This window comes from Sminthopsis crassicaudata, chromosome 5, assembly GCF_048593235.1.
Source record: "Sminthopsis crassicaudata isolate SCR6 chromosome 5, ASM4859323v1, whole genome shotgun sequence".
Lineage (NCBI taxonomy): Eukaryota > Metazoa > Chordata > Mammalia > Dasyuromorphia > Dasyuridae > Sminthopsis > Sminthopsis crassicaudata.
In genome coordinates this window covers 66,189,969-66,766,684 of record NC_133621.1, presented here as the reverse complement: position 1 = coordinate 66,766,684, position 576,716 = coordinate 66,189,969, and the positions used below count along the sequence as shown (strand labels likewise).

Genomic DNA, 576,716 nt, shown 5'->3' with positions numbered 1-576,716 from the left:
TCTATGAGAAAAAGATATAGAGGAAGTGCTTTCCAGGAATGTGGGTCAGTGTATTTTTGGATACACTGGATATTTGGATGCACATTTGAATATTTTTGGATTTGGAATAAGTTTTATACTTTCAACAACATGGTTTGAAATAACAACATGAACATTTGACTAATATCTCATTCCTTAAGCATTCCAGTAATAATAATATGAGTTAGTATTTTCATGTTGCAAAACACTTTACATATACTATCTCATTTGACCAACACAACAATCTTGTGAGGTAAAGCATTATGATTATCCCCATTTTGCAGGTGAAAAAACTGAGACTGAGAGAAATTAAGTGACAAAACCAGGTTCACTTTTAAGTATCAGAGATACTCTTCCTGACTCCAAGATCAACACCATCTCACCACCTAGCTATTACCTTCTAGGCTAGGCAGGGTTTTTTGTTTTTCTTTTATATCATTACTGACTTAAATTGTTTTGTATCTACTGTTGTATTAGAGTGAAAAGAAAGAAGTGTTCTGAGTATGCTGGGTTCTATGAGCATGAAGACTTAAGAGGAAGTCTGCAGGTCTGTGTTAGTTATGTTAATGTTATTTTTTAAAAAATGTTCAAGTTGCTATCATGGAGAGAAATCAGACTCTGCTTCTTGTCCCAATGTTCCCAATTAATGCTTAGTAAGTACTCATTCTGGTAAATTGAGTTGGATTGCCTGAATCAAAAGACTTTAGAAACTATCTAGTTTAATTCCCTTGTTTAACAATTAAGGCAAATGAGATCTTGACAATGACTTTAAATGATTTCTTCAAGACCATCCAGTTGGTTAGTGGAAGATCCTGAATCAGAACAAAAGCATTCTCTTAGCCTCTTTTCCTCCAACAGCTTACCATCTCTAACAACCACCTGTTATATGTGAACCTGTAAAAAGATACCTAATAAACATATAAAGTTCAGCAGTTTACTAAAGGTAAGAAATGACATGATAAAGCAGATTGCACATTGGATTTAGAGTCAGGAAGATCTATATGCAATCCTGCCTCCAATTCTGACTTAACTATGTGACCTTGGGTAGGATGATTAATCTTTTCGCCTCAAGTTTTCTTACTTGTAAAGTGTTTATAGTAACATAAGTTGTACCTACCTTACTGGATTCTTTTGGGGCTCAAATGAGATGATGTATGAGATGAGCTTAAAGTACTACATAAATGTCAGGTATTTTTATTACAAATCCTACTGAAAGCTGTTACTACTCCATTCATTGTAGCATCCCTCTGAATCTCTATGTGTGCTCCTCACAGCTGTCCCCATTGGCACTCCTTTGGATGTACTCATTTTTTCCTCCTATACATTGCTTCCCCAACAATCTGTAAACTCCTTCAGTCCTCATTTTGTCTTTCTTCATAAAGGACATCTTTTTAATGCCTCTGCAGGGCTTTACTCAGAGAGAGTACTGCTGTCAGATGGATAGATGGGATATATCCAGAATGGAAAAGAAGTGATATTTACTTCAAGGTCTGGTAGCCTCATGGATGGGAAGGATGACTCTTTCAAGGGTCATCACAATCTAATTATATTTTCTGTTCCTAGATGATTCTTGTCCTTTTTTTTTCCATAGATGATCCACAGATGATGTTTCTGGCAACCCTCTTTCAAGATTTTCTTACATTTCAGGAGAACACTCAGAATGGTTAATTAGATATTTATAGTGTATATAAATGTGAAAAGAAAATCATCTCACTTCCACAAAGAACAAACAACTTTCTTTGAGGAGCTGAGATTTCATGAACTTAGAACCAGGAAAGTTTACAAACTTTCCAATATAATTTAAATAATAATAAGAAAAATATGTACACTTATGCTCCATCAACAATTGTCTTTTTCCAACTGCATATTTCATAGATTTCCATGCAACATGATTCCTCTCCCAGGACAAATTGATCACATCTCATCTCATCATCATACTTCTAACTCAGTCTTGGATACTATCACCTTTTTACCTTCCTTAACCTCCTTTCCTCTTGGATTAGAGGCCTGGAGACTGGAGCACTCAATTCTACCCAAAGACTTTCTTTATAGAGGGCAGAATCTGATGTTGTATCTCACTCTATTGGGCAGCTTTGCCTGATTTCAACTCAGGAATGAAATTACCCCTCATTTCAATTGGCTTCCTATTGCTTTTAGGATAGCATAAAAACTCATTTAGCTTGTAAAGCCTTAAACAATCTGATCCCAACTTTCTTTCTATGCTGTTGGAGACTATTACTCCCCATGCTGCAATCTATAATCTAACCATAATTGATCCTTTGTCCGTTCCTCAAATTCAATACTCTCTCTCTTTCACCTCTAGGCTTTTGCATGGGCTGGACACATAATTAGAATATACTTCCTTCTTTTCTTCTCCATATAGAGTTCCTCCCCTTCTTTAAGATAAGTCTTGAGTGTGAGCTTTTGCATGAAACTTTTCATGCTCTTCCCAACTGCCAGTCTTCTCCCTTATAAACAATCTGACATTTAATTTCTTCATATATACTTGCATTTATTTACTTTTTATGATTGCTATACATATTTGCTTATGTATTATTTCTTCCATTAGGATAAAAACTCCTTGAAAATAGGAATTGGTTTATTGATTGGTTCTTTGAAATACCCTCACTCCAACCAATTGCCTACCAAATAAAATATAGACCAATTACTTTAGTTTTATTTTTTCTTTTTCTTCAAACTCCCACCATTCCTTCGTGCCTCCTGAAAATGGGAAAAGTTACTGTTATTGCTTGATACAGAATAAAGCAAATTTAGGATGCCATGATTTATGAGTGAAAATATCTAATTTTCTGTTGTAGTTTGTAAAATGTTATCAAGGGGTGTGACATGATGTAGTTGTTGATGTTATTAGATGTGTTTTTGAAATATTGTGACAAAAATTCCACTTCAAGGGCCAATTTTCAGTTAGGGCCAATTGGTTGGCCTCTTCTCAAATGTATTTTTGTGTAGTAACACAGTATTTCTCCCTTCAGCTTCTTAGAACTTATTTTTTTTAATTGACGCCTCACCATTGGAATGTGTATCCTTTGGGCTTCCATGGAGAACTGAGCAGGTGTGAGCAAAGCAAAACAACTTTTGTTAATAGAAGTACACTCTGGGAGTTCATGAACATGTAGTTACTTTTATGGAGATTCTGTAAATTCCCTCATTGTGAATTTGGTACAGAGATTGGGAGACCAGTATCTTTAGGAAAAGCCAAAGATGTGATTATTTCTATGTTCAAAATCAAATATTTGTTTTCCTGTCTATAGAAGAAATGAGTTCAGTTGTTTAATCAGAATTTTTAAACTGCCAAAAGTCAGAATATTTTTAGGTTGACTTTTCCTTGTTACAGGAGGGGAGGATATTATGTGGCAGACCTGTGGAAGCGTAATTCAAGAATTGCTCTAAAGCTTTTCATAGGAGAATTCATGCCATCTATATGAAGGTCCAGAGTTGCTATTCAATAGCTTTATGACTGAATGTAACCTTGGCATGTGAGTTCAAAGCGAGAAAATAGCTGGGAAGGATATAACGAAACAAACCTAAGAGAGAGTCATAACTAGACATTTTAGCACATAGAATAAACAGAACAATACAATGAATCCCCAAATTAATTTTGTGAGTCAAGAAGAAATTAAAAAAAAAATTCCAGTGAATTGTAGACAGAATTAGTTACTATTGCTCATAGCTATAATTGATAACACCTACTGAACTCACAGACAAGGTATCAAATACCTTTAACTAACTTTTGCTAACTAATTGCTAAGCCCAGATGTTTTTATAACACTAAAGGAGTGAGTTTGCTTTTTTTTTTTTTTTTTTTTTTTTTTTTTTGGACTCTCCAAATGTTGATGCTCTGAGGCAAAAATCCTAATAGCTCTGCCATAGTTATGGAATTGCCCTATTTCTTAGATATATATACACATTCTCCAGATCCCCTGCTTAAAAACTCATGTAACAGTACTCAAGAGTTGGGGACACAGTCATATGGAACTTCAAAATCAAAATATGGAACAGCCCAGCTGGAGTAAAGAATCACAAGGAAATGGCTTTCCTTCTCAGTCCAGGAAGGTAGACAGTTGTACTCTTGCAGCCTTAAAGGGAAGAAGTAAACTTGGTTTAAATTTTTGTGTATCATTAGAAAAGGACGTCAGAGTGCTTTATTTTAAAATTTATTTTCTCAGGCTGTATTACACAAGTGTATCTTGGCACACACAACTTTAGCTTCACAAATTCCAAGGCACAGAAAGAGTTTTCACATAGTTGGAACTATTATATTTGGTTATATGCCACTAACACCTTTTTTTTTTGGATTGGGTGGGGAGACAAATGGATTTCCACTAAAAAAATTCATTCTCTTCTCCCTACAACCACAGGGTCAGTACTTGACAGGGTCATTTATCTTCCCCAAATAGAAAAATGGAAAGCTTTCTATTATATTAGGGCCTTTGGGGATTACTTGGAAAAGACCTTAAAAGTCAAAGCTTTTGCCATTCCAAGATGACTTTCAGAAGAATTAGTTAAGGGTTCTGCCCTGGCAACCTTGCCAAATTGTTTAGACTGACTTGGCTGAAGCCCATAGGCAATCGAAAACCTAGTTTTCCCCTGTAGACCAACTGAGTTTCACTTGACAAGAGCTAAGGATATTCATTTATGTCATTAGGAGTTTTTCTAATATAATGGGAAATGTTAAACTCCTAAATCAAAAGATAGATCAGTAAAGGACTAGTCTCCAACAAAAACTAAAAAAGATGATTACATCTGACTTACAGCTCTGAACTTGAGGTCACATTTCAGCAGAGGAAAGGAATGACTAGATAATAATAATTCATATTTGTATGACATTTTAAGGTTTACAAAAGAATTTCTTTCCAATAATCTTAGTATTTTAAGGCTTACAAATCATTTTCATGCATGTAAGTTAGGTAGGTAATACAAATGTCTTCATTAAAGATTATTTCATTTTTAAACTATTTGTACCCACAAGTTACATAATGTTTGGTACATAGTAGATGCTTAATAAATGTTTATTTGATTGATTGATTAATGTGCTCAGAAAGATTAATTGATTTGCCTAAGATCATGCAGTTTGTGATTGACATTTTAACCCTGAGCATAATGCAAACCACACACATACACATGTACATACATGTCCTCTGGCAGGACTAGTGCATCTAAAATGGGTAGAATTCATTAGTTGACTACCAGGGGGTCAATTTTTTCAGTCATAGAAACTCCTGAATATCATCCACTAAAATCATGGAGTAGTCATGATCTATATTGGTAGAAAGGATACCCCAAAGGGTACCAATCTTTTTGAAAGATGCTTAAGAAACATATACCTCTGTATAATATTACATATACAATGTGTGTATGTATACATGCACATATATATATATAATCATATTTCTTTCTAACTAAAATTGACATTACACATATTATATTTCTGTCACTGGTGTTTGTATTTAAATGAACGTATGATTTTATAATTTAGTCACTTGTTTTTATAAAGGCATTTCCTAATTTATGAAACAATTGTATTCCAAAAAAATTTTTTGAATCCATAACTTAGAACTCAGAAGAGTTTTTCTTTGGAAAACATTAAACATGGTTATTAAATTTCCTAGACCAGCACACAAAACCTCATTTACCCCATAATGTAAATTATAATAATACTGAATCTAACAACCTTTGATGTCAATGAATGTTTATTGGCATAGTCATGTGCCATTTATTATTTTTGTTTTTAATAAACTGCTGAGCAAGTGGTGTAACTGGTATTGGAGCCAGGAAGACCTGGTTAAAATCTTGCATCTGACACATATTGACTGTGTAACTTGAAGTAAATCACTTAATCCACATATAGGCAACTCTCTAAGACTATAAGTTTTAAAAAAGGTGCATATATTCTCTAAAGAAGGAGATTCTTCATCCAAAATATAGCAATGAAATGAGAGATTCAGTACTTTTCCCTAGTCATTTGGTTTTTATTATGATTAGTTATTTTTACAGTCTGCCTAATGTTGAATTATCTTTGTAATCCTGGTATAAATTTAACTTAGTGAATTTATATAGATAGATAAATATACATATGCACATACAAATAATGCAATAACCTTTTTTGATAACATTTTATCCATTATTTTACATCAGTATGCTTCTGAGAATTTTTTTCTTTATTTGCTTTATCTCTCCCAGGTTTGGGGATCAGGATCATGTTTGTCTCATAAAAGGAGTTTGATAAGATGGCTTCTTTCCACATTTTTGAAATCATTCCCGTATACAGTGCTTCAAGATTATAAAGCACTATTGCTTTAGCAAAAACTAATAATGTTCATAATAACATTGTGAATTAAGTACCTTGTTCCAAGCTAATTATTAGTAATTACTCCAGTGCTCCCTATAGTGTAGGGATTTAGACTTTGATTGAACACTTGAGTCAATAAGTAAAAAGGCATACAGGCCTTATGCTGGTTTAACCTCCTCCAGGGATATTTTTAAGATCTAAGCCCATAATTCAGGTAACTTTTCTTTTCATTTGATGGTCCCAAGGATTGCTCTGTTTCCCTTACCTTCAGCTATCAATGTTTTGAACCAGAGTTTTTCAGTTCTAATCCACTTTTGAAACAAAAATACCTGTATCCATTGTCTTATACTTTCTCTCTCCTTTGGGCACATCCTTTTATGGGTACACCCTCCAGTGCCTGAAGCCAGCAAACTTTTTAAATGGTATATTTGTTTATCATCTGTTTAAACTATGAACTAGAATAGGGAACCATTCAACAAAATTTAAGTTCCAAAGTTTCAGTTCTTAAAATACAAGTTATTTCTGGCATTCATTGGGGCCAAGGGCATTGAAATCAGATATTTGTCACTCTATGACCATGATTCCCTTTTTCCTTAAAAAGTCCTTCCTATCCCTTAGAATCCCTTTTTATCCTGAAGATAGTGTTTATGTAGTTCTTGTCAAACCCCTTACTACACGGCTTTTTTCATGTACTTTCTAGGGAAAAACAAAGACCTCACTGATGATAATAGCCTTTAGGTATAAAAGAAATAAAGGTAAAGTTCATTTAAAGATAAAATGTGAAAACTTAAGTAAAGTCTTTTCTGTGTCCTTCAATGTGCAAATAAAACAGTGCTGGGTTTTGCGGTCTCATGAGTCTGAGTGCTTATAAAGGCAGCTTTTTTTTTTAAATTTATTTATTTATTTATTTATTTTTGTAATATTATCCCTTGTATTCATTTTTCCAAATTATCCCCTCCCTCCCTCCACTCCCTCCCCCCGATGACAGGTAATCCCATACATTTTACATGTGTTACATTATAACCTAGATACAATATATGTGTGTAAATACCATTTTCTTGTTGCACATTAAGTATTAGCTTCCGAAGGTATAAGTAACCTAGGTAGATAGACAGTAGTGCTAACAATTTACATTCACTTCCCAGTGTTATAAAGGCAGCTTTTGATTATGTTTATGACAAATTTGATTTTTGAGAATTACAATGACTTAAAATACTTGTACATTAGGAAGATTAGTCTGGTATCAGAAATAAAGCATGACTTGGAGAAGCAGGGAGATTGACAATTGAGAGATGAGTTAGAAGGTTATTAAAACAGTCCAAATAAAAGAAAATAAGATTCTGGATTAGAATTGTGGCAATGAGAATGAAAAGGATGAGACATATGCAAGAGATTTTCACAGGTAAAATTGTTGGAGATTCTATTTGGTTCCAAAAGGCAAAATTTCTGCAAGTTGTAAAAAGGCAAATTTAGGCTTGATGTCAGGAAAAACTTTTTAATAATTAAAGTTATTCCAAAGGTGAATTATCTACCTCAAAAATGGTGAAATTTTCCCTTTTTTGAGGTCTTCATACAAAGATTGATGTAGAGTTGTCATTTAATGTCATAGATCTTGCCTTTCAGGTATGGGTTATGTTAGATAGCTACAGAAAGCTCTTGCTACTCTCTAATTATGAGATTCTTTAGTGACTGATTTTACTGGCGTGTGAGGGAAGGAGAACAAATGAAACAAACACAAAACAAAAATGAAAATAAGATTTTGAGCAAGAATGTCTAAGAGAATAGTATCATTAATAAAAACAAAACAAAAAAACCTATATTATGGAAGTAGAACACTATTCAACATGTTTGTTTTAATATTTATCATGGGAATGAGACAACTCTCATTTTCAGAATGGAAAATGATGCATTTCAAATGTTTTGAATTGGTAATAGGGAATGTGCTTTATAGAATGTACTATATCTATTCTTTTTCTTCTATGCATTTCTCCCAGTAAACTTCTCTGACTGATAGTATTTTGAGCTTGGCAAACTCTTAGCAATGATCTAACTCAAATCCTTATGCAGAGAAGACTGACACATAAAGATTAACTTGTATTGTTTAAGATTATAAAAGCAGTTAAGTTATTAAATTCCTTGTTCTCTCACTTTAAGCCTATTTTTTAACTTTTGAGACACATTACCTCAGTGCCTACTCTGATCCCTGAGTATCAAATCATCCTTTTGACCTTATCAAATAAGCTATTCTCCTACTATTGTTCTTATACATATTTGTGTCTTGTTCCAAATTTTAAGGGACTCAAAATTTCTGAGGAAATCAACTGCTCAGAAAGGAAATAGTTAAATCTTTCACTCCAGGTATCACTGATGTAATTGACTGGTTTCTAAGATCAGCAGAAGCTAAGTTTCTGCTGAGTTTTGGGTTTGACCCATGAGCTGAGATTGTTTATAAATTTATGTTATAGGTATCATATATTCTTTGCCTCCTTTTAAATTTATTTGTTTGTTTTTATGGCTGATGAAAGACATTGTTTGAATTTGTTTGCATTTGTTTATTTTTGATACTGTTGATTATGATCACAGTACTTAAGAAGCTAGAGTAATTTCTATAGCTTTGAATAAGAAATGCTTAGAAGCGGCTACCAAATATTGAAGTTGGGGATTTGGAGTTCTACATTCATTAACATTTTACATGTGAGATTATAGTTATACTTGCCATATTATTCAAGTGGTCTAGATGATCAGAATGTGAAATATGAAAAAGCCACTTAATGGTAGCTTTCACTCCCTGCTTAGAATTCATTCCTTGCTATGAAATGAGTACAGAATAAGACATCTCTGAACACAAATACCCTTAATACAGCTTCCCTCATAGTCATCTGGATCTGAAAAGAATATACATTGAGTCCACTTGTCTCTTGAGCTCCGGCAGATGTTCACAAAGACAGTAGGATCTGGGAGCTGGAAAGGACTCCAGAAGTAATTATCCAACCATGTTATATTACTGATAAGGAAATCGAGTTCTGGAAAGATTAAATCATTTGCCCAAATTTAGAACTGGAATTCATACTCAAGTGACAAATCTAGGGCTTTTCCATACCACCAAGTTGTCATGCTGAAAAGCTTAGATTTTTTCTTTTTGTTAATTCTATCTGAATACATGTTTTTATATTTAGAATTAAGAAAAAGATAAAATATTTCATTTAACAAAAAGCTCTAGATTAAATGTTTTTAACTTTTAGGACTCTAAATTGAAATGTTAAATGTTTATCTTATTAGCAGTAACTAGCTCATAATTCATAATTAAATTACGGTACAGTTAAATAAAAGCAAGGAAATTAGGTTTTTTGCCTTTTTATGGTGATACATGTAATTATAACTTTCAATGGCATTTTCACAATTATCAATTCATTTATAATTCTTAACATGTACAACATTAAATTTAATTCAATAACTATTTATTAAACATCTACAATGTGCGAGAGGGAAAGAAAAGGAATAAGCATTTATATAGCACCTACTGGCATAATTAGGAGGCATAGTGGATAGAGTGAATTCAGAAAGATGAGTTCAAATCTGTCCTCAGACACTTAGTAGTGATGTGACCCTGGGCAAGTCACTTCATCCAGTTTGCCTCAGCTTCCTCATCTGTAAAATGAGTTGGAGAAGGAGATGGCAAACCACTCCGGTATCTTTGTTAAGACAATTCCAAATGGGGTCATGAACTGTTGAACATGGCTGACTGAAATGACTGAACAACAATAGCATCTACTATGTGCAGACACTTTGTGAAGTATTTTTACAAATATTCTTTCATTTGACCTCCTCAGCAACCCTACAGGCAGATGCTGTTATAAACTCATTTTTTTAGTTGAGGAATTGAGGCAAACAGATTGAGTGATTTGACTAATATCACCCAGTTAATAAGTGTTTGGGCCATATTTGAACTCCTACATTCTTAATTCTAAGCCCAGTGTTCTACCCACTGTATCATCTAGATATAAGACACTATGGTAAGCATATATAAAGAAGTAAACAGTATAAGCCCTGATTTCACAGAGCTCGTGATATAATTAATTAGACACGTGCAAATAAGTATGACATGAATTAGATTGAGACAAGGGCAAAGGAAGAATAGGGAATAAACATTTATATAGGATCTACTATGTGCCAGACAATGTACTAAGCATTTTATAAATATTATCTCATTTGATTCTTACAACAACCCTGCAAGGTGAGTGCTGTTAATATCCTTATTTTACAGGTAGGAAAACTGAGGCAAACAGGGTTACATAGCTTGTCCAAGGTCACATACAGACAATGTCTGAGGCTACATTTGAACTCAGATCTCCCTGAATCTAGATCCCAATACTCTTATCTCCTGCACCACTGCACTACCTCAAGGGCAAAGGAGAGACAAACAAAGTGATATAACAGATTTTGAGAAAGGGAAAAATCATTTCACCTGGAGGGAAGATAAAAAAAGGTTTCATGGGAGAAATGGAATCTGATATGAACCTTGAAGGAAGAGAAAGGTGTCAGTAGCTAGAAATGGAGTAGGAGGGAATTATTCAGAGGCAGAAGACTCAAAAAAGATGAAAAGAAGCAGGCAGGAGTCTTTTTTGGCTACAACTCAGAATATGAGGAAATTCAAATGAGTTAAGTCCAGAAACTGGCTCAGACTTTTCATTGGTGTGAGGAAGAGGAATCTGAAATATCAGTCTAATGGGTTATTCTATAGGCAATGGTGAACCATCAAGGTTGTTGAGAAGGGAAAAGGCATGAACAGATCTTTACACCAGGAAGATTATTTTGGCAATGTGAAGAAGGAATGGGAGAAGGCAGAGACTAGAAGAAGTGAGAACAATTAGTAGACTGTTATCATTATTGAGACTTGAACTGGTAGTGTGAATAGAAAGAACAAACGAATGAAAAAGTATTTATTAAACACTAGCTCTGTGTCAGACAGTATGCAAAGTGCTGAGAATACAAATACAAAAGTAAGTCAGCTGCTTCTAGGGAGCTCACATTCTAATGGGAAAAATGATATATCTAGGGGAAAAAGGCCAGATAAAAATATTTTGATATTAAAAATCTTAAGGATGAGGTGTGCATCACTGGGGCTGTGCCCAGGCTATTCTACCCCACTTTCCCTACTTTGATAAGTACAACTCCAACTGGTACAATCTCAGGCAGACAAAGGAATGGATTCTAACAGATATTCTGAAGTTAGAATCAACAGAACTTGGCAATTTATTTACTATAATGCTAGAGGAAAAAGACAATGAGTACATTAAGTCTAGGTGACAAGGAATAAAGATATCTAGGGGAGGAGAAGATGATGAGTTTGGTTTGGTTGAAATTTAAGATACCAATGGAACTAGATGTTGAAATTGTGAGATGAAAGTTCTAGATAGATCAGAGCTGAATATATGATTTCACATTGATTTGTCCTAATAGAAGTACAAAATGCTAAATTAATTTGGAGAGAGAAATTATATTTGGTTGGAGGAATCAGGGAAGACTTCATGAAAGAGAGAATATCTGACTATGGCCTTGAGGATGTATAAGATTTTGAATAAAGTAGAGAGAGGATATTTCACTTGGAAGAAGTGGTCTCAACAAACTTATAAAATGGTATGGCTTCTTTTTAATAATCCATTCTGGCTAAGGCATAAAGTACATGAAAAAGAGTAATGATAAATGAGGTTATAAAAGAATGTTGAAGCCATAATATTGAGGTCACTGAATGTCAGATGGAAAAATTTATTCTGTGATAACAGGGAGAGATTAAATGGTACCAAATGGTTCTGCATTTTTTGAATTGGTCTCCCAATGCCTACATCAAATAATTTTCCAAGAATTCAACAAAAATGGTAGTTCTCCATCTATGCTCCTTCTTCACCACACTAAAGATAGTTTCCATTCTTCCTCAACAACCAATGCTAGCCCTGAAACTACTTTTGGAAATCTTTAAATAGCTGGCAGGGGTATTCCATCAAAGCCCCAAGCTCAGAGCTGTTCCCCCTCACCTTGATTGTCTGACAATCCAAGTGGAAATGCCTGTCAGGTAGTTAAAAATCTGACTCTAAAATTCTGGACAAAGGTTGAAGTTTAAAGCTATAGATTTGAGAGTCATATGCCTCGTGGCCACAATGGAAACTATGGGAGTGAATGAAATTAGAAGACAAAGAAAAAGGTGAAGGAACAGAATTTTGGTAAGTGCCTACATTTGAGGAAGGATCAGGAATGGGGACCACTGAGGAAACTGTGAGGGGATGGTCAGGAAAATTGTGAAAGAACTGCCTGAGTGATATATCTTAGAAAGTGAAGACTGATGGAGGGTGTCATACAAGGACTATTGCATAGTTTCTAGCATCAATGGAAGGTTTTTTTAAAATATGGGTATAGGAAATCTGTACATATTTTCAGAGAGAAGGAAAAGAACTGATGCTAAGAAGTTAAATCATTATAATTGGTGGTACTCTCAGCTTTCAAAAGCATTGTTATTATTAGTTTTTTTTTGACATCACAATTGTTTCTCCCTCCTTACTCATCCCTTCTATCCCAAAACATAAACTTCAAAACTTCATAAACTTCCCAAAACAAGAGAAGGGAATTGTAAGGGCCCTTTAAATGGGTGGGCACAGCACAACAAGAGATTTGAGTGGCCCATAAGTAATCTCTGTGGATATAGGACCGCCCTGTGGGTGGGATCCTGGCCATATTGAGATAGCTTCATAATGGGTGACTCTCTCGCTGGTTGGCTGTGTGTGTGACCTCACAGGCCCTTTATAAGCCCACTGCAGACAGCAGTCGCTCTCTTTAACCTGGCGCTCTTTAACCTGGCTCCTTAGCCTGGGTGGCCAAGCCAAGCCAAGCTGATGGATAGCCGAGAGAGGTAAAATATTTAACCCAAAATAACCATATGAGTACCACATTTGGCAGTATGTCTGTGTCACTCTGTGTCTCTGTGTCTCTCTATCTCTCTTATCTTTGTGTGTGTCTTTGTCTCTGTGTGTGTATATATCCACACACACATGTAAACATACATACATATATGTCTATATTTACATACATCTTTATCGCTACATACATATCTGTCTATATCTATCTATCCATATAGCTGTCTCTGCTTCTCTCTCCTAAAGTTCTAAATTCTCTCTCTCTCTTTTTTTTTTCCTCCTGAGGCTGGGGTTAAGTGACTTGCCCAGGGTCACACATCTAGGAAGTGATAAGTGTCTGAGATCACATTTGAACTCGGGTCCTCCTGAATTCAAGGCTGGTGCTCTATCCACTGCGCCACCTAGCTGCCCCTCTACATTCTCTATACCCAGAAAAGAGAGCTATGTTTCATTATTTATCCTATGAGACCAAGATTGATCATTTTACTTATTCTGAGTATGGCTCCCTTTTAGTTTTCTTTTCATTTAAATTGTTATAATCATTGTGTACATTCTTCTTATTTTTCTTCCTTCACTCTGCAACCAACTCATGGAAATAACTCCCTTGAAAAAAATATATGAATTCTTCATACTCCTCAATTTTTTAATGGAACTAGAATCTTCCATTTCATGAACATAACCTAATTTCCTCAATTATCCCTCAAGTGATGGCTACTCTCTTTCTAGTTCTTTACAACAATAAAAAGGGTGAGTAGGATACATTTTGGTATATCTGGGGCACTAGATGAATACTAATATGTATGAGGTACTTTCATCTTGTGGAAAGCTATTGTTTCTTGTACATTTTTAGATCACAACACATTGAAAGATGTCAGGACTGTTTTCCTTAAAGGAAAAATAAAGCTGAAGTAAATGTGAGATAGTCACATATCCTTTGCCTCATATTAGATACTATTTGTTTATTAGAGTAATAAATATGGGACTACTAAAGAAATATGCCACTTTTAATCATGAAAACTATGTGAAACAAATAATGCAAAAAGTGACAAAAATATTGCTTTAAAAATATTAAATTTTAGGAAATCTGGTTATGCTAAAATTCCAGCCTGTGATCGTAAAATTCCATGTGCATATGTAGTATTCTATAAATTTAAAAGAGCACATATTTGAATAAATTATTTTAACTTTGTACTTTTCTCCCATGGATAACTAGAGATATGATATGTCTTAAATTTTTAGTCAGACACTCTTCTTGAGCAAAATCAAAAATCGGTCCTGATGAGTGATTTTATACTCTTGGACACTTTAAAGTTGTCACAGATTGAACCTTTATAATTATGTCTCTAAAGGGCAACCTTCTGTTTAACTTTTAATCATCAGCAATGGCTGCAAAAGGGAAAGCTTTTGTTCAACCACTTCTGAGATATTGTGCTACATGTTCTCTGAAGTGTACTGTGTCAAAATGATGATTGATTTTTTCCAGATGATTAAGGACAAATTAGTAGGAGACATATGCATTGTGGACTCCTTATGTACAAAACCATTCTCAACAAAATGGTGACTATGTCAAAATTGGATTTCCATGGTATTTGGCTTTAGAGTTTCTAAGACTCTGCTCCTGCAGATTCTTGACTTGAATTTCAAGTTAGTCTTAGTGTTGTCTCTTCTGGGCTCTAACTAAAAAATCTGGCAATTGCCTTATAACAATTATCTGGTCCTGAATCATTTCCTTCATTGCAGCTGACTATGAATCATTGTGATGATGTTTGAAGATATGACATTATTTATTTATGCTTGTGTATTCATTGCTTTTTGAAGTGTCCACTATGTACTGAGAACAATATAAGGCAATGGAATATGAAGAGAAAGAGGAGCATCTTTCCCCTAGCATTTAAGAAGTGAACAATGTAAATGAAAGAAATTATACACATGGCATGTTGAAAACTAGAAATGATGCTGAACAGAGTGGTAACACCTGTCTCAAATAAGATCTTTTAAATTAGGAGAAACACATGGCTTTAACGGTTCCAAGATATGTCCACTAAGCTTCCAGGTGTCTTAAAATGGCCTGGGGGCTTTTTTACTTTTTTTTTTTTTTTAAGATTTTAAGTTGAGAACTGGGTTTTCCACCTATGGAGATAGACAATCTACTTATTTTCTTAATCACAAGATATGCTGTTCCCATAATTGGTTATATTTTGAAAATAGATATGCAACTCCCGATCCCTGCAAATGCTTTAAGTATAGTGATTTTTCCATTCTTAAAATTAAAAGAAAATTATGTTTCCTTTATCAAAATTAGACTTAATCTCAAAATCTTGAAATTTTTCTACTGAACTTGTGCTGGATAAAAATAATTCAGACATTCATTACTCTGTTCATTATATCACTGAACTAACTATGTAGTCTTAGAATCTAAGAATCTAACCTTAGAGTATTATCAATGAAATATATTTCTTTAAAAAATGATATCTATTTCTGTTTTTTTAACAACCAAAAATCACTTTTTATTTTCCACAAATGGCAAAAATTGGCTTAAATATTGGAAAGCTACAAACACACAAACATATTTAGTTATTGATAATCTAATTTTAGAAATTAATAATATTAAATCAATCTCCACTCAGTCATTTATTGGTGACTTTACTATACAACTACATTTTCATCCAAGTTTCATAGGGATCTTATTACCCTTCACTGGGAAAGCAGATATCATCAGAATACAAAGAAGGTAAATTCTTCCCCCCCTCCCTCTTGATCTAGCTGAGCTAAATCAGGTTGAATGAGATGGTTTGGAGAGCTGACAACATGACAAGTTTAAAGCTTTTTAAAATCCTGACACATTTGTAGCACTCTTGAATGAGTGAAAAGTTCTGTGTCTTCTCTGTAGTTGCTGAGAAGCTGGAACAGAATATTTGAGAAAGACCACACTAACCTTCTAGATCCCAGGAATATAACTCACTATCATGTTTTTTTGAACTCTAACTCTAGGGTCCAAAAACTGCCCTCCGCCTCAAAAATACGGTATATTGTTGTATGATTACTTAGGCATACAAATCTTCATTTGCTCCACCATCTTGATGGAGTACTAGGATTAGAATGAACTTACTATGTGCAAAGCACTGTGCTACATGCTAGGGATTCAAATGGAAAATAAGAGAGTCCCTGCTCCTAAGGAGCTCACATTTTAATACGGGTTACAACATACATGGAAGGTATTAAGTACAAGGCAGATGGAAAGTCCCAAAGGATCTCAGGAAGCTGTAGAACAGGATATGGTAATCCATTTTTTTAATGTCCTTAGCAATGATAAAATAATAATTTCTTTTCTAATTAAAAAAATTTGTTTATTTTTAACATCCACTTAAGAAAATGAGTTCCAAATTCTCTTTTTTTCCTCCAGAATTTCTATTGCCCATTGAGAAAGCAAGAAATGTAATATCAACATATTTTCTTTTTTATAGTTGAATATTTCTCCCAATTACATGTAAAATAATTTTAAATAATATTATATTTTCCTCAATGAATGTTAAAACACTTTTAGTTAAAAATTTTAATAGTATTTTATTTTTCTAAATATATATGTACATATATATAGTTTTTAATATTTATTTCTATATTTAACATTTATTTTAACATTTATTTCTCCTCCCTTCCCTCTCCTCTCTCCCCAAGACAGCAAGCAATCTGATATAGATTAAATATGTGCATTCCTTTAAAACATATTTCCATATTTGTCATGTAAAAAATTTTATAAAAAAAAGTTTTGAGTTTCAAATTCTATTCTTTTCCCCTTCCTCCTTAACCCCTCTCTAAAATGGTAACCAATATAATATAGGCTCTATCTGTACAATCACATAAGACATTTTCATATTAGTTATTTTGTATAAGATGAATCACAAGAAAAAAAGAAACCAAGAAAAGTAGAAGAAAGAAAGAAAAAGAACACGCTTCAAGCTGTATTCAGACAATATCAGATTTTTTTCTTTGGGAGTACTTTATAATGAGTCTTTTGGGATTGTATTAGTTCACTATATTGCTGAGATAATGAAATCATTCACAGTTCTTTCATTGTACAATATTGCTGTCACTATGTACAATGTTCTCCTGTTCACTTCACTTTGCATCACTTCATGTAAGTCTTTGCAAGTATAACAATAATTTTTAACATTGGGTTTTTTTTTTAAAGTTCCAAATTTTCTCCTTCCTTCCCTGACAATTCCCCCAACACTGAGAAAGCAAACAATTTAATATAATTTATATATGTGTAGTCTTGCAAAACATATTTTCATGTAAAATGTTTTCATTTAATATTTGTAGAATCATTTAGATTTTTTTATTTGCATGAAAAATGTTTTGTAATTGTGTTCATTCAGTTTCTAGGTTTGTTCTAGTAGGTAAACTCCTAAGTATTTTATATTCTTTCCAGTTTTTTAAAAATACAATTTCTCTTTCTATCAATTTCTGATGGACTTTGTTGGTAATATATAGAAATGTTAATGATTTGTGCATGCATGTATGTTTATTTTACATCCTGAAACTTTGCTGAAACTGTTAATTGCTTCAATTAGGTTTTTAATCAATTCTTTAGGATTCTCCAAATATACCATTATATTATATTCGAAGAGAAATAGCTTTATTTCCTTATTTCCTATTCTAATCCTTTTATTTCTTTTTCTTCTCTTATTGCTATAGTTAACATTTCTAATAATATGTTGAATAATAGTGATTTCATTCTGAAATCTCTTTGAGGGGGTGGTCATTTCTATATTGCCCTCTGGTTCTAGGATAACAAGGTACCTTTCCTTTATAATTTGCTCTCTTTGTTCTTGGCTTTCAGATAGACCAGTCATTTTTAGTTATCTCTCCTTACTCTATTTTTCAGGTTAATTGTTTTTCTGATGAGATAGTTCACATTTTCTTCTATTTTTTTGTTCTTTTGACTCTGTTTAATTGTTTCTTGATGTCTCATAAAATCATTATCTTCCAGCTTCCCAAATCTAATTTTTAAGAATTATTTTCTTGAATGAGATTTTGTACCTCTTTTCCATTTGGGTGATTATGCATTTTAAGGAGTTCTTCTCTTTAGTGAATTTTTGTGTTTCTTTTACCATTTGACCTATTCTGTTTTTTTTAAGGTGTACTTTTTTGTGCTAGTTTACCAGAGTTTTGATTCACTTTTCATAATTTTCTCACATCATTCTCATTTCTTTCTCCAATTTTCCCTCTATTTTCTTCTACTTTTATTATTTGATTTTTACATTTATGCTTTAGCTCTTTCAGGAATTCTTGTTGGACTTGTGTCCAACTTACTTTTTTTTTCCTTTGAGGCTTTGCTTATAGCTTTTTTGATATCATTGTCTTCATCTGAATTAGTATCTTTATCTTTTTTGTCACCATAGTGGCTTTTTTTCTGATCGAGTACTTTTGTTATTGTTAGTTCATTTTCCTCAACTATTCCTTGACTTTTAACTTTATTGTAAAGTTGGCCTCTGCTGGGAGTGGGAGGGAAATGCTTTTCCAAACTTCAGATTTTTTGTACTACTATTTTCAGAGCTAGTTCTGGGGAATTGTAGGTTTTCAGTGTTTTCAAGATGGTATGATTTAAGGAAAGGAGTGATCGCTGCTCTCCTCATTTTTGCCCAGGAAGTGCTCCTTGCAGCCAAGAGTACTAGAGCTTCTCTTGGCCTTTGAATTGTGACTAGGTCCCCCGCTCTCTTGTGGCCACAAGTCCACATGCTCCTTTCTGCCTTGGAGCGGAAACCAGGGTCCTTGCTCCCTTGTGAGTAATCTTAAGCACTCTTCTGTTCCCTGGAACTGTGGCCAAGGCTACTGTTCCCCTGTGGTTGCAAGTGTTAATACCCCTCCTCACCCTAGAACTGTGACTCAGAACTGCATATGGGCAATACAACAGGGTACTGTACCCAATAACAGCAAAGGGTCCTTTGTAATAATCTCTTTCTGAATGGTTTTCTAACCCTTCATTACCTCTGGATTGAGTATTCCCAGAGCTATTGCTTCCCCTGTTGCAGGGATCATCAAGGCTCACCACTGCTGCTGCTATTCTGTATCAGGCTAGCTTTCATTCTGGTATCACAGAGCATTTTTTGCCAACCTCCTAAATTGTCTTAGACTGGAAAAATGTCTCACTGTGACCTTTTCTTAGCTCTGCCACTGGAGATGTTATTTTAAAGTTGTTTAGAGGGGAATGTTAGCAGAGTTCAGCTGAGTTACTATGAATACTCTACCATCTTGGTTTTGTCTCTCCTCATATTCATCATATCCAACTCTGATGATGAACCATGCAACAGCGCCAAAGACTTGGATGGCAAGAACTTTTTTTTCTAGGTCTTTGGTAACCATGGATACCAGTCCTGAAGAAGCAGTTGCCTAGGGCATCCTCACAGTTGTTGCTTCCCAGGTCCTTGGCTTATTCTGCAAGTAGGACGGGCAGTCTGGGTAAGGCTCTGGGGCATATCTCCCTATATGTGGCAGTTGGTCAGTAGCTGGTATTGGTAGTGACAGTAGTGATAAGATAGCTAAGACTGAGAGCAGTGATATTATTTTAGAATCTTACTGCCCTCAGTAAACAAGCTATGGTGTCACATGCCAAATGGCCTTTTCCAACAAGATGGAAGACAAACAAATCCCCTGACTAATCACAAAGTACTGGAAAATAGTATTTATCTCAGATTCATTTCTCAAAATGGGGATTCTATGGAAACAATTATAGTTATATTGGGAAAGTGTGTTAAATGAATATAATTGTTTATTAAAGAAAAAGAAAAAATTAACACAAGAATTCCTACTCCTAAATTTTGGTACAACTTGTTATACATGTTAACTTATATTATGATTAAGGAAGACAAGGAGATAAGAATTAACATGTAGTTTGCATCTGCAAAACATATGGCAGGATTTGAAGTGGCTGAGAGTCACGGATCTATTTCAGGAAATAAAAATGGCAACTTTAGAGGACTTATTTCTTGTCCAAAACAATGCTTTTTGAGAAATAAAAACTTTCCTTTCATAGAATTATTGTATGCAGTTGACATTAAAAAGTCACTATTTTAAATTACTACAAAGTAAGTTTTAAAAAGTCTTAAATATTTTAAAAGCTTTTTAAAAAATATCAAATAAGAGGAAAGCAAATGCTTAAAATCTACTCTGGCATGTGTCTTCAGTATAATGTTCACAACTACTAAAGTGTCTGCTGCAAAGATCTAAGATAGCCCCTTTATTTTCCTTGTTAATGCATTGGGCTTTCATAGGAAAAAATATAGATCATTGAAGGACTGTTTCTTCAGCAAATGCAGATGAAACATGATTGAAAAGTTTATCATGATTTAAAAAGAAAGCCAACTCCATAGAATTGTGAAATCTTGGTCACCATATCTAAGTATTTAGATCTTGTGATATCTGAGTATAGATATTAGTGGTAGATTAAGACAAGTGATAGGGAGACAGCAGAAGGGAAATCTTAGTTAATATACCATTTCTATAATATCTTTTCTTCTTTTAAAAAGAGAAATCTTTGCAGGTGATTTTCCCATCTTACTCACTCTGCAAGAAAGGGTGTTTATCATCTCATGGATTTACTGGCAATTGGTGCGTGCTGTGGACTCATTTATCTCTCACAAAATGCCACTAACTCACTCCTGTCCTCTTAAATTTAAAACAGCTGCTACCCACTGGCAGTATCTAAATTTTAACAGAGGCAGAATTCCAGACCTTTTCTCTGCCTGTACAACACTGCTGTTAATAACATCTCTGTCCATCAAGGTGACAAGGAGAGAATGTGTTTCTATGCGTATTTTTTTTTTTTTTTGGTCCATAAGTAAAATGCGAAAGCTTTCATGTTGTTATTGTGAAAATCCCTTGATAAAAACAATTTGATTTGGATGCCATTTGAAGCACTATAATTTAGTTTTACTTGAAGAAGCATAAACTCTAAAGCTGGAATCTACCTATGGAAAATTATTATTATATTATTCCTTTCAATTGCAGCATATCATTGACCAAGAGACAAAGTGAAGGAAAGAAGAGGAATAAAAAAAAGGCAAAACCATATCTAAACAAGAGAAATATATTCCATGACTGTAATTGAAATTAAGATGTTATTCTAATAATATTTCATATTTTAAAATGATTATTTACCCAATAGTACTATTTATAATATTTACTTGAGAAGCAATAAATCAAATTAGTTTGAAATGTAATGGTTTTAAGTAAAACTCTGCTGTTTTTTAAGGATGAAAATAAAAATGTGATTTCCAAAATATATCACTATTTTTAGTGCAATCCTAGGAACATTTTCTGTAATTTTCATTTCACTCCTGTTTCTAAACAAGTTTATATTTTAAAATTAGATTTCCTGATAGGACAGTTGTTCAACTTCTGTTAATAATATAGTCACCTGTTCTGAGAAATATTATAGATAATTTTTAATGCATGAGATATATCACAAATAGACAACAAAGAGATCAGAATGTATTGGATGTTCTAAATAGAGCCAGATCCAAATAATTTCCCTCCATATTAAACTCAATGATGTCCTGCAAGATATAATCTCAGCCTGTCCAAGGCTTCCTTTCAAAAAAGAAGAAAATATAATCTTGAACGTGCAGAAATCATAAAATAAAATAGGTCAACAAATACAAATTTCTCCGTATTTTTATATATGTGTTAACTTAGTATATGATAGTGGTTGAAAAAATGAATTAGACAAATAACTGTTTGATTAAAAAAATATTCTAATTCTTTGGAATAAGATTTAAATGGCCAGTAATCTTTGATTAATATATTTAGAATCACCTCCTTAATAAAGAGGATTAACTGCTATAATTTCCATTTGACATTTTATACTATGAAGAAAAAAGGTTTTTGAAAAATTCCCTTAGGGAAGAAATGGAAAAATGAGTCTTTCACACATTTTTTATTTTCTACAATCCAAACAACCCAGTCTTCCTTTGTATTAGTGCTTTTATTATTATTTTTTCTACCACATACAACAGAGCTTTTAGAAGAATAGAGCCTAAGGTTAAAAATCCATTTTATCTTGAAATCCATGCCCTGGATTTATTGTTGTTGGTATTGTTATTGCTGAGACTTATTTACTCAATGCAGGCGAAAGAAATATATGCAGAACACCAAATGTATTTGAGAGTAGATTATTATGAAATAGATAAAACATATCTTACATTAGATACCAGAAATTCAGGGTATGACATCTCATTGATTGCCACTTTTTCCCCCATTCATGGCCCCTATGATATTTCTTGTTGCAAAAGTCCTTAATGAGACACATTTTTAAAATTTGAAGGAAAAAAAAAAGCTTTACTTTTTTTCCTAAGAATTTTTAAGATTGCATCATTCTAGGATTGAGAGATTATTAAAATTCAAAGAAATTTGGAGAGAAAACTGCCTTTTGAGGAATATATAGCGACAAATGCCTTTTTGAGAAATATTTTATTTAATTAAAAATCTGTATTTGAAATATATTATTAAAATATAATATACTGACAGGTCCCCTACCAACTTAGGCAATCCTGGTTAAGCTCTTTGGGACTTTTCACTTTGATGCAATGTTCTTTAGATCATCTGATTTAGGCTACATTGTAGGTTTCAATAATAACTCTCTCAAACATGGAAACCTAATATGTCACTGGCTAGTTAAATATTACTTATCTGGCACAATGCAATTTATTGGTCACATACACATACCTGAGAAGCTATATAAATTGAATCTGTATCCTACAAAGCTAGAAATACTACCAGTGAGCACTCTACTACTTTGATTACTCACTTTATTTGACCTCTTGTTTTGTGGAACTATTGATAGATAAAATGTTCCCAGGAAAGTCAATTTCTTCTTTGAAAAATTTCCCAATATTCCCTTAGAATAAAATTTTTATATGATCTATTTTACTTGGAATTCTAAACATAGAAATACAGTCTTAAAATGTAACTGTGGAGAAAAATTCAAAGGAAAAGATGTGATACCAGTAGGGTACATTAGGAGAAATTTTTGCAGAGAAAAGAAGGGGGAAAATGATCTTTAGAATGAAATGGGCCTTTTTCTGCCCAGAATTCTTAAGGTGAATAAGAAGGCCAATTTAAAAGTAATTATTTATCTAAGTAGGAAGCAGGCTGAACAAATTTTAGGACTAGGAATATGGTAAAATAAATTTTTAGAAATTTCCTACATGCATTTGAGGAAGAGTTTTAAATTTAGATACTAATTTTTTCACACTGGTATCATGAATAATAAATCCAATTTCATTATGTATATCTCTCCTACTCTAACATCATATAAACCCACCTTATCAATCTCCCAGGGTAGTGGGATTAATATGCATGAAGTTCTTTGAAAAGTTTTATTATGATTTTTAGTATGTAGTTGGCAAATTAAATAATATAACAATTAAGTGATTTTCCCTTGTTTCTATAGTAAATATCATGGGCAAGTTTTGAACCCAAATCTTTTTGATTACTTTGCCTTGTCGCTTTAAAAACAGAGAGGGCTTTGTTTTGTTACCAGAATTATGTTATCATAGTTTTGTTTTATGTAAACTCAATTTGTGGATCTCAGAAATCTTATTTCTCCATGTCTTATAGTAAAATTTATAATTCACATATATAAATAAAATACCAAATAGGATAGAAAGTTTTATTGTAAGTAAAGTACTAGACCAGGAATGAGGAAGCTTTGGATTCAAATCCTGTCTCTAACACTTTCTAGATGACCACAGACCCATCATCTTTGAGTCCCTTTTTCATCAATAAAATAAGAATAATAACAACATAGCACTTAGAATAAAGATGATAAAAAAATTAGATTGTACCAAGTATGCAGAAGGGAAATCCCTATTGAGATAACATAATTGTAAAGACATTGAGGGATCAGTTCAAAAGGTAACTAAAGGAGGGAAGATATTAAAGAATTGGAAAAATCTCATATTATTAATGAAGAAGAAGAAAGAAAAAGGAGAAGGAAGAAGAAGAAAAAGAAGAGGAGGAGGACAAAGAGGAAGTGGTCAGAGAACCAAGATAACATTGATAACTGTTATATGTACACATAGGGATATGTATATGTGTATGTATATGTACATGACACATATCAAAAGCCTTCTCTAATAGATAAAAGATCAAAGGATATAAATCAATAATTTTCAAAAGAAGAGCTAAAGTTATTAGCAACCATATGAAAAAATACTCCATATCACCAATAACATATATATATATATATATATATATATATATATATATATATATATATATATATATATTATATAATAATAATAAAATAACTTGCAACTAGCAAATTGGCAAAGACAGGAAGAATCAGTGGTGTAGGGACTGTGGAAAGATAGGAATTGTTGGTGGAGCTGGAAATCAGCACAACCATTTTGGAAATCACCTGAAAATAAAATGACTAAAATGTCCATTTAACCCAGAGAGCCCATTATCAGGCTTCTATTACAAGGAGGTTTTCCATAAGAAAAAATCCTCAATATATACCAAAATCTTTATAATGACATTATTGTTTTTGTGGTAACAAAGAAAGGGCAACAAAATAAATGCCCACTGATTCCAGAAATGACTAAACAAATTGTGATACATACTACAGTAGAATATTACTATGCTCTAAGACATGACAAATATGATAATAATCATAATCATAATCATAGAAAACACTTACATAATCTCATGAAAACATAAGTAATAAGAGTCAATGAAACAATATACACAATGACTATAACAATGTAAATAGAAAAAAAAAAAGACCCATGAAACCATCAAAAATCTATTGGAAAATTACAAAGAATAATAAGCAAGAGGATATATGAGGAGGAGATATACTCACCCCACTCCTTTGTAGAGGTAGAAGGTCCTGAGACATGATATATTGCATATATTTTCAAACTTTTTCAAGTATAGATCAATTTTGTTGATTTTTTCCCATTTTCTTTTCTTTCTTTCTTTTTTTTCTTTCTTTTTCTTTTTTTAAAGAAATATTATTTGTTTTATGGGATGGTTCTTTCCCTGGAAGAGGGGAAAGGTGGCATACTGGGAAATGTTCTGATGAGGGTGCAAACAAAAGATATCAATAAACATTTATTTTTTAAAAACTGTAACAAAAATGTTTTGGGTCCAGAATAAACAAGAAAAATGTACAAATGTGCACTGATTGTAATATATATAATGTAATTGTCGCTGTACATGGATTGTAATGTATATAATGGATGTACTTAAACCTCAGGAAAAAAGATCCATTTTTAATTAGTTTATTTTAATAAATATTGTTTTATGAATCATGTTGGGAGAGAAAAATCAGAACAAAAAGGAAAAACTACAGGAGAGAAAAAGAAACCCAGAAAAAAGTAGTGAACATAGCATGTGTTAATTTACATCCAATCTCCATAGTTCTTTTTTTGTATACAGAAGGCATTTTTTTCGTACAATGATCTCCTGGTTCTGCTCATTTCACTTATCATCAGTTCATATAATTCTCTACAGGCTTCTCTAAAATCATCTTCCTGTTCGTTTCGAATACAAAAATAATATTCCATATAACTTATCCAGCCATTCTCCAACTGTTGGGCATCCACTCAGTTTCTGGATTCTAACCACTACAAAAAGGGCTGCCACAAAAATTTTTGCACATGTGGGGTCCCTTTTCTTCCTTTAAGATCTCCTTGGAATACAGGCCCAGTAGAAACACTGGATCAAAGGGTGTGCACAGGTTCACAGTCTTTTGGGCATAGTTCCATATTGCTCTCCAGAATGACAACTCCACCAATGTATTAGTGAATCAGGTTTCCCACATCCCCTCCAATATTCATCATTATTTTTTCCTATCATCTTAGCCAATATGAGAGGTGTGCAGTGATATCTCAGAGTTGTCTTAATTTACATTTCTCTGATCACTAGTGACTTAGAACATCTTTTCATATGACTGAAGACCCTTATTTCATATGAAGACCCTTATTTTTAATACAAAAAATTCTACCAGTGATGTTGTATGATCACATAACATGGAACACACTGGTCCCTAAAGAACTGACTGTATCAAAACAGGAAGCAAAAGAGAAGGGTATTGTGGTTGTAAGCAGGATGCAACATATAATAAATGGGGAGTTTCAAAGCCTCATCAGGGAATTGGATTAAAGAATGATATCAGGGAAATGCATGAGTAAAAAAGATGAACTGGTTATGTGATGAGGATGAAGGATAACAAGTGGACAGCATAAGTGCTTCTCTGTTATCTTTATGATTTTGTAGGAAAGCAAGTCTTCAACAGGTAGATGGAAATTCCTCCTATCCCCCCAAAAAACAAACTTATGCAAAGATATTTTATTTTTAACTGCTATTTCTCTTGATAGAATGTAAGTTTTTTGCTAAGAAGGGATTCTTTCATTCTTTTTATTTATATTCTGGCACCTTCCACAGTGACTGGTATTTCATAAATATTTCTTGATTTGTTGTTTGACATGAACAAGAATCTCACAGGATAAACAGGCATGGATGAGTTGCAATTTATATCATTAAAAGAAACATTTAAATTGATTATATCTTGATTTGAATATTTAAGTTGAGGTTGTGATGTTCAAATGAGGCCATAATTGTAAAAGGCTTTACAAACCTAAAATCATTATATGCCAATCATCAATATTATCATAATTACTAATTGTAAATCCTTTTAGTAAGGGTAATAATCAGTCCGGGACTTTACCTGCCTTGCAGATAAACCACAAAATGTTACCTCCTGCAGTGATAGGATCATAGTGTTGCTATAAAAATGGTTCAGTTCTCTAGTGCTCTTGAGGCATGTAGGAGAGGCAATTCCTCTCATAAGGGAAGGACTGAGAAGACTTTCAGGTTGAAAAGGTTGGGACACATTTCAAGTCTGCAGATTTTATTGATAGCTCAATGGTTTAATTTTTGCCTCTCAACTCAAGTACTTCCATAAAGGCTCATCATAGTGTTGATGTGAACTTGATTAAAATGAATTGACATTACTAGAAAATGCAAATCTTTAGCAACTCCTACTAAGCTGATAAAGGCTCCATAACAGACCAAAATGTTTGTCCTTTGAGGGTCAACATAGTTAAGTTGGTAGATACATAATAGGATCAGCTACTATACAATGAATTTTTGGGGGGTAGAACATCAATACACAATGAAGAGATATATGTGGCCTATGCTAGTGTAAAAAGCACCCACTCATGAAATCAAAGCTGTCTAGAAACATGGAAAAATAAATTATCATTCAGCTTACATTTCTAATTAACAAGTTTTTATTATTTAACTAAAAGTTTCTTCCTTGGTTATTAATGCTTAAATTTCTCTTATACACTTGAATTTTACAAGTTTTGCATTTGATATCACCAAGGCCTTCAAGGCATCAGTGTCCTGAATTGACAGCTTCTAGGCCATTTCTCAGGTACCTTCCTGCCTCCATCCATGGTCTGTGGGTACCACAGCCAGGTAGACTGTGAAGCAAGCCACCTGTGACCAATGCATTGGACATATTTTGACCGAGAAGCCTGCTAAGCCATTAGAGGAAATCTTTGTGGTGATGACTGGGATTTTCTTCTGTAGGCAGCTGTAATTGATACAACTTTGGGCCCAAGACCTTGGAGCTATCGACAGAATCTGCAAACATGAACCTTCCAACCTCATTCTGAAAGTCTTCTCATACCTCAAGAGCACTGAAGAACTGAACCACTTTTATGTCAACACAGTGACCTTATCATTGCAGGAAGATTTTGTGTAAAGATCTTTCACTTTTAGGACCCAGTGGTTTGGCCTTGTATGAAAAACCCTGTTCCCTCCTCTATTAGACCTGTTGTAAGACTGGCTCCTGATGGCACTGGTTGAGAATCTTTACTTGTCTTGGAGACTCACATTTTATAAAACATCCTATCTTTCCTTCTGGGTCCTTTCCATCTTGAGGAGCAATCTGCCATCCGAGCCCATTATAAGCAACGGTGGCCTTTGATGATACTATCAGAGCTAGAAGCTGGAACGATTTATTGTGGCTGAGACTTCCTACTCCTCCGGACTTGGGACTACATATTAGATGGAACATTCATGTCACCCTTTTTCAGTACTCTTCACTCCAGATAAAAACCAGGCAAAACAAAACAAAAATAAAAGCAAAAAACCCAGACCACTAGAGAAGCAAAATAGGACAGGGCTACTTTCTAGTGTTATAAAACTCCAAAGGATCTTCCTATTGAAGATTTGGTCTTCCATGGTAAGATGAACTCCACACAAAGAAGACTACGGCTTTGAATAAATGACCACCTATTCCTTTTTTTCCCCCCCCCCAAAATTCAGTAAAACCATTGAAGAGAAATTTAGCAGTTATTTGGTTATCACTTCTAGGAAAAGATATGGACATTTCTGTTTGAAAAACAGCATTGTGTCTCAAAAATTTTAAGTTATCCTTGTGTCCTTAAGATAACTTGAGAATATAACCACATTTCCAACTAAAAATGATGCTGATGAAGTTTCTTTAAATGTTTTTGAGTTTTAAAAATCCTATTCCTCACACACCAAGATCCAATCATTAACATCAATCTCTTTTGCAAGGAAAAAATCCTAAATTGCAACTGGGTTTGTTCTTTAGATTTGGATAGATTCTGAATATGTAAATAGAAAATCGGGGTTGCCATAATCAATTAGGAAGTTTGAAAACACCAATGAAGTCGGAAAAACTATACAGTAAGGAGCTTTGGAACTCCTAATAAAGGGTCTTTCCTGCCCGATCTTTCCCCATTTATTTTTATTTTGTGGGATAAAATAAGCATTTTGATAACATAACAACAAATAATTACATAGGAAACTGCCAATCTATGGACAACTTGCTATTCCTTTTATTTAAAAATTTTAATTCTATTTATTCCCTCCAACTACATATCAAATAATCCTTTTAAATATACAACAAAGCTATCTCATAATTTTTTTTCTCTTTTTTCCTTCCTTGCCCTATTTATTTTTTGATCATTTTATGCCAAATCCTAAAACCTTTGTTTTTATTTTACTTTCAAAAAATACCAGTCTTTTCTAGGGCCAGTGAGAAACGAAAGCAATTTTTACTTTTTCATGTAAGATTACAAAATAATGACGGAATCTCTCACCTGGTGATGTCATGGACTGAGGCCCCAAGGATTTTTTTTCTCTTTAAAAATTCTAGAATTTTCCCTTAATTTCCCCTTTCTGCTAACAAGTCCCGTCTTTCCCAAGCCTTACCCAGGACCTCATTGCTTCCCAGTGATATATCCCTCAGCAGAGCTGAGCAAAAAAAAAAGGGGGGGAAGGGGGGGCGTCCTTACGAATAACGTTTTCAAAAGGTTGAGAAGCAGAGGGACCCTGGTCCTTTGGAGTCGTGCTTCCCCACCGGGAGGTCCTTTGCTAAAATTTAAGGCTGCTCGGAAGGATGGGGTGGGGGAGGGGAAGGCAATCTGTGGCACCCCCTCGAACCGGAGTTTTCCCCTTTTTGTAGTCATTCACTTTGGGGACCTGGTAAAGTCTATGGACTTACGAGTCGTGCTTTTAAATGCATAAAGTAAAAACTACGGAGGAAAGCAAGAGTCCCGTTAGGTTGACATCTAATTATTAAAATATTTTTTAAAAGTTCATGGTCAAGGTTAAGAAGCCCGGCAGTGGAGGAAGGAGGAGGAAGAGGCGGGTGGGGCAGGGTCAGCTCCGGAGCGGGAGGAGGCCGCGTGACCAGGAGGCCAGGCCGGGGCAGAGCGGGCTAGTCTGGGCGGGGCTGGAACTCAGGGAGGGTGGGCGGGGTCGAGCCAGGCGCGACCACGAAGCACGCAGAGACGGGATGGGCGTGGCCTAGAGGGGGCCGGGAGGAGCCGCGTACGTCATGGCACGTGGAGAACTTTTACGAGCACGTGAGCCGAGGAGCAAAAGTCCCTGGCTACGCGCTTGAGCCACCGACCTAAGCTCCGTCTGCGTGGCCCCGAGCGGCTCGCCTTCGTGGCTCTCCGCTGCAGTTCCTCCTTGTGCCAGCAGCTCCACACACATACACACACTCCACCTCAGGGTCAGTCCTAGGGCCCCACCAAGTTCGCTTTCCACACCCCTCTGATTCGGCCTCTTTCCTCCGCCCAACACGGAAAACGGAAAACGCCAGCTGGGGCGTGTGTGTGTGGGGGGGGAAAGCAGGGCGCCACGAACACATTGCGTCTGCGCACCAAAGTTCTCTGATAGGCGGGGCGAGTCTATCAGTTTTACCCTACTCTGGGCGGGGATGGGGGGGGGGGAGAGGAAAAGTGTGTGTGTGCGTGCGTGCGCGCGCATGTGTGGTATGTGCGTCTGTATGCACGCGCGCGACCGCGCAGAGAGGAGGAAGATAAGGGGGCGGTGTCGGGTCGCCCGCTCCGCCCCCCGCGGTCTGACGTCCTAGAACGCGAGGCCTGCGTGACGTCACCCCGCTGGGCTGCGCACGCAGTAGGAAGGCTGTAAGTTTCCCTGTGCCCCGGCAGCTATGTCTGCAGGGGCGCGCGCCGAGGGTGGTTGTCTCGGTGGTTGTCTCAGTTGTCCCGGGGGGCACCGGGGAGGCGGGGCGGGGGAGCGACTCCTGGGGTCGCAGTCGGAGGTGGGACCGGGGTGTCGCGCGGGGTCACCGGGCCGGTGCCCCCGATGACTCCCAACTGCGCGGCGTCCGGGAGCTGCTAACTTTCAAGTTCCCGCTGTTCTCCCATTGAAAGCCGGGTTCCTGCCCTCGGCCCCCGGGGTCACCGGCCCCGGGGAGCGGAGGACTGACGTTCTCTCGTAGGCGCGCAGCCAGAGCGCTGCGGGAGCTGGTGCCTCAGTGTCCGTTCATGTAAAATGGGCCAGCAGTCACTACTCTTTCAGTCCCCTTCGCCTACGGAGGCGCAGGAAGGACGTGTATAGAGAACTGAAAACTGTGGAGGCAGGAAGGGTCAAGTTCAGAGCTGGGAACTCAGAAAGGAGGGACAGATGATGAGGCTTCCGTGCAAGGACCACCTGCCCTCCCCTCTTCCCGCCCTCCCCCAACATCCACCTAACTTAGATGTAGGAGATGGAGCTGAGCTGCTTCCTTTTCCAGTGGAGGAATCTGGCTCCCGGGGATTAGTTAGCGTGAGCCGCGCTCGGTGTTCCCGGCCATCTGCCACACCTGTGGAAGTCCGGGCGCTTTGAGGTTGCCATTGAACCCAGTAGAAGAAGAAGGAAGACGTGATTGGTATCCACAGATGTCCCCGGCTGTGGTGAAGTCAACAAAACGACTCTGACACCGACACAATCTTGCGCGTGGAAAAAGCCTCCACATGTCTCCCGAAATAGAACCGAGCTTGTCCGATACGGAGAAGCGCGGGGGAAGTCAGCTGGCTTCTGGTTAGCAGCGCTCTATTCGAATCCCTGGCTCTCTGGTCACCTTTAACAAAGGTTAAATACGTCACTAATGGGTGACATAGATCTTGTCAAACTGTCCGTGTTAAAGAATTAACGTCCGGTGTCTAATTTGCTTTTACTTTATGCGTCAGTGGCGGAAGCTCCTGAGATAGGACAGGGGCTGCTACAAAGAACTCCCCCCTCACTTCCTCTGCGTGAAAATTTCATTAAAAGGGAGACAAATGAAAAACCAAGCAAGTTGTAGACGGGATAAATACAAACTGAGGGAAGGCACTAGAAGTAGGAGAGATTGGGGAAGGGTTCCTGCAGAAGGGAGGCTTTTAGTTTGGACCAGCGCCATGATGAGGCAAATACTACCATGGTCATACAACGTTATGAAAGGAGGCTCCCTCCGTTCTGGGCATTCCCACAAAGTAAAAAAGTGGAGCTGTAATCATTCCCACAGGTTATGTCTGTTTCAGTGCCGGGGTGAAGCCGAGAAGTAGCTTGCTACTCAGCTGTTTTTTTTTTTTTTTTTTAAACACCTGAACATGGACATGAAGCCATTAGCACACGCTAACACTTATACTTTTCCAAACACAGCTGCAATTTGCCAGCAAAAAGCCCTGTGACTCCTTGTTTTATTTGTATAAACTCGGAATAGATGGGTCAGTATTCCCCTCATTTTACAAAACTAAGTGAGAACCCGAGTGACATTATGTCCCAGGCTGTACGTAATGGAGTCTGGGAATTCTAGTTAATAGTCCAGTCCATTTTTCTGCTCCACATAGGATGCTCCTGTGGAGTGAATTTGTATCTCTTTAAACATTTATCATTCACCTGTTTATTGGCTCTGCATTATGGCCTGGGGATGCCACTTTAAAAAAGGAGCTTATGATCCAATGGAGGAAGACTGAAAAGCAGGGCTGGCTAGGCCAGGTTCTGGAAAAGTAACCGGTGGCTGGAAACTTCCGAGTCCTTTCTGGAGGGCAGCTTCAGGCCGAAACATACATAGTGGGCACTTTGGTGGGTGCTTGTCCTTGTGCTGCCCTCAAGGTGGGAGAGGCCGCGAATCTCGGGGCATGTTTTAGGAGCTTGACCTCCTAGCCCTCTTGGTATTACGTTGATATGTAACAGAACTGCTTCTTTTATTATCTTTTGTCAGTCAGCTTGACTTTTTGGATAAGAGCGTGCTTGTATGTGTTCTGAGGGCATATCCATTTGTACGTTTATTTGTTTTATTAGATTTTGTGTCCCTCTCCATGTTTGTCCTCGGTGTGTGTTCAGGAAAAGTGAGGAACAGGCTGATTTTCTGTCCTTAACTGCCCTCAGTGTCTGTCTCAAGCAGATGTGCAGCTGGGCCTGAGGCGGTACTCTGAAGAGAACTTTCTTCCTGACTGTTTTTTCCCTTGTTGCCTTGGTCGATTTTGAGTATGGGCTTGACATTGCTGGGCTGAAGCCCAGGTAGGGGGTGGGAAGAGAAGATGCAGGCCCTGGACTGAAGTGAGCCTTAGTCCTTCTTTGAACAGCAAGAAAGCCCAAGAGAATAAAAACTAAGGCAGGCCAGATTTTTGTTTTAAGCTGGCTTTCCAAGGGAAAGCTCTTGGCCTTTCCATTCTGCTCTTTAACTTTGCTCTTGAAGTTATTTTGAAGGATTAACTCTCATGGCCTAGAAAGGGGAGAGAGTCATAATAGCATAGGTGAATATTAAAGGGAATTGAATGAAAAAGATTTAATGAGACATCTTCCCCCAGGGCTTTTAACACAGAAAGTTTGGGAAGAATATCTTTTAGTTGAGGCTTTCATGAAAGAGTCTTTATTAATTTTAACTATTTATTATATATGGAGTATTATTTCTTTTTGATATCAACAGTTTGCCAAATTATTATACTTCCAATAATTAAACATTATGTCTCAGAATTTTAGTGTTAAAAGGTACCTCAGCAGCTCTTTGTTGCCAAGACCTATTAATTTTACTTTGTAACATCTCTTGAATATATCCTCTTTTTTCCTCTGTCACTGTCACCATGAGTGTAGGCCCTCATCACTTCATGTTTGGCCTGTTGCAATAGCTGCTGTAGGTCTCTCTCCAATCTTCATTCAGCAGCTAAAGTGATTATTCTAAAACATAAGGACATAGTCATGTCCTTACTCAATAAACTCCTCAATAAGCTTCCTCTTGTTTCTAGAAGCAAATATAAAAAAGCTCTGGTAGCATTCATAGCCCTTCCCAACCTACCTTCTTCCCCCAACCCTCCAATCTTTTCAGTCTTATTATTTTGCTTACTCTTTGGATCCAATGACACTGGCCTCTTGACTGCTCCATGAACAAGACATTCTATCTTTTGGCTACAGGCATTTTCTCTCTCTGTCCCCTGTGGCTGATATATTGTCCTTCCTTTGTTCCAACTCCTGACCTTCTTGGCTTCCTTTAAGTCCTACTAAAATCTCCTTTTTTGCTGGAATCCTCAAGCCCCCCTTAATTCTGATGCTTTTCCTATGTTAATTATTTCCTATATATCCTGTATATAACTTCTTTGTACAGAATTGTTTTTATGTTGCATCCCTCATTAGATTGTAAACTCCTTGAGGGCAGGAAGCAATGAATGTTTTTTGATTGATTGACAGATCCCCCTATTAGATTGAATGAATTCCTTTTGACAGTTTCACTACTTCTTTTCTGTTTTGGATATTAGCTTGTGAAACATATACATTTATGCTTTTGTCTTTTAAATACATTGCAACTAAGTTTGATGCATTGCATCATATTTGAAGTACTTCTTTCAGGTGATCATCTATATGGTTGAACATTGAATAGAAATGTTTTATTAAAAGGGTGCCCAAATAATAAATAGGTATTTCTTTAGGTAGAGTAATATATTATGAATTTATATTTCTTTTGTCTGGACATGTGTTAGGACCTAGGGAGTTAAGCTGAATGCAAAAAAGAAATTTCCTACTTACAAAGGACTTTTATACTTTACAACCTTGGAAATTTAGTAGATAATTATTGTAGTATTTTTGGATTTTTATTTTTATTTTAAAAATAGCTTGGGTAGAGTAGAGATAAGATTTGGCTATTTTTTTTAATTTAATATTTAGGCATCAAATAACAGTATGTAATGTATAAATATTATGTAATAAATAGTGCCTAGAATAAGCTTAATTTTGTGATTTTTTTTTTTTTCCCCCTCCAGTGAGAACAAAAGTAGATAGGATACTTTGGGTTGTTTAATGATGAACACTGGGAATAGTGGCAGACAGTGGGTAAGGGATTTTAGTAAAATAGTGAAACATTAAAATAGCAAATTGTGAAATCAAGACAGAGTATGGAGGCCAGTGAAGTCATAGTGTGAGAGGTAGCCTGAGAGAATTGAAAGGATTAAAGTTTTTAGGTTAATTATTTCAGCAGCATGGCACAGAAAGGTGGCTTCTAGACTAGGAGGACAAATTATTTAATTCTCAATGCTTCAGGTTACTAGTCAAAAGTCCAATGGAAATAAGGGCCACTAAATTGTACATAATCTCTGTAGACTTAGAAAGTTGCATGCTAATATTATCTGTCTCCTTAGTATTTTTATTTATTTTGTTAAAAATATTTCTCTTATTTTGTTATCTGGTTTGGGCAGCACTAAGGAGCATTGCCTCAACATTGAGGGCAATTGTGTGTTTGACTTCTTTGTTCTGGACAACTTTATAAGACTAAATTGCAAAGTAGGTGCTAATTTGCATTGGCAGAGGGAGTTTGCTCACTTGGGATTGGGATTGCCCTACACTGGAAGAATTACAAGACCAGTTCCCATCCGTAACCCTATTGTATTTTATTTTTAAAATATTTTAGCACCCAAGGAAATTCTGTTTTTTAGGAATATTATATTCAACAAAGGGATGGCAGACAGCTTCCCAATAGTTAGTTTCGTTTGAAATACATTAAAATCCTAAAGATTAGAATCCAGTTATATTTCAGTTAGTTGTAGCTTTTGCTTTTAAAAAGAATATGTTTTATTCCATTTGGTGCAATTCAGAAATGATTGAAAAGAATTAAATATTCATATAACTTTACCAAATTAGTAAATCTTAGTGGAGACTAAAACTTTAATGAGCAAAATTAACATAACTTCCACCCCAAATCAGTGCTCAAAAGAAAAAAAAAAATTGGGGGAGAATGAAGGAGTTTTGTGACTTAATTCTACCATGAATATTATAATTTTCTTAAATAATTTTTTCCTATAGTAATATTTATCTTGTTCTGATGATTTTAGACTTTTATTTGGGGTCTTTGAATACTAAGCGAGACAAACTTATAGGATGTTAAAGTGACTTGTAGAGATTGGCCTACTGTATAAAGAATTGGTCATTTGGACACTTTTCTAACAAGGGTTTGTTTCTCTGGTATCTCATATTGTGGTAAATTCCCAGGGCCTTTAGTTTTGATGGGAAATGGTTTATTTAGCTCAGTCCTTATATGGACACTAATTTTATTGTCAGTCAAAGTTCTGTTTGGATGCTGCTGCTTTGGCATAGAATTGACCCTGATTCACAAGGGTATGCTGGCACAAGCTCTGAAAGGATGTTTTGAGCTAGAAAGGCTTCTATGACCTTGAACAAGCTCTCTTAAGCCTTGTTCTCTTCCCTACCTGGCACTCATACCAGCTCATTTCTGAAGCGCCACAGCTCTTGCCATGTTCTCTGCCGATGACTCTTCCTTCTCCTGGGGACTCCTCGGTCCGTTGGGAGGAATGGGTGTACTTCCTGGCTTCTGAAGCAGCTTTCAGATCTCTTTCCTTTGCCCTTACCACTCGGCAACCTCTCCTAATACTTTGTACCTTCTGCTATTGCCTTATTACCAACTACTGGCCATCTCATCAGGACATTCTTCTACCTGGCTGACCATTTTCTTTTTCGCTTCTAGTATGTTCTCATCCTTGATGATGTCAGAATTGAATTGATGATCCCTAACATTCCCTTTGCCCACCCCCTCCCAGCCTTTTAATTTTCTGTGAAGGTATTGAATGTTTTCTTGTGTGCCTACCATGTGTTTAGGCCCTCTGTGAAATGGACAGCAGGGAGACACAGTGCTTGGGCAGGAAAGAAAATATTAGTGCTTTTCTTCTGAGATTAGGGACCATCCACTGCATAAATCTTGAATGAACTCTTCTTTCCTGCAATAGAATGTGTGCTTCTTGAGAGCAGGGGCTTTTTTTGAGTATCGAGCACTTAGCACAGTGCCAGCACATAAGAAGTGCTTTCTGATTGACTGAAGGAAGTTCTTGCCCTGATGTTGGGGTAGCAAGGCTTGGCTGCTTCGCTGCCACCTCTGAATCTTGGGCATGCCATTCCCTTTTCTGAGCATCAGGTTCCTCAGTTGTGAAATGAGGGGCTTGGAGCACATGCTCGCTAAGATCTCTTTCAGCTCTAAAGTTCTATGAATCTTTATTCAGCTAGGGAGTGGACTATATGATCTCCAAAGTCCTTTCCAGTTCCAAGAATATAAAAACTTTTTGGGGGTGTTTATTGGGGTTAAGTGACTTGTCCAAAGTCACACAGCTAGTGTCATGTCTCTACAGTTCTGGCCTGGGACTCTATTCACTGTGCCAATGAGCTGCCCCCCTAAAATATAAAAACTTTTAATGTTTCTGTAGTCATTTTGTAGTCAATTGGCTATCTTTACTGTTAAATATTATCCAAGGCCTAAAAAGTATGATGTATCATACATGTATTTTTACCTTGAGAAATCACCCATGTAAGGGGAGAGTGCCTTTATTCTCTTCCTCTCCATACCCCTCCTGCTTCTTTCTCATCCATTACTAGTCCCTCCCTCTTGCCTGGCTCCTGGCATCTGAGTCTAGACCACTTTCATGCTCTTCTCTTTCCTCAGCATAGTGCTGGTCTTTAAAACATCATGATTTTAGGAACACTGGGAAATGAGTGTAAACTGTTTGCATTTTTGTTTTTCTTCCCAGGTTATTTTTACTTTCTGAATCCAATTTTTCCTGTGCAACAAGAAATTTGGTTCTGCACACATATATTGTATCTAGGATATACTATAACATATTTAACATGTATGGGACTGACTGCCTGCCATCTAGGGGAGGGGGTGGAGGGAAGGAGGGAAAATTCGGAACAGAAGTGAGTGCAAGGGATAATGTTGTAAAAAATTACCCATGCGTATGTACTGTGGAAAAAAAAAAGTTATAATTATAAAATTAATTTAAAAAATCAAAAAAAAAGAAAGAAAGAAAGAAAAAGAAAAAACAAAACATGATTTTTCAGTTTGTCTTTCTCTGTGCTTGCTCCTCCTGTTCTATAATACCTCAGCCATCCATGTGGCTCTGCCTTCTAGATTCTGACTCAGGAAAAAGCGGCTCTGGGACTTACCACTACTTTTCTTTTTGCCTCCTTGCTTTTTGTGAACCCCTCCCTTGACCTCAGCATGACTTCTGACCCTTGAGTTCTTTGTTTTCCTAGTTTTTCATCCTTGTTCTGATTTCTGATTTTCCTTCCCTCCCCTTCACAGTTTTGACCCCAGAGTTTGTCATTTCACTAAATGTATTGCCCTTCACTTGGAATCCCTTTGTCTTTTGTCTGCTCTTGTTATTTTGCTAAAACCGGACCACGAGGTTGCCCACCTTTCTCCTCCATCTTCCTCTCTGTTCTACTTTGGCTTTTAAGTGCTGCTGGGGGAACTGACAGCTGCACTGACCCGTCTGCTACAAATTCATGGCATTTAATTTTAGCTGGACTCTTAACTGCTGCTCAGCAATGGCTGTGTTCCTTTCTTGTTGACTTTTTGTCATGCTCTGCACAGCAGCTGTTTTAAACTTTGTCAAGGTCCAACTACAATCTCTCCCTCCCCCCCATTTTACTTTACTGAGAAGATTGAGAGAATTCATCATTTCTCTTCTTCTGTACAACGATGTATCTTCCCTCCACCTTGCAGTGCTAAAGTTGTGGAACAGGAGCAGACCATCTGTAGTTATTCAGTCCTCAAGTCTACAGTGACAGAAACCCTCAATAAACTCAAGGATGCTCTTAATTGCTAAATCCAAAGTGTTTTCTTAATTCTTATCCTGCCTGACTTTTTTGTTGTTACATTTGATAAAGCTAATGGCTTGTTTGTGTGTTTTGTACTCTGGATTCCCCTCATTAGAGGCTTTCAAGCAAACTCTGGTTGATCATTTGTTGGGTATGTTGTAGAAGGGATTTTTGTTTGGGTCTAGATTGGAGCAGATGGACTCTGAAGGCCCTTCATGACTTTGCTTGTTACTTCTGTGACTCCCTTGGCTTTTTGGTTACCGATCTCTTCAGATTCTCCTTGTTTTAGTGCTCCCTTGCTAATCTGGCTTCTTTCAAATTCTGCCTCCCAAATACAGGTACTTTTCGAGGGTTTATTTTTGACCTTTTCTCTCTTCCCTTGAAATCTAATTGAAACTGTGACTTTATTTATTGCTTCTGGGGGGAAGGCTCCAGAATCTCTCTGTTCATCCCTACTATTTCCATTGAGCTTACATTTCCTATTTCCTGCTAGACAAAATGTATATCATGTATATCATACTAGAACTAAATCATCATGTCTAAAATTGAATTTGTTTCCCCCCAAACTTCCTCTGCTTCTAACTTCTATTTCCACTGACAACTTCTTTCCAGTTTATCAAGGCTTGAAAACTTGGAGATGGCGTTGACTCTACCCACTTATTTGCTTTCCAGTCTGTTGATTATATTTCGTTTGTTTTGCATGTCGCTCCTGTATCTCCGTTAACATTGCTGCAACTCCATTTATGCCTTTATTATCCTTTACTTGGCTAATTGACTCTCCCTTCTTTAATTCTTTTTTTTTTTTTTTAACCTTTCTTCTGAAATAATCACATCACTCCCTAGTTCAGAGATATTTAGTGACTTTCTATTGGCTGTTGTATAAAACATAGGTTCCAAAAACTTCCTAGTATTTAGAGTCTTCCATAATCGTGCCTTTATAGGTTTGTTTCTTTCTGTTCTGCTTCAATATTCAAGAATCTTAACTAAATTGCCCTGCAATCTCCTGTGTCTCCTGCCACCACCTCTCACTACTTTCTGTTGTTGTTCATTTGCTTCAGTCACATCCAGCCCTTGGGGTCCCTCTTGGGGTTTTCTTGGCAGAGATAATAACGCGATCTGCCATTTCCTTGTTCGTCTCATTTTATAGATGGGAAAACCGAGGCAAACAGGGTGAAGTGACTTGCCCAGGATCACACAACTAGGAAGTGTCAGGAAGATGAGTTTTTCTTACTTTCCAACCCAGAACTCTGCACAGGGCCATGTGGGCCCTATTCTGCTACCGCTGTCATATAATCTGGTCTGGAAGGCATTTGCTCTTTCATTTCTGCCTACTGACAGCCTTCATTTCTTTCAGGGACCAACTCAAGTGCTACCTTATCCTTGATGTCTCCCTTAACTTTTCTTTCTTTTTATTTCTCGCCTCCCTCACTAAGCCATCCACAAAAAAAGATTTTAAAATAACATGGACTTTTTTGGGACTATAATCTATTTTGTGTCATTCTAATTTATTAATGTGTCTAAGTCTCTTGGGGACAGAATGTACTGGTTTTTTTTTTTTTGTTTGTTTGTTTTTTGTTTTTTAATTTGCATCCCCATTATCTTTTTCGTGTTACGCATGCAGTAGGTACTTAATAAATTTTAATATTTATTAAATTGAATACAGGCCCAATTGTAGGCAATGTGATCAGATGACTAGTTTAGTTTAGATTACTTGTTACCAGGAGGTTGGTCTCCTGATGATGCATTATTTTGACCATAGCATCTAATGAAGATCATATCAAGTACAAAGGAGGGGGTGTTTAAACATAAAACAATGTTGTTGTTTTTTTCCACATAGACCACTGTATGGAATAATTTGTCACCAATATTTTTACTCTATTCTCTTAGTTCTTAGGCATGAAATTCATGCTCAAACTAAATGGGCATCAGTATGGGATACAAAGCATGATCAAATATATTAATAAAGAATTTACACATCTTTGGAGTATTGAGTAATAAGATCTTATTTGAAGAATCACATTTTTAAAAGATTTTCACATCTGATAATGTATGATAAGTATTATAACAATTGCAGATGAAAAAAAACTAAGATTTAGGTTAAGTGATTTCTTAACCTAAGATTAAGTTAAGAAGTTGTATAGAAAGTTATTGACCTGTTGCCAATTTGATGACCAAGAAAAGGAAAATTCAGAGTATAAGAGACCTGCAAGTCACCTTATAAGTAATCTAGTTCAACCCTCTGAGTCAGCAATGGAAGCAAACAAAAAAACCCAAAGTGATTTGTCCATGGTCACATTGAGAATAAATAGTTTATGTTTTGCCATTCCTCTTTCTCTAGTAGTTTAATCCAATTTTTTTCAGGCCAGTTATTTTAGGTTTCTTAATTTATATTGATGGTTCTGGGGTCTCATTGGTGTGGGTATTTCATTTACTGGGTGCTGATTGTAATGCCTTTTTATCTTGTGTCATTCCTGTGAGGTATCAGTTCTTTTTCCAATTTAAATCTTAGTTTATTCTCCAGTTTTGATTTATTTATTTAATGGGGTATTTTGAAGTTTTTCCAGGGAAATACGAACACAACATGGGTATCCTTCCCCTTTGGCTTTTAATGAGTATATTTTGCAAATTGAAAATCAGAAACTTTTCTCCTGGGTAACCCTAAATTTTACATTGCTTACTTTCCATTACTTTGTATTTAGAAAGACTCCTCTTTTTCGCCTCCTAAATGATTCACCGTAGTTTTCAACATTCACAGTAAATTTACAACTTATGGTCATTTAAGATAGTTCTTTATAGGTGTTTTTAACTCAGTTTTAAAGATTGGGAAATTGAAGAATTAAGATATTTACTCTCTTGAGTGTCAGAGTCAAAACAAATTAGATTTTCTGATTCTTACAGTAGCACTCTGGGTTCCAGGTAGTATTTTAAGAGGGAGTATTTTTTTTTTTTTTTTTTTTTTGGCATTTGGAGAAAATGAATTATTTGAAAATAGAAGTATCGGTAGAAAACTCATTAATTTAGATTTATAATTACTTCATTAATTACTCCCTTGAATAACTTGGAGCACCAACATATTTTTTATCCTTTTCCTTTCCACTTGCTGTTCTTTTGGTGGTTAGGTGTAAAATTCATGCTCAATTAAATAAATCCATTTTGCCATTATTAAGAGTAGGAACTGCCTTACTTTTGTACTTGTATACAGGTTTGTTACTTGTTACCTCTTTTCTTTTCTCTTTCTCTCATCTCCTTAGCTTACAACTATGATTTAATTGCTATACAGTTTCTTGGTGAGAAAATGCCACTGTAGGTCAGTTGCTAATCTGTATTTCTGTCATACAGAGTTTCCTGGAGAACTCTGGTGAAATAATTTGACTAACTTCACATAACCAGTAGTCTGGACTTGACTCTGGAGGTTGTGCTCTACCCACTGTACCATGCTGCTTGGCATATGATAGACATGTAATAAATTCTTATTGATTAATGATTAATTGATTAATGAAGGAATGTTCTGAAATTCTGACCTTCCCAGACTCAGAACCTTGGAGTCCTGCTAATTCTTCCCTAACTTTTTCTTATTTGACTAGGTGATTCCACCTCCATAATATCTCTGTATCTTTTTCTTCCTCTTTTCTCTTATTGCCCTTATTTTATCACTTCGTACCTTGCCTGTGGTAAAAGGCCTTCTGTTTCATTTGCCTGTTTGTGACTTCCCTCTTCTCTCCTCCTACATCCTACAACTTACTGTTTGCACTGCTACTAAACGAGTGGAATCTTTCTAATGTATAGGTTTGACCCTGTTTTCTCTCTACTCAGAAACCCTCAATAATTTATTGTTTGTTGACTGGATACATTAAAAACGTCTCAAAATGGTACTCAAGGATCACCATAATTTGGGCGTATGCTTCCCAAGGAATGCCGGCCTCATTGGAGTATATATTCTGTTTCATAAATTCAACCTCCTCCTTGCCTTTGTTTATGGAATTTCTCATGTTTGAATCAGGTTCTTCCTGCCTTCATTCCCCGCCATCCATTGACATCCTTCCTTTACTTCAATGCTTAGGTGCCACCTTTCCTCCCTGTACCTTACTCCTTAAGCCTCTTACTTCATTCTGTTTGATTTTTCTTATAGGATTTTTCATTTTCTTAATTGTAAGAGTATTGTTGTTCAAGTCACTCTTCTTTTTTTCTAGAACCTAGCATTTTGCAGAGCATTTTGCTTGTTGGTTGATTGATTGCCATTTAACCAACTAGACTATGAACTTTTGGAGGCAACATTTGTATCTCCTTTATCTCTCTGTATTTTCAGCACCAAACTGTGTCTTAACATTTAGTAGCCTTATTAAACTGTTTATTTGATTGGATTGTCTGTTATGGGATGGCATTTTTAGTGACTCCCAAGGGTTAGCTACCTGTGTGATCCCTAGCAAGTCATCTAAATCTGTTTGCCTTAATCTACTGGGGAAAGAAATGGCAAAGTTTCTTTGCCAAGAAAATCCCATGGATGCTACTGGATCACAAAGAGTTGGACATGACTGAATGACAACAACAGTGCTCAAGGGATGGAGCAAAATGATACTTTAGCTCCTGCTATCAAGAGGGAGGGGATTGTGATTAGATTTAAAAGAAGAGAATTTCAAGCTTCCATAAAGCTGAATTATCATTTCCAACTGTCATTATGTACAGTAAGACAGTAATTTAGTTCCAGAAAAATGATAGGGACCATGCAACATCCTAACATCCCCTTAAAAAGGATATCTTCTCTCTTTTAATATGATACTTTAAACAAAGTACCATCTTAAAAAAATGTACTTTTATACCATTTTGCTAAATTGTGTATTTTTGCTTTGTGGGGGAGAAATTCCATTTAATCACTAAAATCCTGATTTGGGAAAAGAGTATTATTATGAGATGTTATTTGAGATTAGAAAGAAATGCTAATATTGTTATGCCAGAGATTTAAATGCTGTTAGCATTTTTCAGTGCTTGTCAGAATAATGGAATTTAAAGCAATTAATTCAACTGTAGTGTAATGTAAAAATATTTTCCTTACCTCCATGAAGAAAAATGCTAGTTTCCAGAGCAACCTTTATATTTATTGTATTTGTGTCAAGCACATTAACATTAGAGATTATGCTAATACAGTGTACTTTTGACTTTGTTTTTCATATGAGGCTTTAAAAATATGACTGTAGTGACTGTCATGTGTTTTTTATCTATAGGTCTGATGGTCTGATGATTATACAGTATAATACTTATCAAGCATTCTTTATATGTGACCCAGGCAGCGTCAAGGATATTTATATGTAGTTAAAAAGGTAATGTGTCATCTATAGAAATACTTTAATGCTTTAAACATTCAGGTGAAGGCAGTGTTACTTTTATGTTCCTATTTTTCTTTTTTTCTGGGAGGATTTAATGTCATGTCATGGATATGCCAGAATTAGTCTATTAGTCTCTTGGTCTGGTGTTAGATTATTGAACTAAAAAATTGGGTTTTGTTTTTGTTGGGCATATTTTTTGAAATTATACATATGGCCAGCCCATATACTATTCTATTTTAGCATAACTTTAAAAAAATGTAATGATTATAACATGAATGGAGTCAGTTCTATAAATAACAATGTAAAACAAGTTTTAATATAAGTAATTCATGAGTGAGACTTAAACAAAATTTTTTTTTTCTGTAGTTAAATTGCCAGCCTCAGAATATTGGAGTTTGTTTTTTTAGAATGAAACAAAGAGATACTTGTTTATGAACTGCTTACTGAAGAAATGTAAAAGAAAGATATTTTCTAGTTATATCTTAGAAATAATTGTTAGATTGTTTTTTGATTTTCTGAATTTGCTTTTGAAATAAATTTAGGGAAGTCTCCATATTTATAATAACCCAGTCTGACCTTAGAGAAGAGCTGGGAATATGTCTCATTTTTCTTTCTTTGAAGAATTGGGGGACTATAACTATGAAACATTGTAAGACATCAGACTTGATTGTTTTGTTGTTTAGTTTCATTGGCCTGCTTTTTAAACCCCATTCTTAGAGGCTTTGAAAGTGGATTCTGGAGGAAGGAATGATAGGTTCAGAAGCAAAAGTGTTACTAAAAGAAAATATATAAAAATTTCAAAACAAATTCAGAGGGCAGTTTTTAGCAGCTTCGTAGGCCATAATAGATAAATTGAGATTTGTATAGTTTTCCACATAAATGAAAATTTAAATTTAATAGCACAATTTATATTTGTATATGAAATCACCTTATGACAATTTTTACAAGAGTAAGAAGTTTGTATATTTGTATCCTTGACCCATGTTTCCATCCTCAATTAGTATCTTTTGTTTAACACATTCTGTCTTTTATGTGGGTGTCACCCAGTGGTGAAGCTATATTTATGTATCCTCTAAAGCACTTTTAGGTGATAAGTAGCCTTTACAGGAAATATTTTTACCTTATTTTGTTATAGGCCCAAATGTCTCTCTGTCATGATGTATATCACAAAACTCAGTCAAGTGTGAATAATGTTTTATTCTCAAAATATGAACATATTTATATTGATGGTTCTAAATAGAGATAGGATTTTCTTTTTTTAATGGAAAAACAGTAATGCTCTGGTGCTAGAGTCATTGGCATATGGATTATATTCTAGATAGGATCATTGAGTGGAGCTGGAAGGTATTTCAGAGATCATCCAGAATATCCTCCTCATTTTATAGCTGAGGACAGATTGAGTAACTTGCCCACTCACCAAAGGCAGTCCCCATGTCCCCATTCCAGATGGAATCCTCCCACCATAGGAGCCACACTGATGTTCTCTGCTGTCTACTTTCTTACTTATCTGTGTTCCCCTGACTGTAGTCTACTTTTAAAGCAAAACTTTATCCTTTGTTGGACACAAAACCCACCTTTTCTTTCAGAATTTAGTGTCTTTATCAAATTATGAAAATCAAAATCCAAGAAATTAAAGATGGCCTCTGTGAAGCTACTTACTCCACAATTATAGATTTATACCTCTTCTTACCCTCCTCTCACCATGTGCAACTCTTATCTGACTTTCCTTAATCATACTGTTGTGATCATAGAGCAAAGTACAAATTCAATTTTGAATGGACAGATACCTAAGTGCATTTTGCTAGGACAAAATGAAATTGTCTTTTTCTGGCTTCAAATAACTTGTGATACATTGTACACATCAAAAAGGAAATATAAACAAGGTCATTTCAGGAAGGAAAGAACACTCACATTTAGGAAAGGCTGCTCAGAGTTTTAAAAGACCCTGTGAATGTTAAAAGTCCCAGAATAACTAGCCAAGCCATAGTATTGGAGGACTGTCACTTCCTTTGGTCATAGGGCTGAGCTTCTGTTAGGGCCAAGTACATTTTACTGACTTTTGGATGATGGACTCCATCCTCCTTTTTCCTGGATATTTGACACTGCCTGCTCTTATTCTAGAGCCCGTCAGGGAGAAGCCCCAGTCAGGGTCCTTCTTGGCTCTCTGACTAGTGGGTTATAAGATGTCCACATAGAGGATGAGGCCATTTGGGAATGCTGACCCCACCAAACTGGGAGTCTACAGAGCTGGAGGGTGCCTGGGGAGCCTGGGCAGGTTGTCAGTGTCATTCCAGAAAATTGAACCACTTCCATTTAAATTCTCTTCGAAAGATTCTGAAGATCACCTGGCAGAGTAAGATACTGAACAGTTGGAGAGAGCACAAGGATATTCCAGGTCTCCCTGAAGAACTTAAGGGAGCGTTACTGGTCAGCTGTAGGTGAACATACATCCTGTTTTGTCTTCCTAGAAAAGAGTCTTGTTTAGGTATTGTCTAAAGCAGATAGCCTCTTAGGTCATTTCCAATTTTGATTCTATAATTCACCTCATTTGGATACCCAAAATACCTAGAAAAAGCCCCCACCTTCGCAATGCCTCTACTTCCTTAGGTACTGTTCAGTTTCTCTACCTCTTGAGCCTAGTTCTTGATCCAAAACTAGGATTAAACTACTTCCTCCAAGGTTCCAGCAATCTCTTAATGACTATACCTTTTTACCTTTTGTCAGTCCTCATTCTGTTTTTGTTGTTGTTTTTAATTTTAAACCTCTATGCAACTTTTGACATCAACAACTCCCACACTACCTTGTGTATTCCTTCCTCCATTGGCTTCAGTAACACTGTTCTCTTCTACTACTTTGGTGTCTTTTGCTAAGTCAACATCTATTTTCTCCTTCCCAACCCTGAAAATCCTTCAGTGCTTTGTGTTTGTAAGAGATGGTCTTCTTACTTTCTCTCCTTTGATTTCATTTACGTCTAGCTCTTAATTTTTTCCCCTTGTTCCAGGTCCCAAATCATTATATCAATTTGGATATTTTCTCAGCATCTTATTTTAAACCTGTCCAAAACACAAAATTTGTCATTTCTCCTAATCTGACCTCTCTTAAATTTTGATACTTCTATTGAAAGTATCACTAGCTTTCCAACTTTATAAGCCTAGACTTATCCTCAACAATTTCCTTTCCTTTATTCTGGTATCCAGTTAGTTTCTAAGTGCTATTGATTCTTTCACCATAATATTTCTGTGTCCCCTTCTTTTTTTTGACAATGATTTCAAATATTTTATATATATATATATATATATACATACACATATACATATATATATATACACACACATAGAACATGGATATGGATATGTATTTTATACATATGTATGTAGACTAGAGCATTTGATGGTACAGTAGATAGAGCACTGGGCCTGGAGTCAGGAAATGGTGTTCATATCTGGCCTAAGAGACTTAATAGCTATGTGACTGCTCAAATTACTTACCCTTTGTTTCTTAATTTCCTCAGCTATAAAATGAGAATAATATAATAGCACCAACCTTGCAGGATTGTTGTGAGGATCAAATGAGATAATAATTGTAAAAGCACTTAGCACCATGCCTAACACATTAGTTGGTGCTATATAAATGCTTATTTTTCCTTCTCAACTCCATCCATAAACTCTTTATCCTATTTTCAGACACTGTGCTCTTTCACATAAATGTTTATTGACTTTAATTGTTGAATTTATAGATTAATATTTCAGTTCAAAACTAGCACTGATATGTAACTTACAGGACCCTGGCTTATATAGAGCTATTCTTGTAAGTATATGGGATCCAAGATCATCTCCAAAGGTTTTGGAAACCAAAGTAAATCATATTCTGGTTTTTCTTGTCTATCTTTTTATATAGGTGCATCAAGTTAAAGTGAATATTGTAGGCATTTGATCACACAGCTATCACTGAAAATTAGTATGACGAGAGACCCATGACTAGAGTATTATTTCAAAAGAAATATAGTTGACTCAAAAGAAATAGGATTGGTAAAAGTAGTGGTGGTGCAATGTGAAGTTTCCTGAAATTTCCTTACTTTGTAGCTGAGAAAACACAGAGACCTAGAGAAGAAACATCACAGGCTTAAATAAGATTACACTTGAAGAGCAGATGATCAAGTGATCCTTGTTTGTAATGTTATTCCATTACCAAGAACCTGGACCTTTAAAGACCTGGATGTGGACTGATTAATTTTGCTTCACCTTCTCTTTAGGTAAATATTAGAGATGTTTTTCCTTATGCAAATATAGATTTGTCAGGTAGGTTACTGATTCCTCCAAGTATCTCTCCTGCCTCCTTTTCTTGAGCCCAGGCTAAGGGAATTAGCATGCATAAAAACAATATAAATGATGTTTAGGTGTGGAGACAGTGTGAAACACTAGAAAAAACACTGACTTGGAGGGATCAGAGCACCACATTCAACTTCTTTCTCAAATGCTTACTGCCTCTGTGGCTTTGGGCAAGACACTTAATCCTTGTAAGGCCTATCTTTCTCAGTTCTAAATTAAGGCGGTTTGGACTCCATGGTTTTTCCAAACTCTAAATCTTATCCCTGGATTTGAACCAATAGCTTGTGTTTAAGTTTGTGGGTTGGTATGGGAACTTGTTTTTTTTGTAATATTGTTTCTATAGAAAAACATTTTAAGTTTCATATATCAACTTAAAAGTGCGCCTTTAAAACAGCTTCTTTGTAAATTAGGGAATAAGCATAGTATTAATGTTTATTCTTATCTATGCTAAGTCATTCTTTTATGGCTGCTTTCAAGATCCTCAATACTGAAGTGTTGATCTTTTTTTTCAGTCTTTTAAAAACACATTAAATCACTATGAAAAATGGAACCCAACTTCAAAATTATTGTAAATAGAAAGTGAGATATTGTGTTAATATCACTGCTTAAATTTAAACGAAATGCAAAAAGTAAATACCAAAAAGGAATTAGAAGCCTAGCTTTAGTTTTGATAAATATGGTCATTAGTAATTGGTTACAATCATAAAGTTGTATAATTTTTAGAATTGAAAGGAACCTTGGAGATATAATCTAACCTACTCATTTTATACTTTAAAAACCTGTCTTTAGATAAGCATGATAAAATTATTCATGTCTACCTTTATAACTATTTTGTACTTTTATTATCTATAATTCCCTAAACCTTAGTAAATCTGACTAGATCAAGTGATATAATATATGTAAAACATTTTGCAAATTTTAAAGCACCAAATAAATGTTAGTTATTATATTCATGATTTAATATATTATTTATTAAGGTAAAAATTGAGAGAGACATTTATAGTAGCTTAAATGTGACATACATCTGACTGTAAAGTAGGAAAAAAAGAAGGGGGATAAAGGATTCTTGAGTCCAACTTTTGCTTTACCTTTTCCCAAATAGGTATGCCGAAGTTTTTAATAGAATTAGAATTTTGAGAATGAATGTAAAGATGGATTTTTAGAAGTAGTGATGTAGAGGACAGTAGAAGTTCTTTTAATGGCAACTAAATTAGGTTAATATCCAATTTTCTGGCACTGTTTAGAAAATGTGGAAATATCACCCACATAGTTGGACTTTTAATAAGAGATTTCTTTGTTTTTCAAAGAAGAGATTTTGGATTTCAGACTTTACTGATAAATCAGTAGATAAATAATGTTAAGTAAATAGATAAATAAAAGTAAATAAATCAGTTGTTCACAAGAAAACCTCAGATTTATATATAATCCTTTTTCCTGCTTTTAAGCCCTTAAATTTTGACAGACAGGTTAGTGTTATAAAATTGCGTTTTCTATGATGATTAATGGTAGTTTCAGTATTCTAGGCATTAATTTGCTTTGTTGAGTAATTGCCCCTCCAAAATAGATACTCATGGTTCTGTTGTTCAAGTTGTAAGGTATGTGAGCGTGATAATCAGCATTTAGCCTTTTTTTGTGTATATTAATTTAGTAGGTTATTTTGTGTTTGAGGTTCTAATTTTAAAGGCTTTATTAATTTTGTTAATTCCCTCTTCCTCTTCTCCCCCCCCCCCATTTTGTTAGTGTATGTTCTCAGAAATAGAATTTTTTTCCCTTTATCTGAGTCCCATAAATTTTGGTATGCTATCATTATTATTTTCTTTCGTGTGATTAAAATATGTTTCTTTGATTTCTCCTTTGTTTCACTCATTATTCATTAATAAATCTCCATTAAGATTTCTCTTTTGTTTTTGCTACCTTATTAATTGCTATTTTTATTGCATTATGATCTGTAAAAGATATGGTTAGTATTTCCACTTTAGCACCCTTTTTTGGAGGTGGAAGGGAAAGGAAAAGTACTATATGGTGCTAAGGTGTATGTATGATTTTTAATGTTTCAGTGCCATCATTCTTTTAGCTCTAAATTTTCTAACAGTGCATTTCAGTATTTTCCTCTTTGTTTAGTTTATTGTTGGTCTTGTTTTGTTCTGAAAGAAAAAGGACTGTGTTTTAAAATTATTTTTCCATTACCTACCTATCTGTGCTTCCACCTTCCATGTGTTTTTATAAAAATTCTAAGTTGATAAATCCCAGAATTCAAAGAGTAGTTCAGGTGCTGCCTCCTATATGAGACCTTTCATGCTCCATTTAGCTATTAACACTGTATTTTTCTTGAAATTACTTTGAATTTACTTATGTACATGTTATGTTTATTACAATATCACAATAGAAATCTGTGATGAATAGAAATTGAAGCAAAAAAGTTCTGAGCATGTTCAATTTATAAGCAAAGCTAGGAGTTGTCAATAAATTGGGTCAGTGGTTCCTCTGTAGTTAAGGAAGAATACAGAGTGTTCTTAGAGTCTAAAAACCAATATTCATGAGATTAATACACATTCATTGTATTGATGCATATTCATTATTTGCTTTCTTCATCACAAAACCATTGGAACTGGCCTGAATCACCTTGGTATTGAAAAGAGCCATGGCCATCACAGTTGATCATCATATAATCTTCTTGCCATGTATAATGATCTTCTGGTTCTACTTACTTCACTTTTGGTTCATTTCAGTATCCCCAGGCCTCTCTGAAATCATCTTGCTAGTCGTTTCTTACAGAACAATAATATTCCATAATGTTCATAAACCATAACTTATTCAGCCATCCCCCAACTGATGGGCATCCACTCAAGTTTCCAGTTCCTTCTACAAAAAAGGGCTGCCACAAACATTTTTGCACATGTGGATCCTTTTCCTTTTTTATGATTTCTTTGGGACACAAGCCCAATACACTGCTGGAATTTGATAGCCCTTTGGGCATAGTTCCAAACTGCTCTCTAGAATGGTTGGATCACATCCCCTCCAACATTCATCATTATCTTTTCCTCTCATCTCGGCCAATCTGAGAGGTGTTGTAGTGATATCTCAGGATTGTCTTAATTTGTATTTCTCTGATCGTATGACTGGAAATGGTTTTAATTTGTTCATTTGAAAATTGTCTGTTCATAACCTTTGACCATTTATCAATTGGAGAATGGCTTTGTGTTCTTATAAATTTGAGTCAGTTCTCTATATATGTTTTAGAAATGAGGCCCTTATCAGAACAGTTGGATGGAAAATTTTTTTTTCTCCCAGTTTACTGTTTCCCTTCTACTCTTATCTGCATTGGTTTTGTTGGTACAAAAAAAAAAAAAATTAACTTAATGTAATCAAAATTATCCATTTTGCATTCCATAATGAGTTCTAGTTCTTTAGCCATAAATCCATTCCTTCTCCACAGATCTGAGACTATCCTTTGTTCTTTTGGTTTGCTTATAATATCACTCTTTTATGTCTTAATCAAGAATTCATTTCGACCTGTTCTTGGTATAGGGTGTTAAGTGTGAGCCAGTGCCTAGTTTCTGCCATACTAATTTCCAATTTTCCCAGAAATTTTTGTCAAATAGTGAGTTCTTATCCTAGAAGCTGGGGTCTTTGGGTGTGTCAAACACTAGATTACTATAATCATTGATTATTGTGTTTTGTGAACCTAACCTATTCCACTGATTATAAAGTGATTCCACTTTATGTCATAGCCAGTACCGAATGGTTTTGATAATCAGTACTTTATAGGATAGTTTTAGGTTTGGTACAGCGAGGCCACCTTCATTGGCAATTTTTTTCCCATTAATTCCTTTGAAATTCTTGACCTTTTTTGTTCTTCCAGATGATGATTATTATTTTTTAGTTATATAAAATAATTTCTTGGGAGTTTGGTTGGTATGGCATTGAATAAGTAGATTAATTTATGTAGAATTGTCACTTGTTATTTTTATTGTTTTTAATTTTATTATTTATTTATTTACATATTTTTTATATTAGTTCTGCCTTGATATTCTTCCACTTGATTAGATCTGACTATTTGTGTGGGAAATGTTTTGTAATTGTGTTCATGACTTTGCCTTGGCAGGTAGAATCCCAAATATTTTATATTATCTAGAGTAACTTTAAATGAAATTTCTCTTTGTGTCTCTTGCTGTTGGACTTTGTTAGTTACATATAGCAATGTTGATGATTTCTGTGGATTTAATTTTGTATCCTTCAACTTTGCTAAAGTTGTGAATTGTTTCTAGTAGTTTTTAAATTTGATTCTCTAGGATTCTCTAAGTATACCCATTATATCATCTACAAAGAGTGATAATCATTACCTACTCTAATTCCTTTAATCTCTTTTTCTTATCGCTAAAGCTAACATTTTTAATACAATATTGAATTATAATGGTGATACTGAACAACTTTGTTTTACCCCTGATCTTTTTGGGAATGGTTTTAGTTTGTCTCCATTATATATGATGCTTGCTGATGGTTTTAAATAGCATCCCCCTTATATTTCCCCTTTCCTCTCCTACTTCCCTACAGGATGAGACAAGTTTCTATATTAAAATAAATAAATTCATATCACTACTTGGGGCTTTATCTAGAGACAATTTGTCTTTGGTGTCCTCAGTGTTTGAGGTCTAAATTAAACTGATATCCTCTCTTTGAGCCAAATCTGATGAGATTAACATTCACACAATGTTCATCCTTCTCCCTTTCCCTCAAATATAATAGGTCTTTTTTGTCTCTTCATGTGATGGAATTTACCTCATTTTATCTCCCCTCTTTTTTCAGTACAATCCCTTTTCTATCTGTAGCCTCTTTTATATCATCACAGTAAAGTAAAATTATACTTATACCCTCTAAGTGTACCCCTAAATATACATGTATAAACTTAAGAGTAAAACATGTCATCTTCCCATATAGGCTTGTAAATATTAAAATATTTACCTTTTAAAAAAAGGTTTTTCTTTTCTTCCTTTTTTACCTTTTTGTGCTTCTCTTGAGTTCTGTATTTGAAGATTGTATTTTTTTGTTCATCTTCTGGTCTTTTCATCAAAAATAAATGAAACCCCCCCCATTTCATTGAATGTGCATCTTCTTCCTTCAGTTTAGCGGGGTAGTTAATTCTTGGTTGCAGTTCAAGTTCCTTTCCCTTTTGGAATATCATATTCCAGGCCTTTCGATCCTTTAAAGTAGAAATTGCTAGGTTCTAGGTAATCCTGATGATGGCTCCTTGATATCTAAATTGTTTCTGGCTGCTTGCAGTATTTTCTCCTTGTTCTGATAATTCTGAAAGTTACAATATTCCTTGGAGTTTTCATTTTGGAGTCATTCTTTTCTTTCAGGAGGTGATCAGTTTCAATGGTTATTTTATCCTCTGGTTCTAGGACATCAGGCTAGTTTTCCTTGATGACTTCTTGAAAGATGTTATTTAGGCTCTCCTCTCTCTCTTTTTTTTTTTCATCATGGTTTTCAGGTAGTCCAATAATCCTTAGATTGTCTCTCCTAGATCTGTTTTCCAGGTCAGTTGTTTTTAGGAGTTATATTGTTTTGTTTTAAATTTCACTACATCTATTTTTAAAGGAATTTTCTTCAGATATTTTTTGTTTCCTTTTCCAAACTCTTCTGCAAAGTTCTCATTTCCTTTCTCCATTTTTCTTCTAACTCCTTTTTAAGACCCCTTTTGCATTCTCCCAAAAAAGCCTTGTGAATTTGGGGCAGCTAGGTAGCACAGTGGATAGAGCACCAACCCTGAATTGAAGGAGGAACTGAGTTAAAATCTGGTCTCAGACACTTCACACTTCCTTGCTGTGTGACCCTGGGCACAATCCCAATTGCCTCAGGGGGAAAAATGTGTTTAGGAAAAAAGGCATACTGTTTGCTGCCTACTGCCTTATTCTCATTTTTGTAGTCTATTTTGCTTATTCCTATATATATATATATATATATATATATATATATATATATATATATATATATTTTTTTTTTTTTTTTTTTTTGCTGAGGCAATTGGGGTTAAGTGACTTGCCCAGGATCACACAGCTAGAAAGTGTCAAATGTCTGAAGCCAGATTTGAACTCAGGTCCTCCTGACTTCAGGGCTGATGCTCTATCTACTACACCAACTAGCTGCCTCCACTCCTTTATCTTTTTAGGTCTTTTAAATTTCTATAAAATAATGGTATTAGACTAGGATGAATCCAAGCTCTCCTCTAGTTCCAAAATTCTATGCTGCTATTATCTTGATGCTGTCATCCCCAAAACTGCATTTAGAACCAGGAGTTGTGCATGTCTGTAATCTTTCCTACTGAGAAAACTAAGGCTGCTAGTATTGTTGGTTGGTAAGCTCTTTCTTTCCCTATTCATACTTAGAATTTCATTCTCTTCACTTTAAAAAAAAGTTTATATTCAAAATTTAACCAACACTAAAACAAAACAAAACAAAAAAACCCAAACATTTCTGTATGCAAGTAAAACAGAAAGGAAGATTGATTATATGTCAAAGCACATAACTATTATCTATAGCTTCTTTTTGAAAAATTATACAATAATACATATAACATGAAGCTTTCAAAGCTGTTCTGCTTGTCTATGTTTTTTTTTTTTTTCTGAACCTCTTGTTCCTTTTTGTGAATTTTAAAATAAGCTTGCATTTCTTTTCTTTTCTTTCTTTCTTTCTTTTGGGGGGGGAGAAGAGATTGCTTGTTTTCCATTCCCTAAAACTCTCCTCCATCAAATACAAAAAGGAAAGCACTGTTCTTCTAACAAGCATAGTCAAACAAAATGAATCCACAAGTTCTCCATATCCCAAAATATTTATCTCATTCTGTGTGTCATGCTTCAGCATTGGTTTTCCAGATTACTAGTTGATTATTGCATCTGTCACAGTTCTTAAGTCATTCCATGTTTGTGTGTGTGTGTGTTTAGTGTTGTTATTATTATTTAAATTGTTCTCTTGGTTCTGCTCACTGTATTAGGTTTTATAAGTTATTTCCTTGACTTATAGACAAGTTGCTTATATTTTGTTGCTGCAAATGTGTGTCATTAACTTGGTCCTTAATCTAGGCCTGTTTTTTTCATACATTCTTTTTTCTTTTCTTTTCTTTTCTTTTCTTTTCTTTTCTTTTCTTTTCTTTTCTTTTCTTTTCTTTTCTTTTCTTTTCTTTTCTTTTCTTTTCTTTTCTTTTCGTTTCGTTTCTTTTCTTTTCTTTTCTTTTCTTTTCTTTTTTCTTTTTTTTAAGTATTTTTGAGCTGGTTTTCTCACTTTAGGATGTAGATTGTTCTCCATTTCCCAATATCACCCTCCGTGCCAAGTGGCACTCAGTAAATAATTTGATTCTCAAGGAAGGACTCCCTCTAGCCAAGGCCAAGGATGAAGTAGTTAATTAACTGGAATAATCGTGATTTGAGGTAGAAGAAATTACAAAATGAAAAAGAATAAGAAGTGTCCGAAAGAGACTTTAATAGAATAATTTGAAGTTGTGTTTGCAGTTACTTTAGTCATGTGCTTCACACCATAGTCAATGTTAGACTTCAGGAGACCAAGATAATCAGTAAATATTTAGTAAACATACAGTGTGCCAAGCACAGTGATTAGTGCTGGGTCTACAAAAAACAAAAGACAGTCCTTGTCCTCAAAGGGCTTGTAATCTTTTGAGGGAGACAACAATTAAAGTGTGTATAAAAGGAAGTCATATATAGGATAAGCAGGATGAATAGGAAATAACCAACAGAAGGCAGGTATTGGGATTAAAGATAAGAGATGGACCACTAAAAAAGGGGGAAAGTAGAAAAAGATCATAAATTGAATTAATTAGATGGTGCATTTCTTCCCATCTGATCCATTGTAGTGATTGTGAAAAGTTAACCATGACAAAGAGTAACAGATCCTGAGCCCAGAGTGTCTTCAGTTTGAAGTATGCCCAAATCCAAGTGAGTAAATATTTATACCATCCAACCCAATTCTGTCTTCACAGATTGGAGAATTTAACTGTTTTAATCACTCTTTTGCTTACAGTTTATCACAACGGTAATATTACACTGACCCATCCACTCTATGCACCTTATATAATCTTATATGACATAAACTCTGTTCAATGAAATCAACAACATGTATCCGCTCTGATCATATCTTGAGTGTTGTATTCAATTAATTATGAGTTCCACATTCTAGCAAGGACAGTGATAAGCTTGAATGTTTTGGGAGAGGAATACCACCAATAATAAGAGACTAGAGAACTTGCTACATAAGGATTAGCTGAAAGAGCTGGTTATGTTTGGGTCTAAGGAAGAGACATAAGGGGAACATCTTTGGATAGTTAAAGGCCTAATAAACAAAAGAGGCAATTAAACTTGTTCTGCTTGAGCCCAGAGGAGCAGAAGTAGGAACAATGGACACAAGCTTCAGGGACACGTATTTCAGGTTGGAGCGAATAATCTTAGCCTTCCAGATTCATTTTTTGAGAAACTGACCTTCAGAAGTAAAGGTTCCAAGGCAGGGATCTGGGGGAACAAGACAGCAAGTAATTCCCTTATTCTCCCAGCCAAGTTGTCACAGGTCACCACATTAGGAAGCTTCTGGGAAACTCCCTCCCGTGTAGCTGCCCTTCCTGGCAAAGGAGCGTGCCTGTCTGGTCCTTGTATCAGAGAGGGCCTGACTATCCCAGAGGCTGCAAGGTTCTCTCCATTCCACACATGGCACAACAGTATTAATGATGTTTTAACTTTGGAGTAAAGGAAGGGACATTTTATTCTCCCTGTCTGCCAAAGAGCACTTAGCAAGGAGTGTGGCACCCATTGAGCTCTGTTTGTAGAAGAAAATGAATTCTTGGGTGCCCAGGAGCTTGGGGCCCATGCTAACGTCCTCTGAACCTGGGGGAGGGGAGCTTTTTTTCTGCCAAGAGTCATCTGGATATTTATAACATCTTTAAAAAATTATCAACTCATAGAACTTAAGTTCTCTACCTTGAAATGTACACAGTTTACATGTCATTGTAATCTGGAAAGGAAAAAGAACTAGAGGATGTGTCCCCTGCCCTTGACCTTACATTTGTCTGGGAAGATAAGACATATACATCAAAAAAGAATAATCTTAAATTGAAATACAAGAATTCAGTAGTTCAAGTTATTAAACGTTTGTCAAGAGCCAAGTGTGCATCCTACACTGTAAGTGAAAAACCTCACGCTTGGCAGGATGAAGTGATATGAGCAAGTTCACCTAGGCAGTCAATTGCAATGCTAGAATTTAACTTTAGGCCCTCTGCCTCCCACCATTCTCTTTCTACACTAACAGACTGGGGGCACAAATTGGAAAGGCAGTCCCTGGCTCAGGCACTTTACAACCTATTGGGAAAGACTACCCCCCCCCCCGGAAGTCCTCCCCCAGAGGCAGGGAGGACACAGAAGATGCCCAACATAAAGGCAATGGAATGCGAGGGAACTACAACCTTAGCTGGAAACTCCAAATTTCCAGCACTCCATAAAGGAAAACTTTGGAAATAGTTTAATACTCCACGAACACATGAACGATTATCTTACAGCTCAGCAATGGCACGACATAAAAAATACCTGAACTCTTAGACAAATGTCATACCCCAGTTACTTTTTAAAAATTACTTAATTTTCTAGAAAGCAGCATGAAGTAACTGAAAGAGTCCCGGTGCTGAAAGCAGAGCTAAACTCCGGTTCTTGTTTCCTGACTCCTGCTAGCCATGGGCCCTCAGAAAACCACCCCCTCCCTGAGCCTTAGTTTCCTTATCTGTGAAGTAGGTGCTTGTGCTTTGCAGAGTGTGAGTGAGCTTCTTCAATCCTAAGACACTTTAAAATGGGGTTATCATGGTCATGAAGCCCTTTTTTCTCAGATTGCATTGATAGCTGTTGCAGCTGCTGGGGATCTCCCAGCTCCCAGCTCAGTCCCTACAGGAAGGCCTTCTGCACCTTTGGGATGCAGCAGACTTTCTCAGGTACATACACAGACACAGTGGGAATAGAGGTGGGAAAGTGGCTTGATTTCCCATAACTGACCGTTTTCAAGATCTGAGTGGGCTCTTGTTCTGCCCCATGGCAGTTTTGTTGTATAATGTGGCATAAAGGGAAGCTGAGGAATAGCGGTCCAGAAGCTTTGTATGCTTCCTGCAGACATCTTTTGCATGGGGGAGGCAGGGATTCCTTCCTTAGGACTAATGACCGCCGTCTTCTCTCTTGCTCCCACAGCTCAGTTTCCTTGAGACATAAGCTGTCTGAAAGGAAGAAGGTCGAAATTAGAGTTGTGAATTAGGAAGAATGGCCAAGGCTGGCTTATAGTAAGTATGACCTACTTTTTATAAAGTTCACATAATTTAGACTTTATTGCATAAAATTCCATTCCAATCACTTTCCTTCTTTTACATTAAATAATCAATGATAGCAACTCATTACTGAGACTTTATATATTACAAACTATCATGTCTGGATGATGCAGGGGAAAAAATTGGTAAGCATATCATTTTTTGTTTCATACTTCTATGGAATTATAACTGGAATGTTGTTGTACCGGCTAGAGGCTCCGTGGTCACTGTTTTGCCATGTTCTAGTGGTCAGGCTTTTGATCATCAGGCCAGATGGGTGGAAGGAAGTATGATACTAGGAAGAATATTGGCCATTGGAAGTTAAAAGATTTGATGCAGGTAATAAGGAAAATGGACAGTTCCAGATAATTTAGCTATTTCTGTAGTCTCCCCCAGACTTGTTAACTTTTAGGCTCCTTAGGACAACTGTAGGAACAACCTAAAGGGACTCTGAATGAAGGGGAGACCTTTTGAAAGATATCCTCCACTGGCACTCTTTATTTTGGTAGTAGAAATTCGGGGAATAGGCTGCACCCGGTGGCCTTTTTGTATTTTGTTGTTGGAGCAGGGTGTGGAGCTGTCTTGTCAGGCAAGCTTAGGAAAAAGATGGTTCTTAATAAAAGACATTCATTTTTTGCATTTAGAGAAAAGTATACTTTCTTTATTATATGACAAAATGAGTATAGTTATTTTTGGCTTCAAAGTCCTTTACCACTTGCTTACTTTTCAGCTATTTGTATTTATACTTTGTTCTTTATTATTTTCTTAAATTCTGAGTTTTTTATTTTTCTTGTTGTACTTTATAGAGCTTGAATTCTCTCAGTTACTTGAAAGTATTTACTGGGAGTTGACATGTCCCATAATACTGGCCCAAACCTTTAAAACACCTTTTTTTCATCTCTTACTCCAATAGCTCCAGAAATGATTCTGGTACTATGTGGTGTTCTAGGTTTTTGCCTTCTTGAGAAATACATTGATACCAGTACTTTTAGCCAATCAAGGAAGCCCTTTCAGAATTAATATTTTTAAATGATTTTTTGTAATTTGGGATTTGTTTATTATGTTGCTAATTATTAATGGATTGATGTTGGCTTGTAGGAAGCGTTCTAATGGAGTACTCAGGGGAATAGTCTTTATTCCTGAGCTGTTTAACTTTTTGCCAATAACTTGATGACAGACTTTTAGATGGCAGAACTAAGAGGGACTGCTAACATACATGGGATAACAGAATCAAACTTTAAAAATCTCAGTAGGATTAAATGATGGAACAAAGCAGATAAAATGAAATTTAATTGGAGAAAAATGTAAAGTTCTACTCTTGGTTTCAAAAACCTAACTTCACAAATGTGGGGTAGAGTAGATTGGCAGGACCAACAAGGACCTGGAGGTTTTACTGGTCTGCAAACTCCATTGAGCCATGTGTTATCATAGAAGGCAGGCAATTTCCTCCTTCTTTTCCTCCCTCCACTCTTGAAGGTGATACCCAAAACAAAGGAAGATGGGCTCTGCTCAACTCTGGCCTTGTCAGGCTTCATTAGGCTCCACTTTTACTAAGGGCTTGGATAAGCCAGAGTATGTGCAGAGTGGGGCAGCCCGAGGAGGACAAGGACCCAGAGGCTGGGCCGCCTAGTACCACTATCGATCATGCCGTAGGGCTGGCGCTTGGGGGCCTTCCAGAGGAAGAGGGTTCTTGTCCCTCTTGTCCTGGGCCCCAGCCAGCTGCAGAAGGAGGGGTATGGGGCGCTGGGTCAGGCTGGGGGGGAGTGGGCTCTATCTGGGATGTGCAGGGGAGAAGGTTCTTAACCAGAGGCTGCAAGGTTAGCTGTTTGAAGAAGTAAAAGGCCTCTTGGTCAGGTTCCAGGAGGACCCTGTTACCTTGGACAGTCCCTTTCAGCTCTTGGCATCTGTTTTTCTGATATAGCAACTTTGAGTGTCCTTCCTTTCCTTGATCTGACCTTTTTCTTTTTGGTTGGTAAGGGCTGTCTCTATTTTGAGATTGAGCTTTGGTAGCTACTTGTTATTTTATTGAGGTTAATCAGTTTTTGAAGTGGCTTAAGGAGTCCTCAATGCTTTCTGAACACTGCTTGCTGTGTTTTTTTTTCCTTAATCACTTTTATCTTTATTTCTTAGTCCCTCTTATCTTTGCCTTTTGTATGTGTATGTATGTAAAATCAATTTCTTATACAATTATCTGTTGATAGATGCTGAGAAATGTTCCCTTTCCCTCAATGACAGATCTCATAGTAGCAACTTGCTTGATAGAAATCCTTCCCAGGGGTCTATAAGGAAGAATACAATCTGTTCTCTACTCCTTTCTCCAAATCGACACTCAGAAGCCTTGTAACTTGATCCAGCTGCAGTCAGTCTACTTGGATTTCCTTTAGCTTCTGAGGATTGATTTTTTTTTTTTCATGCACAGAAAGCAGCTGAACTTTTTTTTTTTTTGAAGAATTTCAGCTTTAACGTGATTTTATATGAAGTAGATAAAATGGGGAGAATATATATTTTAGTTAGATAACAGAATTTATTGTGGAAAGAATGTTTTTCCCTACAGACTGAGTAGGAACAAGATGTTTGACCACCATCTAGGGTGGGGATTTATTTATTTGGTCAGCTTCAGATGAACCATATTCTGTACCTCTGATGAGTATGCCAGCATCTGTTCTTTTTCCCTTGTGTCTGGACAATTCTCTTCAGATTTCATGTGTTTTTGGCTTTTTGGAGTAACTCAATGATACAGGGATACATGGCCATGAGAGAGACCAAAGTCTTTTTTCTTGAAGGATAATTTTGCCACATCATTATGAATTTATAGCCACACACACACACACACACACACACACACACTCATCATTTTTTTCCACTCACTCTTTTCTTGTAATTGATTTGCATAGTCACATAGTTTGGCAGCAATGGGGTTCCATTTTTCATAGGATTTTTTGGCATGAAAGGGTTACTGTTCACATTTCCTGTGTAATTCCCTCTGATCTTGCTGAACTGTAATTACTTTCTTGATGTTAAACATTCCCAGGCTCCTATAACCTTCTAGCCTGCTTGAAGTGGCCAAGTTTGTCCCAGGTGATCATGTGGGCGAACCTCCTGTTTTTAAAGCTAGAAATCTCTCCTTCCTGTATAAGATATTACTAAAAACAGTTTTTTAAAGTTGGGTTTATCAGTCAAACAGTTCTCAAATCCATGGATTTTAGAATTTGCTGAATCCTGGTTGAATGAATTCCTGGTTGAATAAATCCCAGTGATGAAATAAAGATTATCTTTTTAAAAGAGCAGATTTTGACTGTAGGATCTCATTTTTTTTTTCCTTTTGCTCACATAATTGGCAAATCATTTTAAACTTCTTTATGAAATTGTTTATATAAAATTCCAAGTTTTCTAATTCATTTATATTCTCTGCAGAAGATGAATAGCTTATATTGCAGAAGAAAAATTTTCTTTTTTTCTCCTTTTGAGGAAAGTACAGTTTAATTTTATTTCACTAATTAAACATTTTAATAAACATTTATGATACAAAATCAAGATTGAAAGATTTTTTTTCATAGATTTTTGAAGTAAATTCTATGTCATTGAAATGAACAAGAATTTGTCAAGACAAGATGAAAGAATTTTTTGGTTGAATAAATGAAAAAGCATTTAAGTACTTATTATTTGCCAATCACTGCTGTAAGATCTGGAATATAAATATGAAAAACAAAGCTAATTCCTGACCTTAGAGAACAATAATATTCCATAACATTCATATACCATAATTTACCCAACCATTCTCCAATTGATGGGCATCTATTCATTTTCTAGTTTCTAGCCACTACATAAAGGGCTGCCACAACATTTTTGGCACATACAAGTCCCTTTCCCTTCTTTAGTATTTATTGTTCTATAAGAAATGACCAACAGGAGGAATACAGAGAGGCTTGGAGAGACTTACATCAACTGATGCTGAGTGAAACGAGCAGAACTAGGGGATCATTATACACTTCAACAATGATACTGCATGAGGATGTATTCTGATGGAAGTGGATATCTTCAACATAGAGAAGAGCTAATCCAATTCCAATTGATCAATGATGGACAGAATCAGCTACATCCAGAAAAGGAACACTGGGAAATGAGTGTAAACTGTGAGTCTTTTTTTTTTTGTTTTTGTTTTTGTTTTTGTTTTGTTTCTCTTCCCAGATTATTTTTACCTTGTGAATACAATCCTTCCTTTGCAACAACAACAACAAATTTCGGTTCTGCACATATATATTGTACTTAAGATATACTGTAAGATATTTAATATGTATGGGAATGCCCGCCATTCAGGGGAGGGGGTGGAAGGAAGGAGGGGAAAAACTCGGAACAGAAGGGAGTACAAGGGATAATGTTGTAAAAAAAAAAAAATTACCTATGCATATGTGCTGCTAAAGAAAATGTTATATGGACAGAAACAGCTACATCCAGAAAAGGAACACTGGGAAATGAATGTAAACTGTTATTTTTACCTTCTGAATCCAATTTTTTCTGTGCAACAAAAAATTCGGTTCTACACACATATATTGTATCTAAATTATACTGTAATATATTTAACATATATAGGACTGCTTGCCATCTGGGGGAGGGGGTTGGGGGAGGAAGGGAAAAAATCTGAATAGAAGTAAGTGCAAGGGATAATGTTGTAAAAAATTACCCATGCATATGTACTGTCAAAAAATGTTATAATTATAAAATAAAATAAAAAATTAAAAAAAAAAAAAAAAAAGAAAATGTTATAATTATAAATATTAATAAAAATGCTTAATAATAAAAAAAACTATAAAAAAAGAATGAATAAACATTTTGACCATAAAAAAAGTCCTGACCTTAGAAAGTTTATATATGTGTATATATATATATATATTTTTTTTAAATACCCCCCCCAGTTATTATTTATTTATTTTTAGCATTCTTTTCCTTTTAAATTTTGTTTCAAATTCTCGCTTTCTCTCCTATCCTCTCCTGTCTCTTGGGAAGGCAAGCAATGTGAAATCATACAAAACCTTTTCATATTAGCTATATTTAAAAAAAAAAAAGGCAAGGAAAAAAAAAACCCGAGAAAGTTATACTTCAGTTTGAATGAGTTCTTTCTCTGGACATAGATAGTATTTTTTCATCACAAATCCTTTGAAATTGCCTTGGATCATTGTATTGATCAGAGTTGTCAAGTCTTTTACAGTTGATCATCATTATAACATTGCTGTTACTGGCAAAATGATTTCCCAATTTGTCTCATCTCACTTTGCATCATTTCATATAGGTATTGCCATATTTTTCTGAAATTACCCATCTCATCATTTCCCACAACATAGTAGTACTCCATCACCATCATATGCTGCAACTTGTTTGGCCTTTCCACAGATGAAGAGCATCCCCTTGACTTCCAATTCTTTGTTACCACCACAAAAAGAGCTGCTCTAAGTATTTTTATACAAATAGGTCATTTTTCTTCTTCTTTTTTAATCAATTGGGAATACCAACCTAATAACGATATTGCTGGATCAAAAGGAATGCAAAATTTTATAATCCTTTGGGTCTAGTTTTAAAATGTTCTCCAGAATGGATAGACCAGCTTGCCACTCCACCAGCGGTCCATTATTATACCTATCTTTCCCTTATCCCTTCTAGCATTTGTCATTTCTGATAGATGTGAGGTGATGCTGCAAAGTTGTTTTAATTTACATTTCTCTAATGAATAGGGATTCAGAGCATTTTTTTTCTTTTTTCCTTTATCCAATCAACTTTTTAGAAATAGTATTTTATTTTTCCAAATATGTGTAAAAATAGTTTTCATCATTCACTTTAGCAAGATTCTGCTTTTCAAATCTTCTCTGTCCCTCTCCCACCTCCCCACTTCTCAAGATAGCAAACAATCAGATAAAAATTGTATATAAATAATCCCTTTAAACATATTTCTATATTTGAATGTTGTGCAAGAAAAATCAGACTGAAAGGAAAAAAAAAAACAAGAAAAAAAAAATTAAAAAAAGAAAGAAAGATGAGAGCTACTATGCTTTAATCCATACTCAGCCTTTCTAATTCTCTATATGGATGTGGTTGGCATTTTCCATTCCAAATCTATTGGAATTATCTGGGATCACTGCTTGCTGAGAAGACCTAAGTCTGTCATAGTTGATCATCACATAATCTTGCTATTGTTGTGTTCAGTGATCTCTTGATTCTACTCACTTCACTCAGCATTGGTTCATGTAAGTTTTTTCAGGCCTTTCTGAAATCACCTCATTTCTTATAGCACAATAATATTCCATAACATTTAGATACCATAACTTATTCAGTCATTCTCCATCTGATGGGCATCCACTCAGTTTCCAGTTCTTTGCCACTTCAAAGAGAGCTGCTACAAATATTTTTGCAGGTGAATACAAATATTCCAAAGAAGTGAGCAGAATTAGGAGATTATTGAACACAATAATAGCAAAAAAGGACCCATTTGTGACACTGCTGGATGCCCTTTGAGCATAGCTCCAAATTGTAGAACATTTTTTCATAAGACTGGATAGCTTAGATTTTTTCAGAAAACTGCCTGTTTTTAACATTTATTAATTAGAGAATGGCTCTTATTTTATGAATTTGACTCAGGATTATATATTTGAGTATATAAATTTGAGAACTAAGATTTTTTTCTTTTTTTAATAATAGCTTTTTATTTTCAAAATACATGCAAAGATAATTTTCAATATTCACCCTTGCAAAACCTTGTGTTCCAAATTTTTCTCCCTTCCTCTCACACCCCTCCCCTAGATAGTAAGCAATCTAATACATGTTAAACATGTGCATTTCCTCTCTCTATATATTTCCACATGTATCATACTACACAAGTAAAATCAGATCAAAAAGGGGAAAAAATGAGAAAAAAAAAAAAGCAACTAAACAACAACAAAAAAGGTGAAAATACTATGTGGTGATCCCCATTCAGTCCCCATAGTTCTTTTTCAGGATGAAGATGGCTCTCTCCATCACAAGTCTATTGAAATTGGAATAAGACTTTTATCATAGACACTTGATATAATTTATTTTTCTATTTAGCAAAATTTTGTTTCTCTGATTATCTCTTAATGGCATATGATCTTAGACAAAGCAAAAGCAAAAATATGATTTTATGATTGTTACTTTTGCTTTTTTATTTCAGCTGAAGCCTAATAGATTCTGTCTCAGCTTTTTATTTTAACTCTGTGAATGTGTCTCTTGTAAATAACATATTGTTGTATTCTGGTTCCTAGTCATTCTGGTGTATGATTTCAATTTAGGGGTTAACTCTTCCCATTCACATTTACAATTATGATTACTGTGTTTTCCCCTCCATCCTATTTTCTTGTTTTTTTTTTTTTTTTCCTCTCTCTGATTTGCTTCTCTTTAATTGCTTCCCCTCCCACCCTTATTGGGTAGGTTGAATTTCTATATATAATGAGTTCTTTGAACTAATTCTAATGAGAATGAGATTCAAGCATTGCCCACCAAATACTCCCCCACCCAACTTTCATATTTTACTTTTCCAAATACATGTTGTTAGTTTTCAGTCATTCATCTTTGTAAGACCTTGTGTCCCAAACTTTTCTCCCTCCCCTTCTCTCTTTGCCCAGATAGCAAGCAATCTGACATAGGTTAAATATGTGCAATCCCTTAAAACATTTCAATATTTGTCATATTATGCAAGATCAAAAGGGAAAAAGCAAGGGAAACAAAAAGGTATAAATATTATGCTTTGATCCACACTCCTCCATAGTTTGGATGCAATTGGTATTTTCCATTCCAAGTCCATTGGAATTTCCTTGAATCATCTATCTCATTGTTGAGAAGAGCCAAGTCAATCACAGTTGATCATCATATAATCTTATTGCTACTGTGTACTATGTTCTCCTAGTTCTGCTCATTTCACTCAGCATCAGTTTTCATTGCGAATGCTTAAAAACTCTCTATTTCTTTACATGTCCATTTTCCCCCCTAAAGGTTTATACTCAGTTTTGCTGGCTAAATTGTAATCCTAGCTCCTTTGCCTTCCAGAATATCCTATGCCAAGCCTCTGATCCTTTATATAGAAGCTATTAGGTCTTTTGTGATACTAACTGTAGCTTCCCAATATTTGAATTGTTTCTTTCTGGCTATTTGAAGTATTTTCTCTTTGACCTGGGAGCTCTGAAATTTGGCTATAATATTCTTGAGAGTTTTCATTTCTTTCAGGAAATATTTGCTGGATTCTTTCAATTTTTGTCTAAACTTTTGGAGCTATATTTTTTAGCAATTTTCCTTGATAATTTCTTAATATATGATGTGTAAGCTCTTTTTTTAATCATAGCCTTTAGGAAAGTTATTAATTCTTAAATTCTTTCTCCTGGATCTATTTTTCAGGTTAATTATTTTTCCAATGAGATAATTCACATTTTTTCATTTTTTTTTATGCATCCTTTTGACTTTGTTTCATAATTTCTTGATGTCTCAGGGAATCATTGGCTTCCACTTGCCCAATTCAAAATTTTAAGGAAATATTTTCTTCAGTGAGGTTTTTTAACTTTTTATTTAGCCGATTCTTCTGCTTTTTTTCCCCCCTGCTGAGGCAATTATGGTTAAGTGACTTTTCTAGGGTCACACAGCTAGGAAATGTTAAGTGTCTGAAGCCACATTTGAACTCAGGTCCTCCTGACTTCAGGGCTGATGCTCTATCCACTGCACCACTAGCTGCCCTCTAGCTCTGCTTTTTTAAAGGAGTCCCTTTTTTTTTTTTTTTCCAGTGAATTTTTATGCCTGTTTTATCAGTAGCCCAATTCTTTTTTTTTTTTTTTAATTTCAGTATTTTTTTGTGTGTGTGCTTCTTTTAATAAGCTATTAATTCTCTCTCCTTTTTTGCATCCCTCTCATTTCTTTTCCCAATTCCTCCCCACTCTTATCTCTTTATCTAACTTTTCTAGGAATTATTATTGAGCTTATGTCCAATTAGTATTTTTTCTTTGAGGCTTTGGAGCTCTTTTCACATTTTTGTCTTCAGATGTTTTGTTTTATATTTCCCTTTCACTATAGTAGGTTTTTATGGTTAAATTCTTTTTTATGTTTACTCATTTTTTCCCAGCTTATTTCTTTTCTTTTTTAAAGGCGATTGGGGTTAAGTGACTTACCCAGGATCACATAGCTAGGAAATATTAAGTGTCTGAGGTCAGGTCTTTTTAACTCCAGAGTTGGTGTTCTATCTAGTTTCTCCCAGCTATTTCTTGACTTTGAATTTTATGTCAAAGTTAGGCCTGGCTCCCCTGGCGGTGGGGAAGCACTACTCCAAGCTTTGGGTTAATAAAACAGTTTTCAGAGCTAATAGTGCTTCCAAGGTGATCTGGGGAAGGTGTGGTCCCTGCTCTGGGCTCTGGTCTTTGCCTAGGAAGTACCTCTCCTTCACTGCAATTGCAAGTGTTAGCACTCCTCTTGGCCTTGGAACTGTGCCTAAGGCCCCTGCTCCCCGACCTGCGCAGTGACCCAGAACTGCCCATAGACCACAGAGGGCCCCAGTGCAAGCTGTTCCCATTGCCAGCAGAGAGCCCCTGCAGCCCTTTTCTGACTGGCTGCTACCATGTGTGGGGGCTCTGGACGGGACTCTTATCTCAGAGATGAAGACAGATTTGCCAATCTCTTAAGTTTTATTGGGCTGGAGAAATGTCTTAGCCTGATTTTTTTTTTTTTTTTTTTTTTTTTTTTGTCTCTTCCACTGCAAAATTTGATTTTAGGCATTATTTTAAAATTCTTTGGAAGGGAATATTGAAAGTTTAGCTAGTTTGCCTCTGCTTTGCTCTGTTGAGTTTTGTTCCCAATGTGGAAGAGTCCTTAAGGACTCTACCTGAAGTAGAGGAGAGATTTCATCTACAGCAGTCCCACCCACTGATCATCTGCTAAATGATCTCTCCCAAAGATAGCCCATTCTGTTTGACCACAAGTTGCGATTTTTAGATTATTCTTACTTAATGAAATAAAAAATCTACTTCCTTGTATTTTTTACCTGCTGCTACTAGTGCTGGCCCTGGAGGTGGGCAGAAAAAACTTAATTTCCTCTTTTATGTAATAGTTCTTCAAACATTTGAGGATAATGATTATATTCCTTTTAAGCCTTTAAATTTTCAAGTTAATTTTTTTTAAAAAATCTAGGGCTATTTCATTTTTGTCTTTGAATCTCCAGCTCTTAGTATATACTTTGCACATAATAGATGCTTAATAAACATTTGCTGACTTATTTAATTGAAGTATTCATTGTCGTGATTTGGACTTATTCACACACAATCACTCATCATACACTAAGGAGATCCCCAAAGGTAAATAGTGTATTTTTGTTTAGTCCCAAATCTATTACCTAAATATATTTATTAAAAGATAGTTTTAATGATAGCACAATTTTACATATTCTTGAGAGGAAGGAGCAGAATTTCTAATCATTCTATTTTACTTTCATGTAGATGGGTATAATAGTAATTAGTTTGACTGAAAGTAGAAAATATTACCACATTATTTTTAGATCATTGGTTTAAGGGAATGTGCACAGAAAAGTAAATGGACGTCATCTATCTCCCTTACAGCAAGCTATATCAAGGCCTGGGCAGGTCTCCTGAAGGGAGGTAGCCTGATAGAAGGTTCTACCATACACACAAACAGATGTTTAGGTCTGTCAAATGAAAATCAGGAACCTAAACCTCTTCAAAAGGAGCAAAAACTTCTGTATCAAAAGAATATTCAGTATATGACCTATTAGCTTATCCTTTTGAGGCAGTGAGGCTTGAAGTCAAATCAGTTAGTCAGTAAATATTGGTGAATTATTTGCCATATACCAGGTACTGTGCTAGCTGGTAGGATTACCAAGGTAAAAGTGAGAGAGCCTCTGTCTTCAAAGAGACAACATGGGTGGCTGTAGAGAAAATGAGGATTTACTTGTCATTTGTTAACCCCAAACTATCAATCATTTTGTTGAGTGTATGCTAAGTGTAAATTAATACAAAGAGAATGATCTTGGACTTTTTTTTTTAAGGGAGAAAGGGGGATAAGTTATTTACTTGAGAATTTAAATAATAATATTAGTCATATAATTTTACCTATGCATAAGTCCATGAGAAGAGGTAGGGCTAATTTAGCACTTCAGAGGAGAGGGAGGGACTTTGGGGCTTCAGGGTAAGAGTAGTGGGAGAATATTTCATGGACAAAGGCCTTATAATAACTAGAGTTTTGGATAAAGAATAGTGACGAGGATAGGTTAGTGTAATATGTGTATTGTTTGGGGTTCTCTTTTATCTCTTGTTTCTTACAGTGCTGCTGGAATATTCCAGTAAAGGGCTTCCATATTGGTATTTTCTTTCACTGGTGTAATATACTGGTTAGCTTTCTAGAGGTCTTGGGACCAGCCTTTGTTTCAGTTGAGTAACCACCACAAGAATAGCCAGGGATAAAGTCCAAAAGTCTTTATTGTCTCCTTCACGGTCTGTCTCCTTGCCTGGGGCTCCTCTAGCTTTCTGGAGGCCCTTAATATGGGCCTTGATCTCAGTGGGGGAAGCAGGCAGACAGTCCAGCCACCACGAGGCTGATGAAGAGGGGGAATGCCTCTCTGAGTCCTGAAGCTTGAGCTCCAGTCCCTGGTCCTCTGCTTCTCAGAGTCTTTCTCTGAGTATTCTTCTAAGTCTGACTCTGACCTCTTAAATCCATTATAATTACAATTAAATCCATTCATCATACAGAGTATTAGCCAATCATTATATTACTAGGGAACCATTATTTGTTATATGATTAAGTCAATCATACTGAACTAGAGAACTATTAGTCACCATGCTAAACTAGATAATCATTGTCTTATCAATTCCACTGAGGTAACACCTTATAAGAATCTTTGCCTCAAATATATTTCTCCAGGGTTCTGGCCCATTACACACAGGGGCCTTTCCTTTCCTTCAGTAGAATCTTACAAATAGATTCCCCTTCTGATATGGAGTGTCCCTTTATTTACTGCCAGAAGGATTGTTTTGATAAAACTCTGATAAGACTTCTTGTTGAGAGGAATTTGATCAAAGCTAGACAAGACTAGTGATGTGACCTCAACTTGGTCGTGCCAACCCAGTCTAATCTCAGAAGAAGATTATACTTTGCCAGGGTCAGTATTGAGCCTTAGCCAACTACTGGTAAGTGAATTTAGGTTATAGAACCATGCTTTATTCTTTCCCAGGATATACTATAGAAAATCATTATAGAGGAAGTGATTAACTTCATAGCTAATTGGATCATAGATTTTTTTAAAATTTAAATATATAGCATTGTCATTAGCACCTGCAGATCTTTTACTCATGCATTTTTTTTATACATACAAATGAAAAGAGAAGAAGGGATGGCATCTAATGAAAATGACACATCCCTTTAGTTTTTGTTGTTGTAAAAAGCAAATACTGTTCATTACATCATTACCTTTTAGTGCCAGATCATTTGCCTCTAAGTTTTTTGTAGAAGTGGGAAAAGAACTTCCAAAACCCCAACTACAAAGTGGTGATGTTGGAACATTCTCCGTTACCATGGAGAATCAAGTTCAAGCATCTAGTGAAGAAGAGATGTGTGTTTATAAAATCCCATTCAACTCTAGGACGTGGCTTTAAAAATTAGATTGTAAACCTAATAGTAAATGGTTACTTCTATAATTTAACACAAGTAGTTAATAGCATGAGTATATGCTAATGTAATGCTGGAGAAACTGAGTAAGATAGAGATTAGAGAGTATTTAATAGTTTTTTAAATGGAGGGATATACTGGGATCAAACGGATCCATGGTTTGGTCCGAGGGCTGAATGAGACTATCCTCTCCAAGAATCCAGCAAATAATGAGAGTTCTCAAAGACATACATATATGTGGATCAGACTCGGGGTAGACTGAGGCAGGTTTGGATAATCAAAAACCAATAAAATGCATATTTTTTAATGTTTTTCTTATATGCATCAATCTACAGGCAGATATAGTAGACCCATCTGAAGGTTTCAGTGAAGCCTTAAAAATAGTTGCTTTTAGGGAGCTCTTGGCAGTCATTTCTTTTGAAAGACCTTTTCAGTGTAGAATAAGCTTTCTTGAGATTTGCATCTATGATCAGAGATCGATTAGCATCCAACTGTGACTCATTATTCTTGTTAGTGATGGGAGTCTTTTCCACCATGACTCAAAATGGGAACATTTTAATCACTTGGAAAACGAGTAGCTCTTTTTAAGGGTGTTGAGTTTGCCTGAATTTAGAGAACAGTTTGGCTTTCAGCTACTTTGAGCTGGTAAAACAATCATAAACTTAAGTGAAAATTAGTGTTATCAACAATATTTAGCTCAATGCAATAAGACTTCTCCATCCTTTTTGCTCATGTTAATGGATATCCATTCTTCTATAAGTATTCCAAATGTTGATTGTCTGGGAAGGTCAGTTTAGCCAAAAATATTTTTCCTTTCCTATTTGTATCCCAGAAACATAGGCATATTAAAAATAACTTTTCTTTAAATATTTCTTTAAATATTCTCAATTAAATTGGGAGCATTTTCATTTTTCTTACTATTCATTGTCTGTCAAGAAGTTATCATATGCCACAAAGTATATTTTAATCCTTTATCTCTAGGGTGAATCTAAACTTTCTATGTACTTTTCTGTTTTGTTTTAAATTCTGGTAGATTATGTGCATTTGTTTAGAAGTGTAATTTTCAACAAATTGGTATATCACTTTGTTCAATTAAACTTTAAAATTTTTATTGCATAATTTGTGATTTGCATAAGGAACCCCAAATAAGCATTTCTCTAGTATTTTTCCTGGGGCAGTAGCAAATCTGTTCCCTATCTGCATTGCCTTATGGATTAGAAAGTAATGAAAGGTCAGTCCCAGTTTTTAGTAATCTGGTGTAAATCTTGAGTATGGCTTGAGCCAGTTCCCTTGCTCCTTGGAAATGGACATAGCCACATTGTTATTTTAATCCTGTCTGTATATGGGTTAGAACCATTTAACTTGAGAATCTAGAAAGATCAAAATATTTGGAGCTTCTGTAACTAATACATTTCCAAATCAACAAAGCCAGGAAATAGCTGACATTTATATAGAATTTTAAAGTTCATAAAGCTTTTTATGATCTTGTCTCATTTTTTTCATCTATGCTATGTTCTATTTCTCATGGTAACTTAATGTAAAGTGTTAGTCTAAATCTAAGTTTTGTCAAATTGTTTTCCAGCTTTTACAGCTGCTTTAATCAAATAAGAAGTATTTCCTAAGTATCTTGTGTTTTCTGCTTTATTGAACAATAGATTTTTGAGTCAATATTCAATAAACATTTATTAAACACTGTGTGCCAAGCATTGTGCTAAATATTAGGATACAGATAAAAAGACAGTTCCTGCCCTCAGGGAGCTTACACTTCAATGGGAGTAATTCTACACAAAAAGAAGCTGGGAGTTGTGGAAAAAGGAGACGTTATCTTTAAAGAGTACCGGTCAGTCTTGTTCTGGGGAATAGAAACCAGGCAGTGCTGCAGATGAAAAGTAGAGTGAGCTGCAAGTTCAAATTCTGGCCTCTATAAAAGAAGGCTTAATGTAGAGTTCAGTGCTCCACCCACTAGAGGGAAGTAGGAAAGAGTTTGAGTTAGGCAGAAGTTTGATGAATTCTGGAGTGATCAACTTATCTTGGGACAGGTTCTTTGTTCTATGGAGTTGTAAATGGAGAGTAGAAAGTTCTGTTTTTTTCTGTTTTTCTCTGTCTTTTTTCTCCTTTGAAGATTGCTGCTTATTCCCCTTTCATTTGTATCTTTTTTACTTCTTTTGATATTCTAGATCTATTGTTATTTTTCCATTGAATTTGGTTATTTATTTCTGTAAAGTATTCTTTTGATAATTTGATTGATTTTTAAACTCCAAATTAACTTTGTTTGGGGTGTCAACCCAGCTATGAACACTGAATGTTCTCTAGATATTTTAAGTTGTCCTTTTATTTTTTTTTTCTGTAAGAAGCACTTTGAAATTAAAACTATACAGATATTTGTGTGGGTGGATATCCAGTATTTTTTTTTAATTTTGTAGCTATTTGGATTTCCTTTTATATTGTTACTTCTTGAAATTTTAGGGTAGATGTAAGGAAACATTTGTAAATAATTTGATCTACACATAGAATGAGCTGCCTGAGCAATTTTACTGGTCTATTTTCTTTTATACTCTTAGCAAAGTCTTTGCCAGTTGTCAGGCATTTCTATAAAAGGGATTCTTATTCGTATATAAGTTGGACTAAATAACCTTCTGAGGCTTCTTTTAGCCATGAGATTCTGTGGATCTGGACAGAATGCTTTTAAATAAATGACTTTTTTCATTCTAATACCCAGTGAATTAGTCTTTTATGCTATAATAAATTTTAGCTCTTAGAAAAAATAATACTATGAAAAATACAGTCCCTTAAAATAGCAACTGTACAATTGGTTTATTTACTTGAATGTTTGTTGTTACTAACTCATTTTTAGGTAGTTGCTAAATATCACTTAATGGAAGTAGACCTTTGTGTGGGGGGGGGGGGAAGACACCTTTGTGAATATGGATAAGCACTGATTTTTTTATTTGCAAAGTGAGAATATAAATACTATCCAAACCTACCTCACAGAGTGATTATGAAGACCAAATGAGAAAACGTGTGTACTTTGTAAGCTGTAAGGCATGTGTGTGTGTCAATTACTGCTGTTGTTATTTTTATTAAAAGTAGAGAGTTGGACTAGATAATTTTTAAGTATTGTTTAACTATAAATTCCACATTTCTTCAAATATAAAAATATTTCCCAACTCACTTTTTTTAGATATAAAGCAAGTAAGTATGGCAAGATTGATCACTGTTAAAGAATACCAGTCAATTCCAAGAGACTTGTGATGCAGTGTAGCGTGCTCTCCTGGTAGTTACAATTACTAGTCTGTCCTAGACCCCCCCAGAGTATCTTTGATCACTGTCCTTTGCAGTGTGAACTCTACCCAGCTCGCCTCCTCTGAGGCCTTCAAAGGTCTCTGGCCACAATCTCTTGAATCTATAGCTTAATAACCGGTAGCACGCTCAAGAACAGCCACATGTAATCTTAATGTGAAATTTCACATAATGCCCTGACTGATGCCCTGACTTGTTGGTTCCCGAGTGAACACCTGGTCAGAAGACATATGTGTTCACTACCAAAACCCTTACCTCTTTTGGCTACCCATCTCGGCTTGGCCACCCAGGCTAGGAAGCCAGGGTGAAGAGCGCCAGGTTAAAGAGAGCGATTGCTGCCTACAGTGGGCTTATAAAGGGCCTGTGAGGACACACACACAGCCAATCAGCGAGAGAGTCACCCATTACGAAGCTATCTCAATATGGCCAGGATCCCACCCAAGGGCAGTCCTAATATCCACAGAGATTACTTCCGGGCCTCAATCTCCCGATTTGCTGTGGCACCCATTTAAAGGCCCCTTACAATGGAGAGAACCATCTGCATCCAGAGAGAGGACCATGGGGTTTGAATGTGGATCACAACAAGGTATTTTCATCTTTTTATTGTTGTTGTTTGCTTGCTTGTTTTTTCCTTTCTCATTTTTTTTCCTTTTTGATCTGATTTTTTTTTTTTTTTTTTTTTTTTTTTTTTGTATAGCATGATAAATGTGGAAATGTGTTTAGAAGAATTGTACATTTGACCTATATTGGATTACTTGCTCTGTAGGGAAGGGGGGGTGGGGAGGGAGGGAGAAAAATATGGAACACAAGATTTTGCAAGAGTGAATGTTAAAACTATCTTTGCATTAATTTTGAAAGATAAAAATATATTATTATTTTTTAAAGTACCATCCAATCACTTGTGTGAGAGTCATTGCATCACCCACTTGTTCCTTTCATTATTTCTTTCCTCATTCTTTCTATCATTTGAGACTTTGCAAACTAAGTAATTTTTGCTCTTTGAGAATTGTTTCAAAGCTTGAAAGTTTGACCAAGATTATTTCCCTAAGTATTGTGTAGTAATACATATGGTTGCTCTTGTTTGTCCTTCATATTCAAGGAAGACCAATGACATCACAATTTTGGGGTCATGATACCTGAGCAGTCCAAGTTGAGCTCAGAAGGCCCTACTATAGATTAGGCACAAGGACTATGTTTGAATTCTGGGGATGGAAATATCTCTAGATTCTCACATTTCACATTTCCTTGATGCTATCACGGTTCTTCTTTGCTCATGAGTAGAGTGCCAGCATCTCCTATGTCTCACAATCAGTATCTTTAGTACTGCTTCTGCTGACCTTTGTGTGAGTGCTTTTCTTTGTTCAAGTTCTCTATAAAATAGTTTTTACATGCATTTGGGGGACATGACCAGTCCATCAGAATTGTTTTCTCCAACACAGCGTTTGAATGCTTAGCAATTTAACTTGAGAAAAGATTTCAGTGTCCAGTACTTATCTCGCCAGGTAACCCTCAGAATCTTGCTCCCACCATTTGCCTTTCTGGCCTGGGGCTAGGACACCTTCCCAATTTCACAGTTATGTTCCATAGATCTTCAGTTTGGCAGGCAATTGGATACCTCTTCTCTCCCACACTCTTGGAGTCCCCCATGCTCTGGCAATGAGTGCATCCCCTTTGCTTTCTAGAGGGACGTTCTTAGAGATGTGCTCTCCCAGCGAGCACAACATTTAACAGACTGTCTTATCAGGAGGAGATAGGCAAGATGAGAGAGGACCAAAGGGATCTGGCATGCAGTGTGCTGGAAGGATCATAGACTTATCCTCCTCCTCCAAGCTGAGCCCCATATGAAGAAGTCTGGGAGGAGATTCAGGAGAGGTATTCCTTGTGGGAACAGATTATTGCTGACCTGGAGGGAAAGTGAGTAAATAAAGCAGTAACAGTGGAGCAAAAGAGGAGTGGGGAGCTTTCAGAGATGTGGGATAAAACATTGCATTTGCCCATTTGAGCCAGACCACTTGCATACATCAGAATTGGTTTGATGAAAATGATATAGAAAGTGCTAAATGAAAAAAAAAAAAAAAAAGGAAGAAAGAGGGAGGGAGAGAGGGAGAGAAGGAAGAGGGAAAGAGGGAGAGAGAGAGAAAGAGAGAGAAAACTCTACAGGGTTTGCCAAGCAAGACAGTTTGTCCATTTCTAAAAAGAGAGTACTAAACTCTATCAAAATTAAAGTGCAAGGATTCCTCACTTGATTAAAAAAAGGACAGATGATCCTGAAAGATAGTCTGAATTCATCAGACCATCATCAACTAGTGCTGAAATCATTGATTGCATATCTCAGGCTGAAATACTAATATATTACAACTACATATATTGCACATAAATTACTACTACTTTGTCTTTTATATATGAAGATGATATTATTGACTTCCTGTCTCTGAGTTTTTCTAGGAGTGGTGATGGAATCAAACTGATTCTCCAAGTGATCAAATAGGAAAGGGAAGATTTCTTTTTTTAACATCTCTGGTTAGAATGATGCATGTGGAGTTACGAATATCCAAATTGGAAGCCTTCTTTAGACACTTATTAGCTATGTGACCCTACACAAATTAGTTAGCCTCTCTGAGTCTTGTTCTCATCTATAAAATAGAACCATGCTCACAAGGTTGTTGAACACTCAAATCAGAAAATGTATACAAACCTCCTACTACTAAATAGATGTTAATTATTACTTATTGTTTTTATGGAAGGGTACTCTCAGAAATCTGTCCCAGGAGGTTTTGAGTGAATTTAGGTATCTGGAGGCATGGGTCAACTTGCAGCACAGCCACCAGCCCACTTACTGACATGGGTAAATTGATTTCTTTCTTAGAACCTTACCTTCCTGCCTCATTTGTCAGCTCACTCAGGATTGTTTTGAGATAAGTGAGATGATATATATGATATATCATACTTTTAAAAGTATGCAGAATCAAGACCTTTTGTTCATTACACATTTGTTAAACATCTGCTATATTCAGTTTTATATTGGAGTGCTGTATGAATGTCAAAGATCTGTGATTTTTGAGGTTAGGGTTGTGAGAACTTCTCCCCAAACAAATACCATGTGGCCTCTAACTTTAAGTGGCAAGCCATGGTTAGTATCAGAAACAGGATTTGAACTCAGGCACCACGGGCATTGGCTCCTGTATTGCAACATATGGCGTCCGAACAGGGACTTGAACCCTGGACCCTCCTCTTTCTCTGGAGGATTTCAGGACCAGCCTTGATCTTAGTGGAGGAGTGAAGAAGGCAGGAGACTCACGAGGATGGTCAAAGATGGAGTCCTTATTTCAAGTACTCTCAGCCCTTAAATACCTTAGTGTGATTACATCATTATAGCACACTAAGTATGTGCCAACTAGAGAACCATTACATCATCACATCACCCTGAGCAAGTGCTAACTATAAGCATCCTGCTGTTGATTTATAAATGCCTCTTACTATATGTACCCCTTGCTTCCCTCTGGGCTGAAGGGTCTTAAACCTCACCCAGTGTTCCCCCACTATCTGCAGCCCTCCACATCTCCCGCTTTCTTTTGTTTTAGTTGAAACAGATATACATAAAGCCATCAGCATGGGAGGTATTACACAAGCAAGTAGTAATATAACACAGGCTAGTAGTGATATAACAAACAATATGAATCAATATGAGGAACTATACATGTCCATAAGTCCTAGAAGGAGGATATATAAATAACAATCACATATACATCTCCTTCAGCAGCCAAGAGATAGTCCAAAACCAATCTGTTGTCTATCATTTCTCATGTCAGGGAATCCAATGATTCAATTCTGCACTTTTTGAAGTCCTGCAGCAGTCTTATTAACAGTTTTTGATGTTCATGAGTCAATTGCTATATACAATGCTCTTTCAGTGGCACATGTTGTCAGAGATGGAACCACCAGATGTTTCCTAGGTCTTCTCCTTTGTTTCAAGAGTCTTTTCTTTTTCTCTCTCTCTGAAGGACAAGAGGGATACGGTTTGCTATCTTGACAGACACTATAATGATTTGTGTAAAAATGGGGTTAAGCTATTCTATAGAAATAGATCATTTTTGATAAGCTGAAAATACTGACCCTGAAATGATCTATTGTTTCTTTTTTACATTGGGCTGTCACATTTAGCAGTTAATTTAAGGGAATGTTGCATTCTATTCTATTCTGTCAGTTTAGCTGTTAGTGTACAGTCTTATATGAGTGTTTCTATCCTTTCTGCCTAGAAATTGTTTAGTTCTACAGCATGAGTAGAAGAGCATCTACACTAGGCAGAAATTGGGTGAAAAAACACAATGATTAAAAGGGTTCCCATTTCTGTTCTCATTTACTTTAAAAGTAGCTCCAATAGAATAACCCCTGATTTATAAAGGAGCCCACTGGTTTAGCCAAATAAAATTCTTTGCCCAAGGCTATCCAGCCAGACAGTGTCACAGATTTGAACACCAGTTTCTTAACTAGAAGACCAGTACTTCTTAAGCTGCATCCTGCTGCCTCCCCTGAAGCTATCATGAGGAGTCTTGGCTCCAGTCCAGAGGCTGAAGGTGCTGCAACTGTTTTAGTTGCAGCTTGGTGTATGGGGATCCTGAAAATGGTCCTTAATGCTGTCTCTTACTAAAACACAGAGAGGTTTGAGTAGATAAATTAATCCTTATGGGCCCTCGAGCTACAAACAAATAAATATCTTTAGGATTTCTGCTCTGTAAGGGCAGCTGGCAAAAGAAAGCTATAGGAGACAGGAGGCAATTCAACAACAGGATAGAAATAAATGGTGAACAGCTGTAGCCAGACAGGAGACATGGAGCCTAGAGATTAAAATGCAGAAGGTGGGGGTCCATGTCTTCCAGTGAACTGGAGGCTCTGTAGATAAATTATTAAAGATGGGAAGAAAGTGGGAAATAAGGACTTCCATGGACATTTCCCCAGGGATTAGGTGATGCTAAATGAAAGCCACCTGTGGAAAACAGTGGCTAAAGATCCCAAGAAAGTGACCTCTGTGATTGAGCATATTGGTGCATACTTAGCTGGCTGCTCGGGAGGAGGTGACACGTTATGACTTTAGGACAGAGATGCATGTTGCAAGTGTTAATAAGGCATGATATAATTGTTGCCTCCAAAAATAAACAGGTATAAGGGCGGTTTATGTTCCTGCTTAGTTGGAGGCCAGATTTGTGATGACCTCAGCCACCTGGAACATGGCCACAAAGCTATGAATTAGGGGAAGAGTCTGAGGGATCAAGAAAATGCTGTTACATACTCCATACATGTATAACCTAGTGACATGGAACCACATTCAAGTGCTAGTCCAGTAGCTTAAAATTTTGTGTAAAATTAAGCTGATGGTAGTCATGGGCCATTAGTATAGGGGCAGACAGCCTTCCACATCTCAATAGTCCCTGAAGTTATCACTTTATTACAGCATAGTGCAATTATTACTGCTCATGGTGATGCCCCTGGATCATCAAGACAAAGTTGAAATTATGTTTACTGTACTCTGTTTAATAAGGCATGGCCTATGTCTATTTTAGAGAGAAATCCCTCAAGAAAGTCTAAAATAAAATGTCATTTGTCTGGAAATATCACTTCTTTGTAATATGTTTTACTTGATAAGACCTGGCAGATGAAACATTCTTACCATTATATTGGGTGTAAGAACCTAAAAATCATCTGCCTGTGCTTTTTTTCTTTTCTTCTAACCATTGTTCAATTTGTTTCCCTCAAATCCTTGTCTATTCCTAGTTTCTCAGTTACTATTGATGATGTTGGCGATGATTACCTACCCATTTAACTCCCCTGAAGTAAAGTTTAACTCCTATGTCCCTTAATTCTTTTTTTCCCCCTTTTGTTGCCCCTCATTCCTTTGTATTCCTTTGAGCATAGCTTCCATGTTGTATTCATCTTCTCCCAACTCCAATTTAGCTTAATCACAATGCAAAAAGTAAATACCTTAAAAAAGGAAGGAGAAACAAGAACTTAGAATTTCTTGAAATCAAAGAAGTGAGAGTGTGTGCACGTGTTTGTATATAGTGTTGACTGTGGTTGTAGTCATGGTGAACATGAACCATACTTTTACCTGGACTTGACAAGGGAAGTATGAGAAGGATTATAATAATAAAAAGTGATCCAGGGGTGATGCTGGAACCTGGTAGGGGAGGATCTGCATCCAAAGGAGGATTAGAGTAAGAAATTATTTCAAAGAAAGCAAATCACAATTAAATCTGATTACAAAAAAATTAAGAAAAAAAGAGAATATTTGAATTCTCACTGGAAGGTGATATGTTAGAGGAAAGGAGGACAATGAATTCAGAGTCTTCCAGTAAAAATAAATTATTGCCCATTTATTTTCTTTAAAAAACTACTCAATAAAAATAGTATAATCTTATTTGATGGGAATGAGGGGGAAGGTCTTAAATTTTTTAATGCTAATTAGCTAAATTTGGAGTAGAATTTATTATGTTTCAACTGATGATAAAATGCTAGCGTATTCATGATTTCAGAAAATATAACACTGAAAAAATAATTTCAAGAAAGACTAAGGGAAATTGCATTTTGCTTAAAAGCATCATAGATGATATAATTGCATTGTGTTTGAGGTTTGGAAGACATATTAGAGGTAGAGGAAGTAATCATGCTGTAACATTTGTTTTCTCTACTATTTAGTAGCAAATGTTTACTAAATTGACATTTTTGTGGTAAGTCAGTATAACCACACTAGAAAAACAAGGCAGCCCACATGCAACATTTACATATCATAAACCAAGTTTATTGGAATGATATTTTGGGATATAATCTGGCCTCGAATAACTTAATAATCATAGAACTAGTGACAAGCCACTTAACCCCAATTGTCTCAAAAAAAAAAAGTGCTATCTCTAATTTGGAAAAATTTTCCATTGAAAATGGTTATTAAATTTTTTTAGGGAAAAAATTGGTAAAAAGAGACTTCATGGGATATTTATTCATTTATCTCCAGTACTTAGTTAACAATCCATTCCCTAAAAGTTATGCAAAATGAAGGTTTAGGACTAGTCTAAACTAAAATGCAAAAGTGACGATTTATGATAGGACATATCGATTCATCTTATACTTGAACAGGATTGTTAAATGAGGGTTGTGGGAAGAGATTTTATTTGTAATCTTCCAAAGTATTATGTCTGGTCTTTGTGACCTTGTAGATATGCTTCCTGAGCCCTCTGGCCTTTCTAGCAACATTCCAAACTTTAAACCTTATTAAGTAATATTTCAAACAGGTCTTTATTCAATATTGGAACAGGTATTTGAGGTAGATCAACAAGCAGATACAAGGACCAACTGAGTATATATTAGGTATATATACACCAAATAGGATTAACATATAAGTGTTACAAAGAAAAACTTTAGAAGATTTTTCCTTTTCTAAGGAAGTTTCCCTATACTAGTTCTGTACAACTTCCTTTAAAAATATCTCCAAAATTATAGTTAATTATGTCTTCAGATGTGCCTTTAAAATTTGATATGTAGCAGTGATAAGGTGAGACATAAATTAGGATTTGACTGAGAATTATAAAGTAATTATTTAATTAGTCCTTGTTTTGTTACTTCAGAGATTTGTGATGGAAACATCCTTTAATTAATACAAGTCACAATGCATCCTTTTTTTCTCTCACTGTATCATTTTTGACTGTGTCCTACCAAAAGTGTGTCATACAACCTACCCAACACTTTCCTTTAGTTCTTATAGGAGTAGGATTTTATAGATACTAGTTTAACACTTTGTCTTTTATCCTTAATTCTTTTTTTATAATTTGATTTTTGTAAATCTTTCTTAAAAAAAAAAAAGTTCATCTCTGTCTTATGTTTTTTAAACTGTTATCCTTTTTTTTTTTCCCAATATGCTACTCATTCCAAAGAAACTTTCATATTTATGTAGAAAAACAAACTAAACCAAGAAAACATGTCCACATTGCTTGGTATATGTAACATACAACATCTGTATTCAAAAACCAGTATTGGTCATTGAATTTGTATTGAGCTCAATATGTTTTTTAGAGTCTTTTTCATTTAAATTATTGAAGTCATTGTATATAGTCTTTCTTTTCTCTGTATCAGTGCATATAAATCTTCTCGGGTTTCTCTGAATTCTTCATATTTATCATATTTTTTATAATCTTATTACATTCTTGTACCATAATTTGTTTAGCCATTCTCCAATCAATAGGTATCTACTTGATTTCCAGTTTTTTCGTTATAGCAAGAAAGGATGTGCTGAACATTTGATTATATTATAAAAGAGCTTTGATTTCCTTCAGGTAAAATGCCCTTTAGTGATGTCATCTCCTTTTTTTTAGTTCTAATCCATTTCACTTCCATGTCCTTGCTGATATCTTTTATCCTACTTCTTATGTGCAAGTCATCATTGATAATGTAGTGTATCTTATACCCACAATGCATGATTCATTTGCCCTTTGTGCCACTCACAAACTGGTAATCCAAGTACTATTGATGTTTTTTGAGTGTCCTCTCCACATTTAAAAACCAAGTCAGCACACAATAATTCTATTTGTATGCCTCTTCTCAGTAAGATATCTATTATATGAAGTGAGATATATCAGTAAGTTTTATGCAATCTTATGGTTCTTTTTTTAAGGTTGGGTATGTCCATGTATTGCTACTTAGCATCCTGTTGTCATAGAGATAGACTAGGAAAACTACTTAGAAATTGCAAAGTCCAGCTCCTTGATGTTATAGAGGAGGAAATTGAGACGCATAGATGTTACATGACTCACTCCAGATGATACACTCGGTGACGAATTTGGAAGTAGCAACCTAAAAGAGCTTGTTCCTTTATGGTACCTTCACAACATCCAAGGCAGAGTTTACACATGTTTGATGCTATGTAAATAATTATGATTAAGGATTTTCACAATCAGATACTGTGGGCAAACTATCAGCAATAATGGGAACAAAGATATTTTTCCTGTTTTTTCTTGCTTGATCACAGGAATGTAGGCAACTGCTAAGGCTTAAGTTTTGGTGTTGGCTCGTGAAAATTTAATGCCTGATCATTTGAAGATACAAGGTGCAGTTTTAAGCTTTAATAACTTAAAACTACATATAGTTTGTGTACATTTTCATAGTTATATGTATGTACTTAAGAATTGTTAATTATTAATCCCATAAAAGAGGGATAGAGTATCAACTTTATCTGTTATTTCTTCCCTGAATAAGATATATACCCAAATATGTTATTTTACCCCATGAATTAGAAAAGGCAAATAGGATAAAAGCCCCCCAAAAGGTTTCTAAATTTAATTTATGAAACACAAAGATGTTTTCTACTATTCAGTGGCCACTTTTCATTTATTTGAATAAGGAAATGCTGTAAGTCCTTGAATAAGAAAAACCTTTTCACAAAATCACAGAGTCTCAGTTAGAAGGAATCTTGGAGATCATCTAGCTCAAGAAACTCTTCAACAACATTACCCAGAGTGGTCATTTGAAATTTGCTGGAAAATCTGTGACAAGGGGGAAACTCAATATTTTCTGAGGCATATCATTTTTACTTTCAGATAACTTTAATTTTAAGAAGTGTTTACCTATTATCAAGCATAAATATTCCTGAATGAATGCTTAGTGTATGTCAAGTACTGGGGGATACAAATGGAAAAGTGAGACAGTTTCTTCTCTTAAGAAAACTATATTCAAATTTGGAGAGAAAACACTTAGGAGGGTTTATCCATAAGAATGAAGAAAAACTTCGTGGTCCTTAAAATACATACAGCAACAGAGCAGATGGCAATGTATCTTACTGGAAAGATCATTGTTGGTAACTGTGAAGTATGGTGTGAGGGACCATGCCAGTCTGAACTGGAGATCGTTGAAGATCCTGGGCCTGCCATCATTGGGTTTCTTTACATCTTCTAATTGTTCTATTTCTGCCCTCTGAGGTTATGTTAAGTAAAATATTCTCCTTTTCTATGATATCCCTTTAAATTCTTGACATCTCTTTCTGGGCTAAGTGTCTGTTTCTTCAACTGGTCAAATATCAAGGTTTCTAGTTCCTTTAGCATTTCAGTACTGGAGACTCTTTTTTTATAAATATCTTCCTTAAAACCTGGCACTTCGAACTGACCTCAGAACAAGGAACTGCCACAAATGGATCATATGGAATTATCAGGGAATATTACATGGAGGAATATGTGCTATGCCAGCCAGGGGCTAGGATCCCTTAATTCTGAGGTATGTGGTAGCACAGATTCATGAAAGCTCCTCAACAAAAGCCAATCTAGCATGAATCTCTCGATTCTTAGTTTCAAGAAATAGCCCCAAATGGATTTAACACTATAGACTCAGCTAGCATGAAGGAGGGCCAGTGATGACAGAGGAGACTGGGATACCAGCACAGAAGTTGTGTAAATGCTGAGTAGGGTGAGTCACACACAGAGAACATTACAATCTATGAAACAATAACGTTTTGTCTCACATGTTTCTTGTAATCCCCTAAAACTTTGACTTGATACCCTAGACCATAGCAACTTCTCTTAGAGCAGCCGAAAGTCCTTTTTTATTCTTTTTGGAAGCTTTGGTGCTGACTGCTGGGACCAACGGGGTGGTGGCCTTCGCTGTTTGCCTGCTAGGGGCTCTTGAACAAGGGTTTATTGCAGCCTTCCTTCCTTTTCTCTTTAGGGCAGCCTAGCCTGCTCAACTGCCATTAAATAGCACTTAGCAACTTCCTGCCAAATGCCCAATGAAAATAGAAGCAGCCTACAGCTGTAAAGCAGTTATCTAACTGAAATGTAATTAGCAACTACTTCAGCTCTCTTATTTTTTATTGACTCCTAATAATCAGTTTTTATGAGTCTCCTGCATTTTTTCCAAAAAATACATTTTTGTCTCACTTGTACTTTTTAAAAATCTAGATCAATCCTCCTGTTGGAGGTGATAGATTCCTACTAGGAACTCCTGTTGGTAGTAGGTTCCTGTTTTACTTTGGAATCAGTTCCCATAAATGCCTAAAAAGTTGCATGGTAAGTACTCTGTCTCTTTGCTTTTTTTAGAAAGCTAGTTTTGTGTTACCTGATGCACTGTGTATGACAAAAGATATACGGAAAATTAAGAAATGGCAGAATGCCATGATTCCTCTAATGCCCCCTTGCCAAGATTACTTTTCAGAATGCTGTTTTTGCTGAAGGTTCTATTAGGAATTCCTTTAGAGGATCCAGATGATGTTGGGGTGGAGCTGAGAAGAAAGGTCAGATCATCATTCACAGGCTCAGAGCCTACTCCTATTTTGCCTTGAAGTAGTGCTATGACCTTGGTCAAGCCACTTCACTTTGTGAAGTCTAAGTTCTTGCAAGTACCAAATGAAAGTTCGGGCTAAATGGTTTCTAATACTCCTTTTGTCTCTAAAATTGTAGGAGCTACGGCTTCTCCTGACTCAGTGTGTGCATGAGCACAACAAATGTCTATTAAGTACTCACTCTGTGTGTGTGTGCATGTGGGTGCGTGCTCATTTGGTGCGTGCGTGTGGGGTCATAGGTTATTGCCTCTTGTTATTGACCTGAAGTTAGAAGGAGCCCTGCCCCATCTCATTTACTTTTCATACCCTACATCTATATCACGTAACTTATGATTGGGTGATAGAATGAATAGGAATGTCCCTTTATCTCCAGATAAAATATAAACACCCATTTTCTGTTTCAAAACAGTTTGTTAGACTGTACCTATATCCTTGCCCAGGACATTTTTCTTTTATTTTACCTCTTCACACAGCTTTCCAAGCTGAGATGGACAGAGATAGATAGGTTTTGCTGTGTGATTTCTTTGAACTTTGCCAGATTAGTAGTGTGATATGGTCTATACCTTGGGTATTATTTTTATCTGGCCTGACTCCCAGACATGTACCATCAATCTGAGATGTCTTTGGTGTTTCCTTTTTTATAGCTTGCCTTCTATTTCAGGCCATTTGTGCCACCTAACACTGACACATCAGAGTTGAAAAGAACACCCAGTCTCTGCCAGACAGCTAGTCTCCAAAGTAGATCCCTAGAGGTGTGTGATCGCCCAGTCGGAGGCTAGGAAGGTAGTTTAAGCCAGTTGTGGGCCTCGTCTCCAAAGCAAACACACTGCTCTCTTCACCTATTTTTACCCCAGCTCTCTCTCTTCACCTCCTCTCTGACCCCCTGGAGGTATGTAAGCTAAGAACCTCTTCCCTTATTCACCCTACATTGAAAGTAGTTATAATCCGAATTCACACCAGACTACCTTCTCCCATTCCCACCTCTATTGCTCTTACTTGAAAGTTGATGAATTAAATTACCTTTACATCTGCATAATGACTCACACACACACACACCATGGCTCTTACTATGGCATATCTACATTGATTATAATTGTAGCATATCTTAGTTTTGTTTATACAATTTATTCCTAATTTAATCTTTTCAAAACCTATCAGTTCCTTGAATTTCCCAGTTTTCTAGTGTAATAGTTTCTCACCTTCATTTGTATTCTCAAAAATATACAGTCTGCTAAGACTCCAATTGAGATCTGTTTGGGACTCTTTTTTTGAGACATTTTCCACTTTCATACCTTTATTTTACATCAGACTACTTTCATCATGTCACTGGCAGATCCATTGTCAAGTCAAATCATACCTTGCCAAACCAGATAGCTTCTTAGAATAATCCAGCAGCAACTTGGGATGATTCAGACCTGCTGCTAGTCAGGATGACTTCTTGAAGTAGGGTTTGAATCAGTTATTTTGTGAATTGGAATCAGCAGCCATGATTCAAAACCTATGATTATCATTACTCTATCATCAAATTCATGATGGCTGCCACCATGGTCAAATATATCTGTGATTACAACAGCCAGGGTGAGGTAGTTGGACAGAATTCACTGCTAACTTCACTGTAAATTGTAGTCAAAACATTTAGTTACAATGGGATTTCACTTCCGTATTTTCAAAGCCCATGAATAGTTTTCATTAAATTAGGTTGCTTTAAAATGTACATTAAACTTTGTAGCTCTAACCTAGCCCCAGATCTTTGGTTTAAAATTCAGAGGGCATACAGTGCAACCTTTTTCTCACCATAAGCATTCTTTTTGGATGTTCAATAATAGATTCATAGTGTAGGTATCCAGCAGGCTGACAGGCTGGCTTGCTCACAGGAGGTACTTAAATATACACAATTGCAGTTCCAGAACCTTATTGCTTCATTTATCACAGGAAGGGCCAAGTGTTCTGCAATATTTTGTAAGAAAAACCATAGTACTTACCTGAATTCTCCTCAGAATGAGCTAAGATATTATGCCAATTTCATTGTAGGTGTTGAAGTTAGGGTGCTAAATGGCATTTCATAGTTAGATTTATTTTTCATTCTGAATTCTGTAGAGGTTCAAAGCACGATCTTATCCTTTTGTATATCTCCTAATCCCCATTCTAAAACGATAAAGGAGAAAATTTAAGTTTAAAAAATATCATGTGACTTATGCTGTTTCATTTACTCTATAAAGAATTGTGGCATCAACAATAAACCTATTAGAATTATAGGAGTAAAGTTCCCGAAGTTGGAAGGCACCAGCTGCATAAACAAGTAGAGGAATTTTGTCATATAAATGCAACATAAATATTCTCTTTTATGGATTTTTTTTTTCCTGCATACACACATAAGATCTCACTTTTAAGTACATGTTTAGATCTACTTTGAATTTTTATTTCTGAGCCTATATTGATATAAATAGGTACTGGCATAATATCAGTGTTAAAAGATCTTTAAGATACCATGTTAATATGAACCTATGAGTCAGAAATAGAGAAACTCAAGATCCTTTTAGCCATTCAGGTAGGGTACATAGACATTCTGTCTTATTACATATCTAAGTCTAGATGAATAGCCAGCTGTATCCTGAAAACATATTTTCAGTGGAAAAATGTCATTCTTATTTCCTAATAATAGTTCATTCTGCTAACAACTGGCAGAGTTGGGGTAGAGGCCAATAACTGATAAATGCAAGGCAGCTATTTGGTTTGTTTCCAAAATCCTGCTACAGTATTTGTTTATTTAACTCTTATCCTCCATACTTGTGGCCTATTATTACCCAAGGACTGCCTATTCTTGCACATGTAACCATGTTTATTTAACTAAATATATTTAGCTCTTAATAAGGGAATGAGAAATAGGCTGTAATGCTCATAAACTGTAGCAGGTTTAAATATTTTCTACCCTTCTCATTCTGTCAGTCTTCTGTCTTGTATAGTACAAGTAAAATACAGCGAGCTGTACCTGGAAATTGAGGGTTTTTTTCCTAAATCATATGAAATAAGACATCTTTTGGTAGTTCTTTTTAGCCCTGTAAAGCAATATAAGAAGATGAAAGCATTTTCAGAAATATTTGCTTGTGTGTTTAAATGCCAGTAGCATATTTTTATTAAAAATTTAGACAAGTCAGGGAAAGGGCAGTGGAGTGAATAGAGAGGAAATCATGTTTAGACTATGAACTTTTTTTTTTTTAATCTGACTACTGAGGTCACAGAAATATAGTTTCTCCCACTGTAACATGAAGGGATTGGGCCCTGATAGCTCTAAAACTGTGATCCTATAGGTGATCAGTGGGAAAACTTTATAGTAGATATAGGACAGAGTGTAGGAAGTTCTGCTATGAAAAGTGAAAAATGTTTGCGTGTGTGTGTTTAGATGTTTAAAATATTGTTTTTAAAAATAAAAACATTATTTTTTTTTAAATTTTGAGTTTCAAATTCTGTCTCTCTCTCCACTCTCCCCTTCCTAAGACAATTGGCAATGGGTTATACATATGCAGTCATAGATCTCAGGTTAAGAAGCCCTCATCCAGACCAAATCTCTCATTTTTAGGTGAGGAAACAAGGCCTACATGGGTCAGAGGTGGAGTTGGGATTTGTACCCAGACCCTGTCATTCCTGGTTCCTTTGGCTTTCCACAGTGTGCTTTCCTCATCTGTAACATGGGCTTATTTTGTGATACCCACTTTTCAGGGCTGTTGAAAAGATCCTATGTGCAATATGTGTGCGGCAGTATACAAATGCAGACTTCTATTTATTATTCTTGCTCGAGGCCACAGAATTGGCTGTGACCTGCCAGGTCTCTCAGCAATGCAGGTAGTTTTTAAAAGGCCTGTGAGTCTCCAGACCTTTTTCTGTCCCTAGCATCACACAGATGGCTGAACTGGATATTACAGGATCAGCTGTACAGTTTTTTTTTTTTTTCCCCCTTGTGGTTTCCATGGCTGCATCAGCCATAGTTATGATCTTAGCACTACCTTTGCTTACACTTCCCTTTTTCTTCAGTGCCCTGTCAGGCCATAAGGACAAAGGAGTAAGGAGAATGTACCCTTTATATACCATTATATAGTTATATATAACATATATATATATAAAACACATTACCATTTTCCTTCTTTCCTGCTTGAAAAGAAAAACTCTCAAGTTCATTTGCAACCAAGTGAAATGTGATAATATAAGGACAACTGTTCAGGGTGAGGATCAAGATGAGAGAGAGAATGATTAGGAAAAGAGAAGGAAGGTAGAAGCTAGAGAAATACTTTTCAAGTTTTGTTTGTGGGATATGGTTATTTTCTGAAGTATAAAGTTTTCAGCCCCCTCAGGAAGCCAGATTCTGGACTCAAGTTCAGATGTTCTGAATTCTCATGTGCAAGGGAGCTAGGGTGGGGTGGGGGTGGGAGGATAGAGCTCCTTTCTTGTAGGATTTGGAAAGTCACTTTTCTCTGAATTGAATATAGCCATATTTTAGTAACAGCTCCTGGGTGTGGCGTGATAATTTTAATGTGCAGAGTAAAATAGCTAACCCTTCTTGTTATTTTTATAAGCTCAATGCCTGACAGCTAGTATTTAAGTCCCGTTGTGTGTCTTCTCAATCACATTACTTCTTTTACACAGTGAAATGTTCTCTTGCTTCCACTTGTGGATCTTGCAGCAGGGTAATGTAAATGTCTACATAATAATATCAGGTAATTAGATTTTTTTGTAGTTTAAAAACTCAGCTTTAAAAAATAGGTATGTAAAAACTGCAGACTTTACCTAATAGGTATATTTTCTGCATTGTAACCATAAGATCCATGCAAAAATAATTAAAAAGGTATTTAATTAGAAAATATTTTGAATGTCACAATAATCAAGTGATAATTTCTGGCTATGGTTCATAATATATACTTAAGGATATTCATTACATTGGATTCCATTTGCCAAATTGTATTTTATAAATGAATTTACTTAATCATAAATTTTATTTCTGTAACATGAGGGTAATCTTTTTTCCTGAAAATTCTTGAGCAAACTAAATTTCATTATTAGCTAGCTATTTGAAATGACATTTATTTTCATTCTGTACTTGTTACATTTCTATTTGCAGAGTGTTTTACAATTATTTCTTACTTAGTCTTCACATGACTCTGAGGCAGATTTCTAGTCTGAACAGTAGAGCAGTTACATTCACACTACTTGGGTACAATACATCTTGGTCATTAGGACTCTTTTAAATAGGATGTTGGACACTTACAGATGTGCTTTATCTACTACTGGCAGTAGTCAACTGGGAGTCATACTCACTCTGATTCAACCCCGGAGCCAAGTCCAAGGGAGAAATATTGGAAGGGAATGCCTTTGCTTATGTATAGCTTTGCCAAACAAAGGCAGGTCGATATGGCTGTTTAAGACTTTGAACTTGATTTATTTTGTAGGCCATAGTTTGTTCATTCACGCAGCTTGGTTGTATAACATATTTGTTGGATTTCATTCCTGGTTTTTCTTCTCCCCAAAGTTACCTTCCTTCTGAACTGAGGAGTCAAACCCGTGAGCTCCTTTGGTTCTCTGTAGAGCAGCCTTAACTTCCAGTCTAAGGTTTTGGTCACATTTGTGGGAGATGAGATTCTGGAGCCACTGTCAGTGACTTGTGAAAGACTAGGAAGAACCGATGGGTATCACGGGCCTGGAGAAGGACAGATGCCCCAGTCCAAAAAATTAGGAAGAAGGTAGTCTTGAGAAGCCAGTGAGTTTGACTTTGTTGAATGGCAAAATTCCAGAACATATTATTCAAAGAATGATTAGCAAACGTATAGAAAAATGAGAGGATGATAACAAAGAATAGTGTGGGACCATCACTTATTATAGGCTAACATAATTTTCTTTTTTGTGGGGTTTCTATGATGGAAGATCATGGTAATGCTATAGATATTTGTTTACTTAGATTTTAACAAAACCTTAGAAAGTTTTTTTTCTTGTTGTCCTTGAGGAAAAAATGTGAAACTGTGGTCTTGGTTTTTGTTGTTAAGGTCCACTTGTTTTTCAAATACATCTTCATACTCTTTTGATCAAATATCCATATCAGAAAAATATTGTATGCACATGACTAGTACATGTGTATTTCCTTATTTATAAATTATATATGTTGTACTGTAATTATAAAGTACATTATAAAACAGAAAAATAGACATTAAAAAGATAAACTAAATATTAAACTATTTTCTTAATATTATAAAACTATCTTGCTCACTATAAACATTTTTAAGTGAAATCATTGTGATTGAATATGCTTCATTATTTTTTAATATCTTGGTTGAAACATTTTTGAGATACAATAATTTGAAGGTTTTATTCTGAATTAATTTATTTCAATACTAAGTTTTAATGATTGTCATAACTGAAAAGATTCATATAACAAAATGGAAGAATTACATTATTGGTTTTGTTTGCTAAATCATGTTATTAATTGTTCAATACTATCTAGTAATTATAGAATGATGTTGGTTGAAACTTGGCTAGTAAATTCCTGTCTTCTCTGATGTCATTTAGTTGGTTTTTTACATACTTATGTTGGTTCTGTCACTCCAGAATTTGTTTTGAGGCATTACTTTACCATTGTTTAGAGGAGAATTTGGGAGAACTCAAGTGAGTCTCTGCCTTTACACCACCAACTTTGAAATGAAGTTAAAAGTCAAGAAATAAACTGAAGAAATGAGTGAACAACAAACAACAACAACAATAACAAAACCTGATTGTAAAAAGTTATTCTGGTAACAGGGAAAATCAAAACACAAATTCAGAAATCAACAATATCAAAATAGCTACATGCAAAGTATCAAAGAAAAATATGAATTGGTCTTAGGGCCATCACTCCTGAAAACAGAATCTCTAGAAGTACTCAAAAGGAATTTTGAAAATCAAAAAAGCAATATAGAGGAAAAATTAGGAGGAAAATGAGAATGATAGCAAAAAAAAAAAAAAAAAAAAAAATCCTTGATAAAGGTGGCACAAAAAATAGTGAAGAAAAAAAAAAGAACAAAAAACAGGTAAAAGAGCCACAAAAACGTATTAAAGAAAATAATTCTTTAATTATAATTGGGTAAGTGAAAGTTAATGACTCCATGAGATATCAATATAACAATAAAACAAAATTTTTAAAAAATGAAACAAATTGAAGAAAATCTGAAATATCCCATTAGAAAACAACTGACCTGGAAAATAGATTGAGAAGAGATAATTTAAGAATTAGCAGCTTCTCCAAAAGCCATTTTTTTTAAAGAGCATCATATTTCAAAAATTATAAAGTAAAACTTTCCTGATATCCTAAAATCAGTGTATAAAATAGGAATTGAAGGAATTTACCAGTTACCTCCTTAAAGAGATCACAGAATGAAATTCTTAGAAATATGACAGCCAAATTCCAGAGCTGTGAAGTCAAGGAGAAAATATTGTGAACAGCTAGAAAGAAATAATGCACATACTGTGGAGCCACAGTAAAGATCACACAAGATTTAGCAGTTTCTATTTAAACTTTGGAATATTCTGGAGAGCAAAGAAGCTAGGATTACAACCAAGAATAACGTATCCAGCAAACCTGAATATAATTCTTTGGGGGAGAGGAATATTTAATGAAATAGAGGACTTTCAATCATTCCTAATGAAAAGATCAGAGCTGAATAGAAAATATGATTTTCAAATGCAAGATTAAGAGAAGTATTAAAAAGGTAAACAAGAATGTAAAATCATAAGAGATTTAATAAGATTAAATTATTTGGTTTTCTACATGGGAAGATACCAGTTAAGAATTTTCTCCTTATTAGAGCAATTAGAAGGAGTATAGGACAGCAGACAAAAGTATGAATTCATTATGGTAGGATGATATCCTCTTCCCCACCCCCCACCAAAAAAAAAATAGTGGTGAAAAATAGAGATGTAGTGGGAAGAGGGAGAAGGGAGAGCTAGAATGGGAAAATTTTTCTTGTGTAAAAAAGGTGCAAAAGAGCTTTTATAGTAGAGGGGATAATGAAGAGCAATGCATGAAGTTTACTATCATGACAAGTTTCTCAAAGAGGGAATGACACTCAGTTGGGTATAGAAATCTCCCTTGCCCTATAGCAAAATAGGAGGGAAGAAGGATTTGGGGGGGGGAGGGTGCGCTTATAGAAGAGAGAGCAGTTTGGGGTAAGGAGGTGGTTAGAACCAAAAGCAACAACAAACACTACTCTGTTTTAACATGTAATTGAAAACAACATATTTTTTAAAAGAAATCTAGAACAGAGATTAGTGTCAACCTGGAAGAAGGTCTTGAGCAAATCATCCCAGGTTACTGAATTTAAACCTGTGACTTCTAACAGTTTTATATGTGTGCTTCCTTAAGAAACAGAAGACATGCTTTTTAAATTTGGAGGTGATGAAATACTAAAAAAGGAGAACTTAGCACAATTAATGATAGGGTCAAAAAAGCACTTGGCAAGGCCTAAATGTTGGATCAAATATTTTATGATAAAATTTAGTAGCTACATCTAAAGTCTTAAACTAACACACCATCAATTTCCCAAGTGTATTCCAGGCAGGGCATTGGGTAGTATTGGTCCTGAAGTGAGGAGAACCTGAGTTCAAATCCACACTCAGATACTGAACCCCAATTCCATCACTGAGAGCCAGAGACAGAGGGAAAGCGTGGCAGAGTAGTCATCAGTAGACCATGTATGGAGTTTTATGTTTAGTCTGGCTGCCACAATTTAAGGACATTGATATGTGAAGAGCAGCCTGAAAAGGATGGAAGTAAAAAACCCTTCATAGTGTGTTATATAGGCATTATTGGAAGAAACCAAAATTCTTCAGCCCTCATAAGGAAAGATGTAGGGGAAACATAATGAGTGCTTCAAGAATTTTAAGATTTTCAAGTGGTAGAGGGATTTCATTGCTGAACTGTACACCAGCAGCCAGTGCTAGGAACAGTTGTTAAGAAAAGCATACTTAGGCTGACAAAAGGAGAAGCTTCCCAACAGTTAGATAACTACCGTGTTTCCCCGATAATAAGACCTATCCTGAAAATAAGACACCCACATACTCTTTAATATTCCGCTAAAATAAGCCCTCCCCCGAAAATAAGCCCTATCGAACTTACTATGAAAACGGTCATCATGGTGATCCCCTGCGCTATATGCTGCGTAGCGGTACCTTCAGTAAGCAGCGCCGCCCTCCCCTCCCGGGTGAAACGCACGTCGCGCTCCGAGCTGCATCCAATCAGAGCTGCAGCAGTGAGCGCGTCATCCTCTTCTTCCCTGGTGATTTGCTTGCTGGCGCTACTGAGAGCAGCGCCGCGGAGTAGAGCTGAGACAGGACCATCTAAAAACTCGGTAAGTTCAGTAAGCGATGGAGAATAAAATAAGCACTCAGGGGGCATGATGGAGGCTAAAAGGGGCATGATGGAGGCTAAAATGGGCATGATGGAGGATAAAAGGGGCATGATGGAGGCTAAAATGGGCATGATGGAGGATAAAAGGGGCATGATGGAGGATAAAATAAGCCCTCCCCTGAAAATAAGCCCTCTGGTGTTTTTTAGTCCCAAAAAAATAATAAGACAGTGTCTTATTATCGGGGAAACACGGTACAATTAGTATTGTTGTGCATTCACCCTCAGTGGCGACCTCGAAGCTCAGACTAGATTGGAAGACCATCATCAGGCATCTAGTAGATTAAATTATTGTTCATGTAGTGGTCAGATTTGATTATCCCTAAGCATCCCAAGAACCCTAAGATTCCCTCATTCTGATATGGGAGAGAAAGGGATTCGTTTACCTAATTATCATTGCACAGTAAAAATGTGCTTTTGAGTTTAATAAAGATGCTGCCTTTTTTCCACTGTGAGGTTTGGAAAATGATATTTATATTTTTAGGAAGAATAGTTAAGATGACCTTTTGTCTTAAAGCTATATATCATCCAAGGGTATAGATCTTTTTAATCAAGACATCCATATATTAAGTACTTGGCACATCATACTTAATAGATGTTCTTCATTAATATTCCCTTCTCTCCCTTCCTCTCTTTTTTTCTCTCTTTCTGTCTATGACAATATGATCTTAAGCAAGTTTGGTATCAGAAATACTTAACAATGCATAGCAAGTTGTAAGGCAGAATTTCATTCTTAGAGCACCGTTAGTTCTAATCTGCATGCTCTAATGCCTTTTTTAGAATGTGCATGATTCCTACTGTAAGCGAGATCATCTGTTTTTCATCACAGGTTACCTTACTATGAAAAAAAATGAGAATGGATAGATGGTTGATGTTCTCCTTTACTCCAAAATGGTTTTGTAGCAAGTAATATGGATTCAGAGACTACCTGACAGGAATTCATTATCAGCACTTGTTATTTCCTTATCCAACCAAGCCTGAAACTGTTCTTCCATTCTTGACTTGCATTTTGTTCAACTGCGATACCAAGTAAAAACTTCTCTAAATTGGTATTCCAACTTATTTCTGAGGAACCGTTAATTGGGTGTTGACTTTATAGTTAGGCTGACATTAAAGAACCCATTAAATTACATCAGATGTATGCATTTTAGAACAAAAAAAGTCCCTGTTTTAGAACTATTTTTGGAAAATAAGACGATTCATTTGGACTTGTCTTGATTGAGTTAAGGGAGAGATATCTTGTATATTATTGGTAGGTTTTGGTTTGTGTTTCACAGACTGGCAAATGTCATATATATATAAAAGCCATTAATTTCTAGACTTTAATAAAAACAAGAATTCTAAGCCTGGGGGAACTTAAATAAAAAGAGGAGAGGTTGACAAATCATTTAAGTGATTATCAACAGATATGATCTCTTTTGAGGAAATGTAATACTTTAATCTTTTAGCTAGGAAGTACTTTGTTTTGTTTTAGGAATGTCATTTGTACATTGGTAAGCTGTACATTTAAATTTAATTTTCGTTATCTTATAAATACTTTTGAAACTGGAATGCAAGTTAGTGAAAAGACTTAATTCAGTTTTAGCAGATGATTCAAGTATTGCCATGCCTAAGGACCCACAAATGCATCATGGAATATTAAAAACTGAGATAAAGAAATTAAAACTATAATTGTATAAAAATAATCTAAATCACTATTCATTAGAAAAAATGAAAACAACTCTGAGGTATTACCTCATACCTATCATTTTGGTGAATATGATAGAAAGTAAAAGTGATAAATGTTGGAGGGGATGTGAAAAACTGGGACACTAATGCTGATCTAACCATTCTGGAGAACAATTTGGAATTATGCCCCAAAGGGTATAAAATTGTGCTTACTCTTTGATCTAGCGATACCACTACTGGCCCAAAGAGAGAAAAGGACCAATGTGTACAAAAATATTTTTAGCAGCTCTTTTTGTAGTGGCAAGGAACTGGAGAATGGTTGAACAATGGTATATGAATGTAACGGAATATTATTGTGGTGTAAGAAATGATGAGCAGGCTGATTTCAGAAAAAACTTGGAAAGACTTACATGAACTGATGCTGAGTGAAATAAGCAGAACCAGGAGATCACTGTATACAGTTACAGCAACATTATTATGCTCAACTGATAGACTTAGCTATTTAGCAATACAATGATCCAAGATAATACCAAGATTTGTGATGGAAAATGTCATCCACATTCAGAGAAAGAACTACAGAGCCTGCATACAGATCAAAGCATACTATTTTCACTTTAAATTTTTTTTCTTGTGGTTTTTCCCTTTTGTTTTGATTCTTCTTTCACTACAAGACTATTATGGAAATATGCTAAATGTGGTTTTACATATATAGCTTCTATTGGATTGTTTGCTCTTATGGAGAGGAGGGAGAAAACTTTGAAACTCAAAAGATTACAAAAATGAATGTTGAAAACTATCTTTACATGTAATTAAAAATATATTATTAAAATTTTAAAATATTAAAACGGAATTTTCTCAAGAATTGTCATAATGCACGTTTCTGCACAGAATAAGCACACTTATGGAAAAGGATACATGCTATCTGAGAAATCAACAACTTTGAAAATTTTCACAGTCCACAGTGCAAAGAACATTAGAATAGATAGAATAGTATACATTAATTATAACCATAGTTTTAAGAATGATTAAAAACTATGAAAATTTTCATTCTCTGCTCTTCACTAAAGAAATATGAGACTTGAAAAGAAGATTCTATCCTTATCTCTTCACTTTTGGCAGTCAAATCACTGGATCTGTGATCCAGATCCCAAGGCAAGTTTTTTTGTTTGTTTGTATTTAGCTAAATAGGCCTTTCAGCTTCCATTTGTTTGGGATGATTCTAAAAATAAATTTCTAAAGCAATCAATTAGCTTTTTAACTTTCAATCATGATGGGCTCAATATTATAACAGATTATAAATCTTTATTTAATATACTCAGTCAAAAACTTCTTCTGATGTTTCACATATACACTTTTGAAAGCGTACAGTAATACCAGATTCGAATACCAAGTATTCAAAATGCTGTAGGGTTTTACCATTTGTGCTATCATACCAGATAATTTTTTTAATTTTTTATTTAATTTTATTTAATTTTAAAATTTTAACTGTCTCTCTCTCCCCCCACCCCGCTCCACACTAGAGAAGGCCACCATTTGATGAAGATTTATAAATATATATAAAACTATACTATACACCCTTCTATTCATCGGTTGTTTCTCTGGAAGTAACTAGCATCTACCTTCATAAGTCTTTTGTAGTAGATTTGAGTATAGTACTCAAAATGGTTGTTCACAATTATTCTTTGAACAATATTGCTCTTAGTGTATACAAGATAATCTTAATTCCACTCATTTCATTTTTCATTATTTTATGCAGTTTTTCTAAAATTAACAAATTCATCATTTCTTATAGTGCAATAGTATTTCATCCTAGCCATATACCACAGCTTATTTCGCCATTCTGCAATTGATGGGCATCCCCTCAATTTCCAGTTCCTTACTATGACAGAGAGAGCTGCTATAAATATTTTAGAATATATAAGTTCTTTTCCCTTTTCCCTAAACACCTAGGGAAACAGACTTAATAGTTGTATTGATGTATCAAAGTGTATACACAGTTTTTATAATTATTTGGTGATAATGCTAGATTGCTCTTCAAAATGATTGGGTACAAGATAGTTTTTGAGTAAATATCTTTTTCTTTCTCAATACTACTATTTAAAAAATGGCAAAATGTAGATTTTTTTGAGGGTGAATACATAACCCTTTATTGATGTTCATGTTAACATTGGAAAATTTCTCACTTAAGTCTGAGAACACCTGTTGTTTTGTGATATTTAAGCTTTCATGTAGAATATTCTAGATCCATTTTTACAGCCTGCTTTTAACACATGAGACCTGTTTTTGTTACCTATTTGAATTTATTGTGAATATAGAAAAATCAGTTGGAGAATGAAGAGGGAGGGATTTCAAACCCCCACCTTAAAAAACATACACACACACACACACACACACAAAAAAATGCCCTTTTGCTAAAAGTACCCTTTTCTTACTCATTGATATTACTTGGTGGTGGAACATTGGTATCAAAACATCTCTTCCTGTGTGCATCCTAGAATGGGGGTGGGGAGGAGGGAGCAATTGAAGTTGAAGAAGAATCAATGAATAGTGCTTTAACCTGAGAAATAAAGATACTTGTATTTTTTAATAGAAAATGAATATAAACTGAAGAGATTTTTCATACACATACACACACACACAAATACCCCTCTTACCTTCCCAAACATATGTTGATATATGTAGATACACACATAGGAACTCACTTTATAAAGTCTTAATATGAAACTCTTAAAAGTACATTTCTGAAAGGAAAATGCTGCCTTGTGCTTTCAAGTGTTATCTAGGAAGCAAAGATCAATGAAATCAATGCTTACTATCCCAACATAAAAATCAATAAAAAGAAGTAAAAAATTAATTCCAACATCATCGATTTTGTAATATCAATATATCAGATTATATACTAAAATGAGAAAATGGGTTTTCCTTAAGAGTTTTCATTGATCTTTTAACTTCAGCTTTCTTGCTGTATGTTTATTAAGATAGTATGAAATTTAAAAAGAAATGTTTAATACAGTATGGGAAATCCCATAGTGAACTTGACCTTCTATATTCTTTATCTCATATCTATAAACAATTCAGTTTCATCTCAGTTCTCCTTCATTTTTTTTTTTTTTTTTTTTTTTTTGGAGGCTGGGGTTAAGTGACTTGCCCAGGGTCACACAGCCAGGAAGTGTTAAGTGTCTGAGGCCAGATTTGAACTTGGGTCCTCCTGAATTCAGGGCTGGTGCTCTGTCCACTGCGCCACCTAGCTGCCCCTTCGTTCATTCTTTTATGAGGACAACTTTCTTGTCTTCTTGTTTCTAAGGATTATATGTGTATGACTAATATCTGTGCCAGTTTATTAGTTCTATGAGGACTGGGACCCTCTACCCTACATATACTTTATATCCCTTCATTGGCTCTTGCAGAACTGGGATTGTGGAATTAGCACAGTCTATTCCAGTAGGCCCTTAAAAATATCTGTTGATTAAAAACTCCGTTTTATGCAGGTTCAGTTTTCATAGGACATAATCTTATTTGCCACAACCTTGTGCTGGATCATTTCTAGAGAGCTGACTAGGCCAGACTTTTCTAATTTGGCTAGAAATCCCCTTAGGGAACTCCTACTGATTCTTTGGGTTGCCTTGGAGGAGACTCACATCTTTGCCCTGGAATCTGAACCAACTTCATTCTCCCAAAGGGTCCTCTGGTACAGAATTTCCCAAAGGCAGAAAGACAGGACATCATTGATAAGATATTTTTTTTTTCCCTTAGCCCTGTACGCCCTGAGATATTTGGGTTAACATAATTCTTCTCTGGTTTGCCCACCTGAAAGATTGAGGAGGATTTAGGGAAACCAAGGGAGACAAACCAGTTCATCTTCTTCAAGATCATGCTGATAGTCTGGGGTCTAAGGGAGCTCTTTTGAATGAAGAAGAAACCTTTTTTTTTTTTTTTTTTTTTTTTGTCTCTCTCAGAACTCCTAAAGGCATGCTGTTTATGGAGTAGAACAGAGCTGGTCAGCTCTTTTTAGTAATGTTAGTGAATCACATTCACTGTTATCTCTCTGACATGTTAGGGTACCATTATCCTGTTTCTGATAGTGTGCTGTAAGAAGACCAAAAGTAATTCTGTGTGCACTCTGCCTTCTTCAGTATCATTTTTTTTTTCCAGTGCTTCACACACTGCTGGTCAGAGGAATGCACTTAGATGTAAATTGACTGACCCACTGCCTGCAGGTAATCTTTGATGAATTAAAACTTCCATATTGGAATTGAAAGAGCACGAATATTCTTAAACTTTAAACTTGAATAAATGAAAACTTTATTTAGATCAGAGTAATTGAATTGGTTAAATCTTAATTTTGTAGATAAACTGATATAGAAAGATGTAGCCTCAAAATCATTTATATTTGCACAGGTTAGTGTTACCCCTGATGCATCCTAAGCTGTGTAAATGTGGACAAATTTTTGTAGATCAACAATGCACTAAGAGCTTGCTTTTTTTTCTTTGAAGTACATGTAAAAAGCCAAACTCTTTTAAATTTTTTTAATGTCAAATAGCTTATTTTTCTTTTTTCTCCACCAGTTATATATATTCTTTCCCACACCATTGCTTTCCATAGTACCTCTTTTCCCATTGATACCTGCAAGGAAAATAATGAAGCTAGACTAAATGTGTGCACCTTTCATCCCTGTTCTCCAGTTTCCAGTGCACTACAATGTGTGCATTTGTGTGTGTGAACACACGTAAAGCTCCTTATGTGCCAGGTCAGTGAGCTTTACCCATTATCCTCTGTCATCCCCCTGGTGTTGCTGAGTAGAGAGAAAATTCTGCCAACAGGAAATCTTTCAGCCATTTTATCATCCAAACACCTAAAGCAGTTTGAATCTTGAAAAGTTGAATCTGAGAAAGCAAGCCAAGGAAATGCTTCTTGTTTTTTCTTAAAATCAATAAATAATCTAAATAATTATTCCTTTCCAAAGGAAACAACAGGAGAGAAATTGATCCCAGCTTATTAACTAACTAATGCTTAACTTAAAAAAAAAAAAAAAAAAGTCAGGTTTTCCTAAAAAGTGAAACCTTTTTCACCTTTAATATCTCTGCCCACTGGCTTCTTAAACAAAGCTATATAGCCAGTACAACAAGCAGCAAATGCAAGATGCTTCCTCATGTGCTTATTATTATGTTGAGTTTTCCAGTTAAGATTTAGATGAGTAAAAATTTAGGTTTAAGTAACTACTTTTGTTCTAGTAGTCCTCTGGTGAATTGTTTTTCTCCATATTTGAAGGTGCAGTCATCTTATTTGAGAAGCTTTGTTCATTAACAAAAGGAACCAAAATAAATTCAGCTAAGGTCATAGTGTTTAATTTAATAGTATTACGATAATAAGAACCATAATTAGTTTCAGATATGCCTTCTTTCCCAGGGGATATGAATTTTAGTTTTTGATGGCTACTTAAGGCATGAGAATGACAGCAAAATTAATGTCATAACCTTTACAGCCTGTTTATGGTTTTCTATGTTGTACCCTAAAGGATTTTGTGGAATAATGTAACATCTAAAATAAACCACTTAGTATGGACAAGTAGAAATTAGGTTAATTGGGTTCGCTTAATCCTCAGCTGGTGGAGCCTTGATCAAGACACTCATTTAATACTTAGAGAAAGTCACTATTTTTCTTTTATGAAATTATCTTTTATGTGGTGCATCTACTTCTGGCAAGTCCTACCTTGATGCCGCACCAGCATGTGGAAGTGACCCTGATTTTGAAATCTGTGTCAGATTTTCATAGATACTAGCAGACTAGAGTATGGGCCCCTTGTCTATCATCTGATGACTAGCTTAATTAGTGAACAAAAGCTCATAATCAGAAAGTTAATAACCCGGTGAATAACTTGGTGAAAAAGCTTGTTAAAGCCACTCTACTGAGATCTGTATTGGTACCCACGTCACTGAAGCCCTTTACACTTGATTTGGTCCTTTAGAATGACTGTCTTTTAAAAACTAATTCATGAAGGAGTCTGGAAGTTCCCCTTATTATTTTTTCCAGTTTGTCATATAATTTCCGTATTTCCCAACACCAGTAATAGGTTGTGTTGTGTGATATTGATACAAGCTTCCTCTTCCCTGTCCCGTTCCAGCATGGTCCCTTGTAGCTAAGCTCTTGCCGATTACTTTTCCTATCTCATCGCTGGCCTCTCTGTGGTTTTCTTGAGTCATCATTGTTCCAGAAGTCCTTGACATCTTGGATCCTGAGGTTTTTCCTGTGTCCTGTCAGATGCGGGATCATACTTTCAATTAGAAGACAAAAAATAAGCTTAATTGAATTAAAATCTTAAAAGCTTTTGGAAAGTTGATTTTTAGAAATTCAACACAATTTCTTCGGAATGGGGACATTCATTACCGCGCCCCCCCCCCCCCCCAGACAATTGGAGTTAAGTGACTTGCGCAGGGTCACACAGCTAGGAAGTGTTAAGTGTCTGAGGTCAAATTTGAACTCAGGTCCTCCTGAATTCAGGGCTGGTGCTCTGTCCACTGCGCCACCTAGCTGCTCCCATGGGAGTTTTTGAGAAAACTCCCATCAGGTTAAAAAGTGTTGCTGGTGCAGTGACCTAGGGTCACACATTATGTTATAGAGGCTAGATTTGAACTCGGGTTTTCTAAGCTCTGAGGTCAGCTCTTTCTTCATGTTCGTGCCGCCTTACCATGCAGAGAGATAAAAATCTCAGGTTCAGCCACCATGCTGGCTGCAGTGCTTAGAATGTTGCTGAGACAAAGCAAGCTGGACTAAGCTGGAGAGGCCCTGGAGGCCAGCGAGGCCCTGGAGGCCAGCGAGGCCAGCTGAGCTGGCTGCCTTATTCTCCAGGGGAACAAACGGACCCTGGGCGGCTAGGGGACTTGGGGGGTGAGCACCACAGGCAGGATGCTGGGTAGGACTCCTGTTTGTGTCCATTATCCACCATGTGGCAGGAACCAGCAGTGCTGTACCAAAGAGTGAAGATGTATATAGCAAATGAGGTTGTGTGAACTGAACTGCTCTGGGAAAGATCATTAGGCTGTTCTAGGGAGATTGTTTAGGGTCTTTTAAGGGAAGATGGAGAATGTAAAAAATATGGAAGAATTCAATCCTGAAGAAAAGAAACACAAAGGAATAGGAATTTTAGATTTCCTTTTCTATGTAAAATGATAAATGACAGTCTTCAAATTTGTTTCATTTTTTAAAAAATTATTTATTTGCAAAGCATATGCATGGGTAATTTTTTCCAACATTGACCCTTGCAAAACCTTCTATTCCAAATTTTCTTCCTTCCCTATCTTTCTCCCCATCTCCCCCCAGTTGGCAGATAATCCAATATATGTTAAATATGTTGAAATACATATTAAATCCAATATATGTATACATATTTATACAGTTATCTTGCTGCACAAGGAAAAGTGATTAAGAAGGAAGGAAAAAAAAAACTGAGAAAAAAAATGCAAGCAAATAACAATAGAGAAAGTGAGGATGTGATCCACATTCTGTTCCCACGGTTCTCTCTCTGGATGTAGATGGCTCTCTTCTCATCGAACAAGTGGAACTGGTTTGAATCCTCTCATAGTTGGGGAGAGCCACGTCCATCAGAATTGATCACAAGTTTGTGTCAATGCCACACAGTATATTTATTGTTCAGTAGAGTCAGGAAGATTCATCTTTGAATCTTCTTTGAGACACTTATAGTGTGACCTTCACAAGTAGATTAACCTCTCTGCCTCAGTTTTCTCAACTGTAAAATAAGGCTAATAAAACTACTTCTGGCTTGTGTTGAGGCTCAAATGAGATAATACAGGAAAAGTGTTTTGCCAACCTTGAATTGCTCTATAAATGTCCTGCTCCTCCTCAGTATTGTTTATGGTCCCTTTCAACTCTGTAGATCTTTGTGCTCTCTAGATCAGAAAATGGGCCCCAAAACTCCTAGAATAATGGAGACAAAAGAACATCACTAACTGGAGAGTCCATAACCCAGGAAGCTAAGCCAGCTACTTCAGCTATGTACCTTGTTTGCAAATGTTTTATCTTCATATATCATATATAGACAAAACAACAGTCCAAAAGGAATCCTTTGGAGAGATGCATAAAATGTTCCCCTTTATGGAATCAACTGAAATATAATTAGGCCTTTTAACCAAGAAACACCATTTTAAAGCTTTCTGATTTCTGAATAATATTGAAAATCATACTATTTAGAAACAGTTCTCCAGGCTCCCCTTGGTCTTACTTAAGTGCACTACTGCTGATACATGTACAAAGAACACAGCAGGAAGCAGCTAAGTCCTTGAACTACATTTTTTAAAGCTACAAAACTCCATGATTCTAATCTCTTACTTAGAAGATGGACCTTATTGTATACCTAAGGTAGTATAGACTTAATTCTTGACAAATCAATCAGCAAATTTCAGGGGTATTTGCCTACCTTTAGAAGTCCTCTAATAATTCCTTTCCCCCACTTTTAACTAATAAAATGTTGCCTTTGCACAAGCTGAAATGTTCCTACAGATCTCTTTAACTACAGTGATTCCTGACTGGGAATATAATCTACAAAATCAACAGAAAACAAACAGTGAACATCTCAAACACTATTAAAATGAAAAGTTGGGTAGATAAGTAGATAAGATTAAGTTGCAAGTATAAATCAAAGCTTGAAAATCATCCTTTTGATTGAAAACAAAAATTCCTTGCCTTGATTTCAGAATGAGAAGCCATGTAGCCTGGGAGAGAGAGGGCTACCTGAGAGTCAGGAAGACTCGACTCAAGTCTCACCCCACCATCTGAGGCAAGCCAGTGGGTTCTCCCTTGCCCTTCAGGAATCGGAATTCTTCTGTATCACTCTCCCCCTGGCTTCTCTGTGGCATGTTTGCTTCGGTACTTTTTTGACCCGATGCTCCTGTGTGATGAAAAAGCCAGCCCCACTTGAGGGAAAAAAAAAAAAAAAAGTTTTGCTCTCTTAGAACATTCATTGGTTTCTTTTACTTTTTTTTTTTTTTTTTTTTTTTAATCCTCAATCATCATTATTATTAGTCCCTGTGGTAAAATGTACGTGCAATAAACATGAAGTACTACTTTAGGTAAAAAAAAAATAATCTTTAAAAGACTAGCCAAAAATGTTCTTTTTAATAGCCCATGTCTTCATTGTCATGGTAATTACTTTAGTGCCTCAGAAAATCTGTATATTTATCTCTGGAGGCTGGCTGCATTACCGCAGACTATAAACATTTTACTTGTATTGTGGGCCACACTCTGGGCCAGGTGCTGAGGATGCATGGGAAGACAGACAGGTCCTGTCCTTGGAGAGCGAGCATTCTCCTCTTCCCTGGCCATCAGGCTATTTCCCCGATGGCTGCCTCCCCCGTCCCCCGACAGCCACCTCCTGGGGAAAACCTCCTGGGACCTTGCAGTCAGACCTTTCTTCAGTCCTGCGGCCCAGCTTGGCTTTTCTTGGAATCTCTAGTCCTTGTACTCACCCAGCAGAGATGAGTATGAGAACAGAAGGCACTTTTATTCATCTTCGGGTAAAATATTTTGTGTTGTCTCCTTGTGAGGAAGTGGAGCCGAACCCCCCCACCCTCCCATGCCCAGAGCAAGGCTCGAACCCGGGACCGACCCAGACTAGCACGCTCTGTGTTTCACCATCTTGCTGATCACACCTGATGACTTTAGGCCCACAGGACAGAATCTGCCTTGTGCTTTATTTGAGGGTCACCAAAATCATTGTGACTGGTTTTGAATATTAGAAAATTTATAAGAGGAGCTTAATTGTTCAAGCGCAGTACAACAATGCCTTGTGTGTACTGGAGTGGCCATAAGGTGGATGTAGTGGCATGGCGGCCGCTCCATTCTCCCCATTTCCCATCCTCCCAATCTTTTTTTTTTTTATTTTATAATTATAATTTTTTTTGACAGTATATATGCATGAGTAATTTTTTTTATAACATTATCCCTTGTATTCATTTTTCCAAATTATCCCCTCCCTCCCTCTACTCCCTCCCCTAGATGACAGGCAATCCCATACATTTTACATGTGTTACAGTATAACCTAGATACAATATATGTGTGTAAATACCATTTTCTTGTTGCACGGTAAGAATTGGATTCTGAAGGTATAAGTAACCTGGGTAGATAGACAGTAGTGCTAACAGTTTACATTCACTTTCCAGTGTTCCTTCTCTGGGTATAGTTGTTTCTGTCCATCATTGATCAACTGGAAGTGAGTTGGATCTTCTCTATGTTGAAGATTTCCACTTCCATCAGAATACATCCTCATACAGCATTGAAGTGTACAGTGATCTTCTGGTTCTGCTCATTTCACTCAGCATCAGTTGATGTAAGTCTCTCCAACCCTCTCTGTATTCCTCCTGCTGGTCATTTCTTACTGAGCAATAATATTCCATAACCTTCATATACCATAATTTATCCAACCATTCTCCAACTGATGGACATCCATTCATCTTCCAGTTTCTAGCCACTACGTAAAGAGCTGCCACAAACATTTTGGCACATACAGGTCCCTTTCCGCTCTTTAGTATTTCTTTGGGATAAAAGCCAAATAGCAGCACTGCTGGGTCAAAGGGTATGCACAGTTTGATAACTTTTTGGGCATAATTCCAGATTGCTCTCCAGAATGGCTGGATTCTTTCACAACTCCACCAGCAATGTATTAGTGTCCCAGTTTTCCCACATCCCCGCCAACATTCATCATTATTTGTTCCTGTCATCTTAGCCAATCTGACAGGTGTGTAGTGGTATCTCAGAGTTGTCTTAATTTGCATTTCTCTGATCAGTAGTGATTTGGAACACTCTTTCATATGAGTGGAAATAGTTTTAATTTCATCATCTGAGAATTGTCTGTTCATATCCTTTGACCATTTATCAATTGGAGAATGGTTTGATTTCTTATAAATTAGGGTGAGTTCTCTATATATTTTGGAAATGAGACCTTTATCAGAACCTTTAACTATAAAAATATTTTCCCAATTTGTTACTTCCCTTCTACTCTTGTTTGAATTAGTATTATTTGTACAGAAACTTTTTAGTTTGATGTAATCAAAATCTTCTATTTTGTGATCAATAATGATCTCTAGTTCTCCTCTGGTCATAAATTCCTTCCTCCTCCACAGGTCTGAGAGGTAGACTATCCTCTATTCCTCTAATCTATTTATTATCTCCCTCTTTTTGCCTAAATCATGGACCCATTTTGATCTTATCTTGGTATATGGTGTTAAGTGTGGATCCATATCTAATTTCTGCCATACTAATTTCCAGTTTTCCCAACAGTTTTTTTCAAATAATGAATTTTTATCCCTAATGTTGTTATCTTTTGGTTTGTCAAAGATTAGATTGCTATAGATGTACCCTTTTTTTTGTCCTTTGTATCTAATCTGTTCCACTGATCGACTGGTCTATTTCTTAGCCAATACCAAATGGTTTTGGTGACTGCTGCTATATAATATAGCTTTAGATCAGGTACACCTAGACCACCTTCATCTGACTATTTTTTCATTAGTTCCCTTGCAATTCTCGACCTTTTATTCTTCCATATGAATTTTGTTGTTATTTTTTCTAAGTCATTAAAATAGTTTCTTGGGAGTCTGATTGGTATAGCAGTAAATAAATAGATTAGTTTGGGGAGTATTGTCATCTTTATTATATTCGCTCGGCCTATCCAAGAGCACTGAATGTCTTTCCAATTATTTAAATCTGACTTTATTTTTGTGGCAAGTGTTTTGTAATTTTGCTCATATAATTCCTGACTTTTCTTTGGTAGATGGATTCCCAAATACTTTATACTCTCAACATTTGTTTGGAATGGAATTTCTCTTTGTATCTCTTGCTGTTGCATTTTGTTGGTGATATATAAAAATGCTGAGGATTTATGTGGATTTATTTTGTATCCTGCAACTTTGCTAAAATTCTGAATTATTTCTAATAGCTTTTTAGCAGAGTCTTTGGAGTTCTCTATGTATACCATCATGTCATCTGCAAAGAGTGATAGTTTGATTTCCTCATTCCCTATTTCTAGTACTATATTGAATAGTAATGGTGATAGTGGGCAACCTTGTTTTACTCCTGATCTTACAGAGAAAGGTTGCAGTTTATCGCCATTACATATTATGCTTACTGACGGTGGTAAATATATGCTCCTGATTATTCTAAGGAATAATCCATTTATTCCTATACTCTCAAGCGTTTTTAGTAGGAATGGATGTTGGATTTTATCAAATGCTTTTTCTGCATCTATTGAGATGATCATATGGTTTTTATTAATTTGATTATTAATATGGTCAATTATACTAATAGTTTTCCTAATATTAAACCAGCCCTGCATTCCTGGAATAAATCCTACTTGATCATAGTGTATTATCCTGGGGATGATTTTCTGAAGTCTTTTTGCTAATATCTTATTTTAAATTTTAGCATCAATATTCATTAAGGAAATTGGTCTATAGTTTTCTTTCTCAGTTTTCGATCTACCTGGTTTAGGTATCAGTACCATGTCTGTGTCATAAAAGGAGTTTGGTAGGACTCTTCATCCCCTATTTTTTCAAATAGTTTATATAACATTGGCGCTAATTGTTCTTTAAATGTTTGGTAGAATTCACATGTAAATCCATCTGATTCTGGGGATTTTTTCCTGGGGAGTTAATAGCTTGTTCTATTTCTTTTTCTGAAATGGGACTCTTTAAGCAATTTATCTCCTCCTCTGTTAATCTAGGAAGCCTATATTTTTGGAGGAAGTCATCCATTTCACTTAAGTTATCAAATTTATGGGCATAAAGTTGGGCAAAGTAATTCCTTATTATTTCTCTAATTTCCTCTTCATTGGTGGAAAGATCCCTCTTTTCATTTGTAAGACTAACAATTTTATTTTCCTTTTTTCTTTTTCTGATCAGATTTACCAAAGGTTTATCTATTTTATTGGCTTTTTCATAAAACCAACTCTTGGTTTTATTTATTAATTCAATAGTTTTTTTTAATTTCAATATTATTGATTTCTCCTTTTAATTTTTGTATTTCAAGTTTGATTTTTGGTTGGGGGTTTTTAATTTGGTCTTTTTCTAGCTTTTTAACTTGCAGGCCCAATTCATTAATCTTCTCTTTCTCTATTTTGCTCAAATAAGCTTCTAAAGATATAAAATTTCCCCTATTACCGCTTTAGCTGCATCCCACAGATTTTGGTATGATGTCTCATCATTGTCATTATCTTGGGTGAAATTATTAATTGTTTCTATAATTTGCTGTTTCACTCAGTCATTCTTTAAGATGAGATTATTCAGTTTCCAATTACTTTTTTGTCTATTTACCCCTAACTTCTTATTGAATGTAGTTTTTATTGCATTGTGATCTGAGAAGAAGGCATTTATTATTTCTGCCTTCCTGCATTTAATTTTGAGATCTTTATGTCCTAATATATGGTCAATTTTTGTATAGGTTCTATGAACTGCTGAGAAGAAAGTATATTCCTTTCTATCACCATTCAGTTTTCTCCAAAGGTCTATCATACTTAGTTTTTCTAATGTTCTATTTACTTTTTAAATTTCTTTCTTATTTGTTTTGTGGTTTGATTTGTCTAAATCTGAGAGGGCAAGGTTGACATCTCCCACTATTATAGTTTTACTGTCTATTTCTTCTTGCAACTCTCTTAACTTTTCCTTTAGAAAGTTAGATGCTATACCACTTGGTGCATATAGTTTAGTATTGATATGGCTTTATTGTCTATGCTACCTTTTAGCAGGATATAGTTTCCTTCCTTATCTCTTTTAATTAGATCAATTTCTGCTTTTGCTTGATCTCAGATAAGAATGGCTACCCCTGCTTTTTTGGCTTTACCTGAAGCATAATAGATTCTGCTCCAACCTTTTACCTTTACTCTGTATTATCTCCCTGCTTTAAGTGTGTTTCCTGTAAACAACATATTGTAGGGTTCTGACTTTTGATCCAGTCTACTATCCGTCTCCGTTTGATGGGAGAGTTCATCCCATTTACATTTACAGTTAAAATGACTAATTCTGTATTTCCTGCCATCATATTATCCCCAGATTGTTTTTTTCCCTTGACCACCCTGAACCCCTTCCCCAGTATTTAATTTATAAACCCCACTTGTGCTGTACAGCCCTCCCTTTTTAGTATCTCTCCCCCTCCTTCCAAATCCCTTCCCTTGTCTTGTTCCCTTCCCTTATTACCCTTTTCCTTTTTCCTTTTCCTCTCCCCCCTTTTAATGAGTTGAGAGAGAATTCTCTGAAAAACAAATATGCCAATTATTTACTCTTTGAGCCTACTCTGATGAGAGTAAGATTCACACAATGTTTCACCCCCTGTCTAAATTCCCTCAGATGTGGTATATTTTTCTATGCCTCTTCCTGGGATGTAGTTTCCCTCTTTTTATCACTCCTTCCCCTTTTTCAGATACTACCCCCTTCCCTTTACTACTCCCCCTTTTTTATATCAGTAAAATCAAATTATTCATACGGACTTTCTATATATCCACAATAGAGGTACAGTTCTCAAGGGTTCTGTGTACCTTTTTCTGTTTCTCTTCAGTCTTGTGGATGTAGATCAAATTTTTTCTTTAAGTCTGGTTTTTTTCTTAGAAACAAATGGAATTCCTCTGTTTCATTAAATGACCATCTTCTTCCATGGAATAAAATGCTAAACTTAGCTGGATAGTTTATTCTTGGTTGCAGTCCTTGATCTTTTGCCTTTCGGAATATCAGGTTCCAGGCCCTTCAATCTTTTAATGTGGAGGCAGCCAGATCTTGAGTGACCCTTATTGTGGCACCTTGATATTTGAATTGCTTTTTTCTAGCTGCTTGTAATATTTTTTCCTTTGTTTGGTAGTTCTGCAGCTTAGCCACAATGTTCATGGAATTCTTTTTTTAGGGTCTTTTTCAGAAGGTGTTCGATGAATTCTTTCAATGCCTATTTTCCCTTCTGTTTCTATTATCTCTGGACAGTTCTCTTTGATGATTTCCTATAAAATAGAATCTAGGCTCTTTTTTTGGTCATAGTTTTTGGGAAGGTCAATGATCCTCATATTATCTCTCCTAGATCTGTTTTCCAGGTCTATAGATTTTCCTAGTAAGTATTTGGCGTTATTCTCCAGCTTTTCATTTTTTGTTTTGTTTGACTGATTCTTGGGTTCTCAATGAATCATTCATTTCTATTTGTTCCGTCCTGATTTTTAATGAGTTATTTTCTTTATTCACATTTTTTGGTTCTTTTTGTATATGCCCAATTGAGTTTTTAAATGAATTATTTTGCTCTATTGAATTTTTTTCCATTTCCCTAATTTATTTTTAGAGTTATTTCTTTTTCCAATTTAGAAATCCTACTTTCTTGAGACTTTTTTATCTTTTCCAATTCAGAAATCCTACTTTCCTGTGATTTTTTAACCTTTTCTAATTCACAAATTTTGTTTCCCTGCATCTCCTGTGAATTCTTTATTTTTTCCAACTCCAATTTCATAGCTTCTCTTTCCTTTCCCCATTTTTCTTCAAACTCTCTTAACTTTTTAATAGTCTCTTCTAGGAGAGAGTTATGTGATGGGGGGCAGGAATCGTTCCCCTTTAAGTTGTTATCTGCTGACTCTCTGCTGTTAACTTCCTCGGGTGTTGGATACCCGCTCTTTCTCTGTGTAGAAGGAATCAATGTTTCTCTTTAGCTTTTTACTCATGATTAAAAATCTTTTGGGGTCTGTCCCTGGTAAGAAGTTTATTTATTTATTTCTTTACCAGCTTCCTCCCAGATCGGATGGATGCAGTGGCTCCTGCTCCTGAGCTAAGAGAGAGCTCTGGGAGAGAGTTTCCCCTCCCCCTCCCTGGAAGTGCCTCAGAGGTGATTAGCAGGGCTGTGCTTTGAGGGTGCTGTGTTCTAGCGGCTTCCCTGAGGTTTGAGACTGAACAGTAAAGGCGACAAGCCCAGCCTATGCGTCCCGGTGGGGCGTGGATGTCTGCAGCAGGTGACGTGAGAAGCCCCTGCACTCAAACTGGGAAGTATCTGCCAGAAACCGTGGTCCCTAGTTCAAAGGTTCCGCTTCTCTGGGACTTCCGTTCCACAGCCTCCAGCCAAGCCAGGCACTATGTGAGTTAGATGTTGCCTATGGCTGTGTCCCTGCTGTTCAGGCTCTTAACTACCCCGAGGTGAAGCTCAGGACAGCAGAAAGCGGCTGCACAGCCGTGCTGAGATGTGTTAGGTCACTTCCGGATTGGGGAGGTTCTAGAATCTGGCTTTATATTCTAAAGTGCATTGATTTCTCTTCTGATCTGCTGTTTTATAAGCAGAGAAGAGCTAACAGCCTGTGCCAGATTACTCTATCTCAGTGGCTTCTCTGATCCCAGAGCCCTCCCCAGCATGATGATCGGCGCAGTGTGCCAGCACCCCACCGTCTGTGCTGGCCTCTCTTCTTCCTCCCCTGGGAACCAACCTTTTCTGTTGAAACTCCAGATTCTCTTCAGCTGGTAAGTCGTGCTTCCAGTCCTTGTGGTTTCTATCAGTCCAGCACTATTTTTGAGGCTGATTTAACTAATTGGTAATGAGGGAAGAAGGGAGCTTACAGATTGGTGTGTATCTTCTCCACCATCTTGGCTCTCCCCCCCTCCCCCCCCAATCTTTAATATCTCCCTATCTAGTGGATCTTTGCCTGGTGCCCTTAAAAAAAAGTGTGTCTTCCTTATGCTTAAAAAAAGCCCTCACCAGGATCTTCTTGGCTCTTGTCCTGCACCTTTGCTTTCTTTCTCAGTTCAGCTCCTGGAAAAGCTATCTGTATTTATTGCCTCTGCTTCCTTTCTGTCCCTGAATTCTAAAGTCTCTGCATTATTCCTCCAATCTCATCAATCAACTGAAATGGCTGTCCCCCAAATTACCACTGACTTTTAGGTATGAAATCTAATGGCCCACTCTCGATTCTCGAGCCTTTTTCATCTTTCTTCAGTATTTGACATTGTCTGTTACCTTTTCCTTACGTGTATGTATGTCTATTTATTTACATGTTGTCTTCTTAAGGACTGGTACAGTTTAGCCTTTGTACTTATATTCCCAGGACCTGGTATGATGCCAAGCACGTAGCAGGCACTTAACAAATGCTTGTTGGTCAGTTGATTGGTAATGTCCACAGCAATTATTGTCAAAAGAGTATTATAGATCAAGCTGTGTGCTGAAATTCTGTGTGCTCTGTACTGTGATACCAATTGTAGGATATATAGTATAAAGTGTAGTTCTTGCCTTGATGTAATTTACCATCTGGTCATAGATGAGACTTAAGATACATGAAACAATTAGAAAGCAATAAAAACAATGCATGACCAAATACTTTATAAAATATTTATTGAATTGAAAATTCTACAATTAAATAGATACCATATTTTTATTACCATATTTTTATTATCTTAAGATTACTTAAATTATTTCAGAACCATATATAATAATACCCCAATTTCCCAGAAATCATGTGTGCTGGTACCTCAACTATCCAGAAAAGGGATTTTCGAATCAGGTATTATGCAAAAAAAAGGACTGAAAAGCCAAAATAAGGTCACAGAATTTGTGTATTAAAATTTCATGCAGCTTGTTCACTGAAGAGAGCCTCTCCTTAAACCATGTTACTCCTCTCCTTAAACTATACAGTGTTGACCCTTTTGCCTACTAAGGTCAGACCACCAAACTACTGTTTGGTACCTTCCTATCTATCTGGCTTTATCTCATACTGTTCTTCTCCACAAAGTCTGTGTTGTGATTAAACTTATTTCCCATTTCTTACTTTCCATACCTTCCTTCTGCTGGGAATGAAAATGATAAAACACTGAAGTAGTTAAATCTAAGCATATCAAGGCTAGCAGTTGTGTAACAAATCAGATCTAAGACCTTTCATTGGGTATAAGGACACCATTTGGCAGTTAGCAAAGCATTCTTATAGTCAATAATGAGGAACCATCCAGCTTACACAACCTTGAGTAACATGGGGAGTGCTCTTTTTTGTTGAGTCAGAGTTTGACAAATTTTGTAGTTATTTCCAGAACATCCTGGAACATTCTTTGGTCAGCCCCATTATCCCACTTTCTCAGATTATCTCAACATTTTAATTTCCCCATAATTACATGATCATTATGTAAAGGCTTAGTTCACAAAATGGAAAGAATCAAATAAAAGGGAGTTAGTTTTGAATTCCACATTCTTTCTTTTGATCCTTGAGAAATCTATTCCCCATGGATCACTTATCCAACATGAATTGTATTCGGTTCATTGTATATTCAAAATCAGTATTTTGAACCATCATTAGACATTTAGGAATTAATTTTGAGCAATTTTTGGTGTAATAAGCAATCCAATATCTAACACTAAGTCAAAAGACTATTATGCATTCCCAAGATCAATTAGGGAAAGAGAAATATTAGTTGATCATATTAAAATGAAGGCAATAGACATATCTCCTCTTGATAATAGAGAATGATTTTACTTTTATGGGAGGGTAACCAAACACCTTTTTTTAAAAAAGGTGAAATTCCCCTTTTGGTCTACTTTGCAAATAAAATAAAACAAGAAATATATCGGGTCACTTTAAGTGTGTTTTAAGTTTGAATTTCTTTGTTCACATGTTCAGCCTGATCTGAACTTTTTATATATGCCCAAGGTAACCAAGAAAACTCAATAAATATAAATACCATGAAACAGAAATTTGAATAAGTCATTAAAAATATCACAATCTCCTTGTAACCCACTCCCAATGTCCAATTCAAATCAACACATTTCATCTTGCATCCAGATATCCTATGCAGTCCCTGGAAACATCTTCCGTGGAAATTCCAGAATAGGTCTCTTTTGTAGAGCATTTTTAAAAGGTTTTCTTCTAGAAAATCTGCTTAAATCTTTGCAAGTGACTTGAAACCAGAGAAGCCAATATTTCTGCAGTTCTAAGTTACCCTCAGAAATTCCCAGGCAACCCTGCTAAAATCTAGCAGTGACAAGACTTAATATAACTTTCTAAATTTGGTTTTCCAGTAATTAGTTCATATGCCAGTCCAGTCCATAAAGCCAGTCCAGACCTTTTGGTTTGTAATAACAGAGCTATAAGATGTTATATTAGTGCAATTTTATATGTAAAAATCTTTTACCTGATTTTGAGAACTACAAATTCTACTAAAACATCTTCAGCCTTGTATATTCTATTAGAAATATTTGGACATCAGTTTTAAAACAGTCTGATCCTATTGCATGTCTTATCTTTCCTTGAGGTCTCTGAATTATCAAAATTATTCTCTGTAATTTCAATCCTAGAAAGCCTTGAGCTTTACATTTACATGCCCCTGCCATGGCACATGGAAGGCTTTAGGGGTTGGAATTTGCTCTTTCAAAGATAGATGTTAGTATGTATACCTAAATAATTTTATGTTGCAAATTTTTAATTCTAAGAGTTTTTATTTGGTAAATTTTATATCTTGATAGAATAGTCTAATATTTTCCCTTTATAATTTAGTTTTTATTACAATACTGTTAACTTTTGGGATTCTTAAAGGCTTACAAATGTAAAGTTCATCCTAGTTTCTCACTAGGTAACTTATTTCAAGTTCCCTTAAATAATCACCTTCTGTTACATCACCCTCAATAATTTTCAAGTTATTCACTAAGACTACTTTTTTTTTCCCTGAGGCAATTGGGGTTAAGTGACTTGCCCAGGGTCACACAGGGAGGACATGTTAAGTGTCTTAAGGCTAGATTTGAACTCGGGTCCTCCTGACTTCTATCTACTGCTCAGCCTAGCTGCCCCTCAATGAGACTACATTCAAGCTATATTCAGTTCCCCTTTTCTTCAAAAAGTTTTTCAAATTTCAATTTGGAAATTTATGGTAGAGAATTTACATGTCAATCGAAATTTTAGTTTCTAGTTCATAATGGCATAAATTTCTATAGACTCCTTATCTGAATTTTTTGTCTGCCTTTCTAACTTGACCAAAGTTAGAAAGGAAGAGGGAGAGATTTCCTTTTTGATGTCTTTGAAGGATCCTTAGAAACATATCCTTTGACTGATCAGGCCACAGGAAGAAGTTAATGAGTCGATCAGATAAAACAGACACATAAATGTACTTGCCAGCAAAGTTTTTCCTTGAAGTTTAATCAGAGAGTTAGTGCATGCAGTTTTCTAAAGGCAATCTCAAAGCTTTTCATGTGACAAACAGGATTGAGCCCTTGAAGGAGGGAGAGGGAATGACCTTTTAAGAAAGGGCATCCCAGCAAGCCAATAGTTCATTTGTTATGACCCTTCTCAATTTCTGTAATATATCATAATCCAAAGAGCCAAATTCTAGTCAAAATAATTTATTGGTTGACAAATTGAGCTTTCCATTTTAGATCAAATTTGATATAATTTAATAGTGTACTTTTTAGTTATACATGGTTTAAGTGAGAGTTTTCCCTGATTCTGGGACATGAGAAATTACTTTTAAGTGGGTTTTTTTTAGTACACTTCTTATCAGACTTCTCTCCCCATCCTTCTCCCATAATGCAATCTATCCCTTTTTATAAGTAGAGGGTTCTATCTATGGAAGGGAAGAATTCTCCTGCCTATATAAGGAACAACATTCCATTTTTCCTATAAGTCCTTCCCTTAGCTTTATTCCTTTAAGAGACTTTCTCACCAATATGGAGACCAACAGGAATGTGGAAGATTTATCTTAGCTTGGAAGAATTGAGATGGAGGTTGAGAAAGGGTCCAGCTTCTGGGGCGGAAGTCCTTCAGTGCACCCTAGTGAGCTGTTCATCTTGGAGATTTGGGTCCCTCTCTCAGCCTCCTGGCTGGCATGCCAAGCTGTTGGGAATGGACTTGATAAAGACTGAGGTAATTAAATCCAAATATACCAGTTTATTATTAAGCCTAGCAATTGCCTAACAACTCAGGTCCAAGGCCCCCAGTAGGGCAAGGATTCCATTTGGCAGTTAACAAAGCTTTCTATTGTCAGTAATAAGGGACCAATCAATTTATATACTTAGGAATAACATGGGAATGCTCTCATCTGATTGGTCAGAGTTTGACAAATTTTGTAGTTATATTCTCGAACATTTTGTGGTCAGCCCTCATTAACCCCATTTCTTAGATTTATCTCAGTATTTTAATTTTCCTGTAATTACATGATTTATAGCCAACCAAGGTCTAGGTGGAAGTGGAAGACAATTACAGAATGGAAAGAACCCAACAAAATGGAGTTAGTTTTGGATCCCACAGTTCCCAGTATTTTTCCCCTGCCTGTGATTCCTCCCCCTTATCTCCTCTTATACCTTGTCCTTAAGAGGCCAATTCAAACGACACTTCTGGGAAGCCTTCCTTGGTCCTATCAGTAATCATCTCTTCTCCATCTTGAACCACACAATTATCTGTGCTTACATTTGTTAGGTATTATTTTGTATTGTAGTTATTTTTTACCTCTGGTATCTTCTTACTATAATCTCCAGGATAGCAATAACTATCTTATCTAAATTTTTAATTTCCTATGATGCCCACATAACAGTAATTACAATAGCGATAACTATTAATATTTGTATAGTGCTTATTATGTATCAGACATGGTGCTAAGCACTTCAAAATATTATTTCCACAATCTCACAATCCTGAAAGATTAACCCAATTATTATTTCCATTTTAGAGATTGAGAAACTGAGACAGAAATTAATGATTTATCCACGGTCAATACAGCTAGTAAATGTTGGAAGCTGGATTTGAACTCAGATCTTCCTAATTTACAGCCCAGTATTTTATCCACTATGTCATCTTAGCTGTTCTATGAATAGTATGCATCTATTAAGTTTTTTTTTTAAATAATTGTTGGATTGAATTAATTCATAGCCTAAATACAGCTATTTGACATGTAATTCTAATATGCTTAGTTATGAAATTTCAGTCCATTAGAACTATCAAATTAGAGAATGAGGCTGTCGGAAGCCATCATGCTGACAGTCTGACACTTCGAACTGAGACGAATTATAAAAAGCAGACAAAGAACTCTTCCAAACATAGCAATCTGGACTTTAGTATACATAACTCAGTGAGTTCTGAACATATCACTGAATTATATAGCACAATAGAATCATTAACACTCATGAGATGATATTTAGCCATCTGGAAGAAGTTAGGTTAGAAAGATATTAGAATTTAGACAGGAATAGTTAACATTTTTAAAGTTTGAATGTTTAAGGAGGAAGCTTGTTATCTGATGAACATACTAGCCTGTTGTTATGCATGCAAATGAAGTAGTGGTATTATTTTTTTCTCTTTCATAGGTTTTTGTGAAGTTTCTACCAATACTTGTTAAGATTCCTAGTGATTGTATTTAAAAAAAAAAAAAGTTATTCTTTAAATTTTAAAAATGAAGCAAATATTTTAAGCTAGAATTCTCTCTCAACTGAAGTTTTCTAGAAGCGTCAGCAGATCTTTAAAATGTATGACATTTACTCAAAGATATGGTGTCAGCAGAAGATAATGCACTTGTTTCAATCTAACTTCAGCTTTTAGAAATTCCATTGGCATTGAGCCTTATGTAAAAATGGCCCTTTCTGAAGACTTTTAAATTTAGAATATTGAACTAATAATGAGTGCATTTGAATTAAATGCCAGTAAGTGTCTCTAGAATGATGTGTATTTGAGATAATAAATTCAGAAAGGAAATTCCAAATAATTGAGCTCCACAGTTTGACACTAATTATTAACAAAAAATAAAATGTGTTTTGATAAGTGCTTCCCAGGTCTTTCTTCTCTCTAAATACAGTCAAATTCAGATCAATATTGATATATTTGAAAAATTTCAGAGTTAGGACCTCAGCCAGTCAGTTAATATTTGGTAAGTACCCACTATGCACTTTGCAAAGCACTGAGGCTACAAAGAAAAATTAAAGACATTTCTTATTCTCATGGGGATGATAATCTACGGTACGTGATATCAAATTATGAAGAGGCAGATTTCAGCTTGACATAAGGAAAAACTTCTTAGCACTCAATGACCAAAGATTGAAGGTTGCCCAGATAAGTTGGGGATTCCCTCTCACAAGAGATCTTTAAACAAAGGCTGACTGTTTACTTATTGGCAGAAGGATTTCTTGAACAGGTGCAGATTATAAGAAATAACTTCTGAAGGTCTTTCTTAAATCTATCCATGGCTATCTACCAGAATCTTTTTTTTTTCTTTCTTTCTTTTTTTGCTGAGGTAATTGGGGTTAAAGTGACTTGCCCAGGGTCACACAGCCAGGAAGTGTCTGAGATCAGATTTGAACTCAGGTCCTTCTGACTTCAGGGCTAGTGCCCTATCCACTGCGCCACTTCGCTGCCCATCTACTAGAATCTTATAATATTTTTTGTAGTATATTCTGAGGAAAATGTCTGGGACTTAATTTGTAAATTTTAAGTACTCCATAAATATTAGCTGTTTACCTGCTAATCGGGTGCTCATTAGTCCTGCTTTCACATAATTATTTCCATTCAAAATTTCTGACCAATTGCTTTTATTGGCATAAGGTATTGAAGGAATGCTCGCAAGTTCTTGTTGGATAATTGTGGTATCTAAAGCCATCGTAGCTTTATAGAAAGCTGTTTTAGAGTATACTCTTTTGTTGAATGTTAGGGAACTGACAGTGTTCAATGTTCAACACATATACAGAATGCTAATTAGTTTTAGCAAGTTAATCTTTTTTTTTAAAAAAATGAGGTTTTAAAATAAATGTACAAATGCTGATTTGCATCTTAATAATTAATAACAATAGTTCTCTTGAACGAGGGCAGAAATTGCAAGAAGCTATTTTAAAATGAAACTGATAACATCTTTCTTGATTTATTAGTTATTCACAAATTTACAAAAATTAATTCATTGGGCAAGTTGATTTCCATGGCTGAAAATTTACCCATTGCCTTTCATGAACAAATATTTTCAGGAATTAATTTCCTATAAGTAGAAAAATAGACTTTTCCCACATGAGTAAATATACATTTCATACATAGTGTGGATCGTGGTTTACATAAATATATTTTGTGAGTGTCGATAATTGGATTTTCCTTTTAATTATCAATAAGAATTTGCTGCCAGATACTGAGCTAGGCTCTGGGGATACAAAGACAACAGTGGTTGTCCCCAAAGAATTTGCATTTTATTGATATGAGCAATATTTAGCAGATACAATATGTGTATGCCTGTGTGTACCTAGGCATGTGTATATGCATAGATATTCCCAAGGTGTCCCAAAAGTCCCTGTGCAGTTTAAGCCGTTTAACTGATTGAATCAAAGTGAATTGAATATTTAAACATAAACAGTGGTCAAGGAAAGGTGTACTTCATTTGACCAACATAATGGTCAAACAAAAATCCGGGCAACTGATGATGAATATGATAGCCACCTCCTGATAGAGAAGTAAGGATCTTAGGTTGCAGATGAAAATATATTTTTTTGGGTATGGCCATTACAGGAATTTGTTTTGATTGAATATTTATTATGAGAGTTTTCTTTTTCACCAAGAAGAGGGAATAGGTTAGAGGTAGAGAATACATTTTTGTTACTTGAAAAGAATAAAAATAATTTAAATAGTAGGTTAATTTATTTGCATCTTAAATCAAAATATCTTCATATAATTCCCATGCTTTCTTATCTACAACCCTCTGAGTTTGGGATAACTGATTTTCTTTATAGCAATTGAAGATCAAGTAAAATATGACATTTGATATCTAGAGAATTTGTAAGGCATTATGTCTTGCTTATTTATGAGGTACTTAAGGTGACATAACATTGGCAAGTCTTTTTTAATGCCTAAGGTGCACTGCATACCAAAGTAGACTCATACTAAGTAGTCTCAGAATTGGAAGGGGCCTTTTGGGGCATTTAATTCAAATTTTCACTTCATGCAGGAATCCTACCACATCATTCCTTCACTGGAATGGTGTTTGGAGTCAGAGAAAAGAAGTTTATATTCTACTACTCTCTCCCACTACCTACCTGGTGTGACCTTGAACATGACACTTAAATTACCTGGGCCTTAGCTTCATCTATAAAGTTATAATAGTTAGAATAGATGACATCCTCATTTTCTTCTAGTCTAAATTTGAAATCTAATGAGTTGTTTTTTCCCCTTTCTATTGAACCAAAATTTGCCTCACTATAAATTTTCTGCATTTTGACTTGGCATCCATAATTGCACAGAATATAGTTTGTTCCTCTTCTATATAAATTATTTTATTTTGTCGGTTTATTAAAGATGTGTTCCACAACGCTGCCTAACATCTTTGGCAAGAATACATGTTAAACAAAGTTATCTCTATCCTCAGGCCTGGCTCGTTTTCTCTGCTATTTTTATATGAGAAATTTTTAGTCAGAAAAGATCCTTCAACATCATATCTTCTCTCCCCGCCCCAAACAGTAGAATCTTAGCATCTCAGTTAGTGACTCAGTCCATTTTAGACTCTTTTCCAAGATGACATTTGTCTTGTCTTGTAGCAAGAGCCAAGATTCAAACTAAGATTTTTATTCTTCTTCAGCACCAACTATGTTCTCATTGAGAAAACCTTTGCTCTTCTCACAATATTTTATACAGTTTTTGTTTTTATTTGCAGTATGGAAGGGATGAAAATATTGTTCATGATCTTTTCCATTCTTTTGAAAAGTTCCCTTTTTTGAGATATCTTGAGATTCAAAGCTTGAATAATTGTACAATTCCACATGACAGTCCTTCAAATATTTGAAGATAATAATCAGCACCCATCTTCCTCATCCCATGTTCGTTCTCTTATCCTTAAGTGACATTCCCAGATTCATAACCTTTTTGGTCGACTTCCCTGGACACACTGTTATTTATCAGCATCCGTCTTAAAACATAGTAACCAAAGCATAGGGCTCCATGTATGATCTTATTTCCTTCTTTGTTCTGGAAGATAAACTGATATTAATTTGCCTAACAGCAAAGTTCCATCTGTGCTCAGTTTTTGTGCATGCTGTCAGGGAAAGTACTCCCTTCATTCTTGGAAAGATAAAAAAAGATGAGAAAAAATTAGTAAAATTAATAAGTTTTTTGAAAAAAAAATCTAAAAATTTATGTGGTGGACAGTCCACATGGACATCTCCTCTCTGCAAAGGGATGAGATGAGTGTCTTCTCATTTCTCTTCTTTGAAGCCATGCTATTTAAGTGTAATTTTTCATCATTCACTTTTTGATTTTTTTCTTTGTGTTTATGTATATTGTTTTCTTGGCTATACTTCACTCTGCATCAAATTACGCGAGTTTTTTTAGGTTTCTCTACACTCATCATATTTGTTATTCTTCACAATATAGCAATATTTTATTACATGAATGTGCTGTAGTTTTAGTTATTTCCCCATAAACGGGCATCTTTGTTTTCAGTTCTTTGCTATCATAAAAAAAAAATGCTATTATGAATATTTCAGTGTGTATGAGATCTTTCTTCTTATCAGTGACCTTCTTTAGGTATATAGTTGGTTGGTATCCTTGCCCTTCTGTAGCCACATTGGCTCTCTCAAATAGATGACCTTCTTCCAGATATGGGAGCAACCTATTAAGCAGAATTCTGGCAAGAATATTGCCAGCAATGACTAAGAGAGCGGTCCTCCTATGATTGTTACAGAACAGTTTATTCCCTTTATCTTTATAGAGACTAACAGTGGGATGGGCATTTTAGTCATTTTATTTGTGTAATTCTAAATTGTTTTCCAAAATAATTAAAATTATATGTAATAATGCACTCATGTGTCTGTTTTCCTGCAACCCCTCCTTCATTGACTTTCTATGTTTTGTCTTTGTCAGATTGCTGCCAGTTTTCACCAGTATAAGGTAAAACCTTAGGTTGGTTTTGTTTTGCATTCCTTTTCTTGTTAGTGATTTGGAGTATTCTTTGATAAGGTTTTTAGTAGTTTTGTAATTCTTCTTTTGAGAACTATTTGTTCCTATCTTTTCACTTCCCAGTGCTTTCTTCAACTAAGGGTCACATTCAAGGACATTTCTCCCCTCCTCTTCCAGGAGTTACTTGTGGTCCTTTTTAGTCTATACCTGCTTATTGTATGTGTGTTTTAAAGACTGAAGGTTTTGAGTATATTGACACAAAACACTAAATTTTTTTTTATTGGGGGAAAAAAAAGTACTACAATTATTTCTGTGACTGTGTCAATATGTATGAAAATATATGCTAGATAATGAAAAATTGTATCAGGTTCTAAGATTGCATGGGTATTTATTGCTTTGTCTCCAGATTTAAAATTTCTGTGGTATTTTGCTCATAGTGCTTTAGAATTAGACTCAGCAGTGAGATTCCAGTAGAAACAATGTATGTTCAGTTTACATTCTCAATAGATGCTGGGTTAGAAGCATTATCTTAATATGCAGAGAATTGATTAAGAGATACACAAATCATATCTTTTATTTCATGTGCTCACTTTTCAAATCCTCTAATTAAAATTCTGTATGTCATGACTTTTTATTTATTTTTTTAATAGCATTAGGTTGGTACCATACTTTTTTGACTTGTTTGGATGGATTAACATACAAAACATTTATTAAATGGTTACTGTATGCTAGGCTTTGTTTCAGTCACCTGTAATACAAATGTAATTAAGTGAGACCATCTCTGCCCTCCGTGTTCTTACATTTTAATGGGGAGAAAGAGAGCACATTAAGGGAGCTGGAATATGGAGAGGAGAGAATGGCATAGCATATAGCTGGAAGCCAAGATGGAAGTATAGTTGAGGTCTGGTTGTAGGCAAGATAAGCTCCAAGTTGACCTGTTAGGATCCAGGGGATTTAGGGAAACAGTAATTTTTCAGGTGGAAAAGAGATAGAAAATGGTGGTAGTGAAGATCCTATGACCTGGAGATTGCTGGGAGGCAGATAGACCATGAAAATAATAGATATCCAAGTAGGAATTTATTTGTAACCATTGTGAAATGAAATTGTGATCTAAGTCCAGGTTCTTGTGATTAATGCCTTATAATTAGAGAAAAAAAAGTACTAGGAATAATAAGCTTGAGTTAGGTTCGCAGAAAGTGATTTTCCTTTTACTTCTTAAAGTGTTTTATTCCACTTCATATTTAGGGACATTGGCAGGTTAGCATAAAGAAGCTGGACTGGCTTCTACCTTTGCCCTACCTGTCGTAGGAATAAATGGAAGATTTCTATTTCCAGCATCATCAAACTGTCACTTTCCTCAAGCAACAAATTCACTCAATTTTCATTTTTAATCAACTATGTTTAAATTTGGTATATTAACCTAAATTAAAAGTAAGCATGTAAGAATGATTTATAAAGAACACTGTGTTAGCTTTTGCTGTAATTGATGGCATGAACAGGCTGCATTCTTTAATTTTTCCTCCTTTTTGATAGATTTTCTTACTAATGCACTTTGCAGTGATCCAACTAAGGCAAGTCAGGTTATAATTATCTGGAACTTTTTGTATGGTGCTTAGGAACAAAGGGCTGCCTACATGCTGACAAAGGATTGAATTTTTTTTTTAATGTAAGACATTTCCATATTAATCATTTTGTACAAGAAGATGTGAATAAAAGAAAAAAAAATGAAAGAAAGTGAAAATAGCATGCTTCAGTCTGTATTCAATCAATATCAGTTCTTTCTTTGGAGATGGATAACATCTTTGTCATTAGTCCTTTGGGATTGTCTTGGGTCACTGTATTGCCAAAAATAACTAAATTATTCACAATTCTTTATCAAGCAGTATTATTACTGTGTACAACCATCTCCTGGTTCTGTTCATTTCATCATGCATTAGTTCATACAAGTCTTTCTAGATTTTTCTGAAATTCCCTGCTCGTCATTCCTTACAGCATAATACTATTCTGTTATAATCATATTATCATAGTTTGTTCAGCCATTCTCTAATTGATGACCATCCCTTTGATTTTTATTTCTTGGCTATCATGAAAAGAGCTGCTATAATTATTTTTGTACAAATAGGTACTTTTCCCCTTTTTTTGGATGTCTTTGGGATATATAGACTTAGTAGTGATATTGCTGGATAAAAGGATATGCAGTTTCAGAACTTCTTTGGCCATAGTTCCAAATTGCTCTCCAGAATGGTTGAATCAGTTCCATCTATAGTGCATCAATACCCCAGTTTTCCCACTTTTCCTCTAACATATGACATTTTTCTTTTTTGTCATCTTACCTTCTCTGATAGGTGTGAGGTGGTACTTCAAAGTTGTTTTAATTTGTATTTCTCTGATGGATAGTGATTTAGAGCATTTTTTCATATAACTATAATAGTTTTGATTTTTTTTTTGAAAACTGTTCACATCTTTTGATCATTTGTCATTGGGGAATGACTTTTATTTCTATAAATTTGACTCTATTCTCTATATATTTGAGAAATGGAGTCTTTATCAGAGACACTGGTTGCAGATGTATTTTTTTAAGATGTCACCATGTTGACTTTGCTTGAGTGATATCTGTAAAACACAGAGTGAAGTAGCTCTTTAATATATTATTCTTTTATATGTGATATTTATGAAATAAATTCTGTTTTCCATCAAAGTCAGAAAATAGAACATTCTGGTTGAAAAGACATCTCATTCAACAATCTCTTATTGGATATGCTGTATGTTAAAGTATATACTGCCCTCTTATTGAATTCTAGTCTCCAATCATTGTCTAATTGGAATGTTTGTCCAAGTTTTATGTGGTGATGAGAGAACTCTTAGGCTGTTCATCCAGCTGAATATTATAGCCTAAATCATAGGCAGTCTTCATCTACATAATTTTTCCTATATTAATAATTAGGCCAAACCATTTTGAATAATAATGGGTCTCAGTGGAAGGCCCTGCAATGTGTTGAGCTTGATGCAATCAGTAAAATGATATTTGCAGAAAAGAACATATGGAGGACCTCTCCCTTTATGGGTAATCCCTTTTCAATTTGTATTCTGCACTGTATTACAGAGAACATCTTTGGCTAGTATCCATCTCCTTGTTTTGACTTGATTTTAATAATAAGAGTGTCATTGAATAAGATTTTTCATATTTTATCTTTCAAGGAATCTTCTATGATTTTGACGTGTGCATGGATTACTTTTGGAAAAAATTCATAATCCTTTTAATAATCTGAAGCTTCTCCCTGAAACAAAGACCCAACTTTAACAGAAGTATTCTGGTGTTGATATATGTCTGCAAGTCATAGAACTCTCCAGTCTGTGAAGAAGTTGAGGACCATTCGTATGGCAGTGAAAGGGCACATGGTGGGTGTGAGTTAACTAGAACACATTACAGATAAGCAACTATGTAGGAGAAATAATAAAAAGAATACTTTCAAAAAAAGATATGTATAGCCATGACCAGGAAAAAACATGTGTTAGGTCACATAGCCAGAATGAGTAATAACTAATTTACAGCTTCTCTACTTTGTTGGTATGTCTTCAACTTAATTTCTTTTCACAATATTTTTATTGTTGTATTTTGTTATGATGTCATATTAGTTTCTCTTGTTACTTTGTCATTTAGTAAGACTTCTGTAATAACAAAGATTAAGATAGAAAGAAAAAATTAGTGGTATCCCTACAATATTTTGAAAATTTAAGAAAGTTCACAGTAAGTTGGGCAGATTCCCAATGGTGAATATAATACAGTGCATGTTTGAGAATCACACAAGGTGGTAATTATGAATGAATTGTATTCAATCTCCTTGGAAAGAATACCTACATCAATGAAATCACAGATGCATTGGGGTATATGTGTCCTAGTTTGTCTACCCCAACTCTACCATATCTTCAGTGGCAAAATAAATTTTTAATCTGGTCCCTGAAATTTTGTTATTGTTAAAGAAGGAGTATAAAAGAGAGATTAAGATTAGATAAAGGTAGGTTTAAGGATAATTAATAGACAGCTAATGTACTTTATTGGTATTCTAAGTTGTCTACGGGGAGGCTTCTGGCAGCATAGTGTACTCTTGCTGAGGATTTTTTGGAGGATGTAGACAAGAGTCATACAGGCTGGACAAGTCAGAATGGATTATGCTTTTCTTCATTGTAGAATACCCCCATAATTGAGATTATAGGACCATATAAGAACCAAAGTATTTTTAATACTACAAGATTAAAAGAAAACTCTACATTGCAGGATTATGTGTTGATTTTTTTTTTTTGGTTGTTGTTGTTTTGTTTTGTTTTTTTAAATTAACTTGCTTAGTTTGGATGTCAGGGTAAAGAGGTAAATTAACCGAAAAATCCCTGTAGAGACTGAGCAGCAAAGACATTCCTTATGCTTTATCCAATCAGATATTAACAGAGGTCCGGGTCCCATTAATGTGATACCCATTATTGTCATTTGATCATAAGACATGTGATATTCATGCTACTAGCTGAGGTTTTCGAGTTTAAAAGGGAACTGAAAAATGTATTCAGCACTCACTCTCACTCTGCAGGACACTGAATAAAGCATAGTAAAGTAACACTGCCAGCAGGCTATGAGTCCTGAGGGAAACCAACAGCAGTAGCTGCTTGTGTGAGAAGCAAGTTTCTAATGGTCACAACAGAAGGTGGGAAGTAGTCATTGGCACCAGGTCTACAGTTCTACCCCAAAACTAGACACCCCCATTCTGGAGAGAACTGTATGTCCCTGTAGTCAGTTTGCTTACCTAAGAAATTCTTATGGAGATGAAAAAAAGGAATAACTGTGAATTTCCAAGTTCATGTTACTGCAGGGTGTACTCCCAAAGGAATTTTACAATAGAATAGACTGGACTGGGAATTTTCATCCTTATAAGGGGAGATACTACTCTACTAACACTATGGCTTATCCAAGGGCTTAAAGAAGTGAGAACCACATGCTCAGCAGCAAGAGGAGTCTTGTGTGGGGAAACATCAACCTTCTCCATTTACTTAAGTCTTCTCTTAAAATAATGAGTTGAAGTCTTTGTCTGTTATTTGACATTTATATTTCATATAAATTGATGTTCCAAATAACTGAAGTTGAACAGTTTTAAGACTATAATTAAGACTATAATTAATGGCAATTTTTGAGAAACGTATTATATAATTCCTCTGTTTTTGCAGGGAATGTATGAACAAATTTTTTTTTAAATGAATGTCATCATTATTATACTGTGATTTAGTAGTATTATCATCAAAAGTTTAGTTGTATAAAATTTTCTTCCTTTACAATAAATCATACTAGACAACAGTTTTTTCATTTAAGATATTTTTGTCACTTTCCATTTTCAATTATTATAGATAGCATTGTCATATTGTGTATGTATGTATGCATGCATATATGTATACACTTGTAGTAGCTCACTTTTCCTTTCCTCCCAATCCTTCCTCTGTAATTGGCTTGACTAGAAATATCTGTTAGCCAGTTTGTTATATTTATATGTAAAGTAAACATCAATAGGTTGGCATTGTCGATGAAGAAAAGTGCATGGGCTGTGTTCCAGTAATTGAAGTTGACCTCCAAATAAGTGGGGTGTTACTACATATTTGACATTGATATTATGCTGAACATGTAGATTGTTTATATATATGTCATATAGATAAATCAATATTTCAGAAGGTGTCATTATAAACATTGTTATTGGTGTGCAAAAGTGCCAGTTTATCAAGAAGTCAACTTAATTAAAATGTTGGGTATCAGAGATACTCTATGTTAAAGATAAGAGAAAAAAATGTATCTGGTTATATGTTGAGAACTAAGCTCAATGGTCTATTAATTTATGATTCTTCTTCCATTTATTAAAAATTTATGTCCCCCAAGTAATAATGTCAAATATATCATGGGGGAATTAATTATGTTCCTGGTATTGTTCCTGGCTATCACAATTATGTCATCCCTGATTTTCAGGAACAATGACATTATTTTTCCATTTTAAAAACAAAAACTAATTTCTTATATTGCTTTTTATTTTTGTTTTTAGCCTCCTTAGCAATTTTGGGGTTATTTAAATAGTTTATTTTTAATTAAGGGTCCCCCAAAAGTTTTGGGGATTGTCACAAAAAAAATTATGTCCCCAAAATTTGTTTTATAAATATAGGAGAAAATAAATATTGCATTAAAATTTGTTTATAGTACATTTAAAATTATTTTCAAATGTTTGTGATGTTTCTAATGTTTGTTTTTTCCTTTTTTTTTATTTTTTATTTTTTTTATTTTTTTAGGAAAGCAATTCTCAGAGACAAAAGTCACAATGGAGAATTCTTTATTGGTACCTACAAAAGATCAAGGTAAGATAAAACATATGAGGTACAATAGTGATTATAAATCATTAAATTATATGTAATATGTCATTCTATTATGTAATACATATGTCAACATACTATTATACCTTAAATTTATTAATATAATATTATTCCCCAATTACTCTGCAATCACCCACTCAGACTAGTGTCTTATGCAGAGAATATTTAAACTGAGTTGAATTTTTCAAAATCACTTTTTAAATTTTTTGTCATTTTCAATATGAAAACACTAACAAATATGAATATTTCTATATATAAAGAGAAACAGAACACGAAAATTACAAATGAAATCACAAATCTCTATAATATACAGTTTTGTTTTTAAAAATATAAATTTAACATATTTGCTTAAAGGCTGTTTTGCTTCTCTGCATTTTGCTCTGAACTTCTTTTTCTTCTGTGTTTTTAAAAAAATGTTTTCTATTACTATTATTTTCCTATTTTCCCCTTTTCTGGCATGACTAACTCTAATAATTATCATTTCTTATCAAAATATCCCCCAAATTAAAACAATACAAAACGAAATCCTTCCTTGTAACAAATCAGCATAATCAAACTGAAAATATATGTGCGTTCTGTACCATGAGTCTAGTACTTCTTTATCATTGCCCCTCTAGAATAAGTTTTGATAATTGCATTGATTACAATTTATTTTTCTTTATCATTTTGTAGCCTTTGTATAAATTGCTCTATTCACTTCACTCTGCATCAGCTTATACCAGTTTTTTTCAGATTTTTCTCAATCATTTCACTGTTTCTTATGGCATAGTAATATTCTGTTTCGATTGATGGAAGCTATGGAGGGTGCCTAATTCTTTGCCATGTCATAAAGTACTGCTATTTTAAATATTTTTGTGCATGTGGGTCTATCTCTTCTTTAATCTTTTTGGGGTAGGGATTAGAGCAGGTATAGTTGAAAGAGTACTTTGTAGAATAAAGCAGAATATGCTTTAGACTCACTTATTATGGTACAAAGATAGATTGTTCCAAGGTGGAATAGAACAACTCTTGGCCGGGATTCAGGAGACATGGGTTCCAGTCCTATTTTGACCACTAACTATATCTATCTACACTCAGTCCTATTTATCATTTTGTTTATAAAATGAGGCAATTGAACTAGTACTTAGGAGAGGAAGATAATTACATGAAGTCTTGCCAATAATTTTGTTTTTTTTCTATATGAATCCCTTGAACAGAGGATTAAAACTGGCTCAGAATATAGAGAATAAGATCTGAATTTGAGTTAAAAAAAAAGTATCAAATTCACAGAGAAAACTCAAGTTCAGCTGAACCAAGTTAAAATGTAAATGATAGATATTTAACAAAATAAACAAAAATATAATACCACTTAAATAGTTAATTTGTAGTTTTCTAAGTCAATATGCTACCTGCAGGACTCTATTTCTATTTGAGTTTGACATCACTAGTTTAAATGTAGGAAGGAAGAGCTGTCAACTAGGGATAAAGTACATATATAATGAAAGCTGAGAGAATGTGCATTTGCACAAAATTTATAACATCATTGCCAATTTTAATAGAACAGAATAGCATGGAAAGAAAAGTATCAGTAGAGAGAATTAATAGCACATGGGAGATAACTTCTAAGAAAATAGTAATAAAATACATAGCCTTAGATTAAGTCTAATCACAAATATATAAATTATACTAGGTGCCCTGATGTGAGGAGATAAGGTTGACTTTATAGATATCACTTAGACTTGATGGGATGGGATGTAAGCCTAGAATGTGTTTATTATTCAAAAGAAATTGACATATAAAAATAACAATGGATTAATATTATATATCAAGAAGACATATTTATGTGTGGAAACTTAGTAGCCCAATGTAAGGAGCATGATGAGGGGAACATTGCATAAAGGTTAATAGAGGAAGAAACAGAGGTAGACAAGTTTTCTGTGAAGATGTTAAAGCCCACCTACACTGAGGGAGAATTAGATGAAGAATCTGAGGGAGTACTAATCTGGCATTGAAGCATAATATAGTAACAATAGGGGATTAAAATTACTCAAATATCTGCTAACACTTTCAGGCTGCCCAAAGCCAACCTGGTAAATTCTTAATTTGATTTATTGATGGTTTCATTTCCCCCAAAATAGAATAAGTGACATGAGGACTAACTGATCTTTTCAATCTGGTTTAGATCAACAAAGAGAAATTGGTCAGTGAAGTAGACATGACGGGAATCTTAGGATAAAGTTATTATTCAGTGTAGAATTTGAATACAGGAGAAGAAAGCCAGGAGGGACACTCTGGTCCCCCTGACTTAGGAGAACAGTTTACAAAGGTTTTTAGGATAGGTCAGATCCCATGACCTTAAATTCTCCAAAAAATGAAAAAAACAGAGAAATACTCAAGAGAAAGGAAAAAATACTGATATGCAAACATAAAAGACTCATCAACCAGTTTAAATTTTTAGAGAATAAGTTGTAGGAGATAGAACAAGGGAGATCACAGGACATGAAAACAAAAGAGTCTGAGATGAACTAAGGCAAAACTTTTATTTGTAGCTCTGTTGAGAGATAGAAGAACCACAAGGAAAGAAATAGGAAAGATGGAGTAAGAAGGAATCATGGAGTGAAAGGATTGAACTGGAAGGATAAAATTCAATTGGATGAGAGGCAGTCGAAACCCAAGATAAATAAGAAGATTTTAAGAGAACACCTACCTACCATTGTTGAGATTGTCATCAATTCCAAATGAGCTATCCCAAAGAATGGGGGGGGGGGGGAGTAACTAACTGTCAGTTATTCTGAAAGTTCATGGAAAAAGTCTAATGTTATCCTGATCTTCAAAGAAGTGAAGAGAGTAGAGTTTGTAAATGAAAACTGGTGAAGATGACTTTTAAATCTGACAAAATTCCAGAACGTATAATTAAAGGGATGACCTGTGAATGGATTTGGAACTAGAAGAGACTTACAATGCTGTAATCCAGTTCCTTTATTGAGAGAAGAGGAAGCAGGCACTCAAAGTCTGCAGACCCCAGAGCCAAATTCAAGCCCAGACCCTCTGACTCAAAGGATGATATTGTTTCCCCCTACAACAGAAATCACTGAGAAGCACTACTAGCACTAGAACACCAAGCCAGATCCATTCCCTTTCTTTATTAAGGTTCTTTAGATCAGGGAAGTGTCCTCCAATTCTAGCCAAACATGTGACAGAACCTCCCGTCCTGTCCCTGGGGGCAGCGGAAGAGAGGTTGGCCAAAGGATGGAGCAGTTAGTGCAGACAGGATGGCTGATGGCCAGCACTCCCTGCAGAGAAGGTGCCCAGGAGAAGGCTCCGGAGATCTGTCCCTCTGGTAATGATATTTGCGTATTCTCTTTGCTGTTAGATTGTAAGCTCCTTGTGGGCATGGGCTATTTTCTGTTTCTTTTTTGCATCCCCAGTACTTGGCACAGTGTCGGATGCAAAATCAGTGCTCAATAAATATATATTGATTTATTGATCTGAAATGTATCCTAAGTATGCTATTAGATAGGATGAAAATCCTTGAGATAACAGCACTGTGATAATGATCTATAGTGCTATTCATTAATAGCTTTATTAAATTGAAAACTACACCAAAACTTTTGGATTACCCTGGGTATAGATTTGGAAAAGGTATGTTAGACATTAAGATTTGATGTCCTTAGCGGTATGGGCCATTTGATGGTGCCAAATACTTTGGTGGTGAGAATTTTATTTTCTGGGTCTTTAGTAATCATGGCTGAAAGGAGTTACAGCCCTGGCAGAAGTAACCACCTGATCATATCTCCACAGAGAGAGAATCCTTAATGTTTTCAAAGCACTTTGCCCATAAAACAACTGGGAAGTAGGTCATGAGTACTATTACAACTGAGGGTACTATGCTCTATGATACTAACTATGCCACCAAGATCCCAGAGCTAAGATGTGTTTGAAGTAGATTTTGAACCAAGGTCTCCTGACTTTCAGCCCAGATTAAATTTTTCTAACTGGGCCCAGTATGCTCCCTTGGATTCACCAGCTACCTCCCCTGCTATGCTTCTGAGTCCTAGTCATTACCTCATGACCATACTTTAGAAGTGATAATGATCTACCATATGAGGTGGAACAATGTCTTGCACTTCAGAGTCCTATTACTCTTCTGGGAATGACTCAGCCAATTGCACAGTTGAAAAAAGCTCTTAGTTTTCAACTGATTAGAGAAAGAACCCAGCTCTAGTCACCTCTGTCCTCACTGCCTGTGTTACTTGGGACAAGATGCTTTTCTTCTTTGTGCCTCAGTTTCCTCATCTATAAAGTGAGGAGGTTAGATCATATTTTTTTGAGATCCTTGTTAACGTTGAATCTATGCTTCTTTGGTCTAGGATTTGTTTATTTGTCAAGTGATACACATTTTGGTATGTGCTGCATAATAGTGAAAATATTTGTAGAGGTTTGGGGAGACTGCCTGCATCTTAGTATTCACTGATTCACTGATTTTTAACCTTTTCCCCCCGACTACTGGTATTTTTTATCATTGGCAATGAATATTTTTTTTTTTTTTTGGAATGGGGAGGTTTTGTTTTATTTTTTGTGTGGAAAGGAGAGGGGGATTATTCTTTAAGAATCACCAATTTATTCATATATTTTCATATAAAGTCCATATGAAAATACTATTCTTTATGGACTAATAAATATCATTCTTGGATTTTGATTCCACTAAAGGCCATTAAATCCCATTATATAAAGAGCCAAGATTTTCACATGAATTTCATGGATAAATTGGCCATTTTTTAGTGGGTTCTCATTAACACCTTAATGATTAAAATGGTGGAAATTTTCTAGTATTATAACTGGTAAAATGCTATTGCATGTTGTTGGCTTACTTTGGTGTATGCCAAATGATAAATATACACCCTTTAAAAAAAAAAAAAAAAAGATACTCCCAAAGTTAAAATGATAAGAATGAATAGAGGTCTGTAATTCATCAGGAAAATTTTGCATCTTAAATCAATTCCATTTTTAAAATTGAAAACATAGAGGTGTTGAAAACATTCCTGATGATCAATTAAAGTTTTGGGTGTTTAAATTGTTTGAACCATTCTGATTTTTGTAACTTTTAAAAAAGATACTCCTCGGACATGGAAGCTGAATATATGTATCAATGTCAGTGGAGCCATTTGGCAACAGAAACTTCAATTAACCATGTAAATATATTTCATAACATCACATCTCCTTTTGTCAGAACCCCCTGCTGCCTTTATATCATTAACATAAGTGCAGGTGCAAATATCATTGATGTACTTTGATAGAAAGCAGTTGGAGACATTTCACTGTGGGACACAACACTTTCAGATTGTGTACATCTGTTCAAATAATGTATCCAACCCCAGTGACATGAATGCAGGGATAAAAACATCTGCCCCTGAGACCATTTGCCATACAACAGATGCTTACATCTTTATTTATGCAGATGGTTTGTGTGATGAGTTGAGCAATGATGAAAGCAAATAGGTTTGACAGCGATATTTAGAATATTGCTGTGTCCAAAAATATAACTTAGTTGTCTTTTTTTGTTTGTTTGTAAAAGTCTAATACCAGTAGGAACAGAAATCCATAAATCTACTTATGTTTTTAGGACAGTAAAACATATTGTTCTTGATTTTAAATAAATTGGCATCACAGTCCTAAACACTTAATGCAGACATCTTAGAATGGAAATTCTAGTGTGTTATGTGATAGCTTACAAAGAGCATGCAGGTGATATGGAAAATATATTTCAAAATCAATTGTGAATGCAATACTCAAGAATTTGGATTAATTTAGAAATGTTTTATGTTTTACTATGATGATACTTTGAAATATTGGGCAACAATAGAAAAGGCATTTGTTTGAACAAAACTGGAGTGAAATACTCGAGTATGAATTCAGTTTTTAAAAAATTAAATTTCATCACAGCTTTTTGAAGGATTGGACATTTTTGAGTTTTATCAGACTTTTCATGGTTTAATCTGTATTTTAGCACTTACTGGTAATGTTCTAGCTGACTGATAAGAAATTTGTCGTTATAATTTAACATTTTTATTAATACTTTAGATTTTCTAGGCTTTATCCTGTTGATTAATTGATGATCATTAGTAACTTTAGAATGGCATGTTTTGTTTTTACAAATGTAAAAAATAGAAAACAACACAGCAATTCAGGTATATGGACTTTATTTTCTATTCTCATTCATAGAAATAGGCTTTGGTATAAAATAGAATTTAATGTATCAGAGCAGGAAAGAATCTCTTTTTTTTTATTAATAGTTTTTATTTACCAGATATATGCATGGATAATTTTACAACATTGACAGTTGCCAAACCTTTTGTTCTAATTTTCCCCTCCTCCCCCCGCCCCGATGGCAGGTTGACCAATACATGTTAAGTATGTTAAAGTATAAATTAAATACAATATATGTCTACATGTCCAAACAGTTTTGCTGTACGAAAAGAATCAGACTTTGAAATAGTGTACAATTAGCCTGTGAAGGAAATCCAAAATGCAGGCGGACAAAATTAGAGGGATTGGGAATTCTATGTAGTGGTTCATAATCATCTCCCAGAGTTCTTTTGCTGGCTGTAGTTGGTTCAGTTCATTACTGCTCTATTGGAACTGATTTGGTTCATCTCATTGTTGAAAATGGCCACATCCATCAGAAGTGATCATCATATAGTATTGTTATTGAAATATACAATGATCTCCTGGGCAGGAAAGAATCTTAATTGACTCTAATCCTCTTAGAGAGGAAAAAAAGCTGAAAAATAACTTGGTGACTTGCCCAAGATCATGCAGTTCTTGTAGTCAGAGATCTGTCTCTGGAGAAGATGAGAAGTTAATAGACAGGTATTGCCATTTTTACATGTTTATAAGTGGAAAGTGCTAGGAAACATGAAAATCATTTAAAACTTAGGTTGGTAAATTCTCACTATCATGAGTGTGTGTGTGTGTGTGTGTGTGTGTGTTTATCCTTCTGATCACTTTGGTATTTTTTATCAGTATTTTCAGTGTTTTATTCTTTAGTGAGTCTTCCAAAATGTATCCACTACTCAAAGTTCTTATTACTCATGCACTATTATATAATTTGCCTACTACTAATAATGAGCTTGAGGTTATTATTGGTTGGACCCTAGTAGGCTAAAATAGTTCCTGCATATCCCACCTCTCACCCAAATTGCAACCTAAAAGAGTCATAAGCAATCATTTTGAAATCAATATTCAAAGTATCATTTCACCAATGAGTGATTTTGATCCCATAAAACTTAAACATAGACATCATTCATGTTGACATTGCAAGTGATATGTTATTCCACATTGTTTATGATTATTATTAATCACAGAGATTTCAAGGATATCTTCTTTTATCTTTTAAAATCTCTCAAGAAGATATACAGTGACAAAGAATGACTCAGAACATCATTAAGGGCCCTAGGGATCTAAGTTATTCTCATTTCTGTTTAAGATTGTGTATGCCATAAAGCAGGTGTCTTTATCTTTTCTTCATTCACTGAGAATGAAACACTCTTCTTGAGTGTCTGTGCTCCATTATATTATTTATGTTAACTACTGTTGCAGTAGTGATTATAAAAGGCTCCCCCTGATTCACCATTGTATGTGAATGGTTTTTAGGGAGGACCTCACCCCAGAAAGAACTCTTGAGAACACTGGTACTGAGGGATGAATTATATAGCTCCGAGGAAATCCTAGTCAGCGTGTGCAGCCCCCTGAGTAAGTCACTCAGGAGCCACTGAGGCTACAAATGTTAATTCACAGAAATTATGAAAGCCACCCAAGAAAACCAGTAGAAAAACCATAGGGTTTTCCCCTGATTTGCCTTTTCTGATAATCTCTATTGGCCTCTTGTTTCTGCTGAGAGAAGAGGAAAGTTCCTATCTTCCAAGAGATTGAAGAGTTAATTCTGACACATTCTGGAACATATATGTGAGATTAGATGTTCCTTTCTGCCAGACTTTATAGCAGTCATCAGAAGGGGAATGAATTTGAAAGAAAAGTTAGCAAGGCAGAGTTCAAAGATATAAGAATCCAAAATGTGCTCTGCAGCTTTGAGATCAACTAATGATTTTATGTGTTCTAGCTGTGATGGTTCCAGAAAGGAAACCTGTGTTCAACCGTATGAAATCAATTTAGGCAATTTTTACAAAAAAAAAAAAAACCAAAAAACAAAAACAAAAAAAACTGTCCCAGAGCAAATGCACAAAATGGTCAGTACTGGGTACTTAACTTTGCTTTTTCTTTGTCATTTACTTTATTGCCTCAACATTGGTAAGGTTTTCCTTAAGTGTTAGACAGATGGGATTTTCTAAGGAAACCTACATACAGGAATGCACATTTACAAAGCAGGTGGGTTAGAGGTTGATTATTTCCATACTTACAGAACATGGAAATGTCTTATTTTACAAAAGCATCCAAAGCTTCCCCCAGCAAGTTTGTGCACACAGACCATTAAGTATGATTGAGAAGCCCAAGCAAGCAAGTTTTAAAGATTATAATGTCAAATAACTGTGAGCTGAAGGGAAATCAGATTTCTCCAAAATTATGTCAATTAAAAAAATTCACTATAATTTTTTAAAAGTTAATTTTCCTCACAGTTTTTCACAGTCATCATCTATGTTAAGTCACACCTGTATTTGAAATGGTTATTCATCAATAAGAATATATTCTAGATATTAGACTCTTTATTGTCTTTTCTATTTTTTAAACTTTCTAATGTGTACTAAATTGTGCTCAGAATCCTGGTATTTTAACTATGGCAAGAACTTAAGTTTTTTTGGTGTGTTTCTAAATTTAGGTAGATTTCTGTTGACTGTGCCATAACACTGAAACCCAAGTATTTCTGTTTACATCATTAATTTGATTTTCATCTTTCTCAAATTCCTACTTTTGCCTGTGATATTTGATACTGAGTTTTTTCAAGTGCTATTTAGGAGTAAAAAGTTATAGCACAGACCAAGATGGAATAACTCATTTTAATGTGCAAAATGAACAGTGATGCTTTAGATTACCCTTTCCCCAATTTCTTGTCTTGGGAGCTTTGTACAATTGCCTGAAGCACTTCTGCAGGTGGTGCTTTTGAGCCTACAAAACCTACTGAGAAAGAACGAAGCTAGGGAGCCCTGCTGCCTCAGCAAATACCAGAAACTTGTGCTGGAATGAGAGCATCACAGACATTTGGATTAGGTATAATGACTTGATAAAAGCAACCAGTCAGCCATCATCGACAGAGATTGATGTATGTTGATTCTCAACTGTTTAAGTCATCTTAGTTCACCATGTGATTAGAGTTCTGGATGTGACTATTTACAACTGATAGAATAAGGTTAGAATGGATTTGTTTTTGAAAAATTCAGTCTTGGTGTATATTAGTTCTTTCTTCTGTAGGTTCTTTGTTCTGCTCAGCTCTATCAGTAGGTGATCGGGGTGTTGTAGGAGATAGCATGGTGGGATGGGAGGAGCGTTGGAGCTGATTTTGAATCCCTAGTGACAGGGATGCCTCCTGCCAGGAAAGCCTCTGTAAAGCCTCTGTTAGCCTTGCTGGCCTCTGGCTCTACCCCTGTGATGCATATAGTTCTCCAAGAAGCAGTCTTCCTTTTCAGTGGGTGTCATAAGAAATTCCTGCAATGCCTTGAATATGTTATAGCTGACTTTTGTTAAAGAGGTAAATTGCTTCCTTTGTCTTTAATAGGTCAACTCATGGCATTTAGAGCTGGAAAGCACCTCATAGCCCGCCTAGTCTAATATCTTCATTTTATAGATGAAGCCTGCTGAGGTGATAGAGAAGCTGATGGGCCATAATTTGACCCCAGCTCCTGATTCCAGCCCATGGTTTTTTTGAGTAAACTCTGCTGCTTACTTAATTAGAAACCATTTAGTTACAGGTAATTTTGAATAAGAGCAAGTGAAATAAGGGGAAAAAAATTTCCCCAGAAACTAAGAATTTTAAAATGCAGTAACTTTAAAAATAGGGAGCTGGGGGCGGAGAGGTTGGGCAGAGTGAGGGAGGTGGCTCAGGAAATTAGAAACTTCAGATTATTTAATGTACTTTAAAATACAGTAAAACAATAATAGTTTATATTTCTCAATCTTTTTATTTCAGTCATTACTTGTAGGGTCCCAAAGGACCAATTCGGTTATTTGAATGAAAAGAAACCACATTTTATTGGATTAGTCTTTTTTCCCCTTACTATTAGTATCTTATGTAATTGGCTCTGAAAGCCTTCTCTAAAGGATGCAGGAACCCTTTTTGATAATGTAACTATCTAATTTGTTTGGTTTTGTGGGATATTTAATGATTCATTGCTCAACATTTTCCCCACATATTTTGACCTAGTTTAAATCTCTCTAAATAATTTTCTTAGAAGTACACTGGAGACTTTGTGCAACGCCAGTTTCAGGGTACAGTTGCAGCAAGGATTGCTTTAGCTTCCTCTACATTCCTCTTCCTGGGTTGAACTAGCCCCAGGACAAGTATGAAGGCTACCTTATTGGGAAGGTGCTCCGTGGGAACGGACCACTGCTCAGCCCTGACTCCTCTCCTTTTGGGCCCTCAGGATGGTATAAGATCTATACCAGTGCCCTCCCAGCCAGTGTCCTGGCAGAGGAATTTGCATAGCCTCTTGAAACTTGGTTCTTTCCCCTTGGATAGAGCAGACAACTGGCTTCCATGAAGGGTCCACAAACTTGTAGTTGCTTCACAATGGCTTCCTTCCCAATTTAGTACATGCCCCATAGTTACCATCCCTCCTCAGATTTCTGCAGGGCCATTATCCCAAGTAGGCCACTGCTGAAACTGCCAGGCTTGCTCACCTGGATTAGTGGCGGGCAGCCACTCTCTAGGCAAAAAAACCAACCAGTTTTTAGGGATTTTTGCCTTTATTCTTTATTCTTTATTCAAGACTACTTTTATTTTGCATCTAATTTCTGGCACAAATCTGGGGGTAGACTCATGATGCATCTGAGTAGCTCATGTTATCAGGTTCATTATCATGAAAGGGAGATGATGTTGTTAGAAAGCCAGGAGAGGTCGAGAGGACGTGGGCAAGGCCCTTTGGTAGCTCTTTGTGCCTGCCCTGAACTGTTTTTTTTGTTTGTTTGTTTGAGGCTGGGGTTAAGTGACTTGCCCAGGGTCACACAGCCAGGAAGTGTTAAGTGTCTGAGACTAGATTTGAACTCAGGTCCTACTGAATTCAGGGCTGGTGCTCTATTCACTGCGCCACCTAGCTGCCTCGCCTGCCCTGAACTGAAGAGATTGGGATGCTCCTGGTGGGAATGGAAAGGGGATATGGGTGCCTGCCTTGTTTGTAGAGCAGCAGGTTTGTCACAAAGAAGAATGAGAGGTAGGAGGGGAGAGAGAGGTTCCACGAAGACTTGGGTTCTACCCACTCTGAGGGCTCACAAATTACACATAGCTCCTGAGCCACAGGACACAAAAGAAAGGTTGGGTCTCTCATCAGCTGTTTCACCAGACCCTGTGCATGGTCATCTGACAGCTGCTTGTTGGCAGATAGGCTCAGATGGAGTTTCCTGGGCAGCCTCCATGCCTATTTGTAGGATTGGAAAACAGCATTACATCAGGCTCCCCTTGGAGACAAGGCACTTGTTTAGCTTAGATTTTGGGGGTTTTTAACTGTAGTCAGTAATCAAAGGCCATCTTGGGAAATAGCTTAAATCCAAGTTTGAATTTAATAAGAAGCAGGCAAGTGAGAGGGAGAGCAGGAATGGCAGTAAAAATTTAAATGAACAAAATTTTAGCTTTTGGCTCCCAAGAAAAGTTATAGCTCCATGGTGCCTTCATTTTTTGGTCTGGGGAACCATTGTAAAGGCAGGGGTATCTCTTCTGGCCTCCTTTCAGTCTTTAGACTTAACCACAGCCTCTAGCATAACAGGCAGAGGGCCTGGGCTCCAAAAGCAAGGGAAGGAGCAGCTTGGCTAAGCAGGCCCACCTTGGTACTGTCTGCTAAGAAGGAAAAGGAGTGAACTCTCTGGACTCCGCATAGGATTGCTTATGCAGAGAGTGGGAACTTGCTAAATACTTGTTGGATTCTCTTAGCTTTCATTGGCTTGTACACTTTTCATGCACAGTGGACAGAGAGCTGGGCCTGGAGGCAGAAAGACTCAAATTTGAATTCTGCTTCAAACCCTTCCTAGCTATGTGACTCTGGGCAAGTTACATAAAGTGTCTGAGCCTCAGTTTCCTTATCAGTAAAATGAGAATAATAATAGCACCTATTTCAGAGTTATGCTGATATTAACATATTGTATTTGCACATCTCTTTAAAGTGCTAAATAAATGTCAACAAATATTAAAATTCATGTGTAATAACTAGTGTTAGGAAAAAATTTTATCCCACTCCCTATCTTCCATTTCTAATCAGGAAAGAGGTAGGTCTACAAATACTTTCCAATAAAAATATATCTTGTATTCAGTGAACAGAACTAGAATAGTCAAAGAAAAATCTATCTATATCTTTATCTATATATCTCAGGAGCCAGGGGTAACTGCCATTTTCAAATCACGTTTATGTAATCAACCAAATGATTGATTGATTTTACAGGACCTATACTCATTTATATTGACATTGAAAGGAGAAGCTTAGTAAATCTTTTTTCCCTCACTTATCCCCATTTTTCTTAGATTTAAATTGAGGGATGTGGACAAGACCCTAATAGGGTCAGTACTTTAGAACTGGAAGGGACCTCAAAGGTCATGTAATCCAGTCCTCCTTATTGCTGGGAATTGAAGCCCAGGCTACTAACATGAGGTACAGTGATGAGCTCTAGAATTCTTCTCATTGTAGTGGCAGTCCACAGCGGGGTGGGTAGGAGGGTAGTCACCTTCTTCAGTTTTCTGTTTTCCCCTAAATTTCAGAAGTGGTTTTGCATTTTAGAATTGGAAAGTATTTTGTAATTTGCAATTCGACATCATTTTACAGTGTTTCTCTATTTTGGTTCTGGAAAAAGAAAAAAAAAAAAAAGAAGAATACTTTGCTTCAAAAACTCTTCTCAAAACCACCCAACATGATCCTTAGTGGGTTTTTTTTTGTTGTTGGGTTTTTTTTTTTTTTTTGTCACTTTTCATTATACTGAGAACTTTTTGACAGTTTAAAAAAAAAAACTCAATTTAGAAATTAGTGTTGCTTTAACCATTTAGTTTCATTGTTAAGTTTAATAGTTATTTTTTATTTTCCTTATGAAAGATAATTTAAAGTCCCAGGGAAAAAATCATGTTTACATGATTTACATGTTTATCAGTTTACAATTCTGTTAAAAAAGAAAAAAAAACTTTTATAGCTATTCTTACTACATTGCAGAAGTTAGGGGCATAGTGACCTTTGGGATCTGGAAAATCCATGTAAAATTTTTTGACTCTCCCTTTGTGCCAGAGAAGAAGTCTAAATTATTATGGTATTAGGAGATAAAATATGTTGATATTATATAATACTATACATATGTTTTATACATTTTTGACTTTCTAAGCTTTTTCTGTGTTATCTGCTAGCCTTCCAGTGTGGATTCTGAAAAACTTCCCAAATTACCATTTAATATCTTATGCTGATCCCTGATATATTGAAACTGTGATGGGGAAGGTCACACTGTGGTCACACTAAGTACAGGGGATATAGAAAAACAAATGAAGATAGCACCTGTCTTCAAGGAGCTGGGGAGACATGAAGGGTGTAGCTGGGGACGGGGAGGTGGTTCTTCTGCTTTTGAAAGAACAACATTAAGGAGTGATTTCATAAAGAAGTGGTTATACCTACTGTTTCTAGGATCAGTGACAGAATTGATTTGATTATAATTTTAAAAACTGGAAGGGGAGATGGAGAAAGGCTTTTATGGGGCTGGGGCAGTATGGCAACTCTTGTTAAGATTTGTATTATAATAAATGAAGCCGACAGCTCTTCAAAAGAGTAACAGGTTGTGGGATTCCTAAGGCTTTTGATCTAGTAGATTAAAAATCCATTATAAATCCACTACCAAAAACTTTGAATTCCCACAGTTTTGTGAGATGATTATCTCACATCATCTAAATAGTACCTTTACTTAAGGGTTTAAAGGCCTTTTCTAGTGCCCGAAAAGCTGCTGCTTCTCCCAAGAGTCCTGAGATCTGGGCCTACCCTGACAATGGGAAATTATAATGACCTTCATTATTTGCTCTATATGATCACCCAAAAAGGGAGTGAAATGTGTTGGCAAAGTAAACTCTCAGGGTCACAGGTAAGCATTTCCCTAGTACTTCAAATTCATTCTTTTCATCTGATAAGACGAATAACTTGGTAGATCTGAGCTTTTTAAGAGCACAGATGTGGTACTTGGTATGTAAGCAAATGTTTTTGTTTACTACCAATGGTCAATCTTTGCACCAATTCCCAATGCATTAAGAGCTTTACAAACATTGGGCAGATTGGGGAAAATATTTCTATCCTGTAATTTGTTAACAAATGAATTAGGAAGTCAAGTATGAACTAGAAACAGAGAAGTAGTATAGTCCCTTATGGGGCAGGGAAAAGAGCACTGAATTTGGAGTTGTAGGCATTGAGTTCTGTCACTTCTACCTATGTGACTTTGGACAAATCTTTTATCCCCTCTGCATCTGTTTTCTTAGCTAAAAAATGAGGTTGAGGTGGAATAGATGACTGTCTTTTTTGGCCTTCAGATACCTATTCCCACATCCGATTGCCAGTTGTTTAATTAGTAAGTCCTAGTTATAAACCAGTGATCTCAAAAAGGCTGACTGAGACATCACGGCATCCCTCCCAGGGCTACCAGTGAATCTATAGGGTGAGAAGGGGGTTGACTCATCCCCACCTCCGACAGTTTCAGGGCTTATTTGCAATACAACTACACAAATCTCCCACCCATTCTCCCCCTTTCCTGTGTCTGATTTCTTGTGGCCGAAACAGCTTCAAACCTATCCCATTCTGTGCAGAGCATCGACCCTTAAAGGCAAACTGAAACCTGAGCAACATAGCAGCTATGAGCACTCCCTGCTTCCTCTCTCCCAGCTGTGTTTTTTGGTGGGTCAAAGGATGGTTAGACCTAGCCGATCTCATTACATTGTATTTTAATACAAGCTCATTCTTCTTTTGAATTTCCCTATTTTTTGATGAAGAAACCACTATCTTTCTAGTCTCATATTCATAACCTCCTTTTCCTTGACTCCTTACTCAACTGAAACTTGTTTTAAAATTACCTTAATTGCCAAATCTAATGGATTTTTCTCAAGTCATTCTCCTTGAACTCCACAGCATTTGACACTACTGACTGCCTTCTCCCAGAGACTTTAATCTCTTCTTTTTGGTTTCTGAAAATAATGTATCACTTACAAAAAACTCATATACTTGAAAAACTTGTAATCTGTTTAAATGAAGAGCTCCAGTGGGTCTTGAACCACTTTGTTAAAAATTTAGAACTTGATAGTGTACTTTAGGACTAACAAAGTTTCCACATATTCTACCATTTGGCCCCCACAAGCAGATGCTATTATCCTTAATGTACTGGTAAAGAACCAAAGGCTAAGAGAGACCTCAAAGTCATATGCTAATTTAAAAATATGTGTGTGAGTGGGTGTGTATAAACACATGCATTTCCATATATATATATATATATATATATACACCCATACACATATATGTGAGTGTCTGAGCAAAGGTTCAAATGGAAAATTTCTTGACTCCTCAAAAGCTTCCCTCACTGATCATTAGTCAAATTTCAACAAAAGTCTTTTCATGATAGGTTAATGAGTCTCCATGTTTTTATGAGGTATCTTGAAATCAAGTAAACAAAATTTAGAATCAAATTTCCAAATGGCTGTATCATAAAACATCCAAACATTATTTTCAAAAATAATGAAGCTTATTCAGTCACATCTTATTATTAACATTGTAACTAAGGAAAAAAGTTTTGTCATTAATAAGTAGAATATATTCAAAATATTTTATCTTACCTCATCCTTTTTTACTTTTTGTTTTTATGTGTTTTCTAATGTACATAATAGTAAAGAAGTAGCTGTGTCTCATTTCTGAGGCAACTGGGGAGTTAGCGGCCAGCACGCCAGGCTTGGAGTCAGAACGCGCACGTCTGAATGCTGCTTCAGACACTTGGGCAAGTCACTGAGCTACTCTGAGCCTCGGAGATATCTCCTCAGAGGGTAATTAGGAAGATCAAACAAGATATTTGTAAGGGACTGTATATCTTAAAGTGCCACATAAATATTTGTTAATAAGTAAATATCTATATAAACAAGCTTATATTTCTTACTGTTGGGATGTGTAGTCAAAAACCTTTAGAAAAACTACACAGATATTAGCTGATAAAATGAGTTTGTAAATACTTATATTACAGTAGTATTATTTTCCCCATTCCTTCCTCTCTTCTTTTAAAATGTAGCTATTAACAAAAGTTTGGAGCACAACATCTGTTTAGTTCAGACTGATCCCTCAGATCTATCATCTTGTTTTTATAAGGCATCTGCCAAGATAGTCTCATGACCAGAAACATGTTGAATGTTCATTTGGAAGTCCTGCATCTTAATGATCACTCCATGAGGTAAACTCTTGGCTAGAAATTTAAGACCTAAGTTTATCCAAAACTCAAATAATTGCCAAATAATTTTTCTGAAAAGAAAAAGAAGAAGAAGAAGAAGAACTACTTTATGAAGTACAAATAATGGTAACCCTGGGGAAAGTAATAGAGAAGAATAGAAAAGTCAGACATAGTTTGATATACTCCCTAGATTTGAGAAGAGGAGATTTCAAAACATTCAGAAAGGTGATAGGTAAGATCCCAAGGACTATGGTAAATTCTAAAATAAGGGGTAATTCCTGCTCTCATGGAGATTAATATTCTCTTGGGAGATATAATGGGTACACATAAAAATATACAATTTTTTTAAAAAGGTAGTTCACTTTTCCATTAGAAATAATTTGAGTATAATCTTATAAAAAGGAAGAAGAGATTTTTCTAAAAAAAAATTTTGATTAGGCTTTCCAAATTTTATTGTGTACTTTAATTCTTAATGTCTTGAATGCAAATGTGGGTATAAGAGAATATAGTGAAAATATTTTGGTAACCATGATTCAGGAATAAGAAAAATGAGAGACCACAGGCCTGTTGTACTTATGGTTTACTTTAGAAAGACATTTGTTTAGCAGTAGCAAAAAAAACTATCAAATATTCTCCTCCAACTGATTGTTTCCTATAAAAATCATATATAGATTTCTTGAAAGTTGTAACAACAAATATAATTTTGTTCAACTTTCTGATTATTACTGATCAAAGCAAAAGGGGTGAGACATATCTTCACCAATAACATTTGCCACTGTGATGGAAAATAATCAACACATGATCCCATTGATATAGAGATTCTCTGACCTCCAGATACTCCTATTTGCAAATGACATTGGGTTGATAACATCAACTTACAGAATGCTGCCCTCCTAAATGCAATCCACAGTCACTCAAAAGTTTATTTTTACAGGAAAAATTCAGTTAATGAAGTATGGCAGTTGTCCAATCTTTGATAAGAGGTGGAAGGATAAAAATAAAGCCAGTCCATCAATATATGTTTCTTAGGTGCTACAGGTCAGTGATAAGGTGGATTCACAATTGAATGATGAGAGGATAGCCAGCTCTATTAATTTTGGAAAATTGTGTAGTGCCTTTAACAGTCCCAAATTTGGAACTAAAAGAAAGGCCAGGATATTCTAGCAGGTGTTTATGGCAACAAGTCCTGGAATATCAGTTTCCAAAGAACCAAAGTCACCATGCAGATGGCAAGTGGTAGCCCCAAGTATATATTATAAATGAAAAATTATGTGGGATCAAACTCAAAAAGAAATGGATTTCTGTAGGCTGCATCTTAATTTAGAACTACAAGTTAACTTTATATTTTACTATATTTTTATTTATTTCACTAAACAAGTATATATGGCCTACAGTCAGGAACTCCTCTTCCTGAGTTCAAATCTGACTTCGGATACTTACTAGCTTTGTGAATCTGGGCAAGCCCCATAATCCTGTTTGTCTCACAATTTCCTCATGTATAAAAAGAGTTGGAGAAGGAATTGGCAGTTGGCAGTATCTTTGCCAAGATAATTCCAAAAGGGGTCATGAAGACTCTAATAGTACTGAAAAATTATTAAACAATAACAACAAACATTTATTTTTCACTGGCATAACCGGGGGGAATAGTTTAAGAAGTGGATGACCATTGCTCAGTAATATACATGTAAACTATATACCTGAAATAAATATAAGGGCTAAAAAATTGGGGTTGGAGAGAAGAAAGAAGAACCAGAAAAGATGAACCAATAACATAGAGGAAAAAGATAACCAGTGGAAAACTGGAGTGTCCTATTTAAAGCCACACAAGCATTCTATATGAGTCTCTTGTGGAAAATCCATAAGGTATTACTGACAGGCAAGCACAAATGGATTGGCCACACTACTGTAACAGGTCCATTGAAGGAACAAAGTTCCATGCCAAGGCAGACAATGTTTGGATTGAAAAGATGAGAAGAGAAGTATCTAATAGAGAGTTGATATAACTCTGGCATGGCAGCATTTACAAAGGCATACAGTTTCCTTTAATGAATTGAAGTCACTAAGCCTAGTGGAAGCATGTTATAGGACACTGTGAAAATTTACAGATCATGAAGAATGGGAGAAGTGCCACAAGACTCTTTGACAAAAGGCAAATGTTGGTCCAATTTTCAGTAAAAAGAATATATACTACAGTGAACTTGATATTGATTCTTAGAAAACTTCTAAAACTTCTAGGATTATCCTTTATAAAATAAATTATTTCAAAATTCTAGAAAAGATAATAATGCTAACAAAGACCTACCATGTTTTATCGAAAACAAATGAGGCTAGACTATCCTGCTTTACCTTTTTGGTAGAATTATTTGATAGAACCAGGAATTTCAGGAAAGTATTTGACAAAGACTTTCATGCTATTTTTATGAACAGATTGGCAGAATTTGTACAACTGGATAACAGTTCAGTTAAATATTTTTAGGTTGGTTAAATAATAATACAATCAAAAATAATCATTAATGGCTTGGAAAGAAGTTTCCAGTGAAGGGCCCAATGAACCTGTAATTGCAGTTCAACATTATTGGTTTGTTTATTTTTTAAGGTGGAGCATAAAGGCAGAATTGAGAAAAGCATGCCATTTCTACCTTTTGTGTAGCTTATAAGACTAGGAGGGACAGTTCAAATACTGGAGTAAGGATCCAATAATATTTTACACTAAAATCTTGGACTAATTCTAATAAGAAATTGGGTTTAAAAAGTTAACTTCAGGAGGAAATGTGGATAAGTAACAATTCATCTGAAAAAAATCTATAGGTTTTAATAGACTTCTGATTTGTTAATGGACCAACAATATGTTATGGCAGTTCAAAAAACTTATGTGATTTTAGGTTGCATTCAGAGAAGCAAAGGATAAAGAACTAAAAAGGTGAGAGTCCAGCTGCAATTAGCCTTGATAAGGAAACATCTGAAATACCATGTCAGTTCTGTACACCACATTTTTAGAAACAGTGTTGTTCCTTTAGGGAATAAAGCACAGGAAGATGAAAGGCTTTGAGAAGATATGGTTTGAGGATTTGTCAAAAGAACTAGGGGTGTTTAGAAGAGAAAAGGCTTAAGGAAGGAGTGACTGTGATAGCCATCTTCAGATATATGAAGAACTTTCACTGGGAAGGGGGTTTGGATTTATTTGTTCTGCTTAGAAGACTTATCCCTAAGGGAACAACTTCCTAACAAATAGAACTTTTCAAAATTAGAGCAGGGCTACTCCAAAAGGTTTTTCTAGAAACCTCTTTCTGCAGGGTTTTCAAGAAAAATTGACCACTGTCAGTTATGTGGTAGAAGAGAACTTTAAGATCGGCCAGGTTGAGAAGATGGGTCCTTGGAGAGTTTTCTAAGGTCTTTTCTTTTTGTCAACTTAGTTTTTCCCATGATACAACACAAAATGTTTACATTTTCTTGATTTCATAACAGCAGTGGGCCTAAATTGTAGCAGTAGCAGTCTATTTGTAGCAATCACTATGAGAGAAAAGTCTGGAATTCTTAAAACAAGTTGAGAAATCAGAGCTTATTTCAGCTTTTCTTGACACTTTGGTGTACAGATTATTTTATCTGGTTTACCCTTCTGAGATTGTTCAGGTCATGAATCAACTTGGTCACACAAAGCTTGGCTTTTGTCTCTGAGAATCAATGACCCAGGTATTTATTTTATTTTTTTAATTATAAGCGCCTTCCCTTCTAAAATTCTGTTGTGTCTCAAATGGGTCTTGCAGGCCCATTTCTCTCATGTATCCCAGATATTTGATTTCTAGAAATCCCAAATGGCATTTGCTAACGTCTTCTATGAGATCAGTGTTACCTACTGTACCTAGCAAGCTGAGATCATCGCGATGATCTAGTATTCCAGCTAAATATAGCAGTGTCATCTATATAGAGACTGTGACAAATGTCCCTAGCCTATTTAACACTCCGTTTATCAAACTGTAGAAAGAAGTGAATGCCTCAATCAAAAAGAAAGATGTTGAACTTGTACACTCTGTCCAGAGTTAGAAATGCAGATTGAATTCTTTATCTAAGACCATTTCTTTCATGTAAAGATTTTTGGCAAGAAATTGCCTCCTTATTCTGGTTTCCACTCGGGGAATAAATCCTACCATGGGTCCACAACCAATCTTTGTCTCCCTTTTTTCTCTTCATTTGGGTTAAGGAGGGGACCTATTAGAATACAATATCTCGAGTTATGTAAGACTTTATACAGTTTATAAATCTATTTGCTAACCACGTCACAGTTTGGTCATGAGGCATTTTACATATGGAAAAAGAGAAGCCCAAAGATTGACCAAGTAATGTGCCCAAATTTAGATTAAGAGTAAGTAGGAAAGACACAATTCAGACCTAGATCATCTGACTGATGGTTTTGTTTTGTTTTCCTGTATTTCCTGCGGCCTTTAAAGTGGAATTAGATGAAATAAGAACTCCTCACTGGGTGCTCCCATAAATCTTAGCGTATGATTACTTCAGTTGCATGAGCTACAGAGTGTTTTCTGTCTTTGCATGTTTGGTAGCTTATAACATTTTTAAGTGGCAGTGTGGTTGAGGAAAGTCACTTCAGCTTTTAAATGCTGGTGATTCAATTGCAAAAGCACACAAACAGTTTGAAAGGTGTCAAGAGAAATTCACAAGTCACATGGGGAAATGGAAACAAGGCTGGCTTTCAAGCTGGCATTCTTCCACTGTGCAAACAAATTGTGTTGCCACTGTGCCAAATGGGATGAAGGGAGCAAGGGATGAGTGCTCCCCGTGACAGCCTGGGTTATTCTGCTCCGAATTGGTGGCTATGGCATCTTCTGGACCGGACTATAGGAAGTGCAGCTCAGAGATGTCAGGACCACAGTGGAGACAACAGGCTCTTGGTAGGTCATGAGGGTTGTTTGTAAAAAGTCTGGGCAAGGAAGTGAGTGCTTGCTTAGGCTGTCTTTGTAAAGCCAGTTGTTTAAGGAGGGAAGCAAATGTATTAACTTAATTCACATTAGTTAGCACACCAGGTGCTCGCACTGCGCCCTAACTCCCAGGCCCGTTACAAAGACTAGTTTGAGCATTGAAACCTCGACCCAGAGAAATACCATTTAGAGAAAGTTTGTGAAAGCGATGATTTGACACTTCTTTGAATCTCCTTATACCATATCATTGAATTTTATTTTTTCTTTAAGTTACTTTTAATATGCTTATTTGAATTGTCAGCATTTGGATAAATATCACACAATAACACTTTGTTTTTTGCATTTTGTATTATCATTGCAGATGAACCTAAAATCTCTCCCTGGACAACACAGACTGGGAAAAATTTACAGAATAAAATTCAGTTTAGGACTATTGCCCCCAAAATTACACCCAAAGTCCTAACATCCCCACTGCTGCCCTATCAATCACCATCACTCTCTGATCAAGTTCATCCCACATCCTCAACAAATTCTAGACCTCTGCTAATGCCGCCACAAAACTATGCCCTGATGCAAGTTGCCGGTCAGGAGGGAACCTTTTCTCTTGTTGCTTTGCCCCATGTTGCCCCAGCAGTAGCAAGCCAACCCATCCAGAAGCCTAAAATGTCATTGCCCAAAAACCTTAAATTACCTATTCCTCGGTACCAACCTATAAGAAATAAGAAGGTACCAGAAGTGGAAACTATTCCAAACTCTTCTGTGAGTGTAATTAGGAAGGTTCCAGGCAATATACAAACATGTGCCCAGCCTTCACCTTCAATAGCCAACCATTCTGAACTTCATAGTAACATTGATCCATCTGAGCATGTGATTTTAATAGATCAGGTGCCAACTGAGATCACAGTGACTGCTTTGCTTGATGAAAGCGGCTGTGTAGAATCTGGACCTCCACTGATAAATAAACCTGAGGCAGGTGACACTATTATTATTCCAAAACCATGGTTACCAGAGGAAACTTCAGCTGAGCCGGGTAATTCAGTGAAAGCCAATCTAGATACAAAGACAATAGCCAGAAAGTCCTCTTCCATTGGTGGTGAGAAAATCAAGGAGAGAGTAGCTGATTCTGCAAAAGCCATTACCGTGCTGTCCCCGGCGATTTTTGGCAATGCAGTTCAGCTGATCCCTACAGCACCTAAAGGTAAACTTCCCATCTTACCTTACTCAAGAATGAAGACAGCAATGTTTTGTAAAGCTAAGCCGAGTGCTAGCATTGTAGGGCCTGCTTCTCCTTGGCACAGGTCTGACTGTGACAAAGTCGCCTCTTTTGCCAAAACCTTCAGTGTGTCCACCAAATCATCTGATAAGCTCTTCGCTGTTTCACTTACACAAATGTCCAAGCCAGGGACCCGCGAAGATGCCTTTTGCTCAACCACCAAGGTGGAAGGTGACAACAAAAAGAAATTGAATGGTGGGACAGCAAAAAGAAGAGGAAGAAAACGCAAAATCCCAGATGAAATTTTGGCTTTTCAGACAAAGAAGAGGAAGTGTATCGTTGACCCATGTAGAGATGGTAAAGAAAGGGTAAAAATTGACCCCCAGGAACTCAGAGACAGAAAAACTGGGGCTGTGAAAAAGTATCGGAATATTATGCCCAAGCCTGTCATTGTCATGCAAGCAGTGGCTCCCCTGGCTTCCCCTGCACCTGTTCTACAGACCAAATCTCCTGACTGCTCAGACCGAGACGTTTTGTCAAATAGTTCACTTTCAAATAAGTATCTCAGCTCTAAGCAGAATGATAGCGCTCCCACTAAACCAGGTACTGTCTGCAAGAATGGCTTTTCTGCCATAAAAAAGCCTTGGCACAGATGCCACATCTGCAACCACCACTTTCAGTTTAAACACCATCTTCAGGACCATATGAACACTCATACAAACAGACGGCCCTACAGTTGCCGGATCTGTCGCAAAGCATATGTACATTCTGGAAGTCTCAGTACCCACATGAAGCTTCATCACAGTGAGAGTCGTCTCAAGAAGCTCATGTGTTGTGAGTTTTGTGCAAAAGTGTTTGGTCACATTAAGGTCTACTTTGGCCATTTGAAAGAAGTACATCGGGTTGTGATCAACACTGAACCCTCCGTCAATGAATTGCTACAGGGCAAAGGGCCAAAGAATCGAGGAGCAGAAGAATCAGTAGAAAGGTGAGTGTTGATGGCAGCGGAACATGAGAGAGAAATTCATTTTTGATTTGGGGGCTGGAGTAAGATTTAACATTTTTATATCTAGTTAGGGCCTTCAAAAACATCTCTATGCTTTTATAATTATACTTCATAACTCCCTGTAAAATTTGTTCTAATTGTTCATGGGTGATGAGTTTTAAATTTGTAAATCAAACAAAAGTCCCATTTTGGGGCATTGTTCAAAGATGAATGTAGCCACGAGCTGTGAGAGCTGGAAGGGACTCATTTTACAGATGAGGAAAAAGACTCAGAGGTTGAATGACTTGCCCAAGGTTACCGAGTGTAGGGACAGAGCTGAAAGTTGAACTGGCTGTCTTTCTTCCCAGGCCATACATATTCTTTCAGGACTCCCTGCCCTGACTTGCTTGTCATGTAACAGACTGTGAGGATGGCATGAGTCACTCCCCTTGAAGGAGAGGTCTTTAGGGAAGCCCTGCTGACCCAAGGGAGCAAGCAGAGGCGACCCACCTCCGTTCCTTTTGCCTTGTGCACACTCCCCTGTCAGGGCAGGATGTTTCAGGCACCAGAGTGCTGGTGCTCAGGCTTTACTAGGACTGAGCTCTCACACACCCTCTGCTTTTTCTGTTTTCAGAGAAAACAAGTCCGTCCTCGAGGAGAGCCTTCTTCCAGGAGTGGCCAGTGAGGTCAAGTTGGACATCAGGTGTGGCCGCTGTCAGGTCACCACTCAGTCCTTTTCTGAGATGAAATTCCATTTGTTGTATGTGCATGGGGAGGACGTTCCAGGGAAACTGAAGGAAGGGATGTTAACGGGCAGCAAGGGCACTCCGGACGAGGTGGTGAAGCGAGCGGCTCACTTCTGGAAGCAGCACAGCGAGAGGAGGAGCCTGGGGAGGAGGGACGCCTTGGAGGAGGAGGTGTACACGTTCCCCATCCAGCTCAAAAGAGAAATCTTCCTCCTCCATCAGAAAAACCTAGACATATTAACAAAGAGCGAGGAGGCTGCGTTGGGAAGCAGCGAACCAGGGAAGGCTCTGCCAAGCCCGGACGGTGCCATGCCGTACAAGATTCAGGTCTGGTCTAACTTGGGATTTAACTGTCTCCTTTGTAAGCAGACACTGGAACGGAAAGAAGAACTCTTCCTTCATTGGGAGCAGCAGCACAACTGCGAGGACCCGTCTGTACTGTGGGCTCTTTTAAGTGCATTATCTTCACAGGGAGTAATTGAACTTTCTAATGAGGCTGAAAAATGAAATACCTGGGGGGAAACAGGACAGGAAAATTTTGGTCTGCCCTTCCCCACAGAGTTTTCCTTGTTTCTCTTCATTACGCATTTGGGCCATGCAAAAAAAAAAAAAAAAAATTTCATGAATAAAGGCAAACTTTATACAATTTGTTTTCTTATGAACTACACAAGAAACTCAGCACAGAGTTTTTGGATTTGAATGAGAATTTGTTGTAAAATGTCACTAACTAACTGAAAAAAAACTTTGATTCCTTTTCAAAATAAATAGAAAGACTAGAGTATGGACACGAAAATCAAGATTATAAGATCTGCTTAAAATATACTGTGCAGGATGAACATTATGCATCAATACCGTTGTAATAGCGCACAAATGCCTTCTATTGATATAACATTGACAAATCTGATAACTTCCTAGACTGAAAACTTAATTTCGGTCTCAAAAGTAGTACCAAGTTTTATGGTAATGAATGTTGATACATATTAAATCCTTGGGCTTTATTTGAAAATGCTTTAGGAGAATGTATTTAATAAGATTGTATTTGCCCTAATTTAAATTCCACATATCCAGTCTCTCAATTTTTCTTTTCTTTAATGCTGCCTCTGCCATCTATTTTCTTAAATGTTCATTGCCTTAAAGAGTCTTTGCTGGCATGTCTTACAAGTAGAGTTTTCTCTTCAAAGTAATCAAGATTCTTTTAATATTCCAGCTAATTAAAAAAAAAAAACCCACATTTTCTGGGTAAGAAGTTATTTTCAAGAAGGCAGAGCTAAAATATTTATAGCCTGAAAAGTAACATAGATTGTTCCAGCCAGAAACCTGGGTGTCTCAGCTGCTTTCCCTTGTCCCTCAGGCGAGCTTCTTTTTGAATGGTGGCTTGGAGGAATGTCTCTGTGTTATTAATTTAACAGGCCCAGGTTTTTTTGTTTTTTTCTAATTCATGAGTAAAACTCCTTTTTTAACATCTAGAAAACTTAAAAGATGAACATTTCACTCAGATTCTGAAATGTTTATCTTTTAAGTTTCAGCTCATTCTGAATATAGAAATAATTTTATAGCTATTGAATGTTTGGAAGATAGTGTTCAAAACAAAGCTCATCCTCTTCCCCCTTCCTTTTTGCCAAAACTGCATCAGCTCTTGACTTCTGTGTCCATTAGCGACACCAGCATTCTTCTGCTCACCTCAGCGCAAAACCTGAATTGCTTTTTCTTCCTCCTCACCCATATAACTAATTCCTGTTGATTCTACTTCTGAAATGGCTTTTTTTTTTTTTTTTTTAACCCATCCCTCTCTTTAAATTCCCATTGCTACCGTCCAGGGTTAGGCCATCATTAACTTACCTAAACAACTGCAGGAGTCTTTAGCTAGTCATCCTATCTCTGCACGTACCCCTGTCACATATGGCCACCAAATTAATCCTCCTAAAACAGCTGTGATCATCTGCTGACACTCATAATCCTTTGGTGGTTGCTTGCTAGCTAACAAATGACATCCAATTTCTTAATTTAGTGTATGAAGTTTGATCCAATATGGTCTCAGCCTGCTCTTCCCACTCTTTTCTTGCTCTATACCCCTACACTTACTATAAAGTAGGTCACTCAATTGGACCACATGTCATTTTCCCAACACAGCCCAGAATTTGTCTCCATCCCATGATTCTGTTCGTGATGCGTGCCACGGTTGGCTTTATCTTCCCTTCTCCTTCCACAGCTCTACCAGTTGGGTTCCTATTCGTCTTCCAAGCCAAAGAGAATCTTTCTTTTCTCTGAACCACCACAGCAATTTTGTTTGTATATTTCTCATCTTTCCTCTAAGGCTGTAAGTTCATCAGGACAAGAGTTGTGTTTTAGACAATTTCCATATTCCCTCATAGTGCCTAACAAAGTCCCTTGCACAAAGGCACTCAAATGAATGTTGTGGAATGATGGGAATTCCTTCTCTCACTCTCAGTATGGACCTGTGACTCAGGCTAGAGGCAAAGGGTACAATATTCACTTGCTCCCAATGCACCTTCAGTTCTTCTGAGTTTTAATCCCTTAATTCTTCACATTTATAATTTAGAGAATGCTTTCATCTACCCTTTTCCATTTTCTTCTCCCAGTAACCCTGAGGAGGTAAGCAAGAAAGATATTTTTATTCCCTGTGTTTTTGAGCCTTTGTTAAAAAGGCTGGAAGAGGAGTATTTGGAGAGAGACCTTGTCCATATCCTTCCATCACTATCAAGAAAATAACAAGGATTGACTTTATACCTATCGCTTCTACCATCTCTGGTACCTGATGTTTTCAGGAGCAATCCTCTGGGCATTTGCCAGTAGAATGGGAGCACTGAACCCTCTTAGGTAAAAATAGTCTTATTTGGGATTAATGACCTCAGGAATTATAGGGGAACTTAATAACTCAGTAGTGAACGTAGAAACGCATTATACTGAGAACTACCCAGCATGTGAACTATCAGGGAAAGGTATAGCCTCAGTATACAATTAATAATCTCTCAAAAATGACTTCCATATGAAAATTTAATACTTAATGGTAATTCTAAAAATATAAGACATAATTTTTCCTGAAAAGAGAAAGATAACAAATTATCAATCAACATCTGTTTTAGGTCTATAGATTTTTTTCCATGCAATCATTGGAATGAGGTGGAAGAGCTGAAAGTTCAACTTTCTACTCTCCTGAATAGCCAGAGGAGAAAATGTTGAGTAAAATCAAATGGAAGACTCTTCCCCCCCACCCCCCCCTCAAAAAAAAAAGAAAAGAAAAAGAAAAACCACCTCCCTTAAATTCTTAATTAGCACTACGAATTAATTCGATTGCTTCCCTCCTGCTCCTTCCCCCAAGGACACATCATATCGTCTATCTCTCAAACTCGACTAACTATGAACATCAATTCCTTTTTTTAAAAAGTCAATTTTCAGACAAGGAGGTCTGACTTAACATTTTCTTACATACTGCAAGTAGAAAGCTGCCTCCTTAATTCAGTCCACAGGACATACTTTAAAAAAACAAACAAAAAAAAAAAAAAAACTAAGGCAGTCTTGCCCAATTAATTAAAAAAAAAAAAATTGTTACTTCAATCTGTTGCCGTCCTGGGGACAATTCTTTCCTGAGCCCTATTTCTTCAGATTTGCAGTCTGATTGGAACCAAGTGATGTAAGCTAGTGCCATTCTGCCTTGTCATCCCTGTGACAACATCCACATTTCTATTCTAAACAGATAAAACATGATTTTGGATCCTTTGTTATTAATAGGGATGTCTAGTAAATGTTTTAACAATAGGCTGTCTGGTGATATACATATACATATATATATATATACACATATATGTATATACACATATACACACACACATGTATGTATATATACACAATACGTAAGCATAAGCATTATTAACATTTTTCTGGATTGTTTCTTAAGTTTAGGTAATCAACCAAACAATATATCAAGCCCTAATTTGTAACATTTGTTCTTTTTTGAGTTAAAAATGAAAATTTTAAGATCCCCTTAGGTTTAAATCTGACTAATGAGCCAGGTTAAACTGGCTCCACAAGCTTCTAGTTGTTGACTAAAACATCACCAAGGAATACTATGTAGGAAGACTGTGTTAACATGACTATTTCTAAGAGATATGACCAGGATTTGGACTGGGGCATTCTTACTAACTAGGTTCAATGCCACTACGTGTCTATAAGAAAGAACGAGTACATTTGCTAAGCTAAGTTAATGCATTACTTTTTGGGCTAATATTCTGATAAAGCTAAACATTTGGATGAAGCAGTTAGGACCAAATAGATATTTTTAAAAGGAAAAATTAAAATCCTGGAAAAAAAAGAAAAAAGAAAAATCTCACATAAGTACAGTATTTATGATTGGAAAAAGAGGAGATCCAAAGGGAAGACTAGTAGTACACAGACAGCCCAAATACTGCCCTGCTATTCCTCTAATATTAAGAGTACCAAAGGAAGACTTCCAATGCATTGAGCCAATCTTCTACAAATGATTTTTTTGAAAGTTAAGAGTTCTCAGGAGCTCATACTGGAAGTAATAGAATCTTTAAAACATTATAGATTAAATTTATAAAATATCTCAGGGAGAGAACGAGACCAGAAAAATGGAAACAATAATATTTATACTTTTAGTCATTGAGTATCAGTCTATATGCTGCTTGCATCAAACTGCAGAGCATTCTTAGGCTTCCGTGAGATTCCTGATTATTCAAAAGAGATGGCTGACAACCTGCATGGGAAAAACTGAGTGGATGGAAAAAGCCAAACAACAGTCCAGAATTCTGTAGAGCTAGAATTGGTCTCAAATTTGCATTCCTTTTGTCTGGTTTGTTGTTCAATTGAGCTTAGTACAGCAAAAGGCATTTCCAAAAAGCTTAATTTAGTTTTAAGCTAATTGCACTGAGATTTTTAGAACACCTTGTATTTGGGACAGAATGAGCTGGGTCCAGAATCAAATTGGGGGGAAAAGGACACAATTGCATTTTGAAAGTTGTACAGTACTTTTAATAAGCCTAAGTGGCTCCTGGAGATGTTACGTAGTAAAATAAAATAAAATAAAATAAAAAATCTTAATATCACAAATTTGCAATGACCCAGAGGGCAATGGAGAGATAGTAGAGGCCATAAGAAGGTGTTTAGCAAGTTTCCAACAATAAATTATGCTCAAGAGGTGGTAATGGGGTATGAATTAATGAATTGGAAAAGCATTTATTAAGTATTTAATATATTCCAAGTATTGTGCTATATAACAAGAATGCAAATAGAAAAAGGAAACAGATTTCACCCAAGAAGCTCATTTTCAGTGGGTTAGACATCACTTAATGGAGGGGTTCCCTTCAGGATGGAAGGACCTAAGGTTCTACAGAAGTCCTTAGAGTTCATTAGAGGATCCAACTGATAAGTTAGGGAGCTTAAAAGAAACCAGCTCGTTGCCACTGGGAAGCAGGGAGGAAATCTAAGGTTATAATTGAGGAAAGGTATGATCAGAAGAGGAGAGAAAGTGGTTGGACATTGGGACCAATGGAAAATAGTTAACCCGAGTGCTTCACTGGCGTTTAGGAAATGCAGAAACTACCTAGAGGAATTATCTGTGAGGGCTCAGTGTAGACAGAATCTCAGGATGAGATGATACAAATGGGCTTTGATTCACCAACAGAGGGAACACCAATGTAATTGAGATCGAAATAATTATTTTAAACGGCATGACAATTGAATGGAGAATTTGGAGTATCTGTCGCATTTGATTGATAAAGAGATGTAGTACCTGTGGCTCAATGCCCCAAACACCATTTTTGAGCTGGGGCTTGTTTATGAAACGGACAGCGTTTAGAATGTTGTTTGTATCTTGCTGCAGGGCCAGCTCTGGCTCAGGAGGACCAGAGTTCCAGCATTGTCAGACACACGCGAGCTGTGTGACTAGAAACATGCTATTTAACCTCTCCGGCCCCGACAACTTTGCTGGTTGTGAGAAGCATTCAGCCCTGGCGAGCCACAGACGACAAAATGTGCATTTTTTCACTTTAGGGGTTTTTGCCAGTTGTTTGAATCCAAAAAGAAGGAGCTTGGTGGGGAAGAGGAGCCGGCTTTCACTTCAGGGAATTCAGCTGTGCCCTCATGATTCGAGGTCTTTCCCAGCTAAGAGCTCCCATCACAAAGCCACGGTAAAGGAATTGGCACAAGGTGGCAGGATCATCAGGGAAACTCCTCTCCCATTATCAAGTCTTGCCAGACTCAATGGGCTTTTTCAGACTTTATTCTTCTTGACCTCGGCTCCTTGCTATTTCTTACACATGAACTTCATCTCTTGAAATATTCCTTAATTTTTTTACTTATTTAATTTTTAATTTAGGGAAACCCCTGGCCATCCTCCATGCCTGGAATGCTCTTCCTGCTCTCTCTGCTTTCCCTGGCATCTTGCAAGGCTTGACTCAAATGCCACCGCCTCCCCTTTGTCACACTTCTTGTGCGTACATAGCCATTCTCATGTTTCTCCCTTTAGATTCTGAGCTCCCAGAGAGGGGGAATTTTTTTTGGCCTTTCTCTGTATCCCCAAGTGCTTAGCACAAAGCCTGGTACACAGTAAGCACTTAATAAATGCCTTGTTCACTCCTAGATAGATCCAGGCATTCTATCTCAGTGGAGGCAGCTTTCCACATCACAAGTTCCTTATGTTGAAGAAATTCCAAGGCTTAGGCCTTGTTTAAACGTTAGAATTGTTTTCATTCGGTATCATTTCTGTTCCATCTTCTTTTTTCCCTGGACCTTTTCCTCTGGTGAGCTTTACTGTTCCTCGGTAAAGCTGTGCCTCATATGGAAAGTTGTTCCTTCATCAACACACCATAAATAATCAAAGCTGGCTGAGCTCCATTGCCTTCCTGGCTACAAACCTCCTCCTCTTCTCCAGCTGTAATGCTCCAGTTTCCTAAGGTTTGACTGCTGACAGAAAGTGCTTCTCTTTCTTTATTTATTAGAATCCAGATCTGGGCCGTTTTGCTCCATTCAAACTGCTGTCATGCCTTGTTAAGTTACATATTTAATATAACATCCTTTTCTACCGAGCTCACTCTGTGACACTTCTGTCATGGTGGGGACAAACAGGGATTTAGTAGGACACGTTTTCTGCCCTAACTTAGCATTTGAGAATCACCCACTTATCTAAGCTCCTTATATTCTCACTTATATTTTTAAGCACATCCACCTACACAGGCATTTGAGCAAAACATTTATTGCAGCTCAGCTCTGGCGAAGGTCACAGTTTACTCTACAATTAAACTGTAAACACATATTTTCCCAGACATGTTGTGAATGTCTGTTTAGCATGAGGTTCTAAGCTCGTCTGCTCTGTGCATCAAGCTTAATCCTTAATTTTTATGTAGACAAGAATAGTCCTTTCACATTTGGGGAGCTGCCTGTGCAAATGGTCCCAAAGATTGTTCTTGTCTTTAAATAGAAATGTCTTTGGCCATTCCAGACGTAGGGGTCACATTTTCCATAGCTCATAAGGGTGAAAATATTCCTATCGGACCTCACACTTGTAACATAAAGTCTAGCAGAGCAGACACAGCACTGATCTTGGAGTCAAGGATATGAATTCAAATCCTACTTCTAATGCTTATTATGTGACCCGGGAAGAGTTCCATAGCCTTCCAATGGTTCTGTAACACATAAGTGAGGTGATTGTTCTGCACTAAAGAAAGATGTTTCCTCATCAGACAAGTTCCCTGCATGATGGAATCTCTGGTCCACATGAGGAGGTTGGACAGCTCTCTAAAGACATTTCTGTTGAATTGACAATTGACCTCACACTAGAAAAATTGCTAGCTGATGGAAACTAGGAGATTGGAGTCAAAGGGGAGACATAAGTTCACAATTTACATTTCAATGTAGACTAAGGCTAAATAACTTAGCTGCTGTGCCACAGAATTTTTGTCTCTTAATCTTCCCAGCAGCCCCTCCCTTCAATGTTTCAAGGTAGAAAGAACTGTAAGGAACATTTATCCAAATCCTTCATTTTCCAAATGAAAAAAACTGAAGCCCAGAAAGCCAAAACAGTTGCCCCCAGCCCCTCAATTGTAGACAGCAAACCAGCACCTCTGACTCCAAACCAAGAAGTCCTAGGTTGTTTTGGGTAGGAAAGAGGTGAAGCGTTCTCCAAAGACTAGATTACCAATTGTAGCTGATGGCTGATCTTTCCCAGACACAACATCATTTTTACGTTGTGGCCCAAAAGAATGGCTTGCCAAAAATGCTTTTTGTTTTATTTAATGCCTCTGCCAATGGGGTCATAATTCATTGTGGCTAGGTTCTCAACTCTCTTCCAGAGAATGGCTGGCTCCAAATCCCCCTCAAGGTTCTATGTGAGTAGGGCAATTCTTCTCTAAAGGTAACTACTCAAGCTCCTACCCAATCCCATTCTTCCTAATATTAATCACTAGCAATTAGCACCCCAATTCCATTTAACCAATCAGCAGCAATTCTTTCTTTACAACACCTGAAAACATTCTCTCTCATATCACCTCAGTCTCTGGGGAGAATAGACCGTAACATGGGCTTGCTTTGAATATTCGTGCCCCTGAATTCTCTTCCAAATGTAACAAGAGTAATGGATGAATTACTTCTCTTGCCCTCTCTTGGTCTGCCTTTGATCGGCGGTGGGTCCGATAGTTCATTCAGGACTTTACCCTCATAGCTGGCTTCAAAGTCCAGCCCGGAGTGCAGTTCCCAGGCTTCCAGGAGCACACCATTCTGGCCTTTGCTAGCTCACAAGACCGGGTTTTGAGTCTGTTTTAGCACAGGTGCACGGTCTGCATCATCAACCCCAACTGTGCCCTTATTCAAGCTGCCTTCAAGGTGTTCAATTTTGAAATGAACAGTGAGACCGCACACATCTAGTAGAACCATGTAGTTCTGAACTCAGGAGAATTCTCAGGGATCACCTTGCCCAGCTTCCTCCCCGACACATGAGTCTGTACTCCAGCACCCCTGGCCTCTGCTTGACAGATACATCTCTGATTCTGAATAATTTTTCCCTTACATTGAAGAGAAATCTTCCCAGGTCAGATCTAACCAGGGATGAAAAGTAAAAGAATAGCATGCTTTGTGGGGGCCAGATCAATCAAACCAAGCAGCCCCTGCCCCAACAAAATTACTCTGAAAAAAAGGGCACATTTCAGGAAGCTAAATTTCTTTGAATTGCATGCAGGACTTCCTTCAGTGAGAATGAGAAGAAATATTTAATTTGAAGGAAAGTGATATCTAGTGAGGAACATTTATCTTAAGCCTGTCCTACTGTTGATGGGAATGAACATATCTCTTTTGTGATATCAAAAGGTAGTAAGGAAAATTGTGCCCATTTTTCCTGCTTCAGAATTATGTCACCTACAGTAAATTTACATATTATCCCTAGGAATAATGATCCTCCTAAGTAAAAGAAGCCAGTGGCAGCCCTAAGTACTCTGGCCTTCTCTAGAGAAGGAAGAATCCTTGGATCCAGAGCCATGCTGATTCACTTAGAAGAATCTCCCATCCCCTCTTGATCTGTCCCTTCAGGACCATGATCTTTGATGCTATCTATTCTGATCTCATTCAAGCTAAAGTACTGTGGATTTCCTTCCACAGGTCATCTTACTGGGGCTTCCAAAAATCAGTGCTCTTAATCTAAACACTGACTCTTTGATGGGAATTTTTGGCCAAGATGGGAATGTTTTGGGGGGACAAGAAAGCTTTTCCATGCCCTTCAGGTCACACACCTATAAGTGATTATCTTCTATTTTGAAAGAAGGCTGACTCAATGGCCATTTAACAATTGACTGGACATTGCATCCTACCACAGCCAGGCAAACCAGCAAGGGCTGAAAAAACCTCAGTGTACTCAGCTAGGGCTGCCAGGACTGAGTCTAAAGCTTGAGTATCTTGTAAACCTCTCTCATCACAATGAAGGAGATGAGATGGGGGAGGGTCTGCTGTGTAACAGCCTGACCAATTCACAGACCTCCATCTCCTTATTACAGTGGTGCTAGTTACTATCTGCCATTTCTTTTGATGATTTGGGTACAATAATTCTCTGAAGAATCCTGTTCTTAGAGCTAAAAGGGACTTTGAAGTTCATTGGATCCAGATCCCCCCTCTTATTTTTTCACATGAGGAAACTGAGAAAAACAATTTCTCATCGTCATGCTAGTAGCCAGAAGCAGAATTGAGTCAGACCCGGAGCTGCATCTTCTGCATCTAGGACTCATTTTTTTCTTTCACCACACTGGCTTCTTCTCTCTTTGACTTTTGGCAAGTCCACTGCCTACCTTGTTAACAAGAAACTAGGCATTTAGGAAAAGATTGACTAACTTCCAAGTCATCTCCATTAGGACAGAAAACGCCTGTTTCCAACTCCTTGCTAAGGGAGAAGAGGCTACTTGGCTTGCCTCAGTGCTTGAGGAGCATCGATATCCAGGGTTTTACTAGAGCCCTGGAGAACGCCTTCCTAACTTAAACTCGTGGGTTTGCTCTGTTGACTGGGGAGATAGAGGGAAGCGGGATTAGATCTGTAAGTAATCTTTTTGACTTTAGAAGTTCTGTGGCCTTTATCTCTCATCAACAAAGTTCTTTTGGATTCCAGGTGCACACAAGCCCCATTATTTCCTGACTCCCAAAGTTGACTCACTGGATGAAACTGGGTTAGTTAGACCCAGCCCATTATTTCTCCTCAGGTCACTTCTCCAAGGGATGAACTTGAATTGGACTTGAGGATGTACTTTCTTCACAGATGTAGCTAACTGGTACCAGATAACCATTTCTGGAGAGTAAGCATCGGAGGGAAGTGAAGAGAAAATTCTGCTTTTCAGACATCTGTCACTTGGGCTATACTCTTCAAGAAAAGTAAAGTAAAGTAAATTGATATGCTCATGTTTAAGGTCTTTATTTTTCAATTTTTAATGGTGGGCCAGGGGAAAAATGACTCTGGCTTCACTTTTTTATAGCAATTTAAAACCTGTCCCAAGTTGCCAAAAATATATTTATGGAACTACTTGCTAATCCTCTAGAGAGTGTCTCAAATCCACATAATGTTCCTAAGTGCTTATGTTCCATGTTGAAGACTAAATATTCAACAAATCATGGCCACTTTACAGATAGGTCATCCCCAAAGAGGTGAGGCCTGGTACAAAGCTTCATCTGGACTGAGGAAGACCTTTCTGGACCTCTAGCTGTGGCTTTTCTCAAGAATCACGACTACTAAATAACATTTCTGTGTTCTCTCATACAAATACAAGGATAGCACCTGGCCCTGGTAAATGGGTGCCAGACTGGGGGTTGGAAAGATTTTCAACCAAATCTTGTTTTAGATACTTTCTAGCTTATTAAGCATGTCATTTAACTTTTGAGTCTGTTTCCTTACCTGTAAAATAGGAATAATAATAACTCTTCCCTCATCGGGTTGTTGTAAGGATCAAATAAGATAGCAAATGCAAAAACACTTTGCAGACCTAAATATATGTTAAAATAAATATGTTTATAATAGATTTATATATAATAGTATACTTATTATATATAAGTGTATATATTATATGTGATATAAGAATATAATAAAATAATTACAAAGTTATATAAATATTGTAGATATTTGTTCACACAACATGAATGTTGGCTATTATTATTAAATGAAAGCTTTGAAGAAGAGACAGGGTGGAGAATTTATTTTGCCCTAAACTCTAAACCTATTTGCCATCTTAGGTTATTGTTTGTCCTTCATTTTTGAGGAAGACCAATGACATCATGATGCACTTGACTTGTTGTGAATCGGATTTAAGTGAGGCAGAGTTGTGCAGAGCTGTCAGCCTCACTCTCTCTTCCAGAATCATCAAAGTCCAAAGACAATATAAAGTCCAGAGTGATAGCGATGACCTGGGATGCAGTGGAAGACTCTGCACCTTCCTCGTCTGATCAGGTGCTCCAGGTGCTCCTGCTTCCTCGGAGCACATTGCTCTCATCCTTCCAGTTCTCCTGGAACTCTTGCATGCTTGAGGGGGACATCCCCCCCTCAACCTGGCTTAGCCCATCTGCCAAGTTGGCCTTACTGGGGCGTGACTCTTATGCATGCTACAAGTCACAGGTGAAAGTTGCATGAGTGGACACTGAAGGACAGTGAACAGCCTTAAAAAGGGGTGGGCGCTCTTCCTCCCTGACACCTGATGCACCTGGAAGGCCCTTCCACAGAAGGCTGAAATATCCTGGTTTCTCTGTGCCCTTTGGGGTTAATGGCGCATCTCAGCCTAGGCACACTTGGGAAAATTCCCATATTATAGAAATTATTGCTATAATGGACACTAATTGGCCTCTTGGTTGACAGTCTTGAAGAGAGAATTTGGTACCTAGACAGTAAGTAATCTGCTGGCTTCTCCAAGGGCTAACACTTTAGATAGAAAAATTGAGTGGGGCTACCCAAGCTTTTGTTCCTTCTGAGAATATAAAAAGAATGCCTTGTTCTCCCAAAGCTGTCGGTGTAATAACTCTCCCCAAATAATTCATTCTGGAACAATCAAAGGTGGGCACAGGAAGTTACAGCAGGCTAAGCTGAGCCTAAGTATGTTTCCATGCTAAAATTCTCTTAAAACTTATAATCAAGGGAAAGAAACCAGTGAATTACTGTTGGGAGAAAACCGGATATGGTAGAAAATGAAAGAGCTAGTTCTCTTGATGGGAGACGGCTTGACTGTATTTCAGGAAAGGGGGCTGCCTCCTTTTCCTACAAGTAGGTGGCTGTGGGATGTTATTTGCAAGGACCTCATTAGTCTTAAGTAAAGCCAGTAGTTTCTGCCATGTTGTGATGTTTAAATTAAACCTTTCACAACTCCTACCTGCCCACAATCTGAATCACAGCCAATCGATTGCTAATACCTGCCAATTTCCCACTAAGTGCAATCTGGCATCACTGCCTATAAATCCAGGAGCACACTCTTAATTCATCTCGATGTTTTCTGTCAAGTCTATCAGTGTTGAGGAGGAAATGTTTTAAATGGACAGTTCTTTCAGTAGGTGATTAATATAAGACATACAGCAAAGAAGATCAGCAATGGGTAAAAAAAGTCTCCTTGAATCCTAAAAGTAGAGGAATTCTCTCCCCTCTCACCACATAATCTCCCTCTCCCTTCTTGTGGTTATCGAGTCCCTACCCTCACCCCCAATTTAAAAGTAATCCACTCGGTTTTCCTTTGTTAGCACCAACACTGCAAGATGAAAAATATCAAAAGTTGAATTAGTGGCTGGTGTTAATTGCATTTAAAATACTTCATGTAAGGATGCCCTAAAAGCAAAATATTTTTGTCAAAAACCCTGTTCCCTTTATTTTGAGGGGTGACAACTCATAACTCTTATTGTCTTACTCGTGTCCAACTTCACTAACTTGAGTTCAATCCCTAGCAACGTTCAGAATAATGTATGGATCCCATAGGACCACAAGTGATCAAAAATTTAGTGGAATGGGCCAGTCAATGGTCTGATTGTTTGGATGAGGATAAAAATAGTGATCTAGGGATTGTGGATTCTAGTATTTGGTGAAACACCAGATGAGTAGCTTAAATAAAAGTAATAATAATACCAGCTCTCTTTTAAATAATAGCTTTGAGTTGCAAAGCACTTTTATATATTTTAGGTCTTATCTTCACAATAATCCTCTGAGGGAAGTGCTGTTTTTTATAGATCTTTTAGAGAGGAGAAAACTGAGGTTTAGATTGATCGATGATTGGTCTCAGCTAGAATCTGAAGCAGGATTTGGGCTCTAGGCCCAATGTTCTTATCCATTATCCGGTGCTGCCTAGGCTGTTTATTCTTGAGTTTAGTTAGAGTCCTAGATTACTTTTTTTTTTTTTTGAGCCCAGAGGCAGTATTTAGTGGTTCTTTTAGGGCTGTACATGGTTGACTTTGACCAATGAGGAAGAGGGAAAGAAGAGAGAGAAAAAGAAGAGAGAGGGAAGGAAAGAAGGAAGAAAGGAGGGAGAGAAGTGGGAAAGGAGGAAAGAAGGAAGGAGAGAGGGAGGAGAGGAAGGAAAGGAGCAGGAAAGGGAGGAAGGGAGGAAGGAAGGAAGGGAAAATTAGGGATGTCTAGTTTAGCTTGATTGGAAGATTGAGAATAATAAACCTAAACAAATAGGGTTGGTCAATCACTTAATAATTATTCAGCACCTGATATGCCAGGTACTCTGCTAAGTGTGATACTAAAAGAAACAAAAGAGCTTACAATCAAAGAAACAATGAGTTTACTATCTAAGTGTCAGATTGTGGAGGATCTTGTATGTATCAATCAGCACTCATTTATTTAGCACCTACTATGTGTCAGGAGGCACTGTGAAGGTGCTGGAAATATAAAAACAAAAGTGACACTCCTTGATTCAAAGAGCTTATGTTGGCAAGAGAATTTGAACTTTGCTTGGTGGCAGTGGCAACTCAAATAATTTTTGAGTAGAGTGACATGCCGAGAGCTGTCATAAGGAAGAACATCCTAGCAGAGGCATCGAGGACAGATGGCAGAAGTTACTGCTGCAGTCAGGGTGGCCGATGATAAGGATCCATCCGTGGGAGCAGAGGGAAGATGTGGAGAGATGTTAGGGACAGAATCAGAGGGCTCTGGTCACTGTAAATGAGAGGTGAGGGAAAGGGAAGAGGCAAATTCCAAGGTTTCGAACATAGGGGACTTCTAAGAGACAGAGAATAACAGAAGAGCAGGATGGGGGCAGGCGGGGAGGAAGAGAGGGGAGATGATGAGTTCTGCCATAGGGCATGTTGAGGTTCCAATGGGATGTGAATTAGACAGAGCCTGGAGGTTCTAAAGATGTGGGTTTGAAGCTTGGGAGAAAATGTCAGGGCTATAGATTCTAGAGGATCCCAGAACCCTAGACCTAGAAGGAGCCTTAGAGATCATCTAGTTTTTTAATCATAAGTCCATCCTTTCTGAAGGAATCAACTAGAGCAGGGGTTCTTAACCTGAAGACCATGGACCTCTCCACAAAACCCATAATTTTATTGAGAAAAAAATTGCATCTTTATTTTCACCATCCTTAACTAGAATTTAGTTTTTCCTTCAGTTATTAAAAGACATTATTATCCATGGGACTCATCAGACTGCCAAATTTCAAAACTAGGGGATATATGATTCTGAACTAGATTTTTCACTAAAAAGGAGGAGAATCATCATTATTGTCTGGTCATTGTCATTATCATCATCGTCGTCAACATCATCATTCCTCCAAGAATGACAGCAGCAACATAATTCAAACAATAACGTGTCAACAAAGAAATCTCAAACAAATGCTGAATCCAGGCAGACTTACTCACAGAAGCAAAGAAGTTTTGATAACAATTTAGGAATCAGATCATTTCCACACACACAAAAATTACAAAGAAAAGGTAATTTAAGGAGAATTAACTTACAAGCTGATGTAGATGCAAGGAAGTGCTAGAAATAGCACAACTTATCACAGCAATTGTGGAAGAATTTAGTACCTACTACCTACACAAGATCAAGGGGCCAAACACATGCCAGAGGCCTGCTACCTTTAATCTCCAAATAGTCTTGCAAGTCAGCAAATAAACTACCCTGTAATATTTTCATAAAATTGTTGCTCATAATCTTCCAAACATAATTTTATTCATAAAATGTAAGTACACATTTTGATATATGTCAAATGGAAAAATCTCCAAACAACATGGAATGAAAAGCTTTCAGAATATAGAGGGCCCTAGGAAGAAATCAAAGCCAGAGATAAGGTATCCATTCACATGCCATCCTATCTGCTCCTGAAGTTGTCCCCAAAATGCTTTCAAAGAGCCTACACAAGATGCACTCATAATCTAATACTGCTATTGAATGACTAAAAAATTTAACATTTTCTTCTCTTGCACAATAATTTGCAGAACAGTCAACATAAGGATCAAAAAGTTAACAGGAGAGCAATGTATCCTAGGACTGTAGAAATCTGAACTCAACTGAAAAAGAAGGGAAAAAACATTTAGAGAGCAATTTGCAAAGTTTGCAAAACACTTTCTGATGGTAATCGTAGGAAATATATGTGTCAGTGTAGTGATCCCAAATGAGAAAATTAAACTGCTGAGAAGGGAAATGTTTAACTCATCGTCCCACAACACAGAAATGATTGAGGTAGAATTGTAATTCATATTTATTGGGGGGGGGTGACTCCCTCCAGCTTAGGATATGTGGTGCAGGAAAGGGAAGTATGGTTGGAGATGTACACTAGCTATTTTTGTGTGATGGGAGCTTAGTAGATTTGAAAACATAATTTTGAGAAAAAATAGATAGGGAACTCTGGACTAAAATTCACTAGGAATCACTCCAGGACAATGTTGAAGTCGCAAGGAGAAACTATTCCAAAAAGGAGGAAAAGAAGCAAGTGTTAAAAGATACCAACATAAATGAACAGAAAAGTCACCAATCAGCTTAGACCCCATTAGAAGACATATGTGGCCCAGGACATCAAGCTCTAGGTTGCCTTAGATCAAGTTTAGTTTTAGGGAACTTCACACAAATCACTCCTTGTGTGCCCAATAATGTAACGTTTTGTAATAGGAAGCCAGATGGCACATGAATTAAAGGCAAAACAGCATTCAACAAAACGGAATACCATGATGATTACAAGGAATTGAATCACGCATTAAATACTCTTGGCACCCTTCCCCAAATGACTGCCATCTCCATGTATCTCCTGGGAATAGTAGTCTCAGTTCTCAACTAATGACTCTATCTTCTCAGTACAAGTAGATGAGGAAAATAATTTCCCCCATGGAAAGATGGTGAGACTCTAGTTAATCATTCCTGCTTCCCTCCCAACACAGCAGCCACAAGCTAGGATGCACTGACTGAGCTCTCTGAGAATCTGTGTCTCACCATCTCTGGGCTGTCACTCCTTCCACATCCTGCACTGGACCTGTTGTGCTCTTGCCGATGCTATTTCCTTCTCATCTTTCTCTCTCTCTTCTTATTCCTAATCTTGTAAGTATCTCATGCTCTTTTCAAACATTAAAAGGATGACCACCCAACCTGGAATCATGGAAAATCTTACCCCCAGTTATATGCACAAAAGAGGGAAACTCGGAAAAATAATGAAAGAGGATTACAAAAGCATGGTTGATGTTGTAGAAAAACAAAGTAATGAAGCCATTACTTTGTTCTGTAAAAATATTGATGGAAGTATGGACGTTCCAAAGTAGCTGAGATGACAGGTGAAGAAAGCTAAAAGGAAAAAAAAAAAAAAAAAAAAAAAAAAAAAAAAAAAAGTAGTGTTTTGTTTTGAACTGTATTGGGGAAAAGAAAAGAATCAAAGAAGGATTAAGATGATTGATTGTTTAGAATGAGATAAAGATATTGGAAAAAGGAGAAGACGGAATTATTCACATCTTATTTTGCTCCTGTTTTCTCGGCAAAGAATAACCCCGTGTTTAGGTCAAGTAGACATATTTAATCTAATAGGGAGCTAATGCCTTAGATAAGAAAAACCCAACTTCTTTTGTAAGAATTTAAGTTACCACACCCAGATAAATTATGTCCCAGCCAGTAGCTAGGGTAAGATTGCTGAACCACCTTCAGTGACCTGTGAGAAGCTGAGGAGAACAGGAAGGAGAAAGGTTGTAGGACCCATGAAAGGCCAATGTTGCTCCAATTTTCAAAAAAAGGGAAGGGAATAAAATATGCAAATTATAATGATCTTAACTTGGATTCCTGGTATAATTCTAAGACATGTTATTAAAGGGGTGGTCAGTGAGTTGCTAGAAAAGGAAGCAGCAATCACAAAGAATTAGCTTGGCTGCATAAATAACAGATCACGTAAGTCTGACTTAATTCCTTGTACCATATTCCAAAGCTGAGCTCCTTTGCTATGTCTTTTGGTTCCCTGGGGTCACCTTCATATCACAATAAGACATGCTAGGACTTTAGTCACGTTCATTAGGCCACTGCAAGTAATCAGTCTTTTGTTGTGTGTGAATGGATACTATTATTACTACTAAATACATACCATTTTTCGGAGCTAACTACACTCTCTTCAACCCAAGGACTCATTTACCCGGTTACTTTCTGCAAAGACAAATACAACAAATGTAGAGTTAGAAAAACCATGCACAGGTGAAAAACCAACCTTCTATTTAAATCCTCGTCCCTGAACTGATTTCTACCAAGTCAAAGGTTGCTATACAATGGGATTAAACATATGGATCATGACACATATAATTTTACAGGACAATGAAAGTAAATGCATTTCAGGGTTATAAACCCTGCAATTCTACAAAATAAATAGAGTTCTTTCATCCCCAAGATAGTACACCTCCCCTGCCCCAGTCACTGGAGAGCCATATGGGAAAATTAGTGCTGCTCGTGATTTTTAGAGACACTAACTGTAACAGGTCAGCTAGGAGCATGCACAGGACAAATGGAAAATTGCCGATAGTGATTTATTAATGGAGAAAAATTTGGAATTGAACTTTACCAGTGGGATTTGCTTGCATTAGGAAGCAATGATGTTGGTAGTCTGTCTTTTGACACAGAGAGGGTTCTCCAACATTTTTACATCTTTCTGATGAATTAAGAGCTTATATAAGATGAGAGATTGAAAACATTAGCAACTGCAGCTCTTGGTGTGTCTGCTCGGCAGATTTATCTGGATAGGAAAATACGGAAACCAATTTTAGACCATTTCTATAGCAATTCATATCAACCAGAAATGCTGATTCTTTTCTAATCCTGCAATGGGCAGATAATATGAACTCCTTGCCCTCCAACTCTGGGAACCATTTGGAACAAGGTCTGCTAATTGAATTCAGTTTGCAGTTAAAAATGTTCAGTGTTTTCTCTGAAGCGAGAATACATTACAATCACTAAGCTCACTTCATCTGTCACCTAAGAAGAATTAGAGCTTGTGTGTTTGTTTCCTGCTGCCTTGCATTCACCTTTATCCCAGATTTTATTTCTTTGAAATATCCACAATGTAGTAGAAAAGAATCCAGTTGAATTATACATTTTGGTCAGTCCCTCTTTTTTTGTTTTGTTCAAAAGAGATGCCCAAGGTGCCCTCGCTGCCTTCACCAGGGTAATTAATTGTAGGACTGCCCACTAAGAGCATTTTGTAACTTAACAATTGCAAGATATTATAATTATGCGTTCTCATGCTTTCCAGCATGGAAACATAACACATGATTGTGAGGCTTGAATAATTTGGGCCTCTCAGAAGGGGCCTGGGCTTGGAAACAGGGTTTCTTGCAATGTGCCCCTCCAGGGAGAGCTAGCATCTAACTCTTGGAGTCAGAACCAATTAAACTCATCCATTCCCACCTTTCCTTTCCTCCTCTGCCGCGTTTAGATGAGTCACATTTTTCATGCATCGTTCAACCAGGCTTGTCAGGTCTACAGGGCTCAATGCCTCCTGGGCTCCACAGACCCACTGTCAGCAGTGAAAAATCATTCCCTTGGTGCAGTTGCATACTAAGGCAAGAGAACCATAAATCGAAAGCAAGAAGGGAAAATAAGGAATAGCGCTGCTACTTCCTCAGCCCTGGAGCAGGTCTGGGCCTAGTTCAGAAGGGGACCGGTGCTGACAAAAAAGGCTTCTTCACATTATTAACCCAAGCCCTTTTTCACCCAATGTGAGAGGAGAGAAACAGAGACCGAGACAGTTTGGCTGCTCTTTTATTTTCTCCAGTTAGCACTCGCCTCCTTTTAGCTAAGGGCAGAACCAGACCTTTGAGCACATCCTCTGGCAGATGGGAAGTGAGTGGGGAGAGGCCCTTGCCTAAAAAAAGTTTTTATTAACAGCCAAAACAAAAGTTCACCCCCCCCCATGCCTCCGCTGCCTGTTGGACAGCAAAGCCATTCTGGGGTCCGATTTATTTTTTCAGAAAAGGTAATGTTTTCATTTCTCCCACAATAGAACACCAGCATAACAAAGGCTACCTAGCCCATCCTTAAGAGGTAGCAGAGCAGTTGTCCTCTCAGGATGTTAGCTAATCTGTTTGCTTCCAAACAAGTTGATATTAAGGAGTTGACTGTGAGGGGATTGGATTCTCATTTTTTGGGAAGTGGGGTAATACTTTTTGTTGCCTTTCCCAGACTTTCAAAGGGTCCTGCCTTGAAATGAAAGATAGACACCAGAGCCTGCTAAGTCTAGAAGCAAAGGAATCTTCAGTGGCCACTGACAGAGTAGGAAAAAAAACATGAATGGAGTCATTATAATATAATCTGAAGCAGCTTGTCATTCACCATTCAAGTTAATCTGCCACTCATGACAGCAGATTTCCTGGTATCCTTCTACTCTTCACTTGGCCACTTGGAGAAATAGGACATGTTTCAACAAACCTTTAAATGTACATCTAAATCCTTTTAGGTGGTTCCCCCAAGTCCAGCAAGAGCTGATGTGGAAGAAGATTCATTTTAAAAAGAAGTCAGCTAATTCTTTCCAATGGATATCCAGTTTTTGTTACTCAGAATGAGTTACCCTACCTCTCTGTGGTTTCTTTTACTTGCCTATTGGTGGACTTTTAATTTCTATTTCCAAACTAATAGTGAACTAGCAGGCCACTCCCCAGGCCAGTCTCGAAGACCTCCTGCCCAGACATGCTGGAACTCTGACGGACCACCCAAACTTTGCCTGAGGGTAGGAAGAGGCTGTACCAGCAGCTCTGCTAAATGGCCCCATAATAACTACTCCTCTTGGTTTGGGTGTCCCAGTTGGGAGTGCTCCTGAGTGCATAATAGCCACAGAAATGTGGCTACCTCAGCAATGGGGTGCCCAAACCAAGACTAAAATACCACATGAGAGTCTGGGACAGCAAGCAAAGTAGAATGGAAATAATTTAAGCAGCCAAGAGAGCTTAAGTAGGCAGGCTATAATTTCTTAGCATAGAGGAGGGAAGCTTTAGATGGAAGGAAAAGCCCTCCTGGGTTCTCAGAGATGCCCCCAAATCAAATAAACTCATTATCAGATCTCTGGTTTTGTATCCCCAAGAATTCCAAGAGTACCTGCTCTTAATGCTAGGTAGGGAAATTGGCTCCCTGTTCATGTGAATGATTTCCTCAGTCACTTGTGTCCATTTGAGTTTGATGTGTAAGTATGCAGGTAACTTTATACTTGCAAAAAGCATGAAGCCAGGAGACTTTCCAGTTCCTTCCAAACAGAGCCTTTCTTGGAGCATCTGGACGAGAGGACCACCTCTGAGCCCCTAGCATGGACTGTGCTCTGCCCTTCTCTGCCCTTGGTTCATTGTTGAAGGTTGTGCCCACACTGAGGGCATCTGTTTTGTGCCACAAAGAGGATTTAGTTCCATTTGGCCCATTTAATGAATATAATACCAGAACCAGAGCCCAAAGATCCGGAGTAACTGCAACCCAGCAAACAGGATAAAACCCTCTGGAAGATGATGGATGGTCCTTATGTAGACTACAGTATCTGTGAATTGTGTGGCTCTTTCCAGCTAAATGTTCTCACCTATTAAAATGGGTATAATTCTGTCCTTAGTGTTCTGAGACCCATCCAGTGAGATGCAGCATGTGAGCAAGCACCAGGGAGTGCCATGATCCCTGTGATTCACTGGAAAGAGCAGCAGCTCTGGTGACAGAGGGCCTGCACAAAAATCCCAGCCCAGATGTTTGACCCTTGGCAAGGTATTTAATGGCACTTGTGTGTGCGCGCACACACACACACATACACACACCATGCCAAGGTGCACTGAACCCCAAGCTGTTTTCAAAGATGAGGAATCTTTGCAATAACACAAAGTCCCCGTCATGACACTTTGGTTGAGAATCTCATTAGGACTTTTGAAGCCCAGGTCAATTTATGGCTGAGGAAGGCACAGATGAGGCAGGACTCATCTGTTTATTATTGCTCCCACCCCCTCGCCCTCATACATCCCATTAGATCACGGTGCACAGGTTTACTCTGAAAGAGCCATAGACTGCCCTGAAATGTACCTTGCTTGGGGCCTGTAAAGATAAAACAGAATTTAGAGGCAGGGCATTTTCTGCTGGGCAGTCTTATCTGAATTGATTGTGCCGGGTTTCCAGCTAAGTGTGAATGTGAAGGATAATTACTATCATGTGTTACCTGAGATTACAGGCTTGCTTTCCAACTAATGACGCCGGCAGAACCAAGCAGTTGTTAATATTTAATCAGACTCTTGGCTTAACAATTGGATAAATGAGGTGTGTAATTACACAATTATAAAAGACATTTCAGATAGAAAACTGTACTGTTATTAATGCTGAAGGTGAAAGCTAGTGGAAAGAGGGTTCCTGGTCATTTCAGCCCAGCTACCCAAGGAAAAGCTTTTGGAGCAGCATGGATGGGTGCTCCTTATTAAAGACAAACAAAGGCTTCCAAGAACCGATCAAATACAGGGCCCGTCCACCTCACCCCAAGAACCCCAGACCGCACCCAGACAAGATGGCTAGGGCTGGAGAAGGGGCAAAGGGAAGCTGATATGAAAGGGATGTCTTCCAAGACACTGATTCCACAGGCTTCCCGTCTGTGCTTCCAGCGCGCACTCTTTCTGAGCAATCTCACACTTCATTTTTTCAGGCCTTTTTCTCCCTGCATTCAGGAGTGTCTGAAAAGCTCACACTCCAAGGCAAGGTGGTCCCACTCGGTGCCTCGCAGCATGGGGGTCATTCCACCAGGGCCAGCACGGAGTGCTGCCCACCTGACTCTCCTTAAGCATTTTTTGTTTGCTAAGTAAAAATGGGGGGTCCATTTATTCATTCATTCATTCATCCTACAGTGGTTCTGTCTAGGAGATGCCGTCGGCGCTCATGTCATTGCTTTTATTGCTTGATCTTCCATCTTCTGGGCACTTGAGCATTGTGGTGCATAATGCAATTTCCAGATTGGAGAGACCTTGGCAGCAACATTAGCTGAATGCTCTTTGACTGTTAACGCCTAGATAATACAGTCAAGAGTGCATTAGAGGGACACGGCATGTTTTTAGCACCCAAACTGGAGAAGTTGTTGACCAAGATGATCACAGTTCAACTGCAGAAATCAGAATAATATTCTTGGAGGTTATGGTAGAAAATACATATCCTTCAAGAGCTACTTTGAAAGTGACAAAAGCAGTACTTCTTCTTATGCTCTTAAAATGGATGATATTACAAATTATCTTAACACAAGAATCGTGTCCTTCAAAATATCCACTTTCAGTAATGACCCCAGCATACATCCCTCTTTCTAACAGTCTGTCCAGGCTTTACAACCTTTGTTCCTTCCCAGAAAGTCAAGAAGAATTATTCTGGTTTACTGAAGTAGAAAGCATCTGGGTGTCTCAACATTTGTTCTTATTGATTAGAGAAAGTTGTTCAAACCTTTACCAGAATGAATAATCCCTCTCTCCTTCTTACCATGGTGATTATGCTGCAGGGAGTAAATAGTAAATGGCTATGGCAGGGGAGGGGTGAGGACAGGTAAAGTTTGCACATTTTTACATTGTTCTCCTTGGTTTAGGTTTTTGTCTCTTCTCAAACGGATCTTTAATTAGTCTCCTAACAATTAGATTATGATAAGTTAATGATAATTATGATAAGTTTCCAAAAAATGCTCTCAAGGATTAAATCCTTTCATCTCTAAAACTCCTGTCCTCAGGTCCCAAAGCCCTAGTGTGTGGACCACTGTCAGACTTGGGGCAGCTGGATGATGCAGCAGGTAGAGTGTTGGCCCTGAAGTCAGAGAGACTCATGTTCATGAGTTCAAATCTGGCCTCAGATGCTCAGTCGCTGTGTGGCTCTGGGTAAATCACTTCACCCTGTTTGCCTCAGTTTCCTCAGCTGTAAAATGAGCTGGAGAAGGAAATGGGAAGCTGCTCCTGTATCTTTGCCAAGAAAACCACAAATGGGGTCATAAAGAATCACACATGATCAACAACTGAACAACCATTAGAGATCTTCCAGTGCTGAAAAAGCTTTTGTTGGAAAGGTTATAGGGATGATTTCTGTGGGGTTATAGGTTAAATTGGCATTTCATCCAAATCTAAATTTCTGTGATTGTAAGCTCCTTGAGGACAGAGCTTGTGTCTTAGCTACTTTTGCATTCCCAGGACCTTACATAGTAACTACTAAGAGCGGTGTTGAGTTTAATATAATTGAATAAGAGACTGGAAATTTCACTTATTTCTGCATTGATGCGATGGTTAGACTCCTAAAGGGTTTTTGTCAAAACTACCCCAACCTTCCTGTGGTACCACTGCCAACTTTACAATATTTAAAACTAAAGACAAGACAGTTAGTCATTAAACTGAAATTGTTTTTGCTCTCATGTTTGCTCAATGAGAACCTCACAATCATACTCCCCTCTATGACCAGTAAGACTGATTTATTGGTACATTGGGAGTATAACATGATCTTAAGGAAATTGAGACCAGAGAAATTAAATGCCTTGTTCAAGGTTAAATGGTAGCAAGTGGCCAGACTGGGATTTAAACTTGGGTTCTCTGATACCAAATACAAAGGTATTTTGTCCAACTCCTCTATATATAAGCTACAGTCTAAGGCAAAAGGCACTGGCACCTCAGAGTGAGGAGAGTTAGCCAGAGACTACAATGAATGGGAATTTAGTTTTGTGTATATCCCATAAGCTCAACAATTTTGTGTAGCTTCAATCACCCCCCATTGGCTTTGCTAGAAAAAAGGAAGCACTTTATTGAGTAGCTTATTAGGCGTTTAGGACCTGGATGTCTCTTAACACATTTACGCTTAGTTACGTCTGCTGGAAGGCAGCAGGTATTTAAAATATAATAAGCATGATTAAATATTTGGGGAAAAAAAAGTAAGCAGGTGCCTTGCAAAGCTATTGCTACCTAATATTCCTGAGTCTAGGTCTGATTATGTCGAAGTCTAAATTCTCCGAGTTTGCCCTAAGCTTCAATGAGAGTTCTGGGGCCCAAATGAAAAATACAGAATAGAATCATGTCCAATAATATCTTTTAAATGAACGATTAAACTGCCCATGGCCTTCTTCTACCACTGTACCAATGCACATTCTCTCTGGTCTTTTTCACTAGGTTGGTGTTGAAAAGCAGTTCTGTGCAAGGTAAATCACCTTGGTGTGATCCTTAAGCCCTGGGAAGTGAGCTCATTTGTTCCCCCACTAACAACCTCCACATTCTGGGTTTGTTTTCCCATCTGGTACTTGGGTCTTTTTCATAAATGTTAATGGGAATAACTTACTTTGGCCAACACCCATAGAGACCCAATTGTCTGGAGGTGAGTCACACTTGTTAAGGACTAACTTCCTTGGTGAGTCACACTTGTTAAGGACTAACTTCCTTTGGGAACATCAATAGCTGACCCTGCCCCAGAAGTTGATGGAGATTGCTATCTGTATGTACACAACTCTATGAATGAAAAGATTTTGCATCCAGTGCAGTGTATCATTTGTAGCCTTTGCTAAAATTAACAGCTCATTCTCTTAGAGTCAAGTATCTGTAAGCCTTTGTTAAATAAATAATTTTATTATAAATTCACTTAAATTTGCAAAAAAAAAAAAAGCTACTTTATGTAAATAGTTTATGTTTAAGCAAATGTTATCCTTTAAATCTTATTTCAACCTTTCATTGAATATATATATATATATATATTCACACATATATACATGGATCTTTTTTAAAAGTTTGTTATAGTTGACGTAGCTTCTTTTTTTCCCTTTATATTATTTTAAATGTTTTTAATATTTCTGATTGACAATCTTAAAAGCAATATAATGCTGCATCACAGTAATCGTTTGAAATCCACTTAGGCATTCACCCAATTTTCAGAAATTTAGATTGTTTGCCACTTTTCATTATTACAGAAAAAACATATCTATGAACACCCCCTCCCATCTTCTCGAGCAGATTGTCTCTACTATCATCCCCACTCCCTAATCTTCAATCATTCCGTCTACTTATTGCTTTCCTGTATTTTCAATTATACCTATGTCTCTTCTTTCCTTAAACAACTTCTCACTAGATGCAACCATTCTCATCATCAGCCTAAATTCTCCTCCCCTTCTGCCTAAGGTCTTTGAGAAAGCCATCTTTCCTCTCCCTTCCTTACTTTTGCATCTTTGCCATTTGGCTTCCAGTCCTATCACTCAATATAAACTATTCTCACTAGAGTTATCAAAGATCTTTTTCACTGCCAAGGTGAATGGCTTTTCCTTGGTCCTCACCTTTTTTACTTTCTCTGCAGCCTCTGACACTGTCCATTAGCCTCTCCTGGATTTTCTCTCCTCTTTAGATTTTCCTGACTGAGGAGGTTCCAACAGCACCTCCTCAGTTGCTGGATCTTCCTTCAGCTCCTATCTACTAATATGAATGTCACCCAAGAGTCTTTGCCAGGGCCTCTTCTATTTTCATTCTAGAACATCTCACCATGTCCCACAGATCCAAGGGTCATCATGCTAACTGTAGTTATTGTTATCATGTCTAGGATCATATGCATCTATAGATTATCTATTTTGACCTATATCTTTCTAGAGATAATGACAACAACAATAATAATATCTATGCACATTTACATACATATTAGGAGAAAATGAGATATTTGCACAGACTGGGGTACTTTCTAGTTAAAATCTGAAAGATTTTCAAAGAAACACTTCATGCAACAGATTGACATTTTTTCCACATTGACATCATCCAGAAAGTTATTTTCAATGGGAAAATTGCCACAATTGGATCTCTGCTTAAAAAACAATGATGATGCACTTTTGTACCAGCCAGCAAAGAAGAGCTTGCATTTTCCTTACTTTTCTTGGGTGGCTTGAACTTATGGCACTGATTAATATGAAGTGGGTTTTTTTTTCTTCTGTGTCCCTTCTGTGATTTTAAAGCTCAAATTATAGCCAAAGACAGAACTTTCATTCTTGGTGCATATAAATAAGATTATTCATGATGAACACAGAACTGAGTCATTCCACAGATGGTTATTAACTATCTCCCTTGTGCAGGCTTCTGGGGGTAAACGGAAGGTTAAGGCATTGCCCTCATGAAGCCTTGAAAGTTTGTGGCAATCACAAGAACCATGTCCAGAACTGGAAGAGTCCAGAGAAGTCCAATTTATTCATTTTGCAGATGAGGAAACTGAGCCAAAGGGCAATCAGGTAACACGCCAAATCATATAAATGATAAGCATTAGTGGTTGGATTCATTTGATATATTTGAAGTGGTTTTTAGGTTCCAGATCTAAGAGGCAAGAAAAGTGGAAGGAAGTTTAGGATGTTAATCGTTGAGTTTTCAATCAGTTTTTCAGTGTTCAGTCAGTGTTTTCCAATTTAGTTTTTCACTCTTTATGACCCTGGGGTTTTTTCTTGGCAAAGATGCTGAAGTGATTTGCTCTTTCCTTCTCCAGCTTATTTTTAAAAATGAGAAATCAAGGCAAACAGAGTTAAGGGACGTGGCCAGGGCCACCTGGCCAGTAAATGTCTGAGATCAGGTTTGAACTGAGGAAGATGACTCTTCCTGACCCCAGCCTTGGCACTCTACCCACTGCACCACCTCAGTGCCCTATGTACACTACACTTTGTTGACTCAACCACATTCACCGAATTGCATTTTACCAAATCAGAGAGGCATTTTCAACCACTCCGGGATCCATGGGCGAAGACCGAGGAGAGAGCCCAGTCTCCCAGTAGACATCTACAGGGCACAGAGGTTGCCTGGGAATTAGGAGGAAGGAGAGATTTGGGAAGTCCCAAGGGGGTCTGCATGTGGAGTTTGGCTCTGGTCATCAGTAGCAGTGGAAAGCACCCCCCTCCAGATATCCCTGACTAGGAGGGGCAGCCGTTAGACTAATGAAGTTCCCTTGAGGGAGAATACCCTACAATGTGTCTGTCAGAAAGCAGTGGGACTTACCCAGCTCACAGCTGCTGGTGGCTGAGATCCAACCTCTTGGCAGACTTCCATCCCTTACTCCACCTGTTGGACTTTTTTCCCTCTCAGTTTGAAATATTCATTAAGCTTATCAAAGACCACTGGGGCCTTTAGAAATCCCCCCCTATCTCTGTACCTTGCCAAAGCCCCTTTTCTCCCGGGGTATGTGTATGAGGACAGTTTTCTGGCTCAGGGCATGTTCTCTGGGGCAGAGATCATTCCAAAGCATGGAGACAGCATTCGATGCTCATGCTGAAGCTGACGGAGGAACCGGGTGGGGTGGGCACTGAGAGCCAAGTCTATGGTGGGGCTGGAAGATGGCACAGCTGGGTATTAGGGCACTGAGTCCCTGCAGAGATCTGTAAATCATTATTGTCCTGCAACTCAACAAGCATTTATTAAGCACCTATTACGTGCAGGACACTGTGGTATGCTTTGGGGATATAAAGACAAAACCAAACCAGTTTCTGCCCTCTAAAGTTATGTTCTATTTGGCGGGGTGGGTGAGTCTCCAGGATGTAAATAGATAAATGTCAGCATTATCATTTGAGGAAGAGAAAGAGAGGGCCCATAGCTGGGGGTTTCGGAAAAGGCTTCCCCTAGGAGCTTGTGCCTGACAAGCCTTAAAGCAATCCAGGATTCCAAGAAGTCTGGGCACATTCCAAGAATGACGGGCAACCGAGGCAAAGGTACAGAGATGAGAGCTATCGTGTCGACCTGGTGCCCAGAATTGAGAAACCTGACACAGAGGCCACAAAAGGGCATAATGTAGTCTAGAAAACCAGGCTGGATCCAGATCGGGAAGGGATTTCAATGCCAAACCGGGTTTTACTTTATTCTTCAGGCAATGGGGAGCAATTCCTCACCCCCTAATGCTCTCAGTATCCCCTGATTTCCCCTAGGCAAAGGTGCCATCTCAATCCACACTTGTGGGCAAGCTTCCAAGGGAAAGGGCACATAAGAAATAGGCAGGAGGCAACTTCATCTTTCCCTACTCTTCCTCAATTAGGTCTTGCTTTGACTTTCCATCCCCAGAGTTTAGCCAGTGCTGGATAGACAATGGGTGCTTAATAAATGTTTAATTTGATGGGATAATAAAATGGTAGAAATCAATGGGCTGGTTCAGGGATTACTCTAAGCATCCTTGTCCCTGGACACCGGACTCAATCAGTTGGCAAAAAGATTAAAAATGGGTCAAATTTTTCCATTCTTTTTATTATGATGATTTTTTTTACATTAGTTCAAATTTTCTTTAAAAGGGTGAGATTAGGGCAGGTAGGTGGTAAAGTGGATAAAGCACTGAAGTCAGGAGGACCTGAGTTCAAATCTGGCCTCAGACACTTAACACTTCCTAGCTGTGTGGCCCTGGGCAAGTCACTTAACCCCAATTGCCTCAGAAAAAAAAAAGTGAGATTTAGGATCCTTTACTTCTGTAACTTCCCCCTTTTAATAGTTGACAACTTATTTTTTTTTAATTGGAAATTCAAGAGTTGCTGTGGTCATATGTGATATCATCTTATCTCCGTCATTCTGTTTGTTCATGTCTGTTCTTTGTGAACCATTTAAGGTTTTCTTGGGCAGACACTGGAGTGGTTCGCTATTTCCTTCTCCAGCTCATTTTATGGATGAGGAAACTGAGGCATACAGGCTTACGTGACTTGCCTTGGTTCATATAGCAAGTAAACGTCTGAGGCTGGACTTAAGCTCAAGAAAATGGATCTTCCTGACTCCAGGCCAGCACGGTGCACCGTGGTGCTACCTACTAATTCGATGTTTTCACTTACTTTTGCTCTAACTGCCGGAGGATCTGACTCCATATAGACAGCAAATTCTGTGTGGTTATCTCTAGAATCAGGCGTTTCCTGTCCATTGAGATATAATCATTTCCATCTTTTATGATTTTTTTTGGTGCTCGCCACTTCTAATAACTTCTCTTTTTTTGTGTTGTGATTGAAGAGGAAAATGTTTGTGTCAAGTAGGTAGAAAGCTTCTCCGGGGTCCATAGCTGCTGTGGCCTCTTGCGTCTCTTGATCCCTAACAATTTTGACTGCCTACTTTCACAGTGAATAACCAAGTATAAAGGTGTCTGTTAACTTATACTGAAAGATCTTGTCAAATTCTTTATTCTCCATTATGAATGGTGTCAGCTGCCATTTTCTTCAGGGTCCACAAGATGGATAACAAGTTGCCAACGTTTACTTGATTCTTTAAAGATTTTCAAATCACTTTACGTGGATTATCTCATTGAATCTTCACTATACCCATGTGAGGAGGTAGGCACTAGGACTCCCATTTTACAGATGAGGACACTGCGGCTGAACTCAAATATTAAGAATCTAAGGCAGAACTTTAAAAATTAGAGACCATATAGTCTAACTCTCGTCTTACAGATAGGAAAAACAAGGCTGAGTCCTGTTAAGTGACTTGTCCAAAGTTATCCAGGCACACTGGAAGTCTCAGGGGTGGGATTTGAACCCAGTACCTCCAACTCCAGATCTTGTGCTCTTTCCTGAATAGCCCTCTGGTGATTTGTCTAATTATGCTCATGGGCTCTACAAAGTGAAATAACCCAGGCTATCATAACATAATGGATGGAGACGCAGAGAATCCAAGTCTTGCCACTCCGTTTGCCGCCTTTCCACTGAGCCTTCATTTGTTGCAATAAAGGATAAGATTCTCCCATCAGAGAGTGTGCCTTCAGCGCCATGGTGTCCAGAATATCCCCAAACTATATGATTCTTTATACTTTCTCGGGCTTTTTCTCCACTCTGGAACTTTCGCTGCAGAAACAAGATGGCACCTCACAGGCTGAGGGCAGCTGTGAGTTTTTACCTATTTCACAGGCAGCCAGGCTTGGACCATTTATCACCTGGGGACCCATCCTTCCATAAAGGAGCTTTTGCTGGGCTTAGCTGGGCTGCCCTTGGGGAAGCAGACCAGCCTTTACTCAAGACCTTTCCATCCTGGTAGCACTTGTAAGAGCTCCTGATAAGTAAGTGCAGGACGCTCAGTTTACCCGAGTCTTTTGTTGGTCTTTCTGGATGTCCGAAGCCCATTTTTGTACCTAGCTTCCTGGGTGAGGAAGGGCCTTAGAATATAGCTCCTACCACATGCATATCACCTCATGCAGCACTTATAGTGGTAGTATTAGTGTTTACCTTCAACCCTGCAATTTGGTTGTATCTATTAATTGTGTCTCAGAAAAGGAAAAAAGCGCTACATTGATCAATCTGGGAATGCAGCCAGTTGGAATCAAATCAGGATCAGAATTCCTCCAAAGAAAATGGTCCTTATTTTCTGTCCATTTCGTCTATGATTATATATAAATGAAAATCTTATGTATATTATGCATGTTCTACACATATTACATCTACCACACATTAAAAAGAAAATATGTCACAGGACAGAGAACTAGACTTGGATCCGGATTCAAATCCTGCCCTTGATTGGAACTACAACACAAGTAAGATATTTTCTCTGTGATTTTGAGGAAGTCACTTAATCTCTCCCTGCCCCGAGGTAACTCTAAAGGCATGAATGTAAAGATAGGTCCCTTTAAACATTCCTGGTGTGAGTTTGTAAAGTGAGAGGTCCTATGCTGTTGAATTATCAGCAGAATAAAAGTAAAACACCAGTACCACCATCACCACTACAGCAACTCCACAGACAGTGTATGGACACAACAATCCTCAAGTCTTACAAAGGCAGTAGTTAGGGAGAACATCTCTTCACCAGCAAGAGATGGATGCCATCTCTCAAGGCTGTGCTCCTCGCAGAGCAATGCGGAAGGAATATCACTCTTCCTCTGGAAGTCTTCAGGATGGATTGGAGGAAGGAGAAATGGGGATCTGGGAGCTATGCTGGGGGACCATTGCAGTGGCTTATTTGTGTGATATGATGACTCATTAAAAGGCTCCGTGACTCTGTTTCCTCACCTGTAAAATGGGGATAATTATATTCACCCTATCAACCTTCTAGAATTACTATGATCAAACAAGATTATACATACATACATATGTAATACACATTATGTATGCATATAAAATCTTTGTATGGAGAGAGGAAAGAAAGAAAGAGAAAAGGAAGAAAGAATAAGTGTATACACAGGTATATAAATTTAATCTAAAACAAATATACTAGTTATAATGAACACTAAATAAATTATTAAATAACAATTTCACTGCCTCTAAGAATGTTTACAAGGATTCATAGAGATGATTTGAATGAACTATATCATAAAAATAAGTTGTTCAAGAAGTTGGAATTGTACTTTTCCTTTCTATAAATTGCTTCATAACAAACAGAGGTATTGGCCATTCATGTGTGTGCATATACAAAACGTCCATCACAAGACATACCTAACTGAAGTCTTTGCTCAGGACTTAAGTCATGAGAACTTAGAGAGACAAAGATCTGACACTGCTATCGTAAGCAAAATGTTTGGGGCTATCAAAATTGTTATTATTTTTATTTTAAGAGAGATATGATCCTCTCATCATTTTTTTTTTCTTTGTTCTCCCCTCAAATAAAATATGACATTTTAAGGGGGAATAGAAGTTATAAAAGGACATTCTGGGAAATGGGAGTTAGAGTAAAGTGAGGTAGTTGGACAGGGAAGGAAAGAATAGTTCGGTGGTTACTTTTATTTGTTTGGGGATAGAAATGGTGGGGAGGGCTGGTTCAGCTGACAGAATGCAGAGCCTGGAATCAGGAAGATTTGAGTTCAAATTCTACCACATGTACTTACTATGTGGTTCCAAGCATGTCATTTAACCCTGTTTTCCTTAGTTTCCTCAACATTAAAATGATCTGGAAAAGGAAATGGCAAACTACTCCAGTATCTTTGCCAGGAAAACCCCAAATGAGGCCATGAAGGGTCGGATGGGAGTCAAAGGCTGAATTTATTCAGTTATCCTTTCGGCTTTTGAAATGCCATCAAGTAGCAGGAACTCTTCATCCTGCTCTCCCTTTTACTGCCTCCTTGAGGCACTGCCCACAAAGGGTTCTGCTGCAGAAGGAGTGGGCAAAGAGCCTTGAGAAGGGAAGGAAGGGAGCTGCGAAATGCAAACTGTCCAAAATCGAGGGCTGCTTGTACTTCTCAGCCGTCCCAGTCAGTATCCCAGGAGTGCCCAGCAGCTGGCCAAAGAATATTCATGGCACAAATGCATAAAACCTGTATTCAGCTGAAAAATGGACCCCGTTTCAAGGATGAGGCTTCCCGAGTTTCTTGCTGTTTGGGCAGGGGAGTAATTTATCCTCTGTCTGGTTTTGCATGTTATATGTGGCTATTTACTTTAGTTTTCACTCGCAGCGAGCTGCATAGCAACCCCTCCATTATTTATGCTCCTTCTGAGATACAGCGTCCTTCCCAAGGAAACCCACAGAGTCACAAATGTGGCAGGAGCACGGCTGCTCCCCAGACAAAGGGAGGTTCAAGGTTGGGCTCCACAGGAGGAAAAGATGGCAAATAGCCAGTGCTACCTTGAAACCGGGGAGTAAAAAACAAGGACAGAGCCTCTTCGTGGATGGATGGAAAAGCAAAATCTCCACTCCAGACTGAAATCAGTTAGGCCTGGATTTTATTTTCTGTTATTTCTTTGCTGTCATTCTTTTCATCCTTTCATCTCTACCTCCTCCTCCTCTCTCTCCTTCTCTATTGCTTTTTCTCTTCCTCCTTGTCTCCCCTCTCTCTTTTTTTTCTCTCCAACTTTCTCTCTTTTTCCTTTCCCCTTTCTTTTCCCTTCTTCCTTCTTTCTCTTCCCTCCCTCCCTCTTTTCCTCTTTCATTCTCTCTTTACTTCCTCTCTCTTCTTCTCCCTCTTTTTCTTTCCCTCTTGACTTTTCTCTCTTCTCCTACTTTCTTTTCCTCTCTTCTTCTCTTCTCCCTCTTTCCTCTCCTTCCTTCCCTCTTTCTTTCCCCTTTCCTCTTTTTCTTCTCTTTCTTTCCCTTCCCTCCCTCTTCTGTCCTCCCTCTCCATTTCTTTTCCTCTCTCTTTCTTCCTATTTTCTTCTCTCTCCCCTTTTCTTCTCTTCCTCTCCTTTTCTTTTTTCTTTCCTCTCTCTTCTTTCTTTTTTCTTTATCTTCTTCCCTCTTTCTTTCTTTTCTCTCTCTTTCCTTCATCCCTCAAATCTTGGCTCTGTTACTTACTTCCCACAAGATTTTGGACAGATAACTTTAACTCTTTAGCCCTCAATTTCTTACTCTGTCTTCTGCCATGCTATGAAAATGTTTAGGGAACCTGTTTCTGTTGGGGCATGCTGACATGAGATGGCAGGATCCTATGTGAATTTAGTGCTTCTGCAAATGTTCTGTGACTATGCTATATTATAAGAAGAAGAGCCTTTTTGTTAGCTGCTCAGTCAAATCTGAGGGTGCATACAAAAGGCTCCAATAGAGAAACTCATTCTCCCCCCCTTCCTGCTGACCATGAGGTTCAAGGATTCCTCTCTGAGCTCCAAAGGACTAGTAGTACACATGTCTGGGACGGGGCTGCCTCCTCTTTGTGCCTTCTTTCCTTACTGCAGGGCTTTGTGAGGTCTCCAAAGATGAGAGGAGCTATAGAAGTCTCCTGATGACAGAAGCTGCTATAGAATTGGGTGAGATGTCAATGCAACCCTAAGGAGTCACCTGCTTGACCCAGCCCAGCAGTAAATTAACCCTTGAAACCAAATAACATGCTGTATTCTACAATTTGGGGAAAGACTACATTTCCTGGCAACATCACAATCAGAAATAAGCTTAGTGAAATAAATGTTTTCATTTAAAGTGTACTCTCCTCAAGAACCAAAGTTATTTACAAAAGAATATTGCTTTCTTCTGCGAGATGTGGTTGTATTTCTAATGTTGCTATATCCTCTCAGCAAATATCCCTTTGTAGAAGTTAATTTATGTAAATTGTTTATCAATATTAAGGAGATATCACTTGGCTAATTTGTTAGTGGAACTAATCACTGGTATCAATGATACTGAGGAAATATTGGTTGGTGACTGATAGTGGGAGAAGCACGCCAGAATGAGGCTAATGATGGCATTAGAAAAGAACAGCAGCCGTCTCTCCGGGGCACCCCTAGATCTCAGAGAGGGAGGTGTGAACAGCCAAATTCTGAAGACCTGTATTAGAGTGCATTGCGTTGGGAGAGCAAGTCCAGAATCTTGCTACGACTATAAAATAAGAGATTTGCACTGCATTTATTAGGTTTTCTTCCAGCTCTGAAGTCCATCATCCCTTTCTCCCCATGTTCCCTCTCTTCTCCTCTTCCCATGTCACATTCCGTTTCTCTGTCCCTCTTTCTTATTGAGAGAAATCTGGACATATGCATCTTCATACTCTCTGGTTTGTCCTAGAGCTTTTTAACTGATGATCATGGATCTTGAGTCGAAAGAGACATTTTATAGATTAAGGAGCTGAGTTGCCCCGCACTCATAGATAATAAGTAGCAGAAATGTGATTGGAATTCACATCCTCTGCCTCCAAATTCAGTCCTCTTTCCCACTGTATCACTCTCACTCTGATAATTTTCAATGACAAACACTAGAATTCTTCTCTGATTAATAGAAAAGGTCCATTGTCCTCTAGACATGATGCACTGAGGGTTTGATTCAGTGTCTTTCTTGTGACTTGCTGTTCAGACATTATGTGAGTCACCTTTTCTTCCCCAGGACTAGTTACAGAACTTTGCTAAATACTTCCAAGACCCCTAGTTTCATATCTATAAGGCAATGCCTTCCACTGATGCAGCTTTCTATTCCTTAGAATATAGGCCTCAGCATTCTATGGCTCAAAAATTCACCCCTCTCTGATGAGCCTCATCACACTTAGCTAATCTGATCCTTGGCCAATAGACATCCATATAGCCCGTCATTTAGTCACTTCTCTGAGTTTATACTCATCTGGCATAAATTTTGAGAAGGTAGAATCAACTTTACTTCATTATAAAAGCATTGGAAATCCACGGCTGATCAATGGTCAAAACTTATGAACAGGTAGTTATCAGGAGAAGAATTCAAAGCTATCAAAAGTCATATAAAAATGCTCTAAATCAGGGCTTCTTAAACTTTTCACACTCCATTTTTGCCCAAGAAATTTTTATATAACCCCAGATATATGGGTATATAAAATAAGTATAAAAATCAAACATTTACTGACAACAAATCAAAATTTCATGACCTCCACATTCAATCATGAGACCCTATATTAGGTTTTGAACCACAGTTTAAAAAGCTGGGCTCTAAATTATTGATTTAAAAATGCAAATTTTAAAAAACTCGGAGAAGACTCTTCTTACTTATCACAGTGGCTAACATGACAATAGAAAAATGACAAATATTGGAGAGAAGGTGAAAAAATATAGATACTGACGCACTATTGGAGTTGTGAACTGGTTTGGAGAACAATTTGGAACAATTTGGAAAGAGCATGAAAATGGCATACTCTTTGATGCACAATACTGCTACTTGGTCTGTATCCCAAAGACATCAAAGAAAAAATAAAAAGGACCTGTATGTACAAAAATGTGTATATCAGCTCTTTCTGTTGTGGGAAAGAATTGGAAGTTGAGGAGACGGCCATCAATTGGGGAATGGCTAGATAAGTTGTGGTATATGATTGTGATGGAACACTTATGCTATAAGAAATGAGGAGCAGGATAGTTTTGGGAAAAACCTGAGAAGATTCATATGAACTCATGCTAAATGGAATGAACAGAACCAAGAGAACACTGTACACAATAACAGCAATTTTGTAGGGTGAGCAATTGTACAAGATGTTATCTACTCTGATCAATACAATAATGCAAGTCAATTCCAAAGGGCTCTGATGAAAAATGTCATCTCTCCCCAGAGAGAGAGCTAATAAACTTTGAATGAAGAATGAAGCAATTTTTTTCCACTTTGTTTTTCTTGCTCTTTTTTAAACAACATGGCTAATATGGAAATGTGCTCTGCATGAAAAATCAATATGTGAATGAATGAATTGATAAATAAATAATGATTTTTTAAAAAGCATTGGAAAAGCACTTAATCGACATAGGTGCTCAGTAAAAGATGGTTGAATTGAATTTGTTGTTCAGCCAATATCCTTTTTTCCTGATCGTTCTGGAGACTGAAGGGAGAAAGTTGACACCTTAATCTCCCATAAAAAGCAAAATCAGTTTGTATATTAACCCTTTTAGCTGTTCATGCTTTGGAATTCACCTCATTACCCTCCTGTGGTTGGACAGAAATATACTTGGCAATGCAATATATGAGTGTTTGCCAAACATCTGCAGTACATTCAACGGCCATTAACATGCCACATTTTTAAAAAGTTCATTCTGGGACCTCTATAATCACTCTGAAAACTTCATCAAACTTTAAATAGACAAAGTCCCCAAAGAGAAAGAGCATAACTTTTGAAATCACTCAAGGGTTTGATTACTAATGTACAGAGAGACCTGCTAATGGGACATTATTGATAGCACAAAGTTTTGCTCCAGTCTCTTTGGTCATGTTCCTAGTATAACAACATCAAAGTTCAAAAAACAAAACCCTAAAGTTAATATAAGTAAAACTCTGGAACAAAAGGTCAATCTATAATAGAATCAATTTCTGTCCAAAAGCTGGAGGCCATACCCAGAGAGGCAAAATGGGAAAAGTGAATTTCACCTGGCACGAACATATCCCATTACTGATTCCATCTTTCTTTGACATAAACTGATAGCAGAATAAGAGCAAGTTTTAGAACTCAATTCCCCTACCATGAATCAAGGGGTTCATTAATGCCAACTTTCAATTGTTTATAAATGGGCAAATGTGATTCTGTCAGTATGGGGATTTTTACATAATGCAACTTTTATTTAATAATCTAACTATAGAAAATGAGCTCATAGAACTTCAGAGTTAGAAGAGAGCTCAGATCTAACTCAAGCCATAAATGAAGGGAATTGTCACATAACATACTGAACAAGGCTCTTTGAAAGCTCTACAAGGAAGGAGAATTCCATAATACTTCAAGGCATCATAGTCCATTTTTAGACAGCTCTTATGGTTCGGAATTTTTTCATGATATCAAACCCCAATTTTCTTCTTTACTAGTTCCATTCATTGCATCTGGCACTAATAATTCCTCCTCCACTTGATCTTTCAAATGCTATGTCCCATCCCTATTCCTGCATCTTTCCTCTTCAGGACAAATACCCCCATGTCCTTCAACTGAAACTTATGTGAAGCTCTTCACTGTGTTGCTTATCCTCTTATACATAATCTCTAGCTTATGTTATCTATCAAACTGTAGTGCCTAGAATGGAATACAGTGCTGCAGGGGAGACCTGACATGAGCAGAGAACAATGGGATGATCACATCTGGTGATATATTGGACCCACCTCAAATGAGGCTCAAGAGAGCCACATAATCAGTTGTTAAACATTTATGAGCTCACCCCTAGTGACTCCCTCTATTCCTGAAAACTCTTCCCCTCTTAATGTAGCTCAAGATTATTTGAGGGGGTTTTGGCTGTCATATCAACCTGCTGATTCATATTGTACTCAAATTCTATTAAAAGCCCCAGATTTTTTTTTCAAAGAAACAGTTACCTATCTCTTCCCCATCTTTTTTTGAAATTGATATTTTCTAATATCTTTTCATTTACCCCTACTGAATTTCAACTTATTAAATTTAAGCTGATTCCATAACTATTAAAGATTCTTTTGAAGCTTGCCTCTCATCTAGTGTTCGCTCTTTCTCCTACTTTATGTTTTCTCCTCTATACCTTTATCTATCCCACTGATCCAAGCACAGCACTCGGTGATATTCCACAGGAGGTTTCCTGCCATAATGATATTGAACAACTAACAATTAGTCTGAGTTTGACATGCAACTAATCCTGACTCCATCTGACGGTAACATAGTTTCAGCCTTATTTCTCCATCCTCTTTATGAGAGTAACATGATATACACTTTATAGTAGTTCTTTTAAATTTTAGTAAATAAATGAGAAATAAAATTAGCTGGATGAGTATCCAATCAGATCACAAATTTTTGAGATGGACCCCAGGTTTTGGAAGGGAATTTAGAAGTCATGCAAAACCCACAATTTATGGAGAGGTTAAATTTCCCATTATCATAAGTAAGTGGCAGGACCTGAATCCACATTCAACCCTTTTCCTATTCCAAGCTCTATTAAAACACAAATACAAGTAGATGTTTAAAAATCTTGATTGGGAAGGTAAGATAATAAACCTTTTAAATGGATGTGTTGAAAGGAATGGGGAGGAAATGGATTTTTTAAAAAAATGCTCTAATATTTCAGAGTTGTCAGTCATAAAAGCCAAGGGTTTTCTTTCAGGGCTCTCTGAAGTTGGAAAGTATGAATTACATGTACTCATTAAAAACTTTTTTATGTTGAACTCAAAGAGTGAAATTAGAAGCTACATTAATGTTCCAGCCACGCAACAACTGGGCAACAGATGTCGGCGGCTTTATGGGGAAAAGATTACACGGTCCAAGTTGACCATTTACTGTATGTTTGCCTGGCAGAGAAGAAGAGGAACAAGCATATTGTCCAATTACAGAAAATGTTCTGCCTCTGAAAAGAGAGAAGGTTGCAAAACTGACTGTGGTCATTTCTGAGCTGCACATTTTTTTCCCATTGAGCTGTTATTTCAGAGGGTTGGGTGGTTTGGGGTTAGTTGCCTTTTTTCCCCCTTTTTTTCCTTAAAGAATGAAGAGATGATCTTGCCCTAGTCCACAGAGCCAGAAAGCTGTCAAATGAAATCCCAGGGAAGACTAGCATTCTTTCCAGTTTCCTTGCTCAAATGGTGAGTGAGTTTTCCAGTGATCCACATGTGAACCGGCTGGCATTTAAATTAGAGCCGTTCCTCTTTATTGCTGAGAACACTGGAATGCCCGAGCTGTTTGGCTTCCAGGGACTCGATGATAGGATCACAGATTTCAGGCTGGATCTTACCTGAGAGGCCATGGATTCCCGCCCTCTCCCTTTCTGGATAGGGAAGCTGAAGCACAGAGAGTATTAGTGGGTTTGCCTTGAGTCACACACATGGTTCTAGTTTGGGCCCTTGGTTCCATGCCATTTGCTGGGGACAACCTAGTGGAAATTCTTCCTTTCTTAGAACTAGAGAGTGGCAAAAAGTGTTTTAGTATGTACATGGTGGGCGACTCTACTGGGGCGAGCTAGCCGTGCGGCTTTGAAATGTCATTTCCTAAAGAACCAGGTTTGTAGGAAAACCTGAGTTCAATCCCTTCTCAGATATGTCATGTGATCCTGAACGGTCACTTAACCTCCTTGTTTCTGGGGGAAGAGATCTGGAGGCCTTTAAGCCTTTTCTAGGTCTAAGTCTCTGATCCTAGGAGCATTCACGAACCCAGGAGATTCCTAAGGTGTTAGATCTCTAGACAAACTTTTCTGGGAGAGTTAACGACCTCAGCCACCTGTTTTCTAAATAAAATAAATTTTGGGACATTCTGGAAAATGGAATAAACTGGAGAATCTCACACAGGTCACTAGCCAAAACCTGGATTTAATGAACCAGTTTCAGGAGTTACTTAATTAAGCCCAATACCTCAAAGGGTCGCCTGCCTGCCCATAACATATGCAAACTGCACTAGCAGCCTTCTCTCGTTTCCTTCTTCTCTATTTTTTGGAATGGCTCCCATCCTTCCTACTTTTCCATTATCTGGAGTATCAGGAGCCTGGGAAATTACCAGGGCCACCATTTTGGTTTGTCATTGCTGCCCTCCCTTGGCATCCCCCCCCAACCCACATTTCTTTGGGTTCCTTCCTGCTTTGTTTGAGGCCCTCCTTCTTAAGACTTCTACCAGCTTTTAGATTTTGCTTTTTAATTAACTCCCAGAATTCAGCAAGAACTACAAACCACAGTGAACTTGTTAAACATTTTTCCACTTGATGAAGCAATCCAGCATGAGACAAAATTACTAGTTGTTAAATTCCGGGCAAGTCCCTTAGCTTATTTCTGCTTCAGTTTTCTCATCTGTAAAAGGATGTACTTCCCAGTACCATCCTGAGACCTGAATGAAATGGGATTTGAACTGCCAATCACCATCACCATCATCATTACTATCATAGATTTGAGCTGTTATTGTGGTTCAGCCCTTTTCAGTCACACAGCCATCTCTTCATTAATCCAGTCAGGGTTTCCTTGGCAAAAATACAGGACTGGTTTGTTATTTCCTTCTGCAGCTCATTTTACAGATGGTAAAACTTCAGCAAGCAAGGTTAAGTGACTTGTCCAGGGTCACAGACCTCGTAAGCTTCTGAGACCAGAGTTAACCCAAGTATTTCTGATTTAGTTTTGGCAAAAAGAGCAAGAATGACAGGTAGGATAGCCAATGAAGAACCCATATGTTATCCAAGCTCTATCCAATAGTAAAGAGGCAGTGGTCAGTTCTTGTCCAAGTTCAGTCCTTGGATCAGGAACATGACCCTGCTGACCACCAACCACGCATTTGCTTGCTTGCTTTTTTCTAGGAGTGGTGATGTATTTGTACTTTCTTGTCCTGTCTTGTGATTGGGGACACAAGCTATGAGAACAGGGCCAGCCATGGAGCAGGGGCCCAGAACCTAACCTCATAATTCAGGGCAATTCAACAATCATCTGTTGAGTGCCTGGCACATGTAGGCATTTATTAAGAATAAATTAAAAATCAAATATTTAAAATAAATGTCTATTGACTGACTGTACAAAGTCCTAATGTTAGTGACATATAGACAAAACTAAAGATAGTACCCGTCCTCAAAGAGCTTCCATTCTGTGCTGGGATATAACATACATACAGCACAGTAACTTTTGGGATCAGAAAAAGCATTGTACTGGAAGTGGGCATCTCAGGTAAGCAATGAAACAGACATCTCCTGTCTAAAGGCTCCAACTTTGTGCCTGAATTATTCATTGGTTTGACACATTAATAATCATATCTATTTCTACTTGCTTCACTTCCACATCACTCTCTATTCTAAACCAAAAAACTTTCTCAGTTTTCCATGGGCCTCAGTCATCATTTTGGCAGGAATTCTCTACACTTTTTCATCTGAACTGCTTTTCCTGATTCAATGATAGCAATGGTCTAAAAGAATTGGTAAAACTGGCTAAGGTAAAACTGAGACAAGGCAGGTTAAAATGTGGACACAAATGTGCTAATAAACCTTGACACTTCTTGTCTCAATCCCAACCCTCCCTTCATTCCAGGTCAAAATTATTCTTCTTTTAACAACACAGATATAACCCTGAGGGTTCCTTTGGATTCTGCTCATTGGATTTCTTTGATCAACTTTCTGCCAAAAAGCCTGGAAAAGGATTAAAAGAATTAAAAGGATTCTTTCCCTGTCCCTATCAGTCTCCACTTACTAAATCCTTCTATATGTTCTCTGATCTTATTTTCTCCAAAAGCTTTAAGGTTTTTCATCTCCAAATGTCACTGTTTACAGAGCTGGTAGAGACTTCAAGGTCCCATTTCTAAAGAGACCCTATTGTTTTCTTAAACCTCATCACAGAGAACATTCGGGTGTGATACCGCAAGAAAGTCAGAGAGAAAGAAAGGGCTAATATCTAACAAAATATTCACAGCAATTCTTTTTTGGGATCCCTCAGCTTTGGAAATAAAGTGGTTGCCCACGGATTGAGAAACTAATGAACAAATGATGGTATATGAAAGTATTGTAATTTCATTGTGCTAAAAAAGACAGTACGACTAGGGGAAGTACAGAAAACCATTGGAAGATTGGAATGAATTGAGGTTATGGCATAAATACAACCAAGGAAATAATATTCACGATGATAAAATAACACAAAGGACACTAAAAGGAATTCAAATAGAATTGTAGTGACCAATTTTGATACCAGAGAAAAGACAAAAAAATACAGCTTTGTCCTTTCATTGGAGAGGTGGGGGACCAGGGGTAGAGAATGCTGCATATGCATGTAAGCAGGCATGGTGCTGGTTAGTTTTGCTCAGATGTTTTCTTTGTTACTACAATAGACTCACTGGGTTGGAAGAGTAGATATGGATCCAAAAGAAGCTATATTATCAAAATGGAAAATAATTAAAATTTGAATTTAAAAAAATCTATCATTACCTCAAGTCAGACTGGGGTCACTTTGATTCACATGTGACGGGGCGGGGTGGGGAGAGTTTTTTGGAAATCCCTGTAGCCTTTTGGAAAGCTCTTCTAGGTACATTAAAATGCCGATTGATAGTGTTAACATGCTTATGCCTCATTTGGGGAATATGACTACCCAGATTTCCCTTTGGACACATTTTTTATCTCTCTTGCTGGGTTTTGTAAAAAATCAGCTCCCTCATTTTCCTCTTTGATCTGTTTTCCTTTTTTTCTTGGTGCCTTGCACATAGTAGGACTTTATTAAAGGCCTGGACTGGATTAGAATGGGTCTCCCCTCCCTTTTAGTGTTAAAAGAATATTTCATAACATAGGGTAATTGGACTGACCAGTTCCTTCTGACAGTTCTTTACTCTGACAAGCTCCATTCACCGAAGAGACCCTCAGACATTTCTTCTTCATTTTGTACTTGGGAGCAAAGAAACCCTCTAATTGGGTCCCTGGCTCCCCAGCTATTTGTTGGGAAAGATGGGGAAGCATTTGTTTTTGTACAGATGTGTGTTACTCTCAGTTTCTTTGACTTTGTGGCTTTAAAGCCATATTCCATGTAAAGGAAATAGAAAGTTTTACATTATTAATTACTGACCTACTTGCATATGCAGATGGCACAATGTCTCCTTGAACATTAAAAGGTCAATTAGTTCCCTATTTCGGGCTAACTGAATTAGTTCTTTTATTTTTCTCATTTTCAATAAAACTTTTTAAGTTGCACTTTGGAAACAGCTCCAACTAGTATCATCTGGTCAAGAAAATTAAATACAGTATTTAGAATCTGAGGAGACAAACCACATCTGGAGAGAGAGGGAGTAGGATGAACAAAAACTACATATGTTCCTGTATTACTTTTCCTTTCCTGCTGTTGTTATGCTGCTTTGGGCAGTGCTTCTGAGCTGATTCTGAAGAACTGCAAAAACCCTGCAAGCTATGGAATGTGACCTGTGAAGGGAAGCATTTCCTTTGAAAACATCCAACACCTCTTCAGCAATGTGGGCTTTCAGAAGGGCCCCTTAGACAAGTGGAGATGTATAAGATGGACCTCAAGATATTCCTTGACTCCTTCCTCACTCTCCCCAAGAAAACATAAAAAGAAATCTTTTCCCCAAAAAAGATCCCCACTCCTGATGGCATCCTCTGCCAATGTATTCTGGTTTCCCAGACTTTAAGAACAGGAAAGGACCATGTGAAGTGGGAGAATTAGCAACTGACCAGGCTCCTCTTCCTTCTCTTGGTAAACAGGTGATCCAGTAGAAGTAGAAAGGGAGAAGATTTGGCCAACATGTTGATTTGTTTTGTTACAAGGAAGGGCTTCTATTTAGTGGGGCAAATGGAAGCATGATTAAAAGAAAGAAAAAAAAAAACCTTTTTAAAATTTAGCTGAAAATATTAAGGATTTTTAAAATCTTGTCTAAAACCTTTTCTAGACTTTTTTTTAGATCAAATACGATTTATAAAGTGTTTAGCTCAATACCTAGCACATGGCAGGCATTCAATAATTGTTTGTTCCTTTCTCCCTTTCCCTTCCTTTTCCTTTCTCTTTTTAGAATGTGTTATTGATCAAGGACAAGCAAGGTTAAAAACAAAACAAAACAAAACAAAAACCTTTTGTAAATCATTCAATAAATATTTATTAAATGGGATCAATTATTGCCTTCTATACCCACTGAAATATTTGGGCTATTGATACATCCAAGGGCAGTTTCCTCTTTCCCAGCCAGTGGCATTACTATAATCCACTTTCTCCAGAAGGGATTAGATTGTGAGCTTTTTGAGAATAAAGCTGTCTTTTGCTTCTCTCTATTCTCAGTCTTAGCACAATGCTTGGCTCAGAGTAAGTGCTTTATAAATGTTTATTGACTGATTTACTAAGAGTTTAGGGCACGTCTCTATGTCTATGTTTGTAGCTACCTTATGTATTGTGAGTGATAATCTTTAAATTATTAATTGATGAGTGATCACAATCTAATTTCCACATCTCTGACACCTGTTACCTTCTTTCTACTCTAATTCAGAGGCTAGCCTTCTTATTGATTGGTCTTCTGACATCCAGATTCTTCCCCTCTCCAAACCCACACCACTTTCATTGATACTCTTCCTAAAGCATGGTCTACACTCCCAAGCTCATCATTATTGCTTCTAGGATAGGCTAGCAACCCCACCCCAATCTGGTTCCTTCTATTTTCTGGCAGTATTTTACATTTTTTACCTTCATCCATTCTACGTTATACCCAAACCAGAATACCAACATTTCTCTGAACTTGCTGTTATCTCCCTACAGGTCAAAGGCAAGTCAAATCCTCCGTGGGCTCAGTGTCAGGTGGCACCTAGAATGAATGAATCCTCCCCTCCATCCTGGAGTATGTTCTCCTGCCTCCAATTTTCCTAGATCATCTTGTGTGGATCTTTTCTTTGTACCTGCCTATGTTATGCTTATTTACATGCATGTTATATCGCTCCAATAAAATACAAGATATTCAAGGACAGAGGGGGTATCTCTGTTCCTCTCTGTAACTTCCATATATTGAAGTGCCCCCCCCATTTTGGGTGATGCTTAATAAATTTTTACTGAATTCAACTCAGAATATTTGGACTTTCCAAAGAAATTTCTGAAGTTCGGTATGAATCAGTATATTCTACAATCACAAAATTTTAGAACTAGAAGATATTATTTCTCATGATTTTGTGACTGAAGAAACTGAGATTCAGAGAGGGCTAGTTACTTCCAGGAGGAGGCTAGATCATTAAGGGTTTTCCCTAAATTCATGAAGAAAAAAGCCCCTCCAGCTTTCTCATTCTTATGTCATGGCTTTCTATACATCCTCTATTTGCTGTAGCATCCTCCATTAATTATTTTTAGTATTGGTGATTTGTCATAATCTTGAGAGATATCTTGGGATTTACAGGCTAGATTTCTTCTTTAAGGATCATTCCTTAGCAAATCACTATGGCTCTCATTGATTGGCCAACAATAAATCCTAACCCAGGCCTTACTTGGTCAGTGTTTGAGTCCTGATTGGCTCAGAGTGAGTGTAAATAGCAATTGTTCTGTTTTGGCCAAAAACCCTGAGGGTCTTCTCTTCTCTGATTGGATTTTTTTTTTTAAATATCTCAGTCCTTACCTAGCCTTTAATCACTGAATGGTGAATGAATTATGAATATTGCATTCATCAAACTGAGATCTGTTAGAAACCTTAGCTTAAAAAGGCCAAGGCTTAAAAAGGTCTCCCATTGCATCCATTTCCAGTCATCCTGATCTACATCTGGCCACTGGACCGGGATGACTCCGGAGATATTGTGAGACTGATGACTTCGCACAGTCCTCCCTCACTTAAATCCAACTCACTTGCAAGTCATGATGTCACCTTTCTGATGACATGGTCTCTCTTCAAGCAGGAAGGACAAACAAGGAACAAGGACTGGTGATATCAATGTACTATTTCTACCATCCATCTGTGGTTTCTAATTCTGGATCACTTTTCCCCACACTCCCCTCCTTAGGAATTAAGACATTCGTTGATTTAAGTCCCAAAATCATTGGTCAGGACACTTTCTGGCATTAAGTTGTTTGAAGACTAGATTTCTAAAGGAAACATCCCACAGATTCTATGAAAGGAGAATCTCTCTGGATTGTGAACCCTAAAATAAGGAGTTCAGAGTTATGGATTCTCCAGTCAACATCTGTGTTCTGATTATAAAGACTAAATATAAATTGCCCACCAGTTTCATCAAATGTACAACTTACAATTTGTATGCAATAGTAGGACTCTCAAAAGGAACTATAATTCATAAAAGGAAAAAAGTTTCTGATCTCATGTGAAAGTCAATAAGTAGAAGTAATGAGCTCCAGAAATAGAAGTTTTAGATAAAACTTCTTGTGGATATCCTTTAAAAAGAATGAGAAAAACAGACCACTGAGGCTATGTAAAAATATGTCTTTCTAAATAAAATGCCCTCAACGTTTTCCATAAGGAAGCAAGGAGGTCATTGTAAGGCCAGTTACCCAAATGTGGATGTTGATTCTTCCAAGTCAGCAAAATATATAAATATAAAATTCATGTTTGGGAACAAAAATTTTCTTGCTTTGTAGCCAAATAGCCTTCTGCCAATGTAACCAACCCCAAATTTCTTGAGTGTGGGATTTTTCTTCTGGAGTGAATGGCTAATGTCTGTTAAAACAGATTTCCAAATTTCTGAAAATCAAGTTGAAGGCTTGAATAATTCTAGATCCCTTATCAGGGCCATCAGTAGCATTTGCTGCTTTCCTACCCCACTGTTTAACTACTCTGCCTTCTGATTGTGGTAACTAATGGTACCCATTTTGATAGCAAGTCCTTTTCCCTTTCCTTTCTAGACGTGAAGGTAGAAGAAGATGGTAATCCAATCTCACTGAAGTTAGGTAAACCCTGAGGAGAGCTTTGTGTGTGGTTTTATCCTTTTGGTGGGGGCAGAGGAAAGGTGCTAGGGAAAACTGCATTCTCTAACCGACTCAAACTTGACTCCAGTATTCTGGAAACCTATTTCTGTCCCAGTTTCCCTATATAATTCTCTATTCTGGAATATGCCTCTTGTCTCTGTTTTCTAGAAATTCAGCTGTAGTTATTTTAATTAAAACTACTAAGTTTTTATGTATATGAAGTGCTATGATGGCTTGCTAATTCAAGTCCTTTCAAAATAAGATTTCAAGTGATTTTTCCCACCCTATTGGCTGAATTCATTTTATTAAAATCTATTAGGTCAATATCAATAGCAAGCAATTGATCAGCAAACTTATATTAAGCACTTATTTTATGCCAAGTACTGTTTTAGGCACAGGAGATAACCTTTCTCTCAAAGAGCTTCTTTTCTGTAAGGCAGTGATGTCCAAAGTAGGATAAATGCCTTCCAAGAGATATACAAAATATACACTGGAATATAGGAATTCATATAGGAATATATAGAATTCATAACTATATTTAGCTTTAATTATATGAACTAAATAATTTTTTTACTAAATACTTTACTTTTACTAAAGAAATTAAGATTTACTAATATTTATTATATGAATTAAAACTAGCACTCTCCTTTGGTCTGGTTGTCACCCTATCATGTAGCCAAAATATTCCAAAGGAAAATTAGAATTTCTATCATATTGAAGGGTTAACAGAGACACCCTCATCCACTTGTTTGCTTTCAGTCTAACACAATATATTGCATTTAAACATGCCCCATAAAAGTGGGTTTAAAATTTTTGTTTTAACAGATATTTCAATCTACTTAAAATTCTTCCATATGGAAAACTTCAATAGATTGAACCCATTTGTTAAATATATAAAAACATGATATATTCTAAACATTTTGAAAGAATGGCTGTTTGACACCAGAGAAGATGGAAATTTACTAACAAAATTCCAATAGAAGCCTTTATATAATTGGTGAATAGGACTAAAAAATGAGCATCATGATTAAATGGATTGAAAGGTCTTTGTGAGGCACCTTTTCAGATGTAACAGCCATTTTTTAAAAAGTACCAAAATAAACTGAACTGATAACCAGCCCTTGTAATTACTATATGAATAAGTGTTAAAGCAAAAATATCAGCAATGATAATGTATATTCTGCTCTCACAAAATTTTTATCAGTAATGTTTTATTGAAAGCAGAAATGTTTTCTATTAATAAATAAAATGAAATGATTTATCAAAATGTTGTCAGTTTCATCTCCATTTCATTCATTTTTATGTCTTTTCATTTTCATGCATTCATACATTTCTAACGTATATAACATACCAATGCAAAAGTATAGGTTATAGTTTCTAAGTAAATATACTTATGTTACTGGTATATGCTAAGAAAACTTTTACAGAGAGAGCTATGAACAATCAGAAAACTTTGAAGACCACTATTATAGAGGAGATAACATGTAGACATTAAATATATTCACAATAAGTGTCATAAAATATTTATAAAAGAAATTAAAGGTAATTTTGGGGCAGCTAGGTGGTGCAGTGGATAGAGCACCAGCCTTGAATTCAGGAGGATCCGAGTTCAAATTTGGTCTCAGACACTTAACGCTTCCTAGCTGTGTGACCCTGGGCAAGTCACTTAACCCCAGCCTCAGGGGGAAAAAAAAAAAAAAGGTAATTTTGAAGAAGAGGCACCAGAAACTGGAGGAATTAAGACAGAAGTCATGTAAAAAGATACATTTAAGCTCAACTTTGCTGTTTTAAATTCAATTTAAAAGTGATTTTATAGGCATTTATAATCATCTGTCCTTCCTACAGCATACCTCTGTCCTCGTTGAACAACATGCCTTGTCCAGGAAAAAAAATATTCCTACACTGGCCACATCTGAATATGCAACTTTCTGTCTGTTTCCATTTTAAGTTCATTGCCTCTGTGTTAGGAGGTGAGTTGTGAGTTTGATATTCAGTCTTCTGGAATGGACTTATCATTGAATTGATTAGAGTTCTTAAGTCTTTCAAAGTTATTTTTGTATATGATATTGTGATATAAATTGTCTTCCTATTTCTACTCTGTCACTCTTTTATCAGATCATAGTGTTCTTCCCAATTTTCCTTGAAACTGTCCATTTTGTCATTTCTATGACATCATTATAGTCTGTTATGTTAATCCTTCCCATATAAGTGAACAGTCCTTAATTTATAATTTTGGGTTACCATGAAAAGAAGCTACTTTAAATATTTTTTATTTAAAGTCATTTTCCTTTTCCCATTATCTCTTTGGTAGTATTGGTCTAGTGCTTGGAGCTAATTCAAAGAATATGCACAGTTTGGTGACTTTTTGTGTTTTCCAGAATGGCTTGGATCTATTCACAGGAGTAGAATTTTGAAGGAAACTAGTGATTTCAAGAGAAAGATGTAAGGAAAGGGTGTATCCCAGGCATGGGATGTGCATGTGCAAAGATGGGGAGATAAGAGATGGAATTGTTTTGTGTAAGTTGCTGCATGATGACTGTTTTGACAAGATTTAAGGATGTATAAATGGAAGTGTATGTAATAAGATTGGAAAAACAAATCAGACTAGGTTATAAAAGGTTTGAAATGCAAGGAGTTTGTGTATATTCCTGAGGTAAAAGAGAGCCACTGATTTTTTATTAAGCAAAAAAAGGAAATTCTGATTACAGTAAGAGGTATCCCACTAGACCCAGAAATCCCACCTGGAACTACTGGTGGCTCCATAGGAGTGGTCTTTCATGCTCCATTAGAAAAATTGCTCTTTTTTTTTTTTTTTTTTTAAGATGTAATTGGTTGACTTGCTTAGGGTCAAGCTAATAAATATCTGAGACTGGATTTGAATTCAGGTCCTCCTGATTCTAGGGCCAGTGCTTTACCTACTGTATCACCCAGATGCCCCAGAATTTACTCATTCTAAAGTTCAGTTCTATAGAGCTTCAATGTCTATTCATTCCAGTCATTCAACAATGGGACAGAGTATTCAATTCAACTTAACGAGTATCTTTAAAGTTTCCATTAGTGCTAAGCATTATGATCAAAAAACAAACAAAAAAACAAAAATGAGACAACTTCTTCCCTCAAGAAGCTTATATTCTACTGTGTGTGTGTGTGGGGGGGGTACTCATGGGTATGTAAGTACATAATACATGCAATACAAAACAAATACTAATAAATTGACTTTAAAAGGCACTAAAGGGAATCTAAACACTATGTACTTATAATAATCAATGTTGGTGCTGCGGGACTCTGCCAACTGGGGAAATCCTACAGAAAGTAGCATCTGAGTTAATCTCAGAAGAGAACAAGCAGAGGTGAGGAGGGATAGTCCTCCCGGATGGAGTTTGTGCAGAGATCCTGGAGGGAGATGGAAACAAGAAGCCTGTGTGGCCAGGGGTAATAACGTGACATCCATCCCTAAAGACTGGATTGAACCCAACTGAAAAAGCCAGACAGAGACAGTCAACTTAGAGGCAAATAGGAAACTATTAAAATGACCTAAATGGTAGAGTGACATCAATCAAATCAATTTGGCAATTAGGGAAGGCAATCTGTTGTCTGGATGGCTGGAGCAAGGGAAACCTGGGACCTGAACTTTATTCTGTAATCAGAAGCATCCTCAGAAAATCCGTCCGATAACTTCCCTGTGTCTTCCTTCCCAACATCAACCCAGAAGCCATATTGCAAAGAAACTAAAGTTTAGTCATAGTCCCCCAGAGGCGCCATCACTAACGGCTGCCCAGTTGTTACGTTATCGATGACAACTTTTTGAATACAATCATCCAACTCATGGCATCTAGACCATTGTCTACTTCCAGGTCTGTAATGTTGGAATGGAGACAAAAGTTCAACTCCACTTTCTAGTCCCAAGAGAAATTTACCCACAAGGACAAGTTTATGATGATAATAAAAGGAGTTTTATATCTTTTTTGCTCCAAGAACTCAGTATGTTACAGACATGATCTCATTCATCCTCACATCATATTCATGTGGCAGGGCTGGTAGGAGGGGTGGATATACTATTTCATTATTAGTTTTATTGCTACTGATCCCCCAGGAACGGGATAGATTCTGAGGTACTCTTCAGGAAGACAGACCTTCCTCAGAGGAAAGATCTCCTTCTGCAGAGGAAAATCCTATCTTTTACAGAGGAGAAGGAAATACACTTAGGGATACAGATCTGATGGAGTTTGCCCATGGCCTGGGAGAGAGAATTGAGCCTCACAGCACAAAAGGGACTTGTTTTGGAGCACTGGAACACTTGTTAGTTATATCTGTTTTTACTAATAGTGAATATCAAGGGGAAAAGATGCTTCTGCCAAAGTTTCTCACTGAGCCAAATCTACAGAGGAACTATGAACCGATCAATGCAATCTCCTCCTTCCAGCTGGATGATGAAGATGAAGATAGAGAATCAAAACTTGTCTTTGGGTAATGTGATACAAAAGAAAGACTGCCTGAATATACACAAGAACTACAACAATGTTGGTGAAAACAACAACCTTATGGATTGAATGATATATATAATGGCCAAGCATAACCCTGAGGAAGGGATGCAAGAATGTACTTCCCTCCCTTCCTTGTAAAGGTGGTGGACTGTGGATAGGAAATATGGCATATAAGGTCAGCCTGGGCTGGTATGTGGGTAAATTTTGCCAATCTGTCTTTCCCTTTCTTTTTTATTTTTTGTTTTAAAGAATGGCTCTTTAAATGGCAGCATGGGGAGAAATAAATTGGGAAATGTCAAAACAAATGATATCAGTATTTTTTTTTCAAAAAGCACTGGACACGTGCAATGATCAACTGGGAAAGATTTAGTTCTTCTCAGTGATTCAGTGATCCAATGCAATCCCAAAAGACTTTGGACAGACAATGCCATCTGCATCCAGAAAAAAAACTATGGAGACTGAACATAAATCAATATATGCTATTTCATTTCTTTTTTCTGTTTTTTTCCCTCTCTCCCATGGTTTTTCCCTTTTGTTATGATTTTTCTCTTCAAACATGATTTATAAAGAAATATATATATGGAAATAAATTCATTAATTAAAAAAAAAACCCAACGAGCATTGAACTAGGAAGTTAACCAGTTAGGTTATCTTGGGCAAATCAGTGAACATTTCTGGGACAATTTCTTCATTCCCAAATGGTGATAATTATATTCACATAATGTACCTAAGCTCTGGGACTGTGAGAGGATAGATAATATAGTTTATTCATTTATTCAAAAGGCATTTAACAGCATTTACTATATATCTGGCACCAAAGTTGACTTAGAGATATATAGAAAAAAAAAAAGTAGTCTATGCCCTCGAGGAGCTTACATTCAACTTGGGAAAGCAACATGTTAAGTATTTTGAAAAGCATAAAATGTTCTATAAATATGAAATATTATTATGATCATTTCTCAAGACACTAACTCACCCAGCTTTTCTTTCCACTGTTCTACAGCCAAATGAGGTAACCCTCACCCCCATTCCACCTGCTCAGTCTTCCCTCAATCCCTCCTCCCCCCCAAAAAACATGCACACAGAACAACTGCAACTGAGATCATCACCCACTTAAGTCCAAGTCCAAGTGGCCACATGCCAAGGTCTGTATCATGGCTTCCATAAGCACTCCTGGAGCGGCTGTGAAAAACATCTCCATGGAGCTTCTTGATGTAGACCAGATGCTGAGTGAATGTTCCCTAAAGTTACTCCTGAGACATTTGGAAGATTGGGCCCCACCAGCCTTCCATGGCCACATTGCCAGGCCATCTTGGGCACCCTGGGGAGGGTGCCAGGGATGCTTGGAGATTCTATTTCCTTTGCTCTTCAAGCCCCTCTGCAGCTTAGGCTATTTCTTGGCTCTGCTAACCATTTGATCTCAGTTTAGTGACTTGCTCTTATAAACAACAGCAGGGGGGGAAATGGAAAATTTATGGAAAACAGCAACTGAGAATTAGGTCACACTGAGAAATTCTCAAACATCAGCAAAGCTCTTGTTTAGCTTGATTAATTCAGTGACCCCTGACCAAAAGCCAAACCTTGAATCTGCCGGCAGAGGATGAAAGAATCAAGAACTGAATGGGTAAAGAAGCTTGCAAGGTCAAGGTCAAAGAACTGGACCAGCACAGGAAGACAGTTTGGAAAGAACCACTTTGTATTCTGATGCACGTGGCCCATTCCCATGGCTGCTGGAATATCAGGCGTGCTTATGTACTTAGGGACTGAGACGCTTTGATTCTGAAGCCAGCTAATGTTCTTAGTCTAATTCAGTACCTGACGTTTCTACTCACAGATCATCCAAGCAAGGAAGTGAAATGAGACATCATTGCCCATCTTTGTCGATGTCATCCCATGGTTTGATTTTCCCAATTTTAAAACAAAGGTATTATTTTTCCAGGAGGAGGAGTCCCATTCCATCTCTTGGATTTGCCCTGGGAAGTCTACCTCTAATAAGGAAGTAGAATCTTCCACCTTGGCTCTAAGACTTTAAGCCACTTAAAGCACTATTTTTACAATAAGCACATCTCTCTGTAGCTGGTCACTAACAGTCAGAGCACGATTACATTTTGGAGCAATGGAATGGATTTTTAATTGAGTTTATAAGAATTGGATGCAAATGAAGGCAGGAGTGTCCCTTTGATACTAATTCGAAGGCTGTTACCTCTGCACAGGACCCAGTGACTGGGTGGTATGTAGGGCAGCAGACCACAAGCTGTCAGAGCAGGAGCTCTGGTGGTTGCCAAGGGGAGGGGCTGGGTATTACACATTGAGGGCATAGAATGTCCACCTGTCTCTTAGCAGCTGAGGATTTGGTAGGGAAGAGGATTAAGAAGAGGCATTTGGATTTAAGGTAACAGGGAAGCATCCAAACAGCACAAAAACAGGTTAATACCCAATATCAGCAGAGTGGACTATCCATAGAACTCTGGGCTATTTGTTCAAGGCAGCTAGATGGCACAGAAGATCGCTTGTCAAGCCTTGAGTCAGGAAAACCTGACTTCAAATCTGACTCCAGACACTTACTAACTGTGTGATCTTGGACAAATCACTTCCCCCTGTTTGTCTCAGTTTCCTGATCAATGCCTCCTTTCCAATAGTGGTAGTATTGATCTGAATACTATTCCCAGAACCAGAGCTGGAAAGGGGGTAGGGTAACGTGAGTTGACATGGCATGAGTTTGGTGGGTCTGTGTCCAGCTATTTAAGGATGCTGCTCATCAGTCAGACAGAGCTAGAGTTGGAGAGGGGGTTGGAGGTGGAGGATGGAACACAAGAACACAGCATGAAGATGATTATGGAGCACTGTATCTATACTTAAATCAGTACATGCACAATAAAGTTCATGGTGATCCTTTGCCCTTTCCAGTAATGTCCTTGCCATCCCATTTTGGTAAATAAAACTTGGGAGTCTACTTTGGAGCAAGATCAAATGAGACAACAACATTAACATCTCTAATGTACGTTGAAAACACAAAACACAATCTTAATGGTGGAACATGGTGGACTGGGGATGGATATAGTGGAATCAGGGGCAAGGTCTAGTTTCATATAGAAAGGCTGATTTTTTCCTAGCTGTGGGACCCTGGGCAAGTCACTTAACCCAAATTGAGAAAGAAAGAAAGAAAGAAAGAAAGAAAGAAAGAAAGAAAGAAAGAAAGAAAGAAAGAAAGAAAGAAAGAAAGAAAGAAAGAAAGAAAGAAAGAAAGAAAGAAAGAAAGAAAGAAAGAAAGAAAGAAAGAAAGAAAGAAAGAAAGAAAGAAAGAAAGAAAGAAAGAAAGAAAGAAAGAAAGAAAGAAAGGAAGGAAGGAAGGAAGGAAGGAAGGAAGGAAGGAAGGAAGGAAGGAAGGAAGGAAGGAAGGAAGGAAGGAAGGAAGGAAGGAAGGAAGGAAGGAAGGAAGGAAGGAAGGAAGGAAGGAAGGAAGGAAGGAGAGAGAGAGAGAGAGAGAGAGAGAGAGAGAGAGAGAGAGAGAGAGAGAGAGAAGAAAAGAAAAAGATTGGAGTCTAGAGGTCCACTGTTTAGAGTTTTTTTTTTTTTTTTTTTTTTTTGAGGCTGGGGTTAAGTGACTTGCCCAGGGTCACACAGCCAGGAAGTATTAAGTGTCTGAGATCATATTTGAACTCAGGTCCTCCTGAATTCAAGGCTGGTGCTCTATCCACTGCGCCACCTAGCTGCCACCTAGCTGCCCCCTCATTTTAGTCTAAACAGGATTGAAGGTTAGCCTTTCTCTTAATAGACATTACTGTCCTGATGTCATTGGTCCTCTTCAAGAACACAGGATAAACAACACAGCCAATTTTCCTTATGCCAAACATGAATGCCTCAGGCTGAAGCTTAGCCCATTTCTCTCCTCCAGAGTCCAGGATAGAGAGTACCTGGTCACTACTTCCTGAATCAGAACTAAATGAAGACAGGAATCCTGAGCCTTCTTTTTTCCAAGTTGAATAATCCCATCAGCATTTCCTCATCATTTTTTTTTTAATTGTGCATCATCAAACCAGAATCAAACCACATTCAAATATGGAGCTGTGTCTGAGCTCAATGGGAGGAGTCTCTCCTGGCCCTGTGTAAAGCACTGCTATAGATGTACTGCTATGTTTGCACAAAAAACAATAGTGTATAGAGGCTAGTTCAGTCATTCTTAACTTTTTTTTAATGCTAGACCCCATTGGCAGGCTGGCACAATCTATGAATTCCTAAGAACAATGTTTGTTGCCCACAATCAAAATGTAAGGAAAGGCTAAATTACAATGTAGTGAAAACAAATATGTAAATTGTTTTCATCATCCAAGTTCATGGATCCTCTGAAATCTATGCATAAATCCTCTGGGGCTCAGAGGAGCCCATTGGGCTAGAGGGCCAACTTTGGAGTCGGGAGGGCCTGGTTTAAATTATACTTCTTAGAATTGCTGGCTGTGTGAATAAATGGGCAAATCACTTAATCACTCAGTGCGATCGACAATTCTCCAAGACTGAACATTGCCGACAAGTTGGTCCCTATACAAATGAAATCATAGATTTGGACCCAGCAATAAAAAAGTCTGTATCCTAGTTTCAATCTGACTGCTTTCCCCTTACACAATAGCATTAATTTCCAGCTTCTCCATTGGGACACTTAGATTTCGGTTGATTTTACTAATGGCCCAGCATTCTCCATCTTGTCTTAGAAGAAATCCTCCAGCCTTCATCAGGAGACAAAGCTGACAGCCAGAATCCCACACCTCAAGATTTAAGAGGGAAGTTAATCTCCTTAATGAACTCAAGGCCCCCTTCTTCCTTTCTGTCCCGGGCAAAGGTCTATATCAGATCTCAGCTCGGCCCCAGAACAGTGATGGTTCCTTCCCTTTCACCATCTTTATTCACAGCCCTTTAGTCAGCACCAGCAGGATTCAGGCACCCTATGGCCTATAGGATTGGGGTTAAATGTAGCGCTCTGATCTGTTATCAAGATTTGGTGACTTTAATATATTCTGATGGAAGTGGAAATCTTCAACATAAGGAAGATCCAACTCACTTCCAGCTGATCAATGATGGACAGAAACAGCTACACCCAGAGAAGGAACACTGGGAATTGAATGTAAATTGTTAGCACTACTGTCTATCTACCCAGGTTACTTATACCTTCCGAATCCAATTCTTAACGTGCAACAAGAAAATTGTATTTACACACATATATTGTATCTAGGTTATATTGTAACACATGTAAAATGTATGGGATTACCTGTCATCTAGGGGAGGGAGTAAAGGGAGGGAGGGGATAATTTGGAAAAATGAATACAAGGGATAATATTATAAAAAAAATTACTCATGCATATATACTGTGAAAAAATATATAAATAAAAAAAAAAGATTTGGTGACTTTAGGATCACAGATTTAGTATCAAAAGAGACTTTAGATGCCATCCAGTTCAATACTTTTGTTTAGACCTGCCCAAAGTCCCACGGATAGCAAAGTGGCAGAACTGAGATTTGAACCCAGTTCTTAATCTAAATCTAGCTGTTTGCTCTGTGCTATACCAAATCTCCACATTATCTTTTTCATTCATCATTATCACTTCATTCACATTGTCACCGCCATAGTTCATGCCCTCATTACTAGTCTTACAAGCCCTCTACTGACTCTAATATCATCAAAATAAGTCAGCCCAGGTCTATGTCATGCTCCTGCTCAAAAACATTCATATATGTTCTACAGAATGAAATTTACCCTACTGAGCATGGAATTCAAGGTCTTCCATAACTTGTTCTCCAACCAGTCTTTCCATTTTATCCCACAGCAGTCACAGAATTATGAAAATCTCTGAAGGATCACAGATTTAGAACAAAAAATAACCTCAGACAGAAGCTAGTTTAACTCTGCTCCTGAACAGAAACCTCTCCAATGTTTCCAACAAGTGGCAGTTCAGCCTCTGCTTTAAGATCTCTTGAATTCCCCTTGCCACTTGAGTTAACCCATTCAACCTTTGGAAAATTCAAATTATTGGGAAATATTTACTTATATTGAGCTGATTTTTAATATCTATTTTTCTGTAGCTTTTACCTATTGCTCCCAATTTAGAAGGTACAAGTTTATAATATCTATTCCCCCAAAAAATATTTTTCTCTTTTCAAGCATAAATATTTCCATTCCCTTCATGTGATACTCCTATGCTGTGCTTTCTAGTCTTCATTTTTTCTGATCACTATCTCCCAGATGCTCTCCAGTTTATTCCTACAATTTAGAACCTAGAATTGAACCCAGATCCCTAGGGATAATCTGGCTAGAGTTCTCTACGTCCACATTGGGAAGATAACATTTCCCTCATTTGGAATATTAGATTCATGAGTCGCTGGGCAAAACTATTGATTTAGACCTTCTCATAAGAACTGTTACTATAGTCCATGTGTAACCCATCCTGTACCGACAAAGAAGATTTTTAAAAACCCAAATACAGAACTTTACATTGAATCCTTTTAAAATTTAATTTCATTATACGTGACCAATAGTTACAGACTGATTTCATTAACCATCATTAGACATATACATCCATTCCTCGCCAGGGGACTCGCTGATTTTTGTATCACACATTGTGGTTTAGAAATCCAAATCCCATTCACAGACACCTTATTCTTCACAAGCTGTTCACTTCCCACATCTCCATTTTACTTTTGAAACCCTTACCTTCCATCAGTGAGTAGTTGTAATGGAAGTACCATCTGTGCCTCTTATGTCTTCAGTTTCTTGCCCAGGACATTGGTAATTCAATACTTTTGGCTTCCTTCTAGTCATTTAATCAATCCCTGAATGAATTGTTAAAAGCTGGTATTGGTTGTTTGGTTCAACACATCTTGAGAGCCTCAATCTATCTCATCATGTTTCTCTCTCTGTCTTTCTCCTTTCCTCTCTCTCTTCCTGTCCCCCCCCCACCTCTCTGTCTTTCTCTCTCCTCTTCCTCCATCTCTCTCTCTTCGCTCTCCTTCGCTCTCCTTCGCTCTCCTTCTCTCTCTCTCTCTCTCTCTCTCTCTCTCTCTCTCTCTCTCTCTCTCTCTCTCTCTCTCTCTCTCTCTCTCTCTCTCTCTCTCCCTCTCCCTCTCCCTCTCCCTCTCCCTCTCCCTCTCCCTCTCCCTCTCCCTCTCCCTCTCCCTCTCCCTCTCCCTCTCCCTCTCCCTCTCCCTCTCCCTCTCCCTCTCCCTCTCCCTCTCCCTCTCCCTCTCCTTCTTCCTGTCTTCCCTTCCCTCCTACCATCCTTCCTCCCTTCCCTCCTACCATCCTTCCTCCCTTCCCTCCTACCTCCTTCCTCCCTTCCCTCCTATCCTCCTTCCCTTCCTTCCTTCCTCCCTCCTTCCCTCCCTTCCTTCTTTCCTCCCTTCCTTCTCTCTTTCCTTCCTTCTCTCTTTCCTCCCTCCCTCCTTTCCTTCCTTCCTTCCTTCCTTCCTTCCTTCCTTCCTTCCTTCCTTCCTTCCTTCCTTCCTTCCTTCCTTCCTTCCCTCCCTCCCTCCCTCCTTCCTTCCTTTCTTCCTTTCTTCCTTCCTTCCTTCTCCCATCCCCAGGAAAATAAAACTCAGGAAAATGAGTCTTCTTGACCTATATCATATAGCTGCCCCTATTTCTGAGAATACAAGGATAAACAATAAGAATAATACCAATCTTCAAAGATATATTTTACTGGGGAGTGAAGAAAAGTATCATGTAACTAGACAATGTCATGCAAAATTATGCAAAGTAAAGTGCTTTCTGCTGGAAGGGTACTAGTAGCAGAAAGATAGGCTTTCTATTGGAGATGGGACTAGAATTGGGTTTTAATAGAAGCTAAGGATTCTAACCATAGTCTACGTAAATAAATGAAGGGCATGAGATTGGTGCTGTATAGGGCAAAAGTAAGAAAGGAAAGCAATGAGCAATAATTCTGGAAAAGTAAGCTAGGATGCCCCTGGAGAGATCTTGAACATTTTAAGTATTTATTGCATTATATTAAATTTACTTTTTACTCTGAAAGTGCTTATGCTCTGATTGGAAAAATCAAATTTATGTTACTTACATAGACTCTCTCTTTCTCTCTCTCTCTGCATATATATATATGTATATATATATGCATGTATATATATATATATACATATATACACAATTTAGAGATGAAAAATGCTTTATATATATTACCTTATCTGCTATTCACCACAGTTCAGTGAGTTATGTTACATAAGTATTATGATTCCCATTTTATACACAGTAAAGTTGGGACTCCGAGTTAGGACATGGAGATTTCTCTTTGGCCTGGTGATCTTCCTATTGCAGCACACTGCCTCCCCCCTAAAAAAAATCACATAAAAAAACAACCATATTGTGTATTTCTTATTCATTTTATTAACATGTATAAAACAAACTGCTTAAAGATGGAAGGATGGGATAACAGGAAAGGAGTAAGCAGGAGTGAGATTAAAAGGAAGAGGGGAAGGATATTCATAATATGGCTTCAATTAAACTGGAGCTTTGGTGAGAGCCAAAATTGAAAGCTAATTCCTGACTGCCTAGAATATTTAATTAAAGTCAAATCCCATAGGCCACCTGTTATTTTAACCATTTGTCTCCGCTAGGGACAGACTCTGGGACAATTTGCTTCGGAGAAAGTTGGGTAATAACCAGTGATTTGATTTTGATAAAAGAAACGTGAAGATGAAATGAATGATAAATATCTTGTCTTCAGAACATCATAAGAATTTCAATACTTGGCCCAAAGTGATTAGATTTTCATCCTTAATTTGAATACAGAAAATCTAAGAACAGCACACTCCAGCTTGGATTCCCCACATGTGTGTTTTATTTTCTTTATGGGTTCAAAAAGGAAATCTGGGAAAACCTATCCCTGACTGTTTGCATCTGCACAATGTAACTGTCAGGAGGGCTTTCTTTGATTAAAACATTATCTCCTCTCACTTGGCTTCACCACACAACCTAGAGGCTATTGGGACAGATCAAGTTTTTCAAGCTCTCATAAACAAAGTGAGAATTGCCTGTGGACAATACTTTGCTCTTTTCTCATCCTCAACAAGCCTGTGTCACGAGTGAAATGCTCTCTACAGGTTGGGCCCTTTATGTCTGAAGTAAATAGATGGAGTGATCACGGTGCAGATGGCTTTCCTGGAAGTGAAAGTCAGTGCCGTATTGTGTGACATGGTGGTACGTTTTGTATTCTCTGAGTGTGACACCGTCAACCAACAATTACTGAGTTCCTCCTAGGAAAGGACACTGTGTTAAGCATTGTGAGTGTTACAGAATTAATAGAGTCAACTTGCTAGAATTCCTAGAACTTACAAATGAAAACAGCAGTCAAATGATTATTACTCTTCATAATTCTCAGGTGTAGATTATTATTTTGATTTAATCACAAATATCTCGAGTGATACTGCAAACATTTCTCTCCCTAGTGTACATCAACACAAGGAGAAATCTGGCTCCCCTGAACCCCCTTACATGCTTTGGGGAGAGCCTTAGGGAATTTTAATAGTTCTATCCTGCTGCTCTAAAGAAATTCAAGCGTCTCTCAGTCTCTCTCCCTCTCTCCCCTTGCTGAGACAATTAGAGTTAAGTGACTTGCCCAGGATAACATAGTCAGGAAGTGTTAAGTATTGAACTCAGATCCTCCTGAATTCAGGACTAGTGCTCTATCCACTTTGACACTGAACTGCTCATTTCCTTCTCCAGCCCATTTTACAGATGAGGAAACTGAGGCAATGAAATGACAAATCCTTCAAATATCTGAATATTCAGTCTAAAATGGTATTTACCAACTGATTTGGTTATTGTAGCAGATTATAACCAACTTTGGTGAATTGATCATCATGGAGAGATGGGGTTTTCTTGCTCCTTGCTTTCTTTGTGAGTTATCCTCCAAAGCTTTGAAGGAATGTCCCAGACCCAAGAAAGGGATCTGCTCATCTCTCCTAAGGGTTCCTCAGCAACAAACAATGATTCAAAGGGCACCATTTCTTTGGCCTGTATCCCCATGATTACAGTTCTGGGGTCAATTATTTGTTGGAATGATATCAGTGATTTTAAAAACAATAGTGATACAAGGCACTTACAAATAGCATATTAAATTTGCGAGATATGAGGGGAAAACTGATGCCTATTTATTTCTCTTTGTCAGTTTGACTCAATTATTTTTCTAACATGAAAAGCAAAGAAGCAAGTTTATTTTTTTTAACTTGGGATCTGTTCTAATTTGGAATTTAGTATTTTATTCAATTGTGAATGTGTTACAAAATATGATTCTGAGATGGGTTTTCATCAGTCTTTTAGAGAAGTCTATGACACAAAGGTTTAGAACTTCTTAATTAAAATGTAATGGAATATTATTGTGCTATAACAAGTAGGATGGTTTCAGAAAAACCTGGAAAGACTTATATGAACTGATACAAAATGAAGTGAACAGAACTAGGGAAAAAAGTATGTTATACATAGTAACAGCCATATTGTACAAGGAAGAACTGTGAACTAGTTATTCTTAGCAATGCCATGATCCAAAACATTCCCAAAGCATACTATCCAACTCCAGAGAAAGAACTGATATTGTTTAAATACAGAATAAAGCATGCTATTTTTCACTTGATTTATTTCATTCTTTTTCTTTTATTTGAGTTCTTTTCTCCAAATGTTTCATATGGAAATGTTTTATATGATTATACAGATATAACTTATATAAATGTATGTTTACTGTCTCAGAGAGGGATAGAAATTGGAACTCAAAACTTTAAAAAATTATGAAACTTTTAAAGAGATTCTTAAAGATTTCTTCTATTTCTCTCAATTTTTATTTATCCTGATCTGTGACAGAGCCTTCTGAGCTCCTATTGGTCTGATCAGTCCCAGCTGGATGGTCACACATAGTGGAGTCATTTTGGTCCTCTTTGAGAATGAAGAATGATAATTAATCTTTTATTGTATGCACAAAGCACACAGAATTTGGTAAAGATGCTGCCTGGAAGCCCCTTGAAACAGACCAAATAGAAATATCTTCTTGTATGTGTGTACAAGTGACTTCAAGCGCCAAAGCTATCTGCATTTTTTACTTTTCAATTATTTGCTTTGGTTTTGTGCATCCTGACCCATGACTTTCTTCAAAACACAAATGGGTAAACATGAATCATAGAATCACAAATCATAAAATTTGAGAGGGACCTTTATGATTATTTCATCTTCCTTTATTGCAGATAAAGAAACTGAGGATTAGAGAAATGAGATTTGCCAAAAAACCACAGAACAGTTTGTGCTCAAATCTAGGCCTTTAACAAACCCAGGAATACTATGGTAGAATGGAAGGGTGAGGGGAAAGTGTTGAAATTCTTTTATCAGAGGTCCTGGATTCAAATCCTCGCTCAGCTGCTCACTCCTATGTGACCTTGGACAAATTGTGCAGCCTGTGACTCAATTTCCTCACCTGTAAATTGGCGTCATTGGTCTACATGACCTCAGAGGTTCCTTTCCAGCTCTACACATATGATCTGTGACTCCCAAAACCCTGAGTTTGGAGTCAGAGGATCTGAGTTCAGTTTCTAGATTTGTAACTATAGGGAAGCTCCCTAATTTCTCTGTTTCTTGTTTTCCTCAATTGGAACATGACAGAGTTCTAGCTCAAAATCTTTAGACTCTTGGACTATCGTGCTTTAGAGTAAAGGGATCCAAGCCAGAAATCACACTTCTGTCATTCTCTTTGAATCTGGATGTTTAAAAAAACTTTATAAATTTTGCTTCTTATTCACTCAGTTCGGTAACTAACACAAGCAGTCATAAATATACCATAAGGTACTAAAAGAGCAAGCTCGTATTTTTTATCCTTGAAAAATATTTGCCTCCCTTCCTCCCCTTCTTCAAGCCCACTCCACAATTCAATCCAAGGGGCTCAGCTTCCAAAGGAACCCCTGTGGCTTTCGTGGATGACAATGCATCCCCAGGAACAGAACAGCAGGGGAGAAAACACCGTGAAAGCAGCGGGACACAAAGCCCCCGAACAGCTCTTAACAACCACTAGAATTTATTGTGTCAATCTGGAATATGGAGATGTTAATGAAAACAAAACATTGTAACTGGTCTGATTTATGGGGCGAGCTGTCTGAAGGCTTGAATAAGCAGATCTTTGACACAAAACATTGCAATAGCCAGTTGGCTCTGTTGCAGTCCATCGTGACGCCCTTTCGATGGGAGATGTTACAAAGCTGTTATGGAAACAGTCCAGATTCTGGGTTTACAAGTTTGTTGCCTAGATGTGCAACTGTGCATTAGCTCTGCTGATGCTCATGCTCAAGTCGATGGTTTTAGGTGGGGGAAAGATTAGTGTGACTATAAAACCACAAACTAAGTTCTCAATGCATTATTGACTTTAATTTGAGGGTTAGATTTCCCCCTCCCCTTTTCACACACCGATTAAGAGACAGTAGTTTGCCGAATGGCCTGCTGTTTCAGTTTAATGCTTTGCCCTCATCTTTCAAAGGTTTTGTCTGTCTCCTCAAAGAGTTGTTTTCCCTCCTAACCCTCTCTAGTGGTGCTGCTCTAATGCCCTTTCTGGGACTCTCTCACTCCAGAGACTTGGGGGTGGACAGCTGTGGCCTTAACCCGGCCATTCAGTCTCTCAAGGTCCTGCCAGTGCCAAATCCCATGTCATCAAGGTGTTCAAAAGCTACTTCATTGATGCCTTTTGCCTTTATATTATAGTTATATTCCACCCTGCTCCCAGAATGGACCCTCTCTTGTAGAAAGAATAACAAATTAAGTAAAAAGAACCAAAAGAAAAACTTTACTTCCAGTATTCTATACTAAATGTCCCGTATCCTTCCACTGGGAAAGAGGAGGTAGGGATTAATTATCTCTTTTTCAGGCTTTTACTGATTTTTCCATTACTCAGTGCTTTCTTTTAGGAATGTTTTCATTTATCTTTTGGTGTGTGTATGTCATTGTGTATGTGCTTGTTTTTTTCTGCTTCAATTCAAACAAATCTTCCCGCATTTCCTATTTCTCATTTTTTACTTTTATCATAATAATTTATCACTTTCATGTACCATTTATTGTTCTTTCATCATTTTTTCAGTTGCGCCCAACTCTTGGTGACCCCATCTTTTTTGGCAAAGATACTGAGTTTCTCATTTCCTTTTCCAGCTCATTTTACAGATGAGAAAATTGAGGTAAACAGGAGTTAGTGACTTGCCCAGGGTCACAGAGCTAGTGTCTGAAGTCAGATTTGAACTCGGCTCTTCTTGACTCCAAGCCCATGCTCTGTCTACTGTGCCATCTAGCTACACTTCATACAACCATAATTTGAAAACAAATAACAACAAGCCATTCTCCAATAGTGAATGGGAAAAACTAAACAAAGAACTCTTATAAGGAAATGACTTCAACCTATGCCTTAATTATGACTTGAGATCTTGCAATAACAAGTTGAGTTATTGCTTTAAAAAGCTATAGGTGTTCTATTGTCTTGAATGAACATTTCCCTCCTGTTTCCCCCAACTCTTAATTAGCTTGTACTTCTTTTAAAGGCAATTTATTCTTTTTTTTTTCTGGGACAGCTTTCCAAGTTTAGAATGTAAGCCTGGACTCCCCAAACAATAGGAGGAAAGGCCAGGCAGGGGTGGGGGCTTCTGCATTAAAGGACAAAATCTTGTATTTTACAATTTGTGCTTTGCACTTCTTTACTGGCAAACCCCTTGTCAGATGGGAGTTGCCCTTTCTTCTGAGATAGTAATAAATTCCTTTTTGCTTTTCTTACTCTGAGAGTCTCTGACTATTTTTATGATAACTATTGTCCCACACAGTAGGGACACCCATTCTTCCCAGAACTTTGCTATCACAAGGAATGCTTCTATGAATAATATGGGATGTATTAGATCTTTGTTTCTGTCCTTGAACTCCTTAAGGTATATGTTCAATAGCGTGATTGCTGGGTCAAAGGATCATTTTTTTAGATTAATTCACATTGAAATATAAAATGTTTAGCTCAAACTTCATAATTCTGCCATTACACAAGTAGTATGTCTAGTTTCCCACAGTTCTTCCAGCATTGATCATTCCCATCATTTTTTCTTCTTTGCAAACTCTGTACAGAATGAAGTGAAAATTCATCATAATTTTATTTTGTATTTCTCTTGTTATCAGTGTTTTGAGAGAATCCAGGAAAAGACCTTCATTTATCCCAAAAATGTAAGAACATTGGAAGGATTCAGAACATGGGAGATGTCAATGATGACCAAGAAGAAGTGAGTATATAAATGTAAGGTTGAACTCAAAGCCATGTCATACTTTCTAGCCATATCCACATATATAAATCTAGAAATGTAGTTATCCAAGTAGCAGAGATAAGAAAACTGGCACCCTGCTCTTTGTTTTGTTTCTTTGTCTACTCATCCACACAGAAAATGGGAAAACTTGAAATTAGGAAATTTATAAAGAAAGAAGGAAGGAAGGAAAGTAAGAAGGAAAAAATAAGGGAAGGGGAGGGAAGGGGAGAGCAGGGGAGAGAAGAAGGAAGGCAGGAAAAGAGGAAGGGAAGAAGGAAAGAAAGGAGAGTCTGAGTCCTTGAGTTATTTAGAAGTTAATGGGGGAATAATTTAATTTACATGGATGATAATAATTGAGTAAAATCTAGCCCTTGTTCTGAACTTATTGTACTCTCTGGAAAACTCATTGGCTCATGGGCTAATTTAGTGGCTATCTAGCTAGACAGCTTCTCTGGAAGGCAGGTCCTGAAGTATGGAAACAAGAAATCAATTATATTATCTTGATATATTGTATGGATATGTATTTTTCTAAGACTAAGATCAGGAATGAATGGTAGAATAAGTTCTGTATTTAGAAGCAGAAGACCTGATTTTGAGTCTGGATTTCATAGAGGAATTCTGTAAGACTAGAAGATTCAGAGAAGTTGTCTATTTACTCTGGTAAAGAAAGGTCCTCAGTAGGAACTCATTAACTGATAAAATCAAAGGGTTAGGTGTTTTTGTCCTCTGCCCCTGCCTTCAAATGCCAAAGTTTCTGTTTCAATGTTGGTTATTATTATTATGATGATGTAGAATTCGCTCAAATTAGGGTGCCCTGTTAGCTGCTCTGAATGTGATTATAGCAAATCAGTCCTAATTCTGGATGATCACACAGTTATCCTTTTTAAAAAAAAGTTAAATTGCATGATACCTTTAGGGTTCTTGCAGGTTAAAAAATCTGTTGGCATAAGTTAGATCCCGTTTTATTTAATTTTAAGGACCTGTCTGAAGAGAACTAGAACTCTGTGTTATGAACTGATGCTGAGTGAAAAGAGCAGGACCAGGAGATCATTATACACTTATACACTTTAATAACAATACTATATGATGATCAGTTCTGATGGACATGGCCACCAATAAAGCAGTAATGAACTGAACCAGCTACACCCAGCGAAAGAACTCTGGGAGATGACTGTGAACCATTACATAGAATTCCCAATTCCTCTATTTTATTCTCCCTGCATTTTTGATTTCCTTCACAGGCTAATTGTACACTATTTCAAAGTCCGATTCTTTTTGAACAGCAAAATAACTGTATGGACATGTATACATATATTGTATTTAACATATACTTTAACATATTTAACATGTATTGGTTAACCTGCCATCTGGGGGAGAGGGTGGGAGGGAAGGAGGGGAAAAGATGGGACAGAAGGTTTTGCAATTGTCAATGCTGAAAAATTACCCATCCATATATCTGGTAAATAAAAAGCTATAATAAAAAATAATAATAAAGTTAAAAAAAAGAAAAAGAAAAAAAAAAGAAACAAGATGTTAACTCAGGTTGCTGCTCATTGCCCTTCTGGTGGGTTATAAAACCTGTCTGCCAGAGTCAGTGCATATTTAGTGCAGGAAGCAGGACAGCCACCACGAGGATGATGAAAGATAGAATGTCTGTCTCTCTTCCAGTCCTTGTTAGCCCTTATATACCTTATTGTAATTATATCATTACAGTATACTGATTATGTGTGAACTTAACCATTACATCACCATGTTAAGTACTAAGTACATATAAACTAGATAACCATTGTCTCATCAATTCCACTGAGTTAACACCTTGTTTCAAGTATACTTCTCCAGAGTTCTGGCTCTCTACACCTGTCCATAGTCATTGGTTGTACCAGAATTCTGTCATGGATATTTGAGTGGATCTGAGACCTCTCAAATATGGGTATGATCTCTGATGAGGCAGAGCCTAACATATCCATACCTTCCTGCCTTGTAATTCTTATCTATGTCTTCTCCAAAGAGGATCTATCCAACATTCTGGACAGATTCATTTAAGACTGTTTAAAAAAAAAGTGCATTTCATGTAAACCAGTGCAGAACTTGAGTGTCCATCTGTTATCCCTCCCTCTTACTGGATGACTGGTCCTCCTCCTTTCCTATTAATACATTTCCTGGAAGGTAACTTTTAGGCTTCTTGTGCTTCTGGAGCCAACTTTCCCTCATGGTGCATATTTCTGTCCTTTTGGTCAGGTTTCTTTTGGAGGTTGTGATGTTCCAAAATTTGCTGACATTTAGCATCATGGAGAGAAGTGATATTGAAAAGAGCTTTACATGTCAAGAAACAGTTTGGCTTGTGAAAAGTATTCTATGCTTCCTCAAAAGCAACCAATCTCTTCAATTCTGGGCTTATTTCCAGACAATGACATGTGGTTGGGTGGGCAACCATTCACTTAGTTCATCATCAGTACATATCTTTCAGCAGATACTATAGATGGACATTGGAATGGTTTTGATGGTTAGATCATCATCTGAGAATGTGGATATTTTTCCTATATAGCTTTTTAAAGTATAATTGAAGCAATGGAATCTGGCCTGTATAGAAATAATAATTACATGATCACAGATTGAATGACAAGGGATTTTACAGACCACAGTCTAACACCTTCATTTTACAGATGAGGGATCTGAGACTCAATGGGGTTAATGAGTTTCCCAAAGTCCTACAAATAATAAGCTCAAAAGTCGAATTTGAACCCAGGACTTCTAGCTGCAGATAACAATGCTCTTTAACTTGGGTCCTGGGATGGGCAATTTTTTGGAATTCTTCAGAAAGACATTTAGCCCGTGAGTGGAAGTTAGGTTTTGAAATAGCTCTTGTTGTCAGGTTAAATGACTATTCTTCTAGCCCCAGTGCTTTTGGCTTGTAACTCATGGAAAGCCTAGGTACTAGGTACTAACAAATAGTGGAGTTGTTGAGAATATGAAAAGTCATCCATTCAGACTCCCTTACATTGTTTTTGTTCAGTCATTTCAGTCATGTCCAACTCTTCATGACCCCATTTTAGGGGTTTTCTTGGCAGAGATGCTGACATGGTTTGTCATTTCCTTCTCCAGCTCATTTTATAGATGAGGGAATTAAGACAAACAAAGCTAAGTGACTTATCTAGGATCATACAACTAATAAATGTCTATGACCATATTTGAACTCAGGAACATAAGTCTTCCTGACTTCAGGACAGATAGTCTATCCACTATGCCACCTAGCTGCCCATTCCATTCCTGAAGAGTAAATTGAGACTTTTTTATTTGTAATTGGATAGCTGCTTTTTATTATCTTAAAATAGCATCCTCAACCAGAGTCCTGCCTCAACTACTAAAATGACCTTGGTTTTGACAAGGGACACTCATTCAATTCCAAGATTCTCTATTCTGATTCTAGCTCAAATTGCCCCCACCAAGAGCTGCCCATAAAACAAACTTCCTTCAGCTCAATCCCTTGCAAGGGCCTAATCATGCCAAGGAACCTCTCTCTCCCCTTGGCATAGCTGCAACCTCTGCCTGCTGAAAAGACATTCTCTTTTTTCAGCGTTACTCTCTCTTTATCTCTCACCTATTTCCCTTAGAGGACCCTATATACCTCTCTGTTGGGATTTCTCTACTAGAAACTTTCTCTGCTAGAGGACTTCTCTATTACCTTTTCACTAAGGAAGTCAGCCTCCTTAGCAAAAGCTGACTTCCCAGTGCCAATAACCTTCTTTTGCCAGTTTAACTTTTTGGGTTCATAAATTCATTTATGAAGAACCTGCGCCAACTGAAGAGGGTTCCTACAACTCTCTGCCCTATGCTGAACCTCATCATTTTCATCAACACTGTACTAATAGAGAGCAAATTCTGCCAAGTTATATACTAAGCATAAAAGGACTTTGATTATGGGTCCAGAATGGGCTGACTCCTCTTTGAGGATCACTCTTAGTGAAGTTCTGAAAGGCTCATCAATTTTGCCCCCAAGATGATGAATTTTTCTCTCAAAGAAAGTTAACAAAAAAGTCAGTCTCAGAGGCAGGAATCCCTGCATCTTGCCTATAACATGCATTAGTTATGTAAACCTGAGAAGACCTAACCTCTCCGTGTCCCCCAGCACTACCATAAGACTAAGTTTAAAATGGTCTGCATTTGTTGGAGTTTCCACATCAGAAGCTCCCTATACTGATGAGATCACGTCTTGTTTTCACTGTTTAAAAAAATAACACAAAAACAAATCCATCCACTAGAGCACAGAAAGGTTACAGTCTTTCTTGGATCAAGGAATAGTACCAATGAAATTATAGATATTTGAAGTATGAAAAAGTGTAATCAGTCTACATGTTGCCCTTTCCTTGAATAAAAACTACATGTCAACCTCAGAATCCACCCTGTCTTTCATGATTTCTCATTAATTTATAGTATACATTTTAATTATGGGAAGCACTATGGTTGAATCAAAGGTGTTGTGTCAGCGCAGTGGGCAGGAACCTTCAGTTCTACCCTTAGACTCTTCCTTCACCTAATGGCTATAAATACTTTTTTATGTTTCCCAAAGTGCCATATGGGAACTAGATCTTTTCTCCTTCCTTTGGGCATTCTACCATGCTGCTTTTTCCCTTGCCTTCAAAAGGTGTTAGTGGTCCAGCAATTCTTTGCAAAGACCATCACATATCACTTTTACCCCATTCTTCTAAATTAAAACATGGAATAGCCTTTGGACAAATTATTTCTACCCTGGTTGAGGCATGTCCTTTCCACCATTACCAGTATTCTCTGTGACTTTCTCTCCTCCCTCATCTTCCTGGTACTTTCCTCTACATACCTTGATGTGCAGCACCAAATATTCCTCAGCAATGCATTGAGTATTTCATGTGCTGCAAAGCAGTATCTTCTCCTGGCTGACTTCCTGTATCATTAGAAACTTCCAAGGCAACTCCTCAGGAACACCATTTCCAGGAACAACTTGCAGACAACATTCCATATGCCCTAGATTTTATACTGGAAATATTCTATCTAAACTTACAATTATTCTAGTAATCTCAGTAAGAGATGCCAGATACCTAGCTTGGATAAAAGTAATTTTGAATGTAATTACTTGGCTCACTTCATATTGTTTGATGACAGAATAATTTTATTTCTCCCTGCCTGATCTCTTTTACATTTATTTTTCTTGAGAAATTCTTGTTTTAGATTATAAGTTTCCAGAGGACAAGGATTTATTATTGAAATAATCTTATAAAGGATTTGGCTTAATACTATGTAAACACGTGTGCCTCATAAATAGCCTTTCTTTTAAAATATGTTGTTTATTATTCGTGATAATATATTAGTATAAAATTCATATCATAACCACACTTTCCACCATTTCTCCATTTACATGCTTCATTCCAACCAAACTTTTCTAGTCACTGTCCCAGAAAACACAACATGCTTTCTTACTTCTACTCATACTGTTATCCTAAAGTTTACACTATCTTAGTAGGAATTTTCTCCTTACTGAACAAAACCATTACTACAAAGCTATGGACCCAAGGCAAAAATCAGAGGTTGGGCCCTCTGCCAGACATACAATAGTCTGATGTAGATGAAAGTTGGTTAAAATTAGCATCAAGGATGCCTGTGAAAGAGGGAAAAAAGACACAAAAAAATGATAGCTTTAGGACACTTTGGAAAGTAGAAGGGGCAATAATAATGGCACATTTGCATAGCACTTTACAGTTTTAAATCTTATTTATAGGCGTCTGCAATCAATTAAAAATATTTGTGAAGTTTCTACTATAAGATAGTAGCTGTGGTCAGCACTGGGGATACAAAACCAAAAAAGAAACAGTCTTTACCCTGGAGGAGCTTCCATTTTATACTATGTTTGTACAGTTTCAAAATTGCAATTTGTTACCATCTAATTGGGGAAAAGAAAGACAAATGTAGTCTCCTTAATGAAGTGGCCCAAATGCAACAAAGTAAAAGGCAACAATACTAGTTTTAATGTTATACACTATAACACTAAGAAAAATTCATCAGGATATGAGGAATTCAGAAAGATCAGGGAAAAATGGTATAAACTGATGCAGAATACAGTAAAGGTAGCCAAGAGAACAATACACAGTGATGTGAAAGAAAATACCATGGAAAAGAAAATGGTTGAATTTCAATGACTAATCTTGGTCTCAGAGAGTAAAAGATGAAACATGTCTCTCTCCTCTCATACAAGGCCCTATTTGTTGGTCAGTAATGCTAAAGAGTTTTGTCTTTGTTTTGTTTTGTTTTGTTTTTTGCAAAGGAAGATTGACTGGCATAACAGCTGGAGAAAGACAATAATATATGGGGAAAAATGAACAAAACTTAAGAAAAATGCCATTGTAGTTAATAATGAAAATTTGGGGATTTTTAGGTTTATTATGAATTTATTTATTTATATTTTATTAATTTTATAATTATAACATTTTTGACAGTACATATGCATAGGTAATTTTTACAGCATTATCCCTTGTACTCCCTTCTGTTCCAAACAGTTTACACTCATTTCCCAGTGTTCCTTTTCTGGATGTAGCTGGTTCTGTCCATCATTGATCAATTGGAATTGGATTAGCTCTTCTCTATGTTGAAGATATCCACTTCCATCAGAATACATCCTCATACAGTATTGTTGTTGAAGTGTATAATGATCTCCTACTTCTGCTCATTTCACTCAGCATCAGTTGATGTAAGTCTCTCCAAGCCTCTCTGTATTCCTCCTGCTGGTCATTTCTTACAGAGCAATAACATTCCATAACATTCATATACCACAGTTTACCCAACCATTCTCCAATTGATGGACATCCATTCATCTTCCAGTTTCTAGCCACTACAAAAAGGGCTGCCACAAACATTTTGGCACATACAGGTCCCTTTCCGCTCTTTAGTATTTCTTAATGAAAATTTGTAATGAAGGCTTTTTAATGTGCTTCTTGTGAATATAATCTATTTTCTTGGATAGGGTAAATTTTTTTTTGTCATTAAAACAAAGGGATTCTATATTGGTTACCAAATGAATGACTAAAAGGATCAATATAAGATAAAAATAAACCCTTTAACTGACCCCTTTAAATTTTGCCTTCTTCATCCTGCTCCCTTCTTGAGCACTAAGTACACTCTTATTCTGTCCTATTAACTATCTTTATTACAATTTGCCCTTGGGAAAGGCTATTTCAAATTCATTCACACAGATTGAAAGAGCCATCCATATCCAGAGAAAGTACTATGGAAAATGAATGTGGATCAAAGCATAGCATTTTTACCTTTTGTTGCTATTGTTTGTTATCTTGTATGTTTTTTCTTTCTTTCTGGTGTTTCTCTCCCCCCTCCCCCCCTGCCTTTTGATCTGATTTTTTCTTGCACAGCATGACAAATGCAGAAATATGTTTAGAAGAATTGCACCTGTTTAAGTTATATTGGATTACTTGCTGTCTGGGTGGAGGGGGAGAAGGGAGGGAGAAAAATTTGGGATGCAAAGTTTTGCAAAGACAAATGTTGAAAACTATCTTTGTATGTATTTGTATTTGGAAAAATAAAAAGTTATTAAAATTCATTTATATAAAGATGGACATGACTGATTAAGATAAATAGATGACCTCTCTCAGGGATTATTTTGCACTTTTGCCAAGGAATTGAGGCTAAATCAACAAAAAATCTATAAAGAAAGAGTTATATATACATACAAAAATATTTCTAGCAATTTTTATTATAGTAGTTAAAACTGGAAACTAAGGGACTACTCATCCATTGGGAAATGGGTAAAATTCTAAATAAATGATGATATATTTAACATATTTCTCATGTATTGGACTACCAGCCATCTGGGGGAGAGGGAGGAGGGGAAAATTTGGAATAGAAGGTTTTGCAAGAGTCAATGTTAGAATTTCCAATTCCTCTAATTTTGTCTGCCTGCATTTTGGGTTTCCTTCACAGGCTAATTGTACGCTATTTCAAAGTCCGATTCTTTTTGTTCAGCAAAACAACTGTTTGGACATGTATACATATATTGTATTTAATTTATACTTTAACATATTTAACATGTATTGGTCAACCTGCCATCTGGGGGGGGGAGGAGGGGAAAAATTAGAACAAAAGGTTTGGCAATTGTCAATGTTGTAAAATTACCCATGCATATATCTGGTAAATAAAAACTATTAAAATATATTTTTTTAAAAAGAGTCAATGTTGAAAAATTACCCATGCATATGTTTTGTAAATAAAAAGCTTTAATAAATTAAAAAAAAACTAAAACACTAAAATAAATGATGATAACATATTAATATAATGGAGTATTATTGAGCGGTAAGAAATAACACAATGAATAGTTCCATAGGAAACTGGGAAGATTTCTATGAATGAAAATAGACTGCCTTCATGACCAGAGCCAAGAGGCCAATCCATACAATGACAACATTAAAAAGAACAACAACTCTGAAGGATTAATGAAATGCATGATTTCAGAAGACTGAAGATGAAGCATGCTATCCATCTCCTACCAGAGAAATGACAGAAGAAAAATGCAGAAGATGACGCGTATTTTTGAATTTGGCCAATGTGGGTATTTGCTTCATTTTATAATATTTTGTGTGTGTGTGTGTGTGTGTGTGTGTGTGTCTGCGCGGGCCCACATACCCTTGCTGGCAATTGGGGTTAAGTAACTTTGCCCAGGGTCACACAGCTAGGAAGCATTAAATAAGTATCTGAGTCTGGATTTGAACTCAAACTGCAAGGTTAGTACTTTATCTACTATACCATTTAGCTGCCCCTGATGATACATATTTTTAACAAGGTTTTTCTTTTTCTGTTTTGTTGTTTGGGAGAAGGGAGAGAATAAGATAAATGCTTGAGTTAACTGGGAGAGGAGGGAAGCAAAGGTAGAAGAAAGCTTTTTAAAAATAAATTTCTAATTTTGGAATTTTTAGTTAGGATTGGAAATAAAGTTAGTGAGTCCCTAAAATTTCATCAAGAAAGTCCATGGATTGCCTGTCATCTAGGGGAGGGACTAGAGGGAGGGAGGGGATAATTTGGAAAAATGAATACAAGGGATAATGTTATAAAAAAAATTACTCATGCATATATACTGTTAAAAATTATATATATATATATATATATATATATATATATATATATATATATATATATATATATATATATATATAAAGAAAGTCCATAGATCCCAAAGTAGCTAAAATCACCATAATTCTAAAACTATTTCTGGATATATTTAGTGAGAAGTCATCCTGGTCACTTTTTGCTAGTTGATATAGGATTAATAACACTTCTTCCCAGTAAAAATGGGATTATGAAAAAACTCAGATATCTTCTTAATGGGGAAACCTTTACCAAAGATGATAGAGAAAACTTTCCATTCAATTAGGGAAAAAAATCCAAACTATAAACAAGCAAAAGCTAAGTCACTGCCATCTTCTCTCTGTTTTCTTTCTTTCTTAGCAATTATGTGACATCTGGAGACATATCCATACATACATACGGTATACTGATTAAATGAACACTTGCTCCCTCCCCAATCCCTCCTCCCCTGTGCAAGAAGAGAGGAAGAATTCAATGGATATAATCCTCACTTATCCAAACACCATTTGCTGTTCATGCAGTTGGTTTCTCATTGATGTTAATCTGAGGGTAGATAGTCTGAATAGCAATCTCTTCTCTTAGCTTTCCCTGAAATGAATGTTCTAGGCAAGTGGTCTCTATATCAAAACTGTAAGGAGGAACTTTTGCACCAGGGGAAAATGGAGGTAGGGTGTGAAGGTTTCACTTGGCTGTGAAGTTGTGGGGGAAGCAGGTGCCAGGCCTGTTGTTGGCCGTCTGTCTGGGGCTTTGCCCCACTAATCCCACGCTAGTTACAGATTTTTGTCTGAATACAGGCTAACAATAATTTTCTACTACTGGAAACCCAGTTCTTCATTTATGGATCTCTCTCTGATATTATGAATTGATGTTACACTGGGCACATCCTCTCCCGAGTCTGTAGGACCTAGGGTTGATCATTACATGAAAACTCATTCATTAGGGCTCTGTGAAAACTTCCAAAACCAGAATAGATTTCTAAATTGAAAGGATCTCTGGGAGAGGAGCAAGCCTGGACAGAACTTGTACATTTTAAAAGGGAGAAAACAAAAGATGATAGGGAGAGTTTTTTTCCTCAACTCCCTCATTTACTTCATTATTGAAAAAGAGATCTGACCTCAGTCTTCCATCACCTACTGAGTTTTATTGCTCCTCCTGCTTCAAAGTTGTCCCCAGGTGATGGCTTGGATGGATGACACCACGGGTGTGTGATAGCATCCATATTGCACTGGTACCAAAGAATTTTCCATCCATTGTTACTGCATTAGCTAATTGCAATAACCCTATTTAGTTGGTAGAGAGGCAGCTAGGTGGCTCAGTGGATAGACTGCTCAGCCTGAAGTCAGGAAGTCTCACATCAATCACCTCTCAGAAACATTCACCTTTGGTTCTAATATGAACTGCCTCATCACTGTCCCATGAAACCCCCATATCTCTTCCTTCCTTTATCCTTACTCTTTTGTTCTCCTCTCTCCCTTCTTTCCTTTCTTCTCTCTTCCTTTTCTCTCCCTCATTCTTTCTACTTCCCTTCCATTCTCATTTTCCCCTCTTCCTTTCTCTCTTCCTCTTCTTTCTTCCCTACTTCTTTCCTCTTTAATTCTCTTCCCTCCCTTCTTTCCTTCCTTCTCTCTTCCTTTCTTCCTTTCTCTTTTCTATCTCCCTTCCTTTTTCACACCCCCTTTTCCTCCCTCCCTCTTTTTCTTTTGTTTCTTCTTCCCTCTTCCTTCTTTCCTCTCTTTCTCTTCTTTCCTCCTTTTGCTCCTTCCTCTCTTCCTTCTTTCCTATACAAATCTGGCCATTTCTTAAAGCTCAAGAACTCCTGTCTTTGTAAGATTCTTTCCTTTCCCTGGGAGGAGAAGACCAATGGTAAATGTAGCCAAACATGGAGTTCATTTAGATGTAATGCCCAAGAGGCCCATTCAGAATCAGTCATTTTTAACAGAATTCCAATGTCTCTACTCATTCCCTCCTGGCCTCCTTTTATGACTGGTGGGGGTGGCGTTTCTTAATTTTTCCCTGTGCCATTTCATGAGGCTTCAAGGAGAATGAAAATGATGAACACACTGCAGTTCTTCTGGAATAAATAGTTCTTACACAGCCAAACTCAAGTGAAGTGATTTGCAATATGGATTTTCTCTTCCAAGTTATTAGAATAAATTCGGTCAGCACATTCAGCCTCCCTCTTCTGTGATGCATTAACTTAACACAACACTTACTTCTCTCCTCATTTAAAATTTTGGATGGAATCTCCAGTTTGTCTTGGCAACTTGGGCAGAGAGAGGTGGGGACACTGGGAGAGTAATTTTGGGATTTATTTTGTTCAAGTGAGATGATCAATTGCAATTCCCGTATTGAGTCGGAGGCTGACCCTGGCAGGAGACAGGATCTAAGCTGGATATTGAAGCCACTGGACCTTTAGTAGTAATGGTAGTAATTATCTTTTGCCTAGGGAGTTGATCAGAGAACTCTTAATCAGTAGAGTTTTCTCCCCCAATCCGTTTCATGAACTTACAAGGCATGACATCCAAAAAATGGCATTTCCCTTAGCACTGAATATACACCCTAGCTCAGGGCTAAAAGATATGTACTTTGACGGTAAAACAGCAATTCCTGATTAGTTTCCATGTATCTCCAGAACTAAGAGATTGAGTCATCCTACTGGGGATGGTTGTCCATCAGAGAGGTGGAAAAGACTTTACTATCTTCCCTTTTGGGCCCTGCCTCTTTTTGGATGAATCCAGTGTTTTCTCTCCCTTGTAATTCCAGAAGGATGGGTAGAAGGTATGTGTAGGAGAGAGAAAAGGGTATTTGTCAAGCATTATGCTAAGCACTTTACAAATATCATCTCTTTTGCTTCTCATAATATCTCCTGAAAGCTAGATACTATTATTCTGTTAATAGACACTATCAATTTTATTAATATCCAATTAATAGGTATTATTATGTACAACTGAGAAAACTGAGGCAGAACAAAATTAAGTGATTTGCTCAAGTCTTAATGCCAGGTTTAGTATTCTGTCCTTCTACTCTATTCACTGCTTCCCGCAGCAATTTCTATTCCTCCTCTCCTCTCCCTCCTAGTGGCAATGGTGGCAACAACAGCATGGCAACAAAAACCGGAGCCTGTCTAGGAGAACCTGAATCACTTGTTTTTGGATGTCAAAGTGAATGTCAAGGAAAATGTAAAACATCCATTCAATATTCCCACTGAGGGATTTAACTTTTTTTTTGGTAGGGGTGTGAGGGGAGGAGTATTATTAATACAATGGGCTAATTGAGATAAGTTTATATTTTGTTCTACTTTTCACATATTCTTATGAGTGTTTTGTGTCAAATATATTCAGTATTCAAGGAAATAAACTGCTATCCTATCCCTGACGCCTATGATGTACAAAGTTTACCTTTTCTAAAAGTAATCTTGTGGGGACAGCTCAGTGGCAATGGCGCAGTGGATGGAGCACCAGCCCTGAAGTCAGGAGGACTTGAGTTCAAATCTGATCTCAGACACAGCACTTTCTAGCTGTATGACCCTGGATAAGTCACTTAACCCCAATTGTCTCAAGGCGGTAAAAGGGTTTATTAAAAGTAACCTTGTTTGTCCCTTTTGGAGGCTAAGTGTTGTGTTAGAGATTTTCTCTGGAATCATTGTGGGGTGAGGGGCAACAAGCCAGCACAGAGAGAAAAGCAGGATGGAGGGGCTGGAGTCAGGCCCACACTCAAAATGAACTTGATTCTCTGATCCAATAGGGTTCTTGTGGTAAGGAACCTCCCTGAGTTGGGGATACCATCATTTTCATCATCATCATAAATGTGATCATCATAGTGCTAATAATGATCATAATTGACATTCTTATAGCATTTTAAGGTCTGAATATATCTCACATATATTAAATCATTTGATCCTCAAAATAATCTGTGAGAGAAATGTTATAAGCATCATTGTCTCAATTAATTTTTTTTTTAAAAAACCAAGTATTTCTTAAGTGAGATGAAGTGCAATGAAATCCATGGATTTCATTTGGATTGCCAGTGACTTGAATAGAAAACAAAGGCAACAAGCAGGAGGGTCACAGATAGCATCCAATAACTTGAAAAGTGTCTCCTCGTAAAAAAGACTTGTAAAGTCTTTATTCAGTCTAAGAAGTCCCACTTAAGTGATTTATGTCCTATCTTTTATACAGTATACATTATGAGTGTTTGGCACAATGCTGTAAATAAACAATTTCGTATATTATTTATGCAACATGTCAATGAGACATCTCTGTATTACTAGAGCAGCTAACTATGGCCCATTGGTCAAATGTCCCTGACCCCTTTGGTTCAGCAAGAGTTAAGAATTATTTATCCATTTATGGCTACATTTAGCACTGGGTCTTAGTTATCTGACGACTCCTACCCTAAGCTACCTCATGTTTATTTCCAAATGAACAAATAAAAAATTTTAAGCACCCACCAACTGTATACCCTCAAACCACACTATTTGCTGATTCAGAAGATATACCATTGCCTTTGAAAAGTTTAAAGCTAGTTGGAAATAAGAACAAAAGCAGCTAGACACACAAGCTATAATAAGAAGAATATAAAGAGCTAAAAATATTATTATAAACACTGTAGAAATTTAGAGAAAGGAGATATTAAGATGAATTTGAGAATAAGGAAGATTTTAGGAAGGAAGTGGGATTTTTTATAGAGTCTTGAAGAAAATTTGGATTTCTGAAGATGTCATTCTAAGAGTTAATATGGGAAATACTTTCTCAGCCTGAGGGATGTTGCCTTCAGTTTTGCCTTGTTGATAGAAATATAGTGTGGCCTATAATTTTCTTATACAAAGCTTCCCAATTTATTTACACTCAAACTCTGGATTTCTTATTTGAGTTTACCTAGTGTTGATCCATAACCAAGAACATCCTTTTTGTCCCATGAACTTAATACCTGGGCTGAGGCCAGATTGTAGATATTGAAAATGGAAGCATTTTGATATGTAAACATCATTAGAAGGGACAAACTTTTATTAAATGCTTCTGATGATTGGTTCTATATGCTAAATATTTCAAAAAACAAATAGAGAAAATAGGTAAGAAAATACAAAAAATTCAAAATACAATAAGACACAAGATCTTTACCTTCAAACAGTCTAGTAAAAGGATCAGGGCATATGTGCATGCAGATATGGTATGTTTTGCCTAGGTGCCCACATATGTATGTTTACATAAAGTTCACATAGAGGTAGGAATAAATATTTCTAGAATCTCTTCTGTTTGCTTTTCTCCAAGTGAAACTGTGATTTTTCCAGGGGAGGAGGCAGAAAAGATTGGTTATTCTGCTCTACTCAAGGAATTATACCTATCTACTCCACTAAATATTATTAGTCTGGGGGGGGAATAAATCATTTTTAGCTACTGATTCCTGAGCTCCTGATCACTATCCCTTAAAAGGAAAGGGGTGCCTCAAGCTACAGACCCAAGGTCTTATTCTTGTTCTACTAAATACTACCATAAACATACATAGCAAATCGCAAATGAACCCATTAAAATCCAAGATGATAGCAAACAGAAATTAGAGAAGGTATATAGACGAGAATATGTCAGACAACGCACAGAGCAAATGAATTCTCTTTTGGGGAGCGAGATGTCTGAGCTCAACCAAGAGAGAGTCCCAGAACTTACCCCAGAAAAAGTTTCCTGAAGTTTAGTTTAGTAAGCTGAGGAAAAGAACTTGATCAAGGTGCCAACTCCTCTTCATAATGGCTTCTCAAGTCCTTCTCTCCTTCTAAGGAACCTGAAGAGAGTATGGAACTACATGTCTTCTTTCTTGAAGCTGGAAACCAGAAGACCAGGACTTCTCTCTCACACAGATGAGGAGAATTGAGTAATCAGTTTTCAGTAATGAGGAGATTTCAAATGGGCTTTCAGCTGTGGGTTAAAAATATATAAAAAGACAAATAAATGAGCTTTAAAAAATTCAGTGTTAACAAGGAATTCAATACTTTATAAGTTAACTGTTTCTATTGTTAGACAATAAAATTGCTGGGAAATTCTTAGTTGAACTGAAATGTTTTTTTTCTATAACTTCTCTCTGTTGGACCTAATTCCTCTGGAGAAAGACAGAAAAAGATAATCTTTCAAGTATTTGAAAATAGCTACATCATCTCCTTTTGCTTTTCTTAAGGCTAAACACACTAGTTGCTTTAGTTATTCTTTATATGAGATGGTTTTCATCTAGATCTTTCACCATCCCCTTTCTTAAGGGGTTCTTAATATGAGGTCCATCAACTTTATATATATATATATATATATATATATATATATATATATATATATACACAACTATATATTGATAGCTATATATCAATATAATTGGCTTCCTTTGTAAAATCAAATCAATTACCATTTATTAAGCACCTACTATATGCCAGGCACTGTGCCTGAATGCTAAGGATGTAATCCTACATATTTTATGCACTAAAAAATTAATCAACTGTACCAAGCTGAGAGCCTCTCCAAATATTATGGCTCCAAATACTAAGCCAGGAAGCTCAAAATCAGCACTCTTTACATTATGACTAAATCATAACCATGATGTCATGAAACTCTACTATTAATGTCATGCTAACTACAACCTGAGACATGGCTCCTATATAATTATCTTTGGCAACAGCGTTTCACAGTTTCACATAATGTAGAATTTTCATGGTATTTGTTTATCCAGTCGGTGATGGGGGTAGGCCTGAATAACATTAATACCAAAAGATCACTACAGACAGAAAATCCTAAAGGTAGTCAGATCACCATGCTTGATTATATTCTTTTCAGTTCTTGGTTATCCATGCTAAAGGAGGAATCAATAATCCCAAACTGCCTGCTTTCTTTTTTTACTTTGGAATCTGTAACAAGATTATATCTGCTCTTTAGATTTGTCTTCCTAATTCTGTTTTGCACAGGTCAATATCAAAATGAATTTTTGTCCTCTAAGTACAGATGGTAGGGGAAAACAGCCCAGATAAATAGGGAAGCCAGTTTGGGATTTAAGCACTTGCAGTGGAAAATTCACATCTGACTAATCAAGGGTTAATCCCTTTCTCCTCTTTCTCTCCTTCCCCTTCTCCCCCTTGGATCCCTCCCATCTCTTTCCTTTTTTCCTTCTCTCCTTCCCTCCTCCTTTCCCTCCCTTTCTCTCTCTCTCCCTTCAATCAGACATTTTTTAGAATGTCAGCTGGCTTATGGAATGGCTAAAGGTAGGCAGCTGAGTACACAAAAACCTAAGTTTTGTAAAATGAAGGCCCTCGATAACCTTGATAATCAAATTCAAATTCAAACAAGATTAATAGAAAAGAGAACGCCAAAAACATTGCCCCTCTTCCCTATACCTACCCACCCTTGAGCAAAGTATAATCAACCCCACATACAGCCAGATAACCACATGCATTACTACTTGTTAAGTAATAGTACCATAGTACCTTTTTAAGTCTTTTTTCCCCATTTTTCTGTCATCCCCATTTCCAAATAGGATCCTGCCCTGTTCATCTCCCCAGCAATCTATCCCTTCTAGCAAAGATTTGATTTAGAAGAGGACTAGAAAGCAGTTTAGCCAAACCAATAATTTATTATGATAACTCATAATACTGATAATAATAACTCATAACTGATAATTCAGTATTTACACTCTCTACACCTACTAACTCTCCCCCTCTGAAAAAAAGGGGAGAAGCCATACCAGATTAGAATTACCCAGCACCCCCTCTCTTCTCCTTGCTCTCTTGAGTCCTGTCTCTATGTATACTCTACTTTTACATGTGTAACAGTAGAAACTCAAACCAGTGGTGGTAACAAGCCCTGGATACATTTCAAGAATCCTGGATTCTGTCTCCAACTATCTCCATGTGTCACCTTGGGAATGGCTTGGCCTTTGGGGCTCCCTTTGCTCCAGAGATGGGACTGGAGGGCCCCTTCTTGCTGTTAACTTCTGTTCTTTCCCACTGCTTTCAGACCTTGCTGAGCTGTTTTGAACAATCTGTGTTTGGGGCCATAGTTTTGATCTTAGAAATGACACTCCATTGACAAGCAGGGCAATAAAAATTCACAGTGTATTTTTTTAACCTTTGCCTTCCCTTCTCCTCTTCCCATCCTCCAGTTGCTCTCTGGTACATGTATGCATCTGGTTCTGGTCAAAGAAAAAGATGCTTTCCATTGTTCAGTTTACTACTGTATTTTTTTCTTGCTGATGGAACTTACATCTTTCTCCTTTCCAGATGTACTAATGCACACTGCCCATCTGGAGCCGGAAAAGAAAAGGGCCTCCTTTAGACCTAGTCCTTAAGGTGGCTGGCTGGGTGAATCCCCCCAAACCTCTCACTTTTAGCTGCCTGAAGTCTGAGAAAACTTTCCACTTTGATTCTGCAAAGGAACACTTCAGGAAGGAAGTCCTGGGGCCTGGAAAGGATCTGGGAACACCGGGGCAGAATCACCATGGTGATATGTCTCCCAGTTCTGCTCCTTTCCCACCTTTGCCCAAGCATCCAATTGCACTTTGTGTTGAGGATGAGTGTGGAGGTGTTCAGGAGGGGAGGCTCCTAGTGCTAAATCATTCCCTTAGTACTGGGAGTTTGGGGGGAAGGGAGTGAAGATCCTGGACAAACTTATGAAGATCAAGGCTGTGGCTATCTAAAGCCAGTTGTTTTACTTCCTTTGGGGGTGGGGCATTGTAGGGGGAATGGAGTAACTTAGCATTTTTAGTAACTGTTTTTCCTCTTGTACAATTTTATTCAGTCATTTCAGTGTGTAACTCTTTGTGACCCTATTTGGGGTTTTCTTGGCAGAGATCCTGGAGTGGTTTGCCTTTTTCTTCTCTTGTTCATTTTGCAGATGAGGAAACTGAGGCAAACAGAATTTAGTGACTTGCTCAGGGTCACACAGCTAGAAAGTGTTTGAGACCAGCTTTGAATTCAGAAATATGAACCTCTATCCACTCCCCCACCTAGTTGTTCCTTTGTATAACTGCTTTTATGTATTAGTATTACATGTTCCCTATCTTTTCTACTCAGGAAGGGAAGATAATTAATCAGAAGTCTCTGGCCCATTCAAGGAAACAGTAGGTCCTGGGCTAGTAGTGGTCTTGTGTCTGTGACAGAGAGATGGGAGATGCCTGAGACTTCTTCCGGTTTGTCTAGAAAATTGCTTCAACAACTGTGGGGGTTAAGGATGCCCTTAAGAACTGGAAAATCCACATAAAATTTTTGACCCTCCCTTTGTACCAGAGAAGTCTGAATTTTCCCTTTTTCTTTTATAAGGTATTTGCAATCCCTTATGGTAAAATTTGGATTAAGTATTTGGTCATAGACTCTGTGTCATCTGCAGCTTCTGCTAAACTCCTCCCACATTGCCATTTAATTTCTTATACTGAACCACGACACATCAAAACCATAATGGGGAAAGTCACCATGTGGAAGGGATGATTATAAAGGAAAGCTCTCTGGGGGGGAGGGGGGCACTAGAGGGCCAATGTTCTAACCTTGCTTCTGTCAGCAGTATGTTGAGGAAGTCATGTGGGAGTCACCTTCTGTACAATGAGGGATCATAAAGGATAGATTTTAGGGCTGAAAGGGTCCTTAGAAGGCTACTCTCAATTTCAATTAGGGAAACCGAGTCCCAGGGAGAGTCACCCAAGTTCACACAGATAATAAGCCACAAAGATGAAATTTAAACTCAAACCCTCCAACTCTGAATCCATCCTTCTTCCCATTTTACCAAGCTAGTGATTTCTAAGTCCCCCAAAATCCATGATCTTGATGGTTCATAATCTGGTCTCTTTAAAAATTCAAGTAATTTGACTGAGAAAAAGAAACCTACATGTTCCTTGCCCCCAGGAAAATAGCCTATTGTTGAGTTTACAAGGAAATATACCTGAGGCCAAAGACCTCTGGTAAACGCTGCTCCATCTTCCCAGCTTCCTATGATAGGCTTTTCTTGGAGTCTGTTTTCTGGTGACTTAAAATTCTAGGTCACGTGTGTGCTAAATGCTTTTAACCCATGCATATGAAATTTCAGTTATTTCAGATCATCAAGATCTTTTGGAGAACCATGATATATTCATGCGTACACAGACATAAATATATACACGCAACATGTACAAACACATGCCTATCACCTCTATTAAATTCTGCAAACCAGATTCACCATAACTCTGGGAAGCTGTACTATGCCATTAATCGCACAAAAGGTTTTGCACTGTACAGGCGGGGTCCAGATTGTATAGCCATTCTGCAAAACATTCAATTTTGAACCCTGCTCACGATACACATCCAGAAAACACATTACAGAAAACTGTAACATAATACCAGCATACGTTAAAGTGATTGCATAGATATGTACCTTGGTGTAAGTGGTCCTCTAATAGTTGGCTTTCCTCCCCCCTTTCTCCTGGGGATGCTTTAGAGTACTGAGTGTAGTGAACATTATATACAGTGATCTCAGGGAGAAAATAGATTTCCTTCCTTTTCTATCAGAAAAAAAAAAAGAAACTAGAGAAATCAATCATTTTTAAAAGAGATTTAACTTGCAAGCTCACTGGTGACATTTGGGTGGTTCTAGAGAATTAAAAAGAATCAGAGTGTCTTTTTGACATGCTTGGACCTGGGTTAACAGCTCTGGAGACCACAGAAGAGGAGGTCATGATGTGGGAAAGGCCATACTTCCTTTGCATCACACTTCCTCCAAACCTGAGTGAGGTGGGAGCCAGTAGGATCCAGGATCCACAGAGTCAGAAGCAGTGGTTTCTGTTCTTTGTTCCGTGAGTGGACAAGTCTGTGGACTTGGGGCTGCTGCTACAGTACTGTGTAGCTTAGTTTCTACCATCATTAAAATGCTCTTTTAAATCTATCTGCATGATGACATCTCATTGTTATACAACAAACCTATTGCTGGTGGAGCTTCCTAGGGTTGTGGCAACAATTTTGGTCTTAGATTCTCACTCTGAAATCATCCCCCTTCGCCCTGCAACAGAAATCTTCGCTCCCACCCAAAAAAGGCAAAGCACATTTCATGAAATAGCCAGTGCCAAAGAAATCAATAAACAGAAAAAAGGCCAAGCTCCCAGAGTGCTAGACTGGAGAAGTAAGGCCATTCCCCTTTTTAGCCACAGGGATTGGAAGCAGTTCTAGTCGCTAACATGCTAACGCTAGTTGCAAGACCCACCCCAAGACAAATGATGCAGTTAATCCTCATTGTTTAGGTGATCAGTTCTGCCTCCAGTGACCCATCTCTTCTGGTACACATGTACCTAGCTAACTCCTCAGGCTTCTCAGAGACAAGGATCCTTACCTCTTCTGAGCAACAATTGGGCTACCCTACCCAATGGGAGAGTGAATGGAAGCCCACAGCGTGTATATTCATTGTTAATTGAGTGTTATAAATATGAATGCCATTACCAATTTATAATGTAGAGAGGTCTTAACCTGCCCTCAGTGAAGAGGGGCAGAGCCACGGACTTCCCTCTCATCTTTGTTCTTATTAGAAAGCCTTAAAGGGCTGCTAGGAACCTTGCTGTGGGTGTGGCCACTGATCCCATTCCCCTGAGCTGAGGAAACATTTATAATGGCCTCTTGCACTAGGTCTAAGTGGCCCTGCCTTCTATCAGCCATTATCAGTCATTTTAATTACCAGACAGGTATGTTCCCCAGCATCCAAATTGTAATCAGATTGAAATGTAGCTGTAATGATATCTGATCTGGGAATATATTCTGAAGCTTTCCTTTTCCACGATGGTTTTCATTTCCTGTAATTTAGCGCTGGAAGCATTTATGGAATATCACATGGTTTTAGTTTACACAGGAAACCAGCTGCAGTTGTGAGAAGATACTGACTTTATATTTTTTTAAGGGAGGGAGCAAGAAGAACTTGCAATGCTGGGGTTTTTTAGTTATTTTTGTTGTCCAGAACCTGTGTTTCTGCAGAGGGATCTGCGATTATGTGAAACCAGCAGTTTATTTCTGATGTATGGAAATCAGTCTGCATGTGCAGAAAGCCTTGTACGGGGAGAGGCCCTTGGAGAAAGCAAAGGTGAGAGGGGAAAGGGAGATTGCACATCTGGAGTAAAAGATTCATATTTGGAGATGGGAGATATATTCTAAGGACCATGATGGCAACAGGGCTTAGAGAGACCAAACTGGATTAAAAACAGAAAGACATGTTTTTCTGACTTTCTTTTTGGCCAGAAACAGCTATCAGGGTCTCGTATTATCACAGTTCAAAGAGGAAACCAGGATCCGTTGGCAGAAGCTGCCCTACAATCAGTCACGTTACCCCAGCTCCTTCCTTTCCAAGTTCTCTGCCCACTCAAAATTTAGTATACATCCTCCCTCTTAGAAATTCTTAGTCACCCCTTTCTATACACACATACAAACACTGTGAGAAGTGGTTATCATCGTGGGATCCTTCAGGGCTAAAGAAAAGAATAGATTCTGTGTCCTGCTTCTTGATCCTACCCAGCCAAGTATGGAAATCTTCTAAGTTACAAACATGTGACTTCCAAACATCCCTCACATATGAATTTGGGGAGATTAGTTTTCTGGCCCTCATCCCAACCCACTCTACACATTGGAAAATAAAACAACCAAGCTGCTCTTGCCTAAAGACGCCATCTTATGGTCATCCAAGGGAGCCATTTCTTAGACTTCTATTTCCCTTCTCCCATGAGAGATATTGAGGATTCCTATGTTCCTTTTTCACCAATAATGGCTCTACTAATTCTACCTTCTACAACCTTTCTTGGATTATAGATTTAGAAGTTGAAGGGATCTTAGAGGCTTTTTTATTCATATATACATATGTATATATATATATATATATATATATACACATACATATATATACACATACATATATATACACATACATATATATGCAATAAATAAATATACAAATATAAATAAATAGATATAAATATTCATTTAACAAATGAAACTGAGGTTGATAGAGATTAAGAGACTTGCCCAAGATCACTCAGGATTTAAACTCAATTCTTTCTAAATTCCAGCCTAGCACTTTCTCCACTAAATGTTTCTGCTACACATCTTCCTTAACTGCCTTCCCTTCTCCCCACCCCCAGTTCTTATTCCAAAGAAGATCTTTACTCTTCTCACCAAACAACCTCAAATGATCCCAATTCTCACTGATAAATCAGACCCATAGGATTTTAAAGTTCAAAAGAATTTTTGAAGTCATTTAATCCAATCCCCACATTTTACAAGTCAGGAACTGAGATCCAGAGTGGTTAAATGAGTTGCTTGTGGTTATATGGGTAGTCCAGTGCTAAAGCTACCATTATAACCTAGGTTTTAACTCCAATTCCAGGGCCTTTCACTTTGTCTTCATTTTAGAAATGGGGCAATGATATATAGCTTAATCAAGGGTATCACTTTATCTGGAAACAGTAAAGCCATAAATGAAGTTAGACAAAACAAAACACATTGTTATTGTAGAATATTAGAAGAGATCATCTATCATATTCCAACTCTTTCATTTTGGGGAGGCAGAAACCAAGGCCAAAAGAGAAGTAATAATTTAATTTAATAATTGGCGAATGATCAATAATCAATTGATGTCCAGTTCAGCACCCATTCCATCATACCATTGTTGCTTGTGGTCAGGGATGACTTTACTTGTGGCTGGATATGACTTTCAAAAGTTGACTTATATTTTCAGGGTGAATATTTAAACATTAGAAATTGGCAAAAGAAGCCAAACTAGAGCTTGGTTTATTGTTTTGCTAATTGTATAGACTTAAAGAAAGTGATGTAGCAAACATTAATAATAGAGATTAAATTTAAAGATTATGTCCTGCATACATTTTTCCCTCTTCCAGAGAGATGGTTGTTAAACATTTACCAGCACATCCCTACTTCTAAACCACTTACTTTACATGGTTTCAAAAAAGGTAGTACGATTCCCTTAAGAGTGACAAGCAACAACAAAAATTAAATCCAAAGTAAAATTATACACTCCATTAATGATGCATTTGCACTGGATACTCATCAATTTGAGAATGGCTGAATAAATTATGGTATATGAATGTAAAGGAATATTATTATTCTAGAGGAAATGATGAGCAGGTTGATTTCAGAAAAGCCTGGAAAGACTTACATGAATTGATACAGATTTAAGGAGTAGAACATGGTAACCAGTAATAGCAAGATTATTCGATGATCAACTATGATAAACTTATCTCTTCTCAGCAATACAGTGATCTAAGACAATTCCAATAGACTTGTGATGGAAAATGCCATCTGCATTCAGAGAGAGAAACATGATGATTGAATGCAGATCAGAGCATCCTATTTTCACCCTGTTTTTGATTTGTTTTTTCTCTCTCATGGTATTTGTTTTTTGTTCTGATTTTTCTTTCAAAGCATGACTAATATGTAAATATGTTTGAAATAATTGTAGATGTATAACCTATAATCAGATTGCTTACTATCTTAGAAAGCAGGGAGGTTAGAAGGAAGAGAAAAATATTTAGAATTCAAAATCTTTCAAAAATGAATGTTGAAAACTATCTTTAACATGTAATTGAAAAAATAAAATACTATTGAATTAAAAAAAAACAATGCATTTGCATCTGTACAGTTGTGTGGAGGTATATACATATCTGTCTCTAAAGCAAATGTGTGTGTGCATGTGTATGTGTGTATATATATATATATATATGTTTTGTATATTCTACTAGATTCATGTCACCTAGAATTATTAAATTAAAGCAGGTTCTTTATCTAGGGGAACCTGCACTTTTAAATATAATTTTGAAAAACTACCTTACAATGTAATTGATTTCCTTTGAAATTCTCCGTTTGTTTGACTTTTTTATGAATAAAAAAATGTTATTTTGAGAAGGGGTCTACAGGCTTCCCAGACTGAGTGACACACACACAAAGACGTTAAGAAAACCAGAATTAGAGATTCATTTTTCACCTTAAAGCTTAATTTTCAGTTAATTTATCCTTGGAAAAGCTCACAATTTAAGCCTCATCCATCACTCATTTACTAAGTTTACTAGATTTGTTTCTGAGATAAGATTTAGAGGTGGGGATTAAGGGACTTCAAAAGACATGAAGACACTGGATACCTTGAATGGGGAGAGGGCTGGAAAAGCACAGAAGGTGACTTCCAAGAAAAACTGTAGTTCCATATACCAGGCCTGTAAGGAAGCCTTTAATTGTCACCAAGACCCTGGTAAGTGGGGTCACCACTTCCACTAATAAACCTTAGACTGGACATGATTAGTGACCCCTAACAATTTTTCACTACCAGTACCCCCTTCCTTATTTGGACAGGGTATCTCAAATCCCATTCACCTGTGAGTAAAGAAAGCTGACTTCCAAGCAGTCTCCTCTCCCTGCTTCCACATAACAGCATCCTAAATATGTTAAGACACTGATCCCATCACAGGCGGGTATTCCCTTCAATGGCTCAGGTCACAACTCATCCAAGAATGGCCATCCCATGGAGAACTTTTGAGTCTCATACAGCAGTGTATGGTTAACAAACCCTAGAAAATTACAGCATTGCATGGCCTTTTCAGACAATCCCCACCCTTTCATGTATCCTTTCTGGCTGACCACACCTTGCTTCTCTTAGTTCATTCCTCACAGTCAGCCCATTCTCTATTACCTCAGTCTCAAGGGGATGAATTTGATTAGCAAATATTTCACTATTTCAGTCATTTAAGAATTTGCTCCTTCGGCCCTTAGTTCTGGTTCTGGAAACTTTAATTTCTCCCATTTCTTCTTTCTCCTTCCTCATTCCATTCTAGCTCATCTTTCTTGCCAAAAACTTGTAAAGTTCCAGTCTTACTCTGGGGCCATGGATGAGGGAGATATTTGTTTGTTCTCCACAAGAAGAGCTCTCCCCTTTGCATTTAAGGCTGTATGTTCAGTATATATTTCTGGGTATGTATTTCTGTCTGTTTCTGTGTATTTCTATCTCTCTGCGTCTTTATCTCTGTCTGTCTCTCTTTCTCTCTGTCTCTATGTCATCTAAACCCATTCACTCAGATTGGATTGACCTGAAGCCATTCCTGTGCTTCTTTCTGTTTAAAGCTGAATGGACAATGCTCAAATTCTAGCCTGACCTCAGACTCCGCCCTCTTCAGAGAAAAAGTCACTGAAAAGAGCTAGGGTCTTATGCCCACCCCCAACCACCTCATTCCTTCCATCATGGAACTCAAAGATGACTTTTGTATTCTTCCAAATTTGAGCCCTCTCAGGTTCCTCCCACCATGGTTTTTATTCAATGCTCTGTTCTCATTAGTCAGATATTGCTGACAGGTAAGGAGCAAAGTTAAACTAGTATTCTTCCCATATCCCCCCCCCCCACACACACACACACATTGGCTTTAAAATGTCATGGCTTTGATACGACTAGATTTCATATTGATTACAGATAGTATTTGGGAAATTACGTGTTGATTTATCTCCCATAACCCTCCTGCTAGTAGAAAAGGCTGGTGTTTATCATCACATAAACTCTGTCTACAACATATTAGGGATCCCTATAATCAGAGAGGCTTTGAAGGGTAAAGAGTTGGGGCTTTCCATGTCATGGCCTGAAGGTGTGAACTCTTCCCAAATTCCAGGTTGGAGACTCACACTTACATTTAGACTACTATTTGAGGGCCCTTCACCTCACACAGGAGTTTTGATTTCCTGAGAATCCACAACAGCTGAGTCATGTTTCACTGGGATTCTCTACAAGTCTTACTATGTTCCCTCAAAGAGAAATGAATGGTCACCTGCAAGAAACTTCCCATCATTTTTAATGGGTCATCTAACAGAAACTGGAGGACAAATGGTTGAAGAAAGGCTTTTCCCCTTCCAATTTTAATTCCTTAAATATTCAACTATATAATATGGCCCACTCCTGAAAACACATCCAAGAAATGACCTTCCCAAGAGCAGGCCTAACTCAGTGTGCAGTTGTGCTGAGAGAACCCCAACCTGGACTTGCCATCAGCAGGAGCTGCTGGATTAGGGCACTGGTACTGGTGCAGAGAGTGTTCCTCTATTTTCATCCAACAAACAGATCCAGGTCATCATATGTGTCATAGGATGTCAGCTGGGCCTTCCAGCTCCATGAAAAGGGCCCTGTTCCTTCCCACAAAGGCATTGGGAATGTCTCAGAGTCCCTTCTGTTTTCCTCCTACGATTCTACATTGACTTCATGTCACATTACCTAATTGATGAACTATTTGGGTTTGTTTGGTGCTATTTTGAGATTTCTCTGCCCTGGCCCATAAGTAGGAATTATTTTGCATTAAGGATACAGAGGAGAAGAATACATTTCACGGTGTAATGAATACACTTGTTTAGCATGTTTGAAGATCTATTCTTTCCCCTTTCTGTTTCTTTCCTCCCTTGTTCCCTCTTCCTATATTCTTCCTCCATTCAAAGCAGGCAATATTAGTTAGCACAATAAGCAGAATCACAACCTTGACATGAGGAAGCTGGTTTCAGATACTTATTAGCTATTAGTCCTATAACCTCTCTCAGGCTCAGTGCCTTCATCTGTAAAATGGAAATAAAAATAGCACATCTACTTCACAGACTTGTTATAAAGATGAAATCGATCAAAAAGGAATCTATTAATCCCTGAATTATAAAGCCCTGTCCTAGGTACCAGGAACACAAGATGACAAATGAAACAATCCCTAATCAAAAGCTGATGAAGTGCTCATTGACAAAACAACAGGGAGGGAATATTGTGGTCTGTTTACTGGAATTGGTATTAGGAAAACACTCCAGTTCAGAATCTTCCCACAGGGAAAGTCTGAAGCAGGATGCAAAGTTCATTGATCTACCCACTGCACTACTCTGTTTCTCTCAGACAAATGTCTCTTATGTAAAATAATGCAATCTTAAAGGTGAGCCAGGGAGGGACCGGCATGTGATCTGGATTTGAAAGAAGCTAGGCATTCTGCGCAAAGGTCAGAATGGGGAACAGCTAGCTCCCCTGGATGTCTGGAACAGAAAGTGCATTAAGGAGAATACTAAGAAATATGACTAAAAATATCATGGCGGGGAGGGAGAAGATGAGCCAAATGGTGGAGGGCTTTAAATGTCAGACGAGAATTGTGTGTTATCTTAAGGGTAATAGGGAGCCCTTGGACATTTTAAAGGAGAGGAGTGACCTCGTCAGATCAGTGTTTTGGGGACGTCCCTTTGGCAGCAGTGTGAAGGATAGATTGGTTAAAGGGGCAACTGGATATCTTACGCCTCAGGACTAAAAGGGAGCCCTTTTGGGAAACGTGGATTTTATTTGTTTGTTTGAAAAGAGTACCCAAAGTTGAGCTCCCTGCCACCTGCTCTTAACTCCTGGTCTCTCCTGGAATGCCTCCCTAGAGTACTCCAAAAGGGCAGGAGTTCTCTGCGCAGATAGCGATCCTTTGCCCCAAAGCCTCGCCTGGCTGCTGCCTGGGTCAGGAGAGAGTCTCGGGAGAGCTTCATTTCTGTGCAGATGCATTCCCCATTCTGAAGTACACTTAAACAAACTGACATTTTAATATGCATTTATTCCAGTCGCAATGAAAAAAAAAACAAAAAACAAACAAACCCTACCCAACCTGCTGGTAATATGCCAGAACGCGATCTATAATGATGGTGTTTAGCAGCAACTGTGTCATTTGGTGTTGTTGACAGCAAAATAAATTAACATAATAAACACAATTTGCTCCAAAACAGCTAAGTAAAAACAGATGGTTAAAATACTTGGGCAGGACCTGCTGGTCCAGGCGCTCGCGTCTGTTGTGCAACATATGCTGTCTCACGGCATCCCGTGCGCCGCGCCCACCGCGCAGGAGCCAGGCACCTAGAGAGCATCCCTTAATGAGCCGGGGAGGTGGGCTCCCCCCGCCCCCGCCCCGCTCCTCCAGGAATGGCCGCTCTGACTCCGGACAGATGCGAGGCACAGGGCAGTAGTCCCGCAATCTGGGCAAAAACCAACAGCCGCCAGGTGGGTCTGCCCGGCCCATTTGTATTCTGACAGTCGCCGCTCTGTTATTGGCTGCCGGGGCTGGGCTGGACAAGCGAGTGATTTGTTGTCGCCTCTCCTAACCAGATTACAGAGCGTTCTCCCCGCCAGCTCCAACACTGGGGGGGGGGGGGGGGAGGGAGAAGGGAAGGTAGGGGGAGAGAGAAGGAGAGGGAGAGAGAGAGAAAGGGATGGAGGGAGGGAGAAGGGGAGAAAGAGGGATGGAGGGAGGGAGAAGGGGAGAGAGAGGGATGGAGGGAGGGAGAAGGGGAGAGAGAGGGATGGAGGGAGGGAGAAGGGGAGAGAGAGGGATGGAGGGAGGGAGAAGGGGAGAGAGAGGGATGGAGGGAGGGAGAAGGGGAGAGAGAGGGATGGAGGGAGGGAGAAGGGGAGAGAGAGGGATGGAGGGAAGGAGAGAGAGGGAAAAAAAAAAAAGGGAAAGGGCGAATTCCTGCTAAGCTCTCATCAGCGAGTCTCGGCCACAATTAGCATTCACGTCTTGCCTTCTACCTAACACCTACCCCTTTGTGTGTCCTGGAACAAGGGCCCTTTTCTTCCCGGGAGAAAAAAAAGCGGGGTGGGGGTGGGGGGAGAGAGGCCAAACTGCATCCTGGGACTCAGCGGAAGGGGCCCGTGCTCCTCATTGGCCAGCGCCTGCGGGGGCCTGGCATGCCAACGTGGACACTGGTCCGCGCTTGGGTGTATTCCGGGGCAGGTGCTTGTGTGAGCTTGAATGCAGGCGGGTGAAAAAAGTGGCCCCTGAATGCATTAGGGTTAGGGTTTAACCCTAACTTTGTGCAATGTGTTAAACATCCATGTTAAAGATTTGGGAAAACAGATTTCAGAGGGGCAGATTTCCCTTTCTTCCCAAGCTCTAGAGCAGAGAGAGTTCCTTTGCTGTCAAAATCCCCTTTTGACAGAATGCTAAAGCTTTAGATCTCTTCTCAGAATAATGGTTTTAAATGCATAAAATAAAATGTATTGGATTACAAAGGAGAACAATTATATTGAATTTTTAAAAGAGAAAATGCTAAAAACCAAACCAAGCCAAAAAAAAAAAAAAATCAAGTTCATGGAGCTCAGATTTAGAATGTGTTATCATGGATATGATGATATATCTGAAAGTGTGAATCTGTTTTTTACATGGCCTTTTGGGATTGTGAATATGCTCTCTGCTTTCAGAGTTCATTTACCTTTTTTCTGTTCTTCCCCCCTGTCTCTTCCCCATCATTCTCCATATAGCCTCCTCCACTATTCTGTGCCCCCCCCCCACCATTCCCTTTGTCCTCTCCTCCACCATTCTCACTGTTCCCTCCCCACCATTCTTCTGGTACTCTTCTCCTTCCTTTCCCCACTCCTGCCCTTCTTAATTTCAGTGCCTTCCCTCTGAGATTGAATTCAATAAAATTTATATAGATCTTACTGGTACCATCGGCCTGTGAGCTCCGGAGACAAGAGACTTTTTAAAAAATTCCCTTTGTCTCCCCTGTGCTTAGCTTAATATATGGCTTAACAAATGCTTGTGGCAGTGATTTGACTTAACTCCCCCCCTCAGAAACTGTCTTGTTTGATCTGGAATCAGACATCATCAGTGGTAAAGCTTGATTGTCTCTGAGTCTGTGTTCTTATACAATGAAATAGGATAGAAGCTAGTCAGAAACGGGACGGCTCAGGCTCTGATTCTGTTATTATTGCTCGGTCATTTCAATCATGTCTGACTTTGTGACCCCAAAGACATAAGGATGGTTTGCCATTTCCTTCTCCAGCTCATTTTACAGCTAAGGAAACTGAGGCAAACAGGGTGAAGTGATTTGCCCAGTGTTACACAGTTAAAAGGCTTAGAAAGATGAGTCTTCCTGATTCCAGGCCCAGTGTTCTATGCACTGTGCTGCAAGCTCTACTAGGAAAATCCATTTCATCTCAGGCAGATAAAATTATACAGGAGGCTGGGAGACTCCTGACAAGAAGGAAACTTTATTTTCAATGTTGCTAAAATTATAGGGTTATAAAGTCCCTGTGACAACTAAATTCTCACTAAGATATAGGACCCAAGCTAGGGGCTGTGCTGACAGGCCTGAATGGTCCAGAGAGCCTCCCACTGTTGCCTGGACCCCTGGAGGAAACATGTTTTGCTCAATCCTCCCTTCACCTGCCAAGCAGGATAGGAGGCAAAAGTGGGAGATGGGGGAATGTCAGAAGGATAGCAGAATCCTGCTATATTTTCAACTAAGACACAATAAAACTGGTGTTAAAAGACCAGCTCTAACAGTTTATCACTAAGCTACTGAAATATGGAGGCTACAGTAGGTGAGTGAATTCTGTGAGTCCTAACTAAAATTTGGAACAAAGCCATAATGTCTAAGGCCCTCCTCCACTGTCACCCAGCTATCAGATAGCCTGTGTACACAGGATGGGGGAAGCGGGCTTTGCCCCTGTGTCAAATTTAGAGGTGATTGGTTGAATTAGAAATATGCTTGTAATCCCCAAGCAATAGAAACAAGAGAGCTTTGAGCCTAGTTAATTTATTAATTAATGTAGGAATAATTAGTCTAAGATGGTAGCCCCCACCATGGCAGCTCCAACAGAGATTTGTACCAGTGGCCCAGGATTCATGGCTCCCCATGCCATTCCTATTCAATTTAGGGCACCCTTATCACAGGCACAAATATTCTTGGTTCTGAATTAGATTGTGGCTTTCTGAGAACAGGAACTGTATTTTATTCATTTTTTGTATCCCTACAATATTTAGAAATACCTCTCACACAGTATGAGTTCAACACATTTGTTGAGTGAATTAATGGTTCTATTATAGTATGTGTTCAGTCAAATCCAACTCTTTATGATCTCACTTGGGGTTTTCTTGGCAAAAATGCAGGAGGAGTTTGCTATTTCATTCTCTAGCTCATTTTACAAATGAGGAAACTGAGGTAGACAGGGTTAAGTGACTTGCTCAAGATCACACATCTAGTAAGTATCTGAATCCATATTTGAACTCAGGTCTTCCTAACTCCAGGTTTAGGGCTCAATTTGCTATGCCACCTAGTTGCCCTTCTCTATCATATAATACAATTTTAGAAACCTTATCTATATTGTCTCATTTTTTGCCCAAGGGTTTTTCTTTTCCGATTTGCTGTTATCTTCATTGTCAGAGATGGACTCTTATGGTAGAAATATAACTCAGAAGGGAAACTTGTGGGAGCTACCCTTGAGCAAGCAGTGTTCCGGCACCCTTCCTGTATTCAGGATTCAGTTTTGGGTGACTTAGCGCACGGCCAGGCACACGGCAAGCACTTAATAAACGTTTTTTGACTGACTGAGTGACCTAGAGGATAGCTTGAGTGATGAGAGCTTCATCCCCTGCAGCTATGAGGAAGGGGTGTTTGAAAGGGCAGTTCTCTAGGACTGTCCCCATTTTAGGGGCCATACTGGCTGAGCTCCCCTACCACCAGCTGCATGGGCCACATTTCTGTCTCATTCCCCAAAATTATATTTTTTGCCCTAAGGGATGAGCTATGTGAAAGAAAGGTGAGATAAAGTCACAAATTCCTTCTCACCACTTGCAAGTTTCAAAACAGATTTTTCTCATCAGTGCCCCACATGGTAATCTTCTCCCCACACTGCCTAGAGAAACAGCAAATGCCAATTATACCCAGTCCTTTTGGCCTGGCAAAACAAGCCCTTCCAAGCAGAGTACATACTGTACTAAAAATCATCACCAAACTATTTACAAAAATCCTGGTCCCAAACTCAGGCTGTGGCAGCTGAGGCGCAGATGTTCGGGACAGCCGCTAATGTGTTATTGAGTTTCACTAAATACTTAATAGGTATGGGATATGAAATATGTGGTGACCACGCCAATGATGATGATGATACAGAACAATCAGCAAGTGAACATTCTCTTTTTCATGTATGATTTTTCTTTCTTATGAACTTAATGATCATTAGAAAATGCCAACAAAATAATACAAACCTCCCAGAAGAATGATTCATAAACCTGAGTAATATAAAAACCTCATAATATAGTTCTTTTAAATGAATATTAAATTTAATAAATAATAAAACTGTCCCATTTTGTGAATCAATTTAGTATCTTCTTTTTTTTAATTCAATTTTTTCAAATGAAAATCCACTTTCTCTCCTTCCCATCTCATCCCTTTCTCCTTGAGAAAGCAAGAAAAACATCTGTTACATACTTATATAATCAAGTTCTGAATTGATCATTCCACCCCCCCCAAAAAAAAATCATGCCTCAGTTTTCACCAGATCTATCATTTCTCTACCTGCAGTCCTCTGGAATCATAGTTGATCATTGTGATGATCAAAGTTCCTAAGCCTTTCAAAGTTGCTCATCTTTACCATGTTGGCTGTTATTGTATCCCAATTCTGCTCACTTCACTTTTCATCAGTGAATACAAGTCTTCCCAGGTTTTTATGAAACGATCCCTTTCATCATTTCTTACAGCAAAATCATATTCCATTACACTGATATACCATAACTTATTCAGTCATTCTCCAGTTGATAGGCAAACTGCCTGTTTCCTGTTCTTTGCCCCCCACAAACAGCTGCTATAAATAATTTTGCACATATGGGTTCTTTTCTTCTTTCTTTGATTTCTTTGGGTATTAGACTTGGTAATGGTACTGCTAGGTCAAAGGATATACACTGTTTAATAGGTTTTTGGGCATAGTTCCAAATTGCTTTCCAGAATGGCTGGACCAGTTTGTAGCTTCACCAGAGTGCATTAATGTACCTGTTTTCCCATAGCCTTTCCAACAGTTGTCATGTTTGTGTTGTTGTTTTTTTTTTGTCAACTCTGTCAGCTCGAGCTGATCTTCAGAGCTGTTTTAATGTTCATTTCTCTTAACTATTAATGGCTTAGTTTTTTTTTTTTTTTGTTCTAATATGGATATGAGTAGCCCGAGTTTCTTCTCATGAAAATGCCTGTTCATATTCCTTGAATATTTATCAGTTGAGGTTCAACTGAGTATTTTAAAGACTAATCCTCCAAAATGAAAGATTACATTTAATACAGTGTTAATTAGGTGTCTTGGCCCTAGTGGGCCACAGGTTTCATCTGAGTGCTAACTGGTCAAGTTGCTTGTGGATATTGGATGTTGCTCACATGCTAAACCAGGTCAACCCAATTTGTGTTCTCCCAATCAGGGAACCATCCTCTGGCATTTCTTTTAACAGCTGCCTCCTCAGATTGGGCAGTCCTGGTGGAACTCTGAGGCTGCTCCAAACCAGCTGTGATCAGCTCCAGATGTTGTCAGCTGGTCACAGCCAATTTAAACGAAATAAATCCCAAACTCCATACAAATCCCCTGGGGCACCCAGTTAGTGCCCCCCCCCCCCATGTCTCAGTCAGAACAAGCTCCTCTATCAGAAAATACAGGTCAGTTAAACTGAATCTGACTCACAAAACTCACTCCAGGGGTTTCTGGAAAGGAAAATGATAGAGTTAACTTTTTAACCCATAGAAGCACAAAAAAGAAAGGGATGAAGTCAGTTTCAATGTGTCACAGAATCATGGGATTTTAAACTGGGAAGGAAAATAAGAAATCCTAGCCTAATTCCCTTCTTTTACAAATGAGGAAATGGAGGTCCAGAGTTTAAGTGATTTGCTTACAGTCACAGGGTGATTACTGTGACAGAATCAGGTCTAGAACCCAGATCTGATTTCCCCGCCAAAGTTTGAATTTCATTGCTTCATCTAGCACTCACAAACCAAATATTAGCACTGAAACTTCAATTTAATCACAGCTTGATTGTTCGCCATTCATTTAAAATGGTTCTCATTTGGGGTTGTTTATTACAGGTAATTATGTAAATCATCGATTCAAGAGAAATTCTACCAGCAATGTCTAACGTTAAAACAAATGCTAAGATATTGTCTTCTAATGTAAACATATTTTCAGGGGGTACTTAAGGAATTAGATTACTAGCTAAGGAAGCTGATTCCTTAAATTGCCTGTTGGGTCTGTGCAGTGAAGGGGGCAGAGACTTCTTGTGAGTTTTATAAGAGGGCCCTACAATGAAAGCACTGCCAATTGGGAGCAAGGCCTTGGTCATTAGGATGTAGCCAAGTATGGGTCCATGTGATTGGAGTCTGAGAGAAATCAAGTGGACTTCTTGCAAGCACAACGAAGATGGTACCTGAGAAGTCCTCCCCCCATATAGATAGATATAGATATATATATAGATATAAATATTATGGAAGGATTCACTTAGTTCAATAAGACATCTGGGAAATGGGGTAAGGGCAAGAGGGTCTTATCTGGAAAGCTAATTGTTCAATTTTTGTGAGCACTTTACACATTAGAAATAGGCAAAAATATTTTTTAAAACATATATTGGATTACTTGCCATCTAGGGGAAGGGGATGGGGAAAAGGGGAATTTGGAACACAAGGTTTTGTAAGGGTCAATGGTGAAAAATTATCCATGCATATGTTTTGAAAATAAAAAGCCTTTTAAAAAAAATAATAATTAATTAATTTTTTTTTCCCTGAGGCTGGGGTTAAGTGACTTGCCCAGGGTCACACAGCTAGGAAGTATTAAGTGTCTGAGACCAGATTTGAACTCGGGTCCTCCTGAATTCAAGGCTGGTGCTCTATCCACTGCACCACCTAGCTGCCCCTAATAAAAAGCTTTAATAAAAAAAAAAAGGTAACAAATTTTTTTTAAAAAGAAATTGGCAAATATCACAAATTAGCACTTGATTTTATTATTTAGCTGATTGTCAAGACTTAAGAAGAAAATGGAAAAAAGTAAACATGGCAAATTAAACTTAAAAGTATGTCCTGAGTGCATCTTCCCTCTCAGAAAACCAATTGTTAAACATTCGCTCTGAGAGAGGATGTCTCTGTGATCCTTGGGAGAATGGCCGCTGGTACTCTGTAAGCAGTCTTGTGCATCAGATTCTCCAAATCCAATGGTAATAAGACTGTCTACCCACTGGCCTGTTTATGGGGAATTACAGAATCCTGGTTGAGGGGATCTTAGGGCAACAAGGGCAGCAAAAGCCTGGGGCTTCCTGACAAAATGGCAAAAACCAACTGGCTTTAAAGGACAGAGTTTGATATCAGCTCTGCTCACTCTCTGTGTCATCGTGCCCCTAAGACCATAGGCTGGAAGCCCTCTTGTTCTACTTCCTCGTTTTATAGATGGGGACCCGAGGTCCAAGGAGCTTTAGTTACTTGTCAGAAGTCATGGAACTATCATTACTTGTCGGGTTTGGATGGCAACTTTCTGGGTCCTGGGTACTTTTTACTTAACCCCACTGCAACCCTTTATTTCTCTACACCTTAATTTCTTTTTCTGTAAGTGAAAGGCTTAGATGTGGGCAATCCAGGGTTTCATCCGGCTTTGATGAGTTAAACTCCCAGGTCTCCTGGGAATACTTCTTAGGTGTGGCTTTTAAAGGGGAAGAGCATCACCTGGTAGGTTGGTGGATAAGGGATCACCGCAACACAGATTTAGAATTGGAAGGAATCTCAAAGGGCATCTCCTTATTCTGCAGGTGAGGAGACTTAGATATACATATGTATGTACGCACACGTGTGTGTATGAAGGCATTGTGCACCATACATATGTACTGTGCATGTTATATATGCTGCTATACATAATACACCATATACACATGGGCTTGTATTATTTACCTGTTGTGCAGCAGCACAGTGCACATGTATGTACAAATACACACAGATGCGTGCACTCACACACATACACACACGTTTATTTTCACTGAATTCTGACATCACCTTGGAGACACATCTAATCCCAGACTATTGCAACACCTTCTCAAGACACCCTTATGTTGAACTAAAATTCAGATTTGGTTCCAGACCTGTGAATTTAACACATGGTCTACACATTCCCTCCACTCATGCAGATCAATAGCTCCTCCGATTGAAACTCTGAGAGAGCTGGATGAGGTACCGGGAAGTTAAATGGCTTTCCCGGGGATGGTACATGTCAGAGGAAAGCCTCCAACCCACTGTCCCGACTTCAAGGATGGCCAGGCTCACTCTGCGTTACCTCACCCAGCATCTCAGAGACCCAGATGGAGGCTTATGATGCTCAATACTTTTCACTTGTACAGAACATTATCCCTTTACCCAGAATCTCTTTTCCACACAGCTCTTTTAACTCTAAAGAAGAGAAAGCCCTCAGTCTGGTACCCAGCCTGGTAAAATAGCCAAGGGGGAGAGAAATCTGGGTCGAGGTCCAACAAATACTGCATCCATCGATTTCTCTCCTTTGGAGAAGTTGTCCAGCGTTAATTATACCTGATCGTTCTTGACGCGTCTTCTAAGGGATGCTGCTGTTGTAGTGACTGGCCTCCCTTGCCCATCCTTCAAGGTCTGATATTAAATCTTTGCTGGATGTGGAAATGAGGCTATTGGGAGTTTTGTTTTATTTTGTATGTGAGAGAAAGAAAGAGAGAATTACAGGATTTGCAGTCAGGGAAGGAGTGATTATGCAAAATTCCCCGTTCCAGAAAGAAATCACATTCCAAAGAGGCTAAGTCCACAGTGGCCTTGGGAAGGTGGTTCCCGGGGCCCAGAGAACCCTGAGAGCAGAATCCCAATAGTCCTTACTCTCAGGCCCCAAACTTCAAGGTTACACACATACAGGCATACACACACACACACACACACACACACACACACACACACTGAATTTGGGGAATATCTATATCAATTTTCTCTTTTCATCTCCTTACTTTTCCCTATTTTGGACCCAGCAGTCTTTAAATACAGAGCTCAAATAAGAGGGTTTTGAGGCTGATTGGAATGAAATGGATCTTTACTGAGAAATCAGGGAAGCTGAACAGTTCTGCTGTAGCTTAGTGACACAAAGACTGAAAGGTTAGTGTACCCAGTATGCAACCCTTCATTTGTCAGCAGCTGCATGGGAGGGAGTACGGAGTGATAAGGAGAGGGAGGGAAACAGAGGGAGACAGAGAGACTGGGAGAGAAAGAGACAGACAGACACAAAGAGAGACAGAGACAAAGATAGGTAAGAGAGACAGATACAGAAAAAGAGAGACAGAGACAGAGAGACAGACAGAGAAACAGGCAGAGAGAGACAGAGACAGAGAGAGAGAAAACAGAGACAGTCAGACAGAAAGAGAAAAAAGAGACAGAGACAGAGAGACAGACAGAGAAACAGGCAGAGAGAGACAGAGAGAAAACAGAGACAGGCAGACAGAAAGAGAAAAAAGAGACAGAGACAGAGAGAAAATGAAAGAGGAAATGACAGAGAGGAGAGATACAAAGAGAGACAGAGGGAGAGAGACACAAACAAAGAAACAGAGACAGAGAGAGAGAGCCTGTGTGACTTTGGCTAGGTAAATTATTCAACTTCTCTAGGTCTCAGTCTCCTCATCTGAAAAACTGAGAAGGCTGGACTAGAGAACTCTTTGATGCTTCTAGTTCCAGACTTAGGATCCCATGGCCCTGTCTTGGGGACAAGGTAGGGACTTATCAAGAGCAGAATCAGAATTCATTTTTTAAAAAAAGACCAGGAATAATTGGTCAGTAGCATTGTGTTTCTACCATCAGGCAACCTGAGTAGAGGCCAAGATAAAAGTTAAAGAGAAGGGGTCTAAGGTCACAGCATCCTAGATAATCTTTAGCAAACACTCTGCCAAGTGACTGTCAGGGGAAAGCTTCAGCCTTCAGGGGAAATAATGGAACCAAGGCCATTGTCACTGACAATGCGTGGACTTGGTAGCCTGTGTGGAGCAGAGCATGATGGAGCAGGGTTCATTTTGTTTTCCTGACCTTGACCCTTGCCTTACCTGTAGTAAGGTATAAGTGTGCATATGTTAGCATCCACTTCTTAGACAGGCTGGGAACACTGCTAAGAATTAAGAAACCGTGAATATGTGGGGTTCAGAGAAGCACAGAAAGACTAATAAGAACTGATACACATGGAAGAAAGTACAATCAGGAGAGCAAAATGCATAATTGATAATAATGAAAATGATAACGTATCATGATGATAATGGAAATGAATGCAATAATGAAAGGTAGGTAACACCTGATTGATTGTAATGAGCACTGTTGTTTTTTGTTTGTTTGTTTGGTTTTGTTTTTAACTAAGTAAAAGAGGCCATTTTCTGCTTCATTTCTTACCTAGCCTTCATGACTGATTAGACATTGCCTCAGTCGAACTGAGAACTGTGAAAGACCATTGCTTTGTCTCCCACTGCATCCAGGGCCATCCCCAGGCTTCCTGACCTTGTCACTGGACTCGTTGGCTCTGGGGGGAAAGTGAGGCTGATGACTTTGTACAACCCTTCCTCACTTAAATCCAATTCACTTGCAAGTCATAAAATCAGTTTCCTGATGTCATGGCTCTCTTTGAGAGGACAAACAACCACCTCTGGATTAGGTGATAATAAATGGAGGTCAGGATTTCACAGACTCTGAGTTGAATCCAAACCATACCTGAATAACAATCGCCTCTCTCACACACTTAACAAGTCGCCAATCAGCCTTTCTTTGAAGTAAGCTTAACTCTTCTTTAGAACTATTATCCACCATTCCTAGTTCTTCCCTGTAGGTCCAAGTAGAAGAAATCAAATCCCTTTTCCAGTTGTTTAAGGACAACTATTATGTCCACTTCTCCCATCTCACTTAAATCTTCTTTTTTCTAGACTTAACATCCATATATTTCTTTAATCAATGCTCATGAGACATAGTATCACAACCTTTCACTACCTGGTTGGGAACCTTGCCAATCTAGAACCAGACAAGCTAAAGTAGCACAAGGTTATGGATGTCTTATCTTTTCTAGATTCTCCAATTTGAGATTCTTAGAAGGGGAGTTCTCCAGTTAAAAAATATCCCTCATCACTGAGTAACTACTACTCAGTAATTCTACTCTACACTCAGAGACTTATAGAGGTCTGTCCATCGAATGAGATGAAAAAGCTAGTCAAGGTCATGCTATGGCACAAATGAAATGAAGTCAAGAACCCAAGGCTCTTGACTCTCAGACCAAAGTCTATCCACTACACTATGAAACCTCTCAATGGGCCAATTAGAGAACGGCACAGGAGGATTATAAAACAAATATTGGAATGACAAAAACAAAGAACATAATGATAATGGATTTGATGCTTATCTCCTACATGACCATGGAGAAGCCATTGCTGCTTTCTGATCCTTTCTTTTTAAAATTTATTTTATTCTGAAATTGAGAAATAAAGCAATTCTATAACAGTATAACAGAAAAAAAATGATTGTTTTGATTTCTTCATTGAAAAGAAATTATCAATTGGGGAATGACTCATTCTTAATTTAACAATATTCTTTATGTATTTGAGATATAAGATGAAATTGCAAATCTATTATGTATAATTTGCTAATGCTTATATATAAACTTTTCATGTAATCTTATATTTTCCTCTTTTCTTCCCTCTCTCTTCCCCCACCCTAGAGATGGCTATCATTAGACACAAATGTGTGTGTAAAACCATTATATTTATACTTATAGTTATAAAATCTCTCTAAATACAGACAGCATCTTCTTTCATATGTCCTTTATAATTAATTTGGGTATAATAGTTAAAATGACTATTCACTCAAAGTTGTTCTTAAAACATTATTCTTGTTAATATATATAATGTTCTCTTGGTTCTGCTCATTTTGCTCTTTGTTATTTTGTGTAAATCTATCCATATTTTTCTAAGATCATTGAGTTCATCATTTCTCATAGCAATTGTGAGTAGTATTTCATCACAATTAAATTAAAAATTTTTTTGTACAAATAATACCAATGTGGCCCAAATCAGAAGGAAAGCAGAAAACTGAGGTGGGACAGGATTTTATAGAGATTCTAACATAAAGATCTCATATCTCAAATACATAAAGAATATTGTCAAATTAAGAATGTCATTCTCCAATTGATAATTTCTTTCCAATGAAGAAATAAAAACATTTTATAGTCATATGAAAAAGTGTTCTAAATCATTATTGATTAGAAGGTTTATCTTTCTGGTTACCAGTCTTGGAGTGAAGAATACCTGGGTTCAATTCCTGCTTTGACAGTTAATTAGTATTTTCAGGAAAGTCACACCCTCTCTCCATTAGATTTCTTATCTATAAAGTAGGGATAACAACATATGTGGTACTTACTTTATTGGGTTCTTGTGAGATGTAAATAAAATAATCAGTGTAAAGTGCCCTGTAAATTTAAAGAACTCTCTTTTTTCAATTATTATTAGATAAGGCATGAATTTTCTTTAAGGTCTAAGACCAACCCTCATAAACATAAATAGTTATCCAGTCTACCTCATCCCCTAGAAACTGATTCTTACTATGTGTGACCTCAGGCAAGTTGATAAACCTCCCTGAGCCTCATGAGTTTTCTCATATATAAAATAAGAAAAGCATATTAGATTGCTTCTGGGGTCTCTTCTAGCTCTAGCTCTAGCTCTATGATTCATTATCCATTCTCCAAAAGAGAAAAGGCAGAACCAAAAAAAAGTCAGAGTTGGAAGGAGACCTTACAAGTCATATTTAATCCAGATTCCACATATTTTACATTTGAGGAAACTCTAACTATAACATTGTACATTGATCAACTGGGAATGATTTAGCTATTCTCAGCAATAAAATGATTCAAGGCACTTTCAAAGAACTCATGATGAAAGATGCTATTCCTCTTCAGAAAAAAAAATTGATGGAGTCAAAATGCAGATTGAAGTAGTATACTTTTAAAAACTTTATATTTATTTTAAAATTTTTGTTCTGTTCTCTTTTGCAATAAGGCTAAAATGGAAATATACTTTTATATAACTGCACATGTATAATCTATATTAAAGTAGTTGCCTTTTCAAGTTGGGAAAGGGGAGGAGGGAGAGAATTTGAAACTCAAAAATTATTTTTAAAAGTAACGTTAAAGTTTTTATTACATGAAAATGAGAAAAATAAAATAAAAACACTCTTTAAAAAAAGGAAACACATTCTGCTATTCTCAGCCCTATCTGACTTGACAGAAGCGGAAGACAAAGCTTCATTCTTAGAGTTCTCAGAAGGCTACAAATGAGTTTGCAATGATCAGCTGGCAAAGTCAGGATCCCCAAAAGTGACCAGGAAAGATTGGTGAATTAAACTGCACATGATGAAATGTAAAAGGGGAAAACACAAAAGATTGACATTTGCATTAAAAGCAATCATCTTCTTAAGTACAAAAATGCAAAAGGCGCATTTAAATATGTTGATATTATGCAATACTATACATGGATGGTTATCAGTTCACCTAAAAATAGCATGGATACCTCCAAGTAGAGGTTAATGTTATCCTAGGCTGCATGAAAAGAGGCAATGTCCAGAATAAGGACCCCCAGATTAAGAGTGGTGATTAATCCTGTTGGGTACTTTTTCCTGGTCAGGTCACATCTGGGATACCATGTTTAGTCTTGAGATTTATATTTCCTGAAGGATATTGATAATGGCTCCAGAAATAGATAGGTAGGTAATCAGGATGGTGAGAGGACTGGGAACCATGTCAGCGGAGGATTACCTGAAGAAAATGCAGATGTTTATCCTAAAAAAGAAATTTAAGAGTGATATGACACTTGCCTTCAAGTATCTGAAAGGCTGTCATTTAAATTGACAAAGGATTTAGATTTTTTTTTCTGCTTTTGTTCCTGCCAATCTAGGAGCAAAGTACAGAAACTGTAAAGGAGTTAACTGAGTCCTGATATGTGGAAAAAGTTATCCTTTCCACGTCACAGAGGTTAGAGTTGCAGCATCTCCATGATCTGAAAAGTCTATATAAAAATTTTTGACCCTCCCTTTGTATCAGAGTATAATTACAGAATTAAAAATTTAAATATGTTGATATTATACAAGACTATACATATATTTTCTGCACATCTGAGTTTTTAAACTTTTTCTGTGTCATCTGTGACTTCTACAAAACTTCCAAAAAATTCCCATTTATTTTCTTATGGTGACCTACAATATATTAAAACCTTGATGGGGAAAATTGCAATGTGGAAGGGATAACTAATTATAGCTGTAATATATAACTATAATTATAAAAAGGAAAGCCTAGAGAAGGCTTTGAGAAGGCAGAGGGCACTAGACCACTGAAGAGTGGGGAAGAAGACTGAAGAAGAAGAAAGGAGAATATACCAAAGAGATCATAAAAAGGGAAAGACCTACATTGCAAAAATATTTATAGCAGCTTTCTTTTTTTTGATGGCAAAGATTTAGATATTGAAGGGATTTCCATCAATTAGGGAATGGTTAACCAAGTTGTGGCATATGAATGTAATGGGATACTATTGTGCTATAAGAAATGATGAGCAGGTGAATTTCAGAAAAACCTGGAAAGACTTATGTGAACTGATGCTGAGTGAAATGAGCAGAACCAGGAGAACACTGTATACAGTAACAGCAACATTGTATAATGGTCAACTATAAGTAACTTAGCCCTTCTCAGCAATACAGTGATCTAAGACAATTCCAAAGGAATCATGATGAAAAATGCTATCCACTTCTAGAGAAAGAACTGACATAGTCTGAATGCATATTTTCACTTTTTTTTTGACTGTTTTCTTGAAACTTTTGGTCTGTTTCTTTTTCTTTCAATATGGAAATATTCTATATGATTGAACATATATTATCTATATTAAATTGCTTAACATTTTTGGGAAAAGGGGGCAACTATGAGGGAAGGAAGAAATTTGGAATTCAAAAAAAAATTTTAAATGAATGTTAAAAATTGTCTTTATATGTATTTGGAAAAAATAAAATACAGAGGAGAAGGAAGAGTATGAAAAACAGAGACTTGCAGAATTCTGAGTTTATTTTCACTTACTTTAAATCTCACTTAGAGCTAATCCCTGCTTTCTATAGATAGGATCCCTCTTCAGGAAGTAGCATCTCTTCTCCATAGTAATGTGTGATTCCTAGGTTCCTTTGCAGTGGATGCTTACTGAGCAAATGGGGTTACTGAATGAATGAAATGGGACTTCCTCCTTGGGAATCTCCTTTGTCATAGAATTCTGCCTTTTTCCTATCCCAAAATGAGGATGTGATTTCCATAGCTCCCTAGGCTGTCTCAGAATTTAAGAGGATTCCAATGAGACATCAGAATAATAAGATATCATAAAGAATCAATTGAGAACACAGAGCACTGTGCTAGGTACTTGGGATGGATTCCTTTATGCACCCCTTTCCTAGTGATTATATATATATATATATATATATATATATATATATATATATATATGTCCTTGGATCATGGGGGATCCCTTGGAGAGGGGAAAAAAGGGAACTTCGCCCTAATTCTGTCTGTTTGCTCAGTGCCTAATTGGATTCATGGGATAACATTCCTTCCTGACCACAGTAGAAAAACATGGTCTTGGAAACCTGCAATTAAAGTAGACCCACAAAGGATTTGTAATTTAACCCTAATTGGATGCAGTGGCTGCTGCTCAGCATTGCTCTGTTGGTCTCATAGCTTTTGCTCGTTGCTGCCATGAATAGTTTCACTAGGCATAAGCCTGTGGAGCTTCCAGCTTCTGGTTTCATTTGAGGTGATTAGCCAACATTCAAGTTCTTCTTCTTCAGAAGAATAGGCTCTGCCATGCTCTTTAAAATGCCCAAGCTTTCTATAAATTTTAGCATACAGAAGCCTTAACATGCTCAGCCACTGAATTTTTTGGGGGGGCGGGGGAAACCTCAGAAACTTCATGGTTTTTCTTTTATGAAACATGTATCCTCACCTGTTTCTTTCAGAGGCTTGACCAGAAGAGTCTTACTCTAAGAATTCGGAAATTTGAATTCTACATCTGTCTCTGCTGCTAACTAGCCATGAGACCTCGAACTCTCTCTGGTCTTCAGTTTTCTCAGAAGTAAAATTAAAGGGTTACAACGGATGACCTTTAAGATCATCTTGAGATCCAAGCTTTTGGATAATCGCTCTGCAAATATTATAAAGGATTTCTGTTCAGGTTTGCACTGACTTAGATGACCTTCAAAATCTCTTCCTACTCTGAGATTCTGGGGTTCCAAGTGAGTCTCTGAGGTTAAATCAATTCATTTCTATTTGTATTTTGCTCCCCAAAAGTTTATGGGAACTTCTATGCTCACTACCCAGCATGCTTTTCTGCCTATGGGCTCTGCATCTAGAATACTGTCCCTTGGCTCATTCTCGTCAGATAATGTGCACGCTTTCCCAACTTGACCATGACGCCTTGGTTCATACCCTACTTCCTCTCTACCTGTCAGACACCATTTTGAGCTACATGCTGTGTCGGAGCTAGGGTTTGGTTTAAGATTTAGCACTTGATTGGCAGTCAGAAGACCTGGGTTCAAAATACAGTTCTCCCACTTAACAACTCTGTGTGCCTCAGTTTACTTACCTGCAAAAGGGCAATAATGTTTACCTACACAGGAATTAAGGATCAATAACATCATATACATAGGCACTCATAGTACTGTGGGATTACTTGTGCATATCTGACTTCCTTGCCCAGAATAAGCTCTAAGGGAAAGGATCCTATCTTGTGCCTCATTGTACCCCCTACAAGGTCAAGCATAAGTCTTTGCTCAGTGTGGGAGCAAAACAAATGTTGAATGCATTTTCCAGAGAAAAGCTTACTGGAATCCTACTAATTTGTTTCGTTTGGGCAATCAACCTCTCTCATTTAAATTGGGCAATTAAAGCAAAGTACAAACTCTCCTGGATCCTCTCTAGCCCTCCCCCAGAGCCTCCTCCCGGCCGGGCCCCGGCTCCGCCCCCAACCTCACAAAAGCACAAACCTCATCTCTGTTTCCTTCCCCTCACTGTGGAGCAGTTTCTGGCCCTGCATTCAAACAGTCGTATACACCTAGTATGTGGATCTAAATAATTAGCTTGGCTGCATCCTTAGGGTTTACAACCCAGATTTAAATGCAAATGAAAACACTGCAGGTTAACCCGTGGGGTCCACAAATAATCCGTCAGCACTTCAGTTAGAGAAAACCAAAGTCTGGACTCCCAGGGATTAACAAATCAACAGCATTGCAAGGGAAAAAATAAACAACAGCAGTAATCAGATTCCGAGCTTCTGTGTTCTTTGCATAAATTCCTTACCTTCCTCTGGGGAGTTTAAAGCACATAAAAAGAGACAAAATGGTAAAGTGGAAAAAGCGCTGGAGTCAGGAGACCTGGATTTGGATTCTAGTTCTGATTTAACCACTCACTAGTTAAGTAATCTTGAGAGATCGCTTCGTTTCTCTGGGCTGGCAGGTGTGAGAAGACTGAACTGGGTCTGGGGGCAGTCTGCTGAAGCCCGCTTCTCAGAATATTGTTATTAAATGCAGAAAGCAAAAAAATAGAATTGATTATAAAGGAAACCAATTATATTGAAATAGTTATATCTGTTCATCTATCAATTGTCTATATAGCTATTGCATATCTGTCTATCTATCCATCTATCTGCCTGTTAATCTTTATTTATCCATCTGTCTGCCTGTCTAGCTATCTGCCTTTCTGCCCATCTGTCAGACTGGCTGCTTACCTCTCTGTCTGTCTATCTGCCTCTCTGCCTATCTATTTATCCATCCATCCATCCATCTGCCTGTCTGCCTGCATATCTATCTAAATTAAAAAACAAGTTCATGATCTCCAGGGAAGAATCTCTGGACTGCATTGTCTATCTTTAAGGATGCTCCCAACAGAAGACAACATCTCTGTCTAATAATAGATATGCTAAAGTCCCCATATATCATCCCCATGGAAATTTGTCTGAGAGTCTATCAACAACTTAATAAGTTTATAGTCAGGGAGCTAAAAACCACTGGGAAGGAATATGGCTGCAGCCATGGCTGTTGAGGAACAGATTAGGGAACAAGGGACTTCTAGGCTCCCCCCATATTATCTGCAAATATTATCTGCAAATATTGCTCAATAGGTAGTCAAGTGCAGACACAGAGAACGAGCCACATTCTGTGACAGAGGCCTGCTACACAGGTGGAACTATACAGAAATGAGATACGTCCTGGAACTATGCACACAGTCTCTTAACAGCTTTGAAATTTCTCGGATCCAGAACCAGGACAGGGTAATGGGGGCTTTGCTCCAGCCTGTTGTATTTAGAGGGTGTTAACAGTACTTGCAATCACAGGGCAGCTAGGGGTTAAAGAACAGAGATGTCAAACTTGGGGAGGGCCCCATGGGCCTATCATATTCTCAAGTGCCACTGAATCAGATTAAAATGTAATTGAGAAACATTTAACAAAATAAAACAAATGACAATAAGACAAAATGTTAAATTTATATATTTCTAAGTCAAGATGTGGGCCATAGGGATCCATATATATGAGTTAGTGGCCTTGGCCCAATAGAGACAGTAGATAGAATATAGGGCCTGGGATCAGAAAGATCTGAATTTAAATCTAGCCTCAGACCCTGGGTAAGTCACTTAAACTCTGCTTGCCTCAGATTCCTCATCTGTAAAATGAGGATGATAATAGCATTTCCCCCTCCAGGATTATTGTGAGGATCAAATGAGATAAATGTAAGGCACTAAACAGTGCCCAGCACATAGTAAACACAATATTAGCTATCATCATCATCATCATTTCTATTTGAGTTGGACATCACTGGTATAGAGGACAGAGTAATATACTTGGATTCAGGAAGATCTGAGTCCAAATCCTGCCTTGAATACTTAACTAGTTGTGTGAACCTGGATAAGTCTCCCTCAGTCTAACTTCCATCTATGAAATGGGAATGATAATAGCTCCTCGTGGAGCTATTATAAAGAGCAAATGAGATAACGCATGAAAATTCTATTATTATAGACTTTAAAGGTCTCTAAAAATGCTACATGTTATTATCATCATAAGAGCCAGACCCAGCACAAGAACTTTTAGAAAGTTAAAGTGATCCATTTTATAGAGGAGCAAACTTAGATCCAGGGCAGCCAATTAATTTACCTTTGGTTATATAAGGAGTATGTAACAGGTGCTCCAGGATTCCAGAGCTAGTGCTCCTTCCAGCATGCTGTCTCCTCAACTAACAAAGACAGTGGACTTTTGTGCCTAGTGGTGAGAATAATCTGTGGGAAATGGAAGCTATAACTTTTTTTGTCATGGCTAGAAACTGGAAACTGAGTGGCTGCCCTTCAGTTGGAGAATGTCTGAATAAGTTATGATATATGAATGTGATGGAATATTATTGTTCTATGAGAAATAATCAGCAGGATGATTTCAGAAAGGCCTGGAGAGATATGAACTGATGCTGAGTGAAGTGAGCGGAACCAGGAGGTCATTGTACAGGGCAACAATAACATTATACAATGATCAATTTTGATGGACCTGGCTCTTCTCAACAGTGATGTGGTTCAAGGCAATTCCAATAGACTAATGATGGAAAGAGCCAGAGGGAGAATTCTGAAGACTAAATGTAGGCCAAAGCATGGTATTTTCACTTTTGTTGTTTTGGGGGTTTTTTTTGGCTTGTTTTTCCCTCTTTCTTGTGGTTTTTTCCCCTTTTGAGCTAATTTTTTTTGCTTAGTATGATGAATATGGAAATATGTTTAGAAGATTTGCACACATTTAAATAGAGAAAATTTCTTGCTCCCTTGGGGAGGGAGAAGAGAGCAGGAGAAGGAGAAAAAAACTGAAACTTGTACAAATTTTTGTGAAGGTGAATGTTGAAAACTATCTTTTCATATTTTTGGAAAAATAAAATACAATTCAAAATAAAATAAAGTAAGTGGAAGCTAGTAGATCAGTGGTCGAGGGTTAGGGACTTCTAGCAACAGTCCTGAAATAGTGTCATCTTCTTCTCAGTTAAGGATGCACTTAATGGTCCCTGCCCTGAACATATAAAGTCCTAATGATGGATCTGGGGTCTGCTTTTACTGGTAGCTTAAAAAATATGTAGGTTTTCTGCCTTCATCGAAGCTTCAGATGGATGTCTCATGTTTTTATCCTAAAGAGTTTTTCTTACTTTTAAAAATTGTGTTGAAATAAGGCAATTGGAATTTTGCTATTAGGAGATGACTGCACAGTCTTATAAAAGTAAGAACTTTTCCCCCAGAAGTTCTTTTCTCCTGTTAAATGATTTATATTTGGGGTTTCAAAAGGGAAAAAAGAAAGAAAACAGCCTTTAAGATCATTTGGCCAAATTCATTATGTTGTCACACAATTATAATTGCCTCAAGCTAAACAATAAAAAGTTTTACTGTTTTTTACAATTCAGTTGTAAGGGAAAAAATAGAGTAAAGCAGACCAATGTGAGTTTGGAAAGAAGGCTCCTTTGGGTGTGAAAGCTGTTGTCAGGCCTTCAGTTGATAGCCACAACTGTGATTCTCTATTGTAGAAACATGACAACTGATTGCTAAGGCAACAAAGATGGAGAGGCTGGAAGGGAGAGGATGAGGGAGGAATGGAGGGAGGAAAGCTGACTCTCACTCAGGGTATGTGCGTAAGAATTGGCTGTGTGGCAAAATCCTTATTTTTTCTGGATAATTTTTTCCTAAAGGAACCCAAGCCCTGCTAGAGAAACGTCAAGCATTTTCCTAGTGTCTTTCCAGGTAGAATCAGTCAATTTGCCATTCTGAGAAAGCACTTAGATCCCAAACTTTGGGATGTCAAGGTTTCTTGGACTTGTCTGGGTTCATTAAAGATGCAGGTGTCTGGCTGGCGTGAGGCAAAGTGCCTGGGCAAATAACTGGCACCGTTGGTAGGTCTAGCAACTCATCATTTCCCCAAAAACACATTAATGAAGGAGAGTTGGGGAAAGATGAGACATAAATTAAAAAAATACATATTTCTTAATCAAAATTAGGTGTGAATTCCAGTCATAAACAGAGACTAATAATCCCAAACCGCGGACGTTACTTCATTCTCATGTGTAATGTGAGTATATGCCAGATATAACATTTGGGGCCAGAAATAGTGTCTCTCGTTGTTTCACAGGTATGAAGCTATCCTACCCTGCTTACTTCCCCTTTTCCCCTAATCCCTCAATATTCTCCCTTTACACTTAGAGGCTTCTGCTACTTTGAGTTATGGCTCATGGGAGTATCCAGTCCATAAGGCCCTTTGCACTGGCTAATCCCCATGCTTAGAATGCTTTCTCTCTTCAAATCTTGCCCCAGAATAACAGGTGATGAAAAGGCTTGGTGAAGAATTTTCAGCAGAAAAATCAGGCCTCCTTGGACTCCTAGCCAAACTACATCTTAAAAACAAAACAAAACAAAACAAAAAAAGCAACGCATTAAAAATCGCTTTTTCCTCAGTCTTAGTTTCCTGATCTGTAAAATGAGGAAACTGAACTAAATCCTTTGGGATTCCATGAAGCTTTCAAAGTACATTTTAAAACCTCCCAGGAAGACTGAACCCCTTCCCCAATTTGTCTTCCTCATGGATAGAAAATGGAATATTTCTTGGGATGAGCAAATGAAACATGGATGAAATCTAGATTCTGTCACAGATAAGATCTAGGGCAGAAGGGACTCTAGAGACCTTCTGTCCCCAAATCATTTTACAGATCAGTAAATAGAGTCTGAGAGAAGGAGAAGCAGTTTGTTCCAAGATCACAGGATTATCAGGATCTCATTCAAATTCAGTTTTTCTAGTTGCTCTTTTCATAACATTTTTTTCAGTTAGTCAATAAACTATGTTATTTAATGTCTACTACATTTGTTAAGCACCTACTATGTTTCAGGATCTGGGAATCCAAAAAAAGAGGCATAAGCCCAGACCTTGTTCAAGGAGCTTGCAATCAAATGGTAGAGACAACAAGTAAATATGTACAGACAAGTTATATACATAATAAATAAGAGAAGGAAGTATGAGAATTGAGAAGAGATAAGAAAGGCTTCCTATAGAAGAGGGGATTTTAGATGGGCCTTGAAGGGATCCAGAAAAATCTGAAGGTAGAGAAGAGCAGGCATGGGATACAGCCAGAAAAAAAAAAATGGCAATAGATTAGAATGCTGGAAGGAAAACATTAAAGGAGGCAGTTTTTCATCTCCAAGTGGAAATGCAGAATTTTGGCCCTTCCTCAATTCTTGTCAAAGAATGTGACCCAAAAAAAGTCTCACTTTTTTAAAAAGTGGAGCCATCACCTAATGAGAAAATGGTTCATGACACATCTCCACCCACTGCTTCATAATCCCACCTGCTTCTCAGGTGCTCTGGTGTGTCTGATTATTCATGAACTGCTAATGAGCTAGAAAGTGAAGTTAGAAAAAGTAGACCAGACTCACTACTGCTGAACTTAAGATAAACTCTACTGGGGTCTTCCATGGTCCACTTTCTCTCAGGACCAAGATTCCATGATTTGTGTTGTTCTCCGAGGCTCCATCCTGCCCTGCAATTCCTGCTCAGGTCCCCCAAACCTTGGTATTTAAGGCTTCATCACAGCAAACTTACTTTACCTTTGTGAATCCACAGTTTCCCCACCCAGAAAAGATGGGATTAAACTAAATAATTTCTAAAGTCCCTTACAGTTCTATGGGAGTTTTTAAAACACTTAATGATTTTGTAATTTAATCTAATAACTTGGAAATCCTCATTGGCCTTCCTTGTGAAGTATCTTTGTGTTGTGGGCAGGATGTTGAATTTGGAGATAGTTATATCTGGGTTTAAATCACAATTCTGATAGTTATTAACTGTATTACCACATGGCCCTGACCCATAGGGTCCCTTTTTATCTATAAAGGAGGAGAAACTGCTGCCATGATTTTCCTAAGGCATAGGTCTGACCATCTTATCCCTTCCCCTCAATAAATTCCAGTAGCCCCCTTTTACCTTGAGGAACAAGCATGAATGATGCCAGTTAACATTTAAAGCCCTTGATGGTCCAATTTCTCTTTATCTCCCAGGTTTCTTACACTTTATTCCCCTTCACATACTCCATAATTTAGCCATACTGCTTATTTATAATTCCTCTCACACAAACTTCCATCTCTCATCTCTGGGTACTGCCTGTCCCTCATGCCCTGAATGTTTCCTCTCTTCCAAGTCTGCCTCTTAGAGGGTGCTTAAAAGGCTCCCTTTAACCCTTATCTTCTCAAAAATGGTGCTCCAGATGCGTCCTTCCCCACGATGATTATCTTATAGCTACTCTGAGTGTGTCTCACATACCTAATTACAACAATAATGTCTCCCCTATTAGAATGTAAGCCCTTTGAGGGCAGGCTCAGTTTAACTTTTATCTCTGTTTTCCCAAGTGCCAGATGCTTATTGAATACTTTTGATTGATTGATTCTTGAAGGTACAAATTAGATAATGGCTGTAAAGTATTGTATACATTTTAAGGAACTATACAGACAGGTCAGTCATTATTTCAGGAATGCTCTGAGGCTCCACTCTATCAATCATAAATCTGGCAATCACCCTACAAATTAATCTCCTCCCCTCTTGGGACATATTTCTGTGTGCAAATGTGAAAATTTTCTTAATTTTAATTAGTGAGATGCAGTTCTCAATTGGCACCCTTTTTTGACATGAGTATGACTTTAACAGTCTAATTAAGAAGATCCTAAAAGCAGTTGTCTATTTTTAAGCACCCAGCCTGGAGAATTTTAAGAAGAGCTCCTCCCTCTGGATTTTCCAAATCGCTCCTTCTGACCCATCCTCCATCTGGCATTTAGCCAGGGGGCAAAGAGATTGAGATCCACAGCCTGGAGACAAGGTCCAGTTCAGACTTTGCTGCTTAGTAGCTATATGATCTCAGACAAGTTATCTAAATCTCCCCAGTCTTTTGTTTCTTCATCTGTTCAGTAGGGACAAGAATATTTGGCGTATTTCAGGGGGATTATGAGGCTCACATGAAATCAAGTCCATGAATGTTGCATAATTTGGGGGGAATAACGCAAGGAGTAAAGTAAGACTAGAGAAAATCACCAGCAGCATATTGGGACAAGCAATGGAATTGGATGGTTTGGGTTTAAAACCAATCCTGACGACTCTGTCCATGAATAAATCACTTTACTTGTTAAAGAGTCTATGTCTTCAGAGGGCAAGAATAGAAAATCTCTATGGCTCTTGCTGGCTCAAAATGCTCTGAGCATCACAAAACTTACCAACAAGTAGATCTATCTAAAAGTGGATTGGATTACCTAAAAACATACTGGAGGTCTTCAGAGGTTTGATGACCACTTGCTGGGGGACATTGTCATAAAGCTAATTGTTCCAGTTTCTGTTGGACTGGATCAGAGTATCAAACAGGCCATACTCCTGACTGCTGCCCTCACAATTCAAATGAGAAATACTGTTCAAAATAAATAAAATCCCAATAGAACAGAGATAATGTTAACTTGTGGTTTTCTAAGTTGATATGCAATTGCTTACATTTGTTTTGTGGTTCTGATTCTCTCTAATTTTGACTCCACAGGACTAAATGACCCCTGAATCCCTTCAATTATGGAGTGCTGTGAGCTTGTGATTAAAATCATCCATGGCTGCTATTATCATGATTATATCTTATATTCTGCCATTCTAAATTTGCAACAAAGACTTCGTATATTTTTGTGATAAATAGGGCAAATGAATGCATATGTTTCATTATTCCCCAACCCCACATCAAGCTTCCTGATTTACATGCATTGCTTAAATTTGCCCAGTGTTTTGCTTTCTTGGTTTTCCACTTGACCCCATGGGGTCATTTACCAAATGGTTTCCTTTTTGTTTTTAATCCTAGGGTGAATGGGGAGGAATTAATGAATATGGGGTATATTAGAAGCAGGAACTATGTTGAGAGAGGTAATTGTTTAATTTTCCTTATGAGCATTTACACCTCAGAAATCAGCAAAAGCTACAACCGAATCTTTTTTTTTTTTTTTTTTTTTTTTAATTGCTTTGTGGAGTGCCTAGACTTACAGTAATGGAGATTGTCAATAAGGCAGATTAAATTTAAAAGTGTGTTGCTTGTCTTTTTTTTTTTTTTTTTTTTTTTTTTTCCAGACAGCTGAGTGTTAACCATTGACTGGGAACTACTAAAGGACTTATTCTGTAGCCTTGGTTCCTCAATATTTTATGACTATTGTTCTCCAAAGATAGGAGAATCAGAATCAAAGTTCTATTGTACATCCTCACGTCTGTTTGTACTTTCCTTCTCTCAATAAATTTCCAATTTACTCTGTATAAAAATCGTTTGTATATAGTAGTTTGTGTCTTATTGCTCTCATTTGATTGTAAGCCCCTTGTGAACAAAAATTGTTTTTTACCTTTCTTGGTATCTCTAGCATTTGGCAAAACTTCTGACACATAGTAAGCATTTAATGCTTGTTTTTGACTGGTAGTGGACATGTCATATTCTTCCTCTCCTCAGTCCATTACACTGTAAATCCCTTAAAGACTTGGACTTAGCCTTTTTTTGCCTCCCCTGGACACTGCAGAATGTCTTGAACATATCAAGTACTGAAAATTGTGTCGAATGGAATTCTTCTTAAAATGGAAATGTTTAAAAAATGAATAAGGCCCATCCAAAGCATATTTTTTCCACAGACAATAATCACATGTCAAAGTAATAGGGCCACATATTCTATACATTTTGGACAAAATATCGGTCTTCTTTTGGGAATTCCAAGGCTATTCCTTTTGTCCCATAGTAATTGCTTCTGTGTTTGCTGCTTTGGACCCTATGGAGTCGAACCGAGATGTCTTTAAATATTTGGGACAGAAGCAAAAGTTTAAAATTGTTTCATATGTAATTGGGGAAATACAAAATATTAATAAAAATATTTGAGGCAGGAACTGGGCCTGGAGTCAGTATGTCACCCTAAATGTGTCATTTAAGTTCTGCCTCAGTTTTCCCATCTGTAAAATGGAATTCACAAGGTTGTTGTGAGGATCAATTGAGAAAATATTTATTACTTAGTACTAAGACAATATAAATATAATATATGTAATATAATTATATATTATAATTAATGTAATATAACATAAATAAATAATAAATATAAAAATAGTACTTAGATAATAAAGAGCTAAGTGCTAGGCATATAATAGGTGCCAAATAAATGCTAACTATTATTATTTGAAAGGTGGTCATGAGGAAGAATTATTTGACATAATCTGCTTGGCTCTGTAGAGCAGAACTAAAAGTCGTGGTAGAGAAGTGGTCTGGATATAAGGAATAACTTCCTAACAATGTTAACCAAAGGCAGAAGGGGCTTTCTCTGCATGGGTTACGAGCCTTTTCACTGGTGTTGGAGCAAAAGCTGGATGACCCTTTGTTGGGCACGTTATTAAGGGTATTCTTGTTGGGCTGTAGCTTAGCTTAGATGACCTTTTTAAGGTCTTTCTACTCTGAGATTTGTGATTCCTCAATTCTTATTATTTCTATTTCACAAATCAGAAAACAGGCTGATCCCAAGTTTCTTGACTCATTTTTAGCGCCTATTATCATTCACCCTACTCCCATAAGATGGATTCTCTTTCCCAATTAAAGCCTATGAAACTCAACTCCGTGGTTCAACTGCCCATTAAAAAGAAGCAATGTAAAGATCACTAAGTTTTAAGTCAGACTTCAGCTCTGATGCTCTCTCTCCAGGTGTCAAATGAACCATTAGATCAATGATCTCCAAGGTCCTGGGCAGCCTGAAATCTTGTGATCCTCACACTTAGGATCTGGACGTTGCCAACAAGTTTGGGGAATTGGAGGGAATTCTTAGTGAGGGAATTCTTTGTCCTTTTCTGCAGCTTAGACTGAGTTTTAGAAAGATATCAGAGACAGGATTTAAATTCAGCTCTCTCTGACTTCAAGGTTGGCTGTCTACTATACCACACTATTAACAAGTAAGCATTTTCTCCTGTTGTGTGAATAATAAATCACGCAGGGGAAGGAATTTCCTGGGAGGAGTAATTCAGTGATAAAAAGATGGTGGAGTATTGTGCTTAAAAAAAAAAAAATCTACATCCTACAGAGATTAGTTATAATAATCCCTTAGAAATGGGCTGTCTAGTCTAGGGATTCTTAACCTGGAGTTCACAAAAGAATCTAGGGAATCTTAACTTGGGATTCACGATTTTTTTTAGACATAGATGATAAATTTATATTTGTGTGTGTATATGTATATACATATATAAAAACTATTTTAATATAACTTTTTATATTTAAAGCAAAATTTCTTAAATTTATTTCCATGAACTTAAAAAAGTGTAATGACTCAATTTCAATATAATTATATCCTTTAATTTTCTATGTATTTTATTTTCAGTTTTTGAATTCAATAAATTTATATTTGTGTGTATATATGTATGTATGTGTATGTGTGTGTATATAAAACTATTTCAATATAATTTTATAAGCCTTTAAAGCAAAATTTCTTAACTTGGTTTCCATGAACTTAAAATAACATTGTGATAACTCTATTTGAATATAATTATACCCTTTGATTTTCTATGTATTTTATTTTCAGTTTTTGAAAACTTTATTCTAAGAAAGGGGTCCTTACTCTTTACCCAACTATTTCCACAAGGACTCATGATATAAAAAAGCTAAGAATCCCTTTTTTTTCAGAGGCTATTTAATTTGTCTGTTTCTCATAGTTTCCCTGGAATATAAACAATAATCATTAAAAATCAATCTGGGGGTTGAGCTTCTAGCCAAGAGTTCAGGGTTATGACCCCATCATTCACAGATCTGGGCAATATTAACAATATGGGAGAGGTTCTAAGTAAGATCAGGTTGGCTCATTGGGAACCAGTAGTTGTAGAGAACTCTGGCGAAGTAATTTGAAAACTGTCCTTTGGGGGTCATATATTTTAATGTCAAGATCTTAATACATGAGAAAGTTTGTTTAATCAGGAACAGGCATGGGAGACACTGGATTCCACTGAGCTAAGGAAAATTGTCCACTTTGCCAACTAAACCAACTTTGTATACAAAATACTCAGTGTGGTTCTGGGGCTGTGTATATTGGGTCCAGAAGAAAGCATGTGACAGCTTTACTGCTTGGTTTGGGTACGTATAATTGGCAGTGGGAGGGAGGAGGGGATGCTTGCTTCTGCTTTCACTCAGGTTGATTGATTTTTATTTCCCTCCATAATTATTAAAAACCTCATGTGAGCATTTTAACATTCTGGGGCTCAAGACTGTAGAATATGAAAACCCTTGAAGACCGAGTAGGGAATCCTTCCCTCCATTCTCCTCTCCCCAGCAATTATTTGCCCCATGAGGGATGAGCTTCTAGTTATGGCTGTGAGGGAGCAGGCAAACCCAGGGTAGTTAGAATAAAAATAGACCAAACCAGATTGTGTTTATGTTGGCAAAGAGAACAGGAAAACCTCAGAGATGGCAAGAAAGGATGGCAGTGGGGGAATGTGAGCAGAACTTTCATCCCCATGGCTAATTACAAAGTAGAGTAGTTCACTTAAAATAATGTTCATAGGATCTTAAGTATAAAAGTTACAACCCAACCAAAAGCCACTATCTTTGACCTTCGAAAGCCAAGTGGGAGGCAGTTTCCAATAGCAATCCCAACCTCAAGAGGCCTCCAAAGTAGACATATGGCAAAGGTCTGTATGTGTCTGTCTCTGTCTCTACTTTTAGTAGCATTCATTCTTTGGCACACTAACCATTCAGAAAACAGCCTATTTCTCTGTTGCTATCACCTCAAACTTATACCTTAAGTATTTCAAATAGAGATTCTATGATTCTTTTAGAGTTGGAAAATTCTATGACCCTTTTATGGAATCAGAAAGATGTAAGCTTGAAGATAGTGCTTTGTACCCATTTTGTGAATAATACCCCTAGCTCTTAATTGACTGCCGGCAGATCTTGCTGGGAATATAGGATTGAGACTATAATACTCAACCAGTCTCAAAATGGACACACTCAAAATGGCAAGTTCCTTGTTCCTCAAAATTTCTGAGTGGGTGGAGGGCTTGGCCAGTGACAGGATAACTAGTGACTTAAGGACTGCATTTAGTAGGGATTAGTATGCAGAGAATAGTGACCAGCTGTTCCCTATTTGCACCAAGAGCTAAATAGGGAGTAATGGACTTAAGATTCAGCATTAGTGATTTCAGATAAAAAATAAAAGGTGACTCCCATGCATATATTAAATTTATATAAAACTACTCAAAAGAACTGAAATAACTTTATTCAGTAACCTATTGATTATTGATATTAAATAAGACATTAAAAAAGAGACATATATTTGTGAACCTTGTCAGTCATTGTCATGGAAGGTGTTTGTTCCAGAGTACAAGTTGAAGGTTCCCTAAAGATATTAAGCTGCTTTCAGATGCTCCTATTTTTGCTAATGTTCATTTCATCATAGTCCCAAATGCTCCAGAACCTCCTAAAGAAAAGTCGTTACTGCACTAATCTCTAACTGAAATTTAACATTTCCTTCAATTACTTAAAAATATCATTCTGAGAAAGGGTCCACAGTCTTCATTGGACACCCAAACAGTCCACGACACAAATGTTGAGAACCCCTAAATTTGGTGGACAATGCACAGAGCTTGCTTATCAGTATGTATGTATGAATGTAATTGCATCTATTTATTTAAAATTAGATCTAGAAAATGGACAATGAACTGGGTCCATAATTGAAGAAGTAGAGAAGAAAGACCAAGATAACTTCAGGAACAATTCTTTTATGACCCCCAGGCTTCTCCCTGAAACAAAATCCCAGCTTTATAAACACCAGCATTCATTCTCCAATAATGTGTGCCTGTGAGTCATGGATTATTACAGTCTCTGAAGAATTGATATTGAGCTTAAATCAAGGGGTACTAGAGAAGTGCATGATAGATATGAGCAGGCTGCAAGACATTACAAACAAGAAAATGTATAGGAAAAACCATTTAAAGATGATATCAGAGAAATGTATGACTAGAAACAAAAAAGATGGGCTGGTTATGTAGCAGAGTAAGGGATTACTGATGGACTGTCTGTGTTTCTCTGGTATCCACATCCTGTCAATAGAATGAGCAAAAGGCCCCCAGAATGCTAGCTAGATTCTTCTTTTTAGAGGACAAAGACAAAGGTTTCACAAAATGGACACATATAGATGGAATAGAGTCCACATTATCGGTGGGAGTTCTTACAATAGAAAGATCATAGGGTCGTCAGAATATTATAAAAGATCTTTGGAAGGACTGGAATTTAAGAATATTTGGAAGGACCAATCTGGTCAAAGGACCAATGAATCTGAATGGACTAGAATGGTTATATCTACTTGTAATTATTTGTATTTAAGGTGCATTTGTACAGATAGGAGAAATTGTAATAAGTTACATAGTAAGTATGGTAAGTTATCAAGTTCCCAAATCATGGTTTCACTGTCATATTTTTAAATTTTTGCATCAATTGACACAATTGCTTGGTCCTTTTAATTTAAATATTAAAATGGGCCTCTTAGGATCTTCCTAGGAGAAAGCTCAAATCCTACTTTGAAGAGACATTCTCTGAAATCCAATTTCACTCACTCATTCATTCAATCAATAAACACTTAGTAAGTGCCTGCTCTATGCAATGTATTGTAACAGGAATAGGGTTAATATGATGAAAAGTTAGATATAGGCTCAATTGTTGAAATGCTGATAGTCTATCCAGGGAAACAAACGTGTATGAAAGGACTATGAAGATTGTTAGGAACAAGAAATGAAGTCCATTAAAGGGGGGAAAGGAAGAATCATCAAGAAAAGAAGGTCTTTGAAAGCTGGGTAAGATGTCAATGGATATCCGTGACATGGGCAGATGCAGAGTGCAGCATAAACAAAGGCATAGGAGATCACTCATCATCTAGTTTCTCTGGAGTATAGAGTGTTATGGGAGATAGCATAAAATAATGGGTTTCTACCTCCTCCCTCACATTTCTCTCTATCCCACATTATTTTTATTTTTTAATTTTTTAAAAATTTTATAATTATAATTTTTGACAGTATATATGCATGAGTAAATTTTTTATAACATTATCCCTTGTATTCATTTTTCCAAATATTCCCCTCCCTCCTTCTACTCCCTCCCCTAGATGACAGGCAATCCCATACATTTTACATGTGTTACAGTATAACCCAGATACAATATATGTGTGTAAATCCCATTTTCTTGTTGCACATTAAGTATTAGATTCCTAAGGTATAAGTAACCTGGGTAGATAGACAGTAGTGCTAACAATTTACATTCACTTCCCAGTGTTCCTTCTCTGGGTGTAGTTGTTTCTGTCCATCATTGATCAGCTGGAAGTGAGTTGGTTCATCCCACATTATTGAATCAGATTATAAATGACCTTGATCATTAGGCTCCAGAGTTTTAATCTTATTCAGAAGGCAGTAGGGAGCCATTGAATATTTTTGAGCAGGTGAGTGCAATGGTGTAGTGTGGAAGTAAAAGAGCCTGGAAAATGAGAGTGGAAAGATCTTGAAAAATTATCTGATTTTATTTATGGCATTTACCGTCTTGTATCATAGCCATTTGCATAACTGCTTTGCCTGGCCCTTGAGTTCTAAGTTCCTAGTACATAGGAACTTCCTTCATGCTTCTTTGTGCTCCTGTACAGAATTTTGAACATAAATATTTGTTGAATGGATTTCCTTAAGGCTTGAGAGCTAATGACTCATATTCAAAATTGTGCTCATGTCTTCTGTTTCATATGCATAATTAATAAGGGAATTATGCTGAGGACAAAACTAAACTTAAAACAAGGAAATTCTCAAACTTCTGTTAAGCTGATGAATCTAATCACATGAAAAGAATCAACAGAAAAAGATAGAATCCAATATGATACTATCCCCAGAGAAAACATTAATATTTTTGGAAATAAAAAATATCTTCTCAAACTCCCAAATCATGGTTTCAGTGTCATGTTGGATTAACAACAAAGACATTCCCTGTGGTTCATATTCATATTTTGGTGAGTATCAATCAACAAACACTTAAAGGGGGACTATGTCCCAGGCACTATGTAATAACAATTATCCAAATGACAGTCCAACTGTGTTGACTCATCCCATGGGACTCACTCTGACCTGCATATAAGAAATTGGCAGAGATGGGACTCTAACAGACTGAGCACTGCCAGCAAATACAAATCCTGACCTCCAAGGGGTGCCAGGGGGATGATTTAGCGAACAGGGGTGGAATTCATTCAGTGACATCTTACAATTATGAGGCCAATACCTGTCTCAGAAGTAGGGAGGGATCCTGAGTGCGATTGTGGGAGGCAATCTGCCTTTCCCCCTTCTGTATAGGGTCAGGGCAGGGAAAGCCAGAATATGTTTAGAGCATAGACTGCACGTTGGATTGTATTGTGGTATAGCTTTTACACGTGTGGCTCTTTTCTCCCTAAGCAATAGCAATATCACATTTATGCGGGACTTCAGGGTTTACAAAATACTCTCCTCGCTCCAGTCCTGGGAGGTAGAGATTGCAAGTATTATTAATCCTCATAATATATTTGAAGGATCTAGATGATAAGGTACTCAAAAGACTAGAACCCATCTCCATCTTTTTTTGGATCCCATCTCAGACATGGACCACAAATGAACCCTCACTCTGGCAGGACAATCAGGACTTTGTCCCAGAGTACTGAAATTATAGCAGAGGGTCCACCCAAATTTAAAATATTTATCTTAAAAGATTTAAAAGAAAAATGTGAATTTGTTACATTTATATTCTAACAGTAATTATATTTCTTTATCAATGTAGAAATGACTAAGCTTGATAATGTTAGTAAAAATAATTAGTTAAAACAGTCATTTGCTCATTCAAACACTTCTCTTTCATACAATGGAGTTCCTGTCTCCCCTTTCCATCCCAGTCCACGGTAATGAAGCTTTGTTTCCCCCAATGGGCGCCATCAGGTTTTCTTCCCACCTAGAGGTGACCTTTCAGGGTCTATTCTATCTTGTGTACTAGTACTCCCATAATTGTATATGCTGTAGAAACTTCTTATAATTATTTTCACATGACAAATTACAAAGTGAGCTTGAGGGCGTGTTTCATTTCTCTTGCCCCAAGCACCAGAATTCCTAATTATTGGTCTGCACAGCTACCATAAGGGAACAGTGACTCTTCGTCATAACTAATTATATGCAAATTTTATCAACTCTTGTGACTGACAGCAGGTGTTAGATGCTCTTTAGCCTTTAGATAACAGTTTATATTTCCTAGCAGAATGTTTAATACCAATGTCTTTAGAACACAGAATGAATTGTAGTTAAATCTTTTGGTTGTTCTGACAACTTCTAAGCATGAGTCGTAACAAGCTATATATAAAAGCATAGAAATATAATTATTAATTATTTGGGATAGCTAGGAGGCACAGTGGATAGAGTCCCAGCACTGGAGTCAGGAAGCCCCGGTTTCAAATCTGGCTTCAGACACTTCCTAGCTATGTGACCCTGGGCAAGTCACTTCACTATTGCCTCAATTTCCTCATCTGTAAAACAACCTGGAGAAGGAAATGGTAAAACCACTTCAGTATCTTTGCCAAGAGAACCCCATATAGAGACACAAAGAATCAGACATGACAAACTGACTGAGCAACAATGTAATTAAGCGAGCAGAAATACAGTTATGGTACACTGGGAATTCCCCTAAAGGAATAAGTATTATACAATCCTCCTGCATGCTGCATCCAAGCCCTTCACTTCTACCACCAACTTAAATGAAATTGCTTTGTTCCTAAGCATGACTACAAAAGTTTATCTCCTCTGTGTGGCTAGGCTCCCTGGGAGATTCTTCTTGGTTTTCTCCGCAGAATGTCCAGTGTTGCAGGATCTGAACCAAGCTGGTGGGACTTCGGTACTTTCAGAGGCAGAGTTCAGGATGTTATGCTGCTGGGCTTTCGAGTGACTGGCAGAATTCTTGGAAGTCATAAAGCCCAAGGCCTGCTAATGGACCATCGCTTTGGGAAAGTTCTAATTTTGTCATTTTGGAAAGTAGTGTAACAGAAGCAAAGCTGTTCTAGTCCTGCCTCTGACACATACTGGCTGTGGGACTGTGGGCACACCTCCCAGTGCCTTAGGTAGATATATAAGGTAAGTGGCTCTCTGGAGCAATAGAATGTATTTCCTTGTCTTGTTTGTTGTTTTTCAGTCATTTTTCAGTCACATCCAATTCTTCTTAATTTCTTGGTAAAGATACTGGAGTGCTTTGTCATTTCCCTCTCTAGCTTATTTTACGGATGAGGAAATTGAGACCGAGCTAAATGGCTTGCCCAGGTGACACAACTAGTAAGTGTTTGAGGTGAGATTTGAACTCAGAATAAGGAATCTTTCTAACTCCAGGCCTGGCCCCTCTATTCACTGCACTACCTGCCTGCCTTCATTTCCTCACTAAGAGTTCCCTATATCAGTGAAATAATAAATCCAATTCCAAATTTCCTTGTAAAGATACAAAAGTATTTAAAATACAAGGAATATTTGTTATGGTTATTTCTTTTGTTGGCGAGCATACTCCTTAGTCCTTAGAAATATCAGAAAATCTTAATCCAATATTTTACAAACTCTGATATCTCACCCATGTAGGTATATATACCAAAAACACAGAGTGTTACCTTTTAGCCTCCCCAAAGTCTGCCACAGGGGGATGACCCAACATGAAGGCAGACTTCCTCACATCATATAACAAATATTGTTATTTTTTACTGGATCCAAATTTCATTGGGATATTCCTTAGGAGGTGATACCTGCCCTAGAACCTCTAATGATTTTAGAGAACTGGCTAAATCACTGAGAAGTTAAGTGATTTGCCCAGATTTAGAGTCCACAGCTGAGTCCTTGAATTCAGATCTTCTTGACGTCATGGGCAGCACATCAACTCATATAACATGAATAACACAATAAAAAAATCTATCTTACTACTCATAGGCAGTGAGGTGCTCAATGATAAGAAGGATTTTGTTTCAGTTCAGTCAAAAATTTTAAAACTGAAAGATTCTTTGGAGATCATTTTATCCCATATCTAATTCACATTTGAGGAAACAGATTCATAGGGATTAAGCATCTGTTTAATAGCAGAGACAGGACTAGAAATCAGTTTTTTCTGAGTCCTTGCCCTGAGCTTTTTCCTCCTTTCCTAATTAAGATAATTAAAAATCATCACTGAGCTAAACAAAATAAACAAGACCTTGCTTTCAGCATCAAAGCATCCTACTTGTCCTTCAAAGTCATGAGAGTTTTCAGAGACTGAATATCACACAAGTATTCAATAAGTTCACTGTTTATTCTGCTGATTGTGCTTGAGAATCCAAGACATAGGATGGTAGAGCTAGAAGGGATCTTGGAGAACTTTTCAGACTAAGTCCCTCATTTTACAGACATGTACAGGTGGGAGTGGAGAGGTGAAAAGTCTGGGAAATGGATCAGAACTCTCCCCATGGAGCCAATCTGAGAGTCCAGCTCCATGGGGGAAAATTGTCATTTGCATAACCATTTATAAAATCATCAAGAGTGCTTTTTAAGCTGGAAATAAATGAGAGATCATTTAAATAGGTAATGGCTGAACAAATTATGGCATATGAATGAAATGGAATATAACTGGCACAAGAAATAGAAAATGCATTTATATAGCATTTATGTAACCCCTCCTATGTGCCATGCACTGTGCTAAACAGTTTATAAATATCTGGATTCGTCCTCACAAGAATCCTGGGAGCTAGGTGATATTAGTATTCCTATTTTATAATTGAGAAATCTGAGGCAGAATTCCCTACACCTAGGAAATCAAATCCATACCAAAAGCAAAACAAAAACAAAAACTAAACAAAACCTTCCTCTTTCTGTCGCAAGCACTACCTCCCAAATTTGCAATCAGAGTCATCCTTGACTCTTCCCTCCCCCCCCTCCACCCTAGAGCCAACCAGTTGTCATCTGTCCCCACAACATTTCTCACATCTCTTTCTGTCCACTCCCACTTCTGACTTTTAGCACCTGTTGCCAGGACTTGTTCAGTAACCTCCAAACTAGTCTTCTACTCTCCCCTATCCAATCCATTCTCCACATAGCTGCCGAAAATTATTTGCTTACAGCAAAGATCTGAATCTGTCACTCCTCTATTCAAAAACTTTCAGGGGATCCCTACTGCCTAAAGAACAAAATATAGTCTCCAAAGCCTGGAATTCCAGACTCTCTATGATTTGAAAATAAATTTTATCTATTTTTCTAGTTAAAAAGTATTTATTAAGTATATTCTGTGTGCCAGGCAATATGCTAAGAATTTATGATACAAAAAGAGGCAAAAGACAATTCCTTCCCTTAAGGAACTCTCAGTCTGAGATGGGGAGACAGCATGTACAAATAATATAGAGACAGGATAAATTGGATGGAAGGCCCTAATATTAAGGAGGACCAGGAAAGCTCTTACAGAAGGTCTTTCTCTCACCCAAGTCCACTTAAAACTGGCCTTTCCTCCTAGAACATACTCCCCCTTATCTCTACCCCTCCAAGGCTAAGCTCAGTCACCACCTCCTGAGAAGCTTTCCTTGAGTAGGCCTTTCTCCAATCCCTAATTTTTAGCACTTTCTTCCTCCTCAATTTTTGTACTAGATACTTATTTGTACTCTTGAAGGCAGGGTCTTCAGATGATCACATATGTCAGTTTCTGCATAGCAAGGATTTAATAGATAAATAAATTTTAAAAAAAATTAAGTGCTGGTTTTGCTCCATTCAGTTGAGTCCCAGCATCCACTCTGGAAGAAATAGGTTCTCCCACGCGGGCCACCCTGGTGCTTTCCCCAAATCGTAAGCAGGCTGGCACCGCAGGCGGGACAAAATCAGCCGCACATGGGAGCCGTGAGGTATGCTGGACGCACCCTGGCTGGAAACTGCCATGATGTCAGCCGAGGGCCAACTCCATCAGCCCCACACCTTCGTACACATGAACGTTCTCTTGGCTTTTTTGGAAAGTAATTTTATACCAGTCCATCCAAGCCTAGTGATGGGGTTGAAATGTTAATCCAGGTCCTTTGGGAAATAGGGGGGAGGAAAGATCAAAGGCCTGGGATAATATACTTTTTACCTATTCCAATGTTGATTACATGGCCCACAGCTGAGATGTGTGGTGTGTCTCAGGCAGTGTACCCTCAAACAGCTGGAACTTATAATGAAGAACATTTTAACCCATTGGCTCCAGGAGTTGGGATTTCCTGACCCAAAACACTAATTACTGCAAATTTTTTACCTTTCCTTTCTGCCTTTTTAGGGAATAGGGAGTGTGTGTGGGCAGGGAGTCGGTTTGGGAAAGAGCAGATTGAGGCTCCATTTGCTTCCTGCCGTGAACTCAGAAGGCAGGAGAGAAAGGAAAATACAATTTAAATGGCCCATTTGTTTATTGTTCCTGGCAGGTATGTGTGGTTGCCATTACAACAGAGGCCATCATTGGCTTGTCCAGTCCAAGATCTTGCCTCCAGCCTTCCAAAAACAAAACCCTGAATAACATCGGTCCTCCCGCCCCACACAGAACCTGCCCAAATAAACATGAGTGTCGTGAGGTGAGGGGAGAAAATTCCTGCCTTCCCAGGAGGGCTGGTGAAGAAGTAGGGCCACAGAGGGCTAAGCGGGGAGCCTCCAAGGTTCCTACAAGAACAGCCTATAAGTAAAGACCCCAGGAAGCAGATAATCCTACCTGACCGGTTCCTAAAGCCAAACCATAATTCTGAGCAGGCAAAGGTGCCTGGCGAACAGCCGGCCAATTTCTGAGCTTTCTGCCCGTTAGCTTAACTCCTTTTGTCTCCATTTCAGAGACCAAACTGTTGAATTGATTTCCCTCTGGCTGCTAAGCTTGTAGAGCAAAGAAGTCTGGGAAAGGAATCCCAGATGAATTGAATTAGAATTCTCAGCAAGTTAAAACTGTCTCTGGTAGCCTCTCCAAGCTCAGGGGATAGCCAGGAGCCTTCCTGAGAATGGAAGAGAGTCAGAGCAATAGGAGGACCTATGGTATCATTTCTTAGTCAATCCTCTCCATTTGACAGATGAGCAAACTGAGTCCTTGGGAAACTGTGGTTTGCACAAAGTCACACAGTTATTTCTATAACAGTTATACAATCCTATGGCACCATGCTTTCCTCCCTAACGGGATATACCAACCTAGGATCACAGGGTTAGAATGGAGGTCATAAATTCCCGATCATTTAATAGGTGAATCAAGCAGGCAAGCACTGATGATGAACCTGTTGTGTTCAGTCATATCCGACTCTGGGATCTGTTTGAGGTTTTCTTGGCAAAGATACTGAACTGATTTGCCGTTTCCCTCTCCACTAATTTTACAGATGAGAAATTGAGCAAGCAGGGTTAAATGGCTTGCTCACAGTCACAGAGTTAGTAAGTATTTAGGTCCAGCCTTTTGCCCACTGTCCCACCTAGCTGCTCTTGAACTGATATATGTACAATTGATGAGGATAGGTAATTTCAGTGAATAGGAAATTCCTCAGTGAAGACCCCTCTAGCAGTGTGAGTCTTTACCTGTTCTACAATTTATAGTCTTAGGAGAGCTCCCTATTTGAAGTAAAAAAGTTGAGTGATTTGCCCCAGGTCACACAGTCTGGGCAAATGTTGGAGACAAGCATGAACCCTGGATTTTGGGGGTCTGGGGCTTGCTCTGTACTTCTGATATCTTTAGTAGTCTTTTAGCCTAAAAATTAGGCAAAGCTCAGGCCCTCCAGGCTCATTATCTCTACTCAGTAATTTGGCAAAGTAGGGAGTAGAGAGGGCCACTGAGGCCCTCAGACATAAGGTTACTCCATAGGTTAGAATAGAGCTAACTAGATAGCACAATGGTCACTGACTTCTCCCCACTTTTCTCATCAGACTCCAGGTTTCTTGCAGGAGCCTAAAAACTTGCAAATATTCATGAATTATTTTAGCTAAATATACTTGTAAGCATAGATTGTCTGAAACAGCCAAAGAGAGCAAAGGCAGGGATGGAGCACTCCTATCTTCCATTGGGAAAATACATTTGGAAAATAGAGCAACTGGAGGGGAGGAGGCAAGGAATAGATTCATGTTGTGGTCTGAAGAACTGGGTTTGGATCATGGATTTGTTACTTAAGTGACTTTGGCCTCTGGACTCCACTTTTCTTATGTGGGGAAAGAGAAAGGGGCTGAACTAGATCAATAGTGTCCAATTCAGATTGGAGTCCTGCAAGTCACACATTGGCTTAGAAAATCACACAAAAAAAATAAAAAATCACAAATTAACATTGTCTCTGATGTGTTTTTATCCATATTCTTAATTATTTTTAATGTAATTTAGGCAGCATTTGGGAGTGCTGAGGGGGTCCTCCCTGGACAGCAGAGGCCCCCAAGTCTGGACTAGATATAATTAAGATAATAATAGTAGCTAGCACTGATGGGGTGCTTTGCATAGTGCTGTACAAATGTTACCTCATTCATCCTCACAATAACCTTGCAAAGTCAGTGCCATTCTTATCCCATTTTAGAGATGAGGAAACTGAGGCAAAAAGACAAAAAGTTACTTGTCCAGGGTCCTACAGATAGTAAAGGTCTGAGGCAAGATTTGAATGGACTCAGGTCTGCCTGACTCCAAGCCCAGATTTCTATCCACTGAGCTGTTTTAGAACAGTTACTCAATTTTTTTTATTTGTTACTGTTGCTTATATATGAAAAGACAAAGGCTTAAGGCTCTGTAGTACTACTAATATTGCCACTAATGTCACTATTACTATTACTGCCATTACTACTCCCACTACTCTAGGTATTGAGCACCTATTTGTGAGAAGTCCTTTGCTTGAAGACTTAAGGAGAGAAACCAATAAATCAATCACAAGACCTACCTTCAAGGACCTACAATTAGGCCCATACAAGTCACCATTGTTTAGTTCTGATTCTTCCTTTGCAGAAAAGCTCTTCAAAGGCTAAAGGAGGGCTAGCATGTGCCCCCAACACTTCTCTTATCCAGGGTAAACATCCTTAGTTGCTTCAGTGGACTCTCTCAAGTCATGGTCTCCAAGCCATTGGGAGGCAATAGGGCATTGGACTTGGCCTTTGGAAGATATGGATTCAAACCTTACTATATATATATATATATATATATATATATATATATATATATATATATATATATATATTTTATTATTTTTATATATGTATATATATGTATGTGTATATATACATATGTGTATATATTGTATCTATATACATACTATATTTACTATATAAACTATATTGTGCTTACTACATTATACCATATTATACAGATACTCACTAGTTGTGTGACTCCAGACAATTTCCCCAGAAGCTCCCTCTCAATTTCTTCACACATAAATGAGGGGGGGGTCCCTCTAGGGTTCCTTCAGGGATCCTCTGTTCATACAACTGCTTTCCTTTCTGGCTTTCTCCTGGGCATGTTCTTGCTTTTCAAATTAGCAATACACCCCTAAAATAAGACACCCTAGAATAGGACACAGTTCTCCAGATGGGCAGATTATCTCCTCTCTCATTCTTTTTTATTTTTCTGACAACAACAAATAAGGACCAGCTCTTTTGGGAATTTTAGTTTGGGACTTTTAAGATTTAGGTCACATAAATGATGACTCCTGGCCAGGAGGATCTTAGAATCATGGATTTAAAGCTGAAAGTCATAACCCCTTCATTTTATAGATGAAGTAACCGAGGCACAGAAAGCTTGTGCCTTCCTGTCCAAGTAAGTATCTGAGATGGAATCTTGAGTCCTGGTTACAACCCTAGGGAGCGCGCCAACATACCCTGACATCTCAGTGGGCCGCCTGACATGTAAGTAACTGGGACTGGGAGGGACCTTCCAATCGGGATGGGAGCATCCCCGAGGTGGGGAATGTCCTAGTGCCGTTACAGTCTCTGTCTGAGGAGATGATTGATGCAGAGAGATTTGAATATGGTGGGCAGTCCACAAGGCAGCTCAGAGGGGAAGGTGAGGGCATGTGGAAGAAAGAACAGCATCAAAGGCAGAGGCAAATACATTTGGGAGGAACCTGGAGAATGGGCAAAAGCACATGAAAAGCGGTTTGGCTGGCCACTGACAGCAATATTTTTAGGCTTTGGGCCGCGATGCACTGTAGCTACATAGTGTCAGAGAGTTTCTCTGGGATTTACTATGAAGGAATGGGAGATTTTTGTTTCATCAGTGCCTGAAATCCTAACATTCTTGATCTGTTCCTATCATCTTGAAAATAAAAATATCTCTGGGAGGAGGAATCCCCTTGATCCAATGTGTGAATTAATTCTATTGGTCCCTTTTTTACAGCATAAAGCTAAGTGTGATGGGGGCAGGGTTGAGGGAGGGAAAAAAGGGAAAGAGAAGGCAGGATTAATTTCCCTCCCACCATTTTGCCTAGAATAGGATCTTGAAAATCAGGGTAATAGCTAGGAATTCTTGAGACAAGGAGGTCAGTACTACTAGAAGTGCAGTCATACAGAAAGAGGGGGTGATCAGTCTCCCACAGAGCCCAGTCTGTGCCTTCTTGGAGTTTGGGAGACGATGGGTCCCAGAAGAGGAGGGGAGAGGAGTCACAGAGATTGGGCCTTGGGTTGGTGGCCCAGGGCACAGTGGTGAAGAAGTACCGAGCCTGGCATGGCTCCATGGCAGGAAAACCTGAATTGAAATCCCCTCTCTCAAACTTCTTAGTTAGATAACTCTGGGCAAGTCCCTTAACCCCAATTTCCTCACCAAAAATAAATAAATAAGTGAATGAATGAACAAATAAATGATAAAATAAAATGGGGGGGGTGTAAAAGATGGTCTCTGTGGTCCCTTCTAGCTAAAATTATGAACCTAGGTTAAGATAAAAATATTGTCTTAAAAGGGCCAAGTCACTTCATGAAAGGACATTTTAGGCAGAAAAGTTGAAGGCTAAATAATGAAGTGAGGAGCCAGAGTGGAAATTCAGGCTCTGCATCAAGAGCTGGGAGATTTGCCTGGAAAACAAATGCAGCCTGAAGTAATCTCTGCAAGGCCTACAGTATCGCAGGAGACAAAGTCAAAAAGCAAGGTAGGAAGGTCAGTGTGATGATGGAGAGAGACACACAAATGCCAACAAATTAAAAACCGAATCTAGGCTACCTCTTACAAGGTCTCGGTGAGTGGCTATAACTTCTAAAATATTGCAAGCTTTATGGGCCTGCTGCGCCAAGGAGATATCTTGATCTTCCACAGAGACGAGAGGTAGGGAATATTGAATTTCTGATTAGACCCACTGCCTGGGCTTATTAGGCCAGCTCAGATTCCTCCAGTGGGCCTGGCTGGCTTAGAAATGATTGTTAGGTATACATAACCACACTCCTCCTGAAGGGTTTGACCCGCTGGCAGGGCTGGGCAGGTGGGCCAAGCAGCCATTTTGCCTTTTGGAGCAATTCCTGACCAATAGATATCACTAGAGTTCATGTGAGTGGGTGCACTGTGGGGAAGGCCCTTAGGTACTGCAGGTGCTGCTGGGACCTGACACTTGTTTGGCCTCTAGCTAACCCATGAAGGATCCTAAGATCTGATTGGGAGAGATGGGAACACAAATCCTTCTTTGGGGGCACAGAGAGGAGGAATGTCTGCATTTTTTAAAAAAGCTTTTTTTATTTTTAAAAGATATGCATAGTTTTCAACATTCACCCTTATAAAATCTTGTGTTCCAAATTTCCCTCCCTGCCCCCCCTTAGATAGCAAGTAATCCAATATATGTTGAACATGTGGAATTACTTTATACATATTTCCACAATCATCATGATGCCCAAGAAAAATCAGATCAAAGATGGAAAAATGAGAAAGAAAACAAAAGTCAAGCAATCAACAACAAAAAAGGTGAAAATACTATGCCATAATCCACACTCAGTCCCCACAGTTTTCTCTCTGGGTGTAGCTGATTCTCTTCATCACAAAATCATTGCAATTGGGCTGAATCACCTCATTGTTGAAAAGAGCCATGTCCATCAGAATTGATCATCATATAATCTTGCTGTTGCCATGTATAATGTTCTCCTGGTCCTGATCACTCAGCATCAGTTCATGTAAGTCTCTCCAGACCTTTCTGAAATCATCCTGCTCATTCTTTCTTATGAAACAATAATATTTCTTCTCCCTAACCCGGGAGAGCAGCTCTTCAGGCAAAAGAGATGGATGCTATTCCAGACAGATGCAAAACCTGGTGCCTTGGTGAAAGGCTCCTAATGGCTTTAAAGCAGGCTCCCACATCGGACTACCATGTGAAGGTAGGCTGGAAAATGGGTTACTAAAATGAAGGGTTTTGTTTTTTTAAGGGACTTTCTGAATAATATGCTATTGAATACATACTTACAGTGCTTGTTTTTGGTTTATTTTGTTCTGGTCTTGTGATTTGCATAAATATAGAAATTATCTCCCCAGATGCAGATAAACAACTCAGCTGTTGACTCAATGTTACTGTACACCGAGAGTTAGACTTGCCCTGGATCACACCTAGCTATTATGGGTATAGAATCTGAATCCTGATCTTGTTGCCTGTGATATGATTTTATTTTTTTATTTATGCTGAGACAATTGGGGTTAAGCGACTTACCTAGAGTCGAACTGCTAGGAAGTGTTAAGTGTCTGAGGTCGGATTTGAACTCGGGTCTTCCTGATTTTGGGGCTGGGGCTCTATCCACTGGACCACCGAGCTGCCCCTGATGTGCGATTTTTAGACTTGCATGGGGCAAAGAGAGATTCAGTGATTTGATTTCAATGTTTTAGTATCAGAAATGGACTTGAATCCCGGTGTTCTAAATAGCTAACGTTTATATAATTATATATATATATATATATATATATATATATATATATATATATATATATATATATATATATATATATATATATATATATATATATATATATATATTTTATATATATATATATATATACATATATATATATATATGTATATATATATATATATATATATTTATATATTTACTACATTCCAGGCACAATATTTCCAAATATTATCTCATTGGTCCTCACAATCATCTTGGGTGCTCTGATCCCCGTTTTACAAATGAGGAAACTGAGGCAAACGGGGTTTAAAGATTTGCTTAGGGTCACATAGCCTGTAAGTGTCTGAAGCCAAACTGGAGTAACCGGTCTTCTGGCCTCCGAGCTGGTCTTCTCTCCATTACCCGATGATGTGTCTCTTTTCCCCTCCCTTCTTCTGCTGATTTCACTTTTTGGTTTTATTTATTTTATTTTTTGATGTCTCTTTTAAACCCGCTTGTTACTGAGGGGAAACAACGGCCGGAGCCCCACCTGGGTTTACGGCCTCCAGCGCCTCATCACAAGTGGGAAGCTCGCACCCTTCCTTCCTTTATGGGGCTCCTCTGTGCACCGGAGCCACAGGAAGGAAGAGGTGCCAGTTCTGACCAAATGCAGCAAACATCTGGGATGAGGTCACATTCCGTTTGTCTCTGTGCTCCTGGCTGAGCGCGGCCCGGGGGAGCTTCCAGGCTGGGCCGCCCCTCCCTCGCTCCTTCCCACTCCGCCAGCGACTCCTCATTGGGAAATCAGTGACCCAGCAATCAATTAATTGGATGAAGTCAGCAGAAAAGTTGCCAACTCGCCGGGCGCTCCTGGAACCCCTTTCTTTCCCCACCCAGGAGCACGTGGTTTGGGGGCTTTCGGGAGGAGGGACTTGGAGGGAGATTGGCAGCGAAGCTCGAGGGGGGCGAGGCTACACCCCTCCCCCCTCCATCCTCCCTCCCTCCCCCAGGCCGGGCATCTCCGTGCCTACTCAAAATCAATAGTCACTAACTCACGGCCCCGGCTCGCTCCCCTCCCTGCCCGCCTCTCCGTCGGCCGGCCTGCCCTGTTCTTCCTCTGGCTTCCGAGGCTCGGCCAGCGCCGGCCACTTTCCATTGTGTGGGTCCTAGCGGGGGTCTTTGTGCGGCCTCCGGCCAAGTAGTTTTCTGATCAACTTGATCCCTTCTCCCGCTTTGTGGAACCGCTGGGAGCCAGCGAGCCGGGACTGGGCTCCGTGAGCGGCCAGCCGCCTCCTTCATTAGCCTGAGGCACCATCTGCTGGTGGCCCGAGTCGGCGCCGCTCGGCCAGCCCCGCGGCCCTTTACTCCCGGTGGAAATCGTGCGCACAGGGCCCCAAACTAACGACAACAAGGTGTCCCCCAAAGAAGGGAGAGACGGACAGGAAGGTGGACGGGGTGTTGTTCCCAAGGGAGACGGCACAACTGGGTAAAAGCAGAGAAACGCTGGACTTTGGGAGCCCCGCAAGTGCTGAGTGAGGGCAGAAGTCCGGCTTTGAGGTCAGAGGACCCGGGTTCCAAATGCAAAATGGAAACCATACTGAGATACATAGATATCTATCCGGATCCAAGTCTCTCTAATTCCTTCGGGAGTCTCCACGCCAAACCATTTCCTCTACTTTCTTCCTGCCAGAATATTAGACTCTGCCTTTGGAGACATCCTGAGTCCTAATTGGGGAGGTTTCCCTTCATCTTGCCTAGGTCTAGGTCTTCACCTCACTTCTTCCCCCTTCTCTTCTCCCATTAGAATGGGAGCTTTTTGAGGGCAGGGACTGACTTGAACATTATTTGCTTGTATTATATCTTCAATATTTAGCCTGGCATATAGTAAATATTTAACAACTTTTTATCTAACCAGTGCATCTGTGTATCTCCATCTACCTATTTACATACTGATGTATGTATCTAGCTCCCTCCTTATCTGTGTCTCTACCTAGTTATCTATTTACTTATCCACCTCTCCCCTACTATCCATCCATTTCTCTACCTACTTTCCCATTACTCTACTTACTTATCTAATACCTCCCCATCTATCCACCCATCTGCCTACCTACCTATTTATCTGCCTATCATCCATCTATCCATCTATCTCTCTACCTTCTTGCCTATCTATCTATCTACTTATTACTCTACCTACTTAGCTGTATACCTACCTATCTATCCATCTACCTACCTACTTATCTATTCATCTATCCATCTTTCCATCTATCTATCCATTCCTTTATCTATCTATCCATCCATCCATTTGTTTATCTATCCATCTATCTATACATCCACTTATCTATTTATACATCCATCCATCCATCCATCTATATCTGTTCATTTATCTATCTATCCATCTATCCATCCATTCATCCATCCATCTATTTATCTAGCATGAATATATCACAGTCTCCATAGGCTTCTTTCTTCAGCTGTAAAATGAGGGAATGTTCCAGATGGTCTAGGAGTTCTTTCCATAATCTTGTCTATGTTCTTTGTAAGCATAGGGCAGCTTTGCCTTTGGGCACAGTTTGGTCTCCATCTCCTGCTTCCAGGCCACTTGATTGAAGTTCCAGTAGATCAGACTTATTCCAACTCCCTTTCATTCCAACCCCCCACTTATCAGATTGAAGTTCCAGTAGATCGGACTTATTATAACTCCCTTTCATTACAGCCCCCCCCCCCACTTATCACCTCTCCCAGTCCACAATTCCCTTATGAAAAAGTGGATGAAGCTCTAGCTTCAGAATCACAAAATTCCAGTCTCATCTCTGACACTAGCAATGGGAGAGAGCTGGCTTTTGAGCCCTCTAGGCCTGACTTGTGAAACGGATTCAATAATACCCAAAATATTTTCCCCACAATATTGTTGGGAACGTTGAAGAATTATATGTCAGTTGTTTTTGCAAGTGTCCAAAGTAGAGATTGTCCCACAAGTCACCAGATAAGTGCCTGGTTGCCTGCTGGTAACATGGCCTTGTGCCTCTGATCTTACTAGTAGCTTACATGTAGAATCATAGATTTAGAGCCTATGAGAGGTCTAACTTCTCATTTTGCAGATGAGGAGACTGAGGCCTGTAAGTGACAGTAAGTGACAGAGGTGATATTTGAAGTCAAGTTCCTGACTTTAAAGCCAATCCTATTTCCAATGTACCACAATGCTTTTCTTTATTTAAAATTTAATTCTTTTCAGTTGGCATGAATCTATTTTCTCTTGACCTTCCCCCATTGAAATTTTTTAAATCAATACGAATGTCAAACAAAACTAATTTTCACATTGGCTGTTTCCAAAAAAATTATGTCTCATTTTGTACCATGAGTCTATTGCCTCTCTGTCAGGAGCAGAGTGGCCCTTCTCTTTTTACAAGTGGCTTGCTTAAGAGATGGGGATGAGGTTGCCCAGATCTCATTATCCTTATTTTACAGATAAAGAGACAGTAACTCATAGGAGTTAATGTTGGTTTGCCCAAGATAAAGCAGTTGCTAAATGGTGCAGCTGGGACTCACCCTTGGGTTTCCTAAGGTCGGTCTCAGTTCTTTCCATTAACCTCCACTTGCTTGACCTTTGTGGGCAGCTGGAGCCCATGTCCGAGCTGCAAGGTGGAAAAGCAGCTCCACAAAAATACATTATATGTATCCCAAAAGGCTTCTCGGGAACCAGACACTCAAGGACCAAGCCAGACAAAATGACCAGAGCTACCTTTCAAAAGATGACAGGGAGCACTGAATTTCCTCAGGCTGGGGAAAACACAAAACAATGAATAGGAACCATTCGCAACAGGAAATCCTGACTTTTCCCCAACAGTGAGATAGATGAAAGCAAATTCCACTATATTTTATACAAGCACTTAACAGGAGAAATATGTAATTAGCAAAGAGGCTCCTTTGTCTACTAATTTTGGCTGCTACTGATGATAATGCAGCATTGAGAGTGCCCATCATGGGCAGAAAAGACAAAGCTGTCATCTCTGGCGAGTGCTGGGAAGGGTAATTTGGAGAACTGCTGGGATAAAGTATCCTCAAAACTTTGAGGTGTTGTAGAATAGGAATTTCATTGTTCTCTCAGATCTAGTGCTGAGGGTACTGGCTTGTAGGGCACATCCAAAGGGGATAACTCCCTCTCCCTTTCCCTGGTTATATCCAAATCACTTTATATGTGTGTGTGACTTCCTTAATAGGATATAAACTCCTTTGTTTTTGCTTTCATTTCTCCAGTGCCTTGAATAGCGTGACATCAAGTAGTCACTTATAAAATGCTTATTGATTGGTTGATTCATTTATGGATGTGTATCACCAAACAAAAACATGCAGGTCTATTATAAATATGGGGTTTGTTCATAGTGTTTTCTTTGTGATGATCTTGGTTGCTGGAAGGTATGGCAAAAATTACTTGTTCCCTTGATCTTAGATATGGGGGTACTACAGTCATATTGCATCTAAAATTGTTCTGGATAATACCATTTCACAAAAATGATGGCATATTACTAGTCCTAAACCCCACTTCACATCAGAGAAGCTGCCCGATCTCCACCCAGAACATTCAGCCAATAGTCTACTAAGCAAAGTTATTCCTATGGAAATTGCAACCCCCTGTAACATTTTTTCACCCAACAATTGAACATAACTAATTAATGATTTTAGCTAGATTATACTCGTATTTTCTTTGATAAAGGCCTCATTTCTCAAATATGTAGGGAACTGAGCCATTTATAAAAATAAGAGCCATTCCCCAGTTGAGGAATGATAAAAGGTTATGAACAGGCAGTTTTCAGAAGAAGGAATCAAAGCAATCAATAGCTATATTAAAACATGCTCTAAATCACTATTGATTAGAAAAATACAAATAAAAACATCTCTGAAGTACTACTTCATACCTACCAGACTGGCTAATATGACAGAAAAGGAAAATGACAAATGCTGGAAAAATTGGGACACTCATGCACTGTTCCAACCACTGTGCTCCAAAGCTCTATAGGAGAGAGCAAAAACAACAGTTACCCAAGAGCAATATTGGCTAGACTTAGAAGAGTGATAGTCAAGCAAATTAATCCAACACTTGCTGTGAAACCATGATTTTCATGCAATAGCTGTTTAAGGCAACTTCTAGGATTGTGCTCCCAAATGCAATGGGAAGGGGTTTGGGGACCATTTGGGAGTAAAAGGACAGGTCAAAAAAGTGTCAGAGCTGTCCCAGTGCAGCTGACAATCTAATCAAGGTCAAGTGAACTAAGAAGACTCATGGGCATTTCTCTTCTATTTTTAAAGCATTAGGAACAAGTCAAATTGTCAAGGCTTGTCCATTGTGGCCCAGCTAGTTATTAGACAAATAATTGCTTGTCTCTATTCATCATTTCCCTTTTTGTTTGCTCTGTTTGCAAAATAAATACAACATTTGTCTTGGGAGAATATCTGTAAAACCGTCCAAGATACTCTTATGGAATGGATGATGGGAATAGCCTTCATCAGACCTATGTGCATTTTGTTTGAGTCTCTAAGACTAACAGAATTAACAAAACTCAGTGTTTGAATTACACTTAGGCAGTAACCTAATCCTTTTGGTAGAAAAAAAAAACGTCAGTCCAATGAGAAAAGAATATATTGTCCAATCCCTTATAAATAAAATAAACCAGATCAGTTTCTCCTCTGCCTATGAGTGATGACCAATTTTTCAAATACGCAAGCAACAATGATTTACCATGGAGACAGCATCTCTTATGATAAGTGTTTCTGTACTTGCTGCATTATTATAAACAACATCCAATTTATGGAGTTAGGGAACATCTGCATTTCTCAGTAATGTGTTACCATTATCTAGAATGGGCAATAAAAATTTAGGATGTTTTATTTTTTCTGGCTTCAAACTTTAAACAATTAATATTCTCATAAGGTCATTTCAGCCACAAGCACAATTTAGAAATTACTTCTTCAATATGATGATTAAATTCCTGATCTGGAAGCAGAGATTTTGGACAAACTTCCCATAACTTAAAAAAAGAATGAATGTAAGACAGTTGGATAGAAACATTTTAAAGGAGACTCCTTCACCTTAAGAGACTGTTGTATTCACCCTCAGTCATATGGAAGATGAGATTCATTACCATTTCCCTATATTCAAATACATTAGGAGCTCCCAAAACTCTGAGTCAGCCTCAATGATTGAAGACAGACCTGATTCCTGTGTAGAACCAGAATGTTACCTCAATGGACTGCAAGAAGCTTGAACCATTCCTCACCACCTGAGGGACTGAAATGTCAGGTTGCCTTTTAACTATAAATAAATCTTAGATTCCTAAGACTCTGGAATACTAGGTGACTTGCTCATTGTCACAGAGCTATTTAAGTGAAGAGATGGTATTTGAATCCAAGTCTTCTTGCCTGCTACTTAGTTGGTTCTTAATAAATGCTTGTTGATTGACTGATTCCTGAACTCAAATCCAATACTCTATTCTTGATACCACTTTGTCTCTCTGTAATATGTCTAACAAAATTTTAAAATAGATTAGTTAGCACAGTTGAATAGAGCATCAGTCCTGAAGTCAGGAGGACCTGAGTTCAAATCCAGCCTCAGTCACTTAGCACTTCCTAGCTGTGTGACCCTGGGCAAGTCACTTAACCCTAATTGACTCACCAATATATATGTATGTGTATATATCTATATCTATAGATATCTATATACCTATAGATATCTATAGATATAGGTACATAGATATATCAAACAAAAAATAAAAATAATAAATAAATAAAATAAAGATAATAATAAAATAAATAAAATAAGATAAAACAGTCAAGGAAAAATCATGCCAAATCTACTTCTTATATTTCCCAGAGCCCTTCAATACTAGCTGAAACAGTAGGACGAGAATAAGCAAGAATTCAGTCAAGGGACAAAGCCACAATCCAAATATTTTTCATGTGTCAATAAAAACACTAACATCCAAAGCTGTAGTAGGCCTAAATCTATTGTAACATTTCCTTTCATTTTTTTCACTCAAACTTGCTGAGATGGTTTCCTCTGTCATTTTCAAAAGGCTGCCCTTTGGGTCTCCATAAGTTGTTGAAGGATAATAAGATATCATTCTGGGATTTGAATACTGGATAAGTATTCTGACCTTGAGAAGTCATTTAAAGGCATTAAAAGAGTCATTTTTATTTTTTAATATCTTCATTAGCAGTAGCAACAGATATTTATTGAAATGTCTGTTTTATGGGTCAATGAGCTTTTGAAGGATACCACAAGTAGATTGAAGAGCCATACTATATTGGCCTAGATATAAAGCTACCCCAAGGATAAAACATTCCCTTAATATGAGATTTTTTTATAAGGGAAATAAAATGTAGGCATACATTAAAAATGATAATAGTATTTATGTAATGAATGATTGTTCATTGACTACTACAGAAGCATTTTAGAATTGTGTGTAAAGTAAACATACCTAGGTTCTGAGACTTTCCTTCATAAGTAAATATGCTTTCTAGTGCCTAGCTTCTTAAACTGTGGTTCGTGACCCCCTTTGGGGTCTCATAGCTGAAATGGAAGGTTACAAAATTATGATTTATTATCAGTAAATGTTTTACTGGTATATCTGTTTTATATACCTATATACCCGGGGTCACTTAAAAATTTCTCGTGTGCAAAGGGGTTGTGTGTCGGAAAAGTTTAAGAAGCCCTGGTCTAGTGTGATGAATTATGATGTCATTGGAGGTCTGTTTGTGATCTCTTTTTAGTTATTACTGATTTCACATCTCTGTTCTTTAGGAGGAGATTGCTAGAAGGATAGGTTCCAGATAAACAGTGGTTTCTGTACTTAGAAAATGAAACTAATTAAGAGTGTGACTTAAAAAGATTCTAGGTTATAAAAGGCAATCTAATTTGTTGTTAATTAACAATACTTATTTTTCTTAAGTAATGGAAATATATTTTTATTTCTTAAGTCCATCTTTTTAAATTCTGAACTGGAAAAATAGAGTGTCTAATTACTTAGCATGAGCAAGGCCCCAAAGAAATCAAAATCAATCTAATGAAAAAAAAATTGACAGAGGGCCCAAAAGAAATGTGATAGATTTTAGTTCATTCCCCTTTCATTTAGTTTCCTTGGACAATAGTGTTGATGATGGTATTTTGAATAAGAACACTTGTTCTTTTAGGCTAGGAGTGTGTGTGTGTGTGTGTGTGTGTGTGTGTGTGTGTGTGTGTGTGTGTGTGTGTGTGTTTTATTTTTGCAAAAGGGAGAGGATGACACTGATAAACCAAAGGATGGTTAATGCACAAGTAGACTCAAATTTTTTAGTCTAATTTGGAAAAATATTTGCAATGCAGAAAAACTGTCTGTCTTAGAAGATGGGGATATTGAATTCTGGCCTACTTCAGTCCCAGTGGTTCTGAAGGATTTTGGAATAAACATCATATTATTAATCAAATGCCAGCACTGCATTGAGATATGATTGGCAATGAGCTGGGCCCAGAATTGGATGAGAGGAAGATGTTGGTCTGAATTACATTTGGGAAATTACACAAGGCTGTTAACAATCTCAAGGCTATTGCCCGACACAAAAAGCCATCCTCTGAATGTGAATATTCTCCCAGGGATGCTATTGTGTGGTGAATCTTGAAATGCTACAATAGCCCAAGAATCGAAGTTGGCTAACTCAAAGGTAAATGCAGAGATGCATGGAAGGGTGCAAGTAGGCTGGAGGCATTTTCTAGTGATGACTTATGGTGAGAAGTGCAATCAAAGATGCATAATTGATAAAGGAGGTGTGGATATCAAGGTATATAGTGAGGAATAGAGCAAATGGCTATGGTATTCCTAAAAAAAAAAAAACAAAAAATCCCCCCCAAACCCCCCAAAACAAAAAAACAACCATTTAGATTTCTTTCTTGAGGGACAGATTCTTTTTGGAGGATCTGTAATAAAATATGGAAGGGAATCTCATAGGATGAGAAGGCAGCTCAAAGCCACTCATTCTTTAAGGAGAGAACAGATGAGCTTCTATCCAGGATCCCAAGTGATAAAAACAGTGTAATTTGCACTAATGGAATGAGTACTTACATTAATGACATCATGATCCACTGAGGTATTAATTAATTGAGCATAAGCATCTATATGCCAGGCATTATGCTGAGTGCTTGGGACACAGATTCCCAGTCATGAGAGTGAAACCGTTCCTGCCCCAAAGGACCTTGTATTCTAATAGGGTGAATTACATACATATATAATTTTAAGAGCAGGGTAGAATCCCTATTTCAATTAATTTAATCAGAAAAGGCCCAGATACCTCAATTAAATCAATCACCTTTTAAACTAGACATTAAGGAATTTTCCTACAACCTGACCATAATGTATGAATAAGTCATTCATCAGTTTGAGAGGATTGTAGGGTTTTAGCCATTGTATGAAGGTAGATGACATCATCCTGGAAACGTCTCATGATTCGCTGAAAGAATCAGATACACTGCTGCACCCTTATATAAACTAGCAGCCAATAGGAGCCAGTTCCACAGTGGTGGACTAAGTCTGGGGGTTGAAGATTCCAAAATTGGAGATGGGCTGCTGAGAAGGAAGGATGAGGGAAATGGGAGGAGTCTGTCTGTCTCTATTTCTGTTTCTCTGTCTTTTCACACACTTGCAGAGTCTCTTTCTTTGTTTTCTTTCCTTCCTCTCTTCCTTCCTTCTCCCTCCCTAATTACCATATCTTTAGAAAGATTGGGCTGTTTCCTGCTAGTGAATGGGATGAGTAAAAGAAAACATTTCTAGTCAGGAACAAAGTGGTACAAGGAAGACAAATAGAAATAGAACACCATTCATTCATTTATTTGTTTTTATTAAAGCTTTTTATTTTCAAAACATATGCATAGATAATTTTTTATATTGATTTTGCAATAAACCTTGTTCCAAATTCCCCCCACTCCTTCCTCTTATTCCCTCCTTTAGATGGCAAGTAATCCAATATATGTTACATATGTTAAATATTATATATATATATGTTAAATCCAATATATGTATCCATATTTATACCATTCTCTTTCTGTACAAGAAAAATCAGATCAAAAAGGAAAGAAAATGAGTAAGAAAACAAAATGCAAGCAAACAACAACAAAAAGCCTGAAAATGGTATGTTGTGATCTATGATTACTTCCCACAGGCCTCTTTCTGGGTATAAATGGCTCTTTTAATTACAAGATCATTGGAACTAGCCTAGAACACCATTTATTGAAAGAGGGAGGTAACTTTAAGGAATATGTGCCCTTGGACCAGAGAAGTAGATCAGATAGGAATTCAAGATAGAGTTCTAGGCCACAATGTGGCAGGAATTAGGTTTCTCTTTTACCACAAATGTATTTCACATCAAGTGCCTCACTACTATTGTGTTATATATTTAACTCCACTTTACCCATAGATATGTAGTTTTGTACAAAACTATATCTTAGTCTTTTGAGGAAGTGTTTTGTACCATTTGCTCTTATTTTATCATTTTAGGAAATAACTTTGCTAGAGATTACAAGAAAGTCATCCCGAGGATATAGAGATGACCAAGTAAGATTTATACCAGGAATGTAGGACTGATTCAATATTAGGAAAACTATTAGGATAACTGACTATCTCAATAGCCAAACTAATAAAAATCATATGATTATCTCAGTAGATGCAGAAAAAGCATTTGCTAAAATCCAACACCCATTCCTTTTTTTTCTTTTACAATATTTTTTTAAAATTAATTTTATAATTATAATTTTTTTGAAAGCACATGTGCATGGGTAATTTTTTTTACAACATTATTCCTTGTATTCACTTTTCCAAATTTTCCCCTCCCTCCTTCTACTCCCTCCCCTAGATGACAGGCAATCCCATACATAATAAATGTGTTACAGTATATCCTAGATACAATATATCTGTGTAAAACCAACTTTCTTGTTGCACGGTAAGAATTGGATTCCAAAGGTATAAGTAACCTGGGTAGAAAGACAATAGTGCAAACATTTTATACTCCTTTCCCAGTGTTCTTTCTCTAGGTATAGTTGTTTCTGTCCATCATTGATCAACTGGAACTGAATTGGATCTTCTCTATGTTGAAGATATCCACTTGAATTAGAATATATCTTCATACAATATTGTTGTTGAAGTGTATAGTGATCTCCTAGTTCTGCTCGTTTCACTCAGCATCAGTTCATGTAAGTCTCTCCAAGCCTCTCTGTATTCATCCTGCTGCCCATTTCTTACAGAGCAATAATATTCCATAACCTTCATATACCATAATTTACCCAACCATTCTCCAATTGATGAACATCCATTCATTTTCCAGTTTCTCGCCACTACGAAAAGAGCTGCCACAAACATTTTGGCACATACAGGTCCCTTTCCCTTCTTTAGTATTTCTTTGGGATATAAGCCCAGTAGTAGCACTGCTGGATCAAAGGGTATGCACAGTTTGATAACTTTTGGGGCATAGTTCCAAATTGCTCTCCAGAATAGCTGGATTCATTTATAATTCCACCAACAATGCATCAGTGTCCCAGTTTTTCCACATCCCCTCTAACATTCATCATTATCTTTTCCTGTCATCTTAGCCAATCTGACAGGTGTGTAGTGGTATTTCAGAGTTGTTTTAATTTGCATTTCTCTGATCAGTAGTGATTTGGAACACTCTTTCATGAGTGGAAATAGTTTCAATTTCATCATTTGAAAATTGTTCATATCCTTTGACCATTTATCAATTGGAGAATGGTTTGATTTCTTATAGAGTCAGTTCTCTATATATTTTGGAAATGAGGCCTTTATCAGAATCTTTAACTGTAAAAATATTTTCCCAATTTGTTACTTCCCTTCTAATTTTGTTTGCATTAGTTTTGTTTGTACAGAAACTTTTTAGTTGTGATCAATAATGATCTCTATTTATTTGATTAAGTAGTAGTGGTTATTCCAGGCTAGATTAAGCTTATGTGTAAGGGCCCTTTAAATGGGTGCCACAGCGCATGGGGAGATTGAGGCCCGGAAGTAATTTCTGTGGATATTAGGACTGCCCTTGGGCGGGATCCTGGCCATATTGAGATAGCTTCGTAATGGGTGACTCTCTCGCTGATTGGCTGTGTGTGTGACCTCACAGGCCCTATGTAAGCCCACTGCAGGCAGCAACCGCCCTCTTTAACCTGGTGCTCTTGACCCTGGCTCCCTAGCCTGGGTGGCCAAGCCAAGATGGGTAGCCAAAAGAGGTAAGGGTTTTGGTAGTGAACACGTGGGTCTTCTGACCAGGTGTTCACCCGGGAACCAACAAGTCAGGGCATCAGTTAGGGCATTATGTGAGTAGGTATAATAAAGGCTTTTAAGATTACATGTGGTTGTTCTTGAGTGCGCTACCGGTTACTAAGCTATAGATTCAAGAGATTGTGGCCAGAGACCTTAGAAGGCCTCAGAGGAGGCGAGCCGGGTAGAGCTCACACTGCAAAGGACAGTGGTCAAAGGTGCTCTGGTGGGTCTAGGACAGACTAGTAATTGTAACTGCCAGGAGAGCACGTTACACTTATGCAAGGAGAATTTGTTCATGTTACTGATATTAGCATTTTATCTTCTATATAATTATAGAATTGTCCAATATTAATTTTAGGGATTTTGATAAATTTTGGGGATTAAGTGGTATGTTAATTTGAGCTTTAACGCTTTCTTAATTGATGGCTGCTTTTAGGCCTACAATGTTTTTGTAAAATTTTCATTATCCTCTAAGTAAGTTCTCCTCTGGTCATAAATTCCTTCCTCCTCCACAGGTCTGAGAGGTAGACTATCCTCTGTTCTTCTAATCTATTTATGGTCTCATTCTTTATGCCTAAATCATGGACCCATTTTGATATTATCTTGGTATATGGTGTTAAGTGGGGATCCATATCTAATTTCTGCCATACTAATTTCCAGTTTTCCCAACAGTTTTTTCAAATAATGAATTCTTATCCCAAAAGTTCTTATCTTTGGGTTTGTCAAACACTAGATTGCTATAGTTGTACCCTGTTTTGTCCTGTGTACCTAACCTATTCCACTGATCAACTAGTCTATTTCTTAGCCAATACCAAATGGTTTTGGTGACTGCTGCTTTATAATATAGCTTTAGATCAGGTACAGCTAGACCACCTTCATCTGACTTTTTTTTTTTCATTAATTTCCCTGAAATTCTCGACCTTTTATTCTTCCATATGAATTTTGTTGCTATTTTTTCTAGGTCATTAAAATAGTTTCTTGGGAGTCTGATTGATATAGCACTAAATAAATAGATTAGTTTGGGGAGTATTGTCATCTTTATTATATTTGCTTGGCCTATCCAAGAGCATTTAATGTCTTTCCAATTATTTAAATCTGACTTTATTTTTGTGGCAAGTGTTTTGTAATTTTGCTCATATAATTCCTGACTTTTCTTTGGTAGATGGATTCCCAAATATTTTATACTCTTGAAAGTTGTTTTGAATGGAATTTCTCTTTGCTCCAACACCCATTCCTATTAAAAACCCTAGAGAGTCTAAGAATAAATGGATCAGTAGCATTTATTTAAAACCATCAGCAAACATCATATGTAATGGGGACAAACTAGAACCATTCCCTATAAGATCAGGGGTGAAACAAGGTTGCTCACTATCACCATTACTATTCAATATTGTATTAGAAATGTTAGCTTTGGCAATAAGAGAAGAAAAAGAGATTAAAGGAATTAGAGTAAGTAATAAGTAAAATTATCTCTCTTTGAAGATGATAGGATGATATACTTAGAGAACCCTAGAGAATCAATTAAAAAACTGTTAGAAATAATCCACAACAACTATGAACAGATCCAACCATTCTGGAGAGTGATTTGGAACTATGCTCAAAAAGTTATCAAACTGTGCATACCCTTTGATCCAGCAGTGTTACTACTGGGCTTATACATCCCAAAGAGATATTAAAGAAGAGAAAGGGACCTGTATGTGCAAAAATGTTTGTGGCTGCCCTTTTGTAGTGGCTAGAAACTGGAAACTGAATGAATGCCCATCAATTGGAGAATGGCTGAATAAATTGTGGTATATGAATGTTATGGAATATTATTGTTCTATAAGAAATGACCAGCAGGATGAATACAGAGAGGCTTGGAGAGACTCACATGAACTGATGCTAAGTGAAATGAGAAGAACCAGGAGATCACTGTACATAGAAACAAGATTATACTATGATCCACTTTGATGGATCTTCTCAACAATGAGATGATCCAGGCCAGTTCCAGTGATCTTATGGAGAGAGCCATCTGCTCTCAGAGAGGACTGGGGACCTGAGGATGGATCACAACATAACATTTTCACTTCTTTTGTTGTTGTTTGCTTGAATTTTATATTTTTTCTTTTTGATCTGATTTTTCTTATGCAGCATGATAATTGTATAAATATGAATACCTATATTGGATTTACATATATTTTTACCTTGTTTAACACATATATTGGATTACTTGCCATCTGGGGAAGGGAATGGGGGATGATTGCAAAGTTTTGCAAGGGTTAATGTTGAAAATTTATCCTTGCATATGTTTGTAAAATAAAAATACTTCAATACTAGAAACCTATGGAGCAGTCAGGCAGATGGATAGAATGTTGAGCATAGAATCAGGACAAATCATCTTTCTAAGCTCAAATCTGACACTATCTGAGTGATTCTAGGCATATCACTTAGCCCTATGTTCCTCATCTGTAAAATGAATGGAGAAGGCAATGACAAACCACTCCAGTATCTTTACCAAGAAAATCTCAAATGGAATCACAGAGAGTTGGACACAACTGAAATGACTGAACAACTAGAAAGTTAAGTCTCTAGTCCTAAATAGGGTGCTACATAATCAATGAATCCACAGGCATTTAAATCCTCTGTGCTAGAAATTATGCTAGACTCTGAGCATACAAACGGAGAAAATGAAATAAACTAATGCTAAGTAATTTGGGGAGAGAAGGTACTAGAAGCATTGAAGTTCAGGAGAACAACTAAGGATTCCTGCAGATCCTCTCTCCTACTTGGATTCCATTCCTTCCTCATCTTTGCCATAGAGACTCTTTCTTTTTCTTCAAATCCTAAAGTCATTTAAAAAAATTCTCTGCATCCTTACTTAGAGCTTATTATAATGCCTTGAATATAGTAGGTGCTTAATAACTGTTTAATTGAATTGAGATATATGAATCACATTATCACAGAAAGAAGTAGGGGGAGCGACTCCTCTTAGTATCAGTCAGTTTCCCAGCAAGCATCCCATCAGAGAAATGGAAATAGGAACATATTCCCAGAAACTTCCCAGAGCAAAATGGCAGTTTAAATCTTCATTTAAGTCAGGCAGGCTTCATGGACCAAGAAATGTTTAAGTGGATGGTTCAATTCAGGTGTTTATGATAGAACAAAGGGATGAGGTGGATATTCTCTCCCCCCCCCCCCCATCTTACTACATCTGAATCTATCAGGAATCAGAAATACGGTCTAGGGATGAGAGAATGATTTCTGATTTGGGGTATTGTGCAAGCCAGGTTGATTTCCACAGATTTGCAAAAATAGAGACAAAGACTCATATTAGGATGAGCTAACTCTGAGGTTTATTGAAAATATGCAAAAATCACCAAAAAATGGAGCATGAGAAGGAACCTCTGTTCATTTGGTTCGACTCACTTATGCAAACATCTCCACATGGGTAGTGACCCATCTCTCACTTATGTTCAGAATTCTGTCAGAAGTAATGCAATCATTATACACAATCCCCAAACAATTTGGGGATTATATATTTGATTATATATTTTTTTGATTATATTTCCCAGCAATGAATTCTAAAATTCTGAAAACCCTCATATGCAGATTAGCTGCTGGGAAACTGTATTGTAGCCAGTATAATCATCAGTCAGGACTTTTGTCTTTGTACTGCTTTCCCTCTGGTTCTCTCAGGATTTTTATCTGAAGGATTATTTTCTCTCAGGTTCTTTCATCATCATTTGCATTTCTTCAAACTGTTTTTCTCTGATTCACCAAAAAAAAATGTCCTTTTCATGCCCTTTTCTACAGTTAAAGTGTCCCTATAAGAAAGCAGTAATATCTTCCATAAATGTCCATCATTATTATTCTCCTTTCACTCTCTCCCTATCTCAAATCCACCCTCTACTCAGCTACCAAATGAAAATTTTTCAGTCCGACCATGTCCCACTCCAGTACAAATCTCATCAATTGCCTCTAGGATAAAATCTTTAAGTCCCCAGCCTCAATCCCACCCATGTTTCTAGAATCATTTCTTATTACTCACCTTCACGAATACTTCATTCCTGACAAATTGATCTAGTGGTTATTCCCTGAGCATTCTGGGATTGCATTTCCCCCTCAGTTCAAGGATCAATTCAGGTGTCCCCTCCTACAAGCTTTTCCTACGCCTTGCGTTTGCCACAGATGACGGTATTTTCTCCATTCTCCTATTTCCTTATCTCTATCTCCAGTATAAGATAAACTTCTTGAGGACTGGGGAAGGAGTGTGGGGGGGATCCTTTTCTGTATCCCCAGCATCTAGCTCCAAACCTTACATGTTGTACGTTTTTTAAAAATACTTGTGGAATTCACTGGGGAACTTCAGGGTAATCTAAACTTATTTTGTCTCCAGCTAGCAGGCTGTAGCAGGAAGATTCATTTAAAAGTAAAACACCCGATCGAGATTAAAACAATTAGCTAAGAAATAGAATCAACATCCTCCATTTGTAGTCAGCAGATTCAAATCTCTTCACTGAGGAATAACAGGGGAAACTCTGGGGACACATTCCCTAGAAAAGCAGGCTTTCTTCAGTCTATTGTGCAGCCGAGCAGTAGTCCCCTGTGGTCCTTGACCCTCTGGCTATTAGTTATCTCATTCAGTTCAGGATATTGTCTGTCTCTCAGCTCCTTAGTTTATTTTTAATAACAAGCAATCAGCTCCCAGCATCCTGTACCGTGCTGCCATGAAAGCTGCTTTCATGAAACTCTGCTTCTAATCAGTGTCTCCCTCCACAATGAGAATCCTGGGCTCCTAACACCTGCATCCAGGTAGCCAGTCCCCTGGAAAAAGGAAGTCCTGGAAGTACCTCCCAATGATCATTGTGCTCCCCGGGAGCAGACGTTATGGGACATTGCAATCAGATCATCTTTTCATTGGTCCATGGACTTGCCATTTTTAATGACTACTTAGTACGGTGTTATTATATAGTGACTTGCTTTAGTCACTCTTTGTTTTCTCTCTTCTTCTAAATTATATTGTTATTTGTCATACTGAATTTTTGCATTTAATCATATACTGCCCTATCTTGCTAGTGGCTTCTGGGTGTTTGCCCTACCTTCCCAGATAGACTATAAACTTTGTTGGGTTTTTTTGGGGTGCTTTTTCTCTTTTTTGAGGCAAAAAAAGTTAAATGACTTGCCTAGGGTCACACAGCTAGTAAGTATCTAAAGAGTAGATTTGAACTCAAATCCTCCTAATTTGAGGATTAGTGCTCTATCTACTGTGCCATCTAGCTACCTCTAGGCTACAAGCTTCTTCAGAGGTAGAGACTCCTAATTCCTTATTATTCTACTTAGTACCTACCCTAGTACTCATATAATAAATACTCAATACTTTTAAAATATATATATATATATATATATGCATATATACATAGTTTTTTCTTTTTTCCAATAACATGTAAAAACAAATTTTAATATTCATTTAAAAAAGTTTTCAGTTCAAAAATTTCTCCTTCCTTCTCTCACATCTCCCTTCCCTAAAACAGTAAACAATTTGATATAGATTATATATTGAACATATATAATGTTCAATCATGTAAAATATATTTTTACATTAGTCATTTTGTAAGAGAAGAAACAGACCAAAAGAAAAGAACCATGAAAAGAAGAAAGTGGAAATAGCATGCTTCATGCATTTGGACTTCATCAGTTCTTTCTCTGGTCTGCTAGCTGCAATGTATTGGATTTGTCTTGAGTCACTGTATTGCTGAGAAGAGCTAAATCTGTCATAGTTGATCATCACACAATCTTGCTGTTACTGTGTACAATGTTTTTCTGATTCTGCTCATTTCACTCAGCATCAGTTCATGTGAGTCTCTCCAAGCTTTTCTGAAATCGTCTGCTCATGATTTCTTATAGAACAATAATATTCATTGTTCTATATGAATACATATAACATATGATATGATATGTATTATATATAATATATTATATATTTATGTAATATAGTCCTATAACATAACGTATTCAGCCATTCCCCAATTAATGACCATCCACTCAATTTCTAATTCTCTGTTGGGCTGAGTCTTGAAGAAAAGGAGGATTTACAAGATGTTTTAGCCCAGAGCAATGAAAGCAATAATAGCTAACTTTTATATTGTTCTTTGCAGAGATAAGAGAGTCTATTCTAGTGAGATGGATGATGGAATCTTGTGGATGAAAACAATGAATGTAGCTATATGTAGAAGGGAGTAAGTAAGGATCTAAGAAGATTAGAAAGGTAGGAAGAGGCCAGATTATGAAGAAATTTAAATATTTTTTGATTGTTCCTAGATAGAAGAAAACCCTGATTTAGCAACTCTATGTCATCATCCAAGGGGCAGACTGACATCACAGCAGAGTAGGGAGTTAATCTTTCCTGCAGTTCCTACCACCCAAAATAGCATCAGACTACTCTCAGAATTCCCAGCAAGTTCCTTCAGTTGGTTTCCTAGCTTAACTTTCCCTACCATGCTCATAAATTGTATTCATAATATTATTCAAATGTTAATAGCAGAAATGCTTCATTTGAGCCTCAGAAATGCCCTGTGTGCATGATACACAAGAGCCTGTGTATGGTATAAGCTTCTGCCTTCAGAGGAGAGCACAGCAAATAGGGCTTAGAGCCCTGAACCAGGAGACAACCAGTTTAAGGGCTGTTGTTGCCTTTGCTTCTGGCTCACTGGAAATGTCTTGAAATTACCTTTCAGCTTGTGTTTGTGTGGTACCCTACACCTGAGAAGAGCACACGGATGGCTCCCAGACATGACCTCATCTCTCTTCACGACATCCCTGGGGGTTGAGGGGCCAGACACTGGTCAGGCAGGGAAGTGGGGACTGGGGTATAGGGGGGATGAGAAAGTAGTAGCCAAATTGGAAGAGTGAGTCAGTGACATGGCATAGAAGTCCCCTGCCATTCACACTGGCACAGACTTTTTTTTTCCACCAGACGTTGCTGCCCAGCTGTGAATAAATTCCTAAGAGGGGGTAGAATCCACATGGGACAGATGACGTCTGGGTGACTGGAATTAGATTGGGGCCTTTGTGAGGTGCCTCAGCCTTGGGTAACACATGGAAAGTTTTTTTTTCTCTCTTTTTTTCAATCTTGGGAATTCATGTTTTTAAACAAAGCTTTTTATTTTCAAAATATGTACATGGATAATTTTTAACATTCATCCTTTCAAACCCTTATGTTCTAATTTTTTTCCCTCCCTCCCTTCCTCCCACCCTCTCCCCTAGATGGCAGACACATGGAAAGTTTTAAAAGCCTAATTCCCCAGTCACGGCCATGGAATCTGTGAAAATCTCTGCCTGTCCTACAGTAAAAGCAATCGATTTATTCCTCCTGATGGGTTATTGAGTCGATAGCTCAATAGGAGATATAGTGTTGATGAACCGTCCCCAAATCGGGCTAATTAAACGTTGGATAAACAGAATTGCGCACTTTTCCTCTGCAGAGAGCTTTACAGACAATTAATTAATTCTAAAGTTCTGAAATAGGCGTCCTCTCTCCATTTTGTGGATGGCAAAGCTGGCAGTAAGGTGGGTTCAATTAAGGAAAGCCAGGGCGGGAGGGGGGAAGGAGCTTCCAGGAAGGGGATGATGTGCAGCCCGCAGCGTACACAAACCTTGGCCAGTTTCACCTGCTCATCCAAATTGTCGCTGCGCCTCTCCCCGCAATGCAGAGGCCTCTGGGATGAAGCATCACCCGTGATGCAGCTCCCGGAGCTGCGCTTCCCAGCTTAAGGTAGGCAGAGAGGAGCAGCCTCCTGTGCAGGACTGCGGCAGGATTTAATCACCTCTCTTGGAGGTGAGCCAGAAAAGCAGGCTCACTGCTCTCTTCTCCCAAAGCCAATCCGAAGGGAAAGGGTGCACTGGACCGCAGCGCCAGGCTCTGGGCCTGGGGAGGGGGCTGCCCGCTGTCTCAGACGCTCGCCTCACCTTTTAGGGGCCTGGCGCAAAGGCCGCCTTGGGCGCCCGAGGATGCAGCAGATCCGGGATCTGTCTCCTACCAGGGAGGGGATGGAGGTGCAAGCTGGCATCGGCCTGGCAACGGCCGCATCCTCCGGCTAACGGGGCTGCTGGAAGGGGCGAGCTGCCCAGATGTGGGGTGGGGGGGAGGGGAAGGGCAGTCTGCTGGTGGAAGACCTTGAGCTCCAGATGAAGACAACCATGGACATAATAAAAGAGACACTCATTGGAGGTGTTAACCAGCGGGATGAACATGGCGCTTGGGCCAACTGGCCCCATCCCCTGTGGTAGCGCCTGCTAAAAGGCAGCGCCACATTTCAGCCCTTCACGGCCTGGCCGGCTTGGGGAGCTTCCTCTCCCCGTCTCACAATCCAGCAGGGCTCACTCGCTTCTTGCCCACACGTCACTCCTTCTCGCTCTGACCCAGTCATTTCCCTCTTGCTCTAAAGTCCAGGGGTTCTCAAACAACGGTATGGGTTCTGGCAAATGGGCTGAGGGGCGGAGACAGAGGGTGAGCTTTTGTTTTTACTCTAGTCCGGTCTCCCACAGTCTGAGGGACAGAGAACTGACCCTCATTTAAAAAGTTTGAGGACCACTGAACGCTTTCCCTGTTCACCTCAAAACTCACTTCAAAACTCATCTTCTGTAAGACTTCTCCCTGTCCCCCCCAAGCTAGAACCTTCCCTCTAAAATTAGCTTACATAAAAGTAGGTACTGTGTGTGTAACATGCATTTAATGTGTATTATAAATGTGCATATATATACATATATACAAACATACACACAAGGCACTGGATAGAGCACCAGCCTTGAATTCAGGAGGACCCGAGTTCAAATCTGGTCTCAGACACTTAACTCTTCCTGGCTGTGTGACCCTGGGCAAGTCACTTAACCCCAATCACCTCAGCAAAAACAAACCAAAAAACATCCACACATGGGCATAGATACATACACGTGTATATAAAATATAAGTGCACATTTTATATATGTATTTTTATATATTTATTCATATTATATATACATATATGTAGATGTATAATGTACATTATATATATGTGTATATAATAAATACATATTTATATACATATGTATGTGTGTGTATCACTTAAGTGATATAATGAATAGGATGCTGAGTCTAGAGTCAGGAAGATCTGAGTTCAAATCGTCCCTCAGACACTTATTATTTGTGTGATTCTGGACAGTTTTCTCACCTGTAAAATGATCTGTTGAAGGAAATGGCAAATCATTTCAGTATCTTGGTCAAAAAAACTCCCAAATGGGGTTATGAGAGTCAGATATAACTGGAAAATGAATGAACAAGATAAATACATATATAATATAGATATATGTATGTATATAGAGACTATGACATCTAAACTACAATTATATATAATATATGTATATTAATAAGTATATTTAGGAACTAATTATTATATATAGTATTGCATGTTATATATAATTGTAGTGTCTAATACTATGATATATGAACTTCAATTATTAGATATAATATATTTATGCATCTTAATATCTATTTAGAAATTATTATATAGAATATGCATATATTATAAATAATTGTAGTCTCTAAATATGTATGTATGTATGTATGCAGAGAGACTATGACATATATAGACTACAATTATTATATATGTATATTTGTACATATTAATATGTATATTTAGAAGCTATGATTATTTAAAACAATATACATATATTGTTTTATATATATAATTGTATAACTATAATTATACAATTGTACAATTATATGTATTTATTATATATACTTTATATATATAATTGTATACTTATACAATTATAATTGTATACTATAATTGTAGTCTCTATATATATGTATATAGAGACAGATATATATAGGCTACAATTATTAGATATGATATATTTATATATCATATATTATAATATAAATTAATTAATATATTATATAATATATAAATATTATATATGAGTATATTTAGAAATTATGATTATTATATATAATAAATGAATATTATATATAATGTAGTCTCTATATATGTATGTATGTATGTATAAAGAGAGACTATGATATAGATTACAATTATTTGATATGATATATGTATATTTATACATATTAATAATTCTATTTAGAAACTATGATTATTATATATAACATACACATATTACATGCAATTATATATAACAATGCACATATATAAATATGTATGCATGTAGACCTATATAAACATAGCTATGTATATACACATATCTATATATAGACAAAAATATATATACAATATCTATAATAAATAGATCAATATCTAATTATAGTTCTGTATATAGAGATGTGAATGGATATAGACAGCTGTTTGCATTTTTCCTCTCCTGGTGGGTAGAGACCAGGCTTTTGCCCTTCTGGGATACCCATTGACTAGGATACCATAAACTCTTAATAGAAACTGACTGGCGGGGTATATTTGGGTGGGGGTGGGAGAGATGAAGCACTGATTAAGCAGCTTGTCCCTCCCACTCTCCCACACACATTCAGAGAGCTACATCAGTTATTGAATTATGGATGCTCCCCTGATGTGTGTGAGCAAAAATATGTCATCATTACTGACCTGCAGTGTCCCACTTGGAAAAATTTGGAAATGGGTCTTTGGTGGGGCTGGCGCCCCTCCATTCTTCGCCTTTCTTCCACCCTCCCCTTCTATTTATCTTTTGCCATTATGCCTTTCTCCATCCTCCTCCTCCTCAGGTTCTTGATGTTTTTCGGTTTCAATTCATCCAAGAAAGTGTGTCCCAAATTCATTCGCCCTTAGCACTTGTGGCAAAGTGGAAAGAGGAGGCAGACAGAAGGTATAATTCTGCATAGAACTCTGGGGATGAAGTCAGGAAGTCTGAATCCTGCCTCAGACATTTAGTAGTTATGTGACCCTAGGCCAGTCATTTAACCTGTCAGGCTCAGTTTTCCCAACTGGGGTTAATAATGAAAGAATGGAAATGGGGGATAATAAATAAAATCGAGTTAATAACAGTACCTGCCATCCAGGGTTGGGAGGATCAAATGGGATAACATACGCCTCATAAATCTTAAATGCCAGTGACTTAAATTCCCCTGGAAGACAAAGCAAATGAGAGAGAAGGGAAACTCCTACAGCAAGGGGTCAATTGGTATAGAGTTGTATTTTTAGGGAGGCAGAGGCTTTCTCAATACCCTCCCAATGACATCTTAAGTTGATGAAGGAGGATCATCAGTGGACACTTTTTGAATTTCTCATCTGACTAGTAACTTGAGACCTTTTCTCCATTTCCCCGACAAGTGTATTTTTGGTCCGCAACTTCATTATCTGCTCCATTCCCAGACTGCCTTCTCTTTGCCACAGAGAGAGCAAAGTCACCATAACCCCCCTTCTGGCGCTCCCTTAGGGAACACAGGATGTTAGTGGAATTTTACACATAACTAATGGTAATGCTGACCGAGTCAGTGCCCAGCTCAGGGACAGCCTCGTGGCTACAGGCCAGCCAGCCAGCCAACTTTGATGATCCAACCTCAGTCACAGAGGTCAGAGAATCTATAAAACTTGACCAAAAGAAGAGAAACAAAAAGCAAAACAATTTCCAAAGAGAGAGCGGATTCAAGTTCCAATTTTCCTTTTCACCCAGCAAGAAATTGTCACAGCTGGCAAGGTTAAGCCAGGAAGGGAACTGCAGGGAAGCCGCTCTTGCCTCCCTGGCTTGCCTCCGTCTGTGCCATATGTGCCATCCAGGGTTGGGTGAGTCAGGATGGCATTCAGAGTCAGCTGGCAGAGGCCGGCCATCTCGCAAGAATGGACTTGTTGTGGCGTGCAGATGATGGGGATGCTGAGCCAGCTCTCTCATCAGGAACTGGGGGCTGGCGCAAGAAGGTAGCTGTCATCTCAAGCTCCAGAAAGCCTCCTCATCCAATCCATTTCTACATGGACTCTTCCATTGCGATTCAAGTTGGTCCCTGGTTACTGGATTTTAAGCTGAGTTTGAATACTGACTTTTTGCAGCTGGTGAGCAATCATCTTGAAGACCAGTGAGCACTCCCTGAGACCACTGTCCATGATTCTTCTTTTGGTAGATTTGAGGAAATTAAAAATAAAATAAAATAAAATAAAATAAAATTTTACCCCCAGTTACATGTAAAGATAATTTTTAAATATTCGTTCAAAAAATTTTGAGTTCTAAATTTTCTCTCTCCTTCCTTCATCTCTCTCTCTCTCTGAAACAATAAGCAATCTGTTATAGGAAATACATGTTCTGTCATGCAAAAATATTACCATATTAGTCCTTTTGTAAAAGGGAAAAAAAAATGTAAAAAGCAAAAAATAGTATGCTGAGATATGCATTCAGATTCTACCAGTTCTTTCTCTGGAGCCAGGTAGCATTTTTCATCTTGAGGCCATTGTAGTTGTCTTAAACACTGTATTGCTGAGAAAAACTGAGTTAATCCTAGTTGATCATCACACATTGCTGCTGTTTGTACAATGTTCTCCTGGTCCTGGCTCACTTAACTTTGTCTCTGTTTGTGTTAATTTTCAAGATTTTTTTTAATGAAATCAGACTGCTCATTATTTCTTATAGCATGGTAATATTCTATTTTATTTATATACCACAACCTGTCCAGTCATTTCCCAACTGATGGCCAAACTCTCAATTCCAATTCTTTTCCATCATAAAAAATTACTATAAATATTTTTGTACAAATAGGTCCTTTTTGTTCGCCCCTCCTTTTAAAAAAAAATACCTTTTTGGGATATAGACCTAGTAGTAATATTGCTGGATCAAAGGACATACAGAGTTTGGTTGCCTTTTGGGCATAGTTCCAAATTGTTTTCTAGAATTGTTAGATCAGTTCACAACTTCATCAACAGAGCATTCCTGTTCCAATTTTCCTGATGGCCAGAGTTCTTGACTGCTTTGTAGCATAGGACATTTGAGCAGTTCTGGGAGACTTATGGATCTCTTCTCTAAATAATATTTTAAAAGGCATAAAACAAAATACAGAGGTTTACAAATGAAATAAATGACATTGAAATAATTATGAAAACCTTAAAAAAAAGTTCATGGACTCTAGGTTAAAGAACTCTTTTTTTTTAAAAAATAATAGCTTTTTCTTTTCAAAATACATGCAAAAAACAAAAAAACAAAAAACACTCTATCTTAGGAACTCCTGATGCAGTAGATCTTTAAATCCAGTTTCCAACTACTAGATTTGGATTCCTTTCTTTAAAATGGTGATATTATTATCTGCCCCACCGCCCCCAGTCTTCAACGAAGGCTAAATGAAACATATGAAAGTATTTTTATAAATGACCAATGACAAAGCCCAATATAAAGTGATCTGGCATGTGGGAATCTTGAGAAGCGCTTTTTCTTTGGAGCTGACTGATCTGGGTATGAAAATATACTTGGCGTGCCCTGGTATCCTCACTTCAGTTCCCTCACCTGTAAAATAAATGAAGATAGTAATACTTTCCCCATTTACTTCAAAAAGTTAACATGAGCTAAGCATTTGTAAATTTGAGTTATTTTCTTATGTACCAGGGGAATCTCTCCTATTTCTCCCTGTGTGTGGTCTTTCATCCTAGAAACATTTCATTTTTCTTGCTTCCCATCAAATCTATCAGGTGCAGGTATTATTCTGGACTTAGAAGCCTCTTGATTTGTGGTTCAACACAGAAGTGCTTTCTTTTGTTTACTTACTACCCAGATCTGCACGCATCATTATAGGTTGTACAGTGAAAAGGTGCCATTAGATTGAAGCTGTTTGATAATTTGGCAGGATTTAATATTTGCTAAATATCCATGTACATTTGGAAGACACCTGGAACTTCAGCTATTATTATTTTTCAAGATTGGGAAAACCAGATGCTCCAGACGCACATTTCTGCTTTTATAGCTTTACTTTCTGAGAAGTTTTCTTTGGGCATGATTGTATAAGAGGGTTCAAAAAAAGCCAGACAGAGTATTGTGTACTTATAATCCCAGTCAACAGAGAGGCTTAGGCTGGTGGATCTCTTGAGCCTGGGAGCTCAGACCTTCGATGGGCTAGACTACTGGGGGTCTGCACTAATTCTGACAACATACAGTGAGCCCCTGGTGGAGTGTGCGGGAGTAAGGTTATCTGAGGGGAGAAATGATCTAGATCTGAAATGGAACAGGTAAAAATGTTGATCAAGCCTATGAATAGTCTTAGCACTTCTGGCTAGATGGGCTGGGGAGATCCAGGCTTTACTTAAAAATAAGTAAACAAACAAAAAGATGGCAGTTTGTTATTACAGAGGGCGATTCGAATCCTCTGAAGTTAAGGGTCCAGGCCCTTCAGTTGATGAGGTGATTGGGTTGTATCAGGCTCTTCAGTTATCATACAAAGCCTTGTTTCTCTCAAATAACTCCTATAACTAAGACTTGCTGGAATCTACCTAAAGTGGAATAAAAGAACTGCAGTCTATACTTTTGAATTTTTGTCATTTGGTCATTTCTGACTCTTTATGACCCCATCCTCCACATGACAAGGTTTTCAGGGACAACTTGAACTTGGGATGTGAAAAGGGGCTAACTATCCAGGTTTCCTCAAAATACACCATCCTGGTGGGGGATTTGTATTTGTTTGAATGTTATTAAGTGCCTGTTATATATTAGGCACTATACTAAGGCCTAGGGGTACAAAAAGAGGCAAAAGACAGTTCCTATCCTTAAAGAGCTTCAATTCATTCCTAAATCAGCACATACTTGCATGTTAAAATCAAGTACCTAAAATAGTCTTGGTTTCTGAGATGCATTTCTCTTTTGGTATTTATGAAGAATAAGGCTGCAGGATGAGAAAGGAAAGGGTGGATAGTATTAGAAGTAACTTGAGGAACGGGGGAAAATAGCAGCTCTGTTACTCCTCCTTAAGCTGGCCAGGGGACCTAAGGGATTTGGAATAGCCAAGTGTCCAAATATCCTCCCCAGGAAGTCAACAGCTTTCCATTTTTTATGTTGCATGTGAGAGGACAGAGTAAAAAGAAGTCTACTCCCCACCCTCTGAAGTTATTTTAAAATGAACCAGCCAAATGCTTAGAATACATACAAAGTCTGATCTCCGGAAAGACATTGCTCAGCAACTTTAATGGAGATGCCATCCCCTAAATGTCCATTCTCCCTTTTATCTGTGAAGGAAGGATTCTTAGTTCCAAAAATTCCCAAGTTCCAAAATAGCAAGCCTAAGAAATATCAGTAACTCGATGTTTGTTGTTCAGTGTTCTCCAAATGTGGCTGCTCTGGGAAATGACTCCAGGCAGAGAAAGGGAGATATCTTAGGGGTTGATATATTTGTAATTGGCTAAGTTTTTAGAATTTGCCAAATTCAGCAAGCGATACTCTTTGTGGTTGGCTGAGACCTTTCACAACAGCGCAGAATAAATAGCAACTAGAGAAAAGATAAGTATCACCAGAGAATAGAAAAATAAGACCCACAGTTAGAATGACTGTGTTCTTTCCTTTACAAACTGCTTAGAAAGAAGCCAGCCCAATAAGCTAACTAGTCTAGCACCAGTATTTCTAATTCTACTTTCCTCCCAGAGTCAAATCTCACTACTTTGGAATCCATAATTCCTTTTGCACTACTTATGAGAGAAGATTCGGGAAGCAAAAGGGAATGAAGGAAGGCAGAAATGGAATGAGGGAGAGGAAGGCAATGGATAGGAAGAAAAAATGGGGGAAGGAAAGATGGAAGGAATGAAAGGAGGAAGGGAAAGGAGAAAGAAAAGATGAGAGAAGGGAGGCAAAGGTAGGGAGGAAAAAGAAAAGAAGGGACAAATAGAAAAGAAGGAAAGGTGGGAGAAGGAAGGCAGGCAGGAAGAAAAGAAGAAAAGATGAGGAAAGGAAGGAAAAGGGAGAAGGAAAAAAGAAAGAAGGGAAAGGTAAAAAGAAAGAAAATGGAAAGATGGAGGAATAAGGGAAGAGGAAGGAATATTTGACACTTGAATTTTCTTGGTTTTCTTCTCTTTCTCCCTCATGAATGCCTTCTTTTCTCTTAGCTATGGGCCCCAAGTTCTTGACCTTCTGCTCTCTTCACATTTATTTCCTTAAAGAGCTTAAACACAGTGTGAACCACAACATAGCATTTTCACACTTTCTGCTATTGTTTGCTTGCATTTTGTTTTCCTTCTCAGGTTTTTTCTTTCTAGATGAGATTTTTCTTGCGCAGCAAGATAACTATATGGATATGTATACATATTGGATTTACCATATATTTTATTATATTTAACATGTATTAGACCACCTGCCATTTAGGGGTTGGGGGCGAGGAGGGAAAAATTTGGGACAGAAGATTTCGCAAGGGTGAATGTTGAAAAATTACCCATGCATGTTTTGTAAAAAAACAAAACAAAACAAAAAAAAACTTTAATAACTTTTTTTAAAAAATAGCTTAAACACAATCCTAGCTTTGACCATCATCTCAGAATGGATGACTTCCCAATCTAAATGTTTCTTCTCTTTTCTCCTGGTTCATATTCCTGGTTGCATAATTATCATTATATGTACCTTTATAACATATTTACAGTTTTTCAAAGTTTTTTTCTTGACCTATAAAGTGTCTCTGTGAAGTAGAGAAAGAAAGCTTTGTCGTTCTTATTTTGTTGATGAGGAAACAGGTGCAGATCTTGCTCCCAGAATTATACAACTAACAAATGATGGGACCAAATGGAACTGAGTCGGGTCTTGAGATAGCTGTCGTTTCAGCCTTTGTGCAATGAGGAGAAAAGATCATGATTTAGTTTTATTTGCACATGGGTCTGACATATCCAGTGTGGAAAAGTGCAAGGGGAGCCTGCACTAATGCTGCAGGAGCTCGTGTAACACCTAGAATATAAGTGCTGGAACCCAACCTGTAAACCTAATGAACCTGTATAACCATTCCCGCATGTTCTCAGAAAATTTGGCGGTAAATTCTCTCTCCCCCTCACCTCATTGCTCTGTGCCAGGTCCCCTAAAGGCAAAGTGAAGCTATAATAGTTAACTGTGGGATGTTGGTATCATGGGGCACTTAAACACAAGGAGGGACCTTTCAAAAGCATATTTGCTTGTAATTAAACAAAAGCCAAACAACTCATTGCCAAAGTTTTATTCTGAAGCTCTTACTTTGGAATCTTATATCACAAAAAGATGTGTTTACAAGTATTATAAACTGAGATGTTTTGTTTTTTTTTTAAACCTCGATCATCGTAAAGTAAAATTGTAGATAATGTTCCAAACCATCTTCAAAAATGCAGACCCAAACTTTTTTGTATATAAACTGTACACAAAACAAGGCACTATACATGTTTTTGTTTGTTTTTGGATATTAAGGTATGAAGGTCACAGAGTTTCTCCAGAGTCTCCAGCCCTAAGTATAAAAGTTTTGTTCCTTTAAGCAACGGCAGTACTCCTTAGAATAGCCCCTTGCCCACTGCCAAAGGAAACGTTTCAGAACGTGTATAAGATACATAGACTGTGGGATAGATAATTCAGTAGAAGCAACTCCATCTACTTCTCGGTATTGTTTTGACACCAAAAAAAAAATTTTTTTAAAGTGAATACATATTTTGTTTTGTTTAAATACATACTTGAACTATATGGTGTTTATATAAATATAATTTTTTTTTTTAATAATCCACAAGCTAACAAAATAACACTTTACAAAGAGAGCGTCTTCAAAAATGAATAGGCGAAGGCTGGATGGAGCCAGGAGGGCTGAGCAGCAGCTGTGAGGTGCTACTGCTCTAAGTGCACGGGAGAGCCAAGTTTACAAACAGGAAATACCCTCTGAGTCGGGGGAGAAAGTTTTCAGAGAGTTCTCTTACACATTTACAAAATTACACAACTCCAGCTCAGGCAGTATCTAATAACTTCAAATCATTTCTACTTTGACTTTTAAACAATTTGAAGACCAGGACACATAGATGTCCATCTTCCCGGCCCAACGGTATTGAAAGTGACCACAGAGATTTCTCCAGCCTCATCTTCCACTGGCAGCATCGATGCTTAGAAGAGCCCTTTCGCTTTCTTCAGGTTCACCTGTTTCCAAGATGGCAGCATGCTATATTCTTCTCTGGTCATCTCTAGTGCAATCTGAATGAGAGAAAGAGAAAAAAAACAATTCAGAATAAGAAAATCTTGTCTGGTTTTACAAAGCTTGGCTAACACGTCTTCTACAAGAATTATCTGATTAGAAACTTCTGTATCCTGGAGAAGAAAGGAGAATGGGAAAAAAAAATGTTTTTGAGTATATAAAAAAAGAAAAGTCAAGAACCAAAGCTTAAAATAAAAGCTGCTGCAGGGCCTGCCCTATGGGCAAGGACATTCCAAGTACCCACATCAGTTCCTTTCTTTCATTTGCCCTGACACTCCAACTTTGGAATGGATTCCAAGAGACACAGTGTGTCTGTATTCTTTTTCTTCTGAGGGCACTCCTAGATTTCTCATTTAGGTTTCCAACCTCAAAGGGTCCAAGGATTTAAATTTTGTCCCTCTAATTGGTCCCCTTCCCTTCATTCACATAGATACCATCCCACTTCAGTCCTTTATGAACTCTTGCTTGGACTATTATTGCAAGAATTTGCTCCTTGGACAACCTTTCTTCCTCTCTCTCTTCCCCAAGCCTTTTTCCATTCTACTCTGTCATCCATGTAGCTGCCCAAGTGGTTTTCCTGAAGCAGAAGTCTCACCATGTTTCCCTCACCCTTAATAAATTCTGATGGCTCCCCATCACCTTTTGTAATCAAATACAAATATTTGTGCTTGGCATTTAAAACTTTAAAATATAGTCCTTGGCAATCTTTTCTGCTTTATTGCCATCTGCACTAGATTAATAAAACTGGTCTTTTTTGTTATTCTTCATTTGGGATGTTTCATCCCAAATCTCTACCCTTACAAAGCCAGAAATGTTCCTCTCTCCTCCTCTCTATCTCTGGGACCCCTGGATTTCAGTTCAAGGGACTGAGGTCCCTCTTCCCCCCCCAAGTACTATGTAGATTTTTATGCATATTCTCTCTCTCATTAAGCTCACTGACAGGAGAGATGGCGTTATATATCTACAAGCACTGAAGCTGATTCCTCGTTGTTAATCAGTCATTTTCCAGTTATATCTGATTCTTTATGACCCCATTTAGGATTTTCTTGGCAAAGATACTGGAGTGGGTCACCATTTCCTTCTCCAGCTCATTTATACAGATGGAGAAACTGAGGCAAACAGAGTTGAGTGACTTGCCCAGGGTCACATGGCTAGGAACATCCGAGACAAGATTTGAAGTCATGAAGATGAGTCTTCCTGCCTCTGGACCAGTGCTCTGTGCATCAAACTGCCCACTGGCACTCAGTATATACTTAAATGCATGATGACCTACTTACTTCAAAGTCTTCATCAGTAAGGTAGAGTTCAAGCTTCAGAGGATCCACTCCTTCAGGGAGGGGCCTGGCTAAGAGATCAGCCAGCGGGTAAATGGTTTTACAAAGCTTGGCTAACACGTCTTCCACAAGAATTATCTGATTAGAAACTTCTGCATCCTGGAGAAGGAGAATGGAAAAATTGCTTTTGAGTATATAAAAAAGGAAAACTCAAGAACCAAAGCTTAAAATAAAAGCTGCTGCAGGGACTGCCCTAGGGGCGAGGACATCCCAAGTACCCACATCAGTTCCTTTCTTTCATTTGCTCTGACAACTTTGGAATGGATTCCAGGAGACACAGTGTGTGATAGACTGTGATAAATGCTGGGATTTCAGCTAGATTAGCCACTTATATAATGATATATATGTGTAATATGTATATATTTATGATATACATACAAATACATTCATGTACATACATGTGTGTAAATATAGATAGGTACAGATATTCAGACACATATATGATCAGTGAAGAAAATATGGCTGGACTCCATGGGGGGAGACCCTGATAAGGTGGAAATAGCTTTCATTTTATAGAACATTTTGAGGGGTGGTAGGGAGGACAAGGGACAGGCTGAGATTTCAGTGGTACAGAGAACTTCTTGCATCATTGGCAAAGGCCACTTATTATTTGCAGGGACACTGAGAGGTTAAATCATGTGTCTCCAGCATCACACCATGTAAGAAATAGGAGCTGGATAGGAATCTCCCTGCTTCTCAGGTCGACCCACTATCCAGGAGGTTTTCATTGACCTTCCTAGTTTCAAAATGCAGCCCAATGAGTTCCACTGAAAAAAAGCTTGCAGTGGCAGATGGGTACGGACAGTGAACACTGTAGTTTTGCTGGCCTATGTCTATCTTGGCCAAATGGTATATTGTATGTGCATAGGTAAATGAGAATAAATGATGTTTGTTCAGTGCTTTTCAAAGTCTGCCAAGGGCAAGATATATAAGGGCAAAGAGTTAAAATAATGGAGAGAATCCTTGGAATTGCTGAGCTCTCCCCAGTTTCCCTTGGAAACAACATTAAATAAAGCCTCTAAATGGGATTCTGAAGTGACAGAACTCACAAAAAGACTGAGGATGGGGAAAAAAAAATGATACAATGTGACTTTTACTGTGTACAATATTCTCCAGGTTCTGCTCAAATCACTCAGTAACAGTTCATTGCTCTCCAGAATGGCTGGATCAGTTTACAATTCCACCAATAATGCATGAATGTTCGAATTTTTCCCACATTTTCTCCAACATTTATCATTTTCCGTTTCTGTTATATTAGCCAAGCTGATAAGTGCATTTCTTTAATCAATAGTGAGAGTATTTTTTAATATTCCTACAGATAAATTGAATTTCTTCATCTGAAAACTGCCTATTCATAAGCTTTGACCATTTATTTATCAATTGGGGAATGATTTGTATTTATAAATTTGACAGTTCTCTATGTATTTAAGAATTAGGGCCTTTTATCAGAATACTGTCCCAGCTTCCTGCTTTTCTTCTAATCTTGATTGCATTGATTTTGTTTGTGCAAAATTTTTAAAAATTTAATATAATCATAATAATCTATTTTACATTTATTTCTCTCTCTCTTATAGAGTCACAAATTCTTTCCTCCATATATCTGATAGGTAAACTATTCTTTGTTTTCATAATTTGCTTATTGCATCACCCTTTATTATGTCTAAAAGATTTTGACCTTTTCTGGGTATAAAATGTGATATGTTAGTCTATGCTATATTATTTTCCACTTTTTGCAGCAGTTTTTTATCCTAGAATAGTGAGTTTTATCCCAAATAGCTTCTTTATCCCAGAAACTGGAGTCTGTGGGTTTATCAAATAGGAGATTTTTAAAGTCATTAACTATTGTCTTGTGTAATTAACCTATTTCACAGTTACACCACTTTATTTCTTAGCCAGCAGCAGACTGTTTTGATGATTGTTGCTTTAAAACATAGTTTTAGATCAGGTATGGCTAGACTACTTTCCTTTGCATTTTTTTTTTTTCATTACTTCTCTTGATACACTTTGACCTTTTTTGTTCTTCCAGATGAATTTTGCTATTATTTTTTCTAGATCTATAAAATAATTTTTGGTAGCTTGATTGGTATGGCACTGAATAAAATAGTTTAGGTAGATTGTCATTTTTATTGGATTAACTCAGTTTACTCATGAGCAACTGACATTTTTTCAGTTGTTTAGATCTGACTTTATTTGGGTGAAGCGCTTTGCAATTGTACAGAACAGCCTTTATATTTTTGAAAAAAGTGGGAAAGTGAAAATTTGTTTGACTATGTAAAATTATTTACAAAGGTGTGTATATATATATATATATATATATATATATATATATATATATATATGAAATGGAGAGGGCATGTAAGGAGAAAAAACAATGCTTATAAATTAAAAAAACTATCTCAAATGTTAAAGTCAAGAGTATATAAAAAGAATCTCTATAAATTTAAAAAATAATCAGGCTTTCTAAGTTCTAGGAAGCTGAGTTACAATTGATAAAAAAAAGTTTTTAATTAATTCAGTATCATCACAATGGGCTTTAAGATTTTTTTTCCTGCAAGATTTCTGCAGAAGTTTTGTGTAAAATAAAGGACTGCCCCTGGAAACAATAACTGTCACTAAAAATGGACCTCTTCTCTTTGAACTAAAAATTCACCCCTTTCTCTTCAAACTTCCCCATTCCCAAGCCTCCTCCTCCCCTGTGAACAACATATCCAACCCTCATAAAAAGAAGGTACACACACCATTTCTGTGATTTCAGCAATGTCTTCTCTATGTTCCCAACTTGGAAACATATTGGTGAAGGTCAGAGGTTCTAACCCAGCATGAAGAAGGTAGGACTTGGGGGGTTTCTTAACATTTTTTCCTGTAATGACAAAAAACAAAAATGTTAGTAGATACTTCACAGAGTAAAAAACCATGCTTACTTAGAAATTTATTCTTAATCACTGTTGCTCATTAATGAAATATTTAGGAGAAAATTAACACCTTCAGATATGGGATTCCCACCAAATGTCCATTGCTGCATACTTTCTAGCTATTTATCTAAATAGGGTGTTGGCTGAGTCTCTGACTTTTCTGCCCCACAAAACCTAACATGCTCTTGGGCCTGATGGAGCCATGAAAGGGAGAAGGTTTCTGTTACACTCTCCAGTGCTTTTATAAGTCTGTGAAGGGTTTCCTGTTATTCTGATCTAAACCCTGAGGTTTAAGCTATCCATTGAAGGCCTTAAGTTAATGATAATGCTGCACCAATGCTTCCTGCATTTGAAACATTGAATGATAATCAAATGAGTTCAATGATATGGATCTCCTTGGAAAGAGAAATCACAATGAACAATGTTTCAGAAGATCTTTGAGGGACCATCTTTTTTCCAACGCTACATAAAGAACAGTGAAATAAGAGACACATTTTATGTCTTAGGTGGTTCAATATCCAAAGTATTAAATATTCAAAATATTCAAAATCCAGAGTCCTGGATCTCAGGTCAAGGAAATCTGAGTTCAAATTTGACTCTAGATACTAACTGTATGACTCTGAACAAGTAACAGCTTTTCTGCCTTAGTTTCCATATCTATAAAATAGGAAAGTAATATTATGCATACCTCCCAGGGTTGTGATGAGGATAAGATGAGATTTTTGTAAAGTGCTTTGCAAACCTTGAAGCACTACTTAAATGCTATTAATATTGTTGATGTTGACAGTTCAGTTGTCACCTAGGATGATTTAATCTTGTGCATGAAAGTCTTAACCATTTCAGAAGACTTTAACATATGGATTTTACATCTCTAGTATTACAAACTGGACGCCCTCATTCTACACAAGAATAAATTTGAGATTCACAATCATGCTGGAAATGTGGAATTCTCTAATCTCAAGAGAAATAAGCCTTAAAAAATGTAACAAAAAAACTATTTTTTTTTAATCAACTGTTAGATCTTATCAATGGTCTAACAGATTTATGTACTAAGGAACTGAATAAGCCAATGAGAAGGAAGTTGATGCTCTGGACTGGTACCATGACCCAATGTTCTATAGAACTGTTCTGGGATATTAACCAATAATTTTCACAGCTGAAGGTGTTTCTATACAGCATCGTTTCAGAAAGGAGCCTACCTTTGCAGTACCGAAGCACCGTCTCCATGGCACACTTTCGGTCATTGGCCCAGCGAATCCTGGCAGACCCTGTTATCTTGTTCTCAATTGGCCACCACCCTTGCCAGAGATACACTTCATGGTGGTTGTCGACGAGGAAAAGTGCTGTGGAGGAGACAAAAGGTCACCTAATGCATTTTTGAGGGTACAATTGATTTGCCTTCCTTCCAAAATATATGACAGTTGAGAAGGAGAAGAGCATCCCCTTAGCAACGAGCGACAGAGGCAGCCTCCTGTGACAGGGTCCAGCTTTTGCAGGGGGTGGGTCACTTAAATGGCAATCTATCAGTCCTCACCATTACTGCCAGCCTCTCCTTGTTTCTTCCTTCTTCGCCCAGTCTTTTCCTCTTTTTTAAACTGTGCTTTAGCCCTGTCTGTGGTAACCATGAGCAGTGCCAATCTACTCTGATGGCATTCAGGGTTGAAGGAATTGCTGACTCCAGTTCTAATACATGACAGGGCCATTAAGATTTATATTCTGGGTTATTCTTAAGCAGTTTCTTTTTTCCCTTTTTAAACAAGATTGAGACCATGCAGGCCAAAGATATATTTTCAAAAAATAGTCTTTATCTTGCCCATCCCTTCCTTGCCAAAAACCTCCTTTCTCTTTTTTCCTTTCCTTTGCCCTCCCCTCCCCTTTCCATTAGCAAGCCACTGAACTAAAAACTTTGCCTTTTCATTTTTTAGACAAAGAAAAAGAGCTTATTCTTGTTGGTTCTGTTCTTCACGGCTATGAATACAGCTCACTTAGGATAATAGATATAGGGCTGGAATGGACCCTCAGAGGAGAGCTGGTCTCCCTCTCTTATCAGTCCAGACTGGGGAAATCACTTGCCCCAAATCATACAGGGAGGATTGGGCAGATGTTCTGCCTTCATGTCTAACTACTTTGTGACTGGCTCACTTAGAACTTAGTTCTCCCTTAGATTTTTTTTTTTTTGCTTTGGATTTACTTTTAGTGATCTCTCCTAATCCATCTTGAAGAAAAAGAACAGATTTGGGAGGGAAGGGAGTGTAAAGTCTTTTTCTTTTTTGGACCCTCAATCCAAATCACATTAGGAGGGTACCTTCTATTCACTATCTTACAGCGGTCAATGTATTAATGCTTCTGAAGAGTGAGGTGTGTGTCTATTTATGGATGTAAGATTGGGGAATGGAAATGGAGAAGCGGGCGTGAGGTGGCCCCTTCCAGGAAAATAAGACTGTCCAGTTCCAACCAGATCCCAGGAGTTCCCACCTTGTGGCTCTGCGGCTGCCTGGATTTTTTTCTTTCCTATTGCTCTTCAGAAATAGGTGGAGCTCTTACATTATCATACCTGGCTGAGGGGCACTGTACAGGTCTTCCTGTAAGAAGGGCATGGAATTGACCACAGAAGGATCCCGGGCAGGATACATGAATTCCGTGGCTGAGAAATCTCCAGATGAACTACTGAGGATGAACAGGCGGGGCGTGAAATTAAACTTCCCAGGATCTTTGAAAGGAAAAGAACAACAAATGAATTAAAGAGAAGAGATAGACATTGACCATTTCAGACTAATTTTCCCCCATAAGGGGAAACCAGAGAAAGCCAAAGGCGAGAGGAACTGGCTCAGGCTGGTAGGTCAAAGTGGAATCAGGTTTGTGAGAAGCCCCTACATTCCAGCCTGGGCAAGATGGGGAGACCCAGTTTTAACAAAATAAAATAAAATGTTTCCAAATGGATTTACATTTCTTTTGAGTCTCAATAACCCTGCAAGGGAATTACTATACATATCATCATGTCCATCTTGAGAAATAAGTAAACTAGGGTTCAGGAAGATTAAATGACTTGACTCCACTGGACTTGAACCCAGCTTCTCCTAAGTCCATGTCTTTTGCTCTAACACTTAAGTTGTCTCTTTTATGACATGGCTGATGTTCTTGAAAATATCACATGAGCAAATGGGAAAAGCTCCACCAAACAGTTCTTTTGCCAGTCATGAGCCTTGATACAGCACCAGGAGCCAGTGGTCCCAGAAGGCTCAGGAAATAAGAAAATTCTACTCAAACCCTTCGGGGGGTCCTGTCTGCTCGAATCTTTTGGCAATAATGAAAAAAGGGAGCAGCTGATAGATGGCTAGACAGGGACAGGGCTGAAAGTAACAGGAGCAAGAGTTTGGGTCAGCTGCTTTATTTTGCTTTATTGAAGAACGCCACCCAAATTTTCCATTCTTGTTTCACAATCAATTACAACGCTGGGCACAGGAGGGTGCAGGAATACTGCCATTTTTGCTGCTGCTACTACTTCACATAAAAGACAAGCCTGAGAGGTAGGGAGAGAAGGAGAGCTCTCCCCAGTTTGCTGACCCGGACACTGAGGATGCACTACCTTGTAGCATGCAGTCGTATGCCTTCCGATCTTTCCTTCCTAACGCATCCCAGAATCCCAACGGTTCTGACCCTTCATCGCACTCATGTATCGTCACCTTGCTGCTACTGTGCAATCCTGCTTCCAAGGGACATCTGTGGGGGGAAAAACCAACACAATTTTTATATTCCTTGTATGTATCAATAGCACCAATAATCTTAAAGTCCAAGCCTGAGTTTGGTTTGACTATATCCTGGTCAGTCACATGATCTAGTTTTCCCTGATGAATGAAATTATTGATCTATTTTGAGTTATCACTGGCTCGTGGACTTCAGCTTAGGAATGATGGTGAAACCTAAGGGAGTCTGGAGTATTTTATTCAAACCTTCTCAGTTACTTTTTTTTTTTTTAATTTTTTTAAATTAAAGCTTTTAATTTTCAAAACATATGCATGGGTAGTTTTTCAGCGCTGACCAAATTTTCCCCTCCTTCCCTCCACCCCCTCCCCTAGATGGCAGGTAGTCCCATACATGTTAAACATGGTGTCACTTCCTTTTGCTCACTTTCACTAAGAGATAGGGTTATAAGATTGAGTAAGGTGTTAAAATGAAATGTTTAGGGAAAAACGTGTTTCATTCCATGTGACACCCTGAAAGAACAACAGCTTTAATCCTTCTCTCCCAAACCTGTCCCATGGAAAGCTAAGCTGCTTAGGTGTTCCTGGAAGAATGAAGCAGATCAGTCTCCTGCAGAGCGGGGTAATTTGGAAGCCTCCCCACTATCCTTTGGTCTGTAAAATCCTCAGGGCCCCTCAGCAGGTGACCATGACTCATCCTGGTTGATCCTTATTTGGAGTCAACCCTAATTGCCGTGCCTCTGTTCTTTTAGCCAGAAAAAGCAATTTTTTTCTTGGAAAAGGTTCATCTTGCTGCCTGACAAATAAGCCAGTTGCTTTATACCCTCTAGTGGGTGAAATACTTTCAAGGCCCTGCTGCCTGAGAAAAGCTAGACATTTTAAGGGCCTGAGCAAAAACCTCAGAATGGAGTCCTGTAACCTCACTAAAAAAATACACAGAAGTCCAGTGCTGGAAATGGGCGTCCAAATGGGAACGTGTCTTACTCAAACGACAAGCCGAAGGACTAATCCCCAGAAAAGGCTTACTCTTTGTAAGTTCAGAGTGGAAGCTCTTTGCCTTTCTTTTGTGTGTGTATCGTGAAACCCTGTGTAAGTCTGCTAAGGCAAATGGACTGCTTCAGAAACTGCTACTGCAACTCCTACACCACTCCCACAACATCTACTACTCACATTGCTGCTGCTGCTGCTGCTACTAGTATTCCTCTTCCTCCTCCTAACTATTACTACTACTACTACTACCATTAACGATTACTACTACTACCACTATTCCTCTTTCTCCTACTAACTACTACTACTACTACTAACTCCTACTACTACTACTACCACCACTATTACTACTACCACTATTCCTGTCTCCTCCTCCTATTAACTACTACTACTACCACTATTCCTCTTTCTCCTACTAACTCCTACTACTACTACTAACTCCTACTACTACTACTACCACCACTATTACTACTACCACTATTCCTGTCTCCTCCTCCTATTAACTACTACTACTACCACTATTCCTCTTTCTCCTACTAACTACTACTACTACTACTAACTCCTACTACTACTACTACCACCACTATTACTACTACCACTATTCCTGTCTCCTCCTCCTATTAACTACTACTACTACCACTATTCTTCTTTCTCCTACTAACTACTACTACTACTACTAACTCCTACTACTACTACTACTACCACCACTATTACTACTACCACTATTCCTGTCTCCTCCTCCTATTAACTACTACTACTACCACCATTAACTATTATTTCTACTACCACTCACTACTACTACTACCCATCACTATTACTACTACTAACTACTACTACACTACTGCTACCACTACCACTATTTCTCTTCCTCCTAACTTCTACTACTACCACCATTAACTACTACCACTACTAACTCCTCCTCCTCCTCCTGCTACTACTATTACTAACTACTACTCCTCCTGCTGCTGCAGCTGCTACCAGAGCTTACTATATGCCAGGCAACATCCTAAGCATTTTATAGTTAATGTCTCATTTGATCTTCAAAATTACCCTGGAAGAAAGGTGCTATTATCTCCATTTTTAAGATGAGGAACCTGAGGCATTCAGAAGTTAAGTGCCTTGCACAGGCTCAGAAAGCTAGTAAATGAGGTCAACTTTGATCTCAGGTCCATGACATTACCAGGATGCTCAATATTATTCAAATTCATGAAATAGAATACATAAGACCACAAAGGAAAATAACTGTAAAGACACATTGCTATCAAATATAAAAAAGTTCAAAGACCCCAGGTCAGGAATCCTTTGTTTAGTGGCTACAAATGAACCTGATATTGTTCTTAAAATGTAGGATTTTACTGAATTGCACAGGTCTTTGAAAGCATGCTGTCAATGTCCCTTGTTGAATATAAAAATAAACCCCCCAAAATAAAAACTAAATTTGTAAGCAGGTAGGTACCAGCTACATCAGTCTGAACCTGGCAATGTTGAGCCTGGAGAAGAGAAGCCTCTGAATGCCATGAAAGCTGTCTCTAAGGATCAGAAGAACTATTATGGAAAAAAAAGGATTAGGCTTATTCTGAGACCTGACCTCAGAAGCCTGAACCAGGAATAGTGGCTAGCAGTTGCAGAGAAGCAAATTTTGTCCTGATGTCAGGGGAAGACTTCCCAATAATTAAGGCATCCATAAGAAGAATGTTCTATTCTAGGAGGTAAGAGATTGCCCATCATTGGAAATTTTCAGATGTGAGAGACAATGGGGGCATTTTTTCAAGTGTGATTAGACAGCTCCAGAGGTTTTTTAAACCCTGAAATTCTGAAATTGTATGGATGCACCCATCAAAGTCTGTGGGCTCTCAGGTTGTTTTCTTGGGAACCCCCTCTTCCCCCTCTCCCCCCTCCTGCCCCAGGTTCAGGCCCACTGAGGCAACAGTTAAGCCTAGATACTCCACCAAGACTTTCATTTGGATAGATTCTTTCCCTCCTTTCCCTTCCTTCCTTCCTCCCTCCCTCCCTCCCTCCCTTCCTCCCTCCCCCCTTCCTTCCTTCCTTCCTTCTTTCCTTCCTTCCTTCCTTCCTTCCTTCCTTCCTTCCTTCCTTCCTTCCTTCCTTCCTCCCTCCCTTTCTTCCTTCGTCCCTCCCTCCCTTCCTTCCTTCCTTCCTTCCTTCCTTCCTTCCTTCCTTCCTCTCCTCTCCTCTAAAATGAAGTTATTAATTACTTACTGTTCTTTGATTTTGTTTGCAGCAGTTCTCCCAACATCCTTTGTGTGGGCCTGTGCTTTGCACCCATGCCAAAGGTACATGAGTGCTTTATTGACACTAAGAACAATCATGGAAGTCCTGGATCTCAGGCTGCTACAGTGACAGGCAACTTCAAGCAAATTTCCTTCAATGGGAACTTCTCCTCGAACACAGTACAATCTCCAGTCACCTGTAGGGGACACCGTCAATACCAAGTTAACACTGACAAAGTCATGAGTCCCAATCCAATCTCTACTAGGAGGTCAGCAGGAAATAACCATGGGAAAAGATGATAACTGACTGATGAAAGGGAACATGGGACTAGGACTGGGCTCCTGTGCCTTTAGCTCATCTGGGGCTCTAAGGTTCTGTGTTCTCATCGGTCACCTGGCCAATGACCATCACTTTTTGGGGCTCCAAACAAAAAAACCCCAGAAAACAGAAAAACCATACTCATCCAAAAATGCTTAAAGATGTAGTATAACATATCGGAAGTTTTTTAAAAAGTACCTAAAATCTAGACTAAAAAAAAAGTAGAATGAAACAGAACTCTCATAGTAGTTGGGCTTTTGGGGGAGAAGAAGTATAAAAAGGTATTGGCAAAGTCTGTGAGAGTAACTTTCTTACATCACTATCCCCATCCCCAAACTTCACCTTCTCATGTAAACTTTTAGGAGAATGTCTAGTTTCTCATACTGATGATTTAAAAGCCAAATTTTATGAGCTTTTCCATGGCAAGCAGGGTGTCCCCAAATTCTTAAGGTAGTTTTAAGCTTTAATAGCTTAAGACTTACCCTAAAGTCTCCCTTTCTTATAAAAAAAAGCTTCCAAGAGAAAACAAATCTGATTTCTAACAGTAAAAATGATTTACTTTGTGCATTTTCTTCTTCTTCTTCTCGCTTCCCTGCATGTACAACCATTCCTCCTTGAAAGCACTGCAGAAAACATGGTGGCTCTTTTCCCTGAAGCACTTGAACCTGAAAATTGAAATAAATTCTTTAACAATAACAAAAGAAGCCCTCCATAATTAGAATGACTGAGTGCTAATTTAACAATTTTAGGGGAAAAAAGTTTCTGTATTCATCACTCCAGAGGCCTGTATGCAACTGTTTATCAGCCACAAGGCTGCCTTTCCTTGTCTGTTAATGCAGTCCCTTCGATCAGGCATTAGCAGCACCATATATAATGTTCAGCTTGAGTCAATTCATTCGTGATTTTTGGCAAGGCTCTGCACACTTAAGGAGAAAATTGTTTATTGAGCCTGGGGGGCCTGGGAACCCTAAGATGGAGGAAGCATTTCTCACTCTGAGGTGGCTTATCAATTGCTTGCACCATTTTGCATAATCTAATGCTATTCTGTGGCAGTATTTAATATATCTGAAGTCTGATTCCCAAGTCCTGCAATTTATCAAAAACTAACACCCAAACTCCAGTTTCACATTCAAAATGTAAAACAAAACAAACAAACAAACAAAAAAACGGTTAAAATGATAAAGCTGAGGGCATAAGTAAAATATTCAATTCTATTTCTCCCCAATACAAATCACCATCATCACCATAGCTAACATTAAGGTTTGTAAAGTGTTTTACATACATTATCTCATTTAATCCTCACAGCAGTTCTGATCATAAATACAGTCACTCTTTAACACTATGATCAAAACCCTCCAGTGCAGGGAACAAATTCAAATGCAAACCCCTGCTAAAAACTATTTTTCACATACATTTTCTCAGTGGGAAATTCTCATCATTTTCAGCTTTCAGGGCACTATAACTTGCACATATGACTACTGTAATCTAATGATGGTTAGGAGAGATATTCTTGGCTAGATCTCAAGCCTTTGGAAGACAGGATGTACTTGCTAATCTACCTTGGGGGAAAATTCCTTTTCCCTCTTATTTCCCAGAAATGCCCTTCACTTGGCTACATATCTGTGATAGAAAAAAACATTTGTTTCATGTTTTCTAATATATATAGGCTTCACTTATAGGGATTATATGTATGTGTGTGTGTATGTGTGTGTGTGTGTGTGTGTGTGTGTGTGTGTGTGTGTGTATAGAGGATATATATATGTATATGTACAGAGGATATATATGTATATACATACATATGTAGGTATATGTACACACACACACACACACACACACACACATGGGTTTGTTTTTTTCACTAGCACTAATGGTTGTGACTATTCCAAAGGGCATTTTTACTTGATTCTGCAATATGTTCTGTGACTGAGGTCCCTTACAGCTCTAGTTCTGTGATCCCACTTTGGAGATTGATTTATTTCTCTATATTTATAACAGAAAATATGGATCACACATGGATAACAATATTAGCTTTACACATGGCTTGAAGCATCCAGTTAGATCCTCCCAAGGTGGTATTCTCTTCCCCATTGTAGAAACGAGAAAATTGAGCCCAAGAGAGGTTAAGTCACATAGTAAGTGTCTGGGAAAGTGATGGGGGGGGTGGGGGGCTAATAAGTAAATGCTAAGTCTCTGTCCACCATACTGCCTTACCACAGTGATGTCAGTAGTAGAGAGAGGAATCCTCTCCATGTGGAAAAGCTGGGTTGCAGTCAAGCTAACAAGCATTGATTAAGCTGTTATTATGTGCCAGGACTGTGCTGATCCTGGGACAGCTAATGCAGCTAATCGCAGGGGTGTCCCAGGAGGGCTCTGGGCAGCTGGTCCTTTTGGCAGACCCTTCGGGGGGACCTTTAGGGAAGGGCACTGTAGGATCCCAGGGGACTGGGGAAGAGGAGAATAGAAGGGAAGAAGAGAACAGTTTATGTGGCACTTCAGCATCAGGGTAGGTAGAAATCACCCTGGAGACTCACCTGGGCCCCCCTCTCCTCGTCTAATTCCACAGTCATCAGCGCCGACGTGCCTTTCTCACTCACGGTGGAGTGTCTGCCCTGCCAGAAAAAGTAGACGCACTTCTCCTTGCCAGCCATCCTGACCGGGTGCTCGCCTTTCTGCCGACTCCCAACTGCAAATACACAGAGCAGAAGAGGTTCAGATTCTCAGCTGACTGCCGAGGAAAGGGGGGCAAATCAATCGCCTCTGTCTCGGGGGACAGGAACTGATGACAAAGCCTTCAGACCCAGAGCTGGGGAGAATTCATTTACAACTAGAGGGAACTGCCTCTATGCCCAAGAGAGAATATAAATCATGGTGTGGGGGGGAAAGCACCTTTTTTCTTGCTAAGTCACCCAGAGCCTCTAAACCCAAGAAAAATGATTTGGATGGCTTTCCTAATAGTCAAAGAATAAGGCCTGACATCTCTTGAGGGGACCAGCACATAGTGACGTGTGTGCATGTACAAAATCCAGGCTCTTACCACAGCTCCAGCACTGTCCAAATAGACAGTCTTTTCCCACCTATACCCTTTTGGCAAAAGATAAGCTAGCATCCAATAACACTGGGAAGAACAAAAGCTGGGAGGGTTAGAAGCCCAAAGGAACATCATCTATCCTTGAAGATGATATTAATAAAAGCCAAAACCAGAAGAAGTTTCCAAGTTTCATCAAGAGGGAACAGTTATATTACTGATGCCATGATTTCATTATAAGGTCCAGGATTCCTTCCTTTATAATAATGTGATTTTAAAAAATTACACAAAGTAGCACTTAACCATTCATTTGAAATGGCAGTCATTATAGCTTCTTCAGTTAGTGGGTCACTTTAGTAAGAGGCTGCTGAGATCATATACATCAGCATTTCAGGCTTCCAGGTCCCTCATTCTAATGAGGTCTTTAACTGTGCATTCCTTCTCCTTGGTGACACAGCTTCTTCTTCTCTCTTATTCAAGATCCAACCCCTGACAATAGAGGGGTGGAGAGGTGGGGGAAGGGTGGGGAAGGAGACTCAAGCCATGTCCCTTCCCCTTACTACCCCCCCCCCCGAAAATGTTCCCTTTCTCATCTCTGCATCTTGGATACTGTGGCTCTCTTCCTTTGCACCTCCTACAAATGGCCTTTCCAGATTTCCTCAACCACTAATTCTGCATTTATTTTGTGGCTATCCTGTTTTTACTTATTGCTGGACCCATAATCTCTCCGGTAGAACGTAAGCTTCTCCAGGGCAGGGATCGTCACTTTTGCATTCATATTTCTAATGTCTAGCAAAGTTCTCAGCACATACAAGGTACACAATCAAATGATCGACGGACTGGTAAATGGTAGAGCAAGAAGATGAGCACCTGTGTGTTTCCATTATAAAACCAATAATAATAATTTTTCATGCTCTCTTGTTATAATATTTGTACTTCTTCCCACCAAGAAAATGCTTAAAGTAATAGTTAAATATACTTGGTTTTGGGTGAGAAAGGGGAGTTCCATTTTACTGTAGGCTCCTAGAAAGCATACATCACAAGGACTATCTATAAACTGGTGCTTCATAAATGATCAGAATGATGCTTTCTCAGAGCACTTAAAGCATAAATGAAAGATTAACTAGTGCAAGTGTCAAGAATCGTCAGGGGGGAATATGTCGATTTTTGAAGGCCAGATGAAACAAACAGCCCAGCAAAGAACCGACAAGACGTATTGCCCACTCTCAATAACCTGTACTTACTTCACGTTTGTCATTTCTGAATGCTTGGGTGGGGTTGGGCTAAAGTTGATTTAGCAAACTGTTTATTTATAAAGTTGGAAAATTGAGAATGTGTCAACAATACTGATACGGGGGTGTTCAAAACAGGATTTTTCAATCGACCTCAAAAATTCCAGAAGCAGTCACATTATCATCATCTTCATCATCATCAGTATCTCTCATGGCAACAGCTCTTTAATTGGCTCACATTTCTATCGCATTTCAGGTTTTTCAAAGGTTTCTCCTCCACATTTCTCTGAGAGGTAGGCGGGGCAAACTTTATTATCTACTTTATATATCTGCTTATATCTACATCTGTTTTATAGATGAAGAGACAAAAACTCTAAGAAAGAGGTGTGACTTGCCCCAGATCACAGAGCAAATACTGTATATATTTGGGACCGCAGTCTAAGTCCTAAAAACTTCAATTTCAGGGCTCTTTCCACTGTATGTAATACAACAGGAAGTTGGTTTGCTCAGTAAGGAGAGCATTAAATTTGGAATCAGGAGGGATGGAAGTCTGAATTCTGTCTCCCACGCTTAACCATGACAAATCACTTAATCTCTGTAAACCTCAGTTTCCACATCTGAAAACCAGAGATAATACTGTAATACCTTACCTTCTGGGTTTGCTGTGGGAATCAAACAAAGTAATGTATAGCTATGGTTCAAAATGCCAGCTACTACTTGGAGGAAGCCTGCCAGAGTGGGCATCTGACAGACAGTGAACTTGGGAACAGGAAAAACCTAGATTCAAAGCCTGTCTGTAATGCTTATTAGCTGGGTCCAAACATGGGAAAGTCAGCTTTACCAGGCTCATTTATAAAACAGAGATGCTAATGCCTGAAGGATTTACACCTCACAGAGCTCCGAAGGAGATAGATGATGTATATGTATTGTCCCGCAAACCTTGAAGTACTATGTGAATGTATATTATTATTGTTGTTATTGCTAATCAATTAAAGTGATTTTTTTACTACTATTAAGTGATCCTTTATTAGTTTAGTTTGAGTTACTAGAATAAAACTACTTTAAAAGGAAGCTTCTGTAATTAAGAATTTTCAGTACTTCTCCTAAATTGCTTTTCTCTCAACACAGCAAAACTTAGAGCTCAGTGTGAATTTATCCCTGATGGTTGTATTTAATGTCTAATTTTATCAAATTCCTCAGAGACAGACTTCCAGCATGCTCAAGATCCTTTATGTCAGGTTTTCAGGAGGATAGGAACTAGAAGGGATCAAGGATAATGTATGTCACACCTGTAAGGAGAATCCTCATGGATGAAATCACAACTTCATGGAGGACATAAGTAGGACTGAGCAAAACTAAATTTTAAAAGTTTTTTGTTTTTTTTTTTTAATTAGGAAGTCATAACAATGACCATCTTTCCCAATTCTTTAGCACTTTGGGATTCACAAAGTCATATTTTCTATAATCCTGGGCCATAGGAAGGCAAAGTAGTATTATCCCCATTTTATAGAAGAGAAAACTGAGGCTTAGAAAGGCACTATCTTTTTGGCCATAATCACAGTGCTGGCAAGTGTGTATCAGGGCCAAAATTCAAAACCTTTTCCTCTGGCACTTAGTGACATTTCTTTTTAATCAGTACCAACTCTCAAGAGTTTCAGAAAGGCTCAAATGATAGCAAAAAATAGTTACTAGTAATATGAGTTATCCAAAAGGAAAGGGGCTGCCTCAGGATAAAGTGGGCCCCCCTTCCCCAAAAATCATCAGGGGTTATGTGGAGAACATCTTCTGAGAAATAGAAAATGGTCTTGGAGGTCCTTTCTGTGGCTCTATGGATGTCCAGGGACACACAGAGCACATTGTTAAACATGGATTAGATGAGATAGCCTTTGAGGTCCCTTCCCTTTCTGGGATTCTCTGATCATCCCAAAGCCGTCAAGTTCTCTAGGTCAATCTTTATGGCAACAATCACATGTGTACTTGCAGGATTTCAAGTCATCATATGCATTTTCAAAATGTCTTCTGGGAAGTTTGATAATAATGGTAGAAAAATAGAAGCATCAGAAAGAGATTATGAATTACCTAAAGAGGTAATTAATTCATGATCACATCTGGGTTCTTCTGTACTATGTTCAGCTCTGAACAGCATGTTTTAGGAAGGTCCTGATAAACTGGAATTGTGTCCAGAGAAGGGTCACCAGGACATTGAAGGAGCTGCAGAACACTGTATAAGATCAGTTAAAAAACTTAAAGGCACACAAAAAAATCCCTCTTCTCCCTGCCCTCCCCCCAAATCCTCCTAATGGTCCAAACAGAAATGTTTAGCCTGGAGAAGACTTGGGAAAGGAGAGAGGTTGTTTGCTTGCTATCTTCAAATATTTGAAGGGCTGTTGCACAAAAGAAGGATTAGATTTGTTCTGCTTAGCCCCAAGGATCGGAATGAGGGACACTGGGTAGTAGGGATGCAGAGAAGCAGGTTTAAGTTCTGCTTCAAAGCAGGATGGATTTCTGGGGGAAGCTGTGGGTTTCGCTTCATTAAGGATCTTTGGGGTAAGAAGCAGATGGCTGATTATCAGGGATATTAGAGAACATAGGTTTTAACCAGGGATTGGTGAATTTGTAGTAAAAGATATTCTGACAAATTTATTTTTCAATATAATTCGTTTCCTCTGTAATTCTTTGTATGTTACTTTATGCATTTAAAAACATCCTGAGAAGCATTCTCTAAGCTTCACTGAACTGCCAAAGAAGTTCATTTAAAAAATAAAAAAAAGTACAGTAGTATAGTAGAAATTCTCTAATGTAGCAGAAATTCCTGTTCAGGGATGGATCAGACGAGACTAGATGGTATCTGAAGTTTCTTCTCAGGCCTGAAATTTTCCGTGACCTGGAGAATTGCAGAATTTGGCTGCAATATCCTGGGAGTTTTTATTTTGGAGTCTCTTTCAGGAAGTGATTGGTGAATTCTTTCCATTTGTATTTTGCCCTCTGGTTCCAAAATATCAGGATAGTTTTCCTTGGTAATTTCTTGAAAGATGATGTCCAAGTTCTTTTTTGTTTCTGATCATGACTTTCAGATAGATCAATCATTTTAAAATTATCTCTCCTGGATCTATTTTCCAGGTCAGTTGTTTTTCCAGTGAGATATTACACATTTTTTTTCCATTTTTTTTTTTTTTTGGTTTTGCCTTAAAATTCTTTGTCTTCTACTGCTCCATCTGACCAACTTCTACCTTGCTATAACAAGGAGTCCCTTAGAGGGACCTAATGTCAGCTGTATTTTTTGCTATATATTTCACTTAGTAAAATAATAATATTCCCCTGGATCCCCTTGAAAGAATATTGAACTTCCAAAGAAGTGCCTTTGGCAGTGAGTGGATGATCCAATTATACCCTCTCCCTCCCCCTCAGCTCATAATGGCCAGTATCAGCACAAATGGATGGAGTGGGAGAACAATTGCTGCTTTCTGCTGACCCCTAGCAGAATTCTCCCAGAAGGTACTAGAGTGGAAAGAGATTTCTAGAACCATCTCCAACTGCCTCCACATGAGGGAGAGAGTCAGTCCAGTGAATCAGGGTTCCCCTGATGGTGAAATAGTCTGCAAATGCCATATAGTTAAATTTTGCTGTCCCCCAAAGGCACTTGTGGAAATCTGGATGCTTCCTGTTCCAACTGAGTTCTCTAGCACCTGGACATTTTCAAACTTGTTTACTGCTATGCAAAAGGATTTTTTCAGACCTGGCTCTTTAATAGGTGGACATCTGGTCCACTGAGAGGTGATAAAACTGGTTTGGGATGGAGCAGGTGGGACAATTTTCATGTTGATCCCCAGCTGAATTGCTCTGATGGTCTGTGGTTATGCTGGAGATCTTAGCTCCTTTCCTCATCTGTCTCTCTTCTGGGTGACCAAATCCATATTGGGCAAGTGACACAGTCATGCTTGTATTTACACACACACACACACACACACACACACACACATTTTATATTTGAGATTTACTCATTTGCATGGTATTCTTTAGTTTCCCATGCATCTTATAGCTCCAAGAATCACCCGTTACTTTCACATTTCCCCTATTTTCTTTCACTTCAGCAGAGAGCACAGAGCACAATCTAAGATGAATCTCTATTTGGATAAGGGTTTGTTTACTCTGCTTAGCACCAGACAAAGCTGATGGGTTTTCAATGGCTGTCAATGGGTCCCCCAAGGCCCATCTGGCCAAGGAAAGAAGGGCATGTTTGCAAATGAACAGCTTTCTGTACACAGGTTGTAAGGAATATATTACCAGAAATCACATTCCCAACCTGCAGGACCTGGAGATTAAATAGAACTCAAACCTAATCTCTCTTAAGTAAATTGTCAAGTGAAATTATGTTTTCTAAAGTCAATGGGAGAGAGGCATCATAGCCACATTTCTTTCTTTTTCTCCTCTTAGCCCTCAGATTTCTGTTTTGGTGAGTGCTGGGGGAAGTTTTAGAAATTTCGCTTTAGATTTTCATTTAGATATGTGAAATAGAGGGACCAAAGATGACAATAACTGAGGTGACATAAAGAGATTTAATCTTCTCTTCATAAAATTCTATGTTTGGATTTTATAACTATAGCTTTTTTTTTTATTGGTTTCTCAAAAAATTATTGAAGGATGTATTCTTGGAGATGATCTCAACTAAGTAAAAGCAGTCATTGTACAAAGAATTATGACACCTAACTCCATATAAAAGCACCCCTAAAGAGAAAATTCAGGGTAAGCCTTCTTCCTTATTGCTATTTGTAGAACATAAACTTCACTCCATATCTCCATTGATTTTCTTCCTCCAAAGTCTGGGATTCCATTTCAAACCCTCCCACCCCTCTGTATTTTGTTATTATTAGCTACACATTTCCAGGTCTTTATCTCAACTTTTTCTGACCCCTGGACCTCAAGTCTTCCCCTCTCTCTATCCCAATCCCTGCCATCATCCTTACTGCTAGAAAAAGGCATGAATTCAAGCAATTTTTAACCACCATGAATTTATGTCACAGCACAGTGGATGGAGAACTGAGCTCCAAGTTAAGATGAGCTGGGTTCACCTGCCACTATTGACATCACTGGCTGAGCAACTGGTCACTCACCTTCTCAGTTCCCTCAAATCTCTAAGACTATAAGTTGAAGATCAGCTGCCCATCTGGATTGGTAGAAGGTACTTTTTTCCTCACTGGGAACCTCTCTACAATGATGAAACCACAGGTCTGGTCGAGATAAATAAATTACGTTTGTAAATTCATCTGAACCTTCTTGGATGCCCTGCAATCATCTTCAGGCTAGGGGACAAAACCTCTGGCAACTCTCTGGCTCTGAGATTTTTAGCAGCAGCAGCCATTCTCTCCCCCTCTCCTTCTCCCTCAGAAAGGGGTATCTCTATACCTTTTAGGTAGCTTTCTAAGGCTAACTCACTTTTAGCTGTACAGATCCAATTCTCTGTTACCTCCTTCCAATCCTTACTGCTGTAATTTCCTCCATTTTTACATAACCTCAACTTCTTTTTTCTGTTGACTTCTTCTTTTCTACCTGGAAACTTTCTCAAGGTGTAAAGCACTTAACATAGTACTTGGCAAACAGTAGGTTCTTGATAAATGCTGACACTGATTTCCTTTTTCCCCTCAAATCTCTCCAATCCTTTAAAAAAGTTCCCTCTTTATCTTTTTACCCCATTCAGATGCTAATTTTCTATTTCTCATTTTTTCTTCTTTATTGAACTTCTTGTAAAAGCTGTTGACACTTGGGATTGCCCCTTCACCTATCATTCTTTCCTCAGAAAGTCACTCGCCGGTTTTGTTGCCCCCCACTATTAGGCTGTTCTTTGGCGGTAACCCATGAGCCAGCCCTGAACGGCCACATACAGTGGTCCTCATCCTTCTGAACATCTCAGAAATATTTGACACTGTTTACCCATCCCTTGCTTCTAATACTCCCTTCTAATTTGGCTCCCATGCTTCTTCCACAATGGGACTCTGACCTAACTGTCACTCTTATGTCTCTGTCGGTTCCTTCTCTGCTTTCCGAGACTCTGAGGCCATCCATAATCAGATACCACCTTATACTTCCAACCATATTTCTTATTATGCTCTTCCACTCATTCTTCACTACAACCAAATATGACTTACCTTTGCTCTAAGAATATGACCCTGCGTGTCTATTTTTTCCTCTTACTTTTCCTAAATCTGGAATGTCCTCTATTTAATTCCTACCCAGTTCAACTCAACTGCCACCTCTTCCATGAAGCCTTTCTTTATCATTCCTTCTGCCATGCCATCCAGTCCATAACCTTAGACCTCACATAGCAATTTATTTCACACTTCTTTGATGCACACATCCTATGCTATTATGTATTATGGCTATTGGAGGTAGTGTCTCATTCTTTAATTAGGTTGTAAGGATCATGTCTTAAATTAACTTTGTGTTTCTCCTAGGATCTAGCCCAGGAGGTGTTCAATACATGTTTCCATTGAATGAAAGAAATAAAATGGGGAAAGATGACAAAAGTTTCAAATAATTGCTTATGATGGCCATGAGCAAGTTACTTAACACTGAGCCCCAGCTTCTTTAGCTGTAAAATGGGGACAATATCTATAGAATTTATATCTCATGGGGTTATTGTGAGATTCAACTTAGATAATGTACATGAAACATTTTGTGAACTTCAACTTGCTAATAATTGTCAGCAATTTTATTATATTATTATTTATATTTATTATAAAAATATCTATTTAACAAAGCAACAAAATGCTGTTACTATACCTCATCCTCTGAGAAAGGAAAATAATACTATTATAAAGCATTTTTATAATAACAATAAAAAACTGGAAGTTATCATTATGCATATATGGAAACATATGTGTGTATATGCATATTCACACAGGCATATATACATATACACATGCATAAGACACACACATGTTTAAAAAAACATACCATATAAGCAGGTATTGATCCCTATGTTTTTCTTTCACAAATATCTCATTTGTTCCCTACAACTCTGAAAGTGAGATAATGAAACTACTATTTCTATTTTATAGATGGAGAACCTGAGTAAGTGATCACGCAGCTAGGAAGTAGCAAGTTAGGACTTGAACCCAGAACCAAACCCCATGCTTTCTTTCTCATCCTCATATAGTCTTCTTCATCTGCCATGTTACCTTGTTCATAGTATGGTTTCAATTTAAAATGACTTGAGTTTGGTTATCTCATTATGCTCTAAAATCTTTCTAGTAACAAACATGTAGCCACAAAATAAAATTCAGTGATACATAATTTAAACCACATAGAGAAATCCAGTGTTAAACAGAAACAAGAGGAGAGCCAAATATACAAGCTGAATCCTGTTTCAAGAGAGATTTTGGAATAAGATCTTTGGCTCTGCCAAGCTGCTGGAAATTTCACTTTCTCTGATTTTAAGAGGTGAGGGAATGGCTCTGTACAAATGGTAGGATTGTTACCCAGGATCTATCCAGTTTGGGGTAGGACATCACACAAATCAGAAATTTCACACCCAAAGGTGCTATTTTCAACATCCATGTTAGAGCGAGGGGACTTGAACAAGATGGGACAATTCACTAACCTGCAGTGCTCACCATGTACTTCCACTTCACCACATACGTATCTCCCTCGTGGAACTGCCCGATGCTCTGTTTGGGAAGCCTACTGTAGTCAAATTCCAAGATGTGCCAGACGTCCACAGAAACAGTGGCAATCTCAAACTGCCTCCTGTCGTCTCCTTCGATAAACCCATAGCCACGGCCAACGTTGACTCCGTCCAAGATGGTGCCAACAGTCACTTGGGGCACGGGGACCATCAGCATGATATCGTAAGCCTTGACCTCAGACTTTGGCTCTTCCTGCAAGAGCAGAGACATTTATTTCCTTTGTCCACATTTCTACAGAAAGTCACCCTCAATACCATTTCACCTATTCTTACGCCAGCGTCTGAAGACATTTTCACACTTTATCCTAATATATCTGTTGTGCTACCTTGGTCTTTAATGAGGGAAAGCCTGGAGATGCATCCAACTACCAAAGTGTAAAGAGATAAAGCTCATGAAGCAGTTTTCTCATTATAAGCTGAGAGAGCCCAGCAAGGAAACCGATTTCATCTCCTAGAATATGTACATAATTAGGAGCTGTTCTGCAGTTCTACAAGGATGGTCTGAGAAGGAACATTTTCAGCTTCAGTGCCCTCCCTTCGTGGAGAATGAACAAGGCCCCAAATGCCAAGTGAGGACAAATGCAATACCTTCTGTGGGGTGAGTTCACTTGAGTTCTTTTCACAAGGCTTCTTCATTTCAGTCCAATCAAGAAATTTTTCTTTGAAGAGAATAGTCTCATTGTGCTCAGTAAGTCTCCCAAATATTGCCCAATCAGGTCGCCCCTGTCCTTTTCTGTGAAGGAAGACAAAAAAGGATGGTATGGGAGGAAGGAAAGAGGGAGAGAGGGAGGAAGGAAAGGAGGAAGGAAAGGAAGGAGAGGGGGGGAGGGAGGAGGGAAAAAGAGAATATTCACTTAAAATACAGATTAAACAAGTCTTTATAGCAATAATCCCACATCTGGATAATAAGAGCAGTCATACTCATATATAAAAATCATTCTAAGTGTATATTTTCAAGACCCTATTCTACAAAATAAGAATTTGCTAAGCTACCATGTTTAACTTTTGAGTTTCTATAGAACAGTGACTGCATGAAAGGCAGATGTCTTTTCCAGGAAGGGGTCCCCTTTGGTTATAACCTAAAAATAGGTCCAGTTTATAATAAGTTCCATTTTCTATCATATTATACTTTAGTGATTCTCCAATGTGCTTAAAACTCTGAGGTCTTTCCTTGCAGCTCTAATGCACTGTATTTTCACATTTACAAAATGGACTTTTAAGGATTAAAATATTAATTTTAAAGGCCATAAGAACGGCAATTTAAAGCAATAAGAATAGAGAGTTAAAACTAAGAGGAAAAAAAAAAAGATGGAAGTGAACTTGAGCAATAATAACTTTCTTTGCATTTAAAAATTTGTTTTTCTTTACCTTCTTGCCTTAACATGGGAAAGAGTCAGGCTGTGAAAATAAGCACTAAACCTCTCTTGAAAGTAGCAATTTTCCCAGTCTGATTTTCCCACATTAGAGCAAGATTGTAGAGAAAGGACTGAAATATGCGATGTGATGATGTGCACCCTAGGTGATTTTCATGGCAAAATCAATGACCTGGCTTTAAAAAATTAGAAAGTCAATTATAGATATTTCTAATTCTTTGTTGTTGTTGTTGTTTTGTTAAGGTAATTGGGGTTAAGTGACTTGCCCAGGGTCACACAGCTAGGAAGTGTTAAGTGTCTGAGATCAGATTTGAACTCGGGTCCTCCTGACTTCAGGGCTGGTGCTCTACCCACTGCGCTACCTAGCTGCTTCGATATTTCTAATTTTTAAAACTAGGTCTTTGCTTAAGACAAAAAGTGACACCTGTCTGTCTTCAATTCTTCAAAAGAGCTGGGATTTTATCCACTGAGCCAGATCTTAATCTCTCATCTTGGTAGATGGTTGCATGAATTCCCACAGGTATCAATAACCTGGTGACCAGGCTTCTGGTAAGGAACTTCTCTACCCTTAACTAGGCTGGCCTTCTCAAAGCAGGCATTTCTGAGCCCATACTCTAGAGACTTTCCAGCTTGATAGGGTTTATCAGATTTTATTTTTCTTTGGAATTCCTTTGGAATTTTTCTTTTGAAAAACTAGAGTCTCTAATTTGCATGATCTCACAATATAACTAATATCATATTGCTTGCTTTCTTGATGGACGGGGAAGGGAGTGGAAAGAGGGAGAGAATATGGAACTCAATATTAAAAATAAACTATTAAAAAAAAAAAAAAAAAGAAAACCAGAAGCCAATCCCAACATAATAATGAGCATCTGCAGAGGATTTATGGGGACATCACTGATTCTAATGGTCTGTTTGAGATGGTTTCTGTCACTACTGTGACCCAGTTTCCATTTGTTTCCAAACCTAGTTTTCATAATCTTAGTGAATGGAGGGAACAAGTCAACACACATCAAGTTACCTGGGAAAAGAAGTCTTCAGAAGGAACCATAACTCAGGTGTGTGTGCAAAAACAAGAATGCTATGAAGGGCTATTTTTTTATTCCAATGTCCTTCAAATTTAAGATGTTCTACAGACTTGTTAGACTGGCTCACTTTTTCAAAATAAGTGGCAAAGTGGATTTGTAATATTGATTTCTCAAAATTCTGCACTTGAAGCAGAGAAGAAATCACATGGTATGGTAGAATGACCCATTACAAGGAAAGAAATCTGGGTTTCAGGCTCAGACTTGTAACATGGGGCAAGTCACTTAAATTTTCTTCTTAGTTTCCTCATTCATCAAATGAAAGATTTCTATTAAATAATTTCTAAAAGTCCATCCTAAAAAATTGATATGTGTAATGGAAACATTCAAGGTTAATTTTATTTTAAATTATAAACACAGTTTATACTGTAGGGGCCTACTTCTTTAATACTCCAAGTGACTTTTACCCATAGGTTCATCACTTTGGGATATATAAACCATAATTTTTTTATGTAATCCAAATTTTAATCTTGTGGGAATAAAATCATAATCTATACATTTAAATTAGCTCTCAATGTGATGCATAGGTCACAGTTGTAATCAGTTAACAGAACATAAATAAGGAAAGTTGCAGATACATTTGTCACAATTTATCATCTTGTTATTGGGGTATTAACACAAAAATAAGCAGCAAAAATAGAATGGTGAGTAATATATTGTGATGGAGAAATTTCTCTGTGAACCCTCCTGAAATGACCTATGGGAATGAAGACTGGGAAGCAAGAAGTCATTTGAGTCACAGACAAATTTAGTTGTTTTTTTAAAATAAAGTTAAGAGGAGTCATCTGACTCCTCCTATGCAAAGAGTCGGGTTCCTAGAAGTCTCTTCTTAGTTTATATAGCAAAAATGGAAATTATATTGGCAAACATAAGGCACAGCACTTAATGGTTATACACTGATGGATCTGTATGACCTTATTCTTTCCTGATGCAGGTAAAAGTTAGTCTATAATTTCTTGAATGAGGTTCATCTGTTACTTTTCCCTATGGAGGATCCCCCTAACCTATTGGAAGCTTATACCTGGGTCTCTTACAGGGGGTCTCTGAAAGTCTTAGTGTAATTTTAGGCTTTAGTAGCTTAAAATTATTAAAGTATTAAAACCACTAAATTTTAACCTGTATTCCATGGCTTTCAAGCGAGTAGCAATGGTTATTTCTCCTTTTCCAGTCTTACTGTCTTTGATAATGTGCTTTTTGAAAGCCATTTTTCATGAGTTTATTAGCAATAGTCTCATTCCATTGCCCTTTGGAAAAGCTGAGATTTACTTCTCTAGGAATAGGGTTTTCTATGATTCTAGTCATATGAATCCACCAGGAGAATACTGGTGGGTAAAACCCAAGGAGCAATGCTGGACCACTGAAAGTCCTTCAAAGTTCCCCAAGTGGTATTTTAGTTAATTCTTCTCTCAATCTTATTTAATTTTAGGCTCACTGGTCATTTTCACTTCTAGATTATTCTCTAATTTTTTCTCCAGGTGTACATTGTCTTTCTCCAGTGAGGCTTTAAGTATCTGAAAGGCAGGAAGCATCTACAAGAGCCAGTTTCTTTTGTGCTCCCAATTCAGGTTTGCTAAAATACCTAAGTGACATCATCTGCTGCTCTACGCTCTTTGGAACTTAGCACTTCTCAGTCCTCTACAAAACTGTGATGCAAATTCCATGGATGGAAATCATAAGTGTCCTGTCCTATGGCAATTTTCTTCAGGTTTTTACAGAGAATTCAAAACAAACAAAAATTTAACATTTTGAATAATATCTCTTAGGGGGAAAACTTTAATCTCTTGCAGCATGATGGGGGGAAGGAACTACTTTCTTTTTATTAAAGTCTCAATTCATTACATACGGACACATATGCATCTTTACACATACTTCTCTAGGTGCCATATTTAAGAGTGCATTTCAACTGCTAAAGATGTAAAATCCTTGACTAATGTATAAACTTTAGAAGACAATTTCCTCTTTAATACAATCTGGACAGCAAATGGGACAAAAAGCTGTACTGAAAATAAAAATATACTTTTCTTGCATATACCACATGCAAGTCTTATTTAAAAAAAAAAAAAAAAAAAGACCTAAAATATAAATAAAAAACATTAGAGGAACCCAAAGAAATCAGAGACCTAAAAGGTGATGTAGCTAACTATATGTATTATCTTGAGAAACTTGTATCTTATTCTCTGGGTCTTAGTATTCTCATCTAAAATAAGAAGTTGGATTAGAGCAGTAATAATACCTTTTCCTCCTCCTGCACCAAAATTTTATGGTTCTAAAAAACTTTGTTTTTTCCCTTCAAGATGATATAAATTAGCACCATGAGGAGTAAATAATCTTGGAGGAAAAGGGTGATATGAAAGTAATATCTTAAGATAAATTAAAAAGAATATGTTTAAGAGGAAATTTAATTTTAAATTATAGTACTGTAATTAAAATGATGTGTTGAGATAAAGTGTTCTGAGGTCATAGCTAGAATTCTATAGAGGCAACAGAAGCAAGGTAAGAGAATGCAACTGGAAGTTTGAGAGCAAAAGACTCAAAGTGGTGTGGGAATCATGTGTACAACTCAAGGTACAATTGAAGCAAAGTTAGAAAATACTACAGTTTGTAGTAATGTGGAGTAGTCAGTGACCCACAGTCTATATCATTATAAGAATCAGGCAAAGACTGGCTGGCAGTGTTAAAGGAATTTCCTTGCTCACTAAGCTGAGGGCTTTGTAGCTGCAGGCTGGGGCAGATCGGCTCATCCAATGGCTTTCTAATGTCCAGTGCTCACCAAGACAGAAAATGGTACTACCATAAAACCAAAATAACTCATGGTCAAAAGGTCACTTGGCTACATTGAATCTTAAGTATATGAACAAGCCAGCTTTCTAGCTTTGAAGGTAGAGAGAATATTGTTAAACTCTCCCCCTCTCTCTTTCCTTTTTATCCTGTTATCAAGGGTGACTTTGAAGGGGGGGAGGGGAAAGAATACAGTAGAAAATGTCAATGAACATATCATGTGAATAAAAAAATATACATAAAGATTTTTAAAAAGGAATTAGAGAGAATCTTGACTTATAGTAGCTTGTACTTCAGAAAAAGAAGTCACAATCTCTGAATCCCAGATGCTGGAACATTTTCTCATCAGATGTGTTTAACCAGTACTATTCCCCGGCCTTCTTGACATCTGGAAAGCTGCAGGTGGGAAAAGCTGGTTCATTTCAACAGACTGAAAAGAGGTCATTAAACATCTTCCAGAAAACAATGAGAAATGATTGCCTGAAAACAGTGTTAGTTTTAAAATCTCAAAACAATGCCACTGCATAGGGATCAGGCTGTGATTTGCATACCACCTCCTGACCAATTGTGGGAAGGGATTGATGCAGAAAAATGGAACCCACTCATGACTGCATGCCCCTCTATAGCCAAGTCACCATGCTGCCACAGTACCTGGGTATACGAGGATTGCACTCTCCAGGATCTAAAGGATTTATGTCACAATTGGCATAGTCGAAGGTTCCATTCCACAAGTGTTTTGCCAATTGGAATGCTATTTTTCTCTGTGCTAATGTGACTTCCTTTCCATGCCATACATAAACTTCACTGCCAAAATCAAACACTAAGACCTGTGAAAATGAAACAGAAGATTCTGTTGACCCCTTCAGAGGACTCACTCATTCAGAGCTAAACCAATCATTTTCATTGTGTGATGAGACATAGTCTGGATGAACAGTCTAAACAAAACCCTAACTACTGAGAGCTGCTGTTGTGGGGCTAAGCTTATTCCCTCCAATGCACCCTATGTTTTCTTCTGACTCATGCCTTCACTCTCTCCTCCCACATATACAAGTCATCTTCTCTTTTTTCAGCCCCTATTTGACTTCATCTGGTTACATCATGCTGATGGATGCTTATATATTTTTGCCTTCTATCTATCTATTTGTATCATTCTTTTTTCCTACTAGATAGGGCAGGAACCAGATCTTAATTTATTTTTGGATTTAGTAGAAATGATAGTTTGATGAATGAATAATGTATAAGTGAGTGAATGAATGAAAGAAATAACATGTGAATTGACATCTCTGTTCTATAGACTCATCCTATAGGCTCTCGTCCCCTCTTTCATTTTCAACAATCTAAAATTTGCCCTTTATCATACTCTGTTCAAGCTACATCTCCTCTTGGACATTATCCCTGACTTCTGTAAATCATACTGAGTATTCCATTCTTTAATTCCTGAAGGTATCTGTACAATCAGGTCCCAATTAGTGTGAATAATGAATCCCATGAAGTGATTGCATGCATTTGGATTCGTACTATTGGAAATCATAACTTTTACAAAATACAAATTTTTACAAAATTTGTACAAAATACAAAATTATTCATTCTGGTCCAGTGGAAATATGCAGTGTGAATCTGAATAATATGACCACTTCATGGGATTCATTATTTGCATTAATTGAGAGCTTGCTACATTCTTCCCATATTAACTGGTCACTGCTTATACACTGCCTTATCTCATTTCTTAGCTCTAACTTATCTAACTTTTGTATTCCTTCACTATATTTAAGCTTCTTAAGGGAAGGGACTATGAATTCTATAATAGATATCTGTTGATATGAAAAGGGGAAAGTTGATAAATCAGTTGGTCACATGGATACACACGCCTGCACATATACATATATTCACATATATGTGTATAAACAGGAGAGGCACTATGTCATAGTACATTGAAAGCTGGCCCTAAAGTCAGGAAGAACTTGATTAAAGATGTGCCCCTGACTGGTATCAACTGTATGATCGAGGGCAGATCATTTAAACTGTTGCCCCAGTTAACAGTGTGAGAATAGAAGTTACAAAGAGTTAGCCTTATATAGCACTTGAAGGTTTATAAAAGGCATCCCATATGTTATCTCACATGTTAACAACCTTATGGCACAACTGCTGTCATATACACCATTTTAAAATCAAGGAACCTGAAGCAGAAATAGGTTAAAATAACTTGCCCAGGGTCACACAGCTAAGCCAATAAAACAGAATTCAAGGTCTTCCTGATTCCAAACACAACATTCTATCTACTATGCCAGCTGCATTAGTGGACACTGTTTTAATATTAAGTTTTCTACACTGATGAATGACCAGTGTGGCTGCTACCTCCCCAATAAATACATACATATAAAACTAAATATATATATATAATAAAATATATGTTAATAAAATGCATATGTGTGTATGTATATATATTGTGTATGTATATGTCTGTATATATGCACATATGATCTATTTTCTGCCATTTTCTATTGAATAAATATACTTTAGAAAATATTATATAAGCTGATAGTTAAACCAAGGAGCTAAGCTGACATATAATTAAGTCTTAGCTGAATCAGAAAAGGAAAACTACTTCTCTTCTACTTCCCTGCAAAATAATATTCTTGGTTTCCTCTGCATTGGGTTGACATGGAACGGTTGTTAGAATCCGAAGGAAAACAATTCTTTAAGAAGTTTAAACATCATTTTACAAGCTGCTGATCTGGCCTATACAGATGGCCCGGTATTACTCCCTGTACCTCTTTTGGCTGCAGAAGAGAACATTTTGGTATTTTGCCCCAGTAGTAGTCATCAGGAACAAGTTTATCTTCCACTAAGCGATAAACACAATTAGTTTCTGTGATGGCAGTTTCATACAATTCATCTTCTTCTGGATTTCCGGCAGCTTTAGAAGGAGAACACATCATTGAATGGTAAATTTCAAATAAGAGTTATTTCAAAGAGAAGTTTGGGAGGATTACTGGGTGGCAGGAGGGGGAGGAGGAGAGAAGGGATTCCAGTCTGGTTAGAGTCTAAAATAGAATTAACACTTACACTGGTAACTTGTCTGGCCACCCAGGAGTTTCCAGAAGTCTTTTGCTGCATGGGTATGCGTATTTATTCCTTCTTCTATGGTCTGAATATAAGTAGCTCTACAGCCGAGTTCTCTCCTCGTCTGAATTAGAGTTGCAAGCTCTGATGCCTAAGAGATTAACATAATTATCCTGATAGAATAGGTCATTCCTATGGGTAATTGTACACACTGAGATCAGACCAAAGGCGAGCGTGTGAAAGGGCAATCTTGAGAGCAGAGAGGCCCTAAGAATGTTGGTCATTTAAAGCTATTTTCACTCAAAACAACAAAAACTGGGGGTTGGGGGGGGAGAAGTACCAGGTGTCCCAATTCTTTGGATTGATAGACATGCGTATTTCTCTTTTACACTGGAGTAAAGAGGAAACCCTACAATTCAGAATCCTACCTTGGGCATGAATGTGGAACATTTTTCGGAGGATGTCCTATTTATCTTATAACATTCCGGCTTTCATGCCTCACGGAAAGGATTCAGGGAAACAGAACTTATCAAGCCTTTACTGATTTAATGGGCCACTTTGTATCCTGGAAGCATTCTAATGATCCTACAAGGGCCAGACAATTCTACCTATATAAAAGAGATGCTTTGTTAGGATACTAACCTTAGCTTTCTCGATGACATTTGCAAATTCTCCTACCCACAAGAAGCAATAGTGGGGAGTTAACAGGAGAAAGCAATCGCCGCCATTCAACGATGAAGCTCGTGGCTCCACTAATCTTGTCTGCACATTTCTTCTTCCTAAACATGAATTCAAAGTTCACTGTGCCTTCATAAAACAATATATCTTTGCAATGAAAGCATTCCTGATTATAAACATTCTTAGTTTTTTCATTGCCCATTAGTCATTGCCTCCCCCCACTCTCCACTAGAGGAGTGGAAACATGATTGTATTAAAATGGCAGCAAGGTAGAATTGCAGTTACACTACATTATGTTCACCTGCGCCTACTCTATCATATGCTCATTTTTATGAATATCAGCATTTATCTTCTAGAACACTGACAAGAACATCATTTATGAGACAGTGCCATTTTCAATGGAGGTACCAGCCTGGCAGAGAAAGCCTCTGACGGTCTTCCCCAGTAAGCCTTTTGCTTCCTCCCTTTTGCAGTTCTTTTACTTGCCCCTCCATCACCACCTTCCCTCAAGAAAACAAGCACAAAGTCTCTTCTCTTTCAGGCACAATGTAGCATATGCTATCAGCAGTTAAGGGAACTGTTTTAAGAAGGAGGGGTCTGAGATGCACTGAACACAGAATCCCACAGTCTCCTGCTCAGAAGTGAATGTTTCTCAGGAAGTGCTACTAAAGTATCAACTTCAGCAAGAAAGTAATTAAAAATCTCACCTCCTGAGCACAGTGTTTTGGCAAGAGTCAGGACCTGCCTTCTCCAGGAAGCCCAGCTCCTTAATCAGCAATAGAACGGTTCCCTTCTCAAATTTCTCAAAGCACCTTGAACACTTCTTTTTCCTTTGCTTTGAATTATGGTGATGTGAGAAACTGCTTAAAGTTATAGTGAATGGATGTCTTACCCCTCTTTTTATTTTGTAATATCAAGAGGAAGGACTGTTGAGATTTTTCTTCTAACCCCAAATATCTTGTATACAATAGATTTTAAATAAATACTTGTTTGATCATTTGAAAAATGATCAAATCTTAATTTTAAAAATGGCAAAAACTATGCTAATACTTTTAGGAGCATGAACTCAGGAACAAAAGTCCTCTACCAAGAGCTGTCATCATGTCAGTTAAGCAAACCAAGGTGATGGTAATTGGGAAGAAAATAGAACCACCATGGATAACAACAACAATATTAGAGTATATTTATCATATATATCATATCATAGTTATCATTTATCACATCTATCATATAAAATCTATCATATTTAATAAAAGTGATAGCTAGCTATCTGCCTATTACTAGTAGCTAAAATTTTATGCTTTGTGGCTTGCACAATGCTTTTTCTACAGATTACAGGAGAAGATTTGGTGTAACAGTGGAAAGAGGCCTTGGGGCCAAGAAGATCTGAATTTGAATTTTCATACTCAAAAGATATTTTTGAGTATCCTGGGCAAGTTGCATATATACCCCTTTCTATCTGAATTTCCTTATCTATAAAATGGGATTAATTCTAGCATCTATCTTACATGATTATTCTGAGGAACAAATAAAGATGACAATAACAATAGCTAATATTGATATCCCAGTTTAAATTTTAGAAAGTGCTTTATGTACAATTTCATTTGATTCTCATAACAATCCTAGGAGACAAAGGATTGTCTCATCCTCATTTTATAAACTGAAAGGTGACTTGTCCAGGGTCACACAGCTACTAAGAATCATGGGGATAATTCAGACTCCAAGTGAGTCCCTCTATCCACAGCATCAGCTGCTTCATGAAATAACCACTCTAGACCCCTTTGGAAACCTTGAAGTCTTATAGAAATGTTAGATGTTCATCCTTTTATTTTTTCCCTAGGTCAAAAGGGGAAAAAAAAAAAAACCTACACAAATCTTTGTGAGTCATTGGATAAACAAATATGCAAAGTGCGTCACTTTATATTAGGTATGAGGTTCTTCAATAGAGAATATTTTTTCCCCCATTATTTCCCTACTTCTTAACATAATGTTCTAAGAAGACTTTTTAAAGATTGTAACCCTACTAACAGAAATACCGTTAAGGTACTCCTCAGATTCCACAGCAACTACCAACGTTTTCTTTGCTATTGATAGTAGAACACTTTGGTTCTTCCTTTCCCTATTCCACCTTTTTGCTGTGCCTTTCTCCAGATAGTGGTACAGCCATTTGATAAGAAGATCCATCTAAGTCTCCCTGGAAATTCATTCAATACTTGCTGACCTGGATGACAGCTCCTGCCTTGTTGCAGATGAGAAGTAACTGCCTGAGGGCAGGCAAAGATTTGTAATACCATAGGAAGACTGACAACACAATATCTTTCCAGGATCACCATACCTACCTAGGTCCACTTACCTTTAATTTGTAGCAACATAAGTTTTTTGTAGGGCACAGCACTATTGTTGGAGTTTTGTTCTGTTAGGTTGACACTCCGTAGATTGACGCTGCTAAAATTTTCCTTACTAGCTAAACCGGCAAGGGCGACTTCTGAGAAATTTGAGTTGGCAGACACTGGAGATGAACATCAAAGAGAACAAAATGAAGCAAGGTTGGTCTTGGGTAGGTGGGGACGGGGCTGTTTACTCTTTTAAAATCAAGTTAACATTTAAGTCACTGCCTTTTTCTTTGAGTGTTGTCTCTGAAAAGCTGCCATCTCCATCTGATGGACTCTCTATTCTGATGTTCGACTATTAAGTTAAGAACTAAATAAGGTTATGAAAGCCTGTACTGCTGGTTGACAAGCATAACACTTCACCATGTACGGCCAAAATCGAGTGCCGTTATTGGCCAATCACTACAACATAAAGTGGAAAGGGGCTAAAACTAATCTGCTCCAATTTCCCTGAAAGCTGTCATAACCATTGCTAATGGCTTTTAGATGTTGGAACAACATCTACAGGAAAGCTGTTGAATCTTTTTCACTGGAAGGCTTTTTTAATAGGAATTGTATCGGACAGTTTACTTGTATTCTTTCCCAGAGGCAAAAGGATAGAATGATTTACCTTTTGAGGGCCTTTGTAATCAGGCCCGAAATTTCAGTTTATAAGATGCTGAGTTTTCTAGTGGAAATCAACACATTTACATGCCAGATATCACAGAGCAAAGGCTTATTTTAATCTTTTTTTTTTTTTCCCCTTAAAGTACAGGATGGTTGCCAAGAACGCCTTGATTTCCCAACTCAGCATTAGTGAGAATGACTTTTCCAATGTGTAATTCAGAAAAATACTTCCCTGGGATTCATGTCTAAAATTGAGGGAATATAGTAGTACTTGGCAAACAATCTATAGTGCAAGCAGTTTTGAAATTGGCTTTCTATGCAGTTTAAAAGAAATCTCAGCTCTTTCACCTAACAATTTATTCTATGAAAAGCTTCATAAAATCAGACATGTGAGCTTCAGAAAAATACAGATACATCGAGAACACAGGCATGATGGGATGTGGTCACCTCATTCTCTTCACCTAGACTGCCCATCCCACACCCCAGCTAGCAAACTTTCTCTAGCCTTTAAGAACTAGCTCAAGTCCCACCTTACTGAGCATTATAGCTAGGGGCAATCTTTTCTTCTAAATTCCCAAGCCAAATATTTCTTATATCAATTACTTTTGTGATTTGTGGAAGGAAATAATGTATTTTCACACCTATCTCTTTTATCTCCCAGAATACAATCTATTTATAAGCAGGAACCATTTCTTGCCAAGTCTTAGCACACCTACCAGAGTACCTTGCATATAGTAAATAGTTGGCTGTTTTATGATTTTTTTTTTTTGAGTGTGGCAAACAAATTCCAGGCTGGTCTCCCGCCCTTGCTCCCTTGCCAAGTTTATATCTATTTCATCCTTGCCTTATTATCAGTTAATATGTACTTACGGAATGCAAACTCCTAATCATAACAATGCTAAGAAAAGGCTATGCATATGTTCAGGTGGCCAATAGATGACAACTGTATTCTATATAAGAAAAGCTGACCCATTATCCTTCAATTCCTAGATGGTCAATAGATGACAACTGCATTCTATATAAGCAAAATCCTTCTACTCCATTTATCAAATAACTAAGACTATTAACTACAATAACCTGATTCTCAAAAAGAACCAGAAGTTGCATTTTGGTCTAAAGAGGCCCTCCTCCTTCCTAAAAGTTAGCTTCTTCACTTATGTGTTCAATTCCACCCCCTTCAGTCTTTTCTGACTGTTTCTTCCCAATGTTCATTTCCTTTCTGTATCACCTATTTCTCCCTCGCTACTTATTTTCTGCTTTGCAGCAAATGCTTTTCTCTTTTATCCTAAAAATTCCTTCCCTTGAGATCCTGTCACTATAAATAGTAATTGACACTACTTTGAATTCATCACCATCTTCTTTAATTCTTCAAAATCTTACTTTCAGATCCACTATTCTATTCAAACAACTCTCATATTCAAACATCTTTGGCTGCTTTATTGGTATATTTAATACTAGCATTTTTTTTTCCCTTTCTTCATCCTCTTTCATCTCATGATGGCAACAACATTAACAATCACATTTCTCCAGCTATTCCCTCTGCTTTTGGTCTTTTCTGTTCTGTCCTTCCTTTCTAGTCACACTACAAAGTACCAAAATTCAGCCCTAACCTTTTCTCATTGCCAATTTAATAAAAAATTCTTCAGTGGTCTCTCTTGGTTTCCAGTCAATCCCATCTCCAAGTCTGTGTTCGGCATTCTTGCAAAAGTCATCTTCCTAATGTACCACCATGATCACTCTTTTGAAAAACCTTGGCCCCCATTACCTATTCCTGACCCCGATATTCAGGGCCCTCTATGACTTAGTTCCAACCTACCTGTCCAGGCTTCTCTCTTACTATTCCCTATCTCTAACTGGTTTGCATTATGGCCAAATTGTACCACTCCCTGCTTACTCTTAACTTTTAATCTACCTTCTTGCCACCTGCTGAAACCTCTTCTTTTAATTAAAATCCAACTTGAGCAATCAATCAAAGTAGTCAATCACTTCCTTGATGATGTATATCCTCCCAGCCCAGGGCAAAATGCCCTATTTCACCTTGAGTTTCTTATCTACTTCATCTGGCCATCTTTTGCTCCTATCACATTTTGCCTCATACCACATGGATTTGTGTATCTTTCATATCCCCTTCTAATAGATCATAAGCTGTAGATATAGACTGAACCATATTGTGCCATTTTTTCCCACCAACTAATGGGATACCTTAAAAATGGGAATTTAATGAATGATTGTTGCATTAAATTAAACAATGTCAATCAGATACTTACTTTTTTCAACTTTCATCCGTTTTGACTCCATGAAAGCAACATTTAATCTCTGTTCAGTATATTCTTGAAGAATGTCTTCTCTTGCTGCCAGCATTTTCAAGGGATTTCTTGAAGACTGAACCCTGCGCATAGGTCTAACAGCACGTTTGTGCTCTGCCACAGAAGATGTCAGCCTAAGAAGCAAAGGAGATGGAGCTATTTTGTTTGCAAACTACTATCACCCTTAATTAATTTTTATCAGGAAAACAATCTATTGAGGGTTACTGGCTCTACAAGTGGTGTGTCTCTACCCTTTTGCTTCTTGTCTTTTTTTTTTTATAATTCCTACAATTTGGTTATTTTCCTGGAGTCATTCTATAGAGTAGTAGGATCATGGTATTATTAGTCTAAACTACCAACCAATGTAGGAAAACCTTCCTTGTCAATCTTGATAACTAGTTCTTCAGATTCTGCTTGAATACAGCTGGTGAAAAAGAAAATATAATCTCATGAAGCGGCCAAGTTACTGTTGAACAAATTGGGACGAATATCCTTCTCTCTTCCATTGGAATTATATTATTATTTCTTATGCTTAGGGGTTCAGGTTCTGATAGCTTGAGATTTATTTTAGATCTAGAACTACAAGATTCTAGCTCATAATTGAATAAGGAAGTCTTTAAGGAATTTCTAAATACTTGATTTAGAGTTAGTTTCATGAAATCCATTTTTTCCTCTCCTACAAATAGAGACAACATAGACTATAGTAAATGGCTAGCCCCAGGAAGGCTTTGCTCACATCCTGCCTCTGATCCATACTGACTGTGTGACCCTGAAAAAAATCTCAAGATCCTTGGTTCTGAGGCTTTAAGTTACAGACAAGTTGCTGATCTGCATTGGGAATGGGAATATCCATACTGGGAAGTTCCTATCACTGATGAAATCACAGCATACAATATCTACTGAAGATACCTTCAGCAAACTTTTTATTCCCAACCCAAATCAAAAATAAACAACAAAGATCTCACAACTGTGTGAATATAACACTCTTCTGTTGATTTGTCCAAGGAATGGGACTAATCTCCCTGGCTATCCTAAGTTAGGGAATATAAGGCTTTCTTTTTGGCATATAGTTTTGTTTTGCCCATGCTATTATCACACTCCAAGAAATGGAAAGCAGTGTTACTAGGAGACCCTATTCTACTTAAAAGATTATCTTCTGATACGGTTATTTAAAATCTTTCATCCAGGGGAAAAAGTGGAAGGGGCAAGAATGTGAAGAAGGGATAAAGAGGAGGAAGCGACAGAAAGAATGAAACTCACTTGGGAGCATAAGGATCAAAAATTGCATCAAAATCCTCATCCAACTCCACTCTTCCTAGAGGCACAGAATCCATGCTGCGGTAAAATTTGGAAAAGGTCTCATAGTCATCCAGTTTCATCACCTCTTTCACAGTTTTTCCAGTAACAGTGAGGATAGTTTCTTGCATACCACCGACTAAAAAAGCAAGAGTGGAAGTGGAGTTTATAAAAAGTAAAAGAACCAGCATTTTGTTATTTTAAAATTTATAAAGAAAAAAATGGATGTACACCACCAACTAGCATTTTTAGAGTAAAGTATAATATAGATATTGTGATCTCACTTGGTCCTCACAGCAATTCTGAGAGGTAGGTGCTATCTTTACCCCTATTTAACAGATGAGGAAAACGAGGCAGGCAGAGGTTAAATGTCTTCTTTAAGGTCACACAGCTAAATCTGAAGTTTATGTGCACCCCCTGAAACAGCAGATGGGGATAGATATGGGAATAAAGGCTAAGGGCTTCCCACTGAGCCTCTGTTACTCACCTTTGTTATTCAGTCTTCCCAGAAATGATTCTAACCTATCTAGCTTCAGATCAGACTCTAACTGCATATCGGGTTTGGCTTCTATATCTGAGAAAGGAAGAAGAAGGCACAGGTAAGAAAATACTCTCTGGCTGGCATTTTCATTTTTAAAAAATCAGCAAATTTTGGTTCCTTACCTTCAAGGGGTTTGGAGATCGGTGTAGTGCCCTTCATTCGATTGCTAAAGGGGGAGCTTACTGGAGTTATGGCAGTAGGTGATGCTAAACCTAGTAAACAAGCAAATATCATTTTAATTTGATTAGCTTGATTCTTAGAAACTTATATGCATCAGTGACCTAATGGCCTGAGGCTGGATTGGAAGTCAGGTCCACTGTCCAGAAGCAGCAGTGTGGTATGAGGAAAAGAATGCTGAAGGCAGGAGACCTTTATTTCTATCCTGGCTCTGGCACCTACTCCTTGGGTTAGCTTGGGCATGTCACTGAACTGGGAAGAATGAGGGGGTTAGTTCAATGACCACTAAAGTCTTTACTATCTATGTCTCCAACATACAAGTCAGCTTTTCCTCAGCAGAGACACAAAAACATGTAGAGAAAGATTTGTAGTGCATGCATAGGGAATAAACTTTCAAGAACTTCAAGGGTCACAAAGATTCATAGCCAAAAAAAGAAATTTAAATAGATAACTAAAGGGCGACATTGATGGAGCTCATCTGCAAATGTAGCAGTGTTTATACATCATAATTGGTACTCACTTTTAGGATATTTAAAAAATAGTCAACAGCCCCTCAAATGATTTCTAGTTCTTTACTGAAATCATCAGCTGTTCTCATTTTATCTCTCCCTGACAATCCTGCGAGCACATTCCACAATACAATTGATGTAAAGATGATGCGCATTTAAAAGTTTTGTACGCCCTCTCATGAAAGTGCTTCTTCACATGTAAATAAGTTCATCTGATATATTCAAAAAAATCTAAAACAATACAAACCTTTCCCAAGTTCCAAGAAGTGCAAAGTACTTAGTTTACTGAGGGAAAAAAAAAAAAAAGCTTTCTGGAAGGACAGGAAGGACCAGGTGTTTTTAGAACTCTAGACCTGTCATATCCTGTAGTAAATCTCTGTGCCCCACGAGGAGGAAGTTTAGAAGATGATCAAAAGCGTTAATTAACGGAGAGATCATTAGCTTTACCAACTGATAGAGAGGGTTGAGTTGAAAAGCAGATTTCCAAAGCAGCTGGACAAATCTGTTCATTCTGTACTTGTATGGGATGAGGGAAAGTAAATCTAAACTGCTGATCTACCTCCCCCTACTGTCCAACTCATAGGGAAGCAGCTAGAAGGCACCAGATGGTGGGTGTAGCCTGCTTTTCCAGCTGGAGATGAGAATTTTGTAGACCAAGGGATAAAGATTAAAATTGTAGGATTTTTTTTTAAAGAGAACAACAGTACAGCTCAATAAGTCTTTAAACACCCTCCCCCACATACTGTCTAACTTGTAGCATTTCCACACATTGTCTTATTTTTAAAATTCTCTTCATCCTTATAAATTCTGGTACACCTCCTCTCCCCTGCCCACTCCACGTGTTTCCTATTTTACTGAGAAGATGCCTTCTCCCTGGTGAATAACCATCGATGGTTGCTGTACCTGCCCATTCATATCTGACTACCTTTACAATACTATCAGCCTCTTAAGTGTCTTATATACAGTATTCCTTTTCACTTTTCTGTCTCAGATTTAAACCTCAATGGTCTTTGAATCCTTACGTTCTACTCATGCTTCACAATTTGACTACATAGCCATCAATTGCAACTTTATAAAAGCTCTGTAGTTAATAAGTATTAATTGTATCCCAACACTTAGCATAGAGCCTCCCACATCATAAGCACTTAATCAATGTTTATTGCATGAAATATTTCTTGCCCTTATTTCCAATCTGCTGCCATAATAGTTTAGGCTCTCATCATCTGTAGAGAAAGGGGGTAGGGAATCAGCATTCATTAAGCACCTGCTATATGCCAGGCATTATGCTAAGTGCTCTACATTATCTTATTTGCCCTAATCCAGACTTTCGCATGAACTGCTATAAACATGACTATCCAGTCAGTCTCTTTTTCAATTCATCCTACAAACTATTGTTAAATTAGTTTCCCAACATAAAGCCCTGATCACATGACAAAAACAAAAACCCTCCAAGTGATGTTCATTGCTTACCAATCCAAATGGCTTTACCTTGCAAAACTGCAACAATTTTTCTCACCACCTACCATAGTTCCCTCCCTCACATATCATAAATTCTAGCCAAATGGGACTATTCCTAGTTCTCTGAATATTTTCTCCATTTCTGAAAATCTGATGTATGTGTCATAGTGACCTTCTTCAGAGGAAAGAGAAAGGTAACAGGGAACACTGAAGGTGAAACATTTCTCGGTACTGCTATGTTGGTTCAGAGAAGCTGGTTCTATCATTTATTTAGAAATAGGGCATGAATAATCAGTACATCACAGTTACTCAATATAAGCAAATGCAAAAATAACCCACCCACACATCCCACAAATGCACACAGTATCCATGTGCAAGAGTAAGCATATATTTATTAGAAACATAGCAAGAAGATCCATGATCTGATGGACATCTTGCCAATAATGAGGGACTATGGCAAAGATCTTGATCGAATCTGAAATTGTAGAATATAGCACTGTTTCTAAATGAGCACCTTTTTTCCCCCTTTTCTTTAATTCCATCTCCTGTGTTGATTCCAAAACTAATTAAGCTGGTTTTCAGGAGCCAATTCACTGATACAATCTAGACTACATTTATGTAGCTTTAGTTATGGGAAGTGGAAAAAAGGAATTTATTTTAATGAAGGGCTTTCTCTTCCCACTCACCTTTCTTTACCATCCTGCCAGCAACGGTAAATTGGGTGGAATCATTGGCTGCTCCTTTTCCTCTGGTCTTCCAGGCTTCTTCTCTTACAGTAATAAGATGTTTCCTCTCTTCAATTGTCATTTGGCTTTCATGACTTTCTGCCATCCTCTGCTTAAGAGTTAGGAGAGGAAAAAGAAGAGGAGGAGAAGGAAGAAAAATGAGTGTCCATACCAGCTCATAGAGTTATCTCCCTAAAGCCATTCCCAACAAAGGGTAGTCATCTGGATATGGGGTTAGATTATAAAACTAGACTACTAGTAAAAGTACAATGTCCACTTAAATCTGCTTTCTTCTAATTCTATTAGATTAGCTTTATCAAAGAGATCCTAGGATTCTCAATGGATCTGCAATCTCATTGTGGAGGATTCTTGCTTCTCATGATGAAAGATCTGACCCAAAATGGAAGGAGTCACCTTTATGATGTCTTCATGGTTTTTAGGCTTTTCACTGGTTGGTCCTCAGTCCTGATTGATTTAAGTTTGGTTCATGTATGAAGAAGTGTATCACAGAATCGAACTCATGATCCCATGTTACTCTTATCAACTTTGTAAGTTTAGATACTGAAGATTTTTTTCTAACCATCCTAGTTGAGTTTGGCATTAATTTACTCCAGCCCAGGATAGGGGATGGAGAAGATTAGACTTGGGATTCCATTATTATAGAGAACTCCCTGGTGAACAAACTCCTAACAATGCAGGCTGGCACTGTCTCTGCAACATGGACAACAGTTGTCTAGAGGATTATTGAGCTTTTTCCACTCATGACCTCTTTTTGTTGAGCTTTTTCCACTCATTACCTCTTTTCACCTGAGAAATTTCTATATCATCCCAGATATATAAAATAGGTACACAAATCAAACAACTACTGATAAAAAGTCATAATTTCACAAACTCCACATTCAGTTACATGACTTCATGTTGGGCTGCAACCCACATTTTTAGAAGCTTTAACCTAAAGTAGTTAAATATTAAGTAAACTTAAATATTAAGTTCAGGTTAATATTGCCAGTATGTGTAAGGGAAGAACCTGAACCCAGATTTTTCTGGCTTATTTAAGGCCGCTTGGATGCCACACTGACTTCTCAGCATGATTTAGAAAGAATTCAAAGCATCAATAGTCTCTAAATTACAAAAAGTCCAAATTTTAAAATTCTATAGATCAGTTGTTTGGAATTAGTGAGACATCCCACACATGGTGATTAGGGTCCTTGGTCAGCCCACAAAAACTTATTTATCCAAATGTATCAAGGAAGGAACATGTTTTTCTCCCCCCAGCTCATAGGTAGTCCCAGCAGTAAGAAAAAGGGCGGTTCTAGTTCAGTTACATGATCTTATGGCCTGGGCAAAGGACCTGGCTAGGTAGGGACTAAAGGACCCAGACTTTAGGGTGAGAGCTTTGGGACACAGAAAGAGGATAAGGGACTCTGGAATCAGGAGTGAAGAGTAGAGGGGGAAAAGGAAGTGAATGGAAAGACAAGCAGTGATGAAGGGATACGGTAAGGGCTGGTATGGAGGAGAACCCAGGACAAGAATATAGGGATAGTAAAGGATTCCAGAAATGGGAACGGGGGAGATGGAAGACTTGAGACATCCACTGTTCACTGTCCCTCTGTCTCTTTCAGTTCCAGTGGTCATGGAGAAAAGCAAATTGGATACGAAGTACGGTATGTGCTCTCTTTTTGTCCCTGTGCCTTTTAAATGGGGGTAGAGTATACATGGGTAAGAAAAAAGGTGGCTCAGGGTGACTGTCCACAAATGACCTTTGTCATTTTGGTGGAAAGATGAGTTAGCAAGAACGACCCTGAGACAAAATAAGACATGGAGACTTGGTAGTAATTAATGGGACAGAGGAAGCTAAAAACTCCAAAGCAGTAATACAGTTCTGAAGGAAGTCATTCATATTTAAAAGATATTGGATAAATTAGCTGTACCTAAGTCAGGGTCTAGGACAGCTAAATAACTCAGTAGGTAGAGCTCCAGCCTGGAATCATGAATACTTGAATTCAAACCTGGTCTCAGACACTTACCAGCTGTGAGACTCTGGGCAAGCCACTTAACCCTGACTGCCATAAGCCACTGGACAAGGAAGGAAATTGCAAAGCTCTTCAGTATCTTTGCCAAGAAAATTCCACTGAGTCTGCCGCACGGGGTCACAGACTCAGACAGCACCAAACAAATTCTAGCTCTGCCCATCCCCAATTGAGCCTTTATTTTTTGTCCTGCCCAACCTCTTCCTGAGCCCATAGTTTCCAGGCTTTCCACTGAGGAGCAGTTTTGTCTAGAACAGGTTCCTTGGAGCACCAGGTGCTGCAGGAGATAGAATGTTGTACTTGCAAATCTTTCCCCTCTTTTAGCCTCAGTTATCTCATCTGTAAAAAAGCTTGACCCTCCCAGGGTTACTGGAGGATCAAACAAAATAAGATCAAGAAAGTACTTTGCAAACCAGAAAGCAGTGTTTAAATGCTAGCTATTATTGTTGTTTTTGTTATTTTGGAGGTATTAAAGTTTGCCTTTTTCTTTTAGCCACTATGAAAATACTCTCCATTTTTGTATTATTTTTCTTTGGATGACAGCAAATCCAAGAGTTATACTCAGTACTGAGTCAAATGATTAGAATGCCTTGGAGTCACACAATGAAAAGGAGGGAAAATTCAGTGGCTACTGGGATGCCTGTGGTCCTTTTCCTTCCTAATATACCACCCTGCTGAGTCAAACTAATTTCCCCAAATTAACTGAACAGGAAATGGAATTGAGATTTCTGGATGTGTAGTTCATGAAACACAAAAGAACAACAGGACTAAAAGGTGGGGCAGAAGTTTTTTTTTTTTTTTTTTTTTTTAAAGAGAAAGGCATTGTCTGCTGCTTTTTCTAAATCTACAGGAAAAGGATGGTTTGAGGAAGGTCCACCTAAGGTCAAGAATTTGGAATATCCCAACTCTTCCAACCTATAAATCTGCCTTTTACAGCTTCCTTCTACCCACTCCCATTTTGAGCATTCCAACTAGAAGGATCACAAGATGATATATCAGGCAGACATTCTTCATATACTGGGAGAGTCTTGGCAATTCTGATAGAGTCCAAATTTTGCCTTGCTATCCCATTACAACTGAATGGGTCCCTTTCATTTCAAAACTACCCAGGATCTGTATGCTCTGAAGCATGGAACACCCTGGACACATCTTAGGGGATGGGGATGGCAGTGGTGTGTGCAGTTTGAAAACATACATTTAAGTTTGTGGTAAGTTTAAAAAAAATGGGGGGGGTCTTTTCTCACTGACTTTTAGGGATTCAACTTAAAATCAGGAAAAATTCAAATTCCTCTATCCCATTAACCCCACTACCAATGTCTAAAGTTCATCTCAAAAGGTGGAGATGTTCATTCTTTTTGTTATGTAAAGAGTTATATAAATGAGTATCATGTCTCCCAAGTCCTAAGTGGGATGGTTATTGTGGTCAATGACTAAGAAAAATGACATCTATGGAGGCATAAATGTCCCTTTCTGGAGCAGGTGGCTTTCCCCAGAGTTCTTCCATATGGACATGACCAAGTCTGAGGATATGTAGGTGAAAAGTTAATATTATATGATATTTAAGTATCTTGACTGTAAAGAAAATCCAGAATTTTTAGGACTATCAGGTCTGGCAGGGAATTGATCCATTTTAAGAGGGAAAAGTGTGGTTCCCTCCCCCCCCCTCAAGTAACCAGCTAAAATTAACATTTGGAACACATTAAGATTCTTTTTTCATCATTTTGCTACTTTCTAACCTATGATTTTATCCACGTGAAGCATTTCTGTTAAGGAAATGACCTTTTCCAATCCAGAGCTGATGTTTCTCAGGTTTTAGAGAATTTCTGAAAAATTTTACAGGCTAAGTGATTTACCCATGGTCACACAGCGAGTGTTCCTGACCTCAAAACCAATTATCTATTCACTATGCATCCCTAATGTTGTTTATTATTATTTTGTTCCCATCTGTTTTTGACCTGCAACTGTCATTTCTTTCATCCACGTGGGTAGAATTCCTCAGTCCACTAGGTCAACATTTCAAATATTCCTCAGGTAGATTGTAAGCTCCTTGAGGGCAAGAATTGTCTAGTTTTTGTCTTAGTCTTCCACAACTGAGGATAGTCTCTTTATATGTAGTGGTTGTTTAACAAATATTTATTGAATTAAATTGAGGAAATTTCTTTCTAGGAGGAAGTTTCAGGCCATACACTCCTAAAAAGCATTCTTCTAGAAATATAAAAACCTTGACAGTTTCCCCAAAATGCTTTAGCAAAAATCAAATGAATAACATTCACCAGCATAAAGTGCCATGTATTTTTTTTTGGGGGGGGGCAATCCAAATCTATTATTGTATTGGCAATGCAGATCTGGAATTGCTATTTATTTGTATATTTAAGATGACATATGTGTTTTTTTAATTTAAAGCACTATATGCTTATTATTATTAACAATAATAATAATTGGGTAAATTGTTAAGGAAAACGTGAAATTCTTTACGTGGGTAAATTTTTGTTTTGAAATTCTTGACACAGTCAAATTGGAATAGGTTTTATGACAAGTATATTATCCTCACAGAAGCCATAAGAAATTGTTTTTCCGGACAATTTTTTTCAAGTTGGGTAATTTGAAGTTTGTTTTTTTTTAAACTTTATTTCCCTCTTTGATATTCAAACTGGACTTTTACATGATTTTATCTTCTATCTTTCAAGGATGACATTTCTAAGAAATCAGAAGTCTCTGTCCCTCAGTACTATTGACTTCAACGGAATGGCAGCAAAAAGCAAAAGTAAAAGAAAATGAGAGGCAGAGAATGAGGAAAGGAAACAGTTCACTAAGTAACTTTTCAGAAAGTCATGTAAGAATACTGAAGAGGAAACACAATGGGAAGGAATTAGCACCAGATTTATATATGTGTCACAGAGCTTATCTTTTAAAAGCCCTCATCATTCATCCAAAAGTTCTATCATTTCTGCTTTTAGGACAGAACTTCTGACTTATTGAAACTATTTCTTGGACCATGAATTTGTTCTTAATAAGCTGCTAATTCCCTGCTGTATTAAAAAATGTTAGGCCCTATGGGTGGGACACAATGGCTTTTACTTAACCTAAAAGCCGAGTGATTAAAATAGGAAAAAAAAAAAAAAACTGATAAAAAGTTCACTTCATACAAGTTATATTACCATCCTGTTGAAAGTTTTAGAAATAAATGGAGGCCAGAATACACTGGCAGAACTCTCACCCGAAATATCTACAGAACAGATCTCAAGAAGAACAAACAAAGGAGAATCGGTTCTCCAAGTAAAAGAAAAAGCGCTTTCCTCCTGGTCAGAAATTGCAATGAGATTTGTGGAGTGCATGCCAGTTTTTCCTCACCTGATTAATGGGTACAAAAGACTGGTATTTATGGACAGCAGGTATAGCAGGAATATAAGTAGAAGCGTATACAGGTTCCTATAGAGCAAAGCAAGAGGATTAGAGGTAAAAAAAAAAGAAAAGAAGCAAAGGAAGAAAATCAGTAATTTTCTAACAGGAAGTTAATTTACTCATTGCAATTCCCATCCTCTTTCCAGGAAAGAGTTCTTCATCTTTAGGGAGAGAAAAAAAAAAAAAAAAAGAAAAAAGAAACTGCTAAAATAATTCCACACAAGCAGCCCAAATTTACCTGAGTATGTATAGTGAGTAAGTGAGGTAAAGTCACCAATATTGCAATTTAATCATACAGTCAGATGACAGAGAAAGAAAGAAAAAAAGAGAAAAAAATAAGACTGGCATCGAACTGTTTAAGATGTTCAAAGTAGAATTATCTTGCTCTAAATGAAGGGAAGTCTAGCTACCGTGTTACTACTGTGAAGATCGGCTCCTTCTGGGGCTGGAAGGGACCTCCAGGGCCAAAAGAACTGAACTTCTCATTGGACAGATCAGGAATCTGAAGACGAGGTCATGTGACTTGCCAGCGGTTTCATTGATAAAGAGCCATCAGGAGGATTTGAACCAAGAGCAGCTGCTTAGTGGAAGCAACTACTACAGCCTCCACCCTTCCAGGGAAGCAGCCCTCCTCCAAGTTTCAGCCATCAAACGGGAAAGAATTTGAAAGGGAAAAACCGAATGCACAGGATGTGAAAGGGAAATGGGGGAACCTTTTGGCTAAAGCCTACAATTAACACCTCGGTTAGAGTTAGGCTTACCCAAAGCAGATTAGAAATGGCATTATCATCTGTAAATCCTCCTTCTTCCTACAGGTTAAAACAAATGGGAAACATTGCAGAGGGTTGGAAAAGAATAGTTCAGTTAGAGCATTGCATTCATTCTCTTCAAATCACCAGTGCCTGGGGTCAATTAGCAATGTGCACATGCAAGTACTCAGCAGGGTGGCTGGAACAAAGATTTGCAAAGGCTAGTCTCCCAAGAGGACTCTACCTTTTTAATTAGAGGTCAACCACCTACTACTCTCCTCTCCTCCTCCCTTTGCTTCTCTCCTGTCTCCCTCTCTCTTCCATTCCCTTCTCTCCTCTCTCCCTCTCCTGATTTTATCTCCTCCTCCTTCTCTTTCTCAATCCCATGTATGTCTCATCTTTCTCCCTTTCCTTCCTACTTCCTCTCTTCTTCCCTTCCCTCTCTCCCCCTCCTTTTCCCTTCCTCCCTCTTTAGGCCCTCTCCTATCCCCCCACCTCCACTGCTCTAAGCGATCTTACACGTCCCACCCTCAGAACAATTCGGAATCTCAGGGACAGTGGGCAATCCCAGCATGAACACAACAGATGTGCTGTCCTGTCCTTGAATTTATAGGCGCTTGCTGTGGGAATGTCATGGTGCTCAGCTTGATTCACTCTCCTAATGGCATTGCAGCACAGCTGGGGATCAGACACTAATCTGGGACTCGTAAGTAGGTTCAGGTTTTTAATGGCAAACCCTGTTAAGGGCTGATGCATTTGGTGACCGTCTTAACTAGAAAGAATGTGAGTCACTCGATATGCTCAATATGCATGAAAGCAAACCAACTCATGCTTTCATGCAGAATAAGCAAACACCGGAGAGAAACTTAAAGGCTGGCGTGTGGTTCAAGGAAGTAGCAGATCCAGTAGCCACAGGCAGCCGGCTGGGAAGTTGCCGATGGCAGACATCCCTTCTCACTGACCACTCTGAAGGCAATCCCAGGGCCAGAGCTCATGCACCGAGGCACCGAATGTGGCACAGCACGTACCAAACTGACAGACTCAACAGCATCCCTTTGTGACTACTTTGGTGAGCTAAGAGGCTATTCTATCAAAAAAGAAATCAAATGCTTCCAATTTTTGGCATATCTTTAAACAATAAAAGAAAGAAAGAAGCCCAGAGTGTTATTCCAAGGGAATGCTATTAAGACAGCTGGACAAATGATTAGTAGTGTCCTTAAGCCCCAAATCCTCAATCCTACATTTAAAAAATGAAATTGGAAAGCAAACAGCTACCACCACATTACACATTCTCTTTAAAGTGATAGATCCCTTACTACTTGAATGGAAAATCTAACTTTGGTTCCAAAAATGTACTCATGGTCCACAGAACTTTCTTCTTATCCCCTGGACTGAAACTGAGGCTTGTCAAAGGAACATATTTTATCTGGAGTTGGGTTAGCTCCCTTGCCAAGATTTTCTTTTTCTTTTTTTCTTTTTTCCTTCTTATTTTCAATGTTATATCAGATTTCCTTAGTTCTCTTGGTGAACTCATAATGATTATAAAAGATTAAGCAAATGATATCCCCTCCCTCTTCATTCCAAAATCTGCTCAGTTTCCCAAGGGTGTTCGCTACCTTTCACCTGATAGATGATCTTTTCCTACAAAGAATAATAATTCAGTTGATAAATAAGATATTCTCATATTTCAAGGACTTAGCCTCATCTATACCAGCAACATGAAATATGTATGAGAAGTAATAGTGCGAATATACATTTTTTCAGGATTTATTCCCCCAGCTTTGATGGCACTGGTTCATAATAACTAATGTTAATATTTTAAACTAATTCCCTCATCTATCTGTTTATGTTAGTATTTGAATTGGAGTAATCCTATATCACAGTAATTTTATGTAAAGAAAATGACCTTTCCTCTAATTCTACATCTAAGAACTTACTATTTAAGCACTTGGTATGAGATTAGTAAAGGAGCTATGTGATTCCAGGCAAAATCTGAATTTTCTATGTGGATAAGTTTGTCAGATACTCGTCATGATAATTTATGTGGGCTGCTGGTGTTTGACAGACTTTTATTCTTCCTTTTCTTTCACCTCACTGGTATCTTGTATACTCAATCAACTAGCATTTATTAAGCACCTACTATATGCCCAATGCTGTGCCACCTGTTCTATAGTGGGAACATATATACTGACAAAGATATCATGATTTTCACTTTGTGTTTTCAGGTAATCACCAAGGTCTTAGGTTCCCAAACAGGAAACTCCAACAGCCTCTGGACACTATCTGGGCTCTTAAAGTACTGTGACCTGGAGCTGGAATCTTCATTCCTGGCTATTTCCAAGTTTTTATAAGTGGCCAAAATGGAAAAGTACTGTTTACTAAATGTGAAAAGGTGAAGGAAGGCATCAGGCAGCAACAAAAAGCTTCATAACCACTGAGATGGGGTTTGGAAATGGTGGATCAGACAGCAAACCAACTCTTAATCCCTCCACTGGGAAGCCAGGCTATGTGTTCTGGAAAGTGGGCGTCCCAGCCAGCACCTGTCGCGGGGAACAGCTCGCCATCCACTAGTGCAGCTCCCATGGAGTCCGCAGCAATGCCCAATGCTCTCATTTGGAGGGATCGTATATCACAAATATCATTTCTTTTGCTGGATAAATGGGGCTAGGTTTGTGATTCCAGCACGGGATAACTAAGTCCTTCTTAGGCATTTCTCCTTTGGGGTTTGCTGGGGAAAGCCCAGATATATAAGCCCCTTCACACGTCCTGTCTCAGTCCACAGTGCCGCTGCCACAGGTCCTTCTGAATGCACCGTGCCCATCTGGCAAGAGTGCCAGTGCCCGGGCAGGTGCCATCAGTTAGCTCCTTGTCCTCATAAGAACCTAACAACTTCCAATGGCTCCTACAATTGACCAAAATAGCTCAGCCTATTTTAACTTCAAAGCAGTGTTAGACTGAGCGGGGTCCACGTGAATGAGATCTCTAATGAGTCGCAGGAATGGCCTGTTCACTATTGCTACAGAGTTAGGTCAGACGTTCTTGCCCTCGTGGATATAAAGCCTGGCTGTCCTGTCTGGGGTGAGTTGTCTCTGTGCCCCCACCACTCCTTTCTCCCCATTTAACCTGATTCTCTCCATCTACCTAGAAATCTTAGCCCTTCTCCTGAAGTCACCTTGATCCATTCCCAGCCAACGTGTCCTTAGCTAACCTTGCACCCTTCTCGATTTCCTGTAGTAGTTTTCATTTGCTGAGGTATTTTTCACTTTGTAAGGAATGACTGGTTGGGGTCTTTCCTAGTTGTTTTAAGGCCACTGGGCTGCAGAAACAGACACTTTGATCTCAGAAGCCATGTTGTCCAACTGCCTCATTTTACAGATGTGGAAACTTAGGCCAAAGGTATCACAGGGCAGAACCCAGGGTCGGACCTCTTCAGAGCCTTTCTTTCCCCACGGTACCTTGCCATCTCTTGTCCTGTCTCTCCCAGGGCTGCAACCACCACACATCCCACCTCCCACAGATGGGCACAACACTGCCTTACACACATCCCACCTCCCACATCATCCTATGATGAATGGACTGAGCACATGGCAGATATTTATGCTTTCACTAAAGTCTTGCCACTAAAATCCTGCTCCTGATGAAGTGGAGGTGAACCCTGAATGTCAATGGGGTTCTATCAGGAGGGAACGACAGGAGGAGTATACCTGCAGCTGCTGCTGAGCCGAGTCTAGTCTGAGCTCATCTATAGGCTAGGCTGCCTGCAGGAGATGAGTTCTTTAGCTATAGCTATTCACAAATTGTGGAAGGGCCGTGAGGGAGAATGCAAGATAATGAAGTCAGTAACTTGAGATACAAAATGTTGAAAAGACAGAGATGTCAAGTAAGCATCTTGGGAATAAGGAAATTTAACTCAAAAGCCTTAAATTACTTTCCCTAGGTAGCAATAGGAGTGGGGAACCTGACAATCAGAAGAATCCCACATTCAATTTCATTATCGATAGAATGCTAATTCTATTTGAGAACAATTGAGTCAATTAAAAAAAAATTCATACCTTTGGCAAAACTTGCATATGATGACTCATTAACACTTTTCTTTATAAATAATTTGTTGAATTTCCAATTTTATCAAATGGTTGACAATTCTATATGAGAACTATTGAATTAACTCAAAAAATTATAGCTAGCCTTTATAGAGCAATTTAAGATTTGTGGAGTGCTTATATGTTATTTTATTTGATCATAATAACCTTGATGAGCTAGGAACTATTATTATTCCTCTTTTGTAGATGGTGGAAGCAAAAAGGGGGATAAGTGACTTGCCGGGGGTCACACAGTTAGGTTGCACAATGAATAGAGTTGCAGCCCTGGAATCAAAAAAATGTGACTTCAAACTCTGTCTCAGAATCTTGCTGACTGTGGCAAGTCACTTAACCCCCTTTTTGCTTCAGTTTCCTCCTTTGCAAAATGAGCTGGAGGAAGGAAATGGGAAATCCTCCATTATCTTTGCCAAGAAAACTCCCAAAAGGGGTCATGAAGAATCAGACATGACTGAAAAATGACTAAAAACATCATCACCACTACACAGGAAATTGTCTGAGGCAGGATATGAACTCAGGTTTTCCCAACTCCAGGTCGGGAGCTATGGGACCACCTAACAGCTCAGGCGCGTTAGCCATTATCTTTGATCCTGTACATTGGCCAAAAATTACCTTCCCAATTTACTAGTGAAGATACTAAAGATCTTGGCAATTGTTTCTCTCTATGAACTTTCTGATGCAGAACAGTTGCTTTCACCCCTATCCCTTCATTGAATATTTTTTTTTATTTGTTATAAGAGCTAAAAGACTGTTGAGGTATCACTGCAGCTGGAAGTACATTCATGATCTTTGGTCTTAGAAAACTTACTTTTCCGGATTGGTGAGTACTCATGTGAAATGTATTCTCTCTCTCATCTCATTTCAAATAATTGCCTCAGTTAGGAGACTAAATCACTCCTCGGTGCAGAAGGTAGCCATGAAATATTAAAAAGCACAAGTGAATGATTAGTCTAATTTAAGCCTGTGGGAAACTGCCTCCACTGGTGTAGATAAGACTTCATAGTTTTCAAGAATTCCCTTAGTTCAGAGACTAAGTGATTGGAAGGGTCATGCAATTGAACAAGCTAATTAACCATTCAGGATTAAAAAAAAAAAAAAAAAACTATAAAAGAAGTCCTAAAGAAGCTGTATTAGTTGCCTAGTAAAATATATTTATATCCAGGTTTCTCTGACTCCAAGTCTGGGCCACAACTCACATATTTTCATAACATGTTGAAAATGTTGCCTCTAAAACACTTACAGGTGTTGACATCTATGTACCGGTCCACTTCAAAATAACTTTATAGACATTTCACAAACCTCAATACAAGGGAGGAATATAACTCACTACCCAGGAAGAACCCATTAAAGATAGAGCTAAGTACTAACGGATGACAGCTTTCTTATCTTGCAAGCTTTAAGCTCCCTAGAAGAATTCCAAGTCCAAAGCTTCGGTAAAACTTGCACACGATGACTCACTAACACTTTTCCTTATAAATAATTTATTGAAATTCCAAAGCTAGCCTTTTATGAAACAGATGCTTAACATCAAGGCCATTTTGAAAACTTCTAAGCTTGCTGAAGCGTGATACGATGCTCATACCGAATCCAGAAAACCCTAATGAGGCTACCTTTCTAGCTTAGTCAAAAATAGCTATTGTTGGCAAAGTTGTGCTTTTCCATGTGGGGCCCCAAAGCCAAGATGATGTGAATGCTTCTCAGAGCAGCAATTAGTGAGATTAGGCGTGCTTGTCTGCTTGATGCACTTCCAAGCACAGTCCAAAGCAGAATGCCTTTCCTAACTTGGGCAACTTACCTTCTTCTTGAAGGACTGCTCAGCCTCTTGCAGCCGAGTGCTTCGCTCCGTGACGCACACTTTGCTATAGTCTTGCTTTTTGCTAATTCGGGTTTTCCAGTCTTCTTCTCCACTCTTTTTCAACAGTGCCAACCTAAGAGAAAATATACCATTTATAAATCTTCAACACAGAATTTTTTTAATACTTTTTTTTAAATTTTGTAAACATTAAAATAAAAACTCTCACTCTATTTGCCCAATTTATTAGTTACCCAATATTCCCCTTATATGTTCTCTCTCTCTCTCTCTTTATATACATACATACATATATATATATATATATATATATATATATATATATATGCTGTTTATACTTTGGACACAGGGTACTGAAAAAGGTAAATCTTAAACTCTAACATCTTCTATTCTATAGCCAGATAAACATTGGCAAACACTTTGTAAACTCTCCATTTTTCTCCATTTTCTACCCCCCTTCCCCCATTTTCTGGAAACAGGAAGGTGAGAAATTAGGGAATGCCCAATTCTACCCCCAATATGCATTACAAGATTCTAGCAGTTTTTGAAAAAAAGAAAAGCTGGAGCTTGTCTGATGCACTTTTACAGTTGCATCATAGAATTAGGCAAATCGTTATGTTCTTTCATTGGCTGTAGGATGCAAATAGCATGGAGGAAGTTAAAATAGCCTCTAGGAGCGAGGAAGTCCTTTAGTGACCCCTTCTGGTCAAGGAATGACACATGATTAGGAAGCAAAGGCATGGTATCTGTTTAGCAGAGAATGATGCACAAATGAACTAATAAAGGAGGAATTCTTTCCATTTTTACTAGTGGATAGCCATTAATGCTTCCTCTAATATTAGTATTATTATTAAAAAGTCATCCCCTCTTAAGGTTGTGTCTTTCTTTCTGACCCTGGTCCATCTGTAGCCCTTCTGCCATTACCTACAAATATTGGTCTTTCATATTGATCTTCTCTCTATTAAGATCATTCTCCATAAATCCCCCCTTTTGTAATAATACCCATGAAAAATATCTGTAGGAAAATCCACTGAGATGATCAGATGATCCACTTTGATCTAATCAGGAACTTGACAAATATGTATTTGTATATTTACCAATCAATTGTACAAAATAATTTTGAAGGTATTTTTTATTAGTTATATTTTGTATTGACTAAACAACCAAAAAAAGCAGAAATTAAAAATTAAGAGAAACTCAAGAAAGTGTTAGGCAAGAAGTTATTAAGCTCATTGACTCAAATCTCATCTAAATCAGGGCTTGAAATATTGAGAGGGGAAAATATTTAAAATTGAAAATTTCTACTTTATGCTAAGTCTATGAGTTCAAATTTGATAATGTCTTTAATATGAACTCCATTTATTTTTAATTTATGAGCAGCTTCTTGGAGTAAAAAGATGAAGGGGAGAGGAAATTAAGAAAGCAGACTCTAGTCTTAGGGTTTGTCACTGACTAGATAGAGGATTTAGAACTAGTCACTGACTCGGCTGCCTCGTCTGTAAACTAAAGAAGTTGTAACTAAGTGATCTTTCAGGTCAAAGATTCTTTGATTCTATATTTGAATGTGAATAGAACTTAGATTGGAATTTATTTTTACCCTAGGATAACAACAGTGTTAATAGGAAAACAAAAATGTACAAATAAGATTTCAGGGGATAACTTTTGCCTATTCAAAAAAGCAAAACATTTGTAATTTCTATAAAAAAACATGCATTTATCCACTTCCATGGAAACTTACAAATCATTTTTCCTTAGTCCAAAGATAGTACAATGCTAAGAGCCTCCCACAAGGGGCAGAAGACGTGAGCAATAGTTTGATCTACCAGGTTAATATTGGTTAAGTGATCTTGGGTGAATCACAAAAAGCCTCCGGGACCGAGTTCTAGAATCAGTAAAATAAAACAAGGACTCTGATTTACTCTTTAAAATTCTATGATTTCTGTGACCCATTAGTTTTGGGAAATTAGAATTTGGGAAAATCACCGAACAACTTCGTGAAGCCTACATGATCTTGATATGTTTCCCTGTTTGAGGATCTTAACCAAGACTGTTAGCTAGAAGGGAGTCATATAAATAAAAGTTTGAAAAGATTTTCATTCCTTTGAAAGCATTTATTTTATGTTTCTGGCTTTTACTAATGCAGATTAACCTTCCCTTCAGTTAATTTGAAATAATAAAGCTTAATTCTGAGGTGAAAAAAGAAAGGAAGAGTCTTTGAAAAGCACATAGTGAGCCACCATTGCAATATGCTTGACAATACTTTTCAGATTTAGAAGCCTTTTCTCATGGGAGGTATAACAATGCTTAAAAAAATGTTTTCTAGTTCCAAGTTTTAAAAGTCATCTCTAGTTTTTAAATGAATCCAAATGAGTATTGTTTATTAAGGTTATCATACCATGCAAAATTATAACCTTGTTCCAATGTATTGCCCTTACTCAAAACATACTTAAAACACTTTTAGGAGGCACAAGAAAATCATCCTTAATATTGCTTTAGGTCTACCCAATCTTGTATGTGTGTCACACATATACACATATACTCACATGTATGAATATGTTTTTATGTTTAACTAGTGTTACATAGCTTGATAACTTACTTCATCAAATTGGCCTCAAAATGAAATTTTGGTTATTAAAAAGAAAAAGAAAATAACAACATTTTGTCAGTTTGGAGAAATGGAGGTATGTTCAAGAATAATCCAAAGTATTTCCAAAAGAGGAATTTTCTTTAAGGGAATCAAGATTAAGTGACTTGTCCAGGGCCACGTGGGGTCTGAGGCTGGATTTGGGTCCTAGCTGCCCCATGACAACTTTTTGTAAAGATAGCATATACTTAAATAAAGAAGTTCTGACATATAGTTTGATGTCTACATTTAGTCACATCTCAGTGGTTATATTGTTTGGTTTTCTAATACCCTATAACAGGATTAGGTATTATTTCTTATCTGTACTGATAAGTACTGAGGTACAGATATTAAATAAATTAATCAAAATTACATAGCAAGTGGTAGAGATGTAATTAGAAGTCAAGTCTCCTGATTTCCACGATATGCTTGAGAAATTCCATGGCAAGGAGAAAAAGTTTTGGCCACGAACCCAGCAAAGTCCTGAGTTGAAATTCTGCCACTGTTACTTGTAATTTGTTTGAACATGGTCAAATCACTTTAGCATTTTTAAATGCTAAATTCAATTTTCTCATTTGTAAAATAAGGATAATACTGATAGTGTTTGCCTTTAAGATCAAAATGAGATAATAAAGTATTTTACAAACCTCAAAGTGCCATGTAAATGTTGGTTATTATTGTTAAGACCATATTTTGTATTTTGTGCATTAGCAGTTATAATGTTCCGATTAGTTCATGTTTATAGATTAAATCAATTCTCAATGTAAGACTTATTTCAACATGCTGAATTCCCCTCCCTCCTCTTTTCTTGGAACAGCTTTCAAAGAATGCAACCCTTCCAAATGTTTTAAACATTCACTTGTGAATGTTCTAGCTAGGTTGTCACCACAGACTTCTAGGGCTATATCATAACCAAAATAATGTGGGGGAAACAGTACAGAAATTATTAAACCCACATGGTTCTTTTTTCATCTATTTCTCACTAGCAGTCCCAACATGCATAGTGCAAATGAGGAGTTATTTTAAAATAACATGCATAGAAAATCCTAAATGTATTATTGCTGTCCCTTTAAATTTCCTACTTGTGGTTGAACAAGACAAGAAGAGGGCAGATCTTTCCAAATGTATTCATTCTTCTTATGATCTCCCTCCCTCCCCCACTCACCACAAATAGCAAAGCATAGGAGAGGGGTGAGAAGCTGAACATCTCTCCCCACACATGAGATCCATTACTGTCCTTGCAATCCCAGCAACTGTCAGGGTAGTTGAGCTGGGCCAAATTTAAGTGCTTGTTTGTGCATCTTGGGGTTAGTGAAAAGGCTGGTTTGTCCAGGACTGGGAGCTCCAGTGAAAATCATGTCTAGAAAAGGGCTAACACTTAGCATCTCCTACCCCTATGGGCCCAATCAGGGATTAACTAGGCCTTTTTAAAATTTTATTTTTAAAATAATAACTATCTACAGCATTCTCATCATACTAGCATTTATATGACTCAAGTTTTGCAAAGTGCTTTTCATTTCGTCCTTATAACAACTCTGGGCAGTGGGTGCTATAATTATATCCATTTTACTGAGGCAGATGTTGTGACTTCCCTGGAGTTACAGAGCGCTACTATATGTCTGAGGCAGGATTTTAATCTGGGTCTTTCAAACTCGTAGTCCAGGGCTTTAATCACTGAGCCATCGCACAGGCTCTAACACATTTCTGCACCTGTTGAAAGTTTACAAAACCTTTTCCTCACAACACCTTTGAGAGGCAGGTAGCAGAATTACATATCTTATTCTAAAGATGAGAAAATCAAGGATCAAAGAGACATTGAACATAGCTAATAACGGTTGAAGCTGGGATTTCAAATGTAGTCCCTCCTGAGTAGTGCACAGTTTTTCCCTGGCTCTTTGACAGTATATGAGAAACATTAGAAGGGATAGAGAGAAGGGGTATCTTCAAAGAAAAAGAATGCATTTTCTTTGCTTTTCATCCTACTTCTGTGGTATATGTTCTACTATCAGAAAAGGAGAGATGCTATGCTGCTAAACAGGGCTGGCCCTCAGCATGGGGAAGTCGGTACGATTCATTCTTTTTTCTTTTCTTTTCTTTCCTTCTTTCTTTCTTTCTTTCTTTCTTTCTTTCTTTCTTTCTTTCTTTCTTTCTTTCTTTCTTTCTTTCTTTCTTTCTTTCCTACCTATCTAATATATATATTTTTTTTATCAGCCTGTAATTTTCCAGTTAAAAAAACTACACAATCACCTGTCTGAAGGCTCTGTTTGAGCTTTAGTCCAATTCTTGGAATATGCTTGCATATCAAGATTAGGTCAAGTGTGTGGTAAATAAAACCCTTCAGGTTTAACACCATTCCTTTATCTTTCCCCTTTTGAAATGTCCCTAGTAATCCCATTCAACAAAGGGGACTGCAAAAGCCTAGAATTTTTATCTTAGCTTTTAGGTGATTTTTTGGGAGGAGGGAAACAGGTGGTAGTGGGATGATTTTAGTGTCAGTTTCATGAAATAGAGAAATGAAAATTGGGTTTCTAATTTTATTATTATGCTAATATGGGGCCCTCTAGTGGCAGAAGGATCCAGTTGTATTACAATTCCTAGAAGCCCTATTTTATACTAAGGTCATAACCTCTTTCTTGATTGTAGGGCATAAAGGGAGAAAAGAGAGTTATAAAACCCAAAGTATTATCCAGAATTCCAATTTGTATCTATCATGTTAAATCCCATAGGTTTCCAAGAGCTAAGGTGAGAATAAGGATACAAGGGAATTTGAAGAAAGTTCTCTCTCATCCCAACTTTCCCTCCTAAAAAAAAAAAGGTCCATTAAAAAAACTAGAAATGCAGTTGGTTTGGAGTCATGAAGTTTCTTAAAAGCCTATTGTAACTTTGAACACTGTCCAACACTAAATAAGTTAGAAATGGTTTCTTACATTATAATGTAGATATCCTGGGATGGTCTATATTCCAGGAAAAGAAAAAGGATTTTTAATAAGGTTAAGCAAAAGAGACTTTATCAGATCATGTGCCTTGACTTTGGATTTTAAAAATGTGATTTTCCTACATTTTTTTTTCAAAAAGTGTCCTATTTGAATTCTCACACACACACAATTTGAAGATTTGAGAACTTAAGAGTGTTTTTAAAAATTGTTATTCATTAGAACCAGAAGATCGCTGTGCTTGTATGTGTTGTATGTGTTGTATGTGTTGTATGAAGAGGTATTCTGATGGAAGTGGATATCTTCAACATAAAGAAGATCCAACTCACTTCCAGTTGATCAATGATGGACAGAGGTAGCTACACCCAGAGAAGAAACACTGGGAAGTGAATGTAAATTGTTAGCACTACTGTCTATCTATCCAATTCTTAACGTGCAACAAGAAAATTGGATTTACACACATATATTGTATCTAGGTTATACTGTAACACATGTAAAATGTATGGGATTGCCTGTCATCTAGGGGAGGGAGTAGAGGGAGGGAGGGGATAATGTGGAAAAATGAATACAAGGGATAATGTTATAAAAAAAAATTACTCATGCATATATACTGTCAAAAAAATTTAGAATTATAAAATAATTTTTAAAAATTGTTATTCATTCAAGGGAAGCAAGGTTAGTTATTTTCTAGCTGAAATTATGTGCCAGAAGTTGTTATTGTCTAAAGGTGAAAAATGATTAAAAGGGACTATTGTTGGAAAATTACTAACATATGGCAGAAAGTGCAATTTATTGGACCTAAGTAGTATAGTAGATAGGAAGCGAGGGCTAGAGCCAGGAAGATCTGAGTTCAAATCCAGTCTCAGACACTTACTAGTTTTATGATCCTGGGAAAGTCACTTAACTATGTTTGCCTCAGTTTCCTCATTTGTAAAATGACCTGGAGAAGGAAATGGGAAACCACCCCAATATTTTTGGCCAAAAAAGCCCAAATGGGAGTCATAAAGAGTTGGACATGACTGAAAATAACTAAACAACAAAAAATTAGAAGATTCACATATGTCAGGTACAGGAAGCTAAACCCACACAGTTAACTCCATATCTAAGGGCAGCAAATTGGTCAGAATAGGGAAGAGGAGCAAAACTGAGTAAGTATTGACCAAGCAGTGAAACCCATTAAGTCAGCGTCATGGTGCTCTCTTAGAAATCTGGGGTCCTGTGAGAAGGAAGCACTACCAGGTCCTGATCACAGTCAGTGGGTTTTTCCATCATGCAAAATTCTCAGAAAACACTACTTGGAAAAAGTGATGTTGGGAGTTCGTTCTTCCCAAATTCCAAATTTACTTTGTTCTCACCACTGACCTTTAAATTCACAAAAGGTAACTTCTAGAAAATTATAGTTTACTCTGACTTTGATTACACATCCAAAATCCATCATTATTTCATTCTAATGCTTGTTTGGTACAGTAGCATGAACATGGGACTGAGAGGAGAAAGGCTCCAGTCTTAACTCTGCATAAATCAGTGCCTCAAAGGATAGGGGCCAAGGGGAAAGAATGAAGAATTGTTACTTTCAAGTATGCACACATAATACCACAGAAGGAGGAAAAGCTGGCTTCTGTAAATAGGTAAGAATAATGGCCACCCATATCAACAAATGTTCATTAAATGCCTATAGTTGACAGAGTACTGCCCTAGGCTAAGAGATATAAAGTAAAATTAAGTCAAGGTTGATTAAACGCTTAATGTGACAGAAACATAATTATAATTATAATCAGAAACTATGGGTTCAAAATTCAAGTTTGTGTCTCTGCTACCCATGTGATCTTGACTAAGTAATTTCTCTCCAGGCATTTGTTCCTCATTCATAAAATATGGGCCTGAATTAGATGAATTTTTAAGGTATTTTTCAACTCTAGACTGTATAATAGTGTGATTGCCCAAGGAGATTAATTATTCTCAACTTTTAGGGGTCTGAATTAATATGCTTTTATTTGGAGAGTAAAAGAAAAAAATGCTTCTAGTTGATGTTTTTGTGTACCTAATGTTAAAAGAAAAAAAGACCCACGAAGAAAGAGGTTTTCCTACCTTTTGAAAAATATGAACAAAAAAAAAAAAAAAGAAAGAAAGAAAAATAAGACCAGGGCAATCTGAAATCTGTCTAGAAGAAAGGAAAAGAGACCAACATGATTGACAGAGGCAATGAAAAATTCTGAATGGTGGGCTGTGATAAGAAAGTGTCCAGACTGGCAGAGCCACGGGAACAGAGAATTGAAGTATTTCTGATAATCACACTGCGAAATTAACTTGACCTTCTTTCACCCAGTACTTTTATCGCTATTAAATCTTCTGCTGTTTAATTCTACTGTAGCTGGAGGTTAAAAAAGGAAATATATCCAGAAAATGTTTAGCTCATTGTTCTCGATAACTGCCACCTTTAAATATATCCTCCTCAATCCCATTTCATTCTTCTGAATAAAATGAGGGTATTGCACTTTTGCCACTTAAATGTAATCTTTCAGAGCTGTTGCCTGGAATAAATTGTCACTGTACACTACAGAAACTCATTCGCTCCACTGGCCCCTAAAATAAACAAAACTGAGGGTCTGATCCTATGTGCTACAATTCTCAATAAGGATATATGGTCACTGCCCTTTTATGCACACATACTTTCTATAGAATGAAAGCAGGAGCAGTGGGCAAATCCAGAATTCAAGCACCCTGCATCAGTATTTATTTAAGTGCTTACCATGTGCCAGGCAATGTGCTAAGCTATGCAACTTGGCTGTATTTTTGAAATTTGCAAAAAATTTAAATTTAAAATAAACAGTATTTAAATCATACAAAAATAGTAAATCCCTATTGAACAAATTGTGCCCTTATTTCCTGCATCAGACTCTTTCTAGGTCTGGCACTCAACATGTGGTTATTAGATCTACCATTGGGTAAATGTGGTTCGCCACTGACTAACCCCATCTCCCTAAAACATGCCAGTATGACACCACATCTTTGTAAGTGATTTAATTGGTTATTTTAAACAATACCTCTTCATGAAGATGATCCAAGTAAATAAGCTCCAAACTTCTCAAAGAGTGGGGAGGGATGGGAGAAGGGAAGAGAATGGCTAAAGCAGTAGACTGTTACCTTTCTTTGATGGACATGGTTTTGCTAGATGCATCAAGGGCATCCTCTGATACTTTGCTCTCTCCACCAGCAAACATCCTACATGGATTCTTGGAAAGTCTTTCCTCCGATTGCTCTAAAGATTCTCGTCTACTGGAGACCAGGGCTGTGGTCTGAGAAACAGTTTTTGTAGCTATCGTGCCAGGAAGTTCGGACGTGGGCTCAGCAGGCTCTGCTCATTGAAAAGGAGAATGCAGCATTAGCACTTATGTCTTCAGGCTGGCATTCTCAGACCCATTAACTCTGGAACAATCAAGGGTGGTAAACTCAGACCACAGACACCACGTGGGACACTGCACAGCCAACTTTAGGAACTGATCATTTAATTCCACAAGTACTTATTAAGCTCCTACCATGTACCAGGCATTCAGAGACAAAAATGCAAAAGTCCCTGCTTTTAAAAGCTTCCATTCTACTGTGGAGAAAACAAAAGAGAAATAAATATAAAGTCAGTGGGTAGTTAAGGAGGGAGTGTGCACAAATCCCAGAAAGGGTTTCGTAGGAAGTAGGACCTGAGTTAAACCCTGAAGGGCATTCAGGATCCCCAGAGGCCACAGTGAGAAACTATTTAGCATCAGGGGCTGTCTCTGTAGTAAAAATATTAATATAAAGCTTAAAGGTTTGCAAAGTGCTTCTTACACATGATCTCATTTGCTTCCATGATCAGAGGTTTCTGTTTCTGTAGACATGTGATTTCACTGGTGAAGGACACTCTCAGGAAGAGACTCTTCTTACCAGCGTAAATAAGCACCTCTGCTGCACCTGAGTCTTAGAAAATCTGGGGAGGGCGAGAGGGGCAGTGCCGAGGGGCAGAAGGAGATGGGAAGGTGGTGCTGGCGGTGGGCTTGACAGGTGAAGTCAGAGTCTGCCGTATCTGGTCATAAAGCTTAGCTGCCATGATATCTCTTATTAAGGCAGGTCACATGGGATTATTGTTCTTATTTTGCCATACAGGAAATTAAAATTTGGAGAAGTGAAAAGATTGATGCAGGATCACATAGCTAATAAATATCAGAAAAAAAGTAGAATTCTAAGTCCAGGATTCTATCTACCACATCAACAGCTCTATGTTGAGCTCTATGAAAATATGCAGCCAATCTGGTTTTAAAAGCACAAATAATCCAAGGACTGCAGGGCAAATACTTAATGACAATTGATCCTATCCTCATAGATAGCATACAGGAAGTTAAAGTTAACTACAGACTCTTTTAGATTTCCCAGGAGCAACTCTTTTGGCTTTGTAATTGATAATGTCAGCAAACGGGGCCATGTAACAACTAACAATAATAACAGCGATTAAATATGCCTTTGTTGTTTTATAGGGTTGTATAAATGGAAGAAAATCTCCAAGTGAAGGGGGAGTTTGAAGATAGGGACCCCTGAGCTCAAACCCTTGCTCTACAGGGCTAAATAGAGTCAGTCAAGCTGTTATTTTTAAAAATGGATATTTTTTTTTAAAGATAAAGAGCCTGGCCTCTGATTCATAGAATATTAAAAGGAGCAGAATAACAATGTAGTAAAATACTAACTAAAAGAGGGAATATCTTGTGGAATTTTCAGTATTAGTATAAAATAAAAAAGTTTTGGCTTTGAAAAATTGGGAATAAAAAGGAGAAATTTGAGTTGTCAAATCTATTATACAAATTTTTAAAATCTCTGCTAGTTATAAGTACTTGTGATTTAAGAAGCAAACATAGCAAATCAAGCAAAAAAACAAGTGAACAACAACTAGTTTATAAAAATCGAGGAGGAAAAACAAGTTTATAAAAACCCACTTTACCTCGCAGCATGAACCTGCTTTTTGCAACATTCTCCAAATCCATCTTTTCCTCCAAGGCTTGCACTTCCTTCAGGTCCTGTTTGCTCTGTCCAGTGCTTTTGGAGACAGAAAACTCTCGTATTTCTTCATGACATGGCACTAGGAGGTCAGCATGTTCCATGCTGCCTTTTCTTGGTGTATATTTTCTTTGGTTGTCCCTTTCCCCAGTTTTATTTAGGAAGAGGCAGGAACTCCCTTCTTCCTCAAAGGACCTGTTCTTTCTCATCTCCCTCTCATCTTGAGCTAAGACTCTCTCAGTTTCCATCTCCCCAAATTCCCTCGATCCTCTCTTGCTTCTGATATCTTCCCCCAAAGGCTGCCACCCTTGTGGCTTTAAGATGCTCTTCACTGGACAGTCTGCATTTTCCATTGGGGAATGGAATCCAAAGTCAGCAGCACCTGCATTTTCTTCCACCGATGGCTTTGTCCGAAGATCCCCTGCATACATTGGAGCAACTGTCGATGCCACAGTAGACACAGATGTGTTAATAGTAAGAGAGAATGGAGTGAGTTTTCCACTCTGAACCTATAAATGATTAAAAAAATGCAGCTCACATAAGTCCAATGTACATATTCATACAAGAAGCCCTCATTCAGTGATAGCTTTCACAAGTCCTGATGGGAGGATAGAAAGAGTGTTTAAGGACTGGAAAAACTGCTTCACATAGTAACATACAGTCTTAAACAGAAAAGGGAAATAAAGTTAAAAGAAAGGACATTCTTTTGTCCCTCTACAATGGGAAATTATCTCTAAATTATTTTTGAAGAATAAAGAGAATAAATAAAAAGGAACTGTAACTGGCAGCCTTCTTTCTTGGGATAAAATCACTGAAAGACCGATGTTTAGAGGTAGGTCACCTTAACTCTCTAAATTAATAGCCAAAAGAAAACATTGAGCTCCTTTGTCTCATGTCTAATGACAATCAGGACACGTACACACCTGTTCCACTTCTCCAAGGGTGACTGGTTGAGTTTGGTAACGAGAATTCATCCTCCTCTGTCTAGCGTCCACTCTGTTTCGGGTAGAAATCGCTTTTGAGACTGGCTGGGACAATTTGTTAAACAAGGCCAGCTTCTCTGCTAAGCTCAGAGTGGAGGAATCAGGTTCACCTTGTTCAGCAGAATCTTTGGCCTCATTTGCCTGCTCTCTAGCTAGTGCCTTTTGGTGTGCCGATGCCTGCAAACTGAAAGTAACACAAAGTCAGTTAAGAAACAGAAGGGGAAAACCTAACATGCCCACCTCATTTATGTTTAATGCCCCCAAATCACTGTTGTAAAAAAAAAATTTTAAAGCATTTATCATTTTCTTTTTGGTCACTAAACAAAGAAAGGGCAGGGGTATGTAGTCATTCAGCAACTAAGTAGAACAGCCAGTGAAACAGTGATGAAGCTGACTTCTTCAGAACTCAGGGCAACCCCAGACAGACAGCAGAATTATCAAGTCAATGAAGAGCCTGGAGTGAGTTATGACATGACTTGTCCTTAAAACAATAAACAAAGAAACAATTCACTGTCAAAAAAGGTAAAGGATGCTTGGGCTGCACAGTCTTGTTTACAGGGAAAATTTGCATATTTCTAAATGTCAATAGTAAATTAGGACAAAGAAAACATTTCATAAAATGTATATGCCTGTAATTAACTTTTCTTCCCCCAGTTTATTTAGGAATGGACAACAGAGTAGTCTTTTTAATCATGGCCTCCTCTATAACACCACAGACATTAGGATATTCACTAGGAGGGTCAAATGGATTCAGTTTAGAGATTCTTCTCAGCTCTTCATCAGAGCAATTTCTCCTTATGGTTGGTTGCTGTTAATATTCAGAATTTACATATATTTGAAATGTCCAGTAACTGCTTAAAAAAGTTATTTAAGGGAGTAACACATTTATTTCATTTCTACCTGAAAATGGGGATTTATGATTTACATAATCACCCTCCATTCAGGAGTGTGTTCATAAAAGTGTTTGCCTCCCTTGCAAGACACTATCCCTTGACTATGATTAGTATAACTTCTCACAGACTAAATTAGCTACAAAATCCTAAAGTGGCCCAGACCCCAAAGCACTATCTCTGTTCTTAATGGAGAATCTGGTCATTAATGGGAGTGTTGTGACATGTCCTTCTGGTTCAGGATGGCTCTAACTGGAGTCTTCAATACCCAGAGGGAGTCCTGATTCTGTACAGGTTTCACCAGCTACATTTCTGTATCAGCATTTCACATTCTTTGATTGTTCTTTCCTCTGGCTTGTACCACACTCTACTATCATGTGTTTACTGAAACAAGGAGACCATTTACAAAAACTTAAAAGTTGTAGAATACATTTTGGAAAAAGGTTATCTGCCTGTGGTTAGTATCATAAGTTATTCTGTCATATTGCGAGAGGTTATGAATTAGAAATATACAGCAATCAATATATATGCTACCCAAAAAAGAAAGAGCTATTTTTTTGGATTCAAGATCAAAAACAAAATAAAAATCAGGTGTTGCCATTAAAAAAAAAAAAAAAAAAAAAAAAAAAAAAAAAAAAAAGCAACCATGCAAGATTGTTAATTCCCTTTATTTCTTGGGAAGTTACTGATGTAATTCTTTTGCATTGGGTTTCTTTATGGGGAACAAAAATGGTTAAGTGAAGTTAGAATGACTCTAAGCCCAACAGTTAACATAAGCAAACAGGCTAAACTTCCTCATGCAGGACAAAATGAAGTCATCCTTACCTTACATTAGAACAAAACAAAATGCCACACATTTCTAGAATAACTCATTGCACTGACTTGACAAACATATGAAAGACATTCAAGATTTGAAAGCTGTGTCTGCTGCCCAGCACTTTGCATTCAAAGCCACATGCGGGTGTTTCTCTCCAGTACCTGGTAGGTTGCACAGGGCTCTTAACTACAGTGGGATTAGGAATTCTTGCCATGACATTGTGGCTGGTCACAGAATGTGAAGCAGGGATAGATTCCCTTTAAAAGCAATTGCCAAAGATGGGAAATTCACAAAGAGAGAGAAGAAAAGAAGCATTAAGGAAAGCATGATTTTATGCACAGAAAAGATAAAACAAACAGTTTTACAAAGCTATTTGCTAAGGACTTTTGTAAAATTACAACAGAGTTTGAAAAGAAATTGAAGACACAAACCCAAAGATATGGAATTTACTTAAAAGTTATACTGCTGTAAAGCAATTATTTGTAGAGATTTTTAGTCAGTCAACAAACACCTATAAAGCACTTACCATGTGCCAGGTACTGTGCTAGACAGTGATGATATGAAGAAAAGCAACAAACAGTCCCTACCCAACAGGAGCATACATCGGAATGGGAATGGGAACAATCTAACAGTTGGGAACATGAACCACCAAATATCAATCATCAATTAAATACCAGTGAGTTAATATATTGTATCCTGGTCAACAGTTTTTTTAAATCAGCTTATTAGTAACTGCTTTATTAACCACATGGTAGAGAAATAACAAAAGAAATGTTTCTCAATCCTCTTTGATCTTTTGTGCTTGAGTTTACTTTTTCTTTCCAGAACTAATACCTGATTATTGTTATTATTGTTATTATTATTATTATTATTTTTGACACAAACCACAGCATGTAAGAGTTTGAAGATAATTTAGTCCAAGACCACCTAATTTTAATATATGGAAAAATAGGGGCATTATGATTCTCTCATTTTATGGCCATGAAGTTCATTGACTTTTTAACACATGACACGAACCATTTAAATGTATCATTCATTCAAGTATTCTATACTTCTGTACAACAAATATCAAGAATGGTTTGCATAGGGGGCTAAAGTGGACAAATTCATAAGAAACAACAACAACAATAAACCTAAAATCTTTTCTCAGGAAAAAATAACTCCTGAATGAATTTGGATTGTTGCTGATGTTGTTAAATTAAGGCTAAATATAAGATCAGAAAATATTGAAAGTTTCAAGATCTGTTTTTTTCATCATGGATGGGAGCCCCCCTTCACTGATGCAGATCACACTTGCAATCCTCATTCAATTGCTCTCACAAGCTGTCATGACCAAAAAAGTTTCCTCAGTGGCCAACCTTCTGATGATGATGATGATGATGTATAATTGGTTAGTCTGGCTCCCAGGCAATGGATACATCATTCATTGCTATCCTCTCACTTTAAGCTCTTCCCACTTGGGAGGGCCTGCCAGAATTTGATAGGACCTTCAGGTAACACAATGTTAAAGTTAAGGATTTAGTGAAGGAAGATCTGGTAACTAAAAAAATAATAAATAAATAACATCCTTGAAGGAAATGAAATTGAAATTAAAGCCAATTTCTTGCATGCTGAGGTACAAATTACCTCAAGATTTAGGACCAAATTCCAAATTTTCCATTATTCAAGAAAATTCCTGCTAGTTAATATTTCAAGTTTTAAGTCTCTTTGGAAAAAGTGCTATATTTTAAAAGTCATGGACTAGAGGAAAGAAAATCACTGACTAAGCCACAAACTTTTACTTGATGATCTTCCTCACTGGCTCTTCCCTTTCAAAACAGGATCTCAGAGCAAGACCAACACAGGAGGGAGACTTACGTTGCTGCAATGACCACTTCCTCAGTGGTGATGGGCTGTGTATGAGATCTGTCCTGCAAACGGCGCAGGCGTCGCTCCACGGCTGCATTTCTGGAACGTGGCTTTGGAATATTTTTTTCATCAAATGATTTTTCCATTTCCTAGGAATAGAAATATGTTTGAATGTCTGACCTGGGGAGGGAGGGATGGGGGAGAGGGGGGAAGAAGAAGACTGCCCTAATGAAATGTGTCTGCTGAGTTTCTCCCTAGTATTTGTCTTCTTGAGATGTAATTCTCATTACCAATGACATACTCTTGCTGTGAAAACTGGCACCATAGAGGGAGTAAAAATATAGCCCCTGAAAACTCTTCAAGGGGCACAGTTGGAATGTTAGACAGAAAAAGACAGGGCAGCTTTTGGAATCTTGCATTTGACATTAACTATAGATACCCATGAGCTGCAAATGGAAGGTTGAGTAGTGCTTTTAATTAAAGGAACTCAAACAGGTCCTGAATGTTGCAGATGGGATTTATGCTTGGGGTATGTTAGGCTGGATCACCCCAAAACCTCTTCTAATAGTAACATCTGGGAATTCTTTATACTAAGATTTTTAGAAACATGCCCTGGCCTGGACACTTACCCTGAAAAGAAGCCTTTTGGCAGCAACACTCAGCTTGGCGCGTTCATCCAATTTTTCTTCATCTGCAAAAAACAATGAATTAAAAAATCATGTAAAGTTTTACATTTCAGATATTTAGTCCTTTCAAGCTACAATACTGTTTACTGAGAAAAATAACAATCAGTAACATTTTCAACTGGAATCAGGCTTCAATAAAGACATTTTTATTGCTGTCACAAGGAATAATAATACTTTATTAATATTAATAATACTTTTTCAGCTTTCTTAGTTTTCCATGAATGATTGTGCTTTAAGGATAGATACATTTTCCCAGAGGTAGCAAAAATATTTGTAACAGCAACTTTCGTAATTTGGAAGAACTGGTAACAAAGTAAATGTCTAGGGAATGAGTAAATAAGTTGCAATACATGTAATGAAAAATCAATATGGCATAAGATGTGGTGAATATATAATGACTACAAAATAACAAAAGAAGAGTTATATGAACAGATGCAACATGAAGGAAGCAGAACCAAGAAAATATACACAATGATGACAAAAGAAAGAACAATATCAAAACAACTGAATCCTGGAAAATTATGACCAAGCTTCCAAAAAATAGTTTTAGGAAGGTGCCTATCCCAATCTTCTTTGCAAAAGTGGGAAATTATGAGTGTGGAACACTACTGATAATGTTTCTTTTTCTAGAATGTTGGTTAACTTGGCTGAATGTTTTTCCCCCTTTTTTAATTCTTTGCCAAAAGGGATGTTTTCCTGGAAGAGACATAGGAAATAGTACATTGGGAAATGTAAGTGATAAAAATCAGAATATATCAACAAAATTTTATTTTTGAAAAGAGAGATGAGCTTTATGAAAAAGACTGATAAATGCATTAGTCACTTTCTTTTTTTTTTTTTTTACATCAATAAGAAAAACATGCCTTTTGGGTTTAAATCACTTTTTCTATACAGCTCACTAAAACATTTCTGAAAATCCATGTCTAAGAACTCAGTGTGGGGAAGGGAATCCAAATCATTCTAGACCTGGCAACCTAATTCTTCATTGTGCTGAAATATGTATTTGATAAGAAAGACCTAAAATCATGTGACAGTCTGTAATTATCATTTGTTCCACAACTCAAATTCTTTTTTTTAATCTAAAGTTCAAAAAGAAGATATATTATTATCAGTAACAGTATTATAGACATTCTTACCCTCAGCAGTTGGCATTTCTGAATTTGAAGTGGATCTAAAATAATAATAATGAAAATTAATTAGTTTGGGAGTGGATAATACAAATGAATCATCATTTTTAAGATAAAAAGAAAAAGATTGTATTCTGATGAGGGAAATAATCCTGGCAGCATTTGGGTTGTGAGCAACTCATTTGCAGTCACTGTTGATACAGCAGTATATGTGGAAGCAGTTAAAGCAAAACACAGAATTTGTGGAGGAAAATGAGGACCAAGTGCAACTTCTAAAATGTGATTAACATTAAAGGTGGGGGCCAATTCTCACCATTTCTGTCCAGCAGACTGAGGATATAACAACAATTTATTAGTTAAAAAAAAAAAAAAAAAACAACCATCAAAATATTACTTTATAATTTGCAATAATGAATGGCAATACCTTCAATAAGCTATGTTTTACTTCAAATGAAAGCTAAATGGAATAAAAGGTTTGACTATGACTGAGTTTATGTTATTTTTATAAAAGCATTACTGTCAAAAATTTTTTACAATTCTAAGCAACTTCAGAATTGTATAATCGGTATTGTTATTTTACTAAAAGAAACACTCAATCTGGAGCCCAACCTTCTTAAAGAAGCATATTTAACAAGTCAAACAAATTTCAGTCAAATTTTGTTTTGTTGGTTTTACTGGCTATAGAGTTAATAGAAATAATCAAAATTCTATTTAAGTGATTTGGGACTATTGCTATTTGCATAATGAACCAAAATTTCCTCTGTTATCTCAATAAAACTCCACACACACATGCCTACCTATCCATCTCCTTTCGTTCTGCTGAAGTTATAGGTTGAGTTCTAAATCTCTCAGAAGTTTTCCTACTTTCGCCAGGAGAAAAATACCGTCTTGGCTTCCGGGACCCTCTCTCCTGTTCCGTTTTGGTAGGCAAATCAATCCCTGTGGTTGACCGCTCAACCCGTGATTGACTTTTACAGTCAAAGGACAGAAAGTGCACGGAAAAAGGAAAACAGGAAGAAAGAGAAATAGAATAAAAGCACAGACATATCATCCATTGATATTGTTAATTCACTCTGCATGCCTCTATCATGCGTAGAAATAAGGTAAAAAAGAAAACACCAATTCCAGCTGATCAATATTATATTTGTTCCATTAGCAAGCAGAAGCAAGAGTAGGTTTGGGGCTACTTCCTTATCCAGTTTGCCCTATGTGTGTCTGTGAGCTAAGCTATATGCTTCAATGCAGGACAAAACAGATGTTGAGATTGTGGGGGGAAAACTGCCAAGAACGTGCAAGTGACACACCAGGAATATTTTTCAAACGTCACCTACAGTTCAGATTTCTTGTTGGCCCTGGCAGACTCCAGAAAGGCATTTCGGAGCTGGGCCACAGAGACCTTTGTGTCCACTGTGCCAACTTCTCCAGGCAGTACCTCATCTCCTGCATGCTGAAATGGCAGCTCTTTCTTTGAAACAATTTCCATACATTTGAAGACTTCTGGTTTGGGGTCCCCGGTGTGATCAGAGAGCGATCGAGTGAGGAGTTTGTGTTTCATTGTGGACACTTCCTGCTTCTGGTGTTTGGATGAAGCAGCCTCAGAAACAGGTCGGTTTTGCACATACATGACTGTTTCGTTTCTTCCAATTTTCTCAGGGGGCTGGTACTGGGCTTCAGAGGGTGGGGCTTGGCTCTCGAGGTTCTGCCAAGGTTCCAAGGCACTGCTTCTCTGCTTGCTTGTGATAACGGAGCTAACTGTTGGCCTCCTTTGGTTACTGCTTTCTGAAGACTCTTCATCATTCTTCACCTGTTCGTGAGCCTCAGGGTAGATTTTCCTGATTTTCCCAAATGCTTCCGTCCTAAAGGTGTCTTCCTTGGTGTCAGATTCATAGATATGAAGCTCAAGGTTCTCGTCCCTTCCTCCCTCTGCTGTAGCACTAGGCACGGGAAATTTTGTTAAGTCAGGAGCGGCTGGTTCCACCTGGGTGCTGCCACAGAAACTCTCTAGTTTTTCAGAGGCTACCAGCTTAGCAGTGTGAGTGTGACCAGCTGGCTGAATGTAGCCATGGATTGGCTGGCGGGTGGAACTGACTGGCTTGCTCATCACCCTGTCAAAAGCAGACGTTTCTGACTGCAGGGACATGCAATAGACTGAAGCTGGCTGGTGTTTCCTCTGAGTTAAAGGATCTGAGGCATTTTCAGGGCTGCTGCGAGCACTTTCCTCCTTCACCAATTTCTCTCTAACTTTTACTCTTTAAGAAAGAAAAAGGGTGAAAACCGTAAAACACAGTCACTCTTGGAGGGAGAAAAAACATGCATCAACTGTGGACCATAAAGTTCAAGAAAACCAACCCAATATTTTATGCCTCTAAATTTCAAGGCATAAAGGGTAAAAAACACAACAGGCTGAATCAAAGGAACCCATTAAACTTCAAAGTTATTATATACTTCACTTCATTGACATATTTCCCAATTTCCAGTAACCCATGCAAAAAGTTTTGTTTTGTTTCTGAATCTTTGTAACAAAAATCCAGAAGTGAGGGTCAACAATCCTAAGTTGTAACTCCAGGGTGCAGAGATCAGCATGTCTTCAGGCATGCATGGTCTCAGCATGGGTGTTAACCAACATTTTTACACCAATACAAACTTCAAATAAACAAAATCATTGTCATTTAGGAAAAAATTCTAAATTTCAGGACTATTTTCAGGACAAAACAGCAAAGAGGGAAAAACTAAATTGTTCTCAGGAACTGCTTTTGCATGAGCTAACTGTTCATATTTTTCAAAGGATGCATGCAAAGTTTTAATCATTTCTAAAATAGGGACATAAAAATTCCTCTTCTCCAATGGGAATTAGAGGCAATAAAAAACACAAGCATTCAGAGCGTGAGAGCTGCCATTTTGGTTTTGAGTGAAAAAATGAGAAAGGAAAATGATTTAAAAGACTATTGCTATATGACGGCACTGGATGAAGAGAGCTATCATTAACTCTGCCACTAAATAGCTGTATGATGGGTCTCTTGTTTCCTCATAGGAAAAAGAAAAGGTTTGACTAGAGAATCTCTCTGTAGACTACATACTTGTGGGTTCTGATAAACTAAGGGTAGAAAAGAGAGGTAGTATGTTGTAGTAGCAGCAACAATTTAAATGTCAGGCTGAGATAATCAGACACTTAACCCAACTGTGACACTTGTTGCTGATCTTTAAAGAAGTAGAAAAAAAAATAGCATAACAATTGGCAAGAAAAGAAAAAAAACCTCAATCAAAACAATAACAATAACAATAACAAAACTTTTTGAAATATACCATCAATTTCTATGTTTCAAAATCTACTGAGGGTATGGCTATGATTTCTTTTTTGTTGTTGTTGTTGTTGTTGAGGCAATTGAAGTTAAGTGACTTGCCCAGGGTCACGCAGCTAAGAAATATTAAGTATTTGAGATCAGATTTGAACTCTGGTCCTCCTTACTTTAGGGCTGGTGCTCTATCCACTGCACCAACTAGCAGCCCCTACAATTTCTGAAGTCATTTAAATGCTCTGGAACAGTACAAAACTATTTTCTAAAAATTACTAAAATCACTTTAGGTTTATACTTTGTTCAAATATTCTGCATTAAACCAGAAGGAACATACACACATACATGCATACATACACACCTACAAATGGGTAGAAAATATGCTTAGTTGCTTGATACTGATTTATTTTTTAAACGAAGAATTGGGATGACAAGGGAAAAAGTAATTTTTAAAAACAAATGGAAGAATTAATCAATATCAAGATTAATGAGCAAGGTCACTTTCAATTGCAATATATATGTTTAAAAAATAGATTTTGTCTAAATAATCTGCTTTTCCCAGCTGTGATTCTTTTTTTGGACACAGGATGTGAAATGCCCGTGATTACAATGTGCCTCTTCATTTTTAAAAAGCAAAGGCACACACAAAAGACTGTTTATTCCCCAAAGCCTTGGAAATAAGCACGGTCAGCTATTATTTCCTCCTAGAAAAAATAGGCAATGTTGGAGGTTTTCATATTCATAACATTTGTTAATCAAAAAATGGCTGCAATGGGGCTTAAACTTCCCAGTGGAATGTGTGCTTCTAATTAGGGATAATTTGGATGCTGTCACCAGACTAGAGCATAGAAATTGCCTGAAATTTTGTATATAGGAGCTTTGTCTCTCTTACTCTTCCCCCTAACTTAAAAAGAAATGATAGTGGATTTTAAAAAATCTGTTTTTCAAACCACACCTTGAATTTGCTATTTCAAAGAGCTACTGAAAACAAACTGTTAGTTTGAATGGCAGAGGAAATGCAAACAGGTTAAGTTTGGGGTAGGCAAGATGAGAAACATATACGAAGTTAGCCAGATCCCAAGGGAAAACAACAAGGAGTGGGGGAAACCATTAAAAATGGTATTTAGTTCTTCACTAAACATGCAAGTACTCTATTAAATATTAGAGGGAGGAGAGGAGGAACAGAAAAGGAACAAAGAAATAAAAAAGGAGAGGGGGGAGAGGGGAAGAGAGAGAGAAAGGGGAAGAAGAGAGAAGAGAGAGGAGAAAGAGAGGAAAGAAGAGAGGAGAGAGAGGAGAGGAAAGGAGAGAGAGAGGAAAGGATCGAGCAGACTTTTATGGAATGACTTCTTGAAGCCATTTATTGAACACACAATTTTCTAGAGCACAGACATTGAAGAACAGGAAAATTATGGGTGAGAAGAATCAGAAGCAACAACTAATCACACAGTTTCAATCTGAGAGATACCTGGAAGGCCAGTTGATAAGTGAAGGTGTGTCTCCTTCTGAATCTTTCTGGAGAAACCACTCATGTTTGGGTTTCCCTGGGCTACCATATACAAAAAACAAAACTTCAGATCATTTTCTATTAACAATTTTGAAAAATAACACAAAGACTTAAAACTTAATTGCCCCCCTCCCAAACAAACAAACAGCAGTCCACAGATTTCAGTGAAGAAGAGAATTCCTAATTTTTGAAAAAAAGGAAGAACTTTTCAGCTGGGTTGGTGTCGACATCAGCAGAGATTCCTGAAATAGAATCATCAATTCCTAATCACTTACAGCAGATTTAAGGAGCAAATGCCTTAGTCCCACATACAAATAATTTAAAGAACCCCAAAAGATTCTAGGAGAGGCACTGCTTGCCATTAGACATTAGGTATATCCCTTCCATTGATGTCATTTCATAAAATTAAAATAGTGCTAAATATTTTTATGGTTAGAAAGCAGAAACATTAGCTACAGATAAATATATCTGGAAACTTTGCATTATTCATTCTGCCAAGTTGAAAAGGCAAATATCAAACTACTTTACACATGAAAGAAGTATGACTAATTTCTAGAAAGTGAAAATGATATTAAAAGCAGTGGCAGAAATCCATAAGGCCATTCATTATCTGCTATGGTACCTTCTTGAGATTTTTTTTATATCTATAGAATTTTGGTGCTGGAAGGACTATTGGTAATCATTTAATCTGAGCTCCTCATTTTGCAGATGAGTAGATTTAAGTTGGGAGGGAGAAGTGCTGAGAGTCACATAATTAGTTAGATGCAGAATAAGACTAAAATTCACATCAGTAGGTAGCCCAGCTAATACTCTTTGTTCCACATTTATTTTCCACTAGAATACTTTTTTCATTTACAAGTGGGAAAAGGATTATACTTTTTTCGTTAGGTTCCACAGGGAAAGATGAGGACTAATGGATAGAAGCACAAAGAGACAGATTTTAGTTTGATGAAAAGAAAAACTTGAAAATGATTAGACATAGGCAAAAGGGAATTTTCACTATTTCACTTTCACTAGAGGTTTTTTGTTTGATTGTTGTTGGTTTTTTTTTTTTTCTTTTTGCTGAGGCAATTGGGGCTAAGTGACTTGGCCACACAGCTAGGAAGTATTAAATATCTGAGACCAGATTTGAACTCAGGTCCTCCTGACTTCAGGACTGGTACTCATCTACTGCACCACCTATCTGTTCCTGTTGTTTTTAAGCAAAGACTGGATGACTATTGTAAGGTCTATTCAAGAAAAGATCCTTTTAAAGAACTGCTTGGACTGCTGAGGTCATTTCTAAATTCCCAACTCTAAGATTTTGGTTAGTTCTACAATAAGGTATCAAGAAGGCACAGCATGAGACTAAATGGGAAATGGGAAGGGGTAAAAGAACTCCATACTTCATATCATACTCAATTCAATACCCCTTTATTAAAGATCTACTATGTCCCAGGCCAGATCCTAGGGGTGCAAAGACAAAAAAGGAATGGTCTCTCCCCTCAAGGAGTCTCCAATGAATTTTCTACTTAAAATGATTTAGTCTTTTAAAGAGAAAATACAGCCAAGATCTTGTCAGCAAACAAATAATCAGTATGATCTTAATCCCAGAGTTTCTAGGACGGCTTAAAATCACCTTATTCTAAAAGTCTGGATTAATGACACTTCCAAAAACCTGGTAGGGATTTAGAACAGTTGTTCCCAAAGTTAGCTTGTATAGTCCTGAAGATTATCTGTGGGCTGGTCCAAAATGCAAAGGAAGGTGTCTGGAACATGGGAGGAGTCTATTCACTTTAACTGTCTCCATCACAAGGAACCATACCAGGATAACATAAAATGATGGAACTTGGCTAAGAGGCAGTGTAGTTGGATCCCACCATCTCTTGGCTCTGGACCATAGGAGGTAAATTTATAAAAGCCTGCAACACTTGGGCTCCACCCTTTCTCTCTCTATTCACTGAGGACCCACAATGCCATTCCTGAGTTACTCTGGTTATTCCTATGCCTAGAAGTAAATCTCTCTTCTTTTCTGCTTCTCTGAACCCTTAGTCTCCTTGGAGGTACAATCCAAGCTCCACCTTCAACAGAAGCCATTCTTGATCTCAGCTATAAGTGGTTTCCCCTCTAAATCACCTTCTGTATACATTTCATACATAGGTGGGCATGTTGTCAAGTTTGGTTAGACCGTAAAGTCCACGAATGCAGAACTGTTTTTCCCTTTTTAAAAAATCTGGCACATAGTAGGCATTTAATAAATGCTTTTTGATTGACAGATTGAACTTTTGATTTGAAATACCAGATCTATTGGGCTCACAGCTCAAAAAGAGAGAATTAAATAGGACGAGGGTAGTTTTGATGAAAGTGTTAATTCTACAGAAAAGTTGTTCTTGCATATTTTGGAGGTCCATGGTATTTTTGGCCCCAAGGAAGTGGCTAACAAACAACCCAAAAGAAACAGTGGGAAGGGGAAAATTCATAAGAAACAAACTATATAGGCTGAATGAACCAAATAGTTTTCTCTTTTTATATCATCTGTCCCTTTGATCCTGTGTAAGGCAAAACTCATTTTATTGTGCTTCACTTTATTGCACTCCATAGATAATGCTCTAAAAAACAAAAACAAAGCAAAAAACAACAACTGAAGATTTGTGGCAACTATGCATTTAGTACGTCTATCAGTGCCATTTTCAAATAGCATGTCCTCACATCATATCTCTTTGTCACATTTTGGCAATTCTCACCCTATTTCAAATGTCTTCATTCTTATTATATCTGTCATGATAAGTTGTGACCAGTGATCTTTGATGTTACTATTATAATTAGTTTGGAATGCCACAAACCATATCCATATTAGACTGAGAACTTAATTGACAAATATATGTGTACTCAGCAATCAGCCATTTCCCATCTTTCTCCCTTTTGTTGGACCTCCAAATTTCAAGATAATTAATTAAGATAATCTATTAATAATCCTATAATGGCCTTTAAATGTTCAAGTGAAAGGAAAAGTCAGTCAACGTGGCCAACTTGATTGTTGTTTTAGTTTAAGAAATTGCCACAGTCATCCCAACTTTCAGCAACCATCACTCTGATCAGTCAGCACCCATGAACAATGAAGCCAGACCTTCCACCAGCAAAAATATTACAGCTTACTGAAAACTCAGATGACTAATGTTAGCATTTCGTAGCACTAAAATACTTCTTAATTAAGGTATATACATTGTTTTTTAGACATAATACTATTGCATATTTAATAGACAACAGTATACTGTAAGCATAATTTTATATGCTTTATATGTACTGGGAACCCAAAAATGTGTGACTTGCTTTATTGCTATATTCTCTTTATTGCGGTGGTCTGGAATTGTACCCAGAATATCTCCAAGGTATGCCTGTATTTGAACAATGCACGGGAAATTCTGTTGATGCACTAAGGAAAGAAGAAAGCATTTTGGTTGGTCTGCTTGACAATCTTGCATTTTGCACAGAAAAGGAGATAATGCAAAATGTGTAATGTATTTAGCAGTCTTGTAATCTACCTAAGCATTCCAGGAAAAATTACACAGCCTCCAGGAGGAGGGATTTTTTCCTTCCAAATTCACAATCCATAAATTGTCAATTGTTTATAAATGTGGCCCTCCTATTGTGATCACTATATTACCATTAAAAAAAAAAGAACAGGGTGGAAAACGGATGAACCTTAGCTAGGGCCCTAATTGTTGATTAAAACACTGCAAAATCTTAATCTAGTGTCTAAAAAAGCATTAAGAAGTTCAGAAAGAAAAAGCAATACCATTATCTATTCCCAAACATTTCTGAAATTCTAAGTCACACAAATGCCCTGGAATAAACTCCCAGGTTTTATTTGTTCAAGATTAAGTCAGTGCTCCTTTCAGTCCCTAATACATATTTGCTTAAACTATGACACTGGGTTTCCCCTCACCACTTTAAAGGTTCAAAAAGAGAACTTTTCTCACACTTCTTTCTTGGACATCACAGAAACACATTTGAAGCATTTTTGATCATTAGAAAGAAAAAGATGTCTTGGGGCCCTTCCAAAGATCTTCTATTGTTAAGATGAATGTTTTAATTTTTCATTTGCAGTAGGCAAAAGCAGTTGTCCCAGTTAAAATCCTTGGGAACTGGGTGAGGTCTATATTGAATCTGCTTAGCTAGGTTTAAAAATTAAAACATGTCAAACTTTTATTTTCTTTCAATGGACCACACACAATCAAACAATCTGTCCCAGATTTTTTTTCCCCAAAAGTCAAAATCAACCCTTCTCCCACTGAGAAAAGCCCAAAGTGGTCAATCTTTGAATGTTTACATTGGTAGAAAAGCCAAAAGCTTCTTTTTGAAAGCTGATTAAAAGCATATCTTGGCTCCAAGAAATAGTAAATCAAAATACAGAACTGATCTGGCTAATTCACAGGCGCCTAAAAATTGGGGTATGCAATGGAAATTCTTGGTCAGGCTTTTCCCCAGAGCTACAGCCTGAATATAACTACTTAGGGGTGGCCAAATTCACCTCCAAGATTCAGATGAAAGAATATTTATGTCATTTCATTAAAATAACGATTTTACTTTTGGAGCTTTGGGAAAGGATTTGGAGAAGTTATATAACAGGTGAGTTTCCAAACTTATAAGCAAAAAAAGGGAAACTCCTGAATGGAAGACAAAAGGCGGAGGTGTAAAGCAATGAGAAAGGCAGTGTCTCCCTAGAAGTGACCGGTTCAGTACTGAATAAGATTCAAGCTCTGTAAGGGACAATTGATGCTCAATTACAGAGTGGAGGTAGCAAGGGCAAAATGGTCCATTACATTTTATTGAATTTAAAGGATGCTCTCTCCTTAGGCAAACCAAAGAGTGGAAACATAGAAACCCAAAGGGACTTAAAAAGGGTGTTTGGGGCTGCTTAAGTTGTGAGATCACCCAGATTTCTTCCAGCCTCTTTTTGAAGTATCTGATCAAGGACTTTCTGTCTTAGTGTTATAATCTGAACTCCTTCAGGAGGATTAGAATTGGGAGTGAGAGAGGACGTGTGTCAAGGAATAAATATGTGAGGAAAAAAAAGACTGCTGGAGGGGAGGAGAGAGGGTGTGGGAGCACTCCAGACCTCAGTCATGTTGACTCTGAAGACTTTCCAGAAGGCCTGGGTCATTCTGGGGTCACTCAGAGGTTTCAAGTTCTTTTAAATGAATTGGATTTCCACCCACTCTGCTGAGATCTTGACCATTATGGTAGCACCTTAGGAGCTATCAAAATTACCTTAGATAAGGTAATTCATGGGACTAGGATGGAGCTAGACAGGCCTTTAGGAGTGAAAATATAATATATTAATTCTATCACCCAAAACAATGCTACTTCAACAGGGTCAGGATGCTCTGAGACCCAATAGTTAGTTATCTCAATCACATAATTATATAATTAAAATAATTACTGGATTATAGCAGGGATTCTGAGGGTGAAGATGTTTCTTGGAATAGGTAACTTAATGTCTTTGCTAAAGGGATTGTGAAATGGAAAGCAAATAATTGGGAAGCTCCTGGGAAATACAAAGGCCAAATGTCCAAACACAACTCATATAATCATGGAAACAGAGACATTGGGCTAAAACAAAAATAGGGCACATGCAAGGAATGACCAAAGAATTTCACAACTGATCCTCAAATTAGAATATCCATCTTTCTTATGCTGCCCACTTCAATAAATGCTTAATGGAAGAAAGGAACAAAAGTCAATTAAAGAGGAGGCTTATTTCAGTGGAGCTCAAATTATATTAGAGTGCCACAACAGATCATCATACTATTAAGCCTACTTAATTAACAGATAAGGAGAAAGACAAGGGTTATTCTTACAAATTCTTTAAGGGCAAGGATCATAGCTAAAATTTGCTTCTCCCCCCAGGGTCTCGTTGGCTGGCAGGCAAATCAGGCAACAAGTACTTAATAGTGCTTATCATTTTGTCATGTACTATGCTAGGCAAACAACACACAGAAAAAATTGTAGATATAAACTATATATAATATAAACAAAATACACCTAAAAGTAAGGTGTAAATGATAGAGGTGGCAAGGGAGGGATTTTAGATACAGGAGATATTAAATAAATATTTGTTGTGTTGTGTTTAATAATTTGTCTCACTTCAGACGTGAAGAGATACCCAGAAATACCACAAAGTTGGAAAAATTCCCTAAAATTTTTTTTCCCATAGAAAATCGCAAGTTAACAAAGTTTCAGAAGAATATAGGTAGTTATAGTCAGCCTACCTAGAGGAAGAAGGGAAAAAGGAGTGGGAAGAAAACTCTTCATTTTTTCCCCTTGTTGCTTATTTTATGTATATATTCAGAAATAGCAAAATAGAAAAGTGATTTATAGATATATTACTACACTTACACTAGCAGGCATAGCATAGGGAAAAATAGGAAATATATGAATGGGGTAGTACAAATTTTTTAAATTGCCCATCTGGGCTCTACCTTCCCTATCTGCAAAAGGCAGAATTTGGTTAGAATTATTTCAGAAGACCCTTCTCGAGCTAATATTCAATAGTTCTAGGAAACTAAAAAGAAACCTTCAATATAAATACAGTAACTCTGTAGAAGCCCATAGTTTTTACTTAACTTCCATAAAAAGAGGAAGAAAAGAAGGAAGCTCAGTCAGTATCACAGATAAGAGAAACAGCAAGGTTTCTTAGATTAATTTTGTAATTGTTACTCAATTAACACTTTATACTTTTGACTCACACAAGGAATCATCTTTCTCCAAGGTATAGGAGATAGCTGTACCCCCTGCTTGGCAGCTACATTAGCTATTAGGATGATTATTACAGGACGACAAAACAACAGAAAAGGCATTAGTTTTTACTGAGTGCTAGGGTAGCCTGGAGAATGATAATGAGCCTATCAAGTGATCCACAATAGAGAAAAGTGTACTAACAACTGCTTAGAAGGATGCTCTTGAAAGAGGCAATGTTCCAACAGTGAAGATCATTCTCTTAGACAATCTTAACTAATGAAAATAAACAGAGCATGCAGAATAATGAAATGCTAGAAATTCTCCCTATCTAGGGTGCTCCTATCCTTTTCCTACCTTACCACTGTTACAAATCTAGCTCCCTTGGCTATGGTCCCATGCTTGCATGTCCTTCTTGTCTCCAGCTTCCTCCATTCCCTGTCCCCTTATTAGTTTTTGGTGGAGTGGGAAGATGAGCTTTTACATTCTAGAATCCATCTCCACACATGGATCATATTTTCAAAATCCTTTGCATAATGGCAGGTTTGGGTGCTAGCTAACATGTAGAAAGATTAGTCTAAAATAGCCCAGAAGTCCATTCCACCAGGGGGAGAACTAGAGCAACAACTGAGAGCATCTTGAAATAAAAAACAGCAGAAAACACCGTGACAGTCTTCTTTGTTTGTATCCCTAGCTTCCAATTTTGGAAGCTTCAACAACCTACAGGATTCACCTAGAAAAGGAGCAAAATGAAATGAGTGCCAGATTTGGACTCAGGGGAATTTCTGTTCCAGTCTTGTCTCTGTTAGTACTTCTTGTATAATAAATAATGGACAAATCCTTTCTGGGACTTCATTTAAAATGAAGATGTTAGATGAGGTGACTTAAGAGATCTTTTCCAGACTTACATCTATGACCTTATAAGCTAAGAAAGGAGAAATCCTTTTATTTCTATTCCTCCATCCATGTTGGATTTCTTCCTTAAATTGCTTATAGCTAGAAGTCTATTCTAGGTCTTTTAAACCACAGAGCATCCTAATTTTTTTCCATTCATGACCCCTTTTCATTCAGTATTTTTTTCTGTGCCCCTGAGTATATAAGCATATAAAATAAGTATACAAATCAAACATTTACTGATAATAAAATATAATTTTGTGACCTCCACTTTCAGTTAGGAGACCCCATATAGGGTTATAACCTACAGTTTAAGAAGCTGGATTCTAGACCATGTAGCTAGCAGAAAACTGTCAGTCGATAAGCATTTAGTAAATGTCTGCTATATGCCAGAGATACTATCCTAGAAATCCTAGACTCATGCTCTTTCTTAGGAAGAGTAATGCTTCACTATTAAACTAGTACCTAAAGGGTAAGGAGAACTTTTATTAATGAAGATATCATTTCCTGATGAGCTTTAGTAGTTCTTTCATTACAAAAGAGCCATAAGAAAGCAATTAAGAAATAGGAAAACACTAGAAGAGTCTTAAAGCTCTATTTCCCACTGTGTGCTGATAGTCACAAATAGCTATGGCTTCTGTGTAACTTGGATTTTGCAAGACAACCAGTTTCGTGGAAAGAAAATGTACTTTTAAGATTTTTGCAAAAGGAATATAACTTTTGTTGGACATGTGAACTGGCTTTTTATTCTGAAAATATGGTCATTTTATACAAACCTACAAGAAAGCAGGTCCTCAGAAGCAAAAGATTATTCCAGATAATAAGAGTTTTATTATTATTTTTAAATTGCACTCTACTGGCTCTTTCTCAAAGATGAAGAGTAGAATAGAGCATTGATAATAGTTTATGGCTACAAAGCTGACTCATTTTACCCCTTCCCACTCCCCCTTACCCCTTTATCTACTACTACAGAAGTAGTAGTACATTGAAGAGACTGGGAGTAGAGAAATAATAAGGAATCTATTCTAACCTAGCATACAAATGTGGCTTCCACATAACTCAACAATTAGATATTCACAAACTCTCCTTTTAAAAATTCAAACATCCTGTAGGAGGATTAAGTTTTCAGGTCACACCTAATATAAATTATTTTAATTCCCTATTTTAGAAATCTAGGAAATGCTTTTAAACTCACACTTAAGATGAAATTTTAGAGTAAGAAGGTTGTGCATTAGCGTAAAGAACATTAAGCAACTAGGAGAGAAGGAAAAGTATATCAAAAAAGCGTGGGAAGACAAAAAAGACAAATTTTTAACAGGTTCCAACTAGTTTTGGAAAATTGCAATCCTTAGTCTACTTCAATTTAGTTCTAAATTCCTCTTGGGAGGACAATAAGTAGAGAGAAAGAATTCAAAAAGGGGAAAAGAGAAGAGCTTTCATTTATGCCTGTCACTTTTCTTTTCCTCTTTATAGTAGATAAGTATCAATTACTACAACACAATCAGTATTTGTGGGATTTCCTAGTTATGTTAGTAAGGATGTATCTAAACTGCAGAAAGAGGAATGTCTACGAGTTGAGGCAATACAGTGCAGGGGTGAACGGACTACTGAACTGTGAGATTTGGGATAATTAGAAAATAGTCTAAGATAAACTTAGTAGAAAAGGTGACAGAAGAGGAAAGGGCTCTGTCCTAGGTCCTGTCCTGTCTTCATTTCACTTCACTCACTCATGTGGTGACTTTATCAGCTCCAATTGTGTTTAATGATCAATTCTATTCCAGTTCAAGTATCTCTCCTGAATTCCACATCATCACCTCCTACCTGTTGGTCATTTCAAATTCAAGATCCAATATCTAATTCAATCTCAATATGTCTAAAACAGGAAGATCTGAGTATTATCCTCCACTTTTCACTCTTCATCAACTACCTAATTCTGCTACCAAATCCTGAATATTTTCCCTTTAGAATCATTTCCCAACAGCTCCCTTTCTCACTAATCTCACAGCCACCATCCTAGTTCAGGCCCTCATCCCCCTCTGCTTGACCTATTGAGATGACCTTCCAATTGATTCTCTTATCCCAAGTCTCTCTCTATTCTAATTTATGCTTCCCATAACTGTTAACAGTGGTTTTCCTTCAGCTCAAATTTGACCATGTTACCATGGAGAGGAGAGAATACTTGATAATTTATTAATGTGGTTTGAACCTAGTTTTATGTGGCTAGAAATTGTCTATTCCAAAACCTTAGTTCATGTTGTCCTCAGATACCCTCCAGGGAATCCGGAGTGTTTGTTTTAGGTCCAACCATCCAAATAATATTTTTTTCTTGGGGCTCCCTTGTGTTTTGGCTTTATCCAAATTTTATTGAATATTTACATTTACCTGTTGACATACATCAAGCCATTTTGCCTGGCAAATGCCCCTTTTGGGAAACTGCCTAAGTGCCAATGTACAGAAGTTCCCTTGTTTGAACTCTATATAATATGACCAGCATAGATTTAAGCAGAGGAGCCATGCTTTCTTTTTTTTTTTTTTTTTTCCCCCTTTGGGGCTCTAATTCTTCTGCCAAAGGATTTGATAAAAGTCTTCCTAAATTTTTTTCAGACTTTGTGTTTTCTTCTTGACCGACACCTACTTCTTTACCCAATAAACTTCAATTGTCACCAATTGTCTGGAGCCCCATTTCACAGGAGATTCCAGTCATGATTACTTCATCACCCCTAGCTTGATTTATTCTTTGCATTTTTCTACTTTCTCCCCGAAATTACCTTCATTCTGAGGCTCATTCTCAGGACTGATGAATCCCTAGCCCAGATGACTACTTCAGAAGGGGTTAAAGCCCATGCTCATTGTTCTCTTGGTTTGACTTACTCTCTGTATTCCTCCACCTCTTCACCAGCAGTCTTGCCCCAGTGTGGCCACCATCTCCTTCTCCCTTCTTCTGCCATTAATGTGTTGTCTTGCTTACTTGACTTTCCATCCACACTGCTTAGCACATAGAAAGGGTTTAATATATGTCCCATCTATTTATTAACTCTACAATAAAAAAATAAGTTCCTTTAGTAGACTTTTAAAAGCCTTTGCAACCTGACCCAGATCTACCTTTCCAGCCTCTTTATAATTAACTTCCCTTCCAATAAGCTCCAGTCCAGCCAAACTGGCCCTTTGACAGCTCCTCCCAGCTGACATTTTAGTGCCCTTCATCCTGTGCCTGGAATGCTTTTCCTCACTTCAGACTCTTCTTCTAAGCTTTACATGCTTCAAGTACTGGTGCCTTGCTACATGAAGCTTTTCTTGTTCTCACCAATGACTGGTACCTGCCTCTCTAGTCAGAAGATGATGGGTCCTGGTGAGGTCCTTGAGAACAGGATAGGTACTTTATAAATACTTGACTGACTGGAAAGGGAGAGGAAAAGAAGGTGCCAAAAATAAATGTTATCTGGATTTGGCTTTACTTCTAACTGTACCCGGGGGCCAAGGCAGCTGTCATTTAATAATAAAATACACATGTGGTTTGTTGCCTCATGGTTGTAAATACCTCTAAGTGAAGACTTATTTGGCTTAAAAGGTAAAGTCAAGTGGATGTGACCCACATTTTACTAGTATTGGAAGTATGAGAAGATAATTGTGAAAGTACCCAACAATTCTAGAACCAAAGTTTCCATCCTGGGAGGTGAAAAGGGTTTCTCTTAAATCACTTTACCCCACCCATTTTGATTACTTATAATAAGCATCTGAAACTTCCAGGAAGATGGAGGAATCAAAGTCCCTTTGATTCCATATCTCATAGTGTTAGGAAGGGCTTTGGAATAGATTGCAGCTCCATTCAGTTCCCCACCCACCATCTATTCTCCTCATCTGACCCCAGGAGCTGCTTGGCTTCTTGTGTAAAAGTTATAGCAATTACTGTAATTTATGTGAATTGACTATCATTTATGTCTAATTATAATGCTGCAAAATAGTGATTATATATTTTATTAAATATGTGTCAATGAGAGAGGAAGCATGATGTTGTGCAGAAAGAGAGAGCTGGTCCCACTCAAGAAGTTCATGCTGCCTCACACTTATTAGCTATGTGACCCTGGAAAACTCGCTCTTTCAGAACTTCAGGAATCTCTAAAACTATAACTATGAATCACAGGAAAAGTGCTAATCTGCATTGATAGATCCTGCTCCCCTAACCTCAAGCATCAATGGCAATTTCCTTAAAAATTGTATTTGATAATGATGATCGACCATGAAAGACTTGGCTACTCTGATGATCCCAGAAATTCCAAAGGATCCATGATGCTTCCACATTCGGAGACAGAGAACTGAAAAACTCTAAATAAAGACAGAAGCAGACTTTCTTCACTGTCTTTTCTTGGAGAGTTTTGATGTGTTTTCTTTTATAAAATGGCTAATATGGGGGGGGGGGAAGAGATTCCATTTGATAAAATAATAAATTCTGTTCATTAGCTTAGTCTTCTTATTCCAAAATTAAAATAATTAGGAGGGTTTAAAATCAGAATTCCAACTCCAGACAGAGTGGACGCACCCCTCCAGTTTGAAAAAATTGACTTTAATTAGAAGTCATATGTCATAGTCCATTCAATCAACAAATATTGCTTTCTATGAAGAATTGTGATTTGATTTTATCTTTGTACATCCAGTGTCTAACATAGCACCTTGCCCTTAATGGATGGTTAATATTTAAATACTTTCTTGACTGACTTTCTCTAAGGTTTTTTTAGCTTTAACATTGATAATTTCTGACTGCCATAGGTAATTGACCACTAGAGATTGCTTTGAGGGATATAAAGAATGGTTTCTTCCTTCACTTAAGTGCTTTCCCGAAAAAATGGTATTGTTTAGATGAGTTTCTATGAAGAAGATAGCTAAATAGATTTTGTTCCAAACTCCTGAGAAGTTTCTTTCTAGGTCATTTAAAATGTTAATTAGTCTCTAGATCAATCATCCTTCCAAAGTCACTGAAGTACAAATCCTAAGAGGTAAGGCAATATTCATGGCACTTCACTTGGCTTTGCTTTGTGTTTTGACACTTCCATTCTTTCAAATTCTTTTAGGAAAATTGTTACCTTTCTAACTAAATGTCACTACTCTCTGGATCTCAGCCAATTTTCAAATTTTGACCTTTTCTAGGAAAATGACCATCTAAATCACAGGAAGAACAGAAAAGTTTAAGAAAATAATTCTATGTACTAAATGATGAGTGAGCCAACTTTTTGAAAATGGTGCAAATGTTAATGCTGGAAAGGAATGTTCCTCTACTGGTCAAGTGGGAGAATGACTTATGGAAAAAAAAAAATGGCTTTGTTCTCATTTAGTACAATGAACACAAATTACTTGAGACACTAAATTTAGGATGAGGTCTTAGAGAAAAGCTGCTGCTGCTTCTACTCCTAGCATTCATACAGTGTTTTTAAGTTTGTAAAGTGCTTTACCAATTTCATCTCATTTGATTTTCACTACAACCCTGGGAGATTAAATTCCCTTATTTTACAGTTTATACATGAGAAAACTGGGTAGACATAGGTTAAATTACTTGTTTAGGATCACGCTATAAATGAGCTAAGAATGAAATTCTACCATAATACAGGTCTAACACTTTATCCATTTCTAGTAAAATGTAGTCAACCATGTTGATAGAATTAAACATTATTATGAAGGAAAAAAAAAAAAAACAAAGCAGTAAGAGCCTACTGAACAAAGCACTGGGATCAGGAATCAAGAAAACTGATTTTGAATCCCTCTCTTCAGTCAATAAGCTATGTGTATTTAGACAAGTTCTTTTCACTTTTTAGAACTGTTTCCTCTTTTGTAAAATAAACGAGTAAATTGATTTCAAAGAACCTTTCATTATTTTACAAATCTATGACAGATAATTTAACTCTTTTGATTTGAAAATAGAAAGCACCTCCTAAATTATCATTTCTCAGCTGGCTACTTTCTTGGACTTCACGATCTCTTCTCATCCTTCTGGAAAAAGAAATCAACCTTGAAACTCTTACTTCCTCAGTTCCCTCTGGTCCCTTCCTCCCTCTGACTGGAGAGGCTAGACACTGGAGAGCTCCTCCCAGATCCCATGCTAGTTTAAGTCAGGGTATGCAAGGGAATCACCTCATCACTTTCCACCCAACTGATTTTTCTGAATTCATCATCTCCAGAATCTCATTTTCTTACAAGATAAAATCAATTCTATAACTCACATCTTCTCAGATCATTTCTCACCTCAGCTGTCAGACTTCATCTCATCCCCTTTTCAGCTTCTTTTTATGTGTTGCCTTTCTCCCATCAGATTGTATGCTCCTTGAAGGCAGGAACTTTCAAGCCTTTCTTTGTATCCCCAGAACTCAGCTCAGGGCTAAATATTTATTGACTCTCTGACTCTTGATTTCCATCACATGGTTGAGATAGGACTTTGTTCTCACTGAGAAGACCATGCTGTTAAGCGCCCTACAACAATGACAGATCATTGCCCTTCAGATCCTCTGTTTTGCTCCTGGGTTATGCTATGACTCTCCACCCACTGTGCAGAGCATTTATGAAGGGATAACTGATTACAACACTTTAGGATACCTTTGAGTCAATATATTCAAATCTCTTAACTATTACAAAAGTAGAATAGAATAAATCTTAGTACAATATTTTTAACTGTGTGGGTGATGAAACCTAATTATAAAATTAATTGGGTTCTTTGTGATAGGAAGCACTGATTAGTTTTCTCTTTTCTTATTGTATATACCATTAATATGGATGACTACTAACCTTGTGCTGCTTCTCTCACCAAGATTAAAATTTAATTTCCTAAAAATCTGTCTGATGGGAAAACTATTAAACAGGAAGACATTTCTGCATACTGTCTGACTAAATTCAAGTTTAAATATCAGCTTCTTCCAACTTATAAAGGTTTTGAATCATGCTGACAAAGAAAATTTTGTATTTATATTTTTTCTCAGGAGAGAAAAAAAATATTTTATTGAGGGCATGCATGACTTAAAAAGGTATATTGGCCATTGTTAATGAGAGAAGAGAGAGCCTGTGTTTCATTGTTTATTTCCCTGGCTTGGAGGAAGTTTTGGATAAATAGGCCATGGAGAATTTATGGAAGGACAAGGGTGAGAATTGAAAAGGACATTATATGTTGTAATCTGCACTGAGAAAAGGCAATGATTCATGATGATGAGACCAGAAACTGGTTACTCCTCCCCCCAAAAAATCATAGTCTGAGTTGGAATATTTTTGGCTTTATAGGAAGATATTTTTGTAGGAAGATATTTGATTCAGAGAAACAGGAATGACAGATAGGGATCATGTTAAAAAAGAAAGTGAACTTAGGGGAACAACTTTCAATATTCAGGAAAAAAATGGATCATAAAAGCAAAAGAAAAGTGTTCTACAAGAAAAACGGCAACCAAGAGAAGCAGTTTTTAGAGGGCTGAGGTGAGAGTTTCTTCAACAGTAACAAACATCAAATGGTAGGCTTCCCCAAGGACACTTGGTCAAGTCAACAGAATAATTGAGCAAGTAGAGAATTCATTCAACTTCTGCCTAAATACCCCATTTATAACTAACACTGTTAACATTATTTCTTCTTCTATAGGGGCAACTCCACTGTAGACATATGGCAGCCTTCTAATAATTCAGTCCTTATGTAGTGGCAGGAGAAAAAAAAAAAAACCCTAAATATTTGAAACCATGAGCCTGAATTAGAAATAGTTGTGATCTCATTTTGTCTGGCCTGTATTGTAGATTATGTGTCCATGGACTCAGGATGCCCAGCAGGTCAGATTTTAAATGTGGGAAACATAAATATATACACAAAACATGCCTGTATACAAGCACACACATTTTTACTGAGATACTCTGCATGTGAACATGTCTTTATTTGTGTAGACAATCCTTCAGATGAAATAAATCTATGTGTTTATATATATTTATATATGAGAATACTCATACATATTTGTGGAGTTTGTGGAGTTACCAGGTAATGATAGATAAGAGAGCTTGGCTTGGAGTCAGAAAGAACTGTATTCAGGTCTCACCTCATGTGACTCTGAATTCTCACATTTACTAATTTACCCATGTTATAGACTCAGAGACATATAATAAGCACTTCACAAATGCTTCATTGGTCACAGATCTAGACCTCAAAGGGACCTCAGTGGCCACTGAATCCAAACCCCTAATTTTGCAAACAATGAAGCTGAGACCCAGGGAGCCTGTGACCTGCTTAAGGTCATCTGGGTGATTGTGATGGGTGTGGCAAATGGCAATTTGGTGAAAAGACAGATCTATCTCATATTCTTGCATATACATGTATGTTTATACATGTGTCCATATATAATCTGTACTACAACACACGAGCTGAATGCTAAGTCAATATGTTCTGCAGACAGCTTTTATGGCAAAAGCAATGCCTATGCCAGTTTTTACCGCGACTTAAGAAATGGAATTGCTTGGGCAACAGATAGTGAATTTTTTACAATACATACACTGTGTTAGTATATAACCATGAATATGAAATGAAAAATCGGTCAGATGTTCAACTATGAATGGAGATGAAAGTTCATCTTCTTGTGATGTCCCAAGAATTTCATCCTCAGGAAACAAAAACCCTTCCTCCTGCTTTCCCTCCTACGCCTTCTTGCACTTCAGAAAATACATTATTAGTTGTTAGCTTAGTAATTATAGATATTTTAATGTAAACCTGACAATAAAATAATACCCAGAGAAGACTCGCAGTCTCGAATTGAGTGGCTTGGCTGTGTTCCCTATGAAGACTAAGGCTGGGGTTGAAAGCTAGTGAATGACAGAATGTCCCCCTAGGAACTGGCTTCTTAGAAATACTTGTAAAACTAACAAGGACCAGCACAGAAGTCTGCTGTCCTTCCAGAAAGGCAGGTAAGACAAATCCAAACCTGTGAATACTTACAGGAAGGGGAAGTTATTTCAACAAGTGTTATTTTAGTACTTTTAGGTTATTTTCTGGCAGCCCTGAGCTTTCTCAGGTGGTTTTAGGAACTATCATCCCTAAAAGTTCTTTGCACTTGTAAACCAAAAGCAGAAACTAACAATAATAGCTAGCATGTATATGGCAGTTTAGATTTGTAAACTAAAGATTTATTTACTTATTACCTTACTTGATCCTCATTTGACCTAAGTAATATCAGAATTACTTCCTAAGCCGGATAAACATTTCCCTAAATGACACTATTTAGTTCAACAAGTTTATACTCATGGTTAGACATAAGTTCGAAGTTAAACATTTTATTTAATTTATTACATAGTAACTATGAATTTCTTTCCTTATTCTATTATTTTATTCTTCATTTCTACAATATGTTTCCCAGGTTATAAAATGTTCTTTTAAGATTTCAACCAGGAGCATTAGACTCACTGGCTCCACATGGGAGAGGACCCTTGAAATTGGCTACTCTGTCTACTTACATAAATAGAATTTATGACTCTAAGATTTCTTGGCTCTAGATAAAGGGCACCCACAGTAGGATATAAATGTATTTTTATATCTATTTTTTTTAGAACTGAACAAGCATACAGTATAAAATTATTCTGAATTTATCTGCTATTATAGGCTGGTCATCCTCTTGTATATAAATAATTCTGGTAGGGAATTTCCCTAGATATAAATTTAATATCTTTGTTTTCCTTTATCTGTAAATGACAGAACTGTAGAACAAGAAGGTACTGGTGAGATGCAAGATTTCTGCCTCTTCAACAGCACCTTTGAAATGACTTCTTATACCAGGTCATGTTCAAGTAATTTCTAAAATCAGTGTGTCTAAGTCAAAGACATTGAAAAGAGAAATATTTACTAATTTTTCTTGGTTCCAGAAAATCTTCCATCTAATGTAAAGGAATTAGAAATGCTTTATGAATTAACAGTTTCATTCTGTTACTAATCTGAACAAGCTGGAAACACTCCTATGCTCTCTTCCTCTTTTAAAGTGGTACAAGTTATCAAACATTTTTTCAGAGACTTATAGAAAAGGTTTTAAGATGAAGAATGTGTTTTACTGTTCTCTGCTTGTTGCATTAAAAAATATTCTTCATCACAAGGACCACATGTAATGAACTAGATGACTCTCAAAAAGGAAAAAAAAAAAATCCAAGAATTCAGCACTGTCATATGATGAAAACCCTTTGAAGTGAAAACTCAATTCACAGAAATTAGACCTCATTTATTTTCTGAAGGTTAAAGGCAACATGGAGTATCTTTGAGTGAGTCACACAGAGCAGTAAGATTCCGACATTGTGACTTATAGCAGCCATGTGGTCTGGAGCGAATCCCTTTACCTGTCAAGAATTCTAAGATTTCAAGTCACAGAACCAGGAATATTTTTTGACACCAGGATTTAATAATAGTCAACATTTATAGAATGCTTCCTATGTGCCAGACTCTGTGCTAAGCGCATTGCAATTATTATCTCACTTGATCAGTTTTTCCTCATTTGCAAACTGAGATGGAGAAGGAAATCCATTCTAGTGTCTTGCCAAGAGAACCCCAAATCGGGCCACAAAGAGTGGAACCTGATTGGAAAACAACTGAATTTAACCTAAGAGCATCATCTCCAGTCTTTCCTCCTGAGACAAATTCTGTAATCCATTTCCCTATATCATTTAATGTGACATGTGAAGAATTTGCTTTGCTAGACAATAACTAGACCAAGCACATTTTTTTTTTCCATCTCTGTGATGTAATGCAAATTTCCCATGGAAAGACTAATCCTTTACTGGAAAATATGTAATATGACAATTTTGCTTTCTACAGCACTCCTAGCACTTAAAATTTAATGTGCTGAGTAAAAGCTCACTAAAATCCCAACCTGATTCTTCAGTTTTTTCCTTTTAGAATAGCAAACAAGAGATGAAGGACATGCATCTAACTCGGTAAACTTCATTTCTTACTATTACTATCTTTGGCACGTTTTGTTGCCAATTAGGGATTGCCTCAAACAGGCTGTAACAATCTGTCTGTGCTGGGATCAGTTTGACCCCTTACCGCCTGGTCCTGGAAGCTACTACACAGATGAAATGAAAAATATACCTTAGAAAAACTTAATGACTAATTATATCACATCTCAAAAGAGGATGATTAAAAAAATAAGCTTTAAATACACTCACCACTCACTCAAGAAACTCTCATCTTCAATGAAAAATAAAACTTCAAATCCCCATTTCTAGGCTAAAATCTGTATTTTAATGCCAGTTTTCTTATACTACCTTCGAGGTCTCTGTTTTAGCCTATTTCACAAGAAATGACCATACTTGTTGCTTTCCCTCCTACATAGTAGGGTTTTTCAATCAGGGACCACCACAGGAAATGCTCTCCATACCATGAGGTCCTAGTGGACCTTCAGTAAACTTCATCATCATGCAATTTCTTTTTCCTCATTCAAACATATCCCAGCACAAACTATTTAAATGCCAAGCCTTCTGTTTTACATGTATATGTATATGTGTGTGTGTATTAAAAACACAGCTGAGAAAAGCAAAACAAATAGCTTGTGTCAAGAAATACTGTTGGAATAACAAAAGCAAGGGAAATCTTGGAAAGTGAAAAAACAGAACCAGCTAAAAAGGAAATCTGAGAATACCAGAGTCCAATAATGAAACTTATTCCAGTTACTATTAGACTACTAAAAAAGCTGCATTTCCCCAATGTATTTTGTCTTTCAGAATGTTCCAATTAAGGTAGGCTTGTACACTGGATCTCCAAGTCACAGAAATAAAAACTTGGAACTTTAGGACCTCTTCATGGCTCTCACAGGATTTCTCTGCTACAACTGTTGATTTTAAAGATGCTGAGAATGAAGAATGGCATTATAAAAGACAATGACTACTATAAAAATATAACAAATCCATCTGCCTCGTTTGAGTGTGTGCAGTCGCACAACTGTGTTCCCACTCAGTTCGCTCCTTTTGCCACCTGACTCATTAGTATGCCGATTGGCTCTAGATCACAACTGTTCCTTTACATTGAGGTTTGTTTATGTGGGAGATAGGAGGAAGATGGAAACAGGGAACAGATACCCATCATGAAGTAATGTGGCAGGAGCTGATCTTTACCAGTTATGGAGGAGTTGCTTCAGTCGTTTCTCTAGTAACTAGAATTCTCCCATTGGCCTGCTAGTGAATGATCCAATCCTGTAGGGAATCTAAACTGCACCCATTCCACAGAAGACCAAACCTTCTTCAATAAAACAACCTCTAATTTCTTTGTGCTGCGTGATTCCTTCCCCCACGCAGATCCTAACTCTTTAAAGATTTTTTGGATCGACTTCGAGTATCACCATAGCAGAAAACCTGGTTATGAGTCTGAATTTAACTAAGCTTGTCTTTGGAAAACAAACATCACTGGCCTTATACTCAGCTGGTCTTTCCTTAGAAAACCTATTATCACCATCCATACCCACAGGGAGATATCAGAATAAGATACAGTCTAAATTACAAAATCTAAGCTCAAAGATTTTGTCTTGTTTTGGTGGACGTAAGAAAAGAAACCTGAAACCTTACTTCTGACCTACATGAGAATGATTAGAGTAATAAGGTATCCTCTTCTTACAACTCCTAGGAAAAATCACATATTTCCAATCCCTTTCTCTCCCTTCCAAAAACGGGGAGAGAAGAGAATTTAAGAAAGGAAACTTTAGGAAAAGTGATATTGTTCTGATAGGGTCCATAATAAGACATTCTTCTAAAGACTTGTTCAAACCTGTTATTTCCTTATTATTCCAGAATAAAAGGTAATACTTCTCTTTCTCTACATTAAGACTTTTTTAGGACACAGTGATACTATTTTAAAATATTATCAATGAACAAATTCTTGAATCAAAAGACAAAAAAGAAGCACTAATCAAGTCATATAAAAAAAAAAAAAAGTGGCTGTTGTAAGACATGGAGTTGTGTGCTTACCTCGGTCTGGAATCACCGTGTAATGAGTCAGTAAGTGAATGACTTGGTGATGCTGGCTGCTTAGGTGAAGAAAGGGATACTCTGCGGGTCTGCTTGGGAGACCTTGGCACGTCACTGAATGAGGATTCTCGTCCAGAAAAGGAAAAGGAGGGGGAACCATCAGTTGCAGGTGGCAAGTCACGGATCTGGCCAATCGCACTCAATTCTTGGGCTCTTCTGTGGTTTTCCACATTCAACAGTGCCTCCTTATCAAGAACCCCATCATTCCCATGAAAGGCATAGTCCTTGGATTCAGCTGTGGTGCTCCTGGGCTCCACGGTCTCAGTCCTAGAATAATGGTAAGTCAAGTCTTTGCTCTCCTCCTCCTGCTTCTCACTTTTACCTCCCCTCCTCTCAACATCAGGATCCTTCCTGGTCTTAGTATAACGTGACAGATATTCAGAGTCTGCATCGGAATCCAGAGTCAGGCCATACTTTTCAGCAAGCTGTCTCCTCCTTTCAGCCTTATATCTGGCTATTCTCTCAGCTTTGGAGTCCAGTCCCTGGGTGTCCATCATCACTGGGCTGTAGGATGACTCTGTATTGAGGGCTGTAGTTTCTATGCAATATCGGGATCGAGGTTGCTTCTCTACAGAAGAATCTGAAGTTTCCTCCTCTTCATTGGATCGACCTATAAGGTTGACACATAACATAAAAATGATAAAAAATCCATGGGCAAGAGGCCATTAAAAAAATTACTATGTACAATACAAGCTCATAGTCCTGTGTGAGGAAATACCAGCTTGTTCATTTGTACAGATTTAGATAAAACACTGTACTCTTGTAGACCCAAGAATTTTCAGGTAAAGACTCCAACGGATCAAAACTATGCTGTGTGTGAAAGAACAGTGAATGGAAAATAAAGAGAACCTGATTAGAACCCTACTTCTGTGCTCTTGAGACCATCACATGTGTCTGCACCTCAGTTTCCTTACTTGTAAAAAAAATAATTGTAAAAATTGGAACACATGACCTCAAAGATCTCTTTAAGTCCTAAATCCTACCTATCTCATTTTGGCTTCCATGTACCACTCCAAAAGTACAAACTCCTGAAAGGTTTCTTGCACCTAGAGATAGGCTGAATGGTGTCATGGAGAGAGCGCTGAATGTGAAACCAGGAAAAACTGAAACCTGAATCCTGCCCCTGAACTCATTAGCTGGGTGACTTATGGAGACAAAGGATTTTATTTTTCTAAGCCTCAGTTTCCTCCTCTAGGAATCAAGGTCAATAACATCTGGAGAGCCAACCTTGGAGGGTTTTTGAAAGGACCAAATGAGAACATAGATGTGAAATGGTAAGAAAATGTTCAAGTGCCACATAATTGCCAGTTATCTTCTTTCCCATCATTACATATGCATTACAAGTTCAGTGGGGATGCTTTCAGGATAATGGTCAGAATTTCAAGGAAGAGAAAAGAATGAGCTCATGCTCCTGGAACATTTCTACCCTCTCCAGATCCTCACCCCCTCACTCCTATATCCTGATTTACAACTCATGAAGAGATCAAGGAGATTTTAAAGAGGAAGGCAGACATGAAGAAAAATAAAAACATGTGACACATGGCAATAGGGAAGGAAGATTTGGTAAGATATGTTTCACCATTTAAATGTCTAATAAACATGAAAATGCTGTAGACATTAAAAGTCTACTACATACAATGTCTGTGGGTTGAATATTCCAGTCACAAGAGAGAAAATGAGGTTTTATTTTTGAGTAAAATTTCTATTCTGAATCAACAAATTAACTTTTTAGAATTTTTAATCAAAATGTCTTTATTTTTTATAAGACTAAGAATAAAAAATTTTAATGGACATATCTAGGGCAGCTAGATGGTACAAGCATAGGGCATCAGCTTCAAAGTCATGAATTCAAATACGGCCTAATACTTACCAACTGTGTGAGATACTGATAAGAGGGAGGGAGGGAGGGAGGGAGGGAGGGAGGGAAGGAAGGAAGCAAGGAAGGAAGGAAGGAAGGAAGGAAGGAAGGAAGGAAGGAAGGAAGGAAGGAAGGAAGGAAGGGAAGGAAAGGGGAAGGGAAGGAAAGGGGAAGAAAAAGGAAAAAGGGAAAAAGAGAAAAAAGGAAATCTTTCATTTTTCTCATAGGAGAGACCCTCAGACCTCCTCTGAGTTCCACAGATTCTGAGGTTACAGAATTCCTAATCCACAATAGATCAGAAGCTTCCAGAAACAGCAAGAAAAACTAGAGCTGTAGAATATGTGAGGGAAGAAAAAAGAGAAAAGAAGCCCCAAGCTTATAAACAGCAGATTCCCCATGTGACAGTCTGAAGGCAATTAGCTGTCCGGTCCCCAGCCACATTCCCTTGGAGGGTAGCAGAAGGGGAGTAGAGAAGGAAGGTCATGTTTGTGACTTAGTGTGATACAGTGGATGGAGAGCTGGATGAATCAATCCTGGCTCTGCACTAATTAATTATGGAAATATCAGCAGCATGTGAAAGTAGGGGGAGGAGGTGAGTTTGAAACAAGATTTCTAAGGTCCTTTCCACCTCTCTGTGCTGAAAAGATGGTCACTCTATTATGGAAAGGTCAGTGCCTAGTGTTCATAAAGATGGCATGAGTCACTAAGAAAGTTCAGCATCATCAAGTGAAGAAGTTATAAAAGAAATTAGGGGAAAGAGTGTCAAACATGGAGTCTTGAATCCCTACATAAGCCTGGATTTAATCATTTCTATGCTTTTTTTTCCCTGTGTGATCTTAGGTCAATCACTTAAGCTGTCTGGCTCTAGTTTTTTCTATACAATGAGGACATTAAATTAGGAAACCCGTAAGTTTTCTTCAAACTCAAGTCACAGGATTACCTTAGAGGCTATATCATCCAACCCCCTCATTTTACTGATGGGTAATGTGTCTAGTGTGACAGTGTCTTGGCTAGAAATATTTTCCTCTCATAATTGATCCTATGATAACTCTTAGATTTTGTTTAAAACTGGATAAAAAATTTTTTTTTAAACAATTTTGTTAGCTACAGGGGGTGAGCTTTATTTGTCTTAGAAGCACACTTAAAACAAAGCACCTCATTCCTTAATAGCATCAGAAGGAGATGAGTTGATTGATCCGATAGACAGCCAATGCTTACCAATATGGGGGCTATAGGGGTCTGTAGCTCGCGTATATCGGGGAGTATCTTCTTCTAGTAATCGGTGGGTAACTAATCCTGTACAGCTCTGCAAGAGTATGGGCTGCGAATCATTTTCAATTCCTTCCAAGCGTCTGGCAATTCGTTCTTTTCTGTGAAAAACACACATACATACACAAAAAGCATAATAAGTAGCATACAACGAGGAGGGAGTAAACCCATGCCCAGATATTCTATCTCCTCATTAAAATCCCACAAAGTCTTACCTCTTCATTTCTAAAACTTCTTTTCTCTTTGGCTCAAAGAGTTTTCTTAGTTCTGCAACTAAAAACAGAAAATACAACTAAGATCAGTCTTTAACCCTTACTGATTACAGGAGATGTGTTGAGATTAGGGTGACTCATTATTATATTAGAGCAGAGGTTTAACCATTTGGGGAGGAGAAATCTTGCTTTAGATGGAAGTGCAGCAGTCATACGCCTGACTCCACTGCTCATCAGAATAGAAGTTTTTGGACCTGGTTTGGTTCACCCCCATTGGACAGCCTGGTGATTGCCTTCTCCCAAGCAGCTCCTATACCTGGTGAAAGTGCTTAAGATTTAGTGCAGAAGATGCAGTGATTACCAGCTATTATCATCCACTCAGCCTTGATTCTCTACATTATCATGACCCTCTGCCCTCTGATTTGAGGATGGAGCTATGAACTCCAAAAACTCCTTTAAAGTTGGAAAACCTGGTCAGAACATCTCATTTCTCACCATGTCATACTGCTCTGGTACCTTCCTGACTACATCACCACGCTATTCTCACATCAGGTACCTTCTCACAGCCTCGCCAACCCCACCTGTCCCCTCCCTCTCCTTTTAGCTTCCTTTTCTGTGTGGTTTTTCCCACAATAGATTAGAAGTTCCTTGAGGGCAGATATTTTTCTCATTTGTAGCTCTACTTCTGAGGTTTCAGATATTTATAAATGTTTGTGGACTCTCTTTGGCATTCATTCATTCAATCATTCAATCAATACAATGCAAATGCCTATTGTGTAAAGAGTACTGTATTTAGCATTGGGATGGAATAAAAGTTTAGATGAGATAAATAGTTCTTTTTGGTGCTTACAGTATAATAGAAGGAGAATGAATACATACCAATGACTCATATACACAATATTACTTGACAAGTACATTAAAGGGTTACAAAACAAAATACTATATGCGAGAGAAAGATTATATCCATCTTGGAAAGGGCTCAGTGAGGGTTTCATGGAAGAAATATCATTTAAGTTGAGGTTTAAATAAAATATTGCAGATAAAGATAATAGTAGACAAAATAGTACATTTGGTACCGAACAATATGTTAGGAGGGGAATAACTTGAGATAGATAAATATATAGACAGAATGGAAAGAGAATAGATGGAGAGACAAAACAATAAAGAGACAGATTGGATGGAGAGGTAGACAGTGGATAAATAGAATGGATAGATGGAAAGATAGACAATGGATAGATAGAATAGATAGAAAAGTAGGACAATGGATAGATAGAATGGATGTAGAGATAGAACAGATGTATAGGTAGATATGACACTTACTAATCATTCTACTGCAAACAAGCAAGACAACTACTTCCCTCAAGAAGCTTATTTTCTAAGGTGGGAAAAGGGAGACAACATGGAGGAGCTAGAAATCAGGAGTGGGTCAGCCATTAAGACAAAATATAGAGATGGCTAGAAAGTACTTTGGGGGTGGTTCCCCACAAAATAAGGTTGAAACTCATCTAACAAGGCCCAAAGAGGTTTCAGGAAGTCTGATTTTACAATAAGAAGGAGGTAGTGATGAGGGCTTGGGAAGAGATCTCATGGTGCAGAAATGGCCGGGAGCTGAAGTGACTTTTTCAGGATCACACAGGTAAGAGCCAGAGGCAAACCCAATTTTTTTGTATTATAAATTGAATGCTCTAAGATGTCATATTGTCTCTTTAGTAAGTACTCACGCATAGCAGAATGGCTATCAAATACCTCTAGCCATACTGTCACAAGGAAGAATATTAACCTTTATTTCTATCTTTGACTATTCTTCAAGGCCCTTCACAATCAAACATCTCCAACCCTTTTCAAATTTATTTTATGCCTGCCCATCTCCATGCCATGTGGTCTTTGTCCACACCCTTGTGTCTACCTCCTCTCTACTATTAAATTGGACTATACCCCTGGAATCACTCTTGGACCTTGATAGATAAGCTCCAGCTTTATCTTGCCAGGATCTAGGTCTCCAAAGTATTTCCTAATTAGCCAGCTTGTAATGTGGCCATGTAATTATTGAACATTAGTAACTCAAATACTGATACTATATTAATTCAATGTACATCGAGAGGTTCGTCCAAACTATTATCTAAATTATCCAGGAAATGGCCAAATTCAGTGGAGTGAAGTGTTATTCATGTTTGGTTTATAAAGATGGATATATATCTAAGGCATCTTAAATTTGGAAAGCTCTTTAATGTTAAATGTAATGGCTGTCACAAGAGATTAAGGAGAGAGAGAGAGAGAGAGAGAGAGAGAGAGAGAGAGAGAGAGAGAGAGAGAAAGAGAAAGAGAGAGAGAGAGAGAGAGAGAGAGAGAGAGAGAGAGAGAGAGAGAGAAGAGAGAGAGAGAGAGAGAGAGAGAGAGAGAGAGAGAGAGAGAGAGAGAGAGAGAGAGAGAGAGAGAGAGAGAGAGAGAGAGAGAAGGGAAGAAAAAAAAAAAAAGAGAGAGTGAGTGAACCCTGACACAATCATAAATCTTGAGGAATAAAAGCCCTGGGAAAGATTTTATAGAATATATAGGATTTTCCATTTTCATTTTGCTCTTTATTTGTAGGTACTCATTTTTAGAAATCAGCATTTCCCTAAATACACCCACACATCCTCCCCCATACATTCCCCACATTATATGATACTTTCAGACTGTATACACAAATATATAAGACTCAAAAAAAAAAAAAATACCCAAGACTTTGATTGAATTGGTCATTCTTTAGTAAGCTAGTTAACAAAAAGGATCATTTTTTATTTACCTTCCTAGGAACTGGAGTAGTTGAAGGAAAGGAGTGTTTTCTCATAAATATACTGTTTATGTTCTCAATTAGGGGAAAAGGGCACAATTTGGCATTGTGGTGTTTTTTCCACAGAGAAGGGACTTTTGGCTATTGCATGTAGGATTAAGGCTGGCAAAAAATTTAATGGCTGGTAATTTGAAAACAAACTATTATTTTGAAAGGCCAAAATAACAAAACCATATGATCTTAATTAGATTGCTTTAAAACTAAAGCAGAACATGGTAAGGAGTAATTTTTTAAAAAATGCTACAACTGGTTCTCCCCATCTCTCCCAGGCTGGAATTCAAGGGCTACTCATGGACTTTTTCCCACTATTGATAAACATGGTTTGAATATAATATAATATAAGATAATAATGGACAATTACGGATGTAAAATATATTTTACTGTGTAGTATTACAGAAAAATTTAGTGCCAAATAGTTCAACTTTAGGGCAGTTCATGTTGTGAAGCTTTGCTTTTTAAAAATATAAATAAAACAATGCTTTCTATTGATAACAATGTAAGCTTTGATCTATGCTGGTTTGCAATTCCCTAGACAACGTCAATCTACCTATATCTATAGATAAGAAAACTGAGGCTATGAGATCTGGCCAGGGTCACAGAGTTAATCATTGAACTTGATTCTTCTGACTACAAATCTAGAACTCTTATCTTTTCTATCTCTTAAACTTTAATTATGAGCAAAGAGCTTGGAAGATCTATATAAATGTGAATAGAACCCTTGTTGATAGTAATGGTAGTAATAAAACATTATTAATGATATAATCATATAATTTTTACCTCAGGTTGGTATAATAAATGAGTGTGCTTTTAAAAGGGATCCTATCTTGAATTTGTTAAAAACGAAAAAGTCTTTTGTGGGGCAACTTCTCGTGAATTTTGCACATCTTCAAGTTTGCTTAAATCAAGGTCCATATGTAGAAGAATGAGCTGAAAGGAACTGATTTCTCTAATTATCACTGCTGATACTATCAGGCCCACCACTTGAGCTTGGCTGATCAGGTTGTTGAGAAGTTAAAATCAGGCAGCAAGAAACAACTGTTCCTGGTTTTAAAAACTGTTTTATTCCTATTGTTTATTTCCTTTTTAAAAAAAGATAAAAACATAGATGATCTATTTATGGCTACCATCTGCCACTCTGTCAAGGAGTAACCTTTTGGATATAAATTCCTTATTGTTTGGGTTTGATTTAGATTTATAAAGAAGCCTACAGTAACAGGGTTCGTGAATACTGGAATCTTAAATTTAATTTAAATCTTAAATAACATTTGTGTTCCAAAGCTACTTATCTATAACATAGTGCCAGGCTCTTCATAACAACATACTTAAATGGTTGAAGATAAAAGAGAGAGTAATATCACATTCAAACCTTGGCAGGTGTCTGCTTAAAAGGTCCAGCGGCTTTCATTTTCCAGCTGTTCTAAAATGCTTTGAAACAAACTGATGTAAAAGGATGCTCCCCTCAAATGAAGCCCAAAGGTTGTTTTTAACGTAAATGGCAGTAGTAATAGAGAAATCAATTCCACTCAATTAAAAACTTTTTTTATAACAAAGAGGTTTTTATTGTATCTTTTGTTTTTATATTTCTTATATTTGCCCCTGCAAGAACAATTTCTTATAAGAATTTTAAAAAGAACAAAGGAAGAAAAGAAAAAAAAAATCTGATAAAAATGATCAATACTTTGAAAAACAAAACAAAACCCTGCTATTCCATGTATTCTGTGTTCCACCCCCATGGACTCTCACTGCTCTCTGGAAGAGGCTAGGAGGATCTTCTCATGTCTACTCATTAGAGTCAAGTTTGTTTTTTTCACAAAATTTCTCAATATTTATTTTGGATTTCAAACAAAAATTAAACAATTATTATGTGTTAGGCCAAACAGCTTTCAAAGATAAAAAATGAGATAGTCCCTTGTAGTCTAAGATAGTCACTTATAGGAGAGGGACGGCTTCATTTTGGGTACAAAAGTACTGGGACTAGTCAGATCAGGCATTTTATTGGCAAAGGAAATTCAGGTGAAAATGTTCTTACCACCAAAGTAGTTTTGCACCCCACTGTTCTGGATCTCAGAGATTTGCCAAAGAAGCTAAGAATTTAAGTGAATTATCCAAAGTCACACAGCCAGTATGAATCAAAGACATGGCCCAAACTCAGATTTTCCTATCTCCAAGGTCAGCTCCTTGTTCACTACTACACAATTCTGGCTAATGGCATATTATTATGCCATTAATAATAATAATAATAATAATAATAATAATAATAATAATAATAATAATAATAATAATAATAACAATAATAACTTGTTGATCAATGACATTCTACCAAGGTGGGAAAGGGAATATGTTTACTGTGTGCTAAATAAATCTTTTACAAACATTAAATCCTACAATAATCCTCAGAGATAGGTGTTTTTATTATTCCCATTTTATAGTTGAAGAAATGGAGGTGGACAAGAAGTTAATTGAGTGTCTAGGGCCAGGCTGGAACTTAGATCTTCTGATTGTGAGCCAAGCACACCACCCACTGCATAATATAGTTAGTTGTCTGAGGGCCATGACTCAAAAATAGATAAGAAAATTTAAAATATGTTGAGAATAATATAAAGCGTATATTGAATTGTTTGCCATCTAGGGGAGGAGATGGGGAGAAGGAGGAGAAAATCTGAAACACAAGGCTATGCAAGAGTCAATATTGTCCGTGCATATGTTTTGAAAATAGAAATAAAAAGGTTTATTTAAAAAAAGAGAGAGAGAGAGAGAGAATAATATAAAGTTATTTCCAAATGGAGAGAAACTAGCAATTGGCAGTATTACAAAGAACTCAAGTAGGAGGCGGTTCCCTCTTCCCCATCAGAAACCCAGAATCTTAGTTTTGGAAACATCCTCAAGGATTACTCATGCTAACCTGTACTTGCAGGCATTCACCTAGCCTTGGCTTGAAGATCTGCAATGAGAGGAAAACCCACTATTTCCTAAAGCCATCCAATCTTCCTATAATTAGGATGCTAATTGTTAGAAATTGTCTTCTTACACAAAGCCTAAATCTGCCTCCCTGTACCTTCTGTTCCTGACTTTCTTGATTTTGATTATATATCAAAACTTGAGAGGGAAAAACTTGCTTTACAAAAAAATGAGTGGGCATGTTTATATTCAATCTTAAAATGAAATAACCCATTTAATCAATGGAAAGGAAGACAAATTTCTCTCCTGACCTTTTCAAAATTCTACAAGACTATGGCAAGTGACTACAGCAATTGCTTGTTGTATTAGGAACACAGATTCAGAATTGGAAGGGACATTACAAACCAGCCCAAGCCCTTCTCTTTACAGATGAGGAAACTAGAGCTCAGAGATTAAGTGATATAAATATCATCAGGTATCAAGAAAGAGAGATAGATGCTCATTATGGACAAACCCATATCACCTGACTTCATGTCTGGCACTTTATCCACTGCTGCATTTGGAGTCAGAGAACTTTCATTTCTACCATTTCTCACAAAATCACTTGCTCAGCCTGCAATCTTCCCCTTCTATATTATTATGAGGATCAGAGAGGGTCGATTCCCAAATTTCCAATTAAAAGATTTTTGACTATCAAGTTTTTTTCCAATTCTTCTACAGTAAGTCATGGACTACCACAAAGACTTCTTAGTAATTCATAATAATGCAAAACAGATAACTCCATCTAAATCAGGAAAACAAACTAGATTTTAAAAAATGCACATGCCCAAATTATTACATATAGCTAATTGGATAATTAGTAGAATCAGCCCATCAATATGTGTCATCTTGGTCAAAAGTGACAGAGCTAATGAGAAAAGGCAGCATTCCATTTGGGTTATTGCTCAGGGGTCCCAGAACCCTCAGTTCTGCAAAACTCTGTCACTTTGATACCAACATGGAAAAGTACATGATGGATATAAGCAGTACATTATAAGTAACTTATGTGCAACACATAATATAAAAGTCAATTTTAGAGTTTGGATTTGGAAGTCTGGACACATAAATACAGTGAGGGAGGTGGGGAAAAAACCCAAACAAAACCAAAAGCACTTTGAGGTACTAAAGAAAGCCAGGCTTCAGTGTCATCTTCTATATGGAGAATTTGCCTGAAAGTACAGATAAATATTACAACAACATATACAGGCATTTCTGTGTTTATTTTAATGTGTGGTGAGTTGTCAGTAAAGTGCTCTAGGCTGTCTCTATGTTATCTCTTATTTTCATTTTGTGATTATCATTTTTTTTTACAGGCTTCTTACATGCCGGGCCATCTTTTAGTAAAAGTCCTACGGACTATTCATTTTCACCAAGCCTGTTTCTGTTTGTTCTCTGGGTCATCTGTTTTCATATTTTATTTTCTGAGATCATGGTGCTACATGATTCACCATTACATTGGAAAATTCTCGCTAAAAAGGTGCATGTAGAGATCATTGAAACCACATCATTTTCCAATTGTTACCTGGACCAATTTCTTCTTCCTGTTTAATTCTAGATGTAGCTTATTAACTACCTGAAGAATTAGTTTAAGAAAAACATATTGATGGACTAATTCAGTTGCTTTCCTATCTATAAAATAATGTGGGGAGTCAGTACTTGCATCTACTTTGTTTTTCCACTGCTTAGGGCTCATCTCTTTCAAATGACAGCATTTCACTGAAGAGCTTTTTGAAAAACTTACTTACTGATTAAAAAAAAAAAAAAATCAGTTCTACCACATGGATTCTATCCAAGCTACCCTCTGTGACTCTGCAAGCACCTAAGGATAGCTCCCTATTTTATGTCTCAATGTTGGGTTACCTCTTATCAAAGATTTAGTCTGCTGTACTCTTAGTTGTCATTTAGTCTGGCAAGAATATTGAGTATTCACTGGCTGAAGCAATTGCTTTTTACAAATTAAATTTCTCTAAGAAAAGGCAATGGAGTCACTGACCTCACTTGTGTTCATTTTCTCATTTTTTCGAACATGACTGCTTACTACAACCAGTCATGGTGGAGCCCGCTACAATTACACGCAATACCTTCTTTCTCCTTTCTCCTAATTGACACTGACCTTGACTTTTACACTAATCAAGTCATGCTATGACTACACAAAGCTGAATCTAAAATGATTGCTCTGTTGGTAACTATTCAATTTCTGTCTGTTAAAATATAGTCAAATTCATTTTTTGTGATGTTCAGTGCTTGCCAAATCGAGTACTTTTCTGAATGTCTTATTTTTGAAAATATTCATCCTATACAGATGAGCTTTCTGAATAACTTGTAAGTCTTTGGTCTCTTTCCTTTCACAATCCAAAAACATATTTTTCAACATTGTTTTTACATTCCTACTTTATGCCGATTCTCACACTGAAGTCACCAGGTAACAAGCTATGTGTTACAATTTAGATTTGAAAGGGATATTGAGAGTTCACTTTAGGAGACAGACCTGGATTCAAATCGTGACTTTGCTACTTACTACCTGTGTGATCTTGAGCCAATTAGACAATACTATGAGCAAGAAGACAACACTCTATTTTCTTTCCCAGCTCTAAATTTATGATCTTGCCAATTTTTCCATAGCATGTATGGATATGAATATGGATAGAAAATGTTGGTCTGCAAGTTCTCTCCATGCTGGTCTCCTTGTTTGTGATCTAAACAATCATAAATATTGCAAGGTAAGATGACCAAGAGTCCCATGAAATGAAATTCTTGTTGACAAACAAATTTCCCCCACCAACTTCTTTGAAAAGAATTTACAACGTCATTCTTCCACTGAACTGTCATGTTTTTATGGCTTCTTGTTTTAATTGAAAGTGAGATATCATTACTTAGATGAGTTTTGTTAGTCCAGGAATGTGTGGACAAATATTATATTTTATGATGACCAAAAGTTAAATTAATGTTGGTAAAAACCTAACAGAGCTTCTTGGCCTGGCAACAGTACAAAGGAGTTGTTCTAGACTGGGGTCTGTTTTGTATTTTCATCTGTTTTATAGGATACTGCAGCCCAAAACCATCCAATTCTTAGAATCTAGAATTCTGAAAGCTGCTTAGTTTGAACACTTCCAAGTGATAACTAACAGAGCTAGAGATATGAGGGTTACCTATTTTTATGAAACATCAGAGTTGAATGTTTGTAAAAGAAATACTGGACTCCTCTTTACTGAGTAGAGAAAATCCTGGTTAATGGAGTTTATCCCCCATCCTACATTGTCTTTTCCTAGATAAAGCAGCTTAAAAAACAAACCATGGAGGGATCATAATTTATTGCCTTACAGTGGACTAAACCCAATCCTAGAATTATCTGGCTGATGGAAATGTAATGATTTTCGCTTCCATGTGGATGAAATTTTTTTCTCAATGTTATGAAAATTATTGAGAGGTTTTCTTAAAGTAAAAAGTTAACATTTTTCTTATTACTCCCATGGATCAGAAAGTTATAAATAATTCAGTGGGAACTCACCTTTGGGAAGTACAGTTAAAAGATTAGCATCGATATCCCTTCTATTGTTGACAAGTTGTTCCTTTTCTTCAAGTGAAAATTCTCTCTGAAAACTAAAAAGTATTTGTTTAATCAAAGCCAACAAAATTCTAAAAACCAAGATATTTGTGACAAAATGTCCAAAATTATCTCTAGTAGGTATCAACAAAAGTACTGGACAAAGATGTGAGAAAGTCCACAGTTCGTAATGCTGGACTTTCCTCTACCTGATCATTTAATCAGAGGTACTAAGTCCCTTAACCATTTTGGTCTTCAGTTTCTTCATAAACATAATGAGCAAGTTGGACTAGTTGGATACTAGTAAAAAATACTTTTTAAAATACTTTTAAAAATAAGACCCATTTTTCTAGAGACTTCCATTATAACCTGATGAAAATGATAGTGAAATAGGAATACAAGAAATAAAAAGAATATCCCATTCCTGTATTTTTGTCCTTAGTACCTAATCATATAATAATCATTCTTCCTTCAGAAAACACTGACTAAACACCTGCTATGTAGGAGGCACATAGTCAGACCTGGAAGAACAAAACAAAACCAAAAACAATCCCTGGATGGAGCTGAAATTTTTCTGGGGGTGAACTGATAAGGATCACATGACCTTTAAAGATATAAGCAAATAGAGAAAATAAGAGGAAGGAGGACACACTGATTGCTGAGGGGATATAAGTAAAGGTTTCCAGAGAAAGGCGGCACCTAAGATGAGTTCTGAAGGAGCTAAGAACTGGAGCTGATGAGAATCATTTATCTAGATAAATATCCAAAGGATCATTTATATAGAGATAGAGAGATTTGCTATAACTAAGGCCCAGGAAGGCAAAAGGATTGGCCTGAAGACACAGAAAGTTATAAAGTATCCCAGTTCTTTTAACTCAATGTTTAACAGAATTGCTATACAACCTGTAATACATTTGAGGAATACAGGACAGGTGGGAGAGAGTGTTGAATTTAGGGAACTGTAAAAGGTCCAGTATTGGCTGGAGTAGTTGATGTCAAAAGGGATATAAAATGAAATAACTGTGGAAGCCATTTGGTGATGGTCTTTAAATAGCAAGCATATTATCTAAGAGACAAGAAAGAAATAATGGATTTTTTCAGCAGGGAAGGCCATAAGCCTGAAAAATCTTCCATGTAAAATTCTCTTTATATGTTACTTTTTGGTCTGAAATCTAACTGGGATGTAGAATGCTTCTCAAAAGTGAAGAAACTGAGCGTTTCTCTATAAATTGCATGCAAGTAAGACATGAAAACAATCCAAATATACATCAAAAAAGACCTCTCCATATTTCAAAATACTTAGGCAAAGAGATTATTTACAGCAAAGATATTAAATACAAGAGCCCTTATAACACTCCTGAGTGCTGCCCAAACCAGATTAAAATGTGACTGGGAAACATAAAATATGAATACAATAAAACATAGATAACATAAATATGCTGTTTTCTAAGTCCATATGCAGCCTGAAGGACTCCTAATGTAGGGTTTGATCTACAAAATTTTTTTCTGATCTACTGCATTTTTTCTCCCCTAAGCACACTAAAAATCTGATTATTACATTAAAGAAAAAGATAAAGCTTAGCTCTTGCCTATAGAAAAGGTAAAATTAGCAGTTATAACTAATGATTTTTAAAGGGTCATATAAATATAGCTAATTACTGACAATGAGAATGAATTATTATTAAATACTGTGCTTTATGGAGGAAGGGATAAGGTTTGAAGTCAAAGATTTCTGAAAAAGGAAAAGAGGATTTCTTGGCCCTGTCTCCTCACCATTAAAAAGAAAAGCAGCAAAGATCTCTTTTAGATGCCTGACAGACCACAAGAAGAATGATAAAGAAAAAATGATAAAAAGTATATCATTGGTAAAACTAAGGGAATTGTAACAATAATTCCATTTATCACACATATAGTGTAGAGTTGAGATAATCAACAGAAAGTATCCAGAGAGAAGCTTTCTATCAGACTCTATGGAATAATAAGATCCTGTCTGGGAATGTTTTCTGTATTAAAATGAAAATTCTTCCACCTCTAAAACATTGTGCTTCCCACATCATTCATCTTCATAGTACACGCACACTCATCTCAGAGTGCTGGCTGCTTACCCAGAAAGGAATTTTCAAAGCCAAATATCTGTACTTCTCCATCTCAGGCCCTCCCTTCCTTCTCTGTTCTTGAGAAGAATAAGCAACATTTAAAGGACCACAGGAGGCAGGGGGCACCTTTTCACAGAGATATATACTGGTCCACTCTATCACCATTCTAATATTTCACCACTTTCAAGTATACTTATTCCTGGAAAGCACATCAATGTTCTTTACAATTCATATTCCTAAGTATTATCATATTAGGAATGGAGCTAAATATAAGGCATTGATCTATAAACAGAAATGAATATTAACCCAAGACAAAAGCCTCAGGATTTAGAGCTGAAAAGGCACCTTGGAGATGATCTAAATGGAATTCTTTTATTTTGCAAATAAGGAAGTCAAAGTGCAAAGAGGGAAGTAACTCAGACAAAAACCACAGAGCCAGAATTCAAACTCATGTCTTCTGTTCTTTTTCTTATACTGACTAAAGTAAACCCTTCATCATCTTGAATGAATTAGACTGTAACTTCATTTTATATTTCAATCTAAACATTCACACTTGTTTAGGGTATAATTTTTATACTGCTAATTGGATTAAAGTAGCCAAAGACAAATATTTCAATAATCACCAATTTAAATGATGCAGCAAACACTTATTCATTAGGCAAATTGCTCTACTGTATATAGGTAGTGTGGATAGTCAGATGTTTTACTGGAGCTTTGATTTCATTGTTATGGACAATAATAGAAAGATAAATGGAACTCTCTTGTCTTTAATTCAAACAGAGGAGGCAGCTTAAACCCAGATTTTCAAGTCTAACACAGGTAGGCAGAAAGCAGAGCTCTGAAAACCTGGAAAATGTCTTTGCAGGCAGACAGCAGCAGGCATAGGATGACAGAAAGAGGCTTCATGGAGGAGGCACACAAGGATTTTAAAAGGCAGAAAGAAGATGGTGTGCATTTCAAGCAAGAAGGACTTTTTATCCAGATGGAGAGACATGAGATGACACATTCACTTGGAAAAAACAATTAGTCAAATTTGGCTGGAAACCAGAGGATCTGAAGCAGGAAGGGGGGGGGGAGATGGAGATCTGAGATAGGTTACAGAGGCCATTTAATTGTAGGCTAACGAGTTTGTGCTTCAGCTCAGTCAGCAGGGATAAGTGAAACTTCTTGAGTAGGGGAGTGACACAACCTGTCCCTTAAGGAGATGATTTTTTTAGCAGGAAGATAGAATAGAAAGAAAAGAGCTTGTTGGTGGGGGTCAATGGGGAGGCTGTTATTCCAATTCAGGCAAAATAAAAACAGGGTGGAGGACTATACAAATAGAGGGAAAGAACAAAATACAAATAATGTTGTAGAGATGGAATCAACAGGATTTGGCACTTGGACTTGGACAGGTAGGGTGCATGGAGAAAAAAGTCAAGTATGACCCTAAAATTATAATCCTAGGTGATTGAGAGGATGGTGGTCCCCAGCTTTCAGAAGCTGCCAATTTGAGTTTGAGGTGCTGATGTAGGCAAGGATGTCCAACAGGCAGCTGGATATATGGGACAAGAATTCACAAGAGATTGGGATTGGCTATATACATCAATGCATACATTGTGCACATATATACATACATACACTTTTGTGTATGTATATGCAAACACACATATGTCCATTTGAGAATCATTTGCAGAAAAACAATGAAATAACTATATTCAGGGGAATAGATGAGATCATAAAGAGAGGACACAGAGAGATAGGGGGATTGAGGTTAAGATCCTAAGTGCGGGACTAGAAATAATCTAAGACTAGAAACTAGATGACCCAGAACAAAAGAATGAAGATGGGTTAGACATGTAGGAGTGATCAGTGTTTCAGAAGCCAAAGAAAAAGAAGTTGTCTAGAAAAATGAATAGTGTTAAAAGTGGTAAAAAGGTCAATGTGAGAAAAAAAGGTCAACATATTTAGCAATGAAGAAATGTCTGTTAACACTTCAGACCCCAATTCCAAAAAGTGGTGAGGAGTTCAACTTCAAGGGACTAGGAAGTGTTAGGGAAGTACAAGTAGCAGAAGCGACTTTTTCTTAGTTGATCAAATAATAAAAAGACAGAGACAAAAGAAAAGAGAGAGAGAGAAAGACAGAGACAGAGATAGAAGAAGAGATACATAGAAGGAGAAAGACAGAGACAAAAGGAGAGATAGAGATAGGAGAAAAACAGGCAGGAACAGAAAGAAGATAAAGAAGATAATAGCTTAAAGCAATCATGGCAGGATCAAGTGAAGGATTATTATCTTAGGGAAGATCTGAACATCTGTGTAGGAAGTAGGGAAAGAGGCAGTAGTTTGAGAAAATTAAAGGGAAAAGAAAAAAGGAAATGGTTGATTTCCCTCTCAAAGTGTAGTTAACTCTTAATTTAAAAAAAAATCTAAACACTGAAGGAGAAATTAAAATATAACTCGGGTCATTTGAAATATCTGGTGTAACTGTATGACTTTTTTGTTCTTTATTATCTCTATCTTCTACCTCTGAGTAACCAATCTGCTTCAGTGATGAGGAATTTTTTTTTAAAAATACATGTCCCATTAACCTACTTACATGCTCAGCAAAAGCAATAGGGGGCAATTTGATCCAAGTGCCAGCAGCAAAAATATTCTGCTATTATCCTGATTTGAAGTCTGGGGTCATTATTATGATTATAAGAAATATTAACCATGCATGTAGTGCACTGAGCTGCCTACAGTCTGATCTCTCAATGTTGGATGTTGTGTATTAAAGGGACTAGGGAGAGTAAAATATGGTACCTTCCTTTTTCACCTTCTCTATGTAGAAGTGAAATACATTTTTGTAGTCAACTTTGTTCTTGGGTGCAAATTCCTATTTCTCCAACCCATTTTACATTAATAAAATGAAAAATAAGTCATACTCTTAATGTGTGTGTGTGTGTGTGCGCGCGTGTGTAAATTCACATATAACGAGTTTTGAAAAGTAACTTTCTTTATCAAAGCCTTTGCCCTCCTCTCATTATTTTCTCACTTTGGAAAATGACTTGATTTTGAAGAACAAGATTATAGAATCTTCCCTCTTTCTCTCTCAATATTTCCATTTTTGGACAGCTGTCATGTCAGGTCTCCTAGAATTAACTTGTTTTCTCCAGTGATTTGGAATTCAACGGACTAAAATTGCCCCATCATAACTGCAGAATTTTTGAAAGTGTTTCCTAAGGAGCAGGAAAGATTTCCAAACAAACTAATCAATAGGAACCTACTAAGGTCATTCCTGTTCTGTTTTTGTTTTTTAATAAACCTGTTTTAGCTTTGTGCCCACCTAGATTGGAAGATGCTCTATGATCTTTCTCTCTTGTGATAGGGGGCTAATTATATGGTGGGATAACTGACTCTACAACTTCCAAAGGACCATTCTGAGGCAGACTAGACATATTCCCCAGACTCAACAACCAAGGAAGGGAATACCCCAAAAGGAAGCATTTGCTGACTTAGCTGTCTTTCTTGGCAGGAACATCTTAAAAAAAAAAAAAAAAAAAAAAATCTAAGAGCAGCCATTAGAATTTTAAGAACTCCAAGAACTTGACTGGAGATTTAAAATTCCTCTGGGATAGCACTGTCTACTCCCATTTTTACAGATAAGGGCCTCTGGAGTACAGAAAGGATAAGTAGGTCCCGTCCTAAGTCAGAGAGCACCATTGTGTTCTCAGAGCTCATGCTGTCAAAATTTGTCTCCTATGTTTGTTTCAAAGGTTTCAAATAAGTTGAAGTGTTATGATCATTTTACCTTGATATTCTTCTTTGATTTGGTAGCTGGAAGAGGTCTGATCTTTTCTTGTTGAAATCTGTGAGTAAAAAAATAAGGTGATATTGAAATGAAAATAGAATAGGAAGTAAACAAAAAAACAAGCTAGTTTTGTCACAGCATTATGGAACAACAACCAAAAGTCAAGTCGGCCTTCTTATCCAAACATGTCAAACTACACAGTTGTCTAAAGAAGATAATCCTGTGGTGGAACATTAAAGTAATAAAAAGTTCCCCCCCACACACATGTATGTATGTAAGTATGCACGTACATCTGTATAATTTCCAGTTTCAAAGCACTCTGATCACATAACCAACAATCGAGTCATCAAGGGTGTTACCAAACTCATTTTATAGATCAAGAAACTGGGGCTTAACAGTAATATCCCTGTGAACAAAATATCCACCCTTAACCAAGCCTTTCAAAGAGAGTCAAAATAAAACATTCACAAGTCATATATATATAAGATAACAGCATTTCCAGAAACCAATTTCAACCAAACATTGAATATTACTGCAGTTTTGAGACAAGACAACTTGACATTTGTTCTAACTAGGCAGTATTTCTCAACAATACACTGACAAATTAGTCAAGCCCTTGTAGAAATTTAGTACAACTTCCCTATTTAAAGAGAAGAAAATGGAGTAATAAGGAGAATGGCCTAATATGCCTACTTACACTTAGAAATGATCAAGTAAATTTTGGTAAAGATAGTTCAGAAATTCTGAAGTCCCTTGTCTGCTAGGAAATCCTGTTCCCATGAATTCTGCTACAGTTTTTTTAGATTTTTTTCCTTTTATAAATTAAACCTTAATCATAAAAGATTATCCTGTTAACCAATTACTTATTTTTGAAGATGAGATTTACATTATGCAAGAGCAGCTGGTAACAATTCTTCACAGGAAAAACACATATATAGAATGAATTGGTTAATAAAAACCAGGCATGAGTAAAATTTATAACCATTCTAATGGTATGTAACCTATTTCACAGCTTTTGGCACAGTGATCATTGTCCACCCAGAAAACCACAAGTAAACCACTTACAAAAACTTTATCCCTCAGGGGATAAGCTTTCACTACCTAAAATTTTGGGGGCAAGGGGCCCGATGGGGAAAGAGATAAAAGATGGAATAAATGCTGACACTTCATTGTCCATCAAAATATATACTTAAATCTGGCGTTTGTAAACTTTTCAATTGAAAAGGGACACAAAATTGGAAAAATAGCTCCAATGAAAAGTTATAAGCTTTTTTCTTCTCTTCTTTTGCTTTGTGTCTAACATTTAATACTATTTTGGCTATGGCTGGTTTGGGACTTTTTTTTAAGCTGTTTTGTCCATGCTTTGTACAAATCAGCTGAGATTCCCAGCACAAAATATTACCAAGGACAATATAATGCACGATAAAAACCAGACAGATGCCTGTCACTTCCAAATACTGACGTTCTGTTAGGGGTCATTTTTGATAAGTGATTCTGAAAGCCAAGTGATTGAGAGAATCTACACATTTCATTTTTGTTCAAGCAGTGAACCGAGTATTTAGTATATATTTCAGCAGTTAAATTGAAAGCACATACTTTACTGTAAACTGAAAAAGGCGGCATTGGAAATGTAAACCCCTGCTCCAAATCGTGTTATGGGAAGATTTAATCAAAACAAACAACATATACATTGTAGGTAATTTAGTAAAGAGCATTCATTGGTCAGCAAAAATCATCTGCTACCCAACTTGATTCTCAACTTGATCAAAAGTTTAATTATTCAGGGGTCTGCAAATGTCCTTGCTGAAAGATTTTAGGAGGCAGAAATACTTCTAATTCTTTAACAGGAAAGAAAAATCCTAAAATGTTCATCCCTACATTTCCCACCCCCATTTCCCCATGCTTTAAATTAAACGCATTAAACTGATCAAAGGACTTGGATATTTAAAAAATATTTATCTCCTCTGAGAGAAATATAAACCTACACAGCTTACTGGACATGAATAACTAGAATTTCTAGGAGAAAATATCCTCATCAGAGATGTAGTAAAAGAGCATTCAGACAATTAAGGGGAAAAAAAAAAAAAGTAACGGCTTTTTCTGTAGAATCTTTTGCCGCTTACCTTGTTCCTCAGAGAACTCAAAAGCCTCCACAAAGCTGGAAATCCAAGGATTTCTGAACATGGTTGCAGAAACAAAGGATTCGCTTAACAGAAACTCCTCTAGCAGCTAATTCTTAACCAGCCGCAGCCCTAGGCCCATCTAAGCAAAACTGTGTTGAGATTTTTCACAGCCCAGGACCAGCGCTGTCAGGCACTCGTGTCCTGGGGAGTACAGTAAATGCACAGCAGCAGGCTGCAAGCTGCAACAGCTCAAACCAGTAATCAGATTACAAGGAGAAATTAGGCACATGAATACTAAACCAGACTGGATAACAGTGATTGGGAGATTTATAATATTACCACTTCAAAGCTGAGGCCAAATGACAACACAAGTTTCTGGCCAAGTAGCGGATGCAGCGACCCAAGGCTAACCATCTTCACAGGCAGTGGAAAGCAATCCCTAGGCTCTCTCCCCAAAAGCCCAAGGACTGCTGGGAGAATGGGGGAGAAGCAAAACCGTTCCCAGGCTCTTAACTAATATCATGAAATGAAGCATTTCACCTAACAGGCAGCCAAAAAGAACACTGAAAATTCAAGATTTATGGGCCACATATGAATGAAAGTGTGTGTGGGGGGAAACAACTCCAACCGCAAGCCCCCAAAATGCTAATCTTCCACAGAAGGTGTTTGCTAAGTTTTGTTACACTTATCCTTTGAACTGCCTTGTTTGTTTTGGGCTCCAGTTCATTTAAAGAACAAATACAGCAGCGATGCTACTACAACACGCGGAGAAGATGAAGACCCCTGAGAGAATCCCAGATGCCAAGAGTTGGAAAGAACTCTGGGAGCATCCGGGAACATCACCGTGATTTTACAGAGATGTTGAGACAAGAGGGTCCAAAATGCTGTCCATGGACAGGCTATGGCAGAGCTGGAGCTATGCTCGCAGTGTCCCCAGGCTGACGCCAGTCCACCTTTTACCAGATTCCTCTGTCACTACCCATGCTTAGACCTGGAGCAGAACCATGGCATATGATTCTACCTACTTTAAGGAGGATAACCTCAGGAGTTAGATGGTGCAGTGAATTAGCATTAAACCTGGAGTCAGGAAGTCCAGCCTCGGGCACTTACTAGTTCTGAGCCACTGGACAAATCACTTAACCTGATTCCCTCATCTGTAAAAGGGAGATAATAACAGCACCAACTTCATAGAGTAATGAAGATAAAACGAGGTATTTGTAAAGCACTTGGCTAATCTTAAAGACCTAAATAAAAGCTAGTTACTGTTATTCTTAATGTGCAGCATGTCTTGAATGGGGCTTGTGGCATTTTTTTACTGCTATCCATTTGGGACAGTATTATCAGCTTGGCTCTTCATTTCAACTTGGCATTCCTTCAGCCCTACTCATTGTCTTTCTATCCCATTCCTCCATGGTGGGCTATTCCAAACCCTCATCCCTCAGAGGAGTAATTCCACATTAGAGCTGATGACAGCCTACTACTTCAATAAGAAGGGGCCATCGATGTGGAAACCCTCAGCTCTGCTGTTCCATTCCCCCAAATTTCTCAGCACAATGACCTGCTCTCTCCTTTTCTCTGGTCACAACAAAGAGTTATCTCTGGGGTCTCTAATAAGCTAATCCTTTCATAGGATTCCTGGAATTCTACTCTCATCCACCTTTCTCAGGATCCATAGCTCCATTTCCTGCCCCTTCATGCATCCTTAATCACTCTGGCCTGGAATTCTCTCCCTTCTCATTTCTACCTCTCAGATGGCTAGACTTCCCACTTCTACAAGAAGCCTGATTCCCCTTCATATTAATTTCTCCTAATAACTTATTTATTTGTTATAAGAATAAATTGGAAGCAATCAATAATTTATTCTCTCACCCTTTATATAGTAGTTATTATGTAGGACGTGTGTGTGTGTGTGTGTGTGTGTGTGTGTGTGTGTGTAATCTAGATAGCTACATCTTGCTGGACATAGTTATTTACGTGTCCCCTTTAGAGAAGGCTTTTTTTGGGGGGGAAGGGGGAAGGTTGTTGTTGTTTGTTTGTTTTTATTATTTTGCCTTTCTTTGCATCTTTATACCGCCTGGCAAGTAGCAGGTACCTATATGCTTGTCTCATTGACTAACTTCCATTTCATCCTCCTATTCAAAAACATTCAAAGGCTTCCATCGCTTCTTTGGATAATAAGTCTTTAGCTTGCTATTTAAATCCTTATATAATCTGGCTCCTCCTTACCTTTCCAATTCTGAACTGATCCCCTTCACACACTTTCTATTATAATCACATTTGACCAGTTAGAACAATACTTTACATAAAAGTAGTTCTCGTGTCTATGTATTCTCTTGTTACCTCATCAAAGAATCTCCACATTCCTCAAAAGCACAGCTCTTGTATAACCACATTTTCTGATTCTCTCCAACTCTTCCAATTAATTAATGCTCTTCCTCTAGAAGTTATTTTGTATTACTTATTTACTTTGTATCAACTTATTTGAATATGTCTTATAACCTCTGAATTAAATATAAGTTCCCTGAAGGAAAATTTGATTTTTTTCTTGTTTTTTAAAATCTGTATAGTGCCTACCATTGGACTAGTCACAGCAAGTGCTTAGCAGATATTTATATAGAAAAATTGGTTACAAACACACTAGAATGTCCTTAATCCTATTTCTTTCATTCTCTTTTTTTAAACTTCTAAATTCTCTAAAAAGTTGTCTATAGCTCATAATTCTACTTCCTCATTTCTCATTCTCCTCTGGAATCTGGTTTCCACCTCCACTATTTTATTAAAACTGCTATCTCTAAAGCTAATTAATCATTTCCTAATCATCAAGTCCAAAGGTCTTTCCTCCAGTCTTGATCCCACTTCATATATTGCAACATTTGACATTATTATAAGTGTCTTCTTCCTTCTGAGCAACCTCTATCTACTGGCCCTGGACACACCACAATATCCTGATTCTCCCATTTAACTCTTTCCTGTTAAAATGACTATTCACAAAGAGTTTGAATTTTTCTGTCTTTATATTTTCCCTTTGGAATCTGATTTCTTAACTCAGACTATTAATTTTAGGGCCAAATCTACAAGCCCCCTCTCTGGACTGATGTCTCTCCCTGTCTATAGTCATTGCCACAATAATGTTCTATGGGCACCTCAAATTAGGACCATTGGGTTGTCCCCAGACTGGCTTCTCTTTCCGATCACCATTTCTATCAGTGGCATTCTCCTCCCCTCTGTCTCTCATATTTGAAACTTTAGGGTTATCTTTGACTCTTCTCTCTCCATCTTTTCAGAATCAAGTTACCAATTCAATGAAATTTAACAAATATTCACCAAGTAACTTTTATATTCTAGGCACAAAGACTGCAAATATAAACTTAACACAGATTCTGCTTTCATGTTTACAATCTAAATGGAAAAGGATGGAAGAGGGGAGAGATGACACAGGTAATCACAACAGAAAGGAGAGTATGATGAATGCAAAGGAGAACTCTGTCTTGGTAAAAATATTATGAAAAATGTAAAGAGACAGAAATCTCTTTGTGGCTAATGGGATATTGAGGTGGTGGTGGGAGAGATTAAGGAAGTCTCTTACATCTGTTCCCTCCTCTCGTTCTCTCTCTACTGCCACCAACCCTGGCAAAGCTCCTCCCTGCCAATTCTCTGGCTGTCATGGTCTTCTGACATTTCTATTTCTTTTGCCCTTCAAGTCTTCAGAGTTTCTAGGCTTAATTTCCTCATACAAAGATTTGATTGTAGGCTCGCTCTTCCACTTGCCATTGAAGACCTTTATGATGGCTCCATCCTGATTTCATGAATAACTCTCCATAGACTCAACACTGTGGCCAAAATGGACTGTTTGCTGTCCCCATACATGACCCACCATTTCCAACTTTGGTGTTTTTGCTCAAATTCTTTTTTAATCATGGAATTTTTCTTCCCTATCCCTTAAAAACTCAATTTTTATCTCCTCCAAAAAGTTTCTCAATTCTTCTCCCCTGCCACAAAAACACTTCCACAATACTTATTTTTTTCTGTTGTGATAGACTTATGGATTACTGTGCATTGCAAAAATCATATCTACCATACCCCCCTCCTCTCATAAGTCTGCAAGCTCATAAGGGAAAAAGCATTTATTAAGCAGTTACTCTATGCCACAAACTGTAAGGACTTTTCCTTATTTAAATAGCATCTCCCCCAGCCACAGTGCTCTGTACCAAATGTTTTTTAAATGGAATGAAACCTAACCTTCATGATGTTGGGGAATGGCCCCTGGATTTGAATTCTGTTTTTTTTTCTAATCGTTATAAAAGGATCATTCACTTCACATCTGAGGAATTCAGGTTCTTCAAATGAAAAATCAGTGGGTTTGGGGCAGCTAGGTGGTGCAGTGGATAGAGCACCAGCACTGAAGTCAGGAGAACGTGAGTTCAAAGCTGGCCTCAGACAGTTAACACTTCCTAGCTGTATGACCCTGGGCAAGTCACTTAACCTCAATTACCTCAGCAAAAATAAATAAATAAATAAATAAAAATAAAAATAAATCAGTGGGTTTAATGAAATGATTTCTAATTCTACAATATATATCTTTTTTAAAAGGAAGCAAATTCAATAATTATGTATGTGTCATCAGAGGTCCACATCTTCAGCCTCATTTTGATGATGAATTCAAATCCACAAGTATTTACTGACTATTTTCTATGTGCCAGATACTTTGAAGACAAATAACATGAGCAGCATCCATGATGGTTATGATTATTAACTTAACATGTCAACCTAGGAAAAAAAAAAGGGGGGGAGATGAGCAAAGAGTAACATAAGAATTCTGACTAGTTCAGTTGGAAACTCATTTCAAGATCAGGGCTGATAAGGAATGTTTCTAGTCTTCTTTCTTTTCCAATGACGTGTGATAGAAGGGCATGTTTAGGGTGAAAGTAGATGATTCTGGCAGAAAATCATGAGATATGACAAAATAATTCAGCATCACTCCCACTTCTGTACCCTCACTCTGAAAAATGACTGTGTTTTGGCAGAAGTGATCACAACCTGAATAAACAATGTTTCCTTTCAATTATATTAAGCCTCCTGTTCCTTTCTGAGCAATATTCATTTTGATGAAATTCCAGCATAGAGAAAAACATCTGACTGTTCCACTGAAGTTTGATATGATAGGACTTTACCTGAATTGCTTTCTTTTAATGCTCCTAGTTGCTCTATGCTGAAGAAATAAAGCAAGCATTTGCTTTTAAAGCATTTAAAGGTTTAAATGCAGTCAAAACTGCCACAAGAAATTACTGAAATGCATCCCCAACTCCTGCCAATACTACTCCCAAGCTATGGCTATATCACTTAATCTCCTTGCTTTGGAATCTTTATCCAAAGGAAAAACACAGTAGTTGTGTGGAGAAAGCTACGTTATATGGCAACAGACAGTTTCCAAACAGTTTGATAATGTTATTGGAAAGAAGAAATCTGAACTCCTACAGAGAAGGAATCTGTAGAACAACTACTTACGTGTCTCTTGACACTCATCTAGGTTTTAACACCTTGAAATTAAAAAGAACTTTAAGGAATGATTTGGGGTTCCCTCAAAATCAGGAGAAAAAATGTAGTGTATTCACATTTTCCCCTTCTAATAAAGAAACAACTACAAGCTTAAAGTGGGCAAACGAGAGACACAAAATTCACTGCCACTGAATTGACTAAGTAGCACTAATATTTTCCACTTTAAAGAAACTATAGCGTCTTCACTGTGGGATATAGAAGAAACATTTCAAAGGTTTCATTTTTTAAAAAATGTTTTAATCATCAAAATTAACAAAAGCATTAAATGTTACTAAAATTGCTTTGGATGGAACAGTTTTCCTGGCATGAGACTTTTAAGAAGTTGATGACTTCCTTCTGAGAGGTTAGATGCCAGAGGAGGCTAGGTGGGGTTTCTTATTTCTTGCTTCTAAATCATATTTTGCAACATTTTTTTTGAGGGGGATGGTGAACTATAGTTTCCCTCTGCCCACTTATGAAATGAAATCATTAAATATCAAATTGTGTATTAAATTAGTTTGGAAGAGTTTGTTGAGTTTTTCATAATACTTTTCTCCTGCATCCTCCTCAATGATTTCTGGTATATAAGGTACATTATCTTTTTTTTTTTTTTTTTTATCTGATTGCTTATTGTCCATTATAAGCAATGGAGGCCAATGAATCCCATCCTGCCAGCATTCATTCTACTTAGTTTTAACTTAAAAAAAAATAGTATTTTATTTTTTCAAAGACATACAAAGAAAGTCCTGCAAAATCTTGTGTTCCAAAACTTTCTCCCTCTCCCCCCTTCCTCTTCCTCTAGATAGCAAACAATCCTATATAGGTTAAAAGTATGATTCTTCTAATCATATTTCCATATCTGTTGTGTTGCACAAGAAAAGTTAGATCAAAAGGGGGAAAACACAAGAAAGAACGAAAGGAAGAACGAAAGAAAGGAAGAACGAAAGAAAGGAAGAAAGAAAGAAAGAAAGGAAGGAAGGAAGGAAGGAAGGAAGGAAGGAAGGAAGGAAGGAAGGAAGGAAGGAAGGAAGGAAGGAAGGAAGGAAGGAAGGAAGGAAGGAAGGAAGGAGGAAGGAAGGAGGAAGGAAGGAAGGAAGGAAGGAAGGAAGGAAGGAAGGAAGGAAGGAAGGAAGGAAGGAGGAAGGAAGGAAGGAAGGAAGGAAGGAAGGAAGGAAGGAAGGAAGGAAGGAAGGAAGGAAGGAAGGAAGGAAGGAAGGAAGGAAGGAAGGAAGGAAGGAAGGAAGGAAGGAAGGAAGGAAGGAAGGAAGGAAAGAAAGAAAGAAAGAGAAAGAAAGAAAGGAAGAAAGGAAGGAAGGAAGGAAGGAAGGAAGGAAGGAAGGAAGGAAGGAAGGAAGGAAGGAAGGAAGGAAGGAAGGAAGGAAGGAAGGAAGGAAGGAAGGAAGGAAGGAAGGAAGGAAGGAAGGAAGGAAGGAAGGAAGGAAGGAAGGAAGGAAGGAAGAAGCAAACAAACAAGCAACAACAACAAAACAGGTGAAAATACTATGCTTTGACCCACATTCAGTCTCCATAGTTCTCTTTCTGGATGCAGATAGCACTTTCTATCACAAGTCTATTGGAATTGCCTCATTGTTGAAAAGAGCCAAGTCCATCAGAGATCATCACATAATCTTGCAATTATTGTGTACAATGTTCTCCTGATTCTGTTCACTTCACTTAGCATCAGTCGTGTAAATCTTTTCAGCCTTGTCTGAAATCAGCCTGCTCATCATTTCTGCTACAACAATAATTTCCTATTATATTCATATATTATAACTTAATCATTCCCATTCTCCAACTTATGGGTAATCCACTCAATTTCCAGTTCTTTGCCTTTGTTTTAGTTTTTAAAAAATTCTGTTTTAATTTTTATCAAGGACATCAATATTTGTATAGTTTGGTTCCTCTAGAATTGTGATTCCTAGAAAAGAATCATGTATTACATTCCAATAGAAACTATAAAATTTCCCCTAGAATACTGGGTTCACAACATTTTCTTGAGGCATAAGGACTCTGAGACTTATAAAAATTACCCTCATGAGCTTCAAAGAATTAAATTAAATTAAAGTAACCAATGGCAATTAAAAAAATAAAAAGCAACCCCAAAGCTATGGTGGGTCAAAGCAATTGTAACATGCCACCAATAATGGTTTCTGTGGGAGCAGAGTGAAAGACATTCTTGAGAACACACATGTGCGTGATATTTTGAGAATGGGATGCATCAAATAGAGCAACACATCTTAGTACTCTATTATAAAGAAAAGGCTCCAGGATGTTGGGCACCAGCTTTTCTGGTGACATTTATGGTGAAATATGGATAAAACAGAGATGAAAGGCCAAGCAAGGATTGTGGTCCACACTGGTAGAGGAGAACACATATTTACCCCAGATACAGTTTTGTATTGTCAAGCCAGTATGACATAGCAGAGTGCTGGACTTGGAAGCAAGAAGATCTGAATTTTAATCCTGCCTTTTCCTAAATGGAAAATAAAGGAGCTAGACTTAATGGCTCTGAAGGTCTTATCCAGTTCTAAATCTAGGATCCTACAAAGAAAGGTTCCCAGAGATGTAAATAATAGATGTAACAAATTCCAGAATACTATGAGATCCATAATTGTTTCTCTCTGATCCTGAACTTAGATCAACATATAAGCTCATTTCCTAAATGGATAAAACAAAGGGAAGATGCTTTTAGCACATAGCACACAAATTTCCTTTTCGTTCCTTTTCTAAAGGGCAAAGAGGTGATGGGACACATTTTGAAAAGGTAGAAAGAAAGAAATGTGGACAGAATCATATAAGGTGAGCATCACTATATATAAATATAAAGGAAGGAGGTTTCCATTGTTCTAACGTACTATCAGTATTTTATAAATAGGAAAAAAACTATTTGAACTTAAGTATTTTCTAATTCCTGAAGGAGTGAGATAAAACGGCATAGTATATTATGGCACAAAATGTTCTGGGGTTGGGAGTCTAGACCCATGATGGGCAAACATAGTGATGATGCTACCATTCTAACACCATTGCTCCTCAGTGCAGCAAGAAACACTGAAAGAATCCCTGCAATGAGAATCAGTAGGAAACAATCACTATTTGAAGGAAGAAAAGGAACAGAGAGAAGACTTTTTAGTGAAAATAAAATGATGAGAAAACGGTACAGGTCTAGATAGAATAAACACCTTTAAAAAGCTCACATGCCAAAAAAAAAAAAAAAAAGAAAAGCTCACAGAATCAAAAGCTCCCAGCCATGAGCTGGCAAACAATTGTAAATTATTCATCATAAAAATACATGTCAGCTGAAAAAGCCAGCACCGGAAAATAAAAACAAAAATCCCACAGAGGTATCCTGACCCACTCTTAATGGGCACTGATGTTGCCCCATTAACAGACCCTGGGGGCCTCTGGGAAAGCAGACTGACCAGTACTTGCACTAAGCTTCCCTGTAAGGCTTCATGCCATTGCCAGACTCTACTTAGCAACTGCCTTTTCAATTATTTCTAATGTTTTGAAATATGGGGAAAAACTTGACAGGGCCAGCAAGGCACTATTCCCTGAAGATTAACCTATTGATTGTATATATGCCTGCTGCAGAAGAAAGATGTTCCTTGACTTTATACATTATCTGTTGACAAATTTCAAAAATTAAAAAGTGTCAGGGTCAATCCAAGTTACAATAATGTACCAAAAACTTGCATGATTGAAAATTTCAAAATGAAGAATGTATTTTATATAGTTCAGTTCAGAGTGTATATGTGTATGTGTGGATAAGAGATATCTTTTTATACTCTGAATGATCATAAGTGGTATTCTCATTTTTGTCACTGAATTTTATTTATGCATGTACATTCCTAACATGGGGCAGAAATGGCTGACATTACACTATCCCTCCAGTGGGAAACGCATTTAATCCTTTTGTTTCCCATTTATCATGTTATACAATAAATTCCAGATTCCTAACTTTAGCATAATCTTTTTCCTGTGTGGACCGTGAAATGCTTCGTGCATTTGGGGTAGTGGTGATATTTTGGACAAGTCTGCAAATAAAATCTTTGGTTGTAACACCCCATAAGGTAATCTAAAACAGGCCAAGTATGTGGAAAGATTAAAAAAAAATCTTCAGCAGAAAGTGTTATTGCAAGTCTACAGCTATTTTAATATGCAATGTAGTGAAAAAAAGGATATTGCCAACTTTGATGCATGGAAACAGCTTCTTATTCAAAAAGGGAAAAAAAAATTTGCAACATCCCCTTCAAATTCTCCCCCACAAATTTAAAATGAATGTATGAAATTGTATTCATAACATTTCAAAATGAGAACCACCTTGCTTCCCAGCACAAAGTGCAAATAAACTTTGAATATAACTAATAATTCTTAAAATGATTCAATTACTTGAGGTCTTTCTCAGGGAGGGAGATTACTAACAATATTCCAAAATCTAAATGTAAAATGCCCCATTAACATTTGAAAAATATGACATATTAAACTATAGTAAGGCTGAACATTCATCCCCGAAAGCAACAGTTGGGTCCTGCGTTGAATCCTCTAAGATGGCTAGAGACCTAACTGCAGCATGGTATTTATTTATACTTTCCTCACACATCTGGAAAAGTGTTAAACTACTTAGAAGTCTTTTAAAAAAAAAATTCACCTGTCCATTAACCACCATCACAAATATTTACTATATAGAATCAGCAATGTTCTAAACTGTCATAGTTCTTTTTTTCCCAAAAAATGTTTTTACTTTATAATCAGAAAAAAAATCTACTTTTGAAATAGAAAAACATTCTAACAATTAACACCCATTAAAATTATGTGATGTCAACTTGAGTCATAAGCAACTGCTCACATAGACTAAAATAGTCAAGAAAAGATCAGATGAACAAGTCAGCGTGCATCAGAGATTTCTTCTAGGACCAGGAAGTTCTTAACCTTTTTTTTTTTTTTTTGATGGTGATATGGCCCCATTTTGGTTGTCTGGGGAAGCCTGTGGAACCTTTCTCAGAATCATGGTTTTAAAATGTGTAATATAAAAGAGGATTACACAGAAAAACAATCAAATTAATAACATTGATATAATTTTTTTTTAAATCTTGTTCAGGAGTCCCAGGTTAAATAAGAAAACTTGCTATCTAGATGGAGAACAGAATTTAGATGGCAAAAAGGTAAACATCATAAATTACCAGTAAATGATTTTACAATTTAATGGAACTATAACCTTTTGTTTCTGACAAATACACCAAATCCCTTCTCTTGCTTTGTGCAATTAGCGAGGAAGCATTATGAGATATGAATGAAAATAGAAGTGTGAGAGGGCAGTCTTCATGTTAGCCTGCTAAGAGATGTTAGAAGGGGTCTGAAAGAGGAATGTGGTGGAATTTTTAACAATTTTCTTGATAGTGACATTCTCATCATTTATTCCATTATTCCAAGAGGCATCAATTAAACAACTACTGTGTTTGTATTTAGTATAACTATATTAAGTATAGCTAATGTTCAAAGAGCTTTGGGAGGGGGAAAAATAGATAATGAATCACAGAATTTCTGAATTGGATGGGACCTAAAAGGCTAACTATTTTCTCTTTATTTCTTAATAACAACCCTCCTACAATATACACAAAATTGGTCGTGCACTCTCTGATTTTAAACTTTGAATATTTGAGATTAATCTAATTGTTAAGAAACTTTTCCTCATATGATTACTTAAATTTCTTATTTGTAATTTCTACCAATAACAACAAATCTTCACTCTGAGGCTTAGGAAAAGACATTCAAGACACTGCCTTTTGAGTAATCTGTGGCCTAGAGGGTGGGGAAAGAATGAAGTAATTAAAGATGAAAAAGACGTAAACAAAAAATAAATGCATATCAAGCAAAAAGAGATAATGACCAATAGAATTCTCAGAAAGATATAGATAGCCAGACAGATGGACAGATAGACGGACAGACAGATATAGATAGATAGATAGATAGATAGATAGATAGATAGATAGATAGATAGATAGATAGATATAGATATAACTAGTATGTGCCAGGCACTGAGCTAAGTGCTTTATAAATATAATCACACTCCTTCTTGAACTGGCTATGAACCGGCCTTAAGGATGAGGAGATAGGGAAGTACATGAGGATGCTATTTCCAATTTGTAGGTAGCTACCACCTCCTTTTGAGCAAACATGCCTTCTACAAAGTCAAAATTAGCTTGCATAAGTTCACAACTTTTTCAAAAATCAGAGGTGCCACTGTGATTAATAAAATACAAATCTATTTTAAGAGTTATTGAATAATAATGTATTCACAGGGGATAGAGAGCCAGTTTCAAAGTCAGAAAGATCTAGGTCTCTTAAGTTTCCCCTGTGTGAATCTAGGCAAGGAATTTAGCCTTGAATTGATCTAGGCAATTCTCAGATTTAGTTTCAGATGCTAGATTCTATGGTTTGAGCCAGTTTCCTCACCCCAAAAAATTTCCCAAATCAATGAAATCCCAGAAGCAGTTTCTATCCCTTATCAATTCATAAGCTTCTTTTGTCATGATGGTAGGTTTTTAGATGGAATCCAAAGTACAATGTAGGAGTCTGTCCCATCTTTTTTTTTTTTTTTTTTTTAATGTTGAAAGAAATTTAGAAACCACTGATGTAAGCCAGATGAAAGGAAGCTAAAATGAGGAAGACATTCTGTAAAGAGTAGGAAGGAGAGAGAGGCTCTGCCAGAGCTAGAGTTCAAAATTAATAGAAACCCAAAAGAATGTTGAGCTACAGAAAGTATGTATATGGATTGGATTATTTCCTATCTAGGGGAGAGGGTGAGAAGGGGAGGAAAAATTGGAACACAATGTTTTGCAAGGATTAATGTTGAAAAACTATGTATATCTTTTGAAAATTAAAAAGCCTGGGGCAGCTAGGTGACGCAGTGAATAGAGCATCAGCCCTAAAGTCAGGAGGACCCGAGTTCAAATCTGGTCTCAGACACTTAACACTTCCTAGCTGTGGGACCCTGGGCAAGTCACTTAACCCCAACTGCCTCAGGGGAAAAAAATTTTAAAATCTTAAAAAAAAAAAAAAAAAGAACTCCCTATGCACATCAAAAAAAGACAAAAAGAAAATATGTATATGGGAAAAGTGTCAGTTAATGGAAGATTTATACTGAATAACAAGGATGACTGGCAGTTGCTAGTAAAAACTTATGTTTTTGTTCTAGATTTATGATTTCATCTACACTGATTTCACCTACACAGATACCGGTATAGGAATTCCCTTAAGAGAGCTACCTGGGCACTGTTGAGATGTTCGGTGACTTACCAATATGAGTCAGAGACAGGTTTTGAATTCAAGTTGTCACAGTTCTTAGTCTGGCTCCTCCCCTTTATTACCTCACTGTGCCTGTCTGAAAGAAGGCATTTCAAAAACTATTCATCCCGACACTACTGAGATCCAACAAGCAGATGGTGTGACATGGACGAACCTTCATGTTGTGAGCTGTGAGGCAATGTCATTTATTAAAAGCAAAGGCTTTCACTGCAGAACTAACCCATATTAAATATGAACAGGGATACAGAATAGCACTGGCTGACAAAAGAGCTTGTCCATCCATGAATCAACATACAGACTGACCTTGGTGATCTCCAAACGTGCCCAAGTTCGTGTTGCTGGCAATGTGGCATGAGTAATAAACTCCAAATCATGCCATCAATCATTTATGACAGAGGGCAAAGAGAACGTCACTGAGAACCAGTGACAATGGGGTAACCACCCAACACAAGAGTTATGGGGAGAATTCAAAGGGAAGAACGATGACAAGAAGAGTAGTAATGGCTACCATTTCTACAGCACTTTATGGTTTGAAAAAGGTCTTACATGTTAACTCACTTGATCATCATAACAAATCTGTGAAGTAGATGCTATTATTCCCCCCATTTTGCAGGTAAGGAAAATGAGGCAGAGGGAAGTGACTTGTCCAGAATCACACTGGTACTAAACACCTGATTGTGTTTCATAACCATCTTACAGATATGGAAATTGGGGTAGAGAGAAGTGATTTGCCTGAGTCACAGTTGCCTGATTGTATTTCATACCCATTTTACAAACAAGAAAACTGAGGCAGAAAGAAATGACTTGCCCAGGGTCACACAGGTAGTATCTAAAAGAGGTTTCAAACTCACATCCTTCTGACTCCAGGGCCAGTGTTCTATCTACAATGATATCTACCTGCCGGAACAAGATTCATCCTTTGAACTCACTTCTCCCACTAATAGCAGAAATTTCTAGCTGGGCTTCATGAGTCCAGTAGAGAAAAGCCAAAATTTATGCCTACCAAATTTCTTTCCTCCCTTTTGACTGTGTGCTTCCATCTTACACTTCTGTCCCTTGTCTTTCTTCATATCATGATTTCCACAGTATTTGTTCAAGCAGGATGGAAGGTCCTTGGAAAGAAGAGATTCTTTTTTACATCTTTATATCACTAGCTACTATCACAGGGCCTACCACATTATCAGTATTTAAGACATCTTTGGGGAATTGAATTAGATTCCTAACAGAGCACACTGAGCTGTTAAACATTTTCTTTTGCACCAATGAAGTTCCCTATGTTGCAGAGAACTAACTTAAGAAGTCTTTATCTCTTTGCCCTCTTGGAGTTTATCACATAAAAAGCTGTCAGCAGAGTAGTGAAAATTATGAAGATAATATGATGATGGTGGTGATGTACTTCTTACTAAAACTAAGGAGAAAGGAGGAAAAAGAAGAGAAGGTCCATTCTTTCTCCTAAAACTCATACAATTGTTCATTTTTTTTTCTTTTTATGCAGTGGATTCTTGACTTGGAAGTGATGAAGATGAGAAGGTAAAAGTAAAGTAAGATAATATAGAAATGGGGAGGGAAGAATCAGGAAATGGAAAAAGAAAAGAAGAAAGGAGAAGATTAAAGGAAAGGGCTGTAATTATCTGCACAAAGCTGGTGAAGGAGATCTAATGTAACGGCATCACACAAAAATGGCTTATTTGGTTAGGTGCCTGCATCTATGGAACAGCCAATAACCTTGCTAATAACACCACCAACAAAAGATTAATGAAAGGTAAAGAATTCAGGTATGCTATTCTCTCTCACTTTAGACGTGCGTAATAAACACAGGTTCAAGACCAATTCCTTGACTAGGCTCAGGAATACTAATGTCAGTGAAAATTCAAGGGACAATTTAACTGGGTAACTGGAGGACTGAATCATAATCATGAAATTTTTGAGATATGGATTTTCCCATTGAGCAGGACTGGTGCCATGTGTCATAAGAACTTAGACCTATCTTGAAAACACAGGCAAATATACTTGCTCCTTTGTAGGGAACAAGAAACACCTGAATTCAGACAAGTCTTTTGATATATCCTCTTCCATCTGCTCCTCTGAAACAAAGCAGCATCTGAAATTTCAGTTCAAGGATCTTCCTAAGAAATAAAATGAAAGGAACTGAGGGAATCAGAAAGAGATAGACGCTTTCCCTGACTTCCAGCAGCTTTCTAGCAATTCTATCATTTAGCCAGGGGAAGAAAATCTCCAGGGAGAAAGGTGGATTCACAGTTTTAGGGATACATCAATAAAGTGCTTCTGCTTCAAGTGCTAAGTTATGCATTATGAGCAACAAACTGCTCCCTGAGCTACCTTTATAAGAGTGTTCTATTGATTGACTACAGGAAAATAAAAGGAATAAGATAAAATCAGAAACTCTATGCTTTTTAAGCCTATATTTGAGCAAAGAATTTTAAATCTTACTAAACACCATCATGATATGGCCAGAGCTTCTAATCTGCAAAGGAGAAAGCAAATGTATACACAGAGAAAGTAGCTGAGAAGCCCAACATCACACAGCTCATATGTACCAGGCCAAAACTGGAATCCAAGGCAACCCATTCCAAAAGACAATACTCATTAAGCATCCCCTCTATAACACCTTTTCCAATGTTTCTACTCCTTTCCCCCTCTGCTACATGTATATACATTGTTAAGAAACAGTTCTTGGAAATTACTTTGTTACCAGAAGTCTTATATTTTAAAAATTATCTTAATTGTTCTGTTCATTTCCTAAGATAATTTGAGACATGGTTTTTATATGCCTTCCCTCCCCACTGGGCTTTACAAAAACAGTACTAAAAATCAAACAAGAAGGAGGGAAATATCGTTGCTTCCTTGGTTAAAGTCTAAAAGCAAACAGTCCTATGTTTTCTCTTACCTCCCCAACTAATCTTCAGCCTTCAAATACTCTATCTGCATATGAAAATTCTAAGTGCAAAGCCCTCTCATCATAATGCATTATAATGAATGTGCCAGTATTGGGTCATGTCTCCCTGGGTTTGGACTCCAGCTCCCAGCAGCATGTTAGGTTTAGCTGCCATCCGGCAATGCTTGTCCCCGGACACCAATCTCAGCTACTTACCTAATATGGCAATGTACAAGTTGACTGGCTGGCTTATAGGTCACCCAGTGTTTACCTTGCAAGCTGTGAGCTTGCAAGACACCAGGGAGCCTACCTTTTGGCAGAGGAGGGATTACCCATTGCCAAAAAACTCTAAAAGGCTTTACTGTGAGGATATTTACATCATAATAGAAAATTTGGGGTTTGCAGTGATGAGCCAGACAGCAGCCACATATTCCCGGTTTAAGGCTTAGTCTGAGAAAGAAATCTTAATTGCAGCAGTGACCTAGAACACATTAGGCGATTAAGGCAAATCTCTTTTTTATCCTTTTTTTTTTTTTCAGCTTCAATACAGAACTTATAAAGTCACATCTTTGAAAGAGTTCACTTAGTATGCAAAATACCTTCCTCAGGTTCAAAATCAAAATAGCAATGTGCTACTTCCAAATAAATCCACTGTCTACATGATCACAAGTGATCCCCGGGTCAGATGCAGTCAACACAGCCTCAACATCCCACATGTTAGGTTATGTGTCAGCCAATAAAAATACAGACAAAAGTAACTGCTAGCTCTCCAGCCAGAGGTACGGATTGTTGGCTTAAATTGGCTTGAGGAAAAAACATTCATATTTTTTCTTTTTAAAATTCCATTAAAATCCAAGCCCTGAGCCTCCCAAAGTTCACCCCCCCCCCTTTACATATAAGGAGGACAGTTGTGCAGAGATTAATTGCCAACTCATTTATCACTGTACAAATCTCCTTCTGCTTTTGTCCATTTTCTTATTGTCATTCAAAAGGCTTTCCCCCAGCAGGACTTCACCAGAATATGATACTTTCCAATTGAATTTTAAACACTACCAGCTTCTCCATTTTTTTTTTTAAACAATAGGCTAGTGAGATTGAACCAGAATAAAAACCAAAGATTAAAGAAAAAATAAACTGATGATTTTAAATGCAATAGGATGGAGTTAACCTTATTTTTGGTGACCCCAGTCTGTCCTCCCTAACAACCATTAGCCTTCCTTTCCCCATATGCTCCCCTTTTCCCCTGTACCATTTTTGATTGCTTACAAAAGCTAATACACCATCAACACAGCACTGAAAGGGGAGCTCTGAATTTGGACGTCAAAGATCCAGGTTAATATCTTAATTCAGCCACTTACTACTTGTGACCTCACAATCGCCTATTTGTGATAAATTTTGCAAATGAAGACACTGAGGTCAAAAACAGTAAAAGACTTGTCCAAGCTAATAGTATTTGCTTAACAAATTAGTTCATTGATTGTCTCCATTGCTAATGATTGGAACTCTGAACACATGAAGTTAGAGATGTAAGAAAACTCTGTAAGGGTGTGTGTGTATGTGCTCTTGGTTTTAAACACTGGAGGTCATGTAATTCTATTCATTGCACATATAACACTGATTTATCTATGCAACATTTTTAAATATCCAATTGAGATTTCTCTCAAATTTAGTCTAAAAATTCATGGTCATGTAAAATATGGGGGGAAAAAGATGTAATATTGACTATCCAATGCTGGTTCTTTAATTCTACTTAATGTACGTTTATAAGTAAAATTTTTTTGGAAAATAAAATACTACTGCTGACTTTCTGTACAGTGTGAATAAATAACCTGATTATGAACCAGGCCCACCTAGATTCAAGTCTCACCTCTGACACATACCAGGCAGGTCACTTGCCCTCTAACTTCTTGGTATTCTAAGCCACTTGTTTTTGGTTTCAGAGAAGTTCCCAGGAGCTCCGTATATCAAGAAACCCCAGGTCCTATTTCTTATACCTGTCCCTTAGCCTACCATCAAAAGCAACCAGCTTCCTGTGGAAGGCCATGTCCAGACGGTATTGCAGCAGAGCTAAGATTAGCCTCAATAGTAACACTAATAACAGCTGACACATGTAGTGTTTTCCTGTTTATAAAATACCGTACACACAGAATCATATTTGATCCTCATGGCAAACTTATCAGGTGTTACTCCCACTTTACAAACAGTCCCACAACTACAGGAATGGGTCTAAGCCAGATCTCTGGGGATTCTGAAGCCAGCACTCTTCTCGGAGCTCCCCCTTCCACCCAGACCCCATCTGAGACAATGAAATGGTTGGAACGCCAGCCTGAGACCCTCACGTTGCAGGCAAAGGAGGAGGGAGGGTCCACATGTGGCAAACAGGTGCAGAAAGCATTTAGTCAGCAGGCTGAGGGTTCTGCCAACTGGAAGGAGGCAGGGGGGGAACCTACATACCAAACATTTTGTTGGGGTTTTTTTTTTTTGTTAAACTAAATCAAAAGAAAACTATACATAATAGCTCCCAGTTAGCTATACCTAAATGGCTTTCATTATCTAGTAAAATTAAAAATAAAAAATACATATTCTTCCTTGCACAGTACAAACCCACCCAAGCTGTCAACTGTCCATTATTCAAGGTCTGGTTATGTAGTTTGTGCATCTCTCCAGTTCTTGATTTTCCTCTCCCACAGCCCTGAACCTTTGGACTACTTCCTCACTCATTAGCACCTTCAGAGAGAAGGCATGGGAAAAGGAAGGAGGTGAGACAATACAGTCAACTGAGCTCTAAACTAGCAGTTTTTGCTAACAGATACAAAGAAATAAGGAATGAAGCTTGGAGTTAACATGAAGATCTGGCCATCGTGTTGGCACTTAACCCAACTCTACTAATCTCAGTTCCATGGGGGCTGTAATTCTAAGAGATGCAGCTGAAAAATAAAGCAATTCTAAAAATAGTACCACCAAGATCTACAGTTCATAATTTCACATACATAAAGAAAGTAAAATAAGTAGTCAAAAGGAAAGTCCATTTTACCTTGCTTCCTATTTCTCTGTCCCCAAAGACAGTCTAAAAAGCACTTATGAAAATGCTAAACTTTATCTTCTCACTGGAATTTCTTCTGCCTGAAGCTAGAACATCTCCAGCATAAAATGGTCACTCTTGGCCTCTGTAATCATAAACCAGGAATTAAGGCACATGGTATGCAGTTCTGAAGATAGATATTGAGTCAACATTCAGAACCATAACTGTCTATTTTTGCATCTGAAGCAAGCTGGAGTTGATGGAGGGATACTTACTTGAGGCAGGAAAACTTTGGGAGAGAAGGCATGCAGGAGTCACCAGAAGATTTTTGATGTAAAGTACTCCCTGGTACAAGGTTTTCAGAACCCTTTCAATTCTTGCATCCTGGAACAAACCCCTAACTGCCCCACCCAAGTTGTTATCGCAATGTCAACATGGCAAACATTGCAAGGTTAAACTCTGGAGCACTCAGCACTCCTGCACTCATCCCTTGCTCCTGACAAATGCACATCCTATCTTCTTTCCTGTCATGCAATTTAAAACAACTAACAGAGTGTGTAAAAGTGAAAAGAGCAATAAAGAAAGTATCAGCTTGCAAAAGACACTTTGTATTTACTAAGACAGCATGACCGTCACTGATTTGTATCCCAGGTTACCAGCTCTGACATGATGCTTGTGGTACCTGGGGATCGCCTGTGTATTTAGAGTTTCATTATAGCAATCTCACTCTGACTCTCATAAGCTTCCACTGGGCACATGAGAAACCTGGGCAGAATTTAAAGCAGGAATAGAGGAGAGTCTACTATTACTGAGGTCAGGTCTGTCACCCCAGCTTAATTGAGTAATACTCCTGGGATAGAATCCTCCTTCCTCCAATTCATGTATGTTGCAAAATAATTCAAATGGCTTTACTGTCTTAATATGTGACACAAGAATGCAATATTGGAAGCACATGATTTTCATTTCACCAGAGTTCAAGAAATTTAGTGTAGGGCTAGACACCAGATGAAAAACTGGCCAGAAGTAAAACTTCCTGACAGTGAAGCTCAAAGAATTGGGGAGGAAAATAACATATCAGAGAGAGGAAGCTGAATAAATTTGAGTTCTATATAGGGAACACAGACTTAAAGGTGAGAAAGTCCTTAGGTCAAATAGGGCCAGATTCCAAACTTCCCTCAGTCTCAGTTTGTTCATTTGCAAAATGGAACAGACTAGCACCTACTTCACAAAGCTGTTGTGAGGTCAAATAAAAGAATATATAAAAAGTGCTTTGCCAGCTTTAAAATGCAATATAAATGTTAGCTATGATTACATCATCTCACACAAGGTCATAAAGGTAAGAAGAGGCAAGGAAAGGATTCAAACTGAGCTTCTCTGATTCCAGGTTCAGCACTCTATCTACTATATCCCACACTACCTCTCATCATTTGGGAATAATTGGTGCATAGCAGTAGTGTCTATCACTCAAATAAAAAGGGATTCTGCAGTTGTGCAGACTTAGAAAACGACAAATTAATATTACCTATACTGCAGTGGGTATTTTAGTAACCATTTCCCAAACATATTTCAATCTACTTCAAGCTTACTCAGAAATTTTTCAGGTGTTTCTACAGCTCAGGTAGCAAATTTGACATTTCTGGTACACATCATAGGAAATTCAAAGTATAAAAAGTACCAAAGGGAGAATTAGTTTAGTGATTAGTTTTTATGTGTGAAAAGCTACCCTTCTTATACTTTTAAAATTTTAATTTTGGCCAATATTGATGGAATATTGATGGTACTTCTCTACCATTTCCCTTTCTAGAAAGTTGGTTTAGGTTTGAAGACAGGGATGAAATAAGCAAATATGTGGCAGGGCTTGGATTCCACTCTTCCTGACCATACCACAACACCTTCATTATACATTTTTTATGTATTAACTTCTCATATAGACTGTGTTTTCACATTCACCTCATTTTACTTGATCATACCTAGTCATACACAATTAACATTTCAAGAAGCTACGTTTCTTTATAAATATCAATGATTTTTACAGAATTATAGGACCAGGAACACTCCGGTTTTACTCTGAAAGACCCTATTAAGCTTCATTTACTACTAGGAATTTGGAGAAATTCTAGAGAGGTCATTTATTCATTTCTTTATTTATTGAGCACTTATAAACCGGTAGGGACTATAAAACTAGCATACAAATATAGAATTAGGCAAAATGACAACTGCTTTTAAAAAGAAATATAGAGTTATGAGAATCTAAGGAAAGGGGAAAGAAAACTATATCCATTTGATACAGTAGCAACTAGGGCAATACAACTGGGGCTTTATCCCAAGGTATTTAATTTAAAGAGTCCTTCAGTAGCACAGAAACAAAAATGAGCATGCTTACTTAGCCCAGACTGGCTCAGAGCTGCCATATATGCCCTTGATCTTGACCTCATTGTGTATGTGGGAAGGGGGAATTATAAAGGAAGGCCATCCTCTGGCTGTCTGTCCTAAATACCATAAGCATCTTTCACCTGTAAAAGCTGTTTGCATGGTATATACTTCTGCATGACCTCTGAACATTTCTAGCCAAGGCTCCAAGTTGAGGAGAATTAGGGAAGGCTGTGAAGAGAAGGGAGCATCTGACCCAGATAAAACAGAATTGTGGTAAGGGGTAATCTAAGCAGAAGTAAGCAAGAGACCGGACAAGGAGTCAGCAAGGCATGTGTCTAAATCCTAACTTGGACATAAGTAAGGATCCTGATTTCCCTAACTCTGTTTCCTCATCTATAAAATGGGAATAAGATTACCAGCAGTACTTAAATCCTAGTGATTGTGAGCTCAAATGAATTAGTGGATCTTCATAATAAGATAATGGATTTTGAGACAGAAATGACCTTGGGAATCAATTAATCCAATTTCATTTTATCACTGAGGACTGTAGGGTATAGAATAGCCATTCTCCAGTTGATATATGGTCTAAGAGATGTGAACAGAGCTTTCAAGAAAAGAGACCAGCCTTATTTTTAAAAATGTTCCAATTCATTATTAATTAAAGAAATGAAAATTAAAGTAATTCTGAGATTCTACCTCATGCCCATCAGAGTAACAAAGAGGATCAAACAAACAAACAAACAAACAAAGATAAATGTTTGAAGGACTATGGGAAAATAGGCAAATTGACACACTGCTGATGGACCTATGAATGGGTACATTTTGGAAAGTACTTTGGAATTATATACAAAAGGTTACTTAATAGTGTATGTCTTTTGATCCAGCTATACAACTGATAAGCCTATAATCTCCCAAAAGTGCAAAGAAATAGAAATAAGGTCCTTTATGTGCAAAATTATTTATAGCAGCTCTTTTTGTAGTGGCAAAACCCTCAGAAACTAAGGGGATGGCTGTTGGTTCAGGAATGGCTAGTGGAATCAGTTTTACCTGGCTCTGGAGAGCAAATTGTTAAAATTTCAATGTGAGCATTTATACCTTGGAAATCAGCAAAGACTACAGGTCATGATTTGATTTATGGTTCTGTTGAATATCTAGATTTCAGAAAGCGATGAAGACATTAATAATGCAGATTAAATTTAAAAGTAGTTTGAACAAATACCATGTCCCAATTTCAAAAAATGCAAAAACAATATTAGGAAGCACAGTGTGATGAAATTGAAACTATTTCCACTCATATGAAAGTGTTCCAAATCACTACTGATCAGAGAAATGCAAATTAAGACAACTCTGAGGTATCATTACACACCTGTCAGATTGTCTAAAATGACAGGAACAAATAATGATGAATGTTGGAGGGGATGTGGGAAAACTGGGACACTGATGCATTGTTGGTGGAGTTGTGAAAGAATCCAGCCATTCTGGAGAGCAATTTGGAACTATGCCCAAAAAGTTGTCAAACTGTGCATACCCTTTGACCCAGCAATGCTGTTATTGGGATTATATCCCAAAAAAAATACTAAAGAGCAGAAAGGGACCTGTATGTGCCAAAATGTTTGTGGCAGCTCTTTTTGTTGTAGCTAGAAACTGGAAGATGAATGGATGTCCATCAATTGGAGAATGGTTGGGTAAATTGTGGTATATGAAGGTTATGGAATATTATTGCTCTGTAAGAAATGACCAACAGGAGGAATACAGAGAGGCTTGGAGAGACTTACATCAACTGTTGCTGAGTGAAATGAGCAGAACCAGAAGATCACTGTACACTTCAACAACAATACTGTATGAGGATGTATTCTGATGGAAGTGGAAATCTTCAACATAAAGAAGATCCAACTCACTTCCAGTTGATCAATGATGGACAGAAATAACTCACCCAGAGAAGGAACACTGGGAAGTGAATGTAAATTGTTAGCACTACTTTCTATCTACCCAGGTTACTTATACCTTCGGAAGCTAATAATTAATGTGCAACAAGAAAATGGTATTTACACACATATATTGTATCTAGGTTATATTGTAACACATGTAAAATGTATGGGATTGCCTGTCATCGGGGGGAGGGAGTAGAGGGAAGGGGGGATAAATTGGAAAAATGAATTTAAAAAAAAAAATGACCAACAGGAGGAATACAGAGAGGCTTGGAGAGACTTACATCAACTGATGCTGAGTGAAACGAGCAGAACTAGGAGATCATTATACACTTCAACAACGATACTGTATGAGGATGTATTCTGATGGAAGTGGATATCTTCAACATAGAGAAGATCTAATTCAGTTCCAGTTGATCAATAATGGACAGAAACAGCTATACCCAGAGAAGGAACACTGGGAATTGAATATAAACTGTTTGCACTACTGTCTTTCTACCCAGGTTACTTATACCTTCGGAATCCAATACTTACCATGCAACAAGAAAATTGGATTTACACACATATATTGTGTCTAGGTTATACTGTAACACATGTAAAATGTATGGGATTGCCTGTCATCTAGGGGAGGGAGTAGAGGGAGGGAGGGGAAATTTTGGAAAAATGAATACAAGGGAAAATGTTGTAAAAGAAAAAAAATTAAAGTACTCATGCATGTGTACTGTCAAAAAAATTATAATTATAAAATTAATAAAAAAATTAAAAAAAAAAAAAAAAAGGAAGCACAGTGAATGGAGCACTGCAAGTCACTTAACCCTGACCTCCCTCCCCTCTCCCAAAATATGGGTTGAATGCTTTTTTTTCTTCTTCAGGGATCTCGTTGTTAAATATTTACCAATACACCACTGGGATTGGCAGTTATGTGTTATATAAATATAATGGAGTGCTATCTTCCTTTCAAAAATTAGAAAGTATATGATTTCAAAATGATAATTAAAGGCTGAATTGATAAACTGATGGCAACATGAAGGGAACAGAACCAAATAAGTTTATACCAGTATATCAATATTATAAAAATAAACACTTTTGAGGATTTTTTACAGTTATTAAAGAATGAAATGAATAGAAAGAGGACAGCTTAGGGAGTCAAGAACAACACTGTAAAAACAAACAACTCTGAAAGCATAACAGCTAAAGTAAATAAAATAGTTGTTTGTGATTTCAGAAAATCTATGATGAAATCTGTTTATCTTCCTCTAGACAGAGGTGATAAATAGGAGGGCAGAATGAGGATATATATTTTTGCATACAGTCAATATGGGAATTTGTTTTGCATGACTAAATACATGGGGTGAGAGCAGGAAAAAATAGATCTCTATTAATTATTTTTTGAAAGGGTGTGTGTGGGGTGTGTGTGTGTGTGTGTGTGTGTGTGTGTGTGTGTGTGTGTAGGGTGCTATACAAGTGAAATATTGCATGCACTTTTAAACAAAATCATTTAGTAGTAGTAGTTTTACTTAATTGCTTTACTTTCTTACAAGAGACCTCTCACAAAGTGAGAATGATATTTAAATGTTTGCATTGTAAAAACAAAATGTACTACTAAAATTAAATTTTAAAAATCAACAATGATAAAAAACAAACCTATATCCAGAAGAATAAGATCGAAAGATGGAAGGGTTTAGATACAGTAAGGATGCTGTATGATATGAAGCAAATGGGGTGACAATCTGATGCTAGTGTGCCAGAGAATTGGAGAGGAGAAAGACCAGAGATAAGAATAACACATAAGAGACTTCTGAAATAATCTAGAGAAGAGGGAGAATTATTATTATTTTTAATGACACCCATTATTCTCTCAGAATCTCTTTCTCTCTTTCTTTCTCTGTGTCTCTGACTCTCATTCTTTCTGTGTCTGTCTCTATCTCTGTCAATGTTTCCTCTGTGTGTGTCTGGTTTGTGTGTGTGTGTGTTTTTCTTCTCTCTCTGTCTCTGTCTCTATCTCTTAGTCTCTTTCTGTTTCTGTCTTTCCCTCTCTGTCTCTATCTTAAACTTTTGGTCTCTTTTTCTTTTCTCTTTGTCTCTATCTTATTCTCTTTCTGTCTCTTTTTCTGTCTATTTTTTGTCCTCTCTGTCTCTATCTTAAACTTCTTGTCTTTTTCTCTGTCTGTTTTTTTCTTGTCTCTGTCTTCATCTTAAACTCTTTTTGTCTGTCTTTTTCTCTGTCTCTTTCTTAAACTCTATCTCTGTCTTTTTCTGTCTGTCTTTTTTTTTCCTCTCTCTGTTTCTATTTTAAACTCTTTCTGTCTGTCTTTTTCCTCTCCGTCTCTTTTTTTCCCTTTCCTCTCTGTCTCTGTCTCTCTTAAACTCTTTCTTTCTCTCTTTTTCTCTCTCTGTTTTTTGTCCTCTCTCTGTGTCTCTATCTTAAACTCTTTCTGTCTGTCTTTTTCTCTCTATCTTAAACTCTTTCTGTCTCTTTTTCCTCTCTCTGTCTCTTTTTTCTTTCCTCTCTCAGTCTCTGTCTCTATCTTAAACTCTTCTTTTCTCTCTTTTTCTCTGTTTTTTTGTCTTCTCTCTGTCTCTATCTTAAACTCTTTCTGTCTTTTTTTCTGTTTCTCTCACTTCCTTTTTTTTTTTTTTTTTTTTTTTTTGATGCCTTGTCTGTCCCACTCAAAATAACAACAAATATATAGCTTTGCAGGTAAGAACTGCCTTTTTGCTCCTGTGAAAATTTCTAACACTTAACACAGACTTGGAACATTAGAATTGTTGTATTAACTTGACTACCAATCAGTTGCTAATGAGCCAACCCATTGACTATACATGGAAAAGGAGAAGCAGTGAGCAGTGAGGATTCAGACATACCCAGTTCTCCCCTTCCCCCCCCAACTGAGTTTCCCCCAGGCACAAGAATTCCTAGTTAAAGCTCTGCACAGACACATAAAACTGCCTGGTATTTGAAGTATGCTTTGTGTGACAGTGAGCACACAGAGGCTCATATTATGTAGAAGGTAAAGGGCTAGCCTCTTTCTGACTGTGACTGATGCCCGTTTGTCTGCCTGGCTCTCCCAAGAAGCAGGGGATTGCTGAATTGTATTTTGTAAGGACTCTATGTCTGAGCCTGCATAATGGCTCTCCACAATACAGCAGCTTTTAATAAAGATTCATATCTGGATTCAAAGCTGGAAGGGACTTCAGAATTCTCTCCATCACATTTCACATGAGGAAACTGAGGGACAGAGAAGCTATGTGATTTGCCCAAGACCACAGTTTTAGATGAGAATTCAAACCCAGATCTTCTGCTCCAGAGTCCATGTTCTTTCCAGTGTTCCCAGCTGCTTCCCACATGTGTACATGTCCAGCCCCCAGAACAGAACCAGTTAATAGAACCTAGAATCACCAATTCCAATAACAGAAATTGCTTTATTTAGGTGACATGTTGCAGTCATAAAAATGGCTAGAACAAGGATCAAGGATTCTTACAGTCTTAAACAAACTACCAGAAGGGGAAGAAAGTCCTTGGCAGAGCACTCAGTTCCTGTCACATGATTGTAATCATGTCTCTCTCCTCAAGCTATTCAAGTGAGAGAAACTAAGTTGTGTTTTTTTTTTTCTTTTATTTGTATCCCTATCATCTACCCCGAGCCAAGAATGATGCATTATGCTTTAAATAATGGTTTAATTCTGCAAAATGAAGCAGAACACTTGAGAAGGGTCATGGAGCCAGCTCTTGAAGCTGGGCACAGGACCCAAAATTTCATGTTTAGCCGGACAGTCAGAATATATAGTCTCACTGCTTTGATAAAATAAACCTTTCTAAAACGCTTGCTCTAACACTAGCATTCCATTAGGGGACCCTCTGTCCCCAGACAGAAGAACTGACATTTGTTTTCTTTCACGCTTCCAATAGGATATATTACGGGTCTCAAAATTTGTTGTCATTGTTTCTTTTCTTTTCCAGATTTTCTTTTTTTTTTTTTTTTTTTGGATCATGGACTTCTGTAGACACAACACCCTCATGTCATAATCTACATGAAGGCTAAGAGCACAAGCAGACTTGGCTGTCCCCAGGTTGGTTCCTTCCCTCCAGCCCTAAACCGCTGACCTGTTACGCCAGGACCCAGCGATATATAATTTAGGATTTGCTGAAGAATGTCTGTGATTGTTAGAGACTGTTACTTCATTTCTTATCATGAAGGGCATGAAGATCCTTTTAGTCCTAAACAATAGTTTTAAAATAAAATCAGAATCATTAGTTAACTACGTAGAAGGTAGATTTAAGCCGACTGTAGGATGAATTGAGAAAGAAGACAAAATTGAAACAAGATTCCCAGTGCATACTTCTATGGACAGCTTGGGAACATGAGATCATGCTCACACTAACCCAGCCAAAGTAGAACTGCTATCTGCAATCGCCTTGGGGCATCTTCATTCCCCCAGTCTCCACCCTAAACCTCTCAGAAGCTAACTTCTTCATGAGGACATGCATTCTTTCAAGCACTCTTTGAGAGCCAAGCTGTCATTCTGATTTGTTCCATAAATATTCAATGATGCTGATTTGGCAGGAGTACTTCTCCATCTGGGCTTTGGCCCATGGTCAGATCACCTAAGATGGAAGCAACCATGTGAGAGACTCCGAGGACTTTCTTCTGGAAGGAGACAAAATCTTTCAAAGGAGCAGAAGAAGCCTCTTTCCATGAGCCAAGTGGCCAGACTCACCTGCATGATGAAAGCTAGCAGATTAGGGCAGTCTCTCTCACTTTTTCTAGAGGTACCCAAGGACTCCACCCCTTGTACCTAGGACTGAAGATGCCAAATGAAATATAACCAAAGTGCCCAAGTGCCTTCCCATCGTGGGAGGGCAATGCAGCCTAAAGGGAAGAGGAAAGTGGTCCTTCGCTTGCCCTGCCTATTGCACTACATATGCTATGGGAGAAAGAGATCTTCAACTCAGGATGGCAGAAGGATGAAGGAGCAAAGGCCTTAATACTGTCTCTAATTGCTTGACTTCGTAGTATTGTCCAGCACACCTTGTAAGGAGAAACTTCAGGCTAAGAGACTGGCTAACAGCTTCTTCCCCTTCTTCTCTCTCAGGGATGAAATCAGAGCAATTTCTTCATTAGGCAAAGTGGTTTTGTTGTTTTTCTTTGTTTTAAACTCCTCCTCCTCTTTCTTTTGGTTTTAAAAAACAAATTCTAGGTCCTCAGGGGACAACTGGAAGAGGTCAGATAAAGGAGATTGGATATTCCTGTAAAATGCAAGAACTTTGGCTGCAGTCCTTTAATGATTCATTTTAAGTCTGAAAGATGTTCTTCTAGCATATTAGAAAGGAAGAATCAACCTGACTGGAAAATTAAGATGGAAATGGGAGGAGTATGGGAGACCAAGCTATGAGCCATGAACACAGCTCACCTGATCATCACATCACCTGAGCTCTCACCCTGCCCAAGAAAACCATAATCTAAGTAATAAGCCTGAGAAACATATACCAGGTCATTGACTAGAACTAGACGTAAAAAACGCCAGGAGATTAGGACCCAACTCAAATATAATAGAACAAGTGGGCCAAGAGCAGTGTTTTTTCATTTCTTAAAGCTATCTTGTGGGATCCCCTCCCCGAAGCCCACAATTCTCACACTTATTATTCATATGTGATCTTATGAGGTACAGAACATCTTGGAAATTTTTAAATCTCTGCAAAGTAGATACCCTTTCCACTGGAAATGACAGAAGAAAAATGATGACGGGGGAACTGATACACAAGATGTGTACAGGGATAGCGAGAAAGAATAATCAATCAATCAATATTTGTTAAGCGTCAATTCTGTGCTGAGTACCAGGACACCAAACTGCCCTTGATGAATCCAAGACCTCTAAGGTCAGAAGATAGACCTATATCTTCAGGCTTTATTAACTGGCTACTTTATACTATGTGCTGTACTCAGCACTAGAGATGCAAAGAAAGTCAAAAACAACCCTAACTTGAAGGAGCTCACCTTTCAAAGGGAGATGATGAGTAAATCATGGTGTACAGACAGACAGACCCAGTGTAAATGGGGGACAATCTCCCAAGGAGGGTACTGGCCTCCCTATTATCTGTGCTTCTCTCTTCTCTACTCATGCTATGCATATTCATTGACAGTACCCCAAGCTTTAAATGCTTTTCCTTCTCAATTCCTGGGAAAATTCTACAACATGTCATTAAAAAGATGATTGCTGAATTCTGGAAAAGGAAATGATGACTATAAAAAGCCCATGTGGGTCAGGTCAGGAAGGTTACATCAGACTAACTCATTTCCTTTTTTGACAGGATGACTAGATTAATAGATAAGGGAAATGCTGATGGTATAATTTATCTAGATTTCATTAAAGCTTCTGATAAAGTCAGAAAAGAAGGAGACATAGTTCAGACAATAATACACATGTGGATCTAGGATCAAATGTACAATCAGCATTAACATACTCACAAAGTAGTTAATAATAGTTCAATGTTAGCAAGGGGCTTAGCTTGATGTTGTTTTACACTTTTACAATGACTGAATGAATTGGATAAAAGCGTGGACAGTATACACTCAACAAGTTTGCAGATAACACCTTGTTAGAAGGGATGGATAGTTAATACACAGTGGGTGACAGGATCCAAAAGGACTTTGAGAGGTCTTTCAGCACTAGGCTGCATCTAATAAGACAAATTCATCAGGGAGAAATATAGGATTACCTGGCTCCAAAACAATAAGTCTAAATGGGTAGGTAAGGTATGGTTAAACAGGAATTGTTCTGAAAAAAATGAGGGAGTTTTAGGGAATTGCAAGTTCCATGAGTTGGCAGTGCAGTATAATGTAATCTTGAACTACAGTGAGAGGGTATTTAATATACAATGAAATCCAGTACAAGTTAAATATTATTCCTATAAAAATCCCCAGCACAATAAAAAAGAATACCACCCCATGATCATGGGGATCCACATCCTAGGACCAAATTATAAGTGAAACACCTTCCAGTGAGCTCCATTTGGTATTTTAATAACTGAATTTCCTCTAGACCCATACTTTTAAAAACCATCTAATATTGAATCCAACTTTCTAATGTTATAAGTGGTGCCAGGATATTTCCAGTCCCCAGATGGTAGGCTAATAATTAGTTCTAGAAATCTGAGACCATGATATTTCAGTATGACCAGAATATTTCAACACCCTTTGGAAATCTGCTTAATGTAATTTATTTCTTCCTTTAAAAAAAAAAATCTCATTGATGGAGTGTATAGACCACATGCTAACTAAGAAGATTGCTATTTTGTTGAGATTTTGTTTCCAAGACATGTTATTAGAGTTAAATAAATTTCTCATCCAAAGAAAATAATGACACCCGCATAAGTAAATTCCTAGAGAAAAGATTTACAAAACATTTCCCTGGAAGCTTCACTAATTCTCTTCTGTTTTGCAGAATGCCAGATCTTATGCTCTCAATTAAAGGAATTAGACTTTAAGCCCCCTGAGCACAGGGACAGACTGTCTTTTCTTTCTTTGTATTCATGTCCAGGACACAGCTCTTGGCACATCATGGCAGGCATTTAATAAATAAATGCTTCCTGACCAAAGCTGTGAGACCAGAATAAGCCAGTAAGGTAAGATTAACAGGAGCAAAGAAGAATCACACTGAACAAAATAACCTTCCTTCATATTCCCATTCACCAGCTCCAGCCTGGCCAATGTTCAATTCTATTTGTTATGAAACTAAAGAGGTGACATTTCTGATTCCAGATTATCCAAACACACACATACGCATGACTTTATCACTTAATCAGTCCGTACAGCCACTCAATTATAAACCATTCAGGCCTCTTCACTCTCCCTCATTGTCCACCTTTTGATATCTTCAGGGCAGCTAGGTAGCCAGCAGATAAAGCCCTGGGCCTGGAGTCCGGAAGACTCATCTTGGTGAGCTGAAACCCAGCCTCTGAGACACTTATAGCTATACGACCCTGGGGAGCCTGTTTACCACAATTTCCTCATATGTAAAATGAGCTGGAGAAGGAAACCACTTTAGTATTTCTGCCAAGAAAACTCCAAATGGGGTCATGAAGAGTTGGACATGACATGAAAAATGACTTTCGATATCTTCGTTGTTTGTTAAAAGCTCACCAAAATCAATGTAGCAGATTACATGCAAAGAATTAGTAAAACATACATCCTACTACCAATCGATTTCCAGGTTTATCTGATGTACTTCAAAAAATCCTTACTTATATTCAGAGAGATATGGGGAAAGGGCTTCTTTCCCATTAAAGATCTTTTTGTAACTAGCAAGAAATAAAGGGAGTCATTTCCCAAATTTCTCAGAGATCAAGAAAAAAATGAAATCTTCCATTTCAGGCTCTGTTATGAGATTTATTTGTCCTCCACTACTTCATTCTCCATACACAAGACTGCAGTGCTCCTCAAACTTTTTAAATAGGGGCCAGTTCACTGTCGCTCAGACTGTGGGAGGGCCGGACTATAATAAAAACAAAAGCTCACACACTTCTCTGTCCCTCAGCCCATTTGCCATAACCCCAAGGGCAGCATATGGCCCTCCGGCCACAGTTTGAGAACCCCTGCACAAGAGGAAGAAAATTTCTCCTGAGCCTGCCGTTCATACAGGACCTGAGAACAAACAAACCTGCTGTGGGCATTGCTGGTTACACAAGCAAAAACTTGTGAATTGGGAAGCAGCACTAGTTAATGAATCCATAGTGGATCTAATTTTAAACTGTAAAGCTCCCCAACCTGCAAGGTATTACTATTTAAAGACTTAATCTTCTAAGAAATAACACAAACATATAGACACCTTTGCCTAAAGCTGATTCATCCCCAATCAGTTCCCAGGAAGTCTGATAAGTGGAGGTAAACAAGCGAGCTTCCCCAAGTGAGCTTCGGGTTTATTGAGAGACTAAGCAGAAGTAAGTCAGTGTGAGGCGCTAGGAGCCAGCTGTTTTCATCAACTACATGCAGTCACAGCTTTGTCAAGGGACTGGGAATGCAAATAACACAGCTTCTCTTGCACACTTGTCACACACATGTGAATTCAAGCACAGTCAGCAACTATTTGGAGCTCTGCTTTGTTGACTGACAGGGATAACTGGGCTAAGATGAAAAAGGGAGAAAGAAAGAAAGCAAGATTTACTCCTGTTTTGGAAAGACCCTGAAGATGAAAGGCATATGTTTTTGTATAAAGTAGGAGTAAATCAGGCACAGTATCAAGTAAATAATTTAAAATAAAAATGAAAAAGTAGTTAAAGAACTCCCCTATGAAGCTACAGGTGCTTAAAGGAATACATTTCAACCAGTTCAGAGCTCCAGATGTTTTAATACAGAAACACGCAACACACATACTCTCCAAAGGAGACAAAACATCTTTCACAGACAGGTGGTTAAATCAAATTTTATTACCTGTTGTTTTAAAGCATACAAGCCGTTCATGTTAACTGAATAAAGAGCCAACTGGGGAGGAAGAGGGAAGACTGACATAGGAATACCAAGAAAGAGACAAACCACATTAAATCATAAAATTATGCATTTAGGTTCTATTCATATTATATTTTGAACAAAATGCATATTGAAAAGGAAATTTAATGGGCAGCTATAGCCTATGTTTTCAAATGACTTCACTGTTATTCTTGGATTCTTATTCCTTTCACATAAAACAAGAAAAGTGCATTAAGCTGTTAATAGTTCATAATACAAAAACCCAGGGCTTAGGCTCTCTGAGTGTCCATACATTCTGATTCTGCAATTGAGTGGTTGGACTTGTGCTCTTGCTGGGACATATATCTGCCTTGTAAGGGCGTCTGTCCAAAATGTGGCTGCCGCTTTTGTTCTAGGGTGCTAATGAGACAAATGATGACGCCATGCAGAGAGGGTAAGACCAGTAGTATAGAACCCTGGGTGGCTAGGAATGCAGGGCAGCCATAAAGATACAAAAGCAAACTTGGGGAGGAAAAATCTATATTTTCTTATTGCTATGCACATCTGCAAATACCTTCTACCTTTTCTGAGGCAGACAAATGTTCTCCAAGGGATGAAGACTCTTTCCTTCATCTGGAGACTAATCTTCAGTACTTCTACTGGAAATGCTGAGAGCTTTCAAGAAAGGATTTCAATTATAAAGTAACCTTAGGACTCAAACCAGTCTAGTCCTTGAGGCCTCCAATCAGAGTCAGGGACATACTTCCATTAGAGAATTATTTCTCTTCACTGCTCTCCCACCCTCACTGCTGCTCATGCTTCTCAAACTGTGAACTCCTTGGGACAGAGGCTAATTTTTTTCTATCAGTGTCCCCATTGCTAAGCACAAGGTTAGCACAAAGCAAGCTCTTATTAAATGTTTTTTCATCAAACAATAGTCATTTATTAACCACCTGCTATGTGCTAGACATAAGGCTAAGTTGCTGGAAATACAAAGAAAGATAAAAACAGTCTATGCCCCTCAAGGAATTCTCATTCTAATGGGGAAGACAACATGCAAATAACTATGTACAAATTGAACAGATTTAACTGGAGATAATCTCAGAGAGAGGTCATTAGCTTTAAAGGAGACCAGGAAAAGCTTCTTGTAGAGGGTGAGATTATAGCTAAAACATGAAGGAAACCAACCTTCATTCATCCATCCATTCATTCATTCATTCATTCATTCATCCATAAACAATTATGTATAAACAAGACATAGATAAGCTCAATCACAGATAATCTCAGGGAACAGGCAGCAAACTTCGGATTTTCCTGGAAAAAAAGCACTGGAGGGTGGACACCTGATCTGACAGTAGGTACATATCTAGATGAGCCCATCCCTAAATTGGAGAACATTAGTTAAAAGTGTCCCACCCATGTCAGCATGGTAAAGTGTCTAGCTAACTACACTTGATCTTATTACTTATTGACTACCATTATGACCTTAGATAAAGTGCCACTCTCCTATCTGGATCCCAGTTTCTTATCTGTAAGAGTGAGCCAGGAGGTTTTTTGATCCCTAATTCTGGATCCTTTCCTTCCTCTCTCAGATTACACCTATTAAGGAAAGGAAATGTTACCTACCATCCACCTTGTCTTTTAGGACTGGGAGTTTCTATAAGTTTTTATTGGAATGACATCTGAAATTTCTTTTCTTTCCTAGCTTTAGATATCACACACAAACCCAGCCAGAGCTAATTTGCCTACTTGGAGGATAATTCAGATTCAGCTTCTTGTCTTGAATAAAAGGGAGATGGGGTGAGAACTCCCCTAAGCAGCAGTTACACCTCCAAATATCTCAAAACCCAGGGGGGCTTTGATAACTATCTTTCTTTTATCTATGGCAGGCTGAGAGGATGATATCTTTTCTTCTTAAAAATAGAAATAAATTGGCATTTTACAGCCTCCTCATGCAAGTCCAATGAGCAAGGGGAAAGGTCCTTTGCCATGTACTGTGGACACCTCTGGGTAAGGCTTCCTTACAACAAAGCACAATGGGAATTGAGAATTGAAAAATTCTGGAAATCTTGATGAAGAAACAGGGGAAATAGGAATTCAGAATAAAATAATCTACTCAGGGCCTTACTGTCTCAAGCTTATCAGCCCTTCATTGATATGACTAGAGCATAAAGGATCCCTTAGAAATGTATCCTCTGGGCTCCCTGAAGGTCCAAAACCTTCTCATGGTCAAGGTATAACAGAGAAGGGGTACCCAGGGTTGTAACCAAAATTATAACCTATCACTAGAGGCTTGGTGCTTAGCACTAGTATCAATCAAAAAGTTTACTGATTTTCTCTTTGTTTTCCTAGCATAGAAATATTGGTTGGGACAGTTACACAGATTCAAGGCTCCCTTTCTTTCTAGGTCTCTTCACAAATATGTCTATCTTTCTCTCTCAACTGGATAAGTCAAACATCAGTATGTCTTGCCTCTTTGGTTACCTCAGGGAAATCAATACTTAATTCTTATCCATTAACAAATCAGAAGAGAATCTGTTTTGACTTCATGCGGCCTGTGTATACCTAGGGAGCAGACAAGGTAATCAGAAATAGGTCTCTAGGGAACCTATTATTCTATGTAGAAATAAAGAAATCCTCATCAGTTACTGGGGACCTTATTTTCTCATTTCTCCCCTATGTTTAAGCCATTTTTTAAGCAGAATTTTTATGGCTCCTTGCCCATTCTTCATCCCATAGTTGGTATTTAGGAGATTATTAAGTAAATAATTCAACATAATGACTTCAGCACTTGATAGCAGTAATATAAATGGAATAATTTCCTCTGAGAACCAAAGTGTGTGATTGCTGAATCATTTGCAAACTATTTAGTTATTTCTATATGAAATAGGTGGTAGATTTGCAGTCCCCTAAATTTCTTCTTTCCAACTTGATTTAACACATAGTTCATAATTCAAAAGAGAAGCTTAGTATTTTAAATTCTTCTGAGGTATACAAAGAAAATTTAAAGATTGCCTTGGTTTTCAAAAAGATAATCTATGTGATTTATATTGGATATAGGTAAGTTTGTTTTTTTAAGCCTCCCCTTTATGTTTACAGAAAAACCAGCTTTAAAAAAGATGGACTAGATTACTCGACCTAAAGGATTCTGTTTAATCATTATATCTTACAGATAAATTATTTGGTCGAGATAACACATGAAATATAGCAGTAGAATCAGAACTAGCCCCCCCCTTTTCCTGAATTGCCATGCTAGGTTCTTCTTCCAATACCATCTTACTGTTAATTCCTTGGTGATAAATAGCTATATACATTTTGGCATGCCTGGAATGATTAGAACCACCTTTAGAAGTCAGTACACTTTGTAACTGAACTATTCCATCCTCGTATTAATAAGATTCACCTTATAGTTACTTCCTACAATTTTAGAAAAAAATCAGGATGTAGAAATCGATTCATAATTGGACTGCTAAGTCAAAATGACCTTGGAGAGGAGCTTAAATGTTATTCAGGCATGAGAAAAAGAATAGTGAAATTTCAAATAAATAATTCAAGAATTCATTTTTTTTACCAGCTTTTTTTCAATTTAATTTAAGACAATTATGAAGCATCTATTATATGAAGAACGTTTTGCAAGGCACTGAGGAGAAAAAAGTCAGACATAAAACAGTCCCTGACCTCAAGTATATTACATCCAATTTGACTCAGTACTCTAAGAGCAACATAGTCACCATCGTGTATGTTGTCCATGACACATGGTCCATCTTAAGTCCAGGAGGGCTGGATGAGTTTGGATTAAATCAGTTTTGTCCTCTGTTCATTTTATATCCAATGTTAGCCTAGGCTAGAAGTATAATCTTTGACTATAAAACTATGATTTTCTCTAGTATAGAAGAGAATCTCAGAATAAGGGGCTTTAAAAGTAAAGACTGGCAAACGACACCTGTCTGAAAATCCATTCAACAACCTAAATGCTGACTTGAGCATCTCCAACAAAAAGGAATCCGTTACTTCCTGAGACAGCCCATTCTCTTGGACAGCATTCTTTGTCTAAAAAAGACAAAAAGGAAACTCCTAAAGTTCTAAATGGAGTCTATGTAGTGGATTTGGTTTATAGGAAAACACAGCTGAGAAATTTAAGGGAAAATTGATCTTGGAATCCCTGTGATCTTCTTCAATGGACTATGAGCACTCTAATGACCTAGTGGATCATTTTTTGGTTTGGTCCAGACTTATGATTTCATTGGCAGATGGAAATTCTCTCCACAAATGGAGATCATCAATTCATCTATAACTGGGGTACAGAGAGTTAACTGACTAAGCCAATGATCACACAACCATATGGCAGAGGGAAAATATGAAACTACCTAGTTCTTCTTGACTCTTAAGACTATTGCGCCATCCATGGCATCATGGGGATCCCAAAGAGATCTTTTAAAGTATCTAAATAAAGTACTAATCTAGATTAGTTCTCCATCATCTTACTCTATAATTTTTTTTTAAAAAGGCAATCTAATTTTTAGGCAACTCTTAAATTTGTAACAAGACATATTGTACAGTTAGATCCTGATAAGTGCATTATATAAATTCACATCTCTAATGGACTACATCCATTGACCATCTTTTATATAATCACAACTTCAAATAGTGATAATTCAGATTCATATAACCCCTTCATGGGACTTATTATTTGTACTATTTGCCTATTTCAAAAGTGAAACACCTTCAGAATATAATGAGCTCTTGATTGTATATAATGATCAATATGACTTTCTAGTTCACTTTCAGGATCTCTTCTGGTAACATACCTGCCTTGGGCACATCCTTTTTTAAAAATTTTTATTTATTTATTTTTTTAATTTTCCTTTTTTTATTTTTGTATATAGCTGTAGCCAGGTAGGGGGAAAAAGGAAATCCTTTTAAAACCAAAAACATTTAAGTATTTCCTTTCCATTTGGGTGAACATCATGTCTTCAATCACTAATCAGAAATAGTGCTTTCTCTTCCTGGGTTGAAAAGAAAAGATGTGAACAATGTAAAGATGGGGAATTGAAACAGCATTCCAGCCTTTCCTCTTCCCTGACCACTTCTCAGGGATGCTTCACTATTTTCCTTGAGGTAAATTCCCAAATATCAGATTTGACCCATTCTAACTTACTTTCTCATCATTACTGTTCCCATGCCAGCTCCTCTTCTTCCCCAGAACCTTTGTGGGGGAAATCCATTCCAAACAACTTATATACCTGTACATCTGCATTCAAAGGTAAATATAAAAGCAAATTCTATAACTAAATGTTTTTTTCTTCTTCCATTTGAATAAATACCACATCCTTACTTCAAATAAGGTAAAAGCATCATTAGTTTCAAAAAGACAGTACTATCTGGATAGCCAGATGACACAATGGATAGAGAGCAACAAGGCCTGGAGCCAGGAAGACAAAAGTTCAAATTTTGCCTCAAATACATACGCGCTGTCTGACTCTAGTCAAGTTATTTAATTCTGTTTGTTTTGGTTTCCTCATCTGTAAGATGAGATAACAAACCACTCTAGTGACTTTGCTACAAAAACCCCAAATGTGATTGTAAAGAGTCAAACAAGGCTGAAAATGACTAAACAACAACATGAATAGCACCAGTAGCTCTCAGACTGTTTAGGGCAGATGTTGGGTTAAATTTCAAATGATTGCTTCTATTAATTTTACTTGCGCCCTCTTTCAAAGAAGAATGTGAGTATCTTAAGAGTAGGTTTTTTTTTCACTTTCTTTATATCAAATCCAGCACCATGCCTTGATGAAATAATAAATGTTGACTGAACTGAATTGAAATGACTTAACAACAGATAACTTTACCATAGTTTTTTTTTTTTTTCTTTAATTGGTCCAGTTTATTATTTAATCGTAGGTATTTGGTCCAGATTTATAATTTCATTAGCAGATAGAAATTCTCTCCACTAGTGGAGATCATCAATTCATGTATAACTTGGGGTACAGAGAGCTGACTAGCCAATGATCACACAACCATTTCTTTTTGACTCTAAGGCCATTCTGCCATCCATATCATGCTGATCCTAAAGAGATCTTTTAAAGTGTCTACTTTAGTATTTAGTAATTAGTAACCCAGATTAGCACTTTATCATTTTACTTTATAAATTTTTTAAAAGCTAATCTTATTTTCTATGCAACTAGGAGGCCCAGTTTATTATTTAATCAAAACCATGCTCATAGAAATCACTTCATAAAGGTGGGTTAATTGAACTAACAAGTAGCTGCTTGAAACACCCTGACTGCTCTTAAAAAAAAAAAAAAAAAAGTACAGATTTCTATCTGTCACGCCAAAATCGCATATACAATTTGTTCAAGTTACTGTAAAATTGCATGTACAATTTGTTCAAGCTATTGTGAAATGCAAACTCCCTTACAGGGACTTCTCTTGTGTTTGCCTACATTGCCTGATGCCTCAGTAGATTGACCAGTGGATTGGTCTGGACCTGGAATTTCTTTGGTATAGCAATCAACCCAATGAAGAAACTCCTTCTGCCAAGGTGGATCAGAACATTCTCTTGAACTTATCAATGAATCAATTAATTGATAAACATTTATCAAGCACCAAACTGCGTGACACTGTCCTACACACTGAATTTGTCATCCTATATGGCTGGGACTTCTCTGGTCTTAGAGGGTTCTCTGGATCACAGTGAAGACAAGTGATTCGCCCAGAGATTCAAAGTCAAGACAGGTAAGAAAAAGGTAGACCTGTAGATCAAATTTTTTTGATACAGAAGGCTATTCTTCATCTAGTCTTGCTACCACACTTAAGAAATGATTGTTGAGTTGAATTAAATTATTCCATTTTAACTGAAGCACACAAGAAATCAGTGCACAAAGCACCCAAGAAGATGCATTGTGATGTGTTTTAAAATTTTATGTTAAAAGCATATGATGCATAATTCACACTGGCCATCTCTCAGAAAAGTTCCTAACAGGTACCTGGGGTAGGGGAAATTGTGGAGGGAAGAGCATGGAAAGGGAAGGAATTTTTTCCTTAATTCTATTCCTAACTAAAAAATGTGAGAAATTCCTAAGCTCACTTCCTCTTTCAAATCTGACTTTAAAATCTTATTGGTTTTGCTCATTCTTATCTCCACAAGGGAGCAAAAATTTGAAGAGAAATGTCTTAGCATGATTTATTTACACAGCAACACTGAAATGTTTCTAAAGGAGCATGTTTTTGCCTGAATATTCTGTGCTCTTTAAAAAATTCATACCTTTTCAATAAAATACTATCCTAGTGATAACCAAGGCCAACAATGCTATCATCATCATCTTTAACCATCTTAAGTATGTTTTTCATCCTGTAGCTGTTGCATTTATGAGACAAGTCAAAGTACAGTTATTATTAAAAGCATTAGACTGCAGAGCTAAGAAAGCTGGGTTTTGGTACTGATTCTGTTTCTTAACTAGCTGTGCAACAATTACTTATGACTTGACCAGACTTTATTTGAAAAAGGGGCAGCTTGATGGAAGTGGATTTCTTCAACATAGAGAAGAGCTAATCCAATTCCAATTGATTAATGATGGACAGAACCAGCTACATCCGGAAAAGGAACACTGGGAAATGAATGTAAACTGTTATTTTTACCTTCTGAATCCAATTCTTCCTGTGCAACAAAAAATTCGGTTCTACACACATATATTGTATCTAGAATATACTGTAATATATTTAACATATATAAGACTGCTTGCCATCTGGGGGAGGGGGTTGGGGGAGGAAGGGAAAAAATCTGAATAGAAGTAAGTGCAAGGGATAATGTTGTAAAAAATTACCCATGCATATGTACTGTCAAAAAAATGTTATAATTATAAAATAAAATAAAAATTTAAAAAAAAATGATAAAAAAAAAAAGAAAGAAAAAGGGGCAGCTTAAATTACTGCCAGAGAGCTTTCTTAAGGATACTTTTTGTATGTTGAAATTTTTCTTTTTATGCTCATTCCCCCAACCTGAAAAATGTGAGAAGAGACATGTAACAGTAACTTCCAAAAGTTTTTTACTGGAATAAATGCCTTTCTCTACAAGATTTCACTCCCCTGCTCACATTCATTTGAAGGGCTCCCGTGGGCTTTGTCAAAGGCAAAAGGGAGACTCTACAAGATGTTAACTCTGCCGACTTGGACATCCCTTTGCCAAGTTCATGATCCAGGTCAGGCCATTTGATCTCTATGAACCTCACTTTCCTCCTCCTCCTTGACTTCTTTAGCACTTCATTAAGAGGAGAAAGCCAGGTTTCACTCTCTGGAATCAACAAGTCTTCATACAACTCCTTTATCCGTAGCCAATACAATGGCACAAAGATCTGGACACTTGGCTTGGGGAATTCTCATGGTGAGTATTGGATAAGCTATTTGCCATCTGTAAATATCCACTGCCAAGAAAACTCTGGACCATCTCATTAAAAAGGAGGTTCTATTAGAATGCAAATTTTATTTCTTCCTTTGGGGACAGTCTAGCAGCCAATCTATTAGTTTCTAGTTTATAATGAAGTTTCCTCCATGAGGAAGATGCTAAAATCCAAAAGAATAAGCAGTTCCACTCTAGGAGGGGTTCCCCTAAGAGTCTGGCTCAGAACATCTTTTAAAACAGCAAAATTATTCCAAAGCTGGATGATGACCCTTCCTAGAACTGTCAGAGAACTGGGATGTCCTCCATTGCACTGAGGGGCAGCTAGGTGATACAATGGTTAGAGCACCAATACTGAAGTAAGGAAGACCTGAGTTCAAATCATTTCTCAGGCACTTCCTAGCTGTGTGACTTTGAGGGTCACTTACCCCTGTTTGCCTTAGTTTCCTTATCTGTAAACTGGCAAATCATTTTAGTACTTTGGCTAAGAAAATACCAACTAGGATCATAAAGAATCTGAAATGATTGAACAACAAAGCACTTAAACAGCACATAAAGTTTATAAAATAATATGTTTTTAATTGACTAATGCAATTTAATTTGACTGAAAACAATTGAACAAATACCACTACCATAACAGAATGAGATGTTTATAAGAAAAAGAAAATAAACATTTATCAAGTGTCTAACCTTGTACCAGGTACTGGGCTAACCATTTTATAGATATTCTCTCACTTAATGCAGTCATATAGTCATAGTCTCAAGTTACCTCAAAGGTATTATTATAATGCAGAAGCTTTCAAACTTTCTGATTTCAGAAATCCTAAAAAACATTGTTATATGTGTTACATTGATCTATATTTATCATATTAAAAATTAAAATGCCTTTAACATGAAAACAGTTCTGATCTTGCAGACCCCACAATAAGAATCAGTTTCACTTGGAATGAAGATATAAGATCAACTCCAACCTTTGTTTAGATACCTGTGTGACTAGGGGCAAGCAACTTAGCATGCCCCCAGATTCTTCATATCTAAAAAGTGATGGTTGGATGAGATAACTTCCCAGCTCCCAGACTAGAAGCTTATATTGCTTTAAGATCCATGCCCTGGCTGTCTCTTCACTCTGGAACTTCCCTTACAACCAGAGCCTTCTCATGCTGAAACATCCCTCTGTCCCTCTTTTCCCATTGCCAAATTTCCTCCTGGAACTTCCATTTTGAAGAGGATACGAGCCAAAGCTCTTCATTCCTCTCCAGGTTGGTTCTGACTCTCTGGACTTCATTGCTTTAGAACAGCTGCCTTCTCACCGTGAAAGTTCCCTTCCCTAGATGCTATTTTCACATGGGAAGATCTCGTCATAGTTAGGGAGGGGGGAAGAAAGCACTTCTCCCCCTGGTGAGTTTTGAGATAATTTGGGGTCACATCTAGGCATTCTTCATGTTCCTCCAGGTTCTACTAGTGATACACTTTCACTACCAATACTACCTTCTCAAAAAGTTCCTGCTCCCCCATACCCTCCCCCAAAATCTCCTCAGCTCTTTTATTCCTATTGTTTCAAGGAAAATTGCATGGCCCTAATCAAGTCACTTGATCTCTGTCTTGGTTCCCTCTGTTGTAAAATGGGGGATGATAATAACAGCATTTACCTTCCAGAGTAATATACACACACACACACACACACACACACACACACACATATATATACATATGTGTGTGTGTGTGTGTGTGTATATGACCAAATCACATTGCCTTGTGAGCAGTTTCCCTTGGATGATGGATACAGTTTTTTAAGCATGTATACACACACACACACACACACACACACACACACACACACACACACACTTTTTTTTTTTTCCTAACTGCCTATTTGTTAGAAGCTGGCACTAAGCCATTCCAACTTGCCTTACCCTCAGTAGGTGTCCCTGATGCTTTGGGGTGTAAAGTTCCACCAGTTAGCACCAATCATGCCCCTCCTACTTTCTTGCCCCAGAATTTAATCCCTCCAATTTACCAATCACCCTTTCTCCTTTTACCCAGATCAGATGGACTCTCCTAGCCTCATCCCTACTGGAGAGGACCCAGAATCTCCCCTCTGACACAGAACTACTCCCCATTCCTCATCTCGGGTAAGTGCTTTAATGGGGCAGAAACCCAATATATACCAAGGGCACAGGCACCACCTACGGTGGACATATATCTTGCCTAACTATGAGCAACCTGAAAGCAGAAACTCTTCTTTTCCACTTTGTACATAAGTGTTTAAGGAACAATTTTTTCTATCCATCCATTTGTTCACCATTTAGCTAAAGTACATATACTTGTATTTGATACTTAGAGATATTTAAAATTCAGGAAGAAAGCTTTTCTGATTGGTTACAAATGAAAATGCAGACCCATTTAAGAAATACTGATAATGTACAGACCTTAATTTCTTTCATAATTTGCTGAGCCTGCCAGATCTTAGCAGCTCCCTGCCAAAATGATTGCTGTTAGCCCACGGGAACTAGACTTATGATAAATATTTATGGTAAGGGTCAACAGCTTTTACTCTTTGGCTGTTAAGTTTTAAAACAAAAGAGTTTTGAACTGAGATGAAGTGCTTGCAGTCATTGCCAGTATTTAAAGTCCTAGAACCCTAGTCACATATTCACAGCTACCCTAGACAAGCCCCAGAAATTCACATGAATCACATGTGAATTTAGATCCAGAAGTTCATCTAGTTCTGGCAGGCAATCAATCAATCAACAAACAAATGAATATGTGTGTAAACAAGGAAATAAATAAATGAAATGGATGGGTAAATAGATAAATGAAAGGATAGACAAAAAAAAAAAAAAAAAAAAAAAAAAGACAGACAGACAGATAAGCAAGTAAGCAAAACAAACAAATCAGTAGCCCTTGGGGCTGGGAGGAATTGCAACATTTCTAAATTTAAATTGGAGATAATGAGCACCAAAGCAGAAGCTGATGTCTTATTTTAATTTTTACTCAACTATAATTAAACCAGTGTGTCATTCTTTATGACAGGTGACCCAAAGCATTGATGATTTTCAGGCACCATCAATTCAAATTTATACTTCTGTATTCTTATTTTCATTTGTAATATTGTAAAAATTTTTAGCCAAAATTCATTTCTATAACCTTCTGTATAAAACCTGCCCTTCAGTTAGTCAATAATTTAAACGAATGGAGAGAGGCCTTTAGCCAACAGAAGACTAAATTAAAAGGAATCAATCTCAATCTCTCTCTCTTTCTCTTTCTTTCCCCCTCTCCCCTCTCTCTTCCCACCATTTCCCTCTTTCTCTCTCTTTCCTCTCCCTGTCTTTCTCCTATAAAAGGTATTATAATTAGAGTTAGATTTTTTAAAGCTACTCCATTCATCCATAAGTGTAGCATACATTATATTTAGGAAAACTTACAGATATTCATGAGTAGAGATCTTGATTTTGGTTTCAGAAGATGAATAAATGTAAGAGAAGAGATAAGGAAAGAAAAAACACAAAAAGGGAGAGGGAAAATAAGGAAGAGAAAAATAAAGAAGATAGAAAAGAAACAGAAAAAAGGAGAAATCATGACAAAAGGAAGAAGAGTAGGATGGGAAGAGGAAAAAAATAATAGAAAAGAGGAGGGAAAGGGGAGAAGGGTAAAAAGTGGAGGGGAAGACTTTCCTTTATATGATTTCTATATATGCATACACCCCTTCTAGAAAACCCAAATAAGGTCAGGAGGAAACTGAGATGGGTAGTCACCACAACTGATTATTTTTAAATATCCATTGAGCTCAATAGTTCAGCTGGGCTGTTTTTTATAGAGTCATTCAATCTGATTTAGTATATTCGGTTACTCTTGATGAAAGGGTTAGTAGCAAAGGATGGCTCTTTACCACTGGTATGTGCATTGCTTGAGACAACTTAAGGAAGTATAACATATGCTTTTCACAAGAAAGGTAAGTCCTATTTTGTTCTTAAGGTAAAAATTCAGGTGCTCCAACTGGAATTCATAGAATACCAGAATTTTATCTTATTCGACTAGATTAAGAATTTTATTGTATTCTATTACATTTATACTTGCTATAGGAAATCACTTTGACTGTGAGACCACCCTCCCACAAACGGCAGCAGGAATGCTTTCTAATCAGTATGAAATAGGAGCCAAACTAAATTTAAGAGTATAAAATGTCTAAGGTAACTTAAGGTCCTAAGAATTTGTTGTTATTCAACACAGTGAGAATATAAGTCCTCCAAATGCCAAAACAAACAAAACTCTGTAAAGAGTTTCTTGGATTTTTCTATACTTTTGTATGTTTTTATTTCTTGTTTTTAGAAACAGCAAATCAGTTGTGTTGATGAGCCTTACAGTTATCCTCTGTACCACGGATCAGTGAACTCCTCTCATAGGTTTATGAATTTTTGGTTATCTCAGCTACGCCAACTGTCCACACATTTTTCCAGCAGGGTAAGAGCTGGGTTTCCTCTTATGGCACTTTCCACTGGCACCAGGTTCCGCTGGCACCATATGTCTCTGGAACAACCTTTTGAGAACACACACATCCTTTCATAAATAAAATTCAAATCCCAGCTCTACTTAGTGAGTTCCTGTATATTATAACTCTTTGTGCCTTATTTTCCTTATCTGTAAAATGAAGAGATTGTACTTGATGGATTCTAACGTACCTTCCAGTTTTAAAACCTGTGGTTCCATGATCCAATGTTTTTAAGACAATTACTAGCTCAGAAGAACAACTGGTGAGACTTTACATTAAAAAGTCTGCCTGGCCCGATCACTCATCCACTCCAAATACTCTAGTTATTTCTCAAGTCTTATAAACCTTTAAATAGTTTGGTATTTCAATATCCTTCAAATGAATCTGTAAGAGTGATACCACAGCTGTGTAAAATTTATTATAGATGTAAAATCAGTTTTATGTTTAATAACAATGATTGGGACCTACCTTAGTACAAAGAGCATGGGATTTGGAGTACCATGAATACTGGTTCTACTACTATGACTATTTGTTGTTCAGTCATTTCAGTCATGTCTGACTCTTCATGAGCCCATTTAAGATTTTCTTGGCAAAGATACTGGAATGGTTTGCCATTTCCTTTTCCAGACCATTTTACAGATGAGGGAACTAAGGCAAACGTGGTTAAGGGACTCGCCCAGGGTCATATAATTAGTAAATATTTGAGGCTGGATTTGAATTCAGGAAGATGAGTCTTCCTGACTTCAGATCTGGTACTCCGTGTACTATGGCACTACCTAGCTGCCCTTAACTATGACTATGAGCAAGTCACTTAATTCCTCTGGGCCTCAGTTTTCCTTCAGGGATGATGATGATGATAAAAATCCTTATAATAGTATTTGCACTACCTACATCACTGAGTTCATAAGATCACTGACTTAAAGCTAGAAGTGACATTAGAGTCAAGTCAGTCCATAAATATGTACTAAGTACTTACTACATGCCAAGCACTATGCTAAGGCTCTCATTTTACAAATAAGGAAACTAAGGCTGAGCGAGGTTAAGGGACCTGTCACCCAGGGTCACACTGATAGCCCATGTCTTTGATGAAGGCCCAGTGCTCTATCCATAAGTCTACCTAACCGTTTCTGGGGTTATTGTGAGAATCAAATAAAAAGCGCTCTGTAAACCTTAGAAATACTGTAAATATGTAACATGATTCCAATAAGAAGGTAATTATATCTATGGGATCATATTTTCTTTGGCCAGAGGCCACCTCCAAATCACTCAATGTTAAAACAATAAAGGACCTCAAATATCATCTAATTCAACTTCATAGTTTTCAGAAATCAAAACAGAGGTGTTAAATGACTTGTGGTATGGCATTCAGCTCAGTAGCAACAAAGCCAGGGCCAGAAATAGCTTCTCAGTCTTCTTCCAGAGTGCTTTCCCCACTAGTCTACTTTGCCCCATGTGACAGAACTCTTTCGGTGCTCAGACACCTTTGGGCTCCAGACTGGATCTGTTTCAAACAAGGAACTCATCAAGAGTTAGATGACTTGGGTTTGAAGCTTAGATCTACCACATATCAATCATTTAATTTTTCTAATTTTCTGTTCTTCTAGGGGTTCTTAACTAAGAAGTTCAGTAGATTTCAGGAAGCCCATGAATTTGGATGAGAAAAATTACATCATTATTTTCAATAACTTTTAGTTTCCTTTGTAATTCTACGTATTTTATTCTCTGAATTTGTTCTGAGAAGAGGTTCATAGAAGAACCCATAAATGGTCTTCTGGTAAAAACCAGACTGTCAAAGGGATATATGATACAAAAGAGATTAAGAACCCCTGAGATCCACAACAAGATCTTTACAGAGTCCTTGCTGACTCCTTCTCCTTTCATGGGTCTCTCCACTTACAACTGGTCCCTGTATCTGACTTTTGAAATAACTAAAATTGTTGACTGTTGGAAAGTTCTCCATGAAACTTCTTGAAACCTCTTGAGAAAAGATGCTATATAAACACAAATAAATTCCAGATGAAAGGGATTGTCTCTCTTGTGCAGTGAAACATAATTTGGTCTTAAAAAGCTGAATCCTTCAAATTAAAAGCACCCCAAGAATGTCTTATCTAGTCATGGTGATAGATTCTTTCCCCCAAGAATTCAACACAAATTAGTCAGAAGTCTGTGGATTAGCCAATTGGGTTATGTATATGCAGCTAAATGAACATTTGGTGGTAATTAAAACCAATCTAATAATGTTAAATTTCTACCATTTATAGCATGCACAGCTCTTTTTGATCTACTCAACCTATTTAGCTTACTCAAGCATTTTAAGAAAAGAAATTTGCAAAGGTTATATGGATTAACTGTTGCAAAACTTTTCAGACTGCCTGGGCTTGTTTCTGCTAACTACACATGATGAACTAATATACTGTTGTTTTCTCTAATTTGCACTGAAAAAAAGAATGACATGTATATGTTTTTCCCCAATTTTTAATTTTATATTTTCTCTCTAGTCTTCTTCCTCCACCTCAATCCATTGAGAAAGCAAGAAAACTAAAACACATTACAAATATGTATAGACATGAAAAACAAATTTCTGCATTAACCATTAAACCAACAAAGATAATGTTAAAAACAAACAAAAAAAAAAAATGCCAAAGTTATTTATTTGTCCCATGCTCTCTATTTATAAAGTTCCTATCACTGTGAAATTGATTAAACTATAATTTGTTCCTTAAAATTTCAATTTTACTTCTAAAATGGTTGTTTTAGCTAAGATAGACCTCATTATTGAAGAAAACATGATAAATTGGTTGTTTTCCTACTATATTGGTAGTGACAATGGTAGTAAAACTAAATTCCCACCTTCTACAGGAAGCTTTTCCCACTCCCTCTTCAATTGAGTGTATTCTTTCTATTAATAATTTTCTATTTATCCATGCATAACTTGCTTTGTATATATTTGTTTGCATGTGGTCTTCCCCCATTAGATTGTAAGCTTCTTCAGACTTCAAGAGTCTTTGACTCTTCTTTGTAAATTATCACAGCCTGGCAAATAATAGATGTTTATTAAGTGTTTACTGATTAAATAACTGAATGATCTCATTTTATCTTCACAACAACTCTGGGAGGTAGGTCCAATTATTACCCTTTTCCACAGCCAAAGAAACTGAGGCAGACAGAAGAAAAATGACTTGCTTAGGGTCACACAGCTAGTGTCTGAAGTCAAATTTGAAACCAGGTTTTCCTCATTCCAGACAGCATACTATCATGTGCCAGCTACCCACCCTCCCCTCTCCCCCAAAAGCTAAACTAATTTCTTTATCATTTCCCACTATCCTGTGAATGCAAATATTATGTCCTGATTATTTCATTTTTCTACCTACTTGAATTAAGGTATGCACCTGTTATTCAGCAAAAAATAATAAGGGCATACTTGAGTTTGCCCTCCCTTTTATAAACAATCTCTCTAGATTAAAAGTACCTTACAGATTTGAAATGTTTAGTTTCACCTTCCTACCTCGGCATTATATCCTCTCCATATTTGGTGCTTAATAAATATTCCTTGTATTGAACAAAGCTCAATTTATATTTACTCATCTCCCATGGCTCACATCTTCCATATATATAGACCAATAACTGATTTATCCTATTTTTTACATTTCTGCTTAGCTAAATGCAAGACTTTTTCACACAATATTCTATCTTCCATTATGTTCTTGCCTTTCCACAGGCTGTCTCCAACTCTTTAGATACTCTTTCCTCACTTCTATAAGTTTAGCCATTTTCCAAGTTCAGCTCAAGAGCCACTGCCTCCATGATTCTCCATGCCTTCCCCTCAATCTGGAACATTTTATCTTGATTTACTGTGTTCCTGTTGTTCTTCCTGACTATGAGTTCTAAGAAGGCAAAATCTCTTTGGATTTTTCTATTTGTATCCCAATAACTGAAACAAAAATACTCAATTGACTGAAAGCTCCTCATACTAAGACAATTGAGTCCAAAACAAAAACCACAGCCCAATTACGTAATATCATTTGTGCTATATTTACACACACTCTATATCCCTTTATTTTATTTACAAACCTTTTTATTAGGTTGGAAGAACAATAACTACAATTTGAATAGACTTTCAGAATTAAAAAAAAACATTATAAAAACAAACTGAATCTCTCCCAAGCATGCCTCAATAGGACTTGTCTATAACATACATTGGTTTAAAAATCAAGAAGACACCACCGGTCCTCAAGAGAGGACAGCATATAGATGTGAAAAGGCAACATATAAAAGTGATTAAATGAATGTTTTACTCAAAAAAGATCAAGTGCAGTGCCTGATAAGGGCACACACATATCAAATCATCTTAGTGGATGATGTTTCTTGATTTCAGGCAAACCTCCAACACTGAAGTCATTCATCTTGTTGAATGTGCCTTAATTTCCTGTACTGGCAAAAACTCATATACACAAACCCATTTGTTCCATCCTATTAAGACAGCAATCTCTTCTTCTTACATAGTTTTTATTCTAATAGCTCCCAGAGTCCAATATGCCCTTTTCACATTGGATAAGAATATGGCAGAAATACTCTAGGGATTAATGCAGCTGCATTTTGGCATGAAGTATGCATGTGTTGCTACTAAACAGGGGACCCTAGGGCTCCAAAAATAAAAATCCAAGTGTAGAAATTCTCTTAATTCAAAGCAAACCTCACCAATGAACACACTTCTGCTAACATAATGGCAAAGAATACTTCAAAAAGTAGGGACCCTTTCCCCTTAAAGGTGAGGCATTATTTTTCACTCAGCAAGCTGCTTTCTAGAGCAGACTTTCCCTTCCTAACCCATAATATGTCAAAGGCACTTCCTCACAACACTCCTTATGGTCCCAAAGTCCTTCAGTGAATGTATTCTTTAAATATTTTGACAAACAGAGTGGAAAGATCAGGCAGTTTTCCAAATTAGAAAGGCAAATGTTCAACAACCATGGGGAAGAATATGTCAAATCATTAATAAGAGAAATACAAAGTAAAACAACTCTGAAATTCCAAGAATTGTAATTTCCAAGCTGGATTTTATCATCTGGATTAATCCCCCCCATTTTACAGATGAGAACAATAGAGCTTGGAAACACTTAAGTGATTTAGCCAAGATCACCCAAAGATTCAACTCAAGGTCCTTTGACCCCATAGCCAACGTCCTTTTACCATCACCACCTTAGAAATCAGAAATATTAAGCATCCAGAGAATCTTGGCAAAATTTACATAAAAAGATAAAGAGCAAAGTGACCACACCTCACCTAAAGGGATGGAAGGTGAGGTCTCCCAACTCAGATAGGGAGGCACTGATAAGGAAGAAGGCATATAATTTAAGACAGGATGGATGTGATGAATTGTTTTGCTTGACTATATATACTTTATTTGTTGTAAAGGTTCTATTGACATTAAAATAATTTTCTCTTCCCTATAAATACTGCTCTTAGAAATGATGAAATTATGACTATTATTAGTCCACTTGAATCTATATAAAGAAACATCTCTAAGGAAAGTAAAATTTTAAAAATATGTGAATCATACCTCAGATAACTTATTATTACTTAATAAGTAATAAATGATATTTTATGTATCTCTAGTTCTATAATAAATTATAATTATAAATCTAAGCTTATAGATAAATACAAATATAAGTTATAGTTTATATTTTATTTACATTTATAGAGTTTAAAATTCACAAAGTACTTTATCAGCATTCTCTCTTTTGATCTCAGAGCTGTATAAAGTAATTACTATTTTACAGATGAAGAAACTGAGGATGAGTTATCAAGTGAACTGTTCCTGTCAGGCTCCAGGCAGGCTCAGAGACAAGGTGTCCCTCACTCAATAGAGGTTTTACTACTACATTTCCAACTTAGAGAAAGGAGCAAATGTTTTGAGCAGCCTCAGCCCCAAGTTCTAAAATGGCTCAGCAACAAAACAACTTTTCTCCTGAAGGGTAATTTTTAAGTTTGGAAACTGAAGATAGAAAGAACTTGGAACATAAATCCCAGAATACTGAACATGTGCTGCCAATAAGTTCAAAGCTTTACACAAGTGATAAGATTGTCTTTCCTCAAATCAAATATTAATTGCAGGTAGAATTCTGATTTACTTATCTAAATACTCACCATTATGATGACTAATTTGCCCTTCTGGGAATGTTTTGCTCAAATTGCCAAAAACAAGTTAGTAAGATACACTGAGCTGGAAGTTTATTTATAATTTTTAGATTACAGGTTCTTAGATTATGAGATTTGAGAAGCTAACATGTAGACAGTTTATTAACCCATACTAAAAGATTGTTTATAGCAGTCTTTCTCCAGAATTGAATCCCAATGTCTTACCAAAAACAAACACCCTAGCCTATACCCAAATACTCAAAGAAGGCTAAAGGAGCTAATCACACAGCATTTCAGATCCATACATTCCTAGAACACAGGCTAGAATGACAATGAGAATCTCTTAAGACCTAAAAGGAACAATTTTCACTTACTTCAAATTTCTGCGAGATCCTTGGTCTTCTAAGTTAAAAAAGGAAAAAGTAAAGACACACAAAACCTCTATCCCACCAACAGACACAAAAAGTTAGATCTTCTTCATTCTATTTCAGACTTGTTTCAACAAATTCAACTTCCAAGGATACACTCTACAAGAACACAGAGTCATACCGGTGAAGATGATTCAGAAGGGGGTAAATTTAGCTCGGGACTTTCCAATAAGCATGTATAGAAGCCAACTACATGAACAGGGCAAAAGCTATAGGTCCAAATCTCCTCTGAGCAAGGAGCCCTGGAGCGTTTTGGGACCCAGTCTTCTTTTACAAGTCCTTAGCAGTCGGGAGTCCTCAAGGCTGCAGTTTGTCAGTCTGGCTTCTGTGCTCCCATCCATCACTGGTCTTATCCACACGAAGCTAGACAATCTCGGCAGCCTCGGAGGACTATGCCAAATGCAGTGTGGCAAGTTCACATAGGACCAGCCTTTTATGGGCTGAACAGTAGAGTGTTGATACCAGCTAATCTACCATAAATAGCTCTGGAAAGGCAGCCCAGGGATCAAATCAGCTGTTGCAACAAGCCCGGCTCTGCAGCTACTTCAAATTCAATTATACTGTCAACTTTATCTTTCCCTCTATTTTATTGTGAAGGTTGGAAACACAAAAGCACTGCGGAAGACTGTATGCAAATGGCAACTTAGGTCAGGAAAACAATTTGTAACATTTTCATATTTTGAAAAGGAAGAAAGAAAAGATCCAAATTTATTAAAGGCTAGAGTGTCTGGATGTACCCTCCAACACCCTCCAAAGAAATTACAACACAATAATAACAATAACTCAAACACTAGAAACTTTTAATATATTTTGGTCTCAAGTACAATAATGTAAGCCTAGGAATTTTGAGAAGTTGGGGTGAAAAAGTTTGATACTTATATAAATACAAAATGATGATAAATGCATGAAAATTTTTAGTTGAATTATTTAGAATGCTCTGTATTCAGTCCTTTCTCCTTCATTCTACTTAAATAGAAAGAGCATTAGAGCAGGAGGTGCGACCTGGTTTCTATTCGAGTTGATCAATAATTGAATGTATAACTTTGGACAAGTCCCCAACTATTTCCAGGAAAAATTGTTAAAACCTAAAAATGATAGTTTTAAGCCAACTCAATAGAACTTATCTTTTGAATACCCATTATTTACTTTTATTTACCTTACTTGCAGACAAACTCCATAAGGAAAAATTAATGAACAAAAATTAATAAAGCCATTTGAATTTTTGAAAACAAGTGAAAGATTTATTTTAAAGCATGTCTGCACATGTTTGGTTTAGGCATGGAGATTCCAAAGTTTCACTACTAAATGGCTTAGAACTTAAATTGGAGTGTAACATACTGCCCTGCTAGGTGAATAAGCTACTCTAGCAAATTTTGTACATATTTGTATATTTATTTTTTCAGCAAAACTGAATTCATTCTTCAGGATTTGAATCAGTTGTTGTGTGGTATTTTTTTTTTTAACTCTATAAGCTGTTTCTACTCCTAAAAGGCAATTCCTTAGATTATTTTTATAAAAAGGCAGTGGATCTATGTGACAAGCACTAGGATCAAAGGATCAGAGCTGGAAGAGATTTTAGAAACTCGCTAGTCCAAATTCCTCTTTTAAGAGATGAGGAAACTGAGGTTTGGAGAGGTTAAATGACTTTCCCAGCTTTATGATTATGTTTTGCATTTAAAATACAATTGATATACTCACTTTCAAGAGAGAATGAGGAACTAAAGCAGATTCCATTCCTTGTACAGGTTGTTTAATCTAGTCACAGAGTTAGAAGGTCCAGGATTTTCCATCTACTTTACATGCAAAAAGGCACTTTGCCTATACAGCCTTCCCTCCTGCCCATCACATTCTCAGGGGCAGCTGTGATTCATTCCACAATTCCTACTCTTTCCTGCCCTCACCTCACCCTATTCCCTCTTCTAAAGCTCCCATTACCAACAACCAGTAAAATGACCTGGCTCCTCAAACACCATTAAATATCTGTCTCAGTCTCTTTTTTCCCAATTTTTCATCCTCAGAAGGAGAGGTCTGGTCTCCATTCCTATCTTCTCCTTTGTTTTGTCAGTGTCTTTCCCCAGCATCTTTCTACCCTGATATTTCTCTGAGTACTCTCCCATAGAGTATACTATACTTAGAACTCTTTTTTGGTCTTCTCTTTTCAGTCTATCTCAGAAACTCCATAATCACAGATTTCCCCTGTTCATTGGGGATTTTCCTCAAGTACTTTGATTATTGCAACAGCCTTCAGGCTGTTAACCTAGACACTGATCATCTCACCTCCTTATCCAGTTACTTGCAGACAACCTCCATAAAGAAAAATTAATGAACAAAAATTAATAAAGCCATTTGAATTTTTGAAAACAAGTGAAAGATTTATTTTAAAGCATGTCTGCACATGTTTGTTTTAGGCATGGAGATTCCAAAGTTTCTCTACTAAACCAAGTGGCTTAGATGCTATGCAAGAGGAGGAATCATAGAAGGACTGTGATAAAGAAACCCCCAAGGCCTAAGTTGTGTGTCTGTGTGGTTAAGTCAGTAGAAAACCTCAGGTTGTTTTTTAATTTCCTCTCCAAAACTGCCTGCTCTTTAAGGAGACCAATCTTGGAGATTATTGAGTTTCATTGTCAAGATAGAACTCTCCTTAGAGATTTTCCTACAATAACCACTTTTCTCTTTTAGTTCTTACTTTGTTTCTATGATCCAGCCTCATTACTTCAGACCTGCTGAGGCTCGAGTTTAGAATGCCTTTTACCTCTTTTCTGCCATATCAACCATTGGCAACATGCTATAACATGTGGTAACTTGTAATTTTTTCTTCTTCTGAATATTATGTCCAGTAAGTCACAACCACATAGTTTTGCCAAGAAAATATTAAGGCTAAAAAATGTTGTTTTGTAGCAGGAGGCTACTTGAAAATCTTGAAAACTTATTATTTCTCAAACTGGAGTCACCACCTCAACCTGAATTCTCATAAAAGTTTGTCTATTCCCTTTTCAAGTTTTCATTAAGAGCATTCTACAAATCTCATCTTCCTAATGCTAAAGCCCATCAGAATATAAACTCCTGGAAGGCAGAGGTAGAGCATGTGCAGAAAATATAGTACTAGGAAAATTAAAGAAAGAAAACTAAAAGTAATATCTAATAATAGCTAGAAAATAGATAGTGCTTAAAGTTTGCAAAGTACTTTATAAATACGACCTCACTTTATCCCCACTTGAAAGAAGAGTAATTAAGAGCATGGAGGAGTAAAGCCATGATGACAAGCATTCTGAGAGGCAGAAATGATGAGTCTGCATTTAAATCTGATTTTAACTGCAGGTTGCCATGATTCTTCACTTGAGAAGATCAATTGTTTGCTAGAAAAGCAAACCATACGCTGGCCCCTTCCTACTACTTTAGTCTTCTTATTCCTGACCACCACTGTTCCCCCAAACATACCAACCCCTTACTCTGACATCCTCCTTGCCCTTCCCTCACACTAGGCACTCCCAACTCCAGGAATTTTCATTAGCTGTTCACCAAACCTGGAACTCTCTTCCTCCTCATCTTCATTTCTTACCTTCCCTGGTTTCCTTCAAATATCTTTTGTCTCTCCAATATAACCATTATCTACTAGCACAGTGACTGGTTCACAGTAGGTATTTAATCAATGCATGAATTAACTTGACTTTTGGGTTGTTCAAGATATTAAAACAAGGAAGCTAAATCACTCTTACTAGAAATTTATCAGTGGATAAGTGGAGAGAAATAGGAGCAAAAGGTGGTAAAATGTGTAAGAGAAGGTGTTATTGTTATTGTTGGTATTTTTGTTTTGTTGTTTTTGTCTGGTTGTTTTATCAGGATAAGGGATGTCAGAGAAGAAGATACAAAGACTAGTACAACACTTTCTGGATGGATCCAAGAGGATGCTAACTGAATAAACAGTTCTCAACAGAATTTATACAAGTATGCTCCAAATAACTAATAAGAATGACAATTAAAACACCTTGCAAATTGTTAATAATTTTTTTCAATATATTGATCAGTTGTGTTGATTTATTTCCTCTCTAAAAAAAATATGATTTATGATATAGCATGACTCTCAAGGTACACTTGAGACAGCCAAGATAATTTAAGAAACAGAAGACATCAACTAATATAAAAAAAGAAAAAGGAATGATTTAGCACTTTATGATCCAAACAAATTGGCATAATTGTTGCATTTATAATTCTCTCATCTCCTTAACTTTGCCAAGACTAAGCCCCCACTTCCTTTCTCTCACTTAGAATTTCAAAGCTTGGTCCAAGGGCTAGCTACTACTTGAGGCTTCTTTTGATACCCCCAAGAATTAAGTCCCAATCTTCCAATCCTCTACCAATTTCCTTGTATTTATTTCCATGTGGTTTCCTACATAAATTGTAAGGTACTTGCAGGCAGACGTTGGATTGCTTTTGTTTTTGAAGATCCAACAAAGAGCCTATAGTAGGAGCTTCATCTGGGCTCACTGATTGGTTGACTGATTGATAATACCCTTGAAACCTATCTCAAGGTTTCCACAGCATAGATTCAAACACCCTCTCACAGAAGAGTCAAACTAATGTATGCTGATACTTTATTTTTATTAAAGATTAGCTCTGGGGAATGTCATATAATGCAACAATTGAGACCAGACACACTCCATTTCTCAAGTTTGTAGAAATGAGATAAGATAGAACATCAAGGACAAAAGACATCAAAATTGTATACATTAAGTTCTTATCTCATTCATTCAATTCAAATCCTATTCCCCTCTAGTTCCAGGCGTAAAGCCTTAATATTCTCTTCTCTCCCTTCTTCCTCTTCCTCCTCCCCCCAAACAGGACAAGAGAAGACTGGAAACAATTCCTCTTGTTTTGTACCAGAAAACTAGTAAAGGGAATAGTTAAAATTGCCTTCTCAACTGCCTTAACATTAATCAATTTCTCTTCTTCTGAAGCATCTATTTCCATAGCAACAAGAAAGGATGATAACTGTACTAGGAAAGGAAGACAAGAGTTACCAGTTTATCTGCTTCTGCTTCTAAATCCCTCAGCTTTACTTCTATATGGCAACGAAAGAAAGGAAGTGGTGAAAGAGTTTCTTTAGATTCCCTTCTCCAATGTAGAAAAATGCTTGTTCACAAGGAGCTGTGCACAGATGGGTTTTGTCAGCTTTTGTATACTTCATTGCATACTCCTTCCCTTTGGGATTTCTATGCCATTTAAGAGAAAGCAATATCATATCCTGGGTTTCCCTTCTGCCCCTAAATGATGGATTTGAAATGATCTCCTTGTCATAAGGATGGGATCTGATGCAACTGAAGAATTTCTGGAATTGGATACATACATACATGTCTATATCTATACACCTTGGGAAAGTAAGGAAAATGTAACATATTATTTGAAAATATTCCATTTTCTATCCTATATCCAACTCTATCAATTAGTTGTTATTGGAGTTTGGGATTCTTTTTTTTTTTTTTACATTAAATAAAATTTTATTAGGGAAAAAAATATATCTAATTGAGCTGTGGGTGATCTTTAGTCCCTGCTTGGTCAGCTGATCAGAGTGCCAAACTCTTTATTCTCAGGCTATTACTATGGCAATGGCTATGTAGTAAAGCATGGTGGAAACACAAAACTTGGCTTCAGGTCCAGTTGAAAAATAGGATTTCCAAGGATAAAATTGCAGCAGTATTTTGTGATCCCTGGCACTAGAGAGGCTAACTTTACAATGCTGGGTTGACATTACTAGGAGACTTATCTCAGAGATTTGAAAGTAATGTGAGATGTATATGCTGTGGCAGGATCCATTTAGATTGCTATATAGATAGGCCTAATAATATAGAAATACTATCCTTTCTAAAATAGGAATTGATACATAATACAGCCAATTGAGATTGTTTGGTGTTTCTTACAGCCTGAATATTTAAGTATAAAATATTATATACTTGATATAATAAATATTCTATATACAGAACAGATTATTTGAAATCTCCTTTGCATGCAAGCTTCCTTATGTCTCCAAGAGCACTTTTCTGGAACTCTGGAATTTCAAAGGAGGGCAAGCATCCAGAATTTCTAAACCAAAATTCTGGCAACTTTGGAGTTAGTTCTTGGAAAACAAAACAAAACAAAACAAGACAAAATAAAATAAAATAAAACCCCCGAATCTGGAACTATAGTCTCTCTTTATTTCCATGAACCAAGAAATCAAAACATGGCAGTAGATGAAAGTACAAAACAGTAAGTAAGGGTGTAACACTGGGCCAAGACATGACCTCCATTACAACCAGCTTTGTTCCATAAGGTACTCATCTTCTTGTTTGGAGCTCAGAATGGATTCCACCAGCCCCCCACCCCTACCTCAAAATTGGCTTGAAGTGATAGTTCAGTTCCTGGGCTGGATCAACCTGAAAATCCATGATGATGTTCAACTCTCCCACCGTATTTTTAATACGATAGGTGTCTCAGAGCTCTGAAGATTCGAATAAGAAGCCCGATATTGCCTATGTCTGTCATCCAAGCCCAACCTGAGTTCAAAGACTTATCATTAGAGGGTTGGACACAAGATTATATAAAGCCAGCTAGTAAGGCAAAGAGGAGATTGTGTTCTGGTGGTGGAAGGAATGTCCACATGGATAGAATCATCACAGATTCTGGAAATAATAAAATTAAATAAGTAGCTAAACTTTAAAGCCACAACAATGTTTCCAGAAGAAAAATATGTCTGCTCTCCTTTGGGACATCAAGGATACAATATGTCCTGTTTAACCCTTCTCGCCCCATGCTCCACCACAAAAATGTAAGACTTCATTAGCTCTGGCAGCAGCTCCAGTGGCATGATGGGTCTAGGGAACTCATCCTCCCAAAGCTTGAAAGCTAACTCTGGCTTCATGAGCAGTACTGAGAAGAGAAAGAATGATTCTAATGGCAAGAAGAAAGTAAAAACTGGAGAAGGAATGATGGTAGTTGACTATATTAGAAGGACAAGGTAAATGATAAGGTGGCGGGAAGAAAAGAAATCCTCAGCAAAGAAAAGCAAATTCATACTGCCACATGGTAGATACTCCTCAGCTCCATCTAAGTTAATAATTGTCTGCACTGAATGTAATACTTCTTTGGCATTTCCCTTAAAATGACTAGATTTTAGAGACAGCAGGAAACCAATACATTTCACAGCATGGCAGAAGAAGTTGAATGGCTGGCTGGAGGCAGTATCCAGGCAATTCAGAAACAGACTCAGACTCAGTCATCTTAATCACAATCTGAGCCTCTCCAAACCTCAGTCCCTGAAGGGGTTGTCCTGCCATATATCCCATACAAAGGAATCTCCTAGAGATCTGTCTGTGTAGTTAAGTCAAGCCAATAACTGAGTTCTAGGCCCCCAAAGCCATCATTTGTTTGACTCCACAAATACAATCAATGCTTTTAATCTCATCTAATTAGAAATTGTGAATCACTTCTAGACACATCTAGTGTCAAAGTATATTTATAAGCAGCAACACCTGTGAAGAGTGAAAAGGGAGAAAAGTTCAGAATATAGAGATACACTACTCATTACCAAACAACTTTCTGATTTCACATTCACGTGGAGTCTGTGCTTCCTTTCCAAGTGGGACCATAATAAATATGGCTGCTAACAGAAATACCAAGACAGAGACTTTAGGAGAATTTATTCTTCATCCTTTCTCACTGTCCCTTGTCTGTGGTGATTAATTTCTTACTCCTCAGCCTCTCTGTCTAGGCCTTACCATATGTGCAGTATATTCTAATGGAGCAGCCATTATTTAAAATTCAATTCCCCTGTGAAGCTGAAGCACGGTCTGCTCTCAGCATCCTAATCTTCCCCCTTAAAGGACAGCTTTCTCTTAATTCAATTACAAATAGATTCATGGAGGCTTATGAAGAACTACATGCAAAGGTAAATTTATTAGCATTATCAGTTAGTCATTATTGTTTACTCATGTATATTGCAAGTTGTAAAGATATAGTTCCTTTTCAGAATATATCTTATGGCCGAGAATAGTTCTCCATCAATATTTGTGGTGTTGCCCAAGGACTTTAAAATAGGCAGATTCAATCCCTTTCTCACCAGAAACCTAATACCACTTTCTATACCAAACAAGCAATGATACGGATCCCCAGTGGGCGTCTAGCAAATAACAATTACAGTAATCTAATCCTGGGCAGGAAGAAACATGAATCATCATTTCAAGGTCTAACAGAGCAATGTGATTAAAAGCAGACCATCTTAGATGGCTTTCAACAGAAACCTAACAATGTCCACCCAGCTAATAGCAGAAAAAGAGCAACTTAATTTTTATCAAAGCAGAAGGTGAACAGGGCTAATGTAGCCATTTTTTTTTAAGGTCACATTTAGAAGAAGGATACCACAACAAAGGATCAGATGAGATAATATTTGTAAAGCACTTAGCACAGTGCTTGGCTCATAGTAGAGGTTAATAAATACTTTCCACTTTTCCTCCTTCACTTCCCAAAGCAGAATCTATGTGTGTCACACCCTTATCTAGGACTCAGAGTCTGGACTAATACCCAGGTGTCCATGTGGTCTTTGGAAAAATCATTTATTTCACTCCTAGTCCTCTTAATTGTTTAATTAAGAAAATGGGACTAGAGGGGCAGCTAGGTGGTGCAGTGGATAGAGCACCAACCCTGAAGTGAGGAGGACCTGAGTTCAATCTGGTCTCAGTTTTGAGACTTAACACTTCCTGGCTGTTTGACCCTGGGCAAGTCACTTAACCCCAATTGCTTCAATAAAAACAAAAAAGAAAGAAAGAAAATGGGACTAGATTAGACTAGGTATTTGGTGAAGTATCTTCTAGTTCCAATGTTGTGATTTCTAAACTATGTAATCTTTGAGTCTCATGAGTACACCAAGCCTACAACAGCATGGCAATCCTTAAAGAATGGCTCAAATTCCAGTGTCACATATGAAGGCCACTAGGAGCAAACAAAAAGATGGGTAACAATTAGCATCAAGAAGTCCCCACTCTGCCATCCTGCCTTTTCAAAGAACCACATCACAGAAGTATGCAGGAAGTCCAATTTCTAATTCTTCTTCCAGACTTGAAAAAAACCCAACAACAAAAAAACCCCCTCTTCTCCCATCTCCAAGGGACCACAGCATGAGTGGGCTGGGAAAGTTGCACATGGCACTCCTAAAACTGAACTATCACTTGGCTTCATAATTCTTGTGCACAGCTGCATTCAATTTTCTGTCCTTGGGGTTTTTAAAGGAACATTTCTTCTATGGCCAGGATTCTCAAGTTTTATGGTTATACAACTCTCTCCCAGGGCCAAAGAATGCTCAAAAAGTCTTAAACCCGGCAAAAAAAAAAAGTTAAGAAGAGTATCCAAAAAAATATGAACTCTAAAAGAAAAATCACCCCAATTCTTAGAACTATAGGATCATAGGTCTAGAGCCAGAAAGGCCTTCAGTCCAAAAACTTCTCTATAGTTGAGGAACCTAAGGCTCAGGGAGGTAGTTGCTCTAATGTACTTTAACCCTCCCTTCCAAATCTCCTTCAAATCCACCTAGGATGACTTTTCTATCCAATTGAGACAAAAATGCAGAATCCTGGGAGTGTAGGTAAAAGGAAAATTGTCATTACATTCTTCTAAGATCTCTTATCTCCCACTTTCGAGTGAGTTCCACTTGAAAGAAGATGAACAACCCTTAAGTCACATCCTAAATTTAAAAAGGAGGATTTCTTCCCCCTTGCCCTCCATCTATGAAGCAAAGTGCTTTCTATTCACTGGCACTGGTAGAGTAATAAGTATCAATATTTTTTTACTTGGAATCCAATTTATGTTATTTATATTTGAAATGCTGCTGCCAAAATCCCCCAAAATGAGTGTTTGGTCATGTTAGGATAAACCAACACCTGACGCACTCCTTCTTTTTCCAATCTATTATCTTAGTCTAAAGGAGGTAAATGACTAAGCCCGTTATAAGACCAGGAACAGAGAAACCAGCTATCCCCTATCATTCCTTGGGACCCTTCTCTCTCTAAAGTAAACCAGCTGGAATCATTTTAGAAGCAGCAAAAGTTTCTTACCTGTCCTCTTCAAACTCTGGCTCTGTATTTCTCCTGCTGTACCAAATTTCAAGGGGTGCTTGATCACAGGATTAGCCTGGGTGGCCCCCCAAACACCACATTTACACTTGACCCCCCCTTTAAGTTCTCTAAATCAGTCTCTTTCTGTGTGTGTCACCCACATTCATTGGATCAAAGAGACCAGCAGAGTTCAAGCCTGAGGTTTGTGACATGTTGGAAGCCTGGCGGCATCGCAAGATAAATACCAAATCTTGGAGAACTGTAAAGCAATTTGCACAGATCGGCCCCAGGCAGAGAAAGGATTCAACAATATATCCCTGAGTTAAGTGAAAAGCTAAAGCCTGCCCAAGGTAGTGCATTTCTTGGAGATGGCCAGAGGAACACTTAAGCCTACCTTGTCCATCCCCAGACATGATGAGCGACCCAGGAATGTAAGCTTTTCTCAGGGGAAGCATCTCGAGCAGAAGAGACCAACAGGCTCCTGTTAACCACTTCCTATCCTTTGGAACCCAGAAAGCCAAGCTCCCAGTTCCAAGTGCCCTTTTGTACCCTTACCAGTCCAAGAGGGCAGATTGATCTGATATTCCCCTTTCAAATCTCCTGTGAACCAAGTTAATTAGAGGTTCCTGACTATGCAAGCACCATGCAGAAAGGAAGTCAGGGGTCTTCCATCAGGGCTGGCTCTTAACTTCAGAGAGCGTGTTTGGGCTTTTTCAGCCAAATGGGATTGATTTGAAACTTTTTTTTTTTTTTTTAAATTCTCATAAGTGAGTATCAAATTCACTCTGGCTCATTAATCAGATACTTCTTAGAAGTAATGTCCTGATAAATATCATACTAAAAACTCCTCCCGAGTCCCCTGCCACAAAAATAAAACCTACCAAGAGCCTCTACCAGGGATTGAAAACAAAGAAGCCCTATGATTTCGTGCCAAGCCTGCAAGACAGCAAAAGATTTTCTGACTGTGTAGTTTTCACATAAAGAGGCAAGAGAAGTCTCCTCATATATACAGCATTTGCTCAGTAAAAAGGGGGAAATCGCTGTAAAGATCTTGCTCTGCAGAAACAGAAAGAAATCAAACAATATCTCACTGTCTTGCTCAAAGTCATCTTGAGTGAGCTCTGTTAGGTGATGTGTTCAAACTCAAACAGGTTTTGAAGGGAGTCTCCTTCCAACAATGTCTTTAAGAGAAGGGAAAGGGGTCCACTAATTGGTCACTAATTTTAAAAATATATGCTTTAATACTATGAAAATCAAAAGAACTATTTAGGCAAATCTGTAATAGCCACAGTCAAATTACCCCTGCTCCACACTAACATGCTTCAGTGCCTTGATTTGCCTCTCTGGTCAGTACCTCACCATGATTACTATGCTCACTGAAAGTCTCCACAAGTATCAGAACAGATGCTAAAAGCACATGGAGCAAAGATAAAACATGGGAAACCACAATTTGGCTTCACAGGGATCCGCTTTAGGAATACAGAAGTGCTCCTTTACTCTGATCTCAATGGAGTATGCACAAACAATTCAACAAACTTGGTAAGCATACCTCTAATAATCTTCCCTGTTCCTACCACCTCAAAACTATCTCTCAGTCTACATCGCTTTGCAGTCCTTGAAAATTAAACAAGGGATGATGATGTTGTCATTTTTCTCTCCTAGCCATGCTGAAAAGATCTGCCCTGAGCTTAGTCTCCATGGGACTATTTTGCAACCTAATTATGCCAAGTGAGGAGTAGTGTAGGTAAAGGAGGAAGTCCCTATCATCTGGTTCCAAGAGAGGTGACTTAGACCCAAAACAGCTCCAAAGTGGGGACTTTTAGACCTTTTAGGGGGATTCAACTTATTCTAGGGTACACCTACAGAGCTCATTTAAATGAGATTCCCTAGAATCCTGGATAATGGACCAAACAATTCCCAATATGGATTTCTGTGTTTGAACATTGTTCCAATACCTTAAAGCTCTGGAATTACGAATATGAAACGTCCCCACTTCCACACCTCAATAGCACAATTTAGCTAATAGCTATGAAGAAGTCCACTTCACAGAGTTCTCGGTCTGGCAGGACTTCAGAGACCCCTTTCCCTTTTCATATGTAGAAACTGAAGCCCAGAGACATTAAGCCCCTTTCCTGAGGTCATATATATAAGAAGGCAGGAATTAAGCCCTAGCCCTCTAACTTGAATTAGGGTGCTTTTCCCTGGACTGGATCTAAAGAAATGACGTCAGGGAACAATATAGGAACATACCAGAAATTCTTCAGGTATTCATACCAAATGGTCCATTTGTTCTCTTGTCTTTAAGATAACAAAGCTTCTAGAAGAAGCTTAACATAATGGAAAGAATGCTTGATGTCTTTCAGAAATAGTTACCAGTGATGCCTCGGTTGTCTCATATGTAAAACGAAATGGAGAAGGAAATAGCAAACACTTCAAGATCTTTGCCAAGAAAATCCCAAATGGGATTACACAGAGTTGGACATGACTGAAAAATGACTGAAAAGAATCTTGGAGATAGATTTTATATATACACAGATTAGAAAACTGAGGCTGAAAGACATTAAATGACTTCCCCAAAATCAAACAGCTAGGGGTAATAGAAACAGGATTTGAACTCAGGTCCTGTGATTCTCAACCAAGTACTCTTTCCACTTTTTAAACTCAGCAGTTTTATGGACAAATCCTAATTAAATCAAATTGCTTTTAAAAAAAAAGAGAGAGAGAGAAAGAAAAATAAATGGTTACCAGTGATTCACAAGGCAATCTAACAAATTCTCTGGATAAAGACAAAGTGAATCAAGTATTAGCCACCGAACTATTATCATAATGGTCCCCCATTCCCACTTACCTCAATCTTTGATCTTCAAAATGTGGTTTAACTCATGAAGCTGTACACTATCATTCTCCAACTTCTCAAGGGGATCTGCATACGCTCTCCTCTAAAGAAAGAGGGAGGTGAAAAAAACAAAACATAAGTCACTATTTTGCCACCTGAGAAACAATGAAGCAAATGAAATGACAACCTAGTAGATTCCCAAAGTAGACCAAGACCTTCTTCAGTGATTAATTTTCTGCTCCTGAAGTGTTTTTCTCCTCTTTAAATTATTCACCCACTGTCAGTAGTGAAAATGAAAGATAGTATAGTTTATCTCATGTTAAAAAGAAAAAAAACAACAACCTATAAAAATGACTCCTTAAAATGATGGCCTTTCTCTTTCACGTAAAGCAAGTTAATTAATAAGCTCTACAATAAAATACCTCATGAATCTTTGGTTTTATTTTTCTCCTGTGTACTCTGCTTTCTCCATTGTCCCAAGATATGTATAATGTTGTTCTGAGCTTTTTGAGTGTAGACAAAAGTTATGTTATATAATTATAGTCACTACTCAAATGTAAATTCATATCCCATAAAAGTATTTGGAGCTTTGAGGAAGAATGGGATGTAAAACCTGGAAAATATTTTGGAATAGGAGGGTGAAGATTACTTTTTGCCTTTGCCCAGAAAAGTCTTAGACTAAAGAGCAAAGTGGGAAGGGGTAGCTTGAGAAAGATGCCCAAAACAAATGGTTCAAAATATTCTATGTGTAAACTTATCAGTAGCTACAATAAAAGACTACAGGTCCTGGAATCATATCTATTGACGATCAAAAGAACTAGGCTGTGGCCAAAAATATTATATCCAACAATATTATGAATAAGAAAAAAATGGACATTCAATGAACTTGCAGATTTTCAGGACTTTTATCAACCAAATCTGAACTTAGCATAAAATTTAAGATATAAATGCCAATATCAAAGATCAATTTTAAGGAACTCAACATGGATAAACCGTTTAAACATGGAGAAAAAAATTCTACAAGTGGGCATCAAGGAGGGTTGAATAATCCATACAGGTGCTGGAAGGAAACAGGGAAAGGAAAAGAGAAAGTCCAATTGAGCTAAGAGTAGAGAAAAGTAAAACTAAAAAAAACAAAGAAACAAACAAAAACCAAACAAACAAATATTCACTAAACTGTTGTCTATAATTTGCTTATCTGTAAACAATTTTTTCATATTGTGCAATAATATATGTCCTTGTACTTGACAACTAAATGGTTCAGGGTCTAGAGTGTTGGACTTAAGAATCAGGAAAACCTGAGTTCAAACCTTGCCTCAGAAACTTACTAACTGGGAAAGTCAATTAATCTCTATCAACCTGTTTCCCCATCTGTAAAAGAGGGATGACAATAGCACCTATCTCGTGGGATTGTGAAGATCAGAAAAGATACTCTGTGTAAATTGCTTCATAAACCTTAAAACACAATAATATTGTTACTACTAATACTACTACTCTAAGAGGCTGAAGAAACATAAGAACTTCTGTTGAATCTCTATGGAAAACAGAGGGATAGGGCCAAAGTCCAATTCTAAAGAGAAGTCATCTTTAATTTTCTGAGTACTGGCAGTGGGCATAATGAACAATTCTAATTCAGAACTTCTAGTCTATTTCCTGGATATTTCTATTATAGTTCCTCTCTAACCACTGATAGTAAGCACTTGTTTACTATAAATTGCTTCTTTTTTTCCTTGTATTCTATTTTGAGAAACCACATTAAGATGCTTCACACAAGAATAAAGGAAAAGCCTCCCCGATCTGTCACATGGTAAAGGTGCTTGATAAGCTCTTGTTGGATTGGGAGTTGTAAAATAGCTTGTTCTGTGGACAAAGGCCAACAAGAAAATTAGTCTCCTCATTCCACCGTCTGTACTCAGCTTCCAAAGCTCATACTTTATAGAGCTTTAGAGTAGGGTGGAATCCATCTTCAACAATGTGATATCAGACCAGAGTGCTCTTTCTCTTGTCTCCAACTTCCCTGCTACGGCACCAAAGCCACCATCCAACTCGGATACCAAAAGGGAACTTCTATTGAGATTCTTACCAAGTGCTCTGTTGCATTATTATTATTATTATTATTATTATTATTATTATTCCTTAAGATACTTTATAATATAAAGTATAACCTGCCTAATTAATAATTCATTAAAATGAAACAAGCTAAAATCATAGAAAAAGTACAGTTATTATATTTGCTTTCACACACACAAACACACACACACACGTAGAATCGGAGGTGCTTAATCAGTAATCCCAGAGAAGGACCATTAGCTACTCACCCAGTAGAATTCACTGCCAAAAGATGTTTCTTTACTTGGGGACCTAGACCTCTCCCCTCATCCCCGGAAAGAGTAACTCTCTATTAGTCTTGGTTCTAAAGAAATCAAATGGCAAAAAGTATTTTCAGAATGTTTAAGCAAGTGAGGAATTTTCCCTTAATGTTCCCTGGTTAGCTGGATAAACGTTTCTTTCTTCACTCCCAGTGTTCACTGTGTCTAATAAGCTCTGTCCCAGCACAGTTTGTTTTTTTGGGAAAAGAGTCCAAGCCAGGAGAGGCTTTTTACCATCCTGAAATTCTCTGAAGAATTTTTTAAAAAGTGACCCACATTCTTTTGATCTGCCTGTGTGAGAGTGACCATGGCTGAGCCTCTTTCCTGTTTCCTCATATGTAAAATGGATGTGTCATACTAATTGACTCTAAGATTACTTTCTTCCAACACCAAAATTCTACCTCTTCAAAGAGTGGGCACCCAAAGGGACTGAGAAGGAAGGGGAAGCAGTCTGGTAAAGTAGTAAGAAGGCTGGATTTGAAGCCAGACGACATGGGTTCCAATCCTATTGCGTTCTACCTGTGTGGCCTTAGGAAAGCTACTCTCTGTACCTCAGGGGTGGGACCATATAATCTCTAGGATCTTTTCCAGTTATACATTCAAGATTCTAGGACTTCCAGGGGAGGCCATTCTTAACAAAGGTCAGAAATATGAAATTAATGCTATTTGATCACGGGAAGAGAAAGAAATTTAATAAAGCCATTCCCTAAGCATAATTGTTTAAGTATATAATAACCTAAATAACTGGTAGGAGAAAGAAGTGAAGAGAGGTTTAAGGAGCTAAGAATTATGTTCCTAAATCTTTTATATTGCTGACTCCCAACAAAACTTACTTTTCTTGTGTCTCAATCCCTCAGACCCCTAGTACATCTAGAGAACACTGGAATTCATGTTATGAAACATTAATGGCTGTTAATTACAATGCATTATGATAGTTCTGCATTTTAATGGGGGCCTTTGGAAGAAAAAACCTTAACTTAAGGAAGGATATGAAAAATGACCATTTCAGGTGCCCAAGACTATAAAGGAATGGTATTTGTATTTTTTTAAGAGAATAACTCTTATAAATAAGCCCATATAAATCATCAGCATTTCTATATGTTACCAGCAGCAAGAGATAGAAAGGGAAATCCCATTTAAAATAACTATAGATAATATAAAGTATTTGGGAGTCTACCTGCCAAGACAAAGCTAGGAACTATATGAACACAATTACAAAACACTTTTCACACAAATAAAGTTAGAGCTAAACAAGTAAAAGAATATCAAGTGCTCATAGATAGGCCAAACTAATATCATAAAAATGATAATTCTATCTAAATTAATCTACTTATTCAGTGATAAGAAATCATAGATTTAGAAAAAAAAATAATAAAATTCATCTGGAAAAAACAAAAAGTCCAGGATTTCAAGGGAATTAATTTTTAAAAATGCAAAAGAAGGTGGCCTAGTTGAACTAGATCTAAAGCAATGGTCATCAAAACCATTTGGCACTAGCTAAGAAAGAGTAGTAGATTAGTGAAATAGGTTAGATTCACAAGACACAATAGTCATTGACTACAGTAATCTAGTATTTGATAAACCCCAAAACTCCAGCTTCTGGCATAAGAACTCACTATTTGACAAAAAATGCTGGGAAAACTGGAAAATAGTATGGCAGAAACAAGGCACTGACCAATACCTAGCACTCTATACCAAAACAAGTTGAAATGAGTTCATGATTTAGTCTTAAATCATGAATCATAGCTGATACTATAAGCAAATTAGGAGAACAACGGGTAGGTTACCTCTCAGATCTCTGGAGAAGGAAGGAATTTATGGCCAAAGAATAACTAGAGAACATTATGAAATTCAAAGTGGTCAATTTCGATTACATTGCATTTAAAAGTTTTTGTACAAACAAAACCAATGCAGACAAAATTAGAAAGGAAGCAGAAAACCAAGGGGAAATTTTTGTATCCAATATTTCTGATAAAGGCCTCATTTCTAAAAAAACATAGAAAATTAACTGAAATTTATAAGAATCCCAACTACACTTACAAGCCAAAGAATTTTATTTTAATTTGTGATATCACTAGTCCCTTAATCTTCATATGTATTGATTAGATCCTTGAAGGCCCTCTTTAAACTTAAGTTTCTCTTTGAACTTTTTCTTAAATATTCTGATTTCCAGGGTCAAAATTTCTACATAATTTCCTATCTATCTCTAGATTTCATATATGTATGTATTATTTTCCCATTTCAAATTTCTTCTACGCAGATTTCATGTCGTTTGTGCATACTTTTAAGTATTCAACAGCCCCTTGTGGATAAGAGTGGAATTTGGGAGTTATATTTCTTTCAAGACTCTGAAAAGAGCTTGTGTTTCAATTAGCAATCTACCACCAGACAGATGGTCAACAACAGAAAGAAAGGTAGTGTGGCATTTAACACACATACACACTCCTTACAATACATACATACAAAACATAATTTATAAACACACACACACACACACACACAAATTCATGGCCAGCACTCTTTGTACTAACAATAAAAATCATAGCTAGTATTTATGCAGAGTGTCCCAAAAGTCCTAGAGTAGTCTTAAGCCTTAATTAGCTTATGTGCAATTAGAGCTTAATTGAAGCTATTAAAGCTTAGAGATGTACTGACTATTGGGATATCCTGCAAAGTGCTTTAGGGTTTACAAAACACTTTACAAATATTTCCCTTTAAGGCAAAAGTTCTTATAATCCCCATTTTACAGATAAGGAAACTGAAGGTGTGAGAGAGATTAAATGACTGGCCAAGGGTCATACTACAAGTCAGTGCTTGAGGAAAGATACAGTTCCAGGTATTACTTTGAGTCCAACAAGATCCACCAGCTATGCCATCAACTGCCTGAAAACTGGAAACAAAGTGAGTGTCCATCAGAGAAGAAGCCACCAATCATATTCTGGTATGTGAATACTACAGAAGAGTATTGTATCAGAAGAAATGAAGAATAAGAAATTCAAAGAACTATGGGATAGAGAGGAAGTGATACAATGACTACAGTGATGTAAACAATAACATTAAAAAATAATAAAACTGATGAAAGTGCTTTAGCACAGTGCCTGGCACATGGCAGGCACTTAATAAATGTTTGTTGATTAATTGATAAATGATAAACTGATAAACTGATAATAATCTCAGTCCTGGAGAATTGACAAGAAAATAAATATATCTTTTTCCTCAGTATATGTGAGGATTATAGATGTAAAATGAGACATACAAGATCAAATACAGCTTATCTTTTGGTTGCCTTGAGTGTATGTCTTTGTTACACAAGAACAAGTTCAAGATGGAATATGGGAAGAAACAACTGTGTTGTAATAAAAATATGAGCCAATAATAAAACTCAGAAGAAAAGTAGACTAAAGTGCTCCTTAAGACCAAAGCAAAGCAGCAACTCATTCTCCCAGGGACAGCTTTTGGAGACTGGCACATCACCAGCTGCAGGAGGATGTTTTGAGACAAAATAGCAGCTGACGTCGATGACACATGAAGTTGATACATCTAAAATAAGCATCAAGGTCCTCATTGGGTGAAGCCAGAAACTCTCCAAGCTCCCTCAGTGTTTGGGGCTGTACCTGATCCTTTGTTACACTTTGCTGCTTTAGGCAATTGGAATTCCCATACTTCCTCCATTCAGGTATATAAATGATTAGGTTTACTTTTCCCTCCCTCCCTCTCCATAGTTCAGCTACACTGCTTATAGGAAGGTCTCAGATTATAGGGTTGATTACTATGGGAGTGCCTAAAAAATAAACAGACTCCCTTCACAGAAGGGAAGTTTCTTTTCCCTACAGTAGAAAGGTTGATCTTCAGTTTTGTTTGTCCTGTGTATTCATGTATAAGCAGACCCTTGTGGTCCTAGCCACAAGCTCATCTGTCTTTCCAACTATCAAGTCTATGTCACACTTAAGTTGTTCTATCACCTACATCTCTGACAAAATTTTAAACCTTCTGAGGGCAAAATCAGCATCTTAGATCTCTTCTTTATGGCTTATACAGTGCCGGGCACAAAGAAGGCAAAAAATAAAGACTTGTTGACTTATAAGCAAAAAGAGAAAGGGTAAGGGAGACTAAAGGAATGGAGAGATCCCCAACTCTTATTCCCAAGTCAGGCACCCACAACCACTCCACCTAACCACCGCTGGTTACCTGCCCCCAGAGTGGTGTGGAATTTTCTGGATTTGTGTCCAGGACCAAATACAAACACCAACCCCATTTGAAAATGAGCCTCCTTATCTACTTAACAGACGGAGTGTCACAATAGGACTGTCAGACCCTTGAGTACTAGCAATGGCAGCTTTTACACAGCCACAGAACTTCTGCAAAGTCTCAAGGGGGAAAATTGTCATAAATAAGTAGAAGAAGATATCCCAGTAAAGAAACATCAGGAATAAAACGGTTAACATATTTAAGGAAGCATTTTCCCCCTCTAAAGTATAAAGGAAGCAGGAAAAAGAAAAAAAAAAAAAATGGACAGGAAGAATACCTGAAGGGAAGATGAAAGCATGTGCCAAAATATACACCAGCCCCACAAGCTGTGTTGCCCTAAGCCCATAGGAGCAAGTGCCAATGCAGTCAGTCTAAAATGGAGGCATCTAAGGAAAAGGCAATTGTTAGTTCAGGACAGTTCCCACAGAAACTAAAGGAAACAAGCCATTTAAGAAAAGAACTCAATTTTTCTCCTGAGTCATCATGTCTAATCAAAGAAATGGCTAATGAAAGTCAGCAACCAGTTACAAATTTAACATATGCATGCATGAATACAAAGGATAAAGGAAGAAATCATAAGGTTCAACTTTCTTTTTTCATAGGTAGTATTTATCTATAATATCCACATTTCCAAACCAGAGAATTCATTACTTAGTATAAAAATACAGTACAGTACAGTTTCTGGGGTCTAAAGTGGCAACACCATTATTTGCATTTTGAAATAAACATTCATTTCATTTGTTAACCATTCTTGACATTTGTTATATACAGATGGAAAAAAATCTCTCATCTGGACAGATCAAGTCAGTCATGTTCACAAAATCCTCACTCTTAAACTGACTATATTTCACTCTATCTCTGACCATGGTTCTAGCACCTGTCAGCTGTAAAAGTACAGCAAACTCCTACAAGATTCTTGCTGGCCAGACAAAAGTATGCAAAAGGACTGTTTCACTTTATGCAGAGATTTTTTTTAAAATCAGTTTTCCCTCCAAAGTTTCTCAAGCTTCAACAAACCACGGGGCTAGTGTCCAACATGTGTGAAGACAACACTAGTACTTTTAATAACAATAGAGAATTGTTTAAGAAAAACAAGTCTCCTGGAGCCTGGATATGGAGTGGTTGCAACACATCTGCAGGGAACTCAACAGTAAGAATTAATTTTCTCTCTAAGTTCTAAGAATTGCCCTAATTCTCCTTCCACTCCAAGTATCACCACCAGGGCAAAAGCCCAGCTCTGACTGCTCCCCCCAGACCCAAAGGTATCCGTGACTTTGTTTAAATAATTCCATGTGTATGAATCGCCAGGAAAGCTCTCAGCCATCAAAGCTCTAAACCTTCCTCCTCAAAAAGAGGAATGTGAAATACTTTGACAATAAGGGATTAGGTTTAAAATGAAGTTAAGTATAAAGGCTCAAATACGATTGGTTTGGAATTCAAAATTTAGGGAGGTAAAGAATCAAATATTCTCTAATCTAAAAAAAAACTCACTTTGGACACCTCTGATCATGCTTTTAAGCAAAAGTCCCCCCATCCTCCTCCAGTTGTCATGCCTTCCCAAGATTATTTCTCCTCTGCTTTGTGTAACTCTAATATGGACCTAATTTTGTTTTTCTGTTCATATTTGTGCCCCTCGTTAGCCCCTCTAAGGCAGGGACTGTTTTTGCCTTTCTTTGTATCTCTAGGGTTTGGCACAGTGTCTGACACATAATATTCACTTTATAAATGCTTGTTGACTGAGGACATACAAATTTCAGGATTTTTTTTAAAGCTCAGAACAATAATGATGACAAGATTACCTCACAAAACAAGCTATTATTATTTTGATAAGGGTCCACAAAGTACTTATTCAACTTCTCTATTAATTCCCATCTCCTCTAGTTTTTTTTTCTCTTCTTTTTCTTTGTTTCTCTGTTTCTGTCTGTCTGTCTGTCTGTCTGTCTGTCTCTCTCTCTCACACACACACACACACACACACACACACACACACACACACACAAACACACACAATTTCCAATTGGCTCAGGGGCAGTAAGAAAAGATCCTTTAGTAATTCACACCTGAGTGTTTTAGAAAATGATATGAACTCTCCATTATCAAAATAGATTTGAGCATACAGCTCAGTCCTTCTACTCATCCTAAGAATGTATTTATGGAAAACACAAGGATAGAGAGGATAGCAAGACATACAACTATTGTGATCAGCACTTGTTAAAGTTCTCTATATAAGATGCCCATAGAAAAGACAATACAGCAAGGCAGAATCAACAAAGATCGATTATATTAAACTCACTTTTCAGATGAAGAAACAAATGAAAAAAGCAAATTTTGAGCATCAATGTGGGTACCCCCAGTATTTTAAGTACAAAAACTTTTAAAAAACGACTGGAGTACATACTAAACTAATTCTTTATTTAAACTATACCTGGAGAAAAATATGTAGTTCAATGGAGATAGCACAAGCTTCAGTCAGAAGATTAAAGTCTGCCTCTGCCATTGATTTGACATCAGGGAACTTCCTCTCCCTGAGTGTCATTTTCTTCATTTTTGCATGGAGCTGGATAGCCTTTTAATGCCCCTTCCAATGAAAGATTTATAACTCTATGGTAATAGGGACATATTGCTTGGGAGAACATATAATGGAGCAGAAAGAACACAATGGTGGGGGTTGCTAGAAAATTTAGTCTAAAACCTGGTTCTGACACTAACCATCAGGGTGCTTTGGGCAAAGTACCACATTTCTTTGGGATATAGTTCATTTTTCTGAAAAGTAAGAGGGCTGTACTAGATGAATGGATTTCTAAAACTGCTTAATTATCTGGCTGCCAGAAAGGAAATGAAGAGAATCTTGGGGGAAAGTGAATATACCATATTAGATTTTATGATAGAGGAAAGGAAATTTGGGAATAGTCTGGAATACACTCAAGATTTAGAAAGAGCAAATTTCAAAGGGTTTTTAGGAAAAGGATAAATGAACTAAAATAGACTAAAATTCTACAGTACAAAACAGTCCAGGAGGGAATAACAAACTCAAGAACAAAACTATGAAGTCTCAAAGAGAAGTAAGTCAAGTGAAGAATGGAATTTAATGAGTGATAAAGTACAGAAGACAAATTTTGTATAGCCTCACTGACCTGAACCTGATTACCACAGCAATTAGGGAAAGCCTCATAGAGAAGCTGAGCATTAAGTTGGGTCCTGAAGGATTTTTTTTTTAAACTCACAAATGACAGGTCAATAATCTGACATTGCTCCCTAAGTAAGTTCTGAAAGGTATTATTAAAATGATAGTTAGTGAGCATTTATAACAGAAAAAGCCAGCTAATGTGTCTTCCTCAGGAAACCCATCAAATTTAACCTGATTTCTAGCAACTTTTGGTCAGGAAAAACAAACAAGGTGTCCATCTACTGAGAAATAGTCAAATAAATTATAACATAAGAATGAAATGAATATTACTCTGCAAAAAAACAATTTGGTGATATGGATGATTTCAGATAAGCAAGGGAAAAGCTATATTAACTGAATCAGAGTAATAATATAGTACAACTAGGACAATTTATAAAATAATAACATTATAAAGAAAAACAAACCTAAAAGACTTGGGAACTCAGATTAATATAATGAACAACCAGATTTAAAAGTTTAAATAATGGGGCCTTAACCTGCAAGAATGACATACATTTTTAGAAGCTGTCCATATGGAAATTTGTTCAGCTTGATTATATTGTATATTTGTTACGAGTTTTTTTTTTTTTTTTTTTTTTTTTTTTTTAATGAGGGTGGAATAAAGAAAAGAAGCCTGTGGTAGGAAGAGCAAGAGAAAAGGATAAGATAAACTTCTCTGCACTCCATCAAAAAAAAAATCCATTGAAGCATGCTTTTTCTTTTCAAAATATATATAGAAAACAGAACGTCAGGAAAAAAGTCATCAGACAAGAAGGATAACTTTGAAAGTTTGATTTTGCTATAAACTTTAAAAGAAAAGCAAGCTTGAAATTTCATGTACAATTCTTTCTACTTCATTATACACATGCAAAAATGTCCATTCTATTTCTATATTTTTTCAAAATTAAAATTTAAAAAAAATAAAAATAATTTCATTTCTTTTTTTTTAAACAATGTTATTAGGCTGATAAATTCAGGTATTTTGAGAAAGTTTTATCTAGATTTAAGCAAAGCATTTGTAAAATTGCTTTATGCTAATTTATAGAAAAGATAAAATGATATAGCCTACAAAATAATGTAGTTAGGAGAATTTTATTGCTGGACTTAAATTGTAATTTCTGGTTCTAAAGCAACTGGGAAGCAGTATCAAGGGCAGGCTACTTGAATAATGATTACCATCCCAAATCAAGAAGATATGAATTCATCCCACCTTAGATATATTCTTAATGACACCAGAGAAATTGAGGAACTCATTGACACCTGTCAATCCCCCAGGCAACCCTCTAAGGCTATTAGTCACAGAGCTGTGATTGATCTGCATCTGAGGTGATACTGATCTAGCTTGGTAAAAAGCATTTTTAATATTACACATATTTAACCTATATCAGATTATTTGCTATCCTGGGAAGGGGAAAAGAACTGGAGGGAGAAAAATTCCGAATATTATTTTTACATATATTTGGAAAAAATAAAATACTATTGAAGGGGGGGAGGGAGTATTGCTAGTAGTGTCTATGAACTCATGGATCCAACCAAAAACAAAATAAAAACAAAAAGTCCCAAAAATGAAAGTCTTTGGTGAAGTGGGCCAGGAATGCATACCTCCCTATATGCTGGATAACATCTTGAACCAATGACTTGGTCACTGGCCTAAGTCTGAGGAGTTAAAATTTAATAGGGAAAAGCAAAAAGTCCTATACTATGATTTAAAAAAAAAAAAATTCAATTCCGCAAGGACAATTCAGGGAACTTTCACTAGTAAGCAGTTCTTCTGGAAGAAAAAAGTTTTATGAGTGTCAGTGAAAGCCGAGACTCAAAGACTGTAATAATCACCTACATAGCAAATACTATTTTGCATTTTCCCATACTAAACGGTATTGGTACTATTGTACCATGCTCTGATGAGGCAAAATTTGAAATATGTCCAATGTGGAAAGCCAGATTTAAGAAAGCAAATCAACTAGTATTTTTTAATAATATTTTATTTTCCCCAAGTTACATGTTAAGACAATTTTTAATATCCATTAAAATTTTTTTTCTGAGTTTCAAATTTTCTCTCTTTTCCTTCTCTCCCCTCTCCCTGAAGTATTAATTTGTTACAGGTTATACATGTTCAATCATGTAAAATGTATTTCCATTTTTGTCAAGTTGTGAAAGACAAAACAGACCAAAAGGAAGGAATATGAAAAAAAATAGTACATTTCTATTTGTGTTCAGAAACAATCAGTTCTTTCTCTGAAAGTAGACTGCATTTTCCACCTTGAGCCTTTCAGAATTGTCTCAGATTTTTGTATTGCTGGGTTATTCACATCAACTAGTATTTATTAAGTTCTTACCATGTGCCAAGAAATGTGCGATCTGGGGATACAAAAAAAAAAAAAAAAAAGTAAATGACAGCCCCTGTCTTCCAGAAGCTCACACTCTAAAAGGGGAGAGAGAATAAGAACAACTATATGCTAATAAGATGGAAAGATATACCTTGTTTTATTGTATAGCTTTATTTCATTTAAAGTTGTGGCAACCCTACATAAAGCAAGTCTACCAGCACCATTTTTCCAAAAGCATGTGCTCACACTTTTCATTTCAAACTTTTTCGTTATTATCAGATCTGCTATGGCAGTCTGTGATCACTGATTTTTATATTACTATTATAATTATTTTGGGGCACGGCAAAGTGTACCCATATATAACAGTGAACTTAATCATGTGTGTATTCTGACTTCCATTGATAGGCTGTTCCCCATCTCTCTTCCTTTCCTATTACACTCCCTTTTCTTGAAAATTAGACAAATTAGCAACTTTATGATGGCTTTTAACTGTTCAAGTAAATGGAAGAGTCCATCCAAGAGGTAACTATTTACTGTTATCTTATTTTAAAAGATCACCACCTCGGCAATTGTCAGCAATCACCACCCTGATCAGGAAGCAGCCATAAGTGTTTGAGTAAGATCCTCCACCATCAAAAAAGATGACTTGTTTAGAGGAAGGTTAGGATTTTGGGGAATAAAATATATTTTTAAATTAAGGTATATACTTTATTTTTTTTAGATAACACTATTTCATACTACAGCATAGTATAAACATAATTTATTCCTTCATACAACAGCAGAGTTTAAATTCTTCATAAATGCAAATGACACCTCCAATCTGTGTGTTTTTTTTCCTATGCTCAGGAGAAAGATTAAATGTATATTCATTTGTCTAACAGTGGATATTAAGTAAGTATGGAAACATTTCATCTTGCTAGCAATCTTTACTTATTTGTTTGTTTTTTAGTGGTTGCAGCATTGTTGATGAGCACTTATTGTGTCATCTATATTAAGAAAAGGCTTTCTGTTACTAAAGAGCGGAAAGAAACATATATGTGCCAAAATGTTTGTGGCAGCTCTTTTTGTTGTAGCTAGAAACTGGAGGATGAATGGATGTCCATCAGTTGGAGAATGGTTGGGTAAATTGTGGTATATGAAGGTTATGGAATATTATTGCTCTGTAAGAAATGACCAGCAGGAGGAATACAGAGAGGCTTGGAGAGACTTAAATCAACTGATGCTGAGTGAAATGAGCAGAACCAGAAGATCACTGTACACTTCAACAACAATACTGTATGAGGATGTATTCTGATGGAAGTGGAAATCTTCAACATAAAGAAGATCCAACTCACTTCCAGTTGATCAATGATGGACAGAGGTAGCTACACCCAGAGAAGAAACACTGGGAGGGGAATGTAAATTGTTAGCACTAATATCTGTCTGCCCAGGTTGCATGTACCTTCGGATTCTAATGTTTATTGTGCAACAAGAAAGTGATATTCGCACACATGTATTGTACCTAGACTATATTGTAACACATGTAAAATGTATGGTATTGCCTGTCGTCGGGGGGAGGGAATAGAGGGAGGGGGGGTAAATTGGAAAAATGAATACAAGGGATAATATTATAAAATATATATATATATATATATATATATATATATATATAATTTAAAAAAAAAAAAAAAAAAAAGGCTTTCTGTGACACTCAATTTGCAACTGATTCCAGGAAGTAGAATGACTTCCAGTGTATCTAATAAAATCTTCAAAGTTTTGTGAAATATTTTATATCAACAATGCTTTGAAGATTCCTCCTTCATTTAAATCCTAGGGGGAAAAAACAAAAACAGAGAAATACAGTAATATAATGGAGTCTCAGTGTTCTGTACTATATTTATATAACAAAGGAGCAAAGCTGAATGGAGGTAGAGGAAATGGAAATAGAAATTAGAAATACTCTAATTTGGTTTACATGTTAAATTCTTCTGAAGCAACAGTGTTTATACAACATCCCACATCAAAGCACCATTAGTTGCTTACAGATTGTCTTTAATTGTTCTGTGATTTACATATAAAGGAAACCATTTTAAGCATTTTATAAATCTAGAAATGGCACTAAAGACAAAAATACAGGCTTGTGTGCTGGAGTATACACCCCAAGGCACATACAGACAACACACATACACACAAATGGCTTTAAAATTTGGATTCCTGTAAATCAGAATCATATATATATATATATATATATATGTATATATATATATATATATATATATATATATATATATATATATATATATATATACACACACACACACACAATATACACATATATGTGCATATATGTGTGTTGTATACATGTATGTTATAATTTAATGTGTGTATATAATTTAAAATATATGATATCTATAAGCATATATAGTACATATAGTTTAATGTAAAGGTTGAAAATCCAGTTTTTAAATTATGATAACTCAAGGCAGTCTTATAATTACATCTATTAATCCTAAGACAAAACTCATGACCAATATTCAGAACTTAAGGAAAATTTTTCATTTGTTTTGGCTGGAATTAAGGAATCTGGCTTTTTTTTTTTTTTTTTTTTCCCATGAACAGGTTCTTTCAGGATACCAACTTGACTATTTTTCTCCCCCTTTCTTAATCTATCTCTAAGAGGATCTAGCCTGAGTTTGATGGGGAAACCAAAGTAGGGTACACTCCCAAAATGAGGCAGGGCAATCCCTGGCAGCCATGGGCTTAGTCATCCGTTGGAATTAATTCCTTTTTGAGGAGAGACTATTTTGATCCAATTGGCTTTGAGCTTGAAAATAGCTTTTAAAACTTAGTCTGCTTTTGGTTTTTAAAACCACAAGTTTTACCCAAAGGGAAATGCATAGAAATCACCCCACAAAAGTAATTCTGCCGCCAATTTCTCCTGAGCATAAGCTCCCCCTCCCTTCAGTACAGTGGGGCCAGGGTGTATATTTTTTTAAATGACTTCCTGGTGTATGAAAACACCAAAAACACCTTCTTCACTCTAGCAATATTTTCTAAGTCCCTTGATTGATTTTCCAGGTGTTTCTCTGCACTAAATCTCTTAGGATACATTTTGGAAAGATCAGTTCTTTAAAAAAAAAATTCATTGTTTTACTTTCTAAATAAGATTATTCAAAAATCTTTTCCAAATTTAGTGACTTTTCCCACAGTATTCTTATTAAAGACAAGTTTTTTCCTGGTATATTGCTTGAAGATGTCAAGATGCTTTTAGAATTTGAACTTGGGATTTCCTTTTATACTAAGAGTTTGCAAGTGGTCTAACAAAGATTATCATCTTTACATTGCCCAGCTGTTTCTCCATCACCCCAGACAAAACAGATTCTAGCCTTGGTAAGGTAGCTCTGCATTCTCAGGTTTTTAGAGGCAACAGTTCAAATATTTACCTTATTGCCTCTCAAAATGATTCAAAACCAGACAAGTCTTGTGGAGGTGAAAAAAAGAACTCCTCAGAATAAAACAAAAATCTCCTAACCACTTGCCAAGTTTAGATTAATGTGACTGGCTCCTTGAATTCTATAATGGCCTCAAGACGTATTATATCTGGATTCTTAGATGTCTGTTAAATATTAATCATGGTGAAGTGGCAATGCTAGAAAATTGGGTCAAGGCTTAATCTCTCTTATTAATCCATTCTGCTCTTTGTGATTCCAGGACAGATTCTAAAGCCCTGATGTCCAGAAAAATCCTCTAGGTATTGCAAGACCCCAGCTACCAGAAGATGAATGGATGTCCATCAATTGGAGAATGGTTAGGTAAATTATGGTATATGAAGGTTATGGAATATTATTGCTCTGTAAGAAATGACCAACAGGAGAAATACAGAGAGGCTTGGAGAGACTTACATCAACTGATGCTGAGTGAAATGAGCAGAACCAGAAGATCACTGTACACTTCAACAATGATACTGTATGAGGATGTATTCTGATGGAAGTGGATATCTTCAACATAGAGAAGAGCTAATCCAATTCCAATTGATTAATGATGGACAGAACCAGCTACATCCAGAAAAGGAACACTGGGAAATGAGTGTAAACTGTTATTTTTACCTTCTGAATCCAATTCTTCCTGTGCAACAAGAAATTCGGTTCTACACACATATATTGTATCTAGAATATATTGTAATATATTTAACATGTATAAGACTGCCTGCCATCTGGGGGAGGGGGTTGGGAGAGGAAGGGAAAAAATCTGAACAGAAGTAAGTGCAAGGGATAATGTTGTAAAAAAATTACCCATGCATATGTACTGTCAAAAAAAAAAAGTTATAATTATAAAATAAAATTTAAAAAGTTAAAAAAAAAAAAGACCCTAGCTACCAAGCCCACTAGCATAGAACTCCCCAAACTTTTTATCTACAAGAAAATCCTTCCATCCAAAAGATGCTAGGCTATCCAGAGAGAGTGAACAATCTCTAAATATTAGGTCCACTATTGACACAGATAAGTTATTGGCTGGAGAATACAAAACAATATTGTTCGGTAGTGGGACACTAATGTTCTTCATTATACATTTTGATCACATTAACTGATCATTTATTAAGTACCTAATATATATCTTGCACTGTGCTGAACACTGAGGACACAAAAGGAAGGCAAAATTAATGGTTCCTGTCTGCAAGGAGCTCACAGCCTGTTTGTTGAAACAGCATAAACAAAAACTATGTACAAAAAAGATAAATACATGATAAAATGAAGATAATTAAGAAAAGGAAAGAATTAAAGGAGTTGAGGAAAGGTTTCCTGTAAAAGGAAGACTATTTACCGGGACTTGAAGAAAGCCAGGAGGTGGAGATGATGAAGAAGAGCAGTCCAGAGATGGGGTTCAGTGAAAATGCCAAGTTAGTTGACAAGAGCTTTGAGTGAGGAATAGTAAGGACAGTAGCTGTCACTAGATCAAAGACATAGTGGGATGTGGGGAAAATAGAGTAAGGTATAAGAAACTGGAAAGACAGGAGGGAGGCTTAGAATGTCAAACAGGATTTTATTTTTTAACTAAGCAGGCTATAGAATTCAAGACCTCAACTGGAAATACACTTAACTCTGTTTTAAAGAAAAAAAAATATACATATGCAAGTGAATGAATGAAAAAATATACATATGCAAACTCGTGAATCACAAGCTAAGGTGTCAGAATATTTTTGAATGAATGAGTAAAATGACTTTTAGATTACTCTCATAAGGGATGAGTTGGATGGATCAGTGGAAGAGCCTAGAACTGCAATAGTCCAAAAGAGATGTAATAAAGTTCAAACTAGAATGATGACAGTGGGAAGGGAAAGGAGGTTTTAGCAGACAAAAGATATGCATCATTAACTCACTGGTTCTCTGGAGTAAATTTAGGATTACCCTCTCTGCTAGTCATTCACATAAAGCAATAATTGGAGGTAGGGGTGTGGATAAGATTTAAAAAGGAGAAAATGTAGAGAAGACCTGCCACAGAGTGAAGCAGTGGAAATGCAGGCACTGAAGACACAGCACCCTAAGGTAAAATTCTCCTCCCTAAGCTTCTTATTATCTTTATGTTTGGGCAAGTTGCTTAATGTGGGTCATTTAACTTATCTGTAAAATAAGGGAATTAGATTTGAAGTCCTCCAAGGTTCTTTCCAGCTGTAAATCTATGATTCTAAAGTAAAGGAGGATGGGGATGAGGAGAAGGGGTTAAGAGATGGGAAAGAAGAGCCATAGAAGGAATGGTCCCAGAGTTAAAAATAAGGAAATGAAATGGAAGCATCCATGGGAGACAAGAGGAGAAAGACCAAGATGGAAGAAGCAATCAATGGCATAAATGGTTATAGACACGTCAAAGAACTGAATACTGGGGAAAGATTTGAATTTGACAATTAGGAGATTTTTTTGATTGCCTCTGAGAGTGCATCTCAATGGTGTGCAATTTCTGAAATCAGATTTCAAGGATGCAAGGAGTAAACAGATAAAAAAAGAAATAGAGGCAATAATCATGGACTATTCAAGAAGACTGACAAGTTAGAAGAGGATCATGATGAGGGCAGGATAGTTTTGAGATATAGTATGATGGAGGGAAGGGTTTATTTGTATTCAGGGATATAGAAACATTTATACTGGCTGAAAAGGAGGAAATAGATGAGGAGGAAGAGTGAAAGTAAGGAGATAGTTATTGGAGCAAGACTTTTACAGAAATAGAAGAGAATCAAGCACATAATGAAAAGATCTCTCCTATTGACTAGGGAAGAGTAGAGGAAATGTTCCAGAAAAGCTTAAATCCCATAGGGCTGCCTTTCTAATCCCCCCATGAACACTACAATCCATCGGCACTGGTCTCCTAGCTATTTCTCACACATCACTCCATCTTCTAACGGTGTTCACTGTCTTATGCTTGGGATGCCCTTTTTTCCTTTGGCCTTCTTCAAGTCTCAACTAAAAATTCTATATTCTACAAGAAGCCTTTTCCAGTCCCATTTATTATGTAGCATTAGCTAATGCCTCCCTTCCAAAACTATTTACCTTGTGTAAATAGATTTTTATATTGTTTCCCGTTTTAGATTTTGAGCTTTGGGAGGCATCTTCACTGCTTAGAATAATAACGAAATCAAACTTTGAAGATCCTATTAATATGCTAAAGTTCCCCAAACAATCAAACTGGTGTATGGCAATAAGGGTCCCTGAAATCTGGAACATCAAAAGCACTGGAAACCATAAATTAAAAAATTGGCCGAGGCTAATTTATTCCTACATCCATGATGAAGTCAAGATTATAGAAATTTTCTTTGAAATCTATCCCTAACTATAGAATTGTTCAAAGTTGCACCAATTAGTATAGTTACCTGTTTACTATCTATATTAAATCATCTTTTGATGATTTCCAGTGTCTTTCAATCATTTTACTCTCGTCTTCATTTTAAGAATGAATTTTATTTAATGATTTTTTTTTAAAGACAAAGATACTATCTGTAAAGGGCTAGAACTGAGCAAATGCACTTGGATAATGGAGCACGTGAGACTAATTGCCAATTGGACAATTCTCTATTAACATGTACCCTCCCCAACTATTCTGTGCTGGATGGATCGGTGGGTGTGGACAAAAAAGGGGAAGAATATCAGTGGGTGGAGTAGGAAGAGGAGGGTCATTCTCCTGGCAGTGGAGAGAGAGGAAAGAGGTGTGGAGATTGCTAGATCTAATCCCCTGAACATGACTGCAAAAAACCAAGAATAAAGACTTTTGATTATCCTGACTCAGGCTGATTCTAAGAGATCCAGGTTCCCAACAACCATCCTTTGCTCTACTCCAACTCTAGTGAATCATAAAGTTATACAATATGCACATAACTGTGAAATACCTATTTATTAATTTATGATCCTGCCATGCTATTTCCTCTCACTGCTACATAAATGGTAGCTTTCTGTTCTCATATCCACATATTAGTTGCCTTTAAAAAAAAAAAAATATATATATATATATACATATATATATATATATATATATATATATATATATATATATATATATATATATATATAAACCTTTATGCAGCATGGAATGTGTTTGACTTGCTTCCTTCATAATTTGGCCTATCTTCCCCCCCTCCCACCTTCATAAGTGGATACTTATTAAGTACCATTTGGTACTAAGGACAAGAACAATAAACTTTATAGGATTATACAATGTCTTACATGGATTTCCTAGACTAAAAAGTAGACAGAAAGCACTGTGTGGATTTTATTGGCTCTGTTAAAGAAGACAGGTCATATTAGGTCTTTGGGATATTACATGAGGTATCCTGAATTATTAAAGGATGCAGGGCACATAGTTCTTGTAGTCACAACATCACATTTCCAAAACCAACAATTCTGGTTTTGATAATATCTTTTAGGAAGAATAACAATAAGGTTATATTTCAGTTGGATTTGAGTGGGATGCAGTATCCATTTGGCAAGTGGGAACAGGTTTTTTCCAACACTCATTTCCTATTGGCAGGAAATTATCCTCATTACAACACTAGGTTCATCCATCAAAAACCAGTTCTCTTGGCACAGAATCTCTTCTTGGGTCTTCTGAACCAACTGATTCCCTAGCCAAGAGGTCACTTATCTTTTAAACATTGGAAAGTATGATTTGAGAAAGCACTAAGTATCATTTAAAAAAAATTAGAATACCCTTTCTCTAGGTCTCACGATTATCTTCTATAAATGATAAAGTTTTAAAAATTAGATTTCTAGGACCACTTCCAGTCCCCCAAATCTTATGATTCTGTTTTTGTATAATGCCAAATTAATATTAAATTACAACTCTTTTACTCAAAAATCCCACTGCTCAGCAGACATAGACCTAAAGAAAGTCAAAGAGAGAAAGGTCCCATATACACCAAAATATCTGCAACAATTTTTTTTTTTGGTAGTACTAAAGATCTGAAAACAAAGTAGAAGATCATCAGCTAGGGAATGATTAAACAAATTGTTATGTGGCAACATAATGGAATATTACTAGAATGTAAGAAAGACTTTAATAAATTGATGCAAAGTAACATAAGTAGAACCAGGAAAATAACACATATGATCAATGAAATAATATAAGTTGAAACAAAAGTTAATATTAATCATGGCTAATATTTATATAATGTTTAAATATGTGCCAGGCCCCATGCTAAGTACTTTATAATTATCTCATTTAATCCTTAAAACTACCATGGAAGATAGGCACTATTAATATCATGTACATTTTACAGATTAGGAAACTGAGTCTATTTCTTGGAAGAATGAACCAACTTTGAATATAGAACTCCTCCCCCCCCCCACACACACACACAAAACAGTTAAAGAGCTCTTCAAGTCAAAGTCAAAGTTTAAAGGAAGCAATCTCAATCACCACTCCCTGATTCTTATCTACACCCAACAGGAACTTAAAGTCAGCCCTAAAAGCCCTCCTGTTTTACAGGACACATCTATATGAGTGGAAAGTTTAAAATGCTATGACTCTAATCCAGACTCTTTAAGCAGCTTATATAACAAAGGGGACAGGAAGAAGATACATTCTGAGGCACTTTAAGTATGACATCTTAGCATGTTAGCATAATCATTTTCTTGACCCAAGGATGGAAGCCACACACTCTTCCCTATCAGAACATTAAGAACATAACAGACCAGTCAGGTAAAGTTGATAATGAATGTTTTAAAGTCTTCTAAGCAATTTTTTAAATTAAAATGCTTTTATTATTATGAACTTGACAAATATCAATAAATATTAACATTTTCTTACATAAAGAAGAAAAGGTAGATTGCTCATGAAACTTTAAATTTCCACTAGGTAGAGCTTGAATGTTGTTTCTCTTGTTGTATAGTTCATGTTTAATATGATAGTTGTTTGTTTTTTTTTTTTTAATATAAAGTTTTTTATTTTCAGAAAACATGAGGAAGCCCTGCTGGCAAATACAAGAGTTCCTGAGTAATTTTCCTTTAAAAAAAAACCAAAAAAACCAACAACTTTATTTTCAAAATATATGCATAGACAGTTTTCAACATCCACCCTTGCAAAAAACCTTGTGCTCGAATTTCTTTTTCTCCCTCCTTCTCCCAATCTCCTCCACAGATGGCAAGTAATCCAATATATGTTAAATATGTGCAACTTTGTATACATATTTCCACATTTAATATGCTGCACAAGAAAAAAATCAGATCAAAAAGGGAAAAAAATGAGAAAGAAAATAAAATGCAAGCAAACAACAATAAAAAAGTGAAAATACTACATTGTGATTCACACTCAGTTCCCACAGTTCTCTCTCTGGGTGTAGATGGCTTTCTTCATCACAAGACTACTGGAACTGACCTGAATCACCTTGCTGTTGAATAGAGCCACGTCCATCAGAATTGATCATCATATAACTTTTTTATTGCTATGTACAATGTTCTCTTGGTTCTACTCATTTCACTTAGTATCAGTTCATAACATTTTAACTCTAACACTGTCCTTATTGGCTAATGTTCCCTTCTGATCTTTCTTGGGCTCTCTTCTGTAGATTTTTTTTTAAATGATTCATTGACATATTTTTCTTTCTTTGTTTCCTTTTTCAAATAATGCCTCTACTACAAAAGAAATGTACAGAGATCTGGTCTTAGGGACAGGAAGACCTCTGTCATATACTGATTAGATAACTGGGCAAATAATTAGCCTCTTAGAACCATAAGAAATTATTTATAAGTTTTATACAACTCTATATAAGACTAAAAGTTACAGAGGAGGAACCAACCTGCAAAAGCAGAAGGAGCTTTCTCATTCAGAATTGCCCTATGCTAAGGTCTAGTCCCTATCCCTGACAATCATCCCAACTGTACCAATCTCCCCACAACTAAAAAAATCAAGTCCTTTCTTGTTGACTATATTGTGATATATTGTAGAAGAGATTCTTCTTTAGGGAGAAGTTGGAGTGGAATGAAGATGATCTCTGAGGAACTTCCCATCTTGGAGATTCTTATGCTATTGTCTTCAATCTGGGTGACCAATGGAGAAAGGATAGTGCTGAGCCAGGGTACATCCAGATGGTAATGAGGCTGGTTAGACAATTCTACTACACAAAGGATCATTTGATGAAATTGAGGATATTTAGCCCGTGGACAAGATAACTGTTTTTTAAGAGGAACTAGGCCTGCTTACTTTAGCTTGGTCCCAGAGGCAGAATCAGGAAAAATAGGTGGAATTTGCAGAAGCAGGTTTAAACCGACTGTAAGAAAAAACTTCCTTAGCATTAAAGTTGGAAGAGATCCAGTTTTTTCTCCCTGAAGGTTTTGAACAGTATATGAATAACCATTTGTTAACATTATTGAAGTTATTCTTGGTCAAAGGAAAACCTGATCTAGGAAAAGTCTGAAGTCCCCTATAAGTCAGATTCTGTGATTCTTTAATTCTCAGTGACTGCAAATCATCTCGTGGCGTTAGCTTAAACACAGAAAACTACCATCTATCTAGAATTCCAATAAAGAAAAAGGTCAGAAAACAAGCTTTCCACTAATATCATGATAAACAAGGTTCACATCAATGGTTCGAAGACATAAAATGTTGGAACTTCTACATCACAGTCATTAAAATTTTTTAAATACTTAGTGGTAGTTTCATATTTTATAACATTCTGATTCTTTGAAAATCAATATTGTATGCACTTAGTTAACCAGAATGGGCAACTAATCAAACACATGATTTTCCTAAATTTTGTGAAAAACTACAAAGTTAGAAATATTTAAAACTGACAAACTAACTCATCTTATATTTTCACAGCATTGTTTGCTTTGTTTTAAATCTTACTTTCTATTCAACAGTTATGAAATATATCAATAGTTATCAATAGATAATAGTTTTATCTAATAGATAAATTAGGGACCTAGAATAAGGCAAGAAAAAAAAAAAGAAGTAAAGCAAAGCACCTTTACCTAACTTCATTGTACAGAACATGGTATTATAGTAACTTCTCATTAATAGTACAAAGCTACTTTAGAAAAACGCTTTGGGACATGAAGAAGAAATTTAAAATGCATGTCCCTCACTTAATTGCAGAGATGGGGAACTATGAATATGGAGCACTGCATACATGTCAAGGTCAGTCCAAGAATTTGGTAATTCAGCTAAGCTGCCTCTCACCATTCCTACTTTCATTTTTTACTCTTTATTACTAACATAGTTTGCCAAATGGAGTAGGAGGAATGGGTTACATTCAAAAAATGATCCTGGACAAGTCGCATAACCTTGCTTGTCTCAGTTCTCTCATTTGTAAAATGAGTGGGAGAAGGAAATAGAAAATCTTTTCAATATATTTGCCAAGAAAAACCAAATGGGGGTTCATGAGGAGAAAGACATGGCTAAAATGAACAACAATGGGGGAGGGGAAAGGAGAGACAGAGACAGAGAGACTAAAAGAGACAGACAGACAGAGATACCAAGACAGAGGGACAGTGAACCATCATAACTCATTATAAAGTTCTTATACTAAATTTCTACATATCTTTTTCTCCTTCTACTTCTACAGTGTAGGCCACCATTACCTTTCACCTGCATTATTACAATGACTCCCCACTAGTCTCTGTCTAATCATTCTCCTTGTGATATATCCAGCTGGCCAGATTTACTATCTTAAAATATTACTTTCATCATGTCCTTTCATCATGTCCTTCCTTCCCCACCCCACCCCCAACTCTCTTGCTTAAAAACATTTAGTGACTCCCAACTGCCTACAGGCTGAAATCCAAATTCCTTAGGCTGGCATCGATAGCACTCCAAAATCTGGCCCCAATTGACCTTTCCAGTCTTTTTTCTTACTAGTCCATACAAAAACTATTAAATCCAGCCTAACTAGTATACTCACTATCCCCCCAAAAGATGCATAACATTTTTTTACCCATTTACCTCTAGCTCTATTATGGATCTCTCCAGCCCCATCTACAATGAGGTCTTTCACCTTCTACAATTCTTACTTTTCTTTAAAGAACCAGTTCAAACTTACCCCATCTCCCACAAAGGCTTTTGTGACCCAAGTGCTTCCGCTGAACCCCTATGGCATTTACTCTATGAACTATTCACTAAGCATTGGTTATGTATCCCATTTCTCCAGTGAAGTTACTGGCCCCTTGATATGTGCTCTGCATTTCTCACAACGTATATGGCAGGGCAAAGAGAAGGTGGGGAAAAAAAAAACCTATTCTGATCAAGGTAAATTAGGCAGTGCCCATATCATCTTTGAACAGCTGTTTTTGTTTTAATAACAGATATACTCATCTTCAAACTCAGTTTTTACTCCTTCCAAAAGAGTTGTCTAAATAGATAGTCCTACTTTGTCATCAGCTGACACACACTGCCGCTATAAGACTTCCTTACTCCTATCAAACTGGCATTAGCACTAGAAATCATTTTTCTCTGCCTTTGTGAGAACAAACCAAAATTATAAGCTTCCATCCTCAGACTTACTGGTCTGTGCAATTAGAGGATCAGAATTAGATTTGACCCTTTCACCAGATTCAATTCTTCCCTAAGCCAGACTTCCAATTTGCTTCAAATCAAATTATGCACATTTGAAATAAAAACTCATTTTCCCTGGCTTCCTCAATTTCATCAAATTCTCATTTAGAAGGAGGCAGGGTTTCATAGATACTTGTGACCAAAAGGGCAAAAAACCTCCTGATCTCTTAATAGGAAAAGAAATCCAGTTTCTTAGTGGTTTTAAAAAAAAAAACTTTCCTTTTAGATTTGACCAAAAGGATATTTCCTTTTTTTCCTGTTGTGGCAACCCTGCCAACCTCTTTTTTCTTTTCTTTATTTTTATTTATTTATTTATTTTTGCTTTGCTTCAGAAACCCAATAGAGAACGTTTCATTCAAGGGTCATGTCAACAAAGCAAGTAAACAAAGATGCTAGGCTTCTGGGCCAATGCCAGTGCTTGTATTCCTTTCTCTTAATGAAAGTCCATTCAGAGTTAGGATTATAATATAATTTAACTCCCCAACATTTCAGAAAAGGTAAAAGTCTGAATTTTGCTTTCAACACAAGACATGAGAGGCAATGCTCTTCAATTTGTATCACCAATAGCTATTAGGCACCTCTATATGTAGTCACTAGCCTCTAGAGGATATTGTACCAAAGATACGTGCTTATTAATTTAATTTTAAAAAGATATTTATTGGGAATGGAAATGGGATAGATAGGCTGCAAAAGTGACCCTTTTTAGGAGGGCTGGGAATAATCAGTCTAAAATCTGGTCTTCATTTATACAGATTTAGAAATTCAACTTTATGCATTTACCCAGGAAGGCTCTAGCCCTAGAGAATTATGTACACTAACCAAACTCACAAGTGACAGGTTTATAAACTACAATGCCTAATAATTTTACAAGGATGGAATATTCTTTTATTAATACCTAGAACTTTTGTATTCATTATCTATGGCACTCTTTTCCTATTATCAAGTTACTGGGAAGCTAGTGGTAGTAGTAATAACAGTAGCAATAGCAGCAAACATTTATCTAGCTCTTTGAGGTTTTCAAAACATTTTACACAGAACTGATCTAGTCACTCTGGAAAACAATCTGGAGCTACGCCTAAAGGGCTATAAAACTCTGTGCATACCCTTTGATCCAGCAAATCTATCTATACTCTAATGAGATCAAAGAAAAAGGAAAAGGACCCTTGCTTATAAAAATATTTACAGTAGCTCTTTTTGTGATGGCAAAAAATTGGAAATTGAGCAAAGCCCATCAAGGAGGAATGGCTAAAGAAGTTGTGGTACATGATTGTGATAGAATATTACGTGCCATAAGAAAAGATAAGCAGGATGATTTCAGAAAAACCTGGGAAGACTTATAAAAAATGATACAAAGTGACGTGAGCAGAAACAGGAGATCATTGTATAGTAATAGCAATACTGTAACAATAATCAACTATGAAAGACTTAGCTACTCTGAGCAAGATGTGTTCCAAAACAATGCAGCTTGAAGCATACTTTTTTTACTTATTTTTTGTTTCTTGCTTTTCATTTTTATTTTTTGGCAACTTAACTAATATGGACATATGTTTTGCATGACTTCCCATGTATAAATGATATCATTCAGGTTTTCTAATAATAGCTACAAACCTGAACTGCTATGCCTCCCTCCACATTTTGTGAGTGATTTTGTTTAAAAAAAGGAATTGCCTCATGGCCAGTATCCTAAGGATGAGGTCCAGTACATCAAGTTAAGTCTGACCCTGAAGTCATGGTGCCATTATTCATGGATTCAAAAGTTTGATGAAACCTACCAGATCATGTGCTTTGCTGGCATTGTCTTCTGGAACCCAAGGTCAACTCCACAACACCACGATGGGGCTTCAGAATAGGGCTTTCATCGAAAAACTGCAAAATTAATCTAGAAAAATAAATAAATCTGTTTAAATTATTTGTGAAATATTCACTTCCAAAAATGAAAATTTTATTTCTTCTTTAGTTTTAAAGGATATGCCTCAAGATTACAGTGCAAATTCCAAGGAGAGTACCATTTTCTCCTATCTTATACTTTCTGTATCCCACATCCTCCAAAGCATATAGTTAGTAGGCACTAAAACACTTGCTAAATAAACACAAAAGGACAAAAAGATAATTTTTGAAAATTTTGAAATTAATGAGTTCTTACTTGATGTTTGTTAATCAGTTCATCTAAATCAACTCTATCTAGACTCAATATAAGCTACAGCAAAAGATAGGATACTTCCAAATTTAGAAATGTGTGTATTTTCCTCTGTGGCAGCTCTTTCTTACTCAACAACTAATTAAAACTGTGCTAATATGATAATAATAAATTTAAACACCCACTCACCAACCTGTACATAGAAAATAATGATTTGTGACAGATAATACTCTAATAGATCTGTGACCTAATAAAACCTCTATCAGGTTAGCCTCTCTAATCATAGTTTATCTTAACTCGCAGATATTTTGTATTAACTCTCTCCCAGCTTTAGCATTCTAGAACCATAACCAAATCAATACTGTTACAGAACCTGGAAAGGATGGGTCAACCTACTCATCAGTCCAAATCATAATCCAAAATATAGTAATCATCCCAAATCACCACTTTTCTCCTTATTGTCTTCCTTAATTGGAACAGAGGCTTCCTAATGGGCAATGCTCATCTTTACTATCTCCAGTGATTGATATATAATAATCCTTTAATAAATGTTTTTTCAATCGTGCATCTCATCAAAGTTGGACTTTTCCTCCCAAGGACTAGATCCTGAGTTTTCACATTCTTTAAAAAGCCCAATAGGGAGCTTTCCACCCAATGTACTAGGGGCCAACCTAATCTTAGGTCTTGTGAATTAGGGTAATCACAAACTATGCATTTATAATCACTGGTTATTGATACATGATTAGTCTAGACCCTCATACTTTTTGGTCATGAACATCTTTGATATCTCTTAAACCACGTGTTGCTCAGAATTCCTAAATGTTTATCTGATGGATTCTATGCATTGACAGATTGGACAGCTCAGACAGGATGTATGTGGTAACCAAAAGGTAGCTGGAGTCCTTCCAGGAAATTCAGTAACAGGCCAGACATCACCTTAAATAAACCCCTTAACCTTTCTAGACTTCAGTTTTCTAATCCATATAATGAAGCAGTTCAATCAGAAGGATCACAGATTTAGAACTGGAAAGGAACTCAATGATTAGGTCCAACCCCCTTAATTTACAAATTAGGAATCAGACCCCAAGAGATTAAATGATTTATTCAAAAGGACATGCAAGTAGAAAGAACAAAGCTGGAATCCAAACCTAGGTCTTTTGATTTCTGATCCAGTAATTTTTTCTCTGTAGCCTGACAAGACCAGATGAGATTTTGAGATTCCTTCTAGACCAAGATTCTGATGGCGAGTAGCAGACAAAATAGCATCCCAGGAAGCCTGCTAATTTTCCTTCATGTTTTCTCTGATGTGTTTTTTGAAGCTTCACTTTTCAAGATCTCTATTTGCACTACAGAGCCCAAACCCACAACCAAAGTTCTCAAAGCTTTAGTTTTGTTTCCCTTCTCTGTCCCTTTAAATCAGACATGGTCTCCTCTCAAGTACAAGAGTAAAATGCAGCCACCCAAGTGCCTAATTATCCCAAATCTCTCCAACCCTTGCTTCTTTTCAAGTACCTTATGACCCCAAATGACCAAGAAAACAACTCAGATTCACTTGGCATTTTACCAGTTAATAATAATAGCTAATATTTATATAAAACTTTTAAGTTTGCAAACTACTTTTTAAAAAGTTTTTCCATTCTGATCCTAGGTAATTACTACTATCTCTATTTTGCAGATGAGGAAAGAAACTTACCGAGAGATTATTTGACTTTCTCTAGGACTACACAGCTAATTATCTATGACAGAATTTTAATTTAGATGTTTCAGACTCCAGTTGTAGCGTTATACACACTGGGCTATCTGGCCATAGTGCACCAACCATTTCCCCTACAACTATGAGAAGTAATGTAAGCTTTGTATTGTCATCATTCCCATGTTACACATAAGAAAACTGATGTTCAGTCAGCTCAACTGAGTTGTCCACAATCACATAGTTACTAAGTGGTTGAACCTGGTCTCCTGACTCTTGGAATGATGCATCTTTTCACAAAGCTAAGAAAAACATTCAACTTGCATATGGCATGTTAGGTATATTATTTGCTCATTATGAGCAAGTGCTTTTGAGGAGTGACTAACAAAAGAAAGGTTGGCAAGACAAAGCAGAGGAATATTTTACTCAGAATAGAACATGTTCTCTGCTTCCTTTATGCTTAAATAACACTACTTAAAACAAATACTGAATCAGTGGCCGAGCTGCCAAGCTCCCATTTGATATAAAAACAAGGGATAAAATATAAATATTGTTTTTTAAAAGGCAGACCACTATATCTGGCCCACTTTAGGCATCATTATATTAGACAATTAAGTTTTGTGTTCAAAAGAACACAAGCTCTGGTGCCAGAAGTCTTGGGTTCCAATCTTTTCAAATCAAATAAAAATCCTGAGGCTTCCACCCTGAGTGCTGGAGAGGCAAATACTTCACTTTTGAGGGTGGCCTCAGTCATCAGTAAAAAGTATTTAGAGTAGATGGTCTCTTGCATTCCTTCCGATTTTAATTCACAATTCGTGATGAATGGTTGAGATTTACTGTTTGGCATTTTCAACCTGCCATATTTAGTGATCATCTATGAATGACTCTCCCTGTTATTATAAATGAATGAAAAAGAATTTATTAAGTGCTTTCTATGTGCAAAGCCATGTTCTGATAATACAAACAGAAAAGTAAGACAGTCCCTCATCTAATGGAACAGACGAGACAAAACGAAGACTTGAGATGCAAGTCAGATAGAAAGGTCTGCCAGTCTTTAAAGATACAGGGGGTAAAGTGAATGGTAATGCCCTTTTGTCATTTCCACTGATAAAACCATATCAGTTTCTGATGCAGAAAGGACTAAGGACTTTCTTTTCTGGGTTCTACTTGATCTCCTCAGGCGTTATTTCCTAGGATGACAGCTGGCACAGCTGAGCGGGTAGCAAAACCAGTGGCCTGGGAGTGCTGCCATTTCTAGTGATCCTGTGCTTAAAATCATGGCTACTGGTCAGTATTTGTTGGGAAAAGAAGGCCTTTTTTCCAAATGAATTTTCCCCTCAATAATTCCCCTCAATAGATGCTGGGTGGAAGTGGGGACAATGGTATGTTGGGCAATAGTATTTAAACATTCTTGGGGCTCAGAGTCCTAAACTATCTCTATGGGCGAGAGGGGATGTGATGGTCTCAGTGAATGGACTTGCCCGACACATGGCATTTTCATCTGCCCTGGATCCTGGTTCAGTTGGGTTGGTTGGGCTGCCCCAGGAGTGGCAATTGGGAGGGATCACTGGCACCTTATCCATAGGAGTAGCTTTCCTGAGTGAAGGCTGCATGGTCTAGGCAGGATAAATGATTTGAGGGAACACTATTATTCCCAGACCTCAGAATACAAAACTTAGATGAGAAGCTGGGGCCCAGGAAAGTCAAGTGGCCTGCCCAAGGCCTTAGACAAAATAGCAGACCTGCTGTATCTGAACCAAGGTTTCCTGATTACCAATGCAGTATTCTTTCCACTACAGCACCAAGTCATCTTACCAATATTTCAATTGGCTACATTTTCTTGAGATCAAAATGAATATTCTAATAAAATATTAAAAGGTCTGAGGACTTATTTGGGATTAACTCCCCCATCTTCTGCCAAATTCTATTCTAACATTACACTAACTAATGCTTTCCAAATGAAATGTTATCTCATAGCTTCTGCCCCCTCCAGGAGGACAGGAAAAGAGATCTAAGATTTCTGGGTTTTACATTAAAAATAATTGATTCTTAGTACTAGAAACTTCTAATAAGTAACAGCATAGGGAGTTTAAATGCCAAACAATGAATAGGAGAGAACTCTTGAGAAAAATAAATTTGCAAATACCTAATTTGGGACTTTCCATTTTATGAGACTAAAGTCAAAAACATACTGAATCACAAATTATTTACTTCTTTCAGTTTCTAAGAATAAAACTAAAAAAACCTATTGATCTAAATAGTATTTTCCTTATCTCCTAAGTGAGTATAAGTTTATGACCTAATATCGCCAGAATGACCATTTCTTTTCCTTTCAGATTTCCAGTCAAGATGACCTCTTAACTACAAAGGCAAAGGCAAAGCACACACATCTGACATTGTTTGCTTGATCACTCTTGTCCAGCAGCAGTAGACACTAAGGTTTAACTGACATTTGCAGCAGGATGTGGGGTTCAGGCTGAAAACAACCAAGCTACTCTCCTTTCCCAACCCAGCCTGTTCTTCCTGATCACCTCCCTTTTCCTGAGATAAAGCTAGCAAAAAGGGCTGAGGGGGGTGACTTGGCACATGGACCATTGAGCAGACTGGAAATTCAAGAGCCATGAGTAATCTCTGCTGTATGCTCATTTGAGCAAGTTATTATTACCTCAGTTAATGGTTTCTGCTTTCTCCATCTATAAAAGAACTAGCCAAGGAGGCTGGGTCAAACCACAGGAGGTCACTGGTGAATTGGGCTCTTCTCTCCCAGAAAGGTGAATTAAGCAAAATGTTCCAGTTACTGACCATGCATTAAAAAAGGAATTTCTAATGGAAAGCGTACATGAGGCTCTTCACTGTTCTAATAACTATCTTTCTAGTTTTATCTATTAAGTCAAGTAGCAAATGAAGTCAAAGTCTCCATTCCTTATTGGAAAAGCAAATTAGACAGTTCTTTAACTAGTACTTTCCCCCTCTGCATCAACTCCTCCAAAGCAGTGGCAGAAATCCTTTAATCACTTTCTTGTTTCTCTCAGTTGGTTACTGAGGAAATACATTTAAACATAATCTCTAATCTGTCTTAATTCATCCTTCTAAAATTCCTTACCTAATGTCATGGTTTTTGCTTCAGTAAAAACTAGAAGAAAAAAGCTAAGGTAATAAGGGTGAGGAGATAAGGGTGAGGTGGAGGAGAACCTGGCTGCTGAAAAGAGTTCATATACAATGGAGTAGATTTGGAGAAAACATGAGTTTAAACCCTAATCCTGACAAAGGACCACATATACTCCTATCAACTAGCAACTCTTCCTTGTACAATGTAACCAGAACCAGAGCATCACGGCCAAGATTTGAATTCATTTTCCCTGATGTGCTTTCCAATGCTGGGGGTGATTTCACTTTTAAGTCTCCATTTGCTCATCCTCCAAATGAGGAAGTTGAAGCAGACAGTTTCCAAGGTTCCTTTCCAAATGGAAATCCTCCGATTAGGTCTGCACCACATGAGCTAAAAAGAGGCAAGCCACCCATCTATCCTTATCACTGCCTCCCATCCAAGTGAATAACAATGGGTGAAAAAGCATACATACAGCATATTATTTTCACCCCCCTTGTCCCCTTCTCATGGCTTTTCCCTTTTGTTTTGTTTTTTCTTTTATTTTTCTTTCAAAGTATGACCAATATGAAAATGTTTCTGGAACATAAAATCTTACAAAAATGAATGTTGAAAACTATCTTTATATGCTAATTGGGAAAAATAAAATACTATTTAGTGGAAAAGAGTTAGAAGTTCAGTTTGCCTGGAACATAAAATCTGATGAAGGGTCATCAAGGTTGGTTAAAGCTATATTACGGAAGGCTTTAAATGCTCAATGAAAGCCTTTGTTTTCTATGATTGAAATGCAGGATCTTGAATATGGAGTTATTTCTGAATGATTAATTCAAAAGTGTAAACACTCCAATAATTTGGCAGAATGGTGATAAAGTCAGGGGGTTGAGGAAGTTGATGAACTGGGGTTAGGAGGTTAGGATGTTCATTCATCTAAATACTGAAGTCCTCAAGGATGCCTATAATGGTTGGGGTTCTGAAGAAGATATTCAAAGACAGTGAAGAAGTTAGGAGCTTGGCTTGGAGGTGGAAGATAAAAAGCACAGGGTGGTATAATCATATCATGGAGCATATTTTCTTACCTTTTCCCTACATCTCCCTCAAATTTCTCAAAAAACCCCTTAATCTTCCCTTAATCCAAGTCTCATTTGTAGATTTATGCATCTATTTGGGGTTAATTAAAACATTAAAGAAAACTACAAATTCAAGCAGACATTTGAAAATCCAGGTAAAGTTTCTCTTTTTAATGTCCTCCAAAAAAGTCCTTGTAAAATTTTTGCCAGTCTCATTTCTTTTTTCCAAAAATGTGGAGACCAGATCAATTCTAGAACAATCAGTTACAACTAAAAAACTAAAACTATGCTACCATGTCCAAGGCTTTTTCTTTGACATGCATTGCTTATATTCACCAATCCTACTGCCTTTCTTTAACCTTAGTTTCTGATTTGCCTACTTAAAATAAGGATAATGCTCAACTTAATGCATTGCCTAAGGATACAGAAAATCTCTCTAAACTATAATTACAGATATTTCAGTAATACCTCTCAATTTTGTGATTAGCTGCTTTCCCCCAAGGAGTCTGATGAGAGTACAATGAGTTTGTGGTTAAAAACCCTGTTTAAGAAGGGCTGGAAGATAGAATCCTATTTGGGCTGAAGTAAGTGATATTTTTGAGAAATAAAGTCCAAGTTTTTCAACTTCCAGAAGAGGAAGCTAGGGCCCAATTCAAACCAAAGCCATACACATTAAGAGATTTGAAGGTAATAGTGAGAGCTAATAGTAAGGAGGCTGTGTATTCCAGGAATGGGAGAGTCTGTGCAAAGCTTTGGAAGAAAATGATAGAAAGGCATTGAATGCCCATCATGTGCCAAGCACCATGCTGGGAAATAAAAAAAAAAAAAAAAAGGCAAAAGACAGTGCTTTCTCTCAAGGAATTCAAGTCTAATAGGACTATCAATTTGGCAACTATGTGGAGGATGTATTGAAGAAGGGAGATATTAGATGAAGAGAAATCAATTTTTGGTTTGAACTGAGAACTGATAAAGGAAGATACAATATATATATGTATATATATTGCATCTTCCTTTATATATATATATATATATTATATATATATATATATATATATATATATATATATATATATATATATATATATATATATATATATATATATATATATATATATATATATATATATATATATATATATATACATATATATATATATATAACTTACAAGCCTTGGCAACTGATTGGATATGGAAAGAAGAGGAAAAAAAAGATCAGAGAGGACGCTTCTAGAGAAGAATCTGGGTGATGAGAAAATGGAGGTGGCCTGCAGAAATTAAGAAGCATGAGATGGGGACAGCCAAAGATAGAATTCTGAGTTTTAAATGTACGAGATAGTCAATATCCAATAGACAGTTGATGTTGTCCAACAGACATTTTTCTTGATATCCCAAGTAGTAAGCTAATCTTTGTTTTTCCAATGGTCTAGACACCATCCAACCCCTAAATGTAGAGGATATATTAGCATAAAATGGTCTGGTGGAAAGAACACTAGACTTGGAGTCAAGAAACCTGGAATTGAATCTTGGATCTGCCATTTATTAGCAATGTGACTTTAAAGAACTTCCCCTTCCATATACTTATAAAATAATAGATGTAGAGCTGAAAAGGATTTCTAAAGCTCTGTATTCCAGCTCCCTCAAACAACATCTGAAAAAACTAAGATCTAAGTACTCAAAGTGACTCACCAAGATTATATAGGCAGTGTTAGAGGCTGGATTTCAACCAAAATCCTTTGACTCCACAGTCAGAGCTTTTTCTGTTGCATCACTTTCTGAGTCTCAGTTCCTCATCTGTAAAAAACAAGAATAACAATCCAAAACAACTCTTTGAAGCAGTAGTAGGAGCACTAAATGAGATAATACATAGAAAGCACTTTGCAAACACAAAAAATCATAAAAATACCAAGTTCAATATAATAAACTTAAAAGTCAGCTCTTTCTGAATGACCACTCTGGTTATAGCTATTACTTCTTGAAGGAAAGTTCCATCAAAACAAGTAAAACCACTAAAACCACCAGGATTTTTTTTTTATCGTCTCCAAATGATCAATGGGATCCAAGCCAAAACTATTCATCTCAATCCAGTCATACTGAAACTTCCCACCCATTTCCAATTTGCTAGAGTTCTACTAAATAGGCATTAACTATGAAAGCAAAAGCATTTTTATTTGCTGGTTATTCATTTATACTTGGGTGGATATTAAGTCCAAATCTCAGAAAAACTAGGAATTTATTTTCAGGTTACATATTGACTAAGTTTATCATTGAGACACACCTTGGTCAGACACTGTCAATTAAAGTTATCCTATTTCATGAATAATGCAAAGTTTTATGTACCTTGGCAACCACAAAAACTATTATGCTGACATTGAAACTTAATCCATCCTTATGCAAAATGAAGGCTGAGACATCTGTTTGGCTTTTTAAATTCTGATTATTATGTTCAATCTCACTACTAAATTATAAAACTCTTAGGGAAAAAAGATGACTTTTTCCCTAAATGACGCATCTCTCCCTGTGCCTAGCACAACACACTGCTCACAGTAGGTACTTTAAAAATGTTCATTTGTCTTCTTTTCAACTGCACTGAATATGACTTAGTTAAGAACTGAATCATTTTTCCTTTTCTCTTTCTAAGTGAAAGGGACTTGGTTCACAAACTCTTGGTCAAGGTATTTTCATTATTCCAACTTCCTGACCCAAGACTGTGATGTGAGGAATTATAAGAAATTTAAACAACTGAAAGTGTGTTAGTAAACAAAACGAAACAAAACTCCAAGATCTTAATTATAAAGTCATGATATATTTATTCATTACTCAAGGAATAGACATTACAAATAGTGTTTGTTCTTAGATTTTTGTTCCCCAAGTACTTTCTTAGCAGGAGGATAATTGTGCCCTCTGCGGGAAAGATTGATGGTAAATACCGAGGGCTCAGTATACCTGAACTCCTTCTTTGCCCAGATGATGAATGGCACCTTAAAGACAGTCAATCCTTCAGACATCACTGCCACCTGTTGTCAGGAGCCAGTACTATTATCTTAAAAAATGATCATCTTTCTACCTCAAATGGCTTTCCTTTCATCCATTCCATTTCATTTATAAAAGTGCTGAAGAGGATCTCACTTAAGGGAAGGGGAGATAGAACAAGGGCCATTCAAGATTACTTAGATAAATCACCTAAGAATGAGGTCATTCACATAACTATCTCTCAGGTCCGAACAATGGATCACAAGACCATGGATTTATAGATGGGAGGATGCTGAGGAAATCTAATCTAAAGCCTCATTTGACAAATTAGAAAGCTGAGGCCCAATTTAAGGTCAGTAAATAGCAAATATTAGATTCAAACAAAACTCTTTAACAACCATCATTAAATTGCTCTTTCCAATTCACTACATTTATGACTCCACGTTGATAGAAGAAGTGCACTGACAAATGAAAACTTTAAAAAGAACACTTCTCATTGACAGGTTATAGAATGTCCAAGGAAAAAGTTAATTATGCAATAGGAGAATTAATTGAAGGAACAAGAAATATTTCACTTAGGGAAAAGAATTTAGGGAGAACTCAATCAAGTATCTTAAGGAAGGTCAAGAGGAACAAGGATTAAATTTGCTTTGTTTGGCCCTGCAAGGTAGAACAAAACCAATAGGTGATGCAAGAAAAATCTTTCTAATAAATAGAGCTGTCCCCAAAGTGAAATAAGTTGCTGAAGGAGGTAGTGGGTTAACTATCACTAAAGGTCTTCAGGCACAGATGGGATGACCATTTGTAAGGGGTATCATAGAATAGAAGGATCAAAGATGCTATCTATAATACTTCTAAATATGGTCCAAACCAAATAAAAATGTAATTGAAAGGTAACAAAATGAACAAAATGCTATAAAACATAGATCATATTATTTTTTATATTAAAGTCAATATACACCCCTAGGGATACTTACTGAATTTGACACCAGTGCTGTAGAGGGAATTCTTATCTGAATCCCTACTAATCTCTAGGGTCTGGGGTTTCTTCCTGTTTTTTGAATCTATGGTTCTAAATAAGAGCCCAGATGCCAGCCACTCCAAAGGTAAGATGAACCATTCTTGTGAGAGAGTTAAGAGATACTTGAGCATCTTATTGCTTCCCTGCTTGTTTCAGCAAAATCCTCAGATGTCCATGGCTATAACCTCTACCGAATTTAGAAAATGAGAAACTTGAACTGAATTCTTAATGAACTTTTAAGTTTACTATTGTGTCTACCCTTTCATAAATCAATTCCCTCTTCTACCTTCCAATTCTCTCATTCTCAAAAAGGAAAACTCATACATACCATCTTTCCTTCCTCATCCCAACCCCAATTTGAGCTCATACTACTTATTTCTTTATTATTATTATTGTTTTTTTTAAAAAGCACATAAAATTACAAATCTGTACATACTTTGCTTTTTTTTTTCAAGTATAAGAAATTCAACAAAGTATTTTCAAAGTTGTGTCTATTTTCAATTTCCTAACCTTAATTCTAAAATTCTATTAATCTTAAAAAAAACTTTTTCTTTATTATATTAACTTCATTTCTCTCCCAATTCCCTCTGTTTAAAAATTTAAAAAAAAAAATAAAAAATAAAATCCTTGCATTTGAATACTCAAAGAAAACAGATCCTCACATTAGGCATGTCTGAAAAATATTCATTCTTGTCTTTATCTGTCTGGAGGAGGATAGTATGTTTTATCACCAGTATTTTAGGATCATGGCTGGTCACTGAATTTGTCAGAAAAAGTTTTTAAGTCTTATCAAATAATTTTTCTTTACAATGCTGTTATTGTATAAAATAATTCTTCTTCATTCTTCTCACTTCATTTGGTATCACTTCATAAATTATATGAAATCATCTCTTCCATCACTTTTCACTGAGAAATAATGTCGATGATATCATAATTTTTTCAGTCATTTCCCAACTGTTTCCAGCTGTTTATTACCAAAAAATTTATATAAATTTTTATACAGATGGATCCTTTTGTTCACCTTGATATTCTGGGGGAATAAGCTACCAACTATTTATATTACATACATGTTATATGTACATAGTTTTCTATATTGACCTTTTAAAAAGACTCCTAAATGTATTATGCTTTTTGTTGTTATTTTGAATAGAAATGCTTTCCTGCTCTTCCAGTGCTAAGCATAGTGCCTAGCATATAGTAGGTACTAAGGCTTGCTGACTTGACTTGGTTTTGGGTTTTATAGGAAATATATTGTCCCATCATTTATGTGAGAACATTTAATATGTTGCCACTTTATTAAAGTTATTTCAAATAATTTTTAGTTGTCTCTTTTTGTTCAGTCGTGTTGAACTCTTCATAACCACACTTTGCATGGAGTTTTCTTGGCAAAGATATTGAAGTAGTCTGCCATTTTCTTTTCCAGTGATCAAGGCAAACAGCATCAAGTGATTTGGCTGGGGTCACACAGATATTACCTGTTTGATTCTGCATTTGAACTCAGGGGCTTCCTGATTCCAGGCGCAGTACTCTGCTGATCTATAATTAGACCAACATATTATCTGCAATTTTATTTCCTCTTTGCTTATGCTTATTCTCTCAATATTTATTACTTGTACTATTGTTACAACTGGTAGTAATAATCTGGCTTTACTTCTGAACTTGTTGAAGTCCTTCAATTTATCTCTTTTACACATAATGCTGACTACTGGTTTTTCGAACCAAGAGAACATTGTACACAGCAACAAGATTATGTGATGATCAGCTGTGATGAACTTGGCTCTTGATTCAGGCCAATTCCAATAGACTTGTGATGGAGAGAGCCATCTGAATCCAGAGAGAGGATTATGGGGACTGAATGTGGATCACAACATAGTATTTTCACCTTTTTGTTGTTGTTTACTTGCTGTTTTCTTTCTCATTCCCCCCACCCTTTGATCTGATTTTTCTTGTGCAGCATGATAAATGTGGAAATATATTTAGAAGAATTGCATATATTTAATGGATTATTTGCTGTCTGGGGGAGGAGGAAGATGGGAGAGAAAGAAAATTTGGAACTCAAGGTTTGCAAGGGTGAAATGTTGAAAACTATCTTTGCTGCCAGGAAAAGATAATGATAAATGTTGGAGGAGATGTGGGAAAACTGAGATATTAATACATTGTTGAATGAATTGTGAATTTACCCAACCATAGTGAAGAACAATTTGGAACTATACCCAAAGGGCTATTCAAACATGCATACCCTTTGATCACCCCATCTAGATTGTAAATTCTTTGAGAACAGGACAAATGCTTTGTTGTATCTAGTATAGTCCTTACAGCACCTATCACAGTGGTGACAGGATAGAAATGGCAGCAGGGTTAAGGGCAAAGAGCCTTGTCATGAACTAGTCCTGGACCTTCCACTTGGCCAAAGATTTGATCATGATAATTGAGAAGAAAATAATTTGTAAATCTTTGCTCACCGTGTAAATAATGAATATGTCGATAATAATTGTAACAATAAGATACTGCTTATTTCTGCCACCAGTGGGGGTGGATAGTTTCTTACAACAGACAAATTGGTGAACTTGACATGGATATTTGCCAAATTCTAGACATGGTTTATTTAATGAATAGTTTTTTAAGCCTCAGAAAATTGAATACCATAAATTTGTATACTATGGGTTCAATGAGTTATGGGAAAGTTTCTCTTTTTTTCTTCCTTCTTTCTTTCCTCTCTTTCTTTTCTCCTTTCTGCCTTCTCTCCCTCTCTGTCTCTTCCTTCCTCCCTCCCTTCCTTCTTTCTTTCAAAGATAATATGTTTAGATTAGCAAAATCTCTCAAGGTAAATATTTGCAGACAAAATAGATAAATATGGACTGAGAGTACTATTAAGTCGATTAATACAGCCTAGTGTACTGTTCTATAGAACTGTACTAAAGAAGTATTGATTAATTAATAAATATCAACCTGGAAGGAACTCCAATGATATGTCAGGGTACTCTGTCCTTGATCTGGTGCTATTGTAATTCAAATGAATGTTAATTAATTAAGTGCTTGCTACAAATAAAAATACAGTGCTAGATTTGGTGGATAAAAGGTTAAAAAAAAAAAAGTCTCTGCAATCAATGACTCATATTTACAAAGTATTAAAAAGTTTGCCAAGTACATGCCTCAGAAAATCTGTGAGACAGATAACATAAGTACCATTATCCCTATTTAAAAAAAGACCACAAAAAATAAATAAATAAAAATTAAAAACCCTGAAACTCCAAGAGGTTATTGGACTTGCCCATGATGAGAGAGCTAATAAGTATTTGGGCTGCTGCTTCTCGTCTAACACATACAAAAAATAAATGCAACACAAGGCAGAATGTGCTTAGTGTTAAAGGTCAGACAAGACATTATGGGAAATTCGAGGAAAAAAGGGTTTATTTTCATCAAAGGGGATCAAGAAAACATTCATGAAAAAGGAGGATGAAACTATAAGTGCCTATTTGTCAAATTTTCAGATAGAATAAAGCTAGGAAGAGCAGCTAAAATGAATAATAAAATATAAAAACAACAATAACAACAAAAACCTAAAGACCTCACATCCCAGAATATTGAGCATATCTCAATATCTGCATTTCTATGTTTTTTAATTTCACTTCTATACAAGTCCTTTTCTAAGATTCATAAAATCAGGTGGCCAACCACAGAATAGGAAAACATAGCTTAACATTGAGTGACAGAAAGAAATCTAGTAATTTTAGTTGACCAGAACTCAATAAAACATGATCAGGCTGCCAAAAAGCTCAACTAATCTTAGATCACATTAACAGAAATATGACCAGAACAAAGGAAATGACATATATATTCTTTCCTGGTTAGATGACACCCAGTCTACTGTGCTCAAGTTTTAAGAGGTTCAGAGACAAAACTGGAGAATGTCCAAAGGATTATGTCAAAAGATAGCTGAAGCAACTTTTTAGCTTACAGGAAGATGGAATCCTTTTTCTCTTTGACCTCAAGAGGGCAGAATTAAGATCCATGAAGGGCAGTTACAGAGACCAGATTTCAGTGCAATATAAAGAATTTATTAGAAAATTACAATGCTGTCCTGTACTTGCGAGCTGACAATAACAACTAGACTCTGGCCTTCCCAAATGATCGATTTTTGTACACACTTAGACATGTTTAGATTAAGGTATATGCAAGGTTTGAACTTTGTTTCTTATTTTGAGCATTAATGTCTTCAACAAAAATTACACTCCAGTGCCTTATAATTTTGTAAAGGTAACTCTGGAGTTTCAAAGGTTATAAGGAATTACAAGCTCCAGCAGGTCCTGGAAAGACTACAAGTATGGGTCTGAAAATTAACTATATATTTGCTGAGAAGCAGCCCAGAAAAGTTCCAAGGGGCTCCAACAGATTCACTACCAGATTATGAATTTTCTCTGAGTCATTACAAGTTAATTTTCTACAACAGCAGAGTGGTTTCAATTTGTGTAAGTAGAGAGGGTAAAATGAATGACAAAACCACAGGTCCTTTAAAGTCTCACAAAATTATCATTTTTTTTCCAAATTTGTTTTTAAAGATTACCAAAGTTTATGGAAAAATAAGCCAATTCATAAAATATTCAATATTTAATAAATATTTTACTTTTTCACTTTTGATATACATGCATCATCTTAACCAGGTCTGAAATTGATGACCTACAGCAGGTTTTTAACCATGTTGCAATGCCAACTTCAAGCAGAAGAATGGCTTCATGGAGATATAGAGTATGGGTGGGTGGGTGGGTGGGTGTCTGTGGGTGTCTCTTCCAATAGAATGTAAGTCATCTGAGGACAGGAACAGTTAGTTTCATTTTTATCTTTATATTCCCATGACCTAGCACACACTTGATGTTTAATAAATGCTTGCTTGACTAAATTACAATTCTAAACTATATATATTATCTATGCCCATAGTGTATTTGTTAAGGGGAAACTGATTAATAGTATCAACATGTATAACATATAAATTCAAACAATTTGCAAATCTACTTCTGAAACTAAAGGCAATTAGCAAATTTCTTATTCTCAAAGGAAGGAAAATTGACTAAATCACTTGAGATTTCTGACATGTTAAAACATGCATGAAGCAAAATAATCTAAAAACATGGATGGAGACCAAACATGTTCTTTCTAAAATAGTTTGGAGCTTTTATTTTTCCACACTTAACCTAACAGGATCACGTACAAAACAAAAAATAAAATCTGGAAGAGCTTTATACACTTACAAGTCTCACTGAGTTCAGAAAGTCAGAATCATTTCATTGCAAACTCATTAAATAGGAACTCAGAGGAGGAGGAGAAAGAGAATGGAAAGCAGGATTATTAGCCTGTTCTTATTACTGACTTATTACTTCATCACTGTGGGGAGTTCCCAAAGAAGCGAAGTCTGTAGTTTTAGAGAATTGGTGTGGGGATGGGATACAGAGAAGATCAGGGAACAATTCTTCAGCTATTATATGCCACAATACCTCAACATGACAATACAACATATTTTAATTATTACTTTATTATTTGTAGTAATAATGATTTTAAAAAGAAAGCATTTGATACAACATTCCAATTTAGAACAATAATAAAAATAAAACAATCCAGAGTAGCACAGCTTTGTATTTTGACCAAAATGAAAAAAAATTTATATTTACTTGACAGTTTGGCTACACCCAGAAACAAATTTTAAAAGTATATAAAAAGCCCAAACAATTATAAATCTTCAAAATTAAAGTCAGAAGAGTAGGTGCCCAATAAGCATAAAAGGAACTTTTTTTCACTTGCATCATTTCAAAGGAATATTTAATTTGCTAAAACTTACCATAGGCTTAAGAGATTCCACTACAACCCCCTAAATATCTATGATTATGTTAAGAAATGAGGGAAATTATGGTGCTTAGCTATATCTTTGTAATGGGAGAAATCTTTTATAAAATTCCAATCAAGGCCATTAATTCTTGTTGTAGAGTGCTGTTCAAGGGGGTAGGAGTTTGTTTTTGTTTTTTAAGATTGGGCAAAGTAAAAGGAAATGGGATGAAGATGGCTCTGGGGTATAGATAACACCATAATCTGTGTCCCAGCCCAGCCACTAACTACACATGTGATCTGGGGCAAGCCTCTTAACCTCCCCTGGCTTCAGGTTTCCTGTCTGTAAAATGAGAAGAGTGGAGGCAGTTAAACCAGTTAGGAGCAACTGCCAACATCCAGGCAAAAAGTAATAAGAGGACTAAATTAAGTTGACAACGATGGGAATGGGGGAGAGTGGGCAGGAAGAACAAGGAGATTGGGAAGGAGAAATGTAGGTGAAAAACTTCAGAGGTAGGATTGAGAGGAAGTGGTGAATAAATGGATATGGGAAGTAGAGGAGGGTTTAAATGATTTGTCAGTTCAGAGGGCCCATCTATAAATGTCTTAATTTAGTACTTTCCCCATTATACCATATGAAAGGCTAAATACATCCAATTTTGAATGAACTAAACCATTAAATCTTTATGTTGTGCTTCCTAAGTGGGTATTTAAGCATAGCCAAAAGTAATAGCAGGACTGAGAAAATACTCTCCAATGTGAAACTTAGACATCAAAATCAAAGCTTGAGCTTACTAGTTTCAAAAAATCACCATAAGGCAGAGGAAGTATTGGGGAATGAGTTAAAGATTAGCCAGGAACATCCCAAATCAATTTCAATAAAATCAAATATGTCTTGAATTTTAGCTTGAGTGTGTATCAATCAGAGGAGCCAGGCTACAACAGCTGTTAAATGAATCCCTAGAGTGGAGAGGAAGAAGCCTGTATTTGTGTTTAAAAGGAGGAGAAGGGGGAAAGAAATAGAAGATCAGGGAGATTATGTCCTAAGCTAGCAATTTGTCTCTTGGAGAGACAAAACAAACACATGAAACAAGCAACAAATCATCAAGCACACACACACAGACATCCATCCATATCTCTCTCTCTCTCTCTCTCTCTCTCTCTCTGTCTGTCTGTCTCTCAGCAGAGTGTTTTAGAGCTGAAAGGAGGAAGGGCAGAGGTATAATCCAGACTGGAATGGGTTCAAACATACAATATCCCAGAAGCAGGAGATGAGAGGCAGTGTGGATTGATGGAAAGAGCACTAGATTTATGGATAAGAGACCTGAGCTCCAATTCAGACTTTACTAGCTCAAATGAAGCTGGGCAAGCCTTTTAGCTCTTTTAAGCCTCAGGTTCCTCATCTGTACAAAGAGAAAAATTAATGCTACTCACACTATCCACTTCACAAAACTGCCGCCAAAATTGTAAATATGAAACAACTGCACAAGTGTTAGTTTTTATTATAGTTTATATGATTACAAACAACAGTCTGGATGACAGCTTGGTTTTTGAATTTCAGACTATGCTTATGGATCTGTCAATGTGTTCTGTTTCACACTTATGAAAACCCAACTACTCTATTTTCTGATTTCTCAAGTATTCCTTAATTGCCCATCACTATTAATAGAGATCAAGTTCTAAAGCATTCCTAGCCAACTTAGTTAGAAAGCAGCTTCCAATAACATCCTCATTAGCCATTTGATAACATTAAGTCTGTGCTTCTTCCAGAGCCATACAACAGACTATCCGGTAATGAGAAGAGGTTCTCCTGCTGCCAGGACTCAAGTTACCATAAGCTTGGAGATACATTGTTCCAGAACTCAGCTGGTTATCTGTCTAGTAGCCCGCAGCCTGTATTTCTCTGGGGACAAGGAAGAGGAAGAAGAAGCTCAGTGATAGCTGACCCATTGGCTTTGTGTTGATCATGCTCGTAATTCCACCTTTAGTTACATTATACAGGCTATGATCAAAGCTGGGCCTGGAAACTCCAACTCTGTTTTGATGGCTTAGGAATCTGCCCAAATCAGAGCCTCCGTGGACTCCTGAAGTTTTTGAAACTATTAACATTTTGTTTCTTTTATCATATATGCTCCACAAATTTCAGTCTCTGTTGGACAGGCAAGAAAAAGAGGGAATAAAGAGAAATAAAATGACGCCATTTTGGTATAAAGTAAAGCACTTGGATTGGGGTCCAAAGGATCTCCCTTCAAACCTTATCTCTGTGAATTTGGGTGATCATAAATAAGCCCCTTCCTCTCTCTAGATCTTCACTTCCTCATCACCAGGATGAGGGCAGTTTATTAAATTATAATAACAATAACTAGCATTTACTTAGTATTTTAAGGTTTGCAGAATACTTTAAATATTTTCTCTTATTTGATCCTCACAACAACTCACTGAGTTTAATTCTATTACTATCTTTATATTAACAAATAAAGACTGAGGCGCAGATAAAGTGCCTTGCTCAAAATTACACAGTATTAAGTGTCTGAGGAAGGACTTTGATTCAGATCTTCCTGATGCCAAGTCCAACACTCTATTTACTACACAGCCTAGCTACTGAATATAATAGTAACAAACCCTGATAAAGCACCAACCATAATATTTATAATTTATTAGATGGAAAAGATGCTTTTATTATCCCCCTTTTACAAATGGGAAAACTGAGGCTGAATCAAGGTCATTTAGCTAGTAAATGTTTGAAGAAGGATTTGAAGGGAGGCTTTCTGAATCCAAGTCCGGTTTCTGTCTAGTGGGTCATCTAGTCACATTATCTCCAAAATGCCTCCCAATCTATATCTCGCTATCTGAAATTCTAGGAAGTGATTATATGGCACTTCTGAGCTTCAGATAGGGTCAAATCTAGGTTGTCAGAAGGTAGATAATTCATACTGAAGTTAAGCCTTAGCAAATCTTTTCAACCTCTCACTTTTGTGATTATCATTCCTGCTGGCTTCTATTTGGCATATAGCCCAGACAGAACTAGAAGTGAAGACCTTTTAAGCAGAAACATCTAATTACCTTCCTTTACTTTCCCCTATAGAAGAACTATCACTTCCACTAGAGAAAATTGGATTGAAACTGGTACTTACCTCCAAGGGGTGGCTTTCTATTTCTAAAACAAACTATGCAACAAAGAGAGATAAAACTAGATAAATTATAAAACCAAACCTAGGGCAGGGCAACCAACACTTTGGCCAAGGGCTGAAAGATTAAGGGGGAGCTGACAACTATACTGCTTCACAAGAAATAAATAAAGCACCTCTTTAGCAAGCTAAGTAGATTAAATACGAAGCTACCAGATTGGCTCACTATTCCCAGCTTCCTCTCCTCAAAAGCTGTCACAAACCACATGAGTTCCTCACAGACTCTACCTGTGATTTGTCCTATGGTTATAGTCTTCTCAGCATCATCTATTTTGTCCTTCATGGGGCCTTGCATTCTGAAGACTAAATGCTCATTTCTCACAACTGAATTTCTCTTAAAAAGCTTAATTTATGGATACATCTCATGCTGTTTACCCCAGTATCTTTTGTTAAGTCTTCTGTGTGATTTTATTATGCTAAAGTTTTTCAAATTTCAAGAATTCAACACACACTCACAAATAAAGTTGCAAAATCAAATTTTATTTAGCATCATCCCCAATCTGAATTATCCCAGCTATTAATCTAACATCTAGCATAATAAGAAATAACAGGTACTTAATACTTCCTGAAATTGAATTGGGAGGGTGTTCTTATTTGGATTTACCTATTCTATTTAACCTATATCAAATTGCTTGTTGACTTGGGGAGGCAGGACATAAATGAATGTTGAAAACTATCTTTACATGTATTTGGAAAAATAAAACACTACTAGATTTACCCATCCCTAGAAGTGTTATAACCCACCCAACCCCCATTCATCTCAAGGACTATCTATCTGTATTATCAGCATAATATCTGGCATAAAGTAGATGCTTATAAATATTGCTAATTATTAAGTGGGAAAGGTAAATGCAGGAATTACTAAGCTGCTTCTCTGAAACTCATCCCTTCCCCCTCATCTTCTTGATATCTCCCTAACTCCCCTCCCCCACTTTATAGTTATTTCAAAACTTTAAGGATCCAGAATCTTGTCAGCATGGGCAATTTCAAATCCACCCACGTGGATCACAATGTTTCTACCACTTAACACATAAACTTCAAGAGCCAAAATGAACCAAGAAGTTCATCCAGTGGACAAACTTTGGTGATAAGTCTTTGCAAATTTATCTAGGTTGATCCTCAGATAAGAAGTAAAATCCTACTCAAAACCTTTTTCAGATTGGTAGGACCTGATGTCATCTTCCCACCAAGAAGAGACACTGAGAAAGGACTAATGGAGGTTTCTGCTTTACTACACGTTAGGTTAGTGTCATCTAAATTTTTTAAGCTCTAATGAATCTCTTTAAAGTTCAAAAATCTCCCTCATTCAAAGGTTCTTAATTTTTTTTTTTACTATCCTAGGTTTTTATCTGATATCTGATAAAGTCTATACATTCTTCAGAATAATGTTATAAAATAAAACTTAGTATTAAAAATAAAGTCAATTACATGTTAATAGTTAATAGTATGTATGCATATGTGTGTATATATTATATATGTAAATATATATTATATATGTATATGACATAATATATATAAAATGTTTATTTAAAAACAAGAATTCCACATTAAGAACTCTCATCCTAATATTATTACTTAATATATTTGCCTTTCCTTTCTACATCTATACAAATAAGCATTATATGAAGAAATAGACCAAATAACTTACTAGAGATCACCTTATGGGGCCCAAGAACAGAAAATCTACCTAAGTAAACCAAACACCTCCCAAAGGCATTGCTGGAAAGTTAGGAAAATAGTGACAATGCTCATTTTCCTAGATTTTGTCAATTATGATTCTTTCCCCCATTACCAAACTAGATTTTGGAATGGACTTCAAGATGGATACACCCCACATTGAAGAGACCACATAGCAATGTCCAGATCTGTTGCTACAACAAAATACCTTCCTCTCAGGTCTTCATTCTTTGCTCAGAACTGATAGTATTGGAAATACCAATTTAAATTAGATGGCTCAGTCTCTGCAATTTTTATTCAATCATTAACAACAAGAGAATTTTTGGAGGAACCTATTGGATTTATGGTGTGTCCCTAGTTATGTCAACATTGCAAAGTTTATATAAAGTGCACATAGAAGAGTATCACATCTCAAGTTGTCATTTCAGTTGTGATTTCCTCGTCTAAGTTCTTTTCTTTGTCAAATGAGATTTTCAATGCTCCTTATCAAAAAGGTAGTGAAGATAAGGTGGCTCCTTCCAGTCCCTGACAAATTAAGTGTGCTTCAGGGACTAGCACTAGGTAGGAAAATATATTGGAGGTGGAAAGGTGAATAAGGGGTGCTAAGTATATATGACTGTATAGTATGACTATACAACAGGTTTTTTGGGGAAGTATCACTTTCTAGCCTACACTTGCATTCGTAGATAGAAACATTCCTCAAGTAGCAACTATGTGCAAAACCCTGAGCTAGGTGCTGGAAATATGTAAATTAAAAAACAATCTTCTCTTTGACCTCATACAGTTAGTAATCTGAAAGAAAGGATATGGGATATACAATTAAGCATGATATACACTAGCACATTATTTTACATATATATGTGGATACATTTCTAATTTATTATATATTCACAATTACATTTATTATGTTTTATATTATACTGCATATATATCATATACATATGTATGACTTTCATACTTTTGAAGAAAAATCTTATTAACCATAAGAAAGTCTTAAGTCTACATAGGCAAAAATTCGGAGTTGGAAGAGATTTTTTTACACCTTCTAGTCTAGCCTCTGAATTTATAGTGAAAGAAGAGTTTAAACAGCTTGTTCAAGGTCACACAGTAAATATGAAGCAAGGCACATACGTGAAGCCAGTTCCTCTAAACACTCTGTTCTTACATCTGAGCTCAATAAAACCATCTGCAACACATTCTTTCCTTCCCGTTTACTTTAGGATTAAAAAGAACAAGAAACATTGCTTAGCAAATGCCCCCATTTTAAATCAAGGAATCAAGGATCAAGTATAAAACTAGCAAAGTAAGTTAGTGGATAACCAAGCATTATATGTGAATTTAGCAGCTTTAAGTAACAGCAAAGAAGAAAACAGTCATTTTAAGATGACAAGTTATAGCTGAAATGAGAAATGATGGGTATATTTATTGACAGAAATAATAACACTAAATTATTCAGAAATCCCAATGGCATCTGCCAATTGGTTTTATAAAAAGCATATATGAGATCTACATAAAGGGGAAAAGACATATGTGAGGATTTATTTCATTTTATTATAATAGTTCTTTCTACAAACCAAACTGAACTACATTAACATTGTACCAACCTTTGAATATAAAATGAAAGTGAAGTTTTCCACAATAAAAATTGTGGTTTTCTGCAAGGGGAAAATGCAGAGCTATTGAAGATAGCAGAATAAAAATGTCTCCCCAAATAAAAGTCTAATGTACCAGAAAGCAACTAGTTTTGGTTTTTCCCTAAAACTAGAAAAAAGTCAAGTGAGGGGAAAAAAAATTTGCCATGCAACAAAAGGACGTTGTGTGTTTGTGTATGTGTGTGTGTGAAGTGACAAAGGAATTTATTTTAAAAGTCATTAAGTAGATAAGAGTGTTGATATAATCACAATCTCAAAATGATGCAGAATTAAGGAAAACATGCCACTGCCCCACATATATGTTTTTATATAGTCATAAAACATTAAGTTTCGTGAAAAATATGAGACAATAAAATTTGCCCCATTAAAAAGGTTGGCCACTGAATTGTTATAGGTGGTGCAGGGGACAGAATGTTGGGCCTGGAATCAAGAAGACTTATCTTCCTGAGTTCAAATGTGGCCTCAGAAAACAAGGGAAACAGGGTGAAGTGACTTGCTTAGGGTCACATAGCTAGGAAGTGTCTAGGTCTAAGGCAAAATTTGAACTTGGGTCTAGAGCCTTGTTCAACCACTGAGTCACCAAGTCTGCCCCTTACTGTGTTTTTGCTTTTTTTTTTTTTTTTTTAAGTTACAAAATAGTTTGTTTTAAAACACATTAGCCTCTGCTGAGACAGCCTTGGGAGGCTTTAGGATTGCTGCAGGTTACAGGCTTCAAGCAGGGCTTCCAGCAGGTACTGCAAGTTCAGAAGCAGAAATGCCTTCCTGGAACCATTAAGGCCCTCTGGCTTACATCAGGTCTGCCTTTTCATCAGAAGCCTGCTGGGAACTCCAGTTTCTTCCCTGGATGGGAGAAGACTTGCTCTTCTTCCTGGATACTAACGTAATAGCTTCTCTTTCTTGGAAAGATCTTTGTCCCTTCCTGGTCAACTCCAGACATGCTCTAGTCAACTTTTCTAGCTCTGTCTTAAGGACAAGAGCTGTAGGGTCCTCTATATCTTCCCTGATGGAACATGCTGAGTTGCAGTTTTCACAACCAGAGTCTTATCCAGATATAATAAAGACAGCATTAAGGCCTGTTCCTGGATGAAAGAAGAGAGAAGGAATGGGAGAGTTCGGAGTCATATTGTGTTTAATCATTTCATGTGATTAGGAAGGCCTTCCCAAAGGCTCCCTATATTTTTAGTGAGAGATTTATTTTATATTATGGACCAATGAAGGGCTAAGTTCTTTAAAACTTTACTTATAAAATTATTAAGAATACCAATTTTGCCTTCAAGAAAATGAAAAAATATGTCCATCAAAGTTGATCCTGAAGAAGAGGGGAGAAAATGCACCTTACTTCAGGTATGGCACACTGCTTACATCTTTACTAATTTGACTTATTCATGATTCAACCCTCTTCTTTATTCTTTGTTATGATGGATGACTTTCTGGGTAGGAAAGTAGGGAGGAAATGTCAAAACAAAGATATCAATAAAAATCATTTAAAAGATAATACAGCTATCTTATTTTACAATTTTGAACTGAAAGACATATCCACAAGGGAAAAAAAGATTTTCCTCTACACTTATAATAAAAAACTAGGCTGCCATTCTGTGAAATGTTATAAGAGATCTTCAATTTTGTCAGCATTTTTTAAAACTAAAGAAAGGAGAAATATGTAAGTCTTCTGAAAAACGGTAAGTTTGGGATAAAGAATGCCTTTTCAGTTATAAATGATTCATAGCATTGTGGGTCAGGGAACACTACTGTGTGGCAGTGGGTGCCAAAGGGCACCGGTCCTGAGCCAAGCAGTAGTAGGGCTGAATGCTGCTGCCAAGCTCTGGCAGCTTCAGGCACTGGAAACCAGAACGCTGTCTTGTCCCACAGCTTCACAGCAGTTGTTCTCTTCTATCAAAAGATCAGAAGTTCCTGGGTGCCCCCTACCCAGTAGAGTACAAAGAACATTGGACTAGAAGTCAGTAAACAGGTTGGGTCACCATTGCTGAAGATTAGAAAGACCACTTCTTTCACAGGATTGCTGTGCGGACTAAAGGAAAATGAATAAATACATAGAAATGTAAGCTGCTAATATCATTATTCCTATAGCCCAAAAGCTAATGAAGATGTATAAGAGTCATCTAAAAACTGCAGGAAGTTAGTAACACATTCCCCTTCCTACCCCTACAGCAGAAGTACATTCTTCACCCCATTGTTGCCTATTAGCTAATACATACTAACAATCTAATTGTGGGTAAGTCACCTAAACATCTCTCTAGGATTATTCTACATGGATCCAATCATGAGCCCAAAGGGGTGGTGGGGAGTAGAGATAGTTACCAGATATTCCAATGTCACAAGGCCAAATTATTATAATGTCACAAGGCCAAATTATTATAATGGCACTAGTGAAATTTTTGCTGTTGCAAAAATTAGACATTAGGGTAGGTAAGTGGGGTGGATTGTGCCGGGTTTGAAGTCAAGAAAACTCATCTTCCTGAGTTCAAATCTCATTTCAGACACTTACTAGCGATGGTGTGATCCTGGGCAAGTAACAATCCTATTTGCCTTAGTTTCCTCACCTGTAAAACAAGCTGGAGAAGGAAATGGCACATCCCTCCAGTATCTTTGCCAAGAATATCCCAATGGGATCATGAAGAGTTGGACACAACTGAAAAACAACTAAATAACAATTTAGTTATTATCAATATATTTTCATAGTTACAAATAAGGTCCCGATTGGTGTGAGAGTGTGGTTTGGAAATAGAATACTTGATTTTGAATTTCAGCTGTGCCACTTACTACTCATCAAACTCATGGCAAATAATTTAATTTCTCAGGACCTCAGTTTCTTCATCTGTTAATGAGCTGGGTTTATAATAACCTCTAAGTTTTATTCTTCTAAATACAGGATTCTATGTGGAGCTTAGGCAAGTCACTTAACCACTATGAAAATATAAAATTCCTCATCTGTAAAAACAGGAAGCAGGTAGGTGGCTCAGTAGATAGTGCAAGAAGTCAAGATGAGTTAAGAAGACTTGAGTTCAAATCTGACCTTAGATACTTACTAGCTGTGTAATCTTAGACAAGTCACAACTCTGCCTAAAATTACTGGAGAAGGAAATGATAAACTACTCTACCATTTTGGCAACCCCATGGAGAAAATGGTCCATAGAGTCTTGAAGAGTGAGACTAAATGACTGAACAGCAATAGCTGTGAGATAGTAATAACACTTGTGCTACTCTCAATTCCTGTAGTTGTGAGAAAAACACTTAAAGTCCTATAGCAATGTGAGTTATTATTTTGATTCATATTTTTAGGGCTTCTAAGGGAAAACTAAAGGGATTCACCCATAAAATTAGAAGGGCTTTTCCAACTCTAATGATATAGGAGTCTATAATGACATCAAAGTTAAATTTTGAAGGATCTCAAGAAATTAAGCTCCAGGGTGCTTTTTGGTGGAGTAGATAAGAAGTAATGTATATCTGCTTTTTAAAGTCAGAATACTATTAGAATCCTACCTTAAAGAGTCTTATGGAAAGGGAAATGATGTATTCTGATTTTTACTGAAAAGGTACTTGCTAAGACATGAAAAATAGGCAAGTTAGAAAAGTGTCAAAGCATTTCCCCTAGCAGATGTCAGAGTCATTAAAAAACAAAAATGTTCTGTTACACATATACACAGTTTTATTTTATGAATAAAAAAAAGATTATCCAAAATAAATTGACATTTCAGCTATTTTGAAAATTATTGTCAAAATAAATTTTAACCTATTTCCATTCAAAGTTCAGGATTTTTAAATGTCCAAATTAGACATTTCAGGTCTGGTATTTCCAATTTTAAATATCATGGCATCATTAAAAAAAAAAAAAAATAGCTCCTTGACATGGGATTATTGAAATTTAATGATTATAAAAACCAGACTAAAAATGTTGGCATTTGATGTAATGAGTATGAGATGGTAAAATGGAGAGAAAGCCAGTTTTAAAGCTAAGAAAAAAAGTATGAGTTAAAGTCTTTAAAAGATGCTGACTAGGGGCAGCTAGGTGGCGCAGTGGATAGAGTACCAGCCTTTAAGTCAGGGGGACTAGAGTTCAAATCTGGTCTCAGACACTTAACACTTCCTAGCTGTGTGACCCTGGGCAAGTCACTTAACCCCAGCCTCAGAAAAAGGGGAAAAAAAAAAAGATGCTGACTGGATGACTCTCTTAAATTCTAAATGATTTAGAAGACTAAATCACAAAAGAAGAATCACATTGGGAGAAGGAATTTCTTCATCTGGTCCAGTACTTAGCACAGTGCCTAGTCTACAATAAATATTTATTGATGGACCTCCTTCAGCTAGGAGTTTTCTATACCAATTAAAATATATACCTAGATCTTCTCTCTATCTTGATCCCAATACATTGATCATAATGGGGAAATAACGAAAGTCAACATAATTGATTTAACTTAGGATAACAAGGGAGCATAATAAGAATATAGCTAAAGAAAAAAAAAAAAAGTGAGGAAGGGGCTTCTCTTTGAGAAATAGTAGCAGAAAGGAGGAGGTAAGAAAGGAAGAGAAGGAAAAAGAACAATCGCTTAGGATAAAGGTCCAAAGAAATGCATTGGAAGTCTTGGGAAACTGTTGGTACAAAGGATCAGTTGGATGTAGGGAGTTGAAACAGACATCTTAACAGAGGAAGGATTAGGGAGAAGTGACTAGAAGAATAGCAGAAAAGAAAAAAAAAAAAAAAAAAGTTCCAAGGAACTAGTTGTTAAGAAAAAGGCAGAGAGATAAGATGCAGAGAAGCTGTAGACTATCAATAACCAGATGGATCCAAAACAACATAGTTTGAAAATAACAAAGGAACCTAGACTTGTAAGCAAAGGGGACAGGGAGGTGGGTGGTGCTGGAGTATAGGAGTTGAGAGAAGGAAGGGAGAAAGTAGCTATACTAGAAAATGTCTATAGCAAAGGGTCTATCAAGTGCTGCTCACACAGAGCTGAATTGTTAGTATTTTTTGCTCTGCAGGGAACAGTGTGTGGTTCCTAATCTCTTAGGTTCAATGGCATTGCAGAGCCAATGGGCTCCCCACAGGGAGGAAATACCTGGCTCATTCCCAACAGCCCCACTGGGAAAGTGACAAAATGTGTTAGCTTTCCACCTGACTCTCAGACATGAACAGAGAATCTTTGTAGTATACCAAGCTGTGAAATAATTGCAAGCACTAGTCTACAAAAACATTTTGATTATCTCCTGAAAGAGTTTGGAAGTTTGAAGAGACGTTATTACATGCTTAGAAACTTACATATATTTAGTCTACAAATTACTTACCCTTCACCTAGCACTATATTAAGTCCTATACATGTGATGGGGGAGAACAAAGAAGAAACTTCCATCTCTGCCCTTGTGAAATAAGGCAAGTCACGTATAAAACAGTAAGAACAATTCTCAAAAATGTGTAAAGAACCACAGTGAGAATTCTGAATACGATGAGTATTTTACCTACTTCACAGGACTGTTTGGGAACATTAAATGAAAATGAGTGCAAAGGTATTAGAAAACCTTTTAAAATGCCATTTAAGTGTCATTTATCATCATTATTGCCATTATCACAGCCTTCAGGAACAGGATATTAACCTGTGTGGATGAATGTAAAATGATTCTTCTAGGTAAGAGAACTGGATGATATGGGCAGTGGCAGGCAGGGAGAGAGAGGAGAGAAAGGAAGAGAACATAGTAAACATTTAAAAAATGAGCCACTTGGCAAAGAATTGAAAAATGAGTGGATGCCATCAGGTGGAAAATGGCTGAGTAAGTTATAGTATATGAAACTAATGGAATATTATTACTCTATAAGAAATGATGAACAGGTTGACTTTAGAAAACCCTGGAAAGATTTACATGTACTGATGCTAAGTGAAGCAAGCAGAATCAGGAGAACATCTTACACAATAACAGAAAGTTTACAGGATGATCCCTTATGACAGACTTGGCTCTTCTCAGCAATTCAGTGATCCAAGGCAATTCTAATAAATTTTGGATGGAAAATGTCACCTGAATTCAGACAGAAAACTAAAGGGACTAAATGCAAATTGAACCATACTATTTTCATCTCTTCTTGGTTTTTTTTTTCCCTCATGGTTTTCTCTTTTGTTCTAATTGACTCATGTGGAAATACATAAAAAGTACATGTACATGTATATCCTAAAAAATAAGAAACAAACTGCTAATCTATGAATTGTGTCCAATGCCCAAAATCTTAAGATTTAGAGTTAGAAGAGGCCTTAGCTATTATTTAGTTCAAACCTTCCCTACATTTTACAGATAAAGAAACTATGATTATGTGATACTCTGTGTCTGGGACTAAAAATTCAAAGATATGAGTGCCCCTTCCCTAAGGAAGGCAATACCTAAGTTGTAAATACAAGGGAAGGAGGAGAATGGTATGAGGTGAGATGGGGGAAGGGAGGTGGATTAGGGAAGCAACCAGAGATATTTCTTATAAAAGGGAGGCATTGAGCTGTGCTTTAAAGGACAGTAAGAAGGTTTCAAAGAAGCAGAGGTAAAGAGGCAATACATTTGAGCTATCCAGATAACTAGGACAAAACATGGAGCATCATAGGCGAGAAGAGCAAGAAAGGCAGTTTAACTGAATCTGAAAATGAAGCAGAGGAATGTATCATAAGCCTGGAAAGGAAGGTTACAGTTAGGTAAAGGGCAGAGAAATTTGTATTTTATTTTAGAGGTAAGAAGGGGGGATATGGCCCAACCTCTGCTTTAGGACCCTCCTTTTGGCATTTAGTAAAGGAGATATTTGAGGCAAAAAGGAGTCAGAAGGCTATTCAGTTCAGATGAAAAGTGATGAGGGCCCCAACTAGAATGGTTGCTATGTGAGCGATGTTGTGGAGGTGGAATCAACAAACCTTGGCAACTGATAAGATACATGTAGTGAGGGATACTAAAGAGGGGGTATGACTGTGAAGGGGGCACACAGGGTGATTGGAAGGATGCTGGTGTCTTCATCAGAAATAGAGAAGACAGAGAGCGGTGAGGTTCATAAGAAGAAATATGACACTGCTGTCCAAATAATTTACTATTAACACTACTAATAAACACTCACAGGACCATAGATTTAGGACTTAAGGGTTCTAAGAGCTTGAAGTGAGGAGAGAAGTAGATGGATATCAAAAGGAATCACTTTGAAGCATTCTGTGTAACAGATTAAAACAGTTTTGGTTACAAAATTCATACAGTAAAGCCTGCTGACTTATCTAGAAACTAAAAAAGAGATATAAGATAGATATTATTTGGTACTAAATATAATGCAAAGGATGCCAGTTGATGATATGATAATAATTTAAAAACCTCACTAGATTTAAAATCAGATTTAAAATCTGGGCTTGAATTTCTGCTTTGCCATTTGCTAACCACAGATAAGTCAATTCCTACATCTGAACCTTGGTTTCCTTCTCTGCAAAAGGGAGCTAATAATATACATACTAAGGTTTTGATTTTTTTTTTAATAGAATTGCAAATTAAACAGGCCAAAGTTTTCACTATGCAGATAGTATTCCTAAATTGTTTAATATGCAAACCACCTCTGCAGCATTTGTTTGAACATTTCCTTTTTAAGTTGTCCAGAATGGTGATCATAGGTTATAGCTGGACTCACCCAGACTAAAGGACTTAAATTTGAACAGACGTTCCCAATTTTACCTTGCTTCACTAATTGCACAGAAGCAGCCAGGGTCAGTGCAGTTGCTGTGAAGCAGCTGGCAGGCTCCTGTATGGAGAGGTTGGGGAACAGCTGGGGAATGCAAGATGCTTCTGAACAAGATGCGAGACGACCCCAAATAAGGCTACGTGTTGATCCGTTGTACAATGGAGGCGACAGGCAAGGGCAGGTCTGGCACATGGATTCCAGCTGCCCTTTCTTCATAGTCACAGAGCGCAACAAGTGGATACAAATGGTGCAGCTCTCATTCACAAAAACACTTGTGGTTTTGTTCCTAATCCTTTATAAAAGTAACAATTGAGCAGCAACCAAACAGCCAAATTCCTAGTTAGATTAAAAGTTACATGTTGCTTACAAACAAAAACATGGCAAGCCAATTATTAGCACCATGTATGATGGTAGTTCTTGTTGATACTCAAAGACTATTGGTTTTGGATTCAAAAGACCTGGTTGCAAGTCGCACCTTTGACCATTAATGTGTGTCCTTGGGCAAGACATTTAACATCCCTAGACCAAGGCTCCCTAATCTGTAAAATTTGTGTTGTATAAATAAATATGTTTGTCTTGAGGTCCACTCCAGCTCTAAAGCCATCATTAAAGATCTAAATCTATATCTAACTCCCACTAAGACAAGGCAAGCATGATTCTGGCCATTTTATGGATGAGAAAATTGACTTAAATTATAAGTGAACCTTGTTCAATTGCAGCCAACTCTTTGTGATCCTATTTGGCATTTTCTTGGCAAAGATACTGGAAAGATGGGCCATTTCCTTCCTAGCTCATTGTATAGATGAGGAACTGAGGCAAATAGGATTAAATAACTTGCCCAGGATCACACAGCTAGTAAATATCTGAGGGCAAATTAGAACTCAGAACTTCTTGACCCCAGGCTCACCATTCTATCCAATCCAATTAGCCCACCTAGCTGAACTAAAGGATAACTGAAGGAGGCAGAACTAAAATCCAGTATGACCTCTGATCTTGTGAGCTATTTATGTGAGCTATGAAAGAAAGTTATCTTTCTCCTAAAGCCCTGGTTAGCTTTAGTAACTAGATAATGAAGTTATGAAACTCCAGACATTCTATTCATGTGAATATAATTCTCTCCCCCACTCCTTCCTTTCTTTTTTGTTCTGATTTCACTGTAATTGGAAACTTTCAACTTGCAAAACTCCCTCCACCAAAGCAGAGTGACAACTATTCAACAACTTATAATGTTAAGGAATTACCTGGGGGCACCAAGAGATGAAGCCACTTGCTCAGGAATTTAACATCATCAGTCTGTGCCAGAGGTTAGACTAGAATCCAGATCTTTCTGCCCAGTAGCTGAGCCTTAAGGAATTGTACAAATAAAAACTTTTCCATCTGTCCTGCAGCTGAACCCTCTCACATGTGTGGCAGAGTTCCCTGTTAGAATGTGAGTTCCTTGAGAACAGCAGGGATCCTCATTTTAAAATGTGTATCCTCAGTATATCAATAAATTTTTATTAAGCACCTACTATGTGCCAGGAAGAATGCAAAACATTAGGATACAAAAAAAAAAAAAAAAAAAAAAAAAAAAAAAAAAAGTTACATTACAAGACATTCCCTGCCCTCAAGGAGCTCACAATCTACTGGGGTAAACGACATGGAAACAAATCTATAGGAAGCAATCTACATACAGGAAAAATAATTAACAGAAGGAAAGCATTGGAGGGACTTAGGGAAGGTTTCATGTAGAAGGTAGGTTTTTAGTTGGGACTTAAGGTCAGGGAGGTCAGTAGTGCAAAAGGAGGAGGGAGAGTTTTCCAGGCATGAGGAACAGCCAGTTCTCCTCATGAAACCTACAGCCTCGATTTTTCTAATTTTCTTTCTAAAAGAAACAATTCTTGGGCCCAAGGTCCATCGCACAATAGGTAAGCAGTTCCCTTCCAGCTCGGAACTTTGTTGATTCATTTTTAATATTTTTAGAATTAGAGAAGTAGTCTTTCTTCCTGTAATATACCAATAGTCAGGGAAGGAAATTGCATTTGCCCTCAGGTTCCTTCCTCCCTCAATTTCTCTCTCCCTTCCCCTCCCCATTTGTGAAATTGAAAAACTTTCACTGATGAGCTAACACACAGGAGAAAAGAGTGAAACTAGTTTCCTTCAATTGGCAATACCCCTGGTACAAAGTGTGTATCATCTTAGTGGAGTTGGTTTAGCAGGTCCCAGACCCATACTTGTGTACACACTCCTTACTATCAGTAAGCTTACCTTGAAACAGCCAATCCACAATACAAAACGTTATGCAACAGGAAAATGATCATTTGGCCAATAATTTACCAACAGGAAAGAGGAGATGTGAATGGGAGGGGCTTTTTATTTTTAATTTTACCCTTAACAGATAAATAAAAATACTACTAAATTAAAATAAATGTACAGAATGAGGGAGCATGCTCATGATTTCTGGCCTTCTTTTTAATTATTCTAATTATTTAGTAATGCTTCAGGTAAGAAATAATGCAAGTTGGAAGTAACCAGATATACTTAACACACTGTGTATATTCTGAATGTAGTCAAATGTCTTTGTGTGTTGTATGTATCAATATACATGGAAAAGAAAGATCAAATATTAACTGTTTTTGTTGTTATTTCTCTAAGAGCCCAGAGAGGGGCGGGAAGTAAATTAAAGTAGGGTAAAAGGAAGGGAAGAAAGTCCAACACTTAATAACTAGGCACCCTCTTTCCCCTTCCCACTTTAACTAGTTCAGCACTAAGAACATTTTGAGTCACCAGTTATAAAGTATCATTCCAGAGTTAGAAAAAAAATTTTTTTTTCAAAAAGTCAAGCTCATTATGGGGCCCCAAAAATCTACTTTCAACAACTCAATCTTAAAGTATAGTTACATTAACATATGAATGAAGCCCCAAAGGCAAATGAGGGGGATTTAACGGCAAAGTCAATAGGTTGAGTCACATTCCTGAGACAGACTTCTCCAACCAAGAAGGGAGGGGAGTTGACTCATCATAAGTTAAAATGATATAAAATACAACTTCATTGGATTTGGCTATGTTTTTGATACACTAGTGCAGTACAGCCCTGAGGCTCACTTTCCTAACCCAAGTCACTGGCAGATTGGGTTCCTATAGTGGGGGTTGGCTGCTTGTCTAGGTTTGCCCTCCACTTGAATGCCAGGTTTTAGGATGGCTTGCTATTTTATACAAGCCCCATAGTGTGTGATTATTTCCTCAACCAAAGCTAATGTATTTCCTGTGTTGCTTCATTTCATTTCAATGACTTTCATTCTTTTCCACCCATTTAAATGCCTTTGATTGATTAGAAGTTGATTCATGGGTCTTAGCAAATTGATGAAGTTATTTTAAATGGACTCCCTTACACTAACAAAATGAACACTTGAAAAGAAGATATGAATTCTGAAGTCTGCCATTACAAAATATCAGCCACCATATTAAGGAAACATATGCTATTTCTAATTCCATTGAATAATTCCATCAAGAAATTGGTTCCAAGGAGTTGGAGACATAGGTTCTCATGCAGTCCTTTTCTTGAATGCTTCATAGATGCCAGCTTAATTAAATCATGAGCACTTAACAATGGCCAGAGGAATATTGGGAAAGAAAGTTCATCAAAACCTTAGCATATGGACAGTCAGCCTGTCTCCACATGTGGTTGTATCGGGTTACTTGTACATAGATGACTAGAGTCTTAGGACAGCAACACGTGATTCCATTAGAAAATGTCAACAAGGCATTTGCCAAATCTGCCATTCCCCAAACTCTGAAGCATCTGTAATTTCCACCCAATCAAAAAGAAAATGTTTTCTATCACCCCATTCCCAGAGGTGGAAAGGGGAATTCATTCATTTCTTTCATTGATCTCGGACTGGGAGAGGATTTAAAAGTTGCTCAGCAGTTCCTCTCCCATTCCACCAGGCTCTTCCCTTCAGCGAAATCAGGTTCTTAACGCACAAACTTAGAGAGAAGTCGCCCCAGCACTTCCAAATGGGTAATTGCAATCCCAAGGAAGAAAAAAAAAAAAAAACCACAAAACAAAACAAGTTACCCAATTCCAATTCCTAACCTTCATCAGCCTCTGGAGAACTTTCAGCTGCACGAACTGTCAGACATCACAGGTGCAGTTATTCCCACCCTCGAGGCTTTTAGGCAGGACACATGACCCAGATTTTAACCTAGTCTCAATCTTCAGGCTGCCGTCATGGCCTCAAGCTGCCTCGTCGTAACACAATTAAAGCGACTTCTGTCTGTCTGCTTTTGCAACCTGTCCTCCCAGCCCCAGCCAGACCAGCAACGTTAAGTGTCGGAGAAAATTACTGGAAGCTTAAGGCTTTATCGAGAGTGGAGTGAAGAGGAAGGGGGAGGACTGAAAAAGGAAGGGAAGTGCTCTTTAAAAACAAAACAAACAACTTTCTTAAAGATAGGTTTTGGTTACGTAAAAATGTGGTGGGCACATGCGGAACTGATCAAGGGGAAACAGGGCAGGGCGGGGCGGGACTCCCAGTCCCGAACTCTGGCTTCCCGCAACAGTATCACTGAGCTGTCAACTGTGGCCTCCTCAGGCTGGGATCGCACAGGAAAAAGCTCTCAGTCAGTGGCTCGTAGCGTCAAAGAAAGAAATGGGTACTTTCTCCCATACGCAGACAAACAAGCCCCGCCTCCAAACCGGAGACCCCTTTCCCGGTCTTGGCAAACCTTTCAGCTGTAAAGCTTCCCAAAACTCAAGAAGGAAAATATTGAGCTACCATCCAGTGCATGCACAGCTCGGGAGAAGAGCTCCCTGCAAATACTGCAAGGGGGAGGGCAGAGAAGGCGGGAGGGTGAGGATGAGGATAAAGGTGTGGGTGTGTGCAGGGGCGTGCAATTGTTATTCAAGTGAGACTCCCAGCTCCCAGGTTACCCCCAAGGTAACATGAAGCGCTTCTCTCCAGCTCACAAAATTGAACAGGCAGTCCTCCATCTCTCCAGTTTCCCAATTTCCTTCTCCCTCCTACTCTAACTCCGCAGGATCTTGAGCCACAAAAATTTCCTAGGAATATGGGTGGCCCCGCACCCACCTATTCCACCTTGTGAAAAAAAAATACATCTGTACAGGTCAAGGCATCTTTAGGCGTAGCGAATCCCATTCACCTGCGGCGTGATTCGGTCAGTATAAACAACACTGAAAAGTAGTTACTCAATCTCTCATTTTTCCCAATCATTTCCAATCGCTCTTCATCCCAGAAAACTGCTCCCTCCCTGAGCCGTGAGTCGGCTCCCAGGGCCCTCTCTCAGATCCCCGAGGGCGGGCCAGGCTGCTCATTCTCCAGGGCGCTGTAAGTGTCAGCCCTTACCTGTCAGCTAGCAAAGAAGTTCAACCCTCCGCCCCGCTCTCCGGTCCTCCCCAGCCCACTCCCCTCCCCTCCGAAACAAGCATGAACTGGCGCCCTCTGCTGAGTCACCCGAAGGAGTGCGGGGGGAGGGGGGCCTTGGAGAGGAGGGGAATAGTGTGTGCAAAGGGGGCCAGTGGGCAGTAACAGATACAGGAGCAGAGGTTAACGTGCAGTGACCCACGTTCCTTCTCTCCTCTCCCTTCTCACTTACACACCACCTAGCAAATGCCCGCCTCTAGGTTAAAGGAGGCAGACTCCACCCAGCCTTTCCCGACAGAAAGAAAGGACAGTCACTCTACAGTCAGCGGCCAAAGCCCCGTACCCCGGCAGCCTGGCAAAGTACCCCCTAGGGCGCTGACTCCAAGGGAGCCGAGCCAGAAGGAGAGCGGGGAGGGCCAAAGAACCTACACCCTGGCCCCGGGCGGCGTCCAGGAAACTGCCGGGAATCAGGCGGATGCAAATCCTATTTTAAAACTCTAGCAATTTTTTTTTCCTGTCCTTGAAAATTGAGTGCAGTCCAGTATTCCCAGCAGTTAGAGATTGAAAGTGGCGCGGGGGTGTGTGTGTGTGTGGGGGGCGCTTTCGGGGAAGCCCGACTTTATTAACTCCCGTTGGGTCCTAAGGAGAGCAGTCAGAGTGCAACTTCAACCCCACAGCTCCGGTGCCCCTGAAGTTTAAAGGCCAATGAGGCAAGCTCTAGCCTCGGGCTCGAGGCTTGATAGAAAAGGATCGAGCAAAGACAGAGTTGGAAGGAGCGTTCTCTCTCGTTTTCACCAGGCTCTCTCACCTGTGCAAACATCCACAGCATAAACTGGCGGACCCCATTGAGATACTGGATTAAAACAGCCGTTTCTAGTAGAATGGAAGGAGGGGTGTGTGTGTGTGTGTGTGTGTGTGTGTGTGTGTGGCGGGGGGGGAGAGAGAGCAAGTTTGGAGAAGAATAAAAGTTATCCAATTAGTGTAAAATGCAAACCTCTCAATGCCAGCTGGCTGAGGAGTAAACTCAGAGATGAGAGGACCCCTCCAGGGACAAACAGAACTCGCGCATATCCATGCACACGCACACACGCCTCCCGAGCTTACCTTGCTAGGCAGTGCCTCCCCAGAAAGTCCGGCTGGCCAGCAGCGCTCACACACCTGCCTGGACCCTCTCCTCCGGAGACAAAGTTAGCGGTGGAGGAAAACTTTCAGGGGGCAAGCCCCGGCACTGGCTCCCACGGAGAAGGGGCGCCAAGCCTTTGCTGCAGTCTCGGAATTACAACTCCAGCTCCCCGGGTGAAGCTGGATCCCGGGGAAAGGGGGAGGAAAGAGGCAGAGGGTCTTGGCCCCGTAATCTCCGGCAGTACCACCAGCAACAGCCCGACACAAGTTTCGAGCCTTTACCCGAGTCCCCCGTGCGTCCTTTCCCCAGCTTCTTCGAGCCTCCAGCCTGGAGCAAGGAGTGGAGTGTATTAATTATATAGCGACCTCAGCCGCGACCTCCCCTCGGTGTTGTGTCCCCCTCTCCGACAGCCCCCTCCCCTCGCTCAGTCTGTCAGTCCACAGGCGCCGGGCTCTCTGAGTGGCCAGGACCTCGTGCCAAGGAAACCCGGCTGGCTCGAGCCCACCCCCTGGGCGCGCGCCCGGCCCTCCTCCTCCTTCCCACTCCGCCCCTACTTGGTCCGGCTCATTTAGGCCCCGCGCGCACACGCTCCTGACTCTCGGGCAGCCGCTCTGCGCGCCGGCACACCCCCTGGCTACACTCGCCTTCGCCCGGAGCTTCCGGGGGACTGGAACTGAGCTTGCCTTAAAGGGCCCGCGCAGTCAGTTTAGCCGCAGTTCGGCTCCGCCCCAAGTTGGCCTGGGCTGGAGATAAAAGCTGCGGATGCGACTCGGAGCTGGAGTCAAATCCTAGAAGGGCTTAATCACGTGTTCCGTTCCTTATTTGGGGCTTGGTTGTCGACTGCGCTGGGGCTCCTTCTCTCCCCCGGCCTGCAGTCACCCAGTGCTGGTCTCATTCTCCTTTTGTATTAAAGGTGTATCTCCAACCAGGTGTGTACAGAAGATAAAAGCCTTAATTTACAATCTGGGTTAGCCTAAACTTCCCTTTATCCATCTGCTCCTAACTCCAGCATCAGGAAGCATTTACTGAACATCTTCAGTGCTCTCTCTTTTCTGCCTCTTTTTTCTCTTTATCTTTCTCTGTGTCCTTCCGTTTCTTTTCTCTATTCCTTTTTTCTGTCTCTCCTCTCTCTCCTCTTTCTCCCTCTGTCTCTGTCTCTTTCCTCTTCTCTTTCTCCCTCCCTCGAGACACAGATGGAGGAAGGGAAAGATGAACTGTCGCTGTCCTCGAGAAGCTTAAAATATACAAGCTGCACACGCATGCTACTTTGGAACTGGTCCAAGATGGTGTACAAATGACTGACAATTAATATAGGGTACTAGAAAGTCCGGCTTGCCTTCGCTCCAGGCTCAGAATTGCCTAATATAATTTGTTAATTGCAAAATAAACATCTTCAGATCCCCTGCCAGGCCTGGGTTGACTTGGGCAGTATTTGACACCTTTGGTGAGAAAACAAAAAGAGGCAGCTGGCAAAAGTAGTCTGCACCTAACCTGGACTGATCTGCGGCAGGTGAATAATTAACCCTCACAGCTTGGAAGAGGTGAGCTTCCACTCAGTAATTAATTCTTGTAAATTTCAGAGTCTCTGACTCAAAAGTTTATCTTGTGTACCTAAGGTCTCTGATAACACTCTGTTAACATTGCCCCAGGTTAATCTCCTTTCTCAAAAAATTGAATATAAGGCTCAGCCCTCGGATCCCAAGTTTGGGAACTTTACCACCTATACTGACGTCTCTTCAAACTCCTGGACTCCCAAACTCCTTCACTTCCAGGATTGACACTTCACTGCCACTGGGGTCAACTCAAACCCAAAGAAAACACCATACTCTCGATGGCGCCATCATTTATATACCTTCCAAGATCCAGAGCTCTGAAATTCTCTCAATCCATGATCCTTTCTCCCTTTCATTTCCCTCTATATCTCATGCCTCCTACAGCTGTTGTGGTGGCTTCTAGTCACTGGATTCTGCATTATCAGTCAATTAGGTCTTCTAAGGTCTCACTTTCCTTTCCTCCTAAATATAGTTTTAAGACTCTTTATCCCCAAATCTTACCCCACTAATATATTCTATTCATCCCTTTCCAAACCTTAGCTCTAGGCCATACCCACTATTTACCTGGCTAGATTAAGTAACATTATCCTGCCCTGAAGACACAACCTCGTGGACTGGCTTCACTACAAATTTAAGCTAATCATTTCCACTGGGGTTTCCTTTCACCTCTTGAATCTTTTTCCTCTTCCCAGGTTGATTTATCTTGATTCTCACCTTCTGTTCCAAATCACATTTCCTCAAAAATCACTTAGATCATTCCTCCCTATCATTATCCTCAAAACTTTACCTAAAAAACAGAAGCAGAAATGACCAACTGGAGGAATACAGAGAGACTTGGAGAAACTTATATCAACTGATGCTGAGTGAAACGAGCAGAACTAGATCATTATACACTTCAACAATGATACTGTATGAGGATGTATTCTGATGGAAGTGGAAATCTTCAACATAGAGAAGAGCTAATCCAATTCCAATTGATCAACGATGGACAGAATCAGCTACACCCAGAAAAGGAACACTGGGAAATGAGTGTAAACTAAGAGCATTGGGGTTTTTTTTTTGTTTTGTTTTGTTTCTTTTCCCAGATTATTTTTACCTTGCGAATACAATCCTTTCTTTGCAACAACAACAAAATTCGGTTCTGCACATATATATTGTACCTAGGATATACTATAAGATATTTAATATGTATGGGAATGTCTGTCATCTAGGGGAGGGGGTGGAGGGAAGGAGGGGAAAAACTCGGAACAGAAGGGAGTACAAGGGATAATGTAAAAAAAAAAAAATTACCTATGCATATGTATTGTCAAAGAAAATGTTATAATTATAAAAATTAATAACAAAAAAGACAATAAAAAACAAAAAACAAACAAAAGTACTATTATTAAAAAAAACAAACAAAACAGAAGCTTCCCATTGTAAGCTCTTCATCCCCAGCTCTGCACTTCAGAATATTTCAACATTACCCCATTTTCTCCTCCCATGTTCTAGTCTCTTAAAGAGAGGGTCTTTTTATTTTATCTTCATTTGAAAATTTTTTTGGTTATATTTTGAGTTCTTAGTTGTTTCCCTCCCTGTCTCCCAATCCCACATGAGAGAAGGCCAACATTTGCTAGAGGTATGTGCTGTTATATATGCACATATTATGGATTGGAGTACATATACACACACATCCATACATCCATAACCTTTTTATTTCCATATTACTGATTTCCCCCCTGCATCCTTTCCCCCAAAGCCAAGGGAAAGGAACTTCCAGTTCTAGAAAGTACCCTACCCTCCAAGGCAGGAGATGTTTTGTAGCAACTATTTTAAATTTTAGTCTACAACCCCCAGGCACCAAGTATGTGGAGAGGTTTGGAAGGATTCCCCTCTGCCCCTCCATGCTTCTATCCCTATGTATCATTTGATAAAAGTTAATTGCTATGGGAGAACACACAGGATGAGAGTTCCTATAAGTGGATGGATGGATAGATGGATGGATGGATAAACTCCAACCCCTTTGCAACAAGAGAAATAACTATTGGCTGATCTTTAAGGGACCTAATCTTGAGTAAAAGTTGGGAGAAGGCTCAAAAAAGTACATAATCAAGAATAAAAAGTTCAGCAAAATTAACCTATCAAAATTTAAGATTAGGGTTTTCAAAATATCTATCAAATTCAGTATACTGCAATCATGTTCTTTGTAAGTCATTTCCGTGATTTCTGACTATGACCCCATTTGAGGTTTTCTTGACAGAGATATTAGAATTGGTTTGCCAAGTCTTTCTCCACTTTATTTTACAAATGGGGAAACTGAGGCAAAAAGGGTTAAATGACTTGCCTAGGTCTATACAGCTGGTCATTGCCTGAAGCTAGATTTGTACTCTAGCCAGCCACATCACCATCTAGCTGCTTATTCCTTCTACAAAAAAGGGTCACATCTTCAAAAAAAAGCAGGAAGTGGGATCTTCCATTCTTCTTGGTCAGACTGATCATTTAAAAACTTAGCTCAGTTGTCACCTCTCAAAGTTTTTTTTCTAATTTCTGAATTGCTAGTACCTCTCTTTCAAAATGACTCTGTATTATTTTGTTCTATATTTTTATGCATGTACCTCTTTTCTCCCATTAAAGCCATCCATTAAGTAACCCATTATTTACCCATGAGAGGCAGATATTGGATTGAACCTGTGATCTCATTTCAAAATAAAGAATTTATTATGAATGTAGTGACTAAGATTAAGTTCCACTTGACAGAAATCAATTTTCCTTGCCTCCTGCTGTGTGTAACTCTAGTTCACCTAGGCTGTTGTGCTAGGGGTTGAGTTTAGGAACCTCTGCCCCAAGCAGCATTCTTCCATTGTCTCAGGGCATTATTTGTAGGACCAGTCTGCTTTTATGTTTTCTATTCAGAATTTGGATAGACTTTTTTTGGTTTTCTCCAGTCCTAAATTAGGAGAGAGGTTTATAGTATGTACACACACACACACACATACACACGAGATATCTTTTTTTCCCCTTCACACAAATATTTATTTTGAAAGAAACATGTAAATAATAGTAGAATTTGAGAGTAGAAATCCAGGGACCATTTCTGCTGCAAGCCTCCCCCAATCTGTGCTAGTCCCGGGATCTGCTTACTAGTTGGCCTTGTGAACCTAGGGGACTCAGATACACCTAGAAAATAAGGGGCAAGAAGGATCTCATGGTAGAGTAAGGAAGAAGTTAGGAGGAGGGAAGAGGAGGAAAGGAAGGCTATCTAGGGGCAGCTGCTAACTTTGCCAGATCTAATACATTTGGAAAAGTGGGTAGGTGGTTGAATAGGAGGAGGGAGGGGTGGAGTAACAAAGGTAACATGCAGTTTTTTAAAAGGTACTCATCGGATGGTGTACTTGTCCCACTTTTTCTCTGGGTCATAGGGCTCCCAGCGACTGGCTGGGAAAATGTGCTTGTTCTTCTCATACCAACTCCTGAGCACCACCTTTCCTGCATGCGACTCATCCTTCTCCACTGTGGCGTCACTGAGCAGCCGAACATCATCATGGACGTCAAAGTTAAAGAGCGGGCCGCTCTTCCCCCGGGCCTTGGTGATGATGAAGTCATAGAAGCTGTGATGGTGAGGTATAATCAGATCCTCCTTGATGTACATGAGCTGCTCCACGCCCGCTGACCTCAGCTCACTGAAGTCTTTGCGCAGGATCTCCATGGCCTTCTGCAGGAACTGCTGCATCGTATTGCCCTTCTTCATCTTCACAGTTCTCCGGTGCCCGGAGCCGTCCCAGTAACTGAAGGTAATCTCAATTTCTTCGCTCTTGATTTTCTCCTGCTTGGCCTCCCACTCCTGCCGCAGTTCCTCCCGGAGCCTGTTTTCCTCTTCCTCTCTATCAAGGTCAGGAAGAAAGCTCGTGTCCACATCTGGATTCTTCCCTAATTTCCTCTTCTTCGAAGGGATTCCTTCTCCATTTAGACTGTTAACTCTCTGAAAGGAGGAACCTTGTCTGCTCTTGCTCACGTCACTGTTGCCTTCCTGTTCTAGATCATTCTCATCCATATCTTCGTCTTCTTCACCAAAGGTGAAGGATAAGCTAGAGATCTTCCTCTTCTCTTCCTTCTTCCGTTCCTTTTCTCGAAGTTTCTCTAGCTTTAACTGAAGTTCTTTGGACTGTTCCTTTTTAGCCAGCTGCTTTTCCCGCTCCTTCACTAGGGCTTCCTGCTTAGCTTTCATGTCATTCAGGCTCACAAGCCCCACGGTGCTGGACTTGAGCTCGGCCTCTACCGTGTCATAATGAGCCGAGAATTTCTTGTCGATGTTGGATTTCATGATGTTCTCCTCGGTGATCCGCTGCTTCATCTGCTCCATTTGCTCCCGCTGCTTCTCCCGCTTCTTCATCAGATGCATAGCCCGGCCCGCCTCACTGACCGCTCCCTTGTACTGAGCCATGGCAGCGGTGGGCGGCGGCCCTCGGACCCAGGCCGCGGAGGGAGAAGGCTGATGTCCACTCACAGCCGCTGACCGACTTAAATGAAGTCGGAGCGCTACTGCGTCAGCATCACGTTGCGCTACGTCAGCGGCGGAGGCGGGAGGGGAGACCTGTCCCCTTCTAGGACCTCTCTTCTTCTCCTTCAGGAAAGTCTTCCTTCTCGTGGCTGACCAATCCCGCTCAGTCTTCCCTTACAAGAACTTTCTTTCCCACGCCGGGATCATCTACTTGAAAAGAGACTCGCTAAGATTCCAAGCTGGAGAATTGTGAAATTGGTAATAAATTAAGGAAATGTCTCTATCAATGTAGGTTCTTCTCCACGACTTACAGTATTGGAGCTGCTCAGATTAATTAAATGATTTGTCCAGGGTCACACAGCCATCATTTACCAGTGAGTGTTGGATTTAGGTATCGCTGCTTCCATGACAACGCTCTCTAAAACAAAACAAAACAAAGCTTTTAGTTGTATCCATTTCCCAAAGAGAGTAGCAAAGGTGTGGAAAGGGGATTCTCAAATGCTAAGAAAATCATAAACTTTTTAGAAACATTGATGTAACTGTTGATGCTCGGTATTTGATCTTTGTCCAGTGATGAACCACAGGAGGAACTTTATCCCCCTCCCACCGCCCCGCCCAAACTGACATTCACACTATAAATGAAAACAGAAGACAAAAGGAAGTGGCCTCTAAATGGAAGAATCACTTAACACTTCATCTACTTTCTGTAACATCTGGGGTAGAAGGGGAGGAGGGGGCAGTCAGGTTTGACAGCTGAATGGAAGAACCGGAGAGAGGAGTGAGGTAATTCCTGGTCATGTGGAAAGACCATTTCTATCATATATAAAAAACAAAAAAACAAAACAAACAAACAAAAAAAAAACCCACCACCAACAACAACAACAAAAAAAAAGCAAGATGAGGTTGAGGGAAATTTCCCGTGGACTCTGATCTATCCTTACTTCTACAAGTGATAAATAATTTGGGAAGGATGGGAAAAATAAGCACACAAGACTTAGCCCAGTCACAGAACTACTTACCAGCCTGAAAACAACAAACAAGAAGCAGAGGGAGGCTAGGAGGTACAGAATTTACAAACTGAAACACAAAAATCTGGAGAACCAGCTCTGACTTTCAGGAGCTGAACATTCGAAAACTATGTATCATGCTTTTTTCTCCTTCACTCCTAGAAAGTGGAAAAAATGCTGTGGCGCTACTACAACTGAGATGAGGCCTTCCTAGAACTCACTGGTTTGTAGAATACTTAAGTGTTGGGGGCAAAGGAAGTAGTGTTGGTCTAGGAGAAATTGTGGTTGTACAGCCTTGTGTAGATGTTATATTATATATTGCTTTAATCTAGAAACATCTCACACAGTACCTGTGATGTTCTGTTTCTCTAAATTGTAATTCTTCTCTTGGGGGCAGGATTCCTTGGGGTGCTTCTGGAGGCAGCCTTGGCTTCAGTTCAGTCCAATAATCCCAAATTACAGTCAGGAGTTAAAGTCCTTTACTGTCTCTTTCCAAATCTTCTCCAGACCCTTTATTTTCTCCTTCAAGTCTTGTCTCCTTCACTTGGGGCTCTGCTAGCTTTCTGGATGCCTTCCTCTCTCTTTAGTTCCTGAGAGCTCTTGTCCGAGTGTCTCCAGCCAGCACAAAAGTTGAAGTTGGAATGAAATCTCACTCTGCCTCCAAAAGTGTGGGATTGTGGATTTCCCAGAAGTCAATTCTAGTTGTGAATCTCCCAGAAGTCCAAGAGCAGGCTTTTCCTTTAGACTTGTGAATCTCCTCGAGCTTCCCTGAAG

At 37.4% G+C, this 576,716-nt stretch overlaps 3 protein-coding genes and 1 long non-coding RNA gene across 24 annotated transcripts in view; 2 read left to right on the top strand and 2 right to left on the bottom strand.

The window, feature by feature from the left end:
• The first annotated feature begins 30,657 nt into the window (after window positions 1-30,657).
• ZNF438 (zinc finger protein 438) lies at window positions 30,658-155,708 on the top strand. Of its 5 annotated transcripts, XM_074267050.1 has the most exons (9): window positions 30,684-30,719; window positions 43,869-43,964; window positions 48,053-48,222; window positions 56,163-56,244; window positions 58,525-58,613; window positions 127,009-127,209; window positions 130,120-130,185; window positions 152,059-153,898; window positions 154,530-155,708. In XM_074267050.1, the coding sequence occupies exons 7-9, from the start codon at window positions 130,149-130,151 to the stop codon at window positions 155,146-155,148; spliced, it is 2,496 nt and encodes an 831-aa protein (XP_074123151.1). In that variant the 5' UTR covers window positions 30,684-30,719; window positions 43,869-43,964; window positions 48,053-48,222; window positions 56,163-56,244; window positions 58,525-58,613; window positions 127,009-127,209; window positions 130,120-130,148; the 3' UTR covers window positions 155,149-155,708. The 5 variants fall into 5 exon arrangements, with proteins under 5 accessions (XP_074123152.1, XP_074123150.1, XP_074123151.1 ...); XM_074267051.1 differs by lacking the exons at window positions 43,869-43,964; window positions 48,053-48,222; window positions 56,163-56,244 and having other exon boundaries at window positions 30,658-30,719; XM_074267046.1 differs by lacking the exons at window positions 43,869-43,964; window positions 48,053-48,222; window positions 127,009-127,209 and having other exon boundaries at window positions 30,693-30,719.
• Window positions 155,709-321,951: 166,243 nt separating this feature from the next.
• Window positions 321,952-569,456, bottom strand: SVIL (supervillin). 17 transcript variants are annotated; one of them, XM_074267034.1, is made up of 41 exons: window positions 568,887-569,451; window positions 540,094-540,198; window positions 532,180-532,286; window positions 505,302-505,392; window positions 438,300-438,357; window positions 432,396-432,487; window positions 423,124-423,181; window positions 422,858-423,009; window positions 419,722-420,391; window positions 399,136-399,216; window positions 395,706-396,623; window positions 395,172-395,342; window positions 394,384-394,418; window positions 393,191-393,252; window positions 392,571-392,710; window positions 388,947-389,190; window positions 387,968-388,532; window positions 386,149-386,359; window positions 377,434-377,566; window positions 371,554-371,601; window positions 365,322-365,472; window positions 362,614-362,703; window positions 362,438-362,524; window positions 361,915-362,089; window positions 360,616-360,788; window positions 357,706-357,861; window positions 355,317-355,453; window positions 354,678-354,825; window positions 354,383-354,528; window positions 352,263-352,438; window positions 346,964-347,108; window positions 346,292-346,568; window positions 336,969-337,120; window positions 334,997-335,102; window positions 334,108-334,315; window positions 330,786-330,919; window positions 329,754-329,909; window positions 328,399-328,542; window positions 327,026-327,147; window positions 324,231-324,386; window positions 321,952-322,952 (listed from the first exon to the last, which is right to left on the bottom strand). In XM_074267034.1, the coding sequence occupies exons 7-41, from the start codon at window positions 423,129-423,131 to the stop codon at window positions 322,866-322,868; spliced, it is 6,564 nt and encodes a 2,187-aa protein (XP_074123135.1). In that variant the 5' UTR covers window positions 423,132-423,181; window positions 432,396-432,487; window positions 438,300-438,357; window positions 505,302-505,392; window positions 532,180-532,286; window positions 540,094-540,198; window positions 568,887-569,451; the 3' UTR covers window positions 321,952-322,865. The 17 variants fall into 17 exon arrangements, with proteins under 17 accessions (XP_074123135.1, XP_074123136.1, XP_074123137.1 ...); XM_074267035.1 differs by lacking the exon at window positions 568,887-569,451 and adding an exon at window positions 557,291-557,312; XM_074267036.1 differs by lacking the exons at window positions 395,172-395,342; window positions 399,136-399,216.
• On the top strand, window positions 479,501-485,897 carry LOC141542551 (uncharacterized). Its single transcript, XR_012482200.1, has 4 exons — window positions 479,501-479,659; window positions 481,180-481,304; window positions 483,363-483,451; window positions 485,649-485,897. It is a non-coding gene; the product is annotated as an uncharacterized LOC141542551 (long non-coding RNA).
• Window positions 569,457-573,445: 3,989 nt separating the features above from the next.
• Window positions 573,446-576,716, bottom strand: part of LOC141542550 (protein FAM50A) — a 15,557-nt gene continuing 12,286 nt past the window's right edge. The window contains exon 2 of the mRNA XM_074267026.1: window positions 573,446-575,353. Coding sequence (XP_074123127.1) covers window positions 573,814-574,878 — 1,065 coding nt within the window. The 5' untranslated portion in view covers window positions 574,879-575,353 and the 3' untranslated portion in view covers window positions 573,446-573,813. The remainder of the gene's footprint in view (window positions 575,354-576,716) is intronic.

Excerpts from the sequence above, each read along its gene's own strand:
- SVIL (XM_074267043.1), bottom strand. The coding sequence starts at position 440,483 with ATGTTCAGAAATCCTTGGATTTCCAGCTTTGTGGAGGCTTTTGAGTTC. Across the intron at positions 362,704-365,321 it reads TGGCAGGATGGTAAAGAAAG|GTTTAGCATCACCTACTGCC; the intron begins GTGAGTGGGAAG and ends CTTGTTTACTAG. Across the intron at positions 362,525-362,613 it reads GATCTCCAAACCCCTTGAAG|ATATAGAAGCCAAACCCGAT; the intron begins GTAAGGAACCAA and ends TTCCTTTCTCAG.
- ZNF438 (XM_074267049.1), top strand. The coding sequence starts at position 130,149 with ATGGAGAATTCTTTATTGGTACCTACAAAAGATCAAG. Across the intron at positions 130,186-152,058 it reads GGTACCTACAAAAGATCAAG|ATGAACCTAAAATCTCTCCC; the intron begins GTAAGATAAAAC and ends TTATCATTGCAG. Across the intron at positions 153,899-154,529 it reads GCAGAAGAATCAGTAGAAAG|AGAAAACAAGTCCGTCCTCG; the intron begins GTGAGTGTTGAT and ends TTCTGTTTTCAG.